General features: G+C 46.7%; 1 protein-coding gene across 2 annotated transcripts; it reads right to left on the reverse strand.

Moving 5' to 3' along the window:
* Window positions 1-26,555: 26,555 nt before the first annotated feature.
* Window positions 26,556-440,254, reverse strand: MAEA (macrophage erythroblast attacher, E3 ubiquitin ligase). Of its 2 annotated transcripts, XM_078678641.1 has the most exons (9): window positions 440,102-440,254; window positions 341,589-341,771; window positions 285,111-285,314; window positions 198,053-198,175; window positions 183,264-183,340; window positions 126,211-126,319; window positions 43,599-43,732; window positions 31,511-31,706; window positions 26,556-27,287 (listed from the first exon to the last, which is right to left on the reverse strand). In XM_078678641.1, the coding sequence occupies exons 1-9, from the start codon at window positions 440,168-440,170 to the stop codon at window positions 27,192-27,194; spliced, it is 1,191 nt and encodes a 396-aa protein (XP_078534767.1). In that variant the 5' UTR covers window positions 440,171-440,254; the 3' UTR covers window positions 26,556-27,191. The 2 variants fall into 2 exon arrangements, with proteins under 2 accessions (XP_078534767.1, XP_078534768.1); XM_078678642.1 differs by lacking the exon at window positions 285,111-285,314.
* Between the last annotated feature and the right edge of the window lie 136,462 nt (window positions 440,255-576,716).

Here is a 576,716-nt window from a genome sequence, read left to right on the forward strand (position 1 = left end):
ACGTTCCAAAAGTTTATTCGCATGGATAAAATATTCATCCCTAAAGGAACAATTCCTCCGAATTCTAAGGAATTGTCCGAAGGGTAAATTCTGCTTTAAACTCCGGGGGTGGTTACTGGTATAGTGGAGCGCTTTATTCCTATCAGTTGTCTTGCGGAATAGTGTGGTGGCTAGGCCTCCTTCCGAGGCATACACTTTCACGTCCAAAAACGTTATTTTATTTGAGGCAGTGTGACTGAACTTGATGTCACTGGTTCTGGAATTTAGCCATAGCACGAATTCATTAAGCTGTTCCTCAGGACCCGACCAAATCAAGAAGACATCATCGATGTAACGCATGTACTTAGAAATGCAGTTAATGTAAGGATTGTCATTATACACAAATTTGTCTTCATATAGACCCATAAATAGAACCGCCAGCTCTGGGGCAAAATGACAGCCCATGGCCAGTCCCTTTATCTGATAAAAGAATTCTGAATCAAATGCAAAATAATTCCTTTGTAGGGAAAATTTAGCTAGTTCCATGATAAAGCTTGTGGGTACTCTCATCGGTTGTTCCCTTGTCTCCAGAAAAAATAGAAGTGTTTGCAATGCCTGTTCTTGGAGGATTTGGGTATAAAGGGAGACAACGTCCATCGGCACCATTAGTTGTTTAGTCTCAACGAATTGTACAGATGCTATACGATTTAAAAAAGCTGTGGTATCCTTCAGATGAGCCGGAATATCTTGGATTAATGGTTTTAAGAAGAAATCAATATATAGTGTTAGGGTATAGGGCATCTAAGGGTGGCACAATAGGTGCTGTAGCCTTTAGAGGCTTCTCTGGTCACAGTGCCCTTGCTACCCATGGTATCTTTTACAAGGGACTTACCTGTGACCAGAGGTGCCAATTGGGGGTACAAAGGTACAGCTTTGAGAAAGAACACAGGCTCTGGGAACCTGATTGGCAGGAATCCAGGGCATACCAAGTCAAAATGCATCATGTGTCAGGCAAAAAGTGGGGGGTAACCATGCAAAAAGGGGCACTTTCCTACAACTGATTGATTTCCTTCTGGCAGTGTGCACCAACACATGCCAATCTCTTCCTGAAAAACACAGCCATGCAGAGTGTGAGGATTGTGGTGTATTATATGATAGACCCTAGGATGGCACAGGCTGGTGGTCAGCATCTGTGAAAGGCCACCGGCCAAACTAAACAACATAGTGGGAACCTTCTAATAGTTGCCTTTTCTTAAAAGTGACATTAAATTTGACTTGGACTTTAAGTTGAGTTTAATGCCAGGATTAATTTGTTACCTTGAAGTACCCACTTTAGTAGTCCCATTCAGAAGTCAGCAGGACTGAGATGTCAGCCTATAACTCTGTATTAGCCAATAGGGCTAATTACATTTCCACAGAAAAAACAACAATGTGGATGCTTTACTGTTATGACATATTATGTCCCACTTAATAATATACAGCTCCCTGCCTTGGGCACAATAGGCCTTCCTTAGCAGAGGCCTATATCGTTACGTGAAGTAGGAGGCTTTTTCAATGGTTTAAATGGCAAAGTTGAAGTAGCAGTTTTAAAACTGCTCTTACAGGCTGCAGTGGCAGGCTGGGAGTCATTTTGTACGTAGTCACATGCAAGGTTGCACAATCAGTACTACAGCTGTGGGTGGACACTCTAACCTAAATGCCCTGTGTAGGAAAGTAGGATCTGCCTTCAGAGTTACCCCCACCTTTTGCTGGTGTCATTGTGTTTTTTGACTAGTCTTGCTAGGAACCTGCTAATCAGGACCCCAGCCTCTGTGCTTACTCCCTAAATTTGACTTGGTAAGTACTTTGGTACCTCCACAAATTGGCTACTGGTGTACCCTTGAAAGCCCCTAGTATATGGTACAAAGGTACCCAGGGCATAGGTACTCCAGAGGTCTCCCATGGGCTGCAGCGTGCATTATGCCACCCATGAGACACCACGCAAACTGTGATTACAGGCCTGCCATTGCAGCTTGTGTAAGTTGGTGCTAACACCCCTTACGACAGTTATACGTTTCCTTATATCTCAGGTCCGTACACTTAAAACCTATAAGTCACCTCTAAGGCAGGCCTTTCTATCCTGAAGGCAGGGTGCTTGGTTATAAGTGTGAGGGTGCCTCTCACGACAAATATGTTTCCTTATATCTGGGGTCACTACACTTAAAACCTATAAGTCACCCCTAAGGCTGGCTCTTCAGCCCAGTGGGCAGGATGCTTGGTCAGGACACCCCTAAAAACCCTGTAGTTCTAAACTCTTTGGTATTCTTACAATTCTTCCTTTTGATGTTTCAATCACATTAGTGTCACAAATAGGTACATCAGTACTAGCACAACACTGTAAATTCTCATCAGGTGTTACCTTAGACGTTAATAAAGTATTTTGAGTGCCACCCTCTTCAATGCACTTGTGGTGTGTATCACAATCATCCAATTCATTTGCATCAGTGTTTTGACTTACAAAATTTTCTTGGGGTAAATCAGAATTATTCAACCAATAAACACTTTTTTAGTGTTGCTTCCATTATCTTCTACTCTCCCATTCTAACTGGAGCCAAACGGCTGAAATGCCAAACCTCACCATTTTGTAACAAGGCTGTGCTGTTCATAACTTTAATTACTCTGTTGGGTTCATTCAATTTGCTTTCACCTTTAGCAATTTTCTTAGCACTTTTAATTCATCCCCATTGCCCTTCACACAAATGAACTTGTCTAGTGCCATGTTTATGATCATCCATTTTAATACATATAGTGGACATCAGTCATTACGAAATGTCCAACTATATAGTGGCTGCATCTAAATCGGTCATGTTTGGTATCAAATATGTTGGAAACATACCCCAACACCGATTCCAGTGTTGGCAGTGTGATCCCATGTACTGGGGCTCTGCTGAGGTAGCCCCCTGCACTCCTGGTTACAGCCTTTCAGCATCTGACAGCAAGCTAGTGCTTTTGCCGACCACAGACACAATTCTACCCTCCTGCTGCTGAGCCAAGCTCGAGCAGGGAAGGACAGAACAACAGGTTTCCTGCGCAGGGAGGTGTGACCTACATAAACCAGTGTTAATTAACTGATTTCCAGATATTTCATATTTTTGAGGGGAGAAATTTCATCACGTTTGACCGGTCACTCGCAATAAAACCAAGTGTAGTAATATCACTGGGGTAATACAGTTTTAGACAAAAATTACAATTTCCATCAAAAATTATAATAGAACCCACTTGGAGAGTAGACCCAGGTCTGTAATGTAAATAGAACTTGCTTTCATTCAGATCAATATAGATAAAGCTCGAATACTATAAACCTACTGAACTGCATATGATCTGCTTTTGTTTGATCCCATAAATCACTCCAGTTTTCAACTCTTGATGGATATGTTGTAGCAAACCTGTAACGCAGCGATTGATGAACAAAAAACACGTCTGTTTCGCGTCGTATCACTGACATTTTAGCATTTCAAGGATATTGTGCACATCTACGATATTCTCATTTTTGTTCCTTCTCCTCAGGGATCACAAACAAGAGGTGAGAGAAGTGTTGAAACGCCTCGGCCACAAAAACCTGCACACTAAATGGTACATCAGTCTGGTTTACATACTCACCCTCACTTGGACTAAGATGGACCTCAGATAATTGAGTTCAACATAAATCTGCCTGCTCCCTGGAATCTCAATGGCCTACTGTGATTCTTGCGGTTTCTCAAATAAGCACTGGTCATAATGCCTTTGACAGATCTGCTAATAAACGGACAGCCTTACTCATACAAGTCCTTGCAGAGTTTTGCATCCTCCAAATAATTGCAGCAAACACGAAGTAGTGAAGCATAAGTTCCTTTATTCGAATCCCTGCTGGAAAGGACACATCCCGCACGAACGGTCTCCGAGGAGATCTCACCAAACATACAGAACCCTAATACATCCTACTATTCTATAATTCTAGAGCACAAGATAGAGTATGACCATTAAGTCTATTCTTTCCAAAGAGATGCTCCATGACAAGCACAATACTACACAAACCCCCATTAAAATAATAATTAAAAAAAACGTAAATACAATCAAACATTTCTAAACTCTTTGGTATTCTTACAATTCTTCCTTTTGATGTTTCAATCACATTAGTGTCACAAATAGGTACATCAGTACTAGCACAACACTGTAAATTCTCATCAGGTGTTACCTTAGACGTTAATAAAGTATTTTGAGTGCCACCCTCTTCAATGCACTCATGGTGTGTATCACAATCATCCAATTCATTTGCATCAGTGTTTTGACTTACAAAATTATCTTGGGGTAAATCAGAATTATTCAACCAATAAACACTTTTTAGTGTTGCTTCCATTATCTTCTACTCTCCCATTCTAACTGGAGCCAAACAGCTGAAATGCCAAACCTCACCATTTTGTAACAAGGCTGTGCTGTTCATAACTTTAATTACTCTGTTGGGTTCATTCAATTTGCTTTCACCTTTAGCAATTTTCTTAGCACTTTTAATTCATACCCATTGCCCTTCACACAAATGAACTTGTCTAGTGCCATGTTTATGATCATAATACAGTTTGTTTTTCTTTTGATACTCAATAATACACTTCCTTACCTCACACATGTCACAATCAATCATTTCACTTCTATTCAACCAACCAGGATTAACTTTGGAATGAGGTATTCTGCCTCTCCTTAATGAAAATGGACTTTTACCAACTGTGCCATGAATTGTGCACCTATAAGCCCAAATCATTTTCTTTAATTCATCATCCCATGATTTACCTCCTTTATAAGCAAGCTGCAGTATACCTTTAATGCTACAGTTGACCCTCTCAACAATGCCATTTCCGCTAGGATGATATAAGGCAGTGAATCTTTGTTGAATTCCAGAAGCTGCCAAATAATTTTTCATTTCAAAAGATTTAAATTGCACCCCACTGTCAGAAAGGATAGTGGCTGGAAACCCTTCCCTTAAGAATATCTCATTCAAAAATGTGATTACAGTTCTTGTGTTGATCTACAACACGAACTTCCAGCCACCTAGAAAAGGTTTCTCCCAGAACTATGAAGAATTTCTGTGAACCATCTTGCCATGAGATGGGTCCTATAATATCCAATGCAACTAACTCCCATGGAAGCTTCGGACAACCCGGGGAAGCTAAAGGTGGGTTAAATGTTTTCAGGGTTTTGTCAGATACCTCACATTTGACACAAGACCTAACACATCTTTCAATGTCCATATCCACTTTGGGCCACCAACACAGTTCTTTCAGCCATAGTTTAGTGCGGTTAATGCCAGAATGGCCTTAATCATACAAGTTAATGATTTTTTCTCGTAAAGTTTTAGGAGGAACTACCTTATCCCAACGTAAGACTATTGAATCACACATGCTAAGCTCATTACGCACCTCCCAGAAACCCATGAGCTCATCTTTCAACAATTTATTTTCTATACCATTCCAACCGTTCACAATCAATTCTTTAAGTTAAAGTAATATGTGGTCAGTACTCTCAGCTTCAAACCATTCTTTGCTAAAACTGTTCTGAGCTCTATCAAATGACACATTAGCGACAGAAAATTAATTCCAAGATCTATTTCTGCCTTGGTCAATGGTAGGGACATTCGGCTCAAAAAATCAGCAGTGAAATTTTTGACACCTGGAACATAATGTATGTCGTACATGAAATCTTATAATCTCATGGAGAGTCTTGCATTTCTTGCAGCAGCATTATTAAAAACCTTCAGTAGTTAATAATTTAGTAAGGAGTTTATGGTCACAGCGCAGAGTAAATGTTCTTCCCCATAAGAACTTCCTGAAATGTTCCAGTGCCCACACATATGTTAAAGTTTCTCGCTCAATTACAGAATATCTCTCCTCAGTATGAGTAAGGGAACGAGATGCAAAAGCAATTACTATTTCTTTGTTATTGACCAGTTGAGTGAGGACACCACCAAATCCTTTGCTGCTAGTATGAGTAGTGACAATGGTTCCAGCAAGAGGATCAAAACCTTGTAAATTAGGTGCATGTGCTTTTTAATTTCCTCAAAAGATCGTGGACAAACATAACACCAGATAAATTGTACTTTGTTCTTAAGTAACTATCTCCTGGCATGGGTTTTTTCTGAAAATTGTTCTACAAATTTTGCATAAAATTCTGCAAGCCCCAAGAAAGATCTGAGATCTTCCTTAGACTTCGGTTAAGGGGCATCAATGATACCCTTCACTAAGCTAATCTCATGACCTAGATAAGTAACTTTTTTTTCTGCAAATTTGCATTTAGAATTTTCTGCTGTCACACCTTTACTTTGCAAGATGGTCGTCACCTTCCTTAATCGTAGATCGTTGATTTTCTTATTAGCTCCCATTATCAATATGTCATTCTGGAAGAACACCACTCCTTGCATATCATCAAATAACTCAAACATCAATCTCTGGAATACAGCCGCCGCAGATGCTAAACCAAATGGCATGCAGCGAAATTGGAAACAACCACAGGGTGTACAAAAAGCAGTATATTGTCTGCTAAATGAATGTAGAGAAATCAGATGATATGCAGAGGAGAGGTCAATGGCTTTAAACCATTTAGCACCTTTAGTTAGGGAAAGCATGTAATCAATTCTGGTTAATGGGAATTGGCCCACTATAATGTTATCGTTCAAATACCTCAAATGAATACACATTCGAATTTTGCCATTGCAACGTCTGGCAATAACAATGGGAGAAACCCATTCAGAGGCCTTCACAGGTTCAATAATGCGGTCCTCTTGTAATTTTTTAAGTTCTTTCTTACCTTTATCTCGCACAATAGGGAAATGTGACATACTTTATGATTTTTGGGAACAGCATCCGACTTAACAGGAATCATGTGTGTAAATCATTCAAGTTTTCTAATTTCACCACTAAAACACTTTCAAATTCTTTTAAGACCCATTTTTTTGTTTCCTCAGAATCACACCACTAGTACTTGTTCAGAACAATTGGGATCAAGAATAATATTCAATGCACGTTGATCCTTCCATCCTAACACAGAAGGTTCATCAGCAGCCACATACAACTTAGATGATGCCCTTCTGCCTTTAAACTCGAAAACAAGAGTTCTGTACCCTAACATTTCAATTCTCTCTCCAGTGAAACGTTATTTATGTGAGTATGTTGTAAATAAGGACATATTCACAAACTTATCTTCCCAAAAAGAGCAAGCAATGATAGTGAATGGTAAACCAGAATCTGCTGTAACTTGTAAAACTATGCCACCAAAGGACATCATGCACATAGGTTTGTTGCTATTATCTCCATTTAAATTCAAGACAACATTTTTCTTCAAACCTGTGGAAATAGTACTGGGATTCTTCTCAGGAGACTCATCAGAGTAATTTCCTGACAAGTCTGAACCATTTTCCATTACACTCGCAATTCGATTCTTCTTAGTGCGCTTTTTCCTACATACTTTCGCAAAATGTCCTATAGTTCCACATTCTAACCATTTAGCTGTTTTTGCGGGACATCTATCAAACCTGGCAGTGTGTGAGGTACTTTCACATCTAAAACACATAAAACCAGTTGTGTTCCCTAAAATGTTCTCTTATTTCTTGGAGTTGGAATTCTGGTACGTTTTTGATATTTGGGTGAAGTGGTTTTTCCTCTTCTACTGTCACTAATCTTGAATTCTGACAGAGCCATGTGACAGAGTTACTGCTTTAGCGCATCTCTCAGAAAGTTCCGCCTTTTTCACTAAGGTTATGATATCCTTGAGACTTGCCTCGCCTTCAATCCACAACATGTCTTGAATGTTTTTATTCTTAGTGCACACAACCATCTGATCTCTGATCACATCATCGTGTAAAGATCCGAATTTGCATTTAATGGTCAAATTGTTAAGTGCTGAAACATAGTCTTCAGTGGACTCACTTGAATCCGGTTTATGTTTGTAAAATGCACGTCTGGATATCGCTACACACACAACAGGCGAATAATGGACATCTAGGACTGCAATAGCACATTTAAATACTATAGCCTTATAACGCCCCCTGTAGAGGGCTATACTGGCTATTAAAGACCCTCTCCAGCGTTAAAGGCCCGAGCCGAAGGCGAGGGCCTTTAACAAGGGAGAGGGACTTTAGTAGCCGGTATAGCCCAGCTACGAAGGGCTATAAGGCTATTAGAACATTACATTCTGCCACTAGAGGGTAGAATGTTCTAACAAAAAAGAACAAGGCCTTATGGGAGCGTGAGGGGATTGGAATCCCCTCAGGCTCCCTGAAGCCTTTGTTCATAGCCACAGCTGTGAACAAAGAAACATTGGAATGTTGGAGCTCCAGGCTTATACCAGCCATTATAAGTGTGGAGGAGTGTGGCTCAATGGTTAGAGCGGCAGACCCTGATGCAGAGTTCTGGCCAGGGACCAGGGTTCGATTCCCGCCTCGGCGGGGTCTCGGGCTAAATTTCCTTGGACCTGTTAATTCTCGCCTCGGTGCCTATTCTAATCACGGGCCCCACGCTGCAACTCTGGGCAATAGCTTGCTTAGCCTCCACACCGGCCCCAACAGCGCTAAGGATGCCTGGCTTCACCCTGGGGGTGCCCAGGAGTGGACACTTCACAGGGAAAGCCAGGAGGGGTTCCACAGCGGTATGAGTATCAGCGCCAGGAAGCCGCATAGGCGACACTGCAAGGTGACCGTCTGGTGACAGTGCGCTCTATAAGTACCATGACATTTACATTTAAGCCCAGAGCACTCGATTGTTTTCAATGGAGCTCCCAACATTCCAATGTTCTAATACTTCTTTTAACTTTTTGCATTTGAGTATACACCCTGAGACAGACAGGTCCTAAACTATGCATTAAAAGATATTTTTTCCTTTCAGGTGACATGATGCAACCATTGACCTCCTGGGTAGCAATATAATTAATAAAATATTCCTTCCACTCCTGCCACTTCAAAGTAGGTTCCCCAGGATTAGTTAAAAATTCCTTGGGGGGGGCGCGTGGCTTGGACGGCAAGCATGGCGGACGCGGCTTAGTTGAGCTCCGTCCCCGCCACCCAATTATACGTAAATTTATCCTGCTCTCCCCATCAAGCAGTGACCCCGACGGTCGGGTTTGGAGCCGGAGATCAGCGGGCCCTCACCGGTGTCTTTTTGGCCGGTTTCGTGCCCTGGGAGCTGGGAGCCACCGATCGGACGAAGTGGGGCCTACGGGACCAGCAGCAGCCGGGGTGCTCGAGTTTGGCGATCCCAGAGACTAGAGCAGTGGGGCAGCCAAGGATCGAGCGGAGGACGGCAGAACGGCGATGGCAGGAGGTCGCGTCTGACCCGGAACAGCCTAGAGAGGTCCCGGCCCCCGGCCAGTGGGAGCAGGCCTCGCCGGAGGGCCTGTGAGTGGAGACGAGCGGAGGGGCCCGGCCCGAGTGTTGGGGCAGCGTTGCGGGCGTGAGGCAGCCCTGCCTCTAGCCCCCTGGCTGGATCCTACTGGGAGACGCCCTGGGACGGAGTGGGCAGCACGCTGGGAGCCCTGCTGAGCCCTCGGTGGGACCGACGGACGGGGAGAGGCCTACGTGGACGGCCGCAGCCGGGGACCTCGATTTTCGCGAGACCCGCCCGGAAACCAGGAGCGCGGCTGGGGGAATCTGGCCTTGGCGGACGCTGGCTGAGAACCTTGCGGCCAGGATCATAACATCGAGGGCCCCCACCGGGCAAGCCGAAAAGCAACAGGCCGGACTGCTCCTGCCCTCAGGTATGCGTGTGGACGATCGTGGGCCCCGCCTGAGCGGCTGCGGACCGGGATCTCGCTCGACAGGGGTCTGCGGCGGCCTGGAGACCGGTGGAGGTGGATTGGGGCCCCGGTGGCTCGAGCAGCTGCTGGACAAGTGAGGTAGGAGCAGCCTGGGTCAGTGGAGACAGCGGGGGGGGGGGTGCCTGGCTCAGTAACTCGGCGGTCAGCCCGGACCGTGGTGGACCCTCAAACGAGGAGTGTGGGTGTCGCTCCGGAGGCTCCACATTGCGGGCTTGGACAGTGAAGCAGTTGGGCAGCCATGACCCGCGGGACAGGTGGCGGTGGGGCAGGCCCCAAACAAGGACTGATTGATAAGTTTATCGGGCCGGGGGGCAGCGCGGGGGCCTCCAGTGGAACTCAGGCGGCTGGGCCAGACAATGCGGCTCTGATGGCGGCCATCACTCAGCCTCGGGACCTGTTGGATGCGAAGATCGGGCGGTGGGGTCAGATGTTACCCTGCTGCGCCATGATTTGCGGAATGCAGTTTCTCGTATCACGGAGGTCGAGACACGTATCTCAGGGGCAGAGGACGACATAATGACCCTAAAACGCAAAGTGGCTGGCCTGGAGTCCGTCCAAAAAGGCTTGGTGCTCCGTGTGGAGGATGCAGAAGGGCGCGCCAGGCGCAACAACCTCCGTTTTGTCGGACTGCCCGAGGGCTGTGAGAAAGGAGACATGGAGGGCGTCCTGACGCGGTGGCTGGAAAGTTGGATGTCGCCAGACACTTTGTCCCGCTGCTTTGTTGTTGAACGAGCACCTGATGCAAAGGCCGCCGGAGGGAGCACGGCCACGGCCTGGAATTGCTAAAATTCTCAACTACCATGACAGGGACGTGATCCTTAAGCAGGCCAGAGCAAAAGAACCACTGCGGTATGAAAACCACACTATCATGATCTTCCCAGACTATACCCGCATGGTGCAACAACAACGCCAGTTTTTTACAGCGGCCAAGGCCCGACTGCGGGACCTGAAAATACAGTATGCCCTTTTGTACCCGGCCCGTTTGAGAGTTGTGTTCCAATCTCGTACACACTTCTTTGATTCCCCGGAGGAGGTGTTTCTGTGGACGGATGAAATTAGGCCAGTGAAGGTCAACACACCCCCGAGAAGAGACTCTGACTCCTCGCACGATGAAGCACAGGCAAGATCCTCTCGTGAGGAACGGCGCAAGGGCAATTGGAGATCCAGATCACGGCAGCGGTCTGTGTCGGACACGGCCTCTGAGAATGCAACCGGGACGACTGAGAGGCAGAAGAAGGGCACGTGAATTGCTCTGGGACATATGACAAACTGATTGCTGTGGCCCTCGGCCTATTTGAGGTTTTCGTACTGGGACCTACCTGGGGCCCCGTACATGCGGGGAGTGGAATGTGCTTGAAATGCATGAATAAAGGTTCCGGAGAACGATTAGAGGGTGACTGGGGGTACCTAGGGGCGGGGAGGGGGTCCCCCTGTTGTGGGTTGGTGGGTTTTGGGGAAGTTGCATAGGGTTATGGGTTATAGGGTTATGGGGATCCATTGGTGGGGAGGGTCGTCGACCCCGAGTTTGGAGTGGAGGCCCGGCCACACCGCGACAGGTACTTCATTGTTTCTAGAGGTATGGGGTAGGGGGAGGGATCCGGGGAACTGTTGATGGTTGTTTGGGGGGAGGGGGGGTTGCACAGTCCAGACAATGTTGCGATGGTGGTGGGGAGTGCACACAACTGGCAAGAGTAATGCTCATTGGAGACAAAGGGTCCTAGATGTTGAGCCCGGATGAAGGGGCCGTGGGGCCCGGGGACACACTTTGTGTCCTTAGTTGGAATGTAAGAGGAGTGCTGGATAAGATCAAGCAGGGGGCAGTTCTGAAACAGGCCAAAAGGGCGGGGCGGATATCGTAATGTTACAGGAAACACACCTCCTGGGGACTAAAACACTATGTCTTCAGCGATATGACTATACCCAGGTTTTCCATGCGGGCTTTACCAGGGGTTCCAGAGGAGTAGCGATTCTGGTACATCGTAGGGTCCCATATGTCCACTCCTCTCACTGGCTAGATGCACAGGGCCGATACATCTTTGTCCAGGGTACATTGGGGGGGTATCAGTAGTTTTTGGCTGTGTGTATGCACCACCCCCTCTGCAGTGGTCCCTAGTGGAAAAGTTATTAGCGGTGTGGGACGATATTCCGAATGTGCTGGCTGTCATTGGTGGAGATTGGAATGATGTGTTGGATCAAACTCGTGATAGGTACAGACCTGGGAGGAACACGAGAGCGACTGGTCACACCAAATTACACGATCTGATTAGGAATCTGGGATTGGTTGATGCGTGGAGACATATACATGGCGCGCGGCGAGAGTACACCTTCCTCTCAGCTGTCCACAAATCCTTCTCCAGGCTGGATTATATATTTGTTCCCTTGGCGGCTCAAGGTAGAGTGGAGGCTGCAGACATCTTGCCACGTGGGTTGTCGGACCACTCCCCTACAACAGTTACTATAGGTTTGGGTCGGCGGCAGCAGCCATTTCGTTGGCGCCTCTCGGTCTGGCACCTGCAACTAGGGGACTATCAAGCACATATGAGGAAGGCTATTGCGCAGTATCTAGCTGAAAATGTTGGGACAGTGGCGACTAAGGTGACCCTCTGGGAGGCTATGAAGCCCACGCTGCGGGGCATTGATATAGCATGGTGCGCTGCGGCTAAGAGGCGGCGTAGGGAGACCTTGATTCAGGCCGAGGCGGACATTAGGGAGTTGGAACGACGTAGTGGACTAGATGGAGAGGACCGGCTGGTGGAGCAGTTGCTGCTGGCGCAGCAGTCTTATGCCTCCTTGTTGCTAGACGAGGCGTGGCAGATGTGGCTGGCTACTCGCAGTAGAGTGTATCAATGGGGGGATAAGTCGGGGACGATGCTCCATAGATTATGTCAGGGACAGTTTCAAGCTCAGACCCCCCGAGGATCTTAGATGATTCCGGTTTCCTAATGACGGACCCCATGGCGATTGCGGAGGGCTTTGCGGCGTATTATGCTGACCTGTACTCCCCACATGAAAGCATTGACGCAGACCTAGTCGCCAAATTTGTTGACGACTTGCCGCCACGAGCGATCACATACGAAACCCGCAAACGCCTGGATAGGCCTCTGGCGGAGGATGAGCTGGGAGTCGCTCTTGGTGAGTTGAACACGGGGAAGGCTCCGGGCCCCAATGGCTTTCCCAGCGAATTCTTTAAGAAATTCCACCTCCAACTGGGATCCCATTACAGAGCTGTAGTGGAGGAGGCTAGGGAGCAGGGGTGTCTGCCCCAGGACTGGAGGCATGCAGAGGTGGTGGTGTTTCACAAACCTGGTAGGCCACCTGAGCAGTACGCATCGTACCGTCCGATCTCTCTTTTAAACGTGGAGGCCAAAGTTTTGGCCAAGGCGCTGGCCAATAGGTTATTGCCTTATATCGCCGAACTTATCCATCCGGACCGAGCCGGGTTCATGCCCCAACGGGCGACAAGGCACAACATCAGGCGGGCCCACGTTGCGGTAGCAGCGATTCGGTCCTCTGGCAGCACTATTCTTAGCCGATATGGACAGGGCGTTCGATTCGCTCAGCTGAACCTATCTGTTTTCGCTCCTGCCACGCCTGAATCTAGGGCCGGTGTTCTTGTCATATGTGAAATTACTGTACACCGAGCTCACGGCCTCTGTTAGGGTGGCGGGGGCAGTGTTCTCGGGATTTGCCATCCAGAGGGGCACCAGGCAGGGCTGTCCCCTCTCTCCCTACCTGTTTGCCTTGGCCATGGAACCCCTGGCGGCCTGGGTCCGGATCGATGCTCAGCTACGAGGATTCGAGTGGTCGCGAGATCTATCGGACCGTATTGCATTATACGCGGATGACGTCCTGTTTTTTTTAACGGATCTTAATAGGTCAGGGCCCGCTTGTTACGCATTCTGCAGATCTTTGGTGAGACCTCGGGCCTCTACATAAATCCCCGCAAATCTACGATCTGGGTGCTGGGGAGTGATCCGACGCTTGGAGACTGGGCATCGGAGCTTCAGCAGGCAATAGGGGGCATCAAATATCTGGGGGTGTTTCTGACGGAGATGGCAGCAGTTGCATGGGAGCGGAACGTAGCGCCGGTCTGGGAGCGAACTCAGGCTCATATTAAGGTGTGGTCTCGCATGCCGCTGACCATTTATGGTAGATCCACCATATTTAAAATGGTGGCCCTACCCAGACTGCTGTATCAGTTACAAAATTATCAATATTCAATCCAGCCCTCCTGGTTCAAGCAGATAGACTCCGCCCTGGGGCAATTCCTCTGGGTGGGTGGCTCGGCTAGAGTGGCGCTGCGCATGTGCTTTCGCTCAACATATTGTGGGGGGGCTGGCGACCTCAGATGTGCTTTCTTACTACCAAGCATCGCATCTCCTGGTGTTGAATGAATGGTGGTATGGGGATAGGTGCGACCCGGCCTATGCGCTGGAGAGGCTATTGATGGAACCCCATACGCTCCACACATGGCTATACGCGACGAGGGAGCGCAAGGCCTTGCCCTCGGTGACACAGGTGGTCTTCGATGTTTGGAGGCGAGCTAAGCAGCGGATGGGATGGTGGCAGACCCTGACTGAAGAAACCCCCCTTTGGGGCAATGGTCGCCTGCCAGGTCTGGCAGCCCTGTCTGGATTTACAGGATGGGACGCCATCGGTATCTCCAGATTGGGGGATGTTATGACGGGTACGACGCTTAAGTCATTCCAAGAGCTGAGCGTGGAGTACTGTATGCCCCGCACGCAATTCTTCCGTTACCTACAGTTACGCCATGCTCTGGCCCCGGAGCTGGAGGGTTTGACGTCCCTTCCTGAGTTCAGCCCACTGGAGGCCCGAGTTTTTATGGGAGATATAGACACAAAGAAGATTTCACGTATCTACCAGTCCCTGATCATACACTGCTCCTCGGACTTGCATACCCTTAAGGAGACCTGGGAGGCTGAGGTGGGGCCGCTGGAGGAGGAGGACTGGAACGAGGCATTGGTGGGTCCCAGAGGTGGGGCCATATCGGTCCGCCTTCGGTTGATACAATTTAAATACCTCCACAGGGTGTACTATACAAGGAAGAGGCTTTGGAGGGTGGGCCTTATTGCCTCCCCAGAGTGTACTCGATGTGGTCATGAGGAGGGTACCTTCTTCCATACAGTATGGAGCTGTGAACGATTAACTAGATTCTGGAATGGCGTCTGGACTGGTATGGATGAGGCGTTGGGTTGGGTGCTCCCGCGTACACCGCGGCTGGGTTTGTTGCATGTGTTGGAGGGAGTGGGAGGTAACCTGTATAAGAGATATTTGTTATTATTGGGTCTCACAGAGGCCAAGCGAGACATTGCGAGGGCCTGGAAGAATCTGCAGGCCCCGTCGCTCATGGCATGGAAGAGGGGCCTAGATTTCTGTATGGGGATGGAGAAGTCCATATTCCTTGCCCGGGGCTGCCCCAGCAAACATTTCAAGATTTGGAAAAGATGGGCCGATTACAGGGGTATCTGGCTGGAACCGCCAGCAGAACCTGACCTAGAGGTTTGAGTGCGCTCTACAGTGGGATGTGTGTACGCGAATGGCTGGACTTGTCAGGAATCGTGCAGGGTGGGAGGGATCCGGGGGGGGATGGAGTTGGGGACTTTTGGGGGGGGCATAGGGGGGGAAGGGGGGATGAGTTATTTAAATTGATCCCAATGTCTTAAATGTAAAAGTAATGATGGATTGCGTTGTTATATATGTATGCTGGTGTCCGGCAGATATCTCTGGGGTACAGAGATCTGCGACTTTATTTGTGATCTATCAATAAAATTTGTTTAAAAAAAATTCCTTGGGGGTATTAAGATTTATGCTGACATTTATGGCAGGTGTGGGATTTGTTGTGACTGAAGATGTACTAGCAGAATTTCCCTCCATAACAAGTTTTGAGGAGAACACGCAGTCAATGATATAAATGCAGCAAAGATAAAATGAGAGAAAAGAGCAGAAATACATAATTTAATTAAAAACTTCTAACTGTAGTATTGGTTGTTCTTTGGTCAAAAATGCTGTACTCAGTGTAATTTTTAAAAAATGTTTAAAACAACTGACACAAATGCATACATGCCAACCCTCCCGATTCAGGCGTGAGACTACCGATTTGAAGGCTAGTCTCCCGCCTCCCGATTCCTGCAAGCAAAAACCCGATTCCTCGGGGTTTGTTGACAGGGCGTTTGTGTGAAGTGCTAATTTTTCCAGCAATAGTCAAAGTGGCCATGCAGGGGCTCTCGATGGGGTGAAAAAACAACAAAGGGTCATTAACAAGGCAATAGTCTTTTGAAGACCTGTGAAGTAGGGGGGGGGGGGCGTGTGTGTGCACAGGAAGCTGTTTTCGGCTGGGGTGTCACACAGGGGCGGGGGGGGGGGGGGACAACACTTGCATCACCCTCTCAGCCTGCCATTGCGCTCCATGCTTGTAAAAGGTAAGAAAAAAAACGTACATTTGTGTTTCAAATGTCCAATCCTGCAGCAGCACACTTCCAAAGCCCATACACGCCAGTAACCCGATTTGAAGCCCCATTCTCCCGATTTTTTAAAAAAAATCTCCCTCTTTGCTCTTCTGAAATGTTGGCATGTATGCAAATGGTAAAAACAGCTGACACGAACGATAAATGCTTGAAATGAACTCCTGAGATCGTGAATAATTAAAGATGGCCGCACGTAGGGACACGCACGTACGTTCTAGTGACGAGAGGGTCTGACATTGGATGCACGAGTTGTGATGTGTAGAATTCACGCGGAGCACTCGGGATGCAGCAATGTCTCCACGTAGAATGATGCGGAATGCAACGGCACCCAACGGCAAAACAGTTTAACGGTAAACAGCTAACTTAGAGCAGTAAAAGCTATAGACTAAAGGGAATTTTTCAACTTGTACGCAGCAGGCGGTATTCCCTTGCAGAAGTCTGTAGCGCTTGAAATTTGTGAATCCAAAATGTACGTAGTGGAAAGGAGTGCGACTCCGATCTGCGCGCAGTGGTGAGAGTTTTAGTCAGAGGTCGGGGGAGCAAGGGTTGAACCATCAATCGTCACCAAAATGATGTTGCATTCTCCAAATAATGGCAGCAAACATGAAATAGTGAAGCATAAGTTCCCTCATTCAAACCCCTGCTGGAAAGGACACATCCAGCAAGAACGGTCTCCCAGCAGATCTCACCAAACATACAGAACCCTAATGCATCCTACTATTCTATAATTCTAGAGCACAAGATCTAGTTCTATCATTATCTCTAAACTTACCAAAGAGATGCTCCACGACATAAAGTACAATACTACAAAGAGGTCTCTCCAGGTTCAGCAGATTTTGTGTTACTATGGCCAGGGCTTTAAGTGGGCCGGGTCTCAAGGGGTCTGAGCACCGGCAGTTTTTTCCAGGGGGCCTCGAAACGGGTCTCTATCGGGCTCTGTTTTGAGCCCTGGCACAGGCGATTCGCAGCCTGACTGCAGTGACAGCTGTCACTGCAGTCTGGAAAAAAGTGCCAGGGTGCCAAAGCCCGATAGAGACCCGTTTCTAGATAGCAGGCACATCGATGTGCGCTGCCCACACTGCTTACTTCTCACTAGTGGAGAAGTTATGACATGACGTCATGCCAGGTGAGCGTTGTAGGGAAAGGGAAATCCTTAAAGAGAGTCATTTTCTCTCTGGATTTCCCTTCTCTTTTTTAAACTGCAGGAGCAGCAACATTGTGTTAGGGTCACCAGGGCTTTAAGGGGAAGTGTTTTCAATATTATATGTAACACGTCATAGTTGCAACTTATTTATCTTATGCAACTAATAACCATTGACAAAGCCAATAGTCCTGACATGTTGTAGGTATGATGTTACTTGTTGTATCTTATATCTGGATGCAATGACAGAAACAGCAAAATACATGTTGGGCGGCACACTATGCTAAGCACCGATTTTGAAAGTAAGTGTTTTAAAACCACGCCCCTAATTACACTGGCTACGCCCCTTTGAGAGACCCCCCAGTTTTTTCATCCCACTTAAAGCCCTGACTATGGCTTCTCTACTCCTGTATTGATACCGAGGCACCCATAAAACAACCCACACCCCCCCAAGGCAAGGCCTGCCTAACCAGGAGAGTTCAAGAGAGGCAATTAGCGGGCCTCAGTGTGAAAGTGGAAGTGGGTTTTGGGTTTCAGTAAGAGATACATTAACACAGGAAACTGCCTAGCCGTACAATGTAGAAGTCCATTATTTGTGTGCCACCCAGGCTCCCACTTCTGAACACTTGTCTGACTTGTCGTGCTGTAGCAGGGAGACCAGGCAGACTGAAAGAATATCCCCACATACCGAATGGTGGGTCACTGAATTGCATAACCCCCCCTCTTTCCACCAGACCCAGAACGAATGGAGTACGGACTCCCAGGCGCTGTTGAAAGAACACATTGACGAAATGGAGAAAGGTTCCTTTAACTGCGTGTACCTGGAGGAGGAGAACACACCCCCGGATGACGTGGGTCTTCAAGGATTGGTCAAAAGGGAGGAAGCAAGAAGACCGGTGTGTGACGACACGAAGGAGCGTTTGGTTTGCAGTGGAGATCGTGTGGAGTTCGGAGGAGAGGAAGCGTACCGAGCAAAGGAGACGTGAGACGGAAGACCAGTAGCGTCGGCCACAGAGGTTGCAGTGCCTGGAGGCCACCGTCACCACGAGCCGTCCAGCCACACTGACAGAGGAGTGTGGCTCCGCCAGGTACGACAGCGGGTGTCGGGCTGGATGGGGAGGCGGGGAGATACGGTTTTAAAGTAACCCGTCGAACCGGCTACTGCCTGCAGGGCTTACAGTGTAAATACTCTGTTCCTGTTGCTCCCGCTCCCCTAGTTTTCCTTTACCCTCATCACCCTATCCTCACAATCACCATACTCACCTCGTGTATATAAGAGTTTGTATATACACTTGTGCACCGGTGTCCTTTCACTCCCCGGTTACCCTTGGGTGTTACTGAGAGTGAACAAACCACCTGACAGAAGTATTTTCTTTTCTGCATGTCCTATGGTGGAGCAACCGAGGAAGAGCAAATTGCAGAGGACCACTCATACCGCACAGGACCCAAGAAAACCCCTGAACTTAGCAGCAACTACGGATCCTGCGATCTTGGCCCGTGAGAGACTCACTCTGAGAAAGAAAAAAACATTTATCAAAACAAAACCATATATACCAAGGTCCAGTCTCCGAGCCCTTCCTTCAACCCCGCCACACGTGCTAATGAAGTACTTTGTACTGTGTTTTGCTGTACTGCAATGCCAGGGTTTCTATATATTGAGCCAGCAGTTCCAAGCCACAAAGCCCAGGTCCTACAAATCAGTCTACTTACTACTATTAAAGAAATGCTGCAGTGAAATAATCATGGTTTTACACCTTGGCCTTCCATGCATCCCAAATGTGAGTTTGAGCCTTAGCAGAGGCATCACTGGAGCAGGCAGCAAGACAGCAATGGTGAGGTCTACAGTGCAGGCCACGACACCCAGGAGCTATCACTGACCTGCTCTGGTACCTCTTAATGCCACCACTCGCTCACACTATCTCCCCGACTTTCCCCAATTTACTTTTTTGGTTTCCTCAACTCCACCTCGCTACAATACTTCTTATGCTCGCTCCCTCTATTTATCGGTCATGTGACTAGAACTGGCTACTACCAAAGCACTACTACTCCTCCTGGTTTAATAGTAGTACTCTGGGGCACGAGGAACAAAACTCCAGCCATAAATTATCTTCACCTCTCCTTTTCTCTCTCCTATTTTTCCACCTTTCATGACTCCGTCTTAGTGCTTCACAAATTACTTATGGTGGCTTGAAGCATTAGACAAATAAGCTGGTCTGAACCTGGGGTAGGCCTCTTACCAATTCAAACTCAAAGTCATACACTTAAATGTCTTCCTTTCCACACTAACATGTCTGTGTTGTAATCAATAAAAGATGGTATGTCAGTCAGTCAGTCAAAAAATAACTTTATTTGGTTTATCACAATGATAAAGCCCACGGTAAAATTTGTAATAGTCAAAATTTTAAAAGTAACATAAGTTCAATAAAACTTTAAAATATTTACAATTTCTATAAAATTTCCAGACCTGTTCCAACCCCAATCATCTGTTCATTTTTCCACTTTCGACAGGAGTTTGTCCACTAGTGTCATGAATTTTACCCCACGGCATATTAAAATATTTGATGAGCCCCCCATCCAGCTTGTTACCGCCTGTCTGCACGTGCAAATATTTAAGTCATTTAAGGATGCTTTTAGCAACTTCCTTCTCTCAACTTTTACGGTCTCACAAACACACATTAAGTGACATATGGTTTCTGTATGATACCCACATAGACAGCATTTTTTCGCTTGCTGTTTGCTTTTCCAGGTGGGGACCAAATCCTTCGAATTATGATCACCTAGTCTGTATGCCATGAACCTCCTTTTTAATGATAGACGAAAGTGGGCCTCTAAGTAGGGTTGCGGTTTTGGCTTTATATATGAATTTATTATCACCCAGGCGTGCCGACGTTTGGTCAGTCTTCTTTTATCTTCCACGAAGGATAGTTTCCTAGCCATGGTGTTACACACTCTGTTGAAAGTTGTTCTTTCCAGGTTGCTGTACCAAGCTTCCTCGATCTCTAATACCTCCAGGGCTGTACACAGATAATCACCCCAAGTATTTGTTTTTTTTTGGTCAAATTGCGTCTTTATTTCCATCCAACATAAGTTGTTCAACGATCCCGGTTCCGATGCTCTAAATTTCCAGCACAGTTTTGCAAACATTGCTTTTCTTTGATATTCTTGGTTCTGAAGACCGAGTTCCAAGCGTATCTGTGCTGCAGATGATCATTTAAAGAGGTTAAAAACTGCTTTATATACTTTAGTCTGCAGTTCATTTAAAATAGTAATTTCTTGGACATGCCATATTTCCAGGCCATAGGACAGAGGTGGGAGCAATTGTGCTGCCATTATTTTCAAAAGGTGCCCATGGGAAGGACATTCCAGTTTCTTATAAAGCTGTTTGTAGGCGAACATTAGTGATTGGGCTTTTGCTTTTATATCCCTTTTTTGATCCATAAAGGACATGTTTCTGCCCAATTTAAGGCCCAGATATTTATATGAGCCAATTTCCTCAATTTGTGTGTTCTTTGCGTACCATTTATATTTTCCTGGCCTAGGGCCTGCTAATCTCACCACCTTGGTTTTTGTTTGATTTAGTTCCAGGCCTAAAAGATCGAAGTAGTCAGTCAGTTTGTTTATGACTCTTTGCAGCCCTATTGGTGATTGGCTCAACACCACAATATCATCCGCATATAGCAGAAACTGGATTGGCTCGTTTTCCAGTTTCGGCGGATGACCATTTGCTTTTTAGCAAGTAGCTGTTTAAGTCTGCTAAATATAAATTAAATAAACATGGTGAGAGGACACAGCCTTGTTTTAATCCATTGGTTATGTTTATCTTGGAGGATATTCTTCTTCCGTTTTCAAGCTTTACGGTGGCCCAAGTTTCGCTATATAAAGATGTTATTGTGTATCAATTTTTGGGGTAATCCCCACCATGCTTCCAATTTCTGCCAAAGACGGTCAAGCGGCACTCTGTCGAAAGCAGATTTCAAATCAAAGTAACATGCCAGTAATCCTGCTTTTTTTCTTTCTGCTTTTCCAATCAAAATTGTCAATGCTGAGAGGTTTGTGATGATACCCATGCCTTGCCTGAAGCCTCTTTGAAATTTCGGAATTATTCTATTTTCCTCCGTCCACTCCTGTAGATATCGTAAAATTCAAGAAGCAAAACGTTTTGCCTTCACATCAATGAGGGCAATGAGCCTGTAGTTCCCGGGTTCTGTACGGCTACCGTTTTTGTAAATTGGGTGGAAAAGATTTCCTCTCCAAGACTGTGGCATCTTATTTTCACAAAACAATTGATGGTATGTAGCCAAGTGGTATGGATTAAAGGTGAAGGTTGATTACACCCCACCAGGAGCAGAATCTTTGCTGCTCAGCCCATTCCTTGAACTAACACTCATCCACCCACAAACACTCTCAACAGTCTAATGACCTCACACACTGGCTGAGCAGCAGGGACCTGGAACTCTCTGGAGGATGCATAGCAACCATAGCAGGCCACAACAGTCTGGCTCTCCTCGAGCCCTAAAAGCTTTCAGAGGCCCCAAATCTCTATATTCGCCAAGTCAGGACAAGTATTTTTCTGACCTTTGGAAACCCATTCATGCACAGACACACCCATGTCCGTGTAGGCCAGGACTGCAGGTACCAGACTGTTCAGCTCTCCTTGCCTTCTGGAGCCTCTGTCATGTCCTGGAGTCTCTCCATACATACATAGACATTAGAAGCTGGATGTTCCCCCTATGTAGCCTTTTAGTGTTCTGCGTGCCCTCCTTTAGTTATGACGTATTTCTTACATGTGCCTGTAATCCTCAGGCAGCATGACAAGTGTGCAGCACCATGATAAGGGTCGCCTCGCACCTTCCCCAGACAGCCATTCAGCATGACTTAAAACCAGTGGCAGCTACAACTATTAAACAAGCATTGGCATAGCCAATAGGTCTCGCCTTTGGGACCGTATAAGTGTTTAGCCAGTGATATTGTCTTTGCCTATGTCTTTAAGCTGTGCTGTACAGACGTCTGCAGCATGCTGAAAATGTATAATAAAGAAGTGTCAGAAGCATTTTTGTTACCTGACCAAGAAAGCATTATATATAACTGAACAACCATATTAAAAAAGTATTACCAATAAATAATGTCTTTAGTATTTTTTGTCCTTTTAATGCTGGCAACTTCTATCTGCACTGATTAGGCTTGACCTAAAAAAAGGGACTGGGTCTTAGGAAAACAAGCGAAAAAATATCGCTGGGCCAGTAAACATTGTGTCAAGCAGGAAACACTTTGTTTTCAGTTTCTTGTTTTACAGAGAAGAGTCGGCAGGGATAAAGCTGTGTGGTGTTTGGATGGTTGTGCGTTCGGACATCAGCTCTCCCAGGGACAGGAAGGTGCCCTGTAAACTCGCAAATTAGCAATCCCTCCTGGACCGGATATGCTTTCAGTGAACATAAACCACTTTGAAAATATGAAAACCCAGGAAACGTGCGCAAACGTAGCACTCCGCAATAAGTGCAGGTTTTTGCAGCCTTCAGTGTCCTATTCACAGATAGCTAAAAATCAGTGCATTCACTGCCATCTTTAATAGGAAGCAATGTGTTTCGAAGTCCAAACAGATGCCCAAGACACTACAACTAACTAAAATAATAATTCATGGCGCAAACTCGTGCACTTGACGCAGATGCTGCGATCCTTGCTTAAACCACTGAGCTGTCCCCACAGAAGACCTTTTTTCCTTACAAGAATTTTAGGAATACTGAGAAAAATATTTCTCCTACGGGTATCCGTAATTTTGGCAAGCGTTTATATAATTATTTTTTTTTGCAGTTTTGTATAGCACGAATTGACCCGAGGATATCAGAATGCTTTCCATGAGCACCACTTGCATTACAGACGGACACATTCATTTCAGGCACTGGGAGATTAAGTGATTTGCCCAGAATCGAACCTGGTTCCCCAGCTTCAAAGTGGACCGCTCTATCTGTTAAGCCACATCCTCTTCAACCTTTGAGTGTCCTTGGAAATAGAAACTACAGCGGGAATCGCACATTACCGCACCTTATCTCCACTTTAACTCCCTGGTTTTTAGGGCCGTTCTAACTCAGAGGTATCACCAGATTTTAGCTGGTAAAATGTCTCCGAATGAGGCACTAGGAAGGCGGTAGTTACCGTAGCTTGTAATTCTCGGTCAGGGGGCTGCCCCACTACCACCCCAAAAAGGAACGAGGAGAGGGTCTATGCCTTATGTATGTCCCAACCAATATTCCTCGCACCCTATAGATTGTTAAATTTCAGGCCCCAACTAAATGTCACACAGAGTGAATAATAAATGTTATGTAGAATGTGCCTAGTCCCCAAATTCCAACAATACTTGTTCTTGTTTCCACTGTGCTACTGATAGTCGCTATAAATGCGCAAATTCCTTATCCCAAAATCACTTATCCTAAGCACAGCTGCCAAAATCAGATATTAGGACAAGTCGCAATCGACTCGCATACGCTCCAACTCGAGAAATACATTTAGGGCAATAGAGGTTTATGAAGAAATATGTGTAAACAATGCGTAAGAATTTTCGGTGCTTATGACGATAAGTAAAAATAGGATTAATGTGCCAGACACTGAACAGTTTGTGCAGTAAGATGCGTCCTTGTGCAGGTCAGTGTGGAGAAGTGTGGCTCAGTGGTTAGAGGCGGCAGACCCGGAAGCTGAGATCAGCCGTGGACCAGGGTTCGATTCCCCGCCTCGGCGGGTCTCGGGCTCAAAAATTCCACGGACTCGACAATTCTCGCTCCGGTGCCTACTCGACTCACGGGGTCACACTCTGCGACTCTGGGCAATAGCTTGCTTAATCTACACTACGGCCCCTCGCGGCGGGATGCCTGGCTTTCACCTTGTGAATACCCTGGCGAGGTATCTCTCACAGGGGAACACCAGGACGGGTTCCCTAAGCAAGCGCCTTGAGACCCCTGGGTGAAACGTGCGCTATATAAATCGAAATACATTTACATTTGGTGCCCCTCCGCTCCTGGCACTGCTAGGTTGGGGAGCAGGCTGTTCAGGGAGCTATGTGCCGGTACAAAGGAGGGTCAGGGCAGTATCAGAAGATAGAAGAGCTGTACATTGAGTTGGGACTCTGGATAGCAGAAGGATGCACAGGGCACCTCGTAGCGCCTCGCGACACAGGAGGAATCGCATAAGAGACACGTGCTGCTGGTGGAGCACCCCATGAGCAAGCAGTGCTCGGCAGTGAGAGGTGCAGTATTCGTGCACAGCGGAGAGCCAGTGGCAGGTGCGTCATTGGAGGAGCGACCCCGCTCCCAGCGCGTGCCAATGACAGAGCATTCTTGGGCATCCGAGGGGGTGCGGCGGGCCCTACACCGAGGAGTGTACCAGCTCAAAGCCTGTGCCCATAACGCAGAACGGGGCATTCTTGGGCATCCGAGGCGGTGCGAGGCGAGCCCTACATGGTGGATTGTACCAGTTCAATGTCTGCACCAGTAACACAGAACGGGGCATTCGTGGGCATCCGAGGGGTGCAGGCCCTGCAGCGATACCTGCTCTCAGAAAAGCGAGCCCGCTCGAAGCATGTGCCAATAACACACAACAGAGCTTGTGTGGGCATCAGAGGGGTACCTCAGCATAGGGTGCATGGCTGTGGATGAAGCAGAGCAGGCTCAGCAGTGAGGTGTGTCCTTGGGGGAGATGCAGCAGCCCAGGACGCCTGGCAGTGATGAAAGGCAGAGCAGGCTCGTACAGCCAGGGGTGTCCAGCACAGACCGCATGCCTGTGCCAAGAGGCTCAGCAGGCCCCAAAGTGAGACTGGTCCTTAGAGGTGTGTCCCAGTATAGGACGCCTGGCAGTAATAAAGGTAGGAGCAGGCCCTCCAATGGCACGTGCCCGTAGTAGGATATCCCAGTAAAGGGCGCCTGGCAGTGATAAAGGTCAGAGCAGGCCCTGCAGTGATACATGTCCTTGTATGGATGTTCCACTTCAGGACGTCTGGCAGTGATGAAAGACAGGGCAGGCCTTTCAGTGGCACCTATCCTTGGAGATTGCCCCACCGCGGCACACCTGGCAGTGATAAAGGCCAGCGCAGACCCTGCAGTGACACGTGTTCTGATCCCCGGCACAGAGCATCTGACAGTGGCACCGAGCAGGCGCTGCACAAGGCAGATAAGCCATGCAGTCGGGTTGCCCCACCCACCGCTGGGCATTTAGCAGAGGAGAGTGCAAGCTCTGATACGAGGTACATCCTTGGACCTCGTGCCCCGGCAGAGAGCACGTGATGGGCAGTGGCACAGAGCAGGCATGAGGTGTCTCGGAGAAGGAGTGCCCCAGTAGAGGACGGCTAGCAGTGACAAAGGGCAAAGCTGGACCTACAGTGGCACGTTTCCTTGGCAGGCTGCCTCAGGCAAAGGGTGCCCCAGTACATGGTGGGGTGCTATGGCGCCAAACTCAATATATACTGCTCCCCCAGGTGTGCACCTCCCTCTCCAATCAGTGTTCACGAGCAGGAAGGGAAGGACTTCCTTCCTGGTCAGTGGAGTCCAATGCAACCAATCCTGGAGCAGCTCCAGGACTGGTGAGAGCAGGCTAATCCAGTGCTCATTTTGAGGCTGGGGGCCTGTGTCAGCAATACCACGGCTGTTTCACACCCAGGGGACTGCTGGGTTTACAGTGCGCATGTCAGGCTGGCCATAGCAAAAGAGCCATCCGACCCGACATGCACACTGCAGGGGCAGTTGTAATCCTGTAATTGCAGGATTCAGCCACGCCCCTGCACTGCGACGTTTAAGTAAAATGGCATTGACAAGCCGTTTTACTTATTCATGTGTGCCTACTGTGCTAGCAGCAGGCAGGACGATTCTCCTCCGCTCAACGGAGGAGGCGCCCCTGCTTGAAACACTCGTGAAGGGGAAACTCCTAGTCCAGCTTAAAAAACTGTCCTGTCCATTAGTGCCCATAGAAAATGTCCCTCTGTCATCATTTTACGTTGCCGGTTGTTTGTGCTTCTATTTCTCCTTGTAAGTGATGTAATTGTATATTCAAGTAATCCTGTCCCAATAATTATTTTCAAGAAGGAAGCGCTTCGAAATGTGGCACGGTACAATAAAGAATTGATTTATCGACCAAGAATAAAGCAAGTTTTAGCCACAGACTTTACATTGATAATCCTTTATTTGCTAATCAATACCAACATGCAAAAATAATTGCTAAATACAAACCTCTACAATATTATTAACCTACTGCTTTGTTGTGTAGTCTTAAGGATGTTCTTTTAATGTTTAAAACTGAAATATTAGTTCCATATTTTGTATAATATTTAAACTTTAAAATTTATGGCAGCTTCTTGAAAGACTGTTCAGATATTTAGGATCCTGCAAAAAGGGAGAACAGCTCTTTCAATGGAATACATTCTCAAAGCTAGAAATAAGGCAGCAGCACTAATTATATATTGAGCCCTACACACATATCTAATACAACTTTAAAGAAAATTCACTTTTTTTAGCATTAAACCATATTTTAGGAGCATACTTGTAATGTTACAAAACAATTACAATCAAAATATTTTTTTCTCAAGTACAAACTTTATAGTTCATATTTTGTCTCTAGCGAGATTTCATTGTTGCTTGTTGATCTTTGGTCGCAAGAAACATGCTACCACCAGGAAGGTGTATTTCTCTAGATAGCCAGTTATGCTTCTTTGCCACGTTGCAGACCCCTCAAGCAGGGCACACGCCCTTTTACGGCGCTTGTACCCTATGGTCACTCCGTCGCGCACCAGAACTATCCATCTACATGATGTACACTTTCTCAGCTTGGGAGAAGTTAAAAACTTCTTTGGTTCTTGGGCAAATAACCTTGTCATCATGGCGGATAGAGAGGAGAGACTGAAATAAAAGAAAAAAATATCAGTGTTCATCTTAGATGGCAGAATTACAGGGCTCGTGAACTTTAGTCAAAGATATGTTCCCTGGTTTTATTGTAAAGCATTTAATAAAGATAGGACATCTAAATCTACCTTTGCATAATGTATTTCGGAGGTGTGTAAATTAAATTTGTACATTTGTATATTCCAATTTCAATCCCCACATAAATGCACACTTAACAGCTACACACCCAAATAAGAAGTTACTTACCTATAATTTTCAATGTCCAATCGGGTGTATGCTTCCAAATCAATGAAAAATGGAACCTAAAGATGATGCTCTTATAGTGGGGAAATCATTCGGTTTGGCTTCGTATATGAATGACGCCCAAGATAAAAAATACTTTTTTACTTCTGCCTGAGCCAATCATAAAATGGAAGAATAATGCACAGCAAGTGATTTTAGAATAGGTTCACACTGCAAAGAAATGGACCAATGCACAGAATCTATAGGTGACAAGCCTCTATTTTCTCGTCCACTTTGAGTCGAATTAAACATCTAAAACAGGCTTAATAATAAATGGACTTTATTTTTTTTGCAGGATCAATGGTTAGCATTACTCTACACATACCAGAGTCCCCTTCAAAGTATTATCCAACTACCCTTCACACGGAGCTCACGGATCAGCTCTGGGTCATGAATACAATCTAATGTTCAGGTGAGCCACCGGAGCGATATAGCAATACTGGACTGCCTACATTCCAATGGACTGTAGCACCAGCGGCCCAAGTGATCTGAATATTGTCCTAAAATACTTGCACACTATTTCAAATTGGAGAAATACTTCTCCAGTGTTACACTATCCAACTGGAGGTCAGAGAGTTGGTCAGCAAAGTATTTTTTTTTTTATAGAAATGAAGCTTTAACAAATTAATAAAGAGAAATCTGACCCCTCTGACAGCATGCTACTTAAGTTTACTTAAAAAGCTAATTTCTACAAAGTGGTCCCATGACAGCTATTGGGATCCTGCTACTTAGCGGTGCTGCTAAACGCACTGGGGTGAGGAGGACGGTCCTGCCGTTAGCAGTCTGACTATGAGACATCATATTTCAAACTTTCTTCCACTTTTCAGTACATTCCTGGTTTTCACTTTGCATAATGATGCACTCTGGTTCGTGTACTTCTTTCATTCCTTAAGCCTTCAAGAAATCAAAGCTCGGAGATGGAGCACTGTTCATTTTGATTACCTGATTTCCACAGATACCCCAAGAGACAGAATCTGTTTCCATTTTCACTTCGCCCCTTGTTCCATTTCTTATACCTTTTGTGTTTTTTTAATCTGTGCATTTCCCAGACCCAGTGCAGCCTTCCTTGCTGAAGCAAACTGATGATTCTCTGCTCCTGGTTAACTGCTCAAACTGTCTGTCTGCACCCGCGCTCCTGCTCTGAGCTGCCCATGGCCATGATTCTGCATTAAACCCAACTGCTGCTGATGTGCTGCCTGCAGATTTCAGATTCCTCAATTCTCAGTTCTTGTCCTGGTGCTTTTTGGATTTACCGGATTACTTGTCCTGAAATCCTGTCCTGAGTGCATTATACAAATTCTGTTCTGTTGACGCAGCGCCTGTTTCTGATTCATGTCCTGGTGCTATATTGCACTCCAGAATCATGTTCTGTTGATAAAGTTCATGCTGTTTCAATATTCCTGTCCTGTTGCTGTACACTACTCCTGTTTTTGAATTCCAGTGCAGATATCCAGTTTTGGATTCTATGTTCTTGTGGGTGTCTAGTTTCCAACGTATTTCCTGCTTTCCCATTTCGTTTAAATAGATGTGACCTGTCTCCTATTCCATTAGTCTATTTGCTCCTGCTACGTTTTTGGTTTTCTACAAACCCTGCACCTGAGGCTAAAAGTCTCAGACAGAGACTCACATTAGCACTCTTCTGCCACAAGGGTGCCTGGGGTTTCTCCCAAGACCCTATAAAACAACTGTGAATAACATAGCATTGATCTATTTTACTTGTACTAATCCTTTTCACAGAAACTACATGCTATCATTTATGGCAGGTAGTTCGTTGTGACTATGCTTTGTAGCTACTGCTTCAGGTTTTTTGCTTCCCGTTGATTTTTATAAGATCTTACTATTTGGTTCCTGTAGTATATTACTTATCTCAATGTTTTTCTCCTGCACGTAGTACTCAGTTACTGCAAGCTTACTCCAGTTTTCAGCTCCAATTCAGACTTTACAGGAAGTCGCTGGTATATGCTCCTTTCCTCTACCACACTAATTTGTCTCTATAGAACACAAGCTTCCTATGTTATCTGTTCCTGGCCCAGTCCCAGCAGCAGTCTTCACAAACGAGTGATTGATTGGTAGAAAAGGCCATCAGGTCAAAGACAACCCCAAACCTACCACAGGAAAACATATGACTATCTTTTGGTAGTCAAAGTCCTTTCTTGAGGAATGAATGAAAGTTAGTTATGAAGCTTGCTCTTGGATACTCGTAAATAGCAGTTCGATAGTATGGCGAAGAGCCAAATTGTGCGGGGATCAACAGAGAAGTGGTGCTTTCCAAAAGCCAAGCCGATTACTGATCAGACACAAATGCACAGGAGAAGCCATCAACTATTTAGGTACAAGGACCCCAAGAGCACAATCACCACAGTTTGCTCATGTAAAACAAGGCACATGCCAAAGAAAGTCTGCACATGCTTGTATTTTCTCAACTGTCACACCAGCTAGACGGTGGCATTCTGGAAAAGCTAAAGTGTTTTTAATGCCACGAATGAAGGCTGAGATAGAAGGCATTACTGTAGTTTAGTCACGAGAGTATACTCAGCTCTGCCATGATCACGTGGAGAGGATAAAATGATCAGCAAAGACACAACGGATGGAATAATGTAGCAGACACCATTTTAATTAGGCGATCAAGAGAAAAAATTTTATTAAATATTTTTTTTAATTTTTATTTGTCTTGGAGACTGGATATGGCAAGACAACTTCAGAATGATTGTTAACGTCAAGCCTCCTATAGAGAAAAACTGCCAGGGCAATGACAAGGGATTCAGTCTTGTTAGTCTTTAGTTCTACGTATATTTCCTATATCCAACACAGAGTAGCCTTAAGACATTCACTGAGACGAGTAACAGAATGTTGATTAAACACAAAGATCATTTGGGTGTCATCTGCATAAAACAGAGCCCTGAAACCCATTCAGAAGACTAATCAATGACAACTGCTGTGATTACCAATACCTGGTAAGCTCTTAAAAATGCCTACATCAATTTGTCAAGTAATCAAAATTTACATGAAGAGCTAAGGGCTCTTCTTTGTCCACTTATCCAGGTATGGGTTTACAGATGGGCATCAGCAAAATTCCTTGGAAAACCATTCTAGCCAAAACATAATTTTTAGATCTTCTATCAGAAAATGATGTGTGTATAGGTCACCATCATAAATGCATCAGCAAAGTGTAAAAAATGCAATCACTCATCTTCGATGGAGTGAGAGAGAACTAAGGAGGATGTAATGTACTTATTGAGAGAAAGTGATATGATTGTATGTGCTGCTTAGCATTATGTATGTATGCGTGAGAGACAAAAGAAGAAAAATCTTTCAAAGTTGTTTTTGGAGACAACAAAATGTATGTCAAACATCATTAACCTCATAATCACGTGAAAGGGATCTGTATGGATTGTACTTCTTTATTTTCTATTACTGCTGTTCATGGTTTGTAACTTTGAAAGCAGGTCCGAGAAGTCTCAAAACAGAATTGGGAGAAAGCATACAAGGGATTGAAGAAAGCGAGGACAGGATGCGATAGTTAACCTGGCCTAAATGTAAAGCTCTCAGAAGTAAGCTTACACTGCGGCAGTGTTACTGTTCCCATAACCCTGAATAAGGTAACAAATGAGTAAAAGACTGTAATGAGTGTTTTTAAGCAAACTACATACAAACAATACACAGTGGTATTCTTATTTCACTTCATCTGCTAGTTGCAAACCACAACGTGAAGGTCTTTGTGCACCAAGGTTTGAGATTATACAATGTCAGCACAATGAGGCACAACAGTTTAAGAGTATTTAAATGTATCCATAACACAACTGAAACATATGAACTAATCAAATGAAATACAATAATGAAACCACATTCAAAAGTCAGTTTTAACAAACACAATTGCCAAGTATTAGTTTGGCTGCAGTTTATGTACTTGAAGTATTTTTTATTATATTTACACTTACATTGTAACCATACACATATCCATTGGGTAACATCATGGGTGGATTGTTCTCATTCATTACATCTCCGGAAATCTTGCAGACTAGCCGCGAGTTGGCACAGTGCGCCATTGGTAAGGGTTGAGCCAGTTTGTTCAAGGACTTACTGCACACAGGACAGTCGGGGTTTTTGGAAGTCCCATCCTCTTTATAGCATTGTCTAACAGGCAGTCAAGAAGTAAACTCAGCTCAATTAAGAAATGGAAATATAAATCATAATAGACAAAATGTGAAGAGTAGTAATTTTCCCTTTTAACGCTTGCACCAAAAGAATAAATCCTATAACTCTGATCATCTATTCAGTGTCTTCTATGATGTGTTGATTCACCTCCCATGGTGTAACTCAACCTTTATTTTCATTTACTCTGCCCATACTCCTTGGCTTGGTAGATGGCACCTGCCTTTGCCTATCCATCCATGCTGCTCAACAATTTTTCACTCCTCTTTGTTACTGTCTTCTTTTTTTGCCTAATCTCAATGATGGCTTGACGTATTCTTAAAATTCTAATATTCCCTATAAAATGTGGATTCTGAGTGTGTGTACTCAGAGGTCACCTTTGTGATGTGTAGCAAAGTCCAAAATGATAAAGACTGGCGTCAGTGTTCACCAAAACTTTAACTAGATTATTTATTCCATTAAATGCATTCTTTTTTATTAAATTAGATCCTCCAGGGGAGGATTCATGTACAGATCTTCAGAGCACCAATGTAGTGAGTTCAGGACACTACATGGCATACAGTGCGATAACTTGGTATTATACACCAATATACATACCAGCCATCTTTTTTTGATGTCCTTTCCCTGAGTGCCTCTGTTGTTCCTCATAATGTACTAACCATTACTTGGGTTTCCCAGGTTTAGGAAATATTTCCAGTAGGCCATTTTTCTTCGCTACCAGGCCACTGCAGCCCATCGAGACTCAAGGTTGTCTAGTGCCCACTGTCCTGTATAAAAGATGCCTTGATACAGTCATTCTTGAGGAAACACACGTCAGCTACTTCTAATAATTTGACTGGAATTCATAACTAAGCCTCTAAGGCCCACCAAGAAAAAACACTAGCTTTTAAAAATAAAGCCACCGTTGGCCACAGGGAATTGTACTTGTGTGTGTGACATGCATAGTCTGCTACCCAGCACATGGTATAGGTAGCACGCTGTGCAATGTATTGGTCTATGCACATTTAGGTACTGAAATATCCCCTATAAAATTGTGTTCCCCTGCCCAGAGTTCCCCACTGAGAATATCTGCTACTCTGTTTTTGATGTTCTCATCTAGTGCACACAGAGATGAATTATAACATCGAGGCCTGCAGGTTCCATTTTGGAAGACCCTGACCTGTTCCTGTGGCCAAGATGGGGTAGTGAAGGTGTTTTCCAAGTCAAGAGAAGCATATTGCTGACATTCCTGAAGCTGAAAGGAGAACCTCCCTCCCTACCTGGAGTAGGGAGAGAGGAGACCAGGCTCCTTTAGAAATCAGTTTGGTCCTTTTGCTAAGAGGGGCTGCTTCCTGTAGCGCTGACATTTGGTAGATGGTGTGGGTGAAGGGTGGGACAGCAGTCAGTTGTTCAGAGTGAGAGAGATCCTATAGGTGAGCTCTGTTTTTTGTTTGCTCCCCAACACTGTCCAGTGTGGCGGTTGATAAGCTTGGTGAAGAGCCCTTGCATGTTGCCGCAGCCTCTCTAGTACTGAAGTTCCAAGCTGGGATCTTGGATTGACAACAGCACTGTGGCTGGTCTCTCAGAGTAAACCAACAACTGTGCCTATTTTGGCTGACATTGCCACCAAATCCCATAGCTGTGTGGTGGGAGACATCACCATTGGAAGCAAGACCTGTGCCCGTGGTGGTGGTTACACCAACTACCAAGAGTTTGCCTATATTGGGGGCGTGGCTTGGCGGGCGAAGATGGCGGTCGCAGCGCAGTAGAGCTCCCGCCAGCCCAGACATAATCCGTTGAATTATCCTGGCCCCCGAGCCCGCTAACTGCCCTACCTGTGTGGCGAGTGTTCCTGGCGGCACCCGGATCTCTCCGGTGTGCCGAATCGCTCCTTCTGCCGCTCCGGTGAGCCGAGATCGTCTGCAACGAGGTGCGGCCTGGAGCCTGTAGGCGGAGCCGGGACCTCGATTTTCGGAGTCGGCGGCCGGTGGTTGGGCCGGCCGGGCGATTCCCTGGCCAGGACTGCAGCGCCGGAGGTTGGAGGAGCCACTGTGGGGCCCTGTGGAGCAGCCTTGTGCATCGGAGCGACCCCTGGACGACACAGAGGTGCGGCGGCCTATGCGGGCCCCGAGCAGCCGGGGCCTTGAGTTTCGCGACCCCGGGCTGGCCCGGGCCCGGATTGCGGTGAGTCGCCGCGGATCGTCTCTGGTGTTGGTGGGGCAGTTGCAGTGCCCGCTGAGACAGCCAGACAAGTGCAGGGGGTGCCCGGAGGAGCGGCTCACGGCCGGGGCCCGACTGCCCCGTGGGTTGGACTTCTATGGTGGCGTGAACCCAGGGGCGCGCTTCCTTTGACTGGGCCCGGAGCTGCCTGGAACCAGTGGCGCGACAGGGTAGGTCCCTGCTTGATCCTGCTGTGGCGGAGGAGAGACTTCAGGCCCTAGGGACTTCGGAGGGGGACTGCGGCCTGCCTGGCCCTGGAGACGCCGGGGCCTCGAGTTTGGCGATCCCCGCCCAGCAACATCTTCATTGGCTCTCGGACAGGGGAGTGAACGCTGTGCTGGAGAGACACACCAGCTGCCCTGGTGTTGACCAGGAGCTGACCCGACGATAGCACACGATGGATTGTGGTTGCCCCCCCCCCTCCCCCCTCACTCTAGTGTGCCTGCTTGTGAAACGTGGCGAAGAGACTTGTGGCCCAGGGGGTGGTGTGGTGTCTGCGCCATTCAACTGGAGGAGCCTGGAGCCTGCCTCGCATATGCTGCACTGGGATCCGAGCGGGGCCTGGGGGAGCCTGGAGGACCGGTGTGGCTTGGTCTCCCAGTGATTCGGGCCCTACTGTGCACGTCCTGGTACACAGATCTTGGCGGGGGTCTGGACCTGAGCCTTCGAGACCCTGAGCAGGTGAGGAGACGGATCTATATTTGCACTCCTGGTTGGGGCGGACGTATTCTGCCAGAGGCCTGCCGCCCGGAACTTTGCAGTGGTGCCTGGTCTCTGGGGGTGCTCGTTGGGGACGGCCTCCAGGCCCTGACTGTGGTTACCTTGGGCCCCCCGAGTGGACTCTATTGTTGGATTGCAGTGGGTGTAGGGCCTACCGTGGGCGCGGAGCGGTCCGCCCAATTCCTACTAACCATGACGAGAGGCGGGGGCGGCACTGGATCCGCCAAACAAGGACCGATCGACAAATTCACCGGACCCAGTGGGGGATCCGGGGCCTCCGGGGGCGGCCAGGGCACGGGTCCTGATAACGCGGCCCTGATGGCCGCCATTACACAATCCAGGGACATGCTTGATGCCAAGATTGGTGCGGTTGGAGCCGATGTCATGCTACTACGTCAGGACCTCCGCAATGCTGTTGCTCGCATCACAGAAACCGAAACCCGGATCACAGGGGTGGAGGATGATGTGGATACCCTGAAAAAGAAAGTGGCAGAAATGGACAGGATCCAAAAGGGGTTGGCACTCCGCGTCGAGGATGCAGAAGGGCGAGCGCGCAGGAATAATCTGCGTTTCGTGGGCTTTCCAGAGGACTGCGAGAAGGGGCCCATGGATGCGTTCCTGACGCGCTGGCTGGAAAGCTGGCTTCCCCCGGACGTCCTGTCGCGCTGCTTTGTGGTGGAGCGCGCCCATAGAGCCCTGATGCAGAAACCGCCGGTGGGAGAACGGCCACGTCCGGTCATCGCTAAAATCCTTAACTTCCACGACAGAGACACTATACTCCGCGAAGCGAGGGCCAAGGAGACTTTGCTGTTTGACAATCACAGGATTATGATTTTCCCAGACTATACTAAGCTGGTGCAGCAGCAACGCCGTTCCTTCCAGGATGCGAAGGCCAAACTGCGTGGTCTGAAGATCCAATATTCGCTGCTGTACCCGGCTCGTCTTCGAGTTGTCTTTCAATCCAAGACCCACTTTTTTGATACCCCGGAAGCAGTGTTTGGCTGGACTGATGAGACGACCAGGCTCCGACCGAACGCCCAGCCGGGCTTGAACCCCGGATCATCGCGTGGGTCGTCGCAGGAGAGGGGCGAATCCTCCGTCAGGGGTAAAAGACACAGGAAATCTCGATCACGGCGGCGCTCCCGATCCGGGGGTGGCCCTCTGGATGGTGCACAGTCTGACACTGCTCAATCCGGGACTGGGAATTGAAGGCCGTGGGACCTCTTTCTTGCTTCCCTGGCAACTCTTCGTCACTGGACTTTGCAGGAGGCCCTGAGTGGTTGCCGCATCGATTAAGTGTCTAGCACCTGGTGTGGTGAGATCTGGAGCATGGCTTGACACAGGAGGGGCGATATAGGCGTTGACGGACTGCCTCGCTCCATTCGAGCTGTGGGACAATTGTGGTTCAATGGGGCTCGGGGTACTGACCCATGGGCGGCCTAGTCCCCTCACGTTCGGGGGGGTGGCCCTAAGGGGAGGTACTGTTAGTAGGAGGGAGTAGTGGGATCCATTGGTATGGGTGGCTTTGGGCGCTCTGTTTTGGGCCTGAAGCTCCCCATGCCGCGACAGATACTTCAGTGTTTCATGAGGTATAGGGGTGGGGGAGGGGGGATAGTCGGGTGTTGGGTAGTTGGGTGGGTTGTGTTAGTGGGCAGAAATGGGGGGGCAAGGGGTGTTTTGACGGGGATGCACGTGATTTTTGCTGCAGTGATATACATGGTACCAGGCGCCTGGGCTGGGTCCTGGGGTTTTCAGAGACCTTCCCATCGAGACTATGGGTGATTTCCCGGAGAAGGCGCTCGCTAGTGGCTCTATGCGAATCCTAAGTTGGAATGTCAGGGGGATGCTGGACAAAATTAAGCGTGGGGCAGTGCTGCGCTGGGGTAAGAGGGACTCAGCGGATGTCATGCTGTTACAGGAGACACATATGTTGGGAACGAAGGTACTGAGTTTACAACGTTTTGGATATACCCAGGTGTTTCATGCAGGTTTTTCCAGGGGCTCGAGGGGGGTGGCCATCCTCATTCATCGACGACTGTCCTATACCCACGAGCGTCATTGGCTCGATCCCCAAGGTCGATATGTGTTTGTTAAGGGTATGATTGGTGCGGAGCCCGTGGTGTTTGGCAGTGTGTATGCTCCCCCTCCTCTGCAGTGGTCCCTGGCAGAGCGCCTATTTGAATTGTGGGCCGAGATACCAGATTCCTTGGCTGTGATAGGTGGCGACTGGAACGATGTGGTGGATGTGTGCCTGGACAGACAGAGGCTGCAAGGGGCCGCGGTGACAACCTCCCCTACACGTCTGAAGGCAATGATTGATGGGTTGGGCTGGGTGGACGCCTGGAGACATTTGCATGTCAGAACGCGTGAGTACACGTATGTTTCTGCTGTGCATGGCTCCTTCTCCCGGCTGGACTGTGTGTTTGTACCAGGGGCCTTTCTCGACAGAGTGAAGCAGGCCGAGATTCAGCCTCGGGGGCTGTCTGACCACTCCCCGGTCGTAGTACGGATCGGACTGCGCAAGTCGCACCAGCCGTTCCGGTGGCGGATGTCCTCGTGGCATCTCCAGCAGGCAGATTATACGACGCACATGCGCGGAGCGATTGCCCAATACTGGCAGGAGAACCTGACAGAGGGAGTGGATGGTATGACGGTCTGGGAGGCCATGAAGCCCACATTGAGGGGCGTGGATATAGCCTGGTGTGCTGCTGCCCGTCGAAGTCGCCAGGAGGCCACAGTGGCAGCTGCGGCTAAGGTGGGAGTTTTGGAGAATCGGTGTCGGGAAGATGGTGGCGATGTAGCGCTAAGACTGCTCCTGCAGGCGCAGCAATCCTACGCCTCGGTCCTACTAGACGAGGCTCGACAAGCCTGGCTGGCCACACGGAGCAGGGTTTACCAATGGGGCGACAAGTCCTGCACCATGCTCCATCGGCTGTGTCAACAAACTCTACAGCCGCTTACTCTACCGGGCCTCACGGACGGAAATGGGATTGCCATGACGGATCCTGCTGCCCTTGCGGCGAGCTTTGCGGGCTACTATGCGGTACAATACGCCCCTAGGGACAGTCTCCCACCGGAGGCGATTGACAAGTTCATAGCTGACCTTCCCCCCCGTGCGATATCGGATGAAGCCAGAACGGCCCTAGACCTTCCCTTGATGGCGGAGGAACTGGGTGACGCACTGGGACAACTCAACACTGGAAAGGCGCCCGGACCGAGCGGATTTCCCAGCGAATTCTACAAGAAATTCCACTTGCAGCTGGGACCGCACTATCGGCGGGCTTTAGAAGCAGCGCGGGAATGTGGTAGCTTACCGGCGGACTGGAGACAGGCTGAAATCGTAGTCTTCCAGAAACCGGGCAGGCCTCCCGACAGACACGAGTCGTATCGCCCAATATCCCTAATCAACTTTGAAGCCAAATTGTTGGCCAAAGCGTTGGCAAATTGTCTCCTCCCGTATATAGTGGACTTGGTCCACCCGGATCAAGCGTGCTTTATGCCGGGTAGAGCGACAAGACACAATATCAGACGTGCGCAGGTGGCGGTGGACGCGATGGGGGCGACTGGGGAACAGGCGGCGCTCCTGCTAGCGGACATTGACAGGGCATTCGACTCTGTCAGCTGGACTTACCTCTTCGCTCTTTTGCCGCGCCTCAATCTGGGTCCGGTTTTTGTCTCGTACGTCAGGCTGTTATACACGGACATCACCGCCTCGGTGCGTATTTCAGGAGCCGTATCGGAGAGATTTCCGGTTGCTAGGGGGACCTGACAGGGGTGCCCCCTGTCCCCTTACCTCTTTGCGTTGGTCATGGAACCACTGGCTGCGTGGGTGCGCATTGATGCGCAGCTTCGTGGCTTTGTGTGGGGAGCGGGACTTTCGGACAGGATCGCGCTGTACGCGGATGATGTCCTTTTCTTTTTGACCGATCTTAATCGCTCGGGCCCTCGAATCTTGGAAATGATGCGCATTTTTGGAGACGTGTCGGGACTCTTCCTCAATCCGCGCAAATCGACCCTTTGGGTACTGGGGGGACAGTCCGAGGCTTTCCCTTGGGCCTCGGCTCTACAAGAGGCGATCGGCGGACTAAAATATCTGGGAGTTTTCCTGTCGGAGTCTGCTGCAATTGCATGGGAGCGTAACATACAGCCGGTATGGGACAGGGTTCAATCAGACATCAAAACTTGGTCGCGCATGCCTCTTAATATTTATGGCAGGTCTGCAATTTTCAAGATGGTCGCACTTCCTAGACTCTTGTACCAACTGCAAAACCATCCACACAGAGTCGACCCGCAGTGGTTCCGTCGTGTGAATTCACTGCTGGGTCGGTTTTTATGGGCTGGGGGTGCTTCCAGAGTGGCGCTGCGGACTTGTTTCTTGTCCACATACTGTGGAGGTCTCGCAACGTCGGACATTCTATCCTACTACCAAGCCTCCCATTTGTTGGTTCTAAACGAGTGGTGGTACGGTGGACATGGCGATCCGGCATACGCCCTAGAACATCTTCTGATGGGGGACGCCACGCTCCATACACTATTGTATTCGGCCGGGCAGCGGAAAAAACTGCAGCAGGCTACTCAGGTAGTTTTCCTGATTTGGAGACAGGCGCTGCGCCGCATGGGCTGGTGGGGTCGGCTGACGGCCGAAACTCCACTTTGGAACAACGGACAGCTCCCTGCGCTGGACTCGTTGCGGGGGTTTGGTGGCTGGGACTCCATAGGGATCTCGTCACTTGGCCATGTTCTTACCGGGACTACCCTCAAATCCTTTCAAGCTCTTAGCGCCGAATTTGACATGCCCAAGACCCAATTTTTTAAATACCTACAGCTTCGTCATGCTCTTGCACCGAGTCTGGTGGGGCTGGACCGACTTCCTGAATTTAGCCCCGTGGAAGCTAAGCTTTTCATGGGAGACCTGGGAGATAAGGTCTCCAAAATTTACCAAACGCTAGTCACTCATTGCTCCTCTTCCCTTCTGTCGTTGAAGGCCTCCTGGGAGATAGATGTTGGTCCTTTGGATGAGGATGACTGGAGGGAGGCGCTGGAGTCCCCCCGTGGAGCGGCCATAGCTGTGAGACTCCGGTTTATACAGTACAAGTACCTGCATAGGGCCTATTACACCAGAGAGAGACTGTGGAAGGCTGGCCTTATTGCTACCCCAGAATGCCTGCGCTGCGGGACTGAGAGAGGCACGCTGATGCATACTGTGTGGTCGTGTGTGGGCTTGACCCGGTTCTGGGATGGAGTGAGGAACTGCTTGTCGGAAGTGCTGGGGTGGGATCTTCCTCGTACGCCCAGACTGGGTCTTCTACATATCCTGGATCAAGTAGGTGGTAACATCTATAAGCGTCATCTCCTTCTGCTGGGCCTCGTTGTGGCCAAGCGGGATTTGGCAAGGGCATGGAAGAGTGACCGTGCCCCCCCGCTTGGCGCCTGGAGGGCGGGCTTGGATTTCCTCATGGGGTTGGAATTGCCAGTGTTTGAGGCCAGGGGCTGCCCCCGAAAACATTATAAGATCTGGAAGCGGTGGGCAGACTACAGGGAACTGACTTTGGAGCCTCCCGTTGACATGGATGATGGACTGCCTACCGGTAGAGATCTCGGGGCCTAGGTGGCTCCAGGACGCCTGTTTTGCTCTAATCTGTATACTGCAGCTGATAGTGATCACGTGCACCGGGCTAGGGTGGGATAAGGGGTGGGAAAGTGGGGGATTTTGGGTTGTTGGGCCGGGGTAGGGGTGCGGGAGGGGGGCAAGTTGAAAGTTTAGGCTATTCATGCATTCTGTTGTATGTTGACCACTGACAGTGTCCTCCTGATTCTGGAGAACTGTACATATGATCTGCTTAAACTTCTAATAAACACAGTTGTGAAAAAAAAAGAGTTTGCCTATATTGATCAACAGTACCAGATTGCCAAAGAGTGCCTTGCAGCTACCATCATGCCACTGTTACCCCGTCATCTACATAGCAGTCCATCAGCTGTTTATTGCTAAGTGATCCAGAAGCAGTTCCAACGCCTGCCAAGGGCTCCACCGACACACAGTACATGCCCCAGTCGAAAGCGTCCAGCTAGCAGTTCTCGCTGTCCCACTCTGTTACCCTATCCTGCTCTGGTCAGCTCAGGTCAAGGGTAATGTTGGCAGCCAGCCCATCTCCTCCCAGAAGCAGGAGAGATTGGAGACATGTTTCAAATTTCTGCCCACCTCTAGTTTTCTCATCAAAGTAAAGCACTAGGTTGCACATTCAGTTATTGCGCTGCTGGATGGTTATTGTTTCCCCGAGTTTAAGCACAGACTCCCCGAGAAGTCCATAATTGTTGGATATCACCATAACTGGGGGAAAAAGTATTTGTCCCCGTCTGCACAACCACAGTAGGACAGATTCTGGGACATCAGAGGCAAAGGCCCCAGCTCACCTGGCTGAGGCCCAGTAGCCCCTGTTTGCTCATGGCCCACCAGACAGGATCTGGCAGCGTTACAATGATTTCAACCAGTATTGGAGTAGAGAAGGGCCACAATCTGTAAAGGTAACCACTGCCACAGCAAATTACATGAAGTATAGCACCGAAAACCTTAACACTGGGAGTTACTGCTTGCTGATGTGATATTTTCTTAACTACTTAAAGGATTATTTGTGATAGCTCTTTAGGTACTTTTCCCACCAACAACAAAGTAATCCAAATCATATCCCTCAAACCTGTTTTGAAAGTCTTGCAAAAAATCAGTATTGAGGACATTTTTATTAAATTAGATGTGGCGGTCATTATAAAGATAATGTTGAGAAGAGACAAGCGACTGTCATATTTGGGAATACATTTCATTCCAAAATAGAGTTATCCATTGAGACCACGTCACCTGCAGAGTGGTATTGTGCATTCATGAAACTCCAGATAACCAAACTTTGGAGTCAGGGAGTCAATTAAGTGCCTCCATCAGTAAGGGAATGACTATAGAATGCCAGCTCCATGTCCTGGTGATGCATCCACCTAGACTCCAATCGCCACTTAGTCAACTCTTCTCATGCATGTGTCTTGTTTCATCGTAGGTAACTTGTAGCATTTTGCAACATTCCTAAATAAACTTGAGCACCAGGCAAAGAATGTTAAATCCAAAGTGCGATCAGACTGGCCACCAATAATAATAGCTAGCCTACTCTTATAAAGAGCATTTTTAAGAATGTAATTATTGATAGCATCTGGTGTTGCTGCGTAACTCAAGGCACTCTTGACCTGGGAAGGAGGAGATGCAGTGATGAACAATCAATATTTAGCTGATCTTTAGGTTATACTCTAATCTCTACGATAGGGTAGGCCAGTGAACAAATTCAAGAATCTCTAATGTGCAACTGGTTTCCTGTGGAGTGATGGTGAGGACTAAACATTATTGAATCACCAAATTTGTGAGAATAAGCAATCAAGTGTGTTCTAATCCTGTTAGTAACAAGGGCAGCTACTTAAAACTGAATATGCATGGTCAAGTGTAGCATTACCAAGCTCCCAAGGCAAAAGAATATATAGCCGAGGGGATGTGCAGATCAGTCTTCGATTATACCTTGACAGCAGAAAGAGGTTTTGCTACCTCCTAATCATTCTGCCTTCTAAAGACTGACACCCCGTTTCAAAGCATATATTGAACACGTCGCCAGATGGGTTTGTCCCCGGCTGGTGTTTCATTGTGCTGCTCCTACTTATGGCCATGCTATGCTCTGCAAATTTTACCTTTATTCCCGATCAATGCCGATACAGTCCACAATATGTCTAGCATGAATTGGGAATCTGCACGACTAGAAGTAAGGGTAAGAACATTTATTTCTATGGTACAAAGCTTTTATTTTTTTTATTTAAATCGGTTGTGTCACTTTCACAGTTTTCCTCAATTGCCCTCCACACCACAACTAAGACTGTAAATCAAGTGGCTCAGTGGTTCCCAAACTGAGGAAAGGTTGTAGGATGTCATTTTTGAAACACACAACAAAATTTAAATACCTATATATGAACTGTACACGTTCAGCATTTAGGAAAGCAAAAATTAAGCCCTTTAAAAAAAAAATTCTCAAGTATGATGGTGGCAGAGATTTTAATGGGATCAATGGGTCTAAAAAGTTTGGGAAGCACTGCAATAGGTAAAACTATGTGAAAGTGTACTGTCAGTAGGGAGTGTGTAGTCAAGTGATGGCTACTATGTGTGGGACACACACGTGGAGTACCTGCCCCCGTTGACTATTCTTTATTCAAGATGCAGTTTCGGTCTCTCCAACTAAGAGGCAGGGGTCTCCAACTAAGAGGCAGGGGTCTCCAAACAGAGTTTGGAATATGACAATGCAGCTGAGGTACCTTAAAGGACAACTGTCCTAGTTTTCAAACACATAATAACGTTTGCTAAATACATTGTGAAAACCAGTATTCCTGCTTCCTCTTTTTACCAGACATGACCATGGGTTAGGGACAGACCTGAAGCTCATTTACTCTCAGAAAAAAAGTGAAATGAACCAAGACACCACAAAATACGTAAATAATCAGATCAATTTACAAAGGGAAAACACTTTACAGTGGATCATCAAACACAAATTTTGACAATGACATAAATATAGGCCTACAAAAAATAGCAGCCCCTTGAAGTAAACAGTATATTAAAAGCCGAAACAGCAATGAAACACACCTTAGCAAACGATACAAAACACCTAACCTAAGAAAAGTGAGCTCCTGAGATAATTCTAAAAGATTGGAAAAAACCGAAGAAAATAGCCACACAGCAAGACTGTAAAGTCCATTTACACAGTTTAGCTCAAAACAAAATGGAGAATTATATAAGGGCATGCATTGCATACTTTCCAAACGCATACATCTACCTGTTGAGGACAAAATGGCGCACAAGACCCCATGGAAGGTTCCATACTTGAAAAGTTACTGATTACTAGCTCTAGAACAATGTGAAAATATATGTCGGATTCAAAAGGATACGGAGTTTTTATAGCGGAGAGGCCAGCTTGAAGAGTTATAGTGAAGACCGAGTTATTCCCCAACTGGTGTAGTCTGTAGTTATCATATCGAAATTGCTGAATCAACATTCTCCACCGTGCGGGGTCCAGAAGATCCTGCATCAATTAAAAAACAAGTCATGTCACAAAACTGAGAAGAACAAAACGAACAATAGGTCCACAAGGGGAAACAGAAGGATGATATAGCATTTTTAAATTGAAGAAACAATATTTAGTTTAAATAAAATATACAGCAATTAATGAGAACATCTAATTACAGCCTGTTCCTTGTGCCTCAAAAATGTTACATCGAGCTACTTTATTTTTTAATTGTGAGGGTAAGTGAAATAAAGGAAATGTTACTTATCTACAACCATGGACTTGCCATGAAGTGCTGGACCAGGAAAATTGAAAGTTAGTTTTCTCCAAGTTTTCTTTTCAGATTTCATCTTCTCCAAGACGAGAATAACTCAGCCAAACATCCCTATGAAGCCTACAGTGAATTCGGCGCGCCACTGCTAGTGCTTAATTGGAGCCAGTGGTTGTCATTGGGGGCCGCCAGCACAAATTTTTGGGGACCGGCGCTTATTTTTCTGTATCCGACATTTCCAAGAGGAAGAAAGAGAAACATAAATAAAATTGAAAGACGGAGGAATAGAATGGCTAAAACGGCATCACAAAAGTGGACAAGCTCAAATTCAAAGCTTCTGCTGCTTTTCATCCCACCATAGTAAATGAAAATACTTCCTTTGAAGGAGAACAGGAAGGGTAAGAGATGTCCTCTTCTGGTGAAGTAGCCAGGCTACTTGCATTTTGTATATCAACATAAGTGTTATAAGGGGCAACAGTGTTATCCGCCTCAGAGTCATTTTTTTTCCCGTACGAATAAAATGTTTATCAGGCACGGCAAGGGCCTATGTTTAGGACCCAAACAGTTCTTCCATCCAGGCAAATATTTGGGCCCTAGAAAGGTGCTCTGTCAAGGGCAGGATATCAAAACATGCTCTGACGTTTTCTTCTACTAACTGAATGATTTCAGTAGACTTAAGGTTTTACAAGGGTTTGCTCCAAGGACTCCACCATCTGTCTCGACAACAAAGATGGCACTGACTAAATGGGTGAAGCTGCCTTGGCTGGCTTTGATGACTTATTAGGCACCAGGACAGGAACCCAAATAGGTGCAAACTTGTCAGGGTCAGAAGTGCTGGAGTCACAAGAATCTCAGGATTGAGTTCAACCTTAGGAACTGGAGCTCAGTCTACAAGCACATTACTGAACAAATCCAGCATCGCTAGCTGAAAGAAATTGACATGAGCAAGGCCAGCCAATGGCGCCTGGAACTCGAGCTTCATATTTTTCAATGTCTGGATTTTCCCAGATGACATCGAAGAGTCCAGTGTTCACACTCTGGATGGTTGAAGAAGCAGGAGGGTTTACTCAAGGAAGAAGAGGATTTCTACTTCCTCTGGTGCTTATTGTGGGAAGATCTTTTGGGGTGGTAAAGGAACGCAATTCCAAAGAATTTGTAAAACATGGTCCACGTGAAAGGTACACTGGTCATTGTCATATTGAAGGTGTGTTTTGTCTTGGGCTAATTGTTCCGACTCACCCTGATTTGTTTTATCGTATAGATTCAACTGGCGGACAGTTATTAGCTTAAGGCAGTGCTTCTGGTCATGCTTAATCTTCAGCTTGATGTCACCTTTTGACTCGGGCTGAGACTCAGTATGGCCCTCTCTTATAATTGATCCTACACTAGGGATCTTGACCATTTAGTTTGAATATAATATTAGGCCAAATTAAATGCGTGCTGAGGAAGAAAGGGTTGATATGCCTTAAAAGAGTCCTCATTTCTAGTTTTATTCATGACGGACTTTTGTTCCATAATAAATCACACAAGGGGTCACAAGGGGAGCGAGCATCTAACCAAAGACGTCATGCTCCCTAATATTATCAATTCACATATAGAGTACGTCTGGTATAAAATAGGACTAAATAGAAAAGGGAATGGAGAGACAAAGTTGTGTAGTTTTAAGGATGAGAACCCTCACCAGCAGGTGACATTCTTCATCATTGGGTTCCCTCCTCACAGCAGGACCGCGAGGTACCTGCTGTGGGCTACAACTCCACAGCCGGGGAGAAGCGGAGGTGTTTTGTAAAAGATGAGCAGTATCAGGGATCTGAGTGAGAGGCAGAGGGCAAAGGACTAACAGTTTAAAAGTCTCTCTCTCGTGGGCAAAAAACGTAATTTATTCTTGGGCCTCCAGTGGATAGGATTAAAAACAGAGCAAAAAACTGTGCGTCAATAGCGCAGTTCACTTACTATTAGGTCGATATGTTTATGCTCATATATGACTCAGAGTTCTTGGGCATTCCTCAGACCAAAGATAAAAAGTGTCACTCTGCACAAATAGTATAATAATAAAATATCTGCCTTGAATCAGTTAGTCAGATACAGAGTCGGGTGGCCCACCATTGGGGTCTCTTTCCACCCATACAATGGATCTATGTATGGTTCTCAAGCCTCTGACCTCTGCCTGTGTCATATCGCTGTGTCCCGATACGACCCTCAACTCGGCGGGTCTGCTGAGACACCAGGCCACTAGACTCTGTACCCGGCTTACTAATTCAAAGCCGGGCTCAATTCAGACAGCCACCCTAGGCTCGAGTCAGGAATGGACTGGATGCCAAGGAAATAATCTCAGTCTCATCTGAGTTGAGCATTAAGTAACTAGCATTCATCCAGTCCACCACTGAATTGAGACAAGACTTAAAAAAACTCAAGGATGATGGAGCATGTTCCTGAAAAGCAAGGAGGAGTTGAGTATCATCCACTTAGGATACAAGTCCCACTCCCCAGGACTCAACGGTTTTAGCTAGGGGTTCCAAGAAAATATTAAAAAGGGTGGGGCTAAGAGCCAAACCATGTGGGACTCCACAATCCAGGGGCTTTGCTGCAGAGGTGAAAGGAGAAAGAAAAACTGCCTGGGTACGCTTGTAATGAAAGATTTGAGCCGTAGCAGGGCTTGGTCTCTGATACCGATCTTTTCAAGCGTCTCGAAAAAAATAGCGCGAGAGACCAAATCAAATGCTAAGGAAAGATCCAAGAGCATTACCATGATAATGTCAAGAGTGTGACCAGCTTTGAGAGTAGGCACCTTAATAAGCAGTTCAGGTTAAAACCCTCGAAGGAGCTCACAAATTGCTGTGCAGATTTGTTGTTAAGGTCATACATGTTAAGGTTAAAATCTCCTAATACAATAAAGTTAGTATGCAGTGAAGATAGTTGACCTAAAGTGTTAGTCAAAAGCTGTAAAGAAGTGGTTTCATGCGGGCAACAAATAAGCATGCATGATACTGCGAAAGTAGGAGCTAAAATAATATTGATGGACACGCCTTCAATATTATTAACATTGTTACGTTTAGAGACAGATCAAAAAAAAATAGCGATGTATAATGGCCACCCACCCCCTTTTCTATCATCGCTATCAAAATGCTTCATAGAGAAGTCTTGGGGAATTGTTAGAGCAATATTGATCGTAGAACGGTATTTTAACCAGGTTGTGTTGAGGAACAGCAAATACCAGTTACTATCAATTAGAACATTGTAAATATCAAGTGCATGTCTAGGTAAAGAGCAACAGTTTAGAAGACCTGCAGAAAAGAGATTTCAGGAGAGGGAGAGATAGCAGTACCCAATCCGTCTTGTGTCACAGGTCCAAAGTCCTTATTAAGCAAGGGACTGAAATGTTTAAGGACTTCAAGAGAGAAGCCACACCCAGGGCAATTGAGTCCCACTCCTGGGTTCGCAAAGTACGTTCACCAACATGCACACACGATCAGGTGCGTAGCCATACTAAAACTAATTGATCTAGTCGTCCATATTGTGGAAGCAATATTATCCAATTTATGAAACTGTCGGATAAATAAAAGCTTATATTATTATCCACGCGCTCGGCAGGAAATGCAGATTTTGTTTCTCAGGGATGGAGTCCTAGGACCTTTGCTGCATTTAAGACTCCTTAACTAAAAGATCTGATGGCCGACCCCCATCATTGGTGCTGGTCACTCATGTAGGTTTACACTAGAGTTCGCTGCACGAGTGTCCAATGAATGGCCCTGCTGTTTCCTTCCGAGTTATTTTGAAAGTTTGGGATTCTGGCGGATTTAGTGATACGAGTTCCATATGCATTGGTGTTAGAGTTTAACTATTTAAGTCACATAAATATCAATGTATATATAATATAATGTTCATATATATACAGCGCAAACGAGGCGTCCAAACAACAGTGGAGCAGAGGGAGTGACTGGCATGGGGCAGAAGGGGTGAACTCTTCAGGGGTGGTCCGGCACCCAGGTGGTTGCCCTGTAAAGAGGAGATCGACGCTGGCCCTATTGTAGTATAATTGGGAATCTTGTATGTTCTGGGCTGCAGTATAGAGAAAAGCATAATCTGGGGGCGGAGGGGATGTGATGCGTTTGGAGCACATTTTTCCATTTCTTTTTCACTCCTTGCCTATACGTTGCAGTGTGGCTACAACTACCGTGCATTTTATGGTGCTACTAATGGAGTACTCGCTCAAAACTCCTAAATCGAAACACACTATTCATTTGTAAGTCTTCTCTGCCCCCGTTTTAGTGGGGTGGGTGCGCGGAGGTTATAGATTATAAGTAACAGGTATGCCTTGCGTACACGAGGTATCCGACTTTAGACATGTTAAAGAGACAATCTTATATTTATGGATTTATTTATTTTTACAAAATTGAAAAAGCAGCGCGAAACTTTAAGTTGTCCTGTTAGCTGGGCAAGTGTCTGCCGACTATAAATCCCAGCAGAAGCAGCAAATCAGCGGCCAGGATCACAGGGCCAACATTCCATTAGGTTTATAATTAAGATAATGGTAAAGTAATGGAAGGCGCGAGCAGAGTAATGACCAGCAGCAGCAATATAAATAGCCTAGACAAAGTTAGAACATTCATAGATATAAAAGGTGAAAACACCAAGTCCATTTATAAAGGACGGCCTCGTTATCCTGCCACAGTCCGCTCCTCTCGAAGCAAAGCTTAAAAAGAATAAATTCACAGTGTCAGGCGACGTGGCATCACTTATCTTTTACCGCCACCTAGTGGGAACGAGGAATAACTGTACCACTGCAGTATATTTGAGTACACAGATGCGGACTCGCCGGCAAAAAAAAATCGAGCAATCATAAAATAGGCGAAGGAAGTGCTCTAGTTTAATCAAATTCTAGAGGTTTTATAACAATCTGTAATTATCTGGTGTGGTATTTACCGAGATAAACGTTCGTGTTTAACTTCTATAACTGGAACCCATTGTGATCCCATATGTCCTGCCACTGTTGAAAAGCGCTCTGATGCCTTCGGGCCATGTAAATAAACCTCCATACCACGTTTGCAAAGGGTAGCGCTACAAAGTGCCGCCTTAACGCAACCCATTGCATTGCACAGCAAAGTTACTAAATCCTCCCACAATTCTATGCATAACAAGCATTTGCAATGCAATAGGTCTCGCATTTACGCGAGTTGGAGCTGTTGGTATTGTAAATGACAATGCGTTTTATTTATGTTTCAAAAACCAAAGCATAAATAAAAGGCATTGTCATTTACAATGTCAATAGATGAAACTCGCGTAAATGCGAGACCTGTTGCATTGCAAATGCTTGTTGTAAATCAGGTGTAAGATCGAGCCGTGCCAAGATGATGGTGAGGTTTCGGTCATTATGCAGAATTTGAACAGCTTTTCCAGTGCGCAAGACCAAAACTCCCAGTCTTGTTTGTAAATGGCTGCTGCAATGCAGCTGGGGACAGGGGCACTGTTGGGTCTGCTTTTCCGGATCAGATTTGCTATTCTCCTTGCATTGAAGGTGGTCGCATATTGGCTCAGTTGCGAACCAGCCCCAGTCCTCGTGAGGATTTCCAGCTAGTGGTGTAGCAACTTTAGGAAACCCTCCCGACGGTGTTGTTAGTGTAGACAGTTAATGGCTACAAAATTGTTAAAGTAGAAGATTGAAGAGGGCGTGCCCCTGTCCTTAGGAGGGATGCTGGTCTGTGCTGTGCGATGGTTCGGTTCCCCACCTGATTGCCGAAAGCTACTTGCCAGGTTAAGGAGGGGCAACGGAGGATCTTGTTCAAATTTCTTTTTATCCAGTGCCATAGGAAATCGAGGGTTTTTTGTAAAGGAGAGGCGCTATCCAGGGATGAAGAATGTTGGTCGATGGCGATCTTCTGCCCAACTGCAAATGCCGGTTTCTTGATTTTTAAAAAGCCCTCAATCGTTACTGTTTGACTAGTGGTTTTTTGAATCTTGGCGAAGTTGCAGATATTTTGGTAGAATTGAGTCTGAAAGGCTGATTGACCGTCTAACCATGCTGCTCTTCCTTAGCACCACTTGCCCTTCCCATAGAGGGGCGGGTGTAGGCATTCCAGGGGGCTGAAGTGAAGGATCTGTTACCTCCTCCCTGGTGGGAGAGAGGTTTGCACCTTCATCCTTCATAAACGCAAATTTTCACTGTTTTTTTTGGAGCCCCCTGCCATGCAGAGAAGATGTTGTTATGAGACAGAGATGATGGCAAGACTAATGTGGAGAATGAAAAAGAGCCTGTGCACCGGTTCATAGACGCGGTGCCGGTTTTCCTGAGAAGCAGCTCACTCGCTGATCAGCCAAGGTACTCCTCTGGCATCACTTTTCCAGCAGTTCCAACGGACCTTCTCGTGGCCTGTTCATCACTCACTGCGAACTTGGTTGGAATGTTCACTGTTTCTCAGAGTTTTTACGTCTTTTATGGTTATTAAACATTGCTGAAGGACAAGATACGCTAAACCTCCTGGGCAGCTGGGACGGAATTAGAACCGGCTCAGAGATTCCCTGGGTAGAGTAATGCTGAAGGATCACACACGTTCACCTTCAGGCCAGCCGGGACAGAATTACAACCGGCTGAGAGTATTAGATTCCCTTTATCTTCAACTTTGCCTCAAGCCCTGATGAAGTCTTGGGTCCACTTCCCAGACTAAACACGTTTTGGATGGGTGACCTTGCAAGATTAAAAGAACATAAAGAGAACTTCTGAAATGTTTATTGCTTCTTGAAATATTTGCATGACGTATATATGTGTTTTGTGATTGTTACACACATAGTACACACTCAACTATAGAGTTTAGACGTGTGCACAGGCAGAATGGTGGTTGGGTATGGCAGCTTGTATTTCTGTCAGGGAAGGGGCCGGGCTGCGGTTGCGGAATGGCGAAAGATTGCATGCGGGGCACACTGGTAAGCCCGCTACCTGCACTTCGCTCTAGCTGAGCCACTTCCGCAGTGCTCCGGGGGGGGGGACAACCCTGCAGCAGCTGAGTGCAGCCGCAGTGCTTGCAGGCTTACTCAGCAGGGATAGCACTCCTCAGACGGCTCTGGCAGTCACAGAGCTGCCCTCGACCACCTCCCCAGATGCTGAAAGCAGGAAGTAGAATCTCGGATACGCCGGAACTGGAAAACAACGTGACCAGCAGCAGTAGCCAACAAGCCTATTACCACATGAAGAGCGCTCTCACAGCGCCCAATCAGAGAGCCGGACTGGCGCGTGCAAGGCAGCGTGGCGAAGGTTCTGATAAGAAACTTCGTCATGACAGCCGTAATGCAGGCGAGCCAGTCTGGGTGGGCCGACCCAAAAAGACAAAGGGAGGCAACACAGATAGCTCATTTCCAATGGCGGCCACCGTTTAGCATAAACAGTGACGCCAGCCAATGAAAACGAGGGGCAGGGCTTAAAGCCCTTTTCTAAAAGTACTTATTAGCAATAAATCTCACCAAGCGAGCTGCGCATGTGCGCAGCAACGCTAGGCGAGACCTAAAAAAGGTCAATTCTCAGTAACACTAACGGATAGGGATGCCAGGGGGACTTAAGAAATTCCTGAGAAAGCCGCATCTTGGACATAGAGATCCTCTTCAAACCTCGGTAACTATAGATAGCCCTTTCTCCGGACCAAGGAAGCACCAGTGCTTCAAATGCTCTTTTCTCACCTAGACCTCAAAGTCCTGTGGCTTTTTCTCGACATGAAGGTACTGGAGCACTTTACACGAGCACCAGTTACAATAAACAAGGACAAATTAATTCATGTTTTTAGGTACCGGGAGAGTAAGTGATTTTGCACAGAATCACAGGAAGTTGAGCGAACACAGAGACTCAAACCTGGTTCCCCAGTACCAAACTCGGCAGCAGTTTCCCAGTACCAAAGTCGGTTGCTCTGGCCATTACGCCACACCACCACCCCAACATCTTTGCCTCGTTTGTGAGGAAAAAAGACGCCCTTCTCCTAAGAGCTCCGTCTCACGACATAAGGCACAGAGCATGAAGATGCATATCCAACAAATTCTTTCTGCCCCCTCAAACTTTGGAGTGATAACCTGCTTTTGGCATTTTTCGTTAAGGAGCCTGGAGGCTTCTCAGTACAATTATAGCTCGCAAATGAGTGGACAGGTAGACCGTCCTGGCCAAATTCCAAGAGGGAAATGCACTCCAGGGCAGCTGCTGACGAGAGAAGGCACACACTGGTCATCCCCTGGCGGGGTCCTGTTCTTAATTCTGTTTCCAAGATGATATACTGTCGCACTGTGTGATCCTGATAAACAGGGCTCCTGTTTCCACTTCCACTGCGGGGCTGACAGGCGCCTCGCTATATTTTACTCAGTTTAAACGCACCATGGTGGCCTCGAGGCCTCCGTTTTGTTCTTTGCAGACTGCAACCCTTCAATCCTGCCCTCTATGTTAGCAATGCGCGCATCGATCACATCAGATTACTTCTGAAAGCTCTAATGAGTCCCTCCGAGCCTATTCTTAGTTCGCACCTCCACATCCACTAACATTTATGACTTCACCCGCCATCATATGCCAACACAGCTACAGTCATATGAAAATACAGAGACCACCGATTATATGCCCTCCCACAATCTTACACATAGACATCATCATACACACAAAGACACATTTATGCTCCCACAGACAATATCCTATGGGCACAATCACCATTATTAACTAAAGCAACCAACTCCACTTGCCAAGCCCTGCCTAGGACACTGATAACTCCTGCTCCTCGATCCTGATCTCAAGCCCATACACGGGGATGCACAGTAACTTCTAGACCTCTAACAGCACTACTGAGTCACGCAGGAGCACTTCCTTCAGGACGTGAAGGATGAGAACCTGTGGATGGTCATCCTCTAAGAGCTGGGTATCTGAGCACTCACATTTGCGAGGTAAGACCCTTATCTTCTATTCCACGATCTGAATTTTCTTTTCCATGCCTAATGTGGCCTTCATCGCCACCTCCTTGAAGGCGTTGATTTTTTTATTTTGGATCCATATTTTAAGTTCAGCCACTTTCTTTTCAAGTACAGTGACCCAGGTTTCTGAATCCGCGGCTCTTATAGTCAAAGTTTCCAGAAGGCCCTCCATCACAAAACATCCTACGGTCTATTTTACCTAAAGTAGCACTCAGGCATTTTAGTGAGTACATAAACCCGGTATCACCCTTGTTCACATTGGCCTCTTGGATGGCCATTTCCGTTTCAGTTTTTTTCAGGTTTGCAGGCCCACGTCTGGAAGAAATCTGTTTCAGGCTAAATAACTGGCATTTCTTCTTTATACGATTTATTTCTGTTAATTCAATAGTTTTGTATTGATGTAAAAGGTATTGTGATGTTTTCATGTTCCAGCTAGTTGGAACGCAAGTAGCTCTAGGTTCCTTGTTTACTGTCAAAAAGGAACATTCCCTGATGGCCAGTTTGTTGTTTGACCAGCTGGAGAGTGTTGATTAATGTTGGCGTCCCTGCCTCAAATAAAGAAGATTTCTTGCCTTCAAGCAGAGGTCTTCGTCTTTCTTTACAACAGTAATTTGGCGATAAGCTGGTCAGCTGAAGTGCTGCGAGGATCTGGCTAGCCGTTGAGATGGTGATCCTTCATCGCCGCTAACACGGAGCGCTACATAACGGAAAATGGCAGTATAGGGTCCCAGAAGAGTATTGAGAGCTGTGACAAGTCAGGCCAAGAAGCCACCAGGAAAATATTCTTGGTATATTAGGATACAGTCTCCACTCGTTCATCGATCACGTCATCTGAAGTTACTGGTGAGTACATTCTTGTGCACGTTTAAGTGCACTCCTGGTATCCATAGCAGCCGGAATGCCGTACCACACGTTAAGTGCGTGGCCATGCACAGTGGCCATATTGAGTCTACAAGTGAGTTTAGGAGGTCGTGTAAGGAGCTTCCGATTACCCAAGCTGTCAGCAGCGCGGGAGCGAGAGACCCTACGTCTATGCTGTTCCCTCACCAAAAGCTAGTGGTGAGCAAGAAGTGTTCCTGAGCTCACTTGTTCTACGGCTGTGCAGTGAGTGAGCGAATCACCAACCCTGGCATTTTTCTCCCATCAATTATATTAATGTATCACTAGCTGCTCAATTGACATTTCTTCACATGTTGAGTTTTGTAAGACACCCTTGACTGTGATCTGGGCATTTCCTCTATGGATTACTCAATTAATAATTTTTGAAAGTTTCCTTAATACTAATTCATGATGGCGACATAACAAATTGCAGTAGTTCTACCCCCATGTTTTTTTGTCACAAACTGGTCCACCACCAGTGCTATGGGACGATAGGATTGGATTTTAATCTTCAAAAACTATTTGGATGCTTTGGATGGACAGGCGTTTAGCCCTAAGAGGAAGAAAGCGTTATTGCTAAGTACTTAAGACAAAGAAGGGCAACACATAGTTAGGTACCTACCTCATGCTCTGCAACCTATGCCAGATGAATATAAAGAGGCTGTTTGTAGGTTGGAAGCAAGATATGCAAAGGAAGAACATTTGGTCATGAATTGCTACACATTTTACATAACACCAAAAGAGTGAAGAATCAGTGAATGAATTTATAGCAAGATTAAGGAAGTTATCAATTAAATGCAAGTTTGGCATTATGACTGATTAATTAATTAGTGACCAATTAATTGTTCAATGCAACAACAAAAATTCAAGAAACATTTTGGGCAGCCAAAAACCCTTAGTTTAAAACTGCTATTGAATTAGCCAAGGTTGTTGAACAATCAGAGTTGCATGAAGGAACTAGCAAAACGTAATCGAGGAAATGAGATAGCAGAGGTGTTAGAGAGGAATATATGTGAAGAAAAAAGAGAGTGGTACTGGAGATAATGTAACTAGTGGAGTGGCTGTGGTGAAAAATAAGAACAAAAATAACAAGCGTGTGGTACAAGTTGATATTGATATATTGATATTTATTTTTATTGCAGTTACTTAAAACCATTTGCAATGCAACAGAACAATTAAAAACAGAACCTTAAAAGAAATTCATTTACAATTACAACCAATTTAATTCCATGGAAAGTTCAAATAAAATATGAAAATAAAAAAAATTAATAAATTATGTGTGAAGCGTTATGTCGGAGGTGTGCCTTAGCCTGTCCACTGCGAGTCTGTTTTCTTGCAGTTGGCTTGATTGTATTCTTTTACAAGTCTGGAACGCACTCCCTCCATATATCTCCCTATTCTAACCAGGTCGGTCGGTAGAGTACAAGAAAATAGAGTCACAACATCTTCTTTTACTGTCCGAACACCTTTGCGTAGCCATATTGGCTTTAGTAGCTTCAGGCGAAATTGTAACAGACCCGGGCAGCAGCATGTTAGATGTAGTAATGATTCTGTTTTGAAATTGCAGATTCTACAGCTGATTTTATGTTCAAGTGCTTTCCACCCCGGATTTAATTCTTTTATCGGGAGAGGCACTGGTCTGGCCCACTGAATGTTTTTTAGGGCCTTTCTCCTCAATGCTTGATGAAGGTAAGGCTGGGATTTGTCTTACATATATGTAGTAATCAGCCCTGATTGACCACTTCCACTCTCAAAATGTGCGAGATCACTTTCTCTTGACAATAGATAGCACAGTTTATTGATTGCCCTCTTGATAGCCGGGTAGGTTATGGCCTCTTGACCCCAATTCTGAGTTGCCAAATCTAAAACTTCTATGGCTGCCTGCATGTAGATCTGCCATGGATTATGAGGTCCTCCATAGATGGGTTTTAGCATGCTCTTCAGGCTCCCTTCTGGAGCTTTGAGTACGTGATAATATTTTGCGTGCACCCCCAAGCATTCTTTACTCTGTTGCACCAGACCAAATTCCAGTCGAATCCCGCTTTTGCTGGTGTATTTGGGTAGGTTAAATATGCATCTGTACGCCCGGCATTGTGCTTTTTCCATCATTGTGATCATTTTGCCCGAGACTGCCTGCTCTGCGTACCCCGTGATTGCCCTTCTTTTAGATTGTAACGCCTTTTTGATTGGGATGGTGGTTGGGCTCTACATTTTCTCATGTAGTTTACACAAAGCATAGATAGTAGACTCTACTTTACATTTCATTTTGTGTAAATGCAAAGTTGCTTTGCCAGAGTCACTCAGCCAACACCCGAGATAGTTATAATACTTTGAAACAGTTATTGTCTCTTTGCCAATGTGCCATTTGAGGAGTGTTTTTTTTATACACCTCCCAAAGATCAATACTTTGGTCTTTTCTGCATTTATTGTTAATTAATTGATCTGATTATAGGCGTTTAAAGCGTCTAGTCCCATTTGTAATCCTATTTTTGTGTGGTCCATCACCACTAAGTTGTCCTCGTATTGTAAAATTTGGATTTTATTGACTCCAATTTTTGGGACTGCGAGGTTGGCGTTGTGGAGCGTCTTGCCCAGGCCCTCTGTATATAGATTGAAAAGTGTTGGGGAAAGTACACAACCCTGTTTTAGGCCTCGAATTGTAAGGCACTTTTTTGTTGTAGTGTTGTTTGCTAATTTAACTTTGATCCAAGTATTGCTGTATAATGAGATGATAGCGTTGAGGAGGCCTGGTGGAATTTGCCAATTACGCAATTTGGACCAAAGCTTACAACGTGGCACCCCGTCGAAGGCTGCTGAATAGTCTATGAAGCAGGCAAAGACTTGTTTCTTATTTTTGACATTGGCTTGCTGACTTAAGTACAATATATAGCCATGATGTTATCGATTGTCGAACAGCCTTTGCGGAAACCTGTTTGATAAGGGGGAAGGATTTCATTATCTTGAACCCATCTGTTTAGTTCTGTCAACAGGGTGTTTGCATAGGCTTTCCCTTTGATGTCTAGAAGGGCAATTAATCTGTAGTTTTTATGTTCTGTTTTATCGCACTGGTTGTGTATGGATTGTAAGATTGACCCACGCCACGAGTCTGGCACCTTGGCCTGTGGTCGGCATTCGGTAAATGTAAATGTAAATGTAAAATGGCTTTTGTATAGCGCATTCTGTCACTGCAAGGAGCATCTTGGCGCTGTGAGCCACCCCAGAATAGAAAAAGGTGGGTAAGCTGGAACAAATCTTGTGCAGATAACCCTTACACCAAAGCCTTACGTGTCAGTAAGCGTAAAAACCCAGGTCTTTAAGGCTTTCCTAAAAAGAGCTTCTGATGGAATTTGACGAAGCGCGGGAGGAAGTTTGTTCCAGGCTCTGGAGCCTAACATTATGATGGATTTCCCACCTTTGGTCGCTAGTCTGAATTTTGGAACAACTAGCATGTTAAGGTGGGAGGATCTCAGATTCCGAGTAGGAAGATGCCGTTTGAAGTTTTTGGAGAGATATCTAGGTCCTTGTGCGTGATAAGCTCTAAAAGTAATGATCAAGATTTTAAATAATAGACGCTTATGGATAGGCAGCCAATGGGGGGCACGGAGTGCGGCCGAGGCCGATGATTTCCTGGGCCAGCCCAGGACAAGGCGAGCGGCGGCATGCTGGACCATCTGCAACCTGTGTAGCACGGTCTTATTCGCTCCCGCATACAGGCTGTTGCAGTAGTACAGTCTTGATGTAATAAGTTCCACCGCTACCGTCTTTCTCGTGGACAGAGGAAGGAGGTCGAAAAACTTCCTTAGCATTCTGATGATATGAAAACAGGTACTTGCTACCCCAATGGCTTGTTGCTTGAAGATTGGATAGGACGCTCCCCCAGTATGTTGGATCTTCCCTAAACATCGCACCAGGTAGGCCACTGGGACCTGGTGCCCCGTCTTCCCTTATCTTTTTAACTATATTTTCAACAGCTGTTGCATCTTGGTCATTGCTCACGACTACATTAATAGGTTCCACTACGTTGTTTATACTTGATGTGTGGCCGTCCATGGTCCTTCCGATTTCAGTGCAACCTTCCTTTTCCACATAAATTGCTGACACGTCTCAACCAAGCATCAGCGTGTACTGAGTTACGCCGACAAGCTAGACCACTTAATTCCAGGGTATGCTACAGGTGTGGGAGTGGTGGTCACTTTGCAGATTCGAAGTTCTGTTTTGCTACGAATAAAGAATGCTTGAAAAGTGGGCGTCTGGGGCACTGTGCAAGAATGTGCAAGAGTAAAACGCGTGGAACTGTTGTGGTAGCTTCCAATCAGTTAGCGATTAAGAGTGAACAGTTTGATAGGGTTTTAAGAGTTGAAGATATGGAAACCGAGAAAGAGGAAAGTAGGAGATTGAATAGGCCCAAAGCCATATTTTTTTTTCTTTCAGAACAAGTTTTATTTATTTTTAGCAGTTGACAGAATATAAAAGAAACACTGCTACCATATTAGCAGGAAGACAGTGAGCATATAAGAACGATAGAGGTCAAGAAATTCAATCAACATTTCCCGATACCCCCCTCCCCGCAGTCCAACCCAGTTCCCACCCCCCACCCCGCACGGTGTTTACATTGTCCAGAAGCAGGAGCCTAAGCGTCATAGTAACAGCGTACGGTTCAGTTCACTCAGGGGTAGTACTAATGCGGTCTATATCAGTGGCACGTGGCGCCGGGGGGTCCAGCAACAGGCCCCTATAGTCTGCCCATTTCTTCCAAATCCGATAGTGCTTCCTGGGGCAGCCCCTGGCCTCAAAGATGGGCGTTCCAGTCCCATGTTGAAGTCCATGCCTCGCTTCCACACCCCCACCAATGGAGCCTTGGGGGCCTTCCAGGCTTGGGCTATATCCCGTTTGGCCACCGTGAGACCCAGCAGGAGCAAGTGACGTTTGTACTGATTACCCCCCACTTGTTCCATAACATGAAGGAGGCCTAGCTGCGGCGTACGAGGGAGTTCCCATGCCAACACTTCCTCCAGACAGTCCCACACACCGGACTAAAATCTCTGCAGCCGTACACATCCCCATACTGTATGCAAGAAGGAGCCTATCGCACTTCCACATCTCAGACATTCCGGGGAGGCTATCAGTCCCGCCTTCCACAGTCGTTCCCTCGTGTAGTATGCCCTGTGTAGGTATTTAAATTGGATAAAGCGCAGGCGCACTGCTATCGCTGCTCCCCTAGGGGCCTCCAGGGCTTCTCTCCAGTCCTCCTCTTCCAACTCCCCCAGTTCTCCCTCCCAGACCTCCCGCAGCTTATCAAGGGAGGGGAACAATGGGTAACCAACGTTTGATATATGGTTGAAATGTTCTTTGATTCCAACTCCCCCATAAAAACCTTAGCTTCTAAGGGACTGAATTCCGGCAAGGACGATATGCCTGCTATCACGGGGGTTAGGGCGTGGCGGAGCTGTAAATACCTGAAGAATTGGGATTGGGGCATGTCGTATTCATCCCGCAATGCTTGGAACGATTTGAGGACTGAGCCCTTCATAACGTGGCCCAGCGCCGAAATGCCAATTGCGTCCCAGCCCTCAAAGCCCCGTAGTGAAGCTAAACCGGGCAATCTCCCATTGTGCCACAGTGGAGTCTCGCCCGTAAGCCTGTTCCACCATCCCATGCGGCGGAGAGCGTCGCGCCATACTCTGAAGACTACTTGGGTGACCCTCGGGAATCTTTTCCGGATAGCCGCCGAGTATAAGATAGTATGGAGCGTGTTCGGGTCCATCATATACCTCTCGAGGGCATAGGTCGGGTCGCCTCGATCCCCGTACCACCATTCGTTAAGGACAAGCAAGTGCGACGCTTGATAGTAGGACTGGACATCAGACGAGGCTAGCCCTCCACAGTAGGTCGACAGGAAGCAGGTGCGGAGCGCCACTCTTACCGCTCCCCCAGTCCATAGGAACCGACCCAAGGCGGAGTTCACCTGTCGGAACCACTGCTGCGGAACAGGGTACGGGTGATTCTGTAATTGGTATAAAATGCGGGGTAGGGCCACCATCTTAAAAATGGCTGAGCGGCCATAGACATTCAGGGGCATCCTGGACCACATCTGCATATCCGAACGGATCTTGTCCCAGACTGGCACTATGTTGCGGGACCACGACACTCCATGCACATCGGTCAAAAAGACACCTAGGTATTTGAGGCCTCCCGCCGCTTCCTGAAGGACCGAGGTCCAGGGACCCAAGGTCCCCCTGTCGCCCAGGACCCACAATTTCGACTTCCGTGTGTTAAGTCTAAGGCCTGACACCTCACCGAAGATGCGCATTATATCAAGGACCCTCGGCCCCGACTTATTGAGGTCTGTAAGAAAGAAAAGCACGTCGTCAGCATAGAGTGCAATCCTATCAGATGGGCCCCCCACCCATTCCACACCGCGCAATTGGGCATCCATCCTCACCCAAGCCGCGAGCGGCTCCATAGCCAGGGCAAACAGGTAAGGTGAAAGAGGGCATCCCTGCCGGGTGCCTCGACCGATGGAGAACGAGCTGGAGGTCGCCCCCGCTATCCTGACCGCCGCTGTCAGGTCCGTATACAGCAAGTGAATGTAAGACAGAAACCGTGGGCCCAGATTGAGCCGAAGGAGAAGAGCTCGAAGGTATGACCAGCTCAGGGAGTCGAAGGCCCGATCCATGTCCGCCAGTAGGAGGGCTGCAGGGATGCCCGCCGCCCGCACCGGCTCCACCACTAGGTGCGCGCGTCGTATATTATGTCTCGTTGCCCTGTGGGGCATGAAGCCTGCCTGGTCTGCATGGATCAGGTCCGTGATATATGGGAGAAGACGGTTCACCAAAGCCTTCGCCAGTATTTTTGCCTCAAAATTCAGCAATGAGATCGGACGATATGATTCCGGGCTATCTTGGGGCCTCCCTGGTTTACAAAAAACCACAATCTCGGCGTGTCGCCAGTTCGTCGGCAGTCTGCCATGATCCCTAGCCGCCTCCAGGGCCTTCTTATAGCGCATCCCAATTGGAGATGAAACATCTTCATAAATTCACAGGGGAACCCATTGGGCCCAGGGGCCTTGCCCGTGTTTAGTCCGCCCAGAGCTTCTCCTAGCTCCTCAGCCGACAGCGGGAGGTCCAGTCGGTCCCGGGCCTCATCCGAGAGCGCCCGGGGTGGAAGGTCTGCGAGGAATCTGTCGATCTCCTCCGCTGGGAGGGAGTCCCGGGGGGCATATTGTGTCTCATAATAGTGAGCAAACAAAGCCATGTTTTTGTTGGATGGAAAAAATGTTTCACTCATGGTGGATACCAGCTCTAAATATACCATCATCCCCCAAAAAATGTATGAAAGCCAGTGGGAAAATAGAGATTTATTGCCCAAAGACATCTCACCAGGAGGATATCAGGGTGAGTCAATTGATATAGTTGGATACTTTGAATCTAACATCGTATTTTTAGGCAGGTGGGTCCAGGGCAAAGTGTATGTGGCAGAAGAGGGACACAGGTTGGGTCCACCAACATGATCTCCACATCATAGTCACCCAAGGGCTCCTACAAAAGTGACGGTGGTTGAAGATGAAGGATTAAGAGGTGTGTTACAGGGGGCTGAGGATGTGTTTAAGGAGAAGTTGGGTCAACTTAAAGGATACATGCACAAAATCAAGTTGAGGAAGAATGCAGTGCCAGTGCAGCACAAGTTGAGGAGGGTGCCCTTGGTTGCGCGAGAAGACGTGAAGGATCTCATACGTGAAATGTTGGATGGGGGTTTGATCAAACTAGTGGAGGCTTACGAGTGGGGTTCTACGGTGGTTATCACCAAGAAATCTGATGGAAGGCTCAGGTTTTGTGCGGACTTGAGGTCATTGAATCATTGCATGATTGCAGACACCTTTACTTTGCCGGATAGAGGGGTGGTGGTCTCTACCTTGAAAGATGCAAAGTTTTGCCCCCAGCTCGATCTCAAGAACGAATATCATCAGATAAGACTACCTGAGGAATCTAAGCACGTAAATGTTCCAGTTTCATTGTTTGGTTTGTCATATGTGGCAGCGTATTTCCAAGACAACATACTAGTTTTTGGAAATCTGTGGAAGAACACAACTGAGTGTTGAAATCTGTTTTGCATAGGATAGCTTATAAGGGGTTGACGTTGCGCGAGGAAAAGTTTTCATTCTGGACAGAAAAAATAGAATACTTGGGGTAACAAATAGAATACTTGGGGTATACTACTTGAGCTATGGGTATTAAGCCTAAGAAAAGCTTACTTAGTCCTATTGAGTTTGCATCTGCTCGCACCAATAAGGCTCAGTTGGGATCCTTCATTGGGCTGATTGAGTATTACTCAAAAAAATGTTTGGGATAAGACAGTGTATTTGAGGTGTTTGTTGAAAAAAGGTGACTTTTGAGGGGGGCACACAACAGGAGGAGTGTTTTAATAACATACGGGAGGAAATTTGGGCAGCAAATGTGTTAGCCCCGTTTGATTTAAAATTAAGATCAACCATTACTGTAGATGCTAGGGCCACAAGTTTGGGAGCTATTCTCTTTCAGAACCATCGGGGGAGGAGAAAGGACTGTGGCGTTTGCATCTAGGGCACTTACGACTGCTGAACAGAACTTTTCAGTAATAGAGAGGGAGACGTTAGCTGCAACATAGGGTGTGGAGTACTTTCGTGTGTATGTGTGGGGTGCCAAGTTCTTACTTAGTTTAGTTTCATTTATAGGCTTGTATAGCGCCTGAATCCCCCTCTGAAGGGTATCTCGGAGCTCGTGGATTTGCAGCAGAAGCAGAGCCACTGGTCTAAAAAAAAGGGCTGTTTTCAAGGCTTTTCCGAATTTCAGATGGTCTGGGCATTGTTTTAAGACAATTAGGAGTTGGTTCCATAGGAGTGGCACTTGATATGAGAAAGCCTTTCCTCCTGTTCGTGCCTTTTTTATCCTGGGGATTTTGTGCAGAGATTTTGAGCTTGATCGCAGGACCCTATAGGGGGGGTGTACTGGTGGAGCCTCTCCACCAAGTTGAAGGGTTTCTTTCCCCATATTGCTTGTGTGTCAGGCAACAGATCTTAAACTTCACACGTTTCCGCACAGGCAACCAATGTAGCTGGTGAAGAAGAGGGAGGAAAGCTGATCTGTGGGGGGTGTTTAAGAATAAACGTGCTGCAGTATTTTGTATAATCTGAAGGCGGTTTATTGAGGACTCATTGGCTGCGATCAGTAAGGCATTACAGTAATCTAACTTACTCAGTACCAGGGTTTGAATCAGGGTCTTTCTCACGGGATCGGGAAGATAGGAGAAGACTCTACTCAGCAGGCCCAGCAAACGGAAGCATGAGCCCACGGTATGCGTTATATGCTTTTTCATTGTTAGGGTCTATTCAAGATGCACACCCAAGTTCTTAGCTATGGTCATGTGGGTCGGGGCGGTTCCCAATTCTATAGGCCACCAATATGGTGCCAATAGAAGTAGGGCTTCTCCGAAGAGAAAGACTTCTGTTTTTACGGCGTTCAGCTGTAAAAAGTTGTTTTACATCCATTGCAAGATGGCCAGCAAGCCGGAAGAGAAGGTGGATTGGGCTGTTTGAGATATCTTATTGAGGGAGAAGGTAAGTTGGGTGTCATCTGCGTAGGATATTGGGACAAACCCATAGTTCCTTAATAGAGCTGCCAAGGGGGCTATGCAGATGTCGAACATGGTTGGGCTTAAGCATGAACCTTGGGGCACCCCCTTGGTTCGTTCTTTTGAGTTGAACCGATATGGGCCCAAGTTATTGGTCTGGGAACGATTGGAAAGGAAGCTAGTCATCCATTGCAGTGCCACTCCCCCGATCCCGGCTTAGGACGGATCACAAATCATTGCTCAATATATTATCTCCTGGCGGGGCTGGAAAGGGGTTCACTAGATTGGCAAGAATTGCTGCCAATATCCAAGAGTACCAATACGAAATAGTGCACATCCAAGGGTGGAGAAATGCGCAAGCAGACTGCTTGTCCAGATTATCGTTAGAGTGGAAATTTGTTGATGGACCTCCAGTATGTGAGTCTGAGGTTGATGGCTTCATCACATCAGTGGGTGATGTAGGCATGGTTGGAGAAGGAGTGTTTACTGCTGATGAATGGAAACAAGTAATGGAGAAGGATGAGGTACTTACGGAGGTAACAAGCATGTTTAATCTTGGCGGTAGAAAGGAAAGTTGTCTTGCCATATCGGTGCCCTCTTTTGTCATGGTGTTTAGATGAATTATAGCAATGTGATAAGAATGTGATTATGAGGGGAGATAGCTTTGTTCCCCTGTTTGGATTGAGGAGGAAGATTTTTATTATGGCGCATAAAGGTCATTTGAGATAGACATTGACCCAATGCCGCCTCAAATCCCATTTTTGGTGGCCGGCATAGATGAAAAAGTAGTGTCTTGGTTGGAGGAGTGTTTGGTGTGCAAGGAGGGCGAGAAGTGGTTAAAAGTTAGATCTAGTAAGGCCATGGGGCACATTAATAGTCCAAGTTAGCCATGGCATTGTATTTGCCTGGATTTTATTGGTCCCATGTCCCAATTGCCTTTGAATAGCAGGTTCGCGGTTGTGGTGGTGGATGTGTTGTGAGTGAAGTTTTTGAAGGAAATCACTACTGAAACCACCATCGGGTTCTTGGGAGGGTTGTTTTCCGGAGGAAGGTCGTTCTATCCATTTTCATCACAGTCAATGGGGCAACTTGTCTCTAGCAGGCCTTGAAAAATCTACTATCCCACTTGCAATTGCGAGTAAAGTTTTATCAGGTCGAGCTATTTTTAGCACCTACTAGTCTCATCTGGCAAGTAAACATAAGCTGGAAAGGAACAGGTGTTCTGTTCATTCAGAAAGTGAATGAGCAATAAAGATGCCATTAAATCTTGTTTCTATCTTGACCCATTTGCTGCCTGTTCAAGCAAAGAGGTCAAATGTCAGTTTGTCTTTTAACTAATTGCTGCTTGGAAAATGAGGTTTATTTTGTCAAGTGAGCTGTCTGAAGATGTCAGTCATTTTTCTCTAACACATAACATTTAAATAAATAGTCTGTAAATTAATATTAAAAATAATTCAAAATATATCAGGAATAACAAAAGCAATTTTTTTTGTAATTATGAAGTGTGATGAAAACAAAGATTTAAATAGGAGCAAAACAAACCAGAACACTTTACTTGGTGATGTGCAAACAACACATATTTGTAGAAACTATTTCCAAACATTGGGGCCGATTATGATTGCGGTTTTTCCGCATCCTCCGGGCCGGCGGAAGTGTCCGCCGGCCCGGAGGATGCGGAAAAACTGCTGCGGAGCCTTCAAAGACCCCCCGCAAGATTAGGATGGCTGGGGGGTCAGGAAGACCGTCCGCTGTTGTTCCGCCGCGGTCGCCTTCCAACCGCGGCGGAAAAACTCTAACATGTCTGGCGGTGTCTATCAGACACCGCCAGGCATATTAGGATGTCTGCTTTTCTATGCCTTTCCACGGCGGCATTTCCGCCGTGGAAAGGCATACAGACTTTTGTTTGGGGGCCCGTTGCGGGCCCCCGGGGGTGGGGGGTGCACAAGCCTTTGCGTGCACGAAGCGGCAGGCACCGCGCGCTGTCTGTCGCTTTGTGCATGCAAATACACTGCTTTAATTTTTAACATTGCGGCGGGTGCTGCTTGAAGCAGCACCCGCCGCAATGTTAAAGATAGAGGACGTGACCGCCACCCTGGCGGTCACATCCTAATCTGCCGTTTTTACTGATTTTTACAGATAAATACAGACAGAAAATAAAAGGTTCCCTATTTGTATTTATTTTTAAAAGAAGAAAAATAAAGAAAATTGTGCTTCTTATAAGTGATTGTCCATGCTGTCTTTCTTAATATTCCAGGACAATCGCTGAGCAGATGGACAGCATGGGGAGTTAAAAAAACAGGTTGAGATTTCCCTAAATACAGGCACATGTTAAAATATATTTGTATTAAAATGCTGATATTTACCTTTGGGTGTAATGTTTTGGTAAATTTGGCTGCTGAATTTGGTAAAACAATTATTCACAAAACACAACATAAATACAGATAAATACCAATAAGATGGCCAAAGAAGCAATAAGATGGCCAAAGAAGAAATATGGATAAATACATACAGAAATGTTCAAAAACATAATTACCATGAAACCAGGAGCACTAGTTATGTGTTTATTTAAAGTGATAGTTTTTAAACATGATTTGAGAAATATTCCTGACACCACCCTGATGAAAATGCTGTTAATGAACTGAGGGGTAAGTCAGGGGTCATGTGTAATCTCTATGTGGCTAGATTTGTATAATATAAGGAAAGAAAGTTTAGTCTATCAAATCAAACAAACACGTTTTTTTGTACAGCAGACATGCTGAACTTGCACATTTGAATGTGCTCCCATATGTGATAATGAAGAAAATGGTGGCTCAATGAATTAAATTATTTGCACACGATCACATCATTTGAAGTCGGTTTATGGGTCGAGAGCATTACAAATATGTTGAGTAGATTGTTTATGTCACCAGATCTGCAGGTCTAGTAACATTTTAATGATTTTTCGGGGCCTTTCTAGAGATATGCAAATATTCTTGAAGAGGTGTGGCATTCTTCATCATCGCACCACTTCTGTATAACCCACAGGGTAACGAACGTTGTGAGCGAGTGAACAGATTGGTTAAGGGGGTGGTACAAATGGTGTGTGCCAATGATCTTGTTGTGCACAAGTTGGTAGATGAAATGGTTTGAGGTCCAAGTTTGAGGTCTCCTTTTGAACTTATGCTCCAAGTTAGTTCCAGCATGGATGAAAGAGTGGGTGTTGAGTGGTGGTAGGAGTGGAGAGTTTCATGTTGCCCCGTGTGTTGCAAGTCATAGCTGTGCTGGGGATTTGGTGAAAGTCAAGACAAGGAGAGTTGGTAGGGGTCTTTTCAAGTTGTTGGAGCCTTTCTAAGTCAAAAAAGGTTTTAGACATGGTGTGATGCTGGAGACTGGCGAGAGAGAGAATTTTAGGCATGTGGCACTGTATCAGAGAGGCTAAGTGGCTCGTGAGGAAGGGGCACTACAGTTATGGTTATGTGTTGGCACAGGACATGGGGGAATCAAATCTGATTACCAGTGACTAGGCCAGTCAAGGAGAGGGGTGTAGTACAGCATGTTCTACCATTCCCCAAGGTATCGGCGGGGAAACCTTTCGGTATGTGAGAAATGTCAGAAATCACAGGACACTGATATACCTTAAGGACTATGTGTGATGAAGCTTTAGTGTTCATTCTTGAGTTTTTTTATTTTTGGTTTTCTTCTTTCTTTAGTTCTCTTTTCTCCCTTCTGGTTGTTTTGTGTTTGGGGTAGAAAGGGGAAAGGTGTGTTATATTCATGTAAAAGGTATTGTGAGGTTTTCATGTTCCAGCGAGTTGGAACTCGAGTAGCTCTAGGTTTATTTATTTATTTTCAGGTTATATATAGCGCTGGCTAGACCCGGAGGTATCAGAGCGCTTTACATGAGTATCGGATCATAGTTACAGGTTACAACGTAACAAAGGTTACACAGTTCTTAGAGCATGGCAACATAGTTACTTGTAAGGTCGAGATAAACAATAAGCACAAATACGTAAGGGGAAAAGCAGGCAAGGGGAGAGATTCAAGGGAGGGGGGGTAGGAGCAGGGGAAGTAGACAGATAATGAAGGCGGGAAAGAGGAGGGGAGGGTGAGAGACACAGCATGAGAAGAGGAGGAGAAGGGTGACGGGGACAAAAACCGGTAGACGAGTCAAAGCAACATCCAAAGTCCAGTAAGCTGTGATCCCAGGGGAAGTGGTATCACTTCCCTATCTCTGTTGCGAGTGGCTTCCTTCACGCAGTGGACTCTCTCAGAGGGGTCTCTGAGACTTCAAGGCCTACATGCTGGATCCTTCCCCAAAAAGGGGAGAGGGAGTGCTTTGGCAAGGGGTGCCATACTATACCTCAAGTGTGAGTGGCTCCCTTGGCACAGTGGACTCTCTCAGCGGGTTCACTGAGACTCCAGAGTATACATATTGGATCTTTCCCCAACAAGGGGAGAAGGAGTGCTTAGTCAAAGGGCACAAAGGACAGGGGGCTAGGCAGAGTAGCAGGCAAGGGGAGAGATTCGGGGGAGAGGGGATAGGAGCTAGGGAAGTAGACAAAGATAGAAAGAGTACTAAATGGGAGCATATTTAATTAAATAGTTTTGTATAGCGATGGCTAGACCCGAAGGAATCGGAGCGCTTTACATGAGGAACAATAATGTTGCAATTTAAATCAGATGAAACTTAGATAAGTATCAAGAAAATCATTTAAAGAACATAGGGGACAAGGTGGATGGAGCGAGGAAGGGTGAGGGGATAGGGTAAAGGCGTAGGAGAAAGATAGTACGTAGAGACAAGGGGAAAATCTGCCCAAGGTCCGGCTGGGTAGGTGACGGCGGGGGGGGGGGGGAAAGGGGGGAGAGGTGGGGCTGAAGGGGGGGGGAGGGGGTGGGGGGGAGTCCACAACCAATCTCCTCTTTTAGCTATCTGGTAGCTCCACCGGGCATCAGCCAAATCGCTTGGAAAAAAAAGGAACATTCTCTGATGGTCAGTTTGTTGCCCGACCAGCTGGGGAGTGTCCGTTATTGTTGGCGTCTCACCTCAAATAAAGAAGATTTCTTACCTTCAAGCAGAGGTTCTACTCTTCCATTTAAATAAATTGCATTTTGAAGGTCTTACCCAAGGCAAGATCACACTTCAACAGGAACCCGGAGATACAATGTCCATTTGCAAGTCAGTGCACCCAACCCAATCTACCATTGTTCAATTACCATGATCATTCACCAGGGGCAGCCAAGAAAGGACCGGATCCAGACTGTGTTCTTACCCAAGACTAAACAAGCATATGCAATGCAATAGGTCTCGCATTAGGAAAGTTTTTAGCTATTGGTCTTGTAAATGATACATTTTTTATTTATGTGTTGGTTTAGAAAATAGCGAAATTAATAGCTTTGTCATTTACAATGCCAAAACTTTTATCTTTTGCAAATGTGACACCTATAGCATTTGTAATGTAACATGTTTTGTATTTACGTGACTTAGATGTATTGATGTTACAAATAACAATGGCTTTTAATTTTTTTAAATAATACTTAAATGAAAGTTATTGTAATTTATAATGGTAATAGCTTAAACTTTTGTAAATAACTTTTGTGAAGAATATGTTCAGTGTATTTTATTAAATCCAAGAACAGAAGTGAAATATTAACATCTTTTTGTGTCATTTGTTATAAAGCTTGAAACATTGAGAGAACATATTTGAACCAGTTGTTGTTGAATGGTTGCACAGATTGATACTGTGGTGGCGCTGAGTGATGTTGTGGTGGCGACGAGTGATGATGTGGCGGTCAGTGATGCTGTGGTAGCGCACAGTGATGTTGTGGTGCCCCTGAGTGATGCCGTGTTGCCCCTGAGTGATGCGGTGGTGGTGCGATAGATAGAGTGAGGGCGATAGATAGAGTGAGGGCGATTACACCTGTACTGTTCGGCCATCCCTGCTGTCTGTTAACTTGGGTCTCCGTGCTAGCAGCTACATCACTAAACACAAACCACGAAAGAATATAAATCCTCACAACGGCTGCTTCCCGTTCACAACACATGCTTTTATCACAGCAGCCAAAAGGAAAAGAAAGCAGAACAACGATACAGATGGTCCGGTCTCAGCTTGCCCCACCACACTCCATATGTCTAAAAACACACCTGCAAGCATGACTCAGACATGCTTGTGTTTATATACATGTTTATTTGAAGTCAAAATGAGATCCAATAATTCCTTTGCCCAACCCACACACAGCCCCATTAGGCACTGCTAGTCTGCTTTTGATTGGCCAGCACAATTCAGTACGTATTTAGTTACAACTTTGTAGTGCAAAGTAATTCCTACCAACCGAAGAGTGGGAAGTGAAATCAGTAAATTGAAATGCACTAAATAGAATGCATTTTAAAGTAAAATGAAGTGCACCTTGAACAAGACATGCGGCCGCCATGATTTAATGAAAGAAAAAACAAAACAGATGGGCGACCCGCGCAAAACAAGATGCGTGGCAACCATGATTGAATGTTCAAAAAAATGAGTTGGCTGACCTGTGTGCAACAAGACACGCAGCCGCCATGATTGAATGTTGAAAAAAAACCTAGTTGGGCGACCCACGAGCAAGTTACAACTTTGTAGTGCAAAGTAATTCCTACCAACCGAACCGACAAGAAAGAGGTCATGTGGGGAAAGGAGGAATCAGCATAGAGCGCACAAGGGGCAGTGCTTGAGAGGGCAGCAGCATAAGGAGGGAGAGAGCGACCACGGAGGCGGAGCAGGCTCGGCTCGCGGAAGGTGAAGCAGAATCTTTCGGGGGGCGCATGATGAGGTAGAGGCAGACGCGGGAGCTGGCGGACCGGCACTAAGGAGGCCGGGGAAACCAGTAACAAAAGGAACATTAACTATGAACATTGGAAATAGTAGAGAGCTGGGCAAAGCTGCAATTTTTTTTAACTAAAAGGTGGTGGTTAAATGCTGGTTGCGGGGAAGCTGAGTGCTGAAAGTCAAAGAAAAAACAGCCGTGAAAGTGAAAGCGATGGATGGTAATGCGGCCGTGAGACTCACCCTGTGGTGGGGGAGGGACAGTTGTGAGAGGAGCCATGAGGGAACAAGCTCTCGGCATTGCGGACGGGTGAGCAGGGGAGCGCGTTCCTCTGAAGTCGGAAGGGTAGGAGGGAACGAGCATATGGGGTGTGAGCGAGAAGTAAGGCCGAGCGCGTGCTGGCGAAGCTTCGCACTTGAATGCCTCACATGCACTGGGCATAATCCGCACTCCAAAACTCTCTTGGTAGGATTTGCTGGTGGCCCTCTATATCTCTCGCCAGCAATGTGCAAGCGCATTGGCAGGCGAGACCTAAAAACAGGACATCCAATACCACACCAGACAATGATCAGTGCACAAGCCCACAGCATCAGATAACCATGTGGATCTCCTGTGATTTAAGTCACAGCTCTTGCGTTTCTGCCTCTGGATGCTCTATTGGACGGTTATCCTGAAGGCCTCACTCTTATTACAGGTGGTACAGGTCAGGCACTTTACTCTTACTCCTCATACCCCAGCCAACATCGTAGAACATGCTGCAGATACCAGCAGCACTTAATTTGAGCTGTGGGTTCAGGTGGGGACCACTGGCCCTCATTTTTTAGGACCGGCACTACATTTTCCACATTAGACGTTTACCAAGACAAGAGAGGGTAAAAATGAAGCAGAAAGAAGGATGAAGAGAAATACGGAAAAAACAACACAAAGGGAGAAAGCAGGAAACTGTAAGAGTAGTATAAAGGGGCAGGGAGTGTCTGGTAGCAAATTAGAAAACATGAAGTGGATTTATGACTATCAGCCTTGGCATTCGGCATGGCAAAATTTAATTGCACCAGCCATGCACTTCTAAGTAGAAATTGAGCACGGCGACTGGCTACCCAGAATACTATTCTTTTGGCCCTGGGAAGGTGAATCCACACCTGCTTTTGTTCTCCAACTGCACCCCTCTGTCTACCAGCATGAAAAGACCTTCCTTTCACCAAAGACTCAATCAGACATTCCTTAATCCCATCCAACCTCTGAAAGGGAGACCAGCATCAACCTCTGAAAGCCCCGGTCAGCTAGTTCCCCCTCCTTCTACATTGAGCGATATCAAAGTTAACCTAATGAATCTAAAAACCTCTGGAAAGGCCAGTTATGTCCTCTAAAATAAAGAGTTTGGTCTCAGACCTGACAAAGGCTGCCACTGCACAAATTCTCTTTTCTGAGCACATTACATCAGTGAGTTTCTAGAACTGAAAGATCAAGCTATTAAAATGTAGACTTTGTGCGATAACTACTAAAGCCAAAATGGTTAACTCTACTGTACATATTCACATTCAATCCAATCACAACTGTATCTCCAGATAGACCAATTCTTTCCTTCCAGCCAAACTTGGTATAAATCTATTGATTTGAACGAGTCTCAATTGTCACCACTCCTCCTCCCCCAACCAATGCATAGATAAATTTGGCTAAATAACTCAATCACATTTGTCAAACAGGGCAAACGCTATCAAGTATCAGATCATGCTATTGGTAGTAGGTAAGAAAATAATGCTCCTTTGTCTAATTTCATCTCCACTGTTCCTGTTTTGGAGAAAGCACGCAAGTTAAAGTGTGGAATTACAAGTCAAAGAAGGAAGGAGAAGTCTATTGTGCTCCACCTTGTAACCAAACTACCAAAAATTGATATTTTTCGGGGAGCAAATGGGAACGAGAGCTGGGCATTGGACGTGGCGGTGATTGCTTCACCACATTAAACTGGCAGCACAATGCTCCTAATGAATCATTCACTTTAGGAATGGAGGAGGTGGAAGTGTATCAGTGCTACCCAGAAACCGAAATTTATATGAAGCAGACAAAAAAACGTTTTTTCAAATAAGTATTTATTTATTTATTTATTTATTTAATTTATATGGCGCGTTATAACCACAGGGGTCTCTAAGCGCTGTCTGTCCAGATTTACGTGATAAGATGTTACATTCACTTGAAACCAGCTGTGCACCTAAGATCTGTACCATGCTTGCTTAAACAATACAGTTTTTAGTTTTTTCCTGAAGGAAAGTAGATTACTTTCCTTCCTGAGCTCTGGATCCAGTTTGTTCCAAAAAGCTGGGAGCGTGTTGGAAAACGCACGGCCCCCCACCGTGGTCAATTTGAAGCGGGATTGGGACAGAAGAGTGGCATTCTGATATTTAAAGGCTTCTTTATGGGTACTGAAAATGTAGAGAGTGCTAACATTTTATTGTAATAAGAAGTCAAATGTTATGTTATAGTCTCATAAGAAAGTAGACCGGATGTCCAAAACAATAAGATCGGTTTCTCTTTTTGTTTCCTTTTGTTAAATCAGTTTGGTATGCAGGCCCAGTTCCTGATACCTGGACAAGGAATTAATTTTTTCGCTCTGCTAAAAGAGGAAAACAGAAGAAAAGGTTACTTTCCTTCAGTAATAATCTTTCTGGATACTTTATCTGCCTGCATATTACTCACATCATGCATGAATCCTACCAGGCGCCAGACTCGATCCCAAAAACTTGAAGGAGCTCTTCCACACCAGCAAGGGGGCCCTTTGGCTCCATCTCAACTCCAGACCCTCTTCACCGTAACATCACCCAAAGCACCCATTACTTTTCCACACCCTTAAATGCGGAGACAGGATCGACAAAAGAAGCAGCAAGGCAGTGCAGAAAAGGAGGAAGAAACAAAGCTTCCATAAAACAGCTGGTGACGGAGCAGGGAGGCAGCTGGAGCGGTGAGGAATCTGCAGGTGGAGAATCCACCAGAAGGATTCTTAGAGAAGGTACATTTTTCATCTGTAGATTTCTAAACCTCACACACCAATATGAAAGCAGAACATCACAGAAGTAAGTTTGAGGAGCTGAAAACAACCCGTTGCAGGACAGGTCAGCCACACATAACACCACTCAGTCAGAGGCGCAGCATGTGCAAAACGCAAAGGTCAAAATAAAAGCGAACTCAACTGGAACAGTAACCACAACCAAAGGGTAAGTACAAGTGTCATGGGTAAACCCACCAAGGCCCAGAGATGAATCAGCAGACATGAACCATCATTCACCACAGCACTACAACCAGCACAAGCAGAAAACTACTGACAGAAGAAAATCATGGACTCTTGTGCCCGCAAGCATTCGAGCGGCATGAGGGGCACTGAAGCATGGGTAGCACTACATCCACCTCCAAAAACAAGCTAAAATAGGCCACAACAAAATCCAGGGGTCATCATATTCAACAACAGTCAAAGGTAAATAAGACCAGTAGGGTGAAAAACAAGAATATAAATACTAACAAGCCATCGTCCACCAGTTGCCAGGCAAAAGGGCAGAGACAGCCCCACTTTCAGAAAACCAGCAGGGTAAATACCAGCATCTGCAATCTCACCATGGAAATACAAGAACACCTACACCGAAGACCAGCAACGTCTCAAATGTCAGGCCCCCAGAAATTCACAAAAGGTGCAAAGCAGGAATCAGTGGACAAAAAGAATCCATGGCAATTGAAGCACAGCCAAACCATGAAGAATGGAAGGCTAGCCAAGACGTTGATCCCATCTGAGTGGCAACTGGGAGGGGACGTCCTGGCAACTTACACATATTCTAGGAGAGCTTAACGATGAAAGGACAGCCAACCCCAGGGGACAAATAGACATTGGAAAGAATACCACAGTGCCTCCAGAGAAGCAAACATCAAAGTCCTAAAAAAAATAGGAGAATGCACATCCTAAGCACTGCAAAACAATTGTAGAGACAAGAGCACTGGTGCCAAGCGTCAACAGGCCACCAAACAAGGATGAACCACACATTCAATCCACCATGTGCAGCCTCCCCAAATGCTATTGTGAGAGCAAGGGGGTGGGGGTCAGGCTGGTGAATCAACCATCAAAACATTCCACAATGAAAGAATCACCCTCACTATACAGGCAATGCCCTTGAGTCAGCGGAATACTAAGACAGCAGAACATGGAGTGTAGTACCAAGCAAGGGCCACACTATCCCATGCTGCAAGCGCACGCTCAACAAAAACTCTGTAAAGAGAGGTCCCAGATCAACCAATATCGTTCCTTACACATGAATGGTTCCAAATTAGAGACATCCCCAGCTGGTACCTTACCAAACAGCCACAGCCTATAGAAAACCAGGAAAATCCAACTGACGAAGCAGGCAGAACACTTTTAAAAAAGGACAATGGGCCTCGTTTAGACAGAAAAGGGGGAATAAACCACAGCACTGACACACAACTGAGCACACAGGTCATCACCAGCAGGACTCCAACAGAAAAAAGGGAATCAACAACCCTGGTCACACCACTGTACAAGATGAGATGAAAAGCAGTCCAAAAAGCAAGGGCTCGCTCTGTGGAGATACGACTCAACTGGAATACACTGCAACTGGCAGCGGTGATGCTCAAGCAATATCAATTTATTTATGGGTTTGTAAAGCGCTAGAATAAACTCCCAAAGGAGTATCTCTGCGCTATAGACGGCAGTAGCAAGAACCAGAAAAAGTAAAATGATACACAACCAATACTCTTATTGTCATTGATTATTGACTGGCTAAAAACCTAACTTATTAATCCTGAAACAGAAAAGTCTTAAGTTGTTTTCTAAAGGTAAAATGATTAGAACATTGTCTAAGTTGAAGAGGAAGGTTGTTCCACAAAATAGGACCCACCACTGACAAAGCCTTGACACCAATGACAATGAAACCATACAAACACCTCGAGTATATCTAAGTGGTGGTACAAGGGTGAACCAGAAGAAAGAAAAAGTCAACGTGGCATGAAGGACTAGAAAGAAAAATACCCAAGGAAGGGTTGTTGTCCACCGTTCCAAATCCAGAAGGGTACTTGAACCAGGCATACACTGGGCACCATCTAGTGAGCACTCAAACAGGACCCAAATGACAGTAACCTCTGCCACTGCAGCAACAAGAGGAACAGTACATCACACATAGCCGTAACCAAATATGGAACAGACCTAGCAAGGAAAACTGCATGCATCCAGAAGTAAGCATAGCCACCAGGTAACATCAATAACAAGGCAGACAAAAGACAATCTGGCCAAATGGAGGGAGCAAAAGGACAAGCCAAACATGCAGCACATCTACAACCAATGTGGCTTCGCTCAAATCCATAGACAAAGGAAGAAATAGATCCTAAGGAAGGAGTTGAAGATCCAAACGACACCAACTATCCCCCCACACCTGTGCTCTAAGCAACTCTCACTAAGTTGACAACCAAGAGGGATCAATCCTCCAGAAACATCTTGACAGATGCAGCAGCTATACCACCAAAAAGATAGAACCACCAAAGGGCACCCCCAACAAGGTATAGTGAACCTCCCCAGGAGACCGGAGTGGCACAAATAGACATAGATGTGCCCGTAGATCTGACGACAGAGTCTGCTGGGACAACCACAGACTGGAGAAGATGCCTGGAAGCGCAAAAACAATCATACACCACCAGTGCTATAGGAATATTTACTGGGTCTATATTGAGGTGATAACATGATTTTGCTGTACATACAGATCTTAACTGTGGTCAAACTTTTACTGGTAAATAACATTAGCTTCCCCTCTTTTATGCTGTCAGGATTATTTGCTAATAGTAGCTGTCTACAGAAGGTTAAGAAAAACAGAGTACCACGAAGGGATGTCTTCTTGCTCATCTACTTTTCAACCTACACGACTTGCCCTTGTCCTCTATGAATATGCATACCCTTAAACTGGGGTGGAAACAAATTACTGCCTTAAAGAACACCGATGATATTGTACTATAGGATCACTCAGGGTTTGCAGAATTCGCAAAATACCACGGGGCAGGATTGTAAATTCCATGAGATTCCATTTAGGAATAAACCATCTGGTTGAAAGCTTTTATTCGATATGCAAGATATCTTGAAAGCATACATACACATAAAAAAACAGCATTTCACGATAATAAATAGATATGTCAACATTTAGATGTTTAAGACAATAAAATAGGGTATAACCCTAGATAAATTAACTAAAAAAGAATTAGATTGAAATTGACAGTCTCTTGTTGCGAATCAACCATGAACGTTTTAAAAATTTGGAAACACCACAAACAATACAAGGGGAGGTATCGGACAATAAAATTCGTAATGCGACCAAATGCCTACGTGTTCCCAGGCATCTAAATAGAGGTTTAAGCCAATATCTCCTGGGATTAATATAATCCGGGCACTCAAAGAAGATGTGTGCTACCGTTTCAAGCCTAGATGGACAAAGGGCGCAGAAGGGCGATAGTTGAGCGCCGGATTTCCATTTTGACACAAAGGCCCCGATCGGGAGGGTACCTACCCTGAGCTTAAAGTACAGAGCCCTATCTATTGGCAAGGTAATTAAGTCCAGGTAGGGTTCGTAGACTACCACATCCTTTATTTTCAAAAATACTGCAGTCGAGTTACAGTGGTTTGAGTTCCCAATAAGTTGGCCAGAGACCCAGTCCCAATAGAGTTTTTTGAGGACAGCCTTTGGTGGAGCAGATTTTGTAGTCCAACAGTCCCCCAGGCCCAGCTCCACCAAAAGGTTTTTGGTGTCCCTCAGCCACTTTATCTTGGCCCAGCCTCCCATGCTCATTACCTCCGCCAAGCCGCCAGCATAAGATTTTAACTCCGGGACCCTCCATATGCGGGCCCATAAGAGCAATGGTCGAAGGCGAGCCTGGTCTTTGATGCTCTTGCAACCCACGTCCAAGAGCACCGGGACTGTCGGGCACCGGGACTGTCGGGGTGCTCGAGGGGAGAGCTAGAAGGTCCTTCAGAAACTTGCTCTCAGCCTTGGATAGGGACTCCAAATGGCAGTGACCCCACAACTCTGCCCCATACAATGCTGATGTTACCCCTCTGGCCTTGTAAATCTCGATTGCAGGTCTCACGAATTGTTTGGGTGATGCTCGAAATTCCCTAAGCAAGGCACCCCCTACCTTTTTGTGATTCAGGACCATCTTTTCAATATGGGAGGACCAACTCATATTGTCAGTTATGTATAACCCCAGGTAATCATATTCGGAAACTTTCTCCAAGGGGACTGTGTTCAAAACAGGCGGGCATCCTAGTTTCCTTGGAGGGTGCAAAATCAGGTATTTAGTTTTATCCACATTGATTACCAATCTTCTGGATGAACAAAAGTCCTGGAAGCGGGTCAATAACTTCTGTAGCCCCTGGGGAGTCTTGGAAATGAGGAGAGTATCATCTACAAACAACAGAGTAGGAATCCGTACTCCCCCCAGACAGGGTGCGTTCGCTGGTTATTGCTGGAGATGCTCAACCACACCGTTGACATATTTATTATTTAGGAATAAAAAAAAAGGGGGGACATTGCTTGAAATGTATAACAGTGCATGCAAAGGAATAAGACGCGGTCAGAACGTAAAAAATATTTAGGAATCTCACTCAAAGAAAAATTAAGTTATACTCCAACTTGAGTGGAACAAAAAAACGCTGGGGAAATAGTAATTCGTCAGGGTGGAGGTGGGGCAGTTTGCACCCAATTTGAACTTTTGCCACTGTAAGTAGAGATTTAAGTGCGATATCTGTCATATTTCCATACTGTTTTGCCCGTGCATATTCCTCCAAGTATTCTCTAGAGAAATTACATGGGCAAACACCTCGGGTGCAAGTACAATTACCTTGGAGCCCATGATGTGAATCAGATGACACTCTTTTAGAGTAGCCGAGCGCTATATAAACATATTTTAACATAACATAACATAACATAACATTTTTGAGCCAGATTTAAATTAGATAATTCAGCAAGTGGTACATAGAATCAAGATCGGGTGGAGTGGTCCAGAGAAGGATTTTGAAGAGTTAAGGATGAAATGTTTGTACAGGGTAATTTTGTTTTTAGAGGAACCAGATTGGTTACTCCAACATCCTTAAGAGAAAGCTTAGTTGTTTTAGCACATGAGTCATCCAGGAATCTCAAAAACAAAGGAAAGGCATTCAGGTCGAGAGATGCGCAAGAGTGTTTGGAATGTGCGAATCCTGACAAGACTCAAATGCAGAGTGCAGCCAATGAAGACAAGAGAAATGCTGAAAGAACCTTGACAAGATGGCGCCATGGATATTCTGGGCCAGATAAGATACACTAATACAGACAAATATGTAATTGTTCTGACTGATCTATATTCGAGGTGGCCACAGGTGGGAATAACAAAATCTGTGGAAACATGTGATGTGTTTAACTTCCTGGAACAGATTTTTGAAAGGGAGGGGTTTCCCACCACTATACTAACAGACTTGTGTCTCATAAAAATGGAGAAGTTTCTCGGGGATAGAGGTACCAAACACAACAAGTCAGCTCTGTAACATCCCGAGACAAATGGCTTGTCAGGGTGGCTGAACAAAGTATTAAAGGAGACTATACATGAGCTATAGCTTCCAATTTGTGTTGGAAGCGAGAGTTACTAGGAAAGATAAAGAATTACAAGAGGACGCCACATACTACTACAGGAATCTCCAAGTTTGAGTTGTTCAAGAGGAGGGAAACTATTACATTGATTTGTCCTTCTCAAGAAAATGATACGGCTGGTTTGGAATTAAGAATCGCTCGCAATGCTGAACGGAAGGAATCAAGAGAACGTAAGAAAATGTCTGAAAGAAAGGCCTGGTTCAGTTGAAAAGCTGTAATGAAACCGGTCATTCAGGCTGGCAATATGATCAAGATTAGGAATCCCCGTTTAGGTCTCTCAAAAACCCAGTCCAAATTTTCTACTCCTATGAAAGTGTTTGGGAGTTCTGTAGGGACAGAGGATCATAGAATGTGGAATCTGAGTAGAGTGGTAAATGTTAATTGCAGGTTAGACAAGGAAAATAAGAAAGCCGGAAAAAAGGAAGATGAAAACAAAGGGAAAAAGAAAGTGTAACTAAACCGGATTTGAGGAGAAGTTTGAGGTCTTCTAAGAGACCAACATTTCTGAAGAAATACGTATCTGTGAATATGTTTTTGTTCTTCCCCACTGCAGTGTGTACCATTCTGTTTGGATTATGTTATCATGTTTCATTGTATTAAAAGGGAGGGAGAAGTGTGGTATCCACTCATTTATGTAACTAGTAAAGCTATCAGCAACCTACATGCCTCTGTGTCGATTCTGGTTGGTGGTTTCTCCTGATAATGGAATATATTCATCAGAAGCCACATGGAACTTGTGTCTCTGGTTTCCATGGAGCTTGATGTAATGATTTGAATAGTGATGGGTAGGTGAAAAAGCGGTTGGAGTGGAGGCGAGCGTGGTGCTGCGGTGTTTCACAGTATCCTGAATAAACCGGTTTGGATTCAACTTATCCTGAGTCTGATACCTCATTTCACTATGTCTGCATGTGCCATTAGGCTGGGCTTTGGCCTCACGTCTTGCTTACCCAACAGCTACCGTGATCCTGCTCATCACCTAACTACAGCCAGTTAGAAATCATCTGAATGGTGATTCTGATGGATGATAAATTGTCACCAAATACAGTAAGTTCTGCAAGGAGGACCACACATGTATGGTATGACTAGGCCACAGGCGCCTGAGGACTGGTCAAAGACTACTATTCAATCATTACTGAAAAAGGAGTACTGTTCAAAAGCTAAGGCTTGTAAATCTGTGTAATGAGAAAACATGGGTGGACTTTCCTATTGGTTAACTTAAGGCAACAACAGAGGTATTCTGACAGAGGTAAAAAGAATGAGAAATGCATTTCAGAGGTTTTGATTGGACCATAATTATTTCTGGGATGGCATTCAAGTAACAAGTGATTACAAGTGAATTGTGCGTGGTTGAAATATTTTATAGACGGGTTCAATGATTTGTTGATTTAATTGTTCACAAAGCGCTGCAAGTCACCTTCTGGTCACTTCAGAGTAGTTCCCTGTACAAAGCAGACTGTAAGCTGGGATCGACCCTGACCACCATTATTCAGTTGCAACCATACAACTGTGGGAAAATCAGCAAAAGGCAGATTTGAAAATGTTACGTTCCTGATTGGCCTGTAATCGGGTTTGACTCTAAAATAAGGGTTCTTGCACTTCACAGATTTTGGTCCTGGAGATCTACGGACCAACCCACAAGTTTTAGAAGCTTGCAGGTAGATGGCAGATTCTTGGCCGACACATCAGGGGGTGTTAGTTACTTTAGAGACCCTGGACCTCTGCTGCTATAGGTGTTGCACAAAATAGAGAGGACTTTACACTTAGTCCTTGTGCCTACCACAAGCAAACGGGCTGATTATAAAGGCATGTTGTAAAGTAGCGATAGAGTCAGCAATATTATAAACCTAGATATTTAGAGAAGTGCCATAAAACCACCCAGTGGTGCAAGATGCAAGAGCCAAAGCGTCCAGCTCTAGCATACTCCAACCGCTTCTGCCCCAATTCAAACCTAATCTCGTACATCAGTGAATTCTAAGTTACACAAAACAATTCTACATGACATAGACAGATTCCAATAACGTATAAAATGCCATGTTCTTAAATAAACATAAAAGAAAGAGAAAGGGTATGATTACCACGTGTACCCTTTTTACAAAAAAACGAACTACATTTCTTTTTACTCTAATATGTAATCATCAAACTTCTTTGGTACTCCTTGTTGGGGACACGAGCTTATCCTCATCAGAAGAACCCTGTAGAATACTTCTATCCACATTTGATTAAACCTGATGAGCATCAGGATTATTGTTAACTCCACTGGAACTTTCAGCAACCATACTACCGCCAGTGGAACCTTGAGCAGGGGTACACTTTACTCCATTCTCACCAAACCACACATCGGCATCCATAGCCATTTCCTGTTCAAACAAACATTCCTGCCCAGGTTTGAGAACAACTATTGAGCTCTTGTTCCACCAACCCTTGTCTTTTAGCAAAACAGCAGAATCAGACACTCTCTCCACTTTGCAAGGAACAGTGAGCTTAAGACGAATCATTACAAGTTAATGAGGGGTTGATAACGCGCACCCAATCACCAATCTCAAAATTTTTGCTCTTAGCTTTATGACTGATGTCACGGTAAGATTTTCCATAGATGCGAGAAGTTATGCCACTTCTGGCTATAGCAATGCAAGTCTTTAGTATATCATTCTTTACATTCTTACCAAAAAGGTGTCAACAACATTTTAACTTGCCTACCTCTCATCAGAAAATACAGTCACTCGAGTGCAGGCATTTTTAAACTCAAACATTAGGATTGCTCTCTAATGCAGTCTGAATCCCTTATTTTATTAATCTGTTTGCCCTCTTCCCTTGACCATTGGCCCTAGGACAACACAAGGATGCCCTCTCAGAACTAACTCCAAATCCATGAAAATGTTTAACATCGTGGTAGAAACAAATTGCACACCGTTATCTAACATAGAACCTCGGGTGCTGCTTCAATTCTGAAAATATACTCCAAAAGAATATAACCTCATCAGTATTGGGATGTTCAACAAAAGTGTAATACATCCGCATGGACAAATTGTCAATGACAACAATCAGAAATCTGCTCTCCCTGCCTAAACAATCATATGGCCCGGAGAAATCAATAGACATTCTTTCCCAGGGCCCCCTAGGAGCATCCTGAACAGATAAAGGTTCAGTGGAAACCTTCCAGTGCTTACACACACTACAGCTATCCACATGGCGTTCAACAAAAGGCATCCATTCCAGGCCACCAATAATGAAGTTTGAGGAATTTCTTCGTTCAAGAAACACCAGGATGCCCAGAATGAGCCAACTGAATGAGTTTGTCTCCAATTCCCACAGGTGGTAGGAACAAATCATGTCTCAATAAAATGTCATTTTCTATGCTAAGTTCGTTAGAAACTAGAGTAAAACTCAGAAAACAAGGATCTAAGTTCCTGGAGGGTGGCCAACCATTAACCACAAAATGTTTAACTTTGGATAAAACACTATCCAAAGACGCAAACCTATTCCACTCTTCTTCCGAAATGGCAGAATGACAAGAAATCACAGCATCCACCATGGCAACAACACATTCATGTTGATCAGTTATCAATCCTTCATAATCTTCAGCAGGAGGAAGCCTAGACAAACAATCTGCAGTAAAATTCTTTCCACTAGGAATGTGTTGTATTTCAAAAATTAATTCTTGTAACCTGGCTATAAGTCTTACAAGCCTGAAAGAAGCATTACCCGATCTGACCCCATCCATCATGTAGACCAGCGCTTTATGATCAGTCACCAAAACAAATGGACGCCCCCCCACAAGAAGTTTTTAAACTTCTTCACCGCCCATACACAGGCCAAAGCCTTCTTCTCAATGGTACTGTAGTGTTTCACAGCACCACGAATACCTCTGGAAATAAACGAGATGACTCTTTCCTTGCCACTCACCATTTGATTAAACTCAGCCCCCTAGGCCGAAAGCACTGGCATCAACAGTAACATTAGATTTTCCATCAGGATCAAAAGTCCTGGAGCCCTAGCATTATGTTTTTTAACTTGACTAAAAGCCTCATCATGTACCGCAGTCCAAGTAAAAAGAGCCCCCCTTTTTAGGGCTCGGGCCTAAGCCACCACGAAGTGGAGGCGGAGCTTCCGAGCTCTTATGTATTTAGAAAAAAAAAGAATGCAGAAAGGGGTCCGGCTGGCACATTCCTTAGTTTTTTATGGCATCTGCCTAGTGATTCGTCTTCGCTGTGCTGTCTATTTAGTAGCCTTGACGTGATAGGGTATAAGTAATTTACGCGTGCCCGATGTGGCATATTTTCGGCGGTTTCGCGCACGGCAGACTTATTAATCTTAATTAGGAGCTGTCAGAGTGCCCGTGTAATGCAATCCAGATGGTGCGAGCGCGTTCACCATTGCATTGCATGTATCATGCGCGCGTTTAACATTTACCTTTCGCGCACGGCAGTCCATTCATTTTAATTAGGAGCTGTCAGAGTGCCGCGTTCACGGCGGAGATAATGGAAAGAATTTTCCTGTAGCTTCAAGGGCAGTGACAGTTGATTTTTTTTTTAAGATACCTCGCATACAAGCACCCTTGCCTCGCTAATCCGCGTGTCTTTTAAAATAAAACAATATGGTAGAGTTTAACAGAGATTTTCGCAATAAACAAAAACAGCTATGTAGATTGCGGCGTGTTTTATTTGCCATCACCTTGAGTTGATTTTTACGTACGTTTTTCACACACACACAGTAGTGAGGATGACAATGCATATCTACAGGCTAGCGATGACAGTGCATCTAGGCTAGCAATGACAGTGCATAATTACAGGCCAGTGATGACACTTCATATCTTCAGGCTACCGATGACAGTGCATATCTACAGGCTAGCGATAACAGTGCATATCTACATGCTAGCGATGACAATGCATATCTACAGGCTAGCGATGACAGAGCATATCTACAGGCTAGCGATGACAGTGCATATCTACAGGCTTGTGAAGCCAATGCATATCTGCAGGCTAGCGATGACAGTGCATATCTACAGGCTAGCGATGACAGAGCATATCTACAGGCTAGCGATGACAGTGCATATCTACAGGCTAGCGATGACAGTGCATATCTACAGGCTAGTGAAGCCAATGCATATCTACAGGCTAGCGATGACAGTGCATATCTACAGGCTAGTGAAGCCAATGCATATCTACATGCTAGCGATAACAGTGCATATCTACAGGCTAGCGATGACAGAGCATATCTACAGGCTAGCGATGACAGTGCATATTTACAGGCTTGTGAAGCCAATGCATATCTACAGGCTAGCGATGACAGTGCATATCTACAGGCTAGCGATGACAGAGCATATCTACAGGCTAGCGATGACAGTGCATATCTACAGGCTAGTGAAGCCAATGCATATCTACAGGCTAGCGATGACAGTGCATATCTACAGGCTAGCGATGACAGAGCATATCTACAGGCTAGCGATGACAGTGCATATCTACAGGCTAGCGATGATAGCGATGACAGTGCATATCTACAGGCTAGTGAAGCCAATGCATATCTACAGGCTTGCGATGACAGTGCATATCTACAGGCTAGCGATGACAGAGCATATCTACAGGCTAGCGATGACAGTGCATATCTACAGGCTTGTGAAGCCAATGCATATCTACAGGCTAGCGATGACAGTGCATATCTACAGGCTAGCGATGACAGAGCATATCTACAGGCTAGCGATGACAGTGCATAACTACAGGCTAGTGAAGCCAATGCATATCTACAGGCTAGCGATGACAGTGCATATCTACAGGCTAGCGATGACGGTGCATATCTACAGGCTATTGAAGCCAATGCATATCTACAGGCTAGCGATGACAGTGCATATCTACAGGCTAGCGATGACAGAGCATATCTACAGGCTAGTGATGACAGCGCATATCTACAGGCTAGCGATGACAGTGCATATCTACAGGCTCGTGAAGCCAATGCATATCTACAGGCTAGCGATGACAGTGCATATCTACAGGCTAGCGATGACAGTGCATATCATCAGGCTAGCGATGACAGTGCATATAAGCTAGCAATGACAGTGCATAATTACAGGCCAGTGATGACACTTCATATCTACAGGCTACCGATGACAGTGCATATCTACAGGCTAGCGATGACAGAGCATATCTACAGGCTAGCGATGACAGAGCATATCTACAGGCTAGCGATGACAGAGCATATCTACAGGCTAGCGATGACAGTGCATATCTACAGGCTAGCGATGATAATGCATATCTACAGGATAGCGACGACAGCGCATATCTACAGGATAGCAATGACAGTGCATATCTACAGGCTAGCGATGACGGTGCATATCTACAGGCTAGCGATGACAGTGCATATCTACAGGCTAGCGATGACAGAGCATATCTACAGGCTAGCGATGACAGTGCATATCTACAGGCTAGCGATGACAGTGCATATCTACAGGCTAGTGAAGCCAATGCATATCTACAGGCTAGCGATGACAGAGCATATCTACAGGCTAGTGATGACAGAGCATATCTACAGGCTAGTGAAGCCAATGCATATCTACAGGCTAGCGATGACAGTGCATATCTACAGGCTAGCGATGACAGAGCATATCTACAGGCTAGCGATGACAGTGCATATCTACAGGCTAGCGATGACAGAGCATATCTACAGGCTAGCGATGACAGAGCATATCTACAGGCTAGCGATGACAGTGCATATCTACAGGCTAGCGATGACAGTGCATATCTACAGGCTAGTGAAGCCAATGCATATCTACAGGCGAGCGATGACAGTGCATATCTACAGGCTAGCGATGACAATGCATATCTACAGGCTAGCGATGACAGAGCATATCTACAGGCTAGCGATGACAGTGCATATCTACAGGCTTTTGAAGCCAATGCATATCTACAGGCTAGCGATGACAGTGCATATGTACAGGCTAGCGATGACAGTGCATATCTACAGGCTAGTGAAGCCAATGCATATCTACAGGCTAGCGATGACAGTGCATATCTACAGGCTAGCGATGACAGCGCATATCTACAGGCTAGCGATGACAGCGCATATCTACAGGCTAGTGAAGCCAATTCATATCTACAGGCTAGCGATGACAGTGCATATCTACAGGCTAGCGATGACAGTGCATAGCGGCTAACTTCAACTTCCGGCCCCGAACAGCATCCCGCCCGGAGGCGGTACAAGAGAGGAGAGGCTCCCTCGGTGGAGCGGGGGCATTTTTCCACGGACCCGACTGAGCCGCCACCATACCTGCTGGGCTCCTGATATTCCTGCCGCACCTGGGGGGCCAACGCTGTGTGTCTCCCCTGCCGCCGCTTTCATCCATCTTGCGGCCGCAGTCGGGGGAGACTACAGCTCCCAGGCTGCATAGCGGCTAACTTCAACTTCCGGCCCCGAACAGCATCCCGCCCGGAGGCGGTACAAGAGAGGAGAGGCTCCCTCGGTGGAGCGGGGGCATTTTTCCACGGACCCGACTGAGCCGCCACCATACCTGCTGGGCTCCTGATATTCCTGCCGCACCTGGGGGGCCAACGCTGTGTGTCTCCCCTGCCGCCGCTTTCATCCATCTTGCGGCCGCAGTCGGGGGAGACTACAGCTCCCAGGCTGCATAGCGGCTAACTTCAACTTCCGGCCCCGAACAGCATCCCGCCCGGAGGCGGTACAAGAGAGGAGAGGCTCCCTCGGTGGAGCGGGGGCATTTTTCCACGGACCCGACTGAGCCGCCACCATACCTGCTGGGCTCCTGATATTCCTGCCGCACCTGGGGGGCCAACGCTGTGTGTCTCCCCTGCCGCCGCTTTCATCCATCTTGCGGCCGCAGTCGGGGGAGACTACAGCTCCCAGGCTGCATAGCGGCTAACTTCAACTTCCGGCCCCGAACAGCATCCCGCCCGGAGGCGGTACAAGAGAAGAGAGGCTCCCTCGGTGGAGCGGGGGCATTTTTCCACGGACCCGACTGAGCCGCCACCATACCTGCTGGGCTCCTGATATTCCTGCCGCACCTGGGGGGCCAACGCTGTGTGTCTTCCCTGCCGCCGCTTTCATCCATCTTGCGGCCGCAGTCGGGGGAGACTACAGCTCCCAGGCTGCATAGCGGCTAACTTCAACTTCCGGCCCCGAACAGCATCCCGCCCGGAGGCGGTACAAGAGAGGAGAGGCTCCCTCGGTGGAGCGGGGGCATTTTTCCACGGACCCGACTGAGCCGCCACCATACCTGCTGGGCTCCTGATATTCCTGCCGCACCTGGGGGGCCAACGCTGTGTGTCTCCCCTGCCGCCGCTTTCATCCATCTTGCGGCCGCAGTCGGGGGAGACTACAGCTCCCAGGCTGCATAGCGGCTAACTTCAACTTCCGGCCCCGAACAGCATCCCGCCCGGAGGCGGTACAAGAGAGGAGAGGCTCCCTCGGTGGAGCGGGGGCATTTTTCCACGGACCCGACTGAGCCGCCACCATACCTGCTGGGCTCCTGATATTCCTGCCGCACCTGGGGGGCCAACGCTGTGTGTCTCCCCTGCCGCCGCTTTCATCCATCTTGCGGCCGCAGTCGGGGGAGACTACAGCTCCCAGGCTACATAGCGGCTAACTTCAACTTCCGGCCCCGAACAGCATCCCGCCCGGAGGCGGTACAAGAGAGGAGAGGCTCCCTCGGTGGAGCGGGGGCATTTTTCCACGGACCCGACTGAGCCGCCACCATACCTGCTGGGCTCCTGATATTCCTGCCGCACCTGGGGGGCCAACGCTGTGTGTCTCCCCTGCCGCCGCTTTCATCCATCTTGCGGCCGCAGTCGGGGGAGACTACAGCTCCCAGGCTGCATAGCGGCTAACTTCAACTTCCGGCCCCGAACAGCATCCCGCCCGGAGGCGGTACAAGAGAGGAGAGGCTCCCTCCGCGTCGCGGACGCGCGCGGGCGTCGCCGGGCTGAGCCCGGGCAGAGGGCGGGCCGTCTGTGGCCGTCCGGGGACGAAGAGGGACGGGACGGGCCACCCCCCTTGGCTCCAACGCTTTCCTCTGAGAACACTGCCAGGTACTGTACTGCTTGTTTGCGCAGGGAAGCTGTATAGGGTATTGAAGCCCTTTGAAAGACATTAGTCTTACCCTTTGACCTCAAGCAAGAGGAGTGGCAGTAACCCACGCTGCATAGATTTGTCGCGAAAAGGCAGGATTCTCCAGGGGAACTATGTCTACCCATCCTAACACTCGTTCGGCTGGGAATAAAGCAAATAAAATACCCACCCTGAAACCATCCAGGGGGGAAACAACAAAGGAGGGAGCCCTTGTAAACGGGAACAAACCAACGGCAATTGACTTAATGCTAAAGAAAGTGACAGGTGAAATTGAACGCATGGAACGGAGTTTATCCTCCTCGCCGAACCTTAATGCCATCACTCAAACACCCTCCAGAGATGTCTTGATAGTAGATAGCCCAAATACTCAGGGCAGTGTATCTCAAATAATTAATGATATAGAGGACATCCCTTGTGCACAAACCTCAGGTCTAGAAACCTCTGAGCTAAATGATATAACCCCCAGGAAAAAAAGGAAGCGACTGGGGAGAAACAAGGGACATCAGAGACAGAGGAAAGCACCAGTAAGAGACAATTCTCTAATACGCACCCAAGAGCACACATTAGCAGTAAATGTCTCTCAAGTAGAACCTATACCACCAGGGTGGATTGACACGGTAGTTATGGACCTGAAAAAACAACTAGAATCATTCATCACGGCACAACTAAAGCCGATTATAAGTAAGGTGGATAAAATAATGTGTGAGCTCGCTAAACAAGCTAAGGTACTAGAGCACACACTTATTAAAACTCCCCCCGACCCGCCCCAATTAACTGAGGAAGTCATAAATGATAAGGTATACCCAAAGAGAGCGCAAAATAACAATTGTGTCAGTCACTCCCAGCAAGAAATAGTCCAGATTCACGAGGCCCCTAAAACTGCTCAAAACCCCAAAGGGGGTACTAATGATAACTCAAGAGGGAGACATAACCAAGGGGCAAATAATACACAAAGAGATAAACCTACCCCACAACCGTTAATGCAATGGAGACAAGACGATCGCACCCAGAGGGAAGGGAATTATACTTACTGTCACACAGACCCTGACCCCTTTCATAACAACAATGCTCCACACATAGATCTCCCCCCCGAGGAGTGCCCTTTTGTAGTTATCTTTGCAGGGGTCCCGGAAATTAGGCCAAATGAGAGAGAAACCCAAGACCAACTGCTGTCCAAAATCTCCAAGTGGCTGAACATCCATAGGCCCTTAAACAATGGGGAGAGAGGAGAGATAGCAAGTGTAAGAAGGGCAAGCTGGATTGGAGGGAGAAATAAAGATATCAGAGGTGATTGCATAGCTGCACACTTCACGGATACGAGTTTGGTTGAGTATATCTTGAAGAATTCCAATAGGAACCAAACCAGCACCATTTGCGCACTCCCACTTGGGTATTTTTACCCTAGGTTTAGGAATAACAATCGCGGGGGTGACGAAGGAGGGTGGACGCGGGTTAGAGCACAACGTGCATACAGACCGAGACTAGCAAGCCGCCCCGAACAGCCCTACCCCCCCCGAGATAACGCACAATGGTCAAATAGATTTGCCCCATTCCAATCACTAGAAGATATTGATTGACTCATACCCACAGAAAATAATAGCAACGTAAGCCTGGCTACCAGTGGCTGCTCTGGCCCAGAAACACAGGGTGTACGTGGGACTGAGGAGAGCATCCAAACTGGGAGCACAGACTTACCGCGGAGGCAGGGGGGAACCAAAGTATCTAAAATAGATTCACCAATAGCTGGGGAGGACAGACTAACCCTGACACCCATAACAAAAGGCAAGGATAAAAGGGAGGGTCTGACTATCCTTTCTTGGAATATCGCAGGGCTGGAAGCCAAATTCAAAAGTAAGGAATGGTTAGAATTTATAAAGTGTTTCCATGTCATAGCACTCCAAGAAACTTGGGCAAAGGATTCAGGCCCATGCCAATTGGAGGGCTATAAGTGTTTTTTTAAACCTGCCCAAGGAACAAACTCGGGTAGAGCAAAAGGAGGCCTAGTAGTCTATGTAGATTTAGATCTGAAAGGTAATTGGTCATATCCAAATTGTCTCTCAGACAATATACAAACAGTCAGACTTCTTCACAAGGGGGAGAGTCTACTGTTTGTAAACTTTTATAACTCCGGACCAGTGGAAGGGAACTTCCCAATACTAGCGGAGTTGGAAAGTAGACTAAATGAGGAACTAGAGCAAAGGACAACGGGGCCAGAACCAACTGTTCTGTTAATGGGGGATTTTAATTGCCATTTATGCCCCAAATTACTCCCCCCGACCCTTGACTGGTCAGCTTGTCCATTAGAAAAGGGCCCCCACTTTACTCACTGTAAAGAGGGAACAACCTTGATGAAGTTAATAGAAAATGTTGCCCTCGTTCATGTTATGGATTTAGCGGCTCTCAAGGTAGGCGAATCCCCAACACCGACATTTAAGGGTAAAGGCGGGGGGTCCATAATAGATTACATAATGATCTCAGCTAGTGCAAGAGATCAGATTTTAAACACAAGGACAGAGTGGAGTCCCTTCAGTGATCACAACCCCATTACAATAGAAATAAAAGGGAATGATTTAACCAAAAAAGATCCAGGGTTGATTCACCAATCAGAAATTCAACCTATTGCCCAAGGGAGACGCTTAAGGTGGACAGTAATAAATCCCCAAGAATTTTACGCTAAACTAGTGGATGAAGGGAAAGCCCACATAGAGACCTGTCTAGAACATACAACAGAGGACAAAGGAGTAGTAGAGGCATTTGAGAACTTGACTAAAATAATTGAGAGACTCCTGACAACTAAGAAGCCAGTAACGCAGCTATCCACGCCAAGATGGTTTGACTCTATCTGCTCTAAAGCGCTAAGAGACTTGAAACTGAGCATGAAAAAAACCCCAAGAGACAAGGTTGAAATCACTCGCTGCAGAAAAAACTATAAAACCCAGGTAAAGATCAGGAAAAGGACTCTTCAAAAAGAAGTTTGGGCAGACCTAAGGGAGGCTGGTGAGAACAAAGACTATGTCCAGTTCTGGAAAATCATAAATAGACCATGTTTTCGTGATTCAAACTCCCCAGTCATCAGCTCTAACATCTTACCAGAACAGTGGATTGCTCACTTTAAATCCCTGTACAATCAACTGGAGATAGACACTGGTGATGGAATATGGAGGGGACCAAGGGCTGACAAATTAGAACTATCTTTGGATGAAGTACTCAAAGCAATCTTGGGTCTAACGCGAAATAAAGCTCCGGGTCCGGACGGGACCCCCCCTGATCTTTTCCTGAGTAACACTGACCTATGGGCCCCAATGGTAACAAGAGTATTGAATGCAGCAATCAAAACGGGTCTGCCGAGATCATGGTCCACTGCGGTGATTGTCCCGATTTACAAAAAAGGCTGTAGGGACAGCCCGCAGTGTTACCGTCCGATCTCGCTCATTGACGTTTCTGCCAAGGTACTAGGGAGGGCACTTCTCAACCGTCTACTAGATTGGACTGATACCAATAACATCCTGGTGGACACCCAGTATGGGTTCAGAGTAGGCAGGTCCACCACCGACCAATGCCTTAACCTATACTTGCTCTCCGCTAAATACACCAAGGCATCGGATGGCACCATTTACATGGGGTTTATGGACTTAGCAGCAGCTTTTGATAATGTTAACCGAGCTAAACTCTGGACACTCATGTCAAACCTAGGCATTGACCCGGATCTCATTAACATCTTAAGGGAGCTACACTGGAACACTACTGCCAAGGTCCGCTACAGCGCGGGGGGGGTGAGTACTGATCCCTTCCTGTGCTCGGGCGGGGTGAGGCAGGGGTGTATCCTGGCGCCATTCCTGTTCTCCCTCTATATAAATGGCCTGGAGAATGACCTCATAGCATTGGGAACCGACTGCCCCAAGGTGGGCACGCGTCATCTGCCAGTACTCTTGTACGCCGATGACGCGGTTCTCCTAGCCCGAACGGCTGTTGGTTTGCAACTGTTAATCAAGGGTTTCTCGGATTTCATGAGGAAATTGGACCTCTCTGTCAATATGACAAAATCATTTGTCATGATAGTGGGGAAGAAACCTCAAAAGAAATTTGCATTCAAACTCGGGAATCATGTCTTGGACACTGTTAAAACATTCCCATATCTGGGCCTTTTATTTGACGAGAAGTTAAACTTCGCCCCTTTGATTGAGGAGAGGGCGAGGAGACTAGTATCAGCTAATGGGGCCATATTGAACTTTGCACGCCGAATGGGTCGCTGGTCCCCAGAACAAGTGATGACTTTGTATAGATCAGTGAGTATCTCAAAGACCACTTACGGAGCAGAAGTGTGGGGCTGCAGAGATGCACAACTAATCCAAAGGGAGGAAGATAAATTTCTAAAAAAACTACTAAAACTTCCGCCGAGCATCACTGCAGCAATTACTCACGAAGAGCTGGGAACCACATATATTGCTGATATTATTAGACTGAGACCTATAATGGCCTGGCTCAAAATTTGGACAAATCCCAAGGCAGAATTATCCAGACAGATTATCCAGGATTGCTTGCTGAAAGAGAAATACCTTCAAATCCCATGGCTGAAATACGTCAAAGATACTCTGGGGGATATTGATGAACAAATGCTATTCTTGGACCCCACCAGGGTGGATATATACTCTAGACATTCCGTACAAAGCCTACTGTTGGATATATTTAATGGCAGGAGGAGGGAGTTGGATTTATCTAAATCCTCGGCAGTTGCCCACTCCCTTGTCTCTAATCAAGCTGGCATGGAACGGTACCTCTTTTTAATGTACAGTCAACACGAGAGGTTTTTAATGACTCGTTTTAGGCTCAATTTGTTGCACCATATTTTAGCTCACCCATCAGGTTTCACTCAAACAATTGAGCAGAAGGGTGCCTGCGGCTGCGACAATAGGTCTCCGCAGGACACCCTTCACCTTGTTTTATTGTGTCCTTTTTATAAAACACCGCGCCAAAGATTTTTGGTGGGTGTTTTGAAGGACTCAAACATTATCCATGCTAAATCTGCCTTATTGTTCCTGCAAAGAGCCACTGAAACGCGAACCCTATTTGCTGTTATAAGTTTCCTTAAAATTGCTTTTAAACTGAGAAATACAAGGGGATGATAAATTGGTGGGTTAGGGAGGTATCTGAAATAGTATATGGGGTCCTGTATCACATTTGCTCACAGGTTTTAATCTGTCACAAAAATCCTTCTTTTTTAATTGGACGTCTTTTTCTCTGTCCTCTTTTTAACAATTGTCATGTTACCCAGAATGTTCCTTCTTGTGATTATGTATTATGATGATTATGTATTTTATGATGGTTTTTAACCTTCGAAACAAATAAATGATTTGATTTGATTTCAGTGCATAATTACAGGCCAGTGATGACACTTCATATCTACAGGCTACCGATGACAGTGCATATCTACAGGCTAGCGATAACTGCATATCTACAGGCTAGCGATGACACTTCATATCTACAGGCTAGCGATGACAGTGCATATCTACAGGCTAGCGATAACTGCATATCTACAGGCTAGCGATGACAGTGCATATCTACAGGCTAGCGATGACAGAGCATATCTACAGGCTAGCGATGACAGTGCATATCTACAGGCTAGCGATGACAGTGCATATCTACAGGCTAGTGAAGCCAATGCATATCTACAGGCTAGCGATGACAGAGCATATCTACAGGCTAGCGATGACAGAGCATATCTACAGGCTAGTGAAGCCAATGCATATCTACAGGCTAGCGATGACAGTGCATATCTACAGGCTAGCGATGACAGTGCATATCTACAGGCTTGTGAAGCCAATGGATATCTACAGGCTAGCGATGACAGTGCATATCTACAGGCTAGCGATGACAGTGCATACACTCACAAGGAGACCACAGGCAGCTGAGGTGCAATCTTCTCCCACTCACAAGAACGACATCACAGGCAGCAGCAGTGCAAGCTTCTTACACTCACAAGGAGACCACAGGCAGCAGAGGTGCAAGCTTCTCACACTCACAAGAAGGACATCACAGGCAGTAACGGTGCAATATTCTCACACTCACAAGGAGATCACTGGCAGTACACACCACATGAACCCACTCCATAACACATAGCAACAATACATTGGCATTTACAATGCCATTAGCTCAAACTCAAATAAAACCGAGCCCGATTGCATTTCTAATGCTTGTTTTAAATGTTGTCTTAAAGGCTCCACAACAAGGGCATATCCTCTCACAAACCTGGCATAATACTGTCGTAAGCCCAGTAATGAACTTAAAGAGTCTTTGTCTTGAGGCTCAATAGCCTTTTCCAAAGCATTAATAAGATCCTCTTTGGGAAATATGCCTCCACAAGAGATCCTGTGGCCTAAGTAATCAATCTCATTATTCAAAAATTTGCATTTATCCTTACTCACTGTCATTCCTTTACTTTCCAAGATTTTAAATACAGTATCCAAAATGATGTTATGTTGACCACAAGTTTCAGCAAAAATCTAAATGTCGTCCTGAAAGGCCTGCACTCCTAAAGGCAGTGAGATCTTTAGAGGTGTCATCCAGAGCCACCTGATAGAAGGCAGATTTAAGATCAATCACAGAAAAATATTTTGCTCCATTAACTGCTGTCAATAACTCCTGTATTTTGGGCAAGGTGTAGGTATCCAGTACAATGTTTTTGTTCAAAGACCTACGGTCCACACACAACCTCAAATCATGATTTTTCCTAAGTGCTATAACGATGGCTGAAACCCATCATCATTTTCGTCATCATGCGCTGGAACACACTTGGAGTCAACGCTAATCCGAACTGCATGTGAGTGAACTGAAAAGTACCCTCAGATGTTATGAATGATGTCAAGGCTTTTGAGTCCTCATGTAATCTAATTTGATGCTAGGCAGTTCTCAAATCTAACTTTGAGAAATACCTACCACCCTTCACAGATGACAACAGCTCATTAATATTTGAGAGAGGGAATGTGTCAGCAACAATATCTTGATTTAAGGATCTGAGGTCCACACAGACCCTCAGGCGGCCATCAGCTTTTTGGGTAACCAACACCAGAGAAACTCAAGGATAAACCTCCACAGGCTCAATTATGCCTTCCTACAACATAACATTAAATAACTCTTTAACCTTGCCTCTCACAACCAATGGCTCCCTTCTGAGTTCGTATGCACATACCATTTCAAGCGTCCTAACGTTTTATCAAAATCTCTTGGAGCACTACTCAAAATATTCCCCAACTGAGCTTCTTCACACAACCATTACTTGATTGGGTGCCCTATGGTTAATTATAATATTAAAGTCAAACTGGTGCATCCATGTAAGGATGTGGGGGACCATCCACTGAAACATAAATTTTGCCTTCTATGCATCTCGTCCCATACTGTATGCCACCCACCATGTATCCTGAAATATCAATAGTTTCCCCCTGATAACCACCTGGATTAATATCTTTAGGTAGGAATACACCTAGCTTCCAATGTGCCCTCAACAGTTTCTCTGGAATTATGGTATACAGATTGATCCCTAATCAATCATACGATCCACTTAACACACCCTAAATTTAGCAGTAGGTTTACACATTCTTCTTCTATCACTCGACAACGTGTACTCTTGTCCACTTTTCCTTTTACACACTGGTCTATCACTGAAATCATGTCACTATATATGGTGTAAACTGCAGCCTACACCACACTCACTCTATACTTATTATCCTTGCCGCTTTTGATGCCTTTCCTACACATGTGAATATAATGGCCTTTACGTCCACAGTTTCTGCAGTCCTTATTGACAGCAAAACACCTTTTGGAGTCTGAAAAAAATTATGTGCACTCCCACAGTGAGTACATTCCTTCACCGTTCCCTTTGACTAAGTAGTTGCACCACCTTTTTCCTCTTTTGTATACACATCAGTGGTCTTCAAACTGTGGGGCGTGCCCCCTTGGGGAGGCATGGAGACATCTCAAAGGGGGCGCCAGTCAACCATTTGCAACCATCGGTACTGCATTGTTCTTCACAGACTGCATCAACTTGCTGAATGAGGTTAAAGTAATATCCATTGAAGGATATGGGGGTAATTTACAGATGGCGGGTAGTACAAAAATTCTCAGGTTCGGCTCGGATTGGGTAAATCTGCCTTCAGTGGGATTGCTGATGGTTGAATTACCGCCAGCAGAACCGTACTACGGTCATTTAAGTTACTGAAGCATAAACACATTGTTGCTTATATAAACTACGTGCATCTGTCAAACACTGTTAAAACGTGAGAAACATTGCCCCGTTTACTGTACAACGGCTTACAGCGACATTAGGAATTATGCATCACTCCATTGAAAGGCCTGCCTTTCTGCTTCACTCTTATCGCAGTGCCTCGTTAAGATTTTGAGAAATAACCAGTTACACATTTCCAGCACTTAATACAGGCTGCAACCACGGTGTGGGGCATAAATGTTTCACAGAGGAACCAGTTATTTCAAATATTAGCTCCACAGGTCCTGATGCTCTTAGGTAGATCACGCCTTGTATACACAACCACATAAACAAACATATTTCATGTAAATACTGTTTTAACAACTTTTCTCTTTTGCTTGGTGGTAATATTTCAATTTGGTTGAAGGCCGCAGTCGGTTTGCAAAGGCGGTACAGCGTCTGGAGCGCCAAACGTCTAATGCGATTCTTTTTGTTTTCAAACCATTGCAAACTATTTAAATAGTTATATCGGGCAATATAATTTAAAAGGCGTCATTTTCACAGTTATCTACCTATAAAACAAAGACAATCTAAACATGTAGAACAGTCAACTGGTTGTTACTTCAACATTACATTTCGGAGTTCGAAAATTCTCACACTCAAAAGTAATTTTTACATAAGAGTTTAAAATTGAAAAAATTATCTTCACTAAAAGGCCACCTAATGACTAACATAAAAGAATCATTTAGGTCTTGATAAGCTTTATTCATTTCCAGAAATTGTACATTCACATTAATGGGACATTGTTGACTAAAAGGATGATATATAATATTTTCTCCTTTATGATTGACGGATGCACGGAAATTCAAGCATCTGGGCAGACATGTGTAGTTTTATTGATAGAATATGGCATTTATTCATGCCGCATTTTCGTGAAGTTAAAAAGTAGTTTGTATACTCCGGAGTGGCTGTTTTTTTCGCCCGGGCACTGGTTTCAGTGGTGAAACAAGTGCCTAAATAAAATATGGTTATCATTGGTGGGGTGAGGATTAGTCAACCTAACTGATGTTTTCACTTGTGCAACACTGATAGCGGGTGTATATAGGAAAAGAAACCCACCACCTTCCATAATGTATCTGGTCTTACCAAATCATAAGTGTAGGAAGGTGGATACCTGACTATGGTCACCCCTGATTTTTTGCCTTGTGTTTAGCTGGTTTTCGACTTAGTTGGCCTGGGATCCTGCTAATCATGGCCCCAGGCTATCTGCTCTCTCTTTAAATGGACTCCATGTACTATAGGTACATAACCAATTTGGTACTGGACACCTTGTCAGCCCCTATCCAGTGCACAATAGGTGCCAAGGGCATAGGTGCATCCAAAGCCTACCAGGGGCTGCAGCATATCTTTTGCCACCCCTGGCTGGTACTTAAATCGACACAACTGGCTGTTCCCACAGCTGGGGCAAGGTGGTGTACTCACCCCTTGCTTAGATGTAGTATACCTATGTCTAAACCTATATCTGGACACATCTATACCTATCAGTCACTCCTATGGCAGGCCTTTACATATGGCAGGCCTTTACAGTGCTGGAGGCAGAGTGCATGGTTTTATGTGAGATGGTGCTCTAGCATGAGCCGAGCCTGTCTGCAGTGTTGGGACCAATTCCTTAATGCTGTTCCAGTGATACTGCCATACCATATACTCTTAAGTGCATTATAATCCTTACGGTTATTGCAACTCTGGTTTGGCTTTATCAAAACATGTCGTGTTTGGTGTCATACACATTAGAATACTATCCCCTTGCCAGTACTGGTAATGGGGATAGCATCCCACCCTTCTAGAGGGTGCAGGCATGTTACTTACTGAAAACGCGGTTAATCCTAACCAGAGCCCCAGCATCACAAAATGGATGCTGCTGCCACAGACACATGTCTGGCCTCCTGCTGCTGACCGAAACTTGGCAGAGGACACCTGGACAAAGGGTTTCCTGTCACAGGGAGGTGTCACACCACCCCAGACAGGAGATAGTGGATTGTAGCAGGGAGGGTTGAATGAAACTAGACACTGCCTGGGGCGCACAAGGTGTCCCTGGGCAGATTCCAGTCAAACCGGTTCTGGGGCCCTCCTGCCCCAGTCTTGGCGCGAAGCTGGACAAAGGGAAAGGGGTGTAACCACCCCCTTCCCCGGTACCACCCATAGGAGGGACCTAGCAGGTAATCCAGCCCCTTGATTCGACTTAAAAGTAGGAGCTGTGCCAATGCACATCAGATTATCCTGACTGAAACTTATGAAACGAAACTCTGGACCCTTCGACATCCCACTCCTCGTGGAAGACTGAAGAATCTCCCTGTGCAAACAGGCACCATCCAGCACCTCGACGTTTGCTTTGTTGCAGTTCCCGCCGGAACTCGAGCGACAGAGATCGACAAGATCCAGCGTGCCTGCCTTCTAACAGCCCGATCCACAGTCCCTGCAGAGCTGAGACCCGTGGAGGCGACCTGAAGCGTGGGAGCGGCCACCTTGGAGAAACAACGAAGCGCTGACCGTGCAGCATCCGAGGCCCCCTCGAAGCTGTGCATTGGAGTCTGAGAAGCTCCAGCCCCAAGCAGCTTGTGCACCGAAGCTCACCCCTCCACACTCGACGAGTGCTGCGTGGGGCCCTTTTGCATCTTTCTGCTCGACGCGTTGGTCCGGTCGCTTGCCTGTTGGCTAGTGGCCCCAGTACCGACGAAACCTTAAATTTACACAGCTAGTCTGGTTGCGCCAGACTGGCACTCGCTCCCCTGAAAAGGAGCACCCGCTCAGACCTTGCTGGTCCGAGTGTTAAGCCATTTTCGATTCCTGCGTGGATTGCATTTGCCAAGGCCTGTTGACTCCGATCTTGAAGCCGACACCGCCGACAGCGAGAGCCTTCGTGGGACAGCTCGTGATTCACTCCAGGACATCCTCGGTGCCCCAGAGACCACGTGGCAGCGGAGAGAAGCTACACAACATCAACCTGATTGCGCCCGACATTGCCTGGTTCCTTCCTGGTTCCTTCCAGGTCACTGGCTAGTGACCCAGACTCTGTCCCCTCTGCTTTCAGGTACTCTACAATTTCGATCCACCCTTGGATCGCACTGGACACTTCTCTTCTGGACGCCTGCAGCAGCTTCATCTCCAGGCACCCTAGATCTTCGTGACGAAACCCGACACACCTTTGCACCTGTGCACCCGCTTCCTGTGGGTGAGGTAACTATTGAACGCCGGTGCTCCTGTAGTGTTTTACACCTCTAGTGTCTAAGTCTAAAGTTTTGTCCTTCTAGGCCAGTCGGAAGACTCTTAAAAGTGTAACTCGATAACTTTTACGCACCATTGACTTTGCATTGGTGCATGCCTGTGCTTTCTGCACTGCACCCGAATTCCGCGGGCTACTCCCGCCCTAACTGCTGTTAGTGCATCGTAGTCCAAGCGATTCCCAAGGCCGTAGGCCTTACCCCAGATCGATTAGTGATTGTTATACCACTTTATTGATATATGGTTTGAGTGGCCACCGGCCTCATCCAAAACGTGCAACTTGTCTATGTTATACTGTGCTTTTATTTAAACGCTTGTGCTTCATTGCTCAAAGAGTAGTGGGGATTATTCTAAGAATAAATACATATCTTTTGATAATATATAACTTGTGTGGTGTCCTTTCATTTGATATTACAGGATTGTATATGGTAAAACAGCTCGCTTTACTCGCCCTTTGAAGTTAAGCCTTTAAGGCTGCTTAGTCATGCTACCCCTAGGATAGCTTGTCTATAAGGTTGACTTACAACCACCACCAAAAGGGATTGTTTGGACTGATATAAGGTGCCCCCAGAACTGGAGACATCATACATCAGGCCAACTTCTCACAATAAGCCTGTAGATTTATTTTACAGCCATTCTTAAAAGAGCCATGCATAAGTGTAGAAATTAATTTATGACCCTTGACTTGAAAATGTAAGTGCATCACAAGTGTTACAAGTTCCCCATCCCTTGTTCTAGGGAGTGGTCAGACTATTAACCAATAGGGAGGGAGGAGCGGCCTGGATTACTATTCACCCTCCTATGCCAGTGTCATTCCTGCCCCTCTATCTCTCCTATCTTAATCATAGACAGTTCGACAGAGAAGGATGAGAGAAAATGTGTAAATGTCACTTTACAGTGTTCTGGAATACCAAACTAGAGTGGGGTGGGGGGTGGTCAGTGGAATTTGCGGAATCTGCTTTCATGAAATATGTGAAAGTTTGTGAAAATTATGTATAACTATCCAAAATGCAAATCTGTTATTTAGCTCAATTTTTTAGTGCAAAAGTGTTGTTGTACCAATTTTGATGAGAGGACATACTTTGCACTGAAAAAAGTGTGATAAAAACAAGTGCTGCTAGTGTTCTGGTCGCTCGTGTTCTTCCAACGCTCCAGAGCTATATCATTACCTCAAACAATGGCACAATTATGAGGTTTGGCATAATGGCATAACTTTGGGAAACTTGTGTAATATGATGCTCCCGAAATTACGCAAATCATGCCAGAGCAATTTAAATTTCACCTGGGCCCATACCAAAACCACTGTGATTTATGACTGCTTCCTGAAACTGGATTGTACCTAAATTTAAATCGAGGCTGCGCAGCGCCACTGTAGGGACCAGATTTACTAATGCTTTGCAACAGGTTTCCGTTAATTTTGCAATGCAAATCCGATGCAAGGTGTTATGCTGGGATTTACTATTCAAAACAAGTCAGGATTTGCATTGGATAGTTTCCCAAAGTAGCACAAAGTTTTGCTACATGCTGCCTTGCATTACTTTGCATCAAAGGCGCCTTCCATGGGTAGCTCATGGGTGTCTTTGCAAAAGGGACATTAAAGCTCATATTGCTTGCTAGCAGTAGAGCGGAGGGAACCATTGCTGCAGATGAGACAATGTGTGGGAGCTATTTTTTCTGAAAGGTAAAGAGAGCCTGTGTCAAGACTGGAGTGACGGCTACGCACGGAGGGGAAGGGGTGAAAGAGGTACACGTGACCGCCTGCTACTCGGGAATGCAGCTATCATTAGTGAAGCAGGTGGTGTTGCATTGGGGACCAGGAGTGTGAAGGGCTCACAATCCCCCAAATATGAGCAGTGTTTGTTGATCAATTTTTGTTTCAAGCATATACTCTTTTAGAAGTCTCACATTGCTGTGGATTATGAGCTACAGAAAAAGCACCCCTGCAATGGTCTCACAAGCCCAAACCTGTTCTCAGCCCTGCCCCTCCAGCTCTTCTAGTCCTTGCCATAAAGTTTGGGAGGCGGGGAGGGAAGGGGTGCGGGGGGTGGGAGAGGGGCGACTTCAAAATAGTTAGCTTAGGGGGGCTCAACACAACCGAGTTTGAAGATCCCTGCACTACATTGAAATCCCCCTCCATAGTTTGATTATCGGAATCCACTAGGGACACATCACCACTTTTCTCTCCTCTGTTCATCTCCTTCATACAACGTTGGGACTTCTTTATTACTTCTGACATTTCAACCGCTTCCTTACGAGAAGGATCTTTCGCTGCCCACAACCTCTCTTGACTTTTCTTTTCTCAACACTGAACAATGAGCTGATGGCGTATTAACTCCTCAGTCATAGTTCCAATACGACACTTGACCGACAGCTCCCTCAGCCTTGCTACAAATTCATTAATCGTTTAATGTTCATCTTATGGCTGTGTGTAAAATGTATATCTAGACATGACTAAATTAACTTCTTTTGCAAACCGGTTCTCTAAACGCTTCAACGCTTCTTTATACACATTTCCCATATGCTGACCATTGAGATTCATTACTACTGGTAAGTAGTTACAAATACGCGGACTGTCACTACCCAGAGCTCTCAATAACAGTGCCCTTTTCTGTGCCAGTGAAAAGGTCTGCTCATCAAAAGCTGTAATGTAATTTTCCAACATTTCCACCCAATCTTCCCAAATTATAGCAGGTGGCCCTGGCTGTTCTAAAAAGAATTATGGCGTAACAACGTTGCTCTGCGTCATCCTCACCCTATATAAAAAAAAACTGTTATCGGCGTTGTGTTACGAGCCTTGAGCAGTTCTCCATTGAAATTAATGTTGACCCATGAACGCCCTCAACACTGTAATACTAGGTGTGCTTTAACTTGAAGGATTACGGTGTGCAAATCACAGCTGAAGATGAAATTCCTTTTCACCTGGGAGTAAAAAAAGAGTCTAACGTACACAACATAGCAAACCCAATCCAAGATGGTGGCTACATCGCGCTGTGACGTCAGCGTGCCTACCGATGAGACGCACGAAGATCTGGGCTGATGACGTGGTGCGTAGGGTACGAACTGGAGCAGGGTAGCATGAAGCGTTGAATGGTGCGCGCTGACCGAGGCTCGAGCAGGGCAACACGTGCCTCCTTAATGCCAGACAGTCATGGCAGGAGTAAATAACCATAAACGCTGAATTGAAGCAGCACACACTTCCTAGCGCCGGGCTATCTCGACACTTGCGGCAGAAGCAGAACAGCAAGGATCGCTGAGTGGGCTATCGCGCAACTCTTCAGCGTCGGCGTCACGCCTCCACAGTGCCGGGTCGTTTCAACCTGCTCAGATAACCACCGGACCATCACGATCCAGTCCACCAACCTCCAAAATGATAAGTGACACAACACCAAGCAGAGTGCCCCTCGTATCCGATCACTAATCACAAACGTCCGGTTGACACCTGGACCAGGAAAACAGATCGCTCCCCAAAGCTGCAAGCAAGTAGGCTTTTAAATCTTGTGGGTGAGTTAGTGGGTGGAATGCTCCTGATCGTCGTCAGATGTAATAATTGAAAAAGGTATGCCGTTTTCAGGAGAAGAAGAAGGATTTATTCAAGGTTTTTCCACCCACCACACGGAGTGACCTCCTGGTCCGGTGATTGAATGGCAACTGACAAGAAGCCATTCAAACCCCGACCAGTGGCCACTCCATGCCCGGACCATATGCAAAAGGATATACACATTTAATAATTCTAAAGCATCTCGCGATAGCTGCGCGATGCACAATTGTAACAATACTACAACAGCACTTTACTGGTTTAATTAACCTCCATTCAACATAGGTGTGCAAATCAAACTGAAAACACAATGGCATCACCTACTGCTGAGAAACAGACAGTGTGCAAATCACAGCTGAAGGCATCTGAAAGCTGCTGAATGCAACAACAATCGGTGTGCAAATCACCATGAAGAGTTGTAGTGGGTTTGTATTGTATTGAATTGTCTTTGTGCTTTGTTCTATTTTGCCTCGTGCTTAGAGTGTGCGCGGTTGGGGGTTCGATCAGCGGCTGTCAGTTGCAGATCTAACTTCTGATGGTGTGCTGCTCCTTGTCGTGGTTGAAGCTGAATTGGAATAAACTTACTTTCCTTGTAAGAAGAAGGACTTCTTCGTAGTTTATTTTACTTAGCACATTTGGCGACTATTAGAACTGCTTCAGCCACTTGAAGAACTCCACGCGGTGGGGTCAACTGGTTGATGGCAGTTTGCTTAATTTTCATCAGTTTACTGAAGATTTTGTGTGGATGGCCGTTGGCAACTTGAGCTGGATTTGTGCGCTGATCTGGAGGTTCTGTGAATGACGCACGCAAGTAAGGCGTTGCTTAGCAGGTAAGAGAACCTCGGTCACGCTGCCTAACGTGCGCTCACTATGTTAGGAAGTATGGCAGCCATCTTGGCTCTGGTTTAACTCCATTTGAATGCTGGTCTTACGGCAGATTGAAATCAGCTGATTGCGCATCGCAGTGATGCGCACACCTTAATTTCTTCATCAATTTCTTTCACAAGTGTGTCAGTGGATCATGCACAGGTCTGTGAAGTGCACACCTTTTAGTCAATGTCATTTTAACAAACAGCATACCATCGGTGATGTGCACACCATCTGTTTCTCATTTAATACTTCCAAGCAGCATGTTCGGTGACAAGCACACCTTTTTGATTTCCGCGGACACACATCTTCAAAGAAGCTTCAGCTTTGACCTTAAAAAACTTGCAGTATTTTCTTTTTGTGTGTGTGGGGTGCTGATTTAAAAGTTAATTAAAGTACTCTTTTGAACTTTAGGTTCAGCCGTAGCTACCCCTCAGCATATTACTAGGGGTGGGCGGAATTTGCGTAGTCGTGCTACGCAAAGGTACGCGAAACAGTAAAATATCTCCGCGAGCACGCAAAAGTTCAGCGAACACACAGAATTATTGTTCCGCCCTTCTGCAATGCTTTTTTCCTGTTCGCGAAGAACAATAGTTACTTACCTGTAATCTGTGGTTCTCCAGTATTTGTATCTTTCCTAGATTCACATGCCTGAATCATTCCCCATCGTCGGAGTGGGAGTGCCACGGTACATAAAAAAGCAATAATTATGTACATAATAACCATAACATAGGTAACATAGAACCAGGAAGTAAAGTAGCCAGAAACTACAAGGAAAAAAACTTCCACATTTATGACTTGTCCAAGTCATTATATACAGTCCAAACTGCAGCCAATCAGGCGACAGCACCCTCCAGATTGTTCTTCTCAGAGGCTCAGGCTCTCAGATTTTCTCGCACAAGAGTGAACCAAAGTGAACCACAGTGAAAAGAGCATAAGCGAGCCTCTGAGGGGAGGTGGGTGGGTTGCATGTGAATCTATGAAAGATATCAATACTGGAGAACCACAGATTACAGGTAAGTAACTATTGTTCTTCTCCAGTATTGGGATATCTTTCATAGATTCACATGCCTGAATCAGAGTAGAAAGCAGTACATCCAAATAATGCTCGTAAGATTCCACTTGTAACATAAGCATATGTACAAGAGACATTATGCAGTAACATACATAGAAGATCCATAATATGCATATATATATATATATATATATATATATATATATATATATATATATATAGCGCAATGTTTATATAAATAATAAGCACAGCTGATATGTATCTGAGAAACAATAAAGAGGAGGGAAGAACAGAGGCTCACCTTATTTAAAAAGAATTCGGAGAACCGCTTGTCCCACATACGTATCTGCATTACTGGCAGCTTCCAAACAGTAGTGCTTGGTAAAAGTATGCTTGCTGGACCATGTTGCAGCTCTGCAGATTTGATGAAGAGGTACACCAGCAAAAAGAGCAGTAGAGGAGGAGATTGCTCTCGTAGAATGTGCTCTTGGAGTGGTTTGTAATGGTCTTCCTGCTTGCTGATGACAGAAACAATTGCAGCAGAAATCCAACGAGCTATGGTCTGTTTGGATATTGGGTGTCCCTGGCGTATCCTTCCATAGGCCACAAATAGCTGGTCAGATTTACGGATTGAAAAAGTCCATTGTAAATAGAATTTGAGACATCTCTTGATGTCAAGGGTATGCAAAGTCCTTTCCGCAGGTGATTGAGGATTAGGAAAGAAAGTCTTTAAAATTATTGGTTCGCTTAGATGGAAGTCCGAAGGTGCTTTAGGCATAAAACTGGGGTTAATGCGTAGCACTACCGAGTTTGAAGTGAACTGAAGGAAAAGCGGATTAATAGTGAAGGCTTGAATGTCACTGACCCTGCTAGCTGATGTTAAAGCTAACAGCAGAGACACAACAGAAACTTCAAATCCACTCTATGAATAGGTTCAAAAGGGTGTCGCATAAGTTGTGCAAGTACCACGTTAAGATGCCAGGATGGAGGTGGACGGCGAATAGAAGGAAACATCCGAAACATTCCTTTGACAAACTGTTGAATGATCCTAGCTGAGTAAAGAGAGTTGGAACCATCTTGTCGATATCTTGAAACAGCTGCTAAAAATACCTTCAGAGTAGAACGGGAAAGGCCTGGTCTTGCCAATTGCAAAAAGAATGGTAGAATCTGCTCCAGTTTTGCATGCACTGGATGAATATTGGCAGTTTCACACCACATGCAAATTCTTTTCCATTTAAGCCTGTACGTCTTAATAAGGGAAGGCGCTCGAGCATTGGCTAAGACTTCCTTACAGTCTGCAGGAATGTTCAAATGAGCGAATTCAAGGTGCTCTGGTGCCAGGCCGCTAATCTCAGAGATGCAGGGTCCGGATGGCAGATCTGTCTGCTCTGGATGGACAGAAGGTTCAGTATTGGTTGAAACTGAATGGGATCGCATTCTGAGAGAAGGAGGAGTTCGGTGAACCAGACTGGCGAGGCCACCTGGGAGCAATAAGAATCAGGTGACCAGGTGCTCTCTTCATTTTCCGGAGAACCCTGGGAACCAACGGTATCAGAGGAAAGGCGTAAGCATAGATCTGCGACCAATTAATCGAAAACGCATTGCCGCATGACCCCTTGTGGGGAAGCCAACTTGCAAAGATTGGGCATTTGCGGTTCTGACTGGTCGCAAACAGGTCTAGATCGGGATGACCCCACTCCTGAAAAGTTCTATCCACCATTGGTTGATGTAGCTCCCACTCGTGATTGAATACTGTTGATCTTCTGAGGTAATCCACAAGGGCATTGGAAACTCCCGGAACATGCATCGCTGACAAGCTGATCCTGTGTCGTATCCCCAAGTCCCAAATTTGTTGGGCTTGTTGAGACAGCAGGGCAGACCTTGTTCCTCCTTGTTTAGTCAAGTAGTGCATACTTGTTGTGTTGTCCGTCCGGATTAATACTGATGCACCCAGGATGATGGTGCAAAAAGATTTTAGGGCCAGGAAGATGGCCAGCAATTCTAGAAGGTTGATATGCCACGTCCGCTGCTGGACATTCCACTTGCCGCTGGCCGTCAGCCCTTGAAGGTGTGTTCCCCACCCCTCGAGGGATACATCTGTGGTGATGGTGAAACTTGGAGCTTCCACTAGGAATGCGCACCCTTTGTCTACGTTCCTTTTGCGAGTCCACCAAAGTAAGGCTTCTCGCATCCGGGGAGTGATGTGAATGAGATCGTCAAAGGACCCTGAAACCTGCAACCACTGGTCTTTGAGTTCTTCTTGTAGGGGTGTCATTCTGAGACGGCAGTTGGGGACTAAAGAAATGCAGGAAGAAAGCATCCCTGGAAATGTCTTTAACAGCCGGACTGAAACACACCTTTTGATCGCAACAGGTGGGCAAATCGGCAAATTTTATGTTGCCTTTCGTTTGAGATAAATGCGTGTGTCCGCTGAGTGCCTAATGTGGCTCCCAAGAAGGTTTTTCTTTGTGAGGGGACGGTATGAGACTTTGAGATTGATGGAGAGGCCCAGAGATTGGAAGACAAACATCTTTGAATTTGGGCGCTTGCGACTGTGAAAGAATTCGCCTTGATAAGGCAGTCGTCTAGATACTGAAAGATTTAGATCCCCTCCAGACAAAGGTGTATGGCCACCGTGTGCTAGAACTTTGGTAAACACACGGGGTGCGGAACGTAGTCCGAAAGGAAGAACTTTATACTGGAAGTCCCTGACAGCCACTCTGAACCGCAAGAATTTTCGGTGTCTGGGTAGAATTGGTACATGGAAATACACATCCTGGAGGTCGAGGGTGGCCATGTAATCCCATGCAGAAAGGAGTTGAAGGATTTCTTGAAGCGTTAACATTCGGAAGGATAACCTCTTTAAATATTTGTTGAGGGAGCGAAGATCCAGAATGGAGCACCATTCTCCCGATTTTTTCTTTATCAGGAAAAATCTTGAATAAAACCCGGTTCCTCTTTGGGACCATTTCGATCGCTCCCTTTTGTAGCATCAAATTTATTTGGGAAAAAAGCTCCTTGAGGTGAGCTGGAGGTGGGCCTTTGGAAGGAGAGTTTGGAGGAATCTTCCTCCAACTTTTAAAGGGGTAGGCGGTAAAATAGGTGGCGGTTGTCACTGTTTTTTAGATGCGTCTCATCCGCAATAGGAGGGCTTTCTCTTATTCTGTGAATAGCTGTATTTCGATGTCCGTAAGACTGTTGGCGTTGGGACTTGTATCGTTGGTTACTTTGAAAGGACTGGTATGACCTTTGTTGGTTATATCCTCCTCGACTAGAAAAGGATCCACAGCCTTTAGCACCACGAAATGGCTGCATCCAAAACTGGATATTACCAAGAGATCTTGCTGTCTCTTTCTTATTGCAAAACACAGTAAAATGACTGCCCCCTATATTTAATGTAGCGGCTCAATTAGAGTCCAGAATTTACAAAATGCAGAGATGAGCTCACTGATACCAGAAACAAGACCACATTTTTAAGAAAGTATAAACATTATTTTATTTCTTTTCCATTCGATTTTTGATATATCATTTCATTTCAAGAAAATCAGAACCAAACAGTGATAAAGCTCAATAGATAAATACACACCCCACACGCACCTTCATACCTTCAATCAAACTATGCAACAAACACACTCATTTTACAACATAACACATATCATACTGTCAAGCATACCCATACATTCTTCATTTGTTCCAAACACATCATACTTCCAGAGTCAGATGTAGCACTAAATTTCTGTCCAAATAAATCTCCCCGTAGCAGGATGGGAGACCAGATGACAAAAATAGCAGGACAGACTATAAAACATCTCTTTCTTATTGGCCTGAAGGGCCTCATCCACATGTTGGCCAAACATTGATTCACCATCAAACGGCCCGAACCTCCTGGCGAAAAGATGTCGACTTTAGCCAGCCTTGCTGCCGTAGTACTGCGGCACCAGCTAGTTGTCTAAATCCTGTAGATGAGACATCCACGGCCGAATCTATGATTTCCGCAGAGATACGCTCTCCTTCTTACAAGACTTTTAAAGCTTCCGTTTTAGATGGTTCAGGCAACATGTTGATGTAGGGAGAGATGTCTGACCACATCTGTCTATCGTACCGGCCTAAAATGGCCAGTGAATTAGCAACTCGGACGGTTGTCGCTGCCATGGTGGAAACCTTTCTTCCAATAGTGTCCAATCGTTTGCCATCTCGATCCGGAGGAGCTGTGACCGGAGAGGAGGGGTTTCTAGCTCGACGCTGCGCTGCTTGAGCAATAACAGAGTCAACTTTTGGTTGACCTATGAGGCATGCAGGCCAGCAGGAATAGAAGAAGGAGCTTTCATGACCTTCAATCCATCTTTCCAAATTAAGTCAATGATTGGGATAGTGCGTACCTGCTTCCTCTGCTGATCTTTAAAATCATATAGGAAACACTCATCCTTTTTTGTTTTCATAAGCAGGAGGAAACTTTGTGTTGCTCTTTCCATAAGAAGATGAAAACCTCTGATGTCAACTGGAGGAAAATCGATGGGAGCTGGAGTTAAAGGAGACGGAGTTTGTATCTGATAATCGTCCCACTCCGTAAGAAGCGATCTGTCATCCAATTCTCCTTCCTCCCTATCGTTGTCCGAGGTGTGAGCATCATGGGAATGATGCGAAGGCACTGGAGAAGGTGGTCTGGTTGACCTGAACGCAGAAAAGGAAGTTTGAGGCACAGGTGCCGGTGGCATGGATGAAGCCGATTCAGATGGAGTGAAACAGCGATAATAATCATCTAAAATGAATTGTAGATTGTTTAATAGAGCCAAAGGCATTTGTGCCATCGGGATCGCATCAGGAGCTGGACTCACAGTCTCTGGGGAAGGATTGTCATCCTGATCCTCCTCGTGACATTTAATGAATAATTCTGAAGGGCTCCTGGCAGTGCGAAATCTGTCATTCTCTTCGGACTCCTCATCATCCTCCCCATAATCCAGTAATTGTTCAGGTAACTCAACGGTTACCTTAATAGGGGAAATATGCAGTGGAGAGCAGGCCTCCAATGAAGAACCACGTCTGTGCAGCAACGAAGATGCTGTTGTCAATGGTGGTAATTGCCCAGATGTCGTAGACGGTGCAGAGGGTGCTGTGCCCGTAGACGCTGACCAAACCTGCAATTCTGTGAAAAAAGATAACTGTAGCGTCGATGAGTGAGCCGTCGACGGAGTCGTCGTCGATGGAGCTGGCGTCAATGAGGTAACCGTCGATGAGGCAGATCTAATTTCCTTCAATGAGATTTGCCTCAGAGAGACAGAAACCAGCGTCGACGGCGATGATGCCGATGACATGATCATCTGTGGTCTCGGCGACAAGATGGTTGCAGTCAACGTCGTCGTAGCGTCGACAGTGAGTTTCGACGGCGAAGAAGTCATTGTCGTCGGGACATTTTTCCGACGTAAATCCTTCTCAGAAAGTCGTTTTGAAGCCAGAGACTTCGCAGTTTTTCTCGGGGGCGTAGTAGGCAGAGGCTTACTTTTAGAAAGTGGAGGAGCCTTTTTAGAGGTGGAAGGCAATTCAGCACCTTTAGAGGTTTGCTGTTTTCTCAACACCATTGCCCCAGGAGAAGACAAATCCTCCTCAGCAATCCTCTTCCTAGAGGACATAGTTGAGCCCGAGGCAACACTCCCCACATCAGATAAGGGGTTGTCTTATTTATTTATTTATTTATTCAAAGTTTTGTATAGCGCGAACAAGATCCTTACAGATATCAGAGCGCTTCACAGAGACATGGGTAGGGGCAGCAGGAAAGAAGAGGGATAATGGGAGCAGTACAATAGTCACCAACATAGTAGGCTAATAATAACGTACAGAAAACATATCAATATACAATCAAGTAGACAAGTAATATAAGACGGCACAAGTCATTAATCTCACTGCAGAGGTTTTCAGGTAAACCTAGGATGTGTGAATGGCTTATACCAAGTTCTTAGGCTAGAGAGAACACTGAGTGGGGCATCGGGAAGGTGGTTCAGTGGACCAAAGTGTATCATATGTTGGTCGGTAGTAAGAGTAAGAGGTAGCGTAGTAGTGTCATCATCAAGTAGAAGTATAGTGCCAATGGATAAGGTGAGCAGTGATACACAGCGAGGCAGAGTCTCTGATCCAGTACTTATAAAGTTCAGGAGATCTTGGCCAGAAGGATGGTTTTCACCTCTTTCTTGAAGAGTGCAGTGGAGGAGATAAGCCTGGTTTCAGGAGGGAGTGCATTCCAGATTCTGGGTGCCATTCCTGAGAAGGAGCGCTTGTATGTTTTCTCTTTCCGGAATCTACGAGGTTTCAGGAGTAGATTTTTTGTACTTCTATTGGATCTCGAACCTCCTGATATAGACAACTTTTGAGCGAGGTAGTTGGGTGCCTTGTGGTGCAAGGCCGCGTGTGTCATAACTGCAATTTTTAGCTGTATTCTGGCTTCAAAAGGTAGCCATTTTAGAGACTTTAAATCTGGGGATATATGCAAGTGTTTTCTTGAGCCAGTAATAAGTCTCGCAGCAGCGTTCAGGGAGGCTCTTAGGGGGGCCGTTGTGGATAGCGGGAGTCCGCTGAGGGCCACAATTCCGTAGTCTATTCGCGGGATGACTAAGGCTTGTACAGCAGTTTGGAAGTCTTCGGCAGGGAGGAAGGGTTTAATTTTCCTCAGTGTGTTGATTTGGAAGTTAGCTCCTTTTGTGGCTTTGCTAATGTGCTGCTGCATGTTGAGCTTGGCGTCGAGTGTGATGCCTAGGGATTTCGCCGAATCCACGATGGTAGGTTGGACATTGAGTGCTGTTAGGTTATTGAGCCAGGTTTGGGCGGTGGAAATTTTCGCCGGGGGTGAGATGAGAAGGAACTCAGTTTTCATAGCATTTAGTTTGAGGTGATTATCGGCCAGCCAAGATTGAGTGTTAATAAGTGTGAAATTCAGATGTTTGATATCTTCCGGGGACTGTAACTTTAGGTAAAGTTGTGTGTCGTCGGTGTACATATGGAATTGGACATTGGAAGCTTGGAGCAAGGTGGCGAGCGGTTCCATGACGAGGTTGAACAGTGTGGGGGAGAGAGAGGATCCTTGTGGAACACCTAGATCTGCAGGCACAGGTGTAGATAGCATATTGTCGATCTTGAACTTCTGCGACCGGTTATGGAGGAAGGACGAAAACCATTTGAGAACAGTTCCCGATAGACCCATTCTAGTGCTTAGCAGCTCCAGCAAGTTCTCATGTTTGACCGTGTCAAATGCTGAAGAGAGGTCAAGAAGGATGAGGAGGCAGGACTCATTGCGATCAAGTATTTGGAGGGCGTCATCAATTATGTGTGTCATAGCTGTTTCCGTGCTATGTTTCGCTCGGAAGCCTAATTGATGAGCGTTGAGGAGGTCAAATTGATCAATGTGTTTAGTTAGTTGGAGTTGGACACATTTCTCCAGCAGTTTGGCCAGGGTGGGGATATTGGTGATGGGTCGGTAATTGTTTAGGTCAGACGGATCAGCTGTAGGTTTCTTGAGTATAGGCGTGACTTGCCCCACCTTGAGGGAGTCTGGAATGAGACCTTGTTGAAGGGAGCTGTTGATGATTTTGGTCCAGAGAGGGAGGAGCAATGGGATGAAGTCTTTTACAGCATTAGCAGGAAGGGGGTCAGTGAGGTGATTAGAGGGCTTCAAGGTGCAGAGCAGTTTGTGTATTGCTTCTTCCGAATAAGTATCGAAGTATAGCCAAGATGCCTTGTTTTTAGGTTGAGTGTTGGACATCCGGGTGTGGTTGGTGAATCGGCTTACATCCATGATGAGATCATGTTGAAAATAGCAATGTGTATGTACATAAGCGGCGTTCATTTGTGTTCACAGTACCCCTTGTTGTAAGCAGAACGGATATCGCTAAAACACTGACTGTTATCCCGCTAGCATAGACCCATGCACACACGTACACGACAGCCATTATAGGTATCATGGTCTCCTTGTTCACGATCGATCATCAGCCCCTTCCCTGACCCTGCAAGCTTCCCCCATGCACCCTGACTGCCCCCGCTCTCACATGTACAAGTCATGAGCACCTCCCCTCCCGCATGACTGTCTCTAGGGATCACACCCCGCGCCTGACCAACACCTCCTTTCCTTCCATGAATGCCCCTCCTTTGATGACCCCGACCTCTGAGCCTGAATGTCTGCACGGACCGCTGGTCATCCCTTAGCCCGAGGATACAGTTTATTGCCCACTACTGTATGCACTCGCCTCTCTTGAAAGGAGCCACTATTGATCATGACCACCCCACCCCCTGAGATTCGATCAGGCACACACATTCCAATGGAATCAGCTGAACACTCAGCTGCGTGACAGCCCCCTCCTATTGCATGGAGGATAAGGGCCCCTACTGTAGCCACGTGTTGGAATATCTTCATACTTCACAATGTCTTGATTGTAATGAAGGATGTGTGTGTGCCTTAAACCTGTGTATAAAAGACGAAGCCTCAGAGAAACTTGTTAGAGCACCTCCCGAAGACACTATGCGAGTGTCCCAAATGACATGCTCTCCTCATGAGAAATAAACCTTTTTCCTTGTCTTCCTGCTTCCAGTGCCCGTCTCTTCATTTGGTAATTATTTACGATGGAAACTAAGAGGCACCTTGCGCCAGCAGCCTGGGCATCCGGTTCGTTATGGGCTGACTTTTCTACAATTGGCGTCCCAACGCGGGGTCCATCAGCGACATAAGGTCCGGTAAGAGAGGTCCAGACGATGAGGTGAACATCTAAATGATTGGAGTATACCTGCCTTGAGAGGGCCCTCGTCCGGCTGCCGATTGAATGAACTTCACCGATTCCGAACGGACCTCTCTCAAATGACCTGTTGTCCTGACTGGAATCCCACAGGAATGCTGCGGTAAAAACATGGAGAAAGAGAACGATCAGGCGCTGGAAAAAGGAAGGCGAAGAACTGTCCACATGGTCCGGTCCGGGTAAGGTCGTGACACACGACAAATTGCGAAATTGATTGATTGATTGTTTGAAAATACTAGTATTACTTATTGATTGTCTCTGAGAGATTCTCTATTTGCAAACAAGCACAGAGTCGCCATACTCTGTTTAGTCTTTGCAGATAGTGAAGGATAGGTAATGCAGACTTTTGTCCCCATTGTAATCCGTCATACCTATTTTTCTCCCCATTGATTGATTGTTTGAATCGAGCATTGAATTGTTCGAAGTTGGTTCTCTTAAGGATCTTCTCTGCCTGCAAACGGGGAAGAATAGGAATATTCTCTCTCCCTTTGCCGATAGTGAAGGGTAGGTAACGCAAGCTTTTAACCCGTCGTACCTATTTCGTTCCTCATTGATTGATAGTTTGTCCGAACATTTGACTGTTTGGAAATTGGTTCTTTTCTTGGAGGTATTCCCTGTTTGCAAATAACGTAGGAAAAATCTTTTGCAAGTAGTGAAGGGTAGGTAATGCGGACCTTTGTCCCCCGTTGTAATCTGTCATGCCTATCTACTCCCCACTGATTGATACGCCAGTTTCACCCGGACCATTTACTAGAGGTAGGTCATCTGGCCCGACCAGAGAGCACCCCTAGTGAAAAGGACATATACAATAATAACGAAGTGATCACTGTATCCTGTTAACAGAAACTTTAGCATGAAACAACCTGGAAAGAAAGGAATAGGAGAACGAAATCAGTAGGCCACTGATGAACTTTTTATTAAATAACGACCAAGGAAACGATAACAATACTTAATGATAAAATCTATTATTGTCCTAGAAACAAGAAACGTTAGAAATAAGCCCGTAATAAGAAACCTGAAAACAGTAAGAGAAACCAAGCGTGGCATTGCAACGGCCACAAGGCAACGAGGCTTCATCGCCCCTCACTGCCCCAAACATGTCTGTCCCACCGCCTGCCACGCCCAATAACGGCAACCTGAGAAAGATACAAAGCAACAGACATCCGCCCCCATTCTGGAAACTTCCAAAGTGCAACAGGTTTACGGCTACGCCCAGCCGGAAGCAACACATATAGGGCGGGTCCTGCTGCCAACCGTCGGCCGGAGATCATCACATAGGGTGCAGCCGGAGGAGAGGCCGAGGCCGAAGGGACCCGGCCAAGGGGACTGCTACGACAACCCTGGAGAGTTGCAAGGGGGGGAATATCCGTGTCCTCGACCCCTCTCTCTCTCTCCCAGTCTGGACCAGCATCCATGGAGGGCCTGGGAGTGGAAAGGCCACTACCCGAAAGGCCCAGGAGAGGCGCCACGCGCCAAGGTCTGTCCCAAGGATGGACCAAGGGACCCGTTCCTGGGGCCGTGGCAAGGAGCGTCCGGCCACCATCAACCAGAGGCCCGGCCCAAAGACGGACGGGACGTTTCTTTTTTCTTCCATAATGGCAGCAACAACACTGGGGGGGGGATGTCTTGCACATGCCTCCGACCCCCCCCCGTCGTCCTCATCGCCTGGTTCGGCCATAACAAATGTCAAGCGAGACGCCGTGGGGTGCACTGGGAGGGAGAGACGGTGCGAACAAGTCTCTCCCGCCTCCCCAGGTGGAGGCTTCCCAGCTGCACCCTCAGCGCTCCAGGCGCCCGGAAAAGGGTTCTTCCACTGTGGCGATGCTGCAACGCCTCGCCCGGCAGGGTGGAGCCCGTCCGCTCATTTGACCGCGCGATCGCCGGTAGCTGCCGAACTCTCAAAATGGCGATCGACCTGGCAAGAGCGGGCCCAGCATGAAGGAATGGCCCGGTCACTTGTTGACTCCACCATCATAGTTCTCCACGACCTTGAAGATTCTAGAGGAGCCGCGGGAGTCCCCGACCCCCGCAGATACCCCCGATGGGGAATGACTGCCATGATTGCCCACGGAACGATGGAAATGTAGCCGCAGGACGTCGGCGCTCCCATGCTGTCGCCAGCCTCAGTTTGAATGACTAGAATCCTGCAGACTACAGTTCAGATCAGTTCCGGTGAAAGCACAGTATGACCCGGTAGGAACATTGTTGCCTCCCTCCCCTTTTGATTGATGGTTCAGACCACCGATCCCTTCTTTTACCCTTTAATGGAACTTTTGGACTGCCAAAAGAAGCTCTGGGCCAACCACGAGTTAGTAGAGATTTAGACTATGCCTGGTTCTGCCTGACTGCACCCAAAATGGCGCCGATGCAAATGAAACTTTCAACTCCTTGTTGTACCCCGATTGTTCAGCCCTGGTGTCATGAGATACGTATGAAGGGTTTTTTTTAACCACAGGAATTGATATAGGATGTGTACTGATTATATGTTCGGACAATTAATTGATTCAGGATGTGTACTGTCAGTTCGGGAAATGAATGGATATGGGATGGGTACTGGTTATATGTTCGGACAATGAATTGATATTGGATGGGTACTGATTATGTGTTCAGACAGTAAATTGACATCAGATGGGTACTGATTGAACATTCGGACAATGAATTGTTATTAAGTTTGACGCATCATGATTATTGAAAGTCCGAAGCCCAACACTTATGACACTCGCTCACACTGAAGTCTCGACATGATTTTATTACGCTTTCGCACTTTTTATTATGAAATAAACGACCACCGACTCCACTAAAGTTTTTTCTAATAAAGTATCCCCACATCTACAGTTCCAGCCTGCTCCGTGGCCGGCTCACGGGGTTGTAGGCCCATATTTATGCACCAACATTCTTATTAAAGATTTTTGGAAAAAGCAAACGTAGTTGTCACGTGTGAATTGGTAATTTTCGAATAAATGACCACTGTTTTAAGGATTAAAAAGTATAGTTCGTAGAAATATTGCAAAAATGAAGGGTCCAAGTTTTCGTTGTGTGCGTTTTTCCTTTTTGTGCAGCCAAAAAGCAACCGCTAAAAATCCTGGTGTTTAGCCTATACTTTATGTGCTACCTGTATAAAAAGAGTCACACTAACGGTCCACCGGGGCTTAAAACGCCCAGTTGGCAGGGACTGCATCCCGTGGAGATAGGCCGAGTATGCAGTAAGTAAAAGCCTTTCTGGGTTTATGCACGCTAATGTGTCTATCAATGTAGCCCCTGCCCCCTTCTTTTTCCCTCTCTCTGCAGGTCACATCGGAATATCGATCAATGTATGAAAACGATGATCTAACGGACGAAGAGACGGGAAAAAGGGTTTGATTATGGTACCTAACCGCAACAAGCAAACCATGACTATTTTCTCTCTCTGAACTTAGCGCCTGGGAGGGCAGCCTGAAGGGGAAACCACAAAATATAACTTCGCTTGGCACCCCGAATAGTACAACTAAAATGACGTGCGCTAATGAATAAGCACCCCACAATTAATTAAATAGGGAAAGTTTAAGGAATATTTTGGGGTGAGGTACATTTAAAATCTACTGCATCCTTCTTCGCACCCTCCTAGACATGTAACTCCAAGCTGCCCCATTGTTCTCCAACTGACACCAACCGTTGTCTCAGTCTGGAAACGCATTTGCTAAAAATGACTCGAATAAACCACCGTGAGCATTAGCCCGACCAGGTTAGTTCATGACCAATTGCCAAAGGCGTAAGTGTGTACAATCAAAGCCACCAGTAAGGGCAGCCGACGGTTAAAAGAGAAGAAAAAAGGTAAAAAGAGCTTAGGATGCTAAGACTGCACAGCATACAGAAAGGGATAATTTTGGCCAATAACTGTTTTATGTTTTGTCTTGGATTTTCGTACATAATACATGTACTGTCTTCTCCGCCTGAGTTTGTGTATACGTGATGCATGGATCTACGTCATCCCTCTGTCTGTATTTCCGTAGTACTTAATCCCTGTTGTTCTGTGTGCACTGGATGGCCCATTATTGTACACGTCTCTCTCTCTCGCTCCATGCCATGCGTGTACAGAGTGGACCATTTAGAGTGCGATCTCTCTCTCTCTCTCTCTCTCTCTCTCTCTCTCTCTCTCTCTCTCCCTCTCTCCCTCTCTCCCTCTCTTCCTCTCTCTCTCTCTCTCTCACTCTCTAAAACCCCCCTGTTCCCTCTTTTTCTTGTAATGGTAACGTTGTGACCCTCCCGGCACAACACCTAATTGGGTTTCCTCGAACACAAAGGTGTTTGGAAAAATTGACCGGAACTAAAACGACTGTTACTTGCCATATTACTACCTCTCCTTTCTGCAAAACAATAGAACCCGAGTTGGTCATGAAAGAAAGGACGGGTCAGACGACTAACGTCCCCTAATCTGGCCTTTATAGGGGGCTATAACGTCAATGGCCTCCTGTTTCTCAGTTCGCTAAAAATGCAATTCCCAATGCACAGATTACTTCGCTCCTCTGCACTTAAGTGTGGATGTCCAGAGTACCCCACTTCTCCCGATCGACCCCAGCTCCCTGCCCAAAGCGTCCCCGTTTCCCCCGATTAACCCCAGCTTCATGTCATCTACCCTCGAAAGCAAAATTGACGACCATGATTAACGTTCACTCCCCAAGAAGAGCCTGTTTTACGTGCACCCCCTCCCCCTTCTTCATGACGATAACGCCCCTGCTTGCAAGAGTTAGCCGACCCCGAAGGGAGATGTAAGATGGTCGATACTTGGGTTAAAGGGAAGGACGAGTCTCTACATAAGGACTCGATTTTGAATTTGATGTAATACACTGTGTATAAAAGTCCAACTTCTCTCATCATATGTCGCGAATGAACGCTAAGCAGGTCTATGAACTCAATAAGCAACGCCCTTCTACAGACTCCATAAGTGACGACTTCTGACTGTGACCGATGAACTTATTCCCCACCTACAGAGGAGTGGGGACGGTATTGAAATGTATAAATGTCTTCTCCTGCCAGTCTTTCTAAAACTTTGCTTTTATACTCATTTAAAGATATAATAACCGGAGGAGAGGAGCTGGACGTGACGCACAGCCTGGCCACAGATCATGAAGCACATGTGACCGCAACCAAAGGTGGAGCCGCAGAGCAACGAGACGCGGGACAAGGCACAACTCTCAAACTCGGCAGATGAAAGAATGAAGGGCTACCTTGAAGCCCTCGACTTGCTGACCCACTCGTGCCTGAAGTCCCCGTCCCCTTTTGAGTCCGACTGATGGGCCTGCCTGCTCATTGTCCTTTGCTCCCTTGGTCTCTTGGTGTGTTCGAAGATCTGGCCCCAATCTGCCCTCTCTTCCCTCGATTATTCAACAAACTCTTTCATATAAACTTTTGACTATGGAATGGGATTTTGCCACGGAAAAAGAAAGACACGCAGGTGCCCAGCATGAGGCACCCCTAAGAAAATGAGTTAGGAAACAGGACTGTGATCTAACAGCAGAGGACTGATCGCACCCTGCAACGCGTAAGGATGATTCCGAGCTGGACTTATAGCTCCACCGCCGGTGCTCAAAGGCGCCAACGAAAAGAAAACGGACTACCAGAGTCTACCAGCGGTGGCTCGTCGTTGAAAAAGAAATTTTTCACTAAGACCCCCCCCCTTCCTGAACTTTCTACCCACCCCTTGACTAGTTGTTTACATCGAATTGCATTCCTCCCTCAATTTTTATTGCTTATAAAAATGTTTCGTCGGTCACCCATGTATCTAGCTTCCCAAAGTACTGATAAGACCCGAAGGTATCAGATTACTCTTAATTAATGTCATCGGAGAAAAAGTCTGAACTTGATTCTGTAATGTTTCGGAACCTCTTTTCTTGACTCCGACTAAATATTATGCCGATCTCTAGGCTTGTATGAAGAACCCAACAAATGTAAACTGACATGTAGTGCATTCTGCCTATCGCATCGACTATGTAGAAATTGAACTCGCTTATGTAAAAAAGCGGCGACTGTTGAAAATAGCAATGTGTATGTACATAAGCGGCGTTCATTTGTGTTCACAGTACCCCTTGTTGTAAGCAGAACGGATATCGCTAAAACACTGACTGTGTTATCCCGCTAGCATAGACCCATGCACACACGTACACGACAGCCATTTTAGGTATCATGGTCTCCTTGTTCACGATCGATCATCAGCCCCTTCCCTGACCCTGCAAGCTTCCCCCATGCACCCTGACTGCCCCCGCTCTCACATGTACAAGTCATGAGCACCTCCCCTCCCGCATGACTCTGTCTCTAGGGATCACACCCCGCGCCTGACCAACACCTCCTTTCCTTCCATGAATACCCCTCCTTTGATGACCCCGACCTCTGAGCCTGAATGTCTGCACGGACCGCTGGTCATCCCTTAGCCCGAGGATACAGTTTATTGCCCACTACTGTATGCACTCGCCTCTCTTGAAAGGAGCCACTATTGATCATGACCACCCCACCCCCTGAGATTCGATCAGGCACACACATTCCAATGGAATCAGCAGAACACTCAGCTGCGTGACAGCCCCCTCCTATTGCATGGAGGATAAGGGCCCCTACTGTAGCCACGTGTTGGAATATCTTCATACTTCACAATGTCTTGATTGTAATGAAGGATGTGTGTGTGCCTTAAACCTGTGTATAAAAGACGAAGCCTCAGAGAAACTTGTTAGAGCACCTCCCGAAGACACTATGCGAGTGTCCCAAATGACATGCTCTCCTCATGAGAAATAAACCTTTTTCCTTGTCTTCCTGCTTCCAGTGCCCGTCTCTTCATTTGGTAATTATTTACGATGGAAACTAAGAGGCGCCTTGCGCCAGCAGCCTGGGCATCCGGTTCGTTATGGGCTGACTTTTCTACAATCATTTCTTATGTTGTCAGTCTTTAGCTTAAAGAAAGCAGAGAAGATCCTTAATCTTCTGTAGCCACAGAAGTAGACGTTCTTCTCTGTCTCTGAGAGTTTTTTGAGGGAAGGTCCTACAGATCTTGCAGTCTCTCACCTGGTGATCAGGGTACAGGCAATAAATGCACTTCTTGTGGGGGTCCTCAGAAAACAGCCAGAGCTTCCCACAAGACTCGCAAGGTTGAAAGAGAGATTTCTTAGATGAAGACATCCTGAAATAAAGAAAATTCCTGAAGAAAAAGAAGGGTACTGAGCAGAGCTCACGGAGACTCCCTTCACATGACGTGCGGTAGAAAATATGAGAACCTGAGCCTCTGAGGAGAACATTGTGGAGGGTGCTGTCGCCTGATTGGCTGCAGTTTGGACTGTATATAATGACTTGGACAAGTCATTAATGTGGAAGTTTTTTTCCTTGTAGTTTCTGGCTACTTTACTTCCTGGTTCTATGTTACCTATGTTATGGTTATTATGTGCATAATTATTGCTTTTTTTATGTACTGTGGGACTCCCACTCCGACGACAGGGAATGATTGAGGCATGTGAATCTATGAAAGATACCCCAATACTGGAGAACGCTGAATGCATGCTTGGGGAGAAATATCTTGCGAACACGCATTTTGAAAGCGCGAACAAGCAAAAAATTCCACGAAGCCGCTGACCGCGGAATTTTTGGCAATTCCGCGTTCTCCGGGGAAAGCGAAATTACCCAAATTCCGAGAGCTGAACGGAATTTACCGCCTTGGCCTACATATTACACATCCCCCTCCATTTCTTGGGAAACAGATTAAGCCATCCATGCTGTGGTGGGAGTGGTTTCGCCTATTTGAGAGTCACCTGGTGGCTACTGGTGCCTCCTCGGGGTCAATCTGGTGACAGGCACTGGAACATTTATTGAGAGGCAATTGCGAGACTTAAAAAACAATTTTCAGAAGCGCCTAATACAATGCTAGAAAGACACATTTTTTACAAATGCAAACAGGGTGAAGAAGAAAAAGTGGTAGAATACATCTCAGCTTTAAGGGTTCTGGCTACTACTTGTGGGTTTGGGCCTTTATTGGACGGTTTGATAAGGGACCAATTTGTTTTTAATTGTGCTTCTCACAAAATTAAAGAAAGGATTCTAAGCTGTAAAAATCCTCCCCTCTCTGAAGTAATAGATTTAGCCCTGAGAAGTCTATTATTTCAACTAAAGCCACGCAAGCGGGCTCTACATTTAAAGTTAACCTGATTTCTGACCATGAGGAGTCCCCTGAGGAAGGTTTACTTGCTGTTGGGGTAAAAAATAAAACTCCAAAATGTGTTCAAATGAAAGGTCAAACTTTTTGTTACAAGTGTGGTTTAAAATTCGATATTAGTAACTTCCCTGGCTGTCCTGCTTTGGGTAAGTGTTGTTATATTTGTAAAAAGATGGGACATTTTCAAAAGGTTTGCACGAGTCAGAGAAAACCTGTTCAAGTGGGCAGTGTGAATGTTGAAATGGACCGGTACGCAGAGTCCTTTAACAATATACCTTTGACTTTCAATTATAAAGAAGATCAATTGGGGGTTAAAGGCCTCTTACGTGATGCTTTAATTGATGGAATGGAAACCAAGGTAATGGCAGATTCTGGATCACCATTAACAATACTTCAAGATTCTTATTTCTACGAGAACTGGGGCAAATTGGTTGCTTTATCACATACGGATGTAAACCCAAAGGCCTTTGGAGAGAAGGATATTGACATTTTTTTTTATGACTAATGTAGAAATTTTGGGTCGTAATATTTTTACAAAAGTGTACGTAGCTGTCAAGGGAAAAAACATTGTGGGCTGGAAGGATCTGACTCGGATTGGTTTGTATTTAGTGCCAAGTGAAGACAATCCAGTTAGGGTTAGGGAAATCTCTGTGTGTGGTGATTGTGTAAAAGGAATAGAACACAAAATCAGATTGTTACCTAATGCCCAGCCAGTGATTCACAAGGTTAGACCTGTACCCTTGAGTGCTAGAGAGGAGTTAAGATCTATACTTGAAGGGTTGTGTTCTCAAGGTATTATTCAACCCACCGAGTCCTCGCAAAGGGTGGCCCCTATCGTTGTTGCCCGCAAAAAGACTGGCGAGGTTAGGCTCGGCGCGGACTTGAGGGGTGTAAATAAGAACATCATGGTCGATTGCCATCCCCTCCCTAAAATTCATGAGCTTTTAGCAAATTTGGGTGGAGCTAAATGGTTCTCGTTAATCGACCTAAGGTCAGCCTACCATCAGATTACATTGGCTAAGGAGTCTCAGCAGTTGCCCACTTTTGTTACACCTTTCGGCGCTTATAAGTTCCTGAGGCTTCCCTTCGGTAGCTAGCGTTTTTCAGAGGGTGATGGAAACTCGTTTTAAGGGCATGAAAGGAGTTCAAGCCTATTTAGATGATATCCTGATTTTTTCAAAAAGTTCTAATGAGCATTATGTTTTATTGAAGAAGGTGTTATCGGCCCTTGGCGAGCATGGCATGACATGACTGTGAGGCCGGATAAATGCAAGTTTGGGGTGAAAGAGCTGGAATATCTGGATCATAGCGTGTCTAGCAAAGGTATCAAACCAAAATGTTCTGTTATCAGGGCTCTCAAAGAAGCTAGCCCCCCTTGTGATAAGAACACACTTTGTTCTTTCCTGGGGCTTGTTGAGTATTACGCTAGATTTGTTGTCAACCATGCTCACATTTTTGTGCCTCTACGGGTGTTGCTTAAGAAGGGTCAGAAATGTGTGTGGTCACAAGAATTGGATGGAGTGTTTGCAAGAGTGAAAGACTTAATTGTTTCTGCTCAAGTAATTCATGCTTTTCGGGATGATTGTGCTTCTATGATTACAGTTGATCCAAGCATGAATGGTCTGGGTGCAGTTCTCAGTCAAAGGGTGAATAGCAAGGAACAAACTGTGGCATTCGCATCGAGATCACTAAAACATTTTGATCAAAATTACAGCACCATTGAATGCGAGGCGCTGGCTTGTGTTTGGGTGGCTCAAAAATTCAAAATGTATATTTTGGGTCACAGATTTAAAATCTTTACGGATCACAAGCAACTGATGTTATTATCCGCAACTTTGCTGAAAATAAACACGTCTGCCAGGCTGAGTAGATTAGTTTAAAAATTAAAAGAGTACAACTTTGAAATAAAACACATTCAAGGTGGTAAAAAATGTTGGGCCGATTGCTTGTCAAGGATGTTGATGGAGAATGATGATGAGGAGGATTTGGATGAGGTGGAGTGTGTTGCTGTGCTGGATGCTGTTGAGAATTGAAGTGCAATTATTTCTGAAGCGGAATGGAAGGTTGCTTGCACGAAAGATGCTATTCTGTCCAAGGTGTTGGAATACACAACAAGTAAATGGCCGGAGGTAAGAAGTTTAACTGGAGAGTTGAGGAATTTTGCTTTAGTGGCAGATGAACTTTCTGTGAAGGTTGGACTTGTGTTGAGAGTGGATAAATGGGTTCCTCCGGTTTGTCTAAGAAGTTCCATTATTAGGGTCGCTCACAAAGGACATTTGGGGGTGACGAAAACTTCCATGAAAATTAAACAACCTTACTGGTGGCCTGCTTTAGATGCTCATGTTAGGAGCTTAGTGCATGGGTGTAAAGAATGTTTACTTTCGGACAAGCACTGGAAACTTACGTGGTTACCTTTGCATCCAACTGAATTTCCTAGGAAACCTTAGTATAAAGTTGGTTTGGATTTTTCTGGGCCCTATAATGTTTTGGTGAATGATCTGAGGTATTTCATTTTGGCTATGTACTACTATTCGAAGTGGATGTATTACAAATTTATGGATTCACTGGATACAGATACACCATTGGTTTTCTCAAAAAGGTGTTTTTGTTAGAGGGGGCACCTAGGTCTTTGGTGACGGATAAAGGGACACACTGTGTCTGAAAGGATGTGTACATTTTTGGAGACACAAGATATTAAGCATTTTAAGCTGGCTCTGTATTCACCTGCTTCCACAGGGTAATAAAGTCCTTAAAGAAGGAATCCAAACTGCTCTGGCTTCTGGCCTTGACGTAGGAAGGTTTTTGGAGAAAAAGGTGTGGAATTACAATACTTCACCACACTGTACCACTGAATCTACTCTTTTTCAGTTACTGAGGGGTAGAAAGGCAAATACTACTTTGTTTCTTTCCTGGCTGGATAGTAGGACATCTGTAATTGATGGCTCTGGTTTTTGGTGTGTGGCAGATGTTGTTAAGGAGAAACAGTTGGACATGAAGAAAAGGTTTGCCAGAAGGGGCCATCTGTGTGATTTAGGGATTTCTGTTGGTGATTGGGTTCTGATTAAAAACCCCTATAAGGTGAAAAAAGGGGCGTCTGTGTTCTCTGATCCTGTTCAAGTCAGTAAAGTAAGGGTGAAGTGTTTTTGGATGGTAAGGGTTGGTGGAACAAGAGGCAGTTGGTGAAGGTGACGCAGGATCAAGCTGAGTTAATTAGAGGCAGGAAAGTTTAATTGATGGAGCATGATCAGCAGTGGATGCATTAGTTGCATGATCCTGAAAGGTCTGAGTCAAGGAGCGAGAATGTGAATTTGTCGGTTGGTGGACCTGCTGGTAATTCCTTGGATGGGAGGTTAGATGGTTCTGACCATGGGAGTCGCATTAGGAGACCTCCTTCCAAGTTCAAGGATTTTGTTAGATATGAACTTTTAGGGGTTCTTTGGGGTCTATCTTGTTTTGTGTAAAAGGGGGAGGTGATGTAGTGGGTTTGTATTGTATTGAATTGTCTTCATGCTTTGTTCTATTTTGCCTCGTGCTTGGAGTGTGCGCCGTTGGAGTTTCGATCGGCAGCTGTCAGTTGCAGATCGAACTTCTGATGGTGTGATGCTTCTTGTCGTGGCTGAAGCTGTATTGGAATAAACTTACCTTCCTTGTAAGAAGAACAACTTCTTTGTTGTTTTACTTTACTTACCACAAGAGTACTTGTCCCACCCGAGCCTGCGTCCACCAACACTTGTGCAAGCAAAGACTTCTTACATCATAGAGGCGGAAAATGATGTGCAGAACACCTAACAGATGACCTGCACGGAAGTGCTTAGGGTGAAATAATCCCTTCAAAATGGCGTCATGTCAACGTGCGATGTGTCGTGGTCCACCGACACTGCTACGGCCTCACGGAGCACAACATCACACTCCCCAGCTTGGAATGCTGCGGTACCACGGTCGGTACGTCACCTCTCCGCACGTACTAGTTCTCGAGCCAATGGGGAGTGCCCTAACACAGTTCAACATTAATGATACACAGTACCTTAAATGAAGTAATTCTGCGTGTAGCTCCGCACCCCACTCACTTCACCACCCTGACATCATTGTGGCTTGGTCTCTTCAGCGCGATACACCGTGTCTCTCCTCCTGCGCACACCCGGATCCCTTAGATTGTGAACAAGCTCCAACTACCGCTACTTTTTGATCAATCGTTCTCAAAAAATGTTGCGGGGAAAAAAGATCCGAATAATAGAGGACACCTTTAAATCTTTCCAATAAGATTTATTGGGGAACACCATCTGGTGTTGATCCGCTCCAACGGGACCAGAGTAACTGACTGCCTTGGAACACCCACACCTCCATCAGTTCCATCATAACAAAATGCAATCATCCGAGCCATCTTTATCACATCTCGTACCAAAACCTTAAAAAAAGAATCAGGTCTCTAAATAAGGCATCACATGTTTATCCTAAAGCAAATGTATTAAAAATGCATGTCAGACCTTGTATGGAGAGATGTGTGTGTCCGAAGGAAAGGCCAGCATTCCCATCACCTGCCGCACTTCTTCAAGTTGGCTTCCCTCTGCCTGACTGAAGTGCTTTCTTGCATGTCTGAAACCAATAGTGAGAAGTAAATATATTAGACCACATCTTTAAGATGCGCCATCAGTGTGTGGAATTTCAATTATTGGAGATGCACCCATGGTTAAGTCGTTTAGAAACCTAAGTAAATGTTGATACTATAAACACTTTCACTTGAGGATATTCTCCTTTCTTTAGATTAAAGTATTTTTTTTATTAAAACACCACGTCCTATAACATAGAAAGTAAAACAAAACGCTTGTCTAAGAGTCATCGGCCGAGAGCGACTAGCTCCTGGAAACACAGTGCCACCATGTGGAAACACTGGAAACTGCATTTAAAAAATCTCAAGCAACATGCCTTCTGAAAAAGTGGGTTTGAAAAACGAAAAGTACGTCTGGGCGGTAGCTGCACCTGGCATGGGGCTTCAAAGTACATTTCCATACCCATGTCTCTCTGCAGACTCTTGTCTATTCTCAACTATTGAGAACAAACGAGCAAAGACGCGGGGGAGGTGCTGGGAGAGAAGACCAGGCTAAACAAAAGGGAGACAGAATACTAAGGAATGGTCAGACAATATAAGCCTCTGCTCGTATAGGTTCACTCAGAAAAGAATGATATGTAGAATATATACGGAACTGCCCTTCAAAACACAGAAATGTGGGACGTGGAGGGAGCACGAGGAGCCTGACTCCGCGGGTCACAGAAAAGGGTTACTAGCACTTTCTGAGCCGTGCAGTGACTCCTCCCTCACGTCCTTGACTTCACACGGGCACTGACAGTGTAGGGACTGCAGGCCTCCCTCCCCAAATCACCACAGACAACCATACGAGTGCAAAGCATCCTTACTGAGGGCACGTTACATAATCTCTGGCTCATCACTGTTCTGTGTAGGCAGGTATGTCCTACGGAGAACATAAAGGACTCTTTGGACAGATGGGAAGGGCAGATTAGACTGTGAGGCCTGTGACTCCATCACTTCAATCAATAAACAAAGATAAAACCATTATTCCTAACAGCAAAAGACTTTCGATCGCAGGTACAAGTATCAGTGTTCTCCGACATTCACTAAACCACCCTGATTGGTGTTCTAAAAACCTGATCCCTCCTGAAAGCAGCCTTCCAGCTGTCCGCAAGCTTCGATCTACATAGAAAATGCTTATTCATGTATTTATTTATTTATTTATTTTGAAGCTTATAAAGCGCGCGGCTACCCCTAACGGGGGTGTCCCGGCGCTGCAGACAGCGACTATGGATAGTGATGGCAGCAGCTAGAGCTTGGAAAACAGCCAGGTTTTTAGTTTATTCCGGAACAGTGATTCCGATGAAGTCAGCCTAAGATCTAATGGGAGGCTGTTCCAGAGTTTGGCGGCCCCTACAGTAAAGGACCTGCCCCCCATTCTGCAACAACGAAAATGCGGGGTAGCAAGAAGGCGGAGATTGTTAGATCTGAGAACTCTAATTGAGTGGACAGGTTTAAGCCTATTTTGCAGGTAGACTGGGCCAAGGCGATTGAGGGCCCGGAAAGCAAAAACCATTGCTTTAAATGGATTGCGCCGGGTCACTGGCAACCAGTGCAACTTCCTTAGGTATGGGGAAATCGAATGGCGGTAGGGGATATTACCAATCAGCCTAGCAGCCGCGTTCTGCACAATCTGCAGTTGGCTGATCTGGTAAGCTGGAGCACCAACATACAGACTATTAGAGTAGTCCAAATGAGAGGTAATCATGGCATGTCTGAACTGGGGTGGCAGAGTGGGCTAAAGAACGGTGATGGATTCAACTCAGATCTGTTGACTGGGTGTGAGTGTTTGATTGGTTCAGATGCTCCGTCCATCACCACCTCCTTTTGTACCACTTTGGTCGCCATAAGTTGGCAGGGTATACTCAGACGTGAGTCCATTGCTCACTTTGCCACTGGATTCAAGCAAGCCGGGCTGAAGACGGCTGAAATGCCAGAAACCGGTCCTCGGAAGCTTGTTTCCGGTGCAGGGAAGGGATGGCTTGGCAGTTCGGGCTGGACTGTTCCCATGAGGTTCAGGGTCTTACTGATTTGCATATGGCCATGTCTGAACTGGGGTGGCAGAGTGGGCTAAAGAACGGTGATGGATTCAACCCAGATCTGTTGACTGGGTGTGAGTGTTTGATTGGTTCAGATGCTCGCTCCATCACCACCCCCTTTTATACCACTTTAAATTGAATGCGCTGGGTCACTGGCAACCAGTGCAACTTCCTTAGGTATGGGGAAATCGAATGGCGGTAGGGGATATTACCAATCAGCCTAGCAGCGCGTTCTGCATGATCTGCAGTTGGTGGATCTGGTAAGCTGGAGCACCAACATACAGACTATTAGAGTAGTCCAAATGAGAGGTAATCAAGGCATGGACAACAGTCCTGTGGGAATCAAGAGGGAGGTATGGAAACATTTTCCTAATCATGCCAAGTTTGCCAAAGCAGGCTGCCGTGACTTTGTTGATGTGGGTCTTACAAGATAAGACGTTGTCAAATTGGAAGCCCAAAGTACGGGCTGCTTGGACCGGAACAGGTGGGGGATTAAGCTCCGAGGGCCACCAGAGTGTAGGGGAGAGTGGGGACTTCTGATTAAAAAACAGGACTTCCGTCTTATCTGTATTAAGTTTAAGATTGTTAGACGTCATCCAGGAGGAGATGTTAATTAGGCAGTGACGAAAATTGGTGAAGCTGCCGTCAGAGTGATCTCTAAAGGAAAACACAAGCTGAGTGTCATCAGCATAAGAGATCACTCTGACCCCCCAGGATTCAGCCAATTTTGGCAGCGGAGTAAGGTAAATATTAAAAAAGACAGGGCTGAGTGCAGAGCCCTGTGGAACACCGCAGAGCAGGGGCTTTTCTTCCGATACAAAAGGCCAAAGGAAGACTTGTTGGGATCTACCCTCAAGGAAAGATCTGACCCAGGCCAGCGGGGTACCCCCAATTCCAATGTTACGCAGGCGGTCCAATAATATGTCATGAGACACAGTATCGAAAGCCGTGGATAGGTCGAGGAGAACCAACATGGCATCCTCCCCCGCATCCACGCACTCTCGAATGAACTCAGACACCTCAAGCAGTGCAGTCTCAGTGCTGTAGCCCGGTCTAAATCCAGACTGGGAATCATGCAAGAGATGTTTAGATTCCAAATAATCAGTCAATTGCTCCTGTACCACTTTCTCCAGAATTTTTGCCGGCTTGGGGAGTAGGGATATAGGCCGATAGTTGCTGAACAGTAAGGGGTCGGCGTCAGCCTTCTTGATGATTGGAATCAACGTAGCCTGCTTCCAAGAAGAGGGAAATTGGCATGCGAGTAGTGAGGTGTTCCAGATAGAAAGAAGTGGGCTAATCACCCAAGGGGCCAGTTCACTTAAGACCTTTGCTGGGACGGGTTGAGAGGAGACCCCGATTTACACCAGTCAAACAGAGTCAGGGCAGACTCTAAGGTTAGCTTCTTAAACAATACAAAAGTCTCCTCCTGTGTGGCTTTGGGATTAGAAGGGAGCGGAGCCCTCTCCTGATTAAAGGAAGAAGAAATATTCTTAATCTTATCGTGAAAGAAGTTGGAGAGACCATCGCAAAGGGCTTGGCTGGGGGCAATCAAGGTGGCCAAAACTGGGGGATTGGAGAATTCCTTAATGATATTAAATAAGGTTTTTGCTGAGTTTTCGGCGCTCTTAATTTTCTGTACAAAAACATCCCTCATAGTGGTTCGCTTTAATTTGTGGAAGTTCTTTAATGCTGTTTTGTAGATGACTTTCGCAGAAAGATTGTACATCAATCTCCATTTACGTTCTAATTTTTTGCATCTACTCCTTTCCTCCCGTAATGTCGAAAGAGAACCAGGGAGCAGATGGTCGTGACCTTAAGGAGGCAAAAGGTGCCATTGGGGCGACAAGATCTACCGAGGAGGAAAGGGAAGAGTTAAATTTGGCTACATCTGCATTTAAATCATAGGAGGGCAGCCCTATTAGTTTGGAAAAGATAGGATCTAGGGCAGCACAGGTAACCTCATACCATTTCCTCCCTTGCTCCCTAACTATTACTGGGAGGGCAGATGGAAGTGACAGAGTCAGCTCAAGCGGAATCAAATAATGATCCGTCCAGATAAGAGGTAGGGAGTGGTGAATAACAAGACCAGGATGATTCGAAAAGACAAGGTCAAGGGTGTGACCAGCTGAGTCTGTTGGACCCTGGACCAGCTGGATAAAATTTACACCGAGCATGGAGTCTCGGAAGTTATTAGCCCGGGTGCATGTGGCCTCATCTACGTGGAGATTAAAATCTCCCAGGACAGTAAAGTGAGGATGCTTAAGGGAAAGGTCTGCGATCGTGTCGACCAGTGTAGAGAGCGAAGATGGTGAGGCGCAAGGAGGGTTATACACCAGAACGCCCGCTAAAATAATGGTAGAAGTATTTGCAATGGTCAAATACAGGGCTTCAATGAGGCCTAATTTAGCGATTTTCCTCGTGGTTATTTTTAAATGAGATCGCAGAATAACAGCCACCCCCCTCCTGCCCCCGGCCTTTGTGCCCTCCCGATTTAATCCCACAAAGTGATAACCTGGGGGGGTAGCAAGGGTTAAATCCGGATTGGAAGAGTCTTTGATCCATGTCTCTGTTAGAAATAGGATATCCCACGCGTCGGTAGAGAGCGATAACCAGATATCGCTAGAATGATGAGGAAGCGAGCGACAATTGACTATATATATACCCCCCTCCTCAGGTGCTGATCGACATAGAAAAGGCTAATTCATGTACTCCCCTGTTCTGAAAGATGTTCAAAAGCTATCGACTGAAGCACTCGTTTAAATGGGCAGGTGCTGTCAGGTACTCAGTACCTGCACTTCTTTCATTTGGAAGGGATAGTACAGGAACTCCTCAGCAACGCTTCAATGCTTTCAGTGTGAGAGTACTCCTCAGCACCAAACAGGTACTCTGGGACAGGAGTACCTGCACTTCTAGATTTCAATTTCAGGCACTGGGCTGAAGTGAGAATCGAATTCACGCCGCCTGCATTATTTTCAGAGTCTTCGAGATCAACCTCTCTCCTACCTCTCATTGTCTTAGCTGGTGGGAAGCTCAGGAGCAATAACAATCTGGGACTTGAAACTAGGGGGGTTAATTCACCGCTCGCTTCCTCACATCGTTCTCCCTATTAAAGACTCGTCCCGAGGATCTATGGTGCCAGGAAGATGATCTACATTGGGAACACTGAAAAGGTACCAGCTTAACTGCTATCTTGGCTTTACTCGTGCCAGACGTTTGTCTTTAAACTCCAGCGCCTTGCATCTCATCATGAACTGTGTCTAATCCTACCGCCACTAACGTCAGGTTAACGTGTCATCGACGTTTCCAATACAACCTCAGGACCTCTGCCCATAGGGATAGATGGGTGGTGGGATGGATTGACTGGATGGATGGGTGGTGGGATAGAGGGATGGGTGGTGGGATAGAGGGATGGGTGGTGGGATAGAGGGATGGGTGGTGGGATAGAAGGATGGGTGGTGGGATAGAAGGATGGGTGGATGGATGCTGGGATGGAGTTATGGATGGGTGGTGATGGGTGGTGGGATGGATGAGAGGGTGGTGGGATGGATGCGTGGCAGGATGGATGGATGGATGGATGGATGCATGGATGGGTGGTGGGATGGATGGATGCATGGGGGATGGATGGATGCATGGGGGATGGATGGATGCATGGGGGATGGATGGATGCATGGGGGATGGATGGATGCATGGGGGATGGATGGATGCATGGTGGGATATATGGGTGGCTAGATGGGTGGGTGGGTGGCGGGATGGACGGGTGCGTGGTGGGATGGATGGATGGGTTGGTGATGGGATGGAGGGATGGAGGGATGGGTGGAGGGATGGAGGGATGGTTGGAGGGATGGAGGGATGGGTGGTGGGATGGAGGGATGGGTGGTGGGATGGAGGGATGGGTGGTGGGATGGGTGAGTTGTAGGATGGATGATGGGTGGGTAGTGGGATGGATGATGGATGGGTGGTGGGATGGATGAATGAGTGGTGGGGTTGATGATGGATGGGTGTTGAGATGGATGAATGAGTGGTGGGATGGATGGATGGTGGAATGGAGGGATGGAGGGATGGATGGATGGGTGTTTGGGTGGTGGGGTGGGTGGTGGGGTGGATGATGGATGGGTGGGAAGGGTGGTATGGGTGGGTGGGGGTATGAATGGGTGATGGGATGGATGGGTGGTGGGATGGGTGGTGGGATGGATGGGTGGTGGTGGGATGGATGGGTGGTGGTGGGGTGGATGGATGGGTGGTGGGGTGGATGGATGGATGGGTGGGGGATAGATGGATGGGTGGGGGGATGGATGGATGGATGGGGGATGGATGGATGGGGGATGGATGGATGGATGGGATGGATGGGTGGGGGATGGATGGATGGGTGGGTGGGTGGGTGGGGGATGGATGGGTGGGTGGGTGGGGGATGGATGGATGGGTGGGTGGGTGATGGATGGATGGGTGATGGATGGATGGGTGGGTGGGGGATGGATGGATGGGTGGGGATTGGATGGATGCATGGCTAGATGGATGGGTGGCTGGATGGATGCATGGCGGGATGGGTGGGTGGTGGGATGGATATATGGATGGGTGGAGGAATGGATGGATGTGGAGGTATGGATGGGTGGGTGGAGGGATGGATGGGTGAGGTATGGATGGGTGGGTGTTGGGATGGATGGATGGGTGGGTGTTGGGATGGATGGTTGGATGGGTGGGTGGTGGGATGGATGATGGGGTGGGTGGTGGGATGGATGGGGTGATAGGGTGATGATGATGATATACATTGATGTTAAGTTCTTCACAATTGTTTAGCTGTAATGTGCACTGGCACTGGGAATGGGTGGTGTAGCACTACATAAAATGCTCAGTACATAAAACCAAATAAATATATTTATGTTGTTAAATATATTTTAAATAAATGTCCACTGGAAATTATCCTCTTGTCAGAGTAATTAGTTCCTCACCAGGGTTCATAGAAGAGTCCATAGAGAAGTCCATGGTAGGGGATGGTGGAGTCAAAACTAGCACAGCTTGACTGGTGACCGCTGCAGAGGGTAGCTTGGTGGGAGCTATTAACAGAGCAGTGGGAACAGGAGCCCAGTCCAGGGTATGAATCTGTAGACTTTGATCCTCAAGTAAACTCTCCTGGCATCAGTGACCGTATTATGACGAAGCTGCTTCACATCACCTGGAACGCTTGGGTCAGCCATAAAGGAATCAGGAGCATGCAGTCAAACAGGCCATGAGGTGCTGAGCCTTAGTGCCAATTCCAAGAAGTTCTCGTCATATGTGATTAAGGTGCCCAAAGAGACGGGTAGAAGGAACTAGAAGTCTGACTGGAATGCCAAATGGGGTAGCAAAGTCTCAGAAGAGTCTAAAGCATACAAGTCACATGCCAAGGGCTTATGAAGAGGCTTTGGAGGGAAGCTAACCGGGTCCCATGAGGGTTTTTGACCTGGGACAGATACTGAAATACCCCCTCCCTTTTACAACTCAGTAGGCTATCTTTCAGGGCAGGAAACAACAATGGCAATAATGCAAAACAGGCTCACTCTCAGGGATGCATCATTAAGTTATAACCTTTGAGGGTGAAGCCAGCTAGCGACGGCTCCCAGGCTCACTCAGCCCTTCACAGCCCTTGTTGGGACACACGGTTCAGGAGGAACAAATCTCCAAGTCAATGTCAGTGAGACGAAGTACTCACTCACTACAGGTCTTGAAGGCTTCTGCCGTTTAATGCTAGTTTTACAAACTTTCTTGTGAGGGCAAATCATAAGGTTGATGTCCACCAAAAAACAAAAAAATCTGTTATATGATCCAATGGGAAAAAAAGAGTTGGGAATTGCAGAGAAACGAGTCGGCATCATCCACTGTCAATACAAACAAAGCAGGTCACCTTCAGAGAAACAGGACTAGTAATAGTAGCATCACTTGAAGCTGAAGGTAGGAGGTATGGAAAGGTGATGACCATATGGAAATGGGAACTTGGAGGAATGGCATACTGTGTGTGCCAGCAGATATCCAATGAAAGAAAGGCAGGAAAATGACCAAGTGGCAGAGAGGCAGGAGATACCAAGAGTGTGAAGCCTGGAAGGTAACGGGCCACAATGTAAATGGTTACTCCTTGATATGCAAACAATGTTATGTCCACCGGCCTGAAAACAGAGTGTAGCTCCCAGAGACTGCCGGCGAGAGTGCAGCTGCTCGAGAATGACTAGCAGAGTGCAGCTGCTCGAGAATGACTAGCAGAGCGCAGCTGCTCGAGAATGACTAGCAGAGCGCAGCTGCTCGAGAATGACTAGCAGAGCGCAGCTGCTCGAGACTGCCTTGCAGAGCGCAGCTGCTCGAGACTGCCTTGCAGAGCGCAGCTGCTCGAGACTGCCTTGCAGAGCGCAGCTGCTCGAGACTGCCTTGCAGAGCGCAGCTGCTCGAGACTGCCTTGCAGAGCGCAGCTGCTCGAGACTGCCTTGCAGAGCGCAGCTGCTCGAGACTGCCTTGCAGAGCGCAGCTGCTCGAGACTGCCTTGCAGAGCGCAGCTGCTCGAGACTGCCTTGCAGAGCGCAGCTGCTCGAGACTGCCTTGCAGAGCGCAGCTGCTCGAGACTGCCTTGCAGAGCGCAGCTGCTCGACACTGCCTTGCAGGGCGCAGCGCTCGAGACTGCCTTGCAGGGCGCAGCGCTCGAGACTGCCTTGCAGGGCGCAGCGCTCGAGACTGCCTTGCAGGGCGCAGCGCTCGAGACTGCCTTGCAGAGCGCAGCTGCTCGAGACTGCCTTGCAGAGCGCAGCTGCTCGAGACTGCCTTGCAGAGTGCAGCTGCTCGAGACTGCCAAGCCGAGCGCAGCTGCTCAAGAATGACTAGCAGAGCGCAGCTGCTCGAGAATGACTAGCAGAGCGCAGCTGCTCGAGACTGCCTTGCAGAGTGCAGCTGCTCGAGACTGCCAAGCCGAGCGCAGCTGCTCAAGAATGACTAGCAGAGCGCAGCTGCTGGAGAATGACTAGCAGAGCGCAGCTGCTCGAGACTGCCAAGCCGAGCGCAGCTGCTCAAGAATGACTAGCAGAGCGCAGCTGCTGGAGAATGACTAGCAGAGCGCAGCTGCTGGAGAATGACTAGCAGAGCGCAGCTGCTCGAGAATGACTAGCAGAGCGCAGCTGCTCGAGAATGACTAGCAGAGCGCAGCTGCTCGAGAATGACTAGCAGAGCACAGCTGCTCGAGAATGACTAGCAGAGCGCAGCTGCTCGAGAATGACTAACCGAGCGCAGCTGCTCGAGACTGCCAAGCCGAGCGCAGCTGCTCGAGAATGACTAGCCGAGCGCAGCTGCTCGAGAATGACTAGCCGAGCGCAGCTGCTCGAGAATGACTAGCCGAGCGCAACTGCTTGAGACTGCCAAGCCGAGTGCAGCTGCTCGAGACTGCCTTGCAGAGTGTAGCTGCTCGAGACTGCCTTGCAGAGCGCAGCTGCTCGAGACTGCCTTGCAGAGCGCAGCTGCTCGAGACTGCCTTGCAGAGCGCAGCTGCTCGAGACTGCCTTGCAGAGCGCAGCTGCTCGAGACTGCCTTGCAGAGCGCAGCTGCTCGAGACTGCCTTGCAGGGCGCAGCGCTCGAGACTGCCTTGCAGGGCGCAGCGCTCGAGACTGCCTTGCAGAGCGCAGCTGCTCGAGACTGCCTTGCAGAGCGCAGCTGCTCGAGACTGCCTTGCAGAGTGCAGCTGCTCGAGAATGACTAGCAGAGCGCAGCTGCTCGAGACTGCCTTGCAGAGTGCAGCTGCTCGAGAATGACTAGCAGAGCGCAGCTGCTCGAGAATGACTAGCAGAGCGTAGCTGCTCGAGAATGACTAGCAGAGCGCAGCGGCTCGAGAATGACTAACCGAGCGCAGCTGCTCGAGACTGCCAAGCCGAGCGCAGCTGCTCGAGAATGACTAGCCGAGCGCAGCTGCTCGAGAATGACTAGCCGAGCGCAGCTGCTTGAGTTTGCCAAGCCGAGTGCAACTGCTCGAGAATGACTAGCAGAGCGCAGCTGCTCGAGAATGACTAGCAGAGCACAGCTGCTCGAGAATGACTAGCAGAGCGCAGCTGCTCAAGACTGCCAAGCCGAGCGCAGCTGCTCGAGAATGACTAGCTGAGCGCAGCTGCTCGAGACTGCCAAGCCGAGCGCAGCTGCTCAAGAATGACTAGCAGAGCGCAGCTGCTTGAGAATGACTAGCAGAGCGCAGCTGCTCGAGAATGACTAGCAGAGCGCAGCTGCTCGAGAATGACTAGCAGAGCGCAGCTGCTCGAGAATGACTAGCAGAGCGCAGCTGCTCGAGAATGACTAACCGAGCGCAGCTGCTCGAGACTGCAAAGCCGAGCGCAGCTGCTCGAGAATGACTAGCCGAGCGCAGCTGCTCGAGAATGACTAGCCGAGCGCAGCTGCTTGAGACTGCCAAGCCGAGTGCAGCTGCTCGAGACTGCCTTGCAGAGCGCAGCTGCTCGAGACTGCCTTGCAGAGCGCAGCTGCTCGAGACTGCCTTGCAGAGCGCAGCTGCTCGAGACTGCCTTGCAGAGCGCAGCTGCTCGAGACTGCCTTGCAGAGCGCAGCGCTCGAGACTGCCTTGCAGAGCGCAGCGCTCGAGACTGCTTTGCAGAGCGCAGCTGCTCGAGACTGCCTTGCAGAGCGCAGCTGCTCGAGACTGCCTTGCAGAGCGCAGCTGCTCGAGAATGACTAGCAGAGCGCAGCTGCTCGAGACTGGCTTGCAGAGTGCAGCTGCTCGAGAATGACTAGCAGAGTGCAGCTGCTCGTGATCGCCGAGCTGTGCACGAGGCTGCCGAGCTGTGCTCTGTGTTCCAGACCTCTGAGCTATGCTCGAGACTGCCTTGCAGAGCGCAGCTGCTCGAGACTGCAAAGCCGAGCGCAGCTGCTCGAGACTGCCATGCAGAGTGCAGCTGCTCGAGAATGACTAGCAGAGCGCAGCTGCTCGAGACTGCCTTGCAGAGTGCAGCTGGTCGAGAATGACTAGCAGAGCGCAGCTGCTCGAGACTGCCTTGCAGAGTGCAGCTGCTCGTGATCGCCGAGCTGTGCACGAGGCTGCCGAGCTGTGCACGAGGCTGCCGAGCTGTGCTCTGTGTTCCAGACCTCTGAGCTATGCTCGAGACTCCAGAGCAGCGCTCAGCACGCTAGACTGCTGAGCACAGCTGCTCGAGATTAAAGGGCAGAGGTCAGCTGCTTCAGACTGCCGAGCTGTGCTCGAGACTGCAGAGCAGAGCAGCTGTTCCAGACTCCAGAGCACCATCAATTCCTGATATCATCCGAGTATAGTGAAGTGAACAAGGCTCTCAGCATGGACTGCTCCTCAAGCAGAGAAGAAAGAAGTGAGCCCTATCCTTGAAATTCAGCAGAGAGGGATAGCGAATGAACAGCTGACAGTAACATCATAAGGAACTATCTGAACTGGCACTCCCCGCAGACTGGGTGCAGAGCAAAGTGGTCATATCACACTAACAGTCAAACAGGCCATAAACCCTCGATCCTCCGTGCTCATCAGAGCTGCTACCGCAGGTGCACAGCTTTCCATTTTCTTTGCATCCCTCTCTCCTTTACCCAATCCATTCAGAGCTGAAACACCGAAAGACAGTCACTCACGCCCTGGTCACCAGCAGACTCGACTACGGCAACGCACTCTACGCCGGAATAAACAAAAACCTCATCCGCAAGCTACAGAACATCCAGAACGCCGCGGCAAGACTGGTCCTCAACCTGCCAAAACACTGCCACATCTTCCAGCACCTGCGCACACTCCACTGGCTCCCAGTCGAGGCGAGAATCACCTTTAAGATGCTCACCCACGCACACAAGGCCCTCCACGGCACCGGACCAGCATACCTGAACAGCCGACTCAAATTCCACGCACCCCAAAGGACCCTACGATCAGCCCAGCTTTCCTACGCTGTGGTCCCCCGCACCAGAAAGACCAGATCGGGAGGCCGCTCCTTCTCCTTCCTCGCGGCCAAGGCATGGAACGCCCTTCCGCTCCACCTCAGACAGACAACATCGCTCCCCATCTTCGCAAGAAACCTCAAAACCTGGCTCTTCGACAGACCCCCTCCTTGATGGAATGGAAACTGCACCCCCCCAACTCCCCCCCCACCCCTAGCGCCTTGAGACCCTTACGGGTGAGTAGTCGCGCTTTAACAAACTCCTGATTGATTGATTGAGAGCCCTTTCCTCCCAACCCCTCCTGTCTACCCTCGGGTGCAGATCATCCTGTCACCAGGCCTCAGTCTTTGAGGACAGGGCACCCTGCACTGCTGCCCACAGCATCAAAAGTAGAGGAACAGACTCAACCTCTGTCCAAGGAGACTCCAACAACATGAAACTGAGGTCCTGATTGGATCCTTGGTAGAAAGGAGACCATTGCAAATAACGGGCTTATAAAAGCCATCGCCAGCACATGGCGGCCATCAGCACCGACCAAAATGGCCTCTGTACAGGTATCTCAGATTGTCTCAGTTTTTTGTGGGGGTGTGGGGTGGGGGAGGGGGGGTAAGATCAGGAGCATTAATAATCTGGAACTTGACACTAGGGCGTTTAATTCACCGCTCGCTTCGTCACATTATTCTCGATGTTGAAAACTCGCTCAATGAACTATGGTGCCAAGAAGATGATCTACATAGGGAAAACCGAAAAGGTACCAGTTTAACTGTTATCTTGGCTTTGCTCTACTCATTCCTCCACTGGTATGGCGCATCAGGGCCGGCGCTAGGCATGGGCATTGTGGCAACTGCCCAAGGCCGTCAGTCTGCCCTCCAGCAGGTGGCCCGCACCAGTTTAACAGACCTTGTACTCCTGCTGATTCAATTCAAAGAAAGGCGTCTCTTTGCAACTGGGCCCATGAGAGGCGTTCCCTGGGCCTCTTAGGGATGGTGTGCTAGTTGCAAGGAGACGCATTTTGCAGGTTGGTCCTGCAATTAGGCCTCCTGCCCGGCTGCCCATTCAGAGACACTGCGGGACGCCCACTGTCAGCACCTTAGTGCCCCACAGGTTTAACTCTCAGCCCCCAAGCAATTCTCACTCCTTCAGCCTGCAATGGACTGTAAAAGAGGTTCTTGTTGGGAGCTGAGAGGAGGAGCTGTGGCCCAGGAGTAGTCTGAACGTAGCAGCTACCGGATCCCAGAATGTGTCATTTATGTAAATTAGAGGGGCCCCGCACATTCCATTTCCGCCCAGGACCCCGGAAATCCTAGAACCGGCCCTGTGGAGCATAACATAGGACCAGTAATCGTGCTTATCACAGGACACCCTGACAATCATAGTGATTGCACCTTGATGCCTTACTTTTCAATATTTATTCATTATCAAACATTTTATTAGTACATGGACCTCTCCAAGAGGGCAACCTCAGTTTCATATGCATTGTACAAACCTGACTACATTATGTGGAGGAAATTATAGCTTTTTTTGTTAAATATACATTTCTTTAAAATAAAACTGAAATCATGTATGATCCACTTCATCTAGCATTTATACTGCAGTTCTACTCAGCTGTTCATTCACCCCATGATCCTTATTAGTTATCTAGAGTCATATTGTTATGTAATGTACCACAATACAAAACTATTTACTTCATATAGCTTATAAGAACTGTTACTGTGGATCCCAGAGTAATCGGTGGTTACTGGGTGCCACCTCATTGCCTCTCGTCACCTGGGGCCATTGGACCTAATTGGACCCAAATGGAAGTACACCCCTTTAACACTTGACTTCAAGGATAGAGAGGCAGAGCAGTCCAAGGCTTACTCAGTAAAGTATCATGAGCTTGAGCCTCAGAACTCAGCAGTGCACATTAATAACTCTCATACCATAATTGCCTAGCCTCTGTAAAACCTTAAATATCTTGAGCATGCTAAAGAAAACCAGCCGCGGCCGGTGTAGGTAAGAGCAGTGGAATTGGGGGGAAAATAGGAGGGGGGGGCGTCTAGGGAGAATAGAATACATAAAAACACTTACCATGCACTCGCCGCATCGCCTTGTCGTCGTAGGTGAACACCATGTTAAATGATGTCAAATGTAGGCCTCTATCAAAAGGTCTTTAGGGAGAGGGAAAATGTTACTTACTCTGTTGGCATCTGTTTCTAGCATGTAATGCTGTTTATTCACATGCTGTGCATACTTCTGCCATCTAGTGTTTGGTCCGGATGTGTGTGCAAGTAGTTTATTTTCAAAGATGTCTTTTAAGTCACGAGGTAGAGTGACTCCTCCTCTTGGTGATAATGTGCATGGGAATATACTCCATTGTTAGATTGTTTTACCGCATTGTTTTCCCGCATGGCGGGTGAGGATATTGTGTTAAATGAACTGATAAGAACAGAGTTGTAAATGCATAAAAGGAAAAAGGTATATTAGGAGAAAAACTGCAATGGCAACAGGTGTCCAGGTAGGAGGGTGGGCGCATGTGAATCTACAGGACTACATACCATGAACAGATGCTTACAGGGTAAGTAACATTTTTCATTTGAGGCATGAGCGGCTGTAGATATACATGCTGTGCACAGACTCTAAAGCGGTCCTCCCTAACAGCGGTGGCTAGCCTGTCGGTGTCGCAGTTGTTTGGAAACAAGTACATAGCACTGCCTGACCTACATTAGCTTGCTGGCATGTTAGAACATCCACGCAGTAGTGTTTAATAAAAGTATGTGATGTAGACCAGGTAGCTGCTTTACATATGTCAGCTATTGGGCTATTCTCCAGGAAGGCCATATAAGCTCCTTTCTTTCAAGTAGAGTGTGCTCTAGGAGGAGCAGGTAAAGTTATTTTAGCATAACATGTTTGAATGCGTTTAACTATCCATCTGGCAATGCCTGATTTGGTGGATATAGCCTTTCCTTTAAAAGTTTGAGAGAAGCAACAAAAACATTGTTGAGTTTTTATAAGTGTTTGTACTATCAATGTAGTACATGAGGGTTCTTTTGACATCTAAAGTATGGAAAGCCGCTCCACAACAGAGTCTGGTTGTGGAACAAAGACAGGTAGGACGATTGATTGATTGAGATGGAAAAGAGAGACTACTATTGGAAGGAATTTGGGTTTGGTGCGGAGGACACACTTGTCTTTAAGGAGTTGAAAGAAGAGTTATTTCAAAGTTAATGCTTGAAGCTCACTAACATGCCTGAGTGAGGTAACAGCAATTTAAAATGCGTCCTTCCAAGAAAGAAATTGAAGGAGGTGTGTGTGAAGAGGCTCAAATAGAGGGCCCATGTGTTGTGTGAGGACAATGTCAGGATTCAGGCTGGACTGTTGCGATGAGGAGCAGGGTCAAGACTGATTTGCATTTGGCTGGGTCCAAACTGAGGAGGCATGGCTGCTACCCCAAACGATTGCCAGTGGTTAGACAAATTGCAAGCATTCCATCCATCACCTTTTGTGCGTTTCAGAACACAAAGCCACACACGAGAAGATCAGAAAATTACAAATGCTGCTCAGAATTGACCAGAATAGAGAGGACTTAGTGGGACATTGACTCTGCAACCAGGACCCCTTCACCATCTTCGTGGACATAGGAATCCCTGCAGGAAGACCCACATCAACAGCATCCTTCAGACCTTGCATCCATTGCAACGCAGATAAAGTACCTGGTACTGCTGAAGGACTGCTTGTTCTGTGAAGGTAACTGTTCTTGAGGACCTTGTTGGTCCCTCCGACTAGCTCCCTGCCGGAGGTGGTCGCCCCAAGTACATCTAACCAACCGTATTGATACATACACAAATTTTCTTTGAAAAAGTTTCTAAGGCCCTGATTACAGGTGGGCCGGAAAATGTCCAACCTGTAAATCTCTGTTTACGCAGGAATCAGAATTACGAATTTGGCTGTATTTAACTCCCCCTGACTCGGCGCCTAAAACAGAGGCAACGACGGACAGAGCGGGGCCTCCACCTTCCTGAGCAGGGTCCAGGAGAGGTGAGGCCTAGCCCCCGGTCAATCTGGATGTGAGACACACCAGTTTTGACACAGAGTAAGATGAATATGGACTAATATGTCCATCTATATCCTTTTCATTCAATCTTTTATTTGATTTCTTTTTGTATTCACATTAGCGGTAGCAAATTCCTTAGAACAGAGGCCCTGAAGAAAGCCTTGGAACCCCTTTTTTCCTATTGGCTGAAACATGTTGGCCCTCCTTGTGGCAGGCATTATTTGTTCATGACTGCCCTCTATTTTGCACTGTTCTTGATTTTAATTAGAGGGTAAGACAGCTTTTTGAATAAAACGTCCTTACATCTGTTCTTGCCACTCTATTTTATTTCACCACGCTATATTTCTTTCTTTGCACTGCACTTTTCCCCATACTATTCTATCTACCTCATGGTCAGCACAGTGTTTTGTGAGCTGGACTCACTGGAATTTTCGGAGATTGGGTGTGGACATGGTCTCAATGATCGAGAGACATACCGCCCCATGACCATGGATGACCAAATGAGAATATAGATCATCACAAGACATTTGATGGGAATCCATACTTTTCTTTGAGTCTCACTGGCAACCACTTGTGTTCTTGATTTAGTTGCACTAGGGCGTACTTCTTATGCAGGCTTTATAGGAATTCTGTATTCTCAACTGATTTAGCAACAGTTGCGCCCTATGTATGGTTTATCATATCCAGCCTTTTCCAGACCCCTGGTTCTCTTTTTGTAGTATTGCTTGATGTACGGGGATACGAACCACGGCAGGTCTTAAAATATCCCTTGGATCCCCTTTCTCTCTGTGGTGTTACGATGTATTTAACGCATCCAATAGTTATTGGATGCGTTAAATACCTCAGTTGGCATTACATTTCAGCACGTTTAACCTGCCGAATTTAAAGGGGAAATTGTAAGGTATTTACGGCACCATGTGGATTCTGGTGCATTAAACCCCAAAATCCGAATGTTAGCTCCCCACAAACTTATGGTAAGTGTTATTAATTGTACATGATAAATAGCATTACCTGTGGTTTCATTATTCATCATGTGCGATAAATAACACCTAAACTCAATAATCGTAATCAAGGCCTTAGTGTCCAGTTTGTTGAATTTGCCAAGGCTGGTTCGTGGTTGTTTGAAATTGCTTTGATTTATTATTGTATCTAAAATCTATATGTCCAGAACCCTCCAGTAGATCTTTTTCATTCTAGTGTCTGAATTCTTATAAAAATAGTCTATTTTTTAAAATAAATTTGTGTCTGATTTCTTGAGTGTTGTGTCGATTTTTTCTTCAATTGTTCAATTGTTTTAGTGCTATTTAAATGCTTAACACTTGTTCTTCTATGTAAGCCTTGCTGCTCAGTGCCACAGCTACCCAGGGTTGAGCTGAAGGTTTTACAGACCAAACCTACTGGACCAAAAGGGGTTGGTGAGTGTATTACAAAGTGAGGCTGCACAACTTGTGGTTCTGAAAATCTGGACCCTGTTATCATCCCGATATCGAGGTCCAATACCCGTGTCACAAAATATCAACGTACCATGACGAATTTGGTGTCAGCGAACCGATAATGATTAGGGCATCATTCCCATGCATTTGCGTCATAATCGAGGGTCGCCAATACCCCCAAATCGTAGTTTCCGTCCCTACCCCTTAGACTCCATTTTGTGAACGGCATCCATCTTACGTCTTGCCCTCATGATAAGTCAATTAAAGGTCGAGCTTGATCTAAAAGGACACGTCCTCCTTCCCTGACTTCCCCCTGACCTGTCCCAACTGACTCCATTGCCTTTAGCCAAACCTGTTTGGGCAGCCCCTCGCCCAGTGGCCAAATGCGATAGCATCGATACATAACATTCCTCAAACCATTCACTACATACAAACCATGCTTTCTACAAACACACACCTGTCCTGTTCCCCGTTTATGGCCAGTTTTATGACTAGAAGGTGCCTTCCTTTATTGGGGTTTCATCGATATCTGATGGGAGTTCCGGGCTTGGCCGAGTAATCTATCACGCATTGGACATCTAAAATACGGGCTTGCCTACATGACTTCGCTCTTTCGTATTATTGTAGAAATATGTGTATAGCCATATCATAAACTCAAGAATTCTTGCTTGCAGCTATTATTTCTGTATATAAGGAGAAGGCTGGTTCTGTAAAAACGAACAGTCTCCTGAGAACACATGACCCGTGTTTGTCGTGCTTCTAGGACACCTGTTACTTGGTAGCTATCAATAAAACTCGATCTCTGACTCGACTAGAAGACTCCGTGTTTCTGTGGTCCGGAACAGGGAGAACTCAGAGGTCTTCGGGTGTTATCCCCTGGCACCAAACGGGTTCCTAAAAACCCGTTACCTCAGTTGGCGCCCAACGTGGGGCCGTATCAAGCGGCGACGGTCCAAGCCAGATGTTCGTGAGGAGCTTCGTGTGAAAATTCCGGAGGACGGCCAGCCACTTCAGCGACCCCTGTATGTCGACGTGGTTCCGAAGGTCTTTGCTGCGAGGTTCCCCGCGTCCCGACGGCTACGAAGGACTATCGCCTTGTTTTGGACCCAGTGATCCTTGGTAGAGCGAAACGATAGACGAGTCTTCTAGCGACGTCACCGATCTTCAAATACTTCAGTTAAGTATAAGTGGAGCGTCTCCCAGTCCTTAGTTTGTCCTTAGTTTTTGGTATCCTTGAGATACGCCTTGATTTGGTACTTGCAAGCCCCAAAGCCGAAGGACTTGTGTATTCACGAGAAATATCGTAACAGATAATCCTTTGAAGTTTGAAGCTAGACTAGTGTGCAAAGATGCCTGGTTTTAGCAGACTTGGAAACTTGTTTTGTCTTGGTTATAGTAAGGACTCCCGATTAGAGGATTCCTGTCCGGTTCCTCCGATTGGAACTCCAACATACGAGCTCTACGTAAAGCACGGCGTAGGCCCTATCACGTATAATGAAGTGTGGATAAAATACACCCGCAAGGATGGTGTTTTAAAATGGCCCCAATATGGTAGTTTCGACTCAGAAATATTAGATAACCTAGAGATCAAATTATTTAAGAGAAAAGCCCGGCCGGCGATGTTTGACTCTTTTCGCTTATGGCGCAAAGAAGCCAAACAGAAAGAAATAAAGTCAGCAAAAAAGAATAAAAGAGGTATGTCGATGGTGCAAGCTGCCGTTGCATACAGGGAGAACGAGGAAGAGCAAGAAAGCGAACAAATACTTAGGAGCAAGAAACTAGCAGTAGATAAATGCTACCCGATGTTACCAAATAAAGGACAAGGTCAAGAGGAAAGATCCGAGAAAGATCCATTAATGTCCCACTTATTAAGCTCACCTCCACCGTATGCGTTAGACGCTACTACAACGCCAAAGCGTTTTTCTATACCACGCCCCGGCGCACAAAACTTCTCCTTCTATTAGACAAAGAGTGACAGGTACCGTCACTGGTCTGCTTTCACCTTTCTTCGGGTCGCCTAAGACCACCCCTAAAACAGAAAATAGACAGTTACGTAGTCAACTGCCTGATTACGAGGAAAGAAAAGTGCTAGATGAACTAGCCCGTAAATGGATTACGGATACTGTTAGATATGATGTTCAGTCTGTTATGGAAGTTTTCCGTCAATGGAATGCACCCACTCAGAGATACGTATTCGAAGAAATGTGTGTATATCTAGGCGAAGATTTGGAGACAAATGATCCCACATACACAATGAACGAACTATGGCGTACACGCTTTAAGTTCCACGAAGGTATGATTACAGGCAGAGATGTTGAGAAAGCGATAGAGTTATTACTCTCTTATAGGAGTAAAGGAAACGTCTCTAGATCATTGTACGAAGACGACGTATCAGATAGGAAAAGAGCGAGACAGTACCCCATGAGAGAGGTTCCTCCGGTTTGGAGGGAAGGCGATGCAAATGTAGTACCGCCAATTCTGCCTCATTTCCAGCGTGTATGGGTACATGTCCCCTGGAAACGATCCAAAGTCTTGGCGCTCAAGCAGACATTGCCTGATCCTCGTAAAAACCCGACTGGGTATTATAAGGAGTTATCGCAAACTGCAAGCTCATGTATAATGAATTTAGCGGACATAGACATGCTGTTTGGGAACATTGTCCCACATCCTCTATGGAGCAAAATACGCCATACGAACCATGCCCAAGAACTAGGTGACTCATGGGCGAACATTGCCGCTATCGATGCTAGACAAATTGGTGGTTCTAAACCTGAGCCGTTAATAGCTGAACTTCCCGGTATAATTATTGCATACATGAAAACAATAATGCCTGAAGTACGCGTAAACTGGGACAAGCTATCTGCATGCAAGCAGAAGAAAGATGAGAATGTGTCTGACTTTTTCACAAGATTCGAGGAGACTTTCACCGATCATAGTGGTCACGACATGGCTACCGAGGGTGGCCAAAGATTGTTTGTAGACAAGTTCGTACATAATTTAATCCCTGAACTATGTAATAAATTGAAAGATTCAGAGAGTGCTTGGGCTGTCTCTATGTCAGCTCAAATTTTAGCTACAGCCCAGTACTATGAAAATAGGCGCAAAGACGAGCTAGATAAAGTAGACAGAAAGACAAAAGATTTAAAAACTAAAGTTCTTCTCCAGCAAGCTTATCCGCCTCGTACGGCTAGTCAGCCCAGTTATCAACCGCAACATCAGTATTCGAGAAACGCGCAAGGAAACGAGTTTTCCCACCAGCGTATTGCTTATGGCCCGAATCAATGTGCATATTGCAAGGAAGAGGGTCACTTTAAAAGTAATTGTCCGGCTCTTGCGCGACGTTTGAGCGGTGCTTCGGGTGTAAGGGGAAGAGGTGTTCAACATGCCCCTAGAGGTAGGGGCCGTGGAAATTCCACGCAGAATACAACTTCTTTTACGCCTCAGAATTCGATGAACAGCTTCGACCAACAGAATAATGCGTCGACCAGGTCAGCTCAGTACTATGCTGACGACTATTACACCGAACATGAATACGAGGGTAACGATTGCTAGGACAGCCATGGACAAAGAGAGGGAGTTGTTTCAGTTCCAGTAGATCAGAATGGACCTTATGTCGAGGTAATAGCCTCAGGAGTGTCAGAGCAATTTCTGCTGGATACTGGTGCTACAAAAAGTTCTATCATGCACTCGAAACTTCCTGGCGCACCATTGTCTGGCGAAATGAATGTCTCAGTAGGTTTCTCTGGCGCCCCTGTTAGAAACCCGATCTCCAGTCCTGTATCTCTTTCTATTGGCCCATGCGAATTAGAGGCACCCCTCATTCTTACAACAGGTTGTGGTGAAAATTTGTTAGGATTGGATTTGCTAAAAAGGTTATACGCGACTTTGTACTGTTCACCATTAGGAGTACAACTTACTTTCGGTAAGAAAGTCATTTCTCCAATGTATGTGTCGAAAGAAAATATTGCAACTGAATTGTCGTGTCTTCCTGATGCACTCTGGGCAAATGGTTCTAATGATGTAGGTCGTTTGGAGATAGCACCATATGTCATAACGTTGAAAGCCAACGTTAGGTTGCCACGTATTCCCCAATACAAAATATCTAGCGAATGTGAAAAGGCGTTATTGACGATTGTTTATGACCTGATTGATAAAGACGTCATCGAAGAAACAACAGGAAATGTTTGTAACAGTCCAGTTTTGCCCGTCTTAAAACGTACTGATCCTTCACAACCCCCTGTGTATAGGTTCGTGATCGACCTCAGAGAAGTAAACAAGATAGTTATCCCACAGTTTCCAGCTGTCCCCGACATTACTGCTTTATTGACGATGGTTCCAGCTTCAGCAAATTGGTTTTCGGTGAATGACCTGAAGAACGCTTTCTTCAGTATCCCGATTGCTGAGGAGAGTAGAGATATTTTCGGATTTAATTTAGGAGGACGAAGTTTCCGCTTCAAGTGCGCTCTCAAGGCTACTGCGAAAGCCCATCCATATTCAGTCAGGCCCTGAAAACACAACTAGACACGATTGTTCTACCAAATGGTTCAACTCTGATTCAGTATGTAGACGATCTACTGATCGCTGCAGACACTGAAGAGATTTGCAAGAAAGCTACGTTATCATTATTGCATCACTTATGTGACATGAAGCACAAAGTCTCTCTTTCCAAACTACAATTTTGCCGACAAGAAGTAACCTACTTAGGTCACATCTTGTCGAAGGAGGGAAGGAGACTGACACCAGAAAGAATACAGGCAATCGCAGAACTAAGTGCCCCAAGGACACAGAGAGAGGTTCGAGCCTTCTTGGGCATTACATCGTACTGTAGACAATGGATACCGAATTTCTCACTACTAGCTAAACCCTTGCTGGCACTACTCTGTAAAGACACGCCAAATCCTATGCCTTGGTCTGAAGATTGCCAGACGAGTTTTTACAAGTTGCGTGATGCATTATGTTCGGCTCCTGTGTTGGGAAACCCCAACTACAGTAAGCCTTTTACATTATATGTCCACGAGAAGGAAGGTTGTGCATTATCAGTTTTAACACAACATTTTGGGGACAGACAGCGCCCATGCGCGTATTTTTCGGCAACTCTAGACCCTGTGGCTAAAGCCCTACCAAGTTGTCTGAGGGCTACCGCCGCAGCAGCTGTCTGCATTCGACAGTCCGCTGGATTAGTCATGAATAATACTCTGATCGTTATGGTTCCGCATGCAGTAGACATTTTACTAAACAGGACGAAGACACAACACCTTACTAGCGCTCGACTATCCAGTTACGAACTTACGTTGCTAGCAAGTCACATCCACATAAAGAGGTGCGATACACTGAATCCCGCAACGTTATTACCCATTCCGACAGAACAGACGAGATTGATAAACATGACTGCTGCTTTAGGACAGAAGAAGAGACAAAAGGGAGAGTAGACTTACAGGACACTCCCCTTCCTGAATGCAATGATACTTTATGGGTTGATGGTTCATGTTTCAAGCTGCCGAATGGTGATACGACTGCAGCATATGCCGTAACGACATTACACACCATTATAGAGACTGCGCGCATTTCCCATAATTCTGCACAAGCTGCAGAGCTAATTGCGCTTACCAGAGCATGTGTGTTAGCGAAAGGAAAACGAGTGAATGTGTACACTGACAGCCAATACGCCTTTGGTGTGGCTCACAGTTTTGGGAGATTGTGGCGTGAACGTGGGTTTCTTACGTCACATGGTGCAAAGATACAACATGGTCAGCTAGTTAATGAGCTCCTCCAGTCACTGACCTTGCCACTACAAGTTGCCATTATAAAATGTAGTGCACACAAAAAGATTCAGGATGATGTTGGCCGCGGGAATGCATTTGCAGACGAGGTTGCGAAAGAGACTGCAAGGAACACAATGAGTCGGATGTATGTTGTAGGTCCCGCTAGATGGATTACTGATGTAGGAATGTGTGAGGACACCATTGAAAGCGTGAAATCTATACAAGCCGAGGCAACTGAGAAAGAGGTGAATGAATGGAGAGAAAGTAAGGGTAGATTAGACACGAATGGTTGTTGGGTCGAATTGTCAGAACACCAGCGATGGTTATTGCCTAACGCCTATGTACTTGCAGTAGTAACAATGGCTCACGGATTTGCACACATCAGTTCGAGAGGAATCTGTAAAATATTGGCCCCAGTATGGCAAAATAGCAATATCCCGAAATATGCAGAGAATGTGGTCAGAAACTGTATGGTGTGTTTGAAGTACAATCCCGGTAGGGGAACCCCAACTCCAGCTGGTCATTTTGCGCCTCCAACGTATCCGTTCGAGGTTTTGCAGCTCGATTTCATTCACATGGAGAGATGCAACAATCTGAAGTATGTGCTCGTTGTTGTTTGCACTTTCTCGAGGTGGGTGGAAGCGTACCCCCTTAAAGACAACACTGCCTTGTCAACCGCCAAAGCCCTTGTCAAAGAGTTCTTCCCGAGGTTTGGCATGCCTAGAATTGTCTGGAGTGATAATGGAAGTGAATTCGTAGGACGCGTGATGAAGAGAGTGTGTGAATGTTTAGGCATACAGCAAAAATTCCACTCTGCGAATCACCCCCAATCAGCTGGATTGGTAGAGTGCTACAACGGCACTTTAAAGCTCAAATTAGCCAAAATCCAAGCCAGTACAGGTCTTAAATGGCCTGACGCCTTGCCCCTAGCACTCTTGTCAACGAGAATGGCAGTCCATTCCAGATTAGGACTTAGCCCCCATGAAATAGTGTTTGGCCGCCCAGCCAACGTCTGGGGCGTGCCAAGACCAAAGAAACTTAGCGAAATAGAGCACCCCGTACTGCTTGACTATTTGTGCGAATTGACAACTAAATTGCGTGTTTTACACCAACAGGTTCACAGTTCCTCTCCACCTGCCTCTGACGATCCAGGTCACTCCATCACACCCGGCACATGGGTTTTGGTGCGGAACTTCCAGCGCACCAACAACGGACAGCCGAGGTGGACCGGACCTTACCTGGTACTTCTTTCCACGAGGTCAGCGGTTCGGGTGGACGGCAAAAAGAACTGGGTGCACGGGACCCATTGTAAACGGGTCCCTCTGCCCCTTCCATACGACCGGTGGGTCAACGAAGGAATTGCCGACTCCGAGACAGAATCCATACCTCGCTTCATCCCTTTCAGCGATGCACGTTTAAAAGAAACTGGTACCGAAAAGGAGAGTGATCATATTTTACAAGGATTTGTGACACAGTCTATGCAGTTGGACACTACTGAACCTGAGACATTGTTTGAAGACCAAACCGTACCTGGGAAAGAACAGTATAATCTAAGGTCAAGACAAAGAGACTAATAAAAAGACACACAAACGAATGTGATTTTCCCTTCCCCCAAGAACTATTTTTGATTTTTCAGCTCTCTCGCTCTCAGGAAACTTGCTCATTTTTGATTTTCGAACCGCCATCCGGTTCTACTGCTAGGGTCGCGGTTGAAGTCTGGGGAGTGCAACTGGGAAGTTTTAGGTCCACGGTTCTGGTTGGTCCACGGGAGTTACCCCGGACTGAGCAGAGCGTGCTCCCTGGCAGAATCAATCTACCGCCGCGGGCAGCAACTAGAGGATGGAGTTTCCTAGGGTAAAGAGACCTACCAGACTCCCAAACTTTGAAAGACAATTATGCACTGTACTGGCCAAAAGAAAGTTTCTGATAACATGTATTTTAATGTTGTGTAGCATAACGATGTTTTTGACTGGTTATACTCTATTCGTGTTTAAAGTTACGTTTTCGAATGTCACCCAGCCACAGCCTCCTCCTACTATCTCTCCACACTACTTTCACCCTCTACCTGAACACGAATCTGCCAGAAGACTCGAATTTGTAAATAACTCATTTATTCAACTCCTACACCAACACCAGTCCATCATGAACACATCGAACTGTTGGATATGTGGACTCATGCCACACACGACGGATAAGGGTATCCCATATTTCATCCTGCCTTTCAGTTATTATGGTTCTCTGTGGGCTTTCCAGACCATGTTCCTATTCGCCCTAGAACCATACCCGACACGTTCTACTGAAAGTGATTCCAGTAACAAGGCACTAATAGCAGGGATAAGAAATATGAGTAGAGAGTTCGACACCTATCTTACGATTCCCAAAGATGAATTCACTCCGTACACTCGTTGGAACGTAACCAAATATGGGGTCTACCTGAGTAAGAGCCAGACAGCAAAGAAATCCCGCCCAGTTTGGATAGTACCCAACCGAGGTCACTTATGTTTACAGGGTATCGGCAGGGATCCCAAAGCTCAATTAGGGAAGAGTATATGCGCGGAAACATATGTGTTCGCTTCCCGAACTTCCCCTATATTATTATCAGCCAAAGGCACGTACTTCGTCTGCCATGACCAAGCTTACACGTGGTTGCCCCCTGACTTCTCAGGTACATGCTTTATCGCATTTCTGCTGCCTCCCACTTACTCGGCCAGAGCAGATTACCATCGGACAAGGACAGCTAGAGGTGTCGTGAGTAAAGACGACACCGCGGGTCAGGAATTCGCTGACTTCGCAAAGGGTTTTCTGCCATTTTGGGGGCCTATGGTAAACAGCAGGAATATTCGCCAGTTATCGAGGATAGTTGAATCCGCCGTGACTACAACGGCCGGAGCCCTTGGAAATTTGACGACCGAACTTCAGTCGGATCGACTTATGACCCTTCAGAACCGAGTTGCCCTAGATATCATACTCGCCGATCGTGGTGGTGTGTGTAGAGTGATCCAATCCAGTTGTTGCATTTTCATCCCTGATAACGCTCCGACAGTATACCAAGCCATCTCTAAACTACACGAAATATCTGATTCCCTCCACGTGGAAAAAGGAGATTGGTCCTTACTAGGGTGGTTCTGGAAACTGATCGCTACATGGGGATGGAAAACCCTGATCTCCATTGGGATGATCTTAGCACTTCTGTTTATCTTCTGCCTGTGTATACAGTGCGCTCCTGCACTATGTGGCCTCTGTGCTACGTCATGTGTACGGAAGCCTGTGTCAGGAGACGAACTGAGCAATAGAATGATGTTACAGCAGCATCTCCACGAATTCCTTCATACAGATTTGGACTCCGATTAATATGAATTATTGCCTTACATAAGGGCAAAAGGAGGGTCTGTGGTTCTGAAAATCTGGACCCTGTTATCATCCCGATATCGAGGTCCAATACCCGTGTCACAAAATATCAACGTACCATGACGAATTTGGTGTCAGCGAACCGATAATGATTAGGGCATCATTCCCATGCATTTGCGTCATAATCGAGGGTCGCCAATACCCCCAAATCGTAGTTTCCGTCCCTACCCCTTAGACTCCATTTTGTGAACGGCATCCATCTTACGTCTTGCCCTCATGATAAGTCAATTAAAGGTCGAGCTTGATCTAAAAGGACACGTCCTCCTTCCCTGACTTCCCCCTGACTTGTCCCAACTGACTCCATTGCCTTTAGCCAAACCTGTTTGGGCAGCCCCTCGCCCAGTGGCCAAATGCGATAGCATCGATAGCATCGATACATAACATTCCTCAAACCATTCACTACATACAAACCATGCTTTCTACAAACACACACCTGTCCTGTTCCCCGTTTATGGCCAGTTTTATGACTAGAAGGTGCCTTCCTTTATTGGGGTTTCATCGATATCTGATGGGAGTTCCGGGCTTGGCCGAGTAATCTATCACGCATTGGACATCTAAAATACGGGCTTGCCTACATGACTTCGCTCTTTCGTATTATTGTAGAAATATGTGTATAGCCATATCATAAACTCAAGAATTCTTGCTTGCAGCTATTATTTCTGTATATAAGGAGAAGGCTGGTTCTGTAAAAACGAACAGTCTCCTGAGAACACATGACCCGTGTTTGTCGTGCTTCTAGGACACCTGTTACTTGGTAGCTATCAATAAAACTCGATCTCTGACTCGACTAGAAGACTCCGTGTTTCTGTGGTCCGGAACAGGGAGAACTCAGAGGTCTTCGGGTGTTATCCCCTGGCACCAAACGGGTTCCTAAAAACCCGTTACCTCAAACTACACTATATAATACACCACCTTTTTTCCTCACAGGACCGATGACAAACCCGAACAGGTGTCGACCCGTAGTTAGATCAGTAACTTGTCCAAACCAGATTGCAGGAAAAAAACAATATAACAATGGAGCTGATGCCCATGCGCCATAGGAGTCATAGGATGACTTGAAAAACTTCTTCGAAGAAAAAAAATTTGAACACATCCGAGCCCAACACTAAATGGCAGGACTATGAAGAGCGTGCGTGTCTAGCATTACACATGCCACAAACACAATTGTTTCCATGGGTATAAGCCAATTTCCTACATACCCCCCCACCCCCAGTTTATAATGTGGGACTGAAAACTAACCTGCAAACGTAGTTTTTCCTTCTATTCACACTATCACAATTGGGAATCGGCTCTACCCAAACACATGGCTCTCTAATTGGTGTCACTTTCAGGATTTCAATTGTGGCATTTCAAAATTTTAAACCATCCACTACACCCAACAAGAGGCACTTTACCTCTAATTAACCCAGGAGTGCCTTAGCTCACTGATGGGTGATTCTGAGGCACAAGCTTCTCCATGGCCACAACAGATCTGTGGTCTTTCTTGCTTCAAGCGACAACTTTGCATATCTACAAGAAGAGTCCAGTGCCTCAGCATTGGCACTGTCAATTCCGATAAGCATCATACTTGTCAAAAGGCGCCCTGTCTTCTCTTCCTCTGAAAAGTGCACAAAGCAAGCACCTTCACTAGGGCCTACTTCCATCATTTGGGTGGGCAAGAGGGCACTTATGGATTCCAGACAATAGTCAGACCGTTTACGTTCATCCAGCACTGAAGAATCACTAAGCCCAGTAAAACCCGATCCACAACAGGAATAGGCACAAAGCCCAGCCTCCATCCTTCTTCACTTTGAGCGGACACCATTAAGAGATCAAGTTGGAGATCATGTTCACACAGGGTACCACAGCCGACCCAAGTGAGAAGGGAACCACCTTGTTCAAAGGGTCACTATAACCAAAAGGTACAGCTGCAGGCACCAAATTAGTCCTTAGGTCTTCACCCTTAGCACACAAATTGTGTCTTTTGCTACCACCACTCTTACGGGAAGACTTGTTCTGCCACACAATAAGAGCCTATTTACGGTTCTTGGTACGCTCTCAATAGAGGGCTACCCCATGGCTACCGGTCTAGTGCTCTGAGATATCAGGATCCATCCCTTCCCCTGTCAGCCAAGGTGAACCAAAACACTTGTGGTGTCACGAGAGCTGACCTGGAGGGCTTACCTGGAGGTCAGTCGGTACACTCCTCTGAGTGCCCATCTCACACAGGGTTACCCTTAGGCTACTGACATGCCCCTGGTCTCTGAGAGCAGAGTCTAAAACCCCTACTGTTCAGCAATGGTTGTCAGGACGGTGTGCTAGGGGCAGAATTAAATTAGCAATGAGATTCCTCTTCCTGCCTATTTTAAAATATGTCAGCAAGGACACAATGTGACTGTGGTCAATCTGGAAGTGAAGGTTTCCGCTAGAATGCCAATATTATCACGCAAAAGTATTGTTTCAACAGTGCTTTGCTGTCTGAAGTGCCTAAACATGTTCTTTGTGGGCAGACGGATAGGGCAATTCAGTGGTATCCGAGTTGTCTCTTGCAGATTCATTTGTCCTTTGTTTCAGAATGTTGAGGCAATATCTGATTGACAACTCTCTTCATGGAGTTGGCTTTGTTGAATTGCTTCTTGGGCCGTCTTTGGTTAGTGGAATTCACTCCATGGGCTGATCAAATGATTACATTAGACATCCACAGTCAAGAAAATTGAAGCATATGGACAGGGAGGGAACTTGGAACATTAGATTTAATGATAGCTTCTCCTTGCCTGTATTAACACTCGCCTCAGACATTTCAAATGTATGTCATCCAAATAACTGATTATTTGGATGACATACATTTGAAATGTCTGAGGCGAGTGTTAATACAGGACAACGCAGTTCGCTGTGTGGGTGTCAACTGGAGCTTGCCTGACGGTCTACGTGCACTGCTGTTTGGCTGGCTGTATGTGTACTGGCATTTGCCTGGCGGTGTGAGTGGACTGGCATTTAGCTGATGGTGTGTTTGAACTGGGGATTTTGCTGGCGGTGTGTGTGGACTGGCTTCTGGCTGGCTATGTGTGTGGCTGGGGTTTGGATGGTGGTGTGTATGAAGGGGTGTTTGTCTGGTGTATAGGTCACTCCCCTCTAGGGTGTCAATTTTGTGCCTTTGCTGTGTGCCCCCTAGGGGGCAAAACATACCTTTTTGATGCTGATCTGCCCACAAGGGCAGACTTCCCAGTATTCTATAATGTGAACTGTTTTATTTCTTGTCATCATTTGCATGTGTGATCTTATATTTTATTTCTCCTTTTTATTCTCTGACAAATCTTTTGATTTCCTTGGTGGTGACTCCTGCTTGTGGTTTTGGCACTGGTTGATCTGCAGTTTGTATAATTGCATGGGTTTGGTAAGAAAACATTTTTATACAGTTCACTTCAAATTAGTATCATTGGCTGCATGAAAGTGTTTTTTAAAATGGTCTAATAATTGCAGCATATTAAGCTTCTGTTTTATTGTGTGTCAAAGTCTCTTTGGATTTGTGCAAGATGTGTATTTTGCGGTCTTGTGTGTAATTTTCATTTTGTTTTCCTTTCTAGTGGGATATCATTGGTGCTTGCTATGTTTGTGCAGAGTAGGTGCAGGTGATCCTCAGTCTAGCTGCCTCTCGCAAGTGAGTGGTTTCGTTTTTGAGAATATAGATCTTTGTGTACTTTGTATTGATTTACTTTATTTGTTGTGTAACTTTTATGAGCAAGCATTATGGCTAACCACAGGTTGACAACTCAGCAGGTTATTGGTTTGTGTTTCAAAAATTCCTCTGAACAGGATTATGAGACTGACTCTGCATCAGAGGCAGAGGACGAAGACCATGATTTTGACAGTGAATTTTCTGTCCAAGAGTAATCACCTAATGAAAAAGCCACTATCAGTTCAGGGAAAGTGCCTCTTCTAGAGGAGGACACTGAAATGCCAACAGCGCAGCAAGAGGAATCTGAATTGCGGCCTGGGACTGGAAGGCTTCCCATTGGAAGTGCTTAACTCTAGGTCACCACAAACATGGTGAAGCCTGTGTTGCCTGCTTTTAGTGTTATCACAGGATATAGTGTAAATGTGTTGCCTGCCTTTAGTGTTATCACAGGATATAGTGTAAATGCTCAAAACCTTTTGCCTATACATTTCTTTTAGTTGTATATGGACAATGCATTTTTGGATGAGATTGTTGACCAGACTAATTTGTATGCTGAACAGTATTTGAGGGGCTACAGTGCCAGACTTAAGCCCCACTCTGGAGCTACCCATTGGACTCCAACAAATCTGGATGAGGTGAAGAAGTTCTGGGTTTTAACATTGTTGAAGGGATTAATAAAGAAGCCAGTGCTGTCTTCATATTGGCCTACTAGTTCCTTGATGGTAAATGCTATATTTCCTGCAACCATGAGTTGTGATCAGTATTGGCTTCTGATGTTGCATTTTGTTGATAATGCTCAGCATTGCCACAGGAACAGCCCAATTGTGACAGTCAATTCAAGAACTGGCCTGTTCTTGTTCTTTTCAGAGATATATGTTCCAAGGAAGCAAATAGCTGTGGATGAACATTTGGTCCTGTTCAAGGGCCATTAGTTTTTTAGGCAGTACATTCCTAGCAAGAGGGCACGTTATGGAATCAAGATGTACACGCTGTCTGAGAGCAGTACTGATTATGCCTATAAGTTCAGAGTGTACATTGGTAGGGACTTTTTTTTTTTTTTTTGAAGACCTTTATTTGCATCATTAGAATAAACATGTACGGACCTACAACCAATCCGGCCGGCCACAAATCAAAGACAATCAAGAGGCAAAAGAGGCGACACAAGGCCAGGTGGCAGGCAAGCAAACATAATCGAACAATGCTAGAAATGGGATAAGCAGCAATAACGGCCCAGCAGCAGAATTAATGAGGTCTATTTTAAGGGGACAAGGCTCATGTTTGACTCACAAATACGGAAAAACCCAGAAACCGGATTATACCCATGCCAGAACGAGAGGAGGAGGGAAAGGGGGTGGGGGGGAGGAGGATGTAAGGGCATGTTACGACCATAGCACAAAACAGACGCAAAATGTAGTGGAGAAGCATAGAAGTGCTACCAAGATCTAACGACCCCCACCCAATAACACGCCAACGGAGGCAAGGGGAACGGAAAAATGTACGAATCAAGCCCTCTTCTCACAATACGAGCCTGGGAAAAAAGGGGGGGAAGGAGGGGGGAAAAAAGGGGGGGGGGAGAAGGGAAGGGGGGAAAAATAGGAAGGAGACTAGGGGGAAGAAACCAAAAAAGGACAGAAAAGGGGGAGGGGAAAGGAAGGGATAAGAACAAAATAAAAGAAAAAGAAAAAAAAGAAAAACTCAATCGTGCGAGATGGGCGCCACCCCGGGCCAAGCAACCCGCGGCGAATAGTACAGAAGAAAGTGGTAGCTGGCGAAAAGAAGGGTGTGGCAGTCACAACGAAGCATCGAAACCGAAAAAAGGGGCAAAGCAATAGACCCCAACCCACCCAAGCCTGAGAGGCGAGGACAGAAGCGGCACCGCTATAAAGGGATAGAAAAGGGCCATAGAACCAAAAGAAAATATCTGAAAGACCCCACCCACCCATCCCACCCCGCACCCCTGCAGAAGGCTACGGCCTACCCTCCCAACAGCGTGCCTGTCGCCCTAATCCGAAACCCGAAATATAGTGAAAGAAAGCAGAGAAAGAAGACAAAAAGAGAAGGAGAGGAAATACAAAACAAAAATAAATTGTGAGGGAGGAGCCAGAGGATATGAACAAACACATTCGGCTACGACCCCCCCCGACCAACAAATGAATAAAGCAAATCAGTACTACACCTTCACATACAGCAAGAACCACAGGGAGGGGGAGGAGGGAGAGATCATAACGTTTCACCGTGTCGGGAATACAAACATCAATGCAACGGGCAGGTAGACCAGCAAACTATCATGTCGTGCAACTCACCCCCAACCCTTCCTGATCACGAAACCCACCCAATAAAGGATAATGTGGAGCGGACCACCCAGCAAAAAATAATCATAACGTAGTCCAGAGTCACGGCAATGATATAAATCAGGTAAAGCTTTCGTACGGAGTGAATACAAAAAGTTAATTAAGCAGGTCAATTGTAGCAATAACGACAAGGCAAGCAAAGGCAAGCCGGAGTCCAGGTGCGCAGTTCGACAGTACAAAGGTATCCCTCCAGAGCAAAAGTTTGAATCCAACGAAGCGGGAGCAAAAAGCGGCCCACCATGAGTCCCAGGCACCCGGGAAGGAGCAGATCTCCGCGGCGTGTGAAAGTCCTCGAAATCCCGGCGACGAGGAAGCAGAGGGTCAAAAGTCACCGGCCCATCAAGTGGCCGAAGAACAACAACAGCAACTCCCGGCGCAGTCGAAGGGGGTGAAGCAATGGCGGCGTCAGGACGACAGGGGTGCAGGAAAGAGCGGCGGCCCAAAATGGCGGCGAGCCGCACGGGGTCAGCAGAGGCACCGGGGGCCAAGACAGCATACAATGACATCAAGGCGTCCAGGACATCTCCGGGCGTGGGCGCTCGAGTACACACCCAGGCCTCTGCACAATCCGGCCGGCAAGGAGCATCGGTGCAGAGCGGAGTACCCCCCACGTTGTCGGCAGCCATCTTGTGAGTTTCGCCGCCCCACACTCCACAGTGGGCCCCCAAACAGTTCCCAAATGTAGGACTTTACAGACCCCCGGAGGCTCCCAACAACGGCCTCACCGGCACAGGATGGGAGAGCGCCCGATGGGGGGGATCCTCTCCGAACAGCGGCAGGCCCCACAGGCGAGAGCCAGGTGCGAGGTCCAGGACCGCCGGACAGGACAAAGGCGAAGGGACCCCTTCACATGGTCAGCCCCCAAAACCGCTCGTCCCCCTCCAGTCGCACGGCCCAGTCATCGGGCCGGTTCAGGATCTCCGGGGCACACGCACAACGGTTCCCACCAGTGGCTCACTTTCGCGGCCGGGGCCGGCAATCTCTTCTCCGCCGGTCGGGTCCCGCAGAAAACTCTTCTCCGCCGGTCGGGTCCCACAGGCGAGGTCCCGGTCTCGAGCGCCCGGAGGCCCCAATCTCACCGAGGGCACAGCCGCGGATCTACAGCACCCAGGGACCTCCGGATCAGACGGTGAGTAAGAGTGGGTGTTCAAAGTTCGAATTCTGTATGGAAGTAGCGTCGCAGTGCAGGATGTATGACAGGATAGTTGGAGGTAGCCGGAGGGTCGACGGAGCCGAGCTAAAAGGCGGCCATTACGTCCGCGAGCTAGGCTCCTCCGGTAGGGACTTTTCTATTGACCCCACCTGGTTGTCCGAACACTTTTTGAAGTCAGGAAGAAAATTGTGTGGGAACATCGTAGAGGACTTTTTAACAAAGGTTAAATGCATAGATAACTTCTAAACTGGTGTGCAACTGTTCATGGAATGTTTCAAAGTGGACACTGTTGCATGTGGCTCAATCTGCTCTAACCATAAAGCTTACCCTAAACAGCTTGTTGGTAAAAAAACGTCAGAGGGGATGGTGCAGTGCCTTGCATAACAATGAACTTGTAGCGATTAAATCTTCAGACAGGAGAGAGGTCCACATGCTGACAACCATTCATGATGAAAGTTCTTCACCTGTGACTATTTGCGGTCAGATTGGTGAAGTGCACAAACCTGTGTGCATTTTACACAACAATAAGCATGTGGGTGGTGTAGATAGAGTAGATCAGAGGTTGGAGCCTTACAGTGCTGTTCGTAAGTCAAACATTTGGTATAAGAAGTTGGCTATCTATTTGTTTCCTTTGGCAACTTTCAATGTTTTTCTTCTATTCAAGGATTCTTCTCAAGATGGGTGTGACCTGTCTCAGGACACCCCCACGCCGCACGGCCGCCAGCTGCTGCGTGTGCTCCTCGCCCCTGCTGCTCGCAGAGCCGACCTCGCTGACCTCGCTCACCCCGCCCCTCTGCCTCGCTGTTCCCAACCCTCGCCGCAACTGCTTGTGCTGTATTTATTTTTCCCCACTTGTGCCGTATTTCATCACTCTGTTGTATTTCACCATTTGTGCCGTTATTTTCCCCTGTCTGGTGTTTAACCTTTCGTCCCCATCTTGTTTCCTATTTTCTTTCTGTACCCCCAGTGCCGTGTTGTATTGCATTGCCCGCCCCGCTTCCCGCCGCCGTGCTAGCGGCCACGCCCCCTTTTCCTTCTGTGCCCTCCCCGCTCCCGCCTCCCAGCTGCTCCACCCTCCCTCCCACTTGGCCATATATGGCGACCGCGCGTGCGCGCAGCGGTCACGCGCAGCGGTCACGCGCAGCGGGCGCGCGGATTGTGCGCCGAAGGCGCGCAAAAGGTAAGCCCGTCTGCGCCCGTCCGCGCCTGGACCGCGCCCAGTGCCAGGACCCCTGGCCCCACCGACGCAAGACGACCCGACAAACCTACGACACCGTGGCCCTCAACGCACTCAACGCCGGCCGGAACCCCGCCTGCTGCCGAGCCGCCCCGAAACACTTCCACAGACCCTTCACCTGCACAACCTGCAAGTTCACCTGCCTCCGAACATGCACCGCACCAGCAACGCCGATCCCCAGCAGCGATCTCGAGTGCATCCTGCTCAACACCCGATCCGTCCACAGACACGCCGTCGAGCTCTGGAACCTGCTCGACACAACATCTCCAGACATTGCATTCCTCACCGAAACATGGATGAACGCCTCCTCTGCCCCGACATCGCCATCGCCATCCCGGACGGGTACAAGATCATCAGGAGGGACCGCGTCAACCAGACCGGAGGAGGCATCGCCATCGTCCACAAGAACACCATCCGCATCACGACAGACGCCGACGACACCTTCCCCGCCGCCGAACACCTCCACTTCCAGATTCACACCGACCCAAAGACGACCCTCAGAGGCACCCTCATCTACAGATCCCCAGGACCTCGCACACAATTCGGCGAAGACATCACAGACTTCATCAGCCCACACGCCCTCCCCTCCGCCGACTACATCCTCCTAGGGGACCTCAACTTCCACCTGGAGAACAACAAGGACCGCAACACCGCCGCCCTGCTGGACAACCTCACAAACCTCGGACTCAAGCAACTGGTCAACACCCCCACCCACTACGCCGGCCACACGCTTGACCCCGTCTTCTCATCCAGCAAGCACATCGCCTTCAGCCACTCCACCGGACTCCACTGGACCGACCACAGCTGCGTCCACTTCAGCTTAAGAAAAACCACCACCCACCACCACCCGCAACAGGTTCCTCACAGAAGATGGAGCAAGATCACCACCGACCAGCTCACCACCTCCCTCAACCAGAACCCACCTGACAGCACACCGGACCCCAACAAAGCAGCCCGCAACTTCACGCAGTGGCTGACTGCCTGCGCCGACGACCTCGCACCACTGATGAACCCCCCCAGCAAACCCAGAAGCAAGAAGGCCCCCTGGTTCACCGACGAACTCAAGGACTCCAAGAAGACCTGCCGCACCCTCGAGAAAGCCTGGCTCCTCAACCGGACCACTGACAACATGACCGCCCTCAAAAACGCGACCCGCAGGCACCACCAGCTCATCCGCACCACCAAGAAGAAATCACTGAAGGATCGACTGGACAACAACGCCCAAGACAGCAAGGAACTCTTCAGCATCGTCAAGGAGTTCTCCAACCCCAGCACCGGCAACAACGACATAACCCCTTCACAAGATCTCTGCGACTCCCTCGCCTCGTTCTTCCACCGCAAGATTGCCGACATCCACAACAGCTTTGGCACACCATCCTCTCACCCTACCGTCGAACCAACGCACCCCGCCACGACCCTCCGCACCTGGACGCGAGTGACCACCGAAGACACAGCCCGCACGATGAACACCATCCACTCCGGATCTCCGACTGACCCCTGCCCCCACCACGTCTTCAACAAGGCCGACTCCACCATCGCACCCCAACTCCGAGACGTCATCAACACCTCCTTCGACACCGCCACCTACCCGGAGAGCTGGAAGCACGCCGAGCTCAGCGCCCTACTGAAAAAACCAACAGCGGACCCCACCGACCTCAAAAACGTCCGCCCCATCTCGCTCCTCCCTTTTCCGGCCAAAGTCATCGAGAAGATCGCCAACAGACAGCTTGCCGCCTTCCTCGAGACAAATGGATCCCTCGACCCCTCGCAGTCCGGTTTCAGAGCTAACCACAGCACCGAGACCGCCCTCATCGCAACCACCGACGACATCCGAGCCCTTCTCGACAACGGGGAAACAGCGGCACTCATTCTCCTGGACCTCTCCGCCGCGTTCGACACTGTCTGCCACCGCACCCTAGTCCAACGCCTCAGCAACACCGGCATCCAAGAAAAGGCACTGAAGTGGAGCACCTTGTTACTCGCTGGAAGAACAGAGAGAGTCCGCCTCCCCCCGTTTCGCTCCGAGGCCACCGAAGTCATCTGCGGCGTCCCGCAAGGTTCATCACTCAGCCTCACCCTCTTCAACGTCTACATGAGACCCCTCGCAGCCATCGCACGCCAACACAACCTCAACATCATCTCCTACGCCGACTGTAGGAAGGTGGATATCTGACTATGGTTACCCCCAAACTTTTTGCCTGGTGTTTAGCTGGTTTTTGACATAGTTGGCCTGGGATCCTGCTATCCAGGGCCCCAGGCTAATTGCTCTCTCCTTAAAATGGACTCCATGTACCTTAGGTACATACACAATTGGAACTGGTTCACCTTATTGGCCCCTGTAACAGTGTACCCAGGTACCCCGGGCATAGGTGCTTCCAAGGCCTACCAGGGGCTGCAGCATGTATTGTGCCACCCCTGGCCTCCATATTTGACACAACTGGCTGATCACTCAGCTGGGGTAAGTCGGTGTAACCACCCCTTACTTAGGTGTAGTATGCCTATACCTAACCTAAAATGGACACATATGTTCCTATCAGTCACTCCTATGGAAGGCCTCATCAATCCTGGAGGCAGAGTGCTTGGAAATATGTGAGATGGTGCTCTGGCATGAGCTGAGCCTGTCTGCAGCTTTCGGAACCATGTCCTTTAGCTGTTTCATGATATTGCCATACCATATACTCTTAAGTGCATTATGAACCTCGCGGTTAAATGCTATCTTAGGTTTGGCTTTATCAAAACATGTCGAGTAAGGTGTCATACGAATTGGAATACTACCCCCTCGCCAGTTCTGGCGACGGGGGTAGCATTCCACCCTTCTAGAGGGACACGACATGTACCTAGCCTGAACCCCGGTTAAAGTTAAACAGAGCCTTAGCATCACAAAATGGATGCTGCCACCACAGACACAAGTCTGACCTCCTGCTGCTGGGAGTCCTTCCAGCGAGGGCAGCTTGGACAAAGGGTTTCCTGCCTGGGGAGGTGCTAGCACCACTCCAGACAGGATTTTGTGTATTGGGTAGGACAGGGCTGAAAAGAAACAGACATGCCTGGGGCACACAAGGTGTCCCTGTGCATAGGCCAGTTCAAACCGGTGCTGGGGCTTTCCAGCCCCAGTCCTGGCGCGAAACTGGACAAAGGAAAGGGGGTGTAACCACCCCCCTTCCTGGTTCCACCCAGAGGAGGGACCTAGTAGGTGATCCGGCCCCCCAGATTCGAATAAGAGTGGGAGCTGTGTCCTGAGACTTCAGATCATCCTGAATCAACTTGAAATAAAGAAGAAGACTGGACTTCGACATTCTGCTGCACAGAAGACGGAAGAGAATCTCCCTTGTGGCCAAGGAGTGACCACCCTGTGAACCCAGGCACCAACCAGCAACTCGACGTCTGCTTTGCCGCCGCCTCCCGCCGGAGCCCGAGCCCAGAGCCTGACAAGACCCAGACTCCCAGACTTCTCACAGCCCGATCCACAGTCCCTGCAAAGAAGGGACCCATGGAGGCACCGAGAGACGTGGGACCGGCCATCTTGGAAGACCCCCGAAACGCTGACTGCGCAGCATCAGAGGCACCCTCGACGCTGTGCTTTGGGGTTTGAGAAGCCCTAACCTCGAGCAGCCCTTGCACCAAAGATCAGCCCCCCAGCATCTCCACGATCTGCGTGGGGCCCTTTTGCACCGTGCCACTCGACGCGCCATCCCGGCCACTTCCCACGTGGCTAGCGGCCATCTTGGCGACGAAACCTACAACTTTCACTGCGGGTCTGGTTGCTCCAGACTTGCCCTTGCTCCTGTAAAAAGGAGTACCTGCTCTGACCTTGCTGGTCCGAGTAACAAGCCTTTTTCGATTCCTGCGTGGCTTGCATTAGCCAAGGCCTGTTTGCTTCTATCAAGTCTCCGACACCGCCAACAGCGAGAAGCCTGCGTGGGACAGCTCGTGACCGACTCCTGGACGTCTTCGACCCCTCGTGTCCACGTGGCTGCAGAGAGAAGCTACACCACGACGCCTGTTTGCACCCGACATCGCCTGGTTCCACTCTGGTTCCACGGTAGTCACTGGCTAGTGACTTTGAACATTGCCCCCTCTGCTTTCAGGTCTTCACCTCTTCAGATCCACCCTTGGATCCACCGGAACTCTTCACATCGAGCCGCCTGCAGCATCTTCAGCTCCAAGCACCATCGACCTGCGTGACGAAACCCGACACTACTTCGACCCTATGCACCCGCTTCCTGTGGGTGAGGTAACTCAGCTCCGCCGGTGTTCCCACACGGGTACACACCTCTAGTGTCTGTGTCTCAAGTTTCAGCTTTCTAGGTCACTCGGAAGGTTCCTTTCTAACTAACTTTGTACTTTTTACGCACCATTGACATTGCATTGGTAAAGCGTGCACTTTCCGCACTGCTCCCGAGTCCTGCGGGCCTTTCCCGACTTCCTCACTGCTAGTCCCGAACAGCTCCAGCGATTCCCCAGGCCCTATGCCTCTTCACTTTCCCCATAGTGGTTCTTATACCACTATTTTAGTATATGGTTTAGGTGGCCCCTAGGGCTCATCCATATTGTGCAACTTTTGTGCATTTAAACTGTGTTTTGTTTTAACGCATTTGCTTCTGTGCTCATAAAGAGTATCAGGGATATTTGTAGTAATAAATCTATATATATTTTCAATATATATCTGTGTGGTGTCCTTTCATTTGGTATTCAAGGGATTGTGTATGGTAAAACAGCTTGCTTCACATGCCTTTACAGAGTTTAGCCTAAGACCGCTTAGTCCATGCTACCCCTAGGTATGACTTTACAACCTGCACCATAAGGGTTGCTTGGCATGATACAAGGTGATCACTAGAACTAGTGAGCATCATATATCAGGCCAACTTCTCACATTGGTGAGCAGCGGATTGGGATTTGAGCTTGCTGTTGTTTTACCATTACAATCTTTGAAAATATCATTTGAAAGATCATACAGGTACCTGATAGGTACACTAAAACAAGACTAGATATACCTAAGTTCTACTGAACTTAGTTGTTGTAGAGGATAGGGAGTAGCACACCCTGACTGCAACTACTAGATAGGTTTTGTAGGAAAACACCAGTGTGGTTGATTGCAACACATCCACCACACTAGAGCAATGTCTGGAGCAGAGGGATCCACTGGACCCATCTCTGTTGAGAGTGACCCTCCAAGGGCACCATCCAAATTTGCTACCTTTCCATTTAAGGAACTGAGGCAACTGTGTTCCATGAGAGGAATCAAAACAGGTCCTTCGCCTACAGCAGGACACCTCAGAGAGCTGTTAGACCAGTCTGAAGCTCTAAGGAACTCCAAACCAGGCCCCTCAGGGACTGGAGATGGAGGATCTCCCACTGAAGATGATAACCCTGATACCCCTGCCCCTGTCGTCCAGATAGATGAGGAAAACCAGACCACTGGGAATACTCAGCCTGAGGAAGAAGAAGAGGGGGAGGAGGTTGAAGAAAGTGAGTCTGATGATGATAGAGATAGCCAGGTGTTAGTCAGCAGGCTTAACCAGGCTAACCTAAGCTTATTTGGGACTGAAGGTGGGTCCAACCCATTCAGACCCCAAATGGACTTAACCAGGAGCATAGGAGGAGGAGGAATCACTCAGGTGAATCCAATACTTCCCATGTTTCTAAAGGTTCTCATGGCAACTCCAGAAGGGAGTTGACTAGCCCTCAGAGAAGGGAACATGAGGCCAAAATGAGAGAGGCTGAACTTAGGATCCAGAGACAAGAATTAGAAGTTGCCCTGGCCAAAGAGAAACTTGCTAGAGCAAGGCAGCCTAGAGAGAGTGGATTAGATTCCACTGGTGGCAGCACTATCCCTAAGGATAAAGACAGGTCCTATGACAATAGAAACCTGAGTAAGATTGTGCCCCCCTACAAAGTTGGGGATGATATCCACAAGTGGATGACTGCACTTGAGAGAGCTTGCAAAGGACAGCAGGTCCCTCGGGAGCAGTGGGCAGCAATCTTGTGGCTCTCCTTTGAAGGTAGAGGCCGAGACAGACTCCTCACAGTTAGTAATGGGGATTCTAGAAACTACCTGGTCCTGAAGAGTGCTCTGATTGATGGGTTAGGCTTAACCACTGAACAGTACAGGTTAATGTTCAGAGATACCCAGAAGACACAGACTCAGGACTGGTCTGAATTTGTTGAATGTGCCACTAAGGCTCTGGAGGGCTGGTTGCTGGGAAGTAAGGTTACTGACTATACAGGATTGTATAATTTAATTATGAGAGAGCAAATCTTAAGTAATTGTCAAAATCAGCTTCTACATCAGCACCTGGTTGACTCTGATCTGACCTCCCCACAAGAATTGGGTAGGAGGGCAGACAAATGGGTCAGAACCAGGATCAGGCCTAAGAACCAGGGTGGTGACCAAAAGAAAGAGACTACCAAGCCTCAAGAGAAGGGTGGGGATAAAAGTAAGGAAAAGACTTCCCCAGGGCCCCAAAACTCCAAGGATGGGGGTGGGTCCCAAGACACTTCTTCAACCCAGAAAAATCCTTATTGTCATGCCTGTAAACAGGTTGGGCATTACAAAACAGACAGCTGTTGTCCCAAGAATGGCAATAAAGAGAATATACCTCCAAAGCCAGCTCCAACACCTCCTGTTACTGTCAGCAGTAATCCCCCAGGAAGTGGGAGCACACCCAGGAATCTGGGTGGGTTTACTTTTGGAGGACAGGTGGATTCTGGCCTAACCAGATCCCCTACCTCAGATACTCTTGTCTATGAGACTGGCATGGGGTTTGCCAATTTCACTGCTTGCCCAAACACTTTGAGCAAGTATAGACAGGAGCCCCTCATCAATGGCTTGAAAGTTGAGGCCTTTAGAGACACAGGGGCTAGCATCACCATGTTGGCTGAATGTCTAGTCCCCTCAAGGCAACTTTTACCTGATGCCACATATCAGGTGACAAACATTGATGGAATAGAAACCAATCACCCCATGGCAGTAGTAAATCTTAGCTGGGGAGGTGTCACTGGCCCAAAGAGAGTGGCAGTGTCATCAAACTTGCCTGTAGATTGTCTACTGGGGAATGATTTGGAAATCTCAGCCTGGGCTGAGGTTGAACAGGAAACCCATTCTAGAATGGTAAATCTCCATGGAAAGGTTAGTGGGGCTGTGATGGCTACAGCCCCAATCCAAGATGTCCTTCCTGAAAAGGTTGGTAGGGCTGAGCAAACCTCAGCCCCATCTTTAGCTAACTTCCCTCCTGAAAAGATTAGCAGGGCTGTGATGGTAACAGCCCATACCCAAACTGAGTCTCCTCCTGAAAAGGTTGGTGGGGCTGTGATGGCCACAGCCCAAACTCAAACTGATACATGTGTTGTGAAGCCTGAAAAGATGGATCACTCCACACAAACAGAGAGCATTGAGGAGGAAGAGAAATCTCCCTCCCACCAGACTTTAGGAAAGGATCAGCCTCCTCAGGGAACTGTTCTTACCCCTGATGAAGGAACTGTCCCAGAGGTTGTTAGGCCTGGCCTGACAGAGCCTCTGATGACAGTGGACCCTTCTCAGGTGGGAACCAGTCTGGAGCAGGTATCCTGCCCCTCTCTACCTTGCCTTGCTCAGCCCAGGGCTGCAGAGGACAAGAAGGACAGTGAGCCCCAAAGGGTCCCCTGTCAAATAAAGCACCCCCATCAACAGATTAGGGGCACCGAAACTAGTAGCCCTAGTGAGGTGAAAACTTTAAAAACTCCTGAGGGAGCCCCCTTAAAAGTAGTTAGGGACCTCCCACAGATGGATTCTGTTGGTAACAGCCAAACCTGGGACCCCAAGGCCCCAAACCTGACCTGTCCCTCCAGTAAGCCAACAAAAGGGACCCAGCCTCCAGCTTTAGGTAGCCAGAGGTTGACCCTGAGAGCACAGTGCAACTCAGTCAAAGAAAGAAAGGCACACATGGTGGAGAGTGATTGGAGGAAGCTGAGTCCCACAGAGGGATCTCACTTCAGTACTCCATCCCAACACCACCCTTTAACTTTGCAAAGACACACCACAGGTAGAGATTCCCTATGGTGGAGACCCTCAGATACCCTTAGGGTGAGGGATTGCTTAGTGGACCATGAGACAGGGGGTAACCAAGCCAGAGCTGGTACTTCCTTATATGGCCACTTAGGCAATATAGGCTTACCTGGTCAAGGATAGCCTTATCTCCTTTCGTTTGGGGGGGGGTTATGTAGGAAGGTGGATATCTGACTATGGTTACCCCCAAACTTTTTGCCTGGTGTTTAGCTGGTTTTTGACATAGTTGGCCTGGGATCCTGCTATCCAGGGCCCCAGGCTAATTGCTCTCTCCTTAAAATGGACTCCATGTACCTAAGGTACATACACAATTGGAACTGGTTCACCTTATTGGCCCCTGTAACAGTGTACCCAGGTACCCCGGGCATAGGTGCTTCCAAGGCCTACCAGGGGCTGCAGCATGTATTGTGCCACCCCTGGCCTGGCCTCCATATTTGACACAACTGGCTGATCACTCAGCTGGGGTAAGTCGGTGTAACCACCCCTTACTTAGGTGTAGTATGCCTATACCTAACCTAAAATGGACACATATGTTCCTATCAGTCACTCCTATGGAAGGCCTCATCAATCCTGGAGGCAGAGTGCTTGGAAGTATGTGAGATGGTGCTCTGGCATGAGCTGAGCCTGTCTGCAGCTTTCGGAACCATGTCCTTTAGCTGTTTCATGATATTGCCATACCATATACTCTTAAGTGCATTATGAACCTCGCGGTTAAATGCTATCTTAGGTTTGGCTTTATCAAAACATGTCGAGTAAGGTGTCATACGAATTGGAATACTACCCCCTCGCCAGTTCTGGCGACGGGGGTAGCATTCCACCCTTCTAGAGGGACACGACATGTACCTAGCCTGAACCCCGGTTAAAGTTAAACAGAGCCTTAGCATCACAAAATGGATGCTGCCACCACAGACACAAGTCTGACCTCCTGCTTCTGGGAGTCTTTCCAGCGAGGGCAGCTTGGACAAAGGGTTTCCTGCCTGGGGAGGTGCTAGCACCACTCCAGACAGAATTTTGTGTATTGGGTAGGACAGGGCTGAAAAGAAACAGACATGCCTGGGGCACACAAGGTGTCCCTGTGCATAGGCCAGTTCAAACCGGTGCTGGGGCTTTCCAGCCCCAGTCCCGGCGCGAAACTGGACAAAGGAAAGGGGGTGTAACCACCCCCCTTCCTGGTTCCACCCAGAGGAGGGACCTAGTAGGTGATCCGGCCCCCCAGATTCGAATAAGAGTGGGAGCTGTGTCCTGAGACTTCAGATCATCCTGAATCAACTTGAAATAAAGAAGAAGACTGGACTTCGACATTCTGCTGCACAGAAGACGGAAGAGAATCTCCCTTGTGGCCAAGGAGTGACCACCCTGTGAACACAGGCACCAACCAGCAACTCGACGTCTGCTTTGCCGCCGCCTCCCGCCGGAGCCCGAGCCCAGAGCCTGACAAGACCCAGACTCCCAGACTTCTCACAGCCCGATCCACAGTCCCTGCAAAGAAGGGACCCGTGGAGGCACCGAGAGACGTGGGACCGGCCATCTTGGAAGACCCCCGAAACGCTGACTGCGCAGCATCAGAGGCACCCTCGACGCTGTGCTTTGGGGTTTGAGAAGCCCTAACCTCGAGCAGCCCTTGCACCAAAGATCAGCCCCCCAGCATCGCCACGATCTGCGTGGGGCCCTTTTGCACCGTGCCACTCGACGCGCCATCCCGGCCACTTGCCACGTGGCTAGCGGCCATCTTGGCGACGAAACCTACAACTTTCACTGCGGGTCTGGTTGCTCCAGACTTGCCCTTGCTCCTGTAAAAAGGAGTACCTGCTCTGACCTTGCTGGTCCGAGTAACAAGCCTTTTTCGATTCCTGCGTGGCTTGCATTAGCCAAGGCCTGTTTGCTTCTATCAAGTCGCCGACACCGCCAACAGCGAGAAGCCTGCGTGGGACAGCTCGTGACCGACTCCTGGACGTCTTCGACCCCTCGTGTCCACGTGGCTGCAGAGAGAAGCTACACCTCGACGCCTGTTTGCACCCGACATCGCCTGGTTCCACTCTGGTTCCACGGTAGTCACTGGCTAGTGACTTTGAACATTGTCCCCTCTGCTTTCAGGTCTTCACCTCTTCAGATCCACCCTTGGATCCACCGGAACTCTTCACATCGAGCCGCCTGCAGCATCTTCAGCTCCAAGCACCATCGACCTGCGTGACGAAACCCGACACTACTTCGACCCTATGCACCCGCTTCCTGTGGGTGAGGTAACTCAGCTCCGCCGGTGTTCCCACACTGGTACACACCTCTAGTGTCTGTGTCTCAAGTTTCAGCTTTCTAGGTCACTCGGAAGGTTCCTTTCTAACTAACTTTGTACTTTTTACGCACCATTGACATTGCATTGGTAAAGCGTGCACTTTCCGCACTGCTCCCGAGTCCTGCGGGCCTTTCCCGACTTCCTCACTGCTAGTCCCGAACAGCTCCAGCGATTCCCCAGGCCCTAGGCCTCTTCACTTTCCCCATAGTGGTTCTTATACCACTATTTTAGTATATGGTTTAGGTGGCCCCTAGGGCTCATCCATATTGTGCAACTTTTGTTTATTTAAACTGTGTTTTGTTTTAACGCATTTGCTTCTGTGCTCATAAAGAGTATCAGGGATATTTGTAGTAATAAATCTATATATATTTTCAATATATATCTGTGTGGTGTCCTTTCATTTGGTATTCAAGGGATTGTGTATGGTAAGACAGCTTGCTTCACATGCCTTTACAGAGTTTAGCCTAAGACTGCTTAGTCCATGCTACCCCTAGGATAGCTTGTCTATAAGGTTGACTTTACAACCTGCACCATAAGGGTTGCTTGGCATGATACAAGGTGATCACTAGAACTAGTGAGCATCATATATCAGGCCAACTTCTCACACCGACGACACCCAGCTGATCCTCTCCCTCACCAACGACCCCGCCACCGCCAGAACCAGCCTCCACGAAGGGATGAAAGACGTCCCCGAATGGATGAAGAACAGCCGCTTGAAACTGAACTCAGACAAGACGGAAGTCCTCATCCTTCGACCATCACCCTCCGCCTGGGACGACTCCTGGTGGCCCCCAGCCCTGGGCACCGGCCCCAAGCCGACAGACCACGCACGCAACATGGGCTTAATCCTGGACTCCTCCCTCTCGATGACCAGACAAGTCAACGCCATCTCCTCTTCCTGCTTTCACACCCTCCGCATGATCTTCCGATGGATCCCGATCGAAACCAGGAAGACGGTCACCCAGGCCCTCGTAACCAGCCGGCTGGACTACGGAAACACCCTCTACGCCGGAATCACAGCCAAGCTGCAGAAAAGACTACAACGCATCCAGAATGCATCAGCCCGACTCGTCCTGGACATCCCTCGACGCAGCCACATCTCCAGCCACCTGAGGAACCTGCACTGGCTCCCGGTCAACAAGAGGATCACCTTCAGGCTCCTCACCCACGCACACAAGTCTCTCCACAACCTAGGCCCCAAGTACCTCAACGACTGCCTGACCTTCCACACGCCCACCCGCCAGCTACGGTCCGCCAGCCTCGCCCTCGCCGCCGTACCACGCATCCGAAGAGCCACCGCCGGAGGCAGATCCTTCTCCTACCTGGCGGCCAAGACATGGAACTCCCTCCCCATCCACCTTCGGCTGACCCAGGACCACCTCGCCTTCAGGAGACAACTCAAGACCTGGCTGTTCGAGCAGTAGCGGCCCCCTTCCCCCAAGCGCCTTGAGACCCTTCCGGGTGAGTAGCGCGCTATACAAGTGTTTGATTGATTGATTGAAGATACAAAAAGGACTTTTGTTCAGTTTCAGCAGTCTGATATAGTAGAGTATGCAAGTGTTTCTAGAGTTGAAGTGGTGGAGGATGTGGCTAGATTGAAAGAATGCCACATTCCTCCCACACCCAAAATATTCTTTCCCTAAAGGAGATGTAGAATCTGTGTTGAATCTGTGTCTCAAGTGGCATGTAAAGGGACAGTCGTATGTATTGCCTCAAGTGTCCATTTTACCTTGGCCTATGTGTGCCCGCATGTTTTGGTGTGAATGGGCTGGCGGTTTGTTGGTGGCTGGTAACCAGCATGTGTATTGCCTTGCTTGAGATGTGTTTGTACGTTGTTTGATGTTTGGGTGATGTGATTGGTATGTTAGTCCTTTTGGCGTATGAGAGTGATGGGCCTCTGACTTGCGCTGTTTGTAAATGTAAGTGTTGCATTGTGTTGGGCCAGCTGCTGGCAGTGTGAATGGTTTTTCTGTGACTGACGCATAAAAAGCGTGAGAATGGGAATTAAAGCAGTAGGTGCCTTGCTGTGGCTTTACAGCTCAGGAGCAGCAAGTCCGTGGTTTTCTATTCTGATGTTAAAATTATTAACAATGTTTTTTGTAAATTTTATTTTGTAAAATCATTGGTGATTAATGTTTTTTGTAAACCATTTACTTACCCGTGGGCCAAATCCAACCAGTATCCCTGTGATTTATTAATGGATGGGTGTGTAATAATGTTTTGGTGTTTTTTTTGCTTTTTACTGTCACTGCATACGCTCTCTGAGCACCTTCTGCTCTCGCATCTTTTTGAAAACTGGTCACCAAGGGAATTATATGTGATATGTTTTGTGTGGATCCCACAAGGTTTACTTACCCAGAAGTCCTTGTAAATTTGTTTAATTGAAAAAACATATTTTGGTAATGTTGTGGGATGACTGGGCAAACACAAATTTCCTATCACCCACCATTCCGCCAGGTCTCCCGATAAAAGGAGTACTTCACTTGTATAGGTGGGCAAAGTTCCCGTGACAGGGAAGGGCCCAAAACATATTGTCGAGACATCAAAATCATCTATTACAAAACTACCTGGTTTTGCAAGGGGGGGATCTGCGTTTTTGGTCCCGGGCTTGGCAGCCATCTAGGGAAACCTTTCAAACCCAGACATTTCTTAAAACTAGACACCTGGGGGAGTCCAGGGAGGTGTGGGCTGCGTGGAGCTCCTAATGATTTCTTACCCAGAATACCCTACAAAGATGTAACATTGAATAAACACATGCCCTTTCGTGTCACAGTCACTTGGCCTTCCCACATAAGTGGGAGACTGTTTTCCTCAGGAGATTGAGTGGAAGGATATTTGTGGTTCCATGCAGATTCCAGGCCTTTCTCATAGAAATGCAAGTAAAGTGTGTTTTTTAAGACAAAGTTTGAGCTTTGCATGGGATTCCAGGTTAAAAAAAACCTGGTGAGAGCCAATTCAAGTCACCCCACCCTGGACTCCCTTCACTCCTCCCCACCTCGAGTCTCTAGTTTTCAAAAATTTGCAGGTTTGGTAGGTTTCAATAGGTACCGGCTGCGGTGCAGTTCAAAATCCACAGCCACCCACATTGCAAAAAACACATCATTTTTTTCACAGGAATGACGGGATGCTTCTACGTTGTATCCGGCGCCCTTTCCTGTTAGCAATTGACCCACCCACACAAAGGAGACTTGGGGGAATAATGACTGGTAGGAAATTTGTGGCAGCCTGCAGGTTCCAGGACTTTTTCTCTCAGAAATGCAAGGAAAATGTGTTTTTGACAAAGTTTGAGCTTTGCACATAATTCTGGGTAAAAAAAACCTGGTGAGAGCCATGCAAGTCACCCTACTTTAAACTCACCCCAGGTATCGAATTTTTTAAAACCTGTTGGTTCGGTAGGTTTCCCTTGGTGCTGGCAGAGCTGGGGCCCAAAATCCACAGTTATCCACATTGTTAAAATGGATCAGTTTTCAGTGAAAATTTTTTATGTGTCTATGTTGCGTTTGAGCTCTTTCTTCTCGTGAGCACTTTTGAGGCACTGTTTTTCTCAGGAGATTTGGGGGCATGTTGGGCGGTAGGGAATCTGCCTGCAGATTCCAGGTCTTTTCAACACAGAAATGAAAGGAAAATATGTTTTTAATGCAAAGTCTGAGCTTAGAACAGGATTTAGGGTAAAAAAAAAACAAATCTGGTGAGAGCCACACAAGTCAGCCCACCTTGGACTCCTGCATGTGTCTAGTTTTCGAAGATATGCTGGTTTCATGCGTTTCCCTGGGTGTCGGCTGAGCTGGGACACAAAATCCACAGCTAGCAACCTTGTAAAGAAAAAGCGGTCTGCTGGGTGACATATGATGGGTCTTGGGTTACGTTTTGGGGTGTTTTGGATTCACAGTCACACAAACGGGGTACTATTTTTATCAGGAGACATGTGGCAATACAAAATAGCAGAACATTTGTTATTACCAATTGAATATCTCTACGTTTGTGCCTTTCAAATGTAAGCAAGTGTATAACAAAGAAGACATTATACAAAATGCTCTCTGAAACACATACCAGTAAGGGTACCCATAAATTCAGATACGTACTAACAACCACTGCTCCTAAACTCTGTATCTGGTGTGCATTTTAGAAATGCAGTGTTTCCCTCAATACTCGTTTTCCATTATTTATAATTTACCATATGAATTGCTCGTTAGTCAATACACAATGAAAAACCATCTAAGAAGCTCAGTTGTTGGCTAGGAGTATCACAGATTCTAGGGGAACCTAAAAACCCTGCAACAAGAAGGGTCCAGCGACGTAACAATATGTTGCTTTTGAGAATCTCCCACAGTAAAAAGAAGTTACAGATAAAGAAGGCCTGCCAAGTACCACGCATCAGGCGTTAGACTAACGTTTCAATGTGGCACCCCGTATCACCGCACTGTCCTGCAGTGCTGCCAGAGAGCGGGGAGTAATGAGGAAGGAGGCCGGTGGCTCAATGGTTTGCGGGCGCAGCAGCCCGCCGCAACCATGGTGCTCGTCTGTTTCGCAGCACTGTTACTCGCATGGCCCGACCGCCCATGCTATAAGGCTAATTATTTCTATGGCGGCAGCATTCAATTGAATTATTTGCCAAGCCCGGCCGAGGGAGGGAGCTGTGCAGCCAGTGACGGGTCAGTCGTCATGGAGAGTTATGATTGACAGCTTCTGACACTGACCGGTTCGCAGCGGCTGCCACAGCAGGTCTTAGAGGAATGAGCTGGCCGGCAGGCCGTAGCCTGGACCGAGTAGGCAGCTGATTACCACAAGGGTGGCCAGCTAGAGCTGCCTTGCACTGAGTCACCGACTCTCTGCTAGTGCCACTTACTCTTCCTGGCTCATTCAATCAGAAGAACACAGAACAGTAAAGTGAGTACTAGTATAAGTAACCAGCCTGGCACTGAATTGTCGGTATGTGTAATAACACAAATCAAATTCAATTAATTATTTGTTTGCCTCGTCTTCATTGCTTGATTTTGCTTGTGAGAAAGTGTCATTCATAGTCGTTGAAATGTCACTCATAATTACATTGGAAATTATGAAAATGTCACACATAGCATTCTAAAACCTTGGGTGCTATGCATAAAAACGTAGACACAAATGGGTGTTTTTTTCAACTCAATTTCAATAATTTTTATTTCAACTTTAGGTAAACCTTGAAGGATCTACACAAATGATCCCTAGCTGAATTCAGAATCTTGTCTAATTTTCAGAAGTGTCTAGCTTTCCGGAATCGACCATGGGCTGCATACTCGTTTCAACCATAAACTAGGAGGAGGTTAAATGCACAAACAAATAGCAAAAATGTCCTATCTCCCAGTAAAATGCCAAACCGGTGCTAAAAATGTGCTTTCCTGAGTCAAGTCTACAAGAAGCCTTAAAGCTGGGAAGATGGTGCTTTTAGCACGACAAACCTTTCGTTGATGCCATTTGCAAGAAGAAAAAGACGCTTTCATCTGCACCACTTTTTTTCCCCAAAAACTAAATGTAACTGTATTTTGGCAAATTTCTCGGCCCGCTCTACGGGAATCCACAAACCATGTGTACCTTTAGAACACCCAGGGTGTTGGAAAAAAAGGATGGAAATTTGGCTTGGATAGCTTATGTGGACAAAAAGTTATGGAGGCCTAAGCGCCCACTACCCCAAAAACCCTGAAAAAAGACTTGGCACTGGGAGAAAAGCCCTAGCAGTGAAAAGGTTAAAATACTCTTATTTATACGCTATCTCTTTATTATGTGATGGTGGAAACCATAGAGCTCCGCTTAAAATAAAAAAGCAGGTTGTGGTGGCGGGGCGCCAAGAAAACGTGTCACACTAGGCCCACAAACACTAAAGCCGGCCCTGTACAAGAATGTTCTGTAAACCTGTTTTCTGCCACTTATTTGACAAAAATCTAAAACGCACAAATTCTATTTTCTAGGACCTAAAGCTCTAACTTGGCATTCAACAAGCTGCACTTCTCTTTTAGTGAGGGGGCGGTGAGGGGAATGGGGCTGCTCACATCAATGGGTTCCTAAAAGCATATCTTTCACTTCAGAACTTTAACAGCAGGCAGCGGGCAGAGCTTTCAACATTATTTAAACACCAGCTGCGTTTCAACAAAATGTCGGCGCTCGCAGGGGCACTTGTACAGGAAGCCGCTTGGTAAACAGACGCTTTCTGTGCTTATTAATGGATTCCTGACCTATTTATTGCACCGTGGACACGACACTGAAAGAATCCTGCTGCAGGCACTTGCCACAGCACGCTAATCATAAAGGCAGAATAAGAGGCGTCATGCCAAGAGCTATGAGAAAAACACCACCGCTTTATTCACAAGCAGCGACTGCAAGCTCTCTATAGCCACAGAAACACGGCGAAACATTAAACAAAGAGCAGCTGACCAATGCATTCGGATGAAAAGAAAAAATAGACAGCAGTTTGGAGGAAAACGACACCGCGCTGCGCAGGACTGCGAGGAATAATTGCGCAGAAGTATCAGAAAAATGTTCTACAGTGAAAGGAGGTCGATATATAATTTGGCTAAAGAGAGGTTTTGTCGTGTGTTCGGACCCGTGTAGAATGTAATGGCTGTGGCTTCCAGGGTCCAAACTGCGCAGATTCAAACATTACTTGCTGCCGCCCCGAGAAGAGCTGGAGGCACGCATCCTGCGTAAAACATCTCACAGGATCAAGCTTTGTCAAACGTGCTTAGTAGGTATCGGCCAGGATAATCATTGACTCCATCTGTGCGGTGTGTGCAGGAATGCTGTGATTCCCGTACTTAGTCAAATCAGATGCGTGTCATTAAATATAGTTTGACCTCTCTAAATTGCTCACTGTTTTCAGCACTAAAGTCAAATGCAGTACATGCCCTGCCACTGACCCACAGCAGCTAAATCTGACTCAGAAAAGCAGTTTTCAGGGACATATTGTGCACTGCCTTCACATGCATCTGTTGCTCATATATTTTAACCTTCCTCTTCATTAATACCCGCCTTAATTAAAGGAATCTATGTCGGAATCCAGCTGGTCTCCAAGGTCCGCATCATTTTAGCCACGTGACCTTATATAAGGTTGAGATTCAAGTGTAATCATGGGCTTCTTCTGCTTGCTCGGGCTTCCTATGCAGCAAGTGCAGCTGTGCACAACAGTCTGCGACCCCCAAATGACCTTATGCTTTCCTAGTGGCCAGCATGAAGGAATTCAACCCGGCTTCAATCGCTGAGCACGAATATCTCAAGAAAACCGAATCACATTCCTGGGGCTACTTATATCTATCCTGGCTTCAAAACCAAGGTCATACCCATGACCACATCCCTCTCTGGAAATACCCCGAGCAAGGTGTTGGGCCCCTGCATGGGTCTGGAGGGCATGCCCCCTGCCCTAGCTATGGCAGGGAGTCTGCCAATCACCAACCTCACTGGTGCTGCCTTCCTGTCACACAGACAGCAATGCTCTGAGGACGAGATGAGCATCCCAACTGGCCCCCTCCTTGAAACAGTGGCTACTCCATTCTCTACCCTTGTTTTGTGGCTCTAGCTTCAGTGGGAGAGTAATGTGTAGTGAAGGAACAAGCAGGCCTCCTACCTACTTCTTTCAGGGACAGATACTCACTGACTTCCACAGTCTTAAAAGGTTATGCTATTCTCTCTTAGCAAGAGTCTATTACAGCCATACATGTGAGCTACTAATGAAAGTTGTATGTGCACTGTATGTGGTGTAGGATGAGGGTGTAAGCTGGGTGCAAGTGTGACCGAGTGCAGGAAGGAATCCATGTTGGCTTTTCTGTGTAAACACGGCAACTAAGATAGTGGTGGACTCTGTGCAAGGCTGTCTAGGACTCAGAATACCTCAGAGGCTGCTCCTTCAACATTCCTTCCCTTAACCAGTGCCCTACTGTGGATGGTTACAGTGCCTTGATGGTGGCAATATCATATTGCTCCTTTGTAGTTTGCCTTCAGATACCTGACCAATGTGCATTTACACAGAAAATAGTCGGATGTGTGGGCTGATTTCCAGGGCCGGACTGGGAACCATAACCAGCCCTGGCAAAGTGCTCGGCCGGCCCCCCCCACCCTCCCTCCCCACTCGGAGAGGCGGGGGGGGGGAGGGAGACCGGCCGAGCACTTTGCCCTGCTGATTTCTCATATACATACGAGATAACTGGAATCAGCTCAGAAAAGACTCCTGTTGTTCATGGCCCTGGCATGAGCTAATCATGATGCTAGGATGCAATACTGATTTGAGGAGACTCCTACAAATCTGAAATATAGCAGAGTGCTGACTGAATATCACCAGGTATAAAAGCTGGCCAGCTTGACCAGTACTCTGTTCCAAGAGCCCTCATTGACCGAGTGTACTCCAGTACAGTTGAGAATTTGCTGAGCTCCACAGACAGTCTACTGACGACGGCCCTGGAACCAGACTAACGACTGAGCCTGGTTCTAGTTTCCTGCTGGAATGGCTGCTGAACTTCCTGGGCAGAAGTACCCTAACTGCTGGGACTGGGTTACTGAACTGCACTATGCACAGAAATTCCAGCCTGTGAGGAGCTCAGATGTGTGAGGACCTTTAGCAGTTAATGTGAGGTCTGTGTACTCTTGCCCGGTGGGGGCTGGGAGTGGGCGGGGACACATATAATTTACATCAGATCCCAAAGGTGAAGGAGAATTACCACCAACTGTATGCATTGACCAAGGTTGCAGCACAATGTGGTGAACCTCACTTGTCCATGATCACACAAGTGCTTCAGGGAAAACAGTGTGTGCCTCTAGTCTTCTCTCCATGACCCCCTAGGCCTCTTACCTACTGATTGAGTCACTGCAAACCACATCTGAATCCATTGAGCAGTTGCCAAAATATCAGAGATTCAAACCTTGGTCTGTAACACTGCCTTAGCCTCCCTGTCGGCAGAGTCAGTGTACATGATTTTGTGGGCACTCCAGGCATGGGGAAAAACCAATCGCGACTATTTATTTCAGAGATGCTGCACTTTAGTAACATCAAAAGTATTGGGATCCTGGTGCCCTTCCTTAGTCTTCCAACATAGTGGATAACATGGACTGCGCCGGTAGTTGGTCTCAGACACGGAGCGCTGCCCCTCCACCTACTTTTGTGTTTATGATCCACATCGACAAGTCTGGGAGAGAATATCTCACCAGGTTGGGTAATAGGCAATGTTTCTGGACCTCAGTTGCTTGTGGGTGAAGGCACTGACACCTTCCAACACACTGCAGCCTTCGAAGCGGTGCACAACATTTTAACTCAGTAAACACAGGACTGTCTTACAGCAATCTTTAAGTGGATGACTATTAACCATTTAAAATGCAACACCGGAAAAACTGAAATCCTTCCTGTAGGTAAGAATAACCTCTTTTCCCCAACAGCTTGCTGGCCAGCAGAGGCTGAAGTGCCTCCTAATACAATCATATCTGCCCGTAATTTGGGCATTAAATTTGATCACCAGTTGTCCTTTAAACCCCAGGCCGTGGCAGTAGCAGGTATGTGCTTTCAGATCATCAAAGCACTAAGGAAGTTTTTCGATCTTCTTCCATTACCAGCGAGGAAAACTGTCGCAGTGGCCTTAATTAGCTCTAGGCTTGATTATTGCAATGGACTATATGCTGGAGCAAACAAATCTGTTCTCCACAAATTGCAAATGGTCCAAAATGCGACAGCCCGCTTGGTACTGCGCCTGCCTCGTAGGTCATCTGCCTCGGCAGCCTTAAACACTCTTCATTGGCTGCCAATAGGGAAAAGAATTCTGTTTAAGATTCTCCTAATCACCTTTAGGGCATTTTATCAACGTGGCCCAACCTATTTACATAATGGGTTTAAAAGATATCAACCAACTCGCTGTTTGAGATCTGCCCATCAGAACTTACTTACCCCTCCTCACTTTAAGCTGATGACAAAGGGTGGTATATCCCTTTTTGTTTTAGGAACAAAGGCCTGGAATAAACTTCCTCCTCAGCTGCGAGTAATCTCCCAGGAAGCCCCATTCAGAAAATCACTGAAAACCTGGATCTTCTCCCTGCCTGATGCCACCAGTAGAACCCTAGTGTAATGTGTGTGTAGAAACTTAGTGACACCTTTCTCCCTTCCTCACAACTCCTCCATCTGAGTTGTTTGTGCGCCAAGATACCCCTTGGAGTGAAAGTTGCGCGGTAGAAATGTCTCTTACATTACATGACATTACATTAATGCATTTCCCTGAAAAAGTAGTGACTAGAACAAGTGGTTGCTAGACTGTTGCTGGTGAGGTAGGATGCAAGGCTTTTGTTCTTCAGGGGTGTGCTTCAAAAGCATGCGACTAGTGCTTCATGCATTGCATTATCCAAACTGGTTTGTAGTTTCTGCATCATGCCGGAGGTGCTTCGCGAGCCACAGAGAAGCAGCTCTAGTGAGACAATCATGCAGACATTTGCACAGTACAAATACCAGCAATATAGTAGCAGTGGTCATACATCTCTATTATAAGTACATCTATCGCACCTTCTCCTAAATACTCGAATAGCTCATGGACTCAATTATTTGGCTAGGAAGAGGCTAGAGCAGTTGTTCTTAACCCATGGCACTGGGACCTCTACGAAGCCTACTCAGGGAGTCCACAACTGCTTAGAATATTAAATAATATTAATAGAGGAGAAAAATGTACATAATTAAAGAAGCAAATGTACAACTGAGAAATTTTAAACGTTCTTTAAACGTGAAGGAATTTGAACGTTAATACTCAAGTTAGTATCCTCCAACTGATTCATGGGAGCAGTGCAAGTCTATCAAACAGAATTTAGTATGGATGATGAGTGACCTCAAATTAATATATAAATGCTCCAACCTCCCCATTAAAATGACAATTTTGCTTATTTTCTTATAGTGGTTTGTGAATTAAATAATCAATCATTTATTCGATCAAATCTTTTCTGTGTAATTTTGTGTATTATTTTGTGCTTCAAATCATTTAAAATACTTAGGCCAAGATCCTTGGCCTCCAGTAATGATTCAGAGGGGGTATCCGGATTCTAATAGTGGCTCAGTGAGGGTCCCTGGGTTCTAGTAATGATTACGTATGGGCAGACAGAGGTCAAAAGGTTAATAATCACTGGACTAGAGAGTTTTGATTTTCGTTCTTAACCTTCATATTATGTGCAATATACAGCTTTATGAATATTCAAATACTTTTCTTTTTAGAACATGTAGCACAAACTGAATATTCAGTAATTAGGGGGCTGAAGGGTATTCTGCTTTCATTGACTATTGCCAGACACCATTCTCAACCCATGTCCAATGAGACTGCTCTGCTCTGCCCCTTGGGTCATTAAACTAATGTCTTCTGCAAACCTTTTTTGCAAGGGATTGTCAACCCGACCAGGGATTGAGGGGCTCAATGGTCCCAAAGATGGCTCCATGCACCTACTGAACTCACTCTTACTGGGCAGGAGGAACTCTGAAGGATGAATTGCTAGCGCGAGTATGCAATGAGGCGGATTCAAAGTTCGGGTATTTCTTCTGCTATGCAGTTCTTCCAGAAGCAAAGAATGTGAAGAAAAAGCTCGTACAAGCTGATTGAATACTTAGGTGATAAGAGTACGGGGCTCATTAGGTATACACTTGAATTATATATTAAATGTAGATATTAATTTATCGTATCTTACCTCACAGCATCCAGTCTCTTGTTTTGTCGTATTAGTTCGATAAACTCCTGGATTCTAAGACTGAACTCCAGACAGCTCTGAAAGAATAAAAACAAAAAGTTGCCAGTTAAAGTCACTTGTTTTTCTATGCAGCTTTCACTGAGTGCAATGCTCAACAATCACAATTTATTTCTTTATAAATTAAGTAAATTGTGTAAAAACATAACGTATTTAGATTATTGCAATCCTACACAAATTACCTTCAGCAGCCAGTAATATAGTCAAGGAGCTTCCCTATTATAGTTATATATTAACAAACACACTTGCACTAAAACACCACACAAGGGGTCAATGGTGGCTAGCATTGATAAATTATGGCGGGGTGCGATGGCGCACAACTCACCATAATACAGAGCGGAAGCATGAGCAGGCTCTGCCTGGTTGTCCATGAGCAGGAAAGGGAAGGACTTCCCTTCCTGCTCAGTGGAACGTGGTCCAACCAATCCTGGAGCTACTCTCATCACCATGAGCAAAGCTCCAGGTTTGGTTGGAGCCTGCTAAACCAGGGCTCATTTTGAGGCTGGGAGGCCTGTGCCAGCAATCTCCAGACTGTTTCACAGCCGTTGGATTGCTGGGTCTACAGTGCACATTTGGGACGGTCATCGTAAGACGTACGGCCAATCCGACATGCGCACTGTAGACCAGTGCAGTCATCCTGCCTAGCATGAGCGAGTGCATTGGTAAATAAAGAAAATGGCATTGACGAACAAGTTACTTACCTTCAGTAACGCATTATCTGGTAGAGACTCCATCTAGCTGCACATTCCTTACCATTGAATTTCCCAGGCGTCAGGCAGGATCCGGAAACTTTTTCTGAGCAATACTCCTTGCGAGCGTCAATGGGTGGCTCCATTCGGCTCTGCGTGAGGCCGTCGGCGTAGTTTATGACATCAAGGTACCTATATAGGCAGCCTCCAGGCACGCAGATGTCAGTACTTTTTAGTTTTTTCTATGCCAGAAGAGCAGAGCCAGATAATGTGTTACCGAAGGTAAGTAACTTGTTCATCTGATAGAGACTTCTAGCTGCAGATTCCTTACCTTTGAATTAGATACCCAAGCCGTACTATCCTAGGGGTGGGTTGCAGACCAATACCTCAAACTAGGAAGTCCTGCAGGACTGAACGGGCAAAATGCTCATCTCTGTAGACTTGATCGTCCTGGCAGTAATGTGTGGCAAACATGTGCAATGATGCCCACGTAGCTGCCTGACAGATGTCTAGGACTGGGACACCCAAGCCAAGGCTGCAGTCACAGCCTTTCGCCTGGTGGAATGGGCCATTAATCCCTTAGCGGCTGCTTCTTTTCCAGGGCATAGCAGCTCTTTAATGCAGAGAACAAACCAGCAGGAGATGGTCCTTTTCTGAACTGCCCTTCCCTTCCCTTCTTAGCTCCCACATACCCCATAGAGAGTTGGTCGTCCACCTGGAGCTCTTTCGTGCGGTCAAGGTAGAACGACAAAGCTCATTTTGGGTCCAGTCGGTAGTGACGCTCCTCTTCCTTAGAGAAATGAGGGGGAGCAAAGAATCTAATGGACTGACCCAGATGGAATGGGGTCACAACTTTTGGCAAAATGGAAGACCGGGTACAAAGCACCACTTTGTCTGCAGGAGACATCAGATAGGGAGGAAAGCAAGATAGCACCTGCAACTCACTCACCCTCCGGGCAGATGTAATTGCCAATAAGGCGGTTTTGATGGTCAACAGCTGGTGTGTGAGTGTCTGGAAAGTTTCAGGGTTCCATCCATCATCTCCTTGTGTTTGCTTTGTTCGCCCTAAATTGGCAGGGTATGCCCATACTTGGGTCCCTTGCTCACTTTGCCACTGGATTCAAGCTAGCCTGGCTGATGAAAGGTGTTACCCAGAAACCGGTCCCAGGATGCTGGTTTCCGGTTCAGGGAAGACCTGGCTTGGCAGTTCGAGCTGGCCTGTTCCCATGAGGGACAGGGTCAAGACTGATTTGCATTTAGATGGGTCTGAACTGAGGTGGCGAAGTGAGCTAAAGAATGATTATGTATTCAACCCAGATCTGTGACTGGGGGTGAGTGTCTGAAAAGTTTCAGCGTTCCATCCATCATCTCTTTGCGTTTGCTCCAGATGGAATGGGGTCACAACTTTTGGCAAAAAGGAAGACCGGGTGCAAAGCACCACTTTCTCTGGAAAAGACATCAGATAGGGAGGCAAGCAAGATAGCACCTGCAACTCACTCACCCTCTGGGCAGATGTAATCGCCACTAAGGCGGTTTTGATGGTCAACAGCTGGAGGGTGCAATTGTGTAAAGGCTCAAAGGGAGCACACATCAGGTAGATGAGGACCAAACTAAGGTACCACTGTGGCATAACAAAGGACGTGGGTGGAAACAAGTGAGACAGCCCTTTTAAAAATCTAGGTACAATAGGAGACTTAAAAAGAGAGGACTGGTCTGTCACCCGCAAAACAGCAGTATAATACACATTTTTGCCAACAGCAGAAGTATACCGTCTTAGTGGAGGGCCGCCAAAATAACATTGCATTCTTCGAAAGGAAGGTCAAAAGTAATCAACTGCCACTGCTCAATCTCCATGCATGGATGCGCAGAGTTGACAGGTTCGGTTGAAAGACCCTCTCCTGCTGCTGCGACAGAAGATCCTCCTGAAGGGGCAGCCTGATCAGAGGATCGATGCTCATTTTCAGAAGCTATGGATACCATTCTCTCCTCGCCCTGTCCAGAGCCACAAGAATGACTTGAGCCCGGGCACTCCTGATCTTCTTCAGAACCCAGGGCAGGAGTGGTATGGGCAGAAAGGCGTATATCAGGCCTGTCCACTCATGACAAAAAATGTCGCCGGGCGATAGCCGCCTTGGCAACTCCAGCGTGCAGCACTGCTGACACCGCATGTTGTCTTCGGAGGTAAAAAAAATCTCCCTACCGCTGAAAGAGACCTTGAGCCACCTCCTACTAGAGACGCCATTCGTGATCCGCTAGGTATCGACGGCTGAGTTCGTCGCCCTGGCGTTCAGAGAACCTGCCAGGTGTTCAACCACCAGGGTTATGCCCTGATGGTCCAACCATGTCCAGAGATGCAGTGCCTCTCGACAAAGGGTCCACGACCCCACCCTGCCCTGCCCTGCTAGTTGCAGTACCACATGGTGGTGGTGTTGTCCGTGAACACCTGCACTAACTTCCCCTTGACAGAGGGACCAAATGCCTTCAATGCCAACCGAATCGCTCGGACCTCTAACAAACTTATGTGGGCCCGACTCTGCTGCAGACCAGTGTCTCCTGATCCTCACCTCTCCCAGATGGCCACCCTATCCCAAAAGGAAAAGACAGGAAGAGAATAGCCCTCCAGAATGATCTGCAAGACCCACTTGTCCGACGTTTTGAACCTCCAGTGGGGGAGATGATGATGGATTCTCCTGCAAACTGGAGTGGTGTGGTCTTGCAGAGTCAGACTAGGAGTGCTTGGAGGCTGCGGCTGCTGAGGGCAGGGTGGCTGAAGACTTCTGGCTTACATTCCTAGGTCAGAATGAACCGTGTCTACATCCCTGCACAGCTTGTGGAGCCTGTGCAGGGCATTGGCTAGGATAAGGCGGACGCGGCTAGAAACCCCTTCTGTTGCCACGAAAGGAACAAAAGGTAGACTGGCCTCGAGGAGTAGTAAAGAGGCCCAAGGATTTGGCCGTAGCTCGAGAGTCTTTGAACCTCACTAGGGCTAAATCTGCCTTTTCCCCAAAAAAGGCAGATCCCATCAAAGGGCATGTCCATCAGATTTGCCAGGACATCCCCAGAGAAGCCAGTTGTCCTAAGACAGATGTGACACACCTCAAGGCCACTGTTGTGGAAATTGACCTGGCCAGAGAATCCATCGCATCAAGGCCACACCTGATGGTGAATTGTGCTGCATCTCTTACCATACTTACCGCTTGAGAGAGCACAGCCCAGGCCTCCTCCGGGGCTTGCGGCAGCACTTGTGCAACGGTCTCCCAAGGGGAGTGGGAGAAACAGCCCAATAAGCATGCGATATTCACCTACCACAATTAGAATTAACTGAGACGGGGCGGGCAGGTGGTAGAATTAACCTGGAAGGGGCGAGCGGGTGGGAGAATTAACCTAGAAGGGGTGAGCGGGTGGGACGAATTAACCTAGAAGGGGTGGGTGGGTGGGACGAATTAACCTAGAAGGGGTGGGTGGGTGGGCCGAATTAACCTAGAAGGGGTGGGTGGGTGGGACGAATTAACCTAGAAGGGGTGGGTGGGTGGGACGAATTAACCTAGAAGGGGTGGGTGGGTGGGACGAATTAACCTAGAAGGGGTGGGTGGGTGGGACGAATTAACCTAGAAGGGGTGGGTGGGTGGGACGAATTAACCTAGAAGGGGTGGGTGGGTGGGACGAATTAACCTAGAAGGGGTGGGTGGGTGGGACGAATTAACCTAGAAGGGGTGGGTGGGTGGGACGAATGAACCTAGAAGGGGTGGGTGGGTGGGACGAATGAACCTAGAAGGGGTGGGTGGGTGGGACGAATGAACCTAGAAGGGGTGGGTGGGTGGGACGAATTAACCTAGAAGGGGTGGGTGGGACGAATCAACCTAGTAGGAGTGGGTGGGTGGGAGAATCAACCTGGAAGGGGTGGGTGGGTGGGAGATCTCTGGAAGGGGTTGCTGGGTGGGAGAATTAACCTGGAAGAGGTGGGCGGGTGGGAGAATTAACCTGGAAGAGGTGGGCGGGTGGGAGAATTAACCTGGAAGGGGTGGGTGGGTGGCCGAAATAACCTGGATAGGGTGGGCAGGTGGGAGAATTAACCTGGATAGGGCGGGCGGGTGAGAGAATCAACCTGGATAGGGCGGGTGGGTGAGAGAATCAACCTGGATAGGGCGGGTGGGAGAATTAACCTGGATAGGGCGGGCGGGTGGGAGAATTAACCTGGATAGGGCGGGCGGGTGGGAGAATTAACCTGGATAGGGCGGGCGGGTGGGAGAATTAACCTGAATAGGGCGGGCGGGTGGGAGAATTACCCTGGATAGGGCGGGCGGGTGGGAGAATTACCCTGGATAGGGCGGGCGGGTGGGAGAATTACCCTGGATAGGGCGGGCGGGTGGGAGAATTACCCTGGATAGGGTGGGCGGGTGGGAGAATTAACCTGGATAGGGTGGGCGGGTGGGAGAATTAACCGGGGCGGGCAGGTGGGAGAATTAACTGGAGGGGGACAGGCGGGTGGGAGAATTAACTGGGATGGGGCGGGAAGGTGGGAGAATTAACTGGGACCGGGCGGGTGGGAGAATTAACTGAGATGGGGCGGGCGGGTGAAAGAATTAACTGGGGCGGGCGGGAGAATTACCCGGGAGGGGGCGGGGCGGGCGGGTTGGCGAATTAACCGTACGTGGTGGGCTAATTAACCGGAATGGGGCGGGCAGGTGGGCTAATTAACCGGAATGGGGCGGGCGGGTGGGCTAATTAACCGGAATGGGGCGGGCGGGTGGGCGAATTAACCGGGACGGGGAGGGCGGGTGGTCGAATTAACCGGGACGGGCGGGTGGGCAAATTAACCGGGACGGGGCAGGCTGGTGGGCAAATTAACCAGGACTAAGAATTAACCAGGATCGGGCGGGAGAATTAACCCATTGAATTAACCGGGATGGGGCGAGCGGGTGGGAGAATTAACTGGGACAGGGCGGGTGGGAGAATTAACTGGGACGGGGCAGGCAGGTGGTAGAATTAACTGGGACGGGGCGGGCGGGTGGTCGAATTAACTGGGATGGGGCGGGCGGTCGAATTAACTGGGATGGGGTGGGCGGGTGGGAGAATTACCTGGGACGGGGCGGGCGGGTGGGAGAATTACCTGGGACGGGGCGGGCGGGTGGGAGAATTACCTGGGACGGGGCGGGCGGGTGGGAGAATTACCTGGGACGGGGCGGGCGGGTGGGAGAATTACCTGGGACGGGGCAGGCGGGTGGGAGAATTACCTGGGGGGCGGCGGGCGGGTGGGATTATTAACTGGGACGGAGCAGGCGGGTGGGAGAATTAACTGGGGCGGGCGAGTGACAGAATTTACTGGGACGGGGTGGGCGGGTGGGAGAATTTACTGGGACGGGGTGGGCGGGTGGGAGAATTTACTGGGACGGGGTGGGCGGGTGGGAGAATTAACTGGGACGGGGCGGGCGGGTGGGAGAATTAACTGGGACGGGGCGGGCGGGTGGGAGAATTAACTGGGACGGGGCGGGCGGGTGGGAGACTTAACTGGGACGGGAAAGGCAGGTGGGTGTATAAACCAGGACTGGGCAGGCGGGTGGGAGAATTAACCAGGACTGGGCAGGCGGGTGGGAGAATTAACCAGGACTGGGCAGGCGGGTGGGAGAATTAACCAGGACTGGGCAGGCGGGTGGGAGAATTAACCAGGACTAGGTGGGCGGGCGAATTATCCGGGACTAGGGAGAATTAACCGGTATTTGGTAGAATTAACCGGGACAGTGATTTAAGCGGGACTTGGGAGAATTAACCAGGACTGGGTTGCGGGTGGGAAAATTAACCAGGACTGGGTGGGCGGGTGGGAGAATTAACCAGGACTGGGTGGGCGGGTGGGAGAATTAACCAGGACTGGGTGGGCGGGTGGGAGAATTAACCAGGACTGGGTGGGCGGGTGGGAGAATTAACCAGGACTGGGTGGGCGGGTGGGAGAATTAACCAGGACTGGGTGGGCGGGTGGGAGAATCAATTAGGACTGGGTGGGCGGGTGGGAGAATCAACCAGGACAGGGTGGGCGGGTGGGAGAATCAACCAGGACTGGGTGGGCGGGTGGTAGAATCAACCAGGACTGGGTGGGCGGGTGGTAGAATCAACCAGGACTGGGTGGGCGGGTGGTAGAATCAACCAGGACTGGGTGGGCGGGTGGTAGAATCAACCAGGACTGGGTGGGCGGGTGGGAGAATCAACCAGGACTGGGTGGGCGGGTGGGAGAATCAACCAGGACTGGGTGGGCGGGTGGGAGAATCAACCAGGACTGGGTGGGCGGGTGGGAGAATCAACCAGGACTGGGTGGGCGGGTGGGAGAATCAACCAGGACTGGTGGGCGGGTGGGAGAATTAACCAGGACTGGGAGGGCGGGTGGGAGAATTAACCAGGACTGGTAGGGCGGGTGGGAGAATTAACCAGGACTGGGAGGGCGGGTGGGAGAATTAACCAGGACTGGGAGGGCGGGTGGGAGAATTAACCAGGACTAGGAGGGCGGGTGGGAGATTTAACCGGGACGGGGCGGGCAGGTGGGAGAACTAATCGGGACGGGGCAGGCCTGTAGGTGAATTAACAGGGACTTAGAATTAACTGGATAGGGCCGGGCGAATTAACCGGGACGGGGTGGAAGAATTAACTGGGAGGGGGCGGGCAGGTGGGAGAATTAACAGGGAGGGGGCGGGCGGGTGGGAGAATTAACAGGGAGGGGGCGGGCGGGTGGGAGAATTAACAGGGAGGGGGCGGGCGGGTGGGAGAATTAACAGGGAGGGGGCGGGCGGGTGGGAGAATTAACAGGGAGGGGGCGGGCGGGAGAATTAACAGGGAGGGGGCGGGGGGCGGGCGGGTGGGAGAATTAACAGGGAGGGGGCGGGGGGGCGGGCGGGTGGGAGAATTAACAGGGAGGGGGCGGGCGGGCGGGTGGGAGAATTAACAGGGAGGGGGCGGGCGGGAGAATTAACTGGGAGGGGGCGGGCGGGCGGGAGAATTAACTGGGAGGGGGCGGGCGGGCGGGAGAATTAACTGGGAGGGGGCGGGCGGGTGGGAGAATTAACTGGGAGGGGGCGGGCGGGTGGGAGAATTAACTGGGAGGGGGCGGGCGGGTGGGAGAATTAACTGGGAGGGGGCGGGCGGGTGTGCGAATTAACTGGGAGGGGCGGGCGGGTGGGAGAATTAACTGGGACGGGGCGGGCGGGTGGGAGAATTAACTGGGACGGGGCGGGCGGGTGGGAGAATTAACTGGGACGGGGCGGGCGGGTGGGAGAATTAACTGGGACGGGGCGGGCGAGTGGGAGAATTAACTGGGACGGGGCGGGCGGGTGGGAGAATTACCTGGGACGAGGCGGGCGGGTGGAAGAATTACCTGGGGCGGGTGGGTGTGAGAATTAGCTGGGACGGGGCGGGTGGGTGGGAGAATTAGCTGGGACGGGGCAGGTGGGTGGGAGAATTAGCTGGGACGGGGCGGGTGGGTGGGAGAATTAGCTGGGACGGGGCGGGTGGGTGGGAGAATTAACTGGGACGGGGCGGGTGGGTGGGAGAATTAACTGGGACGGGGCGGGTGGGTGGGAGAATTAACTGGGACGGGGCGGGTGGGTGGGAGAATTAACTGGGACGGGGTGGGTGGGTGGGAGAATTAACTGGGACGGGGTGGGTGGGTGGGAGAATTAACTGGGACGTTGAATTAACTGGGACAGGGTGGGCGGGTGGTAGAATTAATTGGAACAGGGTGGGCGGGTATTATTATTAATTGGGAGGGGGTGGGCGGGGGGAGAATTAATTGGGACAGGGCAGGAGGGTGGGAAAATTAACTGGGACGGGGCGGGTGGGAAAATTAACTGGGACAGGGGCGGGTGGGAATATTTACTGGGACAGGGAGGGCATGTGGGAAAATTAACTTGGACGGGGAGGGCGGGTGGGAAAATTAACTGGGACGGGGTGGGTGGGTGGGTGGAAAAATTAACTGGGACGGGGTGGGTGGGTGGGTGGGTGGGAGAATTAACTGGGACGGGGTGGGTGGGTGGGAGAATTAACTGGGACGGGGTGGGTGGGTGGGAGAATTAACTGGGACGGGGTGGGTGGGTGGGAGAATTAACTGGGACGGGGTGGGTGGGAGAATTAACTGGAACGGGGTAGGTGGGTGGGTTGTTGGGGAGAATCAACTGGGACGGGGTAGGTGGGTGGGTTGTTGGGGAGAATCAACTGGGACGGGGTAGGTGGGTGGGTTGTTGGGGAGAATCAACTGGGACGGGGTAGGTGGGTGGGTTGTTGGGGAGAATCAACTGGGACGGGGTGGGTGGGGGGGGAGAATAAACTGGGACGGGGTGGGTGGGGGGGAGAATAAACTGGGACGGGGTGGGTGGGGGGGGAGAATAAACTGGGACGGGGTGGGTGGGTGGGGAGAATCAACTGGGACGGGGTGGGTGGGTGGGGAGAATCAACTGGGACGGGGTGGGTGGGTGGGGAGAATCAACTGGGACGGGGTGGGTGGGTGGGGAGAATCAACTGGGACGGGGTGGGTGGGTGGGGAGAATCAACTGGGACGGGGTGGGTGGGTGGGGAGAATCAACTGGGACGGGGTGGGTGGGTGGGGAGAATCAACTGGGACGGGGTGGGTGGGTGGGGAGAATCAACTGGGACGGGGTGGGTGGGTGGGGAGAATCAACTGGGACGGGGTGGGTGGGTGGGGAGAATCAACTGGGACGGGGTGGGTGGGTGGGGAGAATCAACTGGGACGGGGTGGGTGGGTGGGGAGAATCAACTGGGACGGGGTGGGTGGGTGGGGAGAATCAACTGGGACGGGGTGGGTGGGTGGGGAGAATCAACTGGGACGGGGTGGGTGGGTGGGGAGAATCAACTGGGACGGGGTGGGTGGGTGGGGAGAATCAACTGGGACAGGGTGGGTGGGTGGGGAGAATCAACTGGGACGGGGTGGGTGGGTGGGGAGAATCAACTGGGACGGGACGGGGTGGGTGGGTGGGGAGAATCAACTGGGACGGGACGGGGTGGGTGGGTGGGGAGAATCAACTGGGACGGGACGGGGTGGGTGGGTGGGGAGAATCAACTGGGACGGGACGGGGTGGGTGGGCGATGAGAATCAACTGGGACGGGACGGGGGGGTGGGTGGGGAGAATCAACTGGGACGGGACGGGGGGGTGGGTGGCGAGAATCAACTGGGACGGGACGGGGTGGGTGGGTGGGTGGGGAGAATCAACTGGGACGGGACGGGGTGGGTGGGTGGGGAGAATCAACTGGGACGGGACGGGGTGGGTGGGTGGGGAGAATCAACTGGGACGGGTGGGTGGGTGGTTCAGAATCAACTGGGACGGGGTGGGTGGGTGGGTGGGTGGGTGGGGAGAATCAACTGGGACGGGGTGGGTGGGTGGGGAGAATCAACTGGGACGGGACGGGGTGGGTGGGTGGGGAGAATCAACTGGGACGGGACGGGGTGGGTGGGTGGGGAGAATCAACTGGGACGGGGCGGGGTGGGTGGGTGGGGAGAATCAACTGGGACGGGGCGGGGTGGGTGGGTGGGGAGAATCAACTGGGACGGGACGGGGTGGGTGGGTGGGGAGAATCAACTGGGACGGGACGGGGTGGGTGGGTGGGGAGAATCAACTGGGACGGGACGGGGTGGGTGGGTGGGGAGAATCAACTGGGACGGGTGGGTGGGTGGGTGGGGAGAATCAACTGGGACGGGTGGGTGGGTGGGTGGGGAGAATCAACTGGGACTGGGTGGGTGGGGAGAATCAACTGGGACGGGGTGGGTGGGTGGGGAGAATCAACTGGGACGGGGTGGGTGGGTGGGGAGAATCAACTGGGACGGGGTGGGTGGGTGGGGAGAATCAACTGGGACGGGGTGGGTGGGTGGGGAGAATCAACTGGGACGGGGTGGGTGGGTGGGGAGAATCAACTGGGACGGGGTGGGTGGGTGGGGAGAATCAACTGGGACGGGGTGGGTGGGAGAATTGACGGGGTGGGTGGGAGAATTAACTGGGAATTAACTGGGACGGGGTGGGTGGGTGGGAGAATTAACTGGGACGGGGTGGGTGGGTGGGAGAATTAACTGGGACGGGGTGGGTGGGTGGGAGAATTCACTGGGACGGGGTGGGTGGGTGGGAGAATTCACTGGGACGGGGTGGGTGGGTGGGAGAATTCACTGGGACGGGGTGGGTGGGTGGGAGAATTCACTGGAACGGGGTGGGTGGGTGGGAGAATTCACTGGAACGGGGTGGGTGGGTGGGAGAATTCACTGGAACGGGGTGGGTGGGAGAATTCACTGGAACGGGGTGGGTGGGTGGGAGAATTCACTGGAACGGGGTGGGTGGGTGGGAGAATTCACTGGGACGTTGAATTAACTGGGACAGGGTGGGCGGGTGGTAGAATTAATTGGAACAGGGTGGGCGGGTATTATTATTAATTGGGAGGGGGTGGGCGGGGGGAGAATTAATTGGGGCAGGAGGGTGGGAAAATTAACTGGGACGGGGCGGGTGGGAAAATTAACTGGGACAGGGGCGGGTGGGAAAATTAACTGGGATGGGGGCGGGTGGGCAAATTAACTGGGACTGGGAGGGCGGGTGGGAATATTTACTGGGACAGGGAGGGCATGTGGGAAAATTAAATGGGACAGGGAGGGCGGGTGGGAACTTGGACAGGGAGGGAGGGAAAATTAACTGGGACAGGGAGGGTGGGTGGGAAAATTAACGGGGACAGGGAGGGCGGGTGGGAAAATTAACGGGGACAGGGAGGGCGGGTGGGAAAATTAACGGGGACAGGGAGGGCGGGTGGGAAAATTAACTGGGACGGGGAGGGCGGGTGGGAAAATTAACTGGGACGGGGAGGGCGGGTGGGAAAATTAACTGGGACGGGGAGGGCGGGTGGGAAAATTAACTGGGACGGGGAGGGCGGGTGGGAAAATTAACTGGGACGGGGAGGGCGGGTGGGAAAATTAACTGGGACGGGGAGGGCGGGTGGGAAAATGAACTGGGACGGGGAGGGCGGGTGGGAAAATGAACTGGGACGGGGAGGGCGGGTGGGAAAATTAACTGGGACGGGGAGGGCGGGTGGGAAAATTAACTGGGACGGGGAGGGCGGGTGTGAAAATTAACTGGGACGGGGAGGGCGGGTGGGAAAATTAACTGGGACGGGGAGGGCGGATGGGAAAATTAACTGGGACGGGGCGGGGGGGGGTGGAAAAATTAACTAGGACGGGGCGGGCGGGAAAATTGACTAGGACGGGGCGGGCGGGTGGGAAAATTGACTAGGACGGGGCGGGTGGGTGGGAAAATTGACTAGGACGGGGCGGGTGGGTGGGAAAATTGACTAGGACGGGGCGGGCGGGTGGGAAAATTAACTAGGACGGGGCGGGCGGGTGGGAAAATTAACTAGGACGGGGCGGGCGGGTGGGTGGGAAAATTAACTAGGACGGGGCGGGCGGGCGGGAAAATTAACTAGGACGGGGCGGGTGGGAAAATTAACTAGGACGGGGCGGGCGGGTGGGAAAATTAACTAGGACGGGGCGGGCGGGTGGGAAAATTAACTAGGACGGGGCGGGCGGGTGGGAAAATTAACTAGGACGGGGCGGGCGGGTGGGAAAATTAACTACGACGGGGCGGGCGGGTGGGAAAATTAACTAGGACGGGGCGGGCGGGTGGGAAAATTAACTAGGACGGGGCGGGCGGGTGGGAAAATTAACTGGGGCGGGCGGGTGGGAAAATAACTAGGACGGGCGGGCGGGAAAATTAACAGGGGCGGGCGGGTGGGAAAATTAACAGGGACGGGGCGGGCGGGTGGGAAAATTAACAGGGACGGGGCGGGCGGGTGGGAAAATTAACAGGGACGGGGCGGGCGGGTGGGAAAATTAACAGGGGCGGGCGGGTGGGAAAATTAACAGGGATGGGGTGGGCGGGTGGGAGAATTAAGTGGGATGGGGTGGGCGGGTGGGAGAATTAAGTGGGATGGGGCGGGCGGGTGGGAGAATTAAGTGGGATGGGGTGGGCGGGTGGGAGAATTAAGTGGGATGGGGTGGGCGGGTGGGAGAATTAACTGGGACGGGGTGGGCGGGTGGGAGAATTAACTGGGACGGGGTGGGCGGGTGGAAGAATTAACCGCAACGGGGCAGGCAGGAGGGAGAATTAACTGGGACGGGGCAGTGGGAGAATTAACTGTGAATTAACCGGGACGTGAAATAACCGGGACCGGGCGGGTGGGAGAATTAACCGGGATGGGGCAGGAGGTGAGAATTAACCGGGATGGGGCGAGCGTGTGGCAGAACTAACCGGGACGGGCAGGGGGAGAAGAATCAGGGAAATGTATCTGGTAAATGTGGCTCAGGTCAGACCGTGATTTTGTTTTTGTGATTTTTTTTTGGGCACAGCGGCTAAGATCACACATTCGAGGATCACAGCCTCTAACTGGGCTCTATGACCTTCAGCCAATCTGTATAGTTAATGCCCGGAACCATAAGTGTAGAGACGGCTGCTTGCTAACACTGGAGCAGGATGTTGATCTCCACATACTTCCTCATCTGGAAGACCCCACCAGGGGTCATGCTGCACCTTGATTCTCCTGGAAAGCAACATCTACTGCAGGGTTGGCATGCTTCTTCCCTCTCTCAGCAGGCAGGCTGGCTGCTGGGTTCTTCAAGACATGTAAACAGCAAGAGTAGACTCAGGCAATCTCCCTTTGCCTCTGGGAAGCTGGCTGTCAGTTAGACACCAGCTCTTTTTCCATAGCAAAGTACTATGCAGAATACTGCTTTCCCTGGCCATAGACAACTTGGAGCTGGAACAAGTAGGGACCACAGTTATATAGTCAAAACAGACTGGAAATGTGGGTCCACGGTCTACACTTTCAGAACTGGTTTGAGTTGGTGTTCTTATCAAGTTACCTTTTCAGGTTGCTCTCCACACCTAGCCTTTGTGTAAAGTTAAGCTTTTTCATCAGTGGAGAAAGTTTTAAGACCAGAAGGACAATCTTCAATGTAAACTTTAAAATCAATACGTCTATATAGAACATAATAGTGTCACGGACCAAATAACAAAGAGCACAGCATGTACCTTGGAAGTTCGTAACCAAACCAACACACTCTTCAAAATCTTCTTTCAGGTCACAAATCAGGATTTGAACAAAAGTGCTCCAATTGCTACCCCTGACCACTGTGAAGAGATCCTTAATTTGTTTTACATCAAGTTTCATAAAATGTGGGATATTTAAGCAAAGTGCTATTCAAAACTATCTTCCCACAGGATATTCAACTTGTTCAACTTAACCAGCAACAAGTCCTGCAAGTTTTTAAGAAATAAACAACTAACTTGCTAGTAGTGCTCTGCCCAGCAGTGATCATCAAACCTTGACAGGGACACAGAGCTACAAATGCTTCAATTAGAAATAATATAGTGCCAGGGGAATCATTCATCTCTACCTGCTCTACTAAAAAATCTGACTTCTAACCCCCAAATCTCCAGCTACTTACTGACACATATCCAAACTCTAAACTCCACATAAAAAGAAAACAAAACAAAATTACATACCAACTCAGCAACATGGACATAAGATCAGGTAGGGCACATACACCACAATGACTGATATCACAGAGAATGGCCAAAACCTGTGTACAACACAGTAGGTCCCATCATGTTTGGAAAACATATAGAAAAACGTGGTGGCGTCACTGGGTCGTTTAAATGGGGTCTGATCCTTCCTCACAGACAATGAGTACAGTAAGGCAATGCCATTTCATCAATCCCATTACATGTTGTGCACCTTAGGGGCTTTGCCCGATAGCTGCTACTTTTAATGTTTACATGCAGTCGTAAACAAATAAAAACATGAAGAATCATCTAGAATTCCAAATATCAGTTGACAGCAAGTAAATTTACATCCAATTAATAAATAATCAAATGTAACATGCCAGGATCTGAGAATGCCTAGACCAGATCACATTCGCATTAAAAAATAAATTAAACACATAATTACGTCCATATGATTATTCTAAAGATTCTCAGGGACAAATTTCATGTGGGGGAAAAATTTGTAAAGCTGAGAATATACCTTCATTTTCCTGAGTCTTGACTTGTTATCATGACACCATGCCAAGCAAGTCATAGTTTCTTGTCTTTCCAATGATTCTTCCACTTCTTTAGCTGTTAGGAACATCTCTATGTTTACCAAGTCCTTGCAAAAGAAAAGAAAGTAAAACCTATCAAAATACATACATTTGCTTAATCTCCGTAAATATTTATTAACAAGCATTACGATCTGTGATTCTGGCAGTCAGCAGGGCTGGATTAACCACTAAGCAAAATAAGCATGTGCTTAGGGCTTCAAGGGAAGAGGGGCACTACCATCATTTTTCATCTGCCACATTTACCATGAACCATATGGTTCAAAACTGCAAATTGTGCAGCTGAACCTATAAATAAAATGGAAGTAAACAAAAATATTTTTTTTTAATTTCATTTCGAAAAATAACATTTTATTTTAAGGCTTATTCTTGTTTATATTTTGAATTAGATATATACATGGGGGCACCAAAATCTTTTAACTGGTGAGGTCATAACCTGGCCTCGACAGTCGGAAAGAATGCACCTGCCTCTGACAACAGGTCTTCTCAAAAGATGGAGAAACAAATTTTAAGTAGTACTATATCATGATTTAGCCAAGTCTATTTACTTGAAAGTGAGTGTTGTTTCTATATCACATTAAGACTTTAGAGATAATAACTTTCAATGAAACTGATTCCCAGATACTTGCGGTTAACTGTGAATACCAGACTAAGTGTGGAGTAATCTGCTTAATCTTTTTACTGATCCTACATACACAAATTCAAAACGCTATACTTTTAATTCAGTATCATACCCTCTACTGTGTGAAGACGTTTGTAGAATTTGACTCTGAGAGGAGGGATTATGTATGGAAGGTGCTCTATAGGATGGGGTTGGGGAGCTCAGTTTATATCCTGGATCAAATTGCTCTATAAAAACCCACGGGTGAGAGTACGCATGGGTCGTTCGGTCTCGGCAAAGATGGCCTTACAACCCAACACCAACAGGGCTGCCCACACTCCCCACTAATTTTCGCTATCGCGATGGAACCATTGGCCTTTCGGCTTTGGCAGACCCTCAAGGGCTGGGGAGCACAGATAGGCATGACGGAACATATAGTGTCAATGTACACCGATGATGCCATGATTTACTTGAGAAATCCAGATACTGCTAAACGTACAGAGGGAGTTCTGTATTAATATGACTAAGTTATTCATTCATTCATTCGCTCTTTATTTCCATTAGCATCAGCAATCATAAAAATATAGTTAAAACATCAATACATCTATGACCATAGCATAAAAATCAACAAACTTACACTATCATACATAAGCAAAATACACCCCTACTAAAAATCTAGATAAATACCAAAATACTTTAATATTATCTCAAAACTGCAAAACAAAAGAGCTGGTCTTGCTTACTGGAAATTCAAAGGCACGAGTAATAGACGAATATATTTATGTCGCAGGTCGGCCCATTTAAGGCAAATTAAAACAATGTGCAAAGCGTCAAGTGCAGAGGACGCATCACATCTACTAGAGGGGGGTCTGATGGCTTGTGCCATTCCGCTAGTAATTGAGGAAACATATACAGACAAAAGTATGTTAAAAAACCTTTTGTGCATAACCGGTATATCCAGAGTCAGGTAAAGTTACATTTTTTCCCTAGATTTCACCATAACATAATGTGCATAGCTCTATTTATGCTGTGAGCTTAAGGTTCTAATTTCCTGATTATGTACCTTAAATGCTCCCTGCCTACGTCTTTACTATTCCCGCTGGGTCTACTCATGGGATGGTTGTACTACCATGGTGCTTGTACATCATGCATGGAACCTTCTATGAATTACCCCGATGTGTATTGCGCAAATTGGATTTGGAATGGCAAACAATGTAAAAGAGTACTTGCCATGCTATGAAGGAAATGGGATAACGGGGGAAGGTAAGTTCCTGATCTAGAACTGTATTACCTGGCAGCTCAGACACAACATGCCATACACTGGCTCGACACGGAAACAAACTAGGAGAGGTCTCTGCTGGGGGCACACATGGTAGACATCTACTTAGGACACTCTTGATGAGAGGTGGGAGACAGTCTCACAAATTCCCCATGCGTAATCCTTCTGATGGGCATACTCTGGGAACGAGTTACATCGCAGGCGTCCTATGCCCTCTACAAGGATATTTTGGTAATACGTCCCTACAAACCAATAACTTGACTGATGTTGATTGCAAAGTGGCAGGAAAAGGGATGTATAATGCCATCTGATTTATACCCAGAGGGTCCATTCATTACCCTTCAAGATGCAGTGGAGACGTTCAACTTGGGTTCTGGTCAATTCCTTCAATATGCAAAAATCCCTGACACGGCGCGCCAGCTGTGGCCCATGTTCCCAGAGGCTCCTGAAAGCACACAAATACTTGCAACTATGCTGGAAGTGGCAGGAGGTCGAAGGTTGATAACTTATCATTATCGAGCACTACGTACTAATAGGCATTTTAAGCCCCTACACAGAGGAAACATGGCAGTGTCTAAGCAGCAAACCTATCTCCCCCAAGAAATGGTCAAGATACATGCAGGCATCCGGACGGTGTCGGTGTGTGGCTGGGTTCAAACAGATAAAGTATAATGCTGTTCATATGACCTACCTTTCCCCCAAATGACTGCACGCCATATATGCATCACGAGATCCGAGCTGCCCCTCATGCGAGGGTGTGGAGGCTGACTTCTGATCCAGCGCTCTCACCAAAATATTGCACAAATGACACTATCTACTACCACAAAACTTACACTACAACACTAGGCCCATAACAACAATAGAGCGCTTGAATCATGAGGCGATAAGATCTAAATATAGTTGTTTAAACCATCTGCAATAATCAAGACCAGCTTGTCATTTTAGAAAGTTTATTTTAACACATCTAGAAAAACTTAGGTTTTGGTATTTTATTAAACAAGCATTAGAAAATGTCATAAGAAAGATTTATTTAGTATTAATAAAAAGAGCATAAATCAAGAATTATTATTCATTAGCAGGAATAAGTAAAATTAAGCATTTTCCAAAATCCTAACTATATCTCTGTCTCTACCCTCATCACCTAATAATAAAGTATTTAATAAAAACTCCTGTCCTCACGTGTAAAGTCCATCAGCATAACATCGTCCTCCAGAATTCTCGAGCGTAAGCCAACTATGTGTTCTCTGAACCTATTCTTATACCCTAATTTTAGCTGAGCTAACTATTTTTCACATTCCAGCAGACGAATTCTAGTTCTCCATTGGCTGAACCACCTCGTACCACAGTAAACTGTGACACCTCCTTCTTACATGCCCGGGCAAATTCACTAGTCCATTGTTCATGTAGAAGTCTTGGCAGCTTCTCCTTAGGCTGCTACATTTTGTAGCGACAACTTCCTTTTTAACCTTGAGCTTAGTCAGCTCTGAACTCCCGTGGCACGTTAGCAAACGTTAGCAAATTTCTCCAAAAAGTCATCTTTTTAGCAGTTCAATCCAAAACCTTTCAAAATAAAAGCTCAGAGGCCTTTTCCAACCTTCTTGGAATTATTTTCACTTGAGCCATTTTCATCATTAGGCCTCTTTCAGAAAGCGTCAATTTTCTGCGCCACCTTCCTGCGTCACTTTTAAAAGGGTACTAATTTTCCTGCAGCCATCTCTAAGCTTCATTTGTAAAACTATTATATAAACAAACACAAAGAATAATTAATGAAAGAAATACAGTTTATACTGTTGCCTCCCATCATTGCTAATTATTAACCCATTAGTCTAAATTACCTAGCAGTAAAGCACAAATAAAGCAGCATTTTATATCTACCTGTCTTCATTAATCCATAAAACCTTATGTGCACCTAGAATAGTAGAAATGACATCACATAGACAAGGGAAGCAAAATAAGCACATGCCATTATTTCAAAAACAGCTGCTATTAGTTATGACATGACAATAGACAAAATTAATTTATTATTTTCCACATACATAAGAATGCAACATAATGCACATTTATGAGCACACATATTAGTTTCCCACGTGTTCTGTAATGTAATGTAACTTTAAACTAGGTTGAATTATTATACACACAGCACAAATTGTTAGCATTATTAATTTATTTATGGAAGTGTGACTTCACGGGTTTAAACAGATTTCTGTTTTCTATCCCGCTCCATCAACTCCCTCATCTGGTGATTAACAAATCACCACACCAGCACCCAAAAATTTAGCAAAGATTTTATCTAAGATGAACATGATTCAATTTCACCTGTGTTAGTATTTCTAAAGACTTATCTCATCAGTTTATCTACAATTCTCATATTGAGTTTTAAGAAACCCCTCTAGTTCTATTTCTTTCTCTTGTGTAACATGCAACTAAGCTTCAACAAAAGTGTTGCAAAAACTATAACTAATAAAATGTCAGTATCTTGCTTGTCATATTGACCTTAAACTTCTCCTTGTTAATTTCTAAAAGAACAATAACCTAAATTATCCAAAGCAGAATTATAATTGCATTAAGCTTGCAAAGAAAAATAAAACAAAAATTTTAAAAAATGTTTACCAAAATTTTCTAAAAATTTCTAACACCCCCCTTTTTCAAAAATTTTTTTTTTTTATACTCCTTAAACCTTCTAACAGTTTTTCTTCGACCTAATGTCACAAATTAATTTTTTCAGCTGACAGAATTTCTTCGACCTTGTGTCATCTAACAAGATTTCTTCAGCCTTATGCCAAAAACAGAAAACCTAAAATTTTAACAGGTATGTACTTCAATCATTGTCACTATTCTTTTCAATCACTTTTTGACTGTGACTATTTACCTCCATTACAGGTATCACTTCTATTTTCTTTCCTGCCTCACTTTCCTTTACAGAATCTTTTTGACTTGATTTTTCATCAATCTGTTTCTTTGATCTATATCTCAATTTGAATTTTAGGCTTTCATTTTCTCCTGGCCATTCATCACTTTTTCTTGGTAATTTCTTCTTTTGCTTGGTCACATTACATTCTGTTCTCCAAGCTCCTTTTCTGAATTTTCTTATTTCAGAATCTTCATCACTTTCATCAGTTTCAGTGTCAGATATTTTCATTCTGGACTCAGGTACTTCTTTACTCAGCAGCTTCACTCCGTTAGGAACGTCATCTTTGTAGCTGGTACTTGGCAATTCATTTTCTTCTTCTTCAATTACCTTCAACTTCCCAGTTTCAGAATTCCTGTTCCTGCTTTCAGAGCTACTTTTCTGCTTTTCAATACTCTCCTGGTCTTGAATCATAATCTGATCACCTTCTTCTTCTGCTTCTTTTTCTGGCAGATTTCCATCATTTTCTGAGTCTTCTGTCACAACTTTCAAGTCTTCTTCAATCAAGGCTTGTTTTCTTTTCATGTTCTCCAGATGTCGACCAACTTGTCGACCTTCAAGATCTGGATTCTCTTCAGGCTCTTCTTCAGAATCTGAATCATCAATTGTGACACTATTCTCATCAGGATTTTCAGGTGTAGATACACGAAAAGTATGGCCAGTGTCAATCCACCTCTTCAGTCTTTTGCACTTCTCTGCATTTGTTGTGACAAGACTGACTAGCCTCCTTTTCTGCCACCTTGGCACTAGAGAATTTCTTTTTAGACGAACCTTTTTCCTGATTCTTTTACCTGGTAACTGATCAAGTACTTGCTCTTTTTCTCTTGTTTGCACTTCAGTTTCATCTTCATCAAACACAGAAATCATTTCATCTGATAAATTCCTGAAATTCTCTAAATTGATGCTATCATTGATAGGCATCATTCTTTTCTCTAGTATGAATGTCTGTGTCATGACCTTGTCCATCATAATATTACGTGGACTCTTTTTATCAGTAGTGTTTCTCAGAAACATCAAAACAAGTGGAAGAATATCTGTCCACTTTGTACCTGCAGCTAGGCACATTTCTGCATCTCTGTCTTTTATAGTAACATTCTCATACTCCTCAACATCTAAAAATTCTAGTTTATCTGCACAATGGAGCAATCTGTTTTCAATATGTCTTCTGTTATCTGATAATTTTGCAACAGTAATTTCATCATCATGTCGCATCTGAAATGTTTCAACCCATTTAGTAATCAAACAGTAAATCACAAAAATGTAGCACAGTTTATCATTCAGTGACATCTCACAGAAATCCATTTGTAATCTAGTCAATGAACCACTCTCCTGTAATTCTGTTTCTATTCCCACAATTGTTCTCTTAATTGTGTTTACTTGTTGGCAAGCCAGACACCTCTGGTAAAGAGATTCTACAAATCTATGGTACATTCTGTCCATGTCAGTAATCATGCTATTTGGTAAAACTACTCTACCATCTTTGTGTGACAAAATCTCATCCTCATCTCGCTGTCTAAAATCTGTACTCAACCATGTGTTTCTCAACCATGTGTTTTCTTCCTTATGAGATGCATCATCTTGTAACTTTTTGATTACCTGCCATGTTTCAACTACAGATGTTAGTATTAGTGAACTCAAAGCATGTTCATCATTCATTTTGTATGCTGCACATATCACGACAGCAAACTTTTCTACCAATTGAATATCATCAATCAATCTTTTAATTAAATTTGCATTTCTGAAAAGTGAACCTGCAGAAGTCAATGTTTCAATCTGTTGATCAATTGCATCCTTCACTTTGATGTCTTCACTTAAAAGAACATTATTTTCATTCCAAAATTCTGGGAATGTATTTAATCCTTTCGGACTGTTTTCCTGTTCTTTATTTAATCCTGTATCTGTTTTGTCTGTCTGTTCATTAACAAAAATTTGCAATGGCAATGAAGCCATGTCAATCTCTTGAATCATTACCTGTCGCTGTATTTTTAGCTGTTCATTCAGCTCATTTATCTTAATCTCCTTTTTATTTGAGCATAATTTTGATTCATCAGGCTGTATCAATTTAATCAGATCAGTCTCAGACTTCTCATTTGCTAAAACCGAAGTCATCTCTGTTTCTTGCTCGGTTGCAATCCCTACTAATTCAATTTCAAGTACAATAGAATAAACTTTTTCAGTTAATGGGACTTTTAAAACTGCGGAATTAATTTCATCTTTTCCCAGTGTAGGCACTATCTCTGTTTCCATATATTTCATGGACTCCTTTAAATCATTTGATGAATTTACATAATCAGGAATATTAATTCCAGATGTATCAGACATTTCATCATCATTTTCTATCGCATCCATTTTAATAAAATTCTGAACTGGCACTTTATCAGTTTGATCTGACACTTTTGGCGTTACATTAACCTGTTCTGGAGGTCTTCTTGAATTTCTGTTCTGATCCGTATTTACAACATCATTTTTACACTGATCTATATTTTCTACTCTGACGCCTTTATTATTTATCTTCGCTAATTTTGGAATCTTTAATTTACTCTCACATTTAGCTACAACCCTTTTCATTTTCTTATATAAGGAAGACATTTTATTTAATTAATTTGGTAAACGTACTCTTTAAATTTGCCTTGCAGCGCTTGTTAATTAATTAATTAATTAATTTAATTTAACACTATCAAATATTGAAAACCTTATAATTTGGTCAATTTAATGTATCTCCTAATTTACCTGTATCACTAAATTTAATTAACCTGTAAAGAAAAATATCAATTTGGAAAAACAGTAGCAACGTAATATATTTATTTATAACAATACCAATATATAATCACATGTGTTTTAAATGTACTTATATTTTTCACTTACACACCTTCTGCAACGTATACCTGTGAAAAAAGAAAAACCTAACCTGTTTGCTTTTAAATTTTGGGCAGTAAATGTAAATTAACTAAAACATTATTGGTAATAATCTAATCAATAAATCAAAATTAAGGACAAAATTTGATAATTTTAAAAATAATTCTCCTTCATGCGCAATCACCTTAGACACAGGTAATCTCTCTAAAACACTCTGTCTAATTTATTAATGGATAGTTCCTACTCTATTGTAATCAAATTAGTTTGATATAATAATCACACCAGTAATACAGTAGTCGGCACCACTAAAGCACTTTTAATCTAAATTCAAAACACTGATGTTCTTTTCCTTAAAAATTTTACACTCAAATGCTTGCCTCACACTTCTTTTTATTTTTAACAGTGTTATTAACAGGAATAAAAAACAGGACATTTACAGCAAAATTTTTGTATTGTTTTAAACAATCACCGCTTCATAAATGCCTCGGCCAAATCAGAACTCTGGGTGGTCGTGTTGCTCCGGACACTTTGGCCAATCAGTGCACGGCAACCACAACCCTCATTAACACACTCTGCCACTATAGTGTCCTAATAACACTCCAACCAAACTAAGAAATACTCCTATAATGCTCAACTAGCTATAACCCAGTTTTTGCTATTATCTGTACTGCTATTGCTGCAGTCTTCCTCTCTCGCGCTCAACCCCTTCTATTATTGCTCTTCACTCGTTAGTGGCTACATACAAGTCAGCTTTTCTTTTAGTAAATGAGATTTGAATACAGCGCGTAGTCACTTTAATCAAAGCAAGCCGTAGCTATTTTCATACATGGGAGAGCCTCGCCCAATTAGAACAGGGCTCACGGAGCCTCGCCCAATCGGAGCGCGGCTCTGCTTATGACGCTCTGGTCACTTTCTTCCAATCAGAGCAAAGCGGCTCTAACACACCCTCTTGCTGTAGCTCCAAGCTCTCTCCCCTCGCGCTCCAATCAGTAGCCTCTCTTGTAAATTTAATTCAGCCCTCAAAGTTCGTCACACTAATCAGCTGTGACATACTTCAATTCCAACAACAGGACCACTAAACTTTTATTTAATAGCGAGGAAACAGCGCAGCTCCGCTGTAACACACACTATGGCCCTTCAACCAATCAGGGAGCGGCCCTACTATGACGCTGCGCGTCAACAGCCAATGGGTGCGCGGCCTTTTCTATGACGCGCTGAGACTTTAACAAATCACAGCGCGGCCCCTTCGTGTCGAGCAAGGACAATTCTAATTTAACAAACCAAATGAATACTCAGAAACCTTTGCCAGAATCCGCCCAAAAAGAACATAACCTTCGTGACTCTCATAGAGTTTCTCTCACCTTGCGCTTCCAACAGTCTCTTTAATATATCATGTATTCGCTCGCCCACATCAGTCACAACACCCCTCTTCTTCTGAAAACAACTACGCGACTACAACAGAGGAAACTAAAATAAATACTTAATTTTTATTACTAAGGATACTTTTAAATGTACAGATAATATAGACGCGCAATAGTATATTTTTAAACGCGATCACCTTTTAAACATATAAACGCTGTCAGCCAATCACAGCGTTACTTGTAAAGCGTCTTAGCCAATCGGAGCACACCTTTGCTGTGACGCTCCTAATACATTAACCAATCAGAGCGCGGCAGACTCTGACGTATGCAGAAGCTGCGGCTGCAGGCTCTCCCTCTTCGCGCTCTCACTCACACACAGCCCCTCCCTTACAAATCTTATTTCAATAGAGCGCGCTAAGTTTCCTTTTTAAATATCAGCGTTTGGGAAGAATTATGTTTAAATTAAACGGTCATTTATTTCGAGGATGTTTATTTAGATAACAATTTTCAGCAGAAGACACTCCAGACTCTTCAATTAAACGGAGTGATATTTTATTATGACACTTTGGGCGAATTTTATTCTTCAAGCAGTGTACTTACTACACGCATCAGTTTTTAATTTAGCAGAATTATTAAAACGAAGGGAACAAAAGTGGAGGTTTAGCTAGTTACTCCATAACAACGCCTCAACCAATCAGAGAGCAGCTTTTCATTAACAATGCTGACGCTCTAGCCAATCCGAGCGCGGCAATTCTGACGTAAGCAGCTGCTGCAGCTGCAGGCTCTCTCCCCACACGTTCTCACTCCTAAAACCAGCCCCTCCCTTACAATTTTCGATCGGGGCACAATTTAATGGATTTAAACTACGGAGAATAATATAATACTATATTTAAAGCGTGGAATGTTTATAAATTTAATTCTAATCGCTTTTTACTTATTTTAACGAATTTAATAACGTGTAATACCTTAATTATTGCCTAATTAACACAAAACATTCTAAAATGCTCCTGAATGTTTTAAAATAGCATAGTTCACCTTTTTATAATTTTCAACTATGCTGAACACTTTTTGAATCGAATTTATTAGTGTGCAGAGCCTTTAAATGTATTTAAACACTGCACAATACTTTTAGAAAGTCTTAGAATGGTACAGACTTTATCCTGAACTTTCCTAAGTACCTTAAAATTACTTTTGGTACATTTTAGTCAATATATAAAACGAAACACATCTGTCTGCTTCTCTAATTAGGATAGTTTACATACATTCAAGTATCCACACTTCGGAATAGACGGCGCTATTCACACTAAGGATAATTTCCATTTGCCAGTAGAGCAACTCTTACTCTACCCTTCTAACACGTAAGAATATGAACTCATTTTGCTCTGAACCCACCGCGAAGTGAAAGTTCTAAGAGTTCCACTTGAACATACCTTACAAAACAATCACGCACTTTCACACTGAAAATTCCCTAACTTCAGTCACACATGAAATCCGTACAGGACTCTCACCTGTTTATAGAAATCATGCACCGTTAACAAAATAACACCGTTATCCGTACAGGGCTCTCACCTGTTTATAGATATAAAACATGTACCCGTACAGGACTCTAACCTGTTTATAGATAATCATGCACCGACATTACCCTGCCCTTCACTCAAGCTTGAATATAACTAATACTCTTATCACAGTGAGTTTTATGGAAGGCGCTTTGTCCCTATTCTCATGCTGCTCTAATTTCTTAGAAAACCCTCACTATTACAAGATTCACACCTAGCCCTAAAACTGTGTTGCACGGCGACAACACTGTATTGCACGGCGACAATACTTCTGGTACACGGCGATACCAACAGTGATACTCGGCGATATCACAGAAACAGATCAGATATTCTGCATGACTACTTTCTCATCACACAGTTTTTGTACCGGTACACACATAGCACAAAATAAACAAACTCAACATGTGTTAAAACTTAATCCTATGAATTTACCAACATATATGTATCATGCATGTAACATGTATGTCAAAAACAACATATATAAACCGTCCGATGGCTACCAGAAATTGATCCAGCGCTCTCACCAAAATATTGCACAAATGACACTATCTACTACCACAAAACTTACACTACAACACTAGGCCCATAACAACAATAGAGCGCTTGAATCATGAGGCGATAAGATCTAAATATAGTTGTTTAAACCATCTGCAATAATCAAGACCAGCTTGTCATTTTAGAAAGTTTATTTTAACACATCTAGAAAAACTTAGGTTTTGGTATTTTATTAAACAAGCATTAGAAAATGTCATAAGAAAGATTTATTTAGTATTAATAAAAAGAGCATAAATCAAGAATTATTATTCATTAGCAGGAATAAGTAAAATTAAGCATTTTCCAAAATCCTAACTATATCTCTGTCTCTACCCTCATCACCTAATAATAAAGTATTTAATAAAAACTCCTGTCCTCACGTGTAAAGTCCATCAGCATAACATCGTCCTCCAGAATTCTCGAGCGTAAGCCAACTATGTGTTCTCTGAACCTATTCTTATACCCTAATTTTAGCTGAGCTAACTATTTTTCACATTCCAGCAGACGAATTCTAGTTCTCCATTGGCTGAACCACCTCGTACCACAGTAAACTGTGACACCTCCTTCTTACATGCCCGGGCAAATTCACTAGTCCATTGTTCATGTAGAAGTCTTGGCAGCTTCTCCTTAGGCTGCTACATTTTGTAGCGACAACTTCCTTTTTAACCTTGAGCTTAGTCAGCTCTGAACTCCCGTGGCACGTTAGCAAACGTTAGCAAATTTCTCCAAAAAGTCATCTTTTTAGCAGTTCAATCCAAAACCTTTCAAAATAAAAGCTCAGAGGCCTTTTCCAACCTTCTTGGAATTATTTTCACTTGAGCCATTTTCATTATTAGGCCTCTTTCAGAAAGCGTCAATTTTCTGCGCCACCTTCCTGCGTCACTTTTAAAAGGGTACTAATTTTCCTGCAGCCATCTCTAAGCTTCATTTGTAAAACTATTATATAAACAAACACAAAGAATAATTAATGAAAGAAATACAGTTTATACTGTTGCCTCCCATCATTGCTAATTATTAACCCATTAGTCTAAATTACCTAGCAGTAAAGCACAAATAAAGCAGCATTTTATATCTACCTGTCTTCATTAATCCATAAAACCTTATGTGCACCTAGAATAGTAGAAATGACATCACATAGACAAGGGAAGCAAAATAAGCACATGCCATTATTTCAAAAACAGCTGCTATTAGTTATGACATGACAATAGACAAAATTAATTTATTATTTTCCACATACATAAGAATGCAACATAATGCACATTTATGAGCACACATATTAGTTTCCCACGTGTTCTGTAATGTAATGTAACTTTAAACTAGGTTGAATTATTATACACACAGCACAAATTGTTAGCATTATTAATTTATTTATGGAAGTGTGACTTCACGGGTTTAAACAGATTTCTGTTTTCTATCCCGCTCCATCACTTCCTACATATGGTTTGGTACTGGCCGGTTGTAATTTCCTATTGGCTTGAGATTTTGGACCAGCTTAAGCGTGCATCATGGTGGGATGTCCCACATGCAGTTAAGTGTCTGCTCAGTCTTCTCCTGGAAGACCCGAAGCGGAGATTGAGTAGACGTTTTACTATATTGGGCCTTATAGTGGTAAAAAGGCACATATATCAATACACTGGCTAAGCTCTCGGCCTGACATGGGAAGCGTGGGAGAAAGATCTACAGGAATGGGCAGGGGCAGAAGAGGCACATAAGAGGAGGACCAGAAGAGATGAAAAGGCACAACATGCCTTGCTTGCCTGGAGTGCAATGACAGAGGCACTGCTAGAGCCCCCTAGTCAGACTCAACCTGATCCATTAAATGACATAAAAAGATGACGCTGAGATGGAATGGGACTATTTGTCCATTTGCGGCCTTACATCTATAAAATATGCATGAAGAATATATATACGAAATGGGCTGAGATTGCAATGGGGTTTACTCATGAGGTATGAACTATCACTTACATGGAAGCTAAAGGGGTGGGTGAGGGTGGGAGGGGGTACGTATTTCACCAGAACAGTTAACTGGTAAATATGTTTGATATTTTGATATTTATTGCTGTGTGGTTACTTAACCCTTTCCATGCTGATGACGGAACCGCTCCGTCATCAGCTGCAGTTGGGCTGTGCTGATGACGGAGCGGTTCCGTCATGGCCCGGCTGATTTCGCGCCTGCGCGGCGCGTTCTATTGAGCGGGCGGGGCCATGACGGAATCGCTCCTTCATGAGCACAGCCCAACCGCGGCTGATGACGGAGCGGTTCCGTCATCAGCATGCGGCCGCACCGCCCCTTGGCGCTGCGGCGGAATAGCCGCCGCAGCGATGCGGTGAAAACCTTTACAATATTAAACATTAAAAAAATATTTCAAAAGGAGAATGCAAGTTATATAAAACAATTTAAGTTAAAAGCTCCTAATGTTTAAAATCAAGCCTTCAGAGCGATATATAAACCCCCGGTATAGTCTTAGTGATTAAAAATAATTGGAACAGGATTAGTGCTTGATGCTGCCCCTTGGTAAAATCAACTGTTCACGGGTGGGGCGGACCTCCAGAAGGGTGACCCTGGTATCGTAGAGCTCACTGGCTGTTAGGTTTGATTTATAGAATACAATAAGCCGTTTTTAGGTCGAGCATTCAATACCTTTTGTATATATACTTTAGTATATACAAATATGTTTATGTACTTAGTGTGCTCTGGAGTTCAGCCCTAGGACATGTCTGCTTCCGCGTAGGGACTATTTTTCTGTTCAACTGCCTCTATTTAACTGTCTTCATGGAAATGGAAAAGGACCAGCAGAGGTCAGTAAAATACAGAATTGTTTTCTGCTTGTTCAACTGCCTCTATTTAACATTCTTGATAGAAAACAACCAGCAGAGGTAAGTAAAATACCAGAATCACTTTAGCATTCTCTAGATACCAGTCCATACAATTTGTTTTCCACGAGCACCCTTAGACAATAATATATATTTTTTAATTTTGTATTTTCTGTGACATGACCAACAAAGGCCCTAATTTTATATTAAAACCAGAGCTGTGGACTATACCATTTCCCGCTGAAAGGCAATATTTCCCTCCATGTGTTCCCATACCTAGCTTGTCAAGCAGTTTGGTGCTTACTTTCCCTTCCTGGTAAAGAACAGCGATGTGCTGCATAGCTACATACATATAAAGTCCCAAAGGCAAGAACAATTGCATTGCAAATGCTTGTTGATATTTCTTTGCTGCAACTACACTGTGTTGTTACATGCTGGAACGCTTGTCCAATTGATTATGCCATTGCTGGGTTTCTTCTTCTGGACATAATCCCTTCTCCTGAACATAATCCTTTTTGTTGCAGTAGTAGATAAGCTTTATTCGATAAAAAGTTTATCATAAAAGCATAACATATAAAATGATGTCAGACGTGAAACCCTGGACAACCCATGACCCACGCATTCACTGTTCACTCCTAGATTCAAAACAGATCCTCTAGATTTCAGCCTTGGCACAAGAGACCTTAATGGTCGGATTCGGTAAATCACTAGTGCATACACTGTTCGGTCATGCCCCGAACTTCAAGATAATAACCTGCCCCTTCTCAGGTGGGCACTGCTAGATTCTGCAATGAACTACTTGAGGCGATTGTTAAAGACTGACTTTAATGACTTTAATAAAAAGTCTGTCTCGAATCCTGGAAAACGATGGGAGGCACTCAACGTGGTAGTCAGTTATATATGTCAGGTATGACAGCATAGGGTACGTAAATCAATTAGAACACTCCTCTTTACACTGGAGGAATATGAAATGAAAACTTCTGAGTTTAAAAAACACACTTCAGGCGACGCAATACTATAGGTCACAGCTGACGTCACACTTAAAGAATTCATGAAGGAAGCAGACAGGGGACTTACATTTATGGCCAAATATGCAGCGGCAGAAGTTATGGAGACGGGAGAGATCTAGTAAAACACTAGCCATGGTGATGACGAGGCCTTGGGCTTACAATGAAGTAATCATGCTGGAGAGAGATTACTCCCAGCACTCATTACAGGTGACGAAAGACACACTGCGGTTAAAGAGAATGAAATCAGACAGTCACTGGCAGCGAGGCGTTTTCTTAAGAACACATGGCTGTTCCGGGCCCGCACCTTTTACTCGTGTATGAGGAACCTCGTTCTAAGGGACCTCTCCCACCATCAGCGAGGGGGCACTGGCCCTGCATAAACAGCATTGCCCCACTAACAATTGTGGGCGCATTTCAATATCGGCGTTAGTGCACTGCCGCCGCAAATTATTAATACAATTTCAACTTTGAATGTTGACATTGTATTATTTATTTATATTTATTTATTAAAAGTTTTGTATAGCGCTAGCGGGACCCGAAGGTATCAGAGCGCTTCACAACCATGTACAAGAGATAGCCTTAACGGCGATGGAAGACTGATATCTGAACAACTCAAAGGGATTTCAAATAACAAAATACATACAAATCTTATTGGTTAAACGGGTAGGTGGTAATGTGAGCATCTCTTACAGTTCAGGTGTCTTCCAGGAAGAGGGCGTTGAGTAGAGTCTTGAATTTTGGGAAGTGGGAGGTCATTCTGATGTGGGGAGGGATGGCGTTCCATATCCTGGGTGCATTGCCTGCAAAGCATTTATTTGAAGTTTTGCGTTTCCGCGATTTCAACGGAATGAGAAGAAGTGTGTTGGAACTTCTAAGGGTCCTGGACTGGCCAGCCCTTTTGAGTTTCGCGGCCAGGTATTCCGGTTTACCTGTGTGGAGGGCTTTGTGTGTAAGGCATGCGGTTCGAAAGTTGGCTCGTTGTTCAATAGGGAGCCATTTCAGGTCTTTGAGCGCGGGGGAAATGTGTTCGAATTTCTTGGTTCCTGTGACCATTCTGGCCGCGGCATTGAGGGTAGTTTTCAAGGGTCCTAAGTGTGATTTGGCTGAGCCGGTCAGGGCTGCGATACCATAGTCAATTCTTGAGAGCACCGGTGCTTGAGTGGCCTGTTGAAGGTCCTTGGGAGGAAGGAAAGGTTTTATTTTGTAGAGAAGTTTAAGATTGAGGAAAGCACTTTTGGCGGAGTTAGCGATGTGTTTTTTCAAGTTTAGTTTGGGGTCTAAGGTGATGCCTAAGGATTTGACTGAGTCTTTTGGCTTGAGGGTGCCATTGAGGGCGTCAATGGCTTTGAGCCATTCTTCAATTTGGGGGTTTTCGTCTCTGTTGGAGATGATTAGAACTTCAGTTTTTTCTTGATTAAGCTTTAAGTGATTTTGTGAGAGCCAGTGTTGGACGTCTTTGAGCGTGTCGTTGAGTTTGAGAATGTCATCCATAGAGGAGGTTTCCAAATAGAGTTGTGTGTCATCAGCGTAGAGGTGGAAGGGGATGTTGGAATTCCTGAGTATTGTGGTAAGGGGTTCCATGTAGATATTGAAGAGTTGTGGGGAGAGAACTGACCCTTGCGGGACTCCTCTGCTGACGGGTAGGGGGTCGGATTCGAAGCTTTTGATTTTTACTCTTTGGGAGCGATTGTGAAGAAAGGAGGAGAACCAGTTCAGAACCGTCGATTCCAGGCCTGCTCTTTCTTGAAGGACTTTTAAGAGCAGCGAGTGGTCGACAGTATCAAATGCGGCCGAGAGGTCAAGAAGAATGAGAAGGCAGCATTGGTCGGAGTCAAGTGATTTGTGTAAATCGTCTAGGACGTTAAGGATGGCAGTTTCAGTGCTGCATCCTTTTCTGAAACCCGATTGGTGAGGGTCAAGGAGCTTGATATTTTCTAGGTGTTGGGTTAGCTGTGGGAGAACACATTTTTCTAGTGTTTTGGATAACAGCGGGAGGTTTGACACGGGTCTGAAGTTGTTCATGTCTTCTGTGTCCAACCCTGTTTTTTTTAGTAGTGGCGTGACTTGACCTACCTTGAGGCAGTCTGGGATAATTCCCGAGTTCAGCGAGCTGTTGATGATTTTGCACCAAATTGGTGCTAGGGTGTGTTTCAGATCTTTGGTCAGGTTTATAGGAAGCTGATCTAGGGAGTGGGATGACGGTTTGGCATTGGAGATCAGGGTAATGATCTGTTTCCTGAATCGGCGTGAAGACGGACCATTGGGTGGGTGGGATCAGTACGGTGCTGTCAGACAGTATTGGGGTATTGGTCTCACTTGGAAAAGAAGGGTTTGTGCTGAAAGAGAGGTCAATCTTGATGATTTTTTCGTTAAAAAAGTTGGCGAAGTTGTAGCATTGGTTTTTAGAGGACACTGAAGCGGATTGGATGGGTTTGGATGTTTGACTTCTGATGATGTTGAAGAGTTCTTTGGGGCGGTTCTTTGCGTTTTCTAGAGCGGTGCAGAAGAAGGCAGATTTTTTGTCCTTGATGAGATTGTTGTAGTTTCTGCGTGCCGACTTGAGTTGTTCGCGGTGAAGAGAGGAAGGGTTGGACCTCCAGATTCTTTCAAGGGATCTGAGAAGTCTTCTTTCGTCATTGATGTCCGTGGTGAACCATGATCTCGATGGAATGTTTCTGGGTTTTTTTAGTTTCAGGGGCGCCAGGCGGTCTAGGGTGGTCGACATGTTGGAGTGGTAGAGAGAGGTGAGGTCAGTGGTTGAGAGTTGCTCCGTTGAGTTCGGGAGGAGGGTGTTTAGTTCCTCTTCTAGGATGGTCTGCGGGACTTGTGCAATATTCCTTATCCATTTGGGAGGAGCTTGTTTTATGAGTCGAGATGGCGTTGGTTGGTTGATTCGGAAAAGAATTAAATGGTGGTCTGACCAGTCTACTGGAATGATGTAGTCGATGGTGATTGTGTGATTGTCCGCAATGATAGCGTCGAGTATCGATCCTCTGTAGTGAGTTTCTTCAGAGCAATGCTGTGTCAGGTCGTTTTCTATCAGGCGGTTATTGAGGGATTGTATGAGCGGGTTGTTAGTATCATTCCATCTTATGTTGAGATCGCCCAAGATTAGGTTATTGGCGTTGTTGAGCACGCATAGGGTGATTAGGTCAGTTAGTTGCATTTCGAATTCCTTTGTATTGCCTGGAGGGTGATAGAGGACATGGCAAAGTGTTGAGCTCTTTACGTCGGATTTGATGTTGATAGAGAGGCATTCGAAGGAGCTGTATAGGTAGGGTGCGCTTTCTGTGATGTCGAGGGTGGTCTTGTGAATGATAGCTATGCCACCACCTCTCTGTTTATGTCGGTCTTTGTGGGTGATTGAAAATCCCGGTGGAACAAGCATGTCCATGATGGGGGCTGACAGAGAGTTGAGCCAGGTTTCTGTGATGAAGGCTACATCAATATCGTGTGAGAGGATAGCTTCTGCTAATTCTGTTGCGTGTTTGGAGGCGGATCTGCTGTTAATGAGCATGCATCCGATGCTGGGGTGTTCAACGGGTGGCGCCTTGTTAGGTTGGGCTCTGGTCAGAGAGGTTAGGTGTGTCGGAGGTCTAGGGAGTCTGATGGGAGGATGTTCCCTGCCCACTCCTATAATAACTTGGATAGAGGATTTGGGTGGAGAGAATAGTCTGGGGACCGGTGTCAGGGTGGGAGGGGACCCTCTCTGTGTCTGCTGTGAGGTGCTCAAGTTAGGGGTCGAGAGGTGGGTGTAGGAAGAGGCGAGAGTGGTCACTTCCTGAGTGGAGAGGGAGGGTTTCGCTCTACTTGGTCTGTCAGTTCGCTTCTCTGCCTCTGGCAAAAGTGACGTGAGGGGGCGAACTGGTGGAGGCGAGGGTCGGAGTGGGAGAAGGGGATTTGGGCAGACTGTGAAAGGCAGGGGTATAGGGGTGTGCGGGGTGTTGGGTGGGCACTTCGATTGCGGTTAGGGAACAAAGGGTATCATTCATGCCTCGGATCAGCTTTTCGAGCTGAGCTTCCAGAAGGGAGAGGCGTTGCGATATATTGGTATCGTGCGTAGAAGGGGGAAGGAGGGTGATGTTCTGAATTGGGGGAGTGAGTGTACATGGGGCGGTATGGCTGTTAAATAACGGAGGGCGTGTGAGAATAGGAGTCGGGTCAGAGTAAGGGATTTGTGTGGGTGAGTCCTGTGAGAGGAAGATTTTAAGGGGGGTAGAGGTTGGAGGAGGCTTTCTTTCTAGTTGGGAGGAGGTTTGCGGTGTGGGGGGTTGGGAGAGTGGGCCAAGGATCCATTGGGGGTGGGAATGAGAGTGGGGCTCTTCTCGAGTGGTCAGAGTGTCGTTGTTGGAGCAGTGAGGTGAGGCGGTAGTGGGGGGACTCTCTAGTTGTGAGTGGGAATAGGGCTCAATTCTAGAGTGAGGATTGAGATTGGAGGAGGGGAGGGAGTGGGCAGTGGGGGGATTAGCTCTAGTGGAGGGGTGACGGTGGGCGGGTTTTGAGGCTGTTGTGGGAGGGGAGGGGGGTGTGGCTCTATTGTAATGTGTTGAGTCTGGGTGGAGGAAGGGTGGAGTTGTGCGGTGGTGGGCAAATTCCTGGTGGGGGGCGGTTGGTGCAGGTTGGTAGTCATGGGCGGGTGGGTGGGATGGAGGGGGTGCTCGGCCTGGGTCCTGTGGCTAGTTAGGGGATGGAGTTTGGCCTGATAGGCGATTCGAGATTGAGGCAGGGTAAGAGCGGAGGTCCTCTTTAACGTGAGGAAAAGGGAGTCAAAGAACTCAAGGTTTTCATTTTTAGCCTGAATCAGTATGGTGCCATTATTGAAAATGGTAGTGGAAATGGAGCCGGTCAGGGATTGGTGATTTTGGAGAGAGATGGTAAGTTTGCGGCTGAATGCTGTGATGGTGGTTTTGGCGACTCGGAGGTGGGCATTGAGACTGTTGATCCAGTGGTCAGGTCTGACCGTGTAAAAGATGAGGTCCATTTTTATCTGGCCTCTAGACGAGCAGTGGTACATGTCTACGATAAGTGTTTCAGGGAGTTGTCTAATGGTTTTCAGTTTTAGGAGTTTTTTTGCTTTGGTCGAGAGTTTATGGGGGTAGCAAATGGCGAAAGCGTTATGCCCATGTGGAGTAAGGTAATTTATGGTTTGGTTTTGTATTAATTAAAAGCGTTTGGTTTTGTATTAATTTAAAGCGGCGCACTCCGTCCTGCGGCGACGTCACTGTCACGTGCACAAGCATCGACACTGACTGCACTACAAACTGCTTGCAAATAAAATCTGAGTGCCGCGACTGCGCACTGTATGCGGCGCAGTGAGCACACTGCGCATGTTGGGTTTGGCCGGCTGCCTTTCCGCAGCCAGGAACCCAACATGCGCCCAGTGCTCTTTGAAAAGCAAGTACAAGGTGACTAGGGGTTTGCCGCAAACCACAGACCCCAATGGTTGAAAAATGAGCAGGGAGTTTACCTGCTCACCCAAATCCTGGCCCTGCTCTCTTTCAGAGAGAGCCTCTCTCTCTGTAATAGAGCAGCGCCAAGATTGGCTGCAGTGCTGCACTGCTGCTTCTCTGCTGCAGCGGTTACCAGTCTAGTCTGCAGTAGCAGAGGAGGCATCGACTAGGCTGCGCAGGGGTGGGAGGGCCCGCCCTTGGCAATGCGATGCCCAATCACTGTAATGGCTTATTGTTAAGCCATGCAGTGATTGGGGCATTCTGCCGTTGCTGGGCAAATCGGGCCGGCCCTTCCTCCCCCTCAGTCTCACAATCACAGTGGAGGGTGTATACTCTCAACTCGTCACTCGACTTGAGACTTTGAATCCAATCAATCAATCAATCAATCATATCATTTGTAAAGCGCACTACTCACCCGTGAGGGTCTCAAGGCGCTGGGGTGGGGAATGCTGCTGCTGCTCGAAAAGCCAGGTCTTGTGGAGTTTTCTGAAGGTCAGCAGGTCTTGGGTCTGCCGTAGGTGGATGGGGAGGGTGTTCCAGGTCTTGGCGGCGAGGTGGAGAACGATCTGCCGCCTGAGGTCGCTCTTCAGAAGTGGGGGACTGTAGCGAGGGCGAGGTCGGCAGAGCGGAGCTGGCGGGTGGGGGTGTAGAAGCCGAGTCGTCTGTTGAGGTACGTTGGTTCGGTGTTGTGGAGTGCCTTGTGTGCGTGGGTGAGGAGCTTGAAGGTTATCCTCTTGTTGACTGGGAGCCAGTGCAAGTCTCTCAGGTGGGGTGTGATGTGGCTGCGGCGAGGGATGTCGAGGATCAGGCGTGCAGAGGAGTTCTGGATGCGTTGGAGCCGTCTCAGTAGTTTGGCCGAAACTCCTGCGTAGAGGGCGTTTCCATAGTCCAACCTGCTGCTGACAAGGGCCTGGGTTACTGTTCTTCTCGTTTCAGTGGGGTTCCACTTGTAGATCCTACGGAGCATGCGGAGGGTGTTGAAGCAGGAGGAGGAGACAGCGTTGACCTGTTTAGTCATGGAGAGGGTGGAGTCGAGGATGACCCCTAGGTTGTGTGCGTGGTCGGTGGGTGTTGGTGCAGTTCCCAGTACAGTCGGGCACCAGAAGTCGTCCCAGGCCGAAGGGTTGGATCCGAGGATGAGGACCTCCGTCTTGTCCGAGTTCAGCTTCAGTCGGCTGTTCCTCATCCATTCAGCAACGGCCTTCATTCCTTCGTGAAGGTTGGTTTTGGCGGTGCGGGGGTCCTTGGTGAGGGAGAGTATCAGCTGGGTGTCATCGGCATAGGAGAGGATGTTGAGGTCGTGCCGACGGGCGACGTGGGCGAGCGGTACCATGTAGATGTTAAATAGGGTTGGGCTGAGGGATGAGACCTGGGGTACGCCGCAGATGATCTCGGTGGCTTCGGAGCGGAAGGGGGAAAGGCGGATGCTCTGTTTTATGTCGGGGAGGAAGGAGGTGGTCCAGTCCAGGGCCTTCTCTTGGATCCCAGCGTTGTGGAGGCGTGTTCGTAGTGTGTGGTGACAGACCGCGTCGAAGGCGGCTGACCGGTCCAGGAGGATGAGGGCCGCCGTTTCTCTGTTGTCCAGCAGAGACTTGATGTCATCGGTGGCGGCGATGAGGGCAGTCTCGGTGCTGTGGTTGCTGCGGAACCCGGACTGGGAAGGGTCCAGGATGTTGTTCTCCTCGAGGTAGCGGGTCAGTTGTTAGTTGACGGTCTTCTCTATGACCTTTGCCGGGAACGGGAGCAGGGAGATAGGCCGGAAGTTCTTGAGGTCCTTGGGGTCCGCCTTGGGTTTCTTGAGTAAGGCGTTGATCTCGGCATGCTTCCAGCACTACAGGGAAGGTTGCTGTCTCGAAGGATGTGTTGATGACTTTCCGGAGATGGGGTGCGATGGATGTGCTGGCTTTGTTGAAGATGTGGTGTGGGCATGGATCTGATGGAGATCCGGAGTGGATGGTGTTCATGATCTTGATGGTGTCATCGTTGTTGATGTTGGTCCAGTAGAGCAGGCAGTTGGTGCGGATGGTGGTCGTGGGGGCGGAAGTCTCAGTGGTTGTCGGGGCGGTCGTGGCGTTGAAACGGTCGTGCATGTCTGTGATCTTGCGGTGGAAGAAGGTGGCCAGCGAGTCGCACAGGTCTTGCGAGGGTGGGACGTCGTTGGTGTTGGAGCTGGGGTTGGAGAGTTCCTTCACGATGTTGAAGAGCTCTTTGCTGTTGTGCGCGTTTTTGTCTAGGCGGTCTTTGAAGGAGGCCCTTTTGGCGGATCTGATGAGGTGATGGTGTCTGCGGGTGGCATTCTTGTGGGCGGCGTGGCTGTCCGGTGTTCGTTCACGGAGCCAGATCTTCTCCAGCTTTCGGCAGGTTTGCTAGGAGGCCCGGAGGTATTTAGTGAACCAGCTGGCTTTCTTGTTGGTATGATTTTTGGAGGGTTTCTTGATCGGGGAGAGGGTGTTGGCGCAGTCGTTGATCCACTGTATGAGGTTGCAGGCGTCGGGGTCGGTATGGGCGGCGGGTGGGCTCTGGGCGAGGGTGGTGGTTAGCTGGTCTTCGTGACTTTGCTCCAGCAGCGGGGAGGCATCTGTCGGGTGCAGTGGTGCGTGGTGGGTTTCTTGAAGGTGAAGTGGATGCAGCAGTGGTCGGTCCAGTGGAGTTCGGTGGTATGGTTGAAAGAGATGTGGGGGCTTGCGGAGAAGATGGGGTCAAGCGTGGGACCGGCGGAGTGGGTGGGTGTTGTGACGAGTTGTCCGAGTCCGAGGTTGGCTAGGTTATCGATCAGGGTGGTGGAGTTGGTGTTGACTCGAGGCGTGGGAAGAATAAAATATCAAGTAAGTTCACCCACTGAGTGCGATGTCTTTTTTTTTTTAGGTTAACAGGAGGTTGTGTGTGCGTAAGTGGGGACTGCTTTTTGCACAACTTAGTCTTACAAAAGTAAAACACACAAACACACACACACCTAACAAATTAAGTGCAGAAAGCACTTTTTTGCAGCCTGTTAAGAAGGAACGCGGGGTTTTCAGTTGCACGGTGAGCACAAAAATCGCAGCCTCAGGCCTGAGTAAACAACACACAAGATCAAAAATCTACTGCTACTAGACATCACAACTCTGCCACAATTGTCGGTCTAAACGTAACTGTGCCATTGTAATACATGCAAAGTTGTATCCGTGCTGTTGCAGTTCGGTACGTGAGTTGCCCTGCGATATTTGGCAAGTGAGAGGGTGGCTTACTGGCTTTACAAACAGTGTATTGAACCAGGAATGTGACTTTAATGTAAACCCCACAAAGTACTAAAAGTGAGCAGCACAGCCTGCCAGGGTGTTCCGTCCTTTGATATATTGATGTGTTCACAAGGACGACGTGAGATTTTGTTTAGGGAAAAAATGCTTTGTATGCAAACCTGTCCATGCACTAAAACAGTGGCACGCCTTAAAAACCCCGAATAACCCGCACAAGCCATGTAGAATCCATTAAAAGTAATAGGACAGGGCAGCACAGAATGGAGGTGCTTGCCGGCAGAGGGCACTTTTGTTTAGAATCGTCAATAAATCTATCATTGTCAGATATGGGTTACTCTCGGTTTTGCATGATTTGAGCCAGGCCAGCCTAAGAGATCGAGCATGTTTTGAAAATTTAACTATAATGCCACTGCATTACCCCTTGCATCAAGGGCGGGCTGGCAGTAGTGTGAGGGAGGGCTAGAAGGGTTATGCAGCAGTGCAGCTGTTTTATAAGCACTGCAGAGCTCCGTGTATCCAACAGTTTTCAGGAAACAATAAAAGTGGCAAGATAACTCTAGTGATTAATGCAACTGATGGTGAGACTAAAGATTAGAGTTTTGTCTGGTGACAGTGTTGGCTCATCTAGGGAAGCGCGGATGGTTAATGTGCCTGCTGCAAAGACTGTACTGTGCAGATCACAGAAAAGTATTTTATTTGCAGTGCTCAGTGAGTACTCCTTTTGTCACAGAGAACCTTTTGTTACTGTGCAGTACAAATAAAGCAGGCAATAACTCACTGACACCTTCCTGCACTTAAGTATTCTTAGCTTGTATTTCCTATACCTGTAGAATGTTATATCAAAGTCAACTTACTGTTACCCAAGAACTACTCTCCACGAAGGTATTGGAAATACAAGAGGAAATTCTGTGGCACGGTTGACTAAATTATGTGGCATTAAATAGGCTCATTATGGGGAATATTTTGTGAGTAAAGGCAGTTTATGTGACATGTTGTATGTCATTTGTATATGTTTGGGTGTTGATGCAAACCAGATCCCAATGCAACTCTTGGTAGTTTTTGACAACTTTCACTGCACACTGCATGTACCTAAAGCTACCTACGTCGTTATCATATGAAAAGTCTTTATTGATGTCATATCTACATGTTCACATTATTAACTTTCTTTCTCTCTTAAATTTGCTTGAAAATGCACAATTTGCCCATTGTTTTTTCACACTTTTCTCAGTGAGGTCCCCCTCGAACTCCCTTTATGACAGTCGAGTTCGCCCGCTATGCTGGCTCCCCACAGGACACTTCGTACTTTTTACGCCTCACCACTTTCAAATGTCACCAGCCGCCACTGCATGTTTTAGTTTAAGGACTAGCGGGGATAAATGAATCCTGTCCTTCAACTTTCGACACGAACACCTAGGCGGCTGGACATGGGATCTACCCAGAGAGCTGTCTTACCAGATTAACATTTCTGAAAATGCAGAAATAAAACAATTGCATTTTAAACACTGTGTGACTGGGTCTTCTCCGCAAGCTGCGACCACAGCAGAAGTCTAGTACAGTCTTGCTGCCATGCACTCTGAGCACTACTTCACTGTATTATAATAATACACACAAAATATACATTAGTGGGGCAGATGAATAAAAAAAAAACCACAATAATCATAGTAAGTAGACAATGAAAAAGAGAAAGAAAATGGATATCTAATTCAACCATTTATTGAATTTTCCAGATAGTTAAGACTTTACTGTTCTACTTTACTTTATACAAGTTAAACCTTTCGAACAGACAGGCTGGCTCGCCTGCTGGGACTCGCTTTACAGAAGGCAAACTCTTGAAGAACACTCGTGATGAAAAGGGGGTGTTTGTAAACTAATGCTAAACTGGATGCACTCTAACTTGGAGTCCCCAGAGACTATTCACGGCTGTATAAATATGTCACACCAGGACAGCTCAACTTCAAAAGAAGAAATGTACTGTACAATTCAGTACACCACAACCACAGTAAGGGGGGCCAGGGACACATCTATTAACATACAAATTAACTTGCTTCATCACATTTGAAATGAACAAGCTACTTACCTTCGGTAACGATGTATTTGTAAGAGACATATATTAGTTATAGATTCCTTACCTTAGAATTACCCCCAGGCGTAAGACTGGATCCAGAGAATCTTTTCCTCAGCAGTACCCCTGCGCGTCGGTAGGTGGTGTAGTTCGACTCCGCATCAGTCGTCAGCGTCGTGGTCGCCGGGATGATATTGCAGTGCCTACCTAGATGCCGCCCTTGCACGCCGACTTCAGTTCTGACACAACTTTCCACGCCAGAAGAGCAGAGCCATGAAAAAAACCGACCACAGGTGTGTCACACAAGGGCCCTGCAAGGGAGTCCCTATCCCTAAAAGTCAGTTCACGGGGTGGATGGGTGGGGCGGTAAAGAATCTATAACTAATATATGTTTCTTACATATACATCGTTACCAAAGGTTAGTAACTTGTTCATCTGAAAGGGACTATTAGTTAAAGATTCCTTACCTTAGAATAGATACCCCAGCAATACCAACCACTGAGGAGGGACGCGAACCGAGTTCACACCAGAAAGTCCTGGAGGCCAGAACGGGCAAAGTTGCCATCCCTTCGGACTTGACTATCCAGGCTGTAATGTCTGGTGAACGTGTGCATAGAAGCCCATGGCCGTCGACAGATGTCAATGAGTGGGACTCCAAGTGACAAAGCAGTAGTTACTGCCGTAGCCCCAGTGGAACGAGCTTGCAGCCCGACTGGATGTTCCTTTTTAGCTAAAGCAAAACAAATCTTTATTCAAAAGACACCTATCAAGAGATGGTACGCCCAACCTTTTTTGGCACCCACATAGCCAACAAAGAGTTGATTGTCCACCCGGAAATCCTTTGTGCGGTCAAAGTAGGAAGACAGTGCACGTTTCAGGTACAGACAGTGGAGTCTCTCCTCCTCTTTGGAAGGGTGCGGAAGCACGAAAAAGGCGGGCAGCGTGATAGTATGTCCGATGTGAAAAGGAGTGACCACTCTAGATAGGAATGAGGATCTCGTTCAACGCACCACTTTGTCCAGATGCACCAAGAAGAAAGGGGGCTTAGAAGAAAGAGCCTGAAGCTTAATCACTCTGCGAGCAGAGGTGATGGCAACAAGAAAGGCAGTCTTCAGAGTGAGAAACCCAAGAGGACAGTTGTGAAGAGGCTCGAAGGGAGGGCACATAAGGTAAGTTAAAACAAGGTTCAAGTCCCACTGAGGCATTATGAAAGGAGATGGAGGAAAGAGAGGAATTGCCTTAAAGAACCTACTTACAATAGGGATCTTAAACAAAGAGGGCTGATCTGGCAGCCAAAGAAAAGCAGACATGGATGCCAGATAGCCTTTAAGAGTGACCAGAGCCGAACCCTGCTGGGTCAAAGAGAGAAGGAACAAATGAACCTCAGAAAGAGGGGCAGAGAGGGGATCCACAGCCTTTGCTGTGCACCATGCCACAAACTTGTTCCATTGACAGGTGTAGACCTTTTTAGTGGACGGACTCTTGGCTGCCAAGTTGACATTACACACTTAAGGTGGGAGGGCAAAAGCTGTCAACTGTCACCGTTCAATCTCCATGCAAGGAGGTGGAGGCTAGACAGGTTCGGGTGGAGAACCGTCACTTGCTGGTGCAACAGAACATCCTTCGAAATGGTCAGTCTGATCGGAGGATCGATAGCCATGCTCAGGAGCTTGGGGTACCAGACTCTTAATGCCCAGACTGGTGTCACAAGAATGACTTGGGCCCGGGCGCACTTGATCTTCTTCAGCACTCGGAGCAGAAGTGGTACAGACGGAAAAAAGTACAGGAGGATGCAGTTCCACTCACGTCGGAAATCGTCGCCAAGCGAGTGCCGCCTTGAAAATTCCAACGCGCACAGCTGCTGACATTGCGCGTTCTCTTCAGTGGTGAACAGATCTAACCAAGGCTTTCCCCACTGCTGAAAGAGACATTGGACCACCTGCGAGTGAACAGGCCATTCGTGATCCACCAGGCACCGACGGATTAGTTTTTCCGCCCTGGCATTCAGGAAACCTGCCAGGTGTTGAACCACCAGGGTTATGCCCTGACTTTCCAGCCATGTCCAAAGACGAAGAGCCTCTTGACATAGGGTCCACGACCCCAACCCCACCCTGTTTGTTGCAGTTTTCCACGGTTGTGGTGTTGTCTGTGAACACCTGCTCTGCCTTCTCCTTCAGGGAGGGAAGGAATGCCTACAGTGCCAGGCAAATTGCCAGAAGCTCCAACAGATTGATATGGAGCCAGACTCTGCCGGAGACCAAACTCCTCTGATCTCTGCCTCTACCTGGTGGCCGCCCCATCACAGAAGTGATGAATCGGTCACCACCGTGAGATCTGGTTGGGGAAGGGAGAGGGATCTGCTCTGACCCAATCCTGGTTTGTTAACCACCACTGCAGTTGTTGCGCAGTTCCCTCTGACATCTGGATGTAGTCCGAAATATTCCCCTGATGCTGCGCCCATTGGAACTTTAGGTCCCACTGCAGAGACTGCATATGCCATCTGGCATGATCCATCAGCAGGATGCAGGAGGTCATGAACCTAGCAGCCTCAGGGTCATTCTCAAAAGAAATCCGGGATAGAGTCTGAAACATCGATATCATAGCCCGAATATCCCAGACTCGCTGTTCCGGAGGATAGGCCTTAAACCGCACTGTGTCCAGAACAGCTCCAATGGAAAGGAGTGAGTGAGAGGGAGTCAGGTGCGACTTTGGCACGTTAATAGTGAACCCCAGTGAATGCAGGAGGTCTACTGTAGTCTGGAGGTGGGAGACAACAGCCTGGGGAGAGTCCGCCTTCAATAGCCAATCGTCGAGATAGGGGAAGACTGGAACCCCTGTTCTGCGCAGGTGAGCCGCGACCGCCGCCATTACCTAGGTGAACACCAGAGGGTCATTGGTAAGGACAAAGGGGAGCACAGTGAACTGAAAATGCTCGTGGCCTACCGTGAACCTCAGGTAGCATCTGGGCTGGCAGGATGGGGATATGGAAATAGGCGTCCTGCAAGTCCAACGCCACCATCCAGTCTCCAGGGTCGAGGGCAGATAGGACCTGAGCCAACGTGTGCATTTTGAACTTCTCCTTCCGGAGGAAGCGGGTGATGGCCCTGAGGTTTAGGACAGGACGCAGGCCTGTGTCCTTCTTGGGCACTAGAAAGTAGCGGGAATAGCAACCATTACCTACTTCTGGAGCAGGAACCCTTTCAATAGCTCCCTTGGCCAAGAGAGCTGAAACTTCCTGGGGGAGAAGCGTCAAATGATCGTCCGACAAGCGGTTAAGAGTTGGTGGCACAGAGGGAGGGGTCGCCTCGAAGGGGAGGGAGTAGCCCCTTCGGACTATCTGCAAAACCTACCTTTCTGAAGTGATGGATTGCCAGTGGGGAAGGTGATAGCAAATCCTGCCACTGGCCGCTGATGGGTCTGAAAGGTCATACTAGGAGTGTTTAGAGACTGCTTCAGGGGAAGGGTGGACTGGCTTGCCTGCTGGTTCCCAGACACACGTTGCTGGGTCCCACGTCCGCAGCCACGCAGAGGCTGGGCAGCTTGCACGGGCTGGTGGCTAGACTGTGGTGGACTGGAGGAAGTTGAAAGGCCTAAGGATCTGGCCGTAGCTCAAGAATCCTTAAAGCGCTCCAGCACCAGGTCTGCCTTGTCACCAAATAGGTGATGGCCATCGCAGGGCATGTCCAGCAAGGTTGCTTGAACAGCCCCCGAAAAACTAGACATCCTCAACCAGGTGTAGCGCCGAAGGGCTAACGACGTGGCAATCGTTCAGCCCATTGAATCGGTGGTATCAAGTACAAAGCGAATCATGAATTTTGTGGCGTCTCTCCCATCTGCCACGGCTTGGGAGAGAACAGCCCGGGCCTCCTCCGGGCACTGAGGCAGAACTTGCGTCACCGTATCCCAGATTGTATGGGTGCAGCCGCCCAAGAGGCAAGGGGTACTCACGGACCGCAGTGCCAAGCTTGAGAAAGACAACATTTGTTTCCCAAGATGATTCAGCTTCTTGGATTCCCTGTCTAGAGGAGCGGAAGGAATACGCCCTTGGAAGAAGAAGTTTGGACCACCAAGCTCTGAGGGGGAAGGGTGTTGGGTGAGTAAAATGGGATCGCATGGGACTGGTCGCAGCTGGTAATCGTCCTTTCCACAGGAGCCCCTGTGCTGGGCTTGGACCAAGTGCCCAGACGGATGTCCGTGTAAGAGGGGTCCTGAGTAAGTTGCTGCAGGTTGAAGCACCTCCATTAGAAGATTAGTTCTGACTGCCACTGTAGGGAGCTCAAGGCCCAAGACCTCAGCTGCCCTACGTTCCACCACAGCATAGGACGATCCCTCCTCCGTAACCACGGTAGGGGGAAGAAAGCATGCCACGGTCTGGGGAAATTGTCCAGACCACCGTCGTCATCCAATTCCTCGCTACAGTCCGGTTCTTCCAGCCAGTCTGCCAAAGGATCAAGGGACCCCTTCCAGTCCTCATCACCACCATCAGGGAGATAGGAAACAACTGGGATGAAAAAGGTAACAAAAGTCCAGTCTGGCGTCGGATCCAATGTCGTTCCGGCTCGAGTCCATCTCGGGGGTGAGGATGGGGATGGCGTTGGCCGGGGGAATGGTCAACGCTGGGGGTAAAGTCACCGGGATCGGGGCCGGGAAAGGTTGAGTATGGTCGACCAGCGCCGATCCAGATCCAGGCCTAGATTCACGGAGGCCCTCCACTGGCACCGAAGGCCCAGGGCCCCCAACTGACTCCGCAGTGCCAAAGGCGCACCAGGGGAGTTGGGCTGCCCAAAGATTCTTTGGAGGGCTTTGTCAAACGTACGAAGCTGGGCAGGGGATGCTCCGGCTCCCGGACACAGGGGGAGGTGCGGAGTCGTACCTGAGTCAGGCACAGGAGACGGAGCCTTAGAGCGACGACGCTCCGGGTCACCGTCGGCATCAGCCGACCTACGAGGAGAAGGCGAAGAGCGACGGTGCTTCTTCGCCTTCTACGTACCTGAGTGCGAAGACTTGGACGAGGTGTGGTGGCTCTGCGACCGGTCTCCAGAACTTCTCCTTGAGCGAGACCGGGAGCAACGCAGAGCCGACTGCCGGGCCTCCAAAAGCTTTTGGGACAGCTCCAGCAAAGACTTCATGGATTCATGGCCCAACAGTCAGAACACGACTTGGGGTCGTGGTCGCGCTCCAGGCACCAGAGGTGCGGGTCCATCTCACAGGGTTTGAAGCCGTAATGGGAAATCCCTTACACACCAGGAGTTGAAGACTCGGAAAAAAGAAGTCGACAAAAGTTGAAAAAAGTTTCGTCATAAAGTGACTAAGGGGCAAGATCTCTCCAGACCTGTGTTAGGCTGGCGCAGAAAAAGAAAGAACTGACGTCAGCGTGCAGGGGCAGCGGCAAAGTAGGCACCGAAACAACATTCCCGCAAACACGACAACGGACACAAAGTCGACCGACTCTAGCTACGACGTGAATGGGTACTGATGAGGGAAAAAAATTCAGGATCCAGTCTGAAGCCTGGGGCTAATTAGAAGGCAAGGAATCTATAACTAACAGACTCTTTCAGATACTTGTATTTTCAAAAGCAAGCCACACAACTGAGCCATTCAGCAGAGGAGAGAAAACTAAAATCGTGTCAGAGGCTACTGTATACCTTTAGCAGCTTCTTTATGACAGCCCAAACAATACCAGCTTACACTTAGCATAGCTATTCAATGAGAAAATTCTGGAAATGCTCTCAAAATAGCAAGAGAGAAACTGCTTTCATTGAGAAACCTTCTAAATGGATTACTGCTGTACATTTTAAGCCCCAATAGAAGCTAAGCCCTGGGCTTCAATCGAAGGGAGAATTCACACTACGGTCAGCGTACTCCCAGTGCAATCAGGATGGGCTTCGAGTCTGAACATGGGTTTACTCCATCAGCTCTATGTGAAGCTCAATCAAAGGGAACAGGACTTAAGTGAGACACCTCAATCTGTCACTGCCCAGAGATTAGTTCCTGACAACTGGTCAGAGTCACCTGCATATTAAGTTAAGTTCTACTTTATATGGTGGTGTGTCCCTGTTAAGCTCAGATGGCACAAAGCGCCAGCTCAGATTTGTAATGTTCTTTATTACAAACAGCATACTTTCCTTTTGTTCGAAGTCTAAATGGTAGTGTAATACTTTTTGTCTAAAGATAATATTGGCCACCAATAAAAAAGGCAGAACACCTAGCCTATGGTCACCAGTTTTAGGTTCTGGCTGAACCTCATATGTCTCATTAGATAGATGGTTATGGGGTTGGTATGATTGTGGCCTGCCATTAAGAGGAAAAGAACCTTACTCAGAAGTGTTTGGTGACCACTCTGACCCTAACCATGCACCTTTTGATAACCCTGTCTGAACCATTGAGTGGTGACTGGTCTACTTCAGCAATAACATGCAGTATGCACAGTGGGAGCCTTTGCGAGGACATCTCCGGCCCATTTCCTAGACTTATAAAACAAATGATAAAGATTTTGCACTAGTAGCTTGTTTGATGTACTTGACAAAAGTGTTCTATTTTGTGCTTTTCAACCCTGTTCGGATGGAGTGCCCTTAAGGGAAGGATCCCTCACTTTGGTTGTTGAGGAAAAACACTCTGGTGGCTTTTTTTTTTTTGTTTGTTTTTTTAACAGGCTTCAGTCTTGTTCCTCTAGTAGTTCTGGGGCATGTTAAGGGAAGGGCGACAGATGTTTTGGGGTCAAAGGTGTTTCCTTTTACTTACGCATTGTCAGGTTTGCTTTTGGAATATTCACTGCAGTTTACGGAATTTATACCCAGATATTAAACCTGAAATGCAGCACCTTCCCAATACCCTACATTGCCCAACTAGTTACTAGTGGGCATCCAGGCCAATATTGTGAAAGTACGGTACAGCTGGAATAGAATACTTACTTCTTGTCCTCCGGAAAATGAATTTTGTCCTTTCTTTGTGAAAAAGTGAGACTGCAGCAACAAAAGGCATTGGCCAAAGTGAGGACGAACTAAGTGCTATTTGAACAGGTTCCATTCGGGTAGGGTACTAAGTAGGGGTGTTACATTCCCTCCCCCTTTTTTCGCACTTGTTGATTGAGATATTTATAGAGAGCACAAATGTCCAGAAAGGGTGTGCCCTGGCACAAGGGAAGGTGGAGGGAGAGAAGTAAACATGATAATAAGTACACAAATGTGTTTTCACCAGTTTGCAAAACTTGACAAGAAAACTTCTAGACTGAAGGCTGAGAGGGAGTGCGTTCCAGACTTTGGTAGTGGTGACCAAGAAGGAGCTATTACCTAAAAGATATCTCCTACACCTAGGAATTTTCAGGAGAAGGGCATAACTTGAATGAAAGGTACAAGTGGGCTTATACCAAGTAAACTGTGAGCTTGTGTAGGTGGGAGACGAATACAGTGCTTTATGGCACAGACAGTCTTAAAAAAAGATATTTGCATTTGTAGGCGATCTTAGATCCAAGAGTGAGGCATGCAGCTGTACTGTAGACATATAATAGTTTTTCCATAGTTTATTCAAGAAGACCTGTGCAGAGATAGTGACAGTAATCTAGCATGGATAACAAATTCCAGAACAGCACTTTTTCAGAATTTCAATAATGGTTTTGATAAGCACACGGTAATGACAAGAATATGTGAGTGTTAAAAGAAATCAGATTGTAAAAGGCAACATTTAAATTGTGAACAGAAGAAACTACAGTTTGGGGTGCGGTTGCAACTTCATAGTCCACGATGCAGTGGACCATATGGAAGGACGGCCACAGACTAAAATCTCAGTACATAATTAAAGATAACTCTGGTTCATTCAACTGGAGACAGCACTCATACAGTTCGTAAACTTAGACTGCATGAAAGAGCAGTCTCCCGCCAGCTTTGTGGCCACGCCATATGCATAAAACATCACACCGCATTTGAAGAGACAGATCTTGAATCAAGTCAGTCTGAGGGACATGCCCTGCCAGGCTTCACAGCAACACTTATGAAGGAGGAGCAAATTCAAGCTAATGTTGCAGCATAGAGCCAGATAATCCTTTATTAACAAGGTAGTCAATTACAATGCTCTGTGACACCACATCAGAAGCTGCAGAGAGGTCTAAAGGGAATCAGGAAAACTTCAACCCCAGCAGGCAGCGAATATCATTAACTGCGGAGACTAGAAAAGTTTACATACTAGGGAGCATGGTTAGCAGTCAATGGAATTAGACACTCTACTTCAGGGCTCTCTGCCGCTCGCGGCAAATATCAACAATCTTGACTCTTGCTCCATAGCTAGGAACCGAACATGAAGCTGTGAGGGCTTTCAAGAGATACAAATATCTGTTATGCATTTTCGTGATTGAAAAATGAGGGGTCATCAATGTTGAAGATGGTTGCAAAGGTGTAGGGTGAGGTGACCGGTAACTGAGATTAAAAATGGTGGTGGAGCAAAACATCTTGTGGTGCTTGAACTGAATGTCGATGTAAGGCTTGCCAGTGTAGCATAGAAATGAAGCAGCGGACAGGATCAGCATAGGGCTGAAGCTGCCGTGGTAAGAGAAGGCGAAGAATGACCCAAAAAGGGCACCTTGCGACCTGGGCAGCAGTGTGGGACCAGAAGCTTGAATGTCCCCGCAGCCCGAGTGGAGTGACATGACCACGCACACTGAAATATCAGGGATCCCAAGTGCAGGTGCCGCTGCCTGGCAGGTAGATCCACCACCTTTGAGTTGCAAGTGGGATACAGAGCAAGGGTACGGAATCGATCACCTCCAAGTACTGTCCACACCTATCGGGTGCAATAACACTGGATGCTACTTCGAGAATGAGGCATCAAACATCATCAGAGGAACAGGCAACTGCAGAAGGGCAAAAACGTGAAAACCCTGCACTTGAATCCCCAGCAGGACCCGCACAAAAGACTAAGAAGGACTCTCAGCACCAGACTTTGAGGATTAAGTCTAACACACTGGACTTAATCCTCAAAGATGTTACTGCCACCAGAGAAGTCCTAGAACAAAAACATGTACACTGTTGTGATCGATGCTGGGGTACCCCAGGAAGACCTGAGGAAACTAGCAGAACAGATGAAACACACTGAATATGTATGTGCTCGGAGACTTAGAACTGGAAGTGGCTACTATACACATCCTTCAGGTTCTCGAAAGGCAGAGCAAAAGATGCAGAAGTGAGACAGACGTAACAATACTCAACTCATGGGGCCGGACGCAACAATACTCGAGTCATGGGGTCACTCCTGAGAATTGAAGGACAAACCATAGTAGGTTTCTTGCAGACATGGACAGAATCCGCTATTGTTACAAAACTCTATAAGCTCTATACACTGGTGTGAGCCCACGTGGTACCAAGATGGTTCCCACCCTGGACTCTACCCACCACTGTTGGTGGGACACCTGCCGCACTAGAGAGACAAAGATGCAACTCTAAAGAGAGTCAGAGCACTATGACAACTCAAAATATTTGTGTATCACCCATGTCGCTATAGCTAACCATGCCAAAAGATCTTATTAAAATAGTGAAGATGGAGATTAAAACATAAATGCAAGTTTGTGGATCCTGTGGCACACTACATGACGAAAAATGGGAGCAGCCTAAAACCCTAAGAACAATACACAGCTACCTATGTGGAAGAAAATATTCTATTGATTTGATGGCTGTCCCCCTGAAAAAACCTGGGACCAGCACAAAACAACAAAAGCAATTTAGGCCAATCTCCCAACTCCCTTTCCTGACAAAAGTGCTGGAACAGCACGTGCTAAAAGCCCTGACCAACCATATAGAAAACAACCACATTCAACAACCCAACCAGACAGGGTTCAGGGCGCATCACAGCACAGAATTCGTGATGCTGTCTGTATTAGACGAACTTAGATTAAGGGCCGACAAGAAAAAGCCATACGCCCTGGTTCTACTGGACCTATCCGCGGCATTTGACACGGTCAATCATGACCAACAAGTGTCACGGATTTCGGAGCTGGGCATCCAGGGCACGGCCCTCGCATGGCTGCTGAATGACCATGTGTCCGACCCAGGACTACTCTCTTGCGGGATACCGCAGGGCTCGGCGCTATAACCCCTCCTATTCAACGCCTACCTTCAGTCCGATAGTGGCACTGAACCACATGGAGTGTCAAATTTACAACTACGCTGATGACACTAAAATTATCATTCAGATAGATAATGCCCCACCCACACAAGATTCCAAAACATCTTGAAATTCACTGTTAACTGGATGACGGCCAACTCCCTCAAAATCAATGCGGATAAAACTAAAGTACTGGCCATCACCTCAGACTCTAACCATTGGAAGGAACTCTTTTGGCCACAAGAACTTGGCACATACCCGGAGCCGGACGTGGCTGTAAAAAGTCTGGGCATCAAAATTGATGCCAAGCTCTCTATGACCCAGCAGGTATCCACAGTAGTTGGAATATGTACAGGCATGCTGAGACAGCTGTGTAAGCTTGCCCCTCTACTCACCTTCAATACACTCAGAATGGCAGTGTCTGCTTTGACACTATCACGCCTCGACTATGGTAACTCCTTGTATATCGGCCTCGCGGGTAACCTTTTGGCCAGATTGCAGGTTATCATGAACGACGCTGCTAGGCTAATCTTTAGAGTGCCCAGGCAAGCCCATGCGTCCCCTCTCCTAAAACATTTGCATTGGCTCCCGGTTGGACAGAGAACAAAGTTCAAAGGACTCTGCATCCACATAAGGCCATCAATGGCCAAGCCCCTAGCTACATCAAGGACCGCCTAGCGAAATATACTCCCAGCAGGGTGCTACGGTCCTCCGATGCCAGCCTTCTGGCTTGCCCCCGATTCAACCTATCCTGGAGAGGAGGAAGAGCATTCTCCTCATCCATCCCCATATATGGAACAACCTGCGGGAGAATGTACGCAAGGAACACGCCCTTCTCCCGTTCAGGAAGAAATTAAAAACAGTATTTTTTGTGGAGGCCTGGGACGTAATTTAAACCCCCACATGCTAGGGCTGGGATATCTCTGACAGCGCTTAGAGACCTGATGGTGATAACGCGCTTAACAAATGACAATTAACATAACATAACATAACATACGTTTTATAGGTTTTGAAGCAGAATGTCATGGTGGAGTAAGTTGATTACTACAGGTCAAGAAGGACGAAAGCTCTAACAATGTCTTTAACTGCCAGAGAACAGAGGTTGTCAAGACACTAACCATACAAATTCTGAACATCAAGAGTTACAAGTAGCATGCAGGAGAATGTGGTAGTACATTCAGCCAAGGCAAAATCAGGTAGTTATGTGCGAACATCTCAACAAATGCATCACCAAATTAGTCAATGAACTTAAGCAGTGCTGAAGGGTCAGGGTCTACAGACCAGCACACAATTAAAGAAATGTTGAAGAGTGCCAGTCTGAAGACTTGCTGAAAATGAAATTAGAGTTTGGGGTGATGTCAAAGTACCGTATTTTCTGGCGTATAAGGCGACTGGGCATATAAGACGATCCACTACTTTTCCTTTAAAATATAGGGTTTGGGCTATATTCGCTTGCTCATAAAATGACCCCGGTGTATAGGACGACCCCGACTTTTGAAAAGATTTTCAAGGGTTAAAAAGTCGTCTTATACGCCAGAAAATACGGTATATGAAGAATGATTCAGTGTGTAATTTCAAGGTGTTATGCTTGCTTCATAATAACAGTCTTTATATGTAATAGGTTGTTCTCCACTTTTTCTTTCCAATAACTTCTTGCAATGATTTTTAGCCTGGTGAGACTTTATTCTAATGCGTTTCAAAGGAAAGCACAGGCTATAAATTCAATGTTAAAGACAATGTAGTGCCTAGTGTGCCAAGCAGTAAAGATTGATTGAGGTTGCATATGGCCCAGAGTCAGTTTACAAATTCTTTTCTCTGAAGATCATCATTTTATATTTGACAATCTGTACATAAAAGGCCATTTACCTACAACGGGACAGCACCGACTAGACAATGAGCCAAGCCATCGCTGCTCGCCTTCAGTACCTCACAAGATTCAAGCACCCAAAGGGAGTACCTTGGAGCATCTAATCCTCACTCCAATTAGGGAAAGAGCTTAATAAACATCTTGTTAAAGAACATTACATCACTGTAGGAAAGTAGGATCTGCTTTTATGGTTACCCTCGCTTTTTGCTCGATTTAATGCTGTTTCTAACTAGTCTGACAGGGATCCTGCTAATCAGGACCCCCAGTCTCTGTGCTTTCTCCACTAAATTGGTTTGTTAAATACTTCGGTATATCCCAGATTGGACACTGGTGCAACCTAATCAGTCCCTATTATACAGGTACACAGAGCATAAGTGCACCAGTGATCCCCCATGGGCTGAAGCATGTATTATGCCACCCATGGGAAAACACGCAATTTGTCATTACAGGCCCGCCATTGCAGCCTGTCTAAGCTGGTGCTAGCACCACCTACGAAAGATATAGGTTCCCTATATCCAAGGTCACTGCACTTAAAACCTATAAGTCACCCTTACAGCAATCCTGAAGGCAGGGTGCTTGGTTCTAAGTGTGAGGTTGCTCCTGCATGAGCAGGGCACCCCTATGACCGGTGGAGTCCATTCTCCCAGGCTGTAAGTGAGGCAGCCATATGACATATAGAGGGGCAACGCGTCATTAAGTGGTGACCATCTCGAAACTGGCTATAATGAATCCTATCGTGTTTGGTATCAAACATGTTGATATCATACCTCCACACCCTGAAAGGTGTGGAGGTATGATTCCAAGCACTGGAAAGGCCCTCCGTTAGGCCCTCAGTACTCCCGGTACCTGTCTTTCAGACCCAGACAGCAAGCCAGGGCTAATGCTGGCCAGAGGCACGTTTATGCCCTCCTGTTGCTTAGCCAAGCTCGGGCAGGGGAATTCAGAACAATAGGTATCCTGTCACAGGGAGATGTGACCACCTCCCAGACAGGATTTAGTGTATTGGGGCAGGGTGAGAGTGCTTGCAAGCGCCACATAGGCTGCGTGAAGGGCACACTTGGTGCCCTCCATGCATAGTCCTGCTCAAACCAGTTCAGGGAGCCGTTGGCACCGGCCTTTGGCGCAAAACTGAACAACGGACAGGGGTTCCTTCCCCTTGTCCAACCCCTCATTTGGGAGGGACCCCTGAATCGTCCAAACCCTTTCCATAGGGTATTTAAGGGCTTACCTGTGGGTGAGTCCCTAGATTCGTCATGGGACAAGATTCATTTCAGACACCACTTCTTCTTCAACTGTCTGGGCACTCTGGACTTCGCTCTGGGCATCAAGACTGCAACCGGGAACACTCCTGCTGCTCCTGATCTCCTCCCCCTGCTCGTCTGCTGCAACGTCTGTGCCTGGGCACCATACAGGAACCTTCCAAGGCCTGTGGGCTTTCAAGACATCAGAAGGAATCTCCCTTGAAGTCACTTCCCTGCATCTGCAGGCACCGCAATTAAGCTGACCAGTCTGCTGATCCTGAGCTCCCATGGACTCTGAAAGGCTCAGCAACGCAGGTGGTGGTTCTTCACATCCCTCAAGCCCTGACCTGTCCTCTCACCAAGTTTGAGGCCAGTATCCCTCGTCGGAGCCGCAGGAACCGAACCCCTGTGCACCGCATCGACTTGCAGTTGTAAGAGTTTGCTGACTTCCTTCCACCAAGATCTTCGGTCTCCAAGTAGCCCCAACATCAAGCATCTCCAGTGACTAAGTTCTCCATCCTCACCGCAAAAACTTGCATTGTGGGTCTGCTTCTTTGGTGAGCTGCTAGAGGACCTCTCGCGACACCAGTGCCTCCAGCCTGTGGGTCCTCTTGAGGGTCATCTTCGTATTCTTTGCGGCTCCCCTGATTGCTCAGGGCCTGCCCTGACTCCCCTGCTTGTGGTGAGTCACCTGGACCTTGCTGCTCCCGACACGGCACCTTCTTCACTTTCCATATTGTTTGCAGTTGCCAAGGTGCAATTTGTGCTCCCGACAGACACCGACCCCCTCAACTCTCGACATCTAACGTGGGACAGCTCGTGAACTGCTCCTGGACTTCCACAGCATTGCCTGGTCCTCACAGCTGCAAGGTCACCGTCAACTCTCCAGCAGCACCCAACATTGGTGGGCATTCGTTTTCCGTGCCTCTTGGTCACTTCCAAGTGGCATAGACTCTGTCCCCTCTGCTTTCAGGTACTTTTCAACTTAAATCCACCTTTGGGTTCCACCGGACACTTTCTCCTTCTCCAGCGGCGGCATCTTCCTGAAGTCCTCCACTGGGTTCACTGCGGTTTCCAACAGCACTACACACCTATGCACCCGGCTCCCCTGGGGAAGGTATCCTGGTTCCTAAGGTATCCACGTGTGGGAGGGCTCTCCAAACTTCTGTCTTCAATGGGGTTTCTTCAGGGTCCACTGGGAAGGGTCCTTCTCCTTTAAAACTGCACCCACAGCTTACCCGTTGACTTGCATTGATCTCGTGGTTATGTTCCCACTCTGAACACGGCGTCCGTGGGGCTCCTGGTTACTTACCTTTGGTAGTTCGTTGGATCCCCAGCACTTCTACGTCTTCTGGGTATAGTCTAAACTCCAGTCATGGTTCGCATTCCACTATTTTTGTATATAGTTTGGACCCTCCCTCCGGGGACCACTGTGCATTAGGTGCCTCTTACCTGTTTCTATTGAAAAGTATTGGGTGCATTGTGTGCATCTCCGGCTAAGAGATACCTGTATATGTATGTGAGTGTTATATAATAAATACATATTTTTATAAATTCATTGGGTGTTTCTTTTTCACTTAATCTATATCAATAAGATTATGTTCTGGTAAAACAAGCTGCTTTATACCCCTTCTGGGCTAAGCCCGCAGGCTGCTCCCCACAGCTACAACTTAGATTGCTTTCTATGGTTGTCTAAGACCACTAAAATCACCAGAAGGGTCGTGTGGATTGGTGCAATCACGATGGAGTAACAGTTCACTTCTGCTCTCAGAATCCATCTACCCTCCAACTCACTTGTTAACTACATATCTACCTTTAGTTTAACTCTGTACAGTGCTCTACTGCAATTCACCTTGGTTTGCATTAAACACATATTACATACATCACATTCATACACAAATACAGCTAGATTGTAATTGTATTGTGGGCATGGTACTTCAGTGATGAACAACAGTACCCACACAGGGTATTGCTCAGTGGCCCTCTGACAGACGTAGGACCCATTGAAAAAACCTCAATTGTAAAATCACGCAATAAAGCAGTTTTGTGCTAATCACATAGGACCCATTGAAAAAAACCTCACTTGTAAAATCACGCAATAAAGCAGTTTTGTGCTAATCTTAACAAAACGACTTTGGTGTAAAACCTCCTTGCCTTTTAGGAAAAAGACTTATCTTCTAGTAGTGGGTTGATACGATACTATTAATAACCCCGGCAAAACAGATACAATGGAATTTTGATTGGCTGGTGGGAAAGGGATTTTTTTTTATAGGACCACATTCTCCAAACAAAATCACCTTGTTATGAATAAGCATTTCTGCAGAAGCGATTCAGGCAGAGACGGACACATAATGCTTTTTCGAATATCCAGAGTCCGAATAATTGCGAAAAAAAACTTCTTCTTAAGTAAGCAGGCCTTGCTTCCTTCAAACACAGAGATTACAATAATCAATGCGGCATAGTAATGTTCGGTTTGAAGTGAGAGGGATTAGCCCTTTGAATTAAAAGAGAACGTCCCGAATATCAAAGAACAAGCACTGAAATCGGAATCCTAACTGCACTAAGAAAAATATTCTGGGGGTTGTAGATACAATTCATACAAAAACAACAAAGGAGCATCACAACTAGAGTGACTGTAAGACAAAAAAAGTTAATTTGTCAGCAAATGAAGCTGGTACACTATCTATGGCAGTTGTAAATAAAACCTTAATGGGTTTTTGAAGAAGGCCCTCACTCACCACCAGTTGGCGACATGCTTCATCATTGGGCCCCACCGGGAGTGACCGAATGCCACCCCAGTGTGCTGCGACGCCAGAGTTACTGCGGAGCTGGTTCTGTGTTCGTGAAAGTGAAAAAATTAAAATGTCGCAATTTGGTCAAAATATTTTTTATTAGTTTTGCCAATTGGACAGAGTAAAAACAGTGGAAGGATAAAGGACCAGGATTATAAGTCCGAGGTTATTCTTAGGTGTAGTGATCAGGTCAACATGTTTCAGCCTATGTGATGGAGTTAATCAGGCATTCGTCAGGACCAATGTGCAAGTGATTAGTGTTATATCAGGAACCCGGCGGTATCGGCGCGCTAAGGCCCACCCTAACCAGGGTTTCTTGTGTGAAAAACGTAAAAATTAAAACATTTCTAAGATTCCGACGTATTAGAGTGGAACCGAGTTTATTCTGAGACATAGACATATGACATACAGAACATGAAAAAGAGAAAAGATTTATAGTTAAAAATAATGTCCGTTGTCATATGAGAGTGTACATACTTGCTTATGGGTGTTACCTTAGTGACATCATAGCCATATATCGAGTACGAGTGAGAAAACAGTGAACTCGTGCTCATAGGCGGTAACAGCAAATGTGTGGCGAGAGAGTATAAATGTCCTTTCTAACTCATACTGTGGCTAAGGCTATACGGGCCGGAAAACATCGTGAAAATGCCCATAATTGTAAATCTCACGAGTGATAAAAAATCAAACAAGCGTAGCTCTCAGTGCTTAAATGGGCTACTAACAATCATTACGAGTTAATCAAAAGAACACACACAAAACAAAAACACGCTCTTACGGGGGGCGCTACAATTCTAAGCGCCATGGATCTTGAGGGGGGGGGGGGAGGGTAGATAGCGACATGGCACACCCTGTTGGTAAAAAGAACAAAAGTAGAAGGGTCATGAGGTAATATTAGCATGCGGATGAGGTACTTATCTGTTTTCCAAATTACTCACGCCTCTTTTGCCAAGCACCCGTTATAGCACCTGCATGCCCCTGCGCCGGACCCCGAAGACTAAGGTGTCCCGTAGGCGAGGGGTATAAATAGTTGTAAGAGAAGATTGTAAGCGCTGTTCGTAAAACCGGACACTTCCTGCTTCACAATCTGCCGCGCTACGATTGGTTGCAGTCGCGGTCCCGTGATTCATCACGTGGTTCCCGTGGGCCAATCAGTCGAGGCCGTATGTCATTTCCAGGGTCAGAGGGAAAGTAGACGTTTGACATAGAACGTCATGGCAACCGTGTAGGAAGACAAACGAAAGCGCCGACTGCAAGTGTGTTAATAAAGTTATTTGCAAAAGAGAAAAATGGGAAAACATATCTATTGCGAAAAAAGGATCACGCATTTGGAACCACAGCGTTGTTAGTTAACACACCATATCCCCTAAATTGGAAAAAATGGGGTGTATTCAAAAGGTGGCAAAAGAGGGCGCTAATTAACTCATATTTATGACTCAAAATATTGGGATGGCAGGTGAAAAGGAAAAATACAAAATTGTTAAAACGCAATCCATCTAGTCAAAAGAGAATACAGACATAAGTATGAGCATAATGGAGTTGCTTTGCAACAATTGTTATGTATGATGCTAGGTAGCCTATATTGCTTAGTTTAATTATGTTAGGTCTATTAATATACAACATGTGATCATAAAATGAAAAAAAGTATATCAGGTTGATCAAAAAGGATGTGTGATTGTGTATATATATCGGGAAAAAGACATAGGCTGGGAATAGTTGTCATTGATAAGAATATTGTCCTGCAACAAAATATAACCTCCTTAGTATTGTCATAAGATTGTGAATGCCAAGGGGATCTCAATTCCCGAGGGCCGTAGACCACGGGATGTTATCATTAAGGCCATTAATGTGGGTTCCCAAACGGTACACCCACCTTTGCTCTTTTTCCAATAGGATCCTCTGTGTGTTATTCCCGGCCGTCACCTGTTCGATCACTGTCCAGCGTATATCATTTGTTGTATGATTATTCTGTATACAGTGATCACTCAGTTTTGTTGTTGCCCGGCCACATCTAATGTTGCTCCGGTGTTCACAGATCCTCAGTAGTCTACAGGGGCACGTAATGAGATAAATCACTTTTATCGAATTACAATTAGTATGTGCCCTTTGTGTCCACGTTTTTCCTGGTTCTAACTCGAGAGTCTTAGTGTGGCTGGTAAGGTGGCAAATGCTGCAATTAGAGCAGGGATAATGTCCTGCTACTTTTGGCAAACCCCAAGCATTGAGTACTGAAGTTGGTCCACGTGTGTTAACCGGACTGTCCTTTAGGCTACGGCATCGTTTGAAAGAGAAGAGCGGTTTCTCCCAAATTTTATTGTTGCTGTTCAGAATACGCCAATGTTTCTGTATGATCCGTTTCACAGCATTAGAGGCAGAACTATAGGTAGTCACACAAGTCAATGGAATTTCATTCTGTGTTTTGAGGGAGTTTTCAAGAAGAGCTTCCCTCAGTTGGTTTCTGGCTCGCTTGTAGCCTTTCTTCAGAACTGATTCAGGATATCCCCTGTTTTCCAGCTTGATGGTCAGATCCCTCGATTGTTCACGGAAATCCTCCAAATGAGTACAGTTCCTCCTCAGGCGGAGGAACTGACCATAAGGAAGGTTCTCCCGAAGGGGTCTCGGATGGAAGCTTGTAAATTCCAACAAGTTGTTCCTGGCAGTGGGTTTATAATGTGTCCTTGTGGCAAAAGAATCATTGTCTTTTATAATCACCACGTCCAGAAAAACCATCTCTTCACTATCCACTGTGTGGGTGAATTTGAGGTTGGGATCCAAAGTGTTTATCCAGGTTAGAAAGAGTTGTAGTGACTCAGCTGTGCCCTGCCATATCATTAGCACATCGTCAATATATCTCTTCCATAAACTTATGGAAGAGATAAACTGGTTACTTGCTGTTTGTATGTGCCTTTGTTCGAAGGTATGGACGTAAAGCCCGGCCACGCTTGGGGCAAAAATGCTGCCCATCGAAGTGCCCGTGCACTGTAAGAAAAGTCTCCCCTTAAAATCAAAGAAATTTCTCTTAAGGGCCAGCGTGGCACATTCAATAATGAATTCTCTCGGGTATTGTAAGCCCAATCTGTAGTATTGAGTACCTACCCCAGGATCTTGATGGTGTCGTCATGGGGGATGCTGGTGTATAGGCTCTCAATGTCGAGTGTCACGAGTAGAATGTTACTCATGTCACAATGCAGTGTGTTAAGGCGATTGAGAAGATCTTTTGTGTCCTTTAAATACGTGGGAGTTTCTTGGACCAAAGGTTTTAAAAAGTGGTCACAAAATCGTGACAAGGGCTCAAGGAGAGACCCAATTCCTGTGACAATCGGTCTGCCGGGGGGGGTTGTTTCCCTTTATGAATCTTGGGCAATGTATAGAAATACGGTATTATATCCTCATTCTCTGTCAGAAAAGCCGCCTCATTTTTGGAGATATGACCGTTGCTTTCTGCATGTCCTACTAATTCCATGATTGTTCTTTTCAGATCATGCGATGGATCATCTGTCAGAGGTTGGTAATTCTTGGTGTCACTAAACAGTCGTGAACATTCCAGTTCATAATCTTTTGTATTTTGAATTACGACTGCGCCTCCCTTGTCTGCTGGTTTTATCGTGATCAAGGGGTTATTTCTTAATTTATCAATAGCTTGGAATTCTGTGGCTGTCCTGTTCTTGTATGTAGTTGGTGCTTCCAGCTTCTCAATTTCATTGAATACCGCCTGTTCAAATGTTATTATTTCCACCGGTGTTGTGTGTGGAGGAGGAGTAAAAGTGGACTTCACCCGTAGTGATGTGTCCCCTGTCGTAGTTTTCTGACTCGTTCCATCATTCCCTTCGAAATAGGCCTTTAGTTTCAACTTCCTGAAAAAATTTGATAGTTCGCAGTGCAAGCGAAACTTATCAAGGCGTGCAGTTGGCACACAGCCCAAGCCCTTTTCTAGGACTGCTGTTTCATCTCCAGACAGGGTGAAATCTGAAAGGTTCACAATCAGACTCCCTGTGCACTCGTTCATGCCTGTGTTTGTCTGCTCCGGGTGTGGTTCCCCACCGGGTCGTCCTCCTCCCAGGGGATTTGTGCTTGTCCTCTTCTTCTGCCTCTGCCTCTTCGGCCATTCCCTAAAAAAGGCTGGCCAAAAGGGTGCGGTTGGTATTGTTGATTTGGGACAACTCCCGGATTCCAACCCATCGGAAACATCTGATGGGGCTGGAAAGGCATTGGGTGCATGGGTCCACCTCCTTGGTTTGGAAAATGGGGCCACATTGGCTGTTGGTAGTAGTGGCGAGGTCTACCCCTAGAACCACCCCTCTGTTTCTGCACTGCCTGTGCTAGACCCACTGCTGTTTGATGAATTATCATCACTGCTGTCCGGATTAGTGTTGGATTTGTTCGCTGCAGTATAGGTGGCTTTGGAATAGGGGTAGATTTTTGCGAAGGAGAATTTTTTGAGGTCCTTCTGAAATTGTGATACTTTCGCCTGTGTAAGGTTATCTTTATATTCATTGACATCTTTGTTAATGTCATCTAGGCGTTTCTTATAGCCTGTCAGGGTAGTTTTAAAATGGGCTTCGGTTTGCGTTATTTCGACCATAACGGCCTCGGATAATCTTACCGCCGTTTTGATTAAAAGAACAAGCCAGTCGCGCGTGCAATGCCACGCGATCATGGCCCATTCCTTCCTGAAAACAGCATCTTCCAGAAAATCCGAGGTGCATTAGTGACTAAAAGACCCTTTGATGCTGTGTTGGTCCTTAGGTATTCTGTTAAGATGGTGCCATGTAGAATAGTGCGTATCCACATGTTTGAAGAATGGATCAAGTAACAGCCATTAAGATAAACCAACAATAACCAGTGCAATTAAATGAAAACTAAAACCATCTCAACTAAAACTCTGATCATCAACTATTAGAACAAGCATTGGAATAGCCAATAGGTCTCGCCTTTGGGACCTCATGTGTTTAGCCAGAACGTTTGGCTATGTTGTAGAGCATTGTGGCTGCTGTGCATTATGTTGGAGTTATGATAAAAAGTGTTATGCATTTTTTTTACCTTGATACAAACCAAGACGACATTATATACAACTGATCAACCCGATTAAAAAAAAGATTTTAACTTAAAAAATGTCTTCTAGTTTTTTTGTAAATGCACTGCTGGAAACTTCTTCCTGCCCGTTCCCATGATTGTTTGTTATAAAAAAAAAAATTGTTATGGGGAAGCGGGACATAAATAACAGGGGAGTGGAGGTTGGAAAACAGTAATTCAATTAGTGCACGAGCAGCGGACAGATACTAGGGGAGAATCAACAGATGCCAGATTCCGAGGGCAGACAGATGTGATGCTTAGGTGATGCGCTGATGCAGAATGGTGGTGATGGTGATGAGTGATGTCTGGTGCCACTATATGGTGTGGATTGCAGGTACGTTGTGGACTGTGGAGTTGAAATATGTTGCTTGGTGTGTAATTATGTGGTGTGTACTGGAAATGTGTGGAGTTGAATTGTGTGGCGTGGAACTGTAGTGTGGAGTAAAATTATGCTTAGTGAACTTTCGTCATGGTGTGGAGTGCATTTATGTCGATTGGTGGTTTGTGGTGTATAGTGCATTTATGTGGAGTGTATTTATGTTGCATTGAGTAGAGTGAAATTATGTGGCATGTCATTATGTGGCACAGTGTTATGTGGAGTGAATTTGTGTTGCACTGAATGGAGTAATTATGTGACGTGTGATTATGTGATACTGAGTGGTATTACGTGGAGTTTATTTAGGTTGCATTGAATAGAGTGTAATTACGTGGTGTGTAATTATGCGGTACTGAGTGGTATTATGTGGAGGCTATTTATATTGCATTGAGTAGTGTTGAAATATTTAAAATGTGTAAAGTTGATTTCCTAATATTTAAATGTTGTTGTGCGTTAGAAAAAACAGAGATGCTACACATTCACCTGAGTGACTTTGTTCCACCTACTATTACGGCATTATCCATGGTCTTTCCGGATGATACCTAACTGGCACTTTGAGACTGCTTTTTTTTGTATAATATATCTAACTGTTTTTATCCTACATGTATCCTAGGATTGAAGCTGCTTGTTTTTTTAAATAATGTATTCTACCTGTTTTTATCCCAATTGTATCCACCCCTCCTAAGTCTTTTGTATATCAATCAAAGTACTTGTAGAGCGCTATACTTACCCGTGAGGGTCTCAAGGCGGTGAGGGGAGGGGGTGCAGCTACTGCTCGAAGAGCCAGGTCTTGAGGAGTCTTCTGAAGGGGAGTAGGTCTTGGGTTGCCGTAGTCCAGTCTGCTGCTGACGAGGGCCTGTGTCACCTTTCTTCTGGTTTTGGTCGGGATCCACTTGTACATCCTGCAAAGCATGTGGAGGGTGTTGTAGTAGGAGGAGGCGTTGACCTGCTTAGCCATGGGAAGGGAGGAGTCGAGGAAGAATCCTAGGTTGCGTGCATGGTCGGTGGGTGTTGGTGCTGTTCCCAGTGTGATCGGCCACCAGGAGTCGTCCGAGGCTGAGGGGGTGGGTCCAAGGAGGAGTACCTCCGTCTTTTCCGAGTTCAGCTTCAAATGGTTGCTCCTCATCCAGTCGGCGACGGCCTTCATTCCCTCGTGGAGGTTGGTTTTGGCGGTGTGTGGGTCCTTGGAGAGGGAGAGGATAATCTGGGTGTCGTCGGCGTAGGAGATGATGATGAGGTCATGCTGGCGAGCCACTTGTGTGAGGGGGGCCATGTAGATGTTGAACATCGTTGGGCTGAGGGATGAGCCCTGGGGGACGCCGCAGATGATGTCGGTGGCTTCGGATCGGAAGGGTAGGAGGCGGACGCTCTGGGTTCTGCCGGTGAGGAAGGACGTAGTCCAATCAAGGGCCTTTTCTTGGATTACGGCTTCTAGGAGGCGTGTCTTTAGAGTGCAATGGCAGACCGTGTCGAAGGCGGCCGACAAGTCCAGGAGGATGATGGCTGATGTTTCGCCGTTGTCTAGTTGACGTCGGATGTCGTCTGTGGCGGTGATGAGGGCTGTCTCGGTGCCGTGATTTTGTCTGAATCCGGACTGAGACGGGTCCAAGATGTTGTTGTCTGCCAGGTGGCGGGCCAATTGCCAGTTGACGATTTTCTCGATGACCTTTGCCTGGAACGGGAGCAGGAAGATGGGCTTCTTGAGGAGGGCGTTGATTTGGTCGTGCTTCCAGCTTTCCGGAAATGTCGCGGTTTTGAAGGAGATGTTTATGACCTTCCATAGTTGGGGTGCAATGGATGCGTCTGCTTTGTTGAATACGTGGTGGGGGCACGGGTGTGACGGAGATCCTGAGTGAATGGAGTTCATGACCTTGCGTGTCTCGTCGTTGTTGGACCAGGAGGTCAGGCAGATGGCGCTGGTGGTGTTCACAGGGGAGGTGGAGTCTGGCGTAGTCGGGGTGGTTGTGGTGTTAAAGCGGTCGTTAATGTCAGAAATCTTGCGGAGGAAGAAGGTGGCTAGTGAGTCGCACAGTTCTTGTGAGGGCGGGATGTCGTTGGCGTTGGGGTTAGAGAGTTCCTTTACGATGCTGAAGAGCTCTTTGCTGTCGTGTGCGTTGTTGTCCAAGCAGTCTTTGACGGAGGATCTCTTGGCTAATCTGATGAGGTGGTGATGTCTGCGGGTGGCGTCCTTGTGGGCTGCGTGGTTGTCCGGTGTGCATTCGTGGAGCCATATTTTCTCCAGTTTCCGGCATGCGCGATTAGAGGTCTGGGGCTCGTTGGTGAACCAGGTGGCTCTCTTGCTGGTGTGGCTGTTGGAGGGTTTCTTGAGCGGGGCGAGGGTGTTGGCGCAGTCGTCAATCCTCTGTCTGAGGTTGCGGGCTGCAGCGTCTGGGTTGGTGGGGTCAGGGGGTGGGTTCTGGGCGAGGGTGGTGATCAGCCGGTCTTCGGTGACTTTGCCCCAGCAGCGGCGAGGTAGCTGTCGGGTGCGGTGGTGCGTAGTTGGTTTCTTGAAGGTGAAATGAATGCAGCGGTGGTCGGTCCAATGGAGTTCGGTGGTGTGGTCGAAGGCGACATGGGTGCCTGTGGAGAAGACTGGGTCCAGCATGTGGCCGGCGGCGTGGGTGGGTGCGGTGACGAGGTGTTTGAGGCAGAGGTTGGTGAGGTTGTCGATCAGGGTGGCGGAGTTGGCGTTCTCGGTGTGGAAGTTCAGGTCCCTGAGGAGGATGTAGTCCGTGGAGGCGAGTGCGTGGGTGCTGGCGAGGTCGGCGATGGAGTCGATGAACTGAGCCCGGGGGGTCTGTAGATGAGTGTTCATCTAAGGGTGGTGTTGGGGTCGGTGTGGATCCGGAAGTGCAGGTGTTCGGCGGTGTGGAGGGTGTCGTCTGTGTGGGTGGCGACTTTGAGGGTGTACTTGTGGACGATGGCTATTCCTCCTCCGGTTCCATTGGCGCGACCCCTGCGGGTTATCTTGTAGCCGTCCGGCATGGCTATGGAGAGGATGGGCGTCGAGGAGTCGTTCCACCAGGTCTCTGTCAGAAAGGCCACGTCTGGGGCGAAGGTGTCGAGCAGATCCCAGAGCTTGACGGCGTGTTTGCGTTCGGAGCGGGTGTTGAGGAGTATGCAGCGGAGGTGGTTGGGTCCAGTCCTTGGAGGGTTGGTGGTTCTGTCGCAGGTGAAGCTGCAGGTGTGGCAGGAGAAGGGTCCGTTTCGGGGTGGCCTGGAAGCAGGTGTGGTTTCGGCCAGCGTTGAGTGTGTGGAGACTGCTGGCATCTTAGTGGAGTCTGGTGTCGTGGCGTTCGCTGGAGTCCAGGCGCTGGGCACGGTCCAGGCGCCTGCCGCTATTTGAAGGGGAGCTGGGAGGGAGGAGCAGCTGGGAGGCAGGGTTTAGCGAATGGGCGCGGGGCCGAAGGGGCAGCAGCGGCAGGAAGTGAGCAGTGGGCACAGGGGGGCGAGGGAAAACAGTGCCCAAGAATGGGCAGAAAAACAAAAACCAGGATGCAGGTACAAGCGCTGGTGGAGCTGCAGCCGGGGAAAGTGGGGGGAGCGACCTACCTGGAAGGTCAAGGGTCGCTCTCCTCACCGCGCAGCTGCCGCCATTTGAAGGAGAGCTGGGAGAGAGGAGCAGCTGGGAGGCAGGAGGCAGGGGATGGCGAATGGGCGCGGGGGGCAGGCCGCAGGGGCAGCAGCGGCGGGAAGTGAGCAGTGGGCAAGGAGGGGGGAGGGGGAAGAGGGAAAACATCGCCCAGGAATGGGCAGAAAAACAAACAATGTTTGATGCAGGCACACTTGTCAATCCTGTAAAGCGCTCCGATACCCTCAAGAGTCTAGTTCCGCTTTATAAAACTCTAAATAAATAAACCGTTCCTTTACCCCAGCAGAATTGTCACCCAGGTCACTTTTACAAAATTCTCTCACTTTGCAGTCATAGAAATTAGAAGTACACTCCAGTAACAGAATAAGCAGTAATTTATCACAAGACTTAGTCTGATATTCGATCTTTGTATTTGAACGCAGCCGAGACAAGATATACACAATATTGAAATGGCATATTTATTACTTATAAACCTTTAGAACTCCAGCATGATTTTACCTATGGTGCTGCAACACCCCTGCTTCCAGCGCCCATGATTGACAAAAACCGCAGTAAACAAGATAAGCAAAGAGGGAAATCTGCCATAAACATTCGAGATAAAACTGGGGGAGGTGGATGGGGGGATTTCAACTATCAACAAGCATTGGCATACCCAATAGGTCTCGCCTTTGGCTAAACACTTATAAGGTCCCAAAGGCGAGACCTGTTGGCTATGCCAATGCTTGTTTTTCAGTGTGGCACTTCTCCCACTGAGAGGAAGCACTATGGAGTCTTAACTAAGGGGCAACTCAGGAGGATCACAATACCTCGGATCCCAGCTGGCTGCATAACCTGTGGAGGAACAGATACGACAGAGTACGGAGCAGCTAGGGCTGCCCCCTGCATCCCTGGGAGATGTCCTTCCTCTCATTCCCTACAGCAGCACACCAGCTGGGGTTCCTGCTCGAGCACCTACAAGAAGGAAGTCTAATCTGGGCTCTGGTAGTAGGCAAATCAGAGGAAAGTAGAAGAAAGCTTTAGGGGCCTGACCTCCTGTGGTAACACGGAGGCTCACACTCGAGGATTATTAAATATACAAGGTTCAAAGCGCTTTACATGTTGGGAGCTTGAAAGGAGTAATAGTGGACAATGTTGGCTTTACAGGCTCTTGTTTTCGCATGACGGTTTTCGTCTCTTCTCTAAATCGCCATTGAGACCCCCGAGGACATGTAAGTTAAACAAAGCTGTGTAGAGACTACATTTGCGGCAAATACTTCCCACAACAAGATGCTTGTGTCAGTCACTGAACAGCATCACAGGATAAATGTCTGAATCCTCTCAAAGCTAGGGGGAGCAAGGCTACTTAAACATCTTGAGGAGGTGCCCCCAGAAGTGGTCAGTGAGTGAGATGGGAGCTTGGAAAGTTCATACCTCACCAGCCTCAGCTACTTTTCCAAAGGACCCCTCGCTTGCAGGGACGGTCAGTGCACGGGGAGTCACTCGGCTGCCCCTACATGCACCTTCAAGGGAAGACCAGAAGCCAATCTTCCAAACACTGCTCCTGATGTTTGTTCTGCACACCAGCAGGCTGGAGAGAAGGTGAGGATGTGAGGAAGACATTTGTTTCGTTTTTTCAACACAAGAGTTGGCAAATAACTTATACGAGTGAAAGGTCCCCCCAAAACAAGTGAGCCTTTGCGTGGCCATGTAAATGACGTGACTTGGAGTCGCGAGGTCTGCAATCCCTGCTACAAAATACCGCCGCCGCCCACTAAGCTGGATCAGAGGACAGAGGATGACGGAGCAGGAAGGGGACGCGGAGATAAAAGAGCAAATCCCTTTTCAGGACTGCCAGCCAGAGCGGCAGGGTTCCCACCTCAGACAAAGCCCGAGCAACAGGCCATGAAAGGCTGGCAGGGAAATAGGATTAGGTAGCCAATCAAAGGTGGCTATCGGTGTGGCCCTGCCCCCCAACACTGGGCCGCCAACACACCAGACGACCACGGAGGGAAAAGTGCACCCCACAACTGAACCAGGAGCAAGAAAGACAAACATGAACATATACCAAAAGCTAACAGAGAAAATTGGAAAAACCAAGGGAACAAGCATTTACGGACGGACAGCGGGAGGGGGGGTGAGGGGGGGCGGTAACGGGCAAATGGACAGCGGGAGGGGGGGCGGGAAGGGGCACACGGACAGCGGGAGGGGGGGGGCGGAATCAAAAGCACTCACCTGGAACTGGACTTCCTCCGGCGGCGGCGGTCGGCCGCGGAATGAGCTGGATGCCGAGACAAAAAAAAAAAAAACTCCGCCCACCGCCGCATGACTACACAGAGGGAGCGCCCAGGGAAAAAATCGCGGGAACGCCCACGAATCTGGTCCGTGAATGACGGACAGATCTCTGTTCCAATGGCTAGCCTCCATTTATGGAGCTAGCCAATGGAATAGAGGGCGTATTCAAGTCCCCCCATACTGAAAACTAAAGATTTCTCCTGGGGGCGGAGCTAAAGCTCCGTGCCCCAGGCGAAACCTAAAAAGGGAAGACTGCATTTGTCAAAATGATGCTCATTAATCCAGGAACCGATTTCTTCTTTGCAAACATTACAATTCAAGTAGCCGAATGAATGCAATTTCAAAACACTTAATAAAGAAAGACTGCAAAACACAGATGGACATCAACATCCATTTCTCTCAATTTTACTCTGCCATTTCTGTGGTAGTGAGAATAGAAAATAAAGATTTTCCAACGATAGTCAGAGTATCGAAAGATGTCAAGTGAATCTGCAAAACTGCAGGATTAAAGCTTAAAACAGAGCATGAACAAATTTTACTATTAAAGGAGCACTCCCGAGGGGAACTAGAGTGCGCAGCCAAGACGGTCGCTAGAAAATAGCGCTCTGCAGATCCCAGGAATGCCCACCAAAATTATCTGGATTAAGGGCCAATCCATCATTAAGCAGCTCCCTTGTACTTTCTAATGATGTGATGCCATATGAGTGATTTTAAGACAGGGCACTTACCTACATGAACCGTTTTCTGCTGACCAATGTGACTGTGGCTAGGCCGGGCCTGCAGTGCCAGATGATTATGTCCTTTTCGGGCCACTGTACAGCTGTGAATCTACATCTTCTCCGCACCAGATTGAGGGATTGCTCCCTCATTCTGATTGTTGGCGATGTGATTATGCGCCCTGTGATATTGCCCATATTTTCTTGGCCCGTCCCACCATACCCCCCTTCTGGCCTGCAGTAGAGTCCACTCTTCGGAAATCTATGGATTTGCCCTCGCCACTACCAGGCCCATTAATTCTCCTCCGTGACTGATCAGATATTCCGGAATTGACCCGCCACACCGGTTACTCGCCACTGTCCTCACAGCTGCCCAAATCTGTATTTTGCGACATTGGCACTCTCCACAATGCCATCACACGAGGAATGGCCTACTGAGATGTACAAGACCACATCATATGAAAAGATCATTTACATTTTCATGAATAAGGCTGATATTTTCCTTCTTACATGTCCTCCTTTTTGCAAGATGCCCCCAGCCTTCACCCATAGTTTGCTCAGACTAGCCTCTTCCTCATTAGCATTAATGCACTCACTACCCCTACCCCCTTCTCTTTCCTTCTTCTCTCTTTCTCTTTCCTTTTTAGGTCTCGGCCTAGAGACGCGCGAAGCGCGTCCTCGGCAGAGAACTATTGCAATCATGTCAGCCGCCAAAGCCGACAAAAGGAGACAAGAGCTGGGCACGCGCCCAGCAATCCTAATGGGAGAGGGAGCACCAAGTGCTGGCCACGCGCGGATTCAGTCGCGCGCACGCTCACGGCGCCAGCGTCCCCGCCGCGCGCCGATCACTGCTCTCTTCCTGGCCGGCATCGAGAAGTTTCGCAAGGCAGTGAGGGCACTGAGAGGTAGGTGCTTGTTCAGAATGTTATGTCCTCTAATTGCATGGATTTGAGTGAGTGGTGAGTGCAGAGTGGTGAGTGCAGAGTAGTGAGTGCAGAGTAGTGAGTGCAGAGTAGTGAGTGCAGAGTAGTGAGTGCAGAGTAGTGAGTGCAGAGTAGTGAGTGCAGAGTAGTGAGTAGTGAGTGCAGAGTGGTGAGTGCAGAGTGGTGAGTGCAGAGTAGTGAGTGCAGAGTAGTGAGTGCAGAGTAGTGAGTGCAGAGTAGTGAGTGCAGAGTAGTGAGTGCAGAGTAGTGAGTAGTGAGTGCAGAGTAGTGAGTAGTGAGTGCAGAGTAGTGAGTGCAGAATAGTGAGTGCAGAATAGTGAGTGCAGAGTAGTGAGTGCAGAGTAGTGAGTGCAGAGTAGTGAGTAGTGAGTGCAGAGTAGTGAGTAGTGAGTGCAGAGTAGTGAGTAGTGAGTGCAGAGTAGTGAGTAGTGAGTGCAGAGTAGTGAGTGCAGAGTAGTGAGTAGTTAGTGCAGAGTAGTGAGTGCAGAGTAGTGAGTGCAGAGTAGTGAGTGCAGAGTAGTGAGTGCAGAGTAGTGAGTGCAGAGTAGTGAGTGCAGAGTAGTGAGTGCAGAGTAGTGAGTGCAGAGTAGTGAGTGCAGAGTAGTGAGTGCAGAGTAGTGAGTGCAGAGTAGTGAGTGCAGAGTAGTGAGTGCAGAGTAGTAAGTGCAGAGTAGTGAGTGCAGAGTAGTGAGTGCAGAGTAGTGAGTGCAGAGTAGTGAGTGCAGAGTAGTGAGTGCAGAGTGGTGAGTGCAGAGTAGTGAGTGCAGAGTAGTGAGTGCAGAGTGCAAAGTAGTGAGTGCAGAGTGCAAAGTAGTGAGTGCAGAGTAGTGAGTGCAGAGTAGTGAGTGCAGAGTAGTGAGTGCAGAGTATTGAGTGCAGAGTATTGAGTGCAGAGTAGTGAGTGCAGAGTAGTGAGTAGTGAGTAGTGAGTAGTGAGTGCCGAGTAGTGAGTGCCGAGTAGTGAGTGCCGAGTAGTGAGTGCCGAGTAGTGAGTGCCGAGTAGTGAGTGCCGAGTAGTGAGTGCCGAGTAGTGAGTGCCGAGTAGTGAGTGCCGACTGGTGAATGCCGAGTGGTGAATGCCGAGTGGTGAATGCAGAGTGGTGAATGCAGAGTGGTGAGTGCAGAGTGGTGAGTGCAGAGCGGTGAGTGCAGAGTGGTGAGTGCAGAGTGGTGAGTGCAGAGTGGTGAGTGCGGAGTAGTGAGTAGTGAGTGCAGAGCAGTGAGTGCCGAGCAGTGAGTACCGAGCAGTGAGTGCCGAGCAGTGAGTGCCGAGCAGTGAGTGCCGAGCAGTGAGTGCCGAGCAGTGAGTGCAGAGTAGTGAGTGCCGAGTAGTGAGTGCCGAGTAGTGAGTGCCGAGTAGTGAGTGCCGAGTAGTGAGTGCCGAGTAGTGAGTGCCGAGTAGTGAGTGCCGAGTAGTGAGTGCCGAGTAGTGAGTGCCGAGTAGTGAGTGCCGAGTAGTGAGTGCCGAGTAGTGAGTGCCGAGTAGTGAGTGCCGAGTAGTGAGTGCCGAGTAGTGAGTGCCGAGTGCAGAGTAGTGAGTGCAGAGTAGTGAGTGCAGAGTAGTGAGTGCAGAGTAGTGAGTGCAGAGTAGTGAGTGCCGAGTAGTGAGTGCCGAGTAGTGAGTGCCGAGTAGTGAGTGCCGAGTAGTGAGTGCCGAGTAGTGAGTGCCGAGTAGTGAGTGCCGAGTAGTGAGTGCCGAGTAGTGAGTGCCGAGTAGTGAGTGCCGAGTGCCGAGTGGTGAATGCAGAGTGGTGAATGCAGAGTGGTGAGTGCAGAGTGGTGAATGCAGAGTGGTGAGTGCAGAGTGGTGAGTGCAGAGTGGTGAGTGCAGAGTGGTGACTGCAGAGTGGTGAGTGCAGAGTGGTGAGTGCAGAGTGGTGAGTGCAGAGTGGTGAGTGCAGAGCAGTGAGTGCCGAGCAGTGAGTGCCGAGCAGTGAGTGCCGAGCAGTGAGTGCCGAGCAGTGAGTGCCGAGCAGGGAGTGCCGAGTAGTGAGTGCCGAGTAGGGAGTGCCGAGTAGTGAGTGCCGAGTAGTGAGTGCCGAGTAGTGAGTGCCGAGTAGTGAGTGCCGAGTAGTGAGTGGAGTAGTGAGTGCAGAGTAGTGAGTAGTGAGTGCCGAGTAGTGAGTGCCGAGTAGTGAGTGCCGAGTAGTGAGTGCCGAGTAGTGAGTGCCGAGTGCAGAGTAGTGAGTGCAGAGTAGTGAGTGCAGAGTAGTGAGTGCAGAGTAGTGAGTGCAGAGTAGTGAGTGCAGAGTAGTGAGTGCAGAGTAGTGAGTGCAGAGTAGTGAGTGCAGAGTAGTGAGTGTGCAGAGTAGTGAGTGTGCAGAGTAGTGAGTGTGCAGAGTGCAGAGTGCAGAGTGTGAGTGCAGAGTGTGAGTGCAGAGTGTGAGTGCAGAGTGTGAGTGCAGAGTGTGAGTGCAGAGTGTGAGTGCAGAGTGTGAGCGTGCAGGGTTAACAGTCTGTGAGCGTGCAGGGTGAACATTGTGTGAGCGTGTAGGGGGAGCAGTGTGTGAGCGTGCAGGGTGAACAGTGTGTGAGCGTGCAGGGTGAACAGTTTGTGAGTGTGCAAGGTGAACAGTTTGTGAGTGTGCAAGGTGAACAGTTTGTGAGTGTGCAGGGTGAACAATTCCAATCCAAACCACATAATTCCATTACACACCACATGCATACACTCCATAACACATGGCTAAAAGACATTGCCATTTACAATGCCATTAGCTCTAGCTCAAATAAATCCGAGACCTATTGCATTTCCAATGCTTGTTCATTCTGTAGCTTACTCTCTCATGGTCTCTTAAACATTATACATAAGTATTGTTATTGGTACATGTATCAAAGTTAACATTTGTATCCCTCCAGGGGTATAATCTGATCTTGCATGTCACTGTATTTGCTATTATTTCTCAACTCATAATATTACCAATAAAATAATTAAAACAAATAAAAAACAAAGGTGAGCGGACATGAGGTGGTGCTCGGGAGCTTCAGATGTGATCGGAGACTTGTGGCTTGGAAGTGAGGATATTAGATACCCCTCATCAACCCTTCTCGTAGTGTGGCCTGACGCTCTCTTCTCCTTACAGAGAGTCGGGAGCCTCGCTGAATAGTGCAACTGGTGATCGGTGTAAGGGGGTCTTTGGTTGACACACTCTCATGCTGCAGAGCTCTTTCACTGTGTCCTCCAGGGTCCGGACTAGACATATACACCCGTCTAAGCCTGCCCCTGAGGACGAGATAGCGGGTGCTGTGGAATTTTGTATCCCGTGGCTGGGTAAAGGGGACCATGCGGCCTGCAGATGGAGTGAAAAGGATGGTGTGCACTGCTTTTGTGGTCCCTGTACTGCCAACCTTGCTCTTGCCCAGGGCTAGCAGACTCCCAGCTCGCCGTGGGGCTGGTACTAACACTGTACTACTCAGCAATAATACTGCTCCTTAATCCAGTCACACTCACGATGGCGGGCCTGCCAAGGACCGCTCTGCCCCTACCCCCCTGCTGGATTCCATACTACTGTATCCTAACTTGTTCACTGCATTACCATTGACATTTACATATCATTACTGTGTTACTCAGTACAAAAATGGATAAAACAGACAATTAACAATCAAAGATCTCTCCAGAGGCCAAGAACACTGCATTGAGAACCACACATTCAGAGAATGACCAGGCTGGTCCTCCTGTGGGCGAAGACGACTTCAACGCTAGCTCACTGGACATTAGTACATTACTCCTGAACAGCAAAGCAGTTTACACTCCATTGATACCAAAATTGACCTACTCACATCTCAAATTCAACATAGCATAGACAGGATAGCTGAATGACATATATTGGACACTGAGGATGACTCAACTGCACAGGCCAAACACATACAGCACCTTGAAGCTCTCAATGAAACAACCAGTGTCAAAAATGAAGATCTTGAGACGCAATTGCGACCCAATAATATACGCATTCTGGGAGTTCCCGAGTGTAAGAACAAAGGGAAAAACGAACTCTTTGTGGAGAAACTGCTAGCAACCCTGTTTGGCACAGACAATCTCTCATCTATATTCTAGTTGAGTTGGCAGATTGCTCACCCTCCCCCAGGAGCAACACCAGATCCATTACAGCACGGGTACTCAATTATAGTTACCATGATGTGCGTGGAATTCTGTGGATCCACGCAGATTCCACAACCGTCAACCACAGAAATGTGAGGAAAATGTGGTTTTTGGGACAAATTGAGGTTTGTAAGAGATTCTGGGTAACATAACCTGTGAGAGCCAGACAAGTCAACCCATCCTGGATTCCCCTGGGTGTCTAGTTTTCAAAAATGTATAAGTTTGCTAGGTTTCCCTCGATGCCGGCAGAGCTAGGGTTCAATATCTACAGCTAGGCACTTTGCAAATTAGTGTCAGCTTTCACTGTAAAATGTGGTGTGTCCACGTTGCATTTTGGGCTGTTTCCCGTCGCGGGCACTTGGCCTACCCACACAAGTGAGGTGCCATTTTTCTCGGAAGACTTTGGGAAATGCGGGGTGGGAGGAATTTTGTGTATCCACGCAGATTCCAGAACTTTACACCACAGAAATGTGAGGAAAATGTGCTTTTTTGGACAAATGTTTAGGGTTGCAAGGGATTCTGGGTAACAGAACCTGGTGAGAGCCAATCATATCACCCCCATCCTGGATTCCCCTGGGTGTCTGGTTTTCAAAAATGTATAGGTTTGCTAGGTTTCCCTAGGTGCCGGCAGAGCTAGTGTTCAAAATCCACAGCTTTTATAGGGAGACTTAGGGTAAAACAGAATTGTAGAGCAACTGTTATTACCTATTGACTTTTGATGCATTTCAGCCTTCCAAATGAAAGCCAGTGTGTAAAGTCATTTTGAAAAATGACCTATAGTGCTCATGCTAGTATGGGTACTCACAATTTCGGAAATGAGCAAATATCTACAGTTTCTAAACTCTATATTTTGTTCCAATTTCAGAAATACATAGGTGTCTCTCAAACCGATTTTTCCTTGTATATATTTTCTCAAATTAATTGCTAAATACCCGGTACATAATAACAAGCCTTTGCAATGCAATAGGTCTCGCATTCAAGCAAGTTTGAGCTATTGACATTGCAAATAAGAATGCTTTTTTTTGTTTTTGTTTTAAAAATATAAAAGGCATTGTTATTTACAATGCCAATAGCTGAAACTCTCGTAACTGCGAGACCTATTGCATTTGCAATGCAATAGGTCTCGCATTTGCAAGAGTTTGAGCTATTGGCATTGTAAATGACAATACCTTTTATTTATGTGTTTTGAAAACCTGAAAGCGGTGCGTAAATAAGCACTTTGTACTTGTAGTCCTTGCTTACGAAAAACAAGTCTGGCAGTAAACGAGGCGCAGTCATTACCAGCCTTGGTTCTCGTAAGCAACGACTATAAGTAGAAAAGTGCGTGTTTACGACTGCTTGCAAGTTTTTAAAACACATACATAAAAGGCATTGTCATTTTCAATGCCAATAGCTCAAACTCTCACAAATGCGTGACCTGTTGCATTGCAAATGCTTGTTTTTATAGATACTTTCAGGCAGGTGTACTCGCTTTGGATTGCTTTAGCCCGAGATATAGTTTATACTCACCAGGACAAAAGAATGGAATGGAAAGAAAAAAAGACACAGCAAAGTAAAATACTTGACCAATATCCTTAGCACTTAAGTGCATTTCCATTTACGTTTTAGAAAGATGTGCATGTGTGATCAAAGAGATACACTGGCTAAGGTAAGCTGTCCCATCGCCCCGTGTTGAATGCTGTGGTGGGTGGAAGCAAAGTGTGACGGACTGCTGAACACACCGATAAATAAATAGGGTGGACCCAAAGTACTTCCTATGTACATATATATTTTATTTATATGATGTATTCACATGAGGCAACCAAAACCTAACCAATTATGTAGACCTTACCTAAAAGTAATGAATTTCTCCGCTATCAAGCGTACTTCCACAGACGGTACACAAGCAATTGTGGACATGCAGATATATTTCTTATATGTAGAACGCCAACGTGTTGCACTGCTCTCAATATGCTAAACAACAGAGGGATTGCCAATTATTTAACACGGTCTCCAAGCACCGAGATGCAAACTGCTACTGAAAAACAAATGCACAGAGGAGATCTAATAATAGAAAGTGAAACAACAGGTGGTGGTATGGTTCCGAAGCACCATGCATAGACCAGCATATTATTCCAGAGGAAACAGCTATAATAATGGGGAGACACGAGGAGAAGAGGCATCAAATAAATAGACTACACTGGCACCTGTCGAGGGAGGATGAAGTGGAGAGGCTATGGGGAAAAGCTACCCATTATAATGAGATCACAAAAATGCAGCACTTCTACCACTTGTTCCGAGGACAGGTGTTTGACAGCGGTCTCACTATTAGCTCTCAGTGTCCACCTGAAATGTAACGTTAGCTTATGGAAGTTAGCACAAGTCTGGTGTCTTTCTGGGGGGAGACAATAACGCTGCGAGGGGGTGAATACCATGCGATGGAGACACTTTCTTGAACACTTAGCTTATAGAACAGGCTGCCTTACAAAAAGCAACTGCAATGCTGGCCACGGATAGCAGAACTTCTATAGATGGTGTTGCTTTCTGCCCTACCCTTCCCTTTTCCTTGTTTTGCTGAAAACGGCCTGCGTTCTAGCTAGTACGTTCTTCAAAGCGCTGTTTTTGTCACACCTTGAAATCACGGGTGCAAGGCAAAAGAATTGTGTGCATACAAATGGGGGCTCATTTCGTGACAATAAGGCCCTAGAAATTAGACTAGATGATGGGAATAATTCATACATTTGATTCCACTCGATGATATTCCCTGAAGCCTTTTGCAAGCATTTAAATGTGCATGCATTTTCACCCTGAACCCTCAATTGTCTCGATTCCAATTGCATTTTCTGTAGTGGTGTCCCGATGTACGCAGATTTTCAGCCCTGGGCAGACAGCTGCTCTGACGCACGTACAGCCACATCCATGCTTTGCAGCTCATGTGGCACCCAATCAAGAAACCCCGCACTGTGCAATATGTTGCTTAACTATGCCGAGCTACCCAGGCAGAAGGAAACGGCTTCAGTGAGGGCTTAAGATAAAATGCTGCGCCACATACGATAGTAAAACGCGACCGCAGAGATGTACAAATGGATAATCATAAACTAGATAATGCACGGCTGTCAATGAGGAGTCATCCTTGCCGGCCCATATTCTAATCTTTGAGACCAGCGCAGCCTCCAACCTCTTCCCCAGCGCCATATCCACTGTAGAGAAAAGAAGTATTTTTAAGTGAAAATCTGTCTATACTTAATACGACAGGGGCACTTTAAAAATAACCCACTTGACACACGAAGTTTTTATTTGCCAATTTTGATCGGGAACACACTTTTTGTCCGGTGTGCGACTTCGGCAGGAGGAACAGGCTGCCAGCGAACACGGAAGACAGCAAAACTGAAAGCAGCCCGGGCTGAGACTGAGAGGGCGGGGGCTGCCCGCGCATGCGCGCTCATTGTTATGGAGAACGAAGTCCGGCAGCTGAAGTCCCGGTGCCAGGAGGGGGCCCGGGTGAAGACCAGCGCTGCGGAGCTCCCATGCCGAGACTGACCCACTGGCTGCTGAGGGAGAGAGGGACACGGAACACGCGGAAAGAGCCCGGTGAGTGTGGGGGGGATGTGTGCGCGTGTGTGCGCGAGTGTGTCTGTGTGTGCGCGAGTGTGTCTGTGTGTGCGAGTGTGTCTGTGTGTGCGTGCGTCTGTCTGTGTGTGTGTGGGGGGGGGAGGGGGAGGGGGAGTGTGTCTCTATGTGTGCGTGTGTGTATGTGTGCGCATGTGTGTGTCTGCTTACATGGAGCTAAAAGGGTGACAGGAGAAGGTGAACGTGCGTGCGACCTGATCCAGTTCCGCAAGGCTGCGCGTGCACATCTCTTGTCTCCCTTTTAGCTCCTTGCCCTGTATCGCAGGTCGCGAGACCTAAAAAACCATTGCAAGACACAGCTCAGTTATTGGGTCTGGGTTCGTCTGATTCTTGGTGAACCTACAATTCCTATATATCCCCACAACCAGAAACGTCCAGCGAATGCACAGGTTATTGCTTTCAAACATTTGTTATAATTAGAAGAAGTTACAGGTGAAAACGTTGACAAATGGCTGTTTTTTTCAACTAATTTCCAATTTATATTTAACGGTTAGTTTCTATAAAGAAACCTTGATGGATCTACACAAATGACCCCTTGCTGAATTCAGAATTTTGTCTAATTTTCTCAAAATGCATAGCTTTCCAGGATCCATTATTGCTTTCATACCCATTTCTACCATTAACTGAAAGGAGGTTGAAAGCACAAAAAATAGGCTATGTCCCTGAAAAATGCCAAAACTGTAAAACTTTTTGGTTTTCTGACAAAAGTCTGCTTGTCCCTGAAAGCTGATAAGATGGTGATTTCAGCACCACAACCCCTGTATGATACTATTTGCAGGGAAGAAACCGACACTCATCTGTAGCCTTTTTTTCCCCATTTTTCCCTCAAAAACCAAAATGTAGCTGTATATTGGCTAATTTCTTGTTCCCCACAGGGGAATCCACAAACCCTGGGTACCTTTAGAATCCCCATGATGTTGGAAGAAAAGAAAGCAAATTTGGCATGGATACCTTATGTGGTCAAAAAGGTACAGGGGCCTAAGCACAAACTACCCAAATAGCCAAAAAGAGGCTTAGCACGGGGGGAAGAGGCCTAGCAGCGAAGGGGTTAATTTACTAGTGGTCATCATTCCTGTACACACAACATATTTCCCTTATATCATTCAAGAGACTCTCTATTATATCTATGCCGCCTGGTTGGCCTCTAGAACCCCTCCAGTGAAATGCACACTAAGGGTGTTATCTTATTCCTTTTAACATGCATTGATTTAATTTCCGGATTTGTGCTGGTTTGCGGGAAGTTTTATTATACTGTATGTTAGGGTTCACTGCGTGGGTGGAGGGTGGATATGAGGGGGTTACTTTTGGTTCTGTTATCCAGACACACTTGATATGCAAAACTTGGCTGCATCCCAGACCATAACATTGTGCACTTAACTTTATCGCAGCCCTTATACATTTGGATCTTTCTGCGACATTTGATACGGTCAATAACAACATTCGGACTAACCGCCTACATGAGCTAGGAATCAAAGAAAGCCCTCTCCTTACTTACATCCTTTTAGGCAGATAAGGAATATTGTATCCCGCTAGAATAATTTGTCTCTACAACATGGAATTTTCCCTGTGGTGTCCCCCAAGGGGTGTCACTAAGCCCCACCCTATTCTTTTTGTACCTCAGTCCTCTGCTTAAACAAATCAGAACCTTCAGGTTCTCAGTTGTCTCCCACGCAGATGACACACAAAATGCGGTGTCACAGAAAATCCGGCCCATACAGTCTCTCAATTTCGCCTCTGTATGGAAAATAATGGAACATGAGTGGCGGAAAACTGCCTGAGATTAAACTCAGGTAAGGCCGAAACCTACTCCTTGGAAACAACACCAACATTTGGTCCCCAGACTGGGGCCAACCAGAAATGGGCCTTCCCCCATCCCCAGATGAAAATGTTAGAAACCTGGGAGTAATTTTTTGACAAAAACCTCTCCTTTGAGAAACAGATCAAATATCTTCCTCAGTTTTCTTTCTTTTGAAGATCATGAGAACATGTTTACCCTACATCCCCTGCAATCTTCAAAAATTGATTCAAGCACTTGTCCAAATTGGACTATTGTAATGGATTATACATCGGCTTACAACAACAAATGGTATGTAAACTTAAGACCCACAAAATGCTGCAGCTGTCTCATTTTTAGTCTTCCCAAATACCTATGAAGGAAAGGATCGCATTCAAGGCCTTATACAGTGCCTTTAAGGCACTACACAATATCGGAGCAGTTGCCGTTAGGCAGGGCTTTCGCTGGTATAGACATTTAAGACCCAACCGGTCCTCGGGCCTGAAATATTTTGAGGTGCCTAAGTTCACACTTGCCCGTTGGGGCGGCAAAAGCTTTTTGACCTGTACCACTAAACTGTGAAATTCCCTTCCCCTCTTTGAATTTAAAAATTCCCAGACCCTTTTACATTTCAGGAAAGCATTGAAAACATGGGTCTTCTCACCCAGAGGCCACATAATACCCATCCTGCCTCACTGATTACCCTTATGGAGCACAGCGCCAAGACACTTTCAGGTATACGAGGGCTACATAAAACTTTATAATATAACATTGTTTACCCTGCCCTGTTACAGGCTCTCCTAGATGACCTAAGCAGACTAAACGGTTTACAACACTAGTCCTTCAACTCACAAAGTGTAGGGTTACTATCAGATTAGGTTGAGCCCCCTCCAACCACTAAAGAGTGGATCAATGACCTTGTCGACTGTAAAGATAACATGGCTATATATGTGGCCAAACTTGTCCATACTTCATGTCCCAAGAATATCTGGCTTCTACTCCTAAACGTATTTACTATCTAAAGCTACTCCTCTCTCGTCCATGGAGCAACATTGTTTTGCAATCCCAAGTTTGACATGACGACTTTAATTCTAACAAAATACAGAAAAGTTTACTCAAAGTTAACAAATTTAGGAAAGAAATGCAAACTATGCATGCTCTAATGCCACGAGATGTACAATAAAAAAATTGTACAATGAAAGGACGACAACATATCTCACTGCTCATTCCCCAAAGTAGCGGTTTACAAAGTTAGGAATCTACTTTGGTAGAATGTAATTTTGATTGTTTTGGGGATTCACTGGTATCTATAGGAGTGCTCCTAGAATTCCAAGACAGTCACGAATTTCTAGGAGTAGCCCCTGTGGTCAATATCTACTCATGCAGTTGTTCCACTGAGTGACTATGCAAGTCAGGTGGAAACATGTATCTGAACATTTAGCTTTTTTCCATTATTTCTTGCATAAACCAGACTACCGTTACATTTGTGTATAGACACTAACTATTCCTAACAAAGGAAACCAGATACTCCAATCATTTATAGGAGTAAGGGCCACATGTACGACCGTTTTCTTTTGCAAGTCACAAAGGGGAAAGTATAAATGTGTCTTCCAATTGAGTCACAAATGACCTGCCTCAATATTCATGAGGCAGGTTGCAATTTGCGACCCATTGGGAAATGCAATAACACAGACATGGTGGCCATCTGGGGTGAGCACTGTGTTTGATTTCTATATAAAAGATTTTCATTTTTTATTTAATGCAGTCCGTTTTCCTCAAAGGAAAACGGTGGTCCATGGGACCACTGCGGCTCTTTAAAAAAACCTTCCTGTGTGCAACTGGCTTACCACCTACCTGAAGTAGGCGGTAAACTGCAATAGTTTTGCAACCACGTTCTAGTCGCAAAACAATCATACATCCCCCTGCAACTCGCTATTAGGAAGGCACGCCCCTTCCTAATAGAAAATCGCAAGGTTACCGACTAGCAAAATAGAGTTGATACATGCTATAACCCTTTTTAGCGGTCACAAACAGCCCGAATCTCCATTTGCGACTGATAAAACTGGTCATACATGTGGCCCTATATTTCCACGTTTCTATAGAGTGATAATAGTCACGCAAAATATTTGTGCATACCAATAAAACGTAGGGTTTGTGGGTGTTCTGACATTTAAATAGCCATCACAGTCATTCCTATTCCAGAAACGTAGAGTAGTGGAAAATCCACCACGTTTCATATTACACTTGTGTAAATGAACTTTACAATTCTATGAACCAGGATGTTGTATTTATAATCAATGTATTTGTGCTCCTAAGTTACACTTTGATTCCCAAAAATGTTTTGGGAATTGGACCCATAACTCCCAGCTGTAAAAAGGGACAGAAGCGCTTGCAGTGAGCGAGGACTTAAAAAACTGGCCTCCAAAGGCTTCATCGCACTGAGGAAATGGCCAGACTGGCTCTGCCTACATCTTCTCCCATCAACCATTCTGTTAAGGAGGCAAAAACACCTCCCCTCCACACAATTTCCTAACATGAAGCTATATTGCTCAATCTAGACAGCAAGTCCTTGTTTTTCTCAAGATATGTCTCCTGCAGTGCGTCATTTTCAAGTTATGCAGATGACTCGGTTAAGGTTGATTTATCAAAATTGGATCGCACTGTTGATGTAGGACTTCGAAATGTGCTTCAATATGTAATGTTGCTGAACATGAAAATACCAAGTCGCCATTACATTAGCAAACACCTCTGGCGAAAGAAGGGAGCTGGGTTTAAATTTGCAAATAAAATGAGGCATTCCCTATGCTGGTGTTTCCTCCCAAGGTCACCGCAGAATCAAAATAAGATCATTACTCTGTCTAACAAGCTAATACTGATGAGCCTCATTTAAAGGTCATTATATCAAAATCATTTTTGAAGGTCTTGTTTTTATTCCTGTGGCCAAACTTTGTTTATTACCTAATTAGGGGACTGGAACCCATTAACAAATTACCCAAGGAGGCATTACTGAGCGCACCATGTTTGTCAGCAGCCTGTATTTTAATCTGCCAAAGAAATCAGTACAAGTCACTTTCCATTTTCTATTAACATTTGACAGCGCACGACACGCCAACGCGTAGCCGGTTTGCACGGAGTGGAAAGTTAATAAAATGCATTATCAGTTTAGCTGCATACAAAGCCTGGCGCATTCAATCTTTAAGACTGGCGCGTTGACGACGCCACTCAGACTGCCACGATTCCACAAGCAAGGAATATTATAAACAGTAACCCCAGAGTAGAGGTGAACAATTCTCACGACATGTAGGCACGAGACCGCGTTTCCAGTCTTTGGCTCAACTGAAGCACTATGGGAGATGTAGTCTACATTTGTTTAGATCATTAAACTTATCCCTCATCCCTCATCTCGGAATTAGCAACTAAACAGGCAACTCCGTTGTGTTCCTCGAGGCGTTGAAGGACCTCCCTGCTTCTGCTTGCAGCAAAATAAAAGCAATAACAGCGCTCTGGGGCACGGCCAGAGTCCGGGACATTGAGACTGGCTGGATTGTAAACCGGAATTGATGGGTAAGCAGGCATGGGCCTTCCCTAAAACAAACTTGTGGGGAATACAAGACCATGTGGGTGGCCAGTATATATTTTATGACCGCAGAATTCAGGAAGCTGGCATGCCCCAAGTGTAGGAGAGTAGGTTCTGCTTCCTATGGTCACCCCCACTTTTTGCTTTTGCTTTACTGGTTTTCGACTTAGCTGTGGTTGTGGGCCTGCTAATCAGATCCACAGCCCAGATGCACTCTCTCTAAATTCACACCATGTACTCTAGGTACATCCACAATTGGGAATTGGTTCACCTTATCAGCCCCTGTAGAAGTGTACCCTAGGTACTCAGGGCATAGGTGTAACCAAGGCTTACCAGGGGCTGCAGCATGTATTATGCCAACTCTGGTTGGCCACTCAAACTGACACAACTGGATGATCACTCAGCTGGAGCAAGGTCGTGTAAGCACCCCTTGCGTAGGCATAGTATTCCTATATCTACCCTTAAATATAGACACACAGTAACCTATAAGTCACTCCTATGGCAGGCCTTAACAATCCTGGAGGCAGAGTGCTTGGTTATGTGTGAGATGGTGCTCTAGCATGAGCTGAGCCTGTCTGCAGCTTTCGGAACCATGTCCTTATAGCTGTTCTAGGATAATGCCATACCATATACTCTTAAGTGCATTATGAACCTCGCGGTTAAATGCTAACTTTGGTTTGGCTTTATCTAAACATGTCGTGTAAGGTGTCATACGCTTTGGAATACTACCCCCTCGCCAATCCTGGCGACGGGGGTAGCATTCCACCCTTCTAGAGGGAGAAGACATGTTGTTGCTGACTATCCCGGTTAAAGTTAACCAGAGCCCCAGCGTCACAAAATGGATGCTGCTGCCACAGACACAAGTCTGATCTCCTGCTGCTGGGAGTCCTTCAAGCGAGGGAGGCCTGGACAATAGGTTTCCTGCCTGGAGAGGTGCGAGCACCACCCCAGACAGGATTTTGTGTATTGGGACAGGGAGGGCTGAAAAGAAACAGACACTGCCTGGGGTACACTAGGTGCTCCATGCATAGTCCAGTTCAAACCAGTGCTGGGGCACTCCAGCCCCAGCTCTGGCGCGAAACTGGACAAAGGAAAGGGGGTGTAACCATCCCCCTTCCTGGTCCCACCCATAGGAGGGACCTAGTGAGTAAACCAGCCCCCTTTAGTAGTATAAAGATAGGAGCTGACCCAGGAGACGGTAGATTAATCCTGATGAAACTTTGAAACGAAACTCTGGACCCTTTGACATTCAACCGACTTGAAGACTGAAGAATCTCCCTTGTGGCCAAGGAGTGACCACCCTGGGAAACCAGGTATCATCCAGCAACTCGACGGCTTGCTTTGTCCCCGTTCCCGCCGGAACTCGAGCGCAGAGCTTGACAAGACCTCGACTCCAGGACTCCTCTGACCCCACTGCACGACTCCAGCACAGCTGAGCTCCGTGGAAGGCGTCTGAATCCGTGGAACCAGGCAACTTGGAAAGTCTTCAACTTGCTAACAGCGCAGCTCCTGAGGCATCCTCGAAGCTGTGCACTGGGGACTGAGACACCCCGACACCGAGCTCCACCTGCATCGAAGACCAGCCCTCCACACTCCACGAGATCTGCGTGGGGCCCTTCTGCTTGTGTTCTGCTCGACGCGTTGTCCCGGTTGCTGGCCAGTTGGCTAGTAGCCCTGTGACGACGATTCCTTTGAAAATCCATCACTGGTCTGGTTGCTCCAGACTGGCACTTGCTTCCCTGAAAAGGTGAAGTACCTCAGACCCTCCTGGTCTGCACCAGAAGCTTCTTGTGTATACTGCGTTGGTTGCCTTTGCTTAGGCTTGTTGACTCCAATCTTGAAGTCGACCCCTCCATCTGCGAGAACCTTCGTGGGACAGGTCCTTTCCAGCACCTCGTCGTCCTCGACGCCTCCTGGTCCGCGTGGCTGCAACGACAAGCTTCACATCCGCACCTGATTGCTCCTCGACGAAATCTGGTTCCTCCCTGGTTCCACCCGGTCACTGGCTAGTGACCTAGACTCTGTGCCCTCTGCTTTCAGGTCCTCTTCATCCTAGACCCACCCTTGGATCCACCTGGACATCTTCCTCCTGGTCGCCTGCAGCATCTTCTTCCAAGGCTACATAGGAAAACCCGACACACTTTGACACCTATGCACCCGCAGCCCGTGGGTAAGGTAACAAGAGTACTTCGGTGCTCCTGTAGAGATTGGCTATCCTAGTGTCTAGTTTTGCTAGTAGTACATTCCTAGTTAGACCAGAAGTGTCCTAAATCTTCTATTACTTATCTTTAAAGTTCCCATTGACTTTCTATTGACTCTCGCGTGAGTGTACTGACACTGCATGCGCCGCCTCCTAACCTAAGGGTCAGATAGTGTAGCCCCAGCGATTCCCTAGGCCCTAGGCCATCTCCTTTCCCAAGTCGTGGTTCTTATACCACTTACTTAGTATATGGTTTTACGCGCCCCTAGGGCCTAACTGTAAATTGTGCTATTTAAAGTATTTCTAAGTGTAACTTGTTATGTGCTTTTGCCTCTGACCTCATACAGAGTTCAGAGGAGTGTGTTAGTGAATAAATACATATATATTTTATATATATCCTGTGTGGTGTCCTTTCATTTGGTATTCAAGGGGTTACATATGGTAAAACAGCTGGCTTTACACGCCCTCAAGAGTCTTTCAGCCTAAGACTGTTCTGTCCACGCTACCACTAGGATAGCTGGTCTATAAGGTTGACATACAACCATCACCATAAGGGTTGTTTGGACTGGTGCAGGGTGCTCACTAGAATAGTGATCATCATATACGAGGCCAACTTCTCACACCAAGTACCTTAGAGTCTTGAGAAGCATGTGGCAGACCCAGAGAAACTCCCCAGCATTATAATATCAGGGACTGTACTGAGATGAGGGAGGCATTAGGTAATCTGTACTGTGGAACCACAAAGCAGTCGGGCAGAGTCCATAGTATAGATGAAAAGTGAAATCTAACCCGGCTCAATCGACTAGATCTAAGGTCTGGAGGAGGGACTTGAGGAAACTCAATCCTAACTCTCTACCCTCCTATAGCTACAATCTTCTCCTACCCCCTACTGACGCTACCGACGTACTGGTTCTCACCGACCACTACCTCAATTCGATGTCCTCTATCATCAATGAAGTTGCCCCCCTTCAGTTAAAGAGAGCTACATCTAAAAATTCAAAACCATGGTATGACGGACTGCTTAACGAAGACAGGCGAGCCATGAGACTTGCGGAACGCAACTGGCGATCAGTCCCCTCAGCTCTGCATCTCAAAACACTAAAGAAAAAAAGAAACGCTTACTTTAGAAAAATCAAACGCACGAAAGCTTCCTTCTTCAGTCGCCAACTTGACCAGGCCAAAAACCGACCTAAGAAGTTATTTAAGTTAATAAAAACCCAATCCAGAGAAGGACCTCAAAGACCTCAAAACACGTCAAGTACATTACCATCCTGTGAAGAATTCTCTTCTTTCTTTATTCTAAAGACAGGCACGATCAGGAAAGATCTCCTCTCGGATCTAAGACTTTATTCTAACCCCCAGAGCAATATGCCCCTTGCTCTAAAAAACAATGCTTCTTGGGCATCCTTCGAAACTTATACTGAAGACTCTATCGGCAAGATTCTAAGTACTCTGAAGCCCTCCAATCACCTATCTGACCCTCTACCCGCTAACGCGGTACATGACTTTATCCCACTACTTCTCCCGCTTTGGACCAAAATCATAAACGGCTCTCTGCAACAAGGATGCCCCCTCAAAATAGGACAGGTTTCCCCCATACTGAAGAAACCTTCAGCGAACCCCTCCGAATTGTCTAACTATCGTCCTATCACCAATATTCCTACTTTGGCCAAACTCCTAGAAAAATGTGTACATCTCCAACTGATAAAACACATCGAGCACTTTCAACTCCTCAACGCACACCAATCAGGCTTCCGAGCAGGTCACAGCACGGAATCAGCTATGACACATATAATTGATGATGCACTGCAAATTCTTGATCAGAATGGCACCTGCCTCCTCATCCTTCTCGACCTCTCATCAGCATTCGATACCGTCAAACATGAGAACTTACTCGACTTGCTAAATCTCAGAATGGGTATTTCAGGGACAGTACTCAAATGGTGCACCTCTTTTCTACATAACCGGACTCAGAAATTCAAGATTAACAACAATATGTCTACCCCAGTTCCTGTAACTCTAGGTGTCCCTCAAGGATCCTCCCTTTCCCCTACCTTGTTCAATCTAGTCTTGGAACCACTCACCGCACTACTTCAAGCATCTAATGTACAATTTCACATGTACGCGGACGATACCCAGATCTACCTTAAAATTGACACCCTTGAAGACATCAAACTTCTCAACACAACGCTCAGAAACACACAGACTTGGCTAGCAGAGAATCATCTCAAACTTAACGCCCTCAAAACAGAATTCCTCTTAATTGCTCCTCCTTCCAAAGTTCCCATCACTCAGTCCTGGCTAAATAATCTCACTGCACTTAACGTCCAACCTACTATCGTGGACTCAGCAAAATCATTAGGCATTACCCTCGACTGCAATCTCAATATGCATCACCACATCAGCAATGCTACGAAAAGTGCTAATTTTCAAATCAACACATTAAGAAAGCTGAAACCTTTCCTACCCGCTAATGATTTCAGAACTGCAGTCCAAGCCCTAGTAATCCCTCAAGTGGATTATGGAAGTGTTGCCCTCTGTGGCCTCCCTCTTTCGACTACCGCCCCACTTAAAGCCTCTATCAATGCTGCAGCCAGACTTATCACAGGCTCAAAAAAACGGTCACACATCTCTCCTGACCTCAGATCCCTGAACTGGCTACCATATGAAGCTAGAATACACCTGAAAATAGCATGCATGACTCACAAGGCCATATACCACAACTCGCCCAGTTATCTCGCTCAGAAACTGACAATCTCGGGTGGCACAAGAGATACAAGAAGCGCAAATAACCTTCTTCTGAAACCCCAAAGATTCCACAAGATGAAGACATATAAACGCTCCTTCTCTGGGATGGCCCCCAGGATATGGAATTCCCTTCCTCCAGAAATCAGACTTATACCATCCACGGCTTCCTTCAAGAAAGAAGTAAAAGCCCTACTCTTAGCTAAATTCACATGAATTTAATCTAATATACCTTCGTTCTCATTTTGTCTCCTCCAGTAAAATTTGCAGAGTTGTCCTCCCATACTCCGCTACAACCTTCACCATGTTTCATCTACTTAATTTGTTTTGCGCATCTATGCTGGACATATTTTCTGTTCGTTGGCCCACCTTTACAACGTTGCTACCTCACATGTTTTACATTTGCCTATTTTGTTTGCTCATATTTGCTTGATATATTTTGTTTAGTTTTCATTCCTTTATTACTGTACAGTTGCCCTCCTTTACACTGTTGCCTCCCCATCTTGTTTACATTTGTTCAATTTGTTTTTGCTCAACTTTGTTTTATATCTTGTTTAGCTTTTTATCTGTTTTTATCCTACTTGTGTGTAAAGCGCTCTGATATCTGCAAGGATCTTGTTCGCGCTCTATAAAACTTTCAAAATAAATAAATAGATAGGTGTCAAAGGGAATATGTGTTGAGGAAATCATATTTTTGCAAATGTTAGCTTGAATAGTTGATTTCCACTCTCCCGCCACTGGATGTAGGTGGGTGAGTGTTCAGCAGAATAGCACAATAAAAAGAATCGATCCAGAAACTAAACTAATTTGGCAAATGCATCTTGGAACACGCTACTGTGATTGTGTGTGTAAATGTAATGTAAATGTGTTGGACTTGTAAAGCGCACAGCTGCCCGTAAGTGTCCCGGCGCTGGAGACCGCTGGGGAACCTGTCCTGGCTTTCCCTGTGAGATGGTCCCTTCTGGGTATCTCCAAGGTGAAACCAGGCATCCCCGGCATCTGTGGGGGGGCCGTTGTAGAGATGAGGCAAGCTTACTGCCCAGAGTTGCCGAGTGTGATCCCTGGTTAGAGTAGGCACTGAGGCGAGAATTGTCGAGTCCGCTGACCCTGGTCCACGACCCTGCCGCGTCGGGAATTCAACCCTCGTCCCGGGCCGTTCTCTGCTTCCGGGTCTGCCGCCTCTAACCAGTGAGCCACACCACTCCACTGATTGTATTTATATATTACGCTTACTACCCCAGACAAGGTGTCGAAGCGCTTAAATACTGAGACGTCCCCGGGTGCACAAAATGTGTTATCATCGGGTTTAGCACTCCTAATGCATTTCAGTATTTAACAAGCATTTGCAATGCAATCGGTCACGCAATTGCAAGAGTTAGAGCTATTGGCATAGTAAATGACAATGTCTTTTAACCATGTGTCTTGGTTCGAAGTGGATGTATGTGGTTTGTAGTAGAATTATGTGGGTTGAATTGGAATGTTTAGTTGTGAATTCCAATTAGTTGTGGTGTACAGAATAGATAGAAAGGTAATTAAAGAGGCATAGGTAGTTTGTGCACAAAGTGGTGAATGAACACCAGACAGAGGAGCAGAAAGAGTGTTTGAGAAAGAAGGGGAGAATAGGCCACAGAAGCATTAAGAATGTGCACCAGTGCACACAGAAAACACCCCAAGAAGAGGAGGGGAGCGCGCATTTGAGGGACAGAAATCTTAAAAAGGCACAGGAAAGAAACTGTGCTGAAAACGTCAAGTGAACCAATATGAGAGAGGTGGGGAAATCATGTGAAACAGCGAGAAAGAAGTGTGAGAAAGTACACGAGAGAGAGAGAGCAGTTATGGACACCTTGAGAGAGAACGCAGATGCCAAGAGACCGCAGGCTCTGGTTCTCTTGGATTTGTCTGCCGCGTTCGACACGGTGGATCATGACATCCTTCTCCACCGTGTCGAACAAGCTGGCATTCGGGGCATGGCTCTCAAGTGGGTGGAGTCATTCCTGACGGGAAGATCACAAGCCGTGCGCCTTGGTCCCTTCACTGCAACCAAATCCCCTATCACTTGCGGTGTTCCCCAGGGTTCTTCACTCTCCCCGTTATTATTTAATCTCTATTTGCGTCCTTTAATTTTTTCCCTTCACAACTGGGACGTCAGCGTTTTTAATTATGCTGACGATTTGCAGCTCGTCTTCCCACTTGATTCTCCTCAGGCGACTAACAACTTCCATGCCGCTATGATCCATATCCATCAATGGATGAATGAGAATCAATTGAAACTCAATCCTGGAAAGACTGAGCTACTCCTTCCTGGTGCCAGTGCCGCTTGTTGGGGTCCGCAGTTTTGGCCTCCTGTCCTGGGCTCACCCCCGACACCACTCAAGTCCGTCAGGAGCCTGGGGGTGACAATCGACGCCGAACTGTCACTTAAGGCCCAAGTGGGTGCCACGATTTCCTCGTGTATGCTCCAACTCCGAAAAATCCGGAAGATCCGGCACCTACTTCCACACGTGGCCCTGTGTCAGGTCGTTATGTCCCTTGTCATTTCGCACCTGGATTTCTCTAACTCCCTTTATCATGCACTCCCACGCTTCCTTTTACACCGTCTCCAGGTGGTCCAAAACCAGGCAGTCCGCCTGATATTTAAGATCCCCAAGTGGCAATCGGCGAGGCCCCTGCTCCGCAGGCTCCACTGGCTGCCAGTGAAGGATAGAGCGGCCTTTAAGATGGGCTGCCTGGTATTTAAATCCCTTCACTGTCCTTGTCCTGCTTTCCTGAAATCCCGGATCTCCCTGTATCAACCTGCCCGCTCCCTTCGTTCAGCTTCCCATCACTTGGTTGTCATTCCCAAATTTAAACTTCATAAATTTGGAGGCCGTCGTTTTGCTTTTCTTGCCCCCAAGTTTTGGAACTCCCTTCCTCTGACTATTAAATCCAGTAACTCCCTCTTTCAGTTCAGGAAACTCCTTAAGACTTTTCTGTTCACCCTTCCTGAATAAATCCCTCTCTGTTCATTCACATGTCCCTCCAGTCAGCGCCAAGAAACCCTCGGGTGTTAGTGCGCTCAATAAGCCCCATTTAACATAACATAACAGAGAGAGAGAGGGAGTGAGGGAGGGACGAGTGGGGGAGCACCCAGGGGAGGGGAGGGAGGCGAAATAAGTGCACAGCTCGAGGAGGTACCATAAAGTAGCTTGTGTGAGCAGGCATTTTAGAGAGGAGTTAGGTAGTGTGAGGGAGGGATGAGAGGGGGCCAAGGAATTGCGAAATGAGAGGGGGGAGCGGAAGTGTGAAGTAGAGATGAGAGGCAGTGGGCGCGCGGGAGAGAGGGGAAGGGTTGGTAGAAGTGTGATGTATAGTTGGGTTGTATTGGAATTGTTTTTTGTGGAATTATGTGGATAGTAATTAAATGATATTAACTGTTGTTGAATTCTGTAGAGTGATATTGTATGTTATGCTGCTGGATAAAAAAAAAAAAAGAAAAGTGTGAATTCACCCACGTGTGATGTTCAGAAAATGTAACTTTTGATGTGTTGAATAACTGAACCCTGAACTCTTTTTAATAAGAAATCAATACTGAAGCGGGATGGGCTGATTTTCAATGTGCTGCTGCAAGTTTGGAATGTTGAAGACCTGGAGATTGAAAAGCGAAAAATTCAAAATGTCATCAACTAAACGAAAAAACACAACATTCCGCAAGCAGGAGCTGAAAAAAAAATTGTCAGCCGAAACCAACATAAATAGACAGCAGGGAAAAGGCCCATGTAATAGGGCTAGTCCACATGGGAGGGAACCAAAAACAAGAAGAAGGGACAAAAAGCCAATGCCCCACTAAAAAGCAAGGATTTCCAAACTGCAGAAAAAGAACCGATGAAAAATTGTGGGCATGTTTGAAGCCCAGAGATTAGATACAGCATGTTTAAAAGAGGCAGCACATGTGCTGGCTAGACGAGACCTAAAAACTAGAGTGAATCATAAAATCTATGTAGCATTTGTAAATCTAAATCTGTGAGGCTGAAGTGTTAATTAGATTAAACCTTAAAGGATAAAGAAAATAGTATTCACATTGAGTGGCAAACATGTAAACAGCCCTGTTGATATTAAACTAAATAGATGAGCTAGGAATTCGAATGTGTATAAACGGCGTCGAGTGCATTGCAACAACTAGACCAGTACCCTTATTGGCCATGTTGGAAGATCGAAAGTATTCTGAAGCAATATTTTTATTTTTTAAAAGATGGTACTAAGGATATTGCTTCACTGCGAAGAACTAAAATGATGGGTAGGTGAGGCAGCGACACAAAGCTAAGCAGACATTAATTTGCACATGCTAGCTAAAAACAGGATTTTTGTTTATTCCTGGTATCCTGGGTTAACAAACAAAAAAACGGTAGGCTAGTACAGTTTACTTACAACTGCAAACGCAGATTTTTTCAAAAACGTACATAGTTCCATGTTTTCAACTTTACATCTCAGACTATCCGTTCACAGTTCATTCTGCAACACCATTGTGACTTTTGCTTGAAATGTGAAAATAAAACGCTATGGCAACCAAATTACCAAGCGCCCTGAGACCCTCACGGTTGAGTAGTGCACTTCACAAATCCCTGAGTGATTGATTGACTCAGGAATGGCTGCATTAATACATTTTCCGACTCTTAGTTTTCAGTGTACAAATTATTTCGACACTGAACAACACGGACTGCATAAATAATCTACCATGATACTCACTGAGTTTTGCACTTCTTGTACACAGTAGCGGTCGGTGGTGGGAGTAGCTGCCGGGCGGTGATGTGGGTAGGGGGAGGGGAGGGGCAGGGTGGGGTGTAGTAATCTATGTAATACGGAGGATTACCGGTAAGTAAACATAAATAAATAAAACGAATTTCGCTGCGTGCACCGCATTGCATTTGCTTGTACACCCATGGAATTATATACACATCAGACTTCTGGGGATGGCCTCTTGCACTCATTCCCTTACAGTTTCAGAAATATGGGCCACCCACCAGATCGGAGTCGTTGAAATTACTCCTATTACCTGGGCCAGTAATTTTGTAAACACGACTCCTGTGGACAGCTGCAAAGTGCAGCGGGTCTCAGAGCGGGGGAGAGCTTGGGACCGGGCAGAGGACTGAACAACATAAGCGAAATAAGCACATGACGCACACTTGGTGAAGGCACAGTCTAGGCGGCGCAGCAGAGGAGTTCACCCAAGCCAAAACCCGCCCACGTTGTCTTACTCACCAGCACGGGTCACATTCGTAGACATTACAGCTGTCCTTGGCCACTGTCTCCAACTCCCTCGTACAGACTCACTGTGCCCAAAGTTCGTGCAACTCGGAGTCACTCAGTAAATAAGAGGGAGGAGAATGTGAAACAAAGGCGGGGGCAAGAGAATCAAAACCAACGCTGGAGGGTGGGTGGATTGAAAATATCGTAAAGTGGGAGTGAGTTTAAAAAAAAAAAAAAAACTAATGCGGGAGGCCATGTGGGTTGGGTTTTAAAATAACGGCGAGTGTGGAGCTGGGGAGGGCACTGAAGCTGGGGAATACAAGGTGCAAGTCTGACGGGAGGCTCAACATCCAGTGATTTGTGCAGGGGAGTAGGGCACTGGCAGAACGGGCAATCAACAATCCGATACCTTTGGAGTGCGGTGATAAAAGTTTAAACAAGCAACGGAATGAGAAGAAACGAGGACAGGATTTCTCATCGCACTGCCTAGGCTTGACCTAAAAAGACACTCAATTTCACTAAGAAAGCTAGTCAGTCATCGATGGTCGCTGAAGTGCGACTGCAAACACAAACAAAGTCCCACAAACACATTTAAAGAGAAGCAGTTGAATAAGAATGTCAATGTCTGCTGTGATTGGGAAGGGATAAAGACGGAACAAGGCATGACAAATGCATGCCAGAAACAAAGATTACAAGAGTGACAAACGAACGAGCGAGTCACAAGACTTTGGGCAGGCATAAAGCCCAAAGACTGATTACAGCATGTCGAGAGACAGAGCATGTGCACTCCTAGACTCGACCTAAAAAGGGAACACAGATGTCTATGCGCCCTCCCACTCAAGTTCTGTGTTTCTCATTTCACAGGTACAAAGACAGCACTTATGCATAGAAAAAATAGATATTCACTCATTTGCATGAAGCACAGCCCTATACCAATAAAGGCATTGCTTGGATTATACCAATGAATGACATTACAGATTGAGACCAATAAGCAAAACATTCCGGTACATCCATGAAAAAAAAAAACTTGTACATCCAAGCAAAAATCCTCTACAACCATAACTGTATCCACTGTCTGGGGCTTCCAATGCACTCCTCAGGGATTAAAGATTACCTGTGTAGGGACACATAGGACACTCCTTTACCAGTCCCCTGGTCGGATCACGTCTTGGTTCCCTTCAGTATAAACATTTTAGCGGAAGACACACAAAGGGGAGGAAACCAAAGCTATCCCCATCGTAAATGGAAACATTTCTCTCAGGACATCGTTAGTAAACTGTTGCAGGAAGGGGGTCCGCCGGGGGGTGGAGACAGCGACAGCGCTAATAAAAAGTTAGACGAACGCAATCTTAGTGCCCTGAATATAGTGGCTCCGCTATGTCCGACTAAATCGGGAAGCAGAGCCAGAAAATCCGCTCCTTGGTATACGCCAGCTCTGCAGATGGCTAGATCTGATTGCAAGAGAATAGAGAGAAGCTGGCGCACAGATTTTTGTTCGCAGAAGAAGAGAAATTATAGGGCGGCGCAGAGAAAATATCAAGTTATGTTACGAAGAGCCAAGGCCACCCATTACAATAATAGAATTGGGGATGCAGAGAACTCCTCAAAAGAACTCTTTAAGATCTTTAAAGAGATCTCATTAGTGGCCAGCTCGAATGCCCCAGACAATGACTCAGTAACCAAGTGTAACCGAGTAGCAGAGTATTTGCCAGTAAGGTCAGGGACATATATGCCTCCTTTTCTGGCAATCCCGAAAGCGGGCTGACCTTTGAGGAAGTGTCTGGGACAAGTAATGCGGAAAGGCGTTTGGAGCAATTTATTGTTCCCCCCGCGGATGTTCTACCGAGTATTTGTCTGAGTGTTAAGTCCGGCTCCCCTCGGGACCCAGCACCCCCCAAGGTGTTGGGTGACAGCCTGCTGGTCCTGGAGCCTTACATCAGACATGTGCTGCAGATCTCCTTTGCTCCAGACACTTCCGGAAGATTAGAAGAAAGCAGTAGTTCTACCCATTAGGAAGAAATCCATTGTGAGCCATGAAGTTCTGGAGAAACTTAGGCCGATTTCTCTACTACCGTACATAGCTAAGGTGGCCGAGAAGGTGGCAAATACTCAGCTGGTGGCACACTTAGAGAATGCCAATCTCCGACATCCCTCCCAATCGGGTTTCCGGTCAGGGTATTCGACCGAAACCGCCCTACTGAGAGCTACGGAGACCATAAGACAAGGTGAGGATGCTGGACATACCATGGCACTGGTGATGTTAGACCTCAGTGCGGCGTTTGACACTGTAGCCCATTTCATCTTGCTGTAGTGTCTTAACAGAGGTGGTGTCACAGGATCCGCACTAGGGTGGCTGAAATCCTTCCTTACGGGCCGTAGCTTTCAGGTTCAACGGGGCTCTTTTCAATCCACGGAGGTGGCGCTGGAACAGGGGTTGCCTCAGGGCTCGGCCCTGAGTCCGACTTTATTTAATTTATATATGGCCCCCCTGGCTGAGGTGGTGCAAGCGTTTGGAGTAGAGTTAGTCTCCTACGCTGATGACACCCAACTGCTGATCTCCCTCTCCCAAACAGCCTCGGTCGCGGCATCCAATTTTAAGGCCTGTATGCAGGCTCTGGCCTCTTGGATGAACACACACTGCTTGAAGCTAAATGGAGCCAAGACCGAGGTGTTGGTGGTCGGTGGAGATAATCTTAGCTGGACAGTGGATTGGTGGCCACAATGTTTGGGCCCCACTCCCACCCCCTGTAAGGAGGCTAAGAATCTGGGGATATGGGTGGATCCTACCCTATCCTACGAGGGGCACATTCGCCGTCTAGTGGGAAAGTGTTTGGGTGTGCTAAAAACACTAAACAAAACCTTGGATCTGCTTCCTCTTGAAGCCAGACGCACTATGACGCAGGCCCTCGTGACGTCCCGCATGGATTACGGGAAAGTCCTATTTTTAGGAGCTACGGAAAAAAGTTTGGGGCGCCTGCAAGTCCTACAAAATGCGGCCGCTCGGTTGGTATTGAGACTTCCAAGAAGAACTATTTCTAGGCCGGCACTTGCGGCACTACATTGGCTACCGGTCAAAAAGAGAGTCCTGTTCAAATCCCTCCTTATATGCCATCGCATTCTCTGGCATAAGGCTCCAGTATGAACCAAGTAGAGCCTTACGCTCAGGTGGGACAGGGCGGCTTGCAATCCCCCGCATCAAGAAAGCCAGAATGGGAGGACGCTCTTTCAGAGTCATAGTGGCTCAAAGTTGAAATAAACTCCCGGTGGGTCTTAGACTGGAAAGGTCGGAGGCCAAGTTCAGGAGTCTTCTCAAAACTCACCTGTACATTATATAGGAGCGTAGGTGCGGATGGGCGGTTTGCTAATGCTTCTGGCTGGTCTTTCTCTTTCACCACAGCGCGGGGACACGCCGGGATGGCGTAACCAAGCGCTCTACAAACTACCTTATTATTATTATTATTATTATTATTATGACTCACTGCTATGGGTTTGTTCTTGCTCTCTCGAGCGCATCTGCAAAATCAATACTATGGACACAGATCTTACTTTTAGGCGACTACGGACAGCTTTAGCTCTCTGGAAGACCCCATCTCATCAATCCTTCATAAAGGTAAAATAATAAGTAGAGAGAGTGCTTTGACTCACCACCTTCAACCACTGGTTTTAATTTTGTTTTAAGGGGATGCTACAGTTCAGATGAGAAGTCCCTCAAGGGTATGGCATTTTATGGATGGTTCCACTGTCCCCCTGATGTTATTGTTTTTGTGATGGGGCGCAAGAATTCCTTTTCTTAGACTGGGGGAAGTGTGCAGGCTTTGATTTATTTACAGTGCTGGCATTTAACCTGTTTATTTGCGTTTTTTTTTTGTTAAATCAGTGCTTGCGGTTTGAGTTTCTTAACCTGTTATTAAGAAATCCATGAATTAATCATTATCTCCTGCACGTTCATTTGCTTTACTTTGCCGTCATGATAACGTGTTGCTGGATATATAGTTTTTTTTTTTTAATGACACAGTAAACTTCCAGCCAGTAAACTAAAGGCACATGACCAGAGGGATGAATTTAAAGGATACTGAAAGTCAACTCATGCAACAGAACTCGATCGAATATCTATTCTAGCAACTAATGTCAACTACGATAAAGAGCAAACTGACTTAAAATTCCTGACTCATAACGAGGCTATGCCCTTCATGAACCCACAGTAGACACATAAACCTCCAGAAGAGACCTCGAGGATAGGTCAACAGAAGCACTAGATGGCAGCACCTTTCATGAACCCACAGTCGACTTCACAACCCCCAGAAGAGACCTCTAGGATAGGTAAGCAGACGCACTAGACGCCAGAGCCTTTCATTAACCCAGAGTCGACTTCACAACCCCCAGAAGAGACCTCTAGGATAGGCAAGCAGATGCACTAGACACCAGAGCCTTTCATTAACCCAGAGGCGACTACACAATCCCCAGAAGAGACCTCTAGGATAGGTAAGCAGACGCACTAGACGCCAGAGCCTTTCATTAACCCAGAGTCGACTTCACAACCCCCAGAAGAGACCTCTAGGATAGGTAAGCAGACGCACTAGACGCCAGAGCCTTTCATTAACCCAGAGTCGACTTCACAACCCCCAGAAGAGACCGCTAGGATAGGTAAGCAGATGCACTAGACGCCAGAGCCTTTCATTAACCCAGAGTCGACTTCACAACCCCCAGAAGAGACCTCTAGGATAGGTAAGCAGACGCACTAGACGCCAGAGCCTTTCATTAACCCAGAGTCGACTTCACAACCCCCAGAAGAGACCTCTAGGATAGGCAAGCAGATGCACTAGACACCAGAGCCTTTCATTAACCCAGAGTCGACTTCACAACCCCCAGAAGAGACCTCTAGGATAGGTAAGCAGACGCACTAGACGCCAGAGCCTTTCATTAACCCAGAGTCGACTTCACAACCCCCAGAAGAGACCGCTAGGATAGGTAAGCAGACGCACTAGACGCCAGAGCCTTTCATTAACCCAGAGTCGACTTCACAACCCCCAGAAGAGACCTCTAGGATAGGTAAGCAGACGCACTAGACGCCAGAGCCTTTCATTAACCCAGAGTCGACTTCACAACCCCCAGAAGAGACCGCTAGGATAGGTAAGCAGATGCACTAGACGCCAGAGCCTTTCATTAACCCAGAGTCGACTTCACAACCCCCAGAAGAGACCTCTAGGATAGGCAAGCAGATGCACTAGACGCCAGAGCCTTTCATTAACCCAGAGTCGACTTCACAACCCCCAGAAGAGACCTCTAGGATAGGCAAGCAGATGCACTAGACGCCAGAGCCTTTCATTAACCCAGAGTCGACTTCACAACCCCCAGAAGAGACCTCTAGGATAGGTAAGCAGACGCACTAGACGCCAGAGCCTTTCATTAACCCAGAGTCGACTTCACAACCCCCAGAAGAGACCGCTAGGATAGGTAAGCAGACGCACTAGACGCCAGAGCCTTTCAGTAACCCAGAGTCGACTTCACAAACTCCAGAAGACACCTCGAGGTTAGGTAAGCAGAAGAACAAGATGGCAGAAGACCTTAATGCAACAGACTGGGTGGTGGCAGAAAGTCAGGAGCAGTCTTGGAGAAACATGGGCTAGAGCAATCAGCAAGTAGCCATAAACTAGTGCTTAATTTATAAATAAATAATTGCCAGGGCCCTCGTCAGGAGGCCACTGCAGTTTGCACCACCCATTACCCGTACAGTGCTACCCATGACAGTACAAACACCTCTACTAACCATCACACTCGTACAAGGGTCTCCTACAAGTGTGACACTTCACACTATTCCAGGCTCCCAATGCTTAAATAATGGGTTGGTGGCAGGTATTAGTTATTTTTAACATATATTGAATTAATGAACAACTATTATTTTGCTCATTTCTAAATAAAACAAATAGCCCTATCGTGTGGCAGACTGAATACGGTCTGGATTGGCATTTCTGCTGCATTTAAAGTGTGGAATTGCATAAAAGCATAGAAGTAATCATGGAATAAATATGGAATAAAACGGATGAAATGGTACAATAAATTTGGTTTTTTTGGAGTTGAATTTTCAAATGTAATGCTTGTGTAGCTGTAGCGGCTTGAGCCTGGGCGGTGACGACCTTCCAGCTTGATATGTTTATTCTACGTTCCCGCAATCAGGACAGAGCACACGGCGAGCCATTGAGCAGCTGCCAAAAGTAAATCAAAAAGAAAAATCAAAAATGGAGTGCATTCCATCACTCAGTTTGAAGACGGTCATAAGTGCTAGTGTTAGCAATTAAGTGGCGGTGCTGAGCCGGCTCAAACTAAGCACAGCCTAAAACCTATGTTCCTGCTACATTCCCTCAGCACATCTCCTGAACATACGTTTAAGGAAATCAAGTCAGGTGATGGAATTGAAGTGATAACAGTACTTGTGGTTGCAAATGAGACTGCATACCTAGTTGAACAATCCCCTTTCCCTAAACTTGACAGTTTATCAACCTATAATATGCAGGCTATATCGCATTTTAAGTCCGTCATTGATATTTTTTAATAAGCACTACATAACTTTTGTTACATTTCATATACACCATGGTAGGGCAAAGAACTAGAAAAAAACGAAGTATTCTCAATGCAATAGCAAGTGTCACGTGTCCCATAGGGACATTTTCGTCTTCACTAAGTTAGCATGAGCACGTTGCAGCCTCGCTGCTGTTTTGCGCACGTTAGTACACATTTTTATTTTTTACAAATTTCTGTGGCTGTTTTCACATGAGAACTCATCACTGTGTTCAATCTCTGCATGTTTCTGGGATTTTGACTATACATTATGTGCAAGGTCGCACAACAATGCCCCTTGTTGTTTTGTTCTGGGCAGGGCTTGGGCCTTAGACCAAACATTCCAATGCAGCTGTTTGGACAAACGTACTTTGGTTTTATTAGAATACACAAATAGGTAACACACACTTGAAGAGGGACCTTTTCAGGCAGAAGAACGAGATAGCACCCATGATTTAGATCTATCATCTATAGGCTGAGGTATGGGGTCTGCTGACAAAGACCAGAGATAATCTAATATATAATAAAACTGCTTCTTAGCAAGGGGAGGGAGGTTAGGGTCCATTGTCTTTTCATGATGACATCTCCCTTTACGATTTATGGACTAGCTGCTATGCTGACTGTATATGTGCTATGCATTTTCCAGCTTGGTGTGGCATGTAAAGTGAATGTTATTGCACGTTAGTTAAAATAAATATTTTAATCTGTTTTGTGTCTCTGTCAGATCATACGGTGGACAAGTACAAGAGTGCGAGCAAAAGGTTGTGTCTTGTTACCGCAATTCCTGAGAGATCGGGGATTGTTGAGTTCTGGGGTGTCTAATCACTTGTTTCTCTGACAGTGAGTAGGAGAGCAAGTGAGACACTATAGCTAGTTGGTCCTGGCCTCGCGGGTACTAAGGTGGTAAGATGACTCAGTCCCGACACACCAAGGACCTATAATCCTGCGCATAGTTCTGTGTTTGTGCAGAATCCCTGCAACAAAAGATTGAGAATAAAAGATTGAAAAGTCACTGAGAATATCTAGCTTCCTTCAAGAAGTTAAACTCAAGGGATAAGAACTCCCAGCTGGATTATATTAGTACACTTCTCAAATCAAGGAGTTGGCATGCAGTTGCATCACGAGAACAGGTTTGTTCGGATTATACTTCTACTCACTGGGCGTGAGGGTGAAAACTAGAAAGCCACACCCAGTCTTAGTTCACATGGAAGGTTCAAGGACCATCCAGTCGGCAGTGTGGTGTGTCACAGAACTGGCATCTGGAATGTTTCTGCTATAAGTTTCCTTACCATCCATATCCTGTTTGTACATGGATCATAACAAAAATGTAAAGAATGTTAATTGAAAGCAGAAGAATTTAAATTGTTTATTACTAGACGGATCTACGCATATTGCTGGACAGCTATGGAGGTTCTCAACTGATGAGTGTGTTCACCTGCTACAATTCCTGAATTATATAAAGCTAAGACTGTTCTATGTGCAGCATCAAGATGTCATCCACATAATTATATCAGTGCCTCCTTCAGACATTGGAAGGTGACAAACATCTGCAGCAGGGTCTGTTGTAGTCGGGTGCTTTCAGCAGTTTAAATCTCAATACAGTATTGTTAGACGTACCCTTTGCTCAAATGTTTATTTGGAAAATAGCTGTGGAATATCACAGCTGAGCTAAACTTGATAATCAATATAAACTCTGGCTCATTGTACTAAATGTGTGTTGGTCTAATCTTTTTTTTTTTTTAAATGCAAAGGGCCCACCGTAACAAACTACTGAGATGGTTGGCTGTGCTCTGTGGTTCTAGGCACCAGGAGTGGCCTTGGTCAGTGTTCTTCACATTGTCCTTGCCAGAGAGCCTGCAAGGTGTGGCTTAACACCATGCCCTGTAAGCTCTGGGATGAAGATGGGGGGGTTTCCCCAGCCTTCTCTTCCTTCAATCCAGAAAGACATCACCTTAGCACCCTATCCTCCAACATGTGATGTGGATGTAGGAACTGTTTGGTTGCCAGAGACAGGGTTGGCCGAATGGCAGGGCAGAGTAGGCTGATACTTCTTTAACTGGGTTAGGGCATCCTTAACAACGGTACAGATTATATGAAAAACAGAGCATCATTAGTCTAACTGATAATGTATATCATCGCCTGCCAATGAGCTCATCTAATAAGGTTGTACAGGTAGATGAACAGACCTTTCAGTTCATGCAGTTAAAGATCGTGCAATTTGAGATAATAGCAGCATCGCAAAGAAAAAAAACAATTGACTTCAGCAAAATTAAAAGAAATCGCCCACACGTGAGTAGTGATCAATATGTAGTATCCACCAGTCAATAAAACAGTTCTCCTTAAGGCAGCATTCCTTCAAGGTCCATCCATGTTTAATTATCTATGAGGCACAGTCACAACTATTGGCCTAGAAAATGAAGTTTTATGAAAAGGCTGTAAATTTGGTGGCCAGGGCAACCAAGCAACGCAGGGATTGCATACAGATAGTACAGATGTTATTTCAGTTACAGAATGCTAATCTAACATTCAAGACAAGAATAGAGCCTGGGTGCCATATTAATCATCTACACTTGCCTACCTCAATGCCACTTTGCCTGGCTAGTTTTACAGCAGTGTTGTAATAGCCACAGCGCAAGAGATGTTCCACCATCATGCGGTCCATGCGTTTCTTCTTCCACATATTTGCAGCTGCTGGCTGGTCACTGCTGTGCTCTTTAAGATGTTCAATCCGGCGCTTGCAAAGTTTGGCGCTTTCATCTTCAGCTTGAATCGATTCAACTGCCTTTTCAAGAGAGGTGAAAGAACATGTTTAGTGTAATCCACAATCTTCTAAGCGAGGCAACACGTAAATTCGAATTTGTGACTGATCTTTCATCAACAATTCACTCACCTTAGGTAATGCTTTTTCTGGTAGAGACTATCTAGCCCAGATTCCTCACCTTATGAATATTACCAGGGCATCAGAATGGATCCGTAAACTTTTCAGCAGTACCTCGGTGTGCCGTGAGGTGGCGCCGTGCGGCTCTGCACTGATGCCGTGCTGCTCTGGAAGGCAAATGCTACTTACCAGTATGCATCTGTTCTTGGCATGGAGGGCTGCTGACATTCATATCTTAGCATAGATCGCTGCCTAGTGTTGGGTCCGGATGTTTGCACCTTGTTGTCTTGGAAGAGTCTTCGAAGTGTCACGAGATAGTTGACTCCTCCCCTGGACTACAGTACGCATGGGCATCTTCTCCATCTTCAGATTGTTTTTTGCCATTGTGGCAAAGATGGAGTATAGGAAAGTAAGAGATGACCATGTAAATGTATGTAAGGAAGATAACCATGCAGCTGTGACGGGCACCGGGGAGGAGGGTGGGTATATAAATGTCAGCAGCCCTACATGCCAAGAACAGATGCATACTGGTAAGTAGCATTTGCCGTTTGAGGCATGTGGGCTGCTGAATTCATATCTTAGCATAGACTGTATAGCAGTTTCTCCTCTAGCGGTGGTCGCCTGTATCAGCTGCAGTGGTTTGAGCAAGAGTTTTAAGGACAGCCTGGCCCACAGCAGCTTGTTGCTTAGCTTGCACGTCAACACAGTAGTGTTTTGTGAAAGTGTGTATGGTAGACCATGTAGCCGCCTTACATATGTCTTCTAAGGGAATATTTCCTAGGAAAACCATGGATGCCCCCATTTTACGCATTGAATGGGCTTTTGGGGGAACTGTTAAAATGCGCTTTGCTTTTTGATAGCATATTTGAATGCATTTAACTATCCGTCTGGCTATTCCTGCCTTGGAGATGGGATTACCCTTATGTTGTGGTGAAAAAGCGACAAATAGTTGCTTTGTCTTTCTGAATGATTTTGTTCTGTCAATGTAATATAACAGAGCTCTTTTAACGTCTAGTGTGTGTAGAGCTCTTTCAGCCATGGATTGCGGGTTTTGAAAGAAGACTGGCACTTCTATGGACTGATTGATGTGGAAAGTGGACATAAATTTAGGATTTGTACGAAGCACTACTTTATTGAGGTGTATTTGCATGAAAGGCTCCTGAATGGTTAGTGCCTGTAGCTCACTCACTCGCATGAGGGAAGTAATAGCAATTAAAAATGCCACCTTCCATGTTAAGAATTGTAGTTCACATGAATGAAGTGGTTCGAAGGGGGGTCCAATGAGTCTGGTAAGTACTATGTTTAAGGTCCAGACTGGAGAAGTTGGATGCTTTGGAGGGATCATTCTTTTAAGTCCCTCCATTAAAGCTTTGATAGGTGGGATTCTGAATAGGGACACATGCCTGTTTTAAAGATATGCTGCTATAGCAGCAAGGTGTAGCCTTATGGATGAGTATGCTAGGTTACATCTCTGAAGATGTAGCAGGTAACAGATTCAATTTTGGATGGAGGCATCCAATGGATTGATTTGGTTATTATTACAATAAATAACAAATCTTTTCCATTTGGCTGTGTAGCATGCTCTGGTAGTGGGACGCCTTGCTTCCTTGATAATGTTCATACAGTCTGGAGGCAAGTTAAGATATCCGAACTCTAAGACCTCAGGAGCCAGATCACTAGGTTCATCTGATTGGGATCTGGGTGCCCAATTTCTCCATGGTTCTGTGTTAGCAGTTGTGGCGAGAGGCGCAGTCTTTGGTGAGGAACCACTGAGAGTTCTAGGAGCGTTGTGTACCATGGCTGTCTTGCCCATGTGGGAGCAACCAGGATCATTGTGAGTGACTGTTGCCTTAGTTTGCGTGCCACTAATGGAATCAGTGGGGTTGGTGGAAAGCGTACGCAAATCTGCCCGACCAGTTCATCCAGATCGCATTGCCTTGTGTCAACGGGTGTGGGAACCTGGTGGCGAAAGACGGGCATTTTGAGTTTTCGTTTGTGGCAAACAGATCTATGTCTGGATGTCCCCACTTTTGGAAGAATGGTTGGAGAACTTGAGGATGACTCTCCCATTCATGTACTTGCTCACTGTGTCGGCTTAGTAGGTCTGCTATCTGGTTGTCTATCCCTGGGAGGTGTTCTGCCAGGAGATACATGTTTTGTGGAATTGCCCACTTCCATATGCTCTGTGCTAGGTGAGATAGTTGCAGAGAGTGTGTCCCCCCCTGTTTTTGAATGTAGTACATGGCTGTCATGTTGTCCGTCTGGATTAACACAGCCTTGTTGCGCAAGTATTTCTGAAAGGCTCTCATTGCTAGGAATACTGCTAGTAACTCTAAGTGGTTTATATGTAGTGTCTTTTGTTTGACTGTCCAGAGACCTTGGACTGTATATTGAAGGAGATGGGCTCCCCACCCTGTCAGTGATGCGTCCGCTGTTAATACTACCTGTGGAACCGGCTCTTGGAACATTCGTCCCTTGGAAAGGTTTTGTGGGTTCCACCACTGCAGAGAGCGGTAAGTGCGACTGTCTACCAACACTAGGTCTTTTAGTTGTCCTTGAGCTTGGTTCCACTGGCGTGCTAGGCATTCCTGTAAGGGGCGCATTTGAAGCAGAGTATGAGTGAAGATGAATATGCAGGAGGCCATCATGCCTATAAGCTGCATGAACACTCAAGCTGGCAGGGAGTGTTGTGGCTGAAATTTTTGAATGAGAGATTGTATGTTGGCTATCTTGGCTGGATTTGGATATGCCTTGGCTACGGAGGTGTATATTGTTGCTCCCAGATATTGCTGTATGTGGGAGGGTTGCAGATGTGATTTTGGGTAATTTATGGAAAATCCTAGACTGTGCAGTAGCTGGATTGTTTGTGAGGTATGGCTGGCACACTGTGCGTATGAGTTGGCTTTTATGAGCCAATCGTCAAGGTAGGGGAACACATGGATGTGTTGCCTTCTGAGGTGTGCTGCTACTACTGCTAGGCATTTTGTAAAAACCCTTGGTGCTGTAGTTACCCCGAAGGGTAACTACACAATCGATAGTGCTGACCCTCTATTGTGAACCTGAGGTATCTCCTGTGAGCTGGATGTATGGGGATGTGAAAGTATGCATCCTTGAGGTCTAATGTGGCGAGGAAGTCGCCTTGCTGGAGTAGTGGAAGTACCTGTTGTAGAGTGATCATATGGAAATGATCTGAGAGTATGTATTGATTCAAAGGTCTGAGGTCTAATATTGGTCTGAGGGAGCCATTTTTTTTGGGAATGAGGAAGTATAGAGAGTATACCCCTGTCCCTTGATGTTGCAATGGGACTGGCTCTATGGCGCCCTTTTCTAGCATGGATAGCACCTCCTGTTGTAACAGCGGGATGTGTTCTTTGGACATTGGACGGTGTTTGGGTGGTATGTTGTGTGGAGTAGAAGTGAGTTCCAGGCAGTAACCATACTGGATAATTTGTCTCACCCACCTGTCTGTAGTGATAGCGTTCCAGACTGGTAGGAATTATGTTATTCTGCCTCCGACTGGTGTTATGTGGTCTGGAGGGAGTGTGAAAAAGTCACTGTTTGGTGGCGGTGGAGGCTCGGGTGTTATTATTACCATGTCCTTTGCCCTTGCGTTGTTCCCTCTATAACCTCCTCTATTGGAGCCTCTATTAAAGGTACCTTGTGTAGTGCTCTTGAATGATGAAGAAGTTTGGGATGTGTTGCCTCTGCCTGAGCCTCGAAAGGAGGAGCGACGAAAGGCGCTCCTATACTGTTGAAATTGAAGTGCACCCATGGACTCAGCGGTGTCAGTATCTTTTTTCATCTTTTCTAAGATGGTATCAACCGCTGGGCCAAATAAGAAATCCTGGTTAATAGGTTGATTGAGTATGGTAGATTGCACTACATTTTTAAACCCTGAAATGCGGAGCCAGGCATGCCGGCGTAGCAATACACTAGTGTTGACAGACCTAGCGGCTGTATCAGCTACATCAAGGGTGCATTTTATGGATGCGTTAGTGATGAATTTCCCTTCCTGTATTAGGTCGTTTGCTTTTGCCTTATAGGGTTCTGGTAGGTGTTGTAATAATCCCTCCAGTTCGTCATAGTGTGCTCTGTCATAGCGTGCTAGGAGAGCTTGGGTATTGGCAATCCTCCAGGTGCTTGCTGCCACTCTTTTCCCTGAGACTTCTAAACTTTTTGACTCCTTGTCAGGGGGGAGCATCACCTGTTTGCGAATTCGCTCTTTTCCTAGCATTAGATACAACTAGGGAGTCTAGTGGTAACTGAGACCTGATATAAGAGGGGTCTGTAGGGGCCGGTTTATATTTTTTCTCAATTCTTGGATTGAGGACACGCGCCCTGGCTGGGTCTTTAAAGATGTCTGGTGCGTGCTTTAGTACTCCTTTTAGCATAGGGAGTACACGTACCCTCTTCTCTGATGTTGGGAAGGTGTTAAATAGAAAATCCTCCTCTATAGGGTCAGTGTGCATGTGTAAGCCATGATACGGAGATGCTCTGTCCACTAGTTGGTTAAAAGCGACAGTGTCGTCAGTAGGAGATGGCTTTGTGGGGTATGGAGAGGAATTGGGTATGGGTTGTGTATAATCTGTGTCATCAGGGTCATTATGTTCAGGCCATGTGTCATCTTGGTTTCCTTGATCGTCCGGTTGTATAAAATCATCCTGAGGATCTTCACCCATGTCTTCATCCTGATCATATTCTACAGGTGGAGGAGAATATGGAACATAAGGCATGTTAGGAGTGAAAGGAGGAGGTGTGAAAGGTCTTGAAGGGGATGTGCCAACGTCCTTTTTCTTAGGAGGAACAGGAGAAGGGGCTTCAGTGTCCAGTCTTCTTTTGTTTTTATTGTAGACTGATATATGTCCTGTATCAGGGTCTATATACAGTCTTTGTTGTTCTGGGTACACTGGATCTGGATGAAAAAGTTCTTCCTCCACAGTCCGTGGCGCCGAGGATTTTGGATCGGTCACCTGCTGGTCTTTATTTTTTGTTTTCGGGTGAGTTTCGGACTCGAGGACCCTTGGGTGTGGAGCTTTTTACGGCTGGATGGATTTGTTCGGGTCGAGTGCCTCTTTAGGCTGGACGTCTTTTGTATGATGGGCAGCCTTTTTCGGCTCGACAGGCCTTCTTCGGCTCGACAGGCCTTCTTCGGCTCGACGGCAGTGTTCGGCTCGACGGCAGTGTTCGGCTCGACGGCAGTGTTCGGCTCGACGGCAGTGTTCGGCTCGACGGCAGTGTTCGGCTCGACGGCAGTGTTCGGCTCGACGGCAGTGTTCGGATCGACTGCAGTGTTCGGATCGACTGCAGTGTTCGGATCGACGACCTTCTTGGGGTCGACGCCCTTTTCCAGATCGACGACCTTCTTGGGATCGACGGTCTTCTTTGGATCTATGACCTTCTTGGTGTGGACGGCCTTCTTTGGATCGGCAACCTTCTTGGTGTCGATGCCCGTTTTCGGCTCTGCGTCCGTTTTTGAGTCGACGCCCTTTTTGTGCTCGACAATTTTTTGGGGTTGAGCGGTTTTGCTCGATGCTGTGGCCACTTTGGGAAGTATTTTGCTCAGTCCCGTGGTACCGAAAGACTTGGGTGTGGTCTTCGGAGCAGAACCGGAAGGCGGGGCTTCTGAAGCAGTGTTTCAGTCGCGGCTAAGGCTTTTAGGCGATGCTTTGACCGGAGCATTGTATGGAGGTGGAGGCGGGGTAGGGGCTTTGGTACTCACGGTTTGCCCCGGTGTGATCTGGTCATTGGAGTCCGATTGGTCCTCTATGGTGACTATCTCCAGATCTTCTGAGCCCTTCTGAGCCCTCTGGGAGTTCATGTTCGTCGTCGAAAATGTTTTCCGGTTCCGGTGCCTGCCGCTGCATCTCTTGTCGAGCAGCTCTTCGGTTCCGGATAGTTTTCTTTGACCGGAACGGAGCACAAGCTGGACAATGTTCTTCGTTGTGCTCCGGAGATAGGCACCTGTTGCATACTTTATGCTTATCACTGTGTGGAAATTTGGATTGACACTGTGGGCATTTTTTAAACTGGGTCCTATCCATCAGCAGGAGGTCCACGTGGCATCTAAAAGGCCCAACAGCTCGCGTCGACGACCGGAGAGAGGTGGAAGTGTTGTCGAGTCTAGGGATACCGAGCTGAAACAATACCGTCGAATGTAGAAGGCTTTGGCCTTAGAAAGTTGGAAAACTTTGGTCCAGACGTTGGAGCTGTCGAAGTGCATCCGAACCCAATGGTGGAAAAAAACAATCTGAAGATGGAGAAGATGCCCATGCGCACTGTAGTCCAGGGGAGGAGTCACCTATCTCGTGATACTTCGAAGACTCTTCCGAGACAATAAGGTGCAAACATCCGGACCCAACACTACGCGGTGATCTATGCTAAGATATGAATTCAGCAGCCCACATGCCTCGAACATGACATTCAGGGCCCTTATAGACTCCACGTCTATGCAATGATGTCAGTTGTATTCAAGGTTATCTGGGACACGCAGAAGCAGAGCACCAAGAGCAAATCGCTTTGAGTAGGGGACATATTCCTAGACTTGGGATCTTATTAAAGAGTACAGTTCAATCATAGAAGAGAAAGGATTTGATGGTCGGTGATGAATCTATGGATAGAGCCTCAACACGAAAAAGAGTTACAGAAGGTAAGTAACGTGTTCTTCTGATAGAAAATTCTAACCTTAGATTCCTTTTGAATAGATAGCAATGCAGTACATACTGGAGAATGGACTCAAATCAGAAAGTCCTGGAGGACCGAGCGGACAAACTACCCCGAACCTGGCAATCAAGACAATAGTGCTTTGTGAATGTAAGAAGGGACGCCCATGGAGCTGCCAGGTATATGTCTAGGATAGGAACTCTGCGTTCTAACAGAGGTAGAAGCTTTGGCTCTGGTTGAATGAGCACAAAGTCCTTCCTAAAATGCGTTGCAGATCTTACTGCGCAATACACTCCAGCGGGAGAATGTTCTCTTCTTCGCAGCCTTGCCTTTTTTTGTGCCAGTAGACCCCACAAAGAGCTTATCGTCCATCCGTGGCCTTTGGTATGACCTATGTAGATACTCTATGCTCTCATGGGGTCCAAGCAATGGAGCCTCTCCTCATCCTTAAAAGGGTGAGGGGTGCATAGAATTCCAGCAGGGTGATGGTTTTGCTTATAGGGTTGGGTGTCACAACTTTATGAAGAAAGGATGCCCAAGTCCGCAGGACCAGTTTGTCTGGGAAAAAGGTGGTGCATGGTGGATTAACACAAACAGCCTGAAACTCACTAACACACCGTGCTGAGGTAATGGCAAGGAGGAAGATTGTCTTGATAGGAAAGAGCTGTAGGGGACCACTGAGGAGAGTCTCGAATGTGCACATCCAACAAGTAAAGATGAGATTGAGGACCCATATGCGAATCACAAAAGGAGAAAGGAAAAACATATTTTGGAGCCCTTTCAAAAATCGCATCACGAATCGTGACTTAAACAAGGAAGGCTGATCTGGCAACTGCAAGAAGGCCGAAAGGCCACGAAGATAGCCTTTAATCGGGCCAAATGCAAAACCTTGGCAGGCAAGAGACAAAACAGAACATCAGAAACATTGGCCTGGAGGGGTCAATCTAAAGTGTGCTGCACCAACCAGAAATTTGTCCCAAAGAACAGCATATACAGTTTTCATGGCGGGACGTCTGGCTGCCAAAATGACATCAACCACCTCCTAAGGAAGGCTGCAGGTGGTCAGCCATCACCACTGAATCTCCAAGCATGAAGGTGGAGTTTGTAAAGACCCGGGTGCAGAACACCACCCTGTTACTATGACAGCAGGTCCACCCGGATGGGCAGCCTGATCGGAGGTCAGATGCTTAAACCCAGGAGCACTGGATACCAGTTCAGTTCATTTAGTCTTTATTTCGAATAAAATTCATAAAAGACCACAAAATAAAAACATTTTCAATATATCAACATTTTTACATTTTACGGTGGAACCCCAGGTATAAAAAAAAATTGCCATCAGGCAATATACAAACATTAAAAGACAAGTTAATCAAAAAAGGGTTACAGGTTCTTAGCGCGAATCAGCCACATCCACCCCAAAAATTTAGCAACACAGATCACAGATTTTTCAGTACGCATGTCACGTAATTTCAACAGGGCTGTACGATTCCCATCACAATTTAAGGTTTTACAAATTGGTCTCAACCATTTTAGTCGGGGCAATCGATATGCTGGGCAAGCAAAAAACAGATGACCAATACTTTCAACCTGGTCAGGACAATAAGGGCATTTAATGCTTGAATTCTTTGCCCACTTTGCAGTAAAAGAATTGATCGGCAAAGTGCCCACCCGAAACTGATGATACAGCTTATGGTCAAGGGTTTTGCATATCAAATCCCAATAGGGCTCAAGGGACGGTATTATCTTGTGTGTTAAAAACAGTCCCGTTAGGCTATTTTCTGATGAGAGGGAGACCAGTGCAGATTTCTTTGCAGCCCAAAATAGCTCTTTAAATTCCGCTTTAGAAGGGAACCCAGAACATTCAGGATGTAGCCATAATTCGGGGAGGCCCATAGAGTACAAAATTTGTTTGACCTCCCGCAACCAAGGAATTTTCTGGGCACCCCACAATGATCTAATCTCGCCCAGTTCGTGAGCGAAAAGACTAAGCTCTTGGGTCGTCCAGAGGCGTCGCCAAAAAGCAACAAGACGATACTGTGCCATCTCATCCAGGGGTCTGCAGCCTAAGTCCAAAAGCAATGGTTTTATGGGTGTCGATTGAGGTAGCCCCACTAAATTCCGAAAAAACCTGTTCTGTGCTGTGGTTAGTGCTGACAAGCCTTTGTAGCCCCATATGTCCGCACCATACAGGGTAGCTGCATTAACCTTGGCCTCATAGATTTTTAACGCTGGTGTGATGCGTTTGGTCAAGGTTTTTTTCTGTTCCTTCAGCAAGCATTCTGTGAGGCGAACAAATTTAAGAATTAAAACCTCCAACTGGGGGTTCCAAGTAAGTTGATGGTCAAGGGTCACGCCCAAATAGGTCATGACTTTGACCTGTTCGATTGGGACACCTCCTAATAAAAAGGAACTTTTAATTTGTTTATTTTTGTTAAAAACCATAAATTTAGTTTTTTCATCATTAATCTGAAGGTCATTTTCTGTGCAAAATTCTGCAAATCTATTTAGAGCTGCTTGTAAGCCACTCCGAGTCTTGGAGAGGAGCAGGGTATCATCGGCGAATATTAACATGGGGTACTTTGATCCCCCCAGGGTGGGAGCGTCTGTTTGTGTTTCGCTAAAGAAAGCAACCACCCGATTAATAAACAGGAGAAACAGGGTGGGGGCCAGCACGCAACCCTGCCGAACCCCCCGTTCGACAGGGAAGCTAGCGGTCACCTGGCCCTGCTTCCCCCATCTTACACGGGCAAAGTTATCCTCATGTAAGCGCCTAACCAGCTCTAATAGTTCAGGCGGAAGGCCCATGAGTCTAAGGGCATCCCAAAGTTTAGCCCTGGGAACCAAGTCGAATGCCGACCTAAGATCGACAAAGGCGGCATAGATGACACCGCCACCCAAAAAGACCACCTTCCAATACAGCATGGTTAGACGAAACACCTGATCTATGGTGCTGGTGCCTGATCTGAACCCTGCTTGCATGGGGGAGAGTATATTGTTCTGCTCAATCCACCCCTGTATTCTAGCTAGGGCCATTCTTGATACCACTTTCTGTATGGTATCAATCAGGCTAATGGGGCGATAGTTTTTCGGTGAAGATCGATCCCCTTTCTTATAGACTGGAAGTATTTCAGCCCCTTTCCAGGATTGTGGTACCCTTGCCCCTGCTGCAATAGAATTTGCTAAAGTTGTTATGTAAGGGACCCACAGTTCTAAATTCAGTTTAAAAAGGTCTGCTGGTACTGCATCTATACCTGGGGCTTTCCCAGACTGGATTAAGCCTAAGGCATGTTCAGTATCCGAAGTACAAAAGGTAAGCCTATCCCCATAAATTACTGGTATGGTCCCTACTACGGACTCACCTGCCAGCTGGACAATATTAGGATCTTGAAATTGAGAGGAAAAAAATTTCACCCAATTAGCAGCGGAAACATGATTTTCAGGTGTAAGTGAATCGGAGCCCCTGCCCCATCTGACTAACTCCCAAAACTTAATTTGGTTGGACGACTCACAGGCTTTAAGGAGTTCAAGCCAGTACGAATCATCCCATTCCCTTTTAGCTTCCCAAATGATATGTTTGTAGGCCTGTCTCGCTATCCTAATGTCTGGAGTGTTTCTAGATTTAACAGCAGCAATTAAAATGCTGTGTGCTTCTCTACAATTTTTGTTATAACAACCTTTGGGTTGCTTCACTTTCTGTTTTCTACATGGCCTAGTGAGCAGTTCCCTAATGGCCACAAAACATGCCTCGTGGAGATCAACAATAATGGGCTTTGCTTTGTCATTAGGTGATAATGCACTCATCTTATCTCTAGTATCTAGGACCAGTTCTTCTATTTGACAGACAAGCTCCTGATCAGCTATGACCCTCGACCATTTGACCCGTCTTCTGTTGTCACTCAAGACTAGGTCTGATGTGATACAGGCTGTTTCTGCCAGGGGGAGCCCTAGACCCGGGACCTTAAGTACAAGTGAAAGTGGGTTGTGGTCGCTCTCTGGCCTTGTTTCTATTGACATATCCACTACGGTATCCCAGGAGTCAATGTTGACCAATATGTAGTCGATGCGACTCGCACTAGACCCATTATTAAATGTTGGTTTGCCCGCCTTGTCAGATAGGCTACGGCCGTTCACCGCCCGGAACCCCCATTCCAGGCAGAGTCCAAGCCAGTGGAGAGCAGCCTCAGTACCCCTGACTCCCTTAGTTATTGCTAGCGGGGGAATATTCCAGACAATATCATCATCCATCCCTACGTCCTCAACAAAGTTCAGGATGGGTTCGAATGAGCAGTTCAGGTCACCGGCCACTAAAACGAGCTGGTCACTTTTGTGCTCATTTAGGAGGTCTTCCAAGTCATTAAGGATAGGTTGTTTTTTACCACCCTGACAACCTCGGGCATAAATATTAATTAGAACAATATCCTTACAATTCTCCTTGCTTAAGGATAAACAAAGGAGAACAGGGTTCTTCACCAGGATTTCCCTAACGCTGAAACCAAGTAAGTTTTTTATCCATATGGTTAAACCACCCGAAGCCCTACCCCTGGGGCCCTGTAATGCAGGTATATAAAAATTTAGGAAGCCTACTCTATACAGGGGATCAACTGACCAGGTTTCCTGGAAAGCGATGATATCATGTGTAGTAATGTAATCAACCCAATCATCGTTATCCAGGCGACCCCTTAAACCTGCTATGTTCCAAGAGGCCATTTTAATTTCATTAACTGAATTACTAGGGCCAGGAGTCTCAGATTGTCCCAGAACTCTTAACTCGGCCGGAATTGAATTATAAACAATGTCGAGTGTTAATCGTGGGCCTGAAGGCGACATGGAACAAGCCATACTGGGTAGTGCCTGGGGGGGCGGAATGAGATCTACTGGATGTTTTAAAGCATCCACCCCCCAAGTCAGTCGACCTCATCCAAGCAGCCAAACATATTTGATGTAGGAACACCTTGCCACCTGGTTCTCTGGATAAGCCCACCATTCCCAATTCCTCTGTGCATAGGCTTTTGGATTGTCGTCCAAGACCCTCCCATTCCAGGCTGCCGTCGAGGAGGATAGAAAAAAGTGAGAGGTCTAACAACGACTGAATGGTCGTCTTCACAAGGGGCCCGTAAACAAAGATGCTGTGCTGTATGGGGGTCAGCAAATGACACCACTATACAGTCACCAGTAATGGATTTATGGGTGGGTCCAACCCATGGTACTCTTCGCACCATTAAAACCTGACTTCTTTGGTGACTAGGTAGCGGTCTATTCTTGTTTAGCCAATAAGTGACCTTATTTTTAAGAGACCAAAGGTTCTCTTTTGTTTGTGGGTCAAGAGTAGGTACACCAGCTAATACGATGACATATGGACTGGCCTCTGGTGGTAGATCGATGTAACCACCACGAAAATTCGGTCGGCTAGATTCTAAGGATGGCAAATTCTTGTTAGACAATTGGTTAGGCTGTTGTACAAAAGATTGAGGCCTGGGTTTAAAACGTGCTACATTTCGTTGAGAACTATTTTGAGCCCAGCATTAGATAGTGTTGTATTTTTGGCAGGGCAAGCTTGTTGTCTGGGTTTGGGTGGTAATGGATCCTGGGACGGGAGACAGACGCTAGGATTAGAAGTAGTAATAGCGCTATCCCCAACTATTGTACGAGGTTTTGGTACAGGTTTAGGTCTTGGAGGTAGGGGGGCCGGGGGATCTGACTCTAATGGCTGGGAAATTGAACCCTCACCCTGTGAGAGCCTAGCTTCCATTTGCTTAAGACTAAAGCTAGCCAATGTAACTATAGTCCTATCCATTTCTAGCAAATGGTTTTCCATTCTGGAAAGTCTAAGTTCCAGGGGGGTAAGTAGCTTTTTAAGTGTGTCCCAAACAGTTTGTAAGAATTCCTCGTCCCCCCTCCTATGTCCCTCTCCCACACTCAATCTACCCTCATTGGACCCTTCCTTATTCTTGTCTTGGAAAATTACCACTGGGGGATCAAACTCAACACCACTTGGAACAAGGCTGATGTCACTGCCTAGTAAAGCTGTGGTGGTTTTATCTTTTACTTCCCCAAACCCAAGTGTTCCCAATGGTCGTCGACTATTAAAAAACTGGGATCTCGCAATTTTAGCCTTTTTGCGAGCAAAAATAGACCTAGCCAGACTTTTTTTCCGCTGTAGGGCAACCTTTCTAGCATTAACAGCAATCTTGGGCATGACAATTTTTACTGGGGAGCTTATCCCAGCCACATAAGTAGGTGGTGCAGGCTCCTCCATAGAGGTTAGAATAGATTCCTTAGCTTGCTCGGGAGGAAGTGTGGGTGGCGGGTGGTGTATATCAGCCACTGCAAGCAGGGGACAAGGACCAGATATACGCTCGGGGGTTAGTGCTAAGGCCAGCTTTCCTAGGGATGATTTCTTGGAAAAAGCAATATCTAGAGACAATTTACGCGCAGCGTCTAATTCTAGGGAAACCCTGTGCTGCATTTTATTGATTTCCGCATCGATGGCCAAATTGGTCTTCGTGAGGAAGTCATCCAGGGTCCCACTGGGTTTTTTAAGGCCCTTGGCAGTTTTGCTACGACTGCCCCGTGAACACATCATAAAAACAACAGAAAACAAGGGCACAAAGGAATTAACGCAAGTAAAAACAAAGTTAATATAAAAACCCAAGGGATATGGCCCAGCCCAGACCTCTCAGACCTCGAACGGCCTCAAACGGCCCGCTCTTAGCCCGGTCTTTGCCCCGGGCTGCGTCCCGCGCTGCGGGAGAACAAACACTGTTTGTAGTAGTTGGTAAAGGGCGGGGGGGCGGAGCTACAGGGAGAGCGGACCGGAAGGTGGGCTCGGTCTCGCAGGGACACCTGGGTCAGGTAGTCCCTGCACGCTCGCAGCCCTGTAGCCTTGCTGGTCCCACAGTCCAATCCAAAGTGCCCCCACGACAACAGGCAGAGTCGGCACAAGTCCCAAGACGAAGCGGCACCCGCGGAGCGGGTGCGGCGAGCTTCTCCAACAGCAGGTGAGCGCGAGTCCAACAGAGCGCTAACAGCAAAACGGGTGTCCCAAGGGTCAAGGGCTGCTCCAGGTGATTTTAACAGCCCGCCGATGGGCGGAGCTACAGGTAGAGCGGACCGGAAGGTGGGCTCGGTCTCGCAGGGACACCTGGGTCAGGTAGTCCCTGCACGCTCGCAGCCCTGTAGCCTTGCTGGTCCCACAGTCCAATCCAAAGTGCCCCCACGACAACAGGCAGAGTCGGCACAAGTCCAAAGACGAAGCGGCACCCGCGGAGCGGGTGCGGCGAGCTTCTCCAACAGCAGGTGAGCGCAGGTGAGCGCGAGTCCAACAGAGCGCTAACAGCAAAACGGGTGTACTGGATACCATATTCTGTGTGCCTAATATGGAGCTACTAGGATGACTTGGGCTCAGTCAGTCATGATCTTCTTGGGAAATCACGATAGGAGTGGTATCAGTAGACAGGCATACAGGAGTCTTGAGCTACTCACGAGGCAGAACGTGTCTCAGAGCAAGATATGCCTTGGAAACTCTAACATGCAGAAAATCTGACATTGCTTGTTCTCTGCAGTGGCAAGCCGACCCAGCCAAGCTTCCACCCATTTGCAGACAAGACATTGCTCCACTTCATTGTAACTGCCATTCGTGATCTGCTAGGCATCGAGAGATGAACTCATCTGCCCTGGAATGCAAAGATCATGCCAAGTAGTGCACTATCAGAAAAATTCCCTGGCAGTCCAGCCATTTCCAGAGGTGCAGTGTCTCCAGGCCCTGTCTGGCAGTACCACATGGCGGTAGTGCTGTCCATGAGCACATTGACCTAGAGGAGGGCAAGAAGGCTTTCAATACCATGTGGATGGCACTCAGTTACAGCAGGATGACACAGAGTCGGATCTCTGCCAGAGACCAGAGATCTCTGATCTCCACCTCTTTTAAGTGGCCACCCAAACTAAGTTACTACTATCAGCCCCGGCTGGAGAACAAAGAGGGGCCTGCTGCTGACCCAATCACACTCCAGCAACCACCACTGCAGATCTAAGGCAGTCTCCTCTGAAATCTGAAAGAGGTCCCTTGATGTGGGGCCTACTAGGACTTCAGATGCCAATGCAGAACCCTCATATGACATCTAGCATGCTCGACCAGCAGGATGCAAGAGCCCATCAGTCCCAGTAGCCTCAAAGTCGGCTTCACTGAAAGATCATGATCATAGCCTGAATGTCCTGGACTCTCTTTCTGGGGGGGAAAGGCACGAAACTGAATCGCATCCAGAATGTCTCTGATGAAGGGGAGTGTCCGAAAATGAGTCCGGTGTGACCGTGGCACATTAATAGTGAACCTCAGGGATTACAAGAGGTTCTCCATAATCTGAAGGCGGTTGACAACTGCCTGGAGCGAGGCCGTCTACAACACCCAGTTATAGAGGTAGGGGGAAGACTACCACTCTAACCTTTGAAGGCGAGCTGGTACGAATGCCTTCACTTGTGTGAACACCAGATATGCACTGTTGAGTGGAAAGAGGAGCACCGCAAACTGAAAATACTCTTTTCCCACCACAAACCGAAGGTAGTGCGGGTGGGCCAGCAGGACAAGTATATGGAAATTGCAATCATGCAGGTCCAAACCCACGATCCAGTTATCAGGGCTAAGGACATACAAGACCTGAGCTAAAGTAAGCATTTTGAATTTCTCCTAGAGGAAGGCATTGCGAGAGCGCTGGTCTTAAATAGGCTGCAGGCTTCCATCATTCTTCGGCACCAGAAAGTAGTAGGAATAACAACCACAACCTGCTACTGGTGATAGCCTCTCGATAGCCCCTTCAGCAAAAAGGGATTGCACTTCCTGCCGTAAAATTGATAGATGGTCCTCAGTCAGTCACTGAGGAGACAGTGGAAGGTGCAGTAGGGAAGAAAGGAAGTGTTAAGAGTAACCCCTGAGGACGATCTGCAGAACTCTACTGTCCAAAGCTATTCCTGGTGAACGGGGTAGAATCAGTGGATTCTGCCCCCCACTGAGTGGCTGTGCACCTGTAGGGGCATGTTAAGGAGTTTCGAAAGGTGAGGCTGCAGGGGGGACGGAAGCCTGAGCAGACCATTGAGCTTAGCCATGGGGTCAGTGGGTACCTTAACCTCGACTGAGAAACTGCTGGGTTCCCTGAGAAGGCTGGACAGGCTTGTGATAGGACTCCCTGAGCCTGAAGCTGTAAAAGGAACGGTGGAACTGTTGATGTTGGTGAGGGGGGTGGAAAGGCTCAGAGAGCGAGAAGTAGCACTGCTTCCCTTAAAAAACTCTAGAGCGGATCCAGTCTTGTCCATGAACACTCCCAAAGAAGGGCATATCATCAGGGAGGACTGGAAATCGCCTGAGAACCCAGTCGATGGCAGCCACGCAAGGCAGCGAATAGAAACACTGGTGCATGTTCAATTAAATCGCTGGTGTCCAAGCCATAAGGAATCATAAACTTGGCCACATCACAACCATCTTGAATCGCCTGAGCGTGAACAGGTCGAAGGTCTTCAGGCACACCAGGTAGGACTTGTGCCACCGAATCCCAAACGGCGCGGGGAGTAGCGCCCTAACAAGCAGTTGGCGTCAACACAGCGGAGACCCAAACTGGTGGAGGAAAATACACGTTTGCCAAATGTTTCCACCCGCTTAGATTCCTCGGTAGGGGAGTGACAGAAAATGTGTTGGGATTAGTTGGGCATGCAGAGGCTTGCAAGACTAGTCTCTAGGAAGAAGTGTGATTCAAGAGTCCGTCACTGTCAGAGTCCATTCCAAAAAAGGAATGCAGAGCATGTTGACTCACAGAGGGAAATCAAGTAGTAGAAAAGGCTTCTTAGACAGAATCAGACACAACTTTGGTGGAAGTCGAACCGGTGCTGGAGAGAATAATTGGGTCCTCCTCCACCTCTGGTGTCAATAGGGTCAGCATCGCACTGAAATATACGTGGCCAGCATAGGTTGTGGAGCCAGAAGTGGGGTCAGAAATGGAGCCAGAGGCAAGATGGGCTCAGAGGGTCTGACTGGCAAGAGGGGGGAAGCTGATGGTACTCCAGATGGAAGGTCTCTCAGCTCCTTGGCCACCAAAGGCACGCCACAGGGAGACGGTAAGGATCCAGCGAGCAGGAGCATGGCTGCGCAGAATTCTTCGATCTGACTTGGCAAGGTCGTCAACACAGGAAACAGTGTCTGTGCTGACGCTAGTTGCCGGATTGGCGCAGAAATCAGCTGACTTCAGGAGCACGATCCATATGAGTGGTCCCAACCTGCTTGGATTTCTTATGCTTCCTTTTCAAATTACCGGAGGATTCGTACTGCGATGAAGAACGACCTCTCCAGCGGCTCCAGTGACTCTGGTGAATCCGGGTGCAGGACCCTACTTTGGATGTGAACTGTGACTTGGAGCAGCCAGGCAATTACTTTTTGTGCTTGGTGACATAAAGCTTAGCCATGAGGTCCCAGAAAGCCTCCGGATTGACAAATAATAGCTGCAAACCTTGGAGACATGCCCTAACCCCAGACACGACCGACATCATACCAGGTGGGATAGGTCACAGACATTTGTTTGCGACAGTCCCTACAGGGCTTGATACCAGTCATTTTAGGGTAAGACATGCCTTGTACACTGAAGAAATTTTGAGTTAAATGTGTCTGAGAGATACTAAGGGAGCTCCGGATCCGCATTGGTTGGTGTGGAAAGAAAGAAACTGAGGTCAGCATGCAGGGGTGGCGCCAATATGAGCTTCACATGTCATTGCTGGGGCAGAACGGCAACAGTGCTACCGGATGTTGGTGAGGTACTGCTGAAAAGTTTCAGGATCCAGGCTGGCTGCAGGGGAATATTCAAAATGTAAGGAACCTGCAGTTAAAAGTCCCTATCAGAAAATATTTTACAGTCAACAACAAAAAATTGTCCTTTAATCCTACATCTCTATAATTGTCTTGCTTGCACCTTTGTAAGCCTTTAGAACATAATGATAAAAGCCTGCTGCCTAGATATGACCAGTCTGAGAATCTTAGTAGCAAATAAAGTTGTATTTACTCTACTTTTAAACTATAAGTTATTAAATAACTAAACAAACCTATGATGACAAATTTAGCATAAATAAAAGCAATGCTGTGGACATCCCAATTTTTGTTAGGGCACATCCACTCCGAGACCCCAAGGGGATAATGCGTTTCACATGTCCTTCAGAGAAGAGATGCACATACAGGTGTCATTCACCCTTTTCTATGATGAGTTAGGCTCAACCAGATTCAGTGTTATGACTCAGACCACCCTGCCATGTGAACTCTTATCTGCAGGCATTATATGCATATGAGTTAACCCTCAGCCAGGCCTCTGAAAACAGTTCACAGATACAGCTGTTGGTATTTTAAAATAAACAATTATTTATGACATACGAAGGAAATTAATACCCAGCAGTCATATAGTAAGGTGGCACATTAGAAAAACACAGCATTTTCCATCACACATCCCTCCTACTAGCAAACGATTCGTCTAAACCCTACCTAAAGCATATATATATATATATATATATATATATATATATATTTATACACACACACAACTCACTTTGAAGTATCATTAAACGTAATTGGCCAATCATACGTGACAATCCCATCATAGGCAAATCATTACCTAATAATCCTTCTATTACCTTTAGAAAAACTACTAGTATGGGTATCGCACTGGTAAGAAGTAGCCCGGAAGATCAGAGTAGAACTACTTGTCTGAGAGCACAAAAGGGATTTTTTAGATGCACTACTTGCAAAGCCTGCCAGCAGGGAATCAACACTAGCACCTATCGTACGGCATTTGAGGATAAAATACACAACATTACTCAGCACCTCACATGTAAGACTGAATTCTCAGTATATGTGTTAGAATGTACCTGCAATTTAAAATATATAGGCAGCACCAAGTTGGCAGTGCACAAAAGAGTTTTGCAACACGTGAGGGCCATTACAAATAATGATGATAGTAACCCGGTAGCCAGACACTTTAAAGAGTTCCTCGATAGTGTTCTCAAACATCTCAAATATGATGCTATTGAGTCAGTACCGCCCCACAAGAGAGGTGGGGATCAGGAAGGCAAATTAAGACGCCTAGAAACAAGATATATCTTAGAATTTGACTCTAAGCACCCTAGAGGTCTTAATACCACAGAGGATTTGCACACATACCTATGAATTCATGATTTTAAGAGTTTTAAGAATGGTACACTGATATTTTAGGGACTTTTTTTTATTTTTTTATCAATTGTTAGTGGATATTTATGTGATGTGTAATTATATGAATTTCCATGATAAAAATGATAGATTGGGTATACTATTTCTTCACAAGGTTAAGGATTGAGGCATGATTTTGCACATTTTTTCAGCACTTTAACTAGGATCTAGAGTGGCTAATTCAAGATCTATGTTTGTATATAGGGTTTATCAGTTTAGAGGTACAAATTAACATCAGTTGTGATAATGAGATCTGATACCACAAATGTTTATACTTATTTAAATTAATATGTAGTATTTTATGAATATATGATAAGTATTTCTAGGAATTATTTTAAAATTAATTACGATTTTAGACATTGTATCTGTAATATGTTGGATCAGCATCCCAACAAGAAATTATGGAGTTACTCAGAACCTTAGGAGGGCACCCCAAACTATTAGAACTCAATTCATCTAAATGTTTACATCTTTTTAACCTGGTCCTAACACCCTTTGCAGTAGATAAGCATATTCTAATTTAAGAAACAATATAAAGCCTATATGTAATAGGAATATGGGGATATGTTTAAGTCAGTCAATTGCAACAAGTGCACTAGTATGTCATATTGGTACCAATGGATTATTGTATTAGAGCAGTAGATGATGTACAATAATATGGAACACATGGCACTTTAAAATAGGAAATTTTTGGACACAATTTTAATTTTGCACTTTTCTTATTATTTTTTTATTCTTAATTGTATTTATTTTTTGGGGGGCATCACGGCACTTATTGATTATAATATAGTATGTGCTCGTTTGTATACTTTTTCTTAGGGACTCATTAGGATTGGGGATTCTATTAGCATTTAAGCATTTATCAAATGAATACCCTGTCCTAGTGAAGCCCGCGCAACTATGACATAATTGTACCATACAGGGATCTGTTTGGACTAGAAGGTTAATTTTGTATTGAACTGTAATAATGTCTCCCTTTTTTGCATTGTAAATATTCATGTACATATATTTATATATTTATTGAAATACGTGCAATCCATGTCTACTTTATGTAAATAGAGCACTAGTACTTTAAAAACGATTATCACAGTATGAGCTGTGTCATGTGATCAAGGCCGTTGGACGGCCGAAACGCATCATGGCGGACTAACCTGGTGGCAATAAACAACTTTGAAGCACGAATTGGGTTCACGCTCATTTTTTTCTGGAAAGAAACTTACAACGAGGAATTCGCAACATATATATATATATATATATACATACATATATATATATATATATACACAGATACAGCTCCAAGTCCCACCTTTACCGCTGAACTCCTAGGGCGGGTGCATCGTGTTAGAGGGTGGGTTCTCCCTTACATCACAGCTCAATCCAAAAGGATACGTGCACTCTCGGGGTAAACAAATATTTATTAAAAGCAGTTGTCTCAGACATGTTTCGGCGTGCTGCCTTTCTCAATGAGCAAACCTGCTAAAATAGGTCATCCGGTGATTGTTTGGCTTATGAGTTGTGTTCTTACTTCCCATTGGTGGGCTCACAGCCATAACGCGTTTTAGCCCTCATGAGGCCTTGATCACATGACACGTTGGGGGAGCATGTAAAGCCTTTTAAAGTGATAGTGCAACACTTAGTGACAATCAAATTAATAGACATAGAAACAATCCTCACAGTTTTCATCTCTATGGCTACCTTGTTTCACAGTATTGAAAAATTGTCATATGGCAAAAAGTTTAAAGTGCAGAATAGAGCAATTTGTAATTCAATAAATATATAAATAAATACATATTAACTATATACGTATTAGGCTCAATAAGAACAAAATGCAATTGCTTACAAAAAGTAAAACCAATGTAAACTTTTCCATTATGTTAAAAGCATAAATCCAATTCCTCATGATCATGATTATTATACACCACACTTCAAATAACTGACTAATATCCACCACTGAAATTACTTTCATATTTCACCATATTAACTCACCACTAATCCTTTTTGGGCTTCCTGAATAGCACGTTTTAACACCCCATTGGGGGTAACAAGCGCTATATAAATACAAACCTTTTTTCTCCTCCTCTATCCTTCTGCTATCATTCCAAATCCAAATAACTGACTAACCTATCCACCACTTAAAATGTACTTGCATGTTTCACTATACTAATTCAACACTAATCCTCTATGGGTCCTGGAGTAGCGTGCTACCCGCCGAAAAAGCGCTTCGACGCCTCGTCAGGGGTAGTAAGCACCGTATAAATGAAACTACAATACAATAAAATATTGTCAAATTAAGACAATTAAAAAAATACTCTTTGATACAGCCCAAGTTGGCGTATAATTTCATAATTCCTTGTCCATAGTAAAGTGCTTGTGCAAAATAAAGTGTCACTGACACGAACCTAAAGGATTCACGTGTGCAAATTGTGCAAAACTTAAAACCTAAAATTGATTAAAACCTATGAAAATGAGGCAGCAACAAAATGTAAGGCAGTTTGGAGAAACCCTTAACTTCATAAATATGTAAAAGAATCTTCACTAGAGTTCAAACCATTCGGAGTCTTACAATCCAGCTCCAGAATGTATTTGGTTTCTAACTTGCTTAACATAGCCTCACGGTTACCACCTCTTCTTAAAGGGGGGACAGAGTCCTCAACAAAGTATTTGAGCTCCATAGATTTCTTGGAATGAGTCTCACCAAAGTGCCTGGCAACCGGATATGTCACATCACCATTGTTTATAGCCCTTATGTGCTGGAGTATCCGCTTGTGGACCTGAAGCTTGGTGCTGCTTACGTATCGCAGGCCACAGGGACACTCCAGAACATAAATGGCAAACTAGGTTTTACAAGTCAGTTTCTTGGTGATGTGGACAGGTATACTGTTGAAGGGCGTGGTGTATTCTGTCTTATTAACACCATGCTTGCAGGCTTTACAGACAGCACATTTACTGAATCCCTTGCTTGTCCTGAGCCAGTTTGTATTGTTTCTCACCTCAGGACTGCTTGTTACTAACATATCCTGCATAGATCTAGATTTTCTGAAAGTTATATTGGGGGACCTGGTTAGTTTGCCACCCAAAACTGGGTCATTTTTTACAAGTGCCCAGTTTTTGTTAATCATCCTTCGTATGATTTTGTTTTGGGTGTTATATGTGAGTATTAGTCTGGCTGGTTGTGTTGTCTCTGATTCCTGGTTTGCGTCCTTACTGATCAACGCCTGAGTTCTACCATTTGAATTGGCTTGTGTTATGGCCTTATTGATTATATCCAATGAACAGCCTCTCCTAAGGAATTTATCCTTACATTCTTTCTGTGCTGCAAACAGTCAGAGATTCATGTTCTCCTTATCCGCAGCATTTCTCCGTAAGGGATGCTGCGGATTAGGTGAGCAGGATGGTGACTAGACGCGTGTAGCATCATATTACCAGCTATGGGTTTTCGATAAAGCTTGGTAAATATCTGAACATTTTGGATGAAAATAAAAAAAATATAAATATTCACATGGTGTGAACAAGAGTACATGGTACTCGAAACGCGTCGTCTGAAAGGTCTTAAATAAAATCTAACATCTTGCCTGAAGTCGTGGGGTCCGTTTCCTTCTTTCGCCACACTGTCGATATATATATATATATATATATCTCTCTCTCTCTCTCTCTCTCTCTCTGCTCCTGGGGTGTCCAACGATCGAGCAGCACCCGGCATGCGTGCACCTTCCCCAAAGTGTTTCAAACGGTATGGGCAGTCTTTTGGTTTGAACATTTAAAAAGCAAATAAGCAAGTGTTCTCAGTACTAAAAAAAAACCTAAGGGTAAAACTGCTGAATTATCAGCAGTAACTACAATCAAACCTCAAGAAGAGGAATTCATGAATCTCAAGTTCGGTTGGTTAACGGCAGCACTGCACGGCGCAAACCAAGCGTGAAAGAATCAACCGCAAGGCATCGGAATCCACAAAGGGAAATGATAAAAATCTGCTCCTGGCACATAAATGGTATAGGCTTGCAGCCGCAAAGTGCAAACCAGAAGTTTATGTCCAAGAACTTTCATATTATTCTTCTACAAGAAACTTGTGCTTGAAGGGTTTACGATGTATTTTGTTTCGGCTATTAAAATAAATAAATATGGGCGATTGGCACCTTTTATAACAATAGACTAAAAAGTAGAAAGTGAACAAATACGTACTAGTGGAAATAGCATCTTAATTGAAAAACTGTGCTATAAAGAAGATAACAAAATATCTTTTTTTATTAATAAAGGTCTATATCCAATCAGAGGCCAGTGCCAGGAAAGCAATTGTAAATGACATCTGTTAGAAATGGGGGTCTCTAGTTGGCACTGGCTGGCGCCACTGTGCATCTGAGCTCCTGCGCATCTGGGGCCAATAGAAGTGGATGACCAGCCTCTCAAAGGTCTTGGTCTGCCCCAGATGTTGGGCCAATGGCACATCATGAGCCATCCCTAGTAGGAAGGTTCTGAAGCGCAGGGGTACCACCAGCACACGGGCTGACCCAGGTTCAGCAAACTTGGCTTGCTGTAAAGGAGGTAATTCTCCCAATAGATTAATTGTGACCCTGTCTGATCACCTGCGGCCTGTCGCCGAACTACCTCAAGAGAAGGGCAGGTTCTCTGTTGTTCGCAGAATTCTGCCCTGGAGGGCCCCCCTTCCTGCTGCCAATGGGTCAGCTCGGGTAGGTTCCCAAGTTCAGCCACCTGTTCCCCTGTAGGTCGCAGGACATCCTCCTCAGGGTCTGCTCCCTTCTGGACCGTGGGAACCACGGGGCCGGTTTCCCAAGCCCCCTACCCCTTCTCTTTAAGGCAGGGATCTGGGCCGTAATTTTGGGCCCCAGAACCTCCGGCACACCCTTCTGATCTGTCATGGACCTGGTGGTTGCACACACCCATTCAGGCAGTCCCAACATTTCCAAATGAGACTGTCTCCACTGTAGCCCACAGGGAGTTCTCTAGATCATTGCCCAACAGACAGTCTACCGGTATGGCGGGCCTCACAGCCACTTGGACAGTTCCTGAGACCCCCCCATCCCACTCGAAGGGAACCTGAGCCACCTCACACTGGCTCTCTGAGTTATTGGCTGACACGACGGGACAGAATGCATGGGGAACAAGCTGCTCTTTGGATACCAATCTGGAGTTGACAGCAGTCACACTAGCTCTTGTGTCCTGAGAGCCTCCACCCTATGGCCATTGATGATCACCCATTGCCAGTACTTCTTAGTGTTATTTGGCAGTGTGGTCAACTCTATTGGATCCCATCCACCTTGGACCTCCATCCCCCCCCAGAGCTACGCTGGAAATCTGGCGGAATGGTGCACAGGAAGGTGCATGAGGGGGTGCATTGGGGATCATAATACCGGTGGCCTACTTAAGCACACCTGAAACAGTGAGTGGTCCCCTCTGAACAGGCCTACCTGTCTGGGTCACTAGTTTCTTCTTCGGGGGAGGCTGGGACACCACTGCTTGGTTCCCTGGGGAATTACTTCGGGCCCTTTCTGGAACTCCCTCGGTTTACACTTCTCTGCTGGGGACCCTGCCCACCTTTGGCGAAGTCTCCCACAAAACCATTGCGGACCCGGGTACTCCCCCAGCGGTACGCCTCCTTAGCAAACTTCCTAGGGTTGGTCAGCTTGCTATCAATCAGGTGTTGGCGTAGCTCTGGAAAACAGTTACTAGAGAAATGCTCCCATGCAAACAAATCTTACAATTGCTCAAAAGTTTCCACCTTGCTAACTTTCACCCAGTGATCCATTGCCCTACAGAAATATAACACATATTCGACCCACGTGGTACCCAACTTCTTACAGATTCTAAACCGCTGCCTACACATTTCTGGGGTCAAACCATACCAGGTCATCAAAGCTTCCTTCATATGGGCATACACCATCCTGCTCTCCTAGGCATGTCCAACAGGGTATCCCTACCATCACTCACAAAGCGTCCCCACAACCCCGCTCCCCAGTCCTTCTCAGGGACCCGGTGGGACACCATTGCTATCTCTTATGCGGCAAACCATTGCCTAATATCCTCACTCTTGTGAAAATACTTAACATCTTTAGGAATATGAACTCTACTCTCAGGAGTTACTAAAGGTATGCTGCCACCAGAGGGGCAAACCGGGACACTCCTCGACCTGATCTCTATTTCCCTCAACATACTCTCATGCTTCTTTTTCATTTTCTCAAGTTCAAGTGACAATCGATTGTTCTCAATGTCTAACTTTTTACTCTCCAGGTCCTTCTGACCTTCCAATTTAGCCATCTCCAAACTCTGCCTGCTATCTCTCTACTTGTCCTCCAGCTCCTCTGAGCTCAGGCTCCTTTGGGATACACTAATACCTGGATTGCAGGGTGTTCTATCCCCACCCACCTCTACTGCATCATCCGGCTGCCCTCCAGCGTTGTTCTCCTCCTCATCCCCAGCGGACTCTCTCGCTTCCCACCAGGCCTTGAGAGCCTTCTGGTACTCCTCCTTCCTAGAGAGGCCTATCACAAGGACTGTGAATTGCTTACAAAGTGGCTTCAGCTGTCTGGCATGTAGGTATCTAATCTTTCCTCCTCAAAGGTGAGATCATCCGAAGCATTGGACGTTGGCTTTCCTCTACTAGTAGTACTCATGGCTGCTATCGACAAGTCACTACTAAGACAACCAACCAATCAAATAATAAAAATTAAAAAATTGTGGCTGCGCTTGTCTACACTCACCAGTGGTGTTTACCAGTTATTGTACGTGGATCATAAAGGCAAGTCCTGATCCTCACCGCTGACCGCCAAGGTTAGAAATGGGGGTCGCTAGCTAGCAATGGTTTGGCTCTACTGTCCAAATAGGGACCCTTCTTCCTAAGTCAGGGCAAGTGGGTCACCCCTTTTGTTAACCCCTGCTCAACCCTGTGGTAACGTACCACGAGCAGTTAGGCCTATCTCAGAGGCAGCGTGTGAAGCGTTTATGACCACGTACAATAAAGCAGTAATGACACCACAGCAGCAGGTACACGTCATTGAAAGGGGGGACAGCACAATACGGGGCTGCAGAGGTCAGCAGTGTGCACCCACACTGACTCGGGCACTCTGGGACAGGCGGGCTCTCAGCAGCACGCAGCCGGGTGGTGAGGACTTTCGTCGGGCAGCTACATGGTGGGCGCACAATGGCAGCAACTCTCAGCTGCGGCGGCCCACAAGACAAATCCATAGGCGATGCAAAGTCGGCAAGGGTACGGGCGCTTAGCGGCTACAGCTCTCTCTTAGCTGCGGCGGCCCACAGGGTAATTCCAGAGGGGATGCAAAGTTGTCAAGGGTGCGGGCGCTCAGCGGCTACAGCTCTCTCTCAGCTGCGGCGGCCCACAGGACAATTCCGAAGGGGATGCAAAGTGTAAAAGGGTGCGGGCGCTCAGCGGCTACAGCTCTCTCTCTCAGAAGCAGCGACCCACAGGACAATTCCAAAGGGAATGCAAAGTGTCAAGGATGCGGGCGCTCAGCGGCTACAGCGCTCTCTCGGCTGCGGCGGCCCACTGGACATATCACGATGGTGCACAGTAGCAAAGGGTGTGGGCACTCAGCGGATACAGCGCTCTCTCGGCTGCAGCGGCCAACGGGACAAATCACGATGGTGCAGGTTCCGGCAGCTCTCGGCGGCGGCAGCTCTCTCTCAGGTGCAGCGGCCCACACGAATCCTGCAGAAGGTTGGAGGGTACAGATTTAGGCGGGCTCTCAGCGGTGGCAGCTCTCGTTTTAGCTGCAGCGGCCCGTACAGGTTCAGCAAAGAAAGTATCAAAGGTTCAGAGTCAGGCGGGCACTCAGCGACGGCAGTTCTCTCTGAGCTGCAGCGGCCCGCACCGGTTCAACAAAAGTTTAGAAGATCCCAGCTCAGATTCGGGCGGGCTCTCAGCGGCGGCAGCTCTTGTCTTAGCTGCAGCCTCCAGCACAGGCATACGTTCAGAAGAGGCCCCGTCGTGGAGAACTAGAGGCTCGGGATTACTCGACGGGGGCCTCACCTGCAAGCAGAATTCCTCGCACAGGAATTCAGACGGCTGACTGGGTGAAGTCTAATGTCCCTGAGACTCCGGCAGGAGGATCCCTCGATTCAGGCCCTCGGGTTGTTTCTTTGGCAAGATGGGTCAAATTTGCAAAGTCACTAGGACAGAGTTTCGTCTTGACATCCAGAAGGAACACACTTGGCCAAAGTTCTAGCGCAGCATTTTATACCTAAAAAGTCTTTGTTCTCTAAGGTTGCAAATCACTGACTCCAGTCAGAATCAGTTTGGTGGGGTCGGGGAGCACTTGATTTATGAGGCGACATCCTGCCCTTTCAGAATGAGGGGGTCTGCTATCAGACACCCAGTGGGAGGTGGAGCCAACATTCACCTTGCCAGGCACAACCCTGCTTGAATCAAAGAGTCACCCCTCCATACGCTTGAAACACCGATCTCTCTCTACAGCCAGGTCTGACCCAGCTGGCCCTGCTGCTACAAAACCAGACGGCCAGTACGCATACTCGCAACAGCCCACAGAAAAGCTTTAAACAAAAACTACCGCGTTTTCCGGAAATGCATTTCACAACATATAATACCTAAACGGTCCTTACTAAAAGGCGGCCCTCCCTGGCCTGAGCATACACATATCAAACTTGCAGTTCCTATTGGGTTCCTAGGGCTGGATAGGGTGAAAGAAAGTAATCCTTAACAAACAGGCTATACCAATGTAAGCATCAGTGTTATCCTTATTTACACAGTCATTTATATACATGGAGCATTCACCTGGTAGCACTTACTATCAGTGGCACGGCGCCCAGAACATCTACATGGTGACCATCTGGGCTTGCTCCGAAGCGGTCGCTCCCTGACCATCCTAAATTTACAGCGCTTCTCCTCCTTGCTGCCTGATATCGCCTGCAATTGAGATCGCATTGCTTGTGACATAGCGCCTGGTATCGTAGCCTGCTAATTATCAATTGTGCTCATTTGCGTTGCATTGCTGTGACATTATTGTAGCCAGCTAATTATTTTTCGTGCTCATTGGTGTTACTTTAGCACTGCTCGCATCGCCTGCAATATCATTTATTTGTGCCTGATTGTGCCGCTACCACTGCCCAGATCATTGCATTACTCCGGCTGTGCCCCTGTTTCGCTTTCTGTTTGTGCTGCCATTTTGTTGTTGTGACTACTCCTGGCCCGTCTCTCCTCCCCGCTCCCGCCTCCCAGCTGACCCTCCCTCGCTCTGCCCCCCCCACTATCCACTTATGCCAGATGCACTTGCGCGCAGCGGTCACGCGCAGCGGAAGCGCCCTATGCGCGCCGAAACCGCGCCAAAGGTAAGCCCGTCTACGCCCGTCCGCGCCTGGACCGCGCCCAGCGCCAGGCACCCTGGCCCACGCAAAATCCACTCCACCCGCATTACATACGACGCCGCAACCCTCTCCGCTCTAAACCCCGGCCGCTCACCACAATGCTACCTGGCTGCCCCGGGACACACCCATGGACCCTTCACCTGCCACTCCTGCAAATTCGAATGCATCAGGACCCACACCAAATCCACAAACTCCAAACAGTGCCCCGACAACAACCACCTGAAGTGCATCCTCCTCAACACCCGCTCGATCCACAAACACTCCATTGAACTCTGGAACCTACTCGACACCACATCTCCGGACGTCGCCTTCCTTACAGAAACCTGGATGAACGCCTCTACAGCTCCCGACATCGCCATAGCCATCCCGGATGGCTACTAGATCATCCGGAAGGACCGCACCAACCAAACAGGAGGAGGCATCGCCATCGTCCATAAAAACACCATCCGCATCACGACCAGCTCCGACGATAACCTCGCTACCGCCGAACATCTTCACTTCCAGATCCACACCGACCCCAAGACCACACTCAGAGGCACCCTCTCTACAGACCACCAGGACCACGTACACAATTTAGCGAAGACATCACTGACTTTATCAGCCCACATGCCCTCCCCTCCGAGAACTACATCCTACTGGGAGACCTGAACTTCCACCTGGAAAAGAAAAACGACAGCAATACCACCAACCTTCTAGACAACCTAGCCAATCTCGGACTCAAACAACTTGTTGACACCCCCACCCACCTTGCCGGACACAAGCTCGACCCAATCTTCACCTCCAGCATGCACATCTCCTTCGATCACACCACAGCTCTCCATTGGACGGACCACAGCTGCGTTCACTTCAACTACAAAAAGACCTCGACCCACAACCCCCCACAACCTATTCCCCGAAGAAACTGGAACAAAATTACCCCCGACCAGCTCCTCACATCGCTTCACCAAAACCCCCCTGCCAAATCATCGGACCCAAACCAAGCAGCCACCAACATCACACAATGGATCACCCACAGCGCAGACGAACTAGCACCCTTGAAATACCATCAAATCAAGCAAGGTAGCAAAAAAGCCCCCTGGTTCAACGACGACCTTAAGAAATCCAAGAAGCTCTGTCATACCCTCGAGAAAGCCTGGAGAAAAAACCCAACCACTGACAACCTGGCCTCCTTTAAGAACGCCACCCGCAAACATCACCAACTCATCCGATCCACCAAGAAATCAGCATTCAAGGATCGACTTGACAACAACGCCCAAAACAGCAAGGAACTATTCAACATCGTCAAAGAATTTACCAACCCCACCGCCGGCACCAACGACATCACCCCTTCCCAAGACCTTTGCGACTCTCTATCCTCATTCTTCCACAACAAAATCGCCGACATACATAACAGCTTCAAAAACCAATCCAAAGACCAGCCCACTTCACCCACCACCGAACCTAAACCGCACTCTAACAACCTCTACGCCTGGAACCCAATCACCACCGAAGACACCATCCGCCTGATGAACTCCATCCACTCAGGATCGCCAACCGACCCTTGTCCCCACCACATTTTAAACAAAGCAGACTATCATCGCACCCCATCTCCGCGATGTCATCAACTGCTCCCTCAACTCCGCTACCTTCCCGGAAAGCTGGAAACATGCCGAACTCAGCGCCCTTCTGAAGAAACCCACAGCAGATCCCACTGAACTTAAGAACTACCGCCCCATCTCGCTCCTCCCATTCCCTGCCAAAGTCATTGAGAAAGCCGTCAACAGTCAGCTCGCCGCCTTCCTCGAATCCAACAAATCCCTCGACCCTTCACAGTCCGGCTTCCGAGCCAAACAGCACCGAAACCGCCCTCATCGCAGCAACAGACGACATTCGAACACTACTGGACAACGAAGAAACAGTTTCCCTCATCCTACTTGACCTCTCCGCAGTCTTCGACACAGTCTGTCACAGCACCCTCATACAACGTCTCAACAATGTCGGAATACAAGGAAAAGCACTGGAATGGATCATCTCGTTCCTTGCCGGAAGAACCCAGAGAGTCCGCCTCCCCCCTTTCAGATCAGAGGCCACCGAAGTCATCTGCGGCGTACCACAAGGATCATCACTCAGCCCCACCCTCTTCAACGTATATATGAGCCCCCTCGCATCCATCGCGCGCCAACACAACCTCAACATCATCTCCTACGCAGACGACACCCAGCTTATCCTCTCTCTCACCAAAGACCCAAACACCGCCAAAACCAACCTACACGAAGGAATGAAAGAAGTAGCCGAGTGGATGAAGAACAGCAGTTTAAAACTAAACTCGGACAAAACGGAAGTCCTCATCTTAGGTTCATCCCCCTATGCCTGGGACAACTTTTGGTGGCCACCTGCCCTGGGAACCGCACCCATACCTACGGATCACGCACGCAACCTGGGCTTCATCCTAGACTCCTCTCTCTTGATGTCCAAACAAGTCAACGCCGTCTCATCATCCTGCTTCAATATCCTACGCATGCTCAAAAAAGTCTTCCGTTGGATCCCCACCGAAACAAGAAAGACGGTCATCCACGCCCTGGTCACCAGCCGTCTGGATTACGGAAACACCCTTTACGCCGGAACCACAGCCAAACTACAGAAAAAACTCCAACGCATCCAAAACGCCTCAGCCAGACTCATACTGGACATCCCCCGTCTAGCTCACATTTCCGATCACCTGAAAGACCTCCACTGGCTCCCCGTCAACAAGAGAATAACGTTTAGTCTCCTCACGCACGCACACAAAGCCCTCTACGACCTTGGACCCGAATGCCTCAACACACGACTGACCTTCTACACCCCCACCCGCCAACTACGATCATCCAATCAAGCCCTCGCCGCAATCCCACGCATCCATAGATCCACCATGGGGGGCAGATCCTTCTCCTACCTAGCGGCAAAGATCTGGAATTCTCTCCCCACCCACCCCCGCCTTACTCAGAACCACCTCTCCTTCAGAAAACAACTAAAAACTTGGATATTCGATAAGTAAATGCACCCCCCCAAAGCGACTTGAGACCCTCTGAGTGAGTAGTGCGCTATATAAATTTCTGAACTTGAACTACATGCAGCCAACATACAAGACAGGAAGAGTCGCAGGGGAAGGGAGATCTATGCCAATAATGCCAGGTCTAACAACATCATAGAAATATTATTACATCAAAAATGAAAACAGTTGTGATATAATAATTTCAGGGGATTTTAATATGAATCTATTAAATTCATTATGCAAGAGACGAAGTAGGGCATTCCCAGTCAATCACCAATTTTGGAGACTAAAATGGCAGGAGGGACAATTGGTAAAAACGTAGTAAAGACTTGGAATCTCTTGAATTGAGTATTGTAAATGGGAGGTGACGACAAGCTATCCCTGTAGCCTGGACTTATGAAACACATGGGCAAAAATCGAGAATTGATTACTCAATAGTACCCTTGAGTTTATTTCAGAGGGTCTGCTCCTACCAGATTGCAAACGAATATAGTAGTGACCGTGGTCAATAAATAACGGAGGTAAATCTCCAACGTGGTAGACATCAGAAATTAAAAAGCCTTCCTGATGTGACTGGCACAATAAATTATAAATCCAGTTATGAAGACAGCATTAAAACTGGTTACGCAATGCTTTACTGGTCATAAGCTTACTGTGGTTGAAAAATGGGCAATTTTTACAAAAGAATGAATGGCCAGGTATACAGCGAAAAATTATAATAACCAGCAACTAGGCAGGAAAGAAAATGTAAACTCTTAAGTAAAGGTATCCCTAAACGGGTGTATTCTGAAAAAGATCTTGTAATAGAATACTGAAACAAATGAAGAAAATGCCTGCTAATGTAGCTCTATGTTCTAAACTAATGAATATTAAAAAAATATTGCGAGGGTTAATCCGGCATGAAAAATCTGTAGAGAAACAAGCATTGCAGGTTATAGCATTAGACTCAAGTAAAATGAAATTCAAGAACATTTTGGAGGATGATTAATAGTGTAAATAACTGAAGCAAAATGGGCCGAATTTTTATCAGCTCATTCAAACAATAACAAAGAACCTAAACAAAAGGATAGGTCGGATAATGGAAGCGGGGAAGACAAAAATATAAATGATGAAACAGAAATAATTATAACTAAAGATCAAGTAGATAATCTTATTAAGAAACCGAGGCAAGATGGGGCATGTGGCCCAAATGGAATTCCTCCTGCACTACATAAAGATAATTAACCGTTTGGACAAAATAGTGCTCAAAACATTTTAACAAAGCCATACAATCATCAATTTTGCCAGAGTCATGAAAAGGCTCAATAATATGACCTATTTATAAAAGCGGGATTGGTCTCTACCTAGTAACTATCATCTAATTAACTCACAAGATAAAGAGGTCAAACTTTTTGCTGGAACACTCTTGCAAGAACTAATGGAATGGGCAACCAAAAAACATAAAATCCCGCCAAACCAATCGGGTATTATGCAAGGGCTGGGAACAGTGATAAATATTCTATTTCTTTCTATTTTGATTGATAAATATAAAATAATTAATCAACCAATTTATCTATGCTTTGTTGATTTTAAATGAGCTTTCAATTATGTGTATCAGCAGACTCTTTGGAGGAAGCTGGATAAACGGGGAATACCAACTAGCCTCCTTAAAGCGAGTTAATTATTGTATACTCACACATGGATTAGAGTCCAAATAGGTGATGGTTCGACCCTTTCAAGAGAAATCTCTACATCTCAGGGATTAAAACAAGGATGTGTTCTCGTACCATATCGGTTTAACTTGTTTTTAGCAGATTTAACATACTGCTTGGATGAAGTAAATGCTCATCCCCCAAACTAGCGAGGAGAAATATATCTAATATGTTATATGCCGATTAAGTTATACAATTAAGTCAAACTAGGATAGGATTAAAACGCCTTATAAATACAGTTGCAAACTATTCACTGGAAAATTGTATGAAAATAAATGAGGCGAAGACCAAAATAATGGAAGTAAACAACGCCAAACGGAAAATGTATAAATATAAATGGTATTTGCAAAAGCAGCAACTGGAGCAAGTGAAGGCATATAAATACCTGGGAGTGTTTTTGACGAAAACAGCAGTTTTCAGCAGCACAAGAAGGATATCGAAAGAAGCGGGAACACCTTAATTATGGCATTCGAACATTGCAAAAGTCCTTGGGTGGATCCAGCTACCTGCCTCTTCTAAAGGTAATAAATGCAAAACTACTATCAACTATGGCAAGATGGCCGCCTGGTAGGAGCTCCTGTGAAGAGCTCCCAGTGCTTGGGATCCCGCTTAGGGCTTTATCCCAGTTAGCACCCGCCAGCAGCAGAAAAAAAAAAAGTAACTGGAATAGTCAACAAGTAACTGGATTACTATAAGTAACTGGATTGCTGACCTGATCGACGGATTGACGGAGCTAGGAGCCTGGGGAGCACCGCGACCTGCCACATCGCTCCGCTGAGACTGGACAGTTGGGGCGCCGGGAGACTGCAGAGCCAGAGCGGGCTGACGAGTCAGGCTGTTTGGCGGAGGTTGGTGTCTGCAAAGCCCCTTGACCTGCCTCTGGACCTGCCCCTGCTTCGTCGCCGGGATTGGGCGGCTGGGGCTCTGGGAACCTGCTGAGTGCACCGTGCTACCTGCACCGTGGACTGTCTGAGGATCGGACCGCACCACGGTAGAGAACTCGCAGCGGCACTAGGGAGCTGAGTGAGGCCCCCTCCCCCTGAATACTGCAAGGCAGAGGCGCGAGTTGGTGCGCCGGCTGCTGTGACCGGCGGGGGATTGGCAGTGAGGAGCCGCCCGCACCACAACATAATAATTGCGGCGCCCTCGGAGGACCGGGAGACCCCCCCCCCCCCGCCCGCTCCGCGGCAGTGACGGGGCTGTTGTGCCGGTGGAGCAGGGATCACTGGTGAGGCATTCAAGCAGCGCCGCAGGCTCAACAACAGCGGGGGAAGCGTGGCGGCTTTGAAGGCTTGGGGAGGGCCCCCACCCCCCCCCCCTCGCTCGTTCCTCGACAGAAGGGGGTTGGTATACCCGCACCTCAGACCTCGGACGTGGCACACCAACGCGACCAGGAAGTATCAGCAGGGACGCCTGATGAGTGGAGCCTGACACCGGTGGTTGGAGTGACAGAGATAGCAGAGGGATGAGAGAGAGTCCCCCCTCCAGCCCTGCTTACAATCCGGGCAAACACTGCAACAGCAACTGGACATTCTCGGCTGGCAAACTCATCATACACACGGTGCAGCTGGCTATATAAGGTACTTATTACACCCCACCCGCCTGCTCACTTCTCAAACTATTTCCTTTGTTCAAAATGGCTGGGGCCATAAAAATGTAGTAATAAATCCCACCGATGCCCCTGACATCCACGAGGCTCTCCAGCTCAACTCCTCCACACAGTCCAGCAGATGTAGAGATAAGCCTCCCTCTCAGCATGCTTTGAGCAGTGCTTGCTCTAACGGAAAGTGAAACTGCCCTTCCCTGTGCTCAAAGTAATAGCAGCAGACAGAGGACTAATTTCTCTATCTCCCCTAGCGGTTCGGCCATCTTGGACTGTCTATCCTTGGCGACCATCATGGACTAGTCATCCCTCAAGATTAAATGTGTGCCTTACTACAATGGTACTTTATGTATATGCCTATTTGTAACTTGCACACCTCACTTTTTAGTCAACTGTAAAGCACCGACGCTACCTCAGACATTCGCATCATACACCTACACGCAAGATTATGAGAGGGTGTCCAGCTTCTTACGGTGGTACTATTTGTCTATATTCCTAATGTTAGTGTGTCTGCCTTTTATGGTGGTATTATATGTCTTTTTTGCATAATGGTATACTGCAAATCCCACTTTCTCTACACCTCTATGCACCAACTGCTACCTCATATATTTGGTTGCTCACTTTAGATCTCATATAATTTTTAGGTTGCAATAGTATTTTGCTACTGATTCATATACCTCATTTATTTTTGACTACTCACTATTGTTATATAGCACATAACTTTTGTTGCAACTCTATCCTGCTGATTCATGTACCTCATTTATTTTGAAACACCCATCTTCGACTTTTTCACTACTGTCTCCTTTGATTCAGGCATTTTACTATCTGCATCTGTATTTTAGTCCAACATATCATCGAGTTTCATTCCTTTAGACACCAATTACTACGTCATATACTCTGGCTGCTCATTAATGTCACTGTTGTTATATGCAATTTGGTATTAGTGTATGTGCTTGTACTCTGATCCCGTATATCATTATTTTGCATCCTACACCTGTGCAATTGCTCATATTGACCTGCTACACTTATGTAACTTGCTCCCATTTCAAGTTTCATTCCTTTAGACACCAATTACTACCTCATATACTCTGGCTGCTCATTAATGTCACTGTTATTATATGCAATTGGGTACTTTTGTATGTGTTTGTATTCTGCTCCCGTATATCATTATTGTGCATCCTTCACCTGTGCAACCCGCACTCACTACAGATCTTATCCCTAGTTGCATTGACCACTACAGCATACACTTTAGCTGCCCACTATTGTCACATTCATCCCTTGCAACCGGCGATCACTGGGCACCCTCCCACACCTACCGACTACATCACCCCAACATGGAGCTCATCGGCAAGCACACATACAGAATCAACTACCCACCCGCACTCACCAAAAAAGCAGCTAAACGCTTTAAACACAACTTACTGAGGGCTCACCCCGAAACACCCTTTGCAGACACCTACTACTCACCGGTCAATGGTGACGTAAACACGGATATCATCTTCCACACCGCACATAGAGCTCAATGGAGAAAAACGTTCCTCTCTCTACTCACCGTATCCAAGTCCAGGAAATCCGCGCATGGCCAAACACTCTCCATCACACCATCGCTACTCTTCCCAGGCAGAACCTCCATCACTATCTATAACAACGGGATTGTCCTAATCCAATCGACAGACAGGAACCTGGAACTACTGGACAACCTGTTCCCCACTTTCGCACAGCACCTTTCCAATCCACGGACCCCACTCAGTCCGGTCACCCTTGACCTCGCAGCCCCCAACCATTACGATGCCAACACAACTCAGTCCCTAAACGACACGCACCTCTCCTCCACCAACGGCACCGCCGTCAGCCACCCACCTACTGCAACCACTTCACACTCCTCAATCACACACTCAGATCTCTCACAGACTCAGATCTCTCCCCGACATACACCAGCAGCACCCCCTAGCACCCCCTCCCGTCCCACCAACACCATGACCTCCATTCATTCCACCCCCATTCCTCTCTCCCCTGTCAACACAGCCCCCAATCACAACGCCTCTAACCTACCTCAGCCCCATAAGAACACGCACCTCTCCCCTACCACCGGCACCTTAGTCATACACCCACCTGCGGTAGATACCTCACACCCCTCAATCACAGACACAGTCATGTCACCCACACACACCAACCGTCCCCCCTTCCCCCTTTCACCAGCCTACATTCCCATTCTCCTCACCCGTGACACCACAGCTCCCATTCACAATACGCCCAGCCAATTTCAGCACCAGACCGACACGTACACAGACTTACCCCTCCCCTTACTCCTCCCCACTCTCAGCCCCCACTTCCACTCATTAACCATCCACACTGAGCACGCCTATCAATTCAACTCCGACTCCTCAAAAAAGAACAACACACAATCACACTCCCCCTCCCATTCACACCCCCCATTACCCTACAGGCGTCCCCATCACCACTAACACACGCTCATCCTCCACCATGCACTCTCCACCTACCACCACTAATACCCCCCTCCATACTATGGCATCCTCCCACAACCTTCCAATACCCACTACCAACACAAATACCACACTAGACTACGTTATGGCCTCCCTCCTCCAGCTCAAAGAAGACATTCACATCATCAAACAACTACTCTGCACGCATTCCAGTCACTCCTCACCCACCACTCTCCTCAAGCTCAAACAAGACATTCACATCATCAAACAATTACTAGGCACACATCCCAGACACCCCGCACCCGCCTTCACCAGCTCCACCCGTCCTAACAGGACCACCTCTAGGTTGGCTGACTCGCGCACTCAACGCCCCCCGCACTGGACCTCAATCCCTGTTCGCAATCGGGAAAATCGTCCGCATCGCTCTTGCAACACACTATCGGACCTCGACACAGTTACCCTCCTACGCTCCTACGACCCAGACCCAGCGCCCCTTACCAACATACCCTCCACACTCCGCGCCATACCAACGATTCATCCAAATCCGCTTAGACCCCCCACGCAAAACAACAGAATTTCTATCACTAGTAACTTGAGAAAAGTCCCCCTCTCTCTTGAACACCCTTCCACCCTCGACACACCCCGTCTCAAATGCACCCTCCTCAACTGCAGATCGGCATCTAGGCAGTCCTCTGCAATCGCTGATCTCATCTTATCACTGGACCTGGACCTAATCATTATGACTGAAACCTGGCTAACTGAATCTTCTACACCCATATTGGACATATTGGTTCCCCCCAACTACCACATCACCAGACTAGACAGGGTTGGTCAAAAAGGTGGGGGGGATCGCATGTATACACAGGAGTAACCTCACTGTCTTGAAAGTAACCTCTCCTTCCCTACCCTCCCCAACCTCTTGTGAATACATCTGCCTCGATATCATCAGTGAGGGCAAACCGATTTGCTCTCTTCACGGCATCTACCACCCACCAGGGGACAACGCTATCTTCTCGCAACAAATCATCGATTTGATCACAACCAATTCAGGGTGACAACTCACACAAATATACCTTGGTGACTTCAACCTTCACTGGAACGATCATAGTGACGCGGTGGTAAATAGTCTTATAAACTTCCTCGACGCCCTAGACCTCACCCAAATTTGCAACAGCCCGACCCATGAGAAAGGCTCCATCATCGACCTTATCATCTCCAAAGAGGACTCTATCCAACTCGAGTCTATCCAACCCTGTGACTGGTCAGATCATCACATTGTCACGTTCTTCGTCAATGAAAAAGTCAAATTTAACCTGGTTCAATCATTAAAGCCCAAAGTCTGGAAAAGAGACCTGAAAAAACTCAACCCAAACTTTCTACCCCCCCAACAGCTGCAACATATTACTTCCTCCCAATGGCGTTACGGACGTACAATCCTTGACGGATCACTATCTCAACGCTATGACCTCTATAGTTAACGAAGCTGCACCTATGCAGCTAAAAAGAGCATCCAATCCAATCCTTGGTACGACGGGAGTCTCAACGATGATAGACGGGCCATGCGAATGGCAGAGCGCACATGGAGATCAGCTCCCTCCGCACTGCATTTAAAAACGCTGAAGAAAAAGAGAAATGCCTACTTCAGAAAGATAAAACGCTCAAAATCAGATTTCTTCAGCCGTCAGCTTGACCAAGCCAAAAATCGTCCGAGAAAGCAGTTTGAGCTAATCAGAACACAATCCAAGGAACAACCCCAACCACTCAGCACTCTGGGCGAAGCACCCTCCTGTGAAGACTTCACTTCTTTCTTTATACAAAAAACAGACAACATAAAGAGCGATGTCCTCATTGATGCAAGTCTCTACCCCAAACCCCTCTGCACAGCACCCACTGAACCAAAAAACAATGCTACATGGTCATCCTTTGCCACCTACTCGGAAGAAGAAATTGGTAAATTGCTCAGCACTGTGAAACCAGCCAACCACCTCACAGACCCCCTTCCTGCCAATGCTGTCAAAGACCTTACCCCGTCGCTCCTCCCACTCTGGACTAAAATTATCAACAGCTCACTTCAACAAGGGACCATCCCCGAATCCCTCAAAGTTGGACAAGTCACACCACTACTAAAGAAACCTACAGCCGATCCCTCTGATCTAAATAACTGCCGACCTATTACCAATATTCCGACCCTTGCCAAACTGCTGGAAAAATGCGCACAAACTCAATTGACTAGACACATTAATCAGTTTGATCTACTCAACCCTCATCAATCAGGCTTCAGAGCGGACCACAGTACAGAAATTGCTATGATCCACATAATTGATGACGCCCTCCAAATCCTGGATCAAAACGAAACCTGCCTCCTTATCCTTCTTGATCTCTCTTCTGCATTCGACACCGTCAAACATGAGAACTTACTCGAGCTCTTAAACACAAGAATGGGGTTATCTGGAACTGTGCTCAAGTGGTTCACGTCCTTTCTACACAACAGAACGCAGAAATTCAAGAGTAACAACTTGATGTCTTCTCCTATACCGGTATCGCTAGGCGTCCCACAAGGATCATCCCTATCCCCAACTTTGTTTAACTTAGTTATGGAACCTCTCACCACCTTGCTACAAGCATCCAATGTTCAATTCCACATGTACGCCGATGACACCCAACTCTATCTCAAAGTACAATCACCCAAAGACATTATGCTCCTGAATGCGACGATCAGAAGCACTCAATCATGGTTGGCCGCTAATCATCTCAAACTGAATGCTCTTAAAACAGAGTTCCTCTTGATCTCACCTCCTGCGAAGACCACTACCACTCAAATCTGGCTTAAACACCTAACCGCACTCAATGTTTATCCCACCATCGTGGACTCTGCAAAATCTCTAGGCATAACACTTGACACCAACCTCAACATGCAGGAACACATCAACAAAGCTACTAAGGGGGCGAACTACCAGATCAATACCTTAAGGAAACTCAAACCCTTCCTTCCAGCCAAGGACTTCCAAACTGCGGTACAAGCTCTAGTCATCCCCCGATTAGATTACGGCAGCATCGCCCTCTGCGGTCTCCCACTAACTACCACGGTACCCATAAGAGCGTCTTTAAACGCCGCAGCGAGACTCATCACCGGATCAAAAAAACACTCACACATTTCCCCTGACCTGAGAGCCCTGAACTGGCTGCCTTTTGAAGCCAGAATACATCTGAAAATCGCCTGCATCACACACAAGGCTGTCCACCTGAGTTCACCTGTATATCTCGCCCAGAAGCTGACGATCTCCGGAGGCTCTAGAAAGACCAGAGGCACAAACAATCTCCTGCTAAAGCCCCAAAGATTCCGCAAGGAAAAAATGTATAAACGCTCCTTCTCAGGAATGGCACCCAGGATCTGGAACTCACTCCCCCCTGAAATCAGGCTCATCTCCTCTACCATACTTTTTAAGAAAGAAGTAAAAGCTATCCTCATGGCTAAATACACTTGAATTATTATTGGGGATGATTTTACAGACGTGCACCATTCAGTTAGACTGTTCTGTTATCCTTTTTTTTTTTTGTATGACTCGTATTATGACATGCCTGATTGTTTACGCTATCAATTATGTGTACCTGTTACATTAGTGATGTATCTGGCTGACTATGTTCCCACATGTACCTTCCCCACCCCAATTGTTATTAGTCACACGCTGTTTCCTTTCATCTGTAAAGCGCTCTGATATCTGTAAAGATCTTATTCGCACTATATAAAACTTTCAAAATAAATAAATAAAATAAACTATTACATAACGTATTCAAGCATTATTTAAAGCTCTGCAGCTTTAAATAATGCAATTTCATATACATTTAAGCTCCTTTATCGCCTGCCGCTTAATCCGTCCGGAACCCAAATCAGGTTAGTATTTGGGGTATCTAACCAGCTTATTGCAAGGAAGGGTCAGTATGAACAATTGTTACTTACCTGTAAACAGGTGGTTCTCCAGTATTGGTGTCTTTTATAGATTCACATGCTTGAATATTCCCCGTCGTCGAAGTGGGAGCCCCATGGTAAATAAAATACCAATAAAATCCCAATAAAATATGTATGTAAAACCATAACACATAAAAATAAACACTAGAAATAGTTGCAAATACCAGGTCATAATTTCCACATAGGAATACATGGAAAGGGAGAAAACATTTGCAACATATCGCTGTCATTATGTTAGTCCAAACTACAGCCAATCAGGCGCAAGCACCCCTCCAGAACCTTCTCCTCAGAGGCTCAGGCCCTCAGATTTTCGTAGCACAAGAGTGACAAAAGAGACTAGGAGGAGAAGCGAGCCTCTGAGGGGAGGCGGGAGGGTCGCATGTGAATCCATGCAAGACCTATGCATTGCTGATTTTGCTCTTGCTGCCAGCTATTACTGCTCACTATTCTATTCAAGCATGTGAATCTATGAAAGACACCCTAATACTGGAGAAGAACAATTGTTACTTACCTGTAAACAGGTGGTTCTCCAGTATTGGTGTCTTTCATGGATTCACATGCGACCCTCCCGCCTCCCCTCAGAGGCTCGCTTCTTCTCCTAGTCTCTGTTGTCACTCTTGTGCTACCAAAATCTGAGGGCCTGAGCCTCTGAGGAGAAGGTTCTGGAGGGGTGCTTGCGCCTGATTGGCTGTAGTTTGGACTAACATAATGACAGCGACATGTTGCAAATGTTTTCTCTCTTGCCATGTATTCCTATGTGGAAATTATGACCTGATATTTGCAACTATTTCTAGTGTGTATTTTTATGTGTTATGTTTTTACATACATATTTTATTGGGATTTTATTGCTATTTTATTTACCATGGGGCTCCCACTTCGACGACGGGGAATATTCAAGCATGGGTATCTATGAAAGACACCAATACTGGAGAACCACCTGTTTACAGCGGACGCGGCGATTTTGGCATTAAGACACGCTTAGCGCTCCTGATGTTAACTTGTGTTTAAAAGGAAACTTTGACTTTTAATTTGTGTTGTGTGTACTGTATTTTAAAATTACCTGGCAAATTTGATCCCTGACCGCTCCTGACCCCGTTCCGCCACGGCAAAGTGCGATTGAGCGGAGGGTCGCATAACGAGCAACACAACTTCCGTCCTGATCCCTCACTTCCGGGGGTTAGTGCTCTTTCCTCCACCCCCTCTTGGGCTATTTCATATGGAGATCAGCAGGAAGCGCAGCGGGCGAGCCGGCGTCGCGCCAAAGGCAAGCCCGTCTGCGCCCGTCCGCGCCGGGCCGAGACCACGGGTCAGCTATAACAGCCACCCGATCACCTATACCTCCTCGGATCTCCTCAATTTGCAACATGAGGGGCCTATTACCCCCCATGTTAGGATGGCTACACTCAATTCAGGTATTTTAGTCCCTAGGCTCGTCCTCTGGAGGCCTATACACGCAGCAGACTTCTATCTCGCTTTCTGGGATCCCTCATCGTCCCTTTAGACCTGCACCTTCGGTCTCAGCCCCTCTTGCTATCACTTACCTAAATACTCGCTCGATGGTGAAACACCAACTCGAGATTTTTCAACTTCTCGATGCCAACAACATCGACATCCTCCTCTTATCGGAAACCTAGCTGATGGATGATTCCGCACCTGACATTCTAGCTGCAATACCCGCCGGGTATTATATAATTCAATCCAATAGATCCCAGGGTAAAACGGGTGGCGGAGTTGCAGCTATCATTCATCAAAAGCACAAATGTACCATCTTAGAGAGGGTTAGTCTCCCCCGAGTTGATAGCCTCATTTTGAAATTTGCCTCCCCGAAGTTCTCCTTTATTTGTGTCATCTTCTACCGCCCCCCTGACCATATGCCCCTGTTTTCTCAGCTCTTCAGAGAATTGGTCTCTCAACTTGCCATTAATCACGCCAGGATCATCATCGTTGGCGATTTCATTTACTGGCGCTCAGATTCCCGTGAAAGTAACTGGTCAGTAGAGTTCTCGGACCTCCTCTCCGGCATGAATTTTTTCCAACAGGTTCACAAAGCTACCCACAGTAAGGGGCACATCTTGGATCAAGTGTGGACCTCTAATTCTGCTATTACTCCTCCCATTATTTCCCCCTGTTCTTGGTCTGATCACTTTTTTATTTCCTTTACTATGACTCATATTCCTTCTGTCCCATTGACCCCAGCCAGTAATCTTTTAGTCCAAAACTGGAAGCGGGCCGATCAGGAAGAAATTCATATGCTTCTGGCTACTTCTGCTCCTACGGAATAGGCCTCCATCTCATGTCAAGCGTCCAACCTTGACAGCTGGCTAAATTAGCCAGCGATAAGGTCGCCCAGCTGAAAAAAATTAAAAGCAAACGCCCCCACGATGCTCAGCGATGGTTCTCTGAGGAACTAAAAATGGAAAAATTGGCCCTCCGGCAGGCTGAACGCCGTTGGCGGCGTGTGTATACCCCTGAGGAGAAAACTGCTTATGTAACCTTATTAAAACATTATAAAAACTCTATTCTTCAGACCAAAACTGCATATTTTTCCTAAAAATCATTAATTCATCTTCTAAGTCCAAGGACATTTTTTCTATTGTCAATGAGCTCACACAACCTGACCGGGTACTGGCTAAACCTGTCCCCTCACAGACTCTGTGTAACTCACTGAATGCTTTTTTTTATCAATAAAATCATTACTATTAAAAATAATATCTCTCCCCTTACCCCGTCTGCTGCTCCTACTACCACTTGTAAAAACTCAGCTGTGTTGGACCACATTCCCTTGATTTCCAAGGCAGAGTTTTTGACTCTTTTGAATAGAGTGGGTTCCGGCTCTCCGAACGATTGCTGCCCTCCCCATATCCTGAAAGAAGCTTTCCTCGCTGGCCCTGATCCCCCACTATCACTCCTCAACAACTCTCTAGCTACATGCATCGTCCCGGACACCTTTAAATGTGCCGCAGTAGTGCCTATCCTGAAGTAAAAAGTCTTGGGGTTATCATCAGCAAAGATTTGTCATTAAAACCTCAAATTAACGCAGTAACTTCCTCATGTTTTTTCCATATTCTGAGAATCCGGAAAATCTGCAGGTTCCTGACCACTGAGGCCCTTACACTTGTTATCATGGCCCTGGTCACCTCTCGCCTCGACTATGCCAACGTTCTTTACGTTGGCATCCCGGCATATCCGCTCCACCAATTACAACGGTTTCAGAACCAAGCAGCGAGACTGATTTTCCACCAACCTAAACATCAACAATGTCTCCCCCTTGCTGAAGAACCTTCATTGGCTCCCGGTGACCAAACGCTGTATTTTCAAACTTGGCTGCACCATCTTTAAGTCACTATCTGGTTAGGACCCTGCCTTTATCACTTCCAGGATTCATCGGTATGTTCCCTCCCGCAACCTTCGCTCTTCCCACCATAACCTTCTTTCCGTCCCCTCTTTCAAACGGAAAAAACATGGGGGCCTTAGGTTCTCATTTCTGGCACCCAGGCTATGGAATCTCTTCCCAAATGAACTTAGGTCAACTTCCAGCTATACCCTATTCAGGAAATCCTTGAAAACTCACCTGTATCGTCAAGCCTATGAATAACAACTGCACACTGTCTCCCATCATCGCCCTCCCGCTCCTAGCGCCATGAAACCGCTTGGTGTCCGTGCGCTGTATAAATAATTTTTACATTACAGGTAAGTAACAATTGTTCTTCTACAGTATTAGGGTGTCGTTCATAGATTCACATGCTTGAATAGAATAGTGAGCAGTAATAGCTGGCAGCAAGAGCAAAATCAGCAATGCATAGGTATGAAGATGAACCAATAGCATAGCATAGCCAGGAGGAATGATAATAATAATAATAACAACAACCATATCATTACACAACCATATAAGTGGAGGGTAGAAAGCAGAGGCTCACCTTAGTTAAAAAGATTGTGAAGCACTGCTTGTCCCACCGCCGTATCGGCTTCGTTGATCGTTTCAAGGCAATAATGTCTTGTGAAAGTGTGCCTGCTGGACCACGTAGCTGCTCGGCAAATTTGATGAATCGGCACACCAGCAAACAGGGCAGTAGAGGATGACATCGCCCTGGTAGAATGAGCTCTCACTGAGGATTAAAGAGGCTTGCCAGCCTTCTGGTGACAAAGGGAAATTGCTGAAGAGATCCAACGTGCAATAGTTGGCTTGGTGACCGAACGCCCCTTGCACATGCGTCGTAGGCTACAAACAGCTGATCAGATTTGCGAAAGGGTGCCGTCCTATGGATGTAAAATTTAAGGCAGCGCTTAACGTCCAGAGAATGTAAACACTGCTTGTTAGACCTGTCTGGATTTTTTTCGCAGTCCCTCCTCATTATTATTTATTTTGTCCCCTTTTTGCCCCTCATACCCTTACTATTTTTGTGTCTACTATTTTTTTTTAGGTGTTGGTCAAGGGGATAGGTGTTCTTTTTCCCCCCATAATCTTTTACCTCAGGCCCAGAGGCCTGTTCTGACAGTAAAGTTGGAACCACACAAAATGGTGGCTTCCAACTGCCCCAACTGTCGCACCTAGAACTTGGCCATAGCTTAACATAGGGCATTCCAGAACCTTCTGGTCCATGCTGGACCATTGAAGGGCAGCCTATAAAAGGCGGAATGCGGGGCAGCCATTTTGTCTACCTGTGGAAGTCAGCTGGAGGACAGGTGGTAGCTGAGAGTGGGAAGAGGTTAGGCTTAGGGTTGACCTCCTGGACTGGGAAGCTGCCTTATTGGCTCAACCCACTACTCCCCTGTTGGTTACTTGTCCTGGCCCCGCTGTGGGAAGTTACTGGAGACCCTGGGCGCCTAGCTGGCCCCTTGTCTAAAATTATACAGGGACAGCTTCTGGAGAAGGAGACTGCCGCGCTGCGGAGCGCAGTCCTCTGCCCAGCTGGTGAGACTTAAGGAGTGCGCCTTCTTTCACCCCCAACCCCTGTCCAGGAACTGCCATCTGCCCCAGGACTGCTAATCGCCCCCCCTGGGGTTGGTGTGTGCCAGTGGGCTTGGATTAACTCAGCCTTTAAATTGCCTTTCCCTCTCACCATCTGCCCCTCACCTGCCTTTGCTGCCGAGTGCTCGCTATCCTGGTGAGGCGTGGGAGGAAGGTGACGCGATCGCCTTGAGGAGGTGGCTGGGCTTGTTGCCCTCATCCTGATAGTGCAGACAGGGGCTGGTTGACCCATCGACTGAAGAGGGAAGAGAGCGCCTGGAAGGAATAGCGACTGAGGAGGGAAGAGAGCGCCTGAATGTGGAAGCGGCCCGGAGTCTACAGCGGTAGTGTGGTGGAGTCGCTAGCTCCCCGCGCATGCTCCGTGAGTAGGCCAGCGAGTGAAAGCGAGGCGGCGCTTCCTCAGAGCCGCTAATCCCCTGCGCTTGCCCAGTGAGCAGGGGATCGGTCTGAAGAGAGAGGCGGCGCTCGCGTAGAGATCTTATCTCCCGCGTTTGCTTTGTGGTGCGAGCGTCTGGAACCCCCAACGACCCCCTCCCTTACTGAAGGGCCTGAAACCCCCAGCGGCCCCCCCCCCCCCCTTCCCCCCTTTTCTGAAGAACATCGGCGGGAGGGAGTGGAGTGAGGCCGGTGGGACCTCGAGAGAGCCTGAAGTCATCAGCGACGCGTGGGGACTGGGACAACATCGTCCCCACGCTACAGTAAGGAGTGGGGCTCTCTATCTCTGGGGAGTTCTGAGCATAGGGGTGAATTCTCACTTTTGACAGTTGCCCCCCCCCCCTGAGTGGAATAGAAGCTCTGCGGAGCAAAAGACAAATAAAATACATATTTAGCTGGCCTAAGAAGGTATGAAGATTGCCTGCCTGTTATTGATATAGTGCCTGTTAAATGTAATGAAATACAGAAAGTCATTAATGATTTGCATAGTAGATTAAACGTGTTATTGCAATTGCTGAGACCAGTGATAGAGTGTAGGTCCTATGTAGAAACTATGCCTGATTAAATGCTAGGATCTCTAGTGATGTAAAGCGGATGACTTAAGTTAGCACCTTAGTGGAGACTATAGTATTGTCCTGATTAAAAGGTATTGTGCTTTCTTCTCCAAAAGGGAATCTGCATAAAATGTAATTCAGTAATGGTAAAAGACTAAGCATATTTACAAGTTACATGTATTGAGTTGTAATTCTCTTTCCACAGACAAACAGTGTTATAATTTCTCCTGAGCTAAATGTAAATTTTTCCTGTGTGAATATTGAGAGTTAAACCAAAGAGAATATTATTTTTATAAAGCAGTGCTTATTTTCCTACATTTTTGGTGTAGCGTTTTCTTTTGTGTGATATTGCGTGGTTTTACTTTTGGGTGGTCTGCAACCTTAACACTGTGCCTCTGAAGTTTATGTCTTGCCCTAGGCCAGGCTACCCCAGGTTCTAACATTGCTCTGCTGGAGATTGAGGGTTTGGAAAGAAAGTCTTTAAGAGAACAGGCTCATTGAGGTGAAAGTCAGTAGGCACCTTAGGCATGTAAGCCGGGTTTGTGCGAAGCACTATACAGTCCAATTTGGACTGGAGAAAAGGAGTCTTAATGGTAAAGGCGTGAACATCACTCATGCGACGTGAAGCGGTTAAAACAAGGAGAAGGGCCACTTTCCAAGTTAAAAATGTCAAAATCCTCCTTTTGAATAGGCTCGAATGGTGCCTTCATTAATTGTGTCAAATCAATGTTGAGATGCCAGGCTGGAGGAGGACGCCTAATGGGAGGGAACTTCCTGAACAGTCCTTTAAAACACTGACGACTGATCCTGGAAGAGCAGAGAGAGGAGGAGCCATCCTGCCGGAAGCGAGAAATCGCCGCCAAGAAAACTTTCAAAGTGGAGTGGGAGAGCCCTGACTGTGCCAGCTCTAGAAAGAACGGAAGAAACTGAGCTGGAGTAGAATGAACTGGATGAATGTTGGCAGCCACGCACGAGTGACACAACCTTTTCCACTTGAGTTTATAAGTCTTTATTGATATGGAGCTCTGGCATTGGCAAGAATGTCTCTGCATGCTGGCGGGATTTTCAAATGGGCATATTCAAAGGGCTCAGATTCCAGGCTGATAATCTGAGAGAGGGGGGGGTCCGGATGACAGATCAGGCCCTCGTCTATCGTGAGGAGGTCCGCTCGAGGATGAAGGAGAATCGGTTCGCACTGAGAAAGAAGCAGCAGTTCTGAGAACCACGCTTGTCGAGGCCATCTGCGAGCGATCAGGAGAATGTGGCACGGCTGTCTCCGCATTTTCCACAATACTCGAGGAACCAGTGGAATCGGCAGAAAGGCATAGGCGAATAGACTGCACCAATCCATCAAAAGGGCATTCCCGGACGATTCTGGATGGGGAAGCCAACTTGCAAAGGACGTGCATTTCTGGTTCGCTGGGCTCGCAAAGAGATCTATGCTCGTATGACCCAAACACCGAAAGATGAAGTCCAGAGTCGGCTGATGTAGCTCCCACTCGTGCGTCGAGGATGCCGACCTGCTGAGGGCATCCGCTAGGATGTACGAGATGCCTGGTAGATGAACTGCCGTCAGGGTAACGTGGTGCCGAAGCGCCCAGTCCCAGATAGTTTGTGCCAGCCGAGACAGGAGAGGAGATTTGGTGCTGCCCTGCTTGTTCACATAGTGCATACTGGTGGTATTGTCTGTTTGGATGAGCACCGATTCCCCCTGGATCAGAAGATTGAACGATTTGAGAGCCAGAAAGATGGTCATCAACTCCAGCCTGTTGGTGCCAGGAGCGTTGAGATGGGAGTCCATTTGCCTTTGATGGACAGCCCCTGAAGGTGTGCGCCCCAACCTTCCAAGGAGGCATCCGTGGTCAGAGTGAGTTCCGGAGTTGTGGTGAGGAATGAGGTCCCGGCAGCCACGTTGGACAGCTGTGCCCACCACTGGAGAGCCGACCTCATCCGGGCGGTCACACGAACTAGATCGTTGAAGGAGCAGTTGACCTGACGCCACTGACCGTTCAATTCTTCCTGAATTAGGCGATTCCTGAGCCTGCAGTTTGGTATCAGAGAGATGCACGAAGACGCCATTCCCAGAAAAGACTTCAATATACGAACGGAAACTGACTCTTTTGAACTAAGGAGGGTCACCAGGCGTAGAATCCGCAGCTGACGTTCGTGAGACACAAATGCTTTGGCAAGTGACGTATCCAGGGTGGCGCCTAGAAAAGTCCTGCAGTGAGCTGGGTCGATCTGAGACTTCTCGGCATTGACGGAAAGGCAAAGGGAGCGAAACAAGTCCTGACAGAGTTGAGTGTCTCGAGACAGCTGCCTGTGAGACAGCGACTTGATGAGACAATCGTCCAGGTAGGGAAAGATGTGGATACTCTGAAGACGTAGGTAAGCCACTATTGGGGCCAAAACCTTTGTGAAGACACGAGGGGCGGAGCGCAGGCCGAAAGGCAGCACCTTGAATTGAAAGTCTCTCCACCCCACCCGGAAGCAGAAGTACTGCCAGTGACGAGGAAGAATTGGCACATGGAAATAAGTGTCCTGAAGGTCGATGGTGGTCATGAAGTTGTCCTTGCAGAGAAGACGTAAGATCTCCATCAGCGTGAGCAGGCGGAAGGACTGGCACTTCAGGTATTTATTCAGTACCCGTAAATCGAGGATTGGACACCAGTCGCCTGTCTTTTTGAGGATGAGGAAAAACCGGGAATAAAATCCCATTCCCCTCTGAGACTTGGGAACCACTTCAATGGCACCCTTCTGAATCATGATGTGAATCTGCTGGAAAAGTTCTTTGAGGTGCGCAGGAGGCAGACCAGTTGGAGGAGTGTGAGGAGGAAATTTTACAAACTCCAAGGCATGGCCCTTTGATACAATGTCCAATACCCAACGGTCCGAGGTGATTGAGGATCATTGAGAAAAGAACAGGGAGATTCGACCTCCAACCTTGCGCGGGAAAGGAAAGTCATTGCCTTTTGGAAGTGGAACCTCTATAGGAAGATTTTCCACGATACGATTTGGAAGTTTGCTGGCGTGAGGACTGCTGCTGCTGGTTGGAATATCGTTGATTACCCTGGCCATAGGAGTGGTATTAATTCGATCCTCAATGAAAAGAATGGTGGTGCCACGTCCGCGCGCACCACGAAAGGGCTGTTTGCGGAACTGTAAAGTGCCCAAGGAGCGAGACGTTCCGGTATCTTTCTTCATCGTCTGCAGCAGCTCATTGACATGCTGACCGAAGATTGACTCACCGTCATAAGGCATGTCGAGCATTTTTGCCTGGACCTCCTGCCGAAAAGAGGTAGACCGGAGCCAACCCTGACGCCGTAGAACAGCAGCCCATGCAAGTTGACGGAAGCCAGTGCAGGCAATAGCCACGGAGCAGTCTATGATCTCTTCCGACGCTCTTTCCCCGTCCTGGAGAATTTTAAGAGCCTCCGCACTGGAGGACTCGGAATGAGGGCAACCAAGGTGGACATGTCAGACCACATCTGACTATCGTAACGTCCCAGTGTGGCCAAAGCGTTAGCGGCCCTTACAGTAGTGGAAGCCATAGTTGAGAACTTTCGCCCGATGGCATCTAGGCGACAACCTTCGCGATCCGGAGGAGCCGCAATCGGGGAAGATGGGTTTCTGGAACGGAGCTGGGCTGCCTGGGTGACTACTGAATCTGGTTTAGGCTGTGCCAACAGGCAAGCTGGAGAACCCTGGGGCGCCTTATACTTTTTCTCCAATCGAGGTAGTGTGCAGGGATGGAATTCGGCGTTTGCATTAACTTGACTCCTTCATTCCAGATGAAGTCGACGATTGGGACTGTCCGAATTTACTTGAATGGTTGACTCTTAAAGTCATACGAGAAGCAGTCATCTTCCCTTAGTACCATAGGAAGTTTAAAGCGGAGTGCCGACCTATCCACGAGTTGGTGGAAACCTGTAATATCAACAGGAGGGGAATCCCCCGGAGTTGCAGGAGGTGGGGACGGTGTTTGAATCTGGTAATTGTCCCAGTCTTGCACATCGCCATCACCATCAGTATCGTCATCCTGCAGCTCACCATCCTTTCTGTCCGGGCGAAGATTATCATCATCGTCTTCATACACTGTAGCATGGACCTGAACAGAGGTCTTAGCAGGAGCAGGTGGCGGTTGCGGAACAGCGGTAGGAGGTGGTGCAGGCGCAGGTGCTGGTTGCGGCATCGGAACAGTGGTAGAAGGTGGTACAGGCGCAGGTGCCGTAGGCAGAGGCGAACCATGACGAAATGGCAGAAAACGCCTGTTGTAATCCTCGAGCACATACTGAAGATTGGAAAAGAGGGAAAGAGGAATTGATACCGTCGGAACCTGAGTGGACGTTCTACCTCTTGAGAATACGAGTCCTCGTGATCATCCCCATAGTCCTGACACTTTATGACTAGTTCAGAAGGGCTACATGCTGCCCAGAAATTATCATCTTCTTCGTCCTCAGAAAGTCTTGCTCAGAACCTGTCGCAAACAGGGGCGACGGGGGCTGTGTGTCACGTGGAATGTCAAGCTGTTCCAGAGGCACTTGGCGACATTGGTGCAAAGGGTCGGCGGAGTAAACGCCAGACCCGGATGAAGGAATCTGCACCAGAGGCAAGGATGATGACACCACCGTCGACAAAATCGTCGTTGAAGCTGTCAACGAGGACTGGACAGACATCGTCGAGGCCACCGTCGACGGAGCCACCGTCGACGGAACCACCGAAGACGAGGCCGTCGGCGACAAAACCGCCGTCGACGGAACATTCGTCGACAGAGTGGCCGGCGTCGAGGAGGCTTTCTTCACAACTCTCGTCGACATATTTTCTGATGACGACGAGAGACTCTTCTTCGACGTCGAGGCGATAGGAATCGTCGACGAGACAGTTTTAAAACGGAGGCATACCTTCGTCGACATAGATGGCGTCGACGCAGCCACCGTCGACGACCAGAAGCCGAAGTCGTTGTCACTGTTTTCGTCGACGAGCCGGAGACGGCAGATCTCGTCGTCGGGACGAGCCGGAGACGGCAGATCTCGTCGTCGGGACGATCGTCGACGCTCCAGTCGACGATTTTACACGTTTTAAGGTGGAAACCTACTTAGAAGAAGCCGTAGACGCCTGAGAGCCAGATCTCGGGGGCGTCGGCGTAGCAGGAGGAGATGGGGACACCGCAGGAGCCTTCAAGAGTGAGAGTTTCTTCTTCAAGAAAGGAGAAGGTAAATCCTGCACAATGCTACGCTTTGAGGCGGCTTTAGAAGTACCTGACACCAGGCTTTCTCCATCACAGAGCTGAATCCTTGTCCTTCAGCCTTTGCAACCAGAGGAAGAGGCGACCCTCCCTTTCCTTTAAGGTCTTGGTGGAAAAAGTCCTGCAGATTTCACATTTGCCTACCTCATGGTCAGGATAGAGGCAGTATATACGTTTCTCGTGGGGGTCTTCAGAATAAAGTCTCAACTTCCCACAAGAAGAACAAGGTCTAAACAATTACTTCTTACTTGAAGACATTGTAGAAAGTACTGGAAAACCAGAGAAAAGTAGAAAACTGAGCATAGCTCAGGGAGACTCCCTTTCCACGACGTGTGGTAGAAAATCTGAGGGCCTGAGCCTCTGAGGAGAAGGTTCTGGAGGGGTGCTTGCGCCTGATTGTCTGTATTTTGGACTAACATAATGACAGGGATATGTTGCAAATGTTTTCTCTGTAGCCATGTATTCCTATGTGGAAATTATGACCGGGTATTCGCAACTATTTCTAATGTGTATTTTTATGTGTTATGTTTTTACATACATATTTTATTGGGATTTTATTGCTATTTTATTTACCGTGGGGCTCCCACTTCGACGACGGGGAATATTCAAGCATGTGAATCTATGAAAGACACCCTAATACTGGAGAAATAAAATTGGGGAAGAGAATAAACTGAAAGACAAACGCATTGTGTCAACTGCTCTTGCAAGAATTACAAGCAAATCCTAAATCACAGGATTGGAAATATTTACAATCGACTTTAATTGAGTATTCAGCACATCAAATGTGGGACATGGACCTAAGGCCAGAATTGTTTAAAAAAACTTATTAATAAAACATGGAAACATTTGTCAGTACTGAAGGACAAATCTTTTTCAAAATGAAATCATGCATGGATGATTCTGAGTGAATAAAAAACAACTAAGCCCGAAATTTACGTAGAAACACCGGGGACTTTATAACTAAGAAACATTTTCACTAAAGCGTGTTTTGGCCTTCTTCCAGGGTCATTACATGCAATGCCATGGCAACTTACAACAAAATCTAGGCATTGTAGAGTTTGCAAAAAGGGAGAGGCAAACATTATTCACTTAACTTGCATATGCCCAGACTTGATGGAAGAAAGAAGGAGGCTACTACAGAATAAATGTAATAGCCAGGGAATTGGATCTGGTAGGCAAGCGCTCATAAAATGTATTAATTCAACAGATATAGATTTGAACGCTGCTTTTGTTAAATTCATGCTATTGGCAAAAAAAAGAAATTAGTTTCTGCGTATTGGCCCCGACGCTATTCAATCTGTTTCTTGCCGATCGGATCCCGCTATTAAACGCCACTAATTCACACTCTCCAAAGATTGGGACCCAAATACTAACCATGCTTACTTTACGCTGATGACCTAGTTTTGATCAGCCAAACAAAGGTGGGTCTACAGCGTCTTCTTGATATCACGTTTGAGTATTCCGAGGCTAACAATTTAAATATCAACCTGGAAAAAAACAAAACCATGACAATTAAAAAGAACCTCAAGAAAATACCTGTCTGGTTCTGGGACAAGACTCTCAGACTCAGTTACAGAGTATATATACGTGGGGGTGATTATCGATCAAGGTGGTCACTTTGCAACTCAAGGGGATACAATTAAAAGAAAGGGTATAGCCCTAGCTGTCTCAATGAGAAACCTTAACTCCAAACTGACGGGCCCCTCACTTGCCCCATTGGTTGAAGTTATACAAGCACAACTTCTACCTACAATAACCTATGGGAGCGAGGCACAGAGGGGAAGGGACTCAAAGCTATTGGATGCAATGGTAGCAAAAGTACACAGAATAATCTTTGGATTACCAACACGAGTCTCCCCAGCACAAATCAGGCTCAAGTTTGGTGTTGAAAAACAGACCATTGCAAGAAAAGGTGTGATAGTCATCTTCTGGGACAAAATAAGGAAATCCAAACTAGGCACCCTAAATTGGCATTTGTGGTCTGAATTAAAACAGAAAGAAGCATCACCAGCGGCAAAATACCTAGCAACTAGTCTGTCCACACTAGGTCTCACCGAACTTTGGGAAACTCCTACAAGTCACTGCATCTTTAAAAAAGAAATAAAGAAAATAGCAAAGAATCAATCTTGGATTGAATTCAAGGCAGCCCTTACAAGAAGGTCGCAGGGCCGGATGGTCTTGAGCTCTTATTCCTCCTTGGCTGCACAAAAGTATCTAGCTCTGAGGGTTTGCCAAATATACAAAAATTCAAATTTTAAAATACAGACTAGGCCTATTGCCATGTATAAAGCACTTTCCTCACTGGCTGAAAAACCAATCTGATTTTACCTGTCGCCTTTGCAGTATATCGCAAGAAGATATGCTGCACCTTATCTGTACATGCAAAGAACTAACAAAGGAAAGAAAACAGCTTTTAAAAACACTTTTTAATCAGAGATGTATCCGCACACAGAGACAGGCTGTGCTGGCGTGTTTTGTACCCAAGGTCACGCAGCTGAACCGCCGCTTTGTAAAATCTTTAAAACAAGCGGGGAAGAAAATACCTAGACACATCAATTAGTTTGTATTGACTTTTAACTGATTTTAATAATTGTTGATATTGAATGAGACATTTTGTAGCAATGGTTTTAAGTAACTGTGCTAAATAAAATAAACTTGAAACTTGGTGAATAGTTGGATGTAAACTTAGAAGAAGGAACTTCGGAAAAAATAGCGCTTGTGTTTATAATAGTTGGAATAAGAAATAATGCCTGTGGTTGCTTACTTTTTTTTTTATATATATGGGAACAGTAGGAAACACTGAAGAAGAATTTTAATGTTGTAAAATAAAAAGTAAGTTATTTTCCCTAGTATATTAATTTTTTAAAGTGCTGACATTATAAATGTGTAAACTGTATGATTTTAAATAATCAAAGCATTTGTTCAGTCTACATTTTTATAGATTCAAGTTTTGCTTCAAAATTCGACCATTCTTTTGAACATTTTAAGGCTCCTTTTTAGGCAGAATTACAGAACCTTCTTGGCAGATGCAGTAATGGACCTGGCTGCTCTGGGGGATGGATATTTAGCAATTTTCACGGCACAAACTACATTACCCCAATTTCAGGGCAAATTTTAGGCTAACATTCAACTTTAAATTGGGATATTAGTGTATGTAAAATGTAAAAGTGCCTAAAGGGGATAAATGGCAGAGATCTTTAAGGAGGTACCAAAATACAAATTCAATTTTATTGAATAAGTGTCCAACACGAGCCTGTGTTTCATGCAACGTTTTAAGTGACATCATAGACAACAAAAGCATAGCTAAAGTAACTCCAAGTCGAAAAACATCTGCTTGTTCATTTATATTCATGTACAATTTTATGCTGCATATGTTATCAAACACTTCTTACGTCCATCAACATAAATTGCTTTAATGGAGAAGCAAAAAAGAAAAATTAGGAGAGACCTCCAGGGCAGCTGTACGTAAAATGAACACACTGTTGATACTGTCAGCCCTTAAACACTGATTCCTACCATCCTCCCACATCTCCTGGAGGGTGACTCCCAAGTATTTTCTTTTTTTTTTGTTTAAACTATTAGATTTTAACCCATCTTCTCCAACCTCCCTCAATCCAGCCATTCACATCCGGAAATACATATGTATGTCTGGTGTTGTGCCATTCTCGCCACGTCTCTCTATGTGCTGAACTTCAATGCTCTCAGACAGTAGAAACAGGCATCTGAGAAACAAACATCACACGTGACAGCAGCTCTACCACAACTGATGCGTTTGGGTATGCTACATCTTGACATCTACAAACCCAGGGTAGTCCAGGAAGAAGGCAGAAGAAGATACTGCAGCGTGTTTCTCTACTTGCCTTCTCACTGGTCTGTGGAGAACCGGGAGAGGCAGAGAGTGGCAGAGCGAGCTAATGCATCTATTTTTACTTAGAATGGTTTCTAAGCACATTTAATACAATTTGAGACCCAAAAGCAAGATAGCATGTGACAATTTATGAGTCGAAGATTCAAAAACAGTATTACCTTTCTTTTCAAGACACTAAGCTTTTCCACAACGCCATCGAGAAGACTAACAACAGAGTCCACAGCTGGACAGCTACTTAAGGTCTTCTCCAGTTCAGCTACAACCATAGTAACGTGGCTCGTCTCCCGGTCAATATTCTTTTGTGCTGCCCTGAAGCGTTTATTCAGGGTTTCATATGGCACCTAAAATAATTGAACAGAATAAGTTACAGAGAAGCATACATAAACTACATCTATAAAATGTGAATCATCCTTAGCCATATTGAACATAAATTCAGGATAGAAGCAAAAACGCAAGAGCACCCAACTTATCTGGCAGTACGGCCATATATTTTTCAAACATGCTTAAAGGCTGCGCACATTTAGTCCTACTGCACACTGCTCGTTTGAGCTTCAGAGTCAGCCGCAAGCAGAAATTTTTCACCCGAGGCTGCCGAGAAAGGATAATTCTCCAGCTTACCCACAGATATGTTTGCTGTTACAGTGCCTGATACACCAGCCCATCACACAACTTTGTAGTGACATGGTTGGAGCATGCAAATAAAGACTATTGGTGTTTCTATATCTGGATGTAATGGTTGTGAAAGAAACAAATGATCTGATAAATTCTTTAAACTGAAAGTGTATGCTATCTGTCGTCAGAACTTATTGTCACGGGGTGCAATTATTACCTCGGATGAATACTTGGTAGTAGTGACTGAAATATATGGGCAGGCAAAAGGTGACATACAATATTACCAAGTGGGTCCAATGTAGACAGAAATAATACAAACAGGAGCACAGAAGTTTTATGATTTAAAAAAAAAAAAAAAAAAAAGAGCCATGGTCTGGAAACCAGATTATCAGGGTCAAACAATTATTCTAATTTGTCTCGATACCATGAATAGTGAAAATCAAAATGTTCGGGATGAAGCCTCCATGAACAGAGCAGCAGGGATATGGAATTCCTATAGCCTGACGCCCAGGACATATTGTTTGGGGTCATGGGCAACAAGCTTTCATGTTTATGTCCTTGGGACAAGTAGGCCAAACCCCCTGCAGCACAAACCCTTAGGATGCCAGTTTGCAGTACCACAATATGGATCAGGGAAGGGCACTGTTTGCAGTTAAGGTAATATTTTTGTCCATAGGTTAATGCTGTTCAAACTTGTATTTATGGTTCATTAATTGAAAGCCTTTATTATTAGTGTGAGCGCTCCAAGTAAATGTTGTAAGCTCTGACTGTACTACTGACAGTGGTTCCATTATAAAAATGTGTGAACGTGTTCAAAGTTTAGCAATATAAGGCTATGTATAATGCTCCCAGAATGCTCTCTGAGTCAATGCAAATATTTGGAGAAGCTTGAAAGCAAAATTGAGCATTCTTTGCTTCCAAAATAAAATTTTGATCAAAAAAAAGAAAGCAGCAAAAAAACATTTAGCTAAACTACCTTAAAATTCCAGATACCGTTTCTTTGCAGCATCATTTAGTAGCGTGTTGATGCATGCTAGTATTTCCCAAATATAGTCATAATAGAAAATCAGTGTAACCAGTTACAATAAGATTATGGGAAACAAAATAAGCAAGCATTGGCAAAGCAAGCAGGTCTGAAATTGGTGGTCAGATTTTTAGTTTTGTCAATGTGTGACTTGTTTTTGGCATGGTTTTTGTAAAACCTTTTTGGTGTGGAAGATGCCGGGCCCTCACCATTATAACAAACACTGGCAAAAGCAAAAATTGTTTTTGGTCTCAAAAAGCACACTGCCACATTAGTTACTGGCACTGAACAAAACAACTTTGTGTGCCGATATGATCCTTGTGAAAGAACAGAATGCTGTCACTCACAGTGAAGCCAGGCAATTCAGAGAGAGTGACAGAATTTTAATAAACACGGAAGGTCATGGTCAACGCCAGACCAAATTAGGGGCTCTAATATTAAAGAAAGTCTCAAAAATGCACCTATGGTATATGTCCTTGCATTAAGTGTAGGTATACGACTTTCATGAATTTCCAAGAATATACAGAAGTAGTACAAGAAATAGTATTCCTAGAAAATATTTGTGAACTGCATTTTAGCATGAGCAAATTTGCATGTGTAGATTTGCTCTTGCAAAAATCTGAGTGTTTGCAAGTTCACTTTCCATCCAACCACTTTTTTCTCAACTCAGGAAGAAGTTTTACGTCTGCCATTGTCAGGAGTAAAGTTCCAACATTTCCCAGTAAGGGAAAAGATTAGAGAAGAGTTGTAGAAGGTTTGCACAGACTTAAAAAGGCATTCCAACACGGGAACTATTGCTTACCACTACCTTCAGCCCCAGTATGTAGATCTGCGGAAGCATGGCAACATAAGGGGACACTACTATGGTATGATCCCTGGCATAATCAGAGAGGCTATATCAGAGCTCTTATATAATGAGATTGCTGCTTACATGGCACCAAAGGGACAAGTGGATTTTGTTACCGGAGAAGAGAATCTCAATATTTATATGACAGGTCTGACATTTTTGTTTTTATGACCCAGCACAATACTCACAAGAGTAACCTTGTTGAATTTTTCACCTGTTTTTTCGGAAGCAGTGGGAAAGTACATAACTGAATCCAGGTCAGGATCTCCTCTGGACCCATGCCCACCAGTTCTTCTTAAAGAATTGGTGGACTTGGTGAGTCCCGGGCTTGTGGAAATTTTCAACCTGATGTTTGTGTCAGGCATCCTTCCCATCAGCTGGAAGGAGACGTCCATCCTTCCCTTATTAAAAAAGCCAACATTAGATGCCACCAATCCTTTGAACTATCAACCCATTACCCGACTACCTATACCAGCCAAGATTATGGACAAAAACATGAACACTCAACTGTCACAATTCATCAGTGAGAACAGTTTGTTGGATCATTCCCAGTTTGGTTTCCATAAGGAGCATAGTACGGAAACGGCGCTCATTAAAACAACCGAAGAAATCAGAGCGGTGATGGATGGAGGAGGTACAGCTGCTCTTGTGCTCCTCGATCTATCTGCCGCTTTCGAATCGGTTGATCATGCTCTCTTGCAACATCGGTTGAAAAAGTTGGTAGTGGATGAAATGGCTCTGGCACTGCTGTCCTCTTTCCTAAAGGTTCCGATATCAACGGTGTCACTTGATGGCTTCAATTCAGCCCCCTACGTTCTACCATGTGGAGATCCTCAGGGCAGTTCGCTGAGCCCTGTTTTGTTCGACATCTACGTCTCAGAACTGGCCCCACTGATTCGGGAATTTGGATTTAGCTTGACATCATATTCCGATGACACCCAGATTGTGGTAGCTGCATACAACCATCAAACCTCTCCTTTCCAGCAGTTTCAAAACTGCATGAGGGCGATTAACAAATGGATGAGCACGCACTGCCTCAAACTTAATTCCGATAAGACGGAAGTCTTGATTTTTGGCAATATGCAGCCTACCTGGAGCAATCTGTGGTGGCCGGCAGAGATGGGTGCCCCTTCTAAACCTGCTAATAGATTAACATTATGTTAACAGACTAATGCTATTGTATCAGCCGCTTTTTTCTTATAAAGAACATAAGGAAGGTGCTTCCCTACATCTCTGCGGACACTAGGAAAACAGTAGTCACATCTCTTATCCAATCCAAATTGGACTACTGCAATGGGCTATACCTGAATGCCCGGAAGGAGTGTCTAAGAAAGCACCAGATTGTGCAAAACTCTGCGGCACGTCTATTGCTTAATCTTCCCAGGCATAAAACGGTATACAATGAAATCCGTGACTTGCACTGGGTGCCGGTACCTCAGCGCATTAAATTCAAGGTGCTGTGTCAAGCCTATAAGGCCCTGCATCATTCAGGTCCAGCTTTTCTTCAGAATCTTTTTGTGTGGTACCAACTAGACCTCTTCGGTCAATGGGTGCAAGACTCTTGGCAGTGTCCAGAACTCGGACTTTACACTGGGGTGGCCGTGGTTTTCATTACGGAACATCCAAACTTTGGAACTCTCTTCCACCTGAGCTTAGGAACGCTAGTTCCCTAATTGGCTTCAGGAGAAACCTGAAAACCTGGCTGTTCCAGGGCTAGGCGTATAGCTGGTTTGTTGTGGTCCTCAGCGCCAAGACAACATTAGGTATTCTTGCGCTTTTATAAATCTCATTAACATTAACAACATTAACAATAACATTAACCAGTGCACACACTTAGCATGCCCTACAAAAAATCCTAAGTAAGTAGCCTCTCAAATCTTTCTACAAAGAGCTGCTTTTATTGAAAACTATTGAAAATAAATCAGGAGCCAGAAAAATAAAAGTGAATTCCCAAAAACATGATTCCAAAAATATTTTTTAAAGTAGTAATAAAAGGTAGGGCAACATCATCATAAAAGTAATGTTATTCTAGAGAAGGGGGACAATCAGATAAAACAGTTTTTGAAAAATTTCTGAAACTAAAGGAATGAAAATCACTTTAGGGGACAAAATATTGCATGACATTTTACACAAACGCCGGCAAAGATATTACACTACGGAATCAGTAATTTTACTATTTTCAAAATGGTCAAATAGTAAATTAGAAAGCGAGCCTTTAATTTTAAACCACTCAATTAAAAACGGTTAATACCGGAGTGTTCCTATTTAGGGTGCACAGAAAATTGTACGCACATTTTTTGCTTACCAAATATGTGCCTTTGGAAATCGGTGCTACTAAGACATATTTCAGGCAAATTGGAAACAGGGATGTTTGCTGACGCACAGATTTGGAAAAAGGAACACATGACGTACACACATACATACTAGGACGTTGCCGAAGAGTACCTTGGTACCTACTTTCTTGGATGACAAAAAATACACAACTCCTCCCCCAGCAGTATACTGGCTCGTACTTATCCCCCAGGTCCACGGGTAGAAACTGCAAAAGGATATCAGAAGTGGAACAAGGCTCTCAACTCCCAGACACAACATTCAACGCAGAACAGGTTGCAAAGAACTTCTCATAGTGGATCACTGCTATCGCTAACACAATCACCCTTGTTAAACCAGCCAAATCCAAAGGACCTGCTAGAAGAGCAGCTGGTTCACTGTGGAGTTGAAATCCACCAAACACAGCTGCCAGCAACTAGAGAGGAAGTGGGGCACCAGCAAAAAGACAGGAGAGCACACCATAGCAGCGCTTCCTGAACAAAAGGAAAAGAGACCTATTAGACTGCATAGAAGCCAGCATAAACTGCAGCAAGGAGCTCTTTGACATCATGAAGGTGTTCTCCAGTCCAGCAACGTCCAGGGACAGCATTATCTCCTCTGTGACATACCCAATCACACTTCTACAACAACAACAAGATCTTGGTCATCTACGAATACTACGAATCTATGAATACTTCAAACCTCTACCCACCGCCGCGGGCAGCATCAGCCTGCTCACACCCATGAACACATACCCTGCATACTTGATCACCCAACTGGAACCCTCTCACAACTCAAGCCGCAATCTACATCATTAACTCCATGCACTTAGGTGCACCCATGGAACCCTGTCCCCACCACGTCTTCAACCTCGGGAGCAAGAGGATTGCGAATGAGCTCATGAAAGTCCTGAACACCTCTATCACATCGGTCTCCTTACCCGAGGACTGGAAACATGCTGAAATAAGGGCCCTCCAGAAGAAACCATCCGCCGATGAAGCAGAACCAAAGAACTACTGGCCCATCTCCCTGCTCCCCTTTCCTGTGAAGATTTTTGAGAAGGCAATCAGCCAGCAACTCATCAAACACCTTGAATGAAACAACCTCTTGGACCCCTATCAATCCGGATTCTGAGCCAACGACAGCACTGAGACAGCCCTGATCCCATCCACCGATGACATCAGGGCCTTACGGACTGGGGCAAAACAGCAGCCCTCATCCTCCTGGACCTGTCAGAGTCACCTTTGATACCATCTCCCATCACATCTTGATCAACAAACTCCCATCACATAAGAATCAACGGAGATGCCCTCAAATAACCTCATACCTCACAGGAAGAACTCAGAGAATCAGTCTCCCACCCTGAATCTCGGAACCCAAGATCATCTGCAGCATCCCCCAAGGATCATCCCTCAGCCCTACCCTCTACAATATGGACAAGACCCCTCCCTTACTCCCACCCCTCCCTGGTCAGCACCATTAGATCACAAGGATTCACCATCATCTCCAATGCAGACGACACCCTGCTCAATATCTCGCTGCCAGAAGACCCCTCCAACATCAGAGCTAACTTCCACAGAAGATGTATGATGAAAGTCGCTGCCCGGATGTAGGACAACTGTCTCAAGCTCACCACAGACAAGACAGATGTCCTCATCTTTGGGAACAACACATCTCCCTGGAACGATGCAAGGTGGTGTGCTGAACACGTCCCAACCCGCCTCAAAAGACCACAACCACAACATCGGCATCATCTTGGACAGCAAGCGGTCCATGAACAAACAGGAAAACACTGTCTCATCTGCCTGCTTCCACAACCTATACATGCTTCATAAGATCTTCAGGTTGCTCCCAGTCAACACCAGAAAGAACGTTATGCAGGCCCTTGTCAACAGCAGGCTAGACCACAAGACCACACTTTATATAGGAATCACCGCACGCCTCCTGAAGAGACTACAGACTCCGCAATCATACTCATCTGCAACCTCCCCAGACATACCCACATCACACCCCACCTCAAGAAGCTACACTGGCTCCCGATCCAGAAGAGATGCCAGTTATTATTATTATTAATTGAAATTTGTAGAGCGCAACTAAACCCGCAGGCGTCAAGGCGCTAAGAGATGGTGAACTAATTGATCAGAAAACGGCAAGGGATGAGTTACAAGTATGCTTCTTGAAATAACCAGGTCTTGAGTGCTTTGCGAAACAGGGCATGGGATGGGATCCCCTTGAGGTCATCGGGGAGCGTGTTCCAGAGTCTAGGCGCAAGGAAGCAAAAGGCCCTTCCACCCCATCTGACCTTGGATATTCGGGAAACAGCCAGCAGACTTTTGCTAGAAGAGCGAAGTGCCCTACCAGGGGTATAGTAGGATACAAGAGTACGGATGGCTTCAGGCCCAATCCCATTAAGGGCACGATGCATAAGGCAGAGAGCCTTAAAGTTAATCCTCGCCTGCATAGGGAGCCAGTGCAGGTTTTTTTCTGATAGCCGTGCCCAAGGAGCGTTTCGGGGCATCCACAACAAACCGGACAGCTGCATTCTGCACAGTCTGAAGGCGTTGGACCAGACCGTTGTTAATGCCCAAATACAGTGCATTGCAGTAGTCCAACCTGGAGGCTATAAGCGCAACTGCAACCTGTTTGCGTGCGTCAGGGGAGAGATAGTGAATGATTTTCCTTAAAATCCTTAGAGCACTACAACAGGTAGACACAGTCCTACTGACTTGTTTGTCAAGCAAGAGAGTGGTGTCAAGAATGACCCCAAGATTGCGGGCAGAAATGGATGGCGAGGGGCAGGCGTCAAGGACAGGAGGCCACCAGTCCATTGACCAGGTCTCATTTTTGCCTCCAAAAATGAGGACCTTAGTTTTCTCCCCATTCAACTTGAGGAAGTTCTTAAGCATCCATCCAGCGACCGCCTCCATACAGTTTTTAAAGTTATGAGCAGTTATGCTCACAGATTTTGATATGGAGACCATGATCTGTGTGTCGTCGGCGTAGGAAAGAACTTCTAGCCTTAAAGATCTTACAAGCCTGGCGAGTGGGGCCACATAGATGTTAAAAAGCGTCGGACTCAAAGAGGAGCCCTGAGGGACCCCACACTTCACAGGTTTGATGGGTGACATATAATCGCCTAGCTTAACCCTTTGCTTCTGTTGATCGAGGAAGGATGTTAGGAGGCTGAGTGCAGGTCCCTCGACTCCCAGCTCGCTGAGTCGGTTAGCCAGAATGGTAGGGGACAGGGTGTCAAAAGCCGCCGTAAGGTCTAACAACACCAGTAAGGTGGTCTGGCCGGTGTCGACCTTGGCCCGAATGCTATCGACAACCACTGTAAGCGCCGACTAAGTGCTGTGTGTCCTACGAAAACCGTGCTGTGAGGGATCCAGGGAGTTGGTACTGTCGAGGAAGGCACTCAAATGATGGTTAATGTGTGCCTCCAAGAGTTTAGCAGGGGCAGGAAGAAGAGAAATGGGACGAAAGTTCTTTAATATCCCAGGGTCCAGAGTAGATTTTTTCAATAGGGGCTTAACAATGGCCATTTTCCAAGAGAGGGGATAAACCCCCTTTGAAATGGCCAGATTCATGACCTCCACCAAAGGGAGCAGAATAACCTGCCTACATTCTTTAAAAACCTTTAAAGGGCAGGGGTCGAGCAGGGACCCGGACTTTAGCTTGTCCAGCAACGTACTAAGATGATCAAAAGTGAGGGGGGAAACTGGGAGAGGGAGTGAAAGGGAACAGGCATTTGATTTTCAGGAATTAAAGTTGGAAGGGTAGAGGTTAAAGAACTGAGATTGAGGGCTTCCAAGTCTGTGTAAATATCCAGGATCTTCGTATGGAAGAACGTGGAGATCTGATCACACAGACCTTGGGAGGCTACTATAGGGTCAGGTGACTGGATAAGGGAAAGGTTATCAACTATTTTGAACAAATCCCTCGGTGACTTAAGCGAGGCCGTTAATTTAGAGTAGTGCGCCTTCTTTTCTGCAGCTTTATAGCCTTTGAGAAGGATTTTATGTTTATCCTTCTCTATGGGGTCCAAGTGTGCCCTCCATAGCCTTTCCTGCCTCCTACATCCTTGTCTGAGGATCCTAAGGGAGTCCGAAAACCAGGGGGCCGAAGGCCGTTTCCTGGCAGAATAGTGTTGCAGGGCTGGCGCAAGAGAATCGACAGCCTCCGACAGGGTGTTAGAGAGGTCAAGAGCCGCAACATCGGCATCCCCTCTAGGTCGGGGCTTAAGTCTGGATAAGAAAGGCGTAAGGGTGTCATTGTTAATCTCCCTAAAATTCCTCCTCAGTACCCACTTGGTGTGGTCTGGCTGAGGCCCGGTGGGGAAGGAAAAAGCGAGTTCAAGGGGAATGGTAAAGTGGTCCGACCACGACAGGGGAAAGGGGGTGTGGAAAAAGGGTTCAGGCAGATCAGGTCGTTTACCCCTTTTCTAGGTTTGCCCGGCGTAAGCCGCTTCTCACCCAACTCACGATTACCCAAATAAAGAGGCAGGCGCTGGAGACTGGAAGGCAGGAAACAGGAGTTTATTTCCGACGGAACAGAACACGTCAAATCAGACAACAGGGTATCTTCTCGAGGTGCTCTAACAAGTTTCTCTACGGCTCAGTCTTTTATACACAGGTTTATGATGTACAAACATTCCTTATTGCAATAAAGACGATTTGAAGTACAAAAGGGCATGTTTGGGACCCCAGCTCCAGGCCCATTCCCATACTGACCGCTCTGATGTTGTTTTCCCCTCCCAAATGTGACATGTGATTGTAATCTGCAGCCGGACATTCCAACAGGGCACGAGGGCAGAAGGGGGTGGTCAGATCTAAGGTTGGGCGGGCGATAAGATCATGTTTCGCTATGCGGGGCCGGAGGGGTACATCCACGAGACCTAGTTTTATGATGTGGGACTGGGTCGAGAGGCCAGGTGTAGCCGGGGGGGGGGGGCATCAGAAGAGAGGAAGGGTGTTCCTGGGAGGGATGCGGGGGTGTCGGTCAGGTCTAGGGGTGTGAAGGCCTTGATTAATCACCGCTCCTCTGATGTGAGGCGAGGTCCTACTGTAGGAAGCAATAAACTGCATCTGTTGGGCTAGGTGATGGCCTGGGATCAGGCCGGGCAATCGGGCAGGGAGGAAGAGGTTACCAAAAGGGCCCGTTCTATGAGTAGGATGAAAGAGCGAGGGGGCAGGGGTTCAGCACGGAGACAAGGTCGTGTTTAGCGGTGCGTTTATGGCCCGAACAGGAGAGACCGGGGGCTGTCGGGGCGCGGGGTGCTTGCGGGGCTGGAGAGAGAGAGAGAGAGAGAGAGAGAGAGAGAGAGAGAGAGAGAGAGAGAGAGAGAGAGAGAGAGAGAGTGAGAGAGAGAGGATGGCTATCAGCAATGGGCAGGGAGGTCATGACACAAAGATGGCTACTATCTATGTTCAAGATGGAGCCTAAAAGGGAACAAGATGGCGGGGCCACTGTTTCGTGACTTTCTTTACCTTCAACCGTGGCGAGGGTGAACACAAATGAACGCCGCTTATGTACATATACATTTTGTCATTTTCCACAGGGGTGCCAGTCTGAAGACGGGAGTCATTGGTGAATACACCATCCAAAGTATGCCCAGCTAAGTGGGTAGGACTAGCCACTAACTGCGGCAAGCCACAGGAAGCTAGGGAGTCCAGCAGATGGACCATGTCGTGGGAGCTGGAATTTTTCAGATGGAAATTAAAATCCCCAAGAATAGTTAAACTGGGTCTTTTCAAGATGTTGACCCACGCATACAAAGCACTGCATAGCTAAGGACCAGTTTACATAAAAAACACTTGACCTTCCACCTACCAACCAGACAACTACGATCTGCCTCCCTCTTTCTCGCAGACACCTCCCTCAGATCCACTGAAGCAATAGCAAAGGGCAGGTAAAGCCTGGAACATTCTTACCCTGCACCTCAGGACCACCCCATCGCTCCAGCAATTCAGAAAAGAACTCAAGACCTGGTCATTCGAATGAACAGAGAACCACGAAGCATGCAGCAACTCCAGTGCCTTAAAGACCCTCACAGATGATTTGCTGTGCATTACAAATCCTTGGTAGATTGATATATAATTTGTTGGGGTGGGCAATATATTCCGCTTATGCTTGTAACACAGAGTTCCATCCAAATTCCGCCAACCATGGCGTGGAGGAGTTTTTGCTCACACGCGGCTCGAAAATGGTAAGCTGGTGATCGAGATTTGGCATCTTCTGTCATGATTTTCACTTGCTAGGTGGGCACTTGGTGAGAATACGCCAACATGGGTGGTCGTGACCTTTTGCAGTCAGAAAGCTGCCATTCGACTTGAGCAACAGCAAAACCAAATCGAGAAGCTGCGCATCCTGGCGCATCACGATGTACCATTCACACTGATTTTTCAGTGAAGAACACGCTCCCGGCATTAAATCATAGCACGAGCGGTGCAACATGGTTATTTCAGCCCTCTCATGGAATTCTGCTGAATCTCGCCGATTGTTTTTCTAACTCCACAGATTTCAATGGAGTAAAACTCCACGACTTACGTCCAGGTCTATTAATTTGCCCCCTACAGCGCAACAACATACAGATGACATTGATATTGGAATCTAAACCATTTATTCTTCCCTTGTGAAGTGTTTTCCACGCTTAATATTCCAGATCTTTAAACGAGTGAACTTCCTGAAAAAGTTTTAGAGCACTACTACAAACACAGCAATGAATTTAAGTAAGAGCATTGCACAAGTATCCTTTGAGTCAAACAAACGGAAGAGCTCAGTCAGGAAATACACTCTATTTGAAACTCACTTTTTATATTCAAGTTCAGAAATTTGCATAGCGCACTACTCATCCAGAGGGTCTCAAGGAGCTTGAGGGAGGGGGGGTACTTTACTTATCAAATATCCAAGTTTTTAGTTGTTTTCTGAAGGAGTGCTGGTTCTGTGTAAGGCGGAGATCGGTGGGGAGAGAATTCCAGGTCTTGGCGCTAAGTAGGAGAAGGATCTTCCCCCCATGGTGGATCTTTGGATGCGTGGAAGAGCGGCGAGGGCTTGATTGGACGATCGTAGTTGGCGGGTGGGGGTGTAAAAGGACAGGCGCGTGTTGAGGCATTCGGGTCCTAGGTTGTAGAGGGCTTTGTGTGTGTGGGTGAGGAGACGGAACGTTATTCTTTTGTTGACGGGGAGCCAGTGGAGGTCTTTTAGGTGATCGGAAATGTGAGCATGGCGGGGGATGTCTAGGATGAGTCTGGCTGAGGCGTTCTGGATGCGTTGGAGTTTATTCTGTAGTTTGGCTGTCGTTCCGGCGTAAAGGGTGTTTCTGTAGTCCAGTCGGCTTGTGACCAGTGCGTGGGTGATCGTCTTTCTTGTTTCGGTGGGGATCCAACGGAAGATTTTTTTGAGCATACGTAGAATGTTGAAGCATGATGATGAGACGGCGTTGATTTGTCTGGCCATCGAGAGGGAGGAGTCCAGGATGAAGCCCAGGTGACGTGCGTGGTCCGTTGGTATGGGTGCATTTCCCAGGGCCGGTGGCCACCATGAGTCGTCCCAGGCGGAGGGGGATGATCCTAAGATGAGGACTTCCGTTTTGTCCGAGTTCAGTTTTAAACGGCTGTTCTTCATCCACTCGGCTACTTCTTTCATCCCTTCGTGTAGGTTGGTTTTGGCGGTGTTTGGGTCTTTGGTGAGGGAGAGGATCATCTGGGTGTCGTCTGAGTAGGAGATGATGTTGAGGTTGTGTTGGCGCGCGATGGATGCGAGGGGACTCATGTATACGTTGAAGAGGGTGGGACTGAGTGATGATCCTTGTGGAATGCCGCAGATGACTTTGGTGGCCTCTGATCTAAAAGGGTTGAGGAGGACTCTCTGGGTTCTTCCGGCGAGGAACGAGATGATCCAGTCCAATGCTTTTCCTTGTATTCCGACGTTGTTGAGGCGTTGTATAAGGGTGCTATGACAGACTGTGTCGAAGGCTGCGGAGAGGTCAAGTAGGATGAGGGCAGCTGTTTCTCCGTTGTCCAGTAGAGTTCGAATGTCATCTGTTGCTGCGATGAGGGCGGTCTCGGTGCTATGTTTGGCTCGGAAGCCGGATTGTGAAGGGTCGAGAAATTTGTTGGATTCGAGGAAGGCGGCGAGCTGACTGTTGACGGCTTTCTCAATGACTTTGGCAGGGAATGGGAGTAGCGAAATGGGGCGGTAGTTCTTAAGTTCAGTGGGGTCTGCTGTGGGTTTCTTCAGGAGGGCGCTGAGTTCGGCATGTTTCCAGCTTTCCGGGAAGGTAGCGGAGTTGAGGGAGCAGTTGATGACGTCTCGGAGATGGGGAGCGATAATGGAGTCTGCTTTGTTGAAAATGTGGTGGGGACATGGGTCGGTTGGCGATCCTGAGTGGATGGAGTTCATCAGGCGGATGGTGTCTTCAGTGGTGATTGGTTCCCGGGCGCAAAGGTTGTTGGAGGGGGGTTTTGGTTCGGAGGTGGGTGGGGTGGATTGCTCTCCAAAGCTGTTATGTATGTCAGCGATTTTGTTGTGGAAGAACGAGGCTAGAGAGTCGCAGAGGTTTTGGGAGGGAGTGATGTCGTTGGTGCCGGCGGTGGGGTTGGTAAACTCTTTGACGATGTTGAATAGTTCCTTGCTGTTGTGGGCGTTGTTGTCGAGTCGATCCTTGAGTGCTGATTTCTTGGTGGATCGGATCAGTTGGTGGTGTTTGCGGGTGGCGTTCTTGAAGTTGGTCAGGTTGTCAGTGGTTGGGTTTTTTCGCCAGGCTTTTTCGAGGGTGCGACAGATCTTCTTGGATTTTTTAAGGTCATCATTGAACCAGGGGGCTTTTTTGCTACCTTGCTTGATTTGATGGTTTTTCAAGGGTGCTAATTTGTTAGCGCTGTAGGTGATCCATTGTGTGAGGTTGTTGGCTGCTTGGTTTGGGTCCGATGATTTGGCAGGAGGGTTATGGTGAAGTGATGTGAAGAGCTGGTCGGTGGTAATTTTGTTCCAGTTTCTGTGGGGAATTGGTTGAGGGTGGTTGTGGGTCGTGGTCTTAATGTAGTTGAAGTGAACGCAGCTGTGGTCCGTCCAGTGGAGAGCTGTGGTGTGATTGAAGGAGATGTGCTTGCCGGCATAGTGGGTGGGGGTGTCAACGAGTTGTTTGAGTCAGAGATTGGCGAGGTTGTCCAGAAGGGTGGTGGTGTTGCTGTCTTTGTTCTTTTCCAGGTGGAAGTTGAGGTCACCTAGTAGAATGTAGTCCTCGGAGGGGAGGGCGTGTGGGCTGATGAAGTCAGTGATGTCTTCGCTGAATTGTGTTCGGGGTCCTGGTGGCCTGTAGATGAGGGTGCCTCGGAGTGTGGTCTTGGGGTCGGTGTGGACCTGGAAGTGAAGGTGTTCGGCAAATGCGAGGTTATCGTCGGAACTGGTCGTGATGCGGATGGTGTTCTTATGGACGATGGCGATGCCTCCTCCTATTTGGTTGATGCGGTCCTTTCGGATGATCTTGTAGCCGTCCGGGATGGCCATGGCGATGTCGGGTGCTGATGAGGCGTTCATCCAGGTTTCTGTAAGAAAGGCTACGTCCGGCGATGTGGTGTCGAGTAGGTTCCAGAGTTCAATGGCGTGTCTGTGGACCGAGCGGGTGTTGAGCAGGATGCACTTCAGGTGGTTAGTGTCGGAGCTCTGTGTGGAGTTTGTGGATTTGGTGTGGGTCCTGATGCAGTCGAGCTTGCAGGAGTGGCAGGTGAAGGGTCCATGGGTGTGTCCTGGGGCGGCTTGGTAGCAGTCTGGGAGGCGGCCAGGGTTAAGTGCTGAGAGGGTGGCGGCGTCGTACGTTATGCGGGTGGATTGGATTTTGCGGGTGCCAGGGGGTCTGGCGCTGGGCGCGGTCCAGGCGCGGACGGGCGTAGACGGGCTTACCTTAGGCGTACCTTCAGCGCGCGTGGGGCGCGCTTGTTGCGCGTGAACGCTGCGCGTCAGCTGTTCTGACATAAGTGGATAGTGGGGGGGCGACGCTAGGGAGGGTCAGCTGGGAGGCGGGAGTGGAGTGGAGGGGCGGGCTGGGAGGCACAACAACAAGATGGCAGCAAAACGAAAGCAAACAGGACGAGATTGTGCCTGCGCCTCTGCCCACCCCAATCAGGCACAGATTAAATGAGTAAACAATGCGAACCTGCAAAAGCGCTACGATGACCAATATGCACACAATCCAATATACCCGATGTGGGCTATGCAAAATAGCGTTACGCTATAATCAGGCATTGCGGCAAGTTTAAATAATCAAAACGGAGCGCATTCAGTAATGGGAGCAATAGCAAAGCAGAGCACAATAGCGTATGTAATGGGAGCAATTGCGGTGAAGCGCTACGATACCAGCTGGAGCCAGGGAGCGTGGGGAGCGACCGCTTCTGAAGGAGTCAGGACGGTCACAGCGCTGTGGTCTGCGAGATCGTCCTTAACTTTTCTGTGGGAGGGAGGGTCAGCTGGGAGGCGGGAGCGGGGTGGAGAGGCGGGCTGGGAGGCACAACAACAAGATGGCACGCAAAATGAAAGCAAACAGGACGAGATTGGGGTGGGCAGAGGCGCAGGCACAATCAGGCACAGATTAAATGAGTAAACAATGCGAACCTGCAAAAGCGCTACGATGACCAATATGCACACAATCCAATATACCCGATGTGGGCTATGCAAAATAGCGTTACGCTATAATCAGGCAATGCGGCAAGTTTAAATAATCAAAACGGAGCGCAATCAGTAATGGGAGCAATAGCAAAGCAGAGCACAATAGCGTATGTAATGGGAGCAATTGCGGTGAAGCGCTACGATACCAGTTGGAGCCAGGGAGCGTGGGGAGCGACCGCTTCTGAAGGAGTCAGGACGGTCACAGCCCTGTGGTCTGCGAGATCGTCCTTAACTTTTCTGTGGGAGGGAGGGTCAGCTGGGAGGCGGGAGAGGGGTGGGGAGGCGGGAGCGGGGTGGAGAGGCGGGCTGGGAGGCACAACAAGATGGCAGCAAAACGAAAGCAAACAGGACGAGATTGGGGTGGGCAGAGGCGCAGGCACAATCAGGCACAGATTAAATGAGTAAATCAGGGAAAGGCTGTATTTGAACTTTGCTGCGCATAATTTTGTACCAGCGCCTAATGCGAGCGTGAAACAGGATTTTTAGCGCTTTTTAAAACAATTTACCGCGTTTAACATATTTTGCTGTTATTCTTTATTTAGCCCTTGTTTTTAATTAGTAGTATCCTGCCCACACTCCTGGACAATAATTGTGACCCCACCGCTGTTTGGAGCGGATAAAAACTGTATTAGTTCTCACTGCTCGTGGTCTTTGGCCGCCATATTGGAAGGGGAACTCTCGAGGTGACTTTGGGCTGAGCGCTCTAGTGCTCAGACGAACAGTCAGGTGAGCCTGTACTTAAGGCGACCACTTTGGCAAGCCTATCCTAGGGAAAGGCTGTATTTGAACTTTGCTGCGCATAATTTTGTACCAGCGCCTAATGCAAGCGTGAAACAGGATTTTTAGCGCTTTTTAAAACAATTTACCGCGTTTAACATATTTTGCTGTTATTCTTTATTTAGCCCTTGTTTTTAATTAGTAGTATCCTGCCCACACTCCTGCACAATAATTGTGACCCCACCGCTGTTTGGAGCGGATAAAAACTGTATTAGTTCTCACTGCTCGTGGTCTTTGGCCGCCATATTGGAAGGGGAACTCTCGAGGTGACTTTGGGCTGAGCGCTCTAGTGCTCAGACGAACAGTCAGGTGAGCCTGTACTTAACCCTCCCACTGGTCGCGCAGCGGTGACGCGCAGCGGGAGCGCCTGACTCGCGCCTGAGTCAAGCCAGAGTCCTGCCCGTCTGCGCCCGTCAGCGCTAAGGAGGCGGGGAGGCGGAGGACTCTGTGCCACTATTCGTCATCGTTACTCCCTTCTCAGGTATGTCAAGGGAATTCTTGCTATCCTGTAAAGGACCCTATGCATCTTGTCACGATGTGTTACATCCTGACACATGGGTCGGCCCGGCTTGTTGTAGCCAGTGCCAGCTCACGCTAATCCCCGAGCCCTCTCTGGAAACACCCTTAGATGTACCTGTATTACGGGGGGGCCTAATCAATGCACGATCCCTAGTTAAAAACTCACAAAACATCAACGACCTCATTGTAGAGAATAATCTTGACCTACTCCTAGTCACTGAAACATGGTTAAAATCTTGGTGCAATCCCGACCTAGCTTTAGCCATCCCACAGAACTTCCTTATACAACGGCTGGACAGACCAGAAATAAGAGGAGGGGGCCTCACCATAATACACCACAAGTCTCTTGAATGTTCCACTCAAGAACTGGTGGATATAAAAGGAGCCGAGGCGTTGGCCTTCACCTTAGGGATCCATGACTCACTTACGTTCTCAGGTGCTCTTATATATCGCCCTCCGGGTCCATCTTTAAAGTTCCTGGATACTGTGGGTGAAGTCTTGAGTGATTTAACACTTAGATTTTCCCAGTTTACAATACTAGGCGATCTAAATCTGCACCTAGACTCCCCTAAAGAACCTGGAGTGAGTAGTTTCATGGATACTATTGATGTTTTAGGACTTACACTCCTCAACAGGGAACCTACACATCTGGCAGGACATCTATTGGACTGCGTTTGTTCTAACTTTACTAGGTTGAGGGTTGGAGATCCCAGTCCTCAGATTTGGACTGATCATTTTTTTTATTCCTTTTCATATCGTCCTGAATCCCCTACCTATTGTCTCCCCTGCAATAAGCAAAATAAAGCCTGAAGCCAGACATATTCCCAATTGGAAAGAGTTAGCCAATAGACCTGATGTTGTAGCACAACTGAAAGCTTGTATACCGGATTTATCCGGTCATACCTCTACAGATAATCAAATTTTTCACGAATGGATTGCCAGAGCAGGGGCAATGTTAAAATCATCTAATAAGAACACCTTAAGAACTACTAAAATAAAAAAAGAATGCCCCCTGGTTCTCATTGGCCCTGAAACTAGAATTGGGAGAGGTAAGAACCCTGGAAGGAAGGTGGCGTAGAAAATATGATGCCTCCACCCATAACATCTATAAATCAGCAAGACGAAAATATCATGCTGAGTTAAAATCTGCTGAGAAGGCCCATTATCTACAGGCGGTCACTAGGGCAGGTCAGGAACAAAAAGCGATTTTTAAAATTGTAAAGGAGTTCATGAGTCCAGTAGCTTTATCGCAGGAGATCCCTCCATCTCAGGATCTCTAATGTGATATCTGATTATTTCGAAGACAAGATTCTGGCCATTGTGAAAACTTTTCCCTCAGCTTCGACTACGTCGATTGTTCCTACACAGAGTAAGGCGATGAGGCCCACCGCACGCTTGGAAGAATTTACACTGGTCTCTCTTGAGGAGACCTCGAAGGCTATTTTAGCCATTAAATCGGGATCACCTTTGGACCCCTGCCCCCCCCTGGTTTTGCATACTCTAGCAGAGACGGTTAACCCCATAATTAATGGGATCATAAATTCGTCTCTAGCCACGGCTGATATCCCGAACGACTGGAAGTGTGCTGCTGTTAAGCCCCTCCAAAAAAAGACACTGGCCGACCCTACTACCCTTTCCAACCTGCGGCCCATCTCCCTGTTGCCTGTGCTGTTTAAACTGGCCGAAAAGTTCGTCAATATTCAATTGACGAACTTTTTGGAGACAAACAATATTCTCCATCCTAACCAGTCAGGGTTCCGTTCAAAACACTCTACAGAAACAGCCCTGCTTTATACAGCAGAGACCCTTCGAGCAGCCATGGACCAGGGAATGAAGGCTGTCCTAATCCTACTCGACCTGTCGGCAGCCTTCGATACGGTCTCACATAACATCTTAGTGGACCGTCTGGCTGCCGCAGGTGTAGGGGGGAAAGTCTTGGCGTGGCTTACGAATTTTTTTAGTGGTAGACGTCAAGTCACAGTGTTGGGTCAACACCAATCTGAAGCAAAGGTCGTCAGCTCAGGGGTCCCTCAGGGCTCGAGTTTAAGCCCAGTACTGTTCAACCTGTACATGGCACCCCTAGTAGAATTGATCGCGTCATTTCAGATCAGTTCAATCTCATACGCTGACGACACCCAACTCATTCTGGTGTTGGATAGGGAGCGGCCGAATGCTGAAGAAAACCTTAAGGACTGTCTAGCAGCAACATTCAAATGGATGACTGACAATCATTTGAAATGTAATGCTGGTAAGACAGAAATCCTACCGTTCGGAAGTAACAACTTGTTTTCCCCTAGAGTGTGTTGGCCAGTGGATGCGGAAACACCTCCCAAGACTATTACATCTGCCCGCAACTTAGGCATCAAATTTGATGACCAACTGTCTTTCAAACATCAAGCAGTGACAGTGGCTGGAACGTGTTTCCAGATTATAAAAGCTTTGAGAAAATTCTTTGATTTTCTCCCACTGTTGGCCAGGAAAACAGTTGCAGTGGCTTTAATAAATTCCAGGTTGGACTATTGCAACGGGTTATATGCTGGAGCCAACAAAATCGTTCTCCATAAATTGCAAATGGTCCAACATGCAGCCGCTCGGCTGGTGTTGCGCTGGCCCCGTAGATCCTCAGCCTCAGCAGCACTCAAACTGCTCCATTGGCTACCCATAGGGAAACGAATTTTGTTTAAAATTCTCATAATTACTTTTAGAGCTTTCCATAAACAGGGTCCAAAATACCTGTGTAATGGTTTTAAGAGCTATTATCCCACTCGCTGTTTGAGGTCGGCCAGTCAGAATCTTCTCACAATCCCCCGATTCAAGCTGGTAACAAAAGGTGGTAAATCACTCTTTGTATTAGGTTCCAAGGCCTGGAATAAGCTTCCGCCCCACCTACGAACACTTTCTCAAGAGTCACACTTTAGGAAAGCACTGAAAACTTGGATTTTCACCCTGTCTGAAGCGACGTGTTGGGAATTGGTGTAGTGTGTAGTAGAGTATTCAGGTCATTTCTTTTCCTCCAGCCCTTTCACCTAGGCTGGATAGAGCGCCAAGATACTCCTTGGAGTGAAAGTAGCGCTATAGAAGTGTTCCTTACATTACATTACATTACATTACAATAATGCGAACCTGCAAAAGCGCTACGATGACCAATATGCACACAATCCAATATACGCCATGTGGGCTATGCAAAATAGCGTTACGCTATAATCAGGCAATGCGGCAAGTTTAAATAATCAAAACGGAGCGCAATCAGTAATGGGAGCAATAGCAAAGCAGAGCACAATAGCGTATGTAATGGGAGCAATTGCGGTGAAGCGCTACGATACCAGCTGGAGCCAGGGAGCGTGGGGAGCGACCGCTTCTGAAGGATATTCCCTATCCCCACCATCCTGCATTTTTTTTGCTACTTTTAGCACATTTCTTTTTAACAGCATAAAAAAATGGGATTTCTTACCTTAGTTTGCCGGCATGTGCTGATTACTGACACAGTCCTTCAGATGTCACTCTACCGCATGCAATCCATTTATGATAATTACTTACTCACTGCAATATGCATCAAGATACCACGTTTCTCCAGTGACTGAGAAGGTTACCAAAAAAAGTTTTGTACGATACAGGTGTGCTGGGAAATAAATGCAAAAGAAACAATTGATGAACTGAATGCTGGACAATGCAAGCATTCACCCCCCAGTCACAAGGATCTGGGTTTAATCCATCATTCTTTTGCTCACCACATCACCCCAGTTTGGACCCAGCCATATGCAAATCAGTCTTGACCCTGTTTCTTATGGGAACAGTCCAGTCTGAACTGCAAAGCCAGATCCTCCCCCGATCGGAAACAAGCATCCTGGGACCAGTTTCGGGGATTCGCCTCTCATCAGCCATGCTAGCTTGATTCCAGTGGTGCAGTGAGCACGGGACCCACATCTGGGATTACCCTTCCCACGTAGGGTGACAAATGCAAAACAAACACTTGATGGATAGAATGCTGGGCAGTGCACGTATTCACCCCCTCATCCCCAGTCACAAGGATCTGGGTTTAATCCATCATTCTTTTGCTCACCACACCACCCCAGTTTGGACCCTGCCATATGCAAATCAGTCTTGACCCTGTTCTTTATGGGAACAGTCTATCCTGACCTGCCAAGCCAGGTCCTCCCTGGACCGGAAACACGCATCCTGAACCGGTTTTGGGGACTTGCTAACTTGAATCCAATGGTGCAGTGAGCACCAGACCCACGTCTGGGCATACCTTTCCCACTTGGGGCGACAAGTGCAAAAGAAACAGTTGATGGATGGAATGCAACAACAGTTTTAAGGTACATAAAGATTTACTGTTTACTTAGTTCAGAATTGAATTCACTTCAGTCTCATAAACCCTGAAAGCTTGGTTTCCTGTTCCTATGAGGGATTTGCTCTACATGTTGATATGGACCCACTGGATTATTTTTCCTTTCTCTGGTCATTCAGTCCTCTCAAATATATCCCAGTTTTAATGATAATGCTACTTTCTTTTATAATGGTGCTTTAACCCACCACAGCACCTTGTTTTAGCCTCTCTCCTAGCTTACAGACCTCCGTCTCTACTGTTAGTGCCAAACTAAGCTCAGCAGAATCTTCCCTTTTCTAGTTCTACCAGTAGTGTCAATTAGGGATAAATGATTGGTGGCCTTTCCTGGGCCTACGGCCGTGCTCCTGGGCCATGGCATTGGGGAGCACAGCCCCTCTAGCCTTTCTGGTTGCTGAGTTCCAAAGGCGAGGTACTGTTGTCCTAGTATGTCGCTTAGCTTTGTTGGGCATCTGATGGTTCCAGAGAGTTCTTATCTGAAGGCTGGGTTGCTCAGTTTTGTTCCCGTGGGCTCAGTCTCCTCGCACTCCTTGACTGGCTGTAGTTTCTTAGGTTCTTCTTCTGTCAGCTTAACTTCTCAATCCTTCTCCCTTCTGGCATGAGCTTCTCACCCTTTGCCTCTTTGTGCAACCTAGAAATAACTTTCTCCTGGTTGGAGAAATGATTATAACTTTCAGTAACTTGCCATGTATAAAACCCTTCTAACTTAATATAAAAACCTAATTAACGCAGAAAAATGCACCTAATTTACTAAACAAATTATTCAAGCAAAGAATTTCACTAGAGAACTCTTTCAATTGGTCTCTAAACTGTCAGGTCCCCCAGAAACTAATTCTATCAAACCATCACAAAAATTCTACGACTCTCTAACACTACATTTCCTAGATAAAGTGAAACAAATCTAGGACATCTTTGGCACTATTATTAGCATAGACAATGTTACTCCCACTAATATCCGTCCTTCTGATGCCTCTAGCTTCTTTAAATTTGAGTTGATCACTAATGATAAGGTCATCACTCTTATCCAACAGACTAAAGCAGGCTCCCCCCATGACTCATTTCCCCTAGTATCTTCAAGCAAGCCTCCGAGATGCTAGCTCCTGGTCTTGCCGATAATTTCAACACTATGTTCTCGCGTGGTGTCTTCCCTACCATTTGCAAAAACGGCTTCTATAGTACCGTTACTGAAGAAACCCAGTCTCGAACCCACACAACCCAATAATTATCGACCTATATCTTGTCTACCTTTTCCCGCTAAATTAGTGGAGAAAATCATGAATGAACAGCTGACTGATTATTTACTAAAAAATTATTATCTTGATGAGACACAGTTTGGTTTCAGAACAGAACATAGCACTGAATCAGCTTTAATTAAAGCTACAGATGAAATTAGAGCGACCTTAGATTCAGGGGGAGCAGTCGCCTTGATTTTACTTAATTTTTCTGCGGCGTTTGACACCGTTGACCATGATCTATTGTTAATTTGTCTAAACTCCATTGGCATCTCAGATAAATCACTCACAATACTCTCGTCCTTTCTGTTTGGCAGAACACAATCAGTAGCCTTGGGAAGGTATGAATCTCCGTCCATCGTTCTTCCCTGCGGAGTTCCTCAGGGATCAGCCTTAAGTCCCACGTTATTCAACATTCATGTATCGGAACTGCCTAAACTCATTACGAACATTTGGGCTGGCAGTGACATCTTACGCAGATAATACACAAATTCTCTTATCCTTATCAAAAAAAAATCTGCACCACAAATGCAAAATTAAAGGATTGCATGCTTGCAGTCAGTTCATGGATGAATTCTCATTGTCTGAAATTAAACTCAGACAAAACTGAAGCAATTTCCTACCTAACTGGTCACAGAGTTGGTATCTTGGCGTGATTGTTGATGATAAACTGAATTTTAAATCACAGGTAAATGCTGTCTCTTCATCATGTTTTTTCTCATTAAAAACTATTTAAAAAAGTACTCCCATTTATCCCCCTGGACAGCAAAACAAAAAAAACCAGTGATCTATTCTTTGATCCTGGCCAAGTTAGACTACTGCAACGGTCTTTACATCAGCCTACCTGGAAAACAACTCAAAAAGTTGTAGATGACTCAAAATACAGCAGGGCAGCGCGTCTTCTGCTGGGTATTCCTAAGCATTCATCGGTCAGAAATCATCTGCATAAACTTCACTGGCTCCCAGTTAGGAACTGCATTATTTTTAAATCTCTCTGCATTACCTACAGAGCACTCCAGAATACAGGCCCTATTTTTTCGAGGCGCTTGTTCTACTGGTACATTCCAAAAAGGCATCTACGCTCCGAAGGAGCTAAACTGCTAGCAACTCCGAGAGTCCTTAAGGCTACATGGGGTGGCAGTAGCTTTAGGGCAGCTGACCCCAAACTTTGGAACGAACTCCCTTATGCCATCAGATCCCTTAAAACTTGAATTGCATTCAGGAAGGCCTTGAAAACATGGCTATTTGAGAATTAGTCATCTTCATCTCTACAGAAACTGGCATAGTCCACGGACCAGCGCCAAGACACCCTCGGGTAATTGTGCGCTTAACAAATCTATTGGCATTGACATCTATGTTCAGGTATCTCACTAGGGTCCTTCCTGTGCTCCAAAAAATAATGTTCTCTTCCTTACGGGGCAGCGTACAATGTAATAGCATCATGCTATAAACAGTTTGCTGCCACATTAGAAAGAGTAGTCAAATGGTAAATACCTGTGTCCTCTCTAGGCCAGATGAGTAGGTTCCCAGGTTTAGACCAGATTTTTTAAAAGGCACTGGAACTTTGAGCCAACGTCCACGTTGTACTTTGCATCTTCTGTTGTCATTTAATACTGTGGCCACAATGCTAGAATCCCATTTCCCTAGGAGTCTAGTATCTCATTATATACTAATGCTGAAAGTAGAAACTCTCTGTTACAGCCTCTGAACTGAAATGGTTTACTGAATTTGGCCCAGCTCCTCTACTGACAAACTGTGTCAATACGGTTGTGCCCAACTGTTTAACTGTTGAACTGTCTTGAACAAGGTACTGAAATCAAATAATTAGTTTTCACAAGAAATTGGAGGGGCTGGTCTTCTAAAGAATTAGGCAACTTGAAGGTAAAAGGAAGATGCAGATTTGGGCTGTCCTAAATGGTCAAGGGAAGAGGATCAGAGCAGGAGTGGCAAATCAAGAAAATGTGAATTATCCAAAGCTTTGCAAAAATGAAAAGTTGGTCCAAGGATCTGTGCTTCTGCAGGAGGGATTTCCAGGTTTTGGCTGCCAACACAAAAATCTAATTACCACAAGTTCTAGACCTACAGAGATCTGACCTGCCACTGATGAGCAAAGCGCCTGGGCAGTAGACAGTGAATACATCTGTTTTGCAAGTAGATGGGGCTATAATGAAAAAAGGCACTGAAGTTAAAAAACACATGGCTATAAAAATAATGCGTTTGGAATAGCTAGCTAATGTAGTCTAGATAAGGCAGCAGAGGATTGAAGGCGGAATTGCAAGGTTAAGCTATCCATGAAATTATGAATCATCTGAGGCGATGAAAGATATGGGGTTGGCAGCCTTAGAAACACAGTTGCAGTAATCGCTGAGCAATACAAGGTGATTCGTTCAAGCTTGAGAAATGTCATAGTGCAGATCAGTTATGACCAGAAGATGCGCTAAACTCTCCCTCACAAAAACTTGTGGCTTGTAAATGTAGAAAAGAGTAAATCTGGAATGGACTATGAACGAAGACTTACATGAAATGGTGGCCTGAATTACGGACTGGTGGGTAAAGCCAGACAGTAAAGGAAGAATTTTGCGCAAATGTTTTCTCAGGAGGAAGCAGGTAGATGATAACTTGGTGACATGAGCAGAAAGGGAGAAACTGCGGTTGAGAAGAAAACCCAGGTTGCACAAAGCGAAGGCAGGAGCCAGAGCAGGACTGAGTAGGCGACTTGGAGTAAGATACAAAGAATATATCAATCTTCTCAACATTCAGTTTAAGTGAGTTGTGGTCCATTCGATTGACCACTGGTGTCATGTATGTCTGAAAATGTAGCTGGTTCTTGCCATCCAAGGAGAGGATATGTGTGTCATCAGCACATATCATAGCCCTTAGGCCAAAGGAAAGGATTAATTGAATTGATTGAAAAGTTTGACATATATGTTGAAAAGAGAGGGATTCAGGGTGGATTCTTGAGGGATTCCTCCTTGTTGTTAATTCTGATCTGAAAGGTGTGATGTAGACAGCCTGAAACCTATTGGAAAGGTAATCCTTGAGCACAGCCAAAGCAAAGCCTTGAATATTTATTTCACAGAGCCATGTAATAAGCAGTGAATGGGACACAGTTTTGAATGCACTGCCAAGGTCTAGTAGTAACAGGACAGAGGTTTGACCCTAGTCCTCTAACATCTGTAAACAGTCAACACCATAACCTACACATTACGTACTGCGGGGCAAAAACCTGACGGATTGGTGTCCATCAGGCAACTGGATTCCAAAACGTGGGAGAGACGTTTATTAATGGGCTTTTCAATAAGCTTTATAGGAAAAGGGTGTAAAGAAATTGTGTAAACATTGCTCAGAAAGGAGGAATCAGGTGTTGATAATTTCACTAGAGGGTGAAAAAAGCTGGAAAACCTCTAAAACCAGTGAAGAGTTGTTGGATTTATTGTAAATAGACAAAGGGTTTAGCATAAAAGTGGATGACCTGTGCTGGGCACGGGTTGAGAGGTCAGCCAAAGGAGATCAAGGACCAGAGATCCCTAGATCTGAAGGGGAAACAGATGAGAATTCAGTAAGGCGTAAGAAAAACGGCAGGAGTGGAAGTAGCAAAAGATACACGATGAAGGGGGTTACTCAAGTCATTAAAGAAGGTGAGGAGGGCTTGATTGGGGACATTTTGACAGACAAGGGAGATGTTATTGTGAAGGAACTTAGATAGCTGTTGTCAAGTGGTTGAGAGTGCTGTTTGAAGGTAGAGGTGCACTCTCAGTGAGAAAGAGTTCCCAAACATGTGCAGAGAAGAGTTAATTGATGTAGAAGACACTGGCACAGAAACACTCATTCAGTCTAAAGTTGCCGCCAAGCAAACAGCATCGATCACATTAAAACTTCAATATGATGTAAATCAGAAACAAAATATAGTGATACATTGCTTTAGACTTTTGGGCAGTTCAATTTTTCCAAGCAAAGTATCATAAGAAACTGAATTTTGAGCTTCTGCTAAACTAACTTTGGAAGAGAGAATTCATCTTTTAAAACACAGTGACCAGTGGGTAGGGTAAGCCACACCAACAGTGTCAAGACTAATTCCATTTAGATCTGCAAATGTGGGTGAATTATAATAATAGTAAATGTGTTTAGTCTACAAACAAAGGTGGCCTGAGCGGCCAAGATGGCGGATGTACTATCCAACTGGAGAACCTACTCCATATTTCCTCATCCGCACTGCCGGCCCTCGCTAATACCCCTGAGGCTTTACACCACAGGACACAAAATCTAAAGTCCACTGGTGCCTAGGATCTTCAGAGAGCACTTACAGACTTTTTCTGCCCGGAGAGGCCTGTTCCAACATGGAGCCCAGACGCTTGGGATGGTGCCTAGACCGCTGAACTGGCTCTCCTCCATGGCCCGGTGAACAGCTTCAGGGCTGAAATGGCCCAGGTGAAGTCCTGGATTGGTGGATGGATCATTGCAGCAGGAGTAGTCGTTAGCAGCCCTGGTCGTTAGCAGCCTCGTGGATCCAGGAGACCAGACCTGGAGCTGTGGACCTCAGCCCTGTGATGCCTGGAGAAAGTAGAGATTCAGGACACAGAGGTGAGGAATGGAGGAGACAGGTGCCCACTGCCTGACCAGGCCCTTGGTGCACTACCTACATTCACAGTGCCATGCCTTACGAGGAAGGAGACACTACCAGTCCTGCTTCAACAATGCTCCATTCGACCCGGTATTCTGGCTGCCCGGCTCCTTCTACCTGCTGGCCTGTGGCTGCTCATGCTGTTCCCCCCCTTGCGGTTTGGCAAGCAAGCTGCGCTGGTAGAATTTGGGAAAGGGCCTGGAGAAGGCCCTGGCTCAGCCTCAGGCCTTGTACCTAGGGATCTGCTGGTCTTCAGCTGCTCGAGCGCATCCCCTCTGGGGGTGGGAGGTTGAAGCATGCAGGCTGGATATGAGCACCAGTGGTCTCAGAAGACAACGCTCGAACAATTGCAGCCATCGCTGCTGTAACTGGCTAAACTCTGCCTCGAGTCTTGGCAATCCTACATTGGGAGACAATGTCTATCCCTTTCTCCCCACCGAGCAGTTTTTTGTCTGGGCCACACGGGTGGCGGAGTGGACTATTGGAAATAGCAGAGCACCCTCACAACCCACCCAGACCAAGACTGATAGATTCACCACGGGACAAGCAGGCAGGGGTGCTCATCAAGATAGAGGCCCGCACAGCACACAAACCTCTGACTCCTCTGAGGTAGCCGCCATCGTCCAAGCCAACTAAGCCTCCAGAGACACAATGGAATCGATAATTGGGGAGTTAAAGGTGGATGCCTCCCTCCTATACGAAGACCCTACAACACTGCAGGTAGGGTCACAGACACAGAGGGACAGATTTCGACATTGATGGACGAGTAGTGGAGCTTCGAAGAACTGCGACGCATTTGTCTTGCGAAACGTCTACCGTAGAAAAAAGGGCTAAGGATGCCAAGAACAGGTCGCGACAGAACAATCTTCACTTCATCTGGTTCCCGGAGGAGATTGAATCCTCAAACCCCACTGCCTTTCTGGAGAATTGGCTAACTTCCTGAATGCCATATGACACCTTGTGACAGTGGTTTGCAATGGAGAGGGCGCACAGATTCTTTGGCTCGGTGCCCTCCATTTGGGTCACCTCCGCACGCACTGACTGCCCGTACACTCAACTACCTGAACCAAATGCAACTGGTGGTTGGGTCTAGCTCCGTTCAACAGCTCCGAAACGAGAAGCGAATAGAAAGTTGAACTTTGAGTAGCTGGGCTTGCCTCAGAGGCTCGCCTAATTCTTGCGACTTACACGGACGGATGTGGGGTCAGTTGGCCGCTCTGAGAACAACCGCAACTCAACAGGACACAAACTAATTGACCCAACAATGGTGGACTATGGCAACCCTGACAACAGCAATGATAAATAACTGAGACCCTATGGGAGGAGCGGTTAACGGTGGTTGACGGGACCGAGCTATACGGGATGTGGGGCTGCCAATGTTCCGGCCCCCACTGCACAAATCTTCACTGATAATGGACAGCAGCATTTGCGATCCTTGTTCGGGAAGAGGTCCACCTCTATACCCGACACTTGTAGTGTAACAGTTTGTTCTATGGGGAGTTTGTGGCAACAGATGCTTCTGGTAGTATGGGAGGGGAGGCGCTGGGGGGGATGGGGCTGTATGCTGTATTTTGTTTTCTGTACCATTGTTCTCGAGTTCAACCATGCCGCTACATGGCACACCCAACATTACACCTGGTATATACTGGATGCCTGCTCTGCAGACTGTCCTGATGAATCCCTTCTGTCGAGGTCTCGGGCACCCTGGCCTTGGGCGTGTGCATAAATGAGTTTTACATCAAGAGATGACCCCCTCACTTCTTCCCTAGAAAGTCAATGATTTCCTCGATCGTATTAAACAGAGGTGTGACGAGGGGGACCCGGGACTCAGAGACATGTACCCCCCTAATGTGACCCGAACCCTGTTACTCTCGCCTTTTTTCTCGCAGCACCCAGAACATTGGACGGCAGCCGTGCCCAGCCTTCCACCCGAGACTGACTCGACCGAGGAGCCCTGTTTCTTTAACTGGGCGGAACTTGATCCAAGCCCCGCCCACGAGCCCGTCATAAAACCAAGCCCTGACCCGACACAGGTCTGTATCACCCGGAGGAGTAGGCGGTTGGAAGGACGCGGAATCGAAAGGCGGATTGACGAGACTCACGAGAGCCGAGGACGGAAGGAGAACCGGAGGTGTATCCGACACGGAGAGCGGAGATATCGGAGGAGCCCCGACTTCGGAAGTAAAGGCGGCGGGAGGCGAGGCCGGTGCGAGAAACGACATCTACAACAACAAGCCAGGAGGCCAACGGGAAGGCGCTTCGCCCAGCCACACTTCACAAGAGGCTTCTGCTCAAATATGTCAAAAGGTGTCAGATGGAAATTCTGATGCTGCAGGAAACACACCTCCTTGGCTCCCACAGTCCATTCCCTCAATGCTGTGGCTATGACAAGGTCTTCCATGCTAGCTTTACATGAGCGTCCCAGCAGGTTGTGATACTGCTCCACAAAGCCTTTCCTCTACTGGTAAAGTCTGTGATCTTGGACCCCAAGGGTTGCTTTATTGGGGTTCTCAGCAGTACAATCTCCTCACAATGATGATCTTCACCTTCCCCATGGGTATGACAATCATTTGGGCAGGGTGGGGGACAATTTCAATGCCACTCCAAACTCAGAATTAAACTCCTCTGGCCCCCCACAGCGGCAGGGAGTATATGCACAAATCGGCGGCCCACAAGACACTCTCACATATAGATCTCCCGCTCCTGCCAGCTGTCGACACTCGGATGACCATGACGGAGAACTTTCCTAGGGGTATCTCCGATCACTAGCCAATCCAATGGGACACGTGTTGCCGGCTCAATGCCTGGCACCTGACTGATGATGAATGTGCGGAATTCCTACCCACCGAAACACAAGCCTATTTTGCAATTAACTAGGGCTCAATGCCCTCGCCTAGCATGCTGTGGACAGCCGGTAAAGGCCACTATTCGTGGACTGACAAAATGCTTTGTACAGCATTGGGAGAAAGTCATGTGGCAGGAAATGACAACACTTGAATCCCATATCCTCCGTCTGGAACAGCTCCAGATCAGGCAGGGCTATGAAACCAAGAGAAGCCAGTTAGAGCTGGCCAAGACGACAATCCGCCAACTTGCTCTGGACCAGGCCAGACAGTGCTGGAGGGCCTCAACACAATGGGTTTATGAACATGCTGATAAATACACAAAGTTACTATATTAGCCGCCCACCATGGTTTCCCCTAATAGAATAATCCCATAGATCCTAGATGAGCGGGTCTCCTAAAGAGCGACTCAGCAGGTATGGCGGCTATGCTTGTGGCTTATTATCGGGAGCTCTATGCTCACCATCCATATCCAGCTGTTGAGTGGAAATACCCGCTTGTGGATGATGTCTCCATACAACCAATCTCCTGAGCATAGAGATCAGACCTTGATGTGCTAATCACAGTTGACAAAATAAACTAGGCTATATATGGGATGAACTCCGGTAAGGAAACGGATGGGTTCCCAATAGAATTCTATTGTACCTTCCAGGATCTCCTCACTTCCCAGTTGATGTACCTTAATACTGAAGCAGCTGACAAGGGTCACTTCCATCAGAACTCGACAGGGCTATCATAGTGGCACTCTCCAAATATTGCTCTACGTATTGGCCATTGTCCCTCAAACACCGAAGTCACTATCTTTGCGAAGATCCTGGTACCTGACCAGAGGGTTGAAGATATTCTGCTTTGAAAGTATCAAGGCATATATCTCCTCTCCCACCCTTTTAATCAAGGGAGTCAACCACGCTAATAAAGTACATTGTGGATTGACCCACCTTTTTTAATTCACTCGCACTCCACGACTACACTTCCCTCGCCCTCTCACACGCATGCACCATATGGCCGGAAGAAAAGATCTCTGATAAAGAGCCCCGGTTTCGGGAGCCCGTCAGACATTGCAGCGCCAGTCTGACGAGGAGCAGAACCCATATGATGAAGCATGACACCTAGTTTACTGGGTGTGTGAGGGTTTTAGTTCCAACAAGGGAATTCCCCCCTTCTTGCCTTTCTTAGTACACGCACTCTGCCTTTCTTCACTCTTCCCGGGGAACTTTGTACCCTTTTTGTGTTACGAAGATCCTGGTAAACAGATTGCAACGCGTCCTAGTCACCCTCGTTCATCCAGACCAGAGTGGGCTCATGCTGCACCATAGCATGCAACACTGTAAAGGGGGTACAGGTGACAATGGCCCACCTCACGGAGCTGTGGGCCTTTGATTCTGTGGACTGGGTATTTCTTCAACAGTGATGGCACAAATGGGGCTGTATCCCCGGATACAAAGATATATTGAAGGACTCTACTCCCAGCCCCAAGTTTGCGTATTGGTTAACGGGGTACTGTATGACTCCCTCCCCTTTCCACAAAGCACTAGATAGGGCTGCTCCCTCTCCCCACTTCTGTTTGCTCTTGCAATTGAACCCTTGGCCAGACTCGTATATGGTAATGACCAACTGCAGGCGTGGAGTTGGGATGAGGGGCCCAAGGGGCAGCTTTCACTCTATGCACTCTATGCAGACAATGTTCTCCTCTTCTTTGGCAAACCACTAAATCATTGGGTCCATGCTCTCTGTGGATACTTAACCTTTTCACCAAGGACTCTGGCCTTGGTGTGAACCGGGGCAAGTCTCTGATGATTCCTCTTTGGCTTGATGCCTCGTCCCCGGCGTGGTTGGACTCCATCCCCATCCAAAGACTTAGTTTTGAGTACTTACAGATACTCATCTCTCGGGAGCCCAGGCTGACCTGGAGTCTCAACATGACCCCACTCCTGGCCACGGTGAAGGTATACTATCAGCAATGGGTGCGGCTACCGTTCAGTGTAATGGGATGAGTGGCACCATTTAAAATTATGATTATCCCCTGGTGCCTGTGAATTCTTCAAAACGTTCCACTAATGAACCGAACCAAAGGTTTTAAGACCTGGCGGCCACACACAGTGTTTCTGTGGGCGAATCGGCCACCTCGCATTGCCTGGGCGAAATGTGGTCCATCAGCCAATGAAAGGGAGGTTGAGGGGGCAGATCTTTAACTGTACTACAGAACCTCGGCAGCTGCTGGTCATTAATATATGGCGGTCTGGGGGATTAGACGACCCGGCATATATGGCTGAGCCCTAGCACCTGGAGTTGGGTATGGTGATGGGACTCCGTGACAGCTTTCAGAACCCAAGCAGGTGGTTTCCTTAATTGTAGGCTGGTACTCAGCTCTGTTGGTTGGGAATATTAACTGACACGACAAACCCCGCGGTGGCAGGGCAAACTTCTTTGACACCCAGCTCAGCAGAAAGGGTTCTACAAGTGGGATAGAATAAGTATCACAACACTGGGTGACATCTAATAGGGGAACCATATCTGCTCCTTTCAGGAATTCCAGGCCCTATCTGAGCTGTCCAAGTCACAATTTTGCAACTGCTTACAACTCCGGAAACGGATATCCCAGAATGTAATCCACTGGAAACAAAGCTACTCAAGGGCGACCTGTCGAAGAGAGGCATTTCTCAAGTATACCGTACCTTTGTTAACAACACTCCTGCTGGCTTAACCGAACTAAGGCTGCAATGGGAGGGATAGCTATGTTCCCTCGATGACCAAGACTGGGGACTGGCATGTATGGCCCCCATGAGGTTGCCATGCACGCCAATTTAAGGATGATACAACTGCATTACCTGCATGGGACAAATTTCACACCCCAGAGACTGTGGAAGGCCGTCAGACTTATGAATTTGAACTGCTTTTGATGTGCTCACCTGATGCAGACTTTCACCACAAGACTTGTCAATGTTCCCTGATTGCAAACTACTGGCAATATATAGATGTAGACTTGTCACCTAAGCACGCTCTACTTGGAGTACAAGACACATTGGGAGACAGTAGACTAGAGTGCTGCCTAATTGGCATGGCAAAAATAATTGCCAAGAGGCACATCGCTTGGAAATTAAAACTGAAGGATCCCCCTAGGCTGGCGAAGTGGCGTGCAGGAATGAACTGGTGCGCCAAGATGGAGGAATCTATCTTCGTAGCCAGAAGAGTCTCCATGAACATGAGGGGGTTTAGGGCAAATGGTAGGAATACTACGGTCTTTCGTGAAGGTAAACCGGGCTGCAGGTGGAGGTTGGGGATGTTCACGCTATATTTGGAAGTCACGCTGAGTTTCGTTATACTTACCAAAAAAAGCAATAAAATGGTTTATAAAAAAGGCTAATAACAAATAGATATAGTCCTTGGGAGAATATCTGTTTAGCAAAGGGAACAACTTTCATTTAGATATGATGCAAATAACTAACTTGGTAAAATTACAGACCTCACCGCAGCAGGGTGGTGTGGCAGCATTGAGGGTAATTACCAAAACAACTTTTGGATACACATTAACAGCTCAATGTTGTACAGGCGAAGCACTACCGCCAATACTGAGACATGGGTCACGTATGGCAACACAACTGAGCTTTACAAATCTACTGTATTTATACCATCCAGGTGTACCACCTACCGGTAAATGGCATAGACCCTCTGGTAGTTCAGGAGTCTCATCAGAGCACTCTCAAAATCTTAAACAGAGTCCCCTATATGCAGTCACAAACTCTCAATCCCTGGGACTATTCATGCTACTTTTTTTTTTATAAGTTCAAGAAAAGGTTTATTGAACAGTTTCATAAAAACACACAAATAGGTACTTTGTAAATACAATTATTCATAAATATACATAAGCAAAAAGAGAGAAAATCTATAATGCCAAATAATACTACTATAAAATATTGCCAATAAAGTTTCAAAAGGTTTGTATACAGTGATAAAAAACAATAGGGTATGAAAACAAAAGGAAGTTATGAAGGCTTGGGAACTTCTTGTAATGCAATAGCAGGTGAGAAAGATTTCTGTGCTGACTTATTCAGAAACTGTGTGAGAGGGCACCACAGGCGTAATCGTTTTGGAGCTAGGGAAATAGGGTATACAAGGGCTGTATCAAGGCTGTGATTGTAACATACAAATAGTGTTAATTTGGTTCTAAACTTGTCCCCAAAAGCAGAATACGTATTTACGGGTAAAAAGCATATGTTTGAGATCCGCATCAATCTGGGAACAAGTACAGCAAATACTGGAGGTTGTGGTGTGAATTTTATACAAGGGACTAGAAGTAAGAAACAAACTTAGACAAAAAAAAGTGTTTGTGTTGTGCTGGCTGCTCTAGAAGATTTCCTAAGTTTTGTCCAGATTTTATTCCACATGGAGATAGACAAATGTGTTGCAAGGTCTGCTTCCCATAAGGATTCCACTTTGGTTTTGTCTCTGGTTATTGGGGGTAACATTAAACTATTGTATATGGTAGAGGCCTTAGGATGTACAAATAAAAGGGTGTGCCAGGGGAAAAGAGATTGTTTGGGGTGGATCAACGGGTAGTGTTTTGAGTGTATTATAAACGTCAATTATTACGTGCTGCAAGAGTAGAAATTTAGGTTTGAAGGAGGTGGGCAGATTGTAACGTGTTTGTAATTGTGTAAATGGAATTGAAAATTCTCGTTCAAAAAATTGATGTACCCAAAGTAGGACTTTATTTCTCAGAGTCTTCCAATATATGGGTATTCTATTAATAAGAATGTGTTTATTGTGCCAGATGGTGGAGTTAAGAAAGGAATCTGTGTTATGCATAGTGGAGTGGGAAGTATTGGATAATAATTTACAAGAATGTTTGATGATGGGAGTAGAGATTGTTTGTGGTTTGCGCGCAAAAGAAAGGTATTCCTGAAAAGAGAAAGGAGTTAAGAAGGATGATTCAAGATCTACCCAAAGGGGGCAACCTTCATTCTGGTTTGCAATCCAGTTCGATAGTGGTCTTAATTGAAAAGCTTTATAATTAAGAAAATGGGGAAAATTGACACCGTCCTCAGACATTGGTCTTGTTAACTTATTTAACAACATGCAAGTTTTTTTAGCATTCCATAAAAAGGAAATGAGAATAGAATTTATTTTTTGAAGGGATTTAGAAGGAATGGACACTGGTATGTTGGATATTATATAAAGAACTATGGGAGTTAACAGCATCTTTATTGTGTCAAGGCAACACCACCAAGAGAGATAAAGAGGGTGCCAAAGTGCACTGAGTTCTTTAAGTTTAGCAGCACATTTGTCCATATTCATGGAGATGGAAGTTTTAAAACGAGTGGGAATACCAAATACCCAGGTATTTTATATGTTGAGAATACCAATTAAAGTTAGAAGCTTTTAAATCGTCCTTAAAAGAGTATTTGGTATGGGGAAGTATCTCACATTTTCCTTTATTTAGTTTGTATCCGTATACTAGGCCATAGGCATCCACTTCTTGTAAAAAAGTTGGTAATGAAGATTGTGGCTGAGAACGAAAAACTAAAATGTTGTCAGCGTATGCAGCTAATTTAATTTGGTGGGGATCTGGGAGGAGACCTGTAATTAAAGGATTCTGACGAATTCGTGATAGAAAGATCTCCAACGCCAAATTAAATAAAAAGGGGGAAAGGGGAGGGGGAAAGGGGACAGCCTTGACATACACCTCAATTTAGCCGGAAATGAGGAGAAACAAGACCATTTGTGGATATAGCAGCTTTGGGTTCTAGATAGAGTAGATCAATCAAAGAAATTATTTTGGTGCCTAAGCCGAACCATTTGAGAGCATGAAAAATAAATGGCCAATACACTCTATCGAAGGCTTTTTCTGCATCTAAAGCGATAGCAGCCAACGAGTACGGATGATGAGAAGATTTGGATAAAATATTTTTTAAAAGGTGTGTATTATCGGTAATGTTGCGTCCTTTTACGAAACCGGACTGTTCTTTACCAAGCAACAGGGAAAGATGAGATTCTAATCTAAGAGCTAGGACTTTCGAAAAAATGTTGTAATCTACATTTACTAAAGATATAGACCTATAGTTTTTGCAATGACATGGATCCTTATCTGCCTTTGGAATGAGGCAGATCAAGGCTTTGGAAAAAGAACCTGTGGACTTGGACGATGTAATAAAAGACGAATTGAGAGTGTGCAAATGTGGGATTAGAAAGTGGACAAAATGCACATAGAATTCAACTGTGAATCCATCGGGGACTGGAGCCTGAAGTTTTAAAACCTTTAGCAGTTCTGTTTTGCAAGAGGTCTTCCTCCAGAGGTGTCAAATCAAGCTGGGGATGGATTTGTGGTTGAATTGTGGAGAAATAATGAGATAGATCTATATCTGAGGGTGTACATTCCGGTGTGTTCATGCTACATTTTAATGCTCATGGTCGCTCCACTAAACAAATCTGAACATTTATATTGGCATTGCTATGTTTTGCAAATCGGATTTCCAGTAGCATGTCACAGGCACAGGAATAGTCAGTATTGTTACATACTTTGTAAGTCACTGAGCAATGTAAGCTTATCCATTCAAGCTTGAGAGAAGTCACAGTGCTGACCAGTTACGGCCAGAAGGTGCGCTACACTCCTCCTCAAAAAACTGTGGCTAGGAACTGATGAAATGAGTACATGTGGAGTGGACTGTGAGACAAGACGTGTATAGGATAACTACTTGGAGATAAGTTACCCTCATGAGGTAATCTCATTATAGTTTTATAATTTGAAATGTTAGGAGACTACATTGTTATTGCTTGTGTGAAACAGATTATAATTTTTAAATGAATCCTCATCCCCCATTTTAATGCCTTAAGGGGAAATGGCTACTGGGTGACTTAAGGCGTGTTTTGGTTGACAAACGTTTATGACAATTCACAATCTTCATCTTCAGCACAATGTGTGCTGGTGACTGAATACAAAAATGTTTTTAAAAAAAGATCGTAACCATTAAAAAGAATTTCTGCATGAACTAAAGAATGGGCAGTGTGTACAATGAGAGAAAATCGCTTGGACTAAATCCTCATTTAATGCTGCTGAATGATTGAATGGAGCAGAACTTTAGGAGGCCACTTGGGAGTACAAGATGAAATGATAAAAAATGCATCTCTGCGCCATCTTGCTGGCTGGAAGTATGATTTACATAAGTAGTTGAAATATTCAACAATAGCATCATTGACATTATTAAAATAACAATAAAAAAGCACAATAAAATTACAAGTTTATAAAGGTCAATCAGTAAAAAAAAAAAAAAAAAAAAAAAAAGATTTTATTTTCTATTTTTAAAATCTTTGCAACAAAAAAGCATAATGGGCAAACGTTTCAAAATTACCATAAGTTATTAGAAATTAAAAGACAAGTGTAGGACATAAGGGAAAAAAACACTCCAATAACACATTATTATAGGATAAAGGGATATGCAACTATGACGAACTTTAACAATGTTTTCCAAACTCTACAAGGTATCAGAACTACTCTAATGAATCTGCACTACAATGTAATGTAATTGGTTACATTACGTGTAGGTTGGAATATAGTTCACGTGAAATCTTCAATTTTAATTTTTGGGGGGGGGGGAAATACATCTCAAATACTGCTTTACCAACAATTGCATGGCAGTACCAAGTGGCGACAGAAATACTATGCTAACATCTAGTTTGGAGGATTCCGACTGGGTGGTAAACCCCATCTCAAGCTGTACACTCTTTAAATATATGGTGTGAAGTAAGTGCCTTAACACAGTCAGTCTCTTAAGAAGTGTCTATGGTCGCCACTGTATTAAGATTCTAAGCTAGGTACAAGATTCTTTCGTGTTGAAAGAATGCTTTACATATAAGAATACATTTTACAACTGTTAGTACATGGGACCATCAATTAAAATTTCAGAGGCATTCTCATACGGTCATGATATATATCCGGGGTTGAGGTATTTAAGCTACATTGAGGGGCAAATGGTTTAAACAGGCACTTTATTTCATGCAAAAGTAACACGCAGCATGCAGATAAAACAAAGTGAGAAAGGATTCCTCTGACCATTTTCGGTGATGATGAAGAAGAAACAATCCACTTGAAGCTTATGGGAGTCATGCATTGATCCGCAGCATCCATCTGTTTTATGATCAACTAGATTGCGCTGTGTGAAAGGGAATAACGTGGAGCCCAAGAAAACCTCTGCCATTCACAAAACCTACAACTGCGAAATTGTGCTTGGTATTCCAATCACAGAGAATGTTCTCATTCATCCGCTTCAGGAATGTACGAATTTGGCAGTACACACTGTCGGCCATTCTCCTCTAACAGCACTGGCATATAAAAACAACTCTTGGATGGGTGGGAGTTGACCATTTAAATCCCCTGGAATACAGTAATTTTACATATACCATAATACACTTCCAATGAATTAGTAATGTCACAGTTAAATTAACTTTTCCTGTCCAGACTCAAGTGGGATTCATCACTTTTTGCGGATTTTATATCCACTTAAGGTGGGAGAGAACTAGGTCTGAGAACTTTGAAATAAACAAGACACTACGCATTGCTGAAATATTTTCAAACTAGCCTGAGGCCTATGCCAATGGCACTCTCTTGGGCCACCTCTCTCCTGGCATGTATGATAGCCAGTAAGTGATGGAGGCTGTCTGCAGCCTTAAAAACGCAAGACTGAGATCAGTGCCAGCACTCCTGCACCACATAGCACAACCACAGACCGGTTACCATTAGAATGGAAGCAAAAATACCATCAACCACGATAACCCTGTTCCAATATAGTACAGATCTAAAGACCTACCTCGTTAAAAGCACTACATCACAACATAGTAACAGTTCATCTCCACTCTCAGAACTCACCTTTCCATCTAATCAGAAATTGACCATATCCTAGCACTTACAGTGCTCTCCTGCGTTTGGCTAAATTGGCGCCATACAAATAGTGCACACATACCTGCTCATGTGCTCTTAAATATCAAAGTTCTCTCAAGAAAGTTATGAGCAAATCTTTTACAGATAATTTACCTATATTAAGACGAGCAACAGTTTTGGTTACTGATGGGACAAACTAAGAAGAACTCACGACTAGCCTAGTCTGCACTACAGAAACTGATGTGGATTAGTTCAAGATAGTGCAAGATCACAGATAATAAAGGGAAATGGCAGAAGATTTAGAACACAAGCAGCCATAGTGGGACCAGTTACAGGAGACCAACGTGTGGGTGGTGAGCAACAATCCTCAACTTAGTACAGCCTAAGGCTACCTGTTTGGCATGCGGCTGCAGCGAGACTTTTAAAAAAACATGTCTGCTAGGACAAAGCCAGTGTTTAGGTCAAGAGGGAACCAATCCAGCCTCTTGCAGACATCCATCATGGGTAGGGTTATCCTATTTAAGCTCCACCAGATGCATTGTTGTGCTTCTCAACCCACCATTCAACGATGAAGCATCTGCCACCGTGCAACAGATATCAGGAATTACACAGTACTTTTAGATTACACACTTTGGGTTCTAAGCTTTCGAGCCCACATTACAGACAGTAGTTGGACAATTGCTTTGTTCAATACCACCACTGACTTGGGGTGTGGCTGGAGCATGCCAGCTTCATTCTGAGCCTTAGTCTTCGAGGTAACACCAAAGATAGCATGACATTCGAGAAGAAGAAAATCATGTCTCACACATTTTATCAGAAGGCATAGCTTTCCCGGTCACATATAGTTTGCAATACATGTTGGCGAAGGTAAGGGCAATTGTGTGGTACAACATGTATAGAGAATACACACTATCAATGGCCTCGTTATAATATGTAGTTGAGTAAAGAGAAAGAAGGTAAAGAAGCAATGTACTGCACGTAGTTGTAAAACAAAACTGAAACAAAGACACGAATACACAATTAATTCCAGATGGAACATGACTGGATGATATAATCCTGTTTCACTTGTCTACCTGAGGAGCAGACTAAAAACCAAAGTTGCTGAGTAGCCAGATAATGTTAATGTAACAAATATGATAATCACACTAGACTGGCAATCCTCATACTTTCCCTCTCCTGGATCACCAACTGTCAAAATGTACCTTCATGTAGGTGGCAGATATTTTGAGGAAAAATATGGTCATCTGTTGAATGGTTGGCATCTCTGTGAAGGACAGAGTTGCTCATACGTGTGATAAATTCTGTTCAGCACCAACTTCAGCGAGTCCTCCTCAAACACAAAATGGCATAGTCCAGCTTGAGTGTATTGCTAACATCTTGTTGAAATAGCCTTTCCTTTTTTGCCACAATCTCTCACATCGATACCAAAAGCAGTGCAGTCTTTGCTCTAGTCAGTCCATCCTTCATGTCATCCTCTTCACACTCTAATGACATTCTGCTCTTCGGCTCACAAGTTGCACCCCCAAAAATGTATTAGATCATTTCCAATGCTGAGGAAGGCAGGGATGACTCCATAGATTCGACATCAGAATCATGGTTTCCCGCTTGTGCTCTATATCATCTGTCCAACTTTTTGAACTTTCTCCATTTATCACATAATGAAAATGGGGGTTGGGGTATAAGAAGCATGGAGGGCCTTTACCAGGAATTTGGCAGCAGGTACAGGAGGGAGTGACTCAAAGTCACAATTTCCAATATGTTTTGCACTTTGCGGCTGAAACGTGAAGGGCAGGAGCCTAATGGGAATGACTTCTTCCCAAAACAGAAAGAGATCGAGGACTGAAAGGAATTGAGAAGCTGAGATATGGTTGTAAAAGAGAGCCTGAATTAGAGAAAATATGGGAATGAAGACTGGAAACTTGTGGGAGAGGTGCAGTACAGACTTGACATACGAGCTGCCAGGGATGGGGTAAACCTCTGTTGGGAAAGGGAAGTCCCCTCCCTGGTAATGGACATGCATCCTGCTGTGAGTGTCGCAGCTGAAGTGATATCTTGATCCTTGTCTCAAGGAATCGCCTCTGGCTATCGAGTCGCATAGTCGACAACTACTAAGCAATAAATATTACCCCGTTTAAATTTTGGAAAAGAAACAATCAGATCGATTCCTTTTTTTTTTTTAATGATTTTTATTAGTTTTTTTGTAAAATCATAGGGTACATAGATTAACACTGAAAGAATTCATCATAACCCCCTGATCTCCCCCCACCCCATAGTCTGGCACACTTGTATAAGAAAGAAGAAGAGAAAGAAAAGAAAAATATACAAACCACATTATGCAGAGTTTTGCCCCGTAGAATAACTGTGTGCCATGTCCCGTTAATCATTCACACAACTGGCATTTGTAATAATAAACCAGATTACATCTAAATAAACACATAAATAATAATAGCACAGAAACAAAGATTCGAGTACGAATACAGAAGCCGTTGCAATTCAAATTCAAATACAAAAGCAATCACCAATTCATCAGTCAAGTTTCTGCCTGGTTTAAGAGTTATACCCCATATAATCTTCACCAAGAGTGACACCAATATATCTAAGTTAGGTTTAAAGGAGTTACCTATTATTATTACCTTGTATGTCACACCATTCCTGTAGCGGAGCCCAGATTTTCAGGCCAGCAGTGCGTTTCCTTCTACCTTTCCCTTTAAAAATTGCAATTTCCAATTTAAATGGGTTAGTAATCTAGCGAGCCATTGCTGGAATGAGGGGGCAAATTCGTCTAACCAAGCCGATGCGATACACATCTTAAAAACAGCCATTGAGATAAATATAAATTCCACCCCTTCTCCATTCCAGTTGGGGTCAGTCGCTCCTAGAAGCATCATTTCAATGGTCAAAATGATGGGGTTTTTCACCACCGCTGAGATAAACCTCTCAATATCAAGTTTCAGTTGGGATAGGCCGTCGCAAGTTGCGAAGATATGTACACAATCTGCATTCAGGAAATGGCACCGGGGACAATATGTTCCTTTACCGGAGCCCCATTTTGCAATTTTGTCAGGAGTATAATACAACATAAAGAGGGTTTTATAAAATTGCGTCTGTAATTTGGTGGATAGCAGATAAGTTTGTGACATAGCCATTGTTCTTTCAAATTTCTCAGGAGGTATACCAATTTTGTTTTCCCATTTCAAGGCTATCTTTCCTATATCATCAGGTGCCAAATTACGTAATAGTATATATATTTCACTAATGGTGTTAGCTTTTAAGGACAACAGTGCCTCAGATATCTCACATTTATTGCAAATGATTTCACTAAGATTTCTTTTTGTTATATAGTGCCAGATTTGTAGGTATTTGAAGAAATCTCTGTTATTAATTTGATATTTCATTCTTATTTCCTCTAATGTGTGAAGCCCCGTAGAAGAACAGAGATTGCCGAAATGTGTGATTCCGGCTGCTTCCCAATTCTTCATACAGCTATCCCTAAAGATTACGGGCAGATCTGGATTATCTTTAAAAAGTGTATAGTATGAGACTCGCCCAATGTCCATAATTGTTCTTATTTTTTGTACTATTTTAAATGAGTGTAGAAGCGGCTTAAATTTTACTTTTTTGTGATGACTGTCGTGAAGATGACGCCATAAGTATCCTAAGCTTTTTTCACCTAACATTAGTTTATAGATAGTTGGTTGTACACCCCATAATACTTCACTCGCTAATTCAAGTTGAAGAAGCTCTTGACTGTTAATCAGGGTTGCAGCCCAATAATACAAACGCAAATTTGGTAAGGCTAAACCCCCCGTTCCTTTGGTAAAGTGAGGAATTTTAATGCGCGTCTTGGTTGGGAATATGACCATATAAAGCTTGAAAAAGTTTGTTCCATAGATTTTAAGCAGGAATCAGGGAATTCTAGGCAGATTGCTCTAAATAAATACAACAGTTTAGGGAAGAAAGCCATTTTTATGGCGTTAACTCTACCAATCAGGGAAAGGTGCAGATTATCAAGTCTGTGGAGATCTTTTTGCATTGTCCTTAAAACCGGTTTTACATTGATATCGACCAGATCTTCCAGTTTGGCGGTGATAGAAATCCCCAAGTAAGTTGCGTTTGGTGTAACTCTAGAATCAACAAAAACCACATTATCAGTAATCACAATTTGGGTTTTACCTTGATTAAGGGCGTATCCGGAAATAGTTCCAAATTTGGTCGCCTCATCAATGATAGCAAGCATAGTTGATGCTGGATTCCTAGTGACAATTGCTATGTCATCAGCATAGGCTAAAATGTTAGTAGAGAGATCGCGTGATATAATAGGCTCTATCGCCCTATTCTTTTCCAGTCTTTGTTTAAAGGGATCTAGATAGAGGGCAAATAACAGAGGCGAGCAGGGGCAACCTTGTCTCGTTCCTCTAGATATCTTGAACGGTTTAGTAAGATTGCCATTGACAGAAACCATAGCGGCCGGGTTGACATATAGTTGTTGTATGGCCTTATTGAAGCTTGGGGGAATCCCAACCCTTTTCAAAGCTGCCCAAAGGAACTTCCAATTCGTGACTGGTCAAACAGTGGAATAACTCTATGGACGTGATCAGTAGTAGATCTTCCTGGGACAAAACCATGTTGGTAATTGGCTATAACTTTATGAATGATTGGGGCCAAGCAATTTGCTAATAATTTGGAATATATTTTAGAATCCGCATTAATCAAGGTAATTGGTCTATATGAGCCTAGTTGTTCAGGGGGTTTGTTTCCATCGTTTCCAATACGTTCAAAGGGTTGTCCTATTATAGGTAAGGCTTGGAGGTACTGCAAGAGGTCTATAAGGGTTTTTCCGCTGACAAATCTCAGAGCTCTGACAGTACTTTATAATCTCAGCACGAATACCTGGCCAAAAGAACTATCTTAATATCATTTGAGATGTATTTTCCGGCCCAGTATGACCCGCTAATAAATGTGAATGGGAGAAAAAAAGCATTTGTTCCCTAAAGTCTTTTGGGATTAGGAGTTGAGGATCTGCTTCCAGCTTCCCTACTCTACATATAAGACCCTTTTTTTATAAACTGGGGAAAACAAGAGCTAGGGTTCTTTCCAATCTCAATAAAGTCTTTTCAGGCATTTTGTAAAGTCTGGTCATTCCTTTGGGCCTGCTGAAACTCTCTATCTAATTAACACAGTTCAGCAGTATGTAAAGCATTCTGAGAATGCATTTCTTCTTCCCCTTGAGAGAGGGAAAAAGCTAACTGGTCCTGGAGCATGGAGAGAAACGCCGTGTTATCTGTGACATGGATAAGATCTGCAGGAAGATTTGGTACTACTCCGGCAGTGCTTTTCATTTCGCTACCTTTCCGAGTGGTCCCTGTTATTTCAGCCATTGGATATCTCCTTACATCCACATGAAAACATCTGATTTTTAAATATGAGGGGAGGTGTGAGGGTTCTAACCATTTTGGTATAATAACTGACTGGCGACATCCCGAATCCAACAAGGCCTTAACCCAGTCTCCTTTTTATAAATAAACTTACATTGAATCAGTGTCCCAGTTCTTGGGTATACAGAACCGTCCGGGGAATGCAACGGACGTCCATGGGTTCCTCAACAGTTTTTTTACTAGGACAGAATAGAGATATGTGTCCCCATCCGCCAAAACAGTTGAGGGTTCTTAAAGGAGTTTGTCACTGTTCTAAAGGTCCTAGTTTTGGATGGTTCGGTCATCATTTTACCACTTTTTTTTAATCATTTTTGGCTGAAGTATTAATCCTTCCTCGGATAGGTTCGACTAATCGCGTCTGGGCCCTAGAAAAAGTTGTGGCCATTTCTACTGCTTTTTAGGTCGAGGGACCGTTAAGCTGCGCAGCAGCTTCCGGTCCGGAGAATTAATGTCCTCTAGTGGGGCTTCAGAACCCGCCTCCCTGCTCTGTCTCTCCACCATTGGCTGGCTTCCTAAAAGGAGGCCAGCCATTGGAGGAGAGAGCCGTCCCTCCAAAGAAGCTCCGTCTTTTTCGGATTCGGGGGCGTGATTTTTTGCATTCTTTAGCCCTGTGACGTCGTCTGTCACTCAGGGCGCAAAAAACATGCCCCCGAATCTGAAAATGGCGGCGCTTTTCTTTAGGCCATTTCACAACAACAGCCGCCCCAAGAAGTCGCAGCCTCCTCCACCTAGCAGTCTCTGTGTGCGAAGATAGCACCCAGAGTCGTGGATGCGCCAACAATAACAGTAAAACATAGTCATCAAAACCCACTATGCTGTAAACATTGGGTAAAACGTCATTTCAGATTCAAAATGATTGCATTCTCGAGACCTCACAGAGGTAGGTTATGTACTGTTTGCAGCATGCAACTTCAGTTGACTCAACTGTTACTGCGGATTTTGTCAATGCTTATTTTATTCCGTTGTTTCTTGCTTCATAACTATGCTCGTGCGTAGCCCTAGCAATACATAAAACAACAAGGAGTGACTTGTAACTATTTAGAGCGCACGCAAATCTCCCTTATCACTGCTGCCAGCCAAGGAAACTGCTACTTGACAATCGTAGACCCTTGCTTTCACAGCGGAGCTCTCACCTTCTGAAGCGCCAGGGTATGGCCGGCTGGAGAGCCGGGCCTGGCGGAGAATGAGCGCTCGCTGACGATTCTGTTCTATTTTCGCACGTAACGCGGCCGGCAGCGGTGCGGCTTCTTGTTCTATGGTTAGTACCGTATGTTGTTTAAGCCACTTTTGTGTTGCTGGTGGTAAATCCTCCAGATATTGCTCTGAATATATTAAATTCATGATGTCTTCCTTGGTGTTTAAGGGGCCTAAGCCATTAATCTGCGACCAGCTTGAGTTTAAAGAAAAGAGTTTTGGGGTTATCCACTAGCGCACTGTGCTACTTTCTAAATTTCAGATGATATGCTTCTGTGTCTAATCCCAAGGGATCTAAGATGACCCACTTAATTTCGTCATATGAGGTGGTGACGTAAGGACTGGCTACCTGGTAGACTGCCTGTGCTTCTCCTACTAATATGGGAGCTAGAAAGAAAGGCAACTTTTCAGGAGGCCAGTACAGGCCCTATCGGCCCTTTCAAAATGTAAAAGAAAGGCATCTGGGTCTTCCCTCGGAACATATTTCTGTAATGAAATCTGAGGACCTGTGGATGCAGTATGCTGGGTAGAGAGATTGGACATTAATTGGAACAGATCCTCAGCTACCTTGTGTAGACTGGCCACCTGTATCTTTATAGAGTCCTTGAATGTCTAGTGGTCCCCCTTGGCAGATGACATTTGTCTTTCGAGGGCCCATTCTAGTTTCTTTGCCCTTGAATAAGTTGTTGAACGACGTTTCTCCATTTTTAGGTCTCGACTATTAAATTCCGCAGGAAATAATAGCTCGAGACTATTGGGGCTAAACTAAGAGCTAAACTAAGCTCTCAAAAAATGCGGATTACCAGAGGAGCATGTGTCCCGTGTGCACGCGCTTCTATCCGCCTGCCTGCCTGCCTCGCATCACCACATCAAAGCCCGCCATCTGTTGCTCGAGCCTCCTGCCTGCCTCCTGCCTTTAAAGTGAAGCTTAGCTTCACTTCAAAGGGATCCGCTCCCCCGCCCCCTGCTTCACACTTTTCACGGCCGCCAGGCCGTGTCTCGCATTTCTCTTCCCTCCCTCCCAACACCAATGCCAATAGCTTGTTTATTTCTTCTTTCAAACTACTCTATATTTTAACGTATTGCAAAGATGTACGGCTTGAAGTATGTGTGGACTCTTGCACTACTGCAATGACAGTCAAATTACTGTCCACTTCTTTCAAGAGACTCTTGTTTCGCTTCGACATATTTGCGCTTAAATGCTTGCATTTTTTCAGAAGTATTCACTATACTAAGCACGAGGATTAAACACTCGTCGGTGTTTTCAGAAATGCGCGCTCTCTAAAGAAGGAACACAGGAGAAAATGGCGGCCGGGTGAAAACATTCTCTCTACTGCAGGGGCTGTGTAAGTACAACCAACGCAGTACCTTTGAGGTTAATCCCAAGTGAAAGAGGAAAGTGAATCCGCTGTGTAGGATCGGATTAGAACATTCCTCTCTATTGTGCATGGATAAAGAGCAGGTCGGAGGTCAGGCTGCATTGTGGCCTCAGCAGGTTCCCGCTGGCTCTCAGTGGACTAAGGCTTTCAATGAATACATCTACCTTTCTGCAGTTGGTACATTCCACCAGATATTGCCACGGCACATTTCATAAGAAATTAGGAAATTTCTTTAGAGACTCTTTTATAACCCTATTTAAGTCTGTTCTCCATTTTATAGAGGAGAGCGGGCCAACAAATTAACAGGGAGAGCCGAGGAAAGGGTCCGGCTCGGCTCTGAGCCCGCAGAAGCCGAGCCCTGAAAATGTTTTATGAAAATCATACTTCAAAAATCAGGTATCATATAACAAAGTGCCCTCAAAATTAAACAAAGCGTATTCCTTTAACATGCAGAAGTTTTGACATTATGTCACGTTACTGCACTGCACTGAGAAATTCTGATTAAAAGCATGAGTGAATTAAAAGGCAAGACAGGTGTCATGTAAACCCTGTATGTGAGCCATATTATCACTGAGAAATATTATGGTCTATTAAAACATTCACAATGGGTTTTTGTACAGCTGGTATTCTGATCTCACATATTTGAAGTGCTTTCATGCGGAATAATGAAGAAAAAGGAACTTTGCTGAAATAAAATATTTGTCAAAGATCACACAATTTAAGCAGGGAAGCCGCGATTTATCAAAGTGTTCTGCTTTCATTTTGTAGAAATCAGCCACTACAAGTGCCAAAGATCAGTGCCAAACTGTCTATTGGCTAACTTATTCACTGGCTAATTTAGAAATGTGATGTGGAGTCAATGGTGCTCTCCGACTCACAGTAGTGCTGTCACTGTATCTGAAAAACACACGCATATTCACTACTGTCGAGCAGATTAATCCAAGACGGAAGCCCGATCACGTTGTGCATCATGCTCTTCTTTGTATGGGGTGAATGTTTTGTCATATTCTGGACTATTATGAAATTAGATCGAGGAATCGTTTCATTCCATAGAAAGTCTGACTTAAAGGACTTTTGGGCGTTTTGTGGAATTAAAGGGGTGCATCTTTTAATCGTCACCTGCCATTCAATAGGTTTCTTCCCAGCCATTAGACTTTCAGAGGGAGCCACAGGCATGTTTCTTTACAGGTCAGTCCCTGCCTACATATGGGTCAATTATTTGTATTTCCTTTTTAGGTCTCGACCTGCCAATGCATGTTTACACTAGGCACACACACCACTAGCCATTAGTGCACGCTTCCTCTAGACACACATACCACAAGTCATTATCACCAGTCAGTGCATGCTGACTAGTAAATGCTTACACCAGGCACACATACCACGAGCCGTTAGTGCACACTTTCACCAGACACACACACACACACACACCACTAGCTGTCAGTGCACGTTTTAACAGGCACACTCCACCAGCCTTCAGTGCACGCTTTCGCCAGGTATACACACCTCCTGACATAATTGCAGGCTTCCACTAGGCATACACACCAGCAGTTGTCAGTGCACGCTTCCACCTGGCACACACCAAAAAACGTCAGTGCACGCTTTTACTAGGCATACACACCACCAGCCGTCAGTGCACGCTTTCCCCAAGCACACACCACCAGCCATCAGTGCATGCTTCCACCAGGCACACACATAACCAGCCGTCACTGCACACTTTCACCATGCATACACACCACCATCCGTCAGTGCACACTTTCACCAGGCACACACCACCAACCGTCAGTGCACGCTTCCACCAGGCACACACACCACATGCCATCACCACCAGTTATCAGTGCACGCTCCCACCAGGCACACACCACCATCCGTCACTGCACGCTTTCACCAGGCATACACACCACCAGTTGTCAGTGCACGCTTCCACTAGGCACACACACCATCTGCCATCATCACTAGTCGTCAGTGCACGCTTCCACCAGGCAGACACAAACAGCCGTCAGTGCACGCTTTATAGGCACACACACACACACACACACACACACACACACACACACACACACACACACCATTAGCGTCAGGCATCCACAAGCGTCAGGCATCCACAAGCGTCAGGCATCCACAAGCGTCAGGCATCCACAAGCGTCAGGCATCCACAAGCGTCAGGCATCCACAAGCGTCAGGCATTCACAAGCGTCAGGCATCCACAAGCGTCAGGCATCCACAAGCGTCAGGCATCCACAAGCGTCAGGCATCCACAAGCGTCAGGCATCCACAAGCGTCAGGCATCCACAAGCGTCAGGCATCCACAAGCGTCAGGCATCCACAAGCATGCTGCTATCATGCACACACACCACTAGCCGTCAGTAAATGCTTACACCAGGCACACATACCACAAGCCGTTAGTGCACACTTTCACCAGACAAACACACACCACTAGCTGTCAGTGCACATTTTAACAGGCACACTCCACCAGCCTTCAGTGCACGCTTTCACCAGGTATACACACCACCAGACATAATTGCACGCTTCCACTAGGCATACACACCAGCAGTTGTCAGTGCACGCTTCCACCTGGCACACACCAAAAACCGTCAGTGCATGCTTCCACCAGGCACACACATGACCAGCCGTCACTGCACACTTTCACCAGTGATACACACCAACAGCCATTACTGCACGCTTCCTCTAGACACACACACCACAAGCATCATCAGTTAGTGCATGCTTCCATAATGCACACACAGCACTAGCCATTAGTGCACGCTTCCACCAGGCACACATACCGCCAGCCATCAGTGCATGCTTCCTCCAGGCTCTAAGATCACTTCTGCAGAACATGGATTTATATATTTGGCATTTCTAAAACTTTAGCATGGAATGCCTTTGAGCTCATTAAGTGCGAGTGAGAACAAAGGGACAAATAGAGAGGGCAGAATGCTACTAGAACAAGAACAACAATATTGCCCTGAGCAAGTTAAAAGTTATTAAAATGGCCTGAAGCATAGGCAGAACTTGAACCATATTTCTGAAAACTCCATAAAAAACGAATCTCTTAAGGTAAGCGGAGGAGAGTCGCACACTGTTGCTGCTTGCACTGGTAGGAGAATTGTGAGAGGGGCTGAGAGAACAAGGTTGATGAAATCCCTGCAACATCCCCCTTTCATCAGCTCTCTGCCATCCTCGTTAGCTTCAAATGTTTCTGGTTCCTCACAAGGCCCCTCCAGCTCTCGCCTTGCTACTTTTTACATTGCCACAGCACCACTGAACGCCACAGCATCACTCAGCACCACAGCATCACTCAGCACCACAGCATCACTAAGCACCACTCAACGCCACAGCACTACTGAACGTCACAGCATCACTCAGCACCACTCATAGGAAAAGGGGGGGGGGAGGAAACCGAAAGAAAAGGAGTGGAAGGGTAAATAGAGAAAAAACTAATTTCCACTATCGTGTCAACTGAACTATAGTATATGGTTTCTAGGCACCAACTAAATGAAGCCACAGGAAAGAAGAGAAGAAAAAAAATTGCCTTTGTAGTTGAGAAGTAGAAGTTCAGACCCTTCTCTCCCGTTCTCCCAAAATCCAGCTCCAAACCTGGCTTAGCCACGTTTCTCCTGAAACGTGGTAGGACTTGCGTCTGGTCAAGGGCTCGGCCACACTTTGTTGATGTGAGAGCCCTGACACAATCTGCCACTGCAGAAGGAACTCAGGGAGGCAGCTTCAGACAACTCGCTGGTTGCTTCTTCCCCGGTCTTGGGGATGTGGAGTTCCTACACCCGACCAGCAACTGTGACAAGGTTTGGGCAAGCTAGCGAGAAACCAGGTTAGTTTCAGCTCTGGGATGTCCTCACTGGCGTTGATCTTCACTTCCACGATGCCTTTGCGGCATTGCTCTTCACTGCTGTGTTGTCCGACAACAACTGTTGCGTGTGCCTGGGCTTAAACAGACCTACCAGCTCCCGGATTGACTCTACAGGGATTTATTTATTTTATTCATTTATAAAGTTTTATATAGCGCTAGCTAGACCCGTAGGTATCAGAACGCTTTACATACACAAAGGAAAAGAAAGATTGCGTAACATCTCAGGACATGAGGATGCATAAAGATATAAGCAAAGACATAATACTTGTGTATCCAGTGAGGGGAGAGAGACGCAGGGGGTTGACACAGTCAGATAACCAACACCCTTGAAGGTCAAAGGGAGGGGGGAGTCCATTATGTTATTGATGTCTAGGATAGTTGACTTAGTCAGAAAAGTATTGCTTAAGGAAAAGGAGTTTCAGATCCTTTTTGAAGCAAAAGAAGGAGGGGTTGCATCTGAGGTCAATCGGGAGTGCGTTCCACATCCTGGGTACGTTGCCAGAGAAGGCCTGGCATTGGGTAGTTTTCTTTTTCAGTTTTGGAGGGATAAAAAGGAATGAGTTGATGCTTCTCATAGTTCTGGATTTTCCTGCTTTTACTAGTTTGCTGTTTAGGTAGTTTGGGGATTGGGTGTGAAGGACCTTGTGTGTGATGCAGGCCAGTTTGAAAATACATCTACCTTCCATGGGAAGCCAGTTGAGTGCGTTGAGGGTTGGTGAGATGTGTTCAAATCTTTTTACACCAGTTATGAGTCGTGCTGCCATGTTAAGGACTGTCCTTAGTGGGGCTAGGTGAGCTTTTGGTGACCCTGTTAGGATGGCGTTTCCATAGTCCAGTTTAGAAAGGACTAGGGAATGTACAATTGTCTTGAGGAATGAAAGGTTTAATTTTCTTGAGGTTTTTTAGAGAGTAAAGTGCACTTTTTGCAGAGTTCTCGATGTGGTCCTTCATTGACAAGTTCTTGTCCGGGGTAATGCCTAGTCATGCCGAGTCAGATAGGACGACGGAGCAGTTTAGAGCATCAAGCTCCTTGAGCCAGTCTTGAATTGGTTGGTGGTTACTTTTCGGAGAGAACAGAATTATTTCCATTTTGTCTGGGTTCAGTTTTAAGTGGTTTGCGGTAAACAAGGTTTGGATCTTGGTTAGCGAGTCATTGAGTTGTCGGACGTCGCTTGGTGATTTGATTTTGTAGTATATTTGTGTATCGTCCGCATAAAGGTGGTATTGAACCCCTGCTTGTTTTAGAATAATTGCAAGAGGTTCCATGAAGAGATTGAAGAAGGATGGCGAGAGGATCGGTCCTTGTGGGACTCCAAGTTTGACTCGTGTTGGTACAGAGAGGCAGGAATTGATTTTAATCTGTTGCGAACGGTGCTGAAGGAAGGAAGTGAACCATTCTAGTACTGTGCCATTAATGCCAGATCGCCTCTTCAGAGTTTCAAGTAAAGCTTGATGGTTTATTGTGTTAAATGCTGCAGATAGGTCAATAAGGATGAGGAGTCAAGCTTCACCTTCATCTAAGGCTCTGTGGCTATCGTCTTGCAATATTGAGCATTACTGTTTCAGTGCTACAACCTTTTCTGAACCCCGGCTGAAAGGTGTCGAGGAGGTTGAAGTCGTCAATATGTTTATTAAGTTGTCGGAGAATGCACTTCTCCAATGTTTTAGGTAGGAACGGAAGGTTGGAGATAGGTCTGAGGTTGTTGAGCTCGTTGGGGTCGACGCCTGGTTTCTGGAATACAGGTGTGATTTGTCCTAGATGAAGGGAGACTGGGACACAACCTGATTTGAGAGATGAGTTGATGATTTTTGTCCAGAAAGGGGCAAAGACGTGGTTGAGTTTTTTTACTATTATGGATGGGAGGGGGTCCATAGGGTGGGAAGTAGGCTTTAAGCTTGCAATTATATTGAAGACTTCAATTTCCAACATGGGTCCGAAGTTCGACCAATTAGCTTCATTTTTGAGATAGAAGGGGCCCTGGTTGTCCGTTGTATGATTTTGATTTGTTTGGTCAGGGGCAGTTAAAGGGCGGCAGGTTGCGAGGGAGGGAGGATTTGAGGTTTGGATAAAGGATGCTCAATTTTTACCTCCTAATCCACGGCAGGAGAGAATTACATGTGTTAATACATACTGCACATATTCTAATCAGATCCAAAAGATTGTCAAGCGACATTGGAAGATCTTAAATACAGGAAGTGACAGGATACCACCACCCCTGTTTGCCTTTAAGAGAGGGCGGAATATAAGGGACCAACTGGTACATACAAGACCTAAAACAGTGATCCCCCGAGCAGTCGGTACCTTGTGGGACTTGCCCGCAGTTACCGGGCATCATCCTTGCGGTGGCTGCGCGGCTTGTCCACAAACAACTAAAACACTTACCATTGACATAGGTACTGGCAAACCCTGGCAACTCAGAAGATTCATGAATTGCAACAGCTCCAACTTGATTTACTTGATTACATGCCCTTGTAAATTACATTATGTAGGGATGACTACAAGAAAAATTAAGTTGAGAATCTCTGAGCACAAAAGCTCGATTCGCTGTGGCAAACAGGCAACCAAGCTGACTAATCATTTTTTACAGGCGGGCCACCAGCCTTCTGACATATTTTGGACAGTACTCGATCAGCCATGGATTCCTCCAAGTACTACCGATGTCCCAAAATTCTTGTTTAGGTGTGAGCAGAAGTGGGTTTTCAGACTTAAAACAGATAAACTAGGTCTGAATGACGAAATCCCTTGGATGTCACTGTAAATGATCCTATATTCATAACATAGTTATTGAAATGAAATCGACTAACATTTAGATCCAATATTCATTGCCACCGGAATTACATATTTCAGTTTACACATTAACACACTAATTTGATTTTGCCAACCTCTCTACTAGAACGAGTTACAATGACAATAAGTCTATAGTCTATAGTGAGTATTCCAGGTGGTTACAACAATAAGCCTGATTGCAGTTTTTGAAAGAGAGAATTGTCTTAATACAAAAACCTTTGGGTTCTGAATTGAGGATCTGGGCTGTAAGAATAATAAACGCAATTGTATAATAGCCTAGATCTTGTGATGAGCGGTCAATATGCCTTTACAGACACAGGAAAGCCGTTCTTGTACCACTGGGTCCCCAACTTGTGTACACCTTGAAAATGAACTTTCAAAAATATAGGATCCAAATAATATAACTTAGCATTGGTGTCTCACAGTATGTATATTTACAGAGGACTCGAACCGCGGTCCACAGTGGTGACACCTCGAAAACTACATTACCCAGACATTCTAAGATGTAATGCGAGCGTGCCTCCACGGACACAAAGAAGCAGACTTGTTCTCATGCGGCGATAATCTTTCTAAATACCGTCAATATGATTCTAAAGACTGGCTCTGAATTATGGTATACTTTGCTGTTGCCTCGTAGAATTTACATCCACAAAGGATTCGAACCGCGTTTTAATGCGGTGACATCTTAAAAACCTAAAAACTACACTACCCAGACGTCCTATATACGCTATGACGTCACCGGGCTCCGCGTTTGCAACACGCCCAACCCGGAAGAGAGAGATTCTTTTATTCCCCGCCGGTGCACCGAGTCGGTTCCTCCCCACGAAAGAGCTTCAGAGGGACGACCGGTGTACCGACGGAGAGGTAGGCATACAACTTCATGTGTGTGCTAGCGCGAGCGCTGGGTGGCATTGTGTTAAACCGCTTTTGTAAAAAGACCACTGAAAAATGACCACTGTTTCAGAAAGTTTAAGTATGAATAACGATTGACTTTGGAATTCTCTTCTAAAATTTAAAACTAAATTGAAATATGATCAATAGGAGGTTATGATGCCTATGAGAGGTGTGTAATAGGCTGGATGAATGAGGAATGCGAGTATGTGTGCAGTTATGCATAATACTGTCTCTCTGAAAATTACAATTTAATTTTTTGTAGTGCGGTGCACCCACTACCTGAGCTGGTGCCGGGTGAGGTGGGGTGTTTCCTTCCCTTCGATTGGGTGAGTGACCTAAAGATTAAGTCTTTGAGACAAAATACATTGTCTACATATTGGCCAAAAAAAGTTTTTTTGTCATGATGCTAGAACCAATTCGAACTAAATGTATAGTTCTAGAATGTAGGCACGACCATATTCGTTGCTTATTACTTAGTTTTTAACCAATTTATATGTACCCTTATATTGTCTTCTCATTTTTCTGTTCTAGAATGGGAAGACGAGTATACATACACTTACCAGGTGATATGGTCTTAATTTATATACAGCAGTAGTACTAATGGTCCTGATGAAGCAGCAGGGGTGTCAATTGCTCCAGTGACTGCAGAAACATGTCGACCTCACATCTTAAGTTTAGCGGTTATTTGTTACACTGCTAATTGCACTGTTTTTTATTGATTTAGGAGTGTTAGGGCATATATTAAAGTTGTTCTTTTTCCCCGATCACGACCTAATTTTAGAACTTTGCCTTTTCTTTCTCACTTACACTTTTTCTAAAGCACTGCTATTCAGTTCCCTACAATATACACCATCTTCACCTCTGTGGATTTAGAATTAGGATACCCATTGACCTGGTTATATCATCCTCTTCCGGGTCATTAGAGGTTTCCGGAGTATCTTGAACAATAAAGAGATCCCAGATGATGAAGGGCGGTCTCCATGGTGAACTGATGGGAACTTGTTTCAAGTGGTAACTTTTCCCTTATATATATATTTTTTTCATTGTTCATTCGGGTACATATATGGTTAATTTAGACTCACTGCTAATTTTTGTTGGTGTCATGTAGTACTAGGGGTTTAGCAGTTAGGGTCTTTGAACTTTCCCTGGGACCCTCTTTTGTGTGTAGTTGCTCAATTTTTGTGACTTTATCTGTGAAGAAGCTGGCGATTTCTTTGCATCAATCTTTAGTGACCTTTATTTCTTGTGGAGGTGTGCGGTTTGTTTGACTTTTGACAATGTTGAAGAGTTCTCTAGGTCTATTTTTCGCCTGGTCTAGTTGGCTGCGGAAGAAAGTGGCCTTTTCTCTAAAGATGTGTTTTTTTATAAGCTGACCGGGTTGATCTAAGTTGCGATAGGTGAAGAGTCGACGGGTTAAGTCTCCAAGTCCTTTCTGATTGTCGGAGTTGTCTTCTTTCGTTATTAAGATCCACGTTGAACCAAGATTTAGATTTGGTAGATCTCAAATGTTTGAATGGTGCTACTTGATCTAAAACCTCTGTCATTGTGGAATTCAAGTGGGCTGTGAGATCAACGGCCATCATATTGGAAGGCTGGGGTTGTAAATGGGCATGAATCTTGGATTCCAGTTCAGTTATGGGGAATCCGTTGATGTTCCTGGTCCAGTGCTTAGGTTTATCAGGTCGTCTTGGTTGGTTTCTGACATGTGAGTCAATATTAAACAGTATGAGGTGGTGGTCAAACCAGTCAATGGGACAATCGATCTCAAAGAGATCAGCTCATTTTTGTTGATGATCGTATCCAAAGTTGCTCCTTTGATGTGTGTTGGTTCATTGCAGAGTTGTTTGAGGTTGGTAATTTCAAGCAGGTTGGAGAGGTTCTGGGTTGTAGTGTCTTTTGGGTTGTTCCAGTGGATATTGCAGTCACCCAGGAACACGTCTTCTGTGTCTGTTAGGGAGAAACGAGTTATTAGGTCTGTTAGTTCTTCAGCGAAGAGGGTACGTTCACCAGGAGGATGGTAGATGGTGTGAAATTTAATGGGCGTGGTGCCTGACTGTAAATTCAACACTTAGGTACTCAAGAGTCAGGTATTCTGTGGCTTTTAATCTGGTAAACCTTATTCCTTCTTTATGAATGATAGCTAGGCCGTCACCTGTTTTTATCGGTCTGTCGTGTCTGATGATGTTGAAGCCTGGGGGGTGAGAAGGTCTAGGATGGGGGTAGAGTGGTCATTGAGCCAGGATTCTGTGAGGAAGGCGATGTCTATTTCTTCTGCGAGTATAAATTCAGCAATATCTGTGGCGTGTTGTACTGCTGATCTACAGTTGAGGAGCATGCACGGTAGAGGTCCGGGGCGCATCAGTGGTGGTGTGTGCTGTATGTATAGAAGTGTATTGAGCAGGGGGTCTGGGTGAGAGGACACGTCTAGGGATTCTGTTAGTGCTCACTAAAACTGGGATTGCCAACAGGGCCTTGTTCAGGCTATTTTCGAGGTAAGAGTTGTTGAGATCTGCTTCTCATTCTGAAATGGATCAGAAAGCTTGGCTAGTTCGATGTGCCTGATTCCTCAAAGGATTGGTGGGCCATGGGGTGCCAAGTGGGGCCATGGAGGAGGCTGTATAGGGGGAAGGTGTGTAGTTACCCGGAGTGTGTGAGCACGGGGCTTAATCTCGTTCGGACGGTTTGTTGTAGGTGTAGGATATCTGCAGCTAGGGAGTCTATTTTCTGCTGCATTCAGGTCAGTAGCTGGGTAAGTGTGCTGAAAGGGCATGTTGCCTTCGTCGGGAGCAGTGTATGACATGGGTCTGTGGATGGAGAGTGTACTAGGTTGTGGAATTGAATGGCATCATTGGGGTTAGGAGTGGGGATGGATTCAGGTTGTTGTTGCTTCCGGGCCAGAGGTTAGGAGGGGGTGTTGTGGGTCTTGGGTCCAAGGGAGGGGAGTGAGCAATTGTAAGGAGGAAGTCTGTGTCTAGGGGATTGGCAGTGTGATTAGAAGTGGGGGTGGTTTGAGCATGTGGCGGTGGGACGAGGGGAGAGTGAGCAGTGGCTAGAGGGAGGTCAGTGTCCGAGGGATTATCGGTGACGTGGGGTATGGAGATGGTTTGGGGAGGAGGAGCGGGGACATTAGTGGAGTTGAGGATAATTTGCGAGGGTAGAGTCGGGTCTCCTGAAGTCGAGGGGGTGCCTGTAGTGGGTTCAGTCACGGAAAGAATGTTGTTTGAGTACGATCTGCCTAGCTCAGGATCAGCCTTGCGGTGTTTATTAGCTGTGCGTTTGCTGGATCTAGTGGTATCGGTTGAAGCCATTGTAGAGGGTGTTTGATGGTACTGATGAGTTAGAGAGTAATGTTGGGAAATGCTGATAAAAAATGGTGAGGTGCATGTCAATGGCCTGTATGAGAATGTTTCCTGTTCTGTAGATAGAAATTGTGAGTTCCCCTTTAAAGGTAGGGGTGACTGTTGTAGAGATTTTTTCGCCATAGGGAATATTTACTGATTTGGTGACTTGAATGTGAAGAAGGAAGGTGTTCTTCCACTTAGTCAGGCAATTTGTGTAAAAGATGAAGTTAGTTTCCGTTAGTCGCTGTGTGGTGGTTGTCTACTAGAAGTGTTTCCGAGTGCTGTTTTAAGGTACTGTGCTTTAGGTTCTTTTTAGAATTACTGGTCAGAAGCCATTGTGGAACTTCAAAGACTTGTTTTTTTTAATGGGGCCTAACCTGAATGGACTATATGTGAATGGGGAAAAACCACAGTCTAGACTGTATTTTTTCATAAAAGCAAGTATCTAGCTGGACATTCATTTACTGGGGTTGATGAACATGTTATGTATTGTGAGTTGCATCTACCTCCTCCCTCCCCCTGAAAAGCAATTGACTGCTCAACCTGTACTACCATGAGAGTCAAAGTGCCGCTCGTGTAGAGATACTGGAGGGCGCTTTTGGACGCGGTTACACCTGACCCTTGGATTCTGCTGGAACTGCGGTGTAATTCACCTGGACGTTCTGCCGACTTTGGGGCTGGACTCCCTGTTGTTGCTGCTAGCGGGACTGCGAGGACCAGACTGCCGTGCGGTTCTTGATTTGCCGCACCTGGCCCTCTTCCCGCCTCTTTCTCCTCACATTAAAGTACGCCCTTACCCGCGCATGCGGAACGCGCGCAGATGCGTGCCGGGCGAAGCCCGGACAAAGGGCGGGCCGTCTAAGGCCGTCCAAGGCCGGGCTGGGCCACCCCCCTGAAAATTGTGGTATAGTGATTAGTGTTTATGACTCTTCATTAGCTTGTTAGTCTTCTATTATTGATGTGCCCCGGTTTTTGTGTTCATATATTTAAGAAGCAGCTACCATGTCGCTACGGTCTGGGAAGGACAGAAATGTAACTCTTACATCTACCTTGGATCAATTCTTCAAACGGGCAACTGTAATTTTAGAAAAGGAAATAGCCCTTACTGAGCAACATTTGTCGGGAAATCGCTCGTCCTTAGGTCCAATTGGTTCAGTGGTCTCCCCCAAACCATTAAGACTATTAGATCCTTCAACTGCTCTGGGCTCTAGCTCTAGTCCTATTTTGGAAGACACCGATAATATAGAAGGGTCCCGTACCTTAAATATATCTATAATTAGCACGGCTTCTAGTAGTTCCAATTACAAGGTTTTAAATTCCCCTTTGCCACATAGTCCGCCTTTAACAGTTAAGAATCAGGGACCACCAGCGAAAACAATACAAAGTAAACGGAAAAGAGGGGGTGGTCCTCAGAAGGGTGGCTTGACTAAAATCCAAAAGAAAAATAGTAACATCTCCGTTCTTGACGTTCCTGTCCAACCCCGTAGTCCGAATAGGGCTATTTTGGAGCCCACCTTACATTTCCCTAATTGTGGTATAGACGATGCAGGGCTGCTGGGTAAAATAGAAACACTAGTTAAATCTCTGATGTTACCCTTATTGGAGAGAACCAGGATGATAAATTCTAAATTGGATCAGATAGAGAAGCTAGTTAAAGAGAATTTCGGTACTTTGGATAATCTTGTAAAAGGAGCGGATAACCCGAAGAACTTGGCCATTCATCGACAAGGTGTGGGGACTGGTAATGACCCTAGGGTGGCCCAACAAGTTACTATAGATAAGGCCAATATCCAATCTGGGCAAAAAGATATAGAGAAGCGCCCTACACGCAAAAACCTCTTAGGTACTACCAGGGATAAGGGCCCGGCGGTAGGTGTGGGGCTGAGAACGCAGCCCACACCATGCGCCCTAGAAGGGCAGACTAATAAACAGAGAACCCCAGATAGACAAGGCACAGACCAGGGTAGATTAAAGAAAACTATTACCCATATCGATTTACCACCAGAGGCGGCTCCCTTTGTGAGTGTCCTGTCAGGAGTGCCTGAGCTTCCTATTGGGAAAACTGAAGGGTACCATGAATTAAAAAACAAAGTAGCCTTTTGGCTAAGTAAAAATAGACCGCTTCCACCTAACATTGATGGGAAAATTTTAAACGTCAGAAAGGTTGGGTGGTTGGGACACATGACTAAGGATATAGAGGGAGACCTGGTTATAGTGAACTTTAGGGACAAACGGGTGATTCCCTATCTCCAGAGTTGGCATTCCCAGATCGGTGATGGAAGAATAGTTACGTGGGAACTAGGTGATTTTTATCCCAGACCACCATACTGGACCTTTGAAAGACGTCAAATAGGAAACACCTATGTTGGGAGTACCTCAGGTCCTGCTTTAAATGGTTATAACATTCCTACATCTAACCGGTTTGATCTATTCTCAAGCCTAGAAGCGGTCAATTGACTTACTAGTGATACCCCCAGCTTCCATGTAAAATCCATCTCGATAGGTAGTGCGATAGACAAGGCGAACATAGAAGTATTTACGCCCTGTGACGGGATGGATGATTTAAACTGTGTAGATTCTGCCCCATCAGAAAGAGTCACCCCTCAAGAGTGTGAACTTACAAAGTACATCTCTGAAATTGAAACAGCTAAGGTGGGAGATTGTACAACATTTAGTGGATCATATGAAAGGGGCGATATGGTGAGGGTGGAAATCCCAGTGGCGAGTATTTCGCCTCGGAATACCATTACCATTACCATTATTGAAAAAAAGGAAACATGTTGGCTTATTTTCTGGAATGTGGCAGGATTAAAATCCAAAATAAATAATACTGCATGGGGAAGTATTGTAACTGGGTATGAAATCATGGGTCTACAGGAAACATGGTTAATAGAGCCTATGCATATCCCTGGATATAAAACCATGTTTACACCAGCAGTGCGGGGACCACATGGTTAGGGCAAAGGGTGGTTTGTGTATGTACCTATCTAACCAGCTTAAATATGAGAAAGTTAAATTACTATCACATAATAGTTATTATCAGCTGGTGAAGATAGGTATTAATAAGGCCGCGAGTGTAATCATCATAAACTTTTATAACAATATTGTAACAACTGATATTGTTCAGACCATATAACACAGCGATCTCACGGGTGTTTCGTCGGGACGGAGGTCTGGTGGATGGGAGCCGGCTGCTTTTAACACAAGCGGCCTACTGGAATACAGTGCCCACCTCCTCCTACTGGGAACTTAGAGGATTTGCTTGTCCTTGGTTTCCTGGATAATTACTACAGAACATGTATATGATGTTCAAAAACATGAATTCATGAGAAGTCCTATTCTCCTTAACTAAGGATTCTAACTTGAACAAGTCCTGACCAAACAAATAGATATATAGTACAACCTGTTCTGTTCCATACTGAATGATAAAAGGATACATCAGACTTCCCATACATCAACTCACACATACTGGAAGACTGCATCTGTGAATACTCCTTATGGGACAGCTCACATTTATAAAAGCCCTGAAGAAGTCCCAGCTTGGGACGAAACGCGTCGGCTGTACATTGTTGTATTGATGAAAATAAAGAGGATTTGAAGATTAAGAACATCCTGTTATTTGCAAAACGTTTTCATTCATGCTTATTAATAGCATTGTAATCTGCTCAATATTTTGATGTGGTGCACCTTTGCAGTGGTTTGACTCATATAAATGTTGGGTGCTGATTTAAAACATGAAATGGACATAAGCTTAAAAGATGTAACGGTTATCTGGGGGGGGGATTTTAATTGTGCTCTCTGCAAACGGGGCCGACAAGGTATTTGTGGTCTTATGTTGGACCAGGACACTAGCCTCACTCACTTTCAGCATACCACATGTGGGGATCTGTTACACGAAATTCTGTTTTCATGTGATTTGGGGTATGTGAATGAAATTGGCCGAATAGGATCCCCCTTTGTTGCTACCTTTATCGGCAGGTGAGCGGCCACTACAATTGATTTTATACTATGCCCCTCCAAATCAAAAAATGTAAGACCCTTGATGTGGTATTAAGTGACCACCGACCGTTAACCTTGGAGATTGAAAACCCCTTTCGGGATTTAAACAGGGAACGGTCAGTTAGGCAGCTAGTCCCAGACGTGATACTTGGAAGGCAAAATGGCTACTCACTTAAATGGAGTAAATTGGCCCCAGAAAAATTATTGAAAAACTTGGTGACTAAATGTACAGACAGCTTTCTGACTTGTCTGGATGAGCAAGCAGACAGTCGGTCCATAATTAAACATTTTAACTATATTGCATCCTCTATCAAGGACACTTTGTGGGTTGAGTCAAAGAACCGGGGGAAAACAAATAGGAGATGGTTTGATTCAGCATGCACAAAGGCACTTTTAAATCTCAAAAATGCCTTACACGGAAATCCTTGTGACCTCTTATTGGTTAGAGAGTTGAGGAAAACCTATAATGAGGCACTCAAAAATCGGAAAGTTGCAATAAAAAGGGATGCCTGGGAATCACTTTGTGAGGCTTCGCTCTCCAGAGATTCATCCGTCTTCTGGAAAGCGGTAAATGCTCCTTTCCTTAATGATGTTACAAAGGCACACATAGAAATAGCTATCACTGAGGACGAATGGGTTTCCCACTTCTCCAAGTTGTATAGCCCTGTACAAGGGACATATCATTTGACACCCGATATACCTGGAGAAGAAAAGGTTAAGGATATAAATCTGGTTGTAACCTTGAAAGAAGTTATGGCGAGCCTTAGAGCAACTAAGGGTGGAAAAGCGGCAGGCCCGGATGGCATCCCAGCGGATTTATTTAAACATAAACTGAATTATGGGGCCCTATCCTAGTACAAGTTTTTAATGCTGCCTTTGTGAGGGGTTTAAATGCCTCTTGGTTTACCTCAGTAATCGTGCCAATATTTAAGAAGGGAAATAGGCAAAATTGTGCATGCTACCGACCCATTTCCCTTCTTGACGCATCCATAAAGATCCTTAGAAGAGTCATTTTAGGGAGACTCCAAAGCTGGGCAGAGGAAAATGGGATAATCAGTGACCTGCAATATGGCTTCCAGAAGGGAGTTAGAACAATAGAGCAGGGCCTAAACCTATTTATTATCCACCAAAAATACATCAGGGTAAGGGGGGAACGCATATACTTTACATTTGTTGACTTAACGTCAGCATTCGATTGCGTTTCCCACAGTAAACTTTATGAAATTTTAGAAAAACTAGGGGTGGAAGAAATTATTATTTGTTTTTTAAGGGAACTATATTCTGGTGCCACAGCAGTCGTCCATTATGGGAAGGATGGAGAATGCACTAGATCCTTTGGGATAGGCCGTGGAGTACGTATGGGGTGTGTCCTGGCCCCCTTTTTATTTTTAGTATATATTAATGACCTCGAAAGAATTCTGCTACAAGAGTGCAGGGACATGCCCATGATAGGTAAAAGACCAATCCCTGCACTCTTGTATGCAGATGATGCGGTCATAATGGCACGGACACCCATTGCCTTACAGGGTTTGATAACAACTTTTAATAATTTTATGTTAAACCTGGATCTAAAAATAAATTGTACGAAAACGTTCTCCATGAACTGTGGTACAAGGAGTATTAGACGGAGAAAAACGACGTACATAAATAATAGTCCCCTGGATTCCACCACAACTTTCCCTTATTTAGGTATCCTGTTCCATGAGTCTGGCACATGGGCAAGTGCTGTAAAAGCAAGAAGTCTTTTGTTTTCGAAATCAACAATGGCCTTGAAAAACTTCATCAAAAAAATGGGTAAAAAACCAATCAGGGAAATTTTAATAATTTTTAATGCGACCTGTATATCAGTTGCTCTATATGGCTCAGGACTCTGGGGATATGCCAATATAAATTCTATCCAATTCGTGGAAAATATGTTTTTGAGACACATTCTAGCTGTTCCTGAGAGTGTCTCGACTTATATCTGCCACAAGGAACTAGGCCAGCCACACATTGGAGACACAATTAAAATCCAGCCTATACTACTCTGGCATAGGGTCTGGACAACCAATGAGTGTGTATTAAACCGTGCAATTTTGACTGACGTTTTAAAAAAAGAACATGTGAGTAGGATCAAATGACTTGACTATGTGAAATGTTTCCTTGTTGAAATTGATTGGCAAAATTATTTTGATGATCCTCTCACGATTAATGTCCCGAGAAAGATATTGAAAAAACAATGCATGGAGTTCCTTGAAGAGAAAAGAGCTAAGGAGGAAGTAAAGAAAAAGACTGTATTTTTACATCAACTGATACTAACTCATGACAAACCACAGCCATATTTAACTTTGTATATGTCTAATTATGAAAGATTTGTCCTGACACGTTTTAGGCTAAATATCCTTTTTAGGCTTTTGAGCTTCCCTGTGATGAACTGCTGGTCCCGTGACTTAGTTGTGTGCCCATGCGATGACTCTTCGACTCAATCGGATATTCATATTTTATTTTTTTGTAAATTCTATATATTGCCACGCAGAAATCTGATTGTCCCGATTTTAAAGGGAATGAATTTAAATCGATGTTGCCCAGCACTTTTAGAATTGCAGAGACTGGACACAGTCTTAACTGTCGTAACTATTTCTGAATTTTTTAAAAAAGTTTTTAAATTAAGAAAATCTATTTGTATGGACGAACTTTAATAGTCTGCTAAGAACAAAATTGTCTTTTCATGATGTATTACGTAAGAGATTCTTTTATTTAAAAAAAAAAAAAAATTTAAACTTTTTATTTGCAGGATAAAATTGCAGAAAATCACACAGTACAATCTGGTCCCAGAAATTGCGAAGTAAGGAAATGTTCACAGTACTGTACATGCATATGTAATATTTCGTTTTCTTATTTTCTTTTTGTTACATTCCCAACTCAACCCACCCAACTCCCCTCACCCAAAAACCCACCCAGGCACTCACATATAGTCATAACAGTCATTATATCTACATGGCGGGACTTCTCACAGCAGTCTTACATTCAGTCTGGATAGGTGTCGTATCACCATTCGGGAACAGACAAAGCACCTTTCAATTACATCTCGTCCACCTCGACGTGAAATGCACCCGTGCCAACCCCGAGTCTCCTCCATCCGGGACAGCTGCGTGTTCGGGGAGTCTGACCATGTATCTCCCCGCAATAATCACCACATCTCAGTCAGCCTCAGACAACAACTCAGACGTTTCCTCCCCGCCAATCATTTCAAAGGACAACATCATGGCGTTCCACTCCAACGATATAGGAGTCTTTCGTAGGCCCTTACGCTCCTCTAGCTGCAGCGCCAACCCCTCCGCCTTACCCCATTGCACCACTTCCGCCCTCCATACGTCAGTGTCAGGCGGCCTTCGCGACTTCCACCTCATGGTAATAGTTCGCTTAGCTAGCAGCAGTGCTAGATCAGCGAACCGAGTAGCCACGCTTTTCTTCTTCTCCGAAGGCCCTAGCCCCAGTAAGCTAAAGACTATGGTGTCATATGGCCTATTAGGGGCTACCCTGCGTAGTGCATCGTGTATTGTCTGCCAGTAATATCCTAATTTCGGGCAATCCCACAACATGTGTACTAGCATCTTCTAAACCACACCGGGGGCATGCGTCAGACGTGTCCGGGAACATTACATGTAGTCGGTGTGGTGTGAGGTATGCACGGTGCAGAATCATGAGTTGGATGAACTTAAACTTCGGATTCCGCGATACTTTCTTGGGGAATTTAAGGATGCGCTCCCATTCCTTCTCTCGTAACTCTCTACCCACGTCTCTTTCCCATGTGTCTCTCAGTGGTTGTAGCGATATCGCTCTCCCGGCGCGTATACCAGTCGTGATCCATTTTGTTAAATGACTACCCGATCCCATCAGGTACTGCATGGTGAGTAGGGTATTCACACCTGGCTCAGCACCGTCCGGCGACCAAGTCTGTGTAAGGTATCGGCGCACCCCCGCATGTAGCAGGAACGAACCCCCAGGAGCACGGTGTACCCCGCGGAAATCGTCAAAGGTCAGCAGAACACCCTCTCCGTAAAAGTCACCTACCTGCGACACACCCGCATCAGCCCATAGTGCGAGCTCCCGAGTGGACAACAGTCTCGTACCCAGTGGGATCCCCAGCAGTGGTATAGTTGGGGACTAGCAGGAGGCCGAGGAAGTGTATCGTACAGCCCTTCTCCAGCAGGCAATGGCGATCTTGAGTAGGGGAGGGGACTGCCCAGGGATCACAGCTTTCGGTAGCAACAGAGTGTGTATGACACCTCTCTTCCTGTCAGTTTCAGACATATCTATTTCATGCAGGTTGCGACCCGCAATCCAGTAAGCCAGCCACTGCAGCTGGCATGCATAATAATATGCCAATAGATCCGGGACTCCCATCCCGCCAGCCGCTGTAGGTAGCTGCAGCTTGGCCAGGCCAATACGGTGTCTACCCCGCCCCAAAACCAGCTCTGACAACATTGTGTTCAAGGCCCGAAATATAACAGCTGGCACCAACAAGGGTAAATTCGTGAAATAGTAAAGTAGCCTAGGGAGTACTACCATCTTAGCGATGGCCACCCTGCCCGCCACGACAAAGGCAACGTGGTCCAAAATTGCACCTGCGCTTTCAGCGCTGTTACGGCTCTGCCCAGGTTGCCGTCAAGCATGTCCGTTGCTGCTCTATAAATCTGTATCCCCAGGTAACGGAAGGTCGTCTCGGCCATCTCAAAGTGGTAGGGGGGGAAAGGACAATGGGTCCTGCGCCCCAAGGGCAGCGAAACTGTACCCGTACGATTTAGACTCGCTGATCGTAAGGCCCGAAAGCGCGCTAAAGGCCTGGAACATATCCGGGATGGGATCCAGGTCCCCTGTAGGTCTCCCAAGTAAAGGATAATATCATCTGCGTAAGCAGACACCACATGGGTCGTACCGCCTCTCCTGATTCCCTTATGTTGCGCTTGTTGTCGAAGTTTGCACAGCAACGGCTCTAGCGCTAATATGAACAATAAGGGGGACAGCGGGCAGCCTTGCCTGGTTCCCTTCGCTATGTCCAGTTGCGGTGAAATGCATCTGTTTGTGCGTACCCGAGCCGTAGGGCGGGTGTATAATAAACGGACCCACGCAATAAAATGAGCCGGGATTCCAAACCTCTCAAGCGCCGCAAACATATAATCCCACCGAATGCCTGACGCAAATCCAGGGAGATACATCCCTCAGCTGCAGTGGGTGAACGTTCATGAAGCATAAGTTGGCTAAGCCTCCTCAGATTCATTATGCCAGGCACAAAACCACATTGGTCTGGGTGGACTAATCTCGGAATATGCTGAGCTAGTCTCGTCGCTAATACCTTGCTCAGGATCTTGTGGTCGGTATTCAACAACGACAAAGGCCTATAGTTAGCCAGGCATAGACCATCCCTACCCGGTTTAGGCAGTGAAACAATTAGGGCCTGTAGTGTGGTCTGCGGCAGTCCCTGCGCTTTCTTCGCTTCGATGAGCACCGCGTGCAAGCGTGGAGCCAACAGGTCTATATACGCCCCGTAGAATTCCGCCGGCAGACCGTCGGTGCCAGGGGTCTTGTTCCTCGGAAGAGCTCGCATAGCCTATCTAATCTCCGCGATCGTAATGGGTCGTGCTAGACCCTCACCCAGTGCCCCCTCCAGGTGCGGTATCTCAAGCCCAGTCATAAACTCCTCGAACGCGTCCTCCGACATACACTGGTGCGGACCATACAATGCGCCATAGTATTCTCGAAAGGCAGTGTTTATATCAAATTGTGTCGTGGCCAGCGTCCCTGTCTGGTCCCTAACCTCTAATACGGGAGTGGGAGCCGGGGTGTCTCTTATCAATCGTGCCAACAGGGGCCCTGATTTCTCAGCGTGCATATGTTGTTTGCAAGTGTATTCCCTGTAATCCAGGACACGTAGTTCCTCCAATAGCTCAGCGTGTTGAATGTGGGCCTCCTGCAGTGGTGTAAAGGGCAAATTCGTACCCGCCGCCTCTCTCTCCAACATGGCCAGCCGGCCCTCCACCTCGCTAAGTCGCTCCATTACCATGCGCCTCATGCCTGTTCTTATGTTCATTGCCTCCCCCCTGATAGATACCTTAAAGGCATCCCACTCAATTTGTCGCGTGCTAGCCGTGCCAGTATTTATACGGAAATATTGTGTAATTGCGTCTGCTAGGGTTGCCTTGAATACAGTGTCCTCAACTAAGGCAGCGGACATGCGCCACGTTGGTATAGGCGTGGGCAGCCTGCCCCACTGTACCACTACCTCCACAGGATTGTGGTCAGAGAAGGTCTTACCCATGTGCTCCGACGTGGTCACCGCATCCAGCAATGTCGTGGTGCAAAACATATGGTCTATTCTTGTGTGCAAGTTATGGGGAGGGGAAAAAAAGGTATACTCTTTATCCAGCGGGTGCATGCGCCTCCATATATCAGCCAGGTCCCATCCCATCGCCCACTGTGATAGTGCATCCGCCTGTCTCCTACATTCAGTAGCCTGTAAAGGTGGGTGCGACCTATCTAGGGATATGTCGAGCACTGCATTAAAGTCCCCCCCAAGTATCCATGTGTACTCCGACCAGTCAGCAATCACCCTATTAAGCGCAGCTAGAAATTCCGACTGGCCTGTATTCGGCGCATACACGCATCCAAACACCACAGGGGAACCATCCAACAATCCTCTGACTAGCACATACCTGCTCTCTGGGTCTAACCTCTCCTCCACCAATTTAAAGGGAACCGAGTTCCTAAACCATATAGCCGCCCCTCTGGAAAACACAGAGTAAGTAGTAGCAAACAGTTGCCCCTTCCACTTCTTTAGCAACTTCGCACTTTCGTCCTTATTCAAATGCCTTTCCTGCAAGCATGCCACAGCTACACGCCGCCTATTGAGTTGCGCCAACACCCGGTGTCTCTTATGGACCAAGCCCATACCCCGCACATTCCAGGTGCACACCGTGTATTCGCTAAGAGTCCCCATGGTGATCTGCGACAAACATGAACAGTATTTCCCGCCCTGTTCCAATCATATATACAAAGTAAGTCATGAGTGCCAGAAAAACACGTAATCCCCAAACTTCAAGGTCCCCACTCAGAAAAAAACCATGAGGTCCAAACACAGGCACCCAACTGGGGTGACAAACAGACTGAACCATTGCTGCGCCCTGGGGGTGTGGTTCCGCTCTTCCTTGCCTGGAACCCGCCGAAGTCAACACAGCGCGCCCTGGCAAGTATTCATCCCCCCCGAGCCCCACCCGTCCCACCCAAGGCCCACATATGTCCTGTACATTACCAGTCGGAGTCTTCTAGAGTCCCTTTCAGAGTTCATTCGCCTCTTGTGCAGTTATTTTCGGGAAAAGTAACAGGCTATCCGCAGAGCCCGACACCTCAGTTTGTGCGTCAGAGGCATTATCCAGTGCCGGCTCGCCTCTGGCATCGTGGGCAGCCAACGCAGCCTCCGTCAGTCGTGCTCCCTCCTGGATTCCTGTCATCTCGAGTGCGGTCTCCGTGCCGCGTGCTTCATCCTCCTTCATCCTGTCGCTCTCAGTGGTCCGCCGTTCCTCCCGGCGCAGCGGCTCCCCCATCCGGTCCTCCACAAGTGGGTCCTGCGAAGTAGTCGGCGTCAGTGTCACCTCCATCCATTCTGCCGCTTCCTCAGGTGTATCAAAGAAGAGTGATTTGTTGTTATAAATTATTTTCAGGCGGGCCGGGAACAGCAAAGCATATTTCAGATTTCTGGCTCTCAGACGTCTTTTCACTCCCATAAACGTTGACCTGGCCCTTTGCACCGTCGGGGTGAAGTCTGGGTATATCGACACCGTCTTGTCCTCAAAACGCAATGGCGCCTTCTCCCGTGCCACTCTCAGTACTATATCTCTATCCTTATAATTCAGCAAACGTGCTATTAGAGGTCGCGGTGGCGCCCCCGGTCGGGGTGGTCTAGCCGGAATCCTGTGCGCCCTCTCCACACTATACAGGGGTGTGAGTGCCCGCGATATCCCTCAGCCAGTCTTCGACAAACTGCGTTGGGTTCCTCCCCTCACTGCGCTCCGGAACACCTAAAATGCGCACATTATTGCGGCGTGCCCTCCCTTCCGCATCGTCCATCCTCTCCCAAATTAGTTTCAGCTGCTTCTCCATGTGTTCCATTTTCGTGGAGTGCTCCGTCTGTTGTGGTATGAGGTCATCTAGCGCTATCTTGTGTTCCGTGACTTTCTCCGCAAGCTTGTTATGATCAGCACGCAGCAACGACATACCAGTTGCCATGTTGTCCATTCTTGTTTCGAGCGCTTCTCTGGAGGCCCTGATCTCAGACAGGATGAGGTCCAGTTTGTCCTCTTGAGAGTCCTTGCCCGTAGGAGGCACCATTTCCACATTCGAGGAGGCCAGCGGGTCCTCAGAGCCAGTTGACTGCAGTACCAGACCGGCACCTCTCTCGGGCATCTTGGTCCTGTTCCTGCCCATAATTCTCATTGCCAGGTTGGCGGTGTGTATCCACCCCAGGCGACCCCGCTCCAGCCCACTACAAATCGTCGCAGACGCCACACTCCTCCTATGTCCGTTAGTGGCTCGTCGTCCCGCCTGTGGGCAGGTGCAGCGTCGTACTGGTTGGTCGCACCGGGCCCGCTTCGGGTATCTCTCAGGTCCGTCCAGGGGGTCCGCCACCCATGAAGCGGTGCCCAGCCGCCCGTCACGCAGGGAGGCTCAGTGTGCAGTATACTCCCCACCTCCGATAAAAGCTATGTGATCCTCTCCGCCACTTCGCTGTCGCCTCAAGGCCGTAGACAGGAGGAGTCGCCCTTACCTGCAGTGGAACCGCCAGCCGCGGTGGTCAGCGGTGGCGGTATTCAGGCCAGCGCCCGTGTGCACAAGTGTCAACGGCCAGTATCCCTCTCTAGGTCCAGTGTCCGTCGGGCGAAGACCTAGTGCCATCAGCGCCCTCTGAACTCTCGGGGCAAATGTTGCTTCAGTTCGTGCCTCCAACAGACCTCGTCGTGGTCACCATGCAAGGGCGTCGTCCTGCCCGCAGTCAGCAGGGACGTCCCAGTGCCGGTCACCCACAATATCCAGGTCACCGCTTATTATTCTGGCAGCCCCTGACCATGCCGCGTGTAGTTCAGTGGTGCGCTCGGTGGAGTGACACGCACACACACTCTGCCTGTCCTGCGCGTCTGCCAGCGCAAATCAGCTCACGCACTGCAACGCCTCATGGACAATGGTGGCTGCAGCGCCCAGTGAGCCCCGGGAGGGTCCCAGGACGTCGCGTCAGGTACAGGGTAAGATGCCAGGGGTCCCGGCCCTCGGGTGCTTCAGCGCACGAGGCTTTCACTCTTCTCCGCCTCCCACGGTAGTGGCTCCCCCAGCAGGACTCACCTCGCGCCGTCCTTCACTCTGCCGGAGACCGCGGCTCTGTCCGCATCTACAATCTCGGGCACGTCGATCACTGTTCACCGGTCCCCGGTGGCAAATAACAACAGCAAATGACCAACGTTGGCACCAGGCTTCAGCTGTGCACGGCAGGAGTGCCCCGGTAAAGTCGGCCTCCCCTACGCTCCACTGTCCTCCACGACGCCGTTCCTGCAGGGCTCACTCCGCTCGGCCGTTCTCAGCACGGGAGACCGCGGCTGCGTGTCTGGCGGCAGGCCTCATACACCGCGGGAGCTCCGACTACCCGTACGAAGTCTCGCCGGACTCAAGGCTCCGACTGTGCGCTCTAGGGTCCCTCACTTGTCATCAGACCCGGGTGGGACGCAGGGGCCGTCCGGGGTACAGGATATTCAGCTTGTATTACCGGGCAGAGGACGGAGCTACCTCAAGAAGCGTCCGCCATGCTCGGCTCCCGGCCACGCCCCCAGAGATTCTTTTATAATGATTTTTTGTTGTGTACTTTTATGGTTATTGCTGATTAACCGAATAAAGTAATAAATAAATAAATAAAATAAATAAAGTGCTGAAGGGGTAGTATTTGGCTCAGTAACCCAGGATCCATAGTAGGCCGGACCCCAGGTGTAAAAGGTCTCAACTCCCACGGTTAATCCCAGTAGCTCCTGCTTGCCCAATGTTCATTTGACAACCTCCCACCATTCGATCTTCCCCAGACCCTTTGGGGGGAAGAGCAACTAATTCCAAGTGGTGGGACCCACATGCCAAGGCCCATACCAATTCTTTTGGTCTCCTATCCCTGGTGTCTAGTGGGCTTTTTGCCCCTATGGAAGGAAGACTTGAGGTCAACCCTCCACTCATGCCCTCCTAAGGGTGCATATAGACTATCTGGTGCCTGAGGGTAGGAAGTACAGTCAAATGCAGGAAGGGCAAGCCACGCAACACATTCCTTTCTCTGATTCTTTTCCTTGGTGGTGTGATAGACTTTTCTTTGTAATGACACAAATCTTACTAAAAGACATTCTTGGTGGTTACATCTAACTGCAGATTCCTCACCTTTAGAATATCCCAGACTTAATTTGTAAAACTGTCCCAGCAACAACTCCTGCTCACCAAAAAGTGGCGCTCTGTGGCACCTCGACAATTTCAGACCACATAGAAGTGATAATGAGTGACCCATACAGGCACCAACACTATACACGGATGTACGTTCTTTCTTTCCACACCCTTTAACAGGGATCCAGAGTTGCTCTCCCAATTTTGAAAGTGCTCTGCCCCCCCTCCCCCAAAAAGAAAACCCATTTCAGACAGTGTGTTTGTTAGGAGTGATGGCTACCCAAAGACAAATGTATTCATGCTGTGCCACAACTGCAAGAAGCACTTGTCTGTTATAGACCCACCAGATGTGTGTCTTTGGTCAAAACTCCAAGTCGGGTGGAAGATGTATCCTCGTGCACCTTAATTCAATAAAGGAGCAGCGGGCAATATTCTACATTACTGAGCATTAGAAGAGGTTGTGTTTGAGACAGCAGTCTCCCTCTTTCTTCAAGTCATTGATTCTCTCCAGCTGCACATGAAGCCCCATTCTTGCTCGAAATTTTCAGGTGAGTTGAAGTGGAAAACACAGCATAAGCACAAGAAAGTCAAGAATGACGACCATCTCTAGCCACTTTAAATCAGGCGAGAATTCACAAGGGCCACACTCGACGAGGTCCTCACCATCATATTCCAAATCCCATCCGCGCCATACTTAGCCGTAGCACACCCAGAATTCGCCGGACTGTCAACAGCAAATTGCAGCATTCAAAGAGGGGAAGCTACAGATATTGCAAAATCTTCTGTATTCCTCTGGGCCCCACGGAGTCTGACTGCATTTACTTCCAATACAGGCCTTCCCCCAGTGCTGGCTGCCTCCTCGGGCTCCACTTCTTGACCCATATCGATAACAGTACAGACTTCCACTCTATCTCCAAAATCCTCCAAAGTCCACCGAAGTCCCTTCTGTGCCAGTGTCACTGCTGCTTCCGCCGGTACCAGATCTGATACAGACACCAGTCTCTGACTCCAAACATATATCAACCTGTGTCATCCCTATGTAATGTTATGAGATATGCAAAGCACAATGGTCAATGAATCAGATGTTCAGCTTCCTTCATGACACCAGTGTTACTAAAGAATTGAGGCTCTATTTGGTTCGAATTCTGATCAAGTCCAATGTATGAAAATTGTTCCACATGTCACAGAAGACAACAAGATGGACAATCTGCTCCACCCTCATTACACTGATGAAGGACTTTACCTAGACTGTCAGAATGCCAGTGGGCTAGACACCTACCGCGAGACCGGGCTGGATGCCCAACCAGGTCCACCAGTATAAGAAAGCACCTCCTTTGGTGTCGTAGTGCATAGAGCAGCAGAGCCGCTATACATACAACTGGCAATGGTTGAAACTAAATTCCTGACTGAACAGATTTCAACCACGCTCATCTTCATCACAGCTTCTTTTGTATTTAATATGGAACTCACAAACACCCTTGATCATAAACCAAGCTCAACTCCTCCAATCAGTCAACCTCTGTCCAGGTAACACAAACTGGCCCATAGCGACCCCAATATTCTGACAACACACCACAGGCCTGAAAACCTTCAGCTGCAGGTGAATTCCAAGCCGCCTTCTCCTCCAAACCCTCCTCCCAGGAACCCCTCTCCAAACAGGGAATTAAAGTGTACTGAATAATTTGGCAAAAAGAATTTGTCATCAGCTAGGCTGGCCCGACGCTCCTTGAATGCGGCATGCCTTCTGGGCAGGTAAACCATTACGCTGTGGGACATAACCTTGGAGAACTTGCTAGCCATCATGGAAGAAATGTTTCAGGATTGGCAAGATATAGCAAATTATGTACTGCCTATTGGCCTAGACACCTCCAGCCTATACTGAACTTCCAGCCAATTAATGCTTTTCTGAGAAAGGACAAGATCAAGATGCTAACTCAGGCACAAATCTGCTCTGGATCCTGGAGGGTGGATAGTGTCCTTGGACTTGCAGGACATGTATATTCATAAACCTGTCCTGCAGTCCCACAAACGCTACCTGCATTTTATGGTGGGGACAGGAAAATTCCAATTTGCTGTCCTGCAGCCTTCACCTCAGCATCTTGTGTGTTCATGAATGTGATGTTGATGGTCACAACTCCTCTTCAGATGTCAGGGATACACATTCCAGCACCCTGATAACTGGCTTCTCAAGGTGGGCTTGCTCTAGTGGGTCGCAGACTACTCCGAGATGACAAACTCTCTGGACCTCCTTGCAGTTTTCCGTCACCAAGTCAACTGGGAGAGAGAGGTTCTGGTCCTCACTAACAAAATGACTGCCAATTGGTATTGCAACCAGCAGGACTGAGTTGGGCCCTAGATGCTGTGCAGGAGGCCTTGCGCCTTTGGAGATGACTGGACTAGAGCAGATGGGGAACCAACTGGCACAGCAGATGAGCTGAGCAGACATCAGCTAGGGGAGCACTAATGGGGTCTATACCTGGAGATAGCACTAGGCACCTTTGAACAGTGGGGCCTACCCTGGCAAGATCTGTTCACCACCACAAGGAACCTTCCCTGTCATATCTTTTGTACGCAAGAGTTCCCATTAAGAAGGTCACTAGTAGACAAATTCAGTCTGCGATGGGACTTAGAACTCCAGTTGGCACTCTCACCACTACCTCTCCAATCTCACATTTTTAAGAAAATTAAGACGACCAGGCCTAAGACATTTTGATAGCCCCGGACAGGTCCAGGAGGGCATGGTTCTTAGAACATTGGCCCTTCGGTCTGACCATTAATTTGGGAGGAACACTTTTCTTCACAGGGAAGAGTCCTACATCATAATCTCCTCAACCTACACCTCTGTGTGGGGCGATTGAGTGGCATCAGCTGAGTTTCTTTAATTTGCCACCTCCACCACACCACTAAAAAAGGAGAGGTTTTGTGACTTAAAAAGAGCACTGGGCTTTTGTTTTGACCGTACAATGGACTACAACATGGCCGACCAGGTCTTAGGTGGTTTTGCTAAGTCCAACAAAGACAGATTAGTGCAGAAGAGAACTGGATAGTCCTTTGTATAAATGTATGTGATGTGGTGGCCAGAAAAGATCCCTCTAAAGCTTCTGTGGTCCTATTCCACCAGGTCTAAAGCGGCAACAACAGTGCTGGGGGTGGAGGGGGTGGGGGGGGGGGGGGAAGAGTGCTTGGCCTGGGGATCTGCCGGGCAGCAACATGGCCACCAGTGAATACGTTCATGAAGCACTAATGCTTTGACAGCCAGGACCAGAGAGCGGGTAATTTTGCAAACCTGGTATACAAGACATTTTGGTTTGAGTTCACTCCTTGGGCATCTATCTTTTTGAAGGTACTGCTTTTCCATCTATTTTAATGGTGAAAATCTCAAATTAGAAGTATCCATCATAAGAACAAGTTACTTACCTTTGGTAATGCCTTTTCTGGTAGATACTCTATATAAACACAGATTTCTCATTCTTCCCTATTCTGTTGAGTGGATATTTGCACAGCATAATAACATCCCAAGTTAGATTTCAGAACACTGTCACCAACAGCTTGTTTACAATGATCAGTGTGGAAAGGTACAGAAGAAGAAAAATTAAGAAAACTGTTAAGATGCAGGGGTGGCACCTATAACTGAATCCTGCTCCCTCACGTCTAAGGTGGTACAAGATTGATGCAGATCCACACATCATCTGCCAGTATGCAGGAGTCATTGCTGGTAGAATTTTGATTCCAATCTTGAGAAAGATATTCTAAAGCAGCAGTTGTTAACATTTTGTTTCTGGGGACCCTCAGTGAATGACTACTGGACAACAGGGACCCCACACCCAAGCCATTTTTACGATTTGATTGTCAAAACAATAAACAAAGCTACATAAACCAGAATACAATAAACAACTACATAAATTATGAAATATATTTCACCTAGAGACAGAAGATATACAAAAATCGACATTTTATTGGGACGCTTGGAGAGTTACAAAATGTGGGTTCTATCAGATTGCTTGGTCTTTTTTACACCTAATGTTGTCTTTTTGTCAGTGCATATTCGTGCTTTGATTGAGGACACCAATTGTCCATAATGCGTTTCTCTGCACTTGGCTGCTCCCACATATCAAGCTAAGGATACCAACTTTATTTTTAGCTTCCAATTTCACATTCCTTCAAATTTACTGACTTTTTAAAAAATTTGCAATTTTACATTTATCTTGTTTTATGAAAATATACTTAAATAATATGCAAATATTTTTACATTTTCAAACAATTGAGTACCCCCAGAGTAGGTCCTCAAAGTTAAGAAACATTGTTCTACGGGTTAGCAATATGTGGTTAGAGTATCCACCAGAACGAGCATTACTGAAGGTAATTAAGTCGTTCATTTACCCTAAATGATAACTATCATGTAACTTTGTTCTGTTATAGTCAGGAGGGCTCCTCCGCTTAGGCGGAGAAGCATCGTCCCACTGCTCTTAGAGCAGAAAAAAATGATAATGTTGTTATTATCATTTTACTTTTAGTAGGTTCTGGCCTGGTGGCACAGGAGGCGGAGTAGTTTGCACACTCCAAGTGCGCATGATGGTTTGGCCGGCCATGCAAAGTCCTGTGCACTTTGCATGTTCCCCACCAGGTTGTAATGCACAGCCTGGTGGGGAACATGTGAAGGCGCCTATTGCCTTTCTGAGCACTGAACCACAGAGCTCAGGCCAATCACAAACACTGCATTGCAGTATTGTGTTTGGCTTAGGGAAACCTGTGTGCTTCCTGCTTCCGGGACTCCCCGGAGCAGTTGACACGACGATGGAGAGACAATCATGGCAGCTGTGAGGAGGTAAGTGGGTTTTTTTTGTCCACCCCACCTCCACCCCCCTGCCCCTCCCTCCACCCACATTCCCTGCCAGCCGCTACTCAAGTTCTGTTATAGTACTATCCCACTCAAGCCTATGATCTACTATCTAGATGCAATAACAAGCGTAAAATGACACGCCAAGAAAACGATGTGCTAAAACCTTGTGGATAACATGGGTCCTGCAGATCAGTCTGAAAAACACAAATAAATTACATCACTTACATTAACCTCTTCGGTGCGTCAGACGGCCCCCGGCCGTCTGACGTCACAATGGGCGTGTGCGGACGGCCAGGGGCCATCCGATATGCGCATGCATAGAATTCGCCCACACAGCGGGGGAATGTGCACTGCAGCAAAGCGAATAAAGGAAAACACAAAGGGGCAGGTTACAGTGTTTTTTAAATATATAAAATTCCTGGAGAACTCCTGTGAAAAATCGACAGTCACGCCTTTTCGAGATCATTTACATGAATAGGAGTTGTGAATTGCTATATGTGATATGTATACATTTAAGTGTATTTAAAAACTTTTTTTAAAAACACTTGATCTTTAAATCATATTATCTTTTGCTCAACAGCAAAATATGTTGCCATGGAGAAAACCTTTCATCTAGACCCTACCAATTTTACAGAGACAAAGTTAGTGAATACCATCAAACTTGCATTTTTTTAAATTCTCTTCATTCATTTTCTAAACCAATAAAAAGAAAATTAATATCATCAAACACTACTCAGCACGATTGCGATTTACAAGTAGGTTGCCCCTTCTTGGGTCTGTCATTTACCAAATTTAAACAATCAATAATTCTTGATTGCTAACTGCCAGGTTTTGAACGACCAGAATTGTGCCCTGCTATGCCAGCCATGTCCAGAGACGAAGAGCCTCTTGACAAAGGGCCCAGGATCCCACGCCGGCCTATTTGTTGCAGTACTACATGGCAGTGTTGTTGTCTGTGAACACTTGCACTAACCTCCCCTTGGCTGCGGGATGAAATGCACCCTTCAATGCTAGACGGATCGCTCGGAACTCCAACAGGTTGATGTGCAGTCCGGATACTGCCAGAGATCGCAGTCCTCTGGTCTCCACCTCTCCAAGATGGCCTTCCCATCCCAGGGGTGACACATCCGAGAGCTGGTTGGGGAAGGGAGAGTGGTTCGAAAGCCACCACTGCAGGTCCTTTGCAGTTCCCTCTGAGATCTGCACCACATCGGAGAGATTCACCTCATGCTGCACCCATTAGATCTTCAGGCTCCACTGCAGAACCCGCATATGCCATCTGGCATGATTTACCAACAGGATGCAGAAGGCCATGAGGCCCAGCAACCTCAGTCTCTTTTACACAGAAATCCAGGATAGAGGCTGAAAAACTGGTATCATAGCCTGAATAGCCTTGTCTTGCTGTTCAGGAGGATAAGCCTGAAACCGACTGTGTCCGCAACAGCTCAGATGAAAAAGAGAGTCTGAGAAGGAGTCAGTGTGACTTCGGTACATTGATAGTGAGCCCCAGCGAATGCAGAAGGTTCATTGTAGCCTGTAGGTGGGGGAAGACAGGCTGCGGCGAGGCCACCTTCAATAGCCAGTCGTCGAGATGGGGGAAGACTGAAACCCCAACCTGCACAGATGAGCTGCTACCACCAACATCACCTTGATGAACACCCAAGGGGAGCTGGTAAGGTCAAAGGGGAGCATAGTACACTGAAAGTGCTCATAGGCAACCTTGAGCCATGTTAACGCCTGTGGGTTGGCAGGATGGGGATGTGAAAATATGCATCCTGCAATTCCAACGCTACCAGCCAGTCTTCTCTGTCTAGGGCAGGCAAGACCTGGCCAATGGGAGCATTCTGAATTTCTCCTTCTTGAGAAAAAGATTGAAGGTTCAGAGACCTAGAATAGGTCAAAGACCTTTGTTCTTTTTGGGTATCAGGAAGTAGTGGGAAAAACAACCACTGCCTACTTTCGATACCGTAACTCTCTCTATAGCCTCCTTGGTCTGGAGAGCTGTAACTCAGAGAAACACCAGATAATCCTCTGCCAGCCGTTATTGAATTGGAGATAAACAAGCATTGGCGTAGCCAATAGGTCTGGCCTTTGGGACCTTATAAGTGTTTAGTTATCCAGCACAATATCCTTGGTGCAACAACATCAAGTGTTGCATGGCTAAACACTTATAAGGACAAAAAGGCAAAACATATTGGCTATGCCAATGCTTGTTCTTTTTGTTTTCCAAGGGAAAAAAGCATCCACAAAGCAGTGGAATAAACCATTGCATGCATATAATGTTCAAAGTGAGCTCTGGAGTTGGAAAATTAGCAAATTATTGATTACAGCAAAATTGGGTACAGTTTCCGATCTGGCCCAGATAAAACTGCCAATGTTATCCATTGGTTTTTTTGGGCCCCATAATGGAAACGGGTACATTGGTTTGTTTAACAAACAGACTGCTATAGATTGTTGGAATTTAAAAGCAATAGGCACAAAGTTTTCCTTAATTAAAACTTAGACCTATCCCAATATCACATGCGATAGGAATAAGACATGGAAATATCTCATATGAAAATTACAATATCAGGAGGTATTACTCTACCGTTACCATGCCATTATACGTTTTGTATGAAATGCGGACTGGCATGCAGAAATTGTATATAATAACACAAATTTTCATATGTTTTCCCAAATGATGATCTATTTGCCTGACATATTTCAACCTGCTTTTTAAAAGTGGATATATGTCCACAGTATAAAGCCCCTCTTTAGGTCGAGCCTGAGCAGCACATGTGCCGCTCTGTGAAGCATGCTGTATTCAAATAGGGACTTAAAGCTCTGCCCACTCTCTGCCCATCTATTTTATTGGCTTGTGTCATTGTCAACTGTAAACTATGGCTGTTCATTGGTCAATAGGCTTAGTAGTCTCCTTAGTACCGCCTTGTCTAATTTTGTAACCTTCCATGGCTACATCCCTTGTTAAGAGTCTTGTTACTCGGTAGACTCTAATTACAGCCTCCGAGCACTATTTTTTCAAGTAGCACTAGGTCTCACATTTCCGAGAGTTTAAGCTTTTGGCATTGTAAATGACAATGCCTTTTATTTGTTTTTAAAACAACACATAAATAAAATGCATTGTCATTTACAATGCCTAAAGCTCAAACTCTCGTAAATGCGAGACCTATTGCATTGCAAATATTTGTTATTCCATTGTAGCTGAAACTAGGGGGTTTTCGGTAAAAAGGGAATTTTTGGCACACTTATAATTGGACCGTGTGAGATTAGTTGGTTAAGGCTAACCAGAAGCATACAACTCGAACAATATTGGCCTTAACAATCACTGGTGTTACTTCTCACGTTTCCGCTGATGCGCATTTTGGCTTTAGTTTGTGAAGACCTTACAATCTGACAAGGTTATCAACAGAGCCTATGCCATTCCTTGGGAATCTACAAGAAATCGAAAAGCTCAAAGTGACCATCCAATATAGTCAAGCGTAACTGACAAGGTAGCTGTGAGCTCTATCACTAGCACAGTGTACATAGTCTGACACCCAGGGAGATCTGGGGCTGGGCCACAGGTCCTATGATGATGTATCAAGAGATGCTCATTCAGGTGTAATGGCGCGCATGTCCGCATGCAAGCCAGAGATAGCAAACGGTACGCAAAGCATGTGCACTGTTCTCTAAACTATACCAGCCCTAATAGAAGCTGCTGTGGGAAATGAGAGGTGCACAAAATCTCATTATTTGCTGCCTGGCAGCCTTTAAATGTTACTTACAAAGAACACTGTTTCTAATATTGGGATTGTGTGACTCAAAAGAGAATATAGAGCGAATAAAAGGGTATTCACTCTGTTTGCATTTCATCATCAGCATAGCTCTTAATTGTAAAAATAACAGTGACATTTCGTGCTTTGCTTGTTTTGAAGGGGAAACATCATTAACAACGAAGGCAGTACTACGCGTAACGTTTACAACGAGGCACTTACCACGTAAACGTCTTTCCAACGCGTATGCCTTCAACGATCGTATTTACCACGAAAAAAAAAACCGAAGGATTAAAAAGGGGGGTTGGGGGGGGTCTCCCCCCCCATAAAAAAACGATCCCGCCGTGCCGAAAAAAACAGTGTCATAAGAGAGGAAGCGGAATAAACTTCCGTTTCCTCTTTATGACGTAAGAACGACGTGGCAAAGAAGATGAGGGGAAAACGAATTCCGTGGTAACGCATGCGTGGAAAAGGCATGCGTTGCAACGGAATTCGTGGTAACAACATATAACCGTTTTGAAGTACGTCTAACCAAGATACCTCGTTTGGGCTCCTGAGGGAAAAGGATGAAAAATACTGCAAAATGGCTCATTCACCTCCCACAAAATCCCTGGAATTTCGGTCCTGTATTTTATCTGTAACGTTTTTTCCAGCCCTATCAATGCATCCAGTCATTTGGGAATCCAAGTATTTGAGGAATGTGTAGGTATATTTTGCTGTGAAGTATTTATTTCATTAATAGTGGATTTGTGTCTGCAATTGTTCACTTACCATTTCCACTAAAGTTCAATGGCTAACTAGAGAATATAAGTAGTTCAGAAAAGAGATGCATATTCTTGATATAGGAAATTGATTTGTGGGGCTGAGAGCGGAGAGTTGTCAAATACCCTTATAATTGATGTAACAAAGCAACCTGATCTTGTAGGCCTTCTAAAGTAAATCCACATAACCACTTAAAGTGTAGGTCCTCTCCCTTTAACATAAGACACAGCTTGTGATTTACACTGATAATGTTTGTAAGGTTCAGAAATAAACACCTCAAATGTTTGGGTAATATTCAAACCAAATTCACAAACAAAGAAAACTATTTCCACTCCACAATTTTGGGGAAAACAATGAAGTCAAACAGGAAAGACATGGATTTACTCATTTCAATGTAAAATAAAGGTGTTGTTGGTAACCTGGAACTCAATGAAGACTAATGTTTTCCTATACAGAATGGTATTACAGCCACTGTCCCCCACTATGCAGATTATAAGTAAATGAAACACTGTGTGGTCGACTCCCCTGATAAAGAAATAGTGAAATGTATTGAAGGCTAAATAAAATTAATAACGTAATTGCTGCTAAAACACACTAAGAAAATTCTTCCCCTTTACGTATAAGAAATTGTTCTCCTTGCCAATGATTAATTTGTAAAACATTAAGTGCGAGGGCTCCTCTTCGAAGGCAACCTGCAGCTTGCACCACACACTGCCCCTCCTAGCACTGCCAATGGCAGAACCAACAAAATTAATAATCGTCACACTCCTACAAGTGTGTCAACTCCGTCTATTCCATGCCCCAAAGCTAAAAGAATGGCCTGAGCAGCAGTCTATAGTATTTTTATGTATATATTGAAATAATAAACTGTGGTTGAGCTTATCTTTAAATTAGAAAGACAGCGGCGCCACGTGGCAAACTGTTACAAGCCCATTGTTGACCATAAAGTGCTGGTGCTGAACACAGGAAGTCAGCGGCTCAAATTAACACTACTCCTTGCCGAAATTGGCTTCAGAACCTGTCACAACTGGGAACTCACTCATCCTTGTCAATCATGCAAAGTCATAGGTTTCACTACAGATAGCACGTGTGTCTGTGCTGCGGATCAATATCATCGTGGACATGTGTACCACTCGATGCCACGCACATCCAGGATATGTAGGATAAGGGTTGCCTTTTGCACCGGTGTAGAAATTAGCAATGGAGGCTTTGGAGAAGAGGGAGATGTCAGGCGATGGCTATTCCAATCTTGCAGATAGAGATGGCATCCAGGGTGAGGTGCATATCCAGCAGAAAGCGCAGGAAGTAAGTACTCCCTGATATGTGGATCACATCTGACGGAGGTCACTTCAGAGGTACCAGTGGCAAAGACAGAACAAAAAATGGATACTGTAGTACAGCATTGGCTGTTAACATCTCCTGTTTGCACCGAGCCATTCCTCTCCATCTTTATTGTTTTTCCCATTCCTCTCAGAACTTGGTTACAGGATGCTGTTATTAATTTGTTTCTACAACATCTCAATCAGTAGCATGTTCCCTGCAGTCTTAGCGGAAACCTTGTCAGATTGCAGGTCTTCCCATGTTCACCAGTGCAGTCTCCATGAATACTGCTGAGCTGCATCTGTTGTTATTTGAATATTGCACCTTCTATGAATAATAATGTGGCTCTGTGTTCCTTGATGGCAGGAAGAAACACTGATCGGCGATTGTTTTTAGAATATTGTTCAACGGTCTGAGGCAGATGACTTTCCTACTCCATTCTTTCTCCTTCCTTTCCTATTTTCCCCAAACTGTTTCACTCTGAGCTGTTAAACCTTCAAACTCAAGGGAATGATTCTGAGAAGGTGAAAGGTTCTGTATGAGTTGGTATGTTAAGTTTTAGACTTCCTGATTCCGGGTAAGTGTTTTGCATATGTTACACAAGGGATTGCATAGAAAATACACAACTATCTTACCGATCTGGTTAGAGCCAATAGTGGCAAACTTGCGATGTCAGTCTAGGTGATCAAATGAGTGCGATGGATATCATGATGCCTAGGGTGCTGTAGCTTTGTCAGAATCTGAAATTAATTCATGCAAGCGATACGGAGTGAGAACTGATTTGTCATTTTGCGGGGAATGTCCGCTGGATGACTGTGGACAAGGGTAGCATACTGGATAGGAGGTGGGTAAGAGTCCATTTAAGATCAATCAAACATATCTTAGTTATGGGAGATTCATTGTCAGCAGAGAGTCTACACAAAGTGAAACTTACATTTCTGCCAGAATTCAGACAACTAGCCAAGAAGACTTTCTCCTCTGTAGCTGTAGACATTTGCCTGAACCTCCGTACACCCCTACAAATAAAGGGGAATATTGTCCACAGTTCAAAAGCACAAATTGAGGCCTTCATTATGAGCAGTTGACTGCTTACTAGTCAATGTATAATTTCCTGTTTGCCAACAAACTTTGATTCCGAGTTGTGGTGTCATTATTGCTTGCGGTTATTACTGTACATGCGCAATTTTACCCACACACATTTTGCCAGGAAAAGTCTGGTGCAATATATTGGAGGTAATTCTAGATAAAAAGGCAGAACATGCACTAATTTTTGTGGCAAACAATTTCCAAACATTAAATCTCATTCAGACATGCTGAGCTCGTCTTAAGTAGAAAATACTTCTCCCTTTATTAACAGCGCTCTGCGTTACTGGTAATTACCAGGTGCGGTAATTGCTACCAAAATACTGTACTGCTCGGAATGACGTGTTTGGAGGGCTCGGCTGAGACATTATATGTAAGGGGGAAGACATAAACGAGACTCGCAATCTGCAGAAGAAGTGCTCATACTTTGAATGTTTACATTTATAACTCAAACGACTCGTTTAGCATGGGCCAGAAGAGCTTCTCGGACAGTCCTAAAGGACACATCACAAGTTCAAGGCACACCCTTTAGAACGGGTCTGTGATGGCGACTTTCCGCTCAAAACAAGAACGTAATGCAAGCTGCCAGAGCACTGTATCCACTGGGAAACAATTCACTTTTATTCCAATCCGACCTCCTGTGGTATGTAATCAAAAATCTCTAGTTCCTCAGGTCAAAGCACTGCCTCGGTGAATAATGTATCCAAACAACCGTGCTTATAAGCCAGATCATCTTTTGTGTTCCAGTTAATAGTTACTAAACATTAAACTTTCACGTCCGCAGAACAAATATGTTTTGCTTTGTCTCAATTACACGGAACACAACCTTGCTCTTAGCCGGGGTGCAGGCAAACAAATACAAGCGCTCGTGCGGCAGCAGGGAGGAGGAGGGGGGGCCTGCGCGATTCACTTGTGGGAGCGATAATTGCCACCATATGGTGGTGCTCGCTCCCGCAGGTGAATCTCCTGACGTGCACGCGTTGCCATTGAAGGCAATGGAATGCGTGCTTGGCTGAAAAGCCTAAGCAATCGCAAAAGGTTTTTTTCCCTTTAGAGACCTAAAAAGGAGGGAAAGATTGGAAAGAAAGGGAGTAGCCATTTCAAACAATCTGCACAACCCATTTGTCCGATATTATGGACTGCCGGTGGAGGAGGTGATGTTGCATTTTCCTTCCAACTGGGCACCTATGGTCTTGCAAAACCACACTAGGAGGACGTAGAGGCTGCAGCTGTTAGGGAGTTGGTGGCGATGACTTCTGGCTACCATTCCCATGCAACTTGAATGCACTACGCCCAAACCCTCGCACAACTTGGGAAGCCTACGCAGGATGGTGGCTGGGGTATGCCTGGCACAGTTGAAAGTAGCTTCCTTAATCACGAAAGGCAGACTGGGTGCAAGGTGTCACTGAGAGGCCCAAGGACTTAGCCATAGCCTGAGATTCCTTGAAGCACTTCAGCTCTGAATCTTCCTTCTCTCCAAAGAGATGAGTCCCATCGAAGAGCATGTCTATGAGGTTAGTCAGGACATTCGCCAAAAAGCCAGATGTTCTCAGCCAGGCATGGTGCCGCAAGGATACCATCAACAAAACCGCTCTAACCCAGCTAGTTATTCATGTTCAGACCACACCTAATGGTTAACTTCGCTGCATATCTCCAGGCTCTCATTGCTTGGGAGAGGATGGCCTGGGCCTTCTATGGGACCTGTTGCAGCACTTGCACAACCATTTCACAAATGGTATGGAAGAAACAGCCCAAAAAGGCATGGGGTGTTCATCGACTGCAATGCTAGGCTGGTGGAAGAAAAGATCTTCTTCCCAAGTTCACCCAGCCTCTTGGATTCCCTGTCAGGGGGAGCGACAGGAAACGCACTATGGGAAGTCAAGGCTTGGACTACCCTCAGGGGTGGGGTGCTGGCTGAAAAAACTAGGATTGCCAGGGCCAGGATAAAGACAGCGTGCTATTGTCCTGATCACAGGAGTCCTTGTGCTAGGCATGGACCAAGTGCCTAGTAAGTTGGGTTGCAGCCATGGCACACAGGGCTATGTGTCATGTCGACTCTTCACTTTTCTAAGCACCAAAACATGCTGCCTTCAATGGCAGTAAATATAGGGCCTCTAAGAGTAGCACAATGGGTGCTGCTACCCTTAGAGGCCTTCCCTGAGTGTCCTTGTAAAAGGTACCATGGATACAATGGGTAACACGGGGCTTATATGTTGCTGAAGCTGTGCCAATGTGAGGACAGAATACAGCTTTGGGAAAGAACATAGGCCCCGGGAACCTGATTGATAAGAGACCATGGGCACACCAACTCAAAAGTGGATCATGTGTCAGGCAAAAAAGGGGGTGGGGTTAACAATGCAAAAAGGGGCACTTTCCTACACCTACTCTGTGGTAGAAAGGACATTATTAATGCATCTTTGGTTGATGGAGGTAATAAGTCTGTCGAATTAGACACTGCCATCGGGCTGAGAGGATGCCGTTTCTAGCGCCCCCTGCGCGATCCAAATGGGCTCCAAGTGGTTTTCCATTTTCTTCCCCCACCACTCGGCCGGGGACCAGAAAAGAGGCCAGAGCCAATCCCATGCATCTTGTGGTGTATCAAAGAATCTTGTTTTTACAGCAGTCACTAAACGCAACCTCGCTGGGAAGAGCAAGGGATACTTCAAATCTCGTGCTCAAAGTAGCTGTTTTACTGCCAAAAAAGAACTCAGTTGGACCTGACCTGGCTGGAGGTGTTCGTTTTTTAAGGGCTGCCTTAACCTCACGACTTGCGGAACCCGCTTCGCGGGTCCCGCTGCGGATTTAATCTCACCGTTTGTTGCTTGTTCCTGGTTTCCTGCCTGGCTGCTCCGAGGGGGCGCGTGAGGCTTCAGGGCTGCGAGCGTGAGGCTGAGTCACCTGGCCCCGCTCTCCCTGAACGCCCCGCCCACACCTCCTGTAGTCCATTGTGGCTGTTGGACCTGACCTGGCTGGAGGTGTTCGTTTTTTAAGGGCTGCCTTAACCTCACGACTTGCGGAACCCGCTTCGCGGGTCCCGCTGCGGATTTAATCTCACCGTTTGTTGCTTGTTCCTGGTTTCCTGCCTGGCTGCTCCGAGGGGGCGTGTGAGGCTTCAGGGCTGCGAGCGTGAGGCTGAGTCACCTGGCCCCGCTCTCCCTGAACGCCCCGCCCACACCTCCTGTAATCAAAAAGGCACCTGGACTTCCCCATTGTGGCTGTTGGACCTGACCTGGCTGGAGGTGTTCGTTTTTTAAGGGCTGCCTTAACCTCACGACTTGCGGAACCCGCTTCGCGGGTCCCGCTGCGGATTTAATCTCACCGTTTGTAGCTTGTTCCTGGTTTCCTGCCTGGCTGCTCCGAGGGGGCGTGTGAGGCTTCAGGGCTGCGAGCGTGAGGCTGAGTCACCTGGCCCCGCTCTCCCTGAACGCCCCGCCCACACCTCCTGTAGTCCATTGTGGCTGTTGGACCTGACCTGGCTGGAGGTGTTCGTTTTTTAAGGGCTGCCTTAACCTCACGACTTGCGGAACCCGCTTCGCGGGTCCCGCTGCGGATTTAATCTCACCGTTTGTTGCTTGTTCCTGGTTTCCTGCCTGGCTGCTCCGAGGGGGCGTGTGAGGCTTCAGGGCTGCGAGCGTGAGGCTGAGTCACCTGGCCCCGCTCTCCCTGAACGCCCCGCCCACACTTTTCTGCACCACGCCCCATTGCTCTTGGCCCATAAAAACCAGTGAGAGACGCTGCGCGGGACCGCCCGGGGATAAGCCCGGGACAAGGGCGGGACCGTTTGAGGCCGTTCGAGGCCTAAGAGGACTGGCCTGGCCCACCCCCCCTTGGTTTGTACCATTGACTTCGGGACTGGCCTTTGATATTAGTGAGTACGCTACAGGATTTTTATCTGCCATACATCATGTGTACTAGGGGGAGTCGTAGTAAGACTGCACTGGGCCTGACCAAGTCAAATGGCACCTTGGACGATTTTCTTGTAAAGACAAATTTGGCAATAGACGCCGAAATTACAAAAATGCAGAATAGGGTTTCTATCGAGCTGGACGCTGCGCGCAGGCTCTCCCTAACATTTGCTAACTCTAAAAAATCATCCTTGGGAAACATTGCGTCCGCTGCATCCCCCCAACAGGCTTTACACCCCCTCCCTCTGTTAATTCATGCCGACATTCATCATTCTCATCTTTCTTCCTCTTCACCCCCATTAGATTCCTCTTTTATTTTTACACCCATGACCCCTAAACTCACGGAGAATCACCTTCCTACTGTACAGGAAAAGCCTATCACTCTGCTGGATATCCCTGCCCCTTCCTTTTCGGTAGTAAAAAGTAAAAATTTACATCGTCAAACCATGAAAAGGAAGAACATTGCTAAACTTGCCTACAACCGCAAGAAAGCAAAAATTGCTAGGCATCAGTTTTTCAATTCTAGAAGAACTCTGCCAAAAATAGGGGAGCTTAAACAAACATCACATGCAGTCATCCAGCAAACAGGGGGAGAGAGTGATCTTACCTATCCTAATATCACTACTGTTCCTGCTTTAGAGAATTTTGCTGTCCCTGGTGACAACTTACCAGTGGGAGGCCAAAATGACTTAGGGAGGGATATGGACAAGGCGGGTGATGATGAACACTTTCTCAAAACAGTCTGGGTTACTCTAAAACAACTATTGTCACCTTTTGAACTTAGACTGTCACGCATTGAGACTCACCTGCTTGAAATGGATAAAACTTTAGTATCCCTGGCCACGCTTAGCCTAAAACAGCTGGAAGCTACATATCCCCAGATCACTGAGGGTGCCCCACAGGCGAGTAATGATGGTACCCAACTTGTACCAGCTCCAAATGCTGGCATTCAATCGGTATTAGTCCCTAACGAGGCATCCCCTGCTCCTATAATTCTCCCCTCTCCTTTGCCCTCCCTATTACCCAAACCTACTCCAATTCCTAAACCCCGGACAATTGCAAATGTCCCTGTTTCCCTTCCATCAAATTCATCAAAACCAGATACAAAACTCCCCATAAAACAAGTGCAGCCCAAAAATTCTTCTAGAATTGATCAGAATGCGACCAAGCCTATTACCCCTCTTTTACAGCGCACATTTAACCAACACCAAAATCAACAGAATTTTCGCGGGGGCTATATTGACCTCCCTCCCGATGCTGGGCCCTATGTCGCCATTTTGGCTGGGGTACCTACGCTTGACCCTGACACCGTGGAAACCCAGTGGTCCTTAAAGAACAAAGTGATCCACTGGCTAAATGCCAACAGGCAGCATCCGTACACCACCAGGAGCAGGGTCTTAATGGTCAGGCGAGTTCCATGGGTGGGTCGCACCTATAAATCCATATCAGGAGACTGTATTGTGGTGTCATTTGCAGACCAAAAGAAGGGTTATTTGCCGGGCGCACAGCGTTTTTTTAAAAAGTTTTTAAGGTTGTATGGATCTCCAGAGTATCGCCTTCTGTCTGGAGGCGTAATGTACTGAAATAAGGGCTGCACTCTCAACACTGAGAGATGTCCTCTAGGATCCAAAAATGTCCTTGAATCAAGGTTTCACAAAAAGATTATGACTCTACTCCAAAAGTTGTAGTCTGAATGTTTTATTCACATGTGTTCATAGCTTGTTATGTTCACAAGCGTTTGCTGCTGTTCCTGTTCCATTAACATTTTGCACTCATACCATCCCAATGCATTTCGGCATTTCCATTATGCCTTCATCTGGGGATATATTTCGCGAAAGAGCAAATGTGCGTCTGTGATGGTAAAGGCTGTAGCTGGGTTCATTTGCAGACCCCCACACAGCCCAACTTATCACCACTTGGGATCCACATGCGATGCACCAATCTATTGTCACTAAACCCCTTACCTTTTTTTACCCTCCAAAACAGATAGTTGAGCCTTCTGGGGTCTGGTCCATAGCCCATAACCACAGATGGAAGGGGCACGGGCAGGGATGGCAACCCACTAATAACTGGCGGGAAAGTGCACCCACTATGAATAGGTTTGAATGCCTAGATCAGGTGGATTGACTGGGAACTCTTGATCTTTCACCTCGGTCGAGTGTCCTAAATCTTTCAACCAAGCCCAGTAACATTGACAATTCTCCATCTGTTAACAAAAATCAAACCTCCCCGGGTGCAGAACAACCCTGCCCAGTCCAGTGTCCCCTTGCTGTGCGGGCCACACAACATCTAGAGATGGTACATTCCCTAGTTTCGCTAGATGCAACGGGAAATGTTGGCCAACCAGTCCAGAAGAATAGCGACTTAAAAACATTCACTCCTATCTTGGAATGTAGCAGGCTTGGGTAATAAGATCACCCATAAACCCTGGTTGGAGATTATACAGAAGCATGGCGTCCTTTGCCTGCAAGAAACTTGGCTTGTCGAGGAAAGTCATATTATGGGGTATCGAACATTTCATTCACCCGCTGTTCCCTCTCCCCAGGGTCGAAACAAAGGGGGCCTGTGCATATATACATCGAATATGGGGGATATAAAGGTATATGATTTCCATTCTGATCAATACTTTCAAATTCTTTTATTTAAATGGGGCACCACACAAAAGGTCATACTGGTAAATTTTTATAATAACATGCCAGCAAATGAAATGGAACAGATCTTGAATAAAATGTCACACCACATTCATAAAGTGAGAGATCAAAACACGGGGGACCACACAGTTCTATGGGTGGGAGACTTTAATTGTGCCATCTGCCCATCTTCTGAGTTAGGTTTGTGCGGCCTTTCAGATCACGAGGAGGATGGCCCTTTCCATTTCTCACACACCAAGTTGGGGTCCCTCCTCAACAGCATTATTTTCTCTTTTGATCTTACTTTCATTAATCAGGCATGTTCCCCCCCCAGTTCCCTTTGCCCCAACATATAATGGCAGAGGCTGTGAATCCACAATTGACTTTGCACTAACGTCACCCATCAAACCCAATTTTATAACTTTCTGGGAGATTGGGGACGACCCAATGAGCGATCATTATCCTATTACTTTTGGGGTAATGATCACAGAGGAGAAAGCAAAGGAATCTAGTGGGCCGCTATATCCACTGGAGGTCACTTTAACAAAAATAAACGGCTATGTGATAAAGTGGGAGAAAATGAATCCTTTAACCTTCTTTCACAGCCTCATATCATCTTGCTTTACAGACATACTTGTCTGTTTAGAAGAGGATATTGATCCAAAGGCGATCATGGCAGCTTTCGCTAATATTCAGCTTTACATTAAAGACATGCTAACGAGGAGCCACAAAAAGAATGGGAAACACACACGTGGGTGGTTCGATTCTAGCTGCACAGCTGCCCTGAAGAATTTGAAGAAAGTTTTAAATGTTATCCCAAAAGATAGGGTGCAAATTTCCAAGGCCAGACGAGAGTATAAAAGGGAAATTAATCATCGCAAGGCAACAATGAAAAGGGAGGCCTGGGAAGCTCTGGGGGAAGCTGCCAGGAATAAGGACACTAATCTCTTTTGGAAAGTTATAAGATCGGTATATAACACAAAAGTTAGTGACAATTGCATAGATGTAGCAATTACGGCAGACCTCTGGGTAGAATACTACGGCAAACTTTATACCAACAGCCAGGGGGACACCCAGATCCAACAAAAGGAAACCTTATCTTTGAATAATCTATCTTATGATCACCAGTCAACTGACCCCCCAGTATCCCCCTATCCAATTGACTTGGTTTTTACTGCACTAGAAGTGGAAAATGCCATCAGGGAAAGCCCATCAGGGAAAGCTCCTGGCCCCGACTACACCCCTGTGGATGTTTACAAAACAAACCTCGATTTTTGGGCCCCCCTCTTAACTAATGTTTTAAATATGGGAAACAAATGTGGCTTAATTAACACCTGGTCAGATGCAATTGTAGTGCCCATTTTTTAAAAGGGGAATAGGGACGATCCTGCTTGCTACCGTCCCATATCTTTACTGGACGGTCTTATGAAAATTGCAGGAAGGATCGTCCTTAAGAGAATTCAACACTGGGAGACAGAGAAAAAGGTTATTTCCGAACTCCAATACGGGTTCCGAAAGGGAATGGGTACCCAGGAACAATGCCTTAATCTGTCCCTATTGATCTCCAAATACACCGAGGCCAAAAAAGGGGACCTGTTTGTTACCTTTGTTGACCTCAGCTCAGCATTTGATTGCGTGGACCATCTTCAGCTCTGGTCAACATTGGAACATATCGGGGTGGATCCCACCATCATCATATTCATAAAAGAACTATATAGAGATGCCGGGGCTAGAGTGAGGTTCGGGTCCCAGGGTCAATGCACACAGAAATTTGCCATAAATAGAGGGGTTAGGCAAGGCTGCATACTTGCGCCCCTCTTATTCTGTTTTTATATAAATTCTATTGCAGAGCACTTAATAAACATCCCAAGTGACTATCCAGCTATTAATGGTAGGCCTGTACCCATTCTTTTATATGCCGATGACGCGGCAATTATGTCTAGGACTAAGGTAGGGCTGCAGAGAGCAGTAACTGAATTCTCATCCTACATGGGGAAACGAAATCTGAAAGTGAACATCTCCAAAACCTTCTCCATGTCATGCACCCAAAAAAAGAAAAGGCCACAATGTTCGATATATCTTGACGAGCAAAGAATTGAGTGCACGGACACCTTTTGTTATCTAGGTGTCGTTTTTGAAAGGAAAGGAGGTTGGAAACACGCAGTATCTGCTAGGAAACTTGCCTTTAGTCGCGCCATTGGGGCCCTGCGAACTTTCGCAGCAAAAATCGGGGGCAAACCGATTGCTGAGATGTTACAGATCTACCAAGCTAAGTGTATAGCGACAGTCACTTATGGAGCAGGCCTATGGGGCTTCGAAAACGTGTCCTCGCTACAAACCTGTGAAAACCTTTTTATCCGCTATTTACTAGGTGTGAGCAAATCCACTTCGACTTTTACCACCCACATTGAGACTGGCCTCAAATACCTTAGCGACACTATAAAGTTATCACCGTGTTTGCTGTGGCACAAAATCTGGACTACTATGGAATGCCAATTTAATAGAGAACTCATCACGGACTGTAAAAATTTGGATGGTGCATCCAAAATCAAGTGGTTACGATACGTCCACCTGATGTTCTCTGAAATTGGACACCCCGAATTTTATGATACTCCAGAGTCCCTAGAAAACTTGTCTAGGCCAGCTCTCAAAAAACTTTTAATCACACATTTGGAAAGTGTCAGATGGAACATTGAGAAACACAAGAGCTCTACCCTGAGTTATCAAAAAATTACCCCTATTGAAGGTTTACAAATGTATCTCAGGATCGAAACTGCACCGTATCCTCGTATGCTTCTTACAAGGCTGCGTTTAGGTACCTTCTTCCGAATGGTCACCCTTCCAAAACACAATGATTGGACTTCGGCGAATTTACTTTGCCCATGCGATGACCATTCTTCGCAAAGTAACATTCATATTATGTTCTTTTGTAATTTCTACTCTGCCCCGAGGAAATCATTCCTCTTACCTCTTCTTAAATCCTGGGGCATAAGAACATGTAAAACTGCCTATCTGAAGTTACTTTTGCTAGATGAGGTGCATGTAATCTTTGTTGTTTCTCGCTTTTTAATGTCAGTGATAAAATACAGAAACTCTATGGTGTAAGCTTAACATGTTTAGATTCGTTAGAAATTCTAACTTGAGACTTTTCGATTATATGTTTATCGCTGACTTTTTATACATGGAAAATGTTTTACAGATTCTTTACAAACTTTTTCAAATTTTTTATCGTGGAAATCTTTTAAAATGTATGATATAAACTGTACCTGTATGCTTTTATGATTTCTCATGTAAATCGAATAAAGCCAAATTTGATTTGATTTGAACTCAGTTGGAATTGCATCTCCACGGTATAGTCCGGAAAGAACCTTACACGTTAGTTTTCTTTCCTGACATCCTGTAATTTCCTGGCTTCTTGCAGTTTGGAGTTTCTATAGAGAAAATGCAATACCTTAAAGATGAACGGCTGGGGCTGGAGTCCTGGGCTGTTCGCCATGAGGGAATGCGATGTGCCCTCTCAATGGTGAGGTAAGACAACAGGAAGGACTTCAGCAGTATTCTTTGATCCATTGTTCAATAAATGCGACCGCATCTTGACCCTGTGCCCCCTCCAGGAGACAAATAAGGTGGACTTGTTGCACCTAGTTCGACCTTCTGCATCCTCTACCCTGGACTCTGGGCGCTGGATCCTGATGTCAAGTTCTTGTAGTTGCAGCTCCAGCAATTTAGTGGTGGTTTGGACCTCTGAGAGAGCCTGTTCCATGGCTGTTATTCACTCGGCTAGTTTTCTGTGATCTGAGTGAAGTAATGCGAGATCTGCCACCAGATTATCTATTTGGATGTAGGGATACACAGGACGCTTTATTGCAGCCAGTACTGCATTAAATCTGCACCCAGAAGGAGAAGGCTGGCTCAAGGAGTCCAGTTGATCAAATACTGCAGTTGATGATGACCATGAAGAGGCCCTGGAGTTGGTATTGCGAGTGCTGTCCATCACTGCTGCACTTCTATAACGCTGCACGATGAGGCGTGAAACCAGTTCACCGGTACAAGCAGCAAGTAGGGTGGGACCGGTATGTAACAGTCTGTAGATATGCTTATGGTGGCACAACAGCGGGTCGTGGCGCAATGCAGTGCGTGCAACCCTAGGTTTCAAAGTGCACAACAATAAAATTATAGCATCCAGAGAGACAGAAGCTATCGGGAGTGAAGGTAGAACACTGCAGTAACGCTGTCAGCCGAGAGAATCAGAGGACCACAGGTAGTGCCAGTCAGGAAAAGCCAAAACACAGAAACCAGATCAGACTAGGGCACCAAGTGTTTACAGTTAAGCAAATCCATGGCAGGCAGGCTCCCTCCCTCCCCATTGCCCCTTGCTTCATGGCACCCAGCACCCCTTGGTGTGGTATGGGATTATTACATCTAATCCTGGTTTCTGTATACACTTGTAATGTACAAAATGTTAATGAAAAGGTATTAAAAAGAAAACTGATCTGCTGGTTCAGGTCCATAGAATGAAACCCACACTCAGGGACCTGTAATGCAGAGACTAAGATACTAAACAAAGTGCAGTCAAAATTGCAATCCAGGGGCAACTTGTGTTCAGAATCTGCTATTTAAAGTGAAGTAAGCAATGACAAAGCCAATAGGTCAACTCATTAAATCCACAAGGAAGAAATCCCTCTAAGACAGAATCCTAACCGATGCACAAAACACCAAAGAACTCTTCGCCATCATCAAGGAATTCATCAAACCCTGCAGCGAAACAGACGTCCCATCCTCCCAAGACCGATGCAACAGACTCAGCACCTTCTTCCACCACAAGATCAGGATGACCTATGACAACCAAGACCACCACTTCACTGCTCCAGTTCTCCCTCATGCAATGCCATCCAACAGACCATGCTCAAATGGATCCCGCTCACGAAAGAAAACACCCTGAAGACCATGAAAAGCATCCACTCCCGAGCCCCCTCAGACCCTTGCCCACACCACATCTTCCACAGATTCGCCTCTGCCATTGCACCCAAACTACGCCCGAAAATCAGCTGCTTCTTCGAGACCGCCACATTCCCCGGTGACAGGAAACACGCCGAAGTCAACCCCCTCCTGAAGAAACCCTCCTCGGACCAGACGGACCTTATCAACTTCAGGTCCATCTCACCGCTTTCCTTCGCAACCAAGGTCATCGAAAAGGCAGTCAACATTCAGCTAGCACATTTCATCGAAGCTAACAGCATCCTGGACAGTTCCCAATCTGGATTCCGAAGCAAACACAGAACAGAGACAGAAGACATCCGCTTCCTCCTCCACCAGGGCAAAACGGCAGTAAGAGGATACTCCTGGACCTCACTACTAAATTCAACACTGTCTCCCACTGCACCCTAACCACCAGACTCCACGACGACGGCATCTGTGGCAAGGTCCTCGACTGGATGTGCTCCTTCCTCACTGGCACAACTCAGCTGGTCTGACTCCCTCCCTACCCCTCGGAACTGACAGGGGTCAACTGTGGAGTGCCCCAGGGCTCCTTCCTCAGCCCCACCCTTTTCAACATCTACATGGCCCCCTAGTAACCATGGGTAGGGAACCAAAAGCTCAACATTGTCTTGTATGCCGACACCCAGCTGATCCTCTCCCTCACCAAGGAACCCAAAATCACCAAACAACTTCCAAGAAGGGATGAAAGCCGTTGCCACCTGGATGAAGAACAGCTGCCTGAAATTCAACTCACTAAAGACAGAAGTCCTCATCCTTGGCTCCACCCCCACCTAATGGACTGACTCCTGGTGGCCCTCCAACCTCGGAAATCCCCACCCCGATGGACCACGAACGAAACCTCGGCATCATACTAGACTCATCACTCACAATGAACCGCCATATCAACGCTGTCTCCTCGACCTGCTTCAACTCCCTCTGCATACTTCGAAAGACCTTCAGATGGTTCCTAAAGGAATCCAGAAAAACAAAACTGTCATGCACACACTTATCAGCAGCAGCCTGGACTACGGCAACACTCTCTATGCCTGAATCAATAAGAAACTCCTTTGCAAGCTCCAGACTGTCCAGAACGCCACAGTCAGACTGATCCTCAACATCCCCAGTCACATCATCCAACACCAATGCGATCTCCACTGGCTTCCAGTCAAAAGAAGAATAACCTTCAAACTCTTCACTCACGCATACAAGGCCCTTCAGAAAACCAGACATGCATACCTGAACAGCCGCCTCTCCTTCCAGGCACCCAATAGACACCTCTTATCAGCCCTGCTCTCACTGGCCACCGTCGCACGTATCAGCCAGACTAGAACGAGAGGAAAGTATTTCTCCTACCTCGCAGCCAAAGCCTGGAACACCATCCCCTTCCGCCAATCTTCCACACTGACCCACTTCAGAAAGGACCTCAAGACCTGGCTTTTTGGGTGACCCCAGCATTGAACTGAGCTTTCCCCCAGCGCCTTGAGACCCTCACGGGTGAGTAGGTGTGCTTTACTAACCTTGATTGATTGACTGTATGAAACGAATTCTCAGCTGGTTGTAAAGCTCGTTTGCAAAGCACAAAAGTAAAGATAAATATTTTAAAACACTGAGCACATTTTAAGGCATCTTGAAACTGAGTGAATTCAATATTTGTAATCTTTATACATTAGTTACTTTTATTTCCGAACAGAATTTAAAAAGCCTGTTGCACATGAACCAATTTAAAAATATCACAGAGGGTGAGTTACAGGTACTTAAAAGAACATAATAATCTTAAGAAGTGTCAGAATTAAAGGAAAACGCTTGCCGTCTACTCTCCACATGACTCACAACTGCTTCAGATATTTGGCAGCAGCATATTTATGAGCATCCAAGAGAAGACACTTCTGAGAAGACACTTTATTCTAATCACTCAAACGCAGGCTGAGTGAGTGCAGCAGCCTACCACACTAGCAGCTTCATTAATGCTGCCCAACTGCCCCATGGCTTGAGCTTTCATGAAACATGGGAAGGGGAGGTGATAAAGAAAACCAACCTAAGATAGTCGTGAAATCTTGCAAAAATAAAACTGTACTTGACCTTTAGAATTGAGCTATGAAGGGTAGCAAGCAATGGAAAGAGTGCAATTGGGGGGGGGAGGGGAGAAGTGAGCAGGGAAGCGGCACTTAGTGGAGACAGCAGGAAAGCACATGCACTCTCATAGAGCACTCAGAGGAAAAGTAAAAAGTAGTTCCCTGATGTGAGCCATGGGAGGATACAAGTCATTCACTCAAAACGATGGAAGAGATTTGTTCCAGGACAGTGACAAAAACAAGAGGAAGGAAAACCATCGAATAAGGAGCAAACAATTTAAATTGACAAAAAAGTAAACAAATGATAATAATGTGGCTAACCCAAACCCCGTTCTAGACATTGTCCTGTACACAATGGATTTTTGACAACAATCAGGTACCGAAGGCGAGATCAAATAAGTTACTGCAACAAGATAACATATGCTCTTCTGTGTTAAAGTCTGTGGGTCTGCAATCGAGTTAACAGAGGACACACTGGACCCAAGGACCATACGAAACAATTGCTCGGTGACTCAATGTATCTATTGCAGAGATCGACATGTAAACTTTGGGTTAAAGCCTCAAACTCTAGTTGCGGCAGACTTAGCCTTTCATTAAGAAACATCACGATTAGCCACCAAAAACTACACCATGCCGTCAGAAAAGAGTGTCATCCGCGAATCCGAAAAATCAACATAGAATTCAAGGGTTTGGAAACAATTCGTGTCACTGAACTTGTAGGTACGGGCGAATGTGGCCATCTCACAGGCATCAGGGCTGTAAAACAAACGTCAACAGCAACCCATAATCAAAACCAAGGAGGTCTCGCAGTCGGCAAACCTGAAATTCAATTCCATAAGACACATTTCGTTTGTCACTGGGTGACAAGCCACGCTACTGCTGCCCCTGTTTACTGTTAAAGCCTACCGTACTGCATGTGAATAGTGTCTTTTTTTTATAAGACAGACATAAAAACTGACAGCTACCAATACCGGTATAGTGAGAAGATAGCATAATTTAGAGGTGGATAGACACATCAGCAGACGTATGTGCGACATGGAAGAATGTGATGGAATTACAATCGCAATATCAAGTCGGAATGCACTGCCTATCTGCTATGAACGGTGTAACCTCGCAAAATCCAATTTTCGATACCACATGGGCGAAGGGCAAGATATAAAATTAAGACATTCTGATTCCAGCCACGAACCCCTCTTTTGGAAACGGTTTCAACATAAAATGGTGCCGTTTACCCAATACCGGCTTGTTTTGGAGGTACCTCTGTGTCAAGTACTGAGTGGAGGACTATGTGGAAGGGGGGCATGGAACGACAGGGGAGAACACACTTGACACACCTTGAGAGTAGGGTACTCCTGCACCTTCAGAGCCATTGAAAGCTGAGCAGCTGATTCCTGCACCGCCATCTTGGAATGGGAACAAGAAGCCTGGTTGTGACTAGTCTCCAGCACAAAAAACGCCCTGACGAAGTCTGTCACGTGACGGGTACGTTTGAACTGAAACTGCACCTGCGCACTTTCTCTGTGTTGCGCACGCCTTAATTTCCAACTGTAAGCTTCCCGAACAGACTGGTACTTCGCTACGCTCTACCTCCCATTGGTAAATGCTTCGTTATGGGGCGGGTTCACAAATTCACAACACCGGGGACAACAATAGAGAACAGAAAACTGCGTTGTGAGTGTGACTGGGGAGTGAGTTTTTTCCGAAGCGGCGCGTGAGATATCGAGATCTGGTGCTGAAGTGAGAGAGGTCTTTCTCTGTTGGTCCCTGCGAGGGCGTAAGAGAATGGGTTAGGCAGGGTACGATACTACTCCACTAAAATGATTGGCATGGGCAGACGAGTAAACCAGATAAATATTGAAGGAAGTACAGTTCCGAACTGAAGAGCGTAAGAACAAGGAACCTAACTTGGCGCAGAGAGAAAATAAATGAGGGGCATATTATCAAGCCCATTATCGCCATTTAGTGGCAGTTTTCTGCCGCTAAAGCAGCGATAATTTTATCGCATGTCTTGATAATATGCCCCTCAATTCGCTCAGGAGAGACATATGGCCATATTAACACGAATGGCGTTAAAATTATCGCCGGTTTAGAGGCAGAAGATGTTCACACCAGAACATGGACTTCTATTGGAATTCTCAAGGGCATATTATCAAGCACATTATCGCCGCTTTAGCTGCCATTTTCTGTCGCTAAACCGGCGATAATTTTTAACGCCGTTCATGATAATACGCCCCTTAGTTACTGGAAGTCGTGAAATCAATTATTTTGATTGGAAACCTCGAACTGGAGCTTTGTATCTACGCTAGCATGGACTCATTTGGTAACCTCAGGTAGAGTAACAATTGTATTGAAAAGAAAAATGGGGCGGTGATGTCAAAAAGATATACTTTAAAGGGGATGTATGACCATAAGAGAGGCATTGTGTGGCGGGCTGAATTATTCCAGAAAAGGGTGGACAGTGCTCGAAATGGAAAACATTTTTCCGGGGTCCTATAAATTGGGGGACGAGTGGCAGCACACGGGGTAGAGCCAGGAAGGACTGATTCATGATGCGGAGAGTTTGATATACTGTAATGTACATTTGTCCGTGTTATTTTTTTTACTTATCTCTCAAAGTAAAAGACAGCATGGATAAACGTGATAGTATATCTTTTCTGGCTTACTGAATTGGTCACATACAGGCTGCATTTTAAAACACCTTGCGGGGAGCCATTTGTTTATTTCGACTTATTTGAGTTTCATATAATGCTGGCTGGACCCAAGGGTATCAGAGTGCTTTATATGTTTTGAGAAATAAGTTTAGAAGAACAAGTCGAGCGCGTTAAAAACAGAAAAAATATAGGATAATAGAGTAGTAATGTACTCCATAGAAAGGATACAGCAGGGGCCTTGAAATTGGGGCAGGGGGAAAGAGGGGTGGAGATAACACTTCAAGCAAGTGGGCAGTGCTAAAATCAAGCAAGGGGGGTATCTAGCACTTCAAGCACGGAGGCAGAATTACCTCACAGCCAATATGACAAAATGGAGTAATAAACTGTGTTTTGTAACTACAGAGGACAAACCTGCTAAAATTATGTAGTGAGGAGACTGGAAGCATGGAAGTTAATACGTTTTATTCTTGGCTACATGATTTGTGGAGCCACTAAAAACAACGGCTCCACCATACACATCTCCCAACATAAGAGCAAGCAAATACATTCCTTTTGTCTCTAGATAACAGGCAACATTTTAGAAGATATACCACTCTATGTTAAAGAGATACATACTATAAACTACAGCATACTACACATCTTCCATTCTCCCCCCCCCCCAAAAAATACACATACAGAAATAAAAAAAAAAACATGAATAAATCAAGAAGATACAATGAAGGGAAGGCAGACTAAATACTAACACTATGTACAATCTATATTTGGCAGGCTTACTAAGGACCCTATTACTCCTTCTTAGACTGACTTGTTGTGGACACATCACTGCAACCCAAATTACTGTTTTCACCACTTAGTTCAGATTCCACCAATGACCCCTGTCAACCTTAACAGCATTTCCATCAATTTTCAAAACTTTGACTGGATCACCAAACTTACTCTCCCTTCTTGGTATGAACAGGAGTTCTAATCTTGATCATATCCCCTACCTCAATTGGAGCTATTTTGACTCCCTTCTTAACATCATACCACTGCTTCTGTTTAACTTGAGTAAGAGACATATTCTCGCTCACAATAGACATTAACTTCAAGACATCTGACTATGACTGGATCCATTTTGACATCCATCCAGGTCTGAAACTGGTGTTAGCCTTCCTACCTCTCGCAAGTTCAAACGGTGAGACCTTCATGGAGGAATGAGGCCTTGTACTGTAAAAACAAACTATACAATCTAAGGCTTTACATACATCATGGTTTCCTGCTGTTGCCCACTTGACACACTCCCCCACCACACGGTTCATCCTCTCCACAAGTCCATTATTTTAAAAGATTGGAACTCAGCACTTACAAGTTGTTTTCCATTATCTGATACTAAAACCTCAGGAATCCTTCTCTCAACCACACCTCCCGTAAAAGTTCAATGACACTCTTAGCATTTGCTTCTTACACCAACTTGACCTCTGGGCATTTAGAAGCATAGTCCATGAGCACCAAGACATACCTGTACCCCCCTGGGAGGATATGGTAAGGTCCCATGATATCAACCCCCAGCTTCATCCATGGACCTTGCAGGCATTGAATAGGCTTTAAAGGAGGAGTAGACACCATCAGACTTTTGTCTGAAGCACCACACTAACAACAACCTGCAACCATGTCATCAGTTTCTGTGTCCATACCCAGCTACCAATAGGTGTCTTGAATGTGATGTTTGGTAAGTGTTGGCCCCAGTTGCCCTTCATGAGCCCTCTCAATAATACACTTGTGGAAAAAATGTAAAGGAACAAACTTGTCAGCTCTCAAAAGTAAACCATCTTCCAGAGAGATCTCACTCTCCACTTTCCAAAATGGTTGTAAGAGAAGTGATATGACCTTTTCTCTGGGACACCCACTCTTCACAAAGCACAAACTTCTTGCATCTCACAATCATTTTGAAAAGCCTGTCTCCATTCATCTTCCAAACACAGATTCAACCTTGGTATTTCCAGGACAGCAACCAGAAAATCATCCCAATCTTCACTTGTGAGGTCACTGAACTTAGCCTCATCCTGTTCATTTGACTCAATGGGAAACAGAGATAAAAAATCTGCTCTACCATTTTCCACTCCTGATATGAGCCTCACTTCAAATTGATATTGAAGGAGTCTGGTGACCATCTTTAATATCTTAGGTGTGCAGCACTTGCTCATACTGCCACCCAAAATACTCACAAGATGTTTATGATCAGTCTGAAGGAGGAAGTGTTTTCCCAAATGTACAGACATTTCTCAATCGCCCAAAACACGCCAACAGCTCTTTCTCAATGACCAAATAGTGTAGTTCAGCAACTCTCAAAACTCTAGAGGCAAACCCAACAGTATGCTCAACACCATCCTCCCTCTGTGTCAATGTGGTTCCCAGTCCCACCTGACTGGCATCCACCGTAACGCAGCAAGAGAGACTCGGATCAACAGGTTTGAGAGCTGAACTGTTCCTTAATATCGACTTGACTTGATCCAGGGCTGATATACATTCCTCCACCACTCAAATCTCGTACAGTTTAAAAGAAGATTGCTGATGGGCCACACTATGGTCGCTAAAATTGGGAATAAACCTAGAGTGGTACTCACACAAACCTGGTAAAGATTTTGCACCAATCTTGTCCACAGGTGCAGGAGCATTAACAATGGCCTCCAGCACCCCTGGTCAGGGACTAACCTCATCTTGTGAAATCAGTTGTTTCAGATATTCCACTTTTGGGCAAAAAACTTAAATTTTTCTGCCTTCAATACTACTCCATATTCTTAAAACAACTTCAACACTTTGTGAAGGACAAAATCATGAGAATTTGCATCTTTAGCAAAAATGGGAACATTGTCCTGAAATACCAGAATACCATCCCCTTTTCTTGAGGATATTGCTCATGACTCTCTGAAATACCGAAGCAGCCAATACCAAACCAAATGGCATACAGTAATATTGGAAAGTTTTGCAGGGTGTTACAAAAGCAGTCAGACTTGACTCAGGATGCAGTTCCATTTGCTGATATGCACTAGCTAAAATGAGTTTAGAAACAACTTTGCTCCCTTCCTGGATGCAAATAAATCACTGATCTTGGGCAGGTAGATGCAAGTCCACCCAAATCTCTCTGTTGTGCGACCTCAAATCAACATAGACCCTAAGCTCTCCACACCTTTTGCGATCCACCACTAAAAGAGAGAGCCACAAAGAAGATGTTGTAAATTCTATCATCTTGTTCACACAAAGATTCTTCAATTCCTTCTCCAAATCATCTCTAACACAATAGGGCACTCCCCTGAAATTATGTTTAACAGGAACCGCCCCTTCCTTAACAATGATTCTGTGTTTTTAAGCCCTGTATTCTACCTAGATCACTCCCAAAAACGGATGGGATTTTTTTTCCATACCTGTCCCTCATCAACACTGCCCACAACTATCACTTGCTCCTCGGCACCTGGTTTTAAGATTATCCCGAATAATCCCTGATGAAACCACCAGAGGATGTTTAGCCCTTTCAGAGCCACATACATTTTCCCTCTGATTCTCCGATTCTCCTCCCCTGGAACCTCATCACTTCTTTAAACAAACCCATCAATTCTATCTTGTGTTCCTCATATGACATATCTTTTTAATTGGGGACTACTTTTTTCTTTGCTGCTTGCATTTCTACATCTAGCAGCTTCCTGCACTTAACCGACCCTATTCATTTATTTAAGTTTAATTTATTCATAATTAAATCACACCGAGGCTCGAACCCTGTTTTCCTACTCCAAAGTCAGCAGCTTTATTTGTTGAACCACCTCCTCGCATGTTTGTTATACTTGGTTTCAGATGCTACATTTCTCGTGGTTTTTTAAAATTGTACATGTCTCCCCCTCCATGTGTATTATTTTTTTAATTTGTCTCTCTCCACCCCCACTCTGAGATCCTTGTTTATTATTAAATAATGCAGCCCATGCACGGGCTCGAACCCTGTTCTCTAGCTCCAAAGTGAGCAGCGTGTGCAGCCTGCCATCTGTTTTGGATCAGGTTACAAATGCTTTCACCTTCTTGGCTTCGCTGCCACTGCCCAGCAAGCACACACCACTCGTTCACTTTCTTGTTGTTGTTGGTAATTGAGGCAGATGTTTCAGTCATGGATAAGTTCACATTCTTGAGGCGTCTTTGTGGTGCAGGGTAATTGGGGTGCATGCAGCCAGGTGTTTCTGCCTTGCAACAATTAAGTGTCCTAGTGCGCTGTTATCGAATGCTAGTGCAGTAAGTCTACAGCGTGTGCACACAGGTGCTAACTGATGGAGAAGCTGCCGCAGGGCGCCATTTTGGATGCATCTGGGCTGTGCACTGGGGCCGCAGGAGTGAACTCCGATGTAAATTCAAAATTTGCGAACGTACGTGACAAGAATTTTCAATTCTATTAAGGACAAGGAGGCGAGGATTATGCTTTCTCATTTCTTTAATGAAATGCTCAGCAGCCAATAAAACAACCAAAAACTAAATTTCCCATGAACACCAGGGAATGACCATAGAGACTACAGTATAAAGGGTCCCAACATTAGTCCTTCCTCCTCTTTCTTTGTTGTGGAAACAGTTCAAGGTCAAAATAAAATCCAATATAGAATAATAAAAGCAACTCCAAACACGCCGCAGAAATCCAAAGGATCTGGAAGCAGGCCGTAGAAGAACTCTGGGTCCGTGAACCAGGAGAAAGATGAATTGCAGAAGGAAGGCGGCAAACTCTACTTCGGGTCTGAACCTGAAAGAGATATAGAGCCGTAACATCCAAATAATGCAAGAGAGTCAAAAGCAATCCAGGGTGGGGGGAAAGAACAAGGAACATATGTCACAGTAGTATCAAATAGATTGCAGAATATAACAATGCACATCAAAACAACGGGTGGGATAATCCTCGCCTCCTTGTCCTTAATAGAATTAAAAATTCTTGGCACGTATGTTCGCAAATTTTGAATTCTATGTCAGGACAGGAGGCTCTGATTATGCTTGTTTAAAGCTGGTTCACCACCACAGAAGCAACATCATCAATCGGCTTATAATAAAAGGATTTGAAAACTGAATCAGAAGACCAATCTGCGGCCTTCATAATGTCAACAAGAGTTGTGGTTCTGAAAAATATGGATCCGTAATAGTACCGGACTCGAGAATAAAAACTTCGTCGAAATAGGACGAATTTGGTATCAAAAGACCGAGAATGACGAGTACATCAAGTACATGTATTTTCGGCATATTCGAGTGACGATTTCGCCTCGAAATCGCCATTTGCCCTCTAAACCCTTAGCTGCATGTTGCCCTCTACATAAGCCTTAATCCAGTTGAATTTGATTCCACAAGGACACATACCCCTTAATCGACTTCTCCCTGACCCCAGTACAAGTTAGAACCATTGCCCCAGGCCGAGCTCGTTAGGTCAGTTCCCTCCCAGTGGCCGAGCAAGATAGTATCTAGGCCCAACCGGCCATAAAGCCATTTCAGCACGCACACCTTTCATATCTCGCTCACATCTTTCTCCACTCCTTTTCCTCACTTATTTTATGGTGGGGAGGTGACCATTTTTATTAGGGGTCCAGCGATATCTGATGAAATGTTGGGCCTTGCCGGATGATTTGTTATGGGCAGCACGACGTGAAATATGTACATGTCATCATGACTCTGCTTTCTTTTGTAAAACAGTAACCATAAATGAAATACCACGCACCCAAGGAATGCTTCGCCAAAGGGTGAATATTGTGTATAAGAAGGGAAGCCTAACTTTGTGAAAGTGTGCAGTCTCCTGAATATACTGGTATTGTACTTCTAGGACCCTGTCACCTTGGTTGCAGCCAATAAACTAATCTTTGACTTCACCTGGAAGACTCTGAAGTTTCTGTGGGTCTGACTCAGGAGAACCCGAGGTCTCTGGTGTGTTGATCCCCTGGCACCGCTGGGTTACCGGTTCTGTACCGGTTCTTAAAAACCCAGTACCTCAATTGGCGCCCAGCGTTGGGGCGATTCCAGTGGTACCAATCAGCCTGAAGATCGTGAGGAGCTTCGTGTGAAAATTCCGGAGGAGGGCCCACCACCTCATCGACCCCTGCATGTCGACGTGGTCCGAAGGTCTTTACTGCGAGGTTCCCCGCTTCTCGATGGCTACAAGGACTGCTGCCCTGGCTATCGCCCTGATGTTGGACCCTTGAAATTTTCGGTAGAGCGAAACGCTGAGACGAGTCTTCTGGTGAAGCCATCGATATTTTTCAGTTAAGTATAAGTGGAGCGTCTCCTAGTCCTTAGCTGGACTTACTTTTTGTTATCTTAGAGATCTATAAAGGTTTTTATTGGTTCTTGCAAGCACCATAACCGAAGGATTCGTGTTTTCACGAGCAATATCGTAATCGATAACTCCTTTGAAGTTTTGGAACTAGACTAGAGAGAAAGGATGCCTAGTCTTAGACTCGGGAATTTGTTTTGTCTTGGTAATAATAATAGGGACTTCCGATTGGAGGACTCATGTCCGGTTCCTCCAGTTGGAACTCCGACTTACGAGCTATACGTTAAACATGGAGTAGGCCCCATCGTTTACAACGAGGTATGGATTAAATACACTAGGAAAGACGGTGTTTTAAAATGGCCCCAATATGGTAGCTTTGATTCTGAAATTTTAGACAACCTTGAAGTTAAACTCTTCAAAAAGAAAGCCCGGCCGGCGATGTTTGACTCTTTCCGCATATGGCGCAAAGAAGCCAAACAAAAAGAAATTAAATTAACTAAGAAAAATAAGAGAGAAGAGGGACTTTCAGTAATGCAAGCTGCCGTGCAGTTTAAAGATAATGAGGAAGATCAGATAAATGAACAATTGCGCAGGCAACGTAAAATGGCAATAGATAAGTGCTATCCAGTTTTGCCGTCTTTTCAGCAAGGGACAGTAAAAGAGCGTGAAAAAGACCAATTAATGTCGCACTTATTAACTTCACCACCGCCCTATGCGCAGAATGCTACAGCACCCCCGCAACCTTTAGTTGCACAAGCTGCGCCTCTGGCTTTTCCACAGCACCCACCAGCTGTTCTTCAGCTGGCTCCTACTTCTTCGGTGCAGCCTCCTCCAGGCCCACCGACCATTTCTGTTTCACCTGTGTTTTCTACGATTTTGCCTACTGTACTTTCTACAACTCCTAATGCCCCTTCTATGATTTTGCCTAGTACCACATCTATTATTCCTCATACCTCTTCTGCCATCTCTGCATCCGCTTTATCTCACCCCGTTCTTTCATCTGTTTGTTCTTCCGTTTCACCTTCCCTTCGGCAGAAAATGGCCAGCACTGTTACTAATCTTCTTTTACCCCTTTTCGGGTCGCCTGCTACGACCCCTAACATAGGAAGAAGACAGTTGCGAAGTCAACTGCCCGATTATCAGGAGAGAGATTCCCTGAATAGTTTAGCTCGGAAATGGGTCTTGGACACTGCAAAATATGATTTACAGTCTGTCATGGAAGTTTTCCATCAATGGGAAACAGCGACACAGAGATATGTGTTCGAACAGATGTGTGTTTTTCTTTGCGAAGATTTAGAAGACAATGATCAGGATTGCCTCCCACAAGAGATGTGTCGTATAAGGTTTAAGTTTAGTCTGGGTATGATTATAGGTCCCGATGTAGAAGAAGCAGTTGAAATGCTATTATCATATCGAAGTAAGGGAAGTACTTCTGGGTCACCATCGGAATCTAGTGCATCTAGTAGGAAAAAGGCACGACAATACCCTATGAGAGAAGTTCCCCCACAATGGAGAGAGGGTGACGCGACAGCTGTCCCACCTGTCCTGCCCCACTTTTACCGAGTATGGGTACATGTTCCATGGAAGCGAGCTGAAGTTTTAGCACTCAAACAAACACTACCAGATCCGCGTAAAAATCCTGCAGGGTACTATAAAGAATTGTCGCAAACTGCTGGGTCATGCATTATGAATTTAGCCGATATCGATATGTTATTCGGGAACGTTGTTCCACAGCCTTTATGGGGAAAAATTCGTCATGAAGATCACGACCAGGAATTAGGTGACACGTGGGCTAATATTACTGTTGCAGATGCACGACAAGTTGGTGGTGCCAAGCCTGAGCCTCTGATAGCGGAACTACCTGGTAGAATAGTAGATTACATGAAAACAATAATGCCTGCAATACGCGTAAATTGGGATAAGTTATCTGCATGCAAGCAAAAGAAAGAAGAAACTGTGTCAGATTTCTTCACCAGATTTGAAGAAACATTCATTGACCACAGCGGTCAAGACATGACCACAGAAGGTGGCCAGAGATTGTTTGTCGATAAATTTGTGCACAATCTACTTCCAGACTTATGTAGGAAGTTAAAAGATTCAGAAAGTTCTTGGGCAGTCTCATCTTCAGCCCAGATATTAGCTACCGCACAGTACTATGAGAATAGAGACAAGGATGAGAAAGATAAAGTAGAGAAGAAAACTAGAGAACTCAAAACGAAGGTTTTGCTACAGCAAGCCTATCCGCCACGTGGTGGTGGTAATAAAAATAACAATGGTCAGAATCGCTACCGGAACACTTTTCAGCAGCCTCAGAGAAACTTGCAGAGATTCGATTACAATCAAAACCGCGTAGGTCCCAACCAGTGTTTATACTGCAAACAAGAGGGTCATTACAAGTATGACTGTCCTGCCCTGCCGCAACGTACAAATGAATTTTCTGGCGTAAGAGGTCGTGGTAGTCAGCAAGCGCCTAGAGGTAGAGGGTGTGGAAACACCCCTCAGGACGCACGTCCCCTTCCACCACAAAACTCTATGAACAGGTTTGACCAGCAAAATAACGTATCTGACAGGACAGCTCAATACTACGTCGATGAGTATTACACAGAAAATGAGCAGTGGGAGAATAATGATTGCTAGGATAGCCTTAGACAAGGAGAGGGAGTTGTTTCAGTTCCAGTAGATCAGAGTGGACCTTACGTTGAGGTGATTACATCGGGTGTGTCAGAACCTTTTCTGTTGGATACTGGTGCTACAAAGAGTTCTATTATGCACTCCAAACTCCCTGGCGCACCTTTGTCTGGCGAAATGAACGTTTCCGTAGGTTTTTCTGGCGCCCCGGTTAGAAATCCGATTTCTGACCCTTTATCTCTTTCTGTTGGTCCTTGTGAATTCGAAGCACCCCTTATTTTGACAACAGGTTGTGGTGAAAATTTGCTAGGATTAGATTTGCTAAAACGATTGTATGCGACTTTGTACTGTTCTCCCTCAGGAGTACAACTGACTTTAGGTAAGAAAGTGGTTTCTCCCATATATTTGTCGAGAAATACGCTTCCAGCAGAATTGGCACTTCTGCCAGATATTATTTGGGCAACTGGTCCGAATGATGTAGGTCTTTTAGAAATTCCACCATATGTTGTAACATTGAAGTCGAATGTCAAAATGCCACGAATTCCCCAATACAGAATATCCAATGAGGGCGAAAAAGCTTTGCTAGCGATTGTTTACGAGTTAATTGAGAAAGACGTAATTGAGGAAACACGAGGAAATGTTTGCAATAGTCCTGTTCTGCCTGTTTTAAAACGAACTGACCCTTCTCAGCCACCAGTGTATAGATTTGTGATTGATCTTAGGGAAGTAAATAAGATAGTGGTGCCACAATTCCCAGTTGTCCCCGACATTACAACATTATTGACTATGATTCCAGCCTCTGCATCCTGGTTTTCGGTGATTGACCTGAAGAATGCTTTCTTCAGTATCCCGATTGCTGAGGAAAGCAGGGATATTTTTTCCTTTAGTCTAGGTGGTCGCAGTTTCCGCTTTAAACGCGCTCCTCAAGGCTACTGTGAAAGCCCCTCAATATACAGTCAAGCTCTGAAAAGTCAGCTCGACGCAATGGTTTTGCCCGAAGGTTCCACTCTCGTACAGTACGTGGACGACTTGCTCATAGCCGCGGATACTGAGAATATATGTAAAATAGCCACACTGGCACTACTGCGTCATCTATGTGATCTACATCACAAGGTGTCACTTTCCAAGCTCCAATATTGCCGACAAGAAGTGACCTACTTAGGTCATCTCTTATCGAAGGAGGGAAGGAAACTGACCCCAGAAAGAATTCAGGCAATAGCAAAATTAAATGTGCCAAGAACGCAGAGAGAAGTACGCGCTTTCTTGGGCATTACATCGTACTGTAGACAGTGGATTCCAAATTTTTCGTTATTAGCCAAACCCTTATTGGCACTAACGTGTACAAATACACCCAATCCCATTCCTTGGTCTGATGAGTGTCAGAAAAGTTTTCTCGAATTACGCACAGCATTATGTTCGGCCCCTGTGTTAGGTAACCCCAACTACAGTAAACCTTTCACATTATACGTCCACGAGAAGGAGGGCTGTGCATTGTCTGTGCTGACTCAGTTATACGGAGATAGACAACGGCCATGCGCCTATTTTTCGTCAACTTTGGATCCGGTAGCACGAGCATTGCCAAGTTGTCTAAGGGCCACAGCAGCAGCAGCTGTTTCTATTCGACAGTCTGCAGGGCTAGTAATGAATAATACACTAATCGTGATGGTCCCGCATGCAGTAGACACATTGTTAAATACGACCAAGACACAGCACTTAACTAGTGCTCGACTGTCCAGTTATGAATTGACACTACTAGCAAGCCATGTGCACATCAAAAGGTGCAGTACTCTGAACATAGCCACCTTGTTACCAATTGCTGAGGAATCGGATGCTTCAGAACAGCACGATTGTTTCCTCAGAACGGAGGAGGAGACAAAAGGGAGAGTTGATCTATTCGATACTCCTCTCGCCGAATGTGATGGTACATTATGGGTGGATGGTTCATGCTTTAAACTCCCAAATGGTAACGTGACTACAGCGTATGCTGTCACAACTTTGCACACAATCGTTGAAACTGCGCGAATACCACATGGTTCAGCTCAAGCCGCCGAACTCGTGGCGTTAACGAGAGCATGTGTGTTATCAAAAGGAATGAAAGTGACTGTCTATACCGACAGTATGCTTTTGGAGTGGCTCACAGTTTTGGACGACTGTGGAGAGAACGTGGGTTCCTGACTTTGCATGGAGCTAAGATTCAGCATGGTCAGCTGGTGAATGAGCTTCTTGAATCACTGACGTTGCCCCTGAAAGTAGCGGTCGTGAAATGTAGTGCACACAAGAAAGTGATTGATGATGTTGGTCGTGGAAATGCATTTGCTGATGAAACTGCTAAAGAAACGGCAAAGAATGTGATGAGCCGAATGTATGTTGCGAGCCCAGAAAGATGGACTGATGATGTTGGAATATGTGAAGACACGATAGAAAGTGTGAAGTCCATCCAAGCTGAGGCCACGGAGAAAGAGTTAAGCATGTGGAGAGAAAGTACAGGGAGAATGGATGCAAATGGTTGTTGGATTGAATCGACAGAGCAACAAAGATGGTTGTTACCTGATGCATATGTGCCTGCAGTGGTTACAATGGCTCATGGGATGGCCCATATCAGCGCAAAAGGGATTTGCGACTTGTTGGCCCCAGTGTGGAAGAATTCAGGGATTCCCAAGTGTGCAGAGAACGTCGTCAAGAATTGCATGGTATGTCTGAAGCACAATCCTGGTAGGGGAACCCCAACTCCAGCTGGTCATTTTGCACCTCCTACGTATCCGTTCGAGGTTTTGCAGCTAGATTTCATACACATGGAGAGGTGCAACAACTTAAAATATGTGCTCGTGGTTGTTTGCGCCTTCTCAAGGTGGGTAGAAGCCTATCCCCTAAGGGACAATACCGCCTTGTCCACAGCGAAAGCCCTTGTGAAAGAGTTCTTCCCCAGATTCGGAATGCCTAGAATGGTCTGGTCGGACAACCAAAGTGAATTTGTGGGTTGTGTGATGAAACGAGTGTGTGAAGGGCTAGGTATTAGTCAGAAGTTCCACGCTGCAAATCACCCCCAATCAGCTGGATTAGTGGAATGTTACAATGGCACGCTTAAACTTAAATTGGCCAAAATCCAAGCGAGCACGGGTCTTAAATGGCCTGACGCTCTACCCTTAGCACTCCTATCCACCAGAATGACTGTGCATTCGCGAATGAAACTCAGCCCCTATGAAATAATCTTTGGTCGGCCAGCCAACATATGGGGAGTGCCTAGGCCCACGAAGTTTAGCGAGCTGCAACACCCCATTTTGCTTGACTATCTGTATGAATTGACGGCTAAATTGCGTGTTTTATATCAACAGGTCCACAACACCTTGCCTCCGGTTTCCGAGACACCGGGTCACTCCATTGACCCCGGCTCGTGGGTACTGGTCAAGAATTTCCAGAGGACAAGAAACGACCAGCCCAGATGGACCGGACCACACCTCGTCCTCCTGTCTACAAGGTCGACCGTTAGAGTGGAGGGGAAGGCCAATTGGGTCCACGGGATCCATTGTAAGAAAATACCTTTCCCTCTGCCACATGACCAATGGGTCCGGACAGGAGGCACTGACTCAAAGCGCACAACTGATGAACGCATAAAAGACGCTAAACGTGATTGTGAAAGTGGGAAAATTTTTCAAGAAACTACGCCGCCATCAGAACAATTGAACTCTGTGGAACCTGAGCTACTCTTTCCGGACCAGACAGCACCCGGGAAAAGACGCTATAATTTGCGACCGAGAAAAACAGACTAAAGTAAAAGTGATTTTTATGATTCGAGAGAAAAACCTGTGGACTAATAAAAAATAAGTTTTTTTTCCCAAAAATGCTATTTTTGAAAGTGCAGATTCTCCCATCTAGGTAACTTGCTTATTTTTGTTTTCTTTTTCTTGAACCGCCATCCGGGTTCCGCTGCTAGGGTCGCGGTTGATTAAAGACTTTTGGGTGCAGCTGACAACAATAGGTTGCTGGTTCCAGTTGGTCGAAGGGAGCCACCCTAGACTGACGGAAGCGCCCTTTAGCAGAAACAACCTACCGCCGCGGGCAGCACCTTAGAGAGGATGGAGTTTCCTGATGTGGAGAGAACTGCCAAACAAATGAACTTTAAGCAGAGACTTTTGAAAACAATGAGAAAGAAAATTATTATAATATTGTGTATTTTTATGCTATTTAGCGTAATGGTGTTTTTGATAAGCTATGTTTTATTCTCTTTTCATGTGACATTCACGCCTACTGCATCGCCCATACCTCCCCCTACTGTTTCCTCTCATTCTTTCCACTCTTTTCCTGACCACGAATCAAGTAGGAGATTAGAGTTCATTAATAACTCCTTCGTTCAGCTATTACACCAACACCAACTTGTAATGAACACAACCAACTGTTGGGTGTGTGGTCTCATGCCCCACACCACGGATAGAGGTATCCCCTATTTGGTCCTACCATTTAGTCGCAATGGGTCAGTATGGGCATATAGGACAATGTTCATATATGCACGAGAAATCCAACCCCTACGTTCTGTAAAAGACAACCTCAAGACTAGCGCCCTAGTCAAGGGTATAGTTGACATGATCAAGGAAGTAACTTCTTACGAAGATACCCCGGATGATGAGATACTTGCATATGTAGGCTGGAATGTGACCGGATATGGCACTACATTAAGTGAGAAACAGCAAGCCAAGAGATCGTCCCCTATCTGGATTGTACCCCATCAAGGTCACCTGTGTCTGCAAGGTATTGGTAGGAATCCCAGAGCTCAGCTAGGGAAGAGTGTCTGTACAGAAACGTACGTTTTTGGATCTCAGACTTCCCCTGCCTTTTCAGCCGCAAAGGGCACTTACTTTATCTGCCACGATAGAGCCTATACATGGTTGCCCCCTGACTTCTCGGGCTCATGTTTTGTTTCATTCCTGTTACCTCCCACCTACACAGCAGCAGCGGATTACCATCGGACAAGGGTAGTTAGAGGTGTTTTTAGTAAAGAAGACACTGCTGGTCAAGAATTTGGTGACTTTGCAATGGGTATTCTGCCGTTCTGGGGAGCCATGGTTAACAGCAGAAACATAAGGCAATTGACAAGGGTAGTTGAATCCACCGTGATTGAAACTGCTGGTGCCCTTAGTAACCTGACTGCTGAGCTCCAGTCGGATCGACTAATGACCCTTCAGAACCGGGTCGCTTTGGATGTAATACTTGCGGACCGGGGTGGAGTATGCAAATTGATCCAGTCCAGTTGTTGCATTTTTATTCCAGATAATGCTCCAACAGTGTACGGGGCCATCTCCAAACTACATAAGATTTCCGAATCTATTCATGTGGATAAAGGAGATTGGTCATTAATGGGATGGTTCTGGGGACTGATATCTGCCTGGGGATGGAAAATTCTGATGGTCATTGGGATGGTCTTAGCCATTCTTTTCCTGTTCTGTCTATGTATACAGTGTGCTCCTGCAATATGTGGCCTCTGTGCTACATCATGTGTAAGGAAGCCTGTGTCAAGACATGAACTCAGCACTAGAATGATGTTGCAGCAACATCTCAATGACTTTAGGAATATAGATCTGGACTCAGATTAACATGAGGATAGATTAATTGCCTATGTAAGGCAAAAGGAGGGTCTATGGTTCTGAAAAATATGGATCCGTAATAGTACCGGACTCGAGAATAAAAACTTCGTCGAAATAGGACGAATTTGGTATCAAAAGACCGAGAATGACGAGTACATCAAGTACATGTATTTTCGGCATATTCGAGTGACGATTTCGCCTCGAAATCGCCATTTGCCCTCTAAACCCTTAGCTGCATGTTGCCCTCTACATAAGCCTTAATCCAGTTGAATTTGATTCCACAAGGACACATACCCCTTAATCGACTTCTCCCTGACCCCAGTACAAGTTAGAACCATTGCCCCAGGCCGAGCTCGTTAGGTCAGTTCCCTCCCAGTGGCCGAGCAAGATAGTATCTAGGACCAACCGGCCATAAAGCCATTTCAGCACGCACACCTGCCATATCTCGCTCACATCTTTCTCCACTCCTTTTCCTCACTTATTTTATGGTGGGGAGGTGACCATTTTTATTAGGGGTCCAGCGATATCTGATGAAATGTTGGGCCTTGCCGGATGATTTGTTATGGGCAGCACGACGTGAAATATGTACATGTCATCATGACTCTGCTTTCTTTTGTAAAACAGTAACCATAAATGAAATACCACGCACCCAAGGAATGCTTCGCCAAAGGGTGAATATTGTGTATAAGAAGGGAAGCCTAACTTTGTGAAAGTGTGCAGTCTCCTGAATATACTGGTATTGTACTTCTAGGACCCTGTCACCTTGGTTGCAGCCAATAAACTAATCTTTGACTTCACCTGGAAGACTCTGAAGTTTCTGTGGGTCTGACTCAGGAGAACCCGAGGTCTCTGGTGTGTTGATCCCCTGGCACCGCTGGGTTACCGGTTCTGTACCGGTTCTTAAAAACCCAGTACCTCAATGTGACCCCCATGGAAAAGGCTTTAGAGGCCATTGCTCCACGAGCAGAATGTGCACCAAACACAGATACATCAATGCCCGCTTCGGACATAAGCCAACGCACCCAGCGCGCCAAAGTAGCTGGAGCGACAGGGCGAAATGGTTTCTGTAATGCAATTAACAATTGACCCTGCATGTCGGAACGTAAAGAAGCAGTACTCACCTCATAATCTTTCAGGCATTGCACAACACAAAGATTGGGATGTGCGGGAAAAGACGGATAAGTAATGAGCGAAGTATTACACTTAGTCCGTCTGGAAAGGCGAAAAGAAACACCTTCAGGCGTGAAACTGCGACCCGCAAGATCTAAAGCGCGGACATCCGAAACACGCTTACAAGAAAGAAGACACAGCAACATGGTCAACTTAGCAGACAATTGTTTACAGGACAAAGACGAATTGGAGGGCCAGGCCTCCAAGAAACGCAGGACAATGGAAACATCCCATAGCGAGACATACTTAGAAGTGGGAGGTTTCGAGAGACGAATACCCTTAAGCAATTTAGAAACGAAGGGGTGTTCCCCAGCTGGTTTGCCATCAATTTGGACGTGGCCAGCTGAAATAGCGGAACGAAAATTGTTGACCGTCCTATAAGCCAGACCTGAAGAAGCCAGAGACGCCAAAAAATTAATGATCAAACAGACATCCGCTGAAACTGGATCAGCTTCCCGTTGAGCACACCAATCGCACCACCGCTTCCAAGCACCTTTGTATCGCTTGTGAGTATTGGGAGACCAAGCTTCACTAATGAATTTGGAAGCGTCGCTCGAAATGCCCGAGATCGTCCAGCGATCCCCGAGATTTGGCACGCCAGCAACTGGAGAGAGCCTAATAGAATCAGGGGATGCGGATCTTCTAGAGGATCCAACAAAAGATTCCACTTCTGGGGAAGTAGGAGAGGTGGCTCGCAACACATCTCCAGGAGAACCGGGAACCACGCTTGAGCCCTCCAGAACGGAGCTATCAGAATCAGTTCCGCACGAAACCGTTCGGTGTAAGCCAGAACCCTGGGAAGCATCATGAATGGGGGAAACGCATAGCACAGAGTCGACGGCCAATGCTGAAGAAAAGCATCCGTGGCCAGAGCTAGCGGATCCGGTCTCCAACTGTAAAACATCGGTAGTTGTGTGTTGAGGCGAGAGGCAAACAGGTCTATGCGACACTGACCCCAACGCCGAAGAATGGAACGGAACACTCGAGGATGTAACCTCCAGTCGCTGAAGTCCCGAAGATGTCTGGAGTGCCAATCCGCAACTTGATTGTTGCAACCCGGAAGATACTCCGCAATAACAGTGATCTTCTGCTGCAGACAAAAATGCCAAAAGTCTTTGGCTATCTCCGCCAACACCTTGGACCGAGTCCCGCCCAGTTTGTTGACATATCGGACTGCAGACACGTTGTCCATCCGGAGAAGAATGCAGCAACTGGTTTGACGTGGAGAGAAACACTTGATCGCAAATGAACCCGCTAGGAGTTCCAGACAGTTTATGTGGAGTGACAACTCCTGAGGGGACCAACGACCTCCCGTCGAGACAGGACCGCAACGGGCTCCCTAACCCCATTGACTGGCATCGGATTCCAATATCAGTTCCGGCGACTGTCCGAATAGAGCTCGACCATTCCAGGCCTCCATGTGGTCCAACCACCACTGCATCTCCCACTTCACGTCCTCTGACAGAGGAATTTGATCTGAGTACCTGAGACCTTTCAGGAGATGCTGAATCTTCAGACGCTGCATCGCTCTGTAATGGAGGGGACCCGGAAAGATCGCCTGAATGGAAGAGGCTAACAGACCGACTACACGTGCCAACGATCTCAGTGACACATTCTGTCTGGAAATAATAGACGTTAACTCCCTCTTGATGCAACAAATCTTTTGTCTGGGCAAGAGGAGCTGGCAAGAGATGGAGTCTATCTGGAAACCCAGGAAATCTATTGACTGAGTGGGAGTCAAAACTGATTTCGGAATATTGATCAGAAACCCGAGAGACTGCAAAAGACCGATGGACCACTGCAGATGTAGCAGAAGCCGATTCGGACAATCCGCCATAAGGAGGATATCGTCCAAATAAATAATCAGTCTGACCCCCCGAGCTCGCAAGTGTTCCACAACTGGCCTCAGTAGTTTCGTGAAGCACCACGGTGCTGACGAGAGGCCGAATGGGAGGACTTGATACTCGTACCAAACCCCCCGCCAATGAAACTGGAGAAACCGACGATGAGGCTCGAAGATGGGTACCGACAGATACGCATCCTTGAGATCCAAGTGCACCATCCAGTCCCCCTCGCGCAGGAGATCCCGCAAGAGATGGATGCCCTCCATTTGGAAGTGCCGGTAAACCACCCCACTGTTGAAGTCTTTCAGGTTGAGAACCAGACGAGATCCGCCTCCCTTCTTCTCGACCAGAAAGACTGAGCTGGCAAACCCCGTCGGATGACGGACGGTTGGAACAATCGCCCCCTTTTGGAGAAGCACATTTATTTCTTCGGAGAGACAAGCCTGATCTTGAAGGGAAAAACTTAAACATGGGGGAGGACGGGTCTGATGCACAGGGTGATAGAACTCTATCTTGAAACCTTGTACTGTTTCTAGCACCCATGCATCGTTGGAGATCAAGCGCCAGTTTTCTAGGAAAAACTGTATCCGACCCCCCAACATCACATCGCAAGCATGAATCAGGCTCACCTGCTGAGTTGGAGTCCTGGTAGTGTCCTTGTTGTCCTCCGGAGCGACCTTTTCCATACTGGCCTTTCCCCTTGCGGGAAGGATAGAAGTTTGCTCTCGTGGAGTAACCGAAGTCTTGTGTTCCACCACGGTGCGAGGGGTTACCCCAGTTGGACTGTTGAGTGTGGCCACGGCCGAACGAGCGTCCACGTCCTCGTCCGGCCCTTGCAAAAACCGGACGCATAGCCCGGCGCAGGGATGCCTGCGCTTTGTCAATGCCACTGAAAGTTGAAACAAACTTAGTAAGTTCTTTTAAGAAGGGTTGTCCAAATAAGAGACCCTGCGCGTCAGGACCAGACTCCGATGTTGCAAGTTCGGACAGCTTCGGATCCAGCTTCAAAAAAATCAACCTACGACGTTCAGCAGACACTGCGCAATTGGCATTACCCAACTGGCAGATCGCTCTTTGTGCCCATTCGATTAGTACGTCTGGGTTCACAAGAGCAGAGGCCTCCTTTGCTTGAAAGCCCAAATCAAGGATCTTAGTAAGTGGTCCAAGCATGTACAACATTTTGTCTTGACAAGACCGCCACGAACGGTCAAGGCCCTTTTTCGGGTCCTTAGCATATTTTTTTAAATACGTGACCATCATAGGGTCGACCTCCGGCGTTTCGGCCAAACGGTCCGCGAGGTCTGGCCGTGGACATTCCGAGCGGAGTCGTGCACGGACTGAAGCCTCAAAAGGCTGTCGAATATGAGCCTGAATGTAGGCTGCCACAGCAGGCGAAGGCAACCATGAAGACGAGTTTGGATGCAAAATATCAGCCGGCTCAAAAGTGAGCACCGAAGGACGCTCAGGTGCGTCCACAAAATGTTCCTTACGGACACGCTTCTTAGGCGGGGGTGAAGCATGGTCCGAAGACGTGGAAGACTGTACATTGTCCGAATCAGTATCATGAGGAACAGAAGTACTGGAAGGCGCAGACGCCAAAGTCTTGGCCAGTCTCTGGAAATCCGATTTATGGGGATTAACAGGGGATTTCGCTGATTTTTTTGAAGGAGGTAGCCAGCCTTGCTGCTGGGCATACAAATTCAAATGACGCTTCAGAGGATTAATTGCACGTACCAGTGCTTTATTAACCGACTATTGGACACCTTTATCCAATTGTTCCACCAAATCATGCTCCAGGGAGCCTTCATCCTCATCCCCATAGTAGTAATCATCATCATCGTCGTAGTATTCAGCCATTCTACACCAGCGTAGAAAATTAGAGCCCACAAGATGATTACAGCAAATATTGAGTGTCAAAACACAAGTCAAGGGGGAGTGTTAGACCCCACAACAGGCTTAATCAAGAAGCAGGCACAAACCTGACCCTGAAAGAGTTCAAATGTGGAGGGAGCTAAAGCCTGCGCAGCTCAGAAACACTCTAGGCAGAGCCTATGCCACAAAGTTACAACCGGAGCCTTCCCCAGACTCCAGTGTCACACGGGGTTAATTATTTTGAGACAGGCTGTGGGCAGGGACGATGAAACTACCGTCGTCACTCAACCGGCGCTGAGGAAAGCTCAGAAACCGGAAATAAAGCGACGTGCATGCGCGACCGCTGCCTGCCACCAAAAGACCGTCTCGAGAGCGCTCGCGCTCTCCTAACAAGACGGAAACCCCCGCTCCCGCTCCACCAGAGTCCGCGAGCAGCAGATATGCGCCCGGACTGAAAACGGAGGTGAGACACACGCTCCGTGCACAAACACCGCTGCGCACCGACAGCAAAGGAAATTGCACACGCGGAGACGGAGTCAGAGAACTCCAACGACGTGGCAATACAACGCGCTACAACCAGACGCGCTACATAAGCAATTAAGGCAGTAATACAGTAAGCAAATACAGCAATACAGATATCCAATAGCAATTATAAGGTAGAAAGACATAAAGCACTTAACTGGCTGCGGAGCAGCAAAGAAAGAGGAGGAAGGACTAATGTTGGGACCCTTTATACTGTAGTCTCTATGGTCATTCCCTGGTGTTCATGGGAAATGTAGTTTTTGGTTGTTTTATTGGCTGCTGAGCATTTCAATAAAGAAATGAGAAAGCATAATCAGAGCCTCCTGTCCTGACATAGAATTTGGTATTGAGCTGTTGATTTGAAGCCAGCTCCATTTACTTCTAATGGAGCAGATCAGTGATCACCATTGACATGGATTCTTAGCTTAATTGAACTTTCAGGCTCACAAACAAGAGGTGCCGGGAAGCAGCCTGTGCTGGGCAGCCTTATCCCCGCCCCCTCCTCTCTCTAACTCATCCCCACAAATAGAGGGGCAACCAGGGCTTTTTGAGGGTTTCCTGGAACATACAAAATATATTTTGTTATCACTGCTTTCACTCAAACCCACAGTATATCTGATGACGTGTTTATATTTGTAGCGCTTCATCCCGCACCTGTTCCATTACTAAGCTCTGTAAATAAGGTGCATTTACTAAAGAAACGTTTTCAGTGCGCATATTAAGTTACATGTGTAATGTACCCACCTGCTCTTGTAAAGCGCTCTAATGCCATTGGGTCAAGTGTGCGCTATACAAAAGTGCAAAAAAAATAGTAAAACAGTTAAGAGGTATTAAAAACGAGGTAGAGTGTATACCGCTAGCTTTGCTGGTGTCCCAGAGATAGCAGCGCATTTCGGGTCAGGGTGTGGGGCGGGGATCATGCTTTACGTCACAGGCACATATGGAGGACTCTTATCTTGCTCTAAACCAACGCTTTATTTATCTTTGCCAGCAGTGAAAGAAACCTCCCCACAGTGACACTGTAACAGCTGTTTTTTTTCTGCATCCGTGAATAATGAGGCCCTAATCTGTTTTATGTTTCCCTGAAAGGTTGTGGAGTGCACTGTCCCAGTCGCATCTATCACTGGCATGCACGCGCTCCTGTCCCTGCTGCAGGATTCTGCTGGAGGTCTCTGAGGCAGGGTGATAATTAACAGGGCAGCAGAGATATCCTGCGGCTTGATGCACTGAACAAGCACTGCACTGCACAGAACCAGCGAGTTCCCGGGACTGTCCCGCGCTCCACAGAGTCCCCTACATACATTGTCAAGGAACTCCGTCCCATACATGCACAGACGTGCAAAGAATCCACAGCAGAGGAAGAGGTGTGGCGCCGCGGCCAGGGCGACTGACTCTGGAATCTGGGAATCAGGGTTCGATCCCCGGCTCCGGCGGCAGGTCGGCCCAGCACCATGTGACTCTGGGCAATAGCTCGCTTAATCTTCCCGACGGCCCCCAGCGCCTAGAGACCCTTACGGGTGATTGTGCGCTTTACACATGTGGATTATGGTACTTATGGTTATGGTACAGCAGCAGCGTGCATGTTATGCTCGGACATGCCAGACAACCTCTGGCTCTCCGGTATCTAGTTTTTCTTCTTGTAGCTGTTTGTTTGCTAGAGTACTGCTTCGAATTACATGGTAGGTAGGGCAGCTGTGTGTGTTTGTGTGTGTGTGGGGGGTTGTTATGGTTGCCCGGATACCCAGGGGAGGAGCCCAAGTCCTGTGCTCACCTACGCTGTTCCTCGCGTTGCTTACCTGCCTCAGATGTTCACAAGGGGTAACAATGGAAGCTTTCCACTCTGCCTATCCGGGCCAGCTTTTCTTACTACCCACCACTGGTGACTTCTTACGCGTCTCATTCACGCTAATGCCTCCCGTACTTCACTAATGCTAACTTGAATTCAATGCCCTTTCATTCGCTGGCCTCTCCGCAGTCAGCGTTTGTAAACATGTGCAATTTGTTATTGTTTTTAGGTCTCGCCTGGCGTGACAATTACACACGCCCCACCATTCCCAAAGCCCCTGTCCCTGCTGCGCACGTCGCCCTGACTCTAAAAGCAGATGAGTAATTAAGACCTTAAAAACAGTAACGCTAATTACTACCCCCGGCTTCGTCATCTATCAAAAGAGGTAAACATTTGTTGCAATCGCTATTTCCGGAGTTCCTTTCAATCCAGAATATCCTGCTTTTCTTGAACATGCCGGACCGGTCTCAGGTCTGCATCTAGCAGCAATGGGAAATGCGTCATGTCCTCCGCGATAGTCCTTGTGTTTGGTGTATAATATAGGAACAGTAAAATAGAGCCCCAGCAACAATCCGGGTCCGACTGTGACAGAAAATGGGTCCAGTCATTGGCTTCTTTTGATTTCACGGTGCTCTTCTGCAAATAAGAACTATGGGTAAATGGCGCCTACGCAGTACAGTTGCTGCCTCTGACTCCCTTCAGTGGCAGTTTTTAAGCAGACAAGGCCAGTGCGCATGCATGAATGTTACTCACACCATAACATTCTGCGTCACAAGCAGTCAGTGCTTGCAAGGCTGACCCTTCCCATAAACTTAAAAATAGCTGACAGCGCAATAAAACAAGCATCTCGCATTTACAAGAGTTTGAGCTATTGGCATTGCAAATGACAATGCCATTTAGTTGTATTGTTTTTAAACAGATAAATAAAATCCATTGTCATTTACAATGCCAACAGCTTAAACTCTGCAAATGCGAGACCTATTGCATTGCAAATGCTTGTTATCTTCTGTTCTTATCCTTGCACTCACATACAAACTGATCTCTTATCAGCTGATCAGTGAAGTTCTCAAATCTGAAATCAGCCGCTAGTCTATGTTAGGCTGACATGTAGGAATCAATATGTTTCATTTCACGGAGCCCCTGACGTGGCTGTTACAATAGATAGTGATCAAGGTGAACAATAGGTGATATAGGTCTGGCGCTCGTGAAGAACTTGGAGCGGGGTACAGCGCTTGTGATAAGGTTTGTGCTGTGTCGCGTGAGACAGGAGCATGAGCCAGTTTAGTTGCTAGATTAAAAAACTGAACTTGCCTGAGTCTTTAAAATGATGCGACTCCCTGTACTTTTTTAATGAAAGTCCTACCCCGTACAAGAGTAGTAGAGTCAGTCGAGTACTGGAGGGTGGTTGAAGAAGTCTTTGAGACGATGCAGTATCAAAAAGTACTGAAGAATAGAAAACATAGCACGTAGGGCTTCTACCATGCAGCCAAAATTGTTGCCAATAATTTTGCAGTGATGAGACTAGAAGCATGGCAGTTAAGATGCTTTATTCTTAACTACATGCTTTGAGGAGCCACCTAACACAACGGCTCCACCAGACACTGCTCCCAACATAAGATCAAGCAAATGCATTCCTTTTGTGTCTAGGTAACAGGCAACATTGTAGAAGATATACCACTCTAAGTTCAAGAGATACATACTATAAACTACAGCATACTACCAATTGCAACAACTTGTTTTTGTTAAACTTGTGGAAAACGTGTAATATTTTATTTGGCATAAGCAACAGCCATTTTGGCTGTGGTGTCCATTTCGTTTCCTTCGTAATTCTCCTGTCCTATGCTGCTCGTCTTTTTCTGCCTGTGCTATCTATTTTAGTTAGCTAAAAGCAATGTACATGCTGAGAGTTTGTAGCTGCCAGACCACCTGGTTTCAGATGCTAACTGTCAATCATTTACTGCTGCCATAAGCGCTCTTGCTCCCCCTCCCACTTTGCTGTCCATGTAGTTTTTATCTGCCCTTGTATGTTGATAATTATTCATAAAACTTGTTCTTCCTATTTCTGTTCACGTGCTTACACTGTACAAAACCGGTATAAAGAGTGCTTTGGTTTGTGAAGCCAGTGTACTACCTCAGGAAGCACTTGAGAGTGCTGTGTGGATGTGGTCCCACTCATGAGCGATTAATAAACTTGTTATTTATTTCCTACTCCAGTGCTGATCTCTTCTTTGTTGGTTTTTGAACCTGTGGACAAAAGGGTGACCCTGCACCAGTGTACCCCTAAAAAAGTATATTTCCACAGTTGGCACCTGTCGTGGGACCCAATTGGAGACGCGGCCATCCGAAGGAGTGGTCTTGGCGGAGGATTGGAATCTTACTGAGGAAGCGCACTGCACGAGAAGACCTTTGTCTTTGCAGGCCGACATGACTTTTCCGGTTTTCCCGATTTGACCCTCCAGGTGGTGGGCGGTCTCAACTGGGGTTTTCTTTGGCGCAATTTTGTTGTGACCATTAGGTCAACCAGAGATCGGCAGGTGGGAGTTGGAGTTTTCTGTCTGATAAGGTCGCTAAAGCGGCACTCTTGATTTGTTAAGCCTGGGCTTTTTGTTTGAATTTGTTATTTAATTTTTGCAAAAAGTGAAGGCAGGTCATGTGGAGATTTTTCTCCTTTTGAAGTATTTTTAGTAGTAATATTTTATATATATTTATTAAACATGCCTGTTCTCAGCACACTCCATAAATTGTGTTGCTGCCCTTGTGGTACCAAAGCTAGTTTAGAACAAAGTCAGCCGGCTCCCCCAAAGGGGACACCTAATAGAGACATGTATGTCAAATATGGTATTTCTTCCATGATGTTCGGTCCTCTGTGGAACAAATACACAAAGAAAGATTCTGATCTGCAATGGCCAGTGATTGGTCATTTGATTTAAAAAAGGTTCAACATGTTGAGCAGTGTTTATTTAAAAGAAAGTGTAGACAGGTAATGTTTGATTGTGTGCGCATGTGGGAGAAAGAAGAAGTGCGAGAGAGAGCGAAAAGAGCAGAAGCTATAGCAGAAAAAGAACAACGAAAAAAGATATATCAAAAAGCTCTAGAATAAAAAAATTAAGAAAAGAAGGAAAAAATAGAAAAAAGAAGATGGAGAACGTCGATTAAAGATAAATGGCCAGTACTCGATTAGGCGCCCTATTTATCCCATACTTAATAAACCTTCACGATGACTGCATCTTATTAGATCAATCCCCACCCCCGTATAAATTCCCCACTCCAAGTGCCCCTGAGGATGAGGTTTCTGACGAACATTTGTCCTCAGACGAAAAAGATAAAGATAAGCAAGTCGCGCAACTCTGTCTAGCGCAGATAAAGATAAATTGAAGGGCAGTGCTGGAGCGGAATCTCGTCGGAAGACTACAGCAACGATCCTTACAACTACAGTTCAGGCTTGGGAAAATGCAAAACAGTTATATTTTTTAGAAAAGTTCTGTTGGGAGATATAATATAATAGGCAGCATATCTCTGACGAATCAGGCCCAAATGATTTGAAAACAGATTATAGGCAGTTAAGAGATGGGACTTACCCTTTAAAAAATATATCTGACACAATTAGACAAGCGGTTAAATTCCGGGATGATGCATTACAAATGCAAAAGAAAAAAGAATTAGCTAAAAAGCCGCAAGTAGACGTTGAGACAACAGAATCTCATGCAGAGCAGATGGATATTCCGGTGGATGCGAATAATCCCAACAGTAGTCAGTCTGCTATGAAACCTATGCGTGAAGCTCCACCCCTGTATGTTCCTCCAAAGGGTGCGGGAACAAATGATGACAAAGCTTCGGATGATGCAAAGAGATATTTTATATATAATTGGGTTTATACTCCTTGGAGTAGAACAGATATGATGGCTCTTAAAGCTGCTTTGCCTGAGCCCCGGAAAAAAATCCTGCCGCCTTCTATGAGGAGGTGGAAGGAGCCATTAGCTCCTGCATTATGACCTTGCCAGATATTGGTATGTTCTTTGGGCTTACTTTGCCTCCTGATATGTGGAGAACAATAAGTAAAATAGATGAAAATGTAGCATATGGTGATACCTGGGAAAATTTAGAACAAATAGATGCGGAAAGGGAGCCTGCGTAGAAACCTCAGAAGGCGATATTAGATCATCCTAAAGCTATTGTGTACTAAGCTATTGTGACTATGATTCTCATACCCCCTAAGAAATAGATTGGACAACGTTAGCGTCCTGTAAACAGAAAACGGATGAGTCAGTTTCTGACATTTTTTCAAGGTTTGAGGAAACATTCCATAATTTTAGTGGTCAGTCATTGGCCGATGATACGGGTAAGCATTTGTTTGTTGACAAATTTGTCGCTAATATGTTATCGGAAATAGCTAGTCGCTTAAAGGCCAGCGAAAGATCTTGGACCACGTCTTCCCCAGTTTCCCTTTTGACTATGGCCCAATATTATGAGCGACAGGAACAGGAAGCGAAAGGCAGGGGGGATAAAAAGGTCAAAGAATTAAAGACAAAAGTTATGTTGGCTCAAGTATATGGTCCACTATTTAGGGGAGGTGGAAGAGGCAGATGTGTAATGTATACACCTAGAATGTCCCCTCTTCCTCAAGCAAATTTCAGTGTGCTTATTGTAAAGAGACTGGACATTGGCGTTCTGAGTGCCTTCTTTTACGAGGTCAACAGTACCAACGGGGAAGGGGTAGTATGAGAGGGCGCCCAAGGAATTCAGGAAACAGGGGAGTTATGGGAGCTCGCGCCAGATTTGAAGCAGTTGAACAAGGACCAAATTACTCTAATACTTTTGATTGACAAAATCAATATCAAATGTCTGGTTCTTCTGATGAGGGCCTTACAGATTCTGATTACGCATAGAGATGCCTAGGACGGGGTAAGGAACCAGTTGAGGTGCCAATAGATCAAATGGGTCCTTATGTTGGCGCAAACGTCTTGGGATTTACTGATCGGTTTCTGGTTGACACAGGGGCTACCTGTAGTGCCCTGTCTTAAAATGGTTCAGCACAATGATAACATCGATAGGATTCAATAGGACACCCACACCTAGCCCACTTTCACAGCCACTTGAATTTGAACTTGACAAATTCACTGCAGCATGTCCATTTTTGTTTTTCCCCTAACACGCCAGACAACATTGTGGGCAACGATATGCTTAAATATTTTCGTGCCACAATACGTTGTTCTCCAGAAGGTGTGCATGTTATTTTAAGTAACAATTATCCAATAGTTGAGAGATCCTGTCTTATCAATGAGGATGCTGCTCTGGCATCCTTACCTAGTGTGAAGAAGGAACACTGTTATTGTTCTCTTTTCTTGCCTCCCATCATCACAAAGTCTTGCGAAATAAATTGCAATATTGTAGACAGCAGGTTACCTATTTAGGTCACTTCCTGTCTAAGGAGGGACGTGCACTCACACCAAACCTTATTCAGACCATTCTAGATACTCCTGTACCCTGCACTTAGAAGGATGTTCGTGCACTGATTGACCTCACTTCTTTTTAGGCAATTTTCCGCACATTATTAAACCTTTGTTGGCCTTTTTTTTGCCCCTCGTATGGACTGCTGAGTGCCAGAATGTCTTCCAACAGTCACGCCAAGCTCTTTGTTCTGCACCAGTATTAGGAACTCCAGACTACACTCACTAACAAGAGCATTTGAGCTTAGTACAGACTTACTTGTCAATATTTTTACTGACAGCCAGTTCGCATTCAGGGTGGCACATAATTTTGGTCGATTATGCAAAGAAAGGGGTTTTCTCACCTCACATGTGACACAGATAGTGCATGGAGAATTAGTGCATAATCTTCTTATTGCCCTAACCTATCCTAAGAAAGTAGCAATTGTTAAATGCAGTGCACACAATAAAGTGACTGATAAAATAGGAGCAGGTAAATGAATTTGTGTATCACACAGCCCGTGAGACCACAATGCAGCGAAGTACCACCTCCATGTATGTGGTGAAGTCACAAGCTGAACGTTGGCATGATGCATGATGCCAGGCAGGAAGTGCTGGACATGCAGCAATCTGCCTCTGCTGATGAACTAGATCAATGGTCTAAGGAGGGAACACTGGATGATGAGGGCTGTTGGAGTAATAAAGATATGACCAAATGGAAGTTACCCACAGCCTACTTATATTCCTTGATTCACATGGCACATGGGCCGGCACATGTTGGTGCATCCTCAATAGCAAAACAACTTATGCAAGTTTGGGATCATCCTGATATTGCCGGCACTGCTAAAAAGATAGTCCAGTCTTTTTTGGTCTGTCTCCAGTATAATCCTGGAAAGTGAACGCAAACTCCAACAGGAGGGTTTGCGACACCAGCGGCACCTTTTGAGGTCCTGCAAATGGACAACATACCTCATTTCATTGGGCAAGTTGTAGAATATGTCATGAAAGGGTTGGGGATTAAGCAGAAATGTCATGCCGCTTTTCATCCACAGTCAGCAGGCCTGGTGGAGCGTTACAATTCCACCCTGAAATTGAAATTGGCTAAGATACAGGCTTCCACGTCTTTGAAATGGCCTGATGCATTGTCCCTAGTTCTGCTTTCCATCAGATCAATATCACATACTCGGTCTGGCCTTACACCGCATGAAATAGTCTTGGCGAGGCCCATGAATATTTGGGTCGTTCCTAAGCCTCGCCCTATACATAATGTACCCCATGTGTTGATGAGCGACTATTTGTCCCAGTTAACTGGCAGCTTGTCTTCTATTTATCAGTAGGTACGGGAAGTTTTTCTAGACTACTCGCAGGGTGAAAGCCACGATCTGCAGCCTGGCGATTCCATGCTGCATGCCAACGTAAGCCCAGCTGCGTTGGCAGGTCACCACGACACTCTGATTAGCGAGAGAGGACGAGCTGCGTCACCTGAAGGACCTGAGGAAGTCTTTCCGGACCACACGATCCCTGGTACATCTAGATAACTGCTTCGATCCAGGAAGAAAGACATTTCATCGCAGTAAGAGACTGTTTGAGCCACTGTCCTGGGTAGTTAAAGTCTGACTACAAAGGGGGGGATAGCCTATTAGTGACTACTCGCCTCAAAGTTAGTGAAGAAACCAATGCCTGCCCAGGACCTTAGGGCATCATCTAATTTGTTTGCAGATGAAAATAAGCTCGCCTAAGAAGAAGATTGCTGCGACAGTGTGCAACGGCTGTACAATCTGTATCCTTGGCCTGACTTTGACTGCTGCCATCATCGCTACTGTAATGTAAATGTAAATGTCCAGTATTTGTAAAGCGCGAATAATTACCCAAAGGTGTCAAGGCGCTGGGGGCCGTCGGGAAGATTAAGCGAGCTATTGCCCAGAGTCACATGGTGCTGGGCAGACCCCTGCCGCCGGAGCCGGGGATCGAACTGTGATCCCCAGCGTCCAGCATCAGTCACCCTGGCCGCTGCGCCACACCTCTTCCACAATGTGGGTAGTGGAGGAAGTAATGCCTGGAGCCTCTGAAACTGCTAATATCACTCTAGCTGATGTAGGAAATTGTAATACAAAGTTTAATAAACTTTGTTACCCCAATGAGGAAGGGGACTCACAAGCCAAAGGAACTATATGGGAAATGGAGAGTATTGTAGAGGAAATTCCTCCACACGTTATGTTTTCCCAACACTCGAACGGCCAAGGGTAACGGGCCTTTTGTCATCGCTGTTACTAGAGCCCGAGCAAATCTTTGTGTGAGCAGTTTTGGTAGTATGCCAGTGGGAAAAAGTGACTGTATCACAGTAATGAACATTCCTGGAACGAACAATAGCTGTTTTAAATTGTATACATTTCTGACGAGGAGCATTTGTCCTCAGACGAAAAAGATAAAGATAAACAAGTTGGGCGACAGACTCGCTCTACTCTATCTAGTGCAGATAAAGATAAGTTGAAGGGCAGTGCTAGAGAGAAATCTCATCGGAAGACTACAGCGACAATCCTTACAACTACAGGTCAGGCTTGGGAAAATGCAAAACAGTTATATTTTTTAGAAAAGTTCTGTTGGGAGTTTTTATCTGCCCTTGTTTGTTGATAACTATTCCTAAAACGTGTTCTTCCTATTTCTGTTCACGTGCTTACACTGCACAAAACCTGTATAAAGAGGGCACTGGTTTGTGAAGCCAGTGCACTACCCCAGGCAGCACTTGAGAGTGCTGTGTGGATGTGGTCCCACTCATGAGTGATTAATAAACTTGTTATTTATTTCCTACTCCAATGCTCATCTCTACTTTGTTGGTTTTTGAACCAGTGGACAAAAGGGTGACTCTGCACCTGTGTACCCCTAAAAAGGTATATTTCCACAAATTTACACCTTATAGGCTACTTTCAGTGAGCTTTTTTTTTTATTGTGCATTTTGTCAATACATCATAGAATCATACATATAAATTCAGTACAATCCCATCCCACAAAAACACTTGAATATATTTTCAGTGATCTTTGAAGAGGGATTAAGGGCCAGATATATGACCATTTAATTTTGCAAGTCTCTAATTGTGTTTTATTTTTGTGACATGTAATTAGGGCCTCGCAAAATGTGATGTTCTAATGTGTCTCAAACACATTTAGCGATTCCCAATGGGGTTGCAAATTAGCTACCTCATCAGTATTCATGAGGTAGGTCGCAATTTGCGACCTGTTAGGAATGGCCTGTAATCACAGGGAGGGTGACCTGCTGGGGTCAGCAGACTGCCATGTCTGTGATTGCTTTTTAAATACCGCTATAGTTTTTTTGTTTTTTTTTTAAATGCAATTCGTTTTCCTTAAAGGAAAACAGGATGCATTTAAAAAAGAAAAATGAAAAGTTTCCTTTTAATTTTTCAAGAGTAGACAGTGGTCCGTGGGACAACTGCCTGCTTTTAAAAAATGTTGACACCCACATACACAAAACAGAGTCAGTAAAATATGAATGTTTTGCGACCTCATTCTTGTGGCAAAACATTCATACATGCCCATTCGACTCGTTATTAGGAAGTGATGCCCTTGAAACGCCCCTTTGTAATACCGACTTGCAAACTATTTTGCGAGTCTGTAATAGGTTACTGACTCGCAAAATAGGGTTCGTACATGTTAAACAACTTTTTAATGGTCGTAAATGGCCTAATTCTCCGGAAACAGGTTGTACATCTGGCTTGCAAAATATGGTTAGTAAATGTTAAACTTCCTTTTAGTGGTCGAAATGCCTGATTCTCAGAAAACAGGTCATACATCTGGCCCTAAGTTATGTTATGTTATGTTACTGGGGGTTTTGTAAAGCGCTCAGCTGCTCAAAGAGTGTCCCGGTGCTATAGATCCTCACACAAACACCAGCAACTAACAACATACAGCCAAGCGGCACCAAAAACCAGAGACAGCCTACAGAGCAAAGAGATAGGTTTTAAGTCCCTTTCTAAAAGCAAACAAACTGGAGCACGTTCGCAGCGTCAGGGGCAGAGTGTTCCAGAGACGAGGGGCAAGGTAGCTAAAAAAGCGGCCTCCACAGCGCGCACGTCGCACTGACGGCACGATGGCATTGGCCTGGGCAGCCGACCTCAAGGGTCTAGATGGTAGATAGAAGTTGACCCTTTTCTGCAAGTAACCAGCGCCGAAATTGTGGAGCGCCTTAAAGGCTATAGTTAAAGCCTTAAAAGCGATGCGCTTTCGGATCGGCAGCCAGTGCAGAGTCACAAGAAGGTTGCTCGCCCTGGCTCGTCTAGTGAGGCCAAAGATTGCCCTGGCTGCCGAATTTTGGACTATCTGCAGACGAGTCAACAGATATTCAGGAAGACCCAGGTAAAGGATGTTAGCATAGTCCAGGCGTGATCCTATCAGGGCCTGGACCGTGATCTTCTTGTGCTCCAAGGATAGATATGGCAAAAACTTTCTTAACATCCTTAATATGGCAAAACACTTCCCCGTCAGGCCGGCCACCTGGGCCGTGAAGGAAAGAGTGTTATCAACCAACATGCCCAGGTTCTTAGCTGTGACAGAATCGCTTGCCGGGGGGAACATGTTTGCAGGCCACCAGTGCCTCCATCTTAAGTCTGCAGGGCAGCCAAAAAACAGTATCTCGGATTTGTCCGAGTTGCATTTGAGGCCGCTATTCCCGAACCATTCAAACACAAACTCTAAACATTTCCGAATGGCTACTCCGTCGAAATCACAGCCCCTGTCACAAGTGAACAGGAGCTGCGTATCGTCCGCATAGGACACGACCTGAGCCCCTAACTCCTCCACCCGAGCCGCCAAAGGTGACATAAAGATGTTAAAAAGCGAGGGGCTGAGTATGGAGCCTTGCGGGACTCCAACCTCAAGCTGCGGCATAGGGGCGGCAAATGGGGGGCCCAGATCGTTTGTCTGCGGTCGGCCAGAAAAGATTGAAACCATAAGTGCATGGAAAACTAAAAAACACCTTCTATAGATTAAAAAAATAATTCCACTTTTTCCGAAGGGAGCATTCGTGTTAACGATCAATCTCCTGGCACTTACTTTCTTATTCCATAGCTGTATGTCATCAAAAGTACAGGGTCTTGCCATTTAGACTTTGCTCTATTTCAAGGGTTTATACCGAGATGGTGGCTCTCAATGTTGCTCATCTCTATCTTCAGAGATGGAATATGTTCCTTTATCTGGTTGACTTGCTTCTAAATGTTCTTTATCCAGAAGAGACTTTGAAACAAATAGTTTTTTACTTTTACGTGATGCTGCAAGGATTTCTCTTAAATCTGCAAATACGCCAGACAGAGCCATCTCAAAACAGAAATTTCATTGGGGCCAATTTCTGCACAGACTTAGATATGGTTTATCTGTCTGCACTCAGAGAATAAACAATAAGGACTCTCTCTACTGATGATAGGGGCCTTCTCAAAGGAGATTTAACAGAAGAAGAGCTAGTACTCTCGATTCAAGACTTAAATGTAGGCAAAGCACTGGGCCCTAATCGGATTCCCATAGAACTCTACAAACTCACAGCACCGAAAGCTCACCCCACACTTGTTGCAGATGTTTGTGGGGAGCAGAGCATTATTCCCTGGCACCAGGAAGGGAAACCACCAGACGATCTCCCTCCTTAACGTTGAAGTAAAAATACTAGCTAAACTACTAGCGTCCCAGTTGATACAGGTAATTACCAAGCTAGTACATCCAAACCAATCTGGATTCATGCCAGGGCACAGCTCCATGCTCAAACTGAGGAGGTTGCATGGAGGGTTCAGCAGGGTGAGGTACATCCAAAAGGATGTGGTTATCCTATCACTTGATGCCCGCATGACATTTGATACCATTGAGTGGCCTTATCTTTTTGAGGTGTTGACGAAATTGGACTTTTGCCCTAGATTCCTGCGCTGGATTAAACTCCTCTACACTGAAACCCTGGCTCAGGTGGTGATCAACAGAGAAACATAAGTTTTCCCCTAAACTGTGGCACCCGTCACGGATGCCCATTTTCCTCCCTCCTTTTCGCCCTGATGTTGGAGCACCTGGCCACATGCATCTGTATGGATCCCTTTCTCCGGGGACTTTGCTGGTTGGTGCAGTGGAAAGACTGAGCATCTGAGTACGCAGATGATATCCTATTACACATGACAGATCCCAGGTGCTCCCTGGCCAGAATAATGCTCATACTCACTATATTTGGCAGTTATACTGGGTATACGATTAAATAGGCAAAATAATATATTCTCTGCACGGCCAACCGCCTGCTGTACCTTGGTCTGTGAGATTGGTATTGGTATTGGTATTGGTGTTGGTATTTGTAGAGCGCGACTGTCGCTCCGGAAGGAGCATCCTGGCGCTAACTGGAAAGTGAAAAGGAGGATGAAATTGGTCAGGATTAGATGGCACCCAGCACATACTCGTCTGAAAGACTGAAGATCCATGTTTTTAGTTGTTTCCTAAAGTGGATTTCCTTGGTCAGGGACCTCAGGTACTGGGGCATGGAGTTCCATGCTCTGGAAGATAGGTGGGTGAGGGTTTTGCCCCCTTTAGTTTTTAAGTTAAAATTAGCTAGTTTTAGTAGGTTGTTATTGGAGGATCTTAGAGTCCTCTGGGGATTGTAGTGGGGGTAGCGTCTAATTAAGTATTTGGGGCCAGTGTGATTAAATGCCCGGAACGCAACGATTAGGATCTTAAAGAGAATCCTTTTGTGCAAAGGTAACCAGTGGAGGGTTCTCAGGGCAGTAGATGCTGAAGACCTCCTGGGGAGTTTGAGCACCAGTCTGGCAGCGGAATGTTGGATGCTCTGCAGTTTTTTGAGTGTGACTTTTTTCACACCTGCCATTAGACCGTTGCAATAATCCAGGCGTGAGAGGATTAGCGCCACAGCTACCGCCTTTCTAGCATCTGTTGGAAGGAAGTCAAAAATGTTTTTGAGGGATTTAATGATTCCGAAGCAACTTCCTGCCACCTTCCTGACGTGTTGGTCGAAGGATAGGTCAGTATCGAAGGTGACTCCAAGGTTTCTTGCTGTAGTGACGGTCTGGGGGGGCTGTGGAATCCTCTGGCCACCACAGATGAGGACAGAAGTTGACATTTTTCCCTATGGGGAGGATTTCTGTCTTACTTGTGTTGCACTTGAGGTGGTTTGTTTCCATCCACAGAAAGACATCTTTCAAGCAGTTTTTTAGATTTTGTTCGGCAGTCGTAGAATTCTCTTCTAACGGGACTATGAGTTGGGTATCGTCGGCATATGATGTAACAGTGATGCCGAAGGATTCGATCAGGGAGATAAGGGGAATAAGGTAAACATTAAAAAGCAGGGGGCTTAGGATGGAGCCTTGTGGGACTCCTGATCGAATCTTTTTCTCTGCAGAACTGAAAGGTCCTAGTGTGATGGATTGGGATCTTTCTGTTAGGAAAGATGTTATCCAGTCTAATGCCAGGTCAGAGATACCAATGTCCCTGAGTCTGTCCAGGAGTATAAGGTGAGAGATGGTGTCAAACGCTGCTGTGAGGTCCAACAAGATCAATACAGCGTTCTTTCTTTGGTCTTGTAGTAGTTTTAGGGAATCAGTCAATTCGATCAAGGCTGTTTCTGTCGAGTGCTGGGGGCGAAATCCTGATTGCTGGGGGTGGAGGATGTTGTTCGTTTCTAGATGGTTTTTGAGTTCCCTGTAGACTATTTGTTCCGTGATTTTTCCCAAAACTGGGAGAAGTGAAATTGGGCAGGTCGGAAGGGGATTTGTTCGGTTTTTTCATTAAGGGCTTAACAATGCCTTGTTTCCATGCACTGGGGACGATGCCAGTGCTGAGGGAGGTATTTACTATTTTGTTTATAATGGGATTGACAGTTTCAATCAGTTGGTGAAGGATTCTGGGAGGGCAGGAATCGGAGGGGGCTCCTGACTTGCATGCTAGAATGACTTCCCTGGATTGGGCTAGGGTAACATGTGAGAACATCTTTAGGTTTCCAGTTATTTTTCCTGCTTGTTCCGGAGGGATGGGGGACTGGGGGCTTTGGTATGGGGAAGGTCCTTCTGAATTAGGTTGATTTTCTCGTCAAAGAAGTCTGCTATTTGATCGCAGAGATCTTGGGAAGGAGGTATTTCGGGCTGTAGGGCTTTTGGATGAGTGAAAGATTTCACTATAGCAAACAGGGTTTTTTGTTTTTGCTTGGCCTCATTAATGGCTTTAGTGTAGAACTCTTTTTTGGCGCTTTTTATAATGGAATGATAGCTTTTCCTTAGTTGGACATAGGAGTTTCTGTCCGTACTATCATATGTTTTTCGCCATTTGCGTTCGCCTTTTTTGCAGAGCAGATGGGCCTTGGCTACTTCTGGCGTGAACCAGGGGGCGTTTGTTTTGCCTTTAATATCGGTTTTCCTAATACGTATGGGTGGAGCGCGTACTCTGATTTCGTGTAGTATCCAGTTGTGGAAGGATTGGGAGTCTTGTTCCACGTTACAAGTCAGGCTAGGAGTCAGAGCCTCAAAGGTAGGTTTGAGTTTAAAGGTTTCTTCTACCTTTTTCCAGTTGACGTGGTTCTCTAGAGGTGGACTGGGTTTGATTGAGTTTTTAGACTGCGGGGTTTTAATGAGGAATGGGATCAGGTTATGATCTGTCCAGATTTGTGGGACCGGGGTATGGAGGCCATGGAGGGTTTTACTTATTTGGGAATATTTGCCACCTTTCTTCTATGAGAAAAATCTCCTTCCTCCACTAGATAGGCTAAAGAAAGACGTTCTGCGTTGGAAGTCCATGCCCCTACTCAGGAGAGCGACACTCTTTAAGATGATGGTGCGGCCCATATTTGTGCATGCCCTCCATAATACTCCATACCCTGTCTCACCACAATACTACAAATCAATAAACTCCACACTAAGCACACTTTTATGGAATGGGGTCAGCAAGTATCGCACTTTGCAAGCTTTCAAGGGGGTGGTACAATGGTTGTATTGCATCAGATGTTCAGAAGTACTACTGGGCAGCACAACTTGCCACGATTAATCAACGGATTCACCTCCAGGACGATGAACTGTCGATCTTTATGATACATCTGATGATGTACCCCGGGAGGTATCTGCCAGTCTTATACTGGGGCTCTGTCAGGATCATCACTGGGGTGCCTGGTGGCAGTGACTGTCAGTCTCTGGCATACAGCCCATGAGCCGTTGGAATGGAAGAGTAGATTGACTTGCTCCACACCACTGCGGGACTCAGCTGCTTTGGGTACGCTGGGAGCATTACCGGACTTTGGCAAATGTGACCTGCAATTTAGGCATGCGCTCCAATCGGTTTGCCCAGAGGCGAGGAACTGCCTGATTCCTCCCCTTTGGAGGAGGAACCACATGAAACATAAAACAATCTCACTCATCGCAAAATCATTAAAAACACCCATGACACCTTGCTCTGTCTTTGCTAGAAGTGGGCTGTGGACTTGGGAGGTATAGAGGATGATAAATGGCTGGAGGCACTAGCTTATCTAAAGGAAATAGCAATCAGAGCAGGATTCCAGTTAGTACAACTTAAAATATTACATAGAGCCTACTTTGTCTGCACTAAGTTAGAGAAAATGGGTAAGGTACCGGATAACTCCTGCCGTAGAAACTGTTCCCAGAAGGGTACCTTTTTTCATATTATTTGGAAATGTCCTGTCATACTGAGTTACTGGGAAGCAATTGTTTACTACATGAACACTGTATGGGACACAGCAGTTCCTTTTAGTTCCAAGTTGTGCCTTCTTAATACCTGGGGCTATTCGGACATCAATCACATGGGACAGATCTGGATAACCATAGGCCTTGCAGTGGCAAAGCGCAATATAGCCCGATGTTGGGGAGCAGAAATAACGCCAAGCCTGAGAGATGGGGAAAAGGATATGGCCATAAATATGATAGCCAAATGAACAGTCTACAAGAATAGAGGATGCCCAACAAAATGGGAGAAAATATGTGGCAAATGGAATGAATACCATGGGAGAGTATGTGTCCCCCCCTCACTTGACAAGGGGCCTGTCCCCTTCACTGACTGTGTTTTCCCTAATTTGATTGTTATGGGTGGGTCAAGAGTGAGTATATAATGAATGTACGAGTCAATTTGAGAATCATCATGTCTCAACAACGATATTGTGGTGTTTTCATGTATTGAATTGAATAAAGAGACTAACCACAACAATAAAAACTGTAAGGACTACACTAACATCTTTACAGTCTCTCTGTCAAGCTCCAGACAGACTGTTCTTGAAAGTTAAGGGACATGTGGTCTTATGCATATTTGCAGTTCCTTGGGAACATCTGCATCTTTACTCTCTTCTACTTATTCTGCATCATTGGAATCCAGAGCATCAAAACTACGACCTGTTGATTCCTGTGTCAAGTTCTCTACATCCTCAGCTACACTGTTGGTGATCCCAAAATCGTTAATGAGAGGCTTTCCACTTCATGCAGGTTTCCCGTTGCTGCTAACAAAGGACGTCCTCTCCTCAGATGGGCAGTGGCGGCTCCTGGAGCGAGTGCTGCGGGCGGTGAGGCATGCCGGGGAGGGGTAGGATGGGGGGTAGTAAACTCCGGCATAAGGCTGACCAGAGTTAACTACATAAATAAATAAATAAAACAAATTACATTGCGCGCGCCATTTGCGTTGCAGCGCGCGCAATGCAATTTGTTTTATTTATTTATGTACTTAACTCCAGTCGGCCATATGCTGGAGTTTACTCCCCGCCCCACCGCCCGCAGCACTCCCTCCAATAGCCACGACTGCACATGGGGTGCCACCTTAAAGACACTGTCAGCTCAAGGATGATGGGTCATTGACAGGCCACAGGCCCTCTTCAAACAGAAGTTGTGTCTACACTATGTCGATCTCTGCTACTTGAAATTAAGGGGCAGCATGTTCTAGTACAAACAGACAGCACAGTGACTGTGCTTATGTAAACAGAGGATCTCAATTAAGTTCTTTCTCTCTGGTAGTCCTATAGTTAGAGGCTTGGACTGAACCTTCTCTCCTTAAAGGTTTCCTACATCATTAAGTAGGATATTTTCATCCTCTCAACACGCATCCGTATGTCCATCCATCTTCTGCAGATTATGCCAAAAGTTCAGAGGACCTTCTATAGACCTGTGTGCCTCCCCTAAAAATGCCCAACTGCCTATGTTCTGCTCCCACTATTCCACACCAGTGGCTTGTAAGTAGGATGCTTCCGGGATTAGTTTTCAGAATAATTCCGACCTCAAGAAAACACTGAGCAGCAATTAGAGTATTTCATGATCCTATGGTCAGTTTGGGTGATCCAAGGTTTCCTACATCCTGAAACATATTTTTCTTCTCTTGTCTTTTTGTCTATGCTTTCTTCTCACCCTTGGGATTGACTCTGGTCGGCTCCCCTCTATTGGATCCTAATTCAGCAGCCCTAACTTTAGAAATAAATGATAACAGAGAGCCTCAAGGGCCCTTTTTTGAGGAAGCCGACAGCAGTATCACTCTTTCCACGATATACCAAGCCATTATGCTACATCGGGAGGAGACGAAGGCTGAGAGTCTACGCATTCACGGAGCCATCCGCAAGCTACAGAATACTGTGTGTCGTGTAGCAAAATCATGTACTGAATTATCTGTGAGAATGGGTGAGGCTGAAGGAAGGATCTCTGCAATAGAGGATGATTTTACTGCATGTAAGGCCGATGTCTCTGCTCTGCACTCTGTTCGGGACGATATAAACTGTAAATTAACTGACATGGAAAACAGATCAAGGAGAAATAATCTCCGCATACTAGGGATTCCTGAAGGTTCAGAAGGGAGAGATATTCGCCGATTTTTTATCGATCTTTGTAATGAAGCCTTTCCAGAGCTAAAAGAATGGAGATGGGAGCTTGAGCTCCAAAGGGTGCATAGATTTCCCTTCCAAGTGCGGGGTGGTACGACGGGAACCGAGGCTAAACCAAGGGCAATACTTATTTGCCTCAACAATTTTCTACTCCGTGGGCAATTATATGATTTGGCTCGTCCTGATCGCAAGCGTAAGGCGAAGGGTTGTGAATTCTTTGTTCAGCCCGACTATTGTCATGCCACTGTCCAACTAAGGTGGTAACTGCGCCAACTCATTTAGGCATTTCAAGAAAAGGGGGCACAAGCGTTCTTATTAAATCCTGCCAAGCTTAAGGTTATCTCCAAGGATAAAACTCTGTTTTTCTCGTCTGAAATAAGGGCAAAGGAATTCTTGGAGACTCTTTAAGGAATAATTCCCTTTTCGCTTGTGCTAGTTTCTTTCCCTTATTTATTATAATTCTGTAAGGCTGTGCCTCTTTCTTTTGTGTGCTCTTGGGCAGTGATCTCTTTTGCTAAGGTAAGGGGGGCGGGGAAAGCGGGGAGGGCACTCCTTTCTCACCATCACATATGGGGACTGCTCAGTCCCTTTGCCTCACATGGGTGGGTTTGGGGGGAGGGGTGGGGGGTGGTAGTTTGAGAGGGGTGGGTGGAAACGGGTGGATTCTGGTGGCAAGGAACAAAAGGAATGGAGTTTTGAAATGGAATCAGGAGAAGCTGGGTCAGATATGGTTTAATAAAAAATGTGGTAGCTCTAAGGATGTGTGTGTGGCTGCACATGTCTCTGATGGATGTGTGCATGCATAGTGTGTGTGTACCTGCAGTGTGTATCTACATATCAGGAGGTCTGCAGAGTGTCTTTGGGATGTATGTCAGTGTCTCCGCAGTGTGTGTGTATTTATCTTGTGTTTGTGAATTCCCTGTATGTTAATGTTGAACACTGCATTCCAGCACAGTGCTCAGAGTACTGTGCTTCAACTTTATGAAACAAGCATTGGCAGAACCAATATGTTGTCCCTTTGGGACCTTTTGCCGTTGCCAATACGTTTAAGCCATGATGTATACCCTCTACAATGCTGTACAGCATGGCTAAATAAGAAAAAAAAACGATTGTATCATTTTGCAAATGCTGCTTTTTTTTTCTTTTTGTTTTACAGATCCAAATTGGATATGAAAAGAAAAAACATGCAATAGCTTTCTTTTTTCTTTTAAAAAGCAGGTGGGGGAAACAGCAGTGAAATGGGACATGGAAGCAAAATGGGGCAAGGTTGATGGGGGAAGCAATACAGACTGGGCAGGAAGCACTACAACACAGGAGACAAAAGCAATAGCGAGGGTGAAAGTTGGGAGGGAGCAACACGGAAGGCAGTGTAAGAACACTGTAATGAGTGCATGCTTTTTTTTAATGTTTTTTATGCGTGTGTATGCTTTTGTGATTTTAAACGCCTAAAATCGAATAAAGGTAAATTTGAATTGAATTGAGTGCATGCTCTTCCATGTTGGGCACACCCAAGGAGAACTGTAACACACTTTTTTCTCCTCAAGTGGAATGCTCGGTGTTTGGCCCCAAGTCTCTGGGACTGAAGTTCATTCATTTCCCAGTGTCCTCAACATTTCCTCATAAGTACACAAAGCATTATTGAAGGTTTGCCTTCTGCTCATCTTTGCATCCTTATCTCCATCGGATAGTGTTCCTGCAGTCTAATAAACTGTTTATTTTTGACAAATGCTTCCATTTTGGGGACGCTGTATTGACAAAATTGGCCTTATTTATTAGAAAATTGCTCATTCGCTAGTGTTTCTCAAGATGAGGAAAACGTGTGTGTTTGTGTGCCTGTGGGTAAAGGGAGTACTGAATGAGGGAAAACAACATCGCTGTAACAGAAGAATAACTGCTAGGGCATCATGCAAGATAGACACCAAAACAAGCTTAACAATGTCAAAACATTCAGTAACCGTTGGTGTCAGAATTTATTAAAAGAAGATCTGAAAAAAAAAAACACTTTCACCGCGTAATGTTTATTGGCACTTTGCTCTATACTCTTGTAATCACTAGTCCTGTGTGTTACCAGGGTCTGGGGTTCTGTTTGTCTTAAAAACCCTCATTCAAGAATTAACTGTGGCTGGCCGACATGTTTCAGCCCATGTGTGCCCAATCGGGTCAGCAGGCTTTCTTCAGGACCAAGAGAATACACACTATTAGGTAGTAACGTGCAGGGGTCAGTTGTGCACTTACCCTTCTTCTTACCTGCGCCTGTTCGCACACTCGCGGGTATAGATGCATTTTGTGTCTATAACTTATTCAGGAGATTTTCAAGCTCCGTCGGGGGTCTGGGGAGGGACGGTCGGACTCTCTCTCTGTGGGGTCCTGTGAGCAACTTGTGCTGGCTCTGTCTTCCGTCCCCCCGAAGCCCGCTGACCCGATTGGGCACACATGGGCTGAAACATGTCAACCAGCCACGATTTTGAGTAGGTGCAATAGAACAGTAGCTCTTCTATTTCTGCACCGCACTCTTGATTTTACCTTTACCCCATCCACAACAGAATAAAGTCAAGATTGATAGATGGAGGTCATTTTAATGACACTGCACTTTCACCCTCACTTTTTCTAATCACTACTCTAAATACCAGTCAGTCTTCCTCCAGGTGGAGGAAAGCATAGAAAAGACCCAATGATGATGCTTTTCACGTAACCTACCAAGCGGAGAACCAAGATATACCGCACCCACGGTTAATTTGTGAATGAGGGTTTTTAAGACGACCAGAACCCCAGACCCTGGTAACACGCAGGACTAGTGATTCATTCCCCTTTGATTACACTTTCCTCTATATTTCAGTTTCCTCATATGCTAATGTTGTGTTCTATTCCTGGAATCTTTTTACCTGTATTATTCATTAAGTATCACTCTTCTTTTGGGCCCCGTTTGCTGTACTGTTGCCTGCCTTCCAAGGTGTATACCAAAATGGCACTTGTTGATGTTTTTGTAGGTTTAATAGATTGTATTGGGATTCAATGGGTAGTCCGATTTGGGGTGTTTGAAGGGGTATTGTTTTTTGTTTTTAATTAAGTCATTTGTCTGGAAGGGGACATCGCAGCTCACTTGCACACATTTCAATACCTACAATTCCCTACATGACCATGACCCCCACTGGGCGAGACCAACTGGCTGAGCTCATGTTTATTACGTGGAAGATTAGAGGCCTCAACATACCACTCAAGAGCAAGCAAGTACTGTCATATCTCAACAGGCATAACGTGAAATTGCCTTCGTAGAATAAACTCACCTATGTCCCCAAGATACACCCTCATTTGCAACTCCTTGTAGCCTACATAGATATTTCTCCTGTTTCAGCACATACTCATGGAGCGTTTGCACACTAATTCACAAAGGTGTCCCTTTGACCCTCCACGCCAGTTTTACTGATAACTACAGACGTTATGTTATTACTGCATGCATTCTGGCTGGGCAGCGTATCCACCTGGTTAAAATTTACGCTCCCTTTGTGATACCCCTCCCATCTTTCAGGAAACCTCATCCCTGATGGATTGTTTTGACACCAACATTGTTGGAGGGTTGTTACGAAGTGACAAGTAGAGGTTAAATAAGTACTTTATTGTACTTTGCGACAACAGCCTCTCAGCCACAGCAGATGTGAAAGTACCTCAAAACATCAGCATTCTAACGTTCACTCCAAGAGTCCATGGAGTCTTGGAAGATACCATACGATAGAAGGGAAGGGGAAACGGGAGAAGGACAGGGGGAGGAAAATAAGGAATGGGAAAGACCATTACAACACAGTCATTACAACGCACTACATTTACAACGCAGTCATTAAACGCAACTGCCTTTATATTGCATGCCATTACAATGCAGTCATTACAACGCATGTCACTACAACGCATGCCATTCCGACGCATTATAAGGTAAGTAATGGTGAATAGTAATTTTTATCCCTACACTGTCCAACACTTACCCTACTGTTGCACTCACTGCAGTGGGAATAGTACATTTTACCCCATCACTATCCAACACTTACCCTACTGTTGCACTCAATGGGAATAGTACATTTTACCCTACACTATCCAACACTTACCCTACTGTTGCCCTAAAAGTATTATGCATTGTAATGGTATGCGTTGTAATGGTATGCATTTTAATGGAATGCGTTGTAAATGTAATTTCTAAAAATGTGTTGTGATGGCATGCGTTGTAAAATCATACGATGTAATGGGTGTTGCGATGTAAAAACCGCATTGTAAAGGCATGCGTTGTAAATGTTTGCGTTGAAACGTGTCCTGTTCATAAGGAACAGACAAGAGTGTGAAAACAATAATACTTAAATACGAATTACAACACTTCTCCCTCCTATAATAAATTGATGAAAAAAACATTTTACCATTATACTCAAAAGACACAAGGATATGTCTGGACTATTTCCATATATAGTGATCTGAACAAATTATAGCATTAACATCAAAATAAATAACACACTACAGAGAAAAATGATCCTTACAGAAAATCAGTGAATAACATAATTTTCATGCCACAGAGGAAGCCTGTGCTACCTGACACTGCTACGATTTGCATTATGATTATAACTCTTTTGAGCTCGGTGGAGGCTCCTCAACAGAAACAACATTGTTCCGATAAAAAATGGCCATGAGATAATCTGTCCATCCTCCAAGTCCTGCCATCCTCAAGAGTCACCACATTCCTTTTCACATCAGTTACTCTCATGGGTTTCAAAAATTTGCTGCAACCTTTTTGGTGGGAGTCAGGGAGTTTGACCACCACTTTATCCCCCACCTTCCAATTACCTTTCTTAACACTGTGTTTCTGATCATATCTCTTTTTGTACACTTCTTCGTGCCATTATACTTGACTACCCATCTCATCTCTGCACACCCACCTGGGTTCACCACCTCCCAACCAATTCAGAATCATTTTCCTATCTGGCAGTCTACCGATTAGGGCCAGAAACAGAGAAATATTAGTTACTGAATTGGGTGTGGTATGATACAACTAAAGCATGTTTTGAAGAGTCTCATCCACAGGTCTCCCTGACACGTGAACTAGCTGAATGCATTCTTTAAACATGCAATTAACACATTTAACTAACCAGTTTGCTCTGGGGCAATATAAGGCAGCCTTAAGATGATATATGGACATTTTCTCCACAAATTCCTGCATTTTACCAGAAGTAAATTGTACACCATTATCAGTTATAATAGTACTGGGTACACCTTCCGTCATAAACGCATTAGTCAAAAAGTCTATTACGGATAAAGTATCGATTCTGTTGACCACCTTGGTCTTAATCCAATGAGAATGGTAATCTGCAAGTAAGAACATACATTTTCCTTCCTACACAGAGGTTTTTAGAGGACCAATAATATCTAGACTAAGTTTGTCCATTGATTTTAGTGGAACGCTCAATGGGGACGATGGTGCAACCCTTGTGTTTTAGTTTTATCATTCACGGCACAGATAAGGCAATCTCTGACCATTCCTTCCACAACCTTATCCATATTAGGGAACCAGTGGGAAGCTCTAACTTAAGATTTTGTAAGATTCCTCCCTAAGAGGCCCTCATGAGCTAGCTCAGCGATCCTGTCCCATAGGTGTTTAAGAGGTACAAGTTTATCCCCTCTCATAACTCTGTCGGTAACAATGCTTAACTCCTGTCGTACAGCCCAATAATCTTTGAGATCATCCTCTAAACTTCCTAGTTCAGTCGGCCATCCCTGTACAATTTTTCCTTCACCTTTTTGAGCGATTAGTCTTAAACCATGCTACTTTGCCGTGGGCGGAGCTTGCCAAGCCTGCAGATGGCCACTTTTTGAGTGAGCTCCTTCGGCCGCAAAGAAAATCGTACAATAGCCTCTGTTAGAACGACACTGAAGTAACACCATCTAATAGGCTCCACACATCGGGGTACCTCGAAAACTCACCAGAAAGCCGCACTGCCTGCGATCCTGTCGGCGGTGGGAGTCCAGCAAAGAAACGCAGAAGGAGTGATGTCTTCACGAGAAATTGACGGTCCCCAGGCCGCGGTGCTGAGCACGCATCATCGAACAACGGACTGAAGATACACCTGAGATGAGCACCTCGTGGCCCCGGTGGGACAGCAGCGAAGAGAGACTGTTCCCGACACGAAGACCGGAGAACCGAGAACCACGGGCCAAAGAAGCACAGGCACCGCATTCGCCTCTCCCAGCTGAGCAATCTGAACTACTGGCGTGGCGGCCGCAGTGTGCAGCCACGAGACAGTGACAGGGGGAACACAGCAAGTGCCCACCAGACAAGAACCGAAACTGTCGACAATTGGTGAAGACACCGCAGGGGAGGCCTGAGCGAGCGAGAGCAGAACTGGCTTTGCCTGTCCCTGCCTGACCACGCCAGTCATAACAGAAGCCGGGGACAACACGGTAAGCGCAGACCAGGACAGCTCTAGGCTGTAACAAAAACAAAATGCGAGGCGGTGCCGAGGCTTGGAGCATCCGCAGCATATAGATCTGAGGCGCACTAGAGATCCCCTGGCAGTGATGGGCGGAATATCCCATTAACTCTCTCGAAGAAACACCGTGCGGAACACACGCTGAGACCAGGTCCACGCACTACAGGAAACACTGAGAAGCGCGGGGCCTCCAAGCGGGGGCCACGGTGAGGCGCAGAGCCCATTCATATAGAAGGAAGCCACCTAGCCCGCCACCAAGTGCATGCAGAGAACCCAGTGGCGCAACATTATTCAACTGCCCCAGCACCAAACGGAGTTGCAGACCCAAACATAATTAAAGAGCACTGATTGGCACAACCCACACACAAGCTCCCACTCCCCCTAAAGCGGGTAAATAACCACTGCCAGGGAGGAATTGGAAGATGGCACTATACTCATTGCCAGATATCTCTTACCTCTATTTCTTATGTTATTTTCTTTCTTTGTATATATGTAACTATGACACCTACCCTGTAAAGCGCTCTGATACGTGCAAGGGTCTGGTTCGCGCTATATAAAACTTAAAAATAAATAAAAATAAATAAGTGCCTAACCGTCAGACCAGCATCTTCCTCACAAATTGCTGTCAGGTCAGTAAACCTGTTCTTATCCCATCAGGCATGGGGAAAACTGATAAAATGCAAACAAAGCTGCAATTTGACTTACGCAGAACATCAGGGTCACGCTCCGATAAACAGGAGCTCTCGAATATAACCGCACCCCCCCAGGAAACTAAGATAGCGGGAGATCTGTGCCAAATCTTAACTGCAATGCGACCTACCCTAACTGCCATAAATGGCAAGCTGGGTGCTTTAACATGCTGAGTGGACCGAATGTCGGAGAGATAGGACAAGCATGCAGAACGCACACATATGGTAGTACCATATGTAACAGAAACCAAGGACGCTCAACACACGGCCGGATAAAATCAGAAAAATATAGAAACAATGCTGGCCTTGCTCCAGGCCAAGACAGAAGACCTAGATGCACGCTCCCATCAAAACAACCTTAGAATAACTGGGATTGTGGAGTCGACAAACACCGGAAACATGGAGAAGTATGTGGAAAAACTCCTAACCGATATACTTGGCAGAGAGACCTTTTCAGACATGTTTATAGTTGAACGAGCTCACAGGTCACATTGGCGCCACCTCCAAGTGCCAGACCACTGCCCATCATAGCAAGACTACTCAAATATAGAGATTGGGACACTGCATTATGCAGTTTTAGGAAACAACAGTATCTAAGACACGAAGGGTCAGAGATCTCCATATACCGGGATTTCACGGTCCAGGTCCAGGAAGCGCAACATAAATTCATACCAGCAAAAAGGAAACTCCAAGATTTGAACATACCATATGCAATGCTATACCCAGCTCACCGCAGAATCGCTCTGAATGGCAAGTCCAACATTTTCGGTGACCCCAAAGCTCTACAGCAGTACCTGCAGCAACGAGAAAAAACAAATAACCGTAGGAAATCACCCAGGGGGGAGTGGACGAACAGGAGCCAGCCTCAGGACTAGATGATCCCGAATGATAACACAACTCGAGAACCCTATCATACACTGAACTGTGGCAGTATCAGATAAGTGGGCAAATAGAAACAAACTATTTGATGTTACAGTAGATTGACTATGTAAATTGCTACTGGTAAGTCATGATCCCCAAAGCAGATATTTTGATGGGGTCAGATGAGACTCTTGATTGTTATAGAGGGTTAGATAGGCTTAGGTTAATAACTATTGTTACATTGACACATGTATTTATTAGAAAAAGCGGCCACCCCGTGAACTGCAACCACACTCCTGCTCACATTTGTGCACCACACCAAGTTAATACAGTTACTGGGAAAACGATTCGGGAGGGTGGGGGAGGGGGAAGTCGAGATTTGGGAATGTCTCCAATACAATTGGGGTACCGGAGTGAGTAGGGGGTGGATGTGAGGAAGGGGTTAAATATTTGGTCAATAGCACAGGTGCACTCAGTATGACCATCACATCACTTAGAGCGGCATGGTGGAAGCGAGAGCATACTCTGAACAACGCTACTAGACCACAACATGACACATACCGTTAGATCACTAACACTGCTCACATGGAATATTAGGGGATTAAATAACCCACAGAAGACATGGCAGGTGCTCGCCTACCTTGATCGCCACAGAGTGGAGGTGGTCTGTCTTCAGGAAACACACCTCACCAACTCCTCAGAGTTAAAAGTAGGTGACCGCTGTGTGTCCACTCGAGTAGCACCCTCCTACTCAACTTATGCCCGCGGGGTACTAACAGTTAAACGCAGCACCCCATTTACCCTGTTGCACACATTCACAGACACCCAAGGCTGCTACATTATAGTGCAGGGAAACTTTGGCGGCACAGGGCTATCACTATTAAATACATACAGACCAAATATAGACAACCTGGCCTTTTTTGCACAAATATGGGCGAAAATACAGGAATTAGGGCCAGCAGAAATAGTCTGGGGAGGAGACTTTTATACACGCTTAGATCCATCAATGGATAGATTAACAAGAAACGACAAATATGGTAAACAAGCAGCTTAGAGAGGGAACGGAGGAGTGGGGGATGATTGGTCTGTGGATACCTCATAATTCGGGGCGACGAGAAGGCACTTGCACCTCCACAGCACACAACACATGGTCTAGAATAGACTAATGGATAGAAACACGGGGAGTTAGCACATGGACGCACTACATAGACCACATGCCCAAGACATTGTCTGATCATGCACACCTACGACTAGTGCTAGCACTCCCTACGCACACTCCCAGGCAGTTTACGTGGCGTTTCCCAACAACTGCAATGCTAGATCAAGTATTTAAAACAGATCTAGGACAAGCTATAATAGACTATTTCGTGCACAACACGTAAACAGTCACTAGTGCCCAAACACTCTGGGAGGCCTTTAAAGTAACAATCCGGAGACACTGCATTGGCAAACACACTGGTGTACTAAGAGATATACGGCAGCAGCTGCATAAGGTGGAAAAGGAAATTCAGGCACTAGAGAAGGAGTACACACGAACACTAAACGCTGCACTACTTGCAGATATCAGAAACAAAATGAATACATATCAGGAATTTGCCAACAGCGAGGTGAAATAACTATCACGAAGACACACGACGCAGAGTTACGGTGAGGGTGGTCGCCATGGCCCCACACTCGCAGTTAGGCTCCAAACCTCATGCACATCGTCACATATTGTGCAGATTATATATGCACACCGGAAAATACACTGATACACTCTCCATTATGGAAAGATTCTCAGAATATAATGCGCAATTAAACTCCACACAACTAACTACTTCAGACAACGACACTACTGAATACCTTCATAATATAGCCCTAGCCTGGCTCTCAGATGCACACAGAGAATATTTTATGCACCCAATAACCGAAGAGTAGGTAAACAAGGTAATTGGAACTCTCCCAAATAGTAAGGCCCCAGGAACGGACGGCCTTCCGAGTGAATTTAGTGACTTGCTGACCCCCCAGCTACTTGCTATGTACTCGGAAGCATACAAAAACGGGATCCTCCCCGCTTCCCTACGAGAAGCATTTTTAAGCACGCTACTAAAACGAGAGAAAAACCTGGCTCGCTGTGACTCCTACCGGCCTCTGTCCCTCATAAATACAGACGCCAAATTTCTAGCCAAAATAATAGCCCTGAGATTACAAACCCTAAAGCAGCATTTAATTCTGCCAGATCAATCTGGATTCATTCCAACACGATCGACGGCACACAACCTGCGTACTATATTCACACTGTTCGCCAATTGCAACCAGAACTGCCCGCAGCTGCCGCCCTACTAGACGCAGCCAAAGCGTTTGACTCGGTGGAGTGGACATGTATGTTTAATGACCTCCGAAGAATGGGATTCCCACAACTATTCCTACACTGGATCAAACTGTTATACACAGAACCTTGAGCCAGGCTTCAGATTAATGGCAACACCACCTGCCCTCTACAAATCAATAGAGGAACACGACAAGGGTGCCCATTATCACCACTATTGTTTACCTTAGCACTTGAACCACTGGCATGTAAAATCAGACAAAAACATGCAAATGCAGCACTCCAGTTCCGCTTAGGACCCATCAGCATATCATTATATGCAGATGACATGGTTTTATATACCCGCCACCCAGAAGACAATTTAAACCCACTAATACGAGAATACATGTGATTTGAGCGCTACTGAGTATAAACTGGTCCAAATCAGTAGTAATCCAGCTGACACCTGATACAAAACAATTCCCATTAGATTTCCCCGTGCAATGGCAAACAGAGCCAGTCAAATATCTATGAATTTGGATACACCGAATGATACACCGAATACCCGAACTGGTGATATGGGAAAACTACAGCAGCCACTATCACTACCCGACAGAATCGCAATCCAGAAGTTGGTGGTATTGCCACACTTTCTCTACCTATTTGTGAACATACCCATCATACTCACACAACAGTTTTTCATGAAATTGCACTTCGGTATGAACACACTTACATGGACGGGCAGGCAACCTTGGATAGGGTGTAGAGAGCTCACATGACCTTATACGCAGGGTGGGTTTGGGGCTCCAGATCTTTAGCTATATTACCTTTGTGCCCAGGCACATAATGCACACTACTGGATACGCCCACACAATTACATTCCACATGTAGCCGTGGAGGATGACAAGGCCCACCCAACCCCCTCAACTGCCTTTGTATCACAACCGAAACAGAGCACTCCTTGCTCGGAGATAAATACATTGCATAGCAGCACAGCACGCATTAGCACAACGCGCCAAGAAGCTCCCGACATACGCTCCCGCCATGCCACTATGACACCACCCACAGATACACTGACGCAAGAACCAAAAACACAAAAACTACTGGGCGAAATGGGACTACATGCAATGAATGATGTATTCCAAAACGGCCAATTCGTAACCAAACCGGACGTACTGACAGACGCTAACCACACACCGCTAATGCTCTTTGCATATCTTGAACTACAAGCTGCGATAACAGACATATACCGCACATTCCCTCAAGAACCACCTACACTTAACACTCTACAGGTACTGCTCACAGTACCCACCTGCCAGTGTCTTATAACTAAGCTCTATAGCACAGCCCAGGGAGAACAGCACATGCAAAACGAACAAGCCTTGGGAAAATGGAACGGCATGTTAGACACTCCGCTATCCAAAGAAGAGTGGGAATATTGCTGCACACTCATGCAAGCACTCATGCCAACTGCAACCTCTGGATCATCCTTTTTAAATTCCTACAAGAAACATATTACACACCAGCACCACTTCACAGATATGGCCTGCGAGAAGACGATAGGTGCCCGGGCTGCAATGCTACATAAGCAGAATTCATGCACGTAGCCTGGGCATGCCCCCCAGAGAAAAGGTACGGGGAGAAGGTGACGTACACCTTGGAAACAATGCTTGCAGAGCCTAGTCCCAATTACCCACAAGTCTGCCTCCTAGGCCTACATAAAACGGAACAGCCACCCACTACTACTATACTAGCAATAGCTTTATTGCTGTCCAAACGACGCATTGCTATGAAATGATGTAGCAAACACATGCCACACATGAAAGAATGGGTAGCGGGCATGACATATTGTAATGAACAGCTCGAAACATACACAGAGGAGCCATAAAAGCCCTCTTGCCCAAGGGAGTTTTGGGATCCAGTCTAAAATATTTACAATCCGAACATGTAGTATGACAGGAATGTGATATTAGATACAAAAGAATGCAAGGCCAAATATGCTAAACACTGTGATTGTGGTAACTGTGATGCACTATCAAAACTGAAAAGATCCAACAAACGATTGTACTAATCATCCAATCCAAGATGTGCACTTGTAAGACTCTGCTGCCCTGTCAGTTACTGATAAGTCATAATGAACAATTGTAACATATAATCAAACTGAAATGTAAATTGCAAAACCATGTTATGTGCCCAACCTCTTTGCGACACCTTTGAAAAAACAGGAATCACCACTAACAAGATAGAATCTACAACATTATCACCTTCTACACCTTCCCCTTTACAAGGTAATCTAGATAAGCAATCAGCCACTAAGTTTTTTGTGTCAGGTACATATTGTAACTTAATATTGTAGCGCTCTAAGTCAAGTCAATGAGCCATCTGCCTATGCGAGGAGTGGTGTTTTCCCCACCTTTGGTTGAAAATATATATACAAGGGGTTTGAGGTCTGTACGAACCGTAAATGGTAACACCCATAGAAAAAAATTGAAATGGGCAATGGCCCAAGCACATGCCAGAGCTTCACGCACCATTGTGTAGTAATTACATTCAGCATCCTTCAGTGGCCTAGAGGCAAAAGCACAATTCTCTCCTTACCATTCACTAGTTGAATAAGAGATGCCCCCACCCCTTTACCACTGGCATCAGTGGTTAACACCGTTTTGTGTCAAAATTACCTAATGATGGCACATCTATGATGGCTTTTTTAGTAAACTCAAAAGATTTTTGGCATTCCAAATCCCACACAAACTGCATTCCTTTCTTTAGCAAATTTCTCAATGGAGCAGTGATATTAGCGAACATTAGTCATGTATTCAAACAACCTGAGGTAAGATTTCATTTCTTCTTTGTTAGTAGGAGCAGGTGCCTCTCTTACAGGTTTTACTGAATCCAATTTAGGCTGTGCCCCAAATAATCCACAGAATCTACACCAATCTTGCATGTATCTCTCCCGATAGTTAATCCTGCCTCCTTTAGTGCCTGTAACACCGCTCTAAAAGTATCACTGTGATGGTGGTTTTTTGATGCCCAATAACCAGAATTTCAGCCTGGAGGCAGAGTAAATTTTTTATCCCTTTGAGTATTTGTTGCATAACTCTCTGGATTGCTGCAGCTGCTGTTGCAAGGCCAAACGGGATTCTGAGGTACCTGAAAGCTCCAAAAGGGGTTATGAATGATGTAAGTGATTTGGAGCCCGGATGAAGTTCCATTTGATGATACGCAGAAGAAAGGTCAATAACGCAGAAGGGTTAATTTTAAGCTTCTCCAACTACACTAATCATTTCACATATCCTGGGTATTGGGAATCTTTCCACCCAGATATTTGCATTAAGGTCCCTTAAGTCAACACATAAATGTAGACTCCTCCGACACGATTTTTGGGTGACCACAATCGGAGCTAGCCATAGAGAACTCGCAATGGGTTAACCAATTTGTCGAGTCCATCTTTAAAAGGGTCATGCATCAAAAGGGGTATTGGTCTCATCTTATATATCACTGGTAGAGCATTGTCTTTGGCGTTAATTTTATGCTGGATTTTTCTCAAATGGCCTGTGTTCTCATTAAATTCCCTCAGGAAACTCACAGCACAAATTTTGACTACCATTACTTCCTTGTATTGCTAAAACTTGTTCCATACTATTAGGATCGGGCTTGATTCCTAATTCTCTTTGATGTGCCCAAAGAGTATCTGCATGTTTAACATACCAACTCATGGTATAGGGTCCTTATTGTACCCTCTTGGTTCAATGTCTGCCTGTTGGATGTTATAATACTTCCTTCAGAATTTCTATTGAAAAACATAATCAATCAAAGTATACGGAGAACACAAATAGACATACACTTTTAGTTCGACACCATCTAAGGCTACATCACATGTAGGGTAATTATCCTCTTTCTCCATAACATTTGCCGTGATCTGAAAAACAAATTTGTTAACACTTTCACCCACTTCTTCAATCATATGTACATTTTATTTTATCAGCCTTCAAATTCTTACATAATCAGGTAAAGTGCCCCCTCTTAATACATTCTTACAAACTACAGAACAAGCATGGCAATTAAGGTTGTTAGCTAGATGGTTGAAATTTCCACAGCGATAGCACTTCATCCTTTCCCTTTTTTCCATCATCTGTTTTCTTTCTGGGCACAAACTTATTTAGTTTCTTCCCCTCTTCACCATCTCCCAAATGCTCTTTTGTCCAAACGGTTTTTACTACATGAACAGTGTCGCAAATGCTCATTTCTCTAATGCATTTAGCTGTATGCTTTCAGCAGCATTTATAGCCTCTTTAAAGTCCAGGTTGCTAGACAACAGTTTTTCATGGATTTTGGGGTTGTTGGTACATCTCAGTGATTGATCTCTGATTAGACAATCGCATAATGGACCAAACTCACACATGTTAGCCAAGCCTTGTGAGACCGCTATGTGATTTGTTACTTTCTCATTTTTCCCTTGAACTCTACAAAACAATTTTTGTGTCTCTAACACAACATTCACTCTCTGACCAAATTGCTTCTCCAACTTAAATGTTGACGAAATACATCTCCTTGACATTCCTCTCTTTTCTCCTCACTCTCTGAATCTGCCAGATTGTCATAAACTTTTCTGCCTTGAATACCTAAGTGAAGGGATGCTTTAAGTACTTGGGAATCCATATCACACAACTCCCTGAGGAATTTATGGAAAACAAAGCATGCCACCTGTGAAAAGACTTCAACGAGATGCGAAGCATTGGCAGTCCTTGCCATTCACACTGATAGGGAAAGCTGCACTTTTCAAGATGATGGCACTTCCCAGGTTTCCCTATTCTCTGCAAAATACCCTGTTCCTGGTTCCCCCAAGCTAATTCACAGCAATGACAGCGGAAGTGTCCAATTAACTTTGGGAAAGGAAACCAGCCTGTATCGCCATGAATACATGGGTAAAGAGCTGGTACGATGGTGGAATAGCACTTCCAAACATACAAATATATAATTGGGCTTCCCAATTGATAGTAATTAATCAGTGTCTTCATGCCTCACAAACAGACCCAGTGTTTTGCTCAGATAGAAATGGGTTGGGAGAAGGGGTAGTAATGAGGGCACTATACACTAAAAAGCGTACTATACCATTGATAGGACCCACAGCGCACACAGTCCGAATTTGGCAAGTAGTACTAAAAAAACTAGGAAGGGACAGAGTCATGACCCAACATACCCCACTCTGGGAAAAAGCAACGATTAGGCAGACTCAATACTAGTAAAGGGTTTAAATGATGGGACTCCATCGGAATATCAACAGTTGGTGATTTATGGATCAAGAGAACAGTGGTTACTTTTGCCCACCTCTAGGAGCAGTACGAAATGGCATCCTCCAAAATATTCAGATACACACAGATCAGGCATGCACTCATGATAGCTATAACTGCTGGCACTACACTTTCTGAGGCATCCCCATTAGAAAACAGGCTGCTGACAGAGTAAATGGACAAAAATGCCATCTCCCTCACTTACCACAAAATTATTAATAATAAACCAGATCCCACGAAACCGCAAGCGAAAAATTGTCGAGTGAAATCAGAGAATTAGGTGACACAGACTGTCAGGAAGCGTTCTCATCTCCATGTAAAGTGGCAATCTCCTCAAAATTAAGATTAGTACAATTGAAAATACTTCATCGTAGTTATTACACCAGAGTGACCATACACAGAATAGGAAGGGCTGAAAATGCGCTTTGTCTAAGGCAGTGCGGAGCAGTGGGTACATTTTATCACATACTATTTGGCTATTTGGGGTAGTTCGCGCTTAGACCCCTGTAACTCTTCGACCACATAGGGTATCCTCGCCAAATTTGCATCCTTTTTTCCAACATTATGGGGATTCCAAAGGTACCAAGGGTTTGTGGATTCCCCAGTAGGGGACCCAGAAATTAGCCAAAATACAGCTTCATTTAGTTTTTTGGGGGAATATGTGAAAAAAGGACTACAGATGAAAGCATCTGTTTTTTTCCCTGCAAATGGTATGGAAATTTGTGGATTCACGTAGATTCCAGAACTTTCCCACACAGAAATTTGAGAAAAAATTAATTTTTTCAGCTAAATTTGAGGTTTGCAGGGGATTCTGGGTAGGAAAATGTTGGGGGACCCATGCAAGCTATACCTGGCTGAACTCCCCTGATTGTCTTGTTTTCAGAAATGTGTGGGTTTGGTAGGTTTCTGACGATGACTGCCGAGACCGGGGCCAAAAACCCAGGTGACTCCCCTTGCAAAACCAGGTTGTTTTGTGATAGGTCATTTTAAAGTCTCCTCAATACGTTTTGGGCCCTTGCCTGTTGCGGGTACTTGATCCACCAACGCGAGTGAGGTACCATTTTTATCGGGAGAGCCCGAAAAGTCACCCCATCCTGGATTCCCCTTGGTGTCTAGTTTTCAAAAATGTACAGGTTTGCTAGGTTTTCCTATGTGCCAGCTGCGCTAGGGTACAAAACTGACAGGTAGGCACATTGCTAAAAATAAGTTGGTGGCTAGTGGGCTTTCTGCCGTCCTGGGGGGAATTGGGGGAGGGGGAGTTTGCCCTGATATACCCCCAAGGGGGGCAGAAAGACTGTGGCTATTCTTTTGGGGGGTGGGGGCATGGGGATGCCCATTCTGGGAAATCCCCACCCCTATTAATAGAAAAACCAGCATAATCGCTGGCGCCTAGTGGACTTTCTGCCCCCATCTGCCTCTGGGGGGCCAGAAAGGCTGTGGCATCTTATTTGGGGGTTGGGGATGGGGGCATTGGCATGCCCACTCTGGGCAACCCCCACCCCGAACTTTGAAGAAAAAAAAATCCATGGTGGCTAGTGGCCTTTCTGTCCCACCCCGGGTGGGGGGGGGGGAGTTAAGGAGCTATTGACCCCATCTTCCTCTTTAGTTTTCTTTGGGGGGTAGGGTGAGGGCATTTCATTCTGGGCAGCCACTACCCCAGACCTATAAAAAAAATAATCCCTGGTGTCTAGGGTGCTTTCTGCCCGCACAGGGGGCAGATAGGAGGCTACTTTCCCATTTGCCCCGGGGGGCAGGAATACTGGAACTGTGCAGGGAGGGTTGGGGACTTTGGTGTGCCATGATGGGCAGCCCCCACCCCTAATTTACATAAAAAATTAATCCCTGGTTTCTAGTGGGCTTTCTGCCCCCCTGGGGGGGGGGCAGAAAGACTGGAATGTTGTGGAGGGAGGGATGGGGGCATTTACATGCCCATATTGGGCAGCCCCCACCCTAATAACATTAGGAAACAATAAAATCCCTGGCGTCAAGTGGGCATTCTGCCCTCAGGGGGGCGGGGCAGAAAGGCTGTAATGGTGGTGGGGTGGGGGCATTGGCGTGCCCACACCCTAATTATATGTGCCAATGAAAAAAATTCCTGGTGTCACGTGGGCTTTCTGCCCCCCGGGGGCAGATTGGGGGCTAGTGCCCCATCTGTCCCCCGGGGGGGGGGAGAAATACTGAATATGCCCAATTTTAGCTGGGGGAAGCAAAGGCCTTGCCCAAGAGGCTGCTTCCCCCTCCCTGGTGTCTCGGGGTGGATCCCTGCTTGGGGAACACCCTCACTGATCGTCAATTCACAAAAACGACTGGGAGGCCTTGGGAGCTGGGGAAGCTCTTCCCCAGCTCACAAGGCTTTGGGGAAGAAAAATAAATCCCTCTGCTGTCTGCAGAAGAGAAATGTTGTGCTCCTGTTCTCATGACAGAATGGTTCCGTCATGAGCGCAGGAGCACCGATGCTCATGACGGAACCATTCCGTCATGAGCATCGAAGGGGTTAAAAAACATAAATATGACATAAACAACTTTTGCCTTTCATTCCAGGGTATAATTGGTTCTCCCACCTCATGCAAAAATGGAGGAGGCTGGGTCATATTTGCTGTAGCCATTATAATACAGACTAATTATTATAAAAATAACAGTAAAAACAGAACACAATATAAAAAGACTAGAGATTTACCTAACTAAGATTGATACAGGAGATGTAAATTAAATTACATGAATGCACAACAAATGGAGAATATGCACTATTAATAAAATAGGTACAAGCAGCATTAGTCACAGTCTTGTTTTTGTTTCTTCCACAAAGGTCAGAGGGCAGAGTAAATCACAGGAAGAGGAACAGAAGATCCGCTTGAAATGTGGAAAGCCAACCGGCCCCCTTGAAACAGCTCCCTTAACATTCAGCGTGAGAAACTGAAGATAATTTAAAATTCCTGAGCTGTGTGTAAGGCTGCAAGGGCTTTCGGCAAAAAAGAAAACAACACACTGTGCTCGTAACAGCAGTAGACTGCCACAAGAACACGAACAGTGCCATCACCTTGAGAAGCTCCTCTACGAAGAAGCTGTGCCTGTCAGCGCACCACCGGTAAGCAAATTATTGTAAAAGGACAAGCACATGACAGGCAGAATTAAATTAGCTGTGCCTATCATTGTGTACATCCGCTGGTATTGATTAGAACAAAGAGCGCGTTTGGGCTGGGCCCAGTAGCGCGTTCGTAAGCTAATAGGGAGCCGGAGAAAGACAAGGGGGGGCCAATCGGCCCCCACGCAAGCATGGCGGGGCCCGGCCCCTCCCACACCCCGTCCCTTTCGGGGTCGCTTGCCCCGCGCCCTCGCCCCGGAAGTAGTTGTGCGCTTCCGGGGCGAGGGGGCGGGGCCGCGGCGGCGAAAGGGTTAAAAGCCTGGGGAGCGCGGGAAGCGGCCTCTTTGTGCCCGCGCTCCCAGGCTCGCTCCTCGCCCCACCGTGGGGCTGTGTAATTTTCCCTTTTGTTTTTCTTCCAGGTCTCCTTTTCCAGTGTGGGATCAGCTACGGGAAGAGAATCGCGAGTTCGTGGTGGAGCCGACGCGAGTTCGTTGTGGGGCAGTAGTAGCGGCAAGCGACCGGAGATCGGGCACATTGACGGAGGGACCCTGCGAACCCGGGGAGGCTGGGGAGAGCGCACCGCCGACAAGGACACAGAAAAACGGGCCACAGCGAGCGGGAATAAGCGGCTGTGATCAGGATAAGAGTGAGTTTTGTGCGCTGTCCGTTTCGGGGGGGTAATTGTGGCTCCTCGTATGGGCTGAGTCGGGAGGCTTTGATTTCACGACTAAGTCTTGGACTCAGCGGTGATAATTGTCCTGGTGCAGCCTTTCTTAGCGCGGTAGGCAGCGCGTCAGTCTCATAGTCTGAGGGTCCTGAGTTCGATCTTGAGAGAGGGCATTTTAGTTTCCCTCCTGTTTTCAACAAACTTTGGGACGGGCTCGGCTCTTGCTTTCCTTTTACGCGGCGAGTTTTACAAAAGTTAAGCAGGGACAGCTAGGGCAGAGAGCGGATGGGAGACCGGAGAAGGTTCCTCCGCGTAAAATGGTTTCAGAAGCAACAAGCTGTGGAGAGTAATTAATGAGGTGAACGTGTCGTCATGGAAGGCAACTGGTGCTATGTAAAGTGATATGATTTGATATGATTTTAACACAGTATGAACATAAATGAAATGTCGGTCCCTGTACGTATAAATGTAGCCAACATCACAAGAAAAGCACTTTTCATTTGTGATCTTTTAAAGATATTTCTCAGCCATGTTTATTCATGCTTAGCGAAAATCAGGACTGTAACATGCACTGTGGTCGCAGCGGAAACAATATACAGCTAATATATGTGTAACTCGGATATGGTAACTTTTGCCAGGGGGCCTTTTACCGTGGAATGTATTGGTAGGTCAAAGTTAATTGTGTAAGGAAGGTTGCCGCTTGCTTAGTGTGGGGTAAGCATGGTTTCTTAAGACAGATAATTCCAGTATGGTGTCACAGCCGGATGACGAGGGTACACAGGGGGTGAGCTGTTATGGTCATAGACGATTAGGAGCATCTAATCCTGTACACGTGCTGTTACCAGACCAGTAGTGTGTGTAGCAAGTGGGCCTGCATGCTATGCTCTCAAAAGTCGGTATACACAACGTAGGCTAGACAGCTTGGTGTCCGCAGCCTCAGCCTACCACTTGTTCAGTTAACGTGCTCACCACTGCTCCAGAATTGAATTATATGTCACAGTAGATACAGCATATTCATATTGTATTAATGATATAAAGGAATGTCCCACAGCCGCATATTGTTTATTAAGCAACTTCCCTCTTTCTTCTCACATGGGGGGGGAAAGGATAACTTTTAACCCAGCACAGTTGCACTGCCTTTTTGTTTTGCGAGATTCATGAACTACTCGTCTGCTCCGTAGAACATTTTGCATAGATATGGAGGCAGGACATTGTTATCGGTGCATATTAGGGTTACAGCATTATAAGTGGCTGTACAGTTATTTCTAGGATTTCGCCAATGCGTATGTATGGGGTGCAGGTTTAGCAGTGGACTGCTTCTGAATGGGCTGCTCTGTGTGTGCGGTTGCACCGTATTATGGAGACGGACGGGTGGGTTCTTAATGCCTTTTGGTGAACTCGGCGTTGTTTAGGGGCATGGGCCAGTATTTCCCATGATTGATTAGTGTCACCGTGTATATGTATGTATGTATCCGTACCACCATTTGCGACCTCAGAGCACAACATTGCACCAGGGTTCGTTAGCTCCTTTCTTTTCATGTGTGCATGTCCAGTGGGGACTAGGGACAGGGTGTGTGTTTATGTCTGATGCGTATGTGTAGTATATATGTGTGTGCACACGTGCATGTATGGGGAGGGGAATGAAGATTGCATGGACGAGAGTCTGGAATGGGGTCTCTGTTTGGCATACATGAAGCTATATCTAGCTGCCTGCGCTACCATCTAGTTTGTTTGGCATACATGAAGCTATATCTAGCTGCCTGCGCTACCATCTAGTGGTCAGGTTTAAAAGTGCGGAATCATTTGTATTTTCATGATGGCCGAAGAGATAGATAGAGGGGTAGCTAGCATGAGTAAGGGGGGCTTTTTTCACATGGGGATGCCCGAATCTGCGCTAATGATGGTGTTTGCATTACTCTAAGCGGTTGGTTTGATAAATACCATTTATCTTTAGGCTATTGGTAAAGATGGAAATATAGCAATGAGATTTCATTGAGTGAGGTGAGCGCAAGACACACCGAGAATCATTGTCGCAGGCGCCGGGCTGGGTCTCAGCACAGGCAGTTTAAACTGGTCGCTCTGTTTTGAGCCCTATCACAGGTGCCCTGTTTTCCCAGACTGTAGGGACAGCAAGAACTTCGATGTTACGTTTTTTAAAATTACGTAAGCCAAACATCCGGGTTTAGGATGGTGTGCTGCCTTAAATGGTGTTTTAGCTGTTTCTACTATTGCATCCAGATATATGATACCACAACAAGTAACATCATACCACAAGGTTTTCAAAGGTTGTTAGCTGGTGAAGGCTCATAGGCAAGGACGTCATGCCATAACTTCTCCACTAACGAGAAGTGAGCACCCATACGGGCAACGAGTCCCTGGGTTTGTTTTTTCTTTCTTCATCTACTAGCTGGGACGGGCCCAGAGCTCAGGATGGCTCTTGTATTCATAGTCGAATGTGGCTCATCCCTAGGGTGGGTGCGTCATATGGTTATCTCATGAACATCCAACTCTTCTCTTCTGAACCTTATGCATTACTGAATGCAACGAATATCAGGTGATTATGACTTCCAGGGCTTGGCCACTGGGACCGAAAAGGGAGTCCTCAAGTGGATTCTTTAGTGATTCTTGAGTGAGAATCTGGGGTGTGGCCACTCTTGTGGTCGGCATGGCTTACATTTTGTTTGTAGTGTTCCTCCTTTTCCTGGAGAGGATTTGTAGGGGGTTCAGAAGGCCTTTAAACATTGATCTAGCCAGACCAGGGAGCCAAATTATGTGAGCATAGTGCGAGAGAGTTGACTGACATTATAGGGGGCGCACTGCACCAGTCTAGGCGACCCTTATTGACGGTAGGTTAAAGACAACATTATTAGAAAGCTATCCTAGTGGTAGCTGTGGAGAGCAGCCGTCAGGCTCAGGCGGCTAGGGAGGTAAAGCAGCTGGTTTTACCAGTACAAAAAATTCTCACGAGTGAGGAAATTAAAGTAATACCACACCAGGTGGTTATAGATATAGATATAGGTATTTATTCTAAACACTTTCCTCGGGTCCCTTTAGGAGGCTACGAGGCAAAGAACCCTGTTTTGTCTGAATTACTTACAGTTGGTGTATAGTGGTACTCCTTTGCATTGAGATGCTCTGGAGATGGTGCTACATGCTTAAACATTGACCTAGCCAGATCTAGGAAATGTGTAGCACAAGTTACCAGGCACAGTGCGATTTACGCCTGGTTACAGTGGTAGAAAACATTTGACGCCCCGGACCAAGGTAATGCTACTTACCAACGGTAACATGGTAAAGTGGCTACGTAAGGGATATATCTATCGGAATATTGACAAGGCTAGTTCTGGGTCCCCTGTGTGCACTTGCGTGTTTACTTAACAGCATGTGGCACTTAATTCTTCCCCCCCTGTTTTTATTGCCTAAGTAAGTCAGCCGTACCAAATGTCAGCCAGGAAGTTGCCATTCCATAGTATGCCTGTTAGTTTCAAGCAATTTTCTCAGAGGACACATAGCACGCAAAGGACTCACTATAGTAGGGTGGATCTAAAGAGGAAGGTCGTGACAATGCCTAAATCCCATCTTTGATACTGCTGGTGCTCTTATATGGGCAGGAGGGTCGGACAGATTTGCATATGACCAGGGCTGAACTGGGGGAGGCAGAATGGGTTAATGAACGGTAACACATTAAACACCCTGATCTGTTGATACTAATGTTGCGTCATGATTTACAATAGGTGGCGGTATACTATGAATGGATGGAAAAATCATGTGTTGCAGCCGGAGGGCCACCTGTTACGTGCAACTTGTTAAAGGAATGATGCTCAGTTTGGTATCATAAAAATAATATATATAGGTTATGGTAGCCCCTTAGTTATATTACGCGTTACCACTGTCAGCCACGGTCGAAGCCAACAGTCAGGCGCGAGGGGTTCGATACTTGGAATACGTATATCTCATCAAGTTGTGATTGGGTGGGTGCTAATCCAAACAGATTGTTCCTTTTAAACTGATATCCTAATGATCCTTAAGGAGTCATGAGGGCGCTATGGTATTCGCTGGGGACTCCAGGCTTTGTGTCACTGCACTGCACACTGGCTAGTATTGGTTAACAAAGGCCATTCTACAGGGCACTCTTCATAACACTAATCCAGTCACGCTACAGGGGACACAGACTGAGGCTATGCTCAACACTTAGTCGGAAGTGTTTAAGAGTATGCATCTGACGCTAATTGTATCTCAAACGTAGCAAGTGATGGCAATATAAGATTAGCACGTGTACAGCAGTTATCGCCAGAAACACTAATGGTTTGTGTTTATCTTTTCCATTTATGTATGGCCGGGTCCATGGTGGATATCTGGAGTGCTCCACATCACAACAGCTGCTACTGGTGGACAGCCCAAGGGATGCTTACGTCAGGTAGAGGATGGCAAGCAACAACGCAAGTGTGATGGGCGAGCGATCAAAAGACGCAGGAGATGCCAACACAGAGTTGATTGTTTTGGTGTGTAAATCCTTAATTGGGCTGGCGACAGTAATGTAGCAGGATGTTGCTTCACAACAATGGCAGTATTTGCCTTAACAGGAAATTGTATACCTACAGTAACGGCGCCTGTGCACGCAGGGCCACCAGTGTCAGCATGGTATATGCATAGATCACCAATTGGTATTGACAACGGTAGAGATGGAACAGTACACAAGGGTGTGCATTCCTGGCCTCGGCAACCCCGGGAATGATAGGCCTATGCAACGCCTCATTTCCCCTGTCCAGGAAGCAGGGACTTCCAGAGTAAAAGTAGTACCATACACTTAACACTTTCCAGAGCGTAGTGGCTAGGTGTGGATGGTTAGCAGACTGTACAGTATGCCAGTGGGAGGGGTAGAAGGATAGTACCAGGATACCCCCGGTCACGGCCAGGGATCCTCGATAGGCGTGCCCCCACACCCTCATGCATTACAGGACATGGGGTAACGATGATAGGACTCAGACTGCACCATAAGGGGGCAATTTTTTCCCCAGGCTGAACATACAAGGGGGGGGACTATGCGAGTGCACGGAGTCACTCGGTGATGAATCACTCGATAAAGAGGATCAACACTTGGTTTGAGAAATTAGTTCAGACACCTTAATTGCCAGTCGGCTGATAATGAAGAGGGGACAATTATTGGAGGGGTTGTCTCTACTCACAGGGTGGGGGGGTCCAGTTGACAGTCAAGGAATGTCCTAAGGATAGGGAACAAATTAGCAGGGGTAGAGGGTTTCTTGATTAGGAGGATATGACCTTTCAATGTAGGCAGTTGGGGGGGGCCAGATAGTCGGTCAACTACCTGGCCTGTGGCGGTAAGGTCATTAATCGGTGAGCAGCATTGTAAGGTCCTTACGGGGGGGCGGACCCATTCACGAAAGGGGCCGCCCGCGGGAGGGGCCATTGGTCTCTCTCAGAACTTCAGGGGCAGGATATGATATCCCGTTTTTTAAAGGGTGCGGGGGAGGGAGTTACGCTTTCCTCAGGCTGGTAGCCACCCCTCACAACACTATGACGTCACTAAGGTGCGCGAGTGTCTGGGCCCTCCTGTTATGGTTAAATGGAGTTCAGGGAGCGCACGTGGGCGAAACGTGCCCTGGGTTGCGCATGCGCATCTCGAACGTGAGAGCGCAGCTGTAAAAGGATCTGACACCGGTTGACGACCTTGCCGTACGACTTTATTATTAGAATGCAGTTTAATTTTCAGGATGTTTAGATTCGGTTAGGAAACACGCTGTACTAGATATTTGTTAAGGTTAGCCCATCATACCATGTCGAAACGGATGTAATCTAATGTTCTGGAATGTGCATTTTAATAATTGTCAGAAATGTTTAATTTATTAAAGTTTTGATTTGGTTTTATATTTTAATAAATACGGCCAGGGGGGGCCCTGTACCCCCTGACTTCCAAAGACCCCCATGTGTTGACTGGTTGAATTGGGTAATTCAGTCAGTGTGTTAAGGGGGGAGGTGGCCGGCAGTCCAAGACCGTGAGACAAGGGGGGGCCAATCGGCCCCCACGCAAGCATGGCGGGGCCCGGCCCCTCCCACACCCCGTCCCTTTCGGGGTCGCTTGCCCCGCGCCCTCGCCCCGGAAGTAGTTGTGCGCTTCCGGGGCGAGGGGGCGGGGCCGCGGCGGCGAAAGGGTCAAAAGCCTGGGGAGCGCGGGAAGCGGCCTCTTTGTGCCCGCGCTCCCAGGCTCGCTCCTCGCCCCACCGTGGGGCTGTGTAATTTTCCCCACCCTCCATCCCTTTTTAGCAGACCTTGGGGCCTGGCAAATGGTAGGTATAAAGTTTGACAATGTGCCGGACTATAGGATTAGGGTGCTTGATCCAGTAGGCCTTGTATTTTCCGTTTACTGGAAGGTAGAACAGATGTAAATATTTTGTGCAGTACCGTGATATTTTAACTAATTTTCTCCTTAGGCCTTTTTCCCGCTTACAGGAGTATCTGTATATGTATATGTTTTGTGCTTTGCTGTGTATTAACAATTTTCTCCTTAGGCCTTTTTTCCTTTTAGAATAGCAATGTCGTATTTATTATGTGTGTCTGGCGGTAAGGTCATTAATCGGTGAGCAGCATTTTAAGGTCCTTACGGGGGGGCGGACCCATTCACGAAAGGGGCCGCCCGCGGGAGGGGCCATTGGTCTCTCTCAGAACTTCAGGGGCAGGATATGATATCCCGTTTTTTAAAGGGTGCGGGGGAGGGAGTTACGCTTTCCTCAGGCTGGTAGCCACCCCTCACAACACTATGACGTCACTAAGGTGCGCGAGTGTCTGGGCCCTCCTGTTATGGTTAAATGGAGTTCAGGGAGCGCACGTGGGCGAAACGTGCCCTGGGTTGCGCATGCGCATCTCGAATGTGAGAGCGCAGCTGTAAAAGGATCTGACACCGGTTGACGACCTTGCCGTACGACTTTATTATTAGAATGCAGTTTAATTTTCAGGATGTTTAGATTCGGTTAGGAAACACGCTGTACTAGATATTTGTTAAGGTTAGCCCATCATACCATGTCGAAACGGATGTAATCTAATGTTCTGGAATGTGCATTTTAATAATTGTCAGAAATGTTTAATTTATTAAAGTTTTGATTTGTTTTTATATTTTAATAAATACGGCCAGGGGGGGCCCTGTACCCCCTGACTTCCAAAGACCCCCATGTGTTGACTGGTTGAATTGGGTAATTCAGTCAGTGTGTTAAGGGGGGAGGTGGCCGGCAGTCCAAGACCATGAGAAGCGTGACAGGCTTGCTATGCAGTACTAAAACGACCCGCAAGAACTATTAGCGTCACAGCGGAACGGCTGACAGTTTACTCTCACCGGCATCTAGATATCGCCACGATATTAAAGGCGTATGAGAGTTCCGAGCCTGTAGAAAACGTGATGGCTCACGTTGTCTCCACAGTGCTGTGCCTGTCAGCAAAACAGGCTGAGATTTCAAAACACAGTTGCTAGATACGCTGAAAAACACAGTGCAGCTGCTCAATTTGCAAAATTCTTGAATATATATACATTCTGGAAAGTTATTTCGACATGTGCTTTAGTTCTGCACACATGTTGCAGTCGGAAATGGAAGATAATGATCCACACTGTGCCGTTAACTGTGAGGTCAACAAAATTTTTATGTTCAAGCCCGCGGCACTACCGCCCCCCTTCCACACATCACCTTCATCTCATGGGCCATGAGACAATAGCAGAAAGTATTCAGTGGACTGTGATTCAGATTATGAGCAGCCTGATGGGTGGTAATCTACTTTGGGTCGGTACTGTCTTCGGCCCCCGGAGCCTGTTTTACTTCCTGTCATAACTCTTACTCTGTTCGGTGTTGACTATCTGGTGCTGGTGGCCAGTTCTGTGCTTAGCTGCTCGTGCTACCGTGAAGTCACGGTAAGGGGGCCGTGCTTCTACATGCAGAGACTGTCATGTTCTGCAGGGAATATGAGGAAAGACTAGACAACAAAACCGTCGTCCTCCCAGCTGCGCAACAGCCAAGTACTCCTGCTGGAACAACTGGGGGTGAAACAGTTGACAAAGGCGCAACATCTGAAGGTGGTCTTGACAGGATTCTCAGGGCCATGCACTCTTCACAAACTTTTGTTGGAATGAAGATTGGGGAGTTGCATGTACAAGTGGCACTCCTCCGCCAGGACCTGCGGAACTCCACCGGCCGTATTGCAGAAGCAGAGGGACGTCTCCACAGTGGAAGATGAGGTTGCCGCCCTCAAAGCCAAGGTGGCCCGTCTCTTTACTCTCACGAATGAACTCCATCATTGCGTCAAGGACACCGAAAATCGGTCAAGACGCAACAATTTATGTCTCGTGGGTCTCCCTCTTTAGGATGCACAGCGATGGCCCGTGATAGCAGGATTTTAAAAAAATGAGGATAGAGACTGTATCCTGAGAGAGGCCAGAGCACACCCAGACCTCCAATATCAAAACTCCAAAAATAATGATCTTTCTAGATTACACCCACGAGGTCTATTTATTTATGTCTCTTGTAGAGCGCACTGTAACCCTGCGGGCATCCTGACGCTGAGAGAAAGGTTCAAAGGAAAGCAATCAGCCGTGAGAGCAAGAGGAGGGTGTATCAACAGGAGTCTATTACTATTGCCCCTTGGGGATTATACCCTCGGAAAGAGCCAGGTCTTGATTTTCCTGCGGAACAGCAACAATTTGTGAATTTTCATGATTTCAAATGGAAGGCTGTTCCAAAGACGGGCCGCTGCTACGCTAAACGCTCTTCCGCCCTGGGTCGCTTTCTTTATCCTAGGTATTCTAACACGGTTGGCGGAAGAGGAACGGAGTGCCCGTGTGGGCTCATACCACTGGAACTTGTCCAGGAGTGGCTTAGGGCCCTGACCATGCACTGCTTTGAACACGGTGCACAAGAACTTAAATAAAATCCTCTGAGGTACTGGGGGCCAGTGTAAGTCTGCTAATGCTTGTGTTGTTGAAGATCGACGGGTTCGTGAGAGTTCTAACTTAGCTGCTGCCGCCTGGATACTCTGTAACTGGCAATCAGATATCCAGGTGATTCCAGTAACAAGGCATTACAGTAGTCCAGGCGACTAAGAATTGTACTCCTGACTACAGTTGTTCTTGCCTGGACAGGTAGCAGAGGCAGCAGCTTCCGAAGACCTCGCATTAGAGTGTAGCAACTGCCCACCAGTTTGTTAACGTGGGTCTCCAGATTTAAATTTTAATTAAAACTGACCCCCAGATTCCGCACCGTATTCACTTGTGTCAGTGGACCATCCGAGGCTAAGGGCCAGAAGTCTGCTGGCAGGCTTCTGGAAATCCTTCCCACCTTGCATTGTAGGATCTCCGTTTTTCCGCTGTTGAACTGGAGCAAATTTCCCTTCAGCCATTTTGCCATTTCGTGCATACAGGCATGAGAGCTATCTAATGAATCTGCGTGAGCACCATTAAGGGAAATCATAAACTGTGTGTCATCAGCTTAGTTAATCACGCTGATGTTATGAGCTTTAATGATTCCCAACAGGGGTTGCATGTAAGCATTAAACAAGATGGGACTGATGGATGATCCCTACGGAGCCCCATGTAAAACTTTGGACAATTCAGATTGGTACGGAGGGAGTGCCACTGCCTGCCATCTGTCGGACAAATAGGATCGCAGCCAATAAAGTGCCATCCTTTTCACTCCAAAGGTCTCCAGCCTTGTCAGCAGAATGTCATGGTTCACCGTATCGAACGCGGCGGACAGGTCCAGCAGAATTAGAATTGCCGACTCGCACCTGTCCGCTTGCATTCGTACGCAGTCCAATACCATCACAAGAGCTGACTCAGTCCCATGGGCCGGTCTAAACCCAAACTGTTCCTCCTCTAGAATGTTATTTGTCTCTAGGAAGAGGGACAGGGACCTGCTAACCAGGCAGGGAAGAAGCGAAATTGGTGGATAGTTCTTGTAGCAACAAGGGTCGAGGGTGGGTTTCTTCAGAAGTGGTGTAATAACAGCCTGCTTCCATTTAGCCGGTACAGTGCCTGTACTAAGGGATTGACCACATAGCTGTCGAAGAATAGGAAAGAATTCTGACCCAAATTCCTTCATAATTTTGTGCGGAAGAGGAACCAATGGTGACCCAGAGGAGATTCTGAGTGCCACTTGAGCAAACTCCTTCTCGGAAAGAATTGCAAAATTGTCCAGGGAGACCCTGGGGGGAATGCTCTGCAATTCCCTCTTCACCCTCACTTTTTGTCCCTGTGCTCTGATGTGGTGATATGAGAGGAGGTGGATCTTCCAAACTCTCCACTATTTTATTTATTTTATCCTGGAAAAAGAAAGCCAGTCCATCACACAACGCCTGGGAGGGTTTGATGTTACTATTAGTGCAACCAGGATGCGTCATTTCTCTCACTATTAAGATGTCCCTTGATTTATTGATGCTTTTCAGTATGATGGCTGCAAAATGTTCTGCTTTAGCAGTCGCTATTTCCTTTTTATATTTTATTATTGAGAGTCTCCAATTTATTCTATCTTTTTCCGTGTAGTCCCTCCTTTATTGTCTTTCGGCCATTTTACATGAAAGCTTGAGATTTCTCTGGCCCTCAGTGCACCATGGTGCGGACGGGCTGCCTCGTTTTCTGATAACTTTCAGCGGGGCAATTTGTTCAAGTTTCTCAGTTAAGTGTTCACAGAAAGTGCTGTAATTCTCTGTGATCTGACTCTCTAAATTAAAAAGGGCTTCTATCTGAAACAGGGACTCCCCTGTTTTTACCTTTCTTGACAGCCCTTTCCAATCTCGGCTGAGAAAAGTCCTGACTTGTCTGGCTGCGGGCCTTGTATTGTTCAGGGTTTGGGCATTGAAAGTAATTAAATGATGGTCCGACCATCCTACTGGTAGAATTCCTCCCATGATCATAACATCCTCCTCTGCGAAAATTAAATCTAAAATGTGGCCTTCTCTATGTGTTGGTTCGATCACCATTGTTTCAGTCCCAGATTGGCACAGGACTGTGTGATATTATAGAAGATCTAGTCTCTGCGCAAATCATATGAACCCGGCAAGCAAAACCTGTGGGCTCTCAAGCTATCATACATGCTCCTATTTCCAGCACAACTTAAATTCCTATATAAGGATAAATCCTACTTCTTTGAAACACCAAAGTCTGCTTGGGAATGGCTCATTGAGGAGAAGCAACTGTGCAGCCCATCTCCTTCTACCCCCCCGCCCGCTGTACAGACATCGGCTCGTGGACCACAGTCCATCAGGTACCAGAAAAGGGTCCGAAACCACTCTTGACCAAAGCAGCGCAACACCAGAAATGTGATGCCTTCCCCTTGCGCAGGGTCCTCGGCATCATCGCAACTCCCGAGCTCGGACACTTGTGGGGACTCCAAGGCCTTGATCCACATGCAAGTCAGGCTGAGTCGGACTTCCTCTCTTGTCTGATTGTGTTTGGGTTGGCACATGATGGGGCTGTGATGGGAAGCAGATCCTGCAGGCCACGGTTGAAGGATCCAAGTTTGTTCGCACAGATACCAGCACTGCATTACATCTATCCTACTACCTGGAGGGGTCCACCACTCCACACCTAAGACATATTGGTTTTGAGTTGAGATGTATGTTTTGGGGCAACAAATGCTTCTTGGAGCAAAGTATGGGGTGAGGGGAGTTGGAGGCTAAAGGTTCTTTTTTAGATAGGCTGCATATGTTGCTTTGTGTTGTTGGCTTATGTTTGCTTGTGTCTACTTAGGTCGTCCCTTTGACCCGACATTTTGCAATTTGCAGCAGGTGTCATGCACTCATTTGTCCTCACAGGGTGGTTTACACTTAGTTGGCCGCAAAATGCTGAGTATCCTTTGACTCCTGCTAATACTGATATCACACGTCCTACCATGAATCTGTACGGTGTTATGTTGTGGTACGTTAATGATCTTTAGATAAGATCAAGCATTCCGCAGTGCTGCGAAAATATTTCCTACCTTCCATATTGATGCTACAAGAGATCCACTTAATGGGCTCCAGATGTCCATTTCTAGTTCATCAGGGTTACAATAGAGTTTACCTATTGCTAGAGGGTCTTAGGGAGTGGTGATCCTCTTATGTCTGGGCTTTCATATGGTCGTGACTCAGTCCTGGTCAGATCCTCAGGACTGGTATATTGCACTGACAGGCATGATAAAGAGCTGCCCACTGAACCTTTTGTGTATATACGCTCCCCTGTGGCGCTTGACTCCTTCCTGACTACACATCTTGAAGTTGTTGTGCAACTTCCATCCGGCTTCACTCATAGGAAGTGATTTAACATGGTCATAGATCCCTCCGTGGACTCCATCGCCCCCTCCCCCCATCAGACATCTGTCATGGCAGAGCCTGGTCTCTTCACCAATGGGTGAACACTCTGGGACTCTGTGATATATGGAGGATTTGGAACCCCCAGACAGTGACAATACACGCACACTTCCACGTCACATCATACACATGAATGCATTGACATGCATTTTCAGCCACCTTCAGATGTCCTTTCAGTGTCTCATATACAGATTCTCCCACACAGGCTTTCCGATCATCTCCCAATGCTACTCTGCATCGGTGTGCCCAGTGCAGCCCGCTGCCCCATAAGGCATCTTAACTACTGGCAACTTCAAGACAAGCCGTACACCCACCCGAATACCTCAACCACTGCCTCTCCTTCTACACACCCAACAGACATCTACGCTCTGCCCAACTGACTCTGGCCACCTCCCACGGATCTGCAAAACCTCGGCAGGAAGAAAATACTTCTCCTACCTCGTTGCCAAGACTTGGAACTCCCTGCCTCTGCATCTCAGGCAATCACTGTCTGCATCAATTCAGGAACTACCTCAAGGCCGGGCTCTTCGACTGAACTGCAGAACGCCCCTCACCCCTACCAGCTCCCTGAGACCCTTACAGTTGATTAGCCACAGTCTACAAGAACCCTGATTGATTGATTGACGCAGTACGGCAAGAAATGCTCTGTTGTATTGGGAAGAAAAGCATGATTTTTTATTAAAGGCATGGAGGCTAAAATTATGCACATCATCTTTTATTGCTTCATGAAAAGCAGCAGCAAGAGACATAGTGTAGGAGAGTAGGATCTGCTTACTATGGTTACCCCCACTTTTTGCTGGTGTTTCACTGTTTCTTGACTTTAGTCTGGCTGGGGCCCTGCTATCCAGGACCCCAGCCTAGCTGCTTCCTCTCTAAATTGATTGCATATACATTAGATACACTCCAGTTTGGTTACTGGGTTACCCTTGTGAGTCCCTAGTATATGGTACCTTAGGTGTCACCCCTTGGAAGCCTTCCAAAATGGCACCACAGGACTGCTAGTGCAGCCTGGGTAAGGTGGTACATGCACCCCTTACTAAGATATAGGTTACCTATATCTACCTTTAATCACTGACACATATAAACCTATCAGTCAATCCTATGGCAGGCCTTATCAATCCTGAAGGCCGAGTGCTTGGTTTTGTGTGAGAGGGTGCCCATGCATGAGCAGGAACCCTCTGCAGCTTTCGGGATCTATTCTCTGAAGCTGTTCTGTGATGCAGCCAGACCATATATTCTTAAGTGCATTATAACCTCGCTGTAAATGCTAACTTTGGAATGGCTGCATGGAAACATGTCGTGTTTGGTGTCAAACACTTTGGAATCCTACCCCCCACCAGTCCTGGCGGCAGGGATAGAATTCCATCCTTCTAGAGGGAGAAGACATGTACACACTGTTCTGCCCGGTAATAGTTTAAACAAGCCCTGGCAATCCAAAATGGATGCCACAGACACAGACACGGGTCTGACCTCCTGCTGCTGGATGAAACTCCGGCTGGGGCGGCCTGGACAATAGGTTTGCTGTCACAGGCAGGTGTAACCACCTCCCAGACAGGCTTTAGTGTTTTGGGGCTGGGTGGGGACACTCAGAGAGCGCTTTTCAGACAGTGCTGGGGGCACACTTGGTGTCCCTGTGCATATCCCAGTTCAAACCGGTTGCAGGGGCACTCAGCCCCTGCTCTGGCGCGAAACTGGACAAAGGGATAGGGGCATAACCACCCCTCTTCCCAGACCCTCCCATAGGTGGGTCCCCAGAGTATGTCCAACCAATTTCTTCAGTATAAGTAAGGGACCCCTGGCAACAGGACTTTAGATTATACCAGGACGAAACTCTGAAGCTGAATCCTGGAACTTCGACACACTACTAACGACTAGAGGCCTAAAAATCCTCCCTTGGGGTCAAGGAGTAACTCCCCTGCTCAAGCAGACACCAAAGGAGCATCTTGCCGGTCAGCATTTCTGAAGCTCCTGCCGGACTCTGAATGATTTGCGACTCAGGACATGGACTTCCAGACTTGATAGAGGCCAACACAATATCCCAGCAATGCTGAGACCCACAGCCTTCACGAGTGATGTGGGACCGAAACTCCTGGACACCGTGCACATTTGCTAGTGCATCGACTTCCCGAGCTTTCCCGAAGTTGTGCATTGGGCCACTTGTAGTCCAAGCCCCGAGCACCATCTGCACCAAAGATTGTGGGCCTACACTCCACGAGTGTTCCGTGAGCCCGCTTCTAGCATTTCGGCTTGAGGCCCCTTCGCGATCCCTGTTCCGTTGACTGGTGGGTCCCCTCGAAGATAACTCAAATTTTCCTTGGTCTTACCTGGTTGCTCCCAACGTGCCCTGACTCCCCTCCGCGTGGTGAGTCCCTCAGACCTTGCTGCTCTGCACCGTAGCCGATTTCTACTTCCTGCATGGGTTGCTGTTGCCAAGGCTTGTTGGGTCCAATCCAAAAACTGGCACTGCAGCACTCAACATCCTTAGTGGGACAGCTCGAATCCAGCACCTGGTTGTCATCAACACCTCCTGGTCCTCGTGGCTGAAGAGTCAAGCTTCACCTTCTTCACCTGAAATCACCCGACATCGGTGGGCATCTGCCTATCGTCTTCCTGGTCACTGGCAAGTGACCCAGACTCTGTCCCCTCTGCTTTCAGGGTCTTCTCTTCCTTGATCCAGGCTTGGTTCCACCCGAACACTTTCCACTTGGACGTCAGCAGCACTTTGCAGCAGATCGCCATTGAAAACGATGACGAAACCCAAGCTTAAATACAGTAAGTTCTACTGAACTTAGAGTTGTGTGTCAAGGGCTTAACACACCCTTTCTACAACTCAAGAGAGTTTAGTAGGTAAACAACTAGAGTAGGTAGTGCATACACCATTCCTCACTAGTTATGTCTTCAAGGCCAGGAGCCAGTGGGTGCCTGCCAGATGCCAGTCAAGTACAGACATCCAAGTATGACACATTCCCTTTTCAAGAGTTAAGGGCTCTGTGTGCTATGAGGAAATTGAAGACAGGTCCCCACCGCGTGGTGAGTCCCTCAGACCTTGCTGGTCTGCACCGTAGCCGATTTCTACTTCCTGCATGGGTTGCTGTTGCCAAGGCTTGTTGGGTCCAATCCGGAAACTGGCACTGCAGCACTCAACATCCTTAGTGGGACAGCTCGAATCCAGTGCCTGGTTGTCATCAACGCCTCCTGGTCCTCGTGGCTGAAGAGTCAAGCTTCACCTTCTTCACCTGAAATCACCCGACATCGGTGGGCATCTGCCTATCGTCTTCCTGGTCACTGGCAAGTGGTCCAGACTCTGTCCCCTCTGCTTTCAGGGTCTTCTCTTCCTTGATCCAGGCTTGGATCCACCCGAACACTTTCCACTTGGACGCCAGCAGCACTTTGCAGCAGATCGCCATTGAAAATGACGACGAAACCCAAGCTTAAATACAGTAAGTTCTACTGAACTTAGAGTTGTGTGTCAAGGGCTTAGCACACCCTTTCTACAACTCAAGAGAGTTTAGTAGGTAAACAACTAGAGTAGGTAGTGCATACACCATTCCTCACTAGTTATGTCTTCAAGGCCAGGAGCCAGTGGGTGCCTGCCAGATGTCAGTCAAGTACAGACATCCAAGTATGACACATTCCCTTTTCAAGAGTTAAGGGCTCTGTGTGCTATGAGGAAATTGAAGACAGGTCCCCACCGCGTGGTGAGTCCCTCAGACCTTGCTGGTCTGCACCGTAGCCGATTTCTACTTCCTGCATGGGTTGCTGTTGCCAAGGCTTGTTGGGTCCAATCCGGAAACTGGCACTGCAGCACTCAACATCCTTAGTGGGACAGCTCGAATCCAGCGCCTGGTTGTCATCAACGCCTCCTGGTCCTCGTGGCTGAAGAGTCAAGCTTCACCTTCTTCACCTGAAATCACCCGACATCGGTGGGCATCTGCCTATCGTCTTCCTGGTCACTGGCAAGTGGCCCAGACTCTGTCCCCTCTGCTTTCAGGGTCTTCTCTTCCTTGATCCAGGCTTGGATCCACCCGAACACTTTCCACTTGGACGCCAGCAGCACTTTGCAGCAGATCGCCATTGAAAATGACGACGAAACCCAAGCTTAAATACAGTAAGTTCTACTGAACTTAGAGTTGTGTGTCAAGGGCTTAGCACACCCTTTCTACAACTCAAGAGAGTTTAGTAGGTAAACAACTAGAGTAGGTAGTGCATACACCATTCCTCACTAGTTATGTCTTCAAGGCCAGGAGCCAGTGGGTGCCTGCCAGATGTCAGTCAAGTACAGACATCCAAGTATGACACCTTCCCTTTTCAAGAGTTAAGGGCTCTGTGTGCTATGAGGAAATTGAAGACAGGTCAAAATCCCAACACCCAATGTCTCATAGAGGCATTACTGCTAGATGACTTTAGACCAGCATCAGAGCCTGAAAGGGTTGGCAGTGGGGTAGGGACAGCAGAGGAAGAAGAGCCCAGTGGTTCAAACCACCAGGATGTAGACTCTGATGCTGACCAGGCCAGATACAATGTCCTAGACCTGGACAATCCAGCTCCTAATGGAGATGAAGAAGGCCAAAGTGGCCCTTTCTTTGTCCCACCAGGAAGAGTTGGTGGTGTGCCTAGAAGGCCAAGATATCCTTCACAGGAATCTAACCATTCTGACACATCAGTAGGAACCTCTGTCTCTTCTCATAGGAGGGACACCTCCAAGGAGAAGAGAGAAAGACAGATGAGACTTGAAGAAGCTCAGCTGAGGATAGGGAGACAGAAAGTAGCCTTAGAAAGGGAGTTCCTAGAGCTTGAACAAGCTAGAAAAAGATGGGACTAGAGTTGGCAGCAACGTCCCTAGTGGTAGGGAAAGGTCTTATGACCATAGAAACAAGATTGTCCCTCCTGATCCAGCGCGGCTCTCTAACAACCTTTAATACTCATCTCACTTAACTCAGGTGCAATTATTACTTACTGATCGGTGGGGCCCATAACACCGCGAGTCACACACACATAACTTTACACCCGAATCAGTGACAAAAAGGCGAGCTGCTGTTTAGCGGGGTACCTAGGATTAATATTTTATACATTTATATACAGATTTATATTGCTCAACGTATGCTAAAAATTACCTGGAAAAACTTAACATTAAGGTACTCCACTATTTTGTCAATAGATCATCTAGTAGAAGTTAGTTGATGGAGACTAAGACCAGCTTAATCATAGTAATCCTGTAACCTTAGCAGTTTTATACTGTCATGACATTTATTGAGATAAAATAACCAGACTCGAGTTTAAATTTTATATTAATTTTATCTACTCAATTTATGAAAACGGAACTTTAGTTTATTTACACGAGCAAGAATTAAGCATTTTATTTAGTACATGTTAAAAGAAAATGAAATTCAGAAATCATATTACCAAGTTCTGTTATATGGAAATAACAGAGTCGCACGAGTCTCAATCTGCCTCTCTATTCTCCTCAACTCCTCTTTTCCAAAACAAAATTTCTGCATTGAATCATCTTCATTGCTCCAAAATTTTAAGTCAAAAAATATTTCAAAGTCTCTAGCACCATAAAATTAGTTCAAACCGACAACCTGTCGTTGTGCAAAATAAATCCAGGGAGTAAGCTTTTTTCACCCTTTCGAAGAAGCTCTTTTTTCCACTTTTTCACTAACTATCTAGCTTAAAATTGAAACTTTTAGGGTCCACAGTTTATTCTGATTGGTCCATTAGAGGGGTGGCTGTGATTACCTCATCCCATCCTTGCCCAAACCAGTTTTCCAAAATAGTAGTCATCCTTAATATTTTCTCATGGCAGTCATCTTCGTTTATGCTTGTCATTCACTTTTCGTTGCATGATTTGTTATTCTCTTCCATTCATTGATTCTGTTCCCACAGTCTTAGATGCAAACATCCTTTGGCACACTTCCGCGCCCTAGGCCAAGCTGACCTTAACATCACTCCGCTTTGCATACCAGTCATTCTGCTTACTCGGCTTTTCATGTATGCGCATGCGTAGAGGCTCTTTCTCTCTAGCCGATGTCAACGCTGCCTTCAGCAGCCATTTTCAACAACCAGACCTCAATGAGAAGTAGTGCGAAAACAAACACAACAGACTCTATATTTAGAATTATAGTTTTGTTTTTCTGTTTACCTCCCACCATTCTAATATCCCTAATTAGTGATTACTTAGCAAAAGCTTGACATATAGCTTTATTTTACTTACCAAGTGCATTTCTTTTTCTCTTGCCACGATGAATACATACACTCTAATGAATCCTAAACATGCATGCTTATTTTCGTATTATTGCACTATATTAATATGACTCGTTCACAATTGTTAGTATATTATGTTTTCAAATGGCAATTAGTTTCCCATGTGTAATTTAAATGTCTAAGTGCGTTTTGTTGATTAATTTTCATGCATCACACTATTAATTCAGTTATTGTTATATATAATTAACTTCACAAGGGGTATACAAACATTTTTGTCTCTCCCCTGCTCCATCAATACCCCCCTTTGGTGATTTTATCACCGAACAATTATCCCACTAAATTTGTTCAAAAACATGTTTCAAGTTCTTTCAGTTTTTAGATTTTTAGTACCTCTCATAATTTGCCCTTTTGAATTCTCAATCATTTTATCTTTTAACTCTTCAAGCTCAATTTCACCCATTTCGCATTCTATTTATTTTCTTTTTTCTATATTCTTTTTCATTTTTCTTTCAGCTCTTTTTTTTCTTTTACAGATACATCCTGATCTTATCACCACTACTATCATTACTATTATTGTTGCTGGTATTAGTATTTTTCCAATTAATGAACTACCTATTTCAGAAAACCAATTCTTACATTAGAAAAACTCTTACCAAGTTTTTCTAAAACACCATCAATCTCCAGTGGGATAATTTATTTATGCAATTCAGTAATATTTTTAATATACCTTTGTATAATCTGACTTTTATCAGGAATATAATTACAACAATGTTGCGCTTTCAATATTCCACAGAATCCTCCTTCTTTTGCCAATAAAATATCAAGAGCAAGTCTGTTTTGCATTACAATAGCTCTCATAGCAACCATTTTTGTATTTACCATTAAAAATCCTCCAGCTGTGCTTGTCGACAAACGATCAACTATCCTTGGCAATTTCCAAATTTTGTTTGCATTAAATGACATACCCACTGCTGGTATCAGTGCTCCAAAAATATCACCTACAATTTCCAGGAAAGTTTCCCATCTCCTACGTGTTAATGGCTTACCTATTTCATGAATTCCATTAGTACCTCTATCTACATGAACATTTTTAGGAAAGACCAAACCTACGTAGCAAGTCTGATACCAATGGTCTGGCAATCTATAATAAGCTTTGGTACCACAGATAAAATACAATCCAGGAAATACAGGCTCTTTTCCCCCTTTAAATTCCCTTCCCCCAATAATTCTGTAAGTGTCTTTGCAATTACTTGCTCCCACAAAATAGTTATCATACACTGAATTGTCTCTTCTAACACAACATTTTCCCTGTGGGGGAAGATCTATTCCTAATGCAACATTAGTATCAATTTTTACAACATTTTCTTCATCAAAATTCAGTGAGGATGGTTTTAATTTACTTGCGGTAGCCTTTCTCTGATAGGCTAATATTCTGCCATTTCCAAAAATACCTTTTCTGCCTTTTTCAATTTACATGTTAAATTATTTTGGTATGCATATTCTATTGTCAATTCATCAATTTCTAAGAAAAAGTCACCCAAAACTTTAGCAGGTTTCAATTTGTTCATTCTATTTACTGCAGGAACTTTAGCAAAAATGTAATCAACATCAAAATAGTAATACTCTAATTTCCCAGTTTCATAAAATTAACTAGCTATAACACTACAAGTCATTCCATACGTCAAAGGAAGGTCTTTGCAAAATTTCTTTATTCTTTTCCTTTTAGGCTTCTTGGCTAGATATCTTGTCTACTTGTTCTTGTTGGACTCCATTTATATTTATCAATTTGAATTTTACTTCTTTAATTTCTGCAGGCCAATTATCTCCCTTTTTGGGCCTTTTAATCACCGGTTCAATTGTTTCACGTTCAACTTTCCAAGCGCTTTTTCTGGAACTCTTTCTTAGGGTAGCTTTTCCATCACTTTCATCAGACTCAGTTTCAGATTTGTCTTTACTTCCCCCTATTTTGAATGTTATTGTTTCTTGTGCAAGGAATCTTTTTATAACTGATACTTGGAATCTCATTCTCGTGAGTTACTTCCTTTTCTCCAGTTTCAAGATCAATATTCCTTCTTTCAGAACCTTTTATTTGACTTTTAGAATCTCCTCTTTTACCAGTTTTATTCTGTTCTTTTTCAGTGTCCAAACTGGTTTTCTCTTTTTCCAGATGTCGACTTACAGGTCGATCTTCAAGATCTGGAATTTTAATAATTTCAGTCTCTGCTTCTGATGCCGAACTTGTATCTGATACCTCCAGATGTCGCCTCACAGGTCGATCTTTCTTATCTGGAACTTTGTCTGTTGTCTCCTCCGCATCAGAGTCTGAACTAGTCTCTACCTCTTGAAATTATTCACAGGCTCTGGTACTCGGATGGTGTGGCTAACATGCACCCACCTTTTAACACCTGCACATTTCACTGCAGTTGTGCTGACCAAAATCACCATGTCTCGGCTTTGTCACGGACAACAGCTTCCTCGGGATCAGGGTGATGCTCAAAAGGGGTCCACCTCCTGAAGTCCCCACACTCTGACTATAATAACTACAGAGCATAAAGGCAATCAAGCGAGGGATAGGGTTAGGGTAAGGACCGCAGTGGAAAAGGGACAACCTGTAATGAAACAAACACAGAATTAAAACAACACTTCTCTCTGTCTGGCTACTCTCATATAATTCTCACTAGAGTCAGAAACATACCATTATCAAGGATCATCCCAGAGGTGAACCCCTCCTCTCTTTTGGATAAGATACTTCTCTTTCCTTAAGAAGGTATTCACATCTATAATACAAAACACAGGTTACAAATCATCTAACATCCCGAGCTGTGAATGCACTCTCCTGTTGCTTTCCGACGAGTTCAGTTTTTTAGAAAATAAAGCCACCGGATGTAATTGTCCGGTGCTCTTGTCTCTCTGGGATAACACCGTCCCAATAGCCACATCCGATGCGTCTGGCTCCACTACGAATGGTACCTCTGGTTGAGGATGTCTCAAGATGGGAGCAGTACAAAATGCTTTTTTGAGCATTACAAAGGCCTCCATGGCTTCGGGTATTCCAGAGGAAGGGTGTTCCTTTCCTCAACAATCTGGTTACTGGAGAGGCCAACTGCGTGAAATGCGAGATAAATCTCCTGTAATAGTTTGAAAAACCCAAAAAATATTGTACGTCTTTCACACTCTTGAAAACAGGCCAATCCTGAACCGCCTCCACCTTAATTTCAGACATCCTGAAACCTTGTGGATTTAGTATAACTCCCAAGAATTCTACCTCCGTAACGCTAAACTCGCACTTGCTGAGTTTGCAATTCAAGCTGTTGTCTAGCAGTCTTTTAAGGATCAAGATAACATGACTCACGTGTTGGGTCGGCGAGACGGAATAGACCAGGATGTCGTCGATATATACGATGACAAAGTGGTCTATGTAGTCTCTCAGTACGTCGTTGAGAAAGTACTGGAAAGCCACCGGGACGTTGCACAACCCGAACGGCATAACCAAGTACTCAAACAACGCATATCGAGTTTTGAACGCTGTCTTCCACTCATCCCCATTGCAGATCCTAACCAGGTGATATGCCCCTCTCAGATCCAACCGAGTATAGACGGTGGCCTCCCTCACCTGGTCCAACAATACAGGGATGAGTGGAAGAGGGTATCGATTTCGCACAGTGTTTTTGTTCAGTAGGTGGTAATCGATACTCGTTCTGAGCTCGCCAATGGCTTTTGACATAAAAAAAGGGGAGACGCTGCTGGAGAACGAGAAGGACGTATGAAACCTATGGCCCTGAAATGATCCAGATATTCCCTCAGATGTTTGTTTTCTGGATCGGAGACCTCATACACTCTACACGAGGGGAGAGCTGCCCCCTCCACCAGATCAATACAACAGTCATAGTCGCGATGCGGGGGTAATACCTCTGCCATGGCTTCACTAAACACTTCTCGATATAATTCATCCTTCTTGGCTGCTGTGGCAACCTGGTATATCTGTGCTAGAGCCAATGTGTGAGAGTCATTATTTCTTAAACAGTTAGAAATAGATTCCGAGGATTGGAAGCTAATTGTTTTCTGTCTCCAATCCATAGTGGGGTTATGTTGCCATAACCACGGCATACCCAAGATAACCTCGTATTGAGGTGCTTCGATAATGTTCAGGGTGATATCCTCAACATGATCCTGTGGATCCCCCTGAAGAACCAGCTCCACCTCCTCGATGTGTTCCGTAATGGGGCCTGATTTTAAAGGGGTGCCATCTACGGCTAACACTCTTTCTGGCCTGAGGCTGGGCACTCGTACTAACCCCAGGCGATGGACCAAACCGCAGTCAATAAAATTGCCTGTGGCACCTGAGTCAATCATAGTCCACACCTGATGTTGATGTTGCCCAGATCTTAGGATCATGGACAACACTATGGGGTCCATTAGGATGTCGGGCGGTGGCACCACCACTGTGGTGGCGGGGCAGAAAAACAGCTTTTTCCGCCCACGAGCAGCGGAACTCACGTCCGCAACATTAGGATAGGTTAACACGGGTCATTTCCCGTCCGCCGCGGAGCGCCGCACACCGCCATCAAAGTGCGCCCGCCACCACGGCGGCGGGAGACAATCGAGACCCTCCGCCGCGCCCGATGACCTCCGCCCCGCTCGACAAATTAGGATGGCCCAAACAAGCAGACGCACTGCAGCGGAGACACCGCACAGCTGAAGCAGGCGGAAAGTCGACAGCGGAGCACGAACACCGAGACCCGACATGAACCCCATGGACCCAGCCCTCCACATGCATCCGGTCATGTACCTGCTGCAACACTATCGCCAGATGGGCCGCCGTGGATGCCGCCGCCGGTACGCCACTACACATATGCACCTCACAACACACATGCCGACACAGGGCCCAAGCACCACATTGGCATCCTGCTGGGGGGCACAACACATCCACATGGGCACCCACACATCACCCACCTCACAACAAGGCACCCCACAGCATCCGGAACACACAACGTCTGCCAACCAGCAGCAACGATCCGGCCACGCTCACGTCACCGCCGTGGTCAACATATGCGCACTATGCAGAAGGCAGGGCCACACCAAGGCATGGGCAGGGCACTAACATCACAGGGACACACCACCCCAAACCACACTGCACCCCACCCGAGCTAGCCACAGGCCAGGTGCTTATCCCGTGCACCCCCATGCACACCAACAAGCACTGTAACAACAAGCACAATACACACACACTGCAACACACAACACACAACCAGGGACACAGGCACTGCAGGATTGGCTGACAAGGAACATACAACACCAGTGCACTCCCCACAGCCCACACAATTGCATACAATCATCCACACATGGCAAGACAAAACAAACAACAGGCATACAACTCCTGGCTGACATATGTATGTCTCACACCATACAGGGGCACCCATACATACACTACAAACTAACACCCTTCACACTGCACACCTCTGCTACACCCAACACCACACATGCCATGTAAGCCATGCCACCAGGACTAAGGGCCAACACAAGATGACCATACACATACACGCCTGGGCACACAGAAAGGAAAACACACACATACCTCATGACATCACAGACAGCTACAAAACCTCTGAACAGCTGCACACCCTGTGCTGCCAGTGTCCCCCAAGGTGACCTGTGAACAGTGTATGCATCAATAGCAAATCACCAACAAGAAAACTGCATGGCCTGTAAAATAGCCATCACAGAGTACAACATCAGCAGGGCCAGAATGGACTGAAGACCCTGTCACCCCTGTCTAAAAATCAGATGGCCACAAAGAGCCTTGCAATGGTGAACTGAAAAATAGAACATGGTACACAGTCAAGCAAATGCAAACAAGAAAAGGACTTTAATCAGCAAGGAGACTGATAAAACACACACCAGAAGTAACTGTATTTATTCACATATTGCACAGATGTAGCAATACAACATTAGTAGACAACAGCAAGCCACAACATCATGTACAAATGGTAGAGACTATGCACAGGTGAAACACAAAAAGGAAGGCCAGAGTCCATGGCAGGTGACACAGCAAGTACATGAGAGGCTGCACAGGGGAGAGTACAGCACATCAGAGCAACAGCCCAGAGTCCTTGGCAGGGGAGAGTACAGCACAGCAGAGCAACAGGCCCAGAGTCCTTGGCAGGGGAGAGTACAGCACATCAGAGCAACAGGCCCAGAGTCCTTGGCAGGGGAGAGTACAGCACATCAGAGCAACAGGCCCAGAGTCCTTGGCAGGGGAGAGTACAGCACATCAGAGCAGCAGGCCCAGAGTCCTTGGCAGGGGAGAGTACAGCACATCAGAGCAACAGGCCCAGAGTCCTTGGCAGGGGAGACAGCAAGTACATGAGAGGCTGCACAGGGGAAAGTACAGCACATCAGAGTAACAGGCCCTGAGTCCTTGGCAGGGGAGAGTACAGCACATCAGAGCAACAGGCCCAGAGTCCTTGGCAGGGGAGAGTACAGCACATCAGAGCAACAGGCCCAGAGTCCTTGGTAGGGGAGAGTACAGCACATCAGAGCAACAGGCCCTGAGTCCTTGGCAGGGGAGAGTACAGCACATGAGAGCAACAGGCCCAGAGTCCTTGGCAGGGGAGAGTACAGCACATCAGAGCAACAGGCCCTGAGTCCTTGGCAGGGGAGACAGCACGTACATGAGAGGCTGCACAGGGGAGAGTACAGCACATCAGAGCAACAGGGTCAGCAACACACCCAGGTCGCAAACAATGGTCTTGACTAGCACACCTGTGTGGGGCACAGGCGTATGAGAGTGTTGACAACTCACTCCTGGCTGTCATGCGGACTGGGACCTGGCTGTGTGTCAGGGACAGAAGGCCCACTTGACTGGTGTGACAGAGGCCCATGTGATGTGGTAATAACAGAGGGCCTGCAAGGTGGAGGGCTGTGTGGACCAAGTGGCACCGTGGCACGTGAAGGTGGAGTCATGCACACCCCTGACACAGGTTGGGTGGGAGAGGATGGAAGTCACTGGAGTCAAGCTACCCTGGCTGATGAAGGCTGATAGCCAGAAACCGGTCCTGGGATGCTTGATTCCGGTCCAGGGAAGACAAGGCTTGGCAGTTCGGTCTGGACTGTTCTCATGAGGCACATGGTCAAGACTGATTTGCATTTGGCCATATCTGAACTGGGCTGGCTTGGTGAGCAAAATAACGATGGATTAAACCCAGATCTGTGACTGGGGGTTAATGTTTTGCCATTGTGCAACATTCCGTCCATCATCTTGTGTGTTTTGCTGTTCATCCTATGTGGGAAGGGTATGCCCGGACGTGGTTCCCATGCTCACTACGCCACTGGAGTCAAGCTACCCTGGCTGATGAAGGCTGATAGCCAGAAACCGGTCCTAGGATGCTTGATTCCGGTCCAGGGAAGACATGGCTTGGTAGTTCGGTCTGGACTGTTCCCATGAGGCACATGGTCAAGACTGATTTGCATTTGGCCATGTCTGAACTGGGGTGGCTTGGTGAGAAAAATAATGATGGATTAAACCCAGATCTGTGACTGGGGGTGAATGTTTTGCCATTGTGCAACATTCCGTCCATCATCTTGTATGTTTTGCTGTTTACCCTATGTGGGAAGTTTATGCCCAGACGTGGGTCCCGTGCTTACTACGCCACTGGATTGAAGCTACCCTGGCTGATGAAGGTCATAGCCAGAAACCGGTCCTAGGATGCTTGATTCCGGTCCAGGGAAGACATGGCTTGGCAGTTCGGTCTGGACTGTTCCCATGAGGCACAGGGTCAAGACTGATTTGCATATGGCCATGTCTGAACTGGGGTGGCTTGGTGAGCAAAATAACGATGGATTAAACCCACATCTGTGACTGGGGGTGAATGTTTTGCCATTGTGCAACATCCCGTCCATCATCTTGTGTGTTTTGCTGTTCACCCTATGTGGGAAGGGTATGCCGAGACGTGGGTCCCGTGCTCACTACGCCACTGGAGTCAAGCTAACCTGGCTGATGAAGGCTGATAACCAGAAACTGGTCCTAGGATGCTTGATTCCGGTCCATGGAAGAAATGGCTTGGCAGTTTGGTCTGGACTGTTCCCATGAGGCACAGGGTCAAGACTGATTTGCATATGGCCATATCTGAACTGGGGTGGCTTGGTAAGAAAAATAACGATGGATTAAAACCAGATCTGTGACTGGGTGTAAATGTTTTGCCATTGTGCAACAGTCCGTCCATCATCTTGTGTGTTTTGCTATTCACCCTATGTGGGAAGGGTATGCCCAGACGTGGGTCCCATGCTCACTACGCCACTGGAGTCAAGCTACTCTGGCTGATGAAGGCTGATAGTCAGAAACCGGTCCTAGGATGCTTGATTCCGGACCAGGGAAGACATGGATTGGCAGTTCGGTCTGGACTGTTCCCATGAGGCACAGGGTCAAGACTGATTTGCATATGGCCATGTCTGAACTGGGGTGGCTTGGTGAGCAAAACAATGATGGATTAAGCCCAGATCTGTGACTGGGGGTGAATGTTTTGCCATTGTGCAACATTCCGTCCATCATCTTGTGTGTTTTGCTGTTCACCCTATGTGGGAAGGGTATACCCAGACGTGGGTCCCGTGCTCAGTATGCCACTGGAGTCAAGCTACCCTGGCTGATGAAGGTCGATAGCCAGAAACCGGTCCTAGGATGCTTGATTCTGGTCCAGGGAAGACATGGCTTGGCAGTTCGGTCTGGACTGTTCCCATGAAGCACAGGGTCAAGACTGATTTGCATATGGCCATGTCTTAACTGGGGTGGCTTGGTGAGCAAAATAACGATGGATTAAACCCAGATCTGTGAATGGGGGTGAATGTTTTGCCATTGTGCAACATTCCGTCCATCATCTTGTGTGTTTTGAGGATCAAGAGGACCAAGACCAAAATGACCAGGTCCAAGAAGATCAGAAAAAGGAGGACTAGTGGATGCTTGTTCTATGTGACCAAACCAAGGAAGCAAGTACTAGGTGGGCTACGCCCAGAAGGATAGGACAGAATGGGCAGGTGACAAGCAGGGCCATTATTAGGAGGATCAGATGGACCAGAACAAATGGGGCAAAGCTGGTTGGACCATTAAGACCAAGACAAGAAAGGACAATCCAGGTGCTTACTTGGAAATAAAAGCCCCAGGAAATGAGTTAATCAATCAATCAATCAGAACATTTGTAAAGTGCACTACTCACCCGTGAGGGTCTTAAGGCGCTGGGGGTGGGGGAGATGCTGCTACTGCTCAAATAGCTAGGTCTTGAGTAGTCTTCTGAAGGTTAGTAGATTAGTAGGTCCTGGGTCTGCCGTAGGAGGATGGGGAGGGTGTTCCATGTCTTGGCAGCTAGGTGGGAGAATGATCTGTCCCTGGAGGTCGCTCTTTACATGCAGGGGATGGTGGCAAGGGCGAGGTCGGCGGAGCAGAGTTGGCGGTTGGGGGTGTAGAATTTGAGTCGTCTGTTGAGGTATGCTGGTCCAGTGTTGTGGAGTGCCTTGTGTACGTGAGTGAGGAGCTTGAAGGTGATCCTCTTGTTGACGGGAAGCCAGTGCTGGTCTCTCAGGTGGGGTGTGATGTGGCTCCGGCGAGGAGTGTCGAGGGTCAGGCGTGCAGAGGCGTAGACAGTGCGGTGTAGTCGTTTCAGGAGTTTGGCCAAGGCTCCTGCTTAGAGCGGGTTTCCGTAATCCAACCTGCTGCTGACGAGGGCCTGGGTGACCGTTCTTCTTGTTTTGATGGGGATCCACCTGTAGATCTTGCGGAGCATGATGAGGGTGTTGAAGCAGGAGGATGAGATGGCATTGACCTGCTTTGTCATGGAGAGAGTAGAGTCGAGGATGAACCCTAGGTTGCATGCATGGTCGGTGGGTGTAGGTGATGTTCCTAGTGTGGTCGGCCACCAGGAGTCGTCCCAGGCCGAGGTGATGGAGCCGAGGATGACGGTTTCTGTTTTCTCTGAGTTTAGCTTCAGATGGCTTTTCTTCATCCACTCGGCGACGGCTTTCATTCCTTCATGGATGTTGGTTTTGGCAGCGGGGGGGTCCTTGGTGAGGGAGAGGATCAGCTGGGTGTCATCGGTGTAAGAGATGATATTGAGGTTGTGCAGTCGGGCGACTTGGGCGAGCTGTGCCATGTAGATGGTGACCTGACCTCGGGTCACTCCCCACGTCACACGGCTCCTCCTGGGTGCCCGTGTCTTCCTCCAAGCTGCTGCCGAGGGTTCCCCGCCCCTGGTGTCTGTTGACCTGATAATCTTTTTTTCTTCCTCTCATACTTTTGTAACTTGCCTTTCTGTCTTGTTTTTTTGCTTTTTGTCTCCCAGCCTAGGCGTTCCTTTTTGCGCCACTGCTCTCTGTGCACCCCCGCCCTGCGCTTCCCGCCGCTGCTCCCCTGCAGCCCGCCCCCTTTTGCCTTCTGTGTCCATCCCCCGCCCATTGGCCATGCCGCTCCCAGCTGCCCCTCCCTCCCACTTGGCCTCTTATGGAGGGCGCCGCGCGGAAGCGAGCAGCGGGCGTCCCGTAGGCGTGCCGAAGGCAAGCCCGCCTGCACCCGTCCGCGCCTGCACCGCGCCCAGCGCCAGAACCCGTGGACCCCGCGCCCCCTGCAACACCAGACTGCACTACGACTCCAGCACCCTCCACGCACTCTTATGGAGGGCGCCGCGCGGCAGTGAGTTGGACCTGACCTCGGGTCACTCCCCACACCGCACGGCTCCTCCAGGGTGCCCGTGTCTCCCTCCAAGCTGCTGCCAAGGGTTCGCCGCCACTGGTGTCTGTTGACCTGCTAATCTTTTTTCTTCCTCCCATACTTTTGTAACTTGCATTTTTGTCTTGTTTTTTTGCTTTTTGTCTCCCAGCCTAGGTGCTCCTTTTTGCGCCACTGCCCTCTGTGCCCCCGCCACCCCCCGCTTCCCGCCGCTGCTCCCCTGCTGCCCCGCCCCCTTTTGCCTTCTGTGTCCATCCCCTCGCCCATTGGCCGCCCCGCTCCTGCCTCCCAGCTGCCCCTCCCTCCCACTTCGCCTCTTATGGAGGGCGCCGCGCGGAAGCGCAGCAGACGCGTGCAGCGGGCGTGCCGCTGGAGTACCGAAGGCAAGCCCGTCTGCGCCCGTCCGCGCCTGAACCGCGCCCAGCGCCAGAACCCGTGGACCCCGCGCCCCCCGCAGTGCCAGACTGCACTACGACTCCAGCACCCTCCACGCACTCAACACCGGACGAGACCACCCCTGCTACTAGGCCACCCTGAAGCGCACCCAAGGGCCCTTCGCCTGCGGAACTGCAGATTCACCAGCATCCAGCCCTACAAACCACCAGCCGGAGAACCCAACCACCTCCGCTGCATCATCCTCAGCACCCGCTCCGCTCGCAAGCACGCCATCGAACTCTGGGACTCTGGGACCTCCTAGACTCCACCGCTCCCGATGTCGCCTTCCTGACGGAGACCTGGCTGAACGCCACCTCAGCACCAGACATCGCCTTAGCCATCCCACAGGGCTACAAGATCTTCCGCAGAGACCGCACCAACGGAGTTGGAGGGGGAATCGCCATCATCCACAAGGACACCCTCAGAGTCTCGAGCAACACCGACGACACCCTCACCACCGCCGAGCACATGCACTTTCAGATCCACACCGACCCCAACCCTCAGAGGAACACTCGTCTACAGACCACGCGGACCACGGCCACAGTTCTGCGACACCATCGCCGACCTCGTCAGCACCCACGCCCTCGCCTCCACGGACTACATCCTCCTCGGGGACCTGAACTTCCACCTCGAGAACAACAACGACGCCACTCCACCGCCCTGTTCGAAAACCTCACCAACCTCGGACTCAAACAGCTCATGACGACACACACCCACGCCGCTGGACACACGCTGGACCCCATCTTCTCCACAAGCCCCCACGTCTCCTTCAACCACACCACCGAACCCCACTGGACCGACCACAGATGCGTCCACTTCACCTTCAGGCAACCCGCCACACACCACCGCACCCAACAGCTACCACGCCGCTGCTGGGGCAAGGTCACCGTGGACCAACTGACTACCACCCTCGCCCTGAGACCACCCGCCGACCCCACCGGCCCAGACATCGCCACAACCAACCTCAAACAGTAGATCAAGGACTGCGCCAACACCCTCGCCCCTCTCAAGACCTCCACAACCAACCACACCAACAAGAAAGCCGTCTGGTTCACCGAAGACCTCCGGATCTCCAAGTGCACCTATCGGAAGCTAGAGAAGAAATGGCTCCACGATCGAACACCAGACAGCCACACAGCCCACAAAAGCGCCACCCGCAGACAACACCAACTCATCAGGACTGCCACGAGGACCGCCTTCAAGGACCGCTTAGACAACAACGCACACAACACCAAAGAGCTCTTCAGCATCGTGAAAGAACTCTCCAACCCCAGCTCCAACACCAACGACATCCCACCATCACAAGACCTGTGCGACTCCCTGGCCACCTTCTTTCACCGCAAGATTGGCAACATCCACGACAGCTTCAACTCCGACACCCCCACACCCACCACCGATTCCACCACCCCTGTGATCACCACCCGCACCAGCCACCTGACTGCCTGGTCCCACGTCAGCGACGAAGACACAATCAAAACCATGAACTCCATCCACTCCGGATCCCCATCCGACCCCTGCCCTCGTCTTCAACAAAGCCAGCACAACCATCGCACCCCACCTCCGAAAAACAATCAACAGTTCCTTCAAGACTACAACCTTCCCGGAAAGCTGGAAGCACGCCGAGATCAACGCCCTTCTGAAGAAGCCCAAGGCGGACCCCAAGGACCTCAAGAACTTCCGGCCCATCTCCCTGCTCCCGTTCCCGGCAAAAGTTACAGAGAAGATTGTCAACAAACAGCTAACCCGCTACCTCGAAGACAACAACATCCTGGACCCTTCCCAATCTGGTTTTAGCAGCAACCACAGCACTGAGACTGCCCTCATCGCCGCCACTGACTACATCAGGATCCTGAAGGACAAAGGAGAAACAGCCGCCCTCATCCTCCTGGACCTATCAGCAGCCTTTGACACAGTCTGCCACCGAACCCTATCAGCACGCCTCCATGACGCCGGAATTTAAGAGAAGGCCCTGGCGTTAATCATCAGCAAACAACTGAACAGTCACATAATTCATCAGAATGTTTCACTACGGCAGCGCTCTACATCATGGTAAGGAGGAGGAGGAGGCTAAGAGCAGCAGCACAGAGAAGAAGGAGGATACAGGAGAGAATTTTCAGAGTGCGCGTCCCTTTGCTAGGGCAGACGTAGGAAGAGATTTATGAAAAATATAGGCTGAATGCTGCCACAATCTTAGATCTCATTGCTGAGTTAGAACCAATAATGCAGCGTCTGACTCGCAGGACACATGTCACCCCCACCCATGTGCAGGTCCTGTGTTCTCTGCATCTCCTAGCTTCAAGGGCCTTCCGGGGAGTAAGTGCTGCAGCTGGAGGTGTCTCTCAAAGTTGCAGAGGATACACCACCACAATAGGTGACCCCCAACATCACAGGAATTGCTGCAAACTAAATTAGATTTTTATCAGGTTGCACAATTTCCACTTGTCATTGGTTGCATTGATGGGATGCATGTACCCATATGTACCCCCTCAGTGAATGAGTATATTTACAGAAACCGGAAATCTTACCTTTCACTGAACATTCAAGTAATCTGCAATTCAAAAACAATAAACACAGACATAGTGGCTAGTTACCCTGGCAGTGCACATGACTCCTATATCTTCGGGCATAGTGGCATACACAGACGTCTACTTGCGGGTGAATTTGGAGAAGGATATTTGCTGGGTAAACAGATGTGATACTGTCTTGCACACCTGTCCGCCATGGTGACACATAGCAGTGACTAATGTATATTTATTTTCCACATCCTGTAGGTGATAGTGCATACACTGGGAGGTCTTTCATCCTCACTCCATATCTGAATCCTTCTACACAAAGGGAGCAGCAATACAAAGAGGCACATATCTCTACACTCAATGTGATTGAGAGGACATTTGGTGTACTTATATCAAGGTTTCGCTCCTCCACAAAACTCGTGGTGCTTTACAGTATAGACCGGAGACTTGCTGTAAAATTGTCGCCACTTGTGCAATGTTGCACAACATAGTCACTAATAGGGGCATTCCCCTGGAAGACTCTGATAGAGAGCCAGAACTAGACGTACAGCCAAGACAATCACCCCAAGCGGCATGCGGTCCAAATGCAGCAGAGGGGGGGCGGAGACGGGCAAAAATCACGCAACATTACTTCTAAGGTGGGTAATCACAAAACAACACAGCATTTGCTCAAAGGTTTATTGTGAGAATTGTATGGTTGTGTTAATTCACACATTCCATGTGCAGACTGGTGCAGTGTGAGTACACACAATTAAATGTCATTGCTTTGGCACTGAAACTTCAGTGTGAACTAGTCACAAGATTCTGGTTACTGCACCAGAATTGCACCTGTCCAAATGCATGCTTCTGATTTCCTCTAGCTGCTGAAGTCTGGAGTTGTTCCACTGCATTGGTGACCTGGATGAGGCCCCTGGCACATATTCGCAGCAGTGGCTCATCTCCACCTGCATGCTGACAGCACGCCCGGAAAGTTGAGCTGTAGTAGTTCTCAGCCTATTAATTGTCCTGGTGTAACTGTGCATGTGCCCCATTGAATTGTGATGCCTTCTACCATGTGAGACATGCTCAGCCTGGATGACCCAGCACATATCTTGTATGGCTGTTGCAACACTGTCTAGTTTTGGCCTTTAACTACCTCAGTTATTAGCTCTCTCAGGCAGTCACGTATTGCACCCATGTGTGCCATTTTCCCCAGTTGGCCCTGCATGATCCTCATATTCCTTCCTTGCTGGCGCTGGACCCTCAGCATCTTGGCCTCAAGCCCACTGCAGGCAGGTGCACTATTGTCCTCTGCAGACCTCAGTATTGCCCTGGGCCATCGGCCTTCGGAACTGCATGGAACGGTGCCGCATTGTTACCTCTGGTGGTGTTGGTGGTGGATGGGCAGGCTGCTGTGTGGGAGCTCCTGTTTGGCTCCTGTTCGGCTGTCCTCATCACTCTCCAAATCAGGCAGTGGTTAGAGTATTCGCCTGCATCAAGCTGGAGCAGGTGTGGGTGAGGATGCTAGCAGTTCTGGTCCCTCATCAGGCTGTTCCACTGGTCCCTCTGACTCGTGGTCGGCAGCCACGTCACTGTCCTGTGCTGCACCTGTGATTTTAAACAGTGCAGGTTCAGTTACTTTTTATAACACATGTTTAACATAGCGCATGCAAAAGTCTAATAAATTAACTTTAGTAATACAGTTTTTTTCCCTCCATGCATTGTCCTTACATTTGTCTGTATACAAATCCCACAATGCATTTGGGTGTTGCAATTAAAAAGTGGACTGGACTCAGGTGTGCTATACTACGCTGGGTATGAATTTGGGGCTGTTTTAGTTATATTTGACATTGAAATATGTTTAGCTGTGGTCTTAGCTTGGGAGGTACTCGCATAATCAGAGGTGTCGATCTGTGTAATCTCGACGTCTGCCTCTGGCTGAAGAGTGGACTCCACCATGTCCTCCAGTAGGGTGTTTGCTCGTTCGGGAGGTGGGCCCCCTCCAGTTTGTTTTTTTTGCAGCGGCTAGCCTTTCAGCCACCCTCTCTTTAGCTCGGCTGTGCAGGTCGTACCATCTTTTGTGAAGGTCAGGGATATCACTCTGTGTTACCCCCACAGCATTGACCTTAGGTTGTATTCTCAGCCAAATCTTTCTTTTGACAGACTCAGCAACTTGCAGGGATAGTTTCCCGGTCATGGTTCACCACTTCCTCAGTGAGGATTTCAAGTTCCTTTTTGCTAAATTTCATCTTTCTCTTCCTGCCTTCTCCTTTATTTTTCTCATTGTCTCTGGCCATGCTGTTGTTTTGTCACAGCTTCTGCTCCAAACCCAGTTTCTTCAAGCTAAGCTCCACCAGTCTTCCTCCTCCTCAGACTCTTCCTGTGTACAGGTGTGTGCATTCAGTGAATCACTTTCTGGTTGTGATGTCATCTCAATGCCGCAATATGGGTAATTCGTAATTTGCGATTCTGTAATTGCCAATTCGCTATTACAGATTCGGTAAACAGGAAATCGCTATTGATGATAGTGATTTTTACTGAATCGCACATTTTTTATTGGTGCATTGAGTTTTGCGATTCTGTAATAGCGATTTCATAAAAATCGCTATTACAGAATCGCTAATTCAGTTTTTGATGCATGTGAGCCTCAGTTGTTTAGGGCACGCTTCCTTATTTATTTTGACCTTTAGTTTTTTTTCTTTCCCTGTATTACAGTTATTTGACAGATTGTATTTGTGGAGATAACTGAAACTAATTGACACATCTATACTTACCTGGAGGGCTTAGGATAAGGGGCTTTAAGGTGCTTGTCATCATTGGACCATTAATATCTAAGTAATATACCTTAGCACTAGCCCAAGGGACTGAAAACGGGTTTTATTTGTGCTTGTAGGACAACATCTTATTTTGGTGGTTTTGTTGTATGGCGTTTTAGGATCCGAGTGAATTTTCCCGATTCATGCCCTTATATAGGTACAATTCACACTGCTCTAAAATAGGCATAGGAATCATTCCCTTATTTAGATATAGTCCATGCAGACCAAAAACAGGCATGGCTACTTCCACCCGTATCAAAACGTCACAACGATTTCTTGGAAAATTGGCTTAAGCAGTCAGGGACCTTCCCTTGCTTGAATATTGATTTGTCCAAGAACTCATGTACTTTACAAAGAACTACTATTCCCTTGGGGTTCTTTCCTGACGTTCTTATGCCCGACTTTACGTCAAACTAGACACCTTCAAGGTTTAAATATGCCTTCACTTGCTCTAGCAAGACACGGTGGTTCGGAGCAGTTCGACTATCTACTTGCCCGACGCAGCTCGCTACAGCAAGTGCTGAAGGATGTCGACCCTCCAGCTGATGCACTGATCGAGAGGCTACATTTCTCTCGGCGAGAATCCAGCTCCAGTGTTTCCAAGCTCCCCTTGCGGGGTGTTGGGAAATCGAGTCCAGAGACTGAGATACCAAACCTCCTTCATTCTAAACTAAAGGTATTGAGCTGATTAGAACCTAGAGAAACCTTGGATAGATTCTTGGCAAAGAAAAACTAAACCTATGCTACACCACACTTACTCCTTTCCGCGTACTAGGCTTCTTGTGAATTCGAGAAAGTTTCTAGTGACCTCTGAGCTAGCTGGCATTCACTATTAAGTTTAATATATTCGATAGAGACCTAGTCGACCTCAGTCCTATGTCTAATCTATAGGATATATTATTCCAATGCGCAGAGCCTATTGGGAATATAGGAACTACACTACATGGCGCCCAACGTTTGGTAAGGCACTAATTTAATGCTAGATACTGAAGTAACTCAGTCGTGCTTTTCTCAGAGACCCCTTTTTCTCCATGTCACGATGTCAATGGCTACGTACCACTAACCTCTGAGAGATGTCAGCAGGAACGATGGATAGACGTGATTCCCCCCTCTTCTCCAGAACGCACAACACACAGTGTAAAACAAAACACAGCTATGTATTTATGCCCCCTGGGGAAAAGGGAAGTGGATAAAATAATAAAGGCTGTCCCAGAAAGGCTTCGGGACGTATGTTCGGTTTTCGTCCACCCACACTCACGCAGGTCTCTAAGAACCCCCAGTAGCACTGTAGATGAGGAAATAACAAGAAACCATTGGTTAGGGACCTATTAAGCACACAGTAGTTAGCTAACAAAACATTCATTCATGAAGATACTAACTGATGTGGCGGACTTGGAACTCAAGGAAGTATCTCTTGAATCAATCCGATAATGCCGGAGCAATCCGTGTGGTTTCAAAGACTACCTCAAAATCAGCAAGGGAAAAATATTCAGGAGTCCAAAATCAGCAAGGTAATCATAAAAAGGCAAAATCAGCAAGGTAAACAGAAAAAGGCAAAATCAGCAAGGCAAGAGTAACACCACGGGCTCCGTGTGTGAAGGCGCCTCTTAGTACAGCACGGACCGGTACCGGTACTGAAGGGTCCAAAGAAAGTATAGGTTCACCGTAAGGTCAAACTAATGTATTACACAAGAAAACACTCCTATGACGGAGACGACAGCGCGCTCCTGCGCGGGTCTCAAAACGTCACGGAGTAGCGAGACAGCCCGTCTTATAAAGTGCGGGTACTCACAAGGTATCTGGAAGTAGTTGTAGTCTCTGCAGCTGTATCTCAAAGGGCTGCAACGGACGAGGCCGGGGGAACATGAACAAAGTTCCTGGAGATTCTCGAGGGAACAAGAGATGGCTCCATCGCTCGATCAAAATGGATACGGATTGACAAGCCCAGAGCAGCGACCTCGGAAGGGCTTTGTAGACACGGTGCTTCCGAGTCTATTCTCACTGCGCCTCTGGGAACTGTAGTTCCGCATACGCCAGGCTCCCTCTGGTGGCGGTTTGAGGATACGACGTCGTCTGACAGACATGACACACGCTGTAAATTCCTCCCTTTCCTGCCACCCCACGTAATCGCTACACTCCAATAGACATCTGGAGTGGGTAAAAGGATAAAATATCCGCCATAACTGAGTAGGACGAAAATCCGATGTATTAGTTTTTGGTTTATTCAACGTCGAAGGATACAGTGTTCCAAAATATTGTGCACCTTATCTTTGTTTTCTTGAAACTTGCTCTGCAACCTTCATTAAACAATGTCGGACAGCGACAACAACACAACCGATGGAGCTGCAGCCCTACCCGGCTTAGACGTTACAGGTTTCCAACAAGATGACCTGGATGCTATAATCATCCCAGAAAATTTAAGGAAAGCCATCACTATAAAACTTGTAACAAATGGCTTATCATCAAAACGCCAGGTCGCTCCCCACGCCGCACAGCTCCACCAGTTGTGCCCGTGCCTCCCCCCTACTGCCTCCTGCCTTAGTGAGTTTGCCGCTGCTGTGCCACACTGTGTAATTCTGCTTGTCTCTTCATGTGCATTGTTTGACTGCCTGTAACTGTTGTGTCTCTGCCCATTGCCTGATTTTTAACTTTTTTTCCACTTTTGCCTTCTGTACCCCTTATCCCTCGCCATTGTTTCCGTTTCTGCTGCTGCCCCCGCCACCTTTTGCCTTCTGTTTCCCGCTCCCTCACGCCCATACGCCACCCCGCTCCCACCTCCCAGCTGCTCCTCCCTCCCACCTCGCCTTAAATGACGGCCGCGTCGCTGGCACGCCAGAGGCATGCTAGAAGCAAGCCCGTCTGCGCCCATTCGTGCCTGGACCACGCCCAGCGCCAGAACCCCTGGACCCCGCACACGCCATGACGCATTACTCCGATACGACGCCAACACTCTCCTTGCACTCAACGCCGGCCGAGACCACCGCTGCCTGCAGGCCGCCCCAAAACACACACACGGACCTTTCTCCTGCCGCACCTGCAACTTCACCTGTGACAGATCCACCAAGCCCCCAAGGACCGAGCCCAACCACCTTCGCTGCATACTCCTCGACAACCGCTCAACATCAAACACTGGGACCTGCTCGACACCCACGCCCCAGGCGCTGACTTCCTAACCGAGACCTGGTGGAACGACTCCTCGGCACCCGACATCGCCATAGCCATCCCGGACGGCTACAAGATCACCCGCAGGGATCGCGCCAACGGATTCGTAGGAGGTCTACCCATCATCTACAAGTCCACCCTCAATGTTTACACCCACGCAGAAGACACCCTCAACACCGCCGAACATCTGCACTTCAGGATCCACACCGACCCCAACATCATCCTCAGAGAAACACTTGTCTCCAGAACCCCCGGGCCCCGGGCTCAGTTCAGCGACTCCATCGCCGACCTCCCCAGCACCCACGCACTTGCCTCCGCGGACTACATCTTCCTCGGAGACCTGAACTTCCACCTCAAGAACAACAACGACACCAACTCGCCTCAAACAACTCGTCACCACTCCCACCCACGCCGCCGGCCACACGCTTGACTCCGTCTTCTCCACAAGCACCCACGTCGCCTTCAATCACACCACCGAACTCCACTGGACCGACCACCACTGCATCCATTTCACCTTCAATAAACCAACCACGCACCACCGCACCCAGCAACTGCCTCGCCGCTCCTGGAGCAAAGTCACCGAAGACCAGCTGACCTCTGCCCTCGCCCAGAGCCTACCCACCGACCCCAAAAAATGAGACGCCGCCGCCGGCAACTTCAGACAGTTGATCGACGACTGCGCCAACACCCTTACCACCCTACAACAGTCACACCATCAAGAAAGCCATCTGGTTCTCGGAAGAGCTCCAGACCTCCAAACGCACTTGCCCGAAACTGGAGAAGAAATGGCTCCACAATCGCACACCTGACAGCCACGCAGCCCCCAAGGACGCCACCCGCAGACATCACCACCTCATCAGAACAGCCAAGAGATCCTCCTTCAAAGCCCGCCTGGACAACAACGCACATGACAGCAAAGAGCTCTTCAGCATAGTGAAGGAACTCTCCAACCCCAGTGCCAACACCAACGACATCCCACCCTCTCAAGATCTGTGCGACTCACTGGCCACCTTCTTCCACCGCAAGATCGCCGACATCCATGACAGCTTCAATACTGCGACCGCTCCGAATACGGCACATACCCCCTCCCCCCGCAAACACCACCTGCACCAACCGCCTGACCTCCTGGGCCAACGTCAACAACGACGAGACATGCAAGGTCATGAACTCCATCCACTCAGGATCACCGTCAGACCCCTGCCCACACCATGTATTCCACAAAGTAGACACAACCATCGCACCCCAACTACGGAAGTTCATCAACTTCTCCTTCGAGACGGCGACATTCCCGGAAAGCTGGAAGCACGCTGAGATCAATGCCCTCCTCAAGAAGCCCAAGGCGGACCCCAAGGACCTCAAGAACTTCCGGCCCATCTCCCTGCTCCTCTTCCCGGCAAAGGTCATCGAGAAAATCGTAAACATACAACTGGCCCGCCACCTCGAGGACAACAACACCCTAGATCCATCCCAGGCCGGATTCAGACATAACCACAGCACCGAGACAGCCCTCATCGCCGCCACAGACGACATCAGGCGCCAACTAGACAACGACGAAACATCAGCCCTCATCCTCCTGGCCCTATCAGCCACCTTCAACACGGTCTGCCACCGCACACTAAAGACCTGCCTCCAAGAAGCCGGAATCCAGGAGAAGGCCCTGGACTGGACCACGTCCTTCCTCTCCGGCAGAACCCAGAGAGTCCGCCTCCCACCCTTCCAATCCGAAGACACCGACATCATGTGCGGCATACCCCAGGGCTCTTTTCTCAGGCCGACCCTGTTCAACGTCTACATGGCCCTCCTTGCACTAGTGGCCCTCCAACACGACCTGAACATCATCTCCTACGCCAACGACACCCAGCTCATCCTCTCCCTCACCAAAGACCCGCACACCGCCAAAACCAACCTCCACGAGGGAACGAATGCCGTCGCCGACTGGATGAAGAGCAGCCGTCTGAAATTGTACTCGGACAAGATGGAGGTCCTCATCCTCGGCCCCACCCCCTCTGCCTGGGACTACTCCTGGTGGCCTACCGCACTGGGGACAGCACCGACACCCATTGACCACGCACCAACCTAGGATTCATCCTCGACTCCTCCCTCTCCATGTCGAAGCAGGTCAGCGCCGTCTCCTCATCCTGCTACAACACCCTCCGCATGCTCCGCAGGATCTTCAAATGGATCCTGACCGAAACCAGAAGAACAGTGACCCAAGCCCTCGTCAGCAGCAGGCTGGACTACGGCAACGCACTCTACGCAGGAATCATGGCCAAACATCTACGACGACTGCAACGCATCCAAAATACCTCCGCCGACTGATCATCAACATCCCTCGTCGCAGCCACATCACCCCCCACCTGAGAGACCTACACTGGCTCCCCATCAACAAGAGGATCACCTTCAAGCTCCTCACCCACGCACACAAAGCACTCCACACCACCGGACCAGCCTATCTGAACAGCAGACGCAGCTTTTACACCCCCACCCGCCAGTTCCGCTCCTCCAGCATCGCCCTCGCTGACCGTCCCCGCATCCAACAAACGACATCCGGTGGCAGATCCTTCTCCTTCCTCGCCGCCAAGACCTGGAACACCCTCCCTACTCACCTGCGGCAGACCCAAGACCTGCTCACCTTCAGAAGACTCCTCAAGACCTGGCTGTTCGAGCAGTAGCAGCACCCCCTCCCCTCAGCGCCTTGAGACCCACACGGGTGAGTAGCGCGCTTTACGAGTGATTGATTAATTGAAGAGGTGGTATGGTAATTTTTGTGATAGAAGCACACGAATTTCGTCAGACAGCGGTATTCTATTCATGGATTATCTTCCCTGAAGCAAATTCAGTAACACATGTGTTTCACTTCTACAAAGTAGAGGAACATCCAACGAAATATGTTCCTTTTGAGGATATTGAAATTCCACTAACTTACCAAGAGCATGCACTCTGGTTTAAAGGCGATCTACACCATCAAAATCACATTACCAGGCTCGGTCCACTAGGTAGACCAGGAGCAACATGGCCGGTACTAGCCAGCTATACACCACATCCTGACATTGAAGAAATGTCAGGTGATGAACTATTAGTTCAACTAAAACAACTAATAAAAATACATATACAATTGGTTCAATATGCCATGCGGAGTCTAACAGTCCAACCTCCTATAAGGATTCCACAACACACCCCTTACCAGGGGAACACAAATACAATCACACCACAGACTATACAATCAGTCATTGGTAAATTACCTGCAAAAAGGGAACAGATTCCATTCTGGATAGCTCAATAAATTACTCAAATCGAGGCAGTATTTCCTGATACAACCTCTCATGAGAAACACAGGATTTTAACAATCTGTTTACCAATGGGGATCGCACCACACCTGGAAGACTGCGACACTTGGGGTACAGTCTTTGCTGCAATCTACACAAAATCACATGGTGTTCCGTCCATGGCGGTAATACCAGACGTCCTGAAACAGATTCAAAATGAATACGAAGCAGAACCTGCTATAAATTTAGGTATGAAATTACTGAAAGATTTCAAACAGGTCTCAACAATAATATTAGCTAATATTAAAGGTGAAGCAGCATCCGTGGCGATCCGCCAAAAGTTAAGAGAATTCGATGTAACCGAGCAACCTCAAGAACTAGCCAGAATAATTGAAAAATCCTATGAAGAACTAGGTAGAGACAGTTTGGGAGGTAAACCAGTAAAACCCCAGCTGACTGAAAGTCCTGAAAAGGTCTTTATTAAAAACACTCTCACTGTTCCTAAAAAGAAGTGGGAGAACACTAAACAATCTTCTAAAGAGAAGCGTTCTCAATCCCGAGGTAGGTCTCCTCAAAAGGAGCCCTCTGAAAGGAGGTATAACCTCAGGAATAGGGATAATTTGAGAAAACCTGATCGATATCAAGATACTGATACACGTTCCTCTCGTACCTTTCAGACTTGATCACAGAAATCGGAAAGAAGAGGACAATTGGAACAAAAAGAAGAACGCGTGAAGTCCAAAGACCATCAACACGTTACAAAAAATAAGAAAACTCAATTCACCAAAAAGAAGGTAGCAGGTCTAAAAATCAGACATGATGAGGATCTTGAGGATACAACTCAAGAACGGGGAGTGGGCTCAGACAATGTTAGACAGCGCAGCAGAAGTAACCGTAGCTCGCAAGATGTTGAAGGATCATCGGGAGACAGTGGACTTGAATGAGTACATCCAAGTTGAAACTGCTGATACCAGGGTTAGTGTCCCACACAAGTTATATGAAGTAACACCATGGATGGAGGGGGACATTACTAGAAAAATAAGAGCACTCTTTGGGGAGAAGCTCTCTAAGGGTTATGACATTCTTCTAGCTGAAAAACACTGGCCACCTACATTTGTCAGGGAGTGCCCACATGGAAAAGACATCATTATGCCAGCCTTCTCCAACCATATTCCAATTCATAAAAAATACACATGGGCAGTCGCCCAGGCACCTGCATTATATAAAAATCATGTGGGATGGGATGAGGATTCTCCTCAACATAAAATCAAGCTAAAAACACAATGAACTGCACAAAGGCAGTACCCAGTTAAGCAAGAAGCTAAAAAACAGGTCAGGGAGATCTTATATCAACTTGAATACCAAGGGGTGATTGAAACATGCACCTCGTCAATGAGCAATCCTTTGTTTCCTATATCCAAACCAGACAATACATATCGTCTAGTTTTGGATTACAGACATCTAAACTCTTGTTGCAAAACTTTTGCAGTACAAAATGCACACAGTGCAGCACTAATGAATAACATTTTGCTTAAAAAATATAAAACAACATTAGATATTTCTAACGGTTTCTTCTGTCAAAATATTGCACCAGAAAGCAGGTATTTGACCGCTTTCTCAATCATGGGGACACAGGGTCAGTTCTGTCGTCTCCCCCAGGGATTCAAGAATAGTCCAGGTTTATTTTCAGCCAGAGTAACAGAGTTACTACAAACGTATGATAATGAAGCATTATCGTCTGTCAATGACATCTACTTAACAGACGATGCTTAGAAAGGCGCTTGAACAGGGTGAACACCATAATACTTGGCGTCACCTCTGAAGGGCACAAATCAAATTTCAAAAAATCACAAATTGCCCACCTCAACGTCCTTTTCCTAGGATATGAATTATCAAGTGAAGGCAAAAGCCTGGCCGCAAACTTTCTAGAGAAATGTGCGCTGCTCCAACCTCAAAAAACGCTGAAAAACTTACAGTCAATTCTAGGTTTCCTAAATTTCGGAAGAACTTACATTCTAAATTATGCAGAAAGGGTTCAACCTCTCTATGAATTAATCAAACCGGATTTCAAACAAATTAATTGGACTCAAAAACACACAGAAATTTGCGTTCAGTACAAACAGACATGTTAGCAACCACACATTTACAAACACGCGTAAATATACGCAACTTGGTAATCCAAATCATTCCAGGAAAATGCGGATTCTCGTACTTAAACTTTAATGAATGGGAAAAAGTACCAATTGCTTATAAATCACACTTGTACACACAAGCAGAAAAGAAATTCACTTCTACAGAACATTTTTTGACAGTGGTTCAAACTGCAGTAGCAAAAGAGAGCTCTCGCACAGGGAAAACGCATAATGGTCGTTACTCCTGTACCTGCTTTAGAAGCAGTGACAAAAGCAAGCATTCCAAATGCAAAGTCTATCCATCCAAGATGGATACAATGGGTTAATTTTCTTGCTGCAACAGACGTTGAATACATTTTTGACCCCTATTTGAAAACACAAGAATTTCTGCAATAAGAACAAGAATGTCCTCTGCCTACTGAGATTCTGCCTCTAGAACAGTACGGATGAATAATTTATACAGACGGATCAGCACAACCCGCAATTGGGGTAAACAAGCTTATAGTGCTGCGTGTGCGATCGTTAAAGTTCGCTGGCGCGATGGTAAATTCTGACCTATGGTCACAAAAACAAAATCTCTCGGAAATTGTACAGCTCAGCAAGCTGAACTACAGGCTTTCAAGATGGCGCTCGAAAATACAGATCGCGAATTCCCCACACTCATAGTGTGCGATTCCTATTATTGCGTTCAATCTTATAATGAATACTTGCAGAGCTGGATTGAAAACGGTTTCAAAGATGCAAAAGGTGTCACAATCAAGCATAAATTGCTTTGGGAACAAGTAGTTCAGTTACAAAAAGAACTACAAAAAGCTCACGTGATCCATCCACTGAGTCTTCAACGTTTAGCGTTCACGTTGCAGGGAAGTCATTGGCTGATGAAGCCGCGAAGGCAGCTGTGCAAACGGCTTCCGCAGCTGCAATCACTCGTTCAAAAACAGAAATAGACAGCGAAATAATGCAAGCTGTCAATGCTTCAAGCAAAGACAGTGGTAAAACATTACCAAAAGGCTTCCCGCTCAAATACTCGTGTATAACTGATGCAAATAATGTTCAGTTTGCTCGAATCCCTGTAGTGGGGGATAGGGTAATTCCAAACATGAAACATAGATTAGGACTAATTTTAGCAGCACATGAAGGGCTCGCCTCTGCACACGTCAGTGTTTCTGCTACAGTATCATTATTAAAGCGGAGATACTGGTGGCCGCGCATGAGGAAACAGACCAGAAACTATGTTTTGGAAGGTGAAATCTGCCAAAAGATTGAAGTCTCTACAGTGAAACGCCCAGCGCAGAAGCCCGTGTTAATTACAGATAAACCATTAGCTTGCGTTTACCTGGACCACTGCGGTCCCTTACAGAGGGATGGTAACTATAAATATATCATGGTTGCAGTGGATTCATGCTCGAGATTCATTTGGATGTGGCCCCAGCGCTCGGCTGACGCCCGAACTGTTATAAAAGATTTGCGAGTCTTAATCGGCACATACGCAGTCGGCACGCTACATTCTGACCAGGGTCCTGCGTGTAGCTCAGAAGCTTACAAGGAGGCCATGGCCAATCTGGGCGTTGCATTGCTGTATTCTAGTCCATTCCAACCTGAGGGAAATTCGGTTGTGGAGAGAAAAAACCTGGACATAAAGCAATCTATAATAGCTAGGGTACTAGGCTTGGGTGACGGGTGGGTCAAACATCTAAGAAGTGTCCAACGTAGTCTTAACAATCTGCCAAGACGTTCTCTAGGGGGAATCACTCCATATGAAATCCTTTTAGGAACTAGAATGATTGTCCAGGAACTTGATTGTCATACTTCAGTGGTAAAACAAAAACCTTTTGATATCAAAGACCGTTTGGCTGTTTTGCAGGACTTAAATGAAACAATAAAAAGTCAAAGCAACGTATTCCTGAAGCCAACGACCACTGAAGAGAAACCACTCATCCCAGCAAGGACGGCCTGGATTCCAAAGATTGGGGATCTAGTCAGAGAAAAGATCGCAGACAAGAAGAAATTTGGGCATTCATGCAGACAACCAGTACCTGTTTTACAAATTCACGGATCAAGAACAGTACTGCTGCCGCCCCTTGCTGGAAGAAAGGAGAACAGGTTTGTATCCATCGACCTGGTAAAATCACATCACGTGGCCGATCATAAGTAGTAGGCCAAGTGGACTCCAAAGATGTAGCAGACGCCCGAATCTGGCTAAAATTCAAGAGGTTCAGACTGAGAGACTGATAACATTTGAAGACTCTGCAGCACAGAACAAAGGACTATGTAACAAAGCCATGGAACTTGTCCCTCTTGAGACCCAAATAACAGTTCGTCAAGAAACACCTGTCTACAATGATATAGCATCCAAGTATACTAATATGACAAGTGATCAAGTGATTCCAGCGATTTCATCGAATTCGGAAGCAATCCCCACAATTGACAGAACTGCCTCTGGCTACTTCATTAACTTTGATACGTTTTCCGAGGATCCAAGTGAACTTGAAATGCCGCCAGCTGAAAAAACTTTCAAAAAACAAATAACAGATCTCTTTCGACAACTAGAAATGCATATCTGGTTTCACTATGGGTTGAAGTATGGATTATCTTAGGTGTACATTTTCTTCTACTTTGGTTGACTCTGGTATTTACCTTGGGAATGCTGATCAATAGAAAATATAGTACAAAGGACACAGTAAGAAAGAACATCAACTTACTTCTCAAACCACACAAATATCCCATCGTGAACAAAGAGACTTGTCAGCAGTAAACATCACAGCCATTCCTATACCAGGTGGTATAGCTTGGGACAGAACTGAATATGACATTCTTGGTCTGGCGGAGCTGTTGAAGATTCCACACCAATTCAAGGTTTCCTTGAGTGACTTTGTTTCACCCAGCACCTTTTCTGATGATTGGAACTTTGAGACTGTTAATAATATGATGTCATACTTAGAAATGTCTGCAAAATTTACAAATCATGAATACTTAGAAGGTTCATCAGATTATGAACAAATGCACTGTTATAATCACTATGGTCGTCATTTCTTACATAGATCTACAAACCCTAGATTTACTTATAATTAATGGGAGTATTGTTCAACGCCGCCAAAAGGTAGCTCAAAAACATTTTATGACAAATTTCCGTACTTTTCAGGCTTTAATATTTCCAATCTGGAATCATTTTACTTAAAAAATGTTAATAGGACAGGAATGAAAAGTATGTTGATGAATACAAAGCAAATTTATTCTGCGGCCTTTTATGCTCAGCTGTCTACATTAGGTTTTGACTTTTGGAAGGACACCATTGAGATAAAAACTGTCTGGGGCACAAAAGACTGGCAGGTGCAGGGCTTAGAAGCTTTATTTAGAGCCTGCATTATCCCCGATCAAATAATGTTTTTGAATGACACTGTTCAACAGACATCTTGTCTTGGATTAGCTAAGATAAAAGATTTAAACAAACCGTCAGTACCTACACCTACACTTGAAAGAAGTAACACTTCAGAGGGGGTGCGTGACGTAAAAACTATTTTACTTAACAACAGAACAGATCCTGATTGGAAAAAATGGTTAATCTGGCCCACAGACACAAACAACTGTCAAGATAGATTCCTGAATGAAACACAAGGGTTCACATTCACTAGGCCAGATCCAAGATATGTCCAGAGACAACATCCAGGGATAGTAACATCATACAGTGTGGGAAAACTGTGCCTTGAGTAGCTACAAAAATCAACACTGAAGGAAGTAAAAAAACACGTATCTTTACTTAAAGATGGCGTTGATTTAAGGGACTTCTTACAAGGACTTGCGAAACCGCGCCATAAACGTTTTATATACGCCGCTATCTATGCCATGTATAGTGAAGCATGGAAAACAACGCAAGCAGAGACTGCAGAACGGATACGAGAAATTGATCGTATTCATTTAGAGAAATCTCTCTCTGTAGTTGACAATGGGTTAACGACTCTGTCATCCAGAATATATTCTTTGGACAGCATAGTATTGTCTGCCATTTACATAATGGAACAGGACTTGGTCATGTTACAGCATGGTCAGACACAATTGCGCTCTATAATGCTTTTGGGCTGGACGTTGCAAAACCTTTGTTCTGGATATGTGCCATGGCCTCTAATCAACACCACGTCATTGTTATCTGATTTTAACCTTACAGATAAACAAATCACTTTGGCACAGAGAGGGGCAGACTATACAGTGCTGAGCACTGAAAAACTGGAAAGATTACCATTAACTGTTTGCTGAGAAGCCAGCAACAGAACGGATAATACATGGTACAATCACTCTGCCTGTGACGATTTTCCATTTTCAGAATTGTTTGAAACATATACCAGTGGGGGAAAAGAAGTGTTTCTTAGTGGTACAAATTGTGAAACACACTAAGTGATTCACTCTTATGTCAGGATATTAATTTACACGGGGCATGCGATGGTTCCTGGAACAACTTATCCTGCCACCTGCAAGGTTCTCTAGCTGCAGTGATAGATCCAATTTTTAGGCAGCTTTCTAATGGAAGTTACATTATGTTGAATGATCACAGCTGTTGTGGTATATTGCCAGGAACCCCCATCTCGTTACTGTGTCAGCCAGGGTCACTTGTTGTATGCAAGTATTGTTTCCTAAAACTAAATCAGACGGGGAGTCGCCATTATGGCCTTCACTGAACATCTCTTCGATTTGAATTGATACTTTAAGCAGACTGAAAGCCATTCTTTTACATAAAACTGTGCCACTGACCTCGGCCAAAGAGACGTATGATCTTCAGGCTGCAAGGACTTCTGCAGAGATACATGCCCTTTTGTCAACAAACTGCCCTATACATTTCTCAGAAATGTTAGGTCGTATCTTAAACATGTCTGATACGAGTGGTATTGTACATGTATTTAAGACGATTTTTTCAGGACTGTTAGCACCCTTTGAAGCAGTCCTAGGCATATTTCCAAACTTCGTGCACTCGTTGTTTGGCGGCCTGCCTCTCGTTCTGGGTCTCGTAGCAGGAATACTATTTTTATTCATTCTGCTCTGGTATGGCAAGTCAAGTCACCATCGACACTCAGATCACCTTGGAGAACACCCTCCTGGCAATGAAGTGTCGTGAGCGCATGGCACAAATTCTGGGCATGGCTCTTTACCTGTTCTACGATGTCTGCTATGTGGAGAAGAATGCTTGATACACATCTATCTGACACTCCCATCAGTCCTGCCAACGGAAGTTGATACTTTCTTGAACCAGTAACGGCTCATGCACTGTGTTGTCCCCAGAGGCTACCAATCCTGATGACGGCATTCGTTGAGATCTCACAGACGCAAACTGCAGACGGTGAGATACGTGGAGCAACAGGCACACAGGTACCATCTACTTCGAACATTGCTAATGCGGCTGACGCTGACGACGATGCCTCTCATTTATGTGCAATTGATCTGCTTAACGAGGTAGTCCAACTTTCACTTACAGTAGTAGACAAATTCTTTACCAGTTTAGAGGATTTGATTTTTTCTCGAATCAATGACACTGACTTTTGAAGTTAGCACACAGTGTTCTCTGAATTCGACCTTCACTTTTCAAAAACAAACTTTTAACTTTAGAACTCTATTTTTCTATGATTTGACTGTTTTCCAAAATTTATCTTTTTTTTTAGCACAAAGTAATCTGCTTATAGTAGAACTATTCATAGAGAACAAGAATACTTTGAATACTTCCGAGAGACAATATTTGACCTTGTCCACAACCAAACAATTTATATATTCTGTCATGGAATGGTATCGACCTGTTCTTCTGTATTTAAGAGCCATTTCATAAATGAATTTTCATGATTCATTCGGATAGCTTTTTTTAAAAGTCATTTATATGCTTTGAATGAAACATTGCTTTTAAATGCATACAGCACAAATATTCTTTTCGTGTACAACCATTTTGAATGCATTTTTATGTATTTTGGGTGGGGTTTTTAAAACACATCATGTTTAGATATGCTTTATGTGTTTTAGAACTTAGTAATGTCGTACATAATAAAGTGGAGTGGGTGTTGTATGGCGTTTTAGGATCCGAGTGAATTTTCCCGATTCATGCCCTTAAATAGATACAATTCACACTGCCTTAATATAGGCATAGAAATCATTCCCTTACAGGCATGGCTACTTCCACCCGTATCAAAACGTCACAACGATTTCTTGGAAAATCGGCTTAAGCAGTCAGGGACCTTCACTTGCTTGAATATTGATTTGTCCAAGAACTCATCTACTTTACAAAGAACTACTATTCCATTGGGGTTCTTTCCTGACGTTATTATGCCCGACTTTACGTCAAACTAGACACCTTCAAGATATAAATATGCCTTCACTTGCTCTAGCAAGACACGGTGGTTTGGGGCAGTTCGACTATCTACTTGCCCAACGCAGCTCGCTACAGCAAGTGCCGAAGGAAGTCAACCCTCCAGCTGACGCACTGATCGAGAGGCTGCATTTCTCTTGGCGAGAATCCAGCTCTAGTGTTTCCAAGCTCCCCTTACGGGTGTTGGGAAATCGAGTCCCGAAACTGAGATACCAGACCTCCTTCATTCTAAACTAAAGGTATGGAGCTGATTAGAACCTAGAGAAACCTTGGATAGATTCTTGGCAAAGAAAAACTAAACCTATGCTACACCACACTTACTCCTTCCCGCGTACTAGGCTTAGGTTAGGTACATTGGGGTAGGCGTATTTTAGAAGCACCAGTTGGGTACTTTTAGCCCTTGTGATTTATGCATGTATTTATATATGGTTTATAAACCATAACATGCTCTTACAGAATTATTTTATAATATTGTTCTCGCTGTACACATCATACTTTGCAGTCTGCATTATGATTGTAGCAGTTCACTTTACTTGCATGAGAAAGAAGACTGTTCAATAAAACCTTTTATTGAAAACGCCGTCTATTTTTGTGCACTTCTGTAGAAATGAAGCATGCACGACTGACTGAGTGAAATACTGACCTATTGTTTCCGCGTCTCTAGAGATACTTTTCTTAGTCTTGGGAAACAAAGTTGTCATGTTTATGCGGGTGTCAGAAGCTAATCCCTTCTTGTGAATTCGAGAATGTTTCTAGTGACCTCTGAGCTAGCTGACATTCACTATTAAGTTTAATATATTCGATAGAGACCTACTCGACCTCAGTCCTACGTCTAATCTATAGAGCGTAGGAGCCTATAGATTAGCAGAGCAGAGCCTATTGGGAATATAGGAACTACACTACAGTTTGTTGACCCACTGGATTGTGCATTTGAGCTTGTACAGAATCAAGTTAATACCTTGACTAGAATAGTTGATTTCTATCTTTCCTTTACACCCCAAACTCCGGCTCCCTTTTCATACACGGGTGCTAGTAGTAGGGTACCGTCCTTCTTCAACTTTGATCTAATACACAACCATGGACACTTTCTTCTAGCATTTAATTTAATTTTTTCTACAGGACAATGAAGATAGTTGTGCTGGAACTATCTTGATTCACATTGCAAGTTATCTGTCGGGTGTTGGAGACTTGGTTGCATGATACAGAGGTGATTATGGGCACTATATCTTTAAAAATAGGAACATTGATGATAACATATTTTATTTTAGGTTTACGACCATGAAGAAGTCATTGTGTGTAAAAACACACAACAAAGTAAGGGTTGGCTGTAAATTGCTCTATCGTACATCAACATCTGTGGAAGCTGTATATCGAACACATATGTACTGTTGAACATCGGACGCTGACTACCCGAATAAAAAAGTGGAACAAAAGTGCAATAAGAGACTTTTCATTACTGCTGGACTCTTCATTATCAATTTTGAGTGCTCAGGGGAGAACCATATTGTCATTGTACTTACTTCTTTGGGAGGATTATTGGTGGTTGAATTGGCAGCCAACCACTCTTCCCTTGGAGCACCAACATACAATTGTTTCTCATCATCACACTTGCCCTCTATGAATGTAGAGCGCCCGGTCATTCTGTTTTCTTGCCTGGTTGACAACTACAGCCTGAACCGCTGAACCGAATTACACCAAATTTGGTAGAAAGGTAGCACTTGGTCCATAAAGCGACCTTTTTATGTCTTGCATAGGTGCTTGTGCTGTCTCTTGGAGACATGCAGTATTTAGGATATGGGCTTGAAAAATCATCCATCTTTTTGATTGGTTCCTGTTGATGTTCTTTAGAAATGCTGGTGAATGTGCCTAGTAGTGCCTCCTTCTGGAATTTTATATCCTCCCATAAGGGCTGCCTCTCTTAGATGTGTTCTTACTTTTCAGGTTATTTAGGCTGTTCTTGCCTCTTTGCTTGGTAACTGTTCTGTTTACCTGTGCAATGAAACTTCTCTTGCTTTTGCTTCATTTGCTTGCTGTCCCTTTATCTCCCTGTGCCTCTTCCTCTCGGCTCCCACAACACTGCTTCGGTTACTACATGTCCCTTAATCTCCCCATGCCTGCGTCTCACCCCTTCCACAACACTGCTCACAGGCTCCCACCACCCCTCTATGTCCACTGCTGTTTTGCTAATTTTTTAGTTTTTTGGTTACTTTACACATATTTTGCAGTACAGTGCCCTCGTTTAATATTCCTTTGTCGTCTACCCCCACTCCCCGGCACAACAGTGCTTCCCCGCCCCCAAGATTGCTGCTTTGAATTCTTATGTTATTTTACATTAAACAATTTGATATCTATAGCCCATAATCACGGAAAGTTGACCCGACACCGAACTTGAATACAGATCCCTACTCACCAGTCGGAAGCTCTCACCGCTGTGCCATATCCTTTGTCTAGGAATGTTGCAGGGTACAGTACCATATGTGGACAAAAGAGGTCACAAGGGACACCTAGTGACAGCCTGTGGTACTGCAACCTCACAACACTGCTTGATTTAACGTGGAATTGGAACTGCCATTTTCACTCCCAGCGCTACAGCACCATTTCAGGTGTACTACAGAAAAAGTCACACAACTGAGTTCTTTATTTTATTAAGGTCATATCTATTGCATACGTAAAAAACATTTCCATTTATTATGCCAATAGGTCCAACTCCAACAAATATGAGACCTCTTGCAGTTCCAATGCTTGTTATTTGGTATAAATCTGTTCAGTAGTTTTGGCGATATTAAAGAAAAGCCAAATTTGTATATTTAGAGGCGCAAATCCCCCCACTCTCGTGCAGAAAATCTGATTGGCTGCCAACACTTCAACAAGGAAGTGTTGACAGCCATTTTGGACCCAACCAGGGCAAACAAGTAATTCTTCTCAATTTGGCTTCAATTTTACAACGGATTCACTGCAAAAAAAAAATCGGTCTCCCACCCTTGTTTCTAGTTGAGCCTCCGGTTAGGCCAGGTCCCGAGGGATGCATATTTTTTTTCAAAAGGAGGGGGATGCAAGTGGCCCCCTTCCATGCACTTCACAATGCCCCAGGGACCACCACCTATCTAGGAGGGGCACTTCGTGGACCCCCCCCCTTTTTGGGCTCAAAGAGCCCGGGGGACCACCACCTCCCTTGGGCTTGTTAATTAAATAGGAAGGGGCCATACAGACCCCTTCATTGCCCCTTGAGGGCCCTAGGGATCACCCCCTCCCCGGAGCATGGCCACTATACCAAGGGTGAGGGGTGCTGCGCTGCCCCATTCCTAAGCGTATTTTGCCCTGGGGACCACCACCTCCCCGGGATCAGACCGGGTCAAACCAAAGGAGCTACTGATGCCCAGGGCGGTCTCCCTATGTCCCGAGTGCCCACCCCGGTGCATAGCAATTTGCTTTTGCTTGGCGGGAGCTTTGACAGCTTTTGCCAGTGCAGGCCTCGAGGAAGTTACAGAACCACTGTTGCTGAACCTTTTGGAGTCAGTAGTAGCTCAGGAGCAGCAGACCTGTCAGCTTTCTTGGGGAGCCTGCAGACGCAGGTAAGGGACTCCACTTCAAGGGAGATGCCCTATGGTGTCTTGGATGTCCTCAGGCCTTGTGCAGGACCTGTATGGAGCACAGGCACAGACTAAGCAGAAGACTGGTAGGACTACGAGACCAGGAGCAGCAGGACTCTTCCCAGTTGCAGTCTTGGTTGAAGATTAAGTGGTTTCATATCTGAATCTTGTCCCAAAATGAATCTAAGGAACCACCCACAGGTAAGCCCTTAAGTACCCTAAGGAAAGGGTTAGGACGATTCAAGGGTCCCTCCCACAGGAGGGGCGGGACAGTGGGGTGGATACTCCCATGTTCATTGTACAGTTTTGCACCAGAGCGGGAGCCAACAACTCCCTCAACTGGTTCAAACTGGAGTATGGAAGGAGGACACTAAATGTGCTCTAGAAAGCAGTCTAGTGGCGCTGGCAAGTGCCCCCCACCCAGGCCCAATAAACTAAGTCCTGTCTGGGAGGTAGTTACACCTCCCTGTGACAGGAGACCTATTGTCCTGCCTTTCCCTGCTCGAGCTTGGCTGAGCAGCAGGAGGGCAGAATCGTGTCTCTGGTCGGCAGCAGCCATAGTTTGCTGTCTGGGTCTAGAAGACTGATAATAGGAGCACTGAGGGCCTCCCGAAGGAGCTTTACTGTGCGGGGTATGATTCCAATATGTTTGATACCAAACATGACAGGGTTCGTTATAGCCAGTTTAGAGTTAGCCATCGCGTAATGACGCATGGCCACTCTATGTATCGTAATGGCTGATGGATTTATGGGGGGTGTGGCTAGCCATCCAACATGGCGGACTTGAGTCCCTGACGCTCATATTGCTATCCCCCCTTAAATCCGTTACATTTCTCATGAAGTAAGCCATCCACGTTGGTAACGAGCGGGATCAAGTGGCTAATGATCTGTTGCATCCAGTAAGCCCTGCACTGAGTCTTTACGCCCATTAGGACTACGGCGGCTGTGGTGAGGAACGAACGGGCCTGCCCGTTGTGCGCCCGCACTCGGGCACTCCGCATCAGAAAATGTCCGCCCGCACTTAGGCGGCTGTTTCTACGACAGTGGAGAGCCGACACTTAAGTCGAATGCAAGTGGTGCCGAGCAGCGGAGACGTCGCCGTTGAGGGAGTGCCCAGAATCGTGTCGCTTTACCCCCGGGACCACAGCCGCCACGGTAAGGAAGACCGGGGCCCACTGAATGAGAGGCCAAGTGTGGGCTGTCCGAGGCAGGGAATGCTTAACTGTCCTGTGCGGCGGCTGCTGTGGCGGCGGGGAGCGGCCCTCTCTGTAGACAATCAATGAAGCCGGACAGCTGAGGCAGCGCTTTACCTGAAAAGCCCCAAGCTGCACCACTTCGCCCACCAGGACAGCGACTGCCGCGGAGATGACATCTGGGGGCCCATAAGACTTGAAGCCACACACGGGTGGTAACCAACAGAAGGGGGCCGCCTGTGCTGGGGTGGCTGCCCCTCTCGGTGGTGGAGAGTGGCCGGAGCAAAGTGTCGGCGATCTCGCAGGACCCCTGGCCACAGCAACACGCGTCGGACATACCTTTGTGGTATCATCGTGGATAATTAACCCCGGAGTTGCAGGCCCTGGTGAATCGGAGCCCCTAGTGCGGCGCCGCTGCTGTGGAGCGTGAGCAGCTGTTGTGCTGCGAATAGGGTCCCTGCGAGGTGGGCCTGGGCCGCCGCGGGGACACGGAATAACCTGGGAGGTCGAATTGCACACTGGTGAGGCTGCAACAGGAGAAAGTACTGGCAAGTGCTCAGCGATTGCCGCGGAGGGCCTGGACAGAGCGCGGAGCTGGTGCTGGTGAGCAGCGGCGGTAACACTGATCGGCGCCTAGATGCATGGCCTGGTGTAGTCAAGGTAGTAAGCACAGGGAATAAACCCCCCAACTGGGACCTGGGAGACAGGCGAACTTCGCACCACTGAAGCAGACAACAGAGAGCTGTGGTGCGGGCAGAGGCCTGCACGTGGGAGCCCTTCGTGACCTGGGGAACATTGATCCTCAATTAACAACTGCAATGTAGTAGCCACTGCTGACTGCTGAGGAGGGGAACAGTGGAAGCGTTGACTGTGAACAGAAGCTGCGGACCCCCAGTCTCATGCGAAAGACACTGCTGCCTGTAGGACAAAACCCACACGGATAGCCGCCTTTCGGGATATCAATAATGACTGCATCATCCTGTAGCTGTGAAGACCCACAGCTTCGCACTCCGCTATACACGCAGTGATGTAATCAGACACCCTGTTATCACTGGAAATCCGGGAGACCTACTCTGCTGGCAGGCTATCGAAGCGGAGGAAATAATTAGACCCCACATGCCAGTACACGCGAGCTTGCGCATAGACAGAGACAATTGGGGAGGCTATCATTAGCGGCCTCGCCGGATCGCATCTCCTGAGTGACTCACGCAGGTGCAGAACTCTTTAAAGTGATATCTCTACCAGTGCGTTGCTCCATCTAGTAACTAGCCGCAAATACCCACGGCACAGCAGCTTGTAATGGGCCAGATGCAAGCCAAGATGCAGTAGGGCCCTCTACGCGCAGGTGGCTTTGACCCCATAAGCATGGGTGCTGGAGGGGACATGGAACTGATGACCACAGCCCTGACTGCCAAAATGGACTCAGTACTCGCAACAGTGGAGAGAATTGGTGACGCACAAGAACACACCAGGACCTCCCTGGAAGCCCAAATAGATAAAGTTACCTATGACTTCACCCTACTCCATGCGGATCATCGCAAATTGGCAGAAAAAGTCACGACTTAGGGCCAAACACTAACGGAACTCCAGCCTGTCACACAAAGCCATACAGCTGCAATACAGGACTTGATAGACCGCGTTCATGCCCTGGAAGATAGAGCAGAAGATGTGGAGGGACGCTCTAGCCGCAACAACATCCACGTGGTGAGTCTACCGGAGGGGGAGGAAGGAAGTAACCTGGAGCAATACATGGAGCGCTGGCTGCACGATGTCCTACCCCAGGAAACATTGTCAATACAGTTTGCAGTAGAAATAGCACACCTCGTGCCGGAGGGGAAGGAAGGAAGGAAGCTGGAGCAATACAAGGAGCGCTGGCTGCGCGATGTCCTACCCCAGGGAACATTGTCAATACAGTTTGCAGTAGAAAGAGCCCACCTCGTGCTGGCACAGAAACCCCATCCAGGAGCCAGGCCAAGACCGTTCTTTTTTAAAATGCTCAAGTACAGGGACAGAGACGCAGTACTCTGTGAAACACGCAAGATGGACAGCCTCATGGTGAGCAGCAGTCAAGTTATGCTCTTCCCAGACTACACCGCCCTTGTGCAGTGGCGTGGAAGTAACTATGCAGTGGTGAAACGCCAGCTCGCTCAGAGCCCTAGAACTGCCATACTCGTTGTTCCCAGCCCGGCTGAGAGTGGTTACGAAAGAAGGGACCCGCTTCTTTGACTCCCCTGCGGGGCCCTGACTCTTCCAGCCAGTATTGGCTGGAAGAGTCAGGGCTGTGGACGGATGGGTGAGAGGCCCTCGGACCCAGATGGCGAAGACCTAGCAGGCAGGAGAACAGACGACGCAGACGGTGAGGGACAATACGAAGCGCAAAAGCAGGGCCCGCAGCCCCAAGCCCGGAGAAAATGAGACGAGAAAGACCGGGCACCCTGGAAGCAGTTACAACGCTCGGATCTCCACACCCTAAAGAACGATCGGACTCCTACACACGAGATACGTTGGTGACCAGTGGCTCTTCATCGCCATCAACCGAAATATCCGAGGACCTCGGCCTGCCAGAGATAACCCCACAAACTGCTAATATGCATTATATGATAAAGTACCGGCGTGATGGACTCTGACGCAGGCAGCTCACACAAGTAGAACATTGATTGTTAACGTCTGTGTTCTCTCACACTGCACTGTGGAAGAGTGGGTCTACTGGGTTAATCACCGGACACACCTCACACAGAGGATACAGTAATACTATACCTGCCACTAGCCACACTAAGCATATTAGCAGAGAAAATACATACGCTGGTCTCGCAAGCTAATAGGAGTGATTAACTAGATGGCATACTACACACATAGGAATGGGGGGGATGGCCACGGCACAACATCACTAGTGTTCACACCCCAGCAGGCAACACACTGACCTAGTTTGTACTACTCAGTTGTTACAGAGGTTTGGACGGACATTTTGAAATGTTCGCCCCAGATGTTATGATGTTCTTAGTTCATCTATTGTTTTTGTTGCAGCAACCCGACGCACTTATACCTGACCCCGACCCCCTGCCGCACGGCATGCCCCGGCCTTAATACCCCTGCTGATAACACTCACTAGAAATGGCACGAGCTAATGTAATCACATGGAACATACGCTGCATGCACACACCCACGCAACGCTACTCGATATTTGCATACCTCCAGAATTACCCTACTGCAGGAAACACACATGACACAGCCGGAACTAGACAGATGGCGTAGGCGCTGGAGGGGCTGGTGTATGGCACAGTATATTCAGCGCATGCAAGGGGCACATTAATCTGGGGGAAGAGCGGGCACCCCGTTCATTTGTGCAGACACGGTGACAGACCCTGAAGGCAGATACATCTTAGTGCGGGGTACACTTAACGGCCAATCAATATTGCTGGGCTCAATATATGCCCTAAATATAGACCATCCCTCGTTCCTAACACAGTTGTCCACAGTGCTGACCCCTTATGCCAGGCTCTCCTGGTTACTGGGCGGGGATTTCAGTTCGATGCTCGATGTACACACGGACACATCCTTTCCACCCCTCCGGAAGACGACAGCTGTGTCAAATGCGCAGGCGCTCACAGACTGGCTCTCCCATTGGGCATTGCTAGACATGTGGCGTGTCCTCCATCCTAATGAACATATTTATTCTCTGCAGTACATGTCCTACATGTGCGACTGGATAGGGTGGTGGGCTCCCAGTCCCTAATCCCACTAGTTGAGGCGTCGGAATACCTAGGGCGGACACTCTGATCCTAACCCTATGAGACTCCAGCTTAGTTGGGAAGCTGATCGCCTTCCCATACCCACTTGGTGCCTCCAACCACCCGCACTGGAAGACCTTGATTTCTGTTCATCAGTGGGCACGGCGGTTCTCGAGTATTTCAAACTCAATGAAGGGAAGGCAGGCACTGCACTGGTGGAATGGAACACCCACAAAACTGCTGTTAGGGGTCACTGTCTCTGGCCGCATGGAACATACGCAAACAGCTAACACTATCGCTCACTCACCTAGAATCGCAATTACTACAATACGAGCGCGAGGGTGAGGGTGGAGGCAGACATTCGGGCTATCTTGAGAGCCTTAGGGCGCAGCATACGGAACTCATGGAGCGACTGCGGTGCCACAATTATTCGGCCCACACGGCTCGTACACATGCAACAGTGGACAGAGCCTGCTGGCCTGGCTGCTGAATCAGGAGAGTAATCGTACCCCAATCGGAGCCATGCGCATACCAGACGGGACCCTGGTATACACACAGCATGAGATACACAGGGTGATGTCAGATCATTACACACAACTGTATCAATCCAAGGGGCACTGCTCCGCCCCCGACCTGGAAAGGTTTTTTGAACCTATCCAGCTTCCCACAGCCTCAGAGGCACACCAGGAGACGCTTAATGGACCGCTCACTCTAGAAGAAATCGGGGAGGCTATTGGATCCATGGCGTCTGGGAAAACACCAGGACCAGACTGCTGAATACTACAGGGCCTACTGGGTGTCTCTGGTGCAGCGACTGCACCCTCTTTACACTACAGCCCTAGAAGAGCACACATGCCCCCATCGATACACGAAGCGAACCTGGTGTCACTGCTCAAACCAGATAAGAACCCGGCAAGCCTGGATCGTACAGACCCCTGGCACTCCTCAACGTGGACTATAAGATATTCGCTAAAGTGTTGGTGGTGCAATTGGCACCGGTGGTCCTCGAATTGGTTCACCACGACCAAAATGGATTTGTGCCCAAGCACAGCACATTAATGAATGTGCGAAGGTTTTTTAGGGTGGTGCAATTGAACCCCTGGCAGCGGTGTTGCGGGCTACGCTGGGAGATCGAATGCGGTACACAAGGTGTTGTTGTACGCAGATGACCTCCTGGTTTTTGTGAGAGATGTAGACAATATACCAGCTCAGCTGACACACACATTGTGTGACTACGCTGCCCTCTTGGGATTGTCGAGTAAACGCTAACAAGTCCTGTCTTTACGCATTCAGAGGGGAATCCCAAGACCCGGGTTATATTCTAGATGGCACAAGGGTGCAGTGGAAGGCTGGTACCTTCCGCTACCTAGGAATCCAGATATATTGTCAGCCGATAGACCTCTTTGACGGAACCTGGGAAGGGCCTTGACAGCCATCAAGTCATAGATGCACTTCTGGAAAACGCTCCCACTAACGGTCACTGGCAAGATAGCACTATCAAAGATTGTGATCGGGGGTCTCCTGTACTACTTGGCTAACCTGCCACTATATGTGCTGGCGTCCTTCTTTACCACACTCAGGAAATTACTTAGGGACTTCCTTTGGGGAAACGCACAACACAGGATAGCGTTGGCAAAGTTGTACCTGCCTACTGAGCAGGGGGGCCTCACTGCACCTTGTTTTGAACACTACTATTTGGCTGATAGAGGTCGCGAAGACACTGCGACCACACTACCTCCCCCATCTCTGGATCATATAACTAAACTTTTCCACCCAGCCATTAAAACCGCAACGCCAACACCAGTCCTCCTGGCGGTGGCGTATAAGTGCTACAATCGCAGTCTGTATCTCACTAGAACGCTAGTCCCCTACTGTTAGACCTGTCAGCCCTTTGGGTGGTCCCTCCTATTAATTATTTATTTTGTTCCCTTTTTGCCTCCTAAGTGTTCTATTTTTTTTCTTTGTCCACTGGAATTTTTGGCGTTGTCCTAGGGGTTAGGTGCTACCTTGCCCCTCTAATTTTCTTGAGGGCTAGCTGTTCACACAAAATACTGAATACATAGACGCACAAAATGGTGGCTTGTAACTGCCACATTTTTTACCTCAGAGACCTGAGCCATAGGATTACACTAGGAAGGTTCCAGAACCTTCTGGTTGGTTCTGGTAGCCAGAGCCCAGACTATAAAAGGCCAGAACCAGGACAGCCATTTTAGATGTTGATGAGGAGTGACCAGAGCGCTTGAGTGGAGTCTGGTGAGGAGCGAAGCGATAGCGTGGTGAGGAAGGCTCATTGAGTGGGGTTAGATTGCCCCACGGGTGGGCTACCCTACTTTGTTGACGTGCCCCTTCCTACTGACTAAGCCCTGTCAGCGCTAATTCACCACTAGCTCGCTAATCCTGTTAGTATACCTGTGGGGAGCTGTAGATTACCCACCTGGGAATACAACGAGGAGAGCAACCAAAAGTATAGGAGATTGCCTAGCTTTCTGTCTTCCCCCCACCTCAGTGATCCAGCCTGAACTGCTTCCTCAGAAAGTGCAGGATCTGGTACATCATCGCCACTTTCTCTGAGGGTTCCCTTTGCCATGCGATTGCAGAGAAAAGTAAAACCCTACCTCGTAGTGGCAGTTGGGTGAAACACCTGTTACCGGACTGCCGCCTTTATTTATGGGTCCCCGGTGAGGAGATTCATCAGGGAGGGCCTAGTGTGGGACAGCAGAGCAGCCGTTCTAAAGGCCGACATCGGGGAAACTCGTGGGAGTGCAGACGAGCAGGAACCCGGAAGAAGGGGGCGGGAAATTGACAAAGGCTGGCCCGCATAGCATCCTCCCCCTCTGACGAGTGAGGCACGGGGTGGGACACGGAGTCTTGAGGAATGCCGAGGGAGACGCGACGCAACCCCGGCCCAGTCAGCTGCTTGGAAGCCTGCAGCACTGGGGCCGGAAACACCACAGAGATGTGGTAGCGCGAGCGGAGGTGGTGTGGCTGCGTGAACAGACTGGAACAAGTCTAACAGAAACCCGGTAAGTCCGTGAAAGAAGCGCGGGGCCCCAGGGGTGAAAGGGCCTCGCTGCGGTCTACGAAGTTGTGGCGGGAGGGGAGAGACTGGCTCACCCAGGATATCAACCTTGTACCAAGTAACTGACAAGTAACGGGGTGGGGCCAAGAAGTCACAACCAAGTGGGGAGATATTTCCTTCTGCTAACGGCGCTAGGGACAGCGTTACTTACGCACGTGGCCCAGTGGTTAAAGTACTTTCTCTGCTTAAGTTAACGTTACCTGAGGAAAAGAGTTCACTGAATAAGGTTTATTGCACTGCACATGAAAGCCGAGGTACCAGGGCTGTACTGGTGTTAAAAGAGAAGCGGATGAGAAGGGTGTTTCCTATTATACAGAACATTTAGAGCCTAAGAATGACACTGTGAGAAACGAATATTCTATTGTGGTTTAAGAGCAATCTAAATGGTTATATGATAAAGTTAAAATACCTTGCCTGTCGTTATCCAGATATCCAGCTGCTTGAGCCATGATATTAGGGGGCTGTTAGGAGACTGTTGCTGAAAACCTGTATCCCCCTGCTTGTAGTAGCATTGAAACATCGAGGGTAATGTACAAACTTGACACACTGTAAGGAAGTCTGATAACCGCTGTGCACATTAATTGAAGCTGTGGAATATACATTTCTTGCTCAAGTTACAGGAATTATCTCTGAGCCCTTGTCCTGAGGAAGGGAGAAAAGTATTATTGCTGCTTTGTGAAATTGTGCTTAAACCATTAATTGACAACAGAGATATGCACTGTACTGGATTGAGACCCTGCTAAAAGATAAAGAGATGCTAAAGATTATTTTATAAAAAGAACCGTATTTTTCCAAACTGGTGTAGCGTCATTTTTGGATGGACGGACGCTGAGTTACCTATCAAAGTGTGATGCAAGCTTAACACAAACTATGCCTCCGAGAATAGTCTATCTACTCTGTGCCAGGCTACCCGATGTGGACTGGTAATCCCAGGTCTAACACCTACGAACCGACCATACCACTGGAGGGTTCCCCTAGCGGGCCTGGGGAGCTTACACCTCGTCAACTTACGGAAGGGTTCGAAGCCGATATACAGACCCTGGGAGATTTGTATCTGGACGGCGCACTCATACCATGTGAATCCCTGGTCGAAGAGGTGGGACTGCCACCGTGGCATTTCCTGAGGTACCATTTGTGACGCTAAACTCTAGATGGTGGTACATGAATGCGGTACTGAGTCAACACCTCACCATAAAGTTCCTTCACGTTATGGGGCGTGGCCGGCACTTGATTCGCTGGTTTGCAGCGTTCCTCCATACACACACAGCGATAAGTCTGGATCCACTCCGCCGTAAATGGGAAGAAGATCTAGAACGACAACTGGAGGACAGGGAATGGGGCAAGATAATAAAGAGCCCAGTATGTATACCTAGAAACATGAGGTTCAGACAAATACAACTGTTCATCGTCCACAGAGCATACCTTACACCTGAGACGATTAATAGGTACTTCCACCGCACAGATGCGGTGTGTCCTCGTTGCACCGAAACAGGGGCTGGATTGGTACACATGTTGTGGGGTTGTCGCAAATTACATGCATATTGGCGGGTGGTTAGCGGGCTGCTACACACATGTACAGGCCACGACATACCCTTTGAATGGCCTGTTTACTTTTTACAAAAATTCCGCAGAACCCCGGCCACAAAAGTCTCATCTCGGTTTCTTGATCTGGGATTGGTGGTTGCTAAGTGGCTTCTGACTAAGATGTGGAAGGCGCAAGACCCACCACATATACGGGCCTGTAGGTACTTGCTCCTGGCATAGGCCAAAGCAGAGGGAATTGCCATCCTGTGGGAGGAAACGTTGGGGCTGCGGAAGGAACCCATAGCAACGCAATGGGAGGGATTACTCCAGGCCTTAAAGCAAATAGAGGGGGGGCGGCCCTGAGGGACAACCTGAGAATGAAGGAGGCGTGCCTGTAATGAGTGACTGGTAACCCATCAGTAGATATCTGTAATGTCAGGCTCATGTACATACACATTCTGACACCTAGGGTTGACATCGCTGCAGGTGAAGAGTGGAGACAGCTGTCTAGATAGTGCCATGGATAGAGCCATGGGTGTAAAAACTAGGTCATGGACAATCAATATTTGCCCGGCGGTATCGCCTCTTTAACCCACAAAATATTAATCAATGAAGAGGCAGGCGCTGGAGACTGGAAGGCAGGAAACAAGGTTTATTTTCTCCGGAGGAGAACACATCAGTTCGGACAGCCAGTATCGTCACGAGGTGCTCTAACCGCATCTCTGAGGCCTGGCCTCTTATACACATGTTCACGATCTTTATTGCAGGTAACACATTCTTGTAATGCTTTGAAGTATGAAAGGACATCCTCTGAATCTCCCCTTCAGGCCCGTTCCCACACACATTTACAGTTGAAGTCCCCACCCCGGTCACAACAGGTGATGATTATCGCGCAGCTGGACATCCCGCCGATTCACGGGATGTGGGGAGTTGATCGGATCTCATAGGGTGGGGGCTTTGATCTACTCGAGGGTCCTTTGATGAGGGAAGCTTCCTACTGTACGGGGGGGGGGGCAATAAACAGTATCCGCAGAGCTAGGTGGCGGCCTGGGAACGAGGAAGACAAACGGGCACACAGGAAAGGGGGTTTTGTATCAACATAGAGCCTGGGACCATGAAAGGAATGAAGGGAGGTGTCGCGCTGGGAACAGGATGGGGTTCTGGGGCAGAGCTGCGCTGAAGAGGGGTTTATGACCCAAGGCGTGCGAGAGCGGGGGGGTTGTCAGCGTGCGGGCTTTGCGAGGGAGAAGGGCTATGCTGGGGGTCAGTGGCGTGCAGAGGGTGGTTCTGATCGAGGCACCTAAAATGGCGGGTGTACACGACAAAAGTGTGGCATCAGGGAAAAAAGGCAAGATGGCGCAGATAATGTTTACCAAACCGTACTAATTTTCCACAGTCCTCCCTTTAACATATCCAAGACATCTTGCTGGCCTATTTCCTATCCATGTCTACTGTGGCGGTCATAAGTAAAGAAGTAGGAACCCAGGTGAAGGAGCTATAGACATTACATTTAAAATCTTTCGTCTTAGGAGGCGGGTCTATCGATAAACTCGTTTGCAGGAAAGTCATAGTAATGCAATATCGGACAAAAAACGATTCTGTAGTGAGAGCATGGAGTACATTTCATAGATACTTGTAGTCATTCGGAATGTGAACTGATAGGTTATTACATATGTAAGTTCTGTTCATTTTTGGTGGGAGCATAATCAATACAATGGTGGCTGGGAGAGAAATGAGACGTAGCAAAAACAATAATCAGGGGTGTCATTGTTCGAAGGGGAGGTCCCATTGTCATGGACCATCATTAGCGAGTTCTCAGCATTCTTTGTCGTCTTCTGTTGGCACGGTGGAGCTATGGGTCCAGCTCTATTCTAGTTTCCGCGTTGCAGGGCATGACCTTTTCCTCGCTTTTCTGGTCAAAAAGGTCCTTTTTCGCCCTGTGTCCCTTTGAGTCGATTGTCAAAAAGTTCAGGTGGAAGAAGTGTGTGTAAGTAGTCCTTAGGGTAGGTCGGAGAAAAAGGGGGATGGAGCAGGGCCAGATCGGGAACAGACCAGGGGGACGGAAAATCTTAGGTAGGCGGGCTCATGACCGAGTTCAGAGAGCGGGGACTTTTCGGCACACGTTGAACATCGAGCAGGGGCATCAGGTCAGCCCTTTCCTCTTATTTTGTCGGAAACGGTGCCTCGTCCTGCGACTCCTTACTGTTGCGGTCTCGCCTTGGCCAGTGTCGCAGATGTTCCACGATCTGTAGTCAGGCCGCGTGCTCCCACATCCGGTCTCTCTCTCCTCCGACAGTGGTACCCTTAAATGAGTTTAAAAAGACAGTCTTTAGAGAATTGGCAGAGGAAGGTAATCACATAAGTCTATTTCTCTCCCAGCTCCAAGTGAATGAGAAACATCCGTTATTTTGGGGTTCACAACCAACATATAAATAATTGACGATGGGCTTGCTGGATTTATTATAACTTTCCGTCGTAACTATTTCTTTGGTGTTTGTTGGTGTTACATTCATTGTCGTGGTACGAGATCTGGTACCTATTCATCGCCTTTTGTTTATTACAATTACGTCAGTTCTTCTGGCAGAGACCCACTTTCCTAATACGAGCCTTACGAAGCTATACCGTTCTCCAGGGCTTTATATTTTACGGAAAAAGTGCAACGTGCTATCACCATGGTCTGATAGGTATCTTAGTGAGGAACGAACATAGGCTAAACAATTTTCCATTCGATCAACGCATCCTACCTCTCAGCTAAACATTTTACTTCTAACAGGGTTTATTGCAACAATTGTTCTTCATTTTGGTCTAATCTTAACTTTTGCAAATATCCTTCTAATTCCTACATGGTCTCTTACAACCTGACTACTTCATTAAAAAACGAGGTCTTATGGAAGACAACTAGGAACATAGCAAACTGTGGTGAGGGACTATTGTCTTGCTTTGTGTCATGAGGGCGTTTATCTAGCAGAAGGCCACAGTTCAGTTGGTAAGCGTTCAGTGACATTTCTCGAATTCTAAACTCTGTAGCTTGTTTATCGATAAATCATTTCTAGGAACAACGGCTGGCCTGCGTTAGTCGTAAGACGACACATCTCTTACAACCGAGGGTGAGGGACATTAAAAAAACTCTCGACTCGGGCAGCTGATACAAAACTGGGGGCGTTCTGGGAAGATGGGGATGTTTCGATCACCTTTACTGTTTGGGTATTGAGACAATTCGGGACGGGGAAGGTCACGTTATCTGAGGCATTTTTGTTTATCATAGAAGCCATTGACATGTAGTTCCCTTATTACGGGTCAGATTAGGGAACCTCAGTCGTCTTACCTGTCCTTTCCCTTTTGGCCAATTCTAGGTTTCATCAATTTTTAGCAGAAAGGAGAGGTAGTGACACGGCATCAGGGTGATTTTATTTAAGACAAATTTTGTGCAAATACTTGCGGTATTTGGAGCCAATTGGGTGGTGCACCAGGGGTGGCGGTTTGCCAATTAGGTGCTAATCGTTCCGAAGAGTGAGAGTGTGGAGGGGAGGGAGAGAGAGAGAGAGAGAGAGAGAGAGAGAGAGAGAGAGAGAGAGAGAGAGAGGGAGAGAGAGAGAGAGAGAGAGATGTGCAACAATAGGCTAAATAGTACACGTGCGACGTGGGGAGTGGCCGTGTATTAAGATAGGCTATTCAGCGCTTTACGCAACATAAGACATTTCGGGTCTGTGTTAGAATTTCGAAAGCATGCAGTTTGGGACGGACGAGCATTAGGCCGGGTACAGGGGACATGCATTGAGTAGAAGACACCATTGTATCGCACTTCTCGCACTCTCGGTCCTTCGACCAGTCAAGTCAGCGCCTCAGTCGCACAAAAACATTTGCTCATAGTTTCAGACATACGTGACACGTGCCCATTCACGCAACACGGATTAGGGGTGACCGTGTGCCATCATATCATACAACTCATTGGCTCTTTCGTTACGAGAGCAGTTTGTGGGTGTGCTTAGGTGCCACCTTGCAGCGTTAGTCCGCTTCATGTATCAGACATAGCGAGGCTTCAGATCTTCACCGTACCTCGGTCGTGATTCCAATGTAACCTGTAGAGGGAGGAAAAAGAGGGGAAGGGAGGGGGACAACATTCGAGCATACCAAATGCATGGGCACGAAAGTCCTTTACTTACCTCATACTCGTCTTATCTCCTCGGGGTAGAATCCCTGGTGTCTTGGTTTCTGAAGCCAGGGGGGGGGGGCAGTGTGTCCTTATAAGGCGTGTGTAGGGAAACGTTAAAAATCAGAAGCACTTAGTGCGAGGTATCTAGTTGGTAGGTGTATCTAGCTATCGGGGTCCTTAAATCTTTTCCAACGCTGTGATGTTCTAAGGTATATCAGTTCTTCGGCCAACTCTGCTCCCTAGTACCTTTTAGTGCCGTACCTTTATAACATTCTATTATTTACACCGCTTCACTTTACCCATCCTCAGAAGCCGAGGTCCTTCTCCATGCGTTAGTTCCTAAGCCAGTCGCATACCTGGAGGCAGAGTATCGTGTTTTAGATTCGATCTTCCATCTGGGGCTGAGCAACCATCTTCTAATAACCTTAAAGAGAGAGCAAAGCAGGGTGCACAGAAAAACTCTCCCGCTGATCCCACATAAAAAAACATGCAATATCTGTTCATAATTTGGAAAACCTTTATTTGCACAATCGTTCAGCATGTAGATATGAGGGTGCAATCGTGTTTGGCCGGACACGGCGATGGCTGAAGTACGTACAGTAAGGGGGGGGGCTATTTTGCAGCATTTAAAACATTAAAAAGAGTTTATTTAGTCATCTGCAGGAAACTAAAAAGGTCTATCAATAGGTGAGGGATCAAGGGGCATTCATTTCATAATTGGAAGCACAGTCAGGCTAGTTGTAATCAAATTTCCTATATGCATACTGTGGGCGTGTGTCACAAGCGAGGTTACGTATTAGCTACAATAAATCGTACATTGAAAACAACATTTTTAACGTGATCCTTTTACATGTTCGTCGAGTGAACCCTCCCGCTTTTTCGTCAAGTGTACAAAGGATCATATACATATCTCAGAACATCGAGTCTTTTTTTTGTTGCTAAAAACACCACGAGGTGTTCGTAAGTTCTCATTGATTCCGGTGCCATTTTGGGCGGGGCCGGGTTAGTCCGGAAGTAGCATCAGAAAAAATGTTTCCTACAACCGGCGGTTGGACCAGAGTCCTTTTCGGCAGTTCAAAAATTCATGTTAACAGAAGGGATGGCTATGTCGTGGTTATTTCGTTAGCGACCAAGGAAGTTGTTCCTCACTGGAAGCCGGCAGGGGCCGAGGGCTCCTGGGACTTTTGTAGAATCTTCAGGGCCGTGGAGGTGCTGTCGGAGGTGGGGGCTCGTGCCCCGGTGGGCAAGCGTCCGAGTTACATTGCTGGTCAAAGTCACTCTAGCGGCCTAGACCCGCCTTCCAGGGGTCCAGACGCCATTTTGAGGCCCTGCAGCAGCCGCCCTTCATCGAGTCTGCAAGAGTGGAAGAGACCTTTTGGGGTGAAAGAAATGGAACTCCGTGCCGTAGGAGCAGGACGTTCGGCTAGGGTGCAGCTGCGGCGCCCCCACCTAGGGGGGCGAGGGAGACTCGTTCGCGCCGTCTCCCTCTCCCAGTGCACCCCACGCCGCCCCTTCTCACAGGCATACATGATGGCCACTCCACATCCCGTGCTCCACATGTACTCTTGAGGGCCATCGTATGTCTTGTGCTGCGCAAGTATGGTCGCCGTTGTATGTCCGGTGCTGCGCAAGTATGGGCACCATTGTATGTTCGGTGCTGCGCAAGTATGGGCACCGTTGCATGTTCGGTGCTGCGCAAGTATGGGCACCGTCCGACTGGAGGATTTCGGTACCGGGCCGGGGGCTGGGAAACCTCCTATCCGAGGAGGTGGGAGAGGCTCGTCCGCGTCGCCTCTCCCTCCCAGCCCAACCTGGACTAATTTCAGCGGAGGTATTTGTGATGGCCGGACTGGGGCTGGGAAGCCTCCTATCCGTGGAGGTGGGAGAGGCTCGTCCGCGTCGCCTCTCCCTCCCAGCCCACTCCGGGAAGAAGAGGATGGGACAGCCATTTCATGCCGGGCCCGTGGTGCCTCCTGGACATCCCACTGGCGATTCGATCGACGGTTGTCAGCAGGCCCCGCCCCACACGTGCTGTGTGGTTCACCTTCCGGATGGGCGTGACCGGTGACCTGCGGCATTTCGGGAACTTCCGGAGTGGGGGTAGGTATTTTGTTTGGACAGGCATGTCTGGGTAAATGGGGGGTTGTCTATGCATGCCTGTAGTTGCTCCTTTCTTTTTACAGAGTGGGGGGGCAGCAGAGAGTAATCAGTCCCATTGCACTCGAAGTTTGCGTTCATTAATGGAATGTATACTAATCTGTCCGAGACTACTCTGTGTATTGTTTCTATAGGTTCTCCGAAAAGGGTGGCCTTTTTCTTTTTTGTTAGGGAACAGTAGTGGTAGTACGGGTTCGTCGCCGGGTAATTTAGGGCTAGACTGGGTTTCCCGTCTTAGCGTTGTTTGATCTATGAGGACTCGAACATGTCGCTGAAATCGGCCTGACGAAATCTGTGCCATCGGGCATAATCAAACGTGGTGGTTCTATCTGGCCTGTCCATGTCAGTCTGATTCATCTTTGTCTCGCGCCTTTTCCCTTTCTGCCGGCCTGTTATTCCTGTCGGCCCTCTGCTCCTACTCTCGTTCAGTAGAGTCGGGCATTGGGCTTTCCAGTGCCCGGCATATTTACAAAAAGCACATTGGTTTTGCCCTAAGTCTGGTCGTCCTGTGCGTAGTGTCGGGGGGTTACTTTCGGGTCGTTGTGTCCTGGGGTTGTCCTGTCGATATATTCCTTTACCTACTCTGTCCTCGTCTCTTTTCTTTCGTTGCATTGCTTCTTTGCGCCACATACCGAGACTGTCGAGCATAATAGGCGTCGTCTTATTATTACGAAGGGCTATTTCTAACGTTTCTATTTTATCAAGATCGAAGGATCCTATCAGTGGCCACTGTTTCTCTTGATTTTCTTTGGTATACCTGTGCCACAGCTTACTATAGGCTATGGTAACTAATCCATAGTTTATGAACATGTCCTTATTAGGGGTGCCTTCCAGCGGAGCTAGATGATCCACCTCTAATAAACGGTCCGGGCTGAACCAACTACCAACCAGTGGGGAGAAGACAGACATGACGGCTCGCAACGAGGACAAAAAGTCAGCACTGCCTATCTTATCACTGCGTGCAAAGACTAGACAGAATACTTCTATTCTACGTTGTTTGCAGGCAGTGAATACCTCATGAACCAATATCAAAACAATTAATAAACAACCAGTGGGGAGAATAAGTAGGTCCGCAAAAGGTCTGCGTCCTCTACCCTTTCACTATCTGCAAAGGGGAACCTGTTCTTTCCTGTTTGCAGACAGAGAATCTCCAGAAAACAATCCGCGAACAGTAGCTCGGGGTCAAAAACAGTTAATCAGTGTGGGAGAGGGAATCTCCCGAAAACAATTCGTGAACAAATAATCAATCAGTGGGGGAGAAAGATAGGCACGCTGGCTGCGTTACCTATCCTTCACTGTTTGCAAAGAGAAAGAGCCTGTTGTTTCTCCGTGTGCAGACAGTGAATCTCCAAATAAGTCAACAAAGAGTAATACTAGTATTTTCTGAACCATTAAACAATCATTTCGCAATTCGTCGTGTTTACACGACCTTACCCGGACCGTATGGACAGTTTCTTGTCTTCCGAATCCAGCGCCCGATCGTCCTCTTTTCCTCGTATTCCTCGCAGCACTCCTGATGGTTCCCAGTCAGGACCGTAGATCACTCGAGAGAGGTCTGTTCGGAACTAGTGAAGTTCGGATGATCGGCTGCCAGACGAGGGTCTATTGGGCAAGAGCTCTCCCGATCGTTGCAGTCGTTCACTCTGTCGTCAGGACCTCTCCCACTGGATCCACGTGTCGCTGATGGGCCCCACGCTTGGGACGCCAATTGTAAAAACTAGGTCATGGACAATCAATATTTGCCCGGCGGTATCGCCTCTTTAACCCACAAAATATTAATCAATGAAGAGGCAGGCGCTGGAGACTGGAAGGCAGGAAACAAGGTTTATTTTCTCCGGAGGAGAACACATCAGTTCGGACAGCCAGTATCGTCACGAGGTGCTCTAACCGCATCTCTGAGGCCTGGCCTCTTATACACATGTTCACGATCTTTATTGCAGGTAACACATTCTTGTAATGCTTTGAAGTATGAAAGGACATCCTCTGAATCTCCCCTTCAGGCCCGTTCCCACACACATTTACAGTTGAAGTCCCCACCCCGGTCACAACAGGTGATGATTATCGCGCAGCTGGACATCCCGCCGATTAACGGGATGTGGGGAGTTGATCGGATCTCATAGGGTGGGGGCTTTGATCTACTCGAGGGTCCTTTGATGAGGGAAGCTTCCTACTGTACGGGGGGGGGGGCAATAAACAGTATCCGCAGAGCTAGGTGGCGGCCTGGGAACGAGGAAGACAAACGGGCACACAGGAAAGGGGGTTTTGTATCAACAAAAGGGCCTGGGACCATGAAAGGAATGAAGGGAGGTGTCGCGCTGGGAACAGGATGGGGTTCTGGGGCAGAGCTGCGCTGAAGAGGGGTTTATGACCCAAGGCGTGCGAGAGCGGGGGGGTTGTCAGCGTGCGGGCTTTGCGAGGGCGAAGGGCTATGCTGGGGGTCAGTGGCGTGCAGAGGGTGGTTCTGATCGAGGCACCTAAAATGGCGGGTGTACACGACAAAAGTGTGGCATCAGGGAAAAAAGGCAAAATGGCGCAGATAATGTTTACCAAACCGTACTAATTTTCCACATGGGGGGTGGGGGGAAGGGGAGGACAAGGTGAGAGATGATTACACAAACGTCTGTCTATGCTGCTGTTACCGGTTTTGCGTTCTGTTTGTTCTTGCCTACAACATCTGTTCACTTGCCCACGCTGAATGATCTGAAAGGACTCTGTACAATATACTAATGGAATCACATCACTTTGTACGGTGACTTTTACCCTTGATGGAATGGACTAACTGTTGAGGTTCAACTTATTTCTGAGCCAAAAATGTCATTGGCATGCATGTTATGTTTAATATATGCTCAACTGCAAGGTCTACTTGATATTGGTGGCTGGTTCGGTATCTGGTCAGCTTTACACAATGTAAGTTGTCTTTCATGAAGATGTAAAATCAGATTTAAACAAATAAAAAACGCTGATGGACTTACAACGCGGTTGAATGGACTCCGTGGATTGTAGGAGTGCCCTGCTCATGTAGGGGCATCGTCACACTTATAACTGAGTACCCTGCAATTTATGATTGAAAGGCCTGTCTTAGGGGTGATTTATAGAATTTAAGTGCAGTGACCTCAGATATAAGGAAACCTATATCTGTTGTAAGTAGTGCTAGTACCAGCTTAGACAGGCTGCAATGGCAGGCCTGTAGTCACAGTTTGAGTGGTATCCCATGGTTGGCATAATACATGCTTCATCTCATGGGGGACCCCTGATGTACCTATGCCCTGGGTACCTCAGTACCATATACTAGGGACTTACAAGAGTACATCAGAAGCCAATCTGGGGTATACCTAACTACTCACCATGATCCAATTTAGGGAGAGAGCATAGTGACTGGGTTCCAGATTAGCAGGATCCCAGTCAGATTAGTCAAAAACAGGGCAACATCAGGCAAAAAGTGGGGGTAACCAGGCTAGAGGGATCCTACCTTCTAAAAGAAGATCAAGAACTCCCTCCTCAGCGAGGCCACGCTGGCGTACTTCAACCCTGACAAATGCACTGAGCGGCTAGTAGATACCAGCCTCGTGGTGCTCGGGCAGTACTAACGCAAGAACAAGAGCCCGGGCGATGGGCTGCCGTCACATTTGCCAGCAAGTCACTGACACCAACCAAAGCAAGATACACCCAAATTGAACGCAAGAACCTAGCCATCAAGTGGACCTGCAACCACTTCCACCTGTATCTGAGTAGCCAACCCTTCATGGTCATGACCGATTATCAGCCACTGGTACCGCTCTTCAAAAGGTCAGCCCCTCACCCGCCACCGTGGATCGAAAGGTGAGCCATCCAATTGCAACACTACGACATGGAAGTGGTCTACCGGCCAGGGCTGAAAAACCCAGCAAAATTCCTATCTTGCCACCCCACAACAACACATCCAGATGATCTCGACGGCAGCATGCCCCCAGGCAATGACTCTCGATGACATCAAGAGAGCCGGCAGGTCTGACCCAGTCTATGCACGAGTGAACCAGGCCGTCCAGAACGGGTCGTGGAGAGACTTCCTCCAGGATGCGAACGCCTGGACGTCTGAAGACAAAGAGGCACTAGCGAAGATGTGGAGAGTGTGAAACAAGCTGAGTGATTCTCAAGACGGAATCTTGATGCGAGGATCCCGCCTCGTGATCTCACAGGCACTGAGGTAGCAAGTCACGCAACCGGCACACACCGGACACCAGGGCACCACCAAGATATAGTCCAGGATGAGGGAGAAAGTGTGGCTTCCGGAGTTCGAAGCCATGGTGGAAGATCTGGTGCGAAGGTACCATGCATGCCAAAGGACAAGCCTACCATAACGCCCGGCTCCAGTGATCACCGAGGAACCCTGCACCAATCCCGGGTCCAAACTGAGCATCACCGAATCACCCCGCAGTGGCCACAGGCCAACGGAGACGTTGAGAGATTCATGTGGACGCTGAAAAAGATGTTTAGTATTGCCCTAGTTGAACAGGCACACCAAGAACAACGTCTGCCCGTATTCCTCCGAGAATACCAGAGCACCCCACATTGCACAACACTACAGACTCCGTGGGCACTGATGTTCAACGGGTCATGGAGGAACCTGATCCCCATCTGTCCGGGGTGGACTTCTCCACCTCATGACATCAAAGTCACCCAGGCGCTCCGTGAAAGGTGGAATGAACGAGCCAGCACGCGGCGCTACACCGGCTCAAGGTCAATACCGCCTGGACGTAACTACGAAAATTTCAGGGCTTCTCTTTGCCCCAAAGACAGTGGCGACAACCTCTTTTAATTGCGCATTGGCATTCAGTATTTTTTTAATTCAAATTTCATTTTCTTCTTTTTAAATCCATTTTTCTTTCTATTCACATTGTTCACTTAATATTCACTTTCTCCACTGGAGAAGTCTTCCACTTTGCCATGCAAGCAACTTGCCAATTTCCATAGTTTCTCATATTCCTGTCGGCCTTTCGAACCTTTTCTTCCAAGAATACGCACAAGAAGCATCGTTCATTTAAAAAGCAGTTTATTCATAATCCAATGCATTTCGGACCCGCAATGGTCCTTCGTCAGGGAAAACTGTAATAACAACAAAAACAACCTATTAGACTTTTATCCCACCTCGTAAGTGTTCAAGAGGACTTATTTTTAAAGAAACGTTCGTTGCACGTATTTTGTTATGCTGATTTACTTCGGTGACAAACACCCCTCAACCTGCTGCAAGCTTCCGTTTCACTGTAACCAACTCATCCCACCCTTCTATTCCTCCCACTTCGTTCTGGCAGATCTTAAATAACACCTTCTTTCCTACCATGTACCCTCTCTTAACATTTATTCACCTCCCCGTTTTATTCTCACCACACACCTGCTGTAACGTGTCATTCTCGTGGCTCAAGCCAGCGTGTAAGATCTGCTCTATCCATTTTGACACTACACTCTTTATGAACTACCTACTCTCCGCCTCTTTGTCTGGACCCTCCCTCTAACTCCGTGGAATGATTAACACCTGAACATTCCTTCGAAACTACAACTCCCATAATGCTAGTAATTTCTCATTTAAACAGTGATGTGATAAAATCTCTCTACGTCCTTATTACAAAAGGGCTTCATTTTCAACAAACAGTTTGTCATGAAAAAAATGATTTCCGAGTTATTACAAGTCAATATTTCAATATATATATTCGAGGAGGATCTACGCTAGGAACCAAGATGGCTGCTTAGGCTCCCGGCTCCGCCGACCTCCGTCTCCTGCCAGATGATCCTGTACTAAATCCTGGGTTTGCGCCCTCCCTCCCTGTGGATGAACCGAAGAGCAGTCTGACGGTGCAGTCCCGGACATTTTACCGGCTACGACGACGAAGTTACGTCGAACTTAAGTTTGAGGCCTTCTCCAGCTTGGGAACCGGGGCCTCTAGTGCTGGCATAGCCGGGTTCGAATTGAACAACATCGGCCAGGAGGGTTCTATAGGGTCCGGTCCACCGTTGTGGAGGTTGGTTCATGCCCGATTTGGACGGCAGTCTCCTGAGTTTATCTCATCGAAGGAATGGCGACGATGCAAGACTGAAGCTGCGCGCGGAGGCCCTTTCCCGGGGACGCTGTCTGCCCCCTCCGGTGTTCGCTGGGTCGGGGTCTTAGCCCGCGGTAGCGAGTGCGCATAGCTGCAGTGATAATTGACAAGTCGCCCTCCATAGATGTCCGTACCTGCTTGAGTAAGCAGAGGGACCAAGCTCTCTTGGGGAAGTACCCATGGTCGACATCGTGTGCGGATAGATGGGACGGGCCGAAAGTGAACCATCGCTGAGAACTGTAATGGCGGCCATCGGGGCACTCCAATCGTATGTGGAGGCCATTATGCATAAAATGATTGATATCACTTTTGAGGAAGGGCAAGTTGGACCGGACTCTACTCCATTGGAAGACCTATTGAGTGCTGTACCACCCGCACTGGCCATGCCATCGGAAGCGGACGGTCTTGTGCAGCGTGAAGTGTCGCAACTACTATGTGTTGTGGCAGCCGACAACTGTGCACTTGATGCTCCGATCGGATCGTTGTACATATCATAGCCTTTTATTGTGGACCGATCAGTCGGTGCACCCTTCCCGGAAACCCCTGTCTGGAATAATCATGGACTTGAGACAGTGTCTATCCCCTCACCAGCAGTCTTATTACGATTGCGATTGAACCAACGTTGGGATCTGAGGTCGGTGAGGGGTATTCTTAATGGAGATGGGGTTCTCAATGCATTCACACTATTGATTCGTCTCCAGATGTACTTTGTGGAACTCTATGCACACTTTAACTCTTCTGTGGAGGTGACTGTTCGACCGGAGGGGTTTCGCACGACTGATCATACGGCCAAGGCTGAAACTGATGGACTAGACCTTGAATTGTGGTGCCGGTGAAAGTGGGACTTGCTACTATTGTACCTACGGGAGGGTGGGCCCTGTTTCTTTGAGCTTCCCGGGTGTTCAACTGAAAAGTTTATTCGTAAAATGTAAATACTGGTATAGGGGTTGCTCACCTCTGGTGGGGGGGAGGGGAGACCACGGGCCCTGACGGGAATGCTCCTCCTCCAATATCTACGTTTAGAAACTTAGTTTAGATGGGGCGACAGGCAACACTGCTAGGTGGGGTTAGGCGAAAGCTACATGCAGGGGTGCAGGGTGGGGGGAAGGGGTGTTCGTAATGTGTGTGTTTTTTTTTTTAGGTTCTTACAATCCTATCAGAATCCTGGAGTCGGGTGCCTTATCGAAACATATTTTTGTAATGTGGATAGACGGGATCTGAGTTCCGTACTGATTGAACTGCTCCTAGCAAGGAGTTGAGTTTTATATTGTTGCAAATTTATTTCAGTCGTTGCCGAGCTCCGTTGAATTGCTGCACTTCAATCTCCCTCCCATTCGAACTATATCCCAATGATTATCCTGCTTTCTTGGGGGGTGGAGTAAGGGGACTTTAATGCTCGCACTGGGCTTTGGCGAACGTTCGCACTTTACACAGCCGCGAAGTTTTTACAATGCATGGCAGTTCTGATCTGTTTGATTTTCCGTTTATTCTGCGTTATATATTCGTATATTATCCTGTTGTTTCATGATGTATGGCACCTGATGTTGATCCTTGCTTTATGTTTTTTCACTTAATAAAAAGAAATATAAAAAAAATATATATTTCAATATATTTGACGACAAATTCCTCATAAACATACTCCACGAACGTCGATGTCTCTTCTTGCA

Source organism: Lissotriton helveticus, chromosome 2_2 (genome assembly GCF_964261635.1).
Source record: "Lissotriton helveticus chromosome 2_2, aLisHel1.1, whole genome shotgun sequence".
Taxonomy (NCBI): domain Eukaryota; kingdom Metazoa; phylum Chordata; class Amphibia; order Caudata; family Salamandridae; genus Lissotriton; species Lissotriton helveticus.

Excerpts from the sequence above, each read along its gene's own strand:
- MAEA (XM_078678641.1), bottom strand. The coding sequence starts at position 440,170 with ATGGCGGTGCAGGAATCAGCTGCTCAGCTTTCAATGGCTCTGAAGGTG. Across the intron at positions 341,772-440,101 it reads AGGAGTACCCTACTCTCAAG|GTGCCATATGAAACCCTGAA; the intron begins GTGTGTCAAGTG and ends CAATTATTTTAG. Across the intron at positions 285,315-341,588 it reads TTAGTGTCTTGAAAAGAAAG|GCAGTTGAATCGATTCAAGC; the intron begins GTAATACTGTTT and ends TCTCTTGAAAAG.